This window comes from Dendrobates tinctorius, unplaced genomic scaffold (genome assembly GCF_039654945.1).
Source record: "Dendrobates tinctorius isolate UK_male_01 unplaced genomic scaffold, ASM3965494v1 ptg000062l, whole genome shotgun sequence".
NCBI classification, from domain to species: Eukaryota; Metazoa; Chordata; class Amphibia; order Anura; family Dendrobatidae; genus Dendrobates; species Dendrobates tinctorius.
In genome coordinates, this window is record NW_027361730.1 from 20,910,066 (window position 1) to 21,403,110 (window position 493,045).

The following is a 493,045-nucleotide window of genomic DNA, read 5'->3' on the forward strand; positions in this document are numbered from 1 at the left end:
TCAGATATTCATTGGGCCTCACACAATCCAAAAGTGTCCAGTGTCCAAAAGTGTGTGCAGAGATTCAAAATCTCCCTTATCCTCTAGTCACTTTTGTCACAGCTGTGCCATCGAGCCTGTCACATAGCGCTCAGATATCAGTGGGCCTCACACAATCCAAAAGTGTCCAGTGTCCAAAAGTGTGTGCAGAGATTCAAAATCTCCCTTATCCTCTAGTCACTTTTGTCACTGCTGTGCCATCGAGCCTGTCACATAGCGCTCAGATATTCATTGGGCCTCACACAATCCAAAAGTGTCCAGTGTCCAAAAGTGTGTGCAGAGATTCAAAATCTCCCTTATCCTCTAGTCACTTTTGTCACAGCTGTGCCATCGAGCCTGTCACATAGCGCTCAGATATCAGTGGGCCTCACACAATCCAAAAGTGTCCACTGTCCACAAGTGTGTGCAGAAATTCAAAATCTCCCTTATCCTCTAGTCACTTTTGTCACAGCAGTGCCATCGAGCCTGTCACATAGCGCTCAGATATCAGTGGGCCTCACACAATCCAAAAGTGTCCACTGTCCACAAGTGTGTGCAGAAATTCAAAATCTCCCTTATCCTCTAGTCACTTTTGTCACAGCAGTGCCATCGAGCCTGTCACATAGCGCTCAGATATCAGTGGGCCTCACACAATCCAAAAGTGTCCAGTGTCCAAAAGTGTGTGCAGAGATTCAAAATCTCCCTTATCCTCTAGTCACTTTGGTCACAGCTGTGCCATCGAGCCTGTCACATAGCGCTCAGATATCAGTGGGCCTCACACAATCCAAAAGTGTCCACTGTCCAAAAGTGTGTGCAGAGATTCAAAATCTCCCTTATCCTCTAGTCACTTTTGTCACAGCTGTGCCATCGAGCCTGTCACATAGCGCTCAGATATTCATTGGGCCTCACACAATCCAAAAGTGTCCAGTGTCCAAAAGTGTGTGCAGAGATTCAAAATCTCCCTTATCCTCTAGTCACTTTTGTCACAGCTGTGCCATCGAGCCTGTCACATAGCGCTCAGATATCAGTGGGCCTCACACAATCCAAAAGTGTCCACTGTCCACAAGTGTGTGCAGAAATTCAAAATCTCCCTTATCCTCTAGTCACTTTTGTCACAGCAGTGCCATCGAGCCTGTCACATAGCGCTCAGATATCAGTGGGCCTCACACAATCCAAAAGTATCCACTGTCCACAAGTGTGTGCAGAAATTCAAAATCTCCCTTATCCTCTAGTCACTGTTGTCACAGCAGTGCCATCGAACCTGTCACATAGCGCTCAGATATCAGTGGGCCTCACACAATCCAAAAGTGTCCAGTGTCCAAAAGTGTGTGCAGAGATTCAAAATCTCCCTTATCCTCTAGTCACTTTTGTCACAGCAGTGCCATCGAGCCTGTCACATAGCGTTCAGATATCAGTGGGCCTCACACAATCCAAAAGTGTCCAGTGTCCAAAAGTGTTTGCAGAAATTCAAAATCTCCCCTGTCCTATAGGCACCTTGTACCTTGTTTTACATTACTATATAGTTTGTTGGATTTTGTCTACATTTCTACCAAAAATGAGGAAGGCTGGTGGAAGAGGCCGTGGAATTGGGCGGGGGTTGGCAGCTGGTAATGATGGTGTTGGTGGTGGATCTGATGGTAGTGGCAAGAGCAAAATAGGACCGAATGCAGGAGGTGCTGACCCTGCGTCATCGTCTGGCTACATAAGGCCTCGAACGCTTAGTTTTCTAGGAGTTGGCAAACCGCTTTTAAAGCCAGAGCATCAGGAAAAAGTTTTGTCTTACATTGCTGACTCAGCCTCCAGCTCTATCGCCTCCTCTTCTTCAGTTGTAAAAAGTAAAAGCACTGAGTCATCATTGGAGGCTCATGTTCATGAACCACACCTTTCCTTGTGTCCTTCACCCCAACCAAGATTGAAGGATGACGCAGGCCATACTACTGATTACTCCATGGAGCTGTTTTCACATACCATGCCTGGATTATCAAGTCAAATGGTGAATTACCCAGGCCAAGATGAATCTGACATGGAGTGCACTGATGCACAGCCGCTGATGGATGATTCTGCTGGTACATTCACTCAGAGCACTACATTGTCCTCGCAGTGTACAGAGCCAGATTCTGACCCTGATGAGACTCAGGTGCCCCTTCCCGCACACTATACCACCATACACGGTGACACAGAGGAAGGTGCACATGACATAGAAGAGGAGGTGATGGATGACCCAGTTGTTGACCCAGATTGGCATCCATTGGGGGAAGAGGGTGCTGCTTCCAATAGCTCAGATGAGGAGCATCCACAGCAGACATCGACATCGCAACAGCTGTTATCTGGCAGGCCCGGAGCACTCCAAAGACAGGTTCCAAACATCAAAAGAGTTGCTGGACAGCTTGTCTAGAGGGTCAAAAGATCACAGCGTGCTAGGCCGCAAAATGTCTGCCAAAGTAGGAAGAGTGCAGTGTGGCACTTTTTTGAACAAAATCCTCATGATCAGGCCAAGGTTATCTGTAAGAAGTGCGCAAAGACCTTTAGCCGAGGGAAAAATCTGAAAAATTTGAATACCAGTTGCATGCTTAGACATTTAACCAGCATGCACTTGCAAGCGTGGACACAACACCAAACCTCAAGTGCCACATGTGCAACTGATCACAACGAAGGTAGTCAGCAACGCTACATTGTTTCCCCCACTGTAAGCCCACCGGTTAGCACAGCAGCAAATGTTGAGGTGTCGTTGCAAGGCCACAGCAGTCAGGGAATCCCACTGTTATATCAACGAAAGACTGATTCTAGGCCATCAGAAAGAACACCAACTCCATCACCATCATCAACCCTCTCTCAGTCCGCCCTGTCCACCGCTACTTCCACCATATGCAGCTCTCAAGTCCAGCTCACCCTCCCAGACACTATGAGTAGGTCAAGAAAGTACTCAGTCTCTCATCCGCGTACACTGGGTTTGAACGCCCACATTGCCAAACTAATCTCGTTTGAGATGATGCCCTTTCGGTTGGTGGAAAGCATAGCTTTCCGCGAACTCATGGCCTATGCAGTACCACGCTATGACCTACCCAGTCGCCACTTCTTCTCTCGCAAAGCCATCCCAGCCCTCCACCATCATGTGAAAGACTGCATTGTCCATGCACTCAAGCAGTCAGTGAGCGGAAAGGTGCACCTCACAACTGATGCATGGTCCAGTCGGCATGGCCAGGGCCGTTACGTGTCCATCACTGCGCACTGGGTTAATGTGGTGGATGCAGGGTCCACAGGGGACAGCGGTGGTGGGACAGTGCTGCCTAGCCCACGGTATAGGAAACAGTTGGCTGTAGGCGTTCGACCCTCCTCCTCCTCCTCCAGAAGCCAAAGCTCGTCCACAGAGCGCAGTCGTACGAGCACTCCATCTGCAGCTGCCACTGTTGCACACGATGTGTCCCCCTATCGAGCAGCTAGTGGAAAGCGTCAGCAGGCTGTGTTGCAGATGATGTGTTTGGGCGACAGACACACCGCCGAGGTGCTGGCCGAGTACTTGAAGCAGCAAACTGAGTCATGGCTGGGCAGTGTACATCTTGAGGCAGGCAAGGTAGTTAGTGATAACGGCCGTAATTTTGTGGCAGCCATAGCCCTTTCAAAACTCAGCCACATACCTTGCTTGGCTCACACCTTGAACCTGGTGGTGCAATGCTTCCTCAAAAATTATCCGGAGTTAACAGCCCTGCTCCAGAAGGTGCGAAGACTGTGCGCGCACATCCGCCGGTCGCCTGTACACTCCGTTCGTATGCAGAAGCTGCAGCGATTGCTCCACCTTCCCAACCACCGCCTCATTATCAACATTGCAACAAGGTGGAACTCCACCCTGCACATGGTGGAGCGGCTGTGCGAGCAGAGGCAGGCCATAATGCATTTGTGGGAGGATACACGGCCAGGCACTTTGAGAGCAGACATGGAGTTGACAGGTGTGCAGTGGTCGAAGCTGAAAGACCTTTGTAAAGTCCTTAAGTGTTTTGAGGAATGCACACGGCTGGTAAGCGCAGACGACGCCATCCTAAGCATGAGCATCCCACTTATGCGTCTGCTCATGCAAACTTTGACGCACCTTAAGGAACAGGCGTCTGCAGCCAATGTTGATGAGGAGGAAGAGGAGGAGGGAATCCTTGATGACATTCAGCCATTGTCTGCTCAGGGACCTCTCCTGGACGAGGTGGAGGAAGAAGAGGAGGAGGAGGAGGAGGATGATGGGGATGATTACGTAGGGGAGGAGGATGCATCTCGTGGGGCAAGTGAAAATGTTGGCGTGGCAAGGTCTGGTACAGGGTTTGTGCGTGACTGGAGGGATGTGGATTTGCCAGAAAGTGCTCCTCCACCCAGCACTCGCAGTGCATCATTGACACCGGGAACATTGGCCCACATGTCAGATTATGCCTTGCGGATCCTAAAAAGGGACCCCCGCATTGCCAAAATGATGAACGATGACGACTACTGGTTGGCCAGCATCCTGGATCCACGCTATAAAGGCAAATTACAAAACATCATGTCACAGGAGAACCTTGACCTAATATTGGCTAATAAACAAGCAACTCTGGTAAATCGGTTGCTTGAGGCATTCCCAGCACACAGCAGCGGTGATGGTTCTCACACGAGCCGTACGGGCCGGGGGCAGCTTGGCAGAGGTGTTCGTGGTGCACACAGCAGAAGTGGTGTTGGAGACAGGGGTTTCATGACAATGTTGTGGACTGATTTTTCAAATACCGCTCACACAACTGGTAATACTGCATCGATGGAAAGTGACAGGAGACAGCAGTTGTCAACTATGGTTACAAACTACTTTTCCTCCCATATCGATGTTCTCCCACACAGGTCATTCCCCTTTGACTATTGGGCCGCTAAACTGGACACCTGGCCTGAATTGGCACAATATGCCTTACTGGAGCTCGCTTGCCCAGCTGCAAGTGTGCTATTGGAAAGAGTCTTCAGTGCAGCTGGATCAATCCTGACAGAAAAAAGGACCCGTCTGTCAACCCAAAATGTGGATGATCTAACCTTCATTAAAATGAACCACGCATGGGTTTCCAAGGATTTTGTCTCACCTTCCCCTGATGACACATAGGGTGACAGAATAATGGCTTGCTTTGGTCCACCTCTTCCTGGTACTTCACCTACTTCGCCTTTTGCATCAGCTGAATGTCCAACATCAACATATGCCACTTTCTAAAACTCCCTAACTGTTTTGCCTCCCCCCCCATGGCCGGGGTCACCACCTAGCGCACGACACCGTGCGAGTGGCGTTGCCCTGGACAGGTGGGTAGGCCGACTCTTGGGCGCGGGCACTGGCACAGGGTCCCTCATAGTGCAATCAAGTGTCTCTGATGGTGGTGGTGCACACCCGCCGTCAGACACACCGCTGTACTATGAGGGGCCCAGTGCCAGTACCGACGCCCACGAGTGGGCCCCCCTTGCTTGGGCAGGGCCCCAGCATTTGCAATCTTTACCTCTCCCTGCTCCTCCACTGTGTAATCTGGGCCGTCAAATCCATACTGTGCCTGACACCGTCTGAGCCTGCCTCCTGAGACATTTATTTTGAATGTGTACAATATCCATACATGTTATCCAGGGATACGGTACCCTTTCTAACCTTTGTGCAATCACGTGCAATCCATACTGGGCCTAACACCGTCTGAGCCTGCCTCCTGAGACATATATTTTGAATGTGTACGCTATCCATACATGTTATCCAGGGATATGGTACCCTTTCTAACCTTTGTGCAATCACGTGCAATCCATACTGGGCCTAACACCATCTGAGCCTGCCTCATGCTGTATAGACATATATTTTGAATGTGTACGCTATCCATACATGTTATCCAGGGATACGGTACCCTTTCTAACCTTTGTGCAATCACGTGCAATCCATACTGGGCCTAACACCATCTGAGCCTGCCTCATGCTGTATAGACATATATTTTGAATGTGTACGCTATCCATACATGTTATCCAGGGATACGGTACCCTTTCTAACCTTTGTGCAATCACGTGCAATCCATACTGGGCCTAACACCGTCTGAGCCTGCCTCATGCTGTATAGACATATATTTTGAATGTGTACGCTATCCATACATGTTATCCGGGGATACGATACCCTTTCTAACCTTTGTGCAATCACGTGCAATCCATACTGGGCCTAACACCGTCTGAGCCTGCCTCATGCTGTATAGACATATATTTTGTATGTGTACGCTATCCATACATGTTATCCGGGGATACGGTACCCTTTCTAACCTTTGTGCAATCACGTGCAATCCATACTGGGCCTAACACCGTCTGAGCCTGCCTCATGCTGTATAGACATATATTTTGTATGTGTACGCTATCCATACATGTTATCCGGGGATACGGTACCCTTTCTAACCTTTGTGCAATCACGTGCAATCCATACTGGGCCTAACACCGTCTGAGCCTGCCTCATGCTGTATAGACATATATTTTGAATGTGTACGCTATCCATACATGTTATCCGGGGATACGGTACCCTTTCTAACCTTTGTGCAATCACGTGCAATCCATACTGGGCCTAACACCGTCTGAGCCTGCCTCATGCTGTATAGACATATATTTTGAATGTGTACGCTATCCATACATGTTATCCGGGGATACGGTACCCTTTCTAACCTTTGTGCAATCACGTGCAATCCATACTGGGCCTAACACCGTCTGAGCCTGCCTCATGCTGTATAGACATATATTTTGAATGTGTACGCTATCCATACATGTTATCCGGGGATACGGTACCCTTTCTAACCTTTGTGCAATCACGTGCAATCCATACTGGGCCTAACACCATCTGAGCCTGCCTCATGCTGTATAGACATATATTTTGAATGTGTACGCTATCCATACATGTTATCCAGGGATACGGTACCCTTTCTAACCTTTGTGCAATCACGTGCAATCCATACTGGGCCTAACACCGTCTGAACCTGCCTCCTGAGACATATATTTTGAATGTGTACGCTATCCATACATGTTATCCAGGGATACAGTACCCTTTCTAACCTTTGTGCAATCACGTGCAATCCATACTAGGCCTAACACCGTCTGAGCCTGCCTCATGCTGTATAGACATATATTTTGAATGTGTACGCTATCCATACATGTTATCCAGGGATACGGTACCCTTTCTAACCTTTGTGCAATCACGTGTAATCCATACTGGGCCTAACACCGTCTGAGCCTGCCTCATGCTGTATAGACATATATTTTGAATGTGTACGCTATCCATACATGTTATCCGGGGATACGGTACCCTTTCTAACCTTTGTGCAATCACGTGCAATCCATACTGGGCCTAACACCGTCTGAGCCTGCCTCATGCTGTATAGACATATATTTTGAATGTGTACGCTATCCATACATGTTATCCAGGGATACGGTACCCTTTCTAACCTTTGTGCGATCACATGCAATCCATACTGGGCCTAACACCGTCTGAGCCTGCCTCATGCTGTATAGACATATATTTTGAATGTGTACGCTATCCATACATGTTATCCGGGGATACGGTACCCTTTCTAACCTTTGTGCAATCACGTGCAATCCATACTGGGCCTAACACCGTCTGAGCCTGCCTCATGCTGTATAGACATATATTTTGAATGTGTACGCTATCCATACATGTTATCCGGGGATACGGTACCCTTTCTAACCTTTGTGCAATCACGTGCAATCCATACTGGGCCTAACACCGTCTGAGCCTGCCTCATGCTGTATAGACATATATTTTGAATGTGTACGCTATCCATACATGTTATCCGGGGATGCGGTACCCTTTCTAACCTTTGTGCATTCACATGCAATCCATACTGGGCCTAACACCGTCTGAGCCTGCCTCCTGAGACATATATTTTGAATGTGTACGCTATCCATACATGTTATCTGGGGATACGGTACCCTTTCTCACCTTTGTGCAATCACGTGCAATCCATACTGGGCCTAACACCATCTGAGCCTGCCTCATGCTGTATAGACATATATTTTGAATGTGTACGCTATCCATACATGTTATCCAGGGATACGGTACCCTTTCTAACCTTTGTGCAATCACGTGCAATCCATACTGGGCCTAACACCGTCTGAGCCTGCCTCCTGAGACATATATTTTGAATGTGTACGCTATCCATACATGTTATCCAGGGATACGGTACCCTTTCTAACCTTTGTGCAATCACGTGCAATCCATACTGGGCCTAACACCGTCTGAGCCTGCCTCCTGAGACATATATTTTGAATGTGTACGCTATCCATACATGTTATCCAGGGATACGGTACCCTTTCTAACCTTTGTGCAATCACGTGCAATCCATACTGGGCCTAACACCGTCTGAGCCTGCCTCATGCTGTATAGACATATATTTTGAATGTGTACGCTATCCATACATGTTATCCAGGGATACGGTACCCTTTCTAACCTTTGTGCAATCACGTGCAATCCATACTGGGCCTGACACCGTCTGAGCCTGCCTCATGCTGTATAGACATATATTTTGAATGTGTACGCTATCCATACATGTTATCCGGGGATACGGTACCCTTTCTAACCTTTGTGCAATCACGTGCAATCCATACTGGGCCTAACACCGTCTGAGCCTGCCTCCTGAGACATATATTTTGAATGTGTACGCTATCCATACATGTTATCTGGGGATACGGTACCCTTTCTCACCTTTGTGCAATCACGTGTAATCCATACTGGGCGTGAGAACGGCTGGCGAGCTGTTAAGCAAGCTACAGCACCTGTCCAGACAAGTACAGGGATTCCCTAGCGAGGAGACTTATTTGATTGTTTTCAATGTTGGGACAGCAATTTTTGGGGAGCACTATACTCTGGAGAATGATAGATGGGGCCCACCATACACTGGAACATTCCAAAGGTGGACATCAGACACTGGAGCAGCATTTACAGGGCCCATTATACACTAGAGCATTAGAAATGGTGCCCATTATGTTTGGAGCATTATTTGGGCCCATAAGACAATGGAGCTTCATCCATGGGGACCAACATATACTGTAGCATTATGTGGAGCTCATCATATACTGTTTCAAACATTATATGGGACCAATGATTCTGTATGGAGAAATAGATGGGCCTCGTCATGAGATGTAAAAAGTGAGGTATTTTTCATTGTACTATACCGCTATTTCTCTGCCGTATCGGAGCATGATGAGTTGTGGTATGTATTAAAGGGGCGCTCTTTCGCCCAGGGCACATGAAAACCTGGAGCCAGCCCTCCCCCCCACAGTTTGTAGCCAAATAACCCCCATTTTTCAGTGCGTAACTTGTATTATGAAGTTAATTAAGGTTGACAAGCTTAAGAAAGAAGAATTGATGCTTTTGGCATTCAAATGGGCACTGTAGGTGTGTTTCCTGTCCTCCTCTCACTGCCGACTTTTATTCCCCATTGACTTACATTGGGTTTCGTGACGACCCCGACTTTTCCCTATAATCGGACGATCTTGCTCGACCCGACTTTTGGAAAAGTCGGGTTTCACGAAACGAAACGCGACCCTAAAAAACCAAAAGTCGCTCAACTCTAGTAATCAGTGATCCCCATCACTAACGTTGTTCAGCGGGTTATCTGCACCTGTAAGCGACAAACGCTGGCCTTTTCAGTGTAGCACACATGCAGCCACGGACATGTAAGGGCATGACACACCAGTTATTGGCCAATCTCATGTACCAGAGCCTCACATGTCCCTCTAGTAAGCCGGACTCGGACCGCGGGGCATGACGGAGTCTCGTTCGTTAACGGAATTAAGCTTGCAATGTGTGCATCTGTTCTGTAGCTGGCATGGTTGAGGTTTCCCAGGTGGAGTCGAATTTAACCGTAGGCTCCACTCCTGGTGGTGCCCTTCTGGACATTCCTTTAAGGTTCAGCTTTGCAACCATACTGCCCACGTAAAACAAACACTTTGCCTTCATGAACGCTGTTTGGAGGGTCATGACTCGTGGGAATAACGCCGCCCAATCAGTTAACCTGCTAGAGAGATCGTTCGTTGCTCCCAAGCATGACATCACACTCCCTAGGAAGAAGGTAATGCCACTGTGGCGACCGTACTCCTGGGGGCGACACAAGTGCACTGATGCCCAGCCACTGCTCGATGAATCTGCTGGTACATTGACCCAGACCACTACATTCCCCTCGCACGCTACACGACCTGAATCTGACCCTGATGAAACTCAGGTTACCCTTCCCATATACAGTTCCATCTTACACGGTGACAAAGAGGAAGCTGCAGATGAAAGTGCAGGTTCGGCCCACCCGCCATCAGACACACCACCGTACTATCAGGGGCCCTGTGCCAGTGCCGTCGCCAACGAGTGGGCCCCCCCTGCTTGCTCAGGATCACAGCACTTGCAAAGTTGAAATACTGTGCAGTGAGATGGAAGATGGGGACGACGAGGAATCCAGACAAGTACAGGGATTCCCTAGCGAGGAGACTTATTTGATTGTTTTCAATGTTGGGACAGCAATTTTTGGGGAGCACTATACTCTGGAGAATGATAGATGGGGCCCACCATACACTGGAACATTCCAAAGGTGGACATCAGACACTGGAGCAGCATTTACAGGGCCAATTATACACTAGAGCATTAGAAATGGGGCCCATTATGTTTGGAGCATTATTTGGGCCCATAAGACAGTGGAGCTTCATCCATGGGGACCAACATATACTGTAGCATTATGTGGAGCTCATCATATACTGTTTCAAACATTATATGGGACCAATGATTCTGTATAGAGAAATAGATGGGCCTCGTCATGAGATGTAAAAAGTGAGGTATTTTTCATTGTACTATACCGCTATTTCTCTGCCGTATCGGAGCATGATGAGTTGTGGTATGTGTTAAAGGGGCGCTCTTTCGCCCAGGGCACATGAAAACCTGCAGCCAGCCCTCCCCCCCCACAACTTTAGCCAAATAACCCCCATGTTTCAGTGCGTAACTTGTATTATGAAGTTAATTAAGGTTGACAAGCTTAAGTAAGAAGAATTGATGCTTTTGGAATTCAAATGGGCACTGTAGGTGTGTTTCCTGTCCTCCTCTCACTGCCGACTTTTATTCCCCATTGACTTACATTGGGTTTCGTGTTTCGGGACGACCCCCGACTTTTCCCTATAATCGGACGATCTTGCTCGACCCGACTTTTGGAAAAGTCGGGTTTCACGAAACGCAACCCTAAAAAACCAAAAGTCGCTCAACTCTAGTGAGAACCATCACCGCTGCTGTGTGCTGGGAATGCCTCAACCAACCGGTTTATCAGAGTAGCTTGTTTGTTAGCCAATATTAGGTCAAGGTTCTCCTGTGGCATGATGTTTTGGAATTTGCCTTTATAGCGTGGATCCAGGATGCTGGCCAACCAGTAGTCATCATCGTTCATCATTTTGGCAATGCGGGGTCCCTTTTTAGGATCTGCAAGGCATAATCTGACATGTGGGCCAATGTTCCCGGTGTCAATGATGCGCTGCGAGTGCTGGGTGGAGGAGCACTTTCTGGCAAATCCACATCCCTCCAGTCACGCACAAACCCTGTACCAGACCTTGCAATCCAACATTTTCTCTTGCCCCAAGAGAAGCATTCTCCTCCCCTAAATAATCATCCCCATCATCATCCTCTTCCTCTTCTTCCTCCACCTCGTCCACGACAGTTCCCTGACCAGACAATGGCTGACTGTCATCAAGGCTTCACTCCTCCTCTTCCTCCTCATCAACCTTGGCTGCAGACGCCTGCTCCTTAATGTGCGTCAAAGTTTGCATGAGCAGACGTATAAGTGGGATGCTCATGCTTATGATGGCGTCGTCAGCGCTTACCAGCCGTGTGCATTCCTCAAAACACTGAAGGACTTTACAGAGGTCTTTCAGCTTCGACCACTGCACACCTGTCAACTCCATGTCTGCCCTCAAAGTGCCTGCCCGTGTATCCTCCCACAAATGCATTACGGCCTGCCTTTGTTCGCACAGCCGCTCAACCATGTGCAGGGTGGAGTTCCACCTTGTTGCAACATCGATAATTAGACGGTGTTTGGGAAGGTGGAGCAATCGCTGCAGCTTCTGCATACGACTGGAGTGTACCGGCGACCAGCGGATGTGCGAGCACAGTCTTCGAACCATAAGGAGCAGGCCTGTTAAATCTGGATAATTAGTGAGGAAGCACTGCACCACCAGGTTCAAGGTGTGAGCCAAGCAAGGTATGTGTCTGAGTTTTGAAAGGGCTATGGCTGCCACAAAATTACGGCCGTTATCACTAACTACCTTGCCTGCCTCAAGATGTAGACTGCCCAGCCATGACTCAGTTTGTCGCTGAAAGTAGTCGGCCAGTACCTCTGCGGTGTGTCTGTCACCCAAACACATCATCTGCAACACAGCCTGCTGACGCTTTCCACTAGCTGATCGATAGGGAGACACCTCATTTGCAACACTGTCAACTGCGGATGCAGTGCTCGTGCGACTGCACTCTGTGGGCCAGCTTTCGCTTCTGGAGGAGGAGGGTCGAATGCCTACAGCCAACTGTTTCCTATACCGTGGGCTAGGCAGCACTGTGCCACCACCGCTGTCCCCTGTGGACCCTGCATCCACCACATTAACCCAGTGCGCAGTGATGGACACGTAACGGCCCTGGCCATGCCTACTGGACCATGCATCAGTTGTGAGGTGCACCTTTCCACTCACTGACAGCTTGAGTGCATGGACAATGCGGTCTTTCACATGAAGGTGGAGGGCTGGGATGGCTTTGCGAGAAAAGAATTGGCGACTGGGTAGTTCATAGCGTGGAACTGCGTAGGCCATTAGTTCGCGGAAAGCTGCGCTTTCAACCAACCGATAGGGCATCATCTCTAACGAGATTAGTTTGGCAATGTGGGTGTTCAAAGTCAGTGTACGCGGATGAGAGGATGAGTACTTTTTTGTCCTACTCATAGTCTCTGGTAGGGTGAGCTGGCCTTGAGAGCTGGATATGGTGGAAATAGCGGTGGACATGGCGGACTGAGAGAGGGTTGATGATGGTGATGGAGTTGGTGTTCTTTCTGATGGCCTAGATTCAGTCTTTCGTTGCAATAACAGTGTGATTCCCTGAATGATTTGCCCTTGCGACGACAACTCAACATTTGCTGCTGGTGGTGTGCTAACCGGTGGACTTACAGTGGGGGAAACAATGTTGCGTTGCTGACTACCTTCTTTGGGAGCAGTAGCACATGTGGTACGTGAGTTTTGGTAGTCCATCCACGCTTTCAAGTGCATGGTGGTTAAATGTCTTAGCGTGCAACTGGTTTTCAAATTTCTCAGATTTTTCCCTCGGCTAAAGGTCTTTGCGCACTTCTTACAGATTACCTTTGCCAGATCATTAGGATTTTGTTCAAAAAAGTGCCACACTGCACTCTTTGTTATGAATGAGTCACCGTGGGAGGCAAAAACAGAAATACTAGCTAAGTCCAGAAAACCAGAGAAGTTGGCAGCTATCGGATTGCAGACCCCTGAACCTAACAACAACAACTAGCAGTAGCTGTGGGGGGTTCCTACGGTGCCCTAGACCCCTCGATCACAGCCGGAGAACTACATAGCCTAAAGACAGAAAGGGAAATCTAAACTGCCCCAGAGCAGACCCCAAAGCAATAGGCAGCCCCCAACATATAATGACGGTGAAGCAAGATGAAAAAACACTCACACAGATAGAAAGAAAGGCTGAGCAAATGATGGGGCCCAAGCTAACTAAATAGGACAGAATAGAAAAGCTGCTGTCTGCAATCCGCCAAAACCCTCTCAAAAACAAGAGCCAACAGACTGATAGGGAAAAAAGCCCTGAAGACGCTAGGCTTCAAAAAGACTATATTAGTACTCAGGTATTATCTGAAGACAGAGCAAAAAGGAATTCAGCACACCCTGCAGGGAAAGGCAGAAATCCAGAAAAACAAGGCAAAACAAAACCAAAACACAAATGCAAAAAGTAGAGCAGAAAACTTAGCTTTTGAGGAGCAGGAATCAGACTGGTCTCCAAGAATCCCTCAGAGTAATCACCCGCAAGGCAGAAGGGCGTCGGCTGCCTTATATCCAGTCAGCAATCCCAGTCACCCAGTCATCATCATTCTGCTCAGGTGCTTTGTAATCAGCCTCACTACCTTCCTTCACCAGAAGAGGGAGTTCATCAGACCTCAATGGTGAAGGGGAAAATGAACTCACAACAACTCTTCCTACTAGGGAAGAAAGTTTGAGGCCTTGCACGCTGTGCTTTTTTGACCGTCTGGCCAAGCTGTCCTGCAATTTTTTGGGTTTTTGTAACCCGTATTTGGACTGCTCCGGGCCTGCCAGATAACAAATGTTGCGATATCGATGCCCGCTGCGGATGCTCCTCCTCCTCTTCTGAGCTATTGGCAGCGGCACACTCTACCCCCAATGGATGCCAATCTGGGTCAACAACTGGGTCATCCATCACCTCCTCTTCAATGTCATGTGCACCTTCCTCTGTGTCACCGTGTATGGTGGTATAGTATGCGGGACGGGGCAACTGAGTTTCATCAGGGTCAGATTCTGGCTCAGTACACTGCGAGGACAATGTAGTGCTCTGAGTGAATGTACCAGCAGATAAATCTAGCAGTGGCTGTGCATCAGTGCACTCCATGTCAGATTCATCTTGGCCTGGGTAATTCACGATTTGACTTGATAACCCAGGCATGGTATGTGAAAACAGCTCCATGGAGTAATCTGTAGTGTGGCCTACCGCATCCTTCAATTTTGGTAGGGGTGAAGGACACAAGGAAAGGTGTGGTTCATGACCATGAGCCTCCAATGATGACTCAGTGCTTTTATTTTTTTAAAACTTTAGAAGAGGAGGCGATAGAGCTGGAGGCTGAGTCAGCAATTTAAACCAAAACTTGTTCTTGAAGCTCCGGCTTTAGAAGCGGTTTACCTACTCCCAGAAAAGGGAGCCTTCGAGGCTTTGTGGAGCCAGACAATGCCACAGCCTCAACACCTCCAGTATTAGGTGCTATTTTGCTTTTGCCACTACCAGCAGATCCACCACCAACACCATCATTACCAGCTGTCAACCCCCGCCCACTTCCACGGACTCTTCCACCACACTTCCTCATTTTTTGGAAAAATTTACCCAAATTTACACCAACTCTCTGGTACTGTAAAACAAGGTACAAGGTGTATATACTACTGTGGAGAATTGGAATGTCTCTACACTTCTGTTAGCACCGCACACGGCAAGGCGGAATTCCCTGGAGTGGACCCTCGGGGCCGTGGCTCCGAGGGGCCCCGGACGAGCAACCAGGTGTGACCGACCCCTATACAGGGACCGTTTGGCGCAAGTCCAGAGACTCGAATGCCACGGCAGCCAGAACCAAGAGGGGCGGCTCGGAATGGATCACAGAGCGGTAGACGGGAAGAAGGACTGCGTAAGGACGGCTGGAACAGACATCGGTAGCCTAGAATAGAATCAGGACAGCAGGTAGAGGCCCATGCAGGCAGGGCTTGAGGCTGACGGCAGGTACGGACTCGGGTAGGCAGAGCTGGAGCAGGTACAGAGACAGAACTGGAACTGGCACGGACACGGGACTGGAGCAGGCACGGACACAGGACTGGAGCAGGTACGGACACCGGACTTGGAGCAGGCACGGACACAGGATTGGAAGCAGGTACGGACACAGAACCTGGAGCAGGTACGGACACAGGACTTAGAGCAGGTATGGACACAGGATTGGAAGCAGGTACGGACACAGGACTTGGAGCAGGTACGGACACCGGACTTGGAGCAGGCACGGACACAGGATTGGAAACAGGTACGGACACAGGACCTGGAGCAGGTACGGACACCGGACTTGGAGCAGGCACGGACACAGGATTGGAAACAGGTACGGACACCGGACTTGGAGCAGGCACGGACACAGGACTTGGAGCAGAGCTGGAAGCAAACACAGAGATTAGGCAGGGAGCCTGATACCAGGCGAGAGCACAGGGCCTAAGGTGCTGCAAGAAACAAACACGGTCAGGCACCTCCACTAGGGGAGGGCGGCCTGATATGGCTGCCGCTGTGCCCTCATTGGTCCGGCAGCGCAATCGGGGCAGGGCACCGCCGGAGACCAGCTCAGCTGTGAAGAGCCGGCCGCGGCCTACAGCGCATGCGCGAGGCCCGCGGTGATGTCACCAGCCGCAGGTCGGACAGAGAGAGACGCCGACGGCGGGGCTGGAGGGAGCGCGGCTGCTGGGCGAGGTAAGTATAGCCGCGCACACAGGGACGCCGGCCTGGGAGCGTGACAGGGGGATCGGGGGCCGTGATGGCAAGCCCGGGGCCGTGACAGTACCCTCCCCCTTAAGCCGCCCCCTGCTGCGGTTGGCAAAAAATTTCCTGAGAATGTGGGGGGCGTTGATGTTCTCCCAAGGCTCCCAGGGCTCCCAGGATCTCTCCTCAGGACCAAAACCCTCCCAGTCAACAAGGAAAAAGGTCCTCCCTCTAACTCTCCTCATGGCGAGAATATCCCTTACCTCGAAAGTGTCATCCGAGCCCACCGGCTGAGGGGCTGGAGTAGGTTATGGATGGAACTGATTCAGGACCACAGGTTTCAGGAGAGAGACGTGGAAGGTGTTCGGGATACGGAGTGAAGCAGGCAACCTCAACTTGTAGGCGACTTCGTTGACTCGTTCCAGGATCTCAAAAGGACCTATGTCCCAGCTTGTAAGAGGGTAGTTTTAGTCGGATGTACTTGGATGAAAGCCAGACCTTATCCCCAATGTGAAACGGTGGAGGATCCAGCCTCCTTTTGTCTGCGTGGTTCTTCATTCGCTCACTGGCCCTTTTGAGGGCGGAGTTGGTCTCAGACCAGATTTCAGAGAATTCCTGGAACAGGGAGTTGGCTGCCGGTACTTCGGAGGTTGGGGTGACAGGAAGAGGTATTTTAGGATGTTTGCCGAATACCACAAAAAAGGGCGATTTAGTAGAGGGTTCGCCGACATGATTGTTGTAGGCGAACTCTGCCCAAGGAAGCAGATCAACCCTGTTATCCTGGTGGGCGTTGGAAAAATGCCGAAGGTATGCAGTCAGGGTCTGGTTAGTTCGTTCCACTTGCCCATTGGTCTGTGGATGATAGGCAGAAGAAAAATCCAAGGAAATATCCAGAAGTTTGCAAAGCGCTCTCCAAAATTTAGCCATAAACTGTACTCCACGATCAGAGACAATTCGTAGAGGTAGACCATGTAGTCTGAAAACCTGATGGACGAAGATCTTGGCTAATCCGGGTGCGGAAGGAAGGCCGCTTAACGGAATGAAATGTGCCATTTTAGAAAAGCGGTCCACCACCACAAGAATCACCGTACAGCCAGACGAGCGGGGCAGGTCTGTGATAAAGTCCATGGCGATATTCTCCCAAGGCGACTTCGGTACCGGCAAGGGAAGCAGCAGGCCAAATGGAGGACGACGGGGTGTCTTATTCCTAGCACAGGAGGAACAGGAGGCGACGAAGTCTTCCGAATGAATCCCTTGGCGAGGTTCTCCGTGACGTATTCAGACATGGCTGCGGATTCTGCAGGGGACAGCGGGTAGATCCTGCCCCTGGGAGGAGTAGAACCTGGGATTAGCTCGATCGGGCAGTCGAAGGACCGATGAGGTGGGAGGACCTCCGACTCCTTCTTGTCGAAAACGTCTGCATAAGCCCAATAGGCTGAAGGAAGCCCAGAGAGCTCCTGAGGTGGGCGGACGGGAACCACTGGATGAATGGGATTCAGACAGCGACCATGATATGGATCTCCCCAGCGCAAGACCTCCCCAGTCGACCAGTTGAGTACCGGCTGGTGGGTCCGTAACCACGGGAGACCAAGAAGAATGGCATGAGACAAGTCGGGCAACACGTAGAAGGCTACTTTTTCACGGTGGAGAGCGCCGACTTGCAAGACAACCTCTTCTGTGACCGCGGTGATGGATTCCAGTAGCTGTCGGCCATCAACGGAAGCGATAATCCGGGGGTTCTTCAGGGTAACCACGGGAATACGATATTTGTCCACAACTTCACGCCGGATGAAGTTGCCTGCTGAGCCCGAATCCACATAGGCCACCTCGGACCCACGCCTCTCCCCTGAAAGTAGAAGAACAGAAAGAGTGAGGGCCTGAGAGGAATCATAATCACCTAGGAAGGCCTCTCTTACCTGGCCTAGGTGGAAGAGTATCCCGGTCTCTCAGGACAAGAGCGGATGAAGTGGGATGCCCCCCCCACAATAAAGACAAAGACCTTGCTCCCGTCTCTCCCTTTGACGTCTCTCAGCCATCCGGACCCGATCCACCTGCATGGGCTCAGGGGGCGGAGTATGTACAGGACCAGGCGAGCGTGGATTAAAGGACCGGTTAGCGGTCGGGGCAGGCCTAATGGGCCTCCTGTCCCTCGCCGATTCTCGGGTGCGCTCCTGGAACCGGAGGTCTATTCGAGTGGCCAGGGAGATGAGGTCCTCGAGGGTGGTGGGAGTATCCCGCCCCGCCAACTCATCCTTAATTCTGCCCGACAACCCACGCCAAAAGGCCCCGACCAATGCCGCATTGTTCCAACCCAATTCGGAGGACATGGTGCGGAACCGAATGGCGTATTGACCAACTGTCAGGGTGCCCTGGTGGAGGTTGAATAGTGATTCAGTAAGCGAGGCTACCCGTCCGGGCTCATTGAACACCTTACGAAAGGTGTCCAAGAAAACCGGGATGTTAGAGACTATGGGATCGTCCCTCTCCCAGAGCGGATTTAACCAGGATAAGGCCTCTCCCTCCAGATGGGACATGATAAAGGCCACCTTGGCCCTATCGGAGGGATACTGATGAGGCTGAAGCTCAAAATGCAAGCCACACTGGTTTAGGAACCCTCTACACTGTTTGGGGTCCCCACCGTATCGGGGTGGTTTGGCAAGGCGAGGAGAGGGAAACGGAGCGGGACTGGGGATGGCGGCTGAGACCGCGGCGGCGGACTGGAGATCTCCCAGACGGCTGTCTACCGAGGCCATATAAGACAAAATATGGGACTGAGCGTCCTGCTGCTGGCTCAACTCCTGCTGGAGGCCGGCCAGCTGAGCGGCATTCCCCAGATCGGCCGCCTGAAGAGCGGACAGGCGGGACTCCATGGCCTTCATGACCGACATGATGCGCCCCTGGTTCTCTCGTAAAAAGAGGAACTCCTTTTGACCGGAAGCGGAAACACCGGCGGGATCCATGGCCTGACCGTACTGTTAGCACCGCACACGGCAAGGCGGAATTCCCTGGAGTGGACCCTCTGGGCCGTGGCACCGAGGGGCCCCGGACGAGCAACCAGGTGTGACCGACCCCTATAAAGGGACCGTTTGGCGCAAGTCCAGAGACTCGAATTCCACGGCAGCCGGAACCAAGAGTGGCGTCTCGGAATGGATCACAGAGTGGTAGACGGGAAGAAGGACTGCGTAAGGACGGCTGGAACAGACACCGGTAGCCTAGAATAGAATCAGGACAGCAGGTAGAGGCCCGTGCAGGCAGGGCTTGAGGCTGACGGCAGGTACTTGGAGCAGGTACGGACACCGGACTTGGAGCAGGCACGGACACAGGATTGGAAGCAGGTACGGACACAGAACCTAGAGCAGGTACGGACACAGGACTTGGAGCAGGTATGGACACAGGACTTGGAGCAGATACGGACACCGTACTTGGAGCAGGCACAGACACAGGATTGGAAGCAGGTACGGACACAGGACCTGGAGCAGGTACGGACACCGGACTTGGAGCAGGCACGGACACAGGATTGGAAACAGGTACGGACACCGGACTTGGAGCAGGCACGGACACAGGACTTGGAGCAGGGCTGGAAGCAAACACAGAGATTAGGCAGGGAGCCTGATACCAGGCGAGAGCACAGGGCCTAAGGTGCTGCAAGAAACAAACACGGTCAGGCGCCTCCACCAGGGAAGGGCGGCCTGATATGGCTGCCGCTGTGCCCTCATTGGTCCGGCGGCACAATCGGGGCAGGGCACCGCCGGAGACCAGACCAGCTGTGAAGAGCCGGCCGCGGCCTACAGCGCATGCGCGAGGCCCGCGGTGATGTCACCAACCGCGGGCCGGACGGAGAGAGACGCCGACGGCGGGGCTGGAGGGAGCGTGGCTGCCAGGTGAGGTAAGTACAGCCGCGCGCACGGGGACGCCGGCCTGGGAGCGTGACAGGGGGATCGGGGGCTGTGATGGCAAGACCGGGGGCCGTGACAACTTCAGGAGACTGTGGGATTCAGTCAGGCCATGTTTATTTAACACCGCAATATGACAGGCAGATTCTCTATGCTGTTAGAAAGGTGTATAGAGGACTGTGTAGAATTGGGATGTCTCTACACTTCAGGACACTGTGGGATTCAGACAGGCCCTGTTTATTTAACACCGCAATATGACAGGCAGATTCTCTATGCCGTTAGAAGGGTGTATAGAGGACTGTGTAGAATTGGAATGTCTCTACACTTCAGGAGACTGTGGGATTCAGTCAGGCCCTGTTTATTTAACACCGCAATATGACAGGCAGATTCTCTATGCTGTTAGAAGGGTGTATAGAGGACTGTGGAGAATTGGAATGTCTCTACACTTCAGGACACTGTGGGATTCAGTCAGGCCCTGTTTATTTAACACCGCAATGTGACCGGCAGAAATTGCCTAGTGTATGACAAACTACAAGGTGTATATAGAATTGGGCAGAACTGGAATCTCGCTACAGTGTAGGTCTGTAAGAACGGAACAACTCCTCGACTTATCCTTACAGAGTCACACACAGATAGCTTCACTGTGGCCGTGATAACAGCCGTTACACGGCACTGAGAGAGGAGCGTGCACGTACACCGCTGTCCAGTGTATGTAAAATTGTCAAGCTCCGTGTTTTAGTATATGGACTGACACACGCTGTCTCTCTATAGTTTTGAATGTAATCAAACAGCAAATATACTAAACTGTTTGAAAACCAGACAAAACAATAAGGTGGAGGTCTGTAAGAATGGAACAACTCCTCGACTTATCCTTACAGAGTCACACACAGATAGCTTCACTGTGGCCATGATAATAGAGAGAGGAGCGTACACCGCTGTACGGTGTCTGAAAAATGAACGCTCAGTAGCTCACAAGAACAAAACAGTAAAATCTGGATTGCTTTGAAAAAAGCAGTTTGCTCAGCAGTTGGCACACAGCAATGCAGCTACCAGGTAGCCTTAAAAGGCAGCCTAATAACCAACAGAGCTGATGCACCAAAATATAGCCTCCCCTTGCACTGCACAGTGACTGGTGTGTTGTACAGGCAAAATCGCTAGCAGCAGAATCAGTTTTTGGTATCTTCTTCCCTGCCTAACACTCTCCCTACAGAATCAGCAGCAGCTCTCCCTATTCTGAGATCAGCATGAGTAACATGGCGGTCGGCGTCCCCGCCCTTTTATACCCCCTGTGACACCCCACAAAGCAAGACAATCACTTGCATGTCCTTCTCTAAGATGGTGGTGACTAATGCCTATGTCATCACGTTGCCCACAGTGTCCGTTCTTCCTGATTGGCTGCAAAAAGGGCGCTCAAGCATCTTTTGAAACGCGACTTTGGCGCTAAAGTCGCCGACCTCGTGGCAGACCTCACACTAAGGTCGGGTTTCGTTTCATGAAACCCGACTTTGGCGAAAGTCGGCGAATTTTCAATTTTTTCGACCCGTTTCGCTCAACTCTAGTGGTCGCTACAGCCAACAAAGGGATTGAGCAGCTCTGCTGATGTAGACTGCACAAGCCAATGAGGCCAGTATTGACTGCAGCACTGATGTTAGGCTAGTTTCACACTAGCGTTTTGGAGCGCAGCGACGGCCTGCGCACGGCCGCCGCTAAGCCTCGCCCCCTGCCGCGCCCCGCCGGTAGCTCCGCCCACCGGCGCATGACGCTGCATGCGCCCTGCGTCCCCTATCTTTATCACAGGGGGCACAGGCCGTGCGCAGTATGCGTTTGGCGGCGCATGCGTCCTTTTTGACGGTGCGCCGACCTGCGCCAAAGGCAACCTGCTGCATTTTGGTTGCGTCGGCGCACCGTCAAAAAGGCGCATGCGCCGCCAAACGCATACTGCGCACGGCCTGCGCCCCCTGTGATAAAGATAGGGGACGCAGGGCGCATGCAGCATCATGCGCCGGTGGGCGGAGCTACCGGCGGGGGCGCTGCAGGGGGCGGGGCTTAGCGGAAGCCGTGCGCAGGCCGTCGCTGCACTCCAAAACGCTAGTGTGAAACTAGCCTTAGGCTGGTTTCACACTTGCGTTTTTTTGCGCTTTTTTGCACAAAAAAAGCATGCGTTTTTTTTCCTATACTTTACATGGGTGCGCATACACATGTGTTTGTACGTGTTTGTATGCGCATGCGTTTTTTTGTAATGTGCGCTCGGGCGCACAAAATGCATCTTGTTGCATTTTTTGTGCGTCCAACTTGTCCCAAAAAAACGCATGCGCACGCAATGCGTTTTTTTTCACCCAACCACCCATTATAGTCTATGGGTGCGCTGACGTGCGCATGGTAATGTGCACGTCAGTGCAAAAAAACAAGCACAAAACCGCAAAAAAACGCACAAAAACGCACGATGCGTTTTTTATGTGCGTTTGCAATGCGCACGGTGCGCAGCGCAAAAAAACGCAAGCGTGAAAGTAGCCTTAGCCTTTATAACCCCACTCCCAGAATAACAGCAAACAAGTATATGAGTATTGTCTTATATTTCATTATGTTTTTAAGCTGGCATCTCGCTGCTGGTCACGCTATCCAATGCGTCTCTCCACTGTTACTTTTTATCACCAACTCTTCCCAACTCCTCTTCCAGAGAGGGCATGGCACCGTTTTCAGAACCTGGAAGAGAGTAGATCTCACCGAAAATCACCATCAGAGGACAGTGTAATGACACATTAGATTGTGTGACTGGCAGCGAGATATCGGCTTGGAAGGATGTAAACAGATAATCACAAATATGTTTGTTTGGAGCTGTTGGGACAGATGGGGACAGGTTATAACAGTGGACAACCCCTCTAAGACTTTTTTTTTTTTTAATATTATTGATGATGACACATCCAACATACATTACATACATTACAAACAAAGGGGGTATTTTTCAATATATTAGACAGTATAACATTGGATGAACATTGCACCATGGCAAAATAATACAATCAGGTTATTCTGAGGTCTGATGAGTTGTCCTTCATGATGTAGATCGAATGTAAGCTTCCACTTTCCTGCGTTTTATTAGAAGTGGGAGGTAGGTAACTTACCATTGTGTTACAATATTCCATGCTATAAATGATGAATGAAAGTGCATTATAAATAATTGATGTGGCTGTTGTTCTGGAAGTACCAGTCCTCAGTCCACATGGCTGACGTTCTTATATTAGCATGCAAGTAATTCGTGATGCTGTTTTTCAGTGCTGATCTGTGCCATTTTTCCATGAGAAATTAGAAGGCAGCTTCAGCCTTGACAAACTGTATTGTTGTAAACGGAGCAGCAATTGTTTAAAGCCGACATGGAGTGATTCACATTTTCCCAGCCATTTACAAATGACAGCGTCCCATTTATATTTTCAGTGCTGTAAAAGGAAATAAAAATGTATGAAATGTAAGCGATTTTCACAAGCAGATGAAAGCTAAGTATGTATTTCATCAAGAGTTTATCGTTGGCGGGATCCTACTGGACGCTCCCGTCCAAAGTTCAGGAACATGTCCCACTCTCGTTCGAGATCCACATCATTGAGATCTAATATTTCGAACTATGATGATGAGATGGGACAGAGAGGTTTTGATCAGAATACCACCAATAAGGTGGCTCTCCCAAAGAGGATTGAGACACGTCAATCGTCTAAAAACAAGTCAGCCGGACCTAGGGCTCTCCTGACTGGCTCTCGGGGGGATCTACAGGTATTAAACTTGTCCACTCATATACTTACTGATATACAGTTGGAGGTTCTTGGTAAAGGCCTGACCTTCTCACCCACCAGCTCATTTGATTATTTTACAGCTCTGAAAGATCTTCAACTCTTTTCAAGGAAACTTATTTTGAAAAAGCTTCATGCCCGAAGTTATACTCCCGAGGTTCTGAGTGATGTGGAAAGGGTGGCACTCTCTGATCTGGAGGAATTGCTCTCGGAACAGGGCACCCCACGTACAAGTAAGTTTCCCCCTCTGGCTCGGCCTAGATCTACCAGGTTCCCCCCTTTGTCTATTTGTCCTTCCATTGAGATTTTCACCAATTTGGTTAGTGATGATTTTAAGAAACTATCATCGAGACGGAAATTTGATAATCTCACCTATAAACAACGTCAGGCAATTTCCCAACTACAGTCTCTGGGGGATGTAGTTTTTAAACCGGCTGACAAGGGGGGGAACATAGTGGTCTGGCCTAAACAGAAATACCAACGGGAAGCCTTCCGACAGCTCAGAGATGTGGACACTTATTTGAAACTCTCGTTTGACCCTAGGGCCACCTTTTCACAAGAACTTCAGATTATCCTCGATCGGGCATTTAGGAGTGGTATCATAACTAAGGGAGTTGTTGATGGTCTGACTGTCAGGTCTCCCAGGAACCCCACTTTTTACCTTCTATCTAAGGTCCACAAGGACGCCCTTGACCCCCCAGGGCGCCCTATTGTGTCGGGTATCGGTGGCATGTGTGAACCCATATGTCAATTCATTGACTTTTATTTGAAACCACTTGTTGAATTACTGCCTTCCTATATCCGAGACACAACGGACGTCCTGGCACGGGTCGATGGCGTCCTTGTGGATCCATCCACCCTTCTTGTGACTGCTGACGTGGAGAGTCTCTATACATGTATTGATCACTCGGTGGGATTAGATGCGGTACGCTGGTTTTTGGGGACCTCCGATCTGGATGGCCCTCTACGTGACTTGATTCTTGAGCTGGCTGATTTCATCCTTACCAACAATTTTTTTGTTTTCAAAGACCAGTTTTATCTGCAAAAGCGGGGCACAGCCATGGGCGCGGCCTGTGCGCCTTCGTATGCCAATCTCTTCCTTGGCGCCTGGGAGAGGGAGGTGTTTGGTGACGGGGGCCCACACGACGCGTCCCATGTGCTGTGCTGGTACCGCTATATAGACGATATCTTGTTTTTGTGGGACGGGACGACGGGTCAGCTCAGTGATTTTATGAGGACATTAAATGGGAATACTAAAAACATTCGTTTGACATATTCATTCGATTATGCATGTGTGGACTTCCTGGACGTCCGTCTGGAGGTCGATGTCGGCCGGCGCATCCAGACGAACGTATTCAGGAAGCCCACTTCGGTGAATTCCCTATTGCACGCTACATCAGCCCATGATTATGCCACGGTGAGGGCCATCCCGGTCGGACAATTCCTACGTATGCGACGCATCTGTTCCACCGATGACCGTTTTGAGAGACAAGCTCACAATTTGACAAATCGTTTCCTTAATAGAGGCTATAGCCGGAGATGTATCAAAGCCGGCTATAACAGGGCAAGGCATACCCCACGCAGCAGCCTCCTACATTCGACCCAGAGGGGTGGTGGAAATGTTGGTGATGGACCTGTCAGGTTCATCTCTACATATAATCATGAGTGGCAAAATATGAGAAATATTTTACGTAAACATTGGTCCGTTTTAGAGACAGATCCCTTCCTAGGGGCCACTCTGGGGAGCTCTCCCTCTATGACACCTCGCCGATCAAAAAATCTCAATGATATTTTGGTGCGGAGCCATTATGTTCCCACCTTTAAAAACCCTTTTGGTTCAAGTGGCCCGATCACTGGCTCGTTTTCTTGCGGACACTGCATTAGCTGCGCCAATGTCCTGCGCTGCTCCACGTTCTCCTCTTCAAGTGGTACCAGACAGTTTAAAATTAGATATCGTATTTCGTGTGGCACATCAAATGTGATATATTATGCCACATGTCCGTGTCCAAAAATCTACGTTGGTCTGACCACTAGAGAGTTGAGGACACGTGTTCGGGAGCATGTGCGGGACATTGGCGCGGCTGGGGTGGTGTCCGACCCGGCTGACTTGAAGATGATCCCCCGACACTTCCGGTCACATCATAATAGTGATGGTAGTCTGTTGAAGGTGAGGGGGATTGACGTATTGCATATGGGTATCAGGGGTGGTGACAACAAGAAAATACTTGCACAAATGGAAGCAAGGTAGATTGTGGAACTGGATACCATGACCCCAAAGGGACTTAATGAACATCTCAGTTTCGCCCCTTTCTTATAACTCCTGTAGCACACAAAAAATAATTTTTTCTTGACATTGGCCCTGTCTCGATTACTTTGCGAGATCCCTTCCTTTCCTTTTTGTTGCTTACAAATTCCGTATCCCCCATTTGATTCCGTGGCAGTTCCTTTTTGGTTTTTATTTTTTGTTTTTATATTTTGTTTTTAGCTATATAATTTTTTTCACATTTATTCATTTTCAGCATACAGCATTCCCCCTGTCCGTGGATTTGTGACGTGATTGTCTACACTATTGGACTGGTCATCTGCAAGCGCCCACAGTGTTACTTTTTATAACATTGGATGCCTCTTTATAATTGTGATAAATGTATATTTATGTCTTATCTATATCCTGCATTTTTATATATTGCATTATGCATTCATTATTGTATACAGTTTATATTCTATACCGCTTTAATTGTCATTGGCTGTATTGTGATATATATATATATTGTGGTGTTCTGAATTTTTTATGTATATGTTGCCGGAAATATTGGTATACTTTTTGCCACTTATATCTAGCGGTTTGAATAATAAGACCTTTTGCACATATATTTTTTGTGTGTAAGCCCTCTGCCCCACTGATCCCACCTATCTTTGGCACTGGCCATTTGGTGATTGGCCGTGCGCGTCGCCTCCAGTGCTCCGTGGCCCTGCTCTGCGCCCGGCATCTCAATGTGTGGTGCGCACATCCGGGTTATACCCCGGACTGTGTGCAGTGACACATGATGCCTGTGGTGCATCGCAGGACATTCGGGGTCTGGGGCGCATGCGCCGGTAGTGCCTTCACTATTGGCCAGCCTAAAATCACATGACTGAGGTCAGGGGCTCTCGCAAGGTCCTATTTGTACCTTGTGCTTTGGCGGTGATTGGGGCGCATGCGCTGACAGCGCTTTCTTTATTGGTTAATTCAGGTCACATGACCAGGGTCAAGGGCTATTTTAAGGTCCTGATGGACCATTTTCATCATATCCCTCTTGAGAAAGCGGCCTGAGACGCCGCGAAACGCGCGTCGGGGGTGGTACAGCCTGGTTCCCCCTTGCCTCCACTCCCGGTAAGTGCCCCTGGGACTTCACTTCCCCACTTTTATACCGCAGCCTCACACTGCGGTTTATTTTTCTACATTGATGCCCTCTATCTGTTTATTTCATTGCAACCATATTTAGGCCATTGTGCCTGGGCATTATATATCAGTATTGATTGTGGGGTTGAATTATTTCCCGGGGACATTGCTTGGGATTGTTTTCCATCATTATGGAGGTTTGGGGTATTGTGGGTGGATACTGTCTGCCTTTGTCCATAAAATGTACACTATTAGATACATGTTGTTTGTAGTACTTTACTTAAATAAAATTTGATATAACTTTTATTGCATGCTCTGTTTTTGCTCCTGGTATTCATTTAATTGTTTGAGCTTATGCTTTTTTGGCATTGGAGGTCGAAATTTTTCTTCCTTCATAAGCCATATGATGACTATAGGGCTTCTGATTTCATTAATTGTTTCTGTGTTTTTCACAGCTATCCCTATTCCTATTATGGATTTTCGCGCCCGTGATCTCACGTGGCGCACGCAACTAAGTGATGTGCTTCAGGACAGCCCAGATGGGGAACATGTTGGCTCCAATAAGGATATACAGGAAGTTGTATTTAAATTTAAGGAATTGTTACGTAAGAGAACCCGCATTTGGTGGAACCACGAGTTCCTGGACCAATATATACGAAAGGATTTGATTCCAAGGGGACTCCGAATTCAGGTTTTCCCCTCATTCCCAGTATTGGATGAGACTTTTAAAAACAAATGGGAGATCCTAACCAATGAATGCTCTAAGGGTTTCATGGTTCTCTTAAAACAATTGAACCATGATTCCCTTACTACCATTGAGGCTGAGATCGACGAATTGCAATCCATTCTGCAAAAAGAGATGTCTAGTGACGCCTTAAAGAAATTGAATGACCAAATTGACGTTGATCTCCAAAAATGGGCACATGACATCCAAGCCAATAAGGCAAAGAAATTTAAGAGGGATGTGCAGGATAAAATTTCATCAAGAGTTTATCGTTGGCGGGATCCTACTGGACGCTCCCGTCCAAAGTTCAGGAACATGTCCCACTCTCGTTCGAGATCCACATCATTGAGATCTAATATTTCGAACTATGATGATGAGATGGGACAGAGAGGTTTTGATCAGAATACCACCAATAAGGTGGCTCTCCCAAAGAGGATTGAGACACGTCAATCGTCTAAAAACAAGTCAGCCGGACCTAGGGCTCTCCAGACTGGCTCTCGGGGGGGATCTACAGGTATTAAACTTGTCCACTCATATACTTACTGATATACAGTTGGAGGTTCTTGGTAAAGGCCTGACCTTCTCACCCACCAGCTCATTTGATTATTTTACAGCTCTGAAAGATCTTCAACTCTTTTCAAGGAAACTTATTTTGAAAAAGCTTCATGCCCGAAGTTATACTCCCGAGGTTCTGAGTGATGTGGAAAGGGTGGCACTCTCTGATCTGGAGGAATTGCTCTCGGAACAGGGCACCCCACGTACAAGTAAGTTTCCCCCTCTGGCTCGGCCTAGATTTACCAGGTTCCCCCCTTTGTCTATTTGTCCTTCCATTGAGATTTTCACCAAGTTGGTTAGTGATGATTTTAAGAAACTATCATCGAGACGGAAATTTGATAATCTCACCTATAAACAACGTCAGGCAATTTCCCAACTACAGTCTCTGGGGGATGTAGATTTTAAACCGGCTGACAAGGGGGGGAACATAGTGGTCTGGCCTAAACAGAAATACCAACGGGAAGCCTTCCGACAGCTCAGAGATGTGGACACTTATTTGAAACTCTCGTTTGACCCTAGGGCCACCTTTTCACAAGAACTTCAGATTATCCTCGATCGGGCATTTAGGAGTGGTATCATAACTAAGGGAGTTGTTGATGGTCTGACTGTCAGGTCTCCCAGGAACCCCACTTTTTACCTTCTACCTAAGGTCCACAAGGACACCCTTGACCCCCCAGGGCGCCCTATTGTGTCGGGTATCGGTGGCATGTGTGAACCCATATGTCAATTCGTTGACTTTTATTTGAAACCACTTGTTGAATTACTGCCTTCCAATATCCGAGACACAACGGACGTCCTGGCACGGGTCGATGGCGTCCTTGTGGAACCATCCACCCTTCTTGTGACTGCTGACGTGGAGAGTCTCTATACATGTATTGATCACTCGGTGGGATTAGATGCGGTACGCTGGTTTTTGGGGACCTCCGATCTGGATGGCCCTCTACGTGACTTGATTCTTGAGCTGGCTGATTTCATCCTTACCCACAATTTTTTTGTTTTCAAAGACCAGTTTTATCTGCAAAAGCGGGGCACAGCCATGGGCGCGGCCTGTGCGCCTTCGTATGCCAATCTCTTCCTTGGCGCCTGGGAGAGGGAGGTGTTTGGTGACAGGGGCCCACACGACGCGTCCCATGTGCTGTGCTGGTACCGCTATATAGACGATATCTTGTTTTTGTGGGACGGGACGACGGGTCAGCTCAGTGATTTTATGAGGACATTAAATGGGAATACTAAAAACATTCGTTTGACATATTCATTCGATTATGCATGTGTGGACTTCCTGGACGTCCGTCTGGAGGTCGACGTCGGCCGGCGCATCCAGACGGACGTATTCAGGAAGCCCACTTCGGTGAATTCCCTATTGCACGCTACATCAGCCCATGATTATGCCATGGTGAGGGCCATCCCGGTCGGACAATTCCTACGTATGCGACGCATCTGTTCCACCGATGACCATTTTGAGAGACAAGCTCACAATTTGACAAATCGTTTCCTTAATAGAGGCTATAGCCGGAGATGTATCAAAGCCGGCTATAACAGCTATAACAGGGCAAGGCATACCCCACGCAGCAGCCTCCTACATTCGACCCAGAGGGGTGGTGGAAATGTTGGTGATGGACCTGTCAGGTTCATCTCTACATATAATCATGAGTGGCAAAATATGAGAAATATTTTACGTAAACATTGGTCCGTTTTAGAGACAGATCCCTTCCTAGGGGCCACTCTGGGGAGCTCTCCCTCTATGACACCTCGCCGATCAAAAAATCTCAATGATATTTTGGTGCGGAGCCATTATGTTCCCACCTTTAAAAACCATTTTGGTTCAAGTGGCCCGATCACTGGCTCGTTTTCTTGCGGACACTGCATTAGCTGCGCCAATGTCCTGCGCTGCTCCACGTTCTCCTCTTCAACTGGTACCAGACAGTTTAAAATTAGATATCGTATTTCATGTGGCACATCAAATGTGATATATTATGCCACATGTACGTGACCAAAAATCTACGTTGGTCTGACCACTAGAGAGTTGAGGACACGTGTTCGGGAGCATGTGTGGGACATTGGCGCGGCTGGGGTGGTGTCCGACCCGGCTGACTTGAAGACGATCCCCCGACACTTCCGGTCACATCATAATAGTGATGGTAGTCTGTTGAAGGTGAGGGGGATTGACGTATTGCATATGGGTATCAGGGGTGGTGACAACAAGAAAATACTTGCACAAATGGAAGCAAGGTGGATTGTGGAACTGGATACCATGACCCCAAAGGGACTTAATGAACATCTCAGTTTCGCCCCTTTCTTATAACTCCTGTAGCATACAAAAAATAATTATTTCTTGACATTGGCCCTGTCTCGATTACTTTGCGAGATCCCTTCCTTTCCTTTTTGTTGCTTACAAATTCCGTATCCCCCATTTGATTCCATGGCAGTTCCTTTTTGGTTTTTATTTTTTGTTTTTATATTTTGTTTTTAGCTATATAATTTTTTTCACATTTATTCATTTTCAGCATACAGCATTCCCCCTGTCCGTGGATTTGTGACGTGATTGTCTACACTATTGGACTGGTCATCGGCAAGCGCCCACAGTGTTACTTTTTATAACATTGGATGCCTCTTTATAATTGTGATAAATGTATATTTATGTCTTATCTATATCCTGCATTTTTATATATTGCATTATGCATTCATTATTGTATACAGTTTATATTCTATACCGCTTTAATTGTCATTGGCTATATTGTGATATATATATATTGTGGTGTTCTGAATTTTTTATGTATATGTTGCCGGAAATATTGGTATACTTTTTGCCACTTATATCTAGCGGTTTGAATAATAAGACCTTTTGCACATATATTTTTTGTGTGTAAGCCCTCTGCCCCACTGATCCCACCTATCTTTGGCACTGGCCATTTGGTGATTGGCCGTGCGCGTCACCTCCAGTGCTCCGTGGCCCTGCTCTGCACCCGGCATCTCAATGTGTGGTGCGCACATCCGGGTTATACCCCGGACTGTGTGCAGTCACACATGATGCCTGTGGTGCATCGCAGGACTTTCGGGGTCTGGGGCGCATGCGCCGGTAGTGCCTTCACTATTGGCCAGCCTAAAATCACATGACTGAGGTCAGGGGCTCTCGCAAGGTCCTATTTGTACCTTGTGCTTTGGCGGTGATTGGGGCGCATGCGCTGACAGCGCTTTCTTTATTGGTTAATTCAGGTCACATGACCAGGGTCAGGGGCTATTTTAAGGTCCTGATGGACCATTTTCATCATATCCCTCTTGAGAAAGCGGCCTGAGACGCCGCGAAACGCGCGTCGGGGGTGGTACAGCCTGGTTCCCCCTTGCCTCCACTCCTGGTAAGTGCCCCTGGGACTTCACTTCCCCACTTTTATACCGCAGCCTCACACTGCGGTTTATTTTTCTACATTGATGCCCTCTATCTGTTTATTTCATTGCAACCATATTTAGGCCATTGTGCCTGGGCATTATATATCAGTATTGATTGTGGGGTTGAATTATTTCCCGGGGACATTGCTTGGGATTGTTTTCCATCATTATGGAGGTTTGGGGTATTGTGGGTGGATACTGTCTGCCTTTGTCCATAAAATGTACACTATTAGATACATGTTGTTTGTAGTACTTTACTTAAATAAAATTTGATATAACTTTTATTGCATGCTCTGTTTTTCCTCCTGGTATTCATGTATTTCAGCCTGTCTAGATGGCAGAATTAACGGAACCTCATTACAGATGATCGAATCGGTTAGTTGCGGATAGAATTTGTGACTGATTTTTAAAAACTCACAGAAGTCTGTAAATTTGAACAATTTATGATTTGTTCTGCACCAAATCACCTACAGTAAAATGATCATCTCCATTCGACATATTGCAAAAAATGGCATCAGCCAGAAAATGATCACATGACCTCGGGGGTGAACCTGGATAGGGAGAAGAAACCAAAGCTCACAGCTTAGTCATAGGGAAAAAAAAGCCATAGATCACTGAACTAAAAGTACATAGCGGCTCGATTCGTCACATTTTTTTTTGTTCATCAAGTATGTCTCATGTTGGTCTTGATGAGGATACGGGGTGGAGTGCAATGCGCCTGATTTATTAAGAGGGGCTTGACTTTTAATGAATCAGGTGACCCGCAAAGTAGCTTGCTTCTCCGTGTGTGCACTGCCACTAACTTTAACCCAGTGGGAGCATCCGAAAACAACAATTTAATCAGTTAAATTAAATTAATAAACATATACATTTGTTAAATAAATTATGTATAGTCTCTTTTTTGAAGCGGCTGCGGGACACTGTAGGTAAGCAATGGCTGTGTAGTGGATTTGCAGCGCTATTGCAAGGCGTTTGTGTGGAAGACATTAGTGATGAGGATGTACCGTAGCAGTGGAATCAGGCTGGAAAAGACTACTGTGATCTACATCTTAGGAAGCTGATATTTATGTGCATGTGACTAGCATCAACATTTCTGAATCAAAAGGAAATTTAAACAAGGGTATAAAGTAATAGAGTGATGATTATGGTTGCCTTTTATGGCTAAAAGATATTAGTTAAAAAAAAATGTATGTTTTTGTTAGATAGAAAGTAAAATGGGTTTTCTACTTCAAGAAAAGTGGACCCCAAACTCTTTTATAATACATACCATAGCAAGCAGAGCATGTACTTACCCTGCACACATCCAGTGCTGACGTTCCGCTGCTGCGCTGATCTCAGCATTTTAGCCACAGTGGAGAGGTCAAAATTGACAGCTCACATCACCACAGCAGCCAACCATTGAGCTCAGTAGCTGTGTTTGTCTCCATTAGGCTGGTTTCACATTTGTGTTTTTTTTCGCGGTAATTTAGCGCTAAATAGCGCATGCGTTTTTTTCCCTATACTTTGCATGGGATGCGCTTATGTGCGCATACACATGCGTTTGTACGCGTTTTACCGCGCATGCGTTTTTTTGCGGTATGCGCTCGGGCGCACAAAATGCAACTTGTTGCATTTTTTGTGCGTCCGATTTGCCTCAAAAAAACGCATGCGCGCGCAATGCGTTTTTTTACAGCAAGACACCCAATATAAGTCTATGGGTGCACATATGTGCGCATTGGCATGCTTATGTATGCGTTTTTTTGCACATGCGTTTTTTTTTGTTAACCATGGAATTTAGGGGTTTGGGTTAGAGTTAGGGTTAGTTAAGGGGGTTTAGGGTTATTGTTAGGGTCAGGGTTAGGGTTAGGGTCAGGGTTAGGGTTAAGTATGGTTTGGTTAAGGGTTAGGGTCAGGGTTAGGGTTAGGGTTAGGGTCAGGGTTAGGGTTAGGGTTAAGTATGGTTTGGTTAAGGGTTAGGGTCAGGGTTAGGTTTAGGGTTAGGGTTAGGGTCAGGGTTAGGGTCAGGGTTAGGGTTAAGTATGGTTTGGTTAAGGGTTAGGGTCAGGGTTAGGGTTAGGGTTAGGGTTAGGGTCAGGGTTAGGGTTAGGGTTAAGTATGGTTTGGTTAAGGGTTAGGGTCAGGGTTAGGTTTAGGGTTAGGGTTAGGGTCAGGGTTAGGGTCAGGGTTAGGGTTAAGTATGGTTTGGTTAAGGGTTAGGGTCAGGGTTAGGGTTAGGGTTAGGGTCAGGGTTAGGGTTAAGTATGGTTTGGTTAAGGGTTAGGGTCAGGGTTAGGGTTAGGGTTAGGGTCAGGGTTAGGGTCAGGGTTAGGGTTAAGTATGGTTTGGTTAAGGGTTAGGGTCAGGGTTAGGGTTAGGGTTAGGGTCAGGGTTAGGGTTAGGGTTAAGGTTAGTTAGGGTTTGGGTTAGGGTTAAGTATGGTTTGGTTAAGGGTTAGGGTTAGGGTTAGGGTCAGGGTTAGGGTTAGGGTTAGGGTCAGGGTTAGGGTTAGGGTTAGGGTTAAGGTTAGTTAGGGTTTGGGTTAGGGTTAAGTATGGTTTGGTTAAGGGTTAGGGTCAGGGTTAGGGTTAAGTATGGTTTGGTTAAGGGTTAGGGTTAGGGTTAGGGTCAGGGTTAGGGTTAGGGTTAGGGTTAGGGTCAGGGTTAGGGTTAGTAAAGTCATGGTTTGGGTTAGTGTGAGGGGCCACCTAATGTTGGAAAAAAATGCAAACGCGGTAAAAACGCACTAAAAACGCATACAAACGCATAAAAACGCTGCGTTTTTTTCATGCATGCTCATAAAAATGCTTGAAAAAAACGCAGCAGTTGTATGCTTTTGTATGCATTTTTCAATGCGTTTTTTTGCGGGAAAAACGCGCTGCAAAAAAAGCAAGTGTGAAACAGGCCTTAGTCATTTATTTACAATGTAAATGTAATGATTTTGTTATAGGGGTGGCCCGAAACGAAAAGCTATCTAATATATACTTACCTTGTAATGTCTTCACATCCTGTTCTGTCCAGATGTCACCGTATCCCAGAAGTCCAAGCGGCAGAAGTTCACCGACCGCCATATTGGGCCACCCAAGTGATGGGTGTCTCAATATGGAAACGGCTGTTTGTACCAGCCTCTTGCGTGGTACCACCAGCGGAACACCGTTATACCACACACACACACTGTATACGCTGTACGCACCACACACACAAACACACACTGTATATGCCGTATACATCACACACACACACACATACATACTGTATGCGCCGTACGCACCACACACACACTGTGTACGCCATGCGCACCACACAAACACACACTGTATATGCCGTACACACCACACACACACTGTATATGTCATGTGCACCACACACACACACATTCTGTATACGCTGTACGCACCACACACACAAACACACACTGTATATGCCATATACATCACACACACACATACATACTGTATGCGCCGTACGCACCACACACACACTGTGTACGCCATACGCACCACACAAACACACACTGTATATGCCGTACACACCACACACACACACACTGTATATGTCATGTGCACCACACACACACACTCTGTATACGCTGTACGCACCACACACAAAAACACACACTGTATATGCCATATACATCACACACACATACATACTGTATGCGCCGTACGCACCACACACACACTGTGTACGCCATACGCACCACACAAACACACACTGTATATGCCGTACACACCACACACACACACTGTATATGTCATGTGCACCACACACACACACTCTGTATACGCTGTACGCACCACACACACAAACACACACTGTATATGCCATATACATCACACACACACACATACATACTGTATGCGCCGTACGCACCACACACACACTGTGTACGCCATACGCACCACACAAACACACACTGTATATGCCGTACACACCACACACACACACACACTGTATATGTCATGTGCACCACACACACACTCTGTATACGCTGTACACACCACACACAAAAACACACACTGTATATGCCATATACATCACACACACATACATACTGTATGCGCCGTACGCACCACACACACACTGTGTACGCCATACGCACCACACAAACACACACTGTATATGCCGTACACACCACACACACACACACACTGTATATGCCGTACACACCACACACATACACACTGTATATGCCATGTGCACCACACACCACACACACATACACTGTATACACCATACACAGCCTCTTGCGCGGTACCTCCAGCAGAACACCATCGCGAACATGCCGCCACCGGTATCAGCCGAATGATTCACTGACCGCCGCCATCTTTGCACAGGAGGAGCGCATGCACAGTTTTAATGTGACCACTGCTATCTGTCTGCACAAAGATGGCTGCGGTGTGATTTACTGCGCCTGCGTGAATACCGCGCAGGCACAGTGAATCATTCGACTGATCCCGGTGGCTGACGCGCGACTTGTCTACAGGCAGAGGAAGTCGGTCACATTAAAGGGGTTTTCCCACAAACGAAAGTTAATTTTAAAAATTGTTTGTGTCTGTCCATGTATGGAGCATACCACATCTCTTGGGCAGGGGAGGAAGCAAAAGACAATACTGACATTACAGCAGGGGATCACAGAGGATTCATTTTGTGAGGTAAAATATTTCATGACTGCTTTTAAACAATATTTTACCTCACAAAATGTATCCTCTGTGATCTCCTGCTGTAATGTCAGTATTTTCTTTTGCTTCCTCCCCTGCCCAGGAGCTGTGGTATGTTCTGTACACAGTCAGACAAAGACAATTTTTAAAATAAACTTTCATTTGTTGGAGAAACTCTTTAAAAAGCAAATATCAATGCCAACATGGCTCCTCCTAAAAAGTACACAATGAAAATTAAAGGAAAGCAACAAAGGCCATGGGGAAAGAGTGGATAGGTGGGTGAGCACATGGGGGGGAGAGATACTCAATGCTGCAAAACCTGCCCCCATTGTGACATTACCGCCCTCCCGTTGCGATAGTATCGGACCTCCATCTACAGTTGTGGCCAAAAGTATTGACACCCCTGCAATTTTGTCAGATAATACTCAGTTTGTTCCTGAAAATGATTGCAAACACAAATTCTTTGGTATTATTATCTTCATTTAATTTGTCTTAAATGAAAAAATACAAAAGAGAATGAAGCAAAAAGCAAAACATTGATCATTTCACACAAAACTCCAAAAATGGCCCAGACAAAAGTATTGGCACACTCAGCCTAATACTTGGTTGCACAACCTTTAGCCAAAATAACTGCGACCAACCACTTCCGGTAACCATCAATGAGTTTCTTACAATGCTCTGCTGGAATTTTAGACCATTCTTCTTTGGCAAACTGCTCCAGGTCCTTGATATTAGAAGGGTGCCTTCTCCAAACTGCCATTTTTTGATCTCTCCACAGGTGTTCTATGGGATTCAGGTCTGGACTCATTGCTGGCCACCTTAGAAGTCTCCAGTGCTTTCTCTCAAACCATTTTCTAGTGCTTTTTGAAGTGTGTTTTGGGTCATTGTCCTGCTGGAAGACCCATGACCTCTGAGGGAGACACAGCTTTCTCACACTGGGCTCTACATTATGCTGCAAAATTTGTTGGTAGTCTTCAGACTTCATAATGCCATGCACACGGTCAAGCAGTCCAGTGCCAGAGGCAGCAAAGCAACCCCAAAACATCAGGGAACCTCCGCCATGTTTGACTGGAGGGACCGTGTTTTTTTCTTTGAATGCCTCGTTTTTTCTCCTGTAAACTCTATGTTGATGCCTTGGCCCAAAAAGCTCTACTTTTGTCTCATCTGACCAGAGAACATTCTTCCAAAACGTTTTAGGCTTTTTCAGGAAGTTTTGGCAAACTCCAGCCTGGCTTTTTTATGTCTCGGGGTAAGAAGTGGGGTCTTCCTGGGTCTCCTACCATACAGTCCCTTTTCATTCAGATGCCGATGGATAGTACGGGTTGACACTGTTGTACCCTCGGACTGCAGGGCAGCTTGAACTTGTTTGGATGTTAGTCGAGGTTCTTTATCCAACATCCGCACAATCTTGCGTTGAAATCTCTTGTCAATTTTTCTTTTCCATCCACATCTAGGGAGGTTAGCCACAGTGCCATGGGCTTTAAACTTCTTGATGACACTGCGCACGGTAGACACAGGAACATTCAGGTCTTTGGAGATGGACTTGTAGCCTTGAGATTGCTCATGCTTCCTCACAATTTGGTTTCTCAAATCCTCAGACAGTTCTTTGGTCTTCTTTCTTTTTTCCATGCTCAATGTGGTACACACAAGGACACAGGACAGAGGTTGAGTCAACTTTAATCCATGTCAACTGGCTGCAAGTGTGATTTACTTATTAAAACAAAATGATACTCGCGCTGTGAATCAATGGAGAATAAATATATATATATATACAGTATATATATATATATATATATATAGTTACCTGTAGGATCATTGCAATAAACTCATAAGCATTAGATGTTAGAAGATACTGAGTATTGATGGATCAGACTACAAAAAGACAAAGCAAAACATAAGTTTTACATCTGAAAATGCAAAGTCATATCCAAAAAAAAAAAAAAGTGTGATGTGTCCAGGTTAGACTCTAGTGACTAAGAGCATGGTTGGTATTGCATTCTAATAGTTAATTAAAAACACCTACCATATACTGTAACTATGCAGACATAAATAAAAACAGAAACAAACATACTGGGGGAACCATAAAGTGCTATAAATGTAACTTGCACTTGTAGCTTTTGCTTTGTCTTTTTGTAGTCTGATCCATCAATACTCAGTATCTTCTAACATCTAATGCTTATGAGTTTATTGCCTTGATCCTACAGGTAACTATATATATATATATATATATATATATTTTTTTTTATTCTCCATTGATTCACAGCGCGAGTATCATTTTGTTTAAATTGTTTATTTTCACCCCTGGTGGTGTGGGGGTTTCTTACTCGCTGCTGAATCAACCCTGCACTCTAGCGCCATTGGTATATTATATATATTTTGTGATTTAGTTATTGCCAACACCTGTTAGGTGCCACAGGTAAGTTACAGGTGCTGTTAATTACACAAATTAGAGAAGCATCACATGATTTTTCGAACAGTGCCAATACTTTTGTCCACCCTCTTTTTTATGTTTGGTGTGGAATTATATCCAATTTGGCTTTAGGACAATTCTTTTTGTGTTTTTTCATTTAAGACAAATTAAATGAAGATAATAATACCAAAGAATTTGTGTTTGCAATCATTTTCTGGAAGAAACTGAGTATTATCTGACAAAATTGCAGGGGTGTCAGTACTTTTGGCCACAACTGTAGTTTTAATCCTAAATGTCTATCTATTTAATGTCATAACATAATCTCTTTTCTAATATATTTTAATTAAAAGGTCCCTATCATTCCCTCACTATGATATCTAAATCCTTTATTTTAATTTTTACTACTTCCTCTTTGATAACGCTTAATTTGAGAATTGCAGTGCATCATCAGGTGGTAAAGGCTGTGGTCACTGCTGCAACCTCTGCCCCTCTCTAAAATGAAGTGTCATCAGTGATGTCTGTGTTAGAGGCTGGGCTAGTCCCAGCTTTATTGAGCATGCATCAGTTGTCTTTTTCAACATATGTTCAGAAGATTCTTATCACTGTGCAATATGCACAGTGACAGTGCGCTCCCTCGCCAGCTCTGATCACAAGTGACATGCCAGCAACAGAGTGCACTGTTAGTACACATGGTAAGAAGATTACCCAGTGTGCAGGACAATTAGAGGTGACATGTGGCCTCACTTGCAGGGGTAGTATTGGTCTCTGCTATTCTTGTACACTGGGTAATCGTTATCAAAGAGGAAGTAGTGAAAAAAAATAAAAGCAATTAGAGCAGTGAGGGAATGGTAGACACTTTTTACTTAAAGTACATTAGAAAATAGATCAGATTAAGACATTAAATAGATAGGCATTTAGGATTAAACTAAATGCTAGCTTTGAACCATCCCTTTAAATTTAACAGGAGCATGAGGAATAGCCAGAATCATAGAATGCACTTTGACTTGTGGCTTACTTGTGGTTCCACTAATGTTTTTCCTGAGTTCACTTGACCAAGTGATTAATAGACAATCCCTTTTTGTCTTGCAATTACATTCATTATTACAGTCATTAAGATATATGTTAGTCATACTAACCTTTCATAAATGTCCTTACAACAGACATAAAGATGATAGGTTTTGTTCCAATTAACATCCATATCTCCGAGAAATGGTATGCAATTCACACCATCTCTTGGAGTGAACAATATTCCTGCAATATAAAATAATGTTGATGAGTTATAGATGGTAAACAAGTTATCAGAATAGTTACTGGCTCTGATAACCTCCTGGCCACTCCAATAGTGCTGATACGCACAAATACAACTATTAAGTACACATTAATTATAATAATGGAGAACACAGCTATTAAGATCCATAACGCACACTCTTCCGACTCAGTCCTCTGGATAGAGTCAAATGTTGGGGCTGTGGTGCATTTTTTCTGCTACGGATTTTCAGGATTTCAGCTAACACACAGCAGTTTTCTTGCAGTTCTATTGAAATTGTGGGTAAACCAAAAAAATACACTTTTTTCTGTATAACATTAGAAAATCACAGTGAAAAACAGCAATGTGGCCACGCTGAGGCTTCAGCATGTTAACACGGCCTAAATCACTTGGATGAGTGTTTCTTTTCATGTGAATTTATCTCAATGATAAGAGGGGAATAAATCCAACACTTGCATGGAAAGCTCAGGAACGAACATGTTGATGTCTTTGTAGAGTCCTGCAAAATCCTGATTTTTACATGCCTATAAAAGCAGCAAATATTAATTAAGTAGACTGTAGACTGTGAGCCCTCGCGGGCAGGGTCCTCTCTCCTTCTGTACTTGTGCGTGCCTTGTTTTGCTCATGTTTATTGTACTTGTCTATATTTGCCCATTTCACAAGTAAAGCGCCATGGAATAAATGGCGCTATAAAATGTATCATAATAGTAGTAGTAATAATAATAATAATAATAATAATAATAAAAAGTACTGCAAAAGCAAAGAAAATAACACAAAAAACATGTACCTGCAATGCATGCATTAACAAATGATACACACGCTCCAGTCATCAAAGCCCGAACCACTACTTTGGCAAGGTCACCTTTACGCTCCTGAGCCATAGAGGCTGAGACACAAAAGGATTATGTTAATGGATGAGACACAAAAGGACTATGTTAATGGATTAATTACAAAATTAATGCAAAAGAATCATTAATAATAAACAACTTTACAGATCACTCAAACAAATCACTATACTGTAATGCTATCATTTTGTGAGGACTTCTTAGGGAATTATAGTGACATTTGATTTTTAACTCTATAATGCTTTATTTTATGGTAAGAAAAACTTACACAGTCCTCCTAGCATGATCCCAATTGAGCTGATATTGGCAAATCCACAAAGGGCAAATGTAGTGATGACCTCTGCTCGCTCCTGCAAAACACAACTGGTTTTACATCCCACTCATTAAAAAATAAAGCATAAATGAAAGCATCAGCAGCACATCAAACTTTATTTGTGAACAAGGTGGCATTTTCATTGGTAATTTAACATCAAAACTTTCTTGTATTCATTTTTCATGAAATTTAAGGAATCTTAACTCTTGCCACTCCACATTTTACCATGTGTACCAGGCTCACATCACCTGAGTGACACAACCTGTTCCTTCTCTACTGAATCAGTCATAATCTAGATAGGAGCCTATTGTGATTTAAGCTTAATTTAGTAGAACTGGAGGCATTTGGGTGCTATAGGCATTCGACAGATTCTAAAATGTACCTGTATGACATTTGTGTGAAATAAGCATTAGACCCAAGCTTTATTTGCACCAATTGCACATGATACAGTAAGATGTCAACTCCTCCTTCATATTCTGCATAACCAAAATAGACCTGTGAATGCATTTCCAAACAGTCATAAGTTCAAAACCACCTACCTACTATTGTGTTGGCCCCCTTGTGCCACCAAAACCGTTTCAATGCTTTGAAGCACGAATTCTACAACACCTGTGAAGTTGTTCTGTACAGTAGTATCAGGCCATTAGCAACAAACCTTTCAAATCCTATATATTGAGAAGTGTGGCCTCCATGAAGTCACATGCACCCAGCGTCCACATGATGTGAAAAAAAAGAAGACCTGTCAGACCAGACCTCCATGGTCCAATAATGATGGTCATTTGTCACAGGTGTGTCAGAGACTGCAGACCATCGCTCTGCATCTGTCTGTATATGGTCTCAGCAGTTTGCTTTGCAGACTTCTTCCTGGTCCTTCTGACTCTAGAACCCAGTGGAAAACTCCCCCGGATCTACTTGACATACCTGGACCAGGGTGCTTATAACTCACAGCTGGCTGCTGGGAGTTGCGGTTGATATTGCTATGACCATGTTGAGGCTTGTAGCTATTGCTGTTGGCTATCTTCCTCTCTGGTGTTTAGAGGACGTTGGTGTTTCTCTCTGAGTCTCCTCAAGCTAAGTGTTCCTCGTGTTTGTGTATCCCATCTGTCTTTAGTGGTAGTCGGGATTGACTAGAGATTATCTTGTCCACCCCTATGAGAGCTTATCTGCAGGGTCAGGCAGGGATTAGGTATCCTGCTCGGCAACAGGTGCAGAACCTATATAGGGACAGTAGAGCAGACAGGGTGACATTAGATCTGCCTAAGGGTCTCCATTCCCCCCTTCCCTAGTGTTTAGTGCTCTTTCCCTTATCCCTTTGAGTTGCACTTAGCCTTTCCTACACGTTGTGTGACATTATCAACCGCCATTCACGTTTGCAAAAAACAACTGACACTTTTTTGTTTTTGTCTGTGTGGGGTTTTTTTTCTTTTGCTCGGTTTATGAATCCCATTGCTGTGCTAGCAGAGCAGGTACAGAGGATGCCACTGGAGGTGATTGACCTTCGTCCTGAAGTCCAGCAGCAAAGGCAGTGACTTCAGGCTCCTATTGTGGAGGACGCTGCGGGTTGGCCGGTCCAGCTTGAACCCAAAATTTTCCTCCTGGACAGGTTTTCTGGGGATAGGGACAAGTTTTTTATATTTAAGAAGGCATGCAAATTGTACTTTAAACTTCGTCCTTACTCCTCTGGAGATGAGGAGCAATGAGTAGGAATTATTATTTCACTGTTGCAGGGGGAACCTCAGTCCTGTTAATGAGCAGGGGTAGGTGTACCAATATCAATATCTCATATGTAGCAAATTGGTATGGAATATATTAAAACATAACTTTTATTAGGTCATTAAAAACAATTAAAGTGCCAAAAACGTGCCCAAAAAGTACTTGTGCATAGTGCAATAAAACAGCAACCTGTGCTTTGCCGCCTATGCCTCTCTTTTGAGAATGACAAGAAATAGTTAACAATATATCCAGCTGTGTCCTAATGTACCTTGGTATTAATCCAAGTGTCAATAACACATTATCCCAGCTTATTCAAAATAGAAATTTGTTTTTATATACCATCCGTATTGGACTTAATTATATCGCCAGAGCCAATCTCAACCATTTATGGCCTCAATTTCAGCAATATATATGTCCTTCATACACATAGGGTGGACTTTTATTTTCTAGTAACATGCCTAGGAACATAATTACATTAGTAAAACAGTGTAATATACACAACACCCATGGAGCACAGTGTGTTGGAGCATTGCATTCCTCCACAAATACCGCAATCATGCTGCTCTCATGGTGAACAATAGAAAAATCACACTGTACTTATCTTAGGTCTCATACTCCTGTATAACAATGCCTATGGTACGCTCATATAAGGGGGACTTCCAGGCTCAGCATATTCTCATGCCCATATAGGTGGCCTTTATCCCCACATATGTCTCCCAACGCGTTTCATCTTGTATAGATTCATCAGGGGAATAATGACATTTTATCCTGAGACGTAGAGCACATGTTCTCCTTCCACTTGCCTTCTATATTTAAGCATCCCGAAATCTGTTACCGTTTCTGGGCGCCACACATGACACTTCCGGTATACAAAGAGTACTGGTTCCCAGATGAATCACCTGCCCCACTTCCTGGGCTTGTCTGGGAACACAGGACGTCACATCCGGTCTATGCAGCATTGCATCGTATGCCCCACTTCCTGGGTTTGTCTTAGATCCAATGTTGTCATATCCGGTCTCTGTGGAGCAGTGTCATCAATACACTACGCACACATGATGCGACGGTGCCCATGGAAACCTGATGCTACATCAGAGTGTTAAAGCGCCAGCACATTTTGCGCAATATTCCATAAAGGGCACAAATAATAAAACCATATCGCTCCCCATGTATACATGGTCATTACTTTCCTGATATTGTGGGGGCGTATACAGTATATAAATAGTATCAGCATAATAATATTACGATTCTTTCTGATTAACCCATATAATAGACATTTTCAGTGATTTCCCACAGCCACTTAATTAAGCACTATATCAATAGAAAAAGCGAAATAGACTTGTTCAGGGCAAGATTCCACAACAAAAAAATAGGATGCGTGAATTTCAAAACATTAAGGATATATGTGATGCATGGTCATATAAGGACACCACGGACTTTCTTTATATCAGTGGAAAAATAGAAAGGGTGCTCACTATGTCTCACCCTATTATTCCCTCTGTACCTGTCACCTACCTACCGTGGAGGTTGGCACCATAAAATCCGGTGCAAGTTGCGCCCCCACTCAACAGCGGCTCTCCCTGAGTACATGACCCTGTTAAATTTCTCCCTACAAGAAGGAAGAAAAGGTAAGTAATTCATTGAGTCCCTTGGGGTGCACTGTTTGTAGGGAGAAAATCCAAAACGTTTCTCTTTGAAGAATTCGTTTATCCCAGTCACCTCCCCTTTGATTTTTAGGAACTCTTTCAATACCCATGAAACTGACAGCCTTAACGTCCCCATTGTGGGCCTGATTAATATGGTTGGCTACTGGAGTGTCCCGTTTGTTTAAAATGTCTCTGTGATATTCTCCTACTCTTACTCTGAGCTCTCTTTTTGTTTTACCAATATACTCTAGGCCACACCTGCAGTCTGCAGGTCATTTTATATACGACCCCTACCGATCTGCAATTAATGAATTGACGAATGGAGTAGATCTTTCCTGTACATTGCTATGAAATTCGTTGTCTTGTTGAATCGATATGCAGTATTTGCAACTGCCGCATTTATAGCACCCTTTGGGTTGTGTGCCTAACCATGTAGAACTAGTTGAAGTGTTCGGGTTAAAATGGCTGCGGACCAACCTATCCTTAATAGAGCGACCCTTCCTGCATGTTATTTGTGGATTTTGATTATTGATTATATGATTATCTAGTTGGGGTTCCGATTGTTGAATCTGTTCCTCAGTGGGTAGTTTGAGTCTAAAAAATGTTCCCTCTGAGGGGAGCCTCGACCTGTTCCTCTGCCCCCACATAGGCCGCCCCTTCCTCTAGCTCTCCCTCTCCCGTTTTAAATCTAACCTCTGAGTCTGAAAACAATTCCACAATCGGAACCCCAACTAGATAATCATGTAATCAATATATCATATATCACATACGTCGCTTGGCAAGTGAAAAGGTTTTAAATACTAGAGTAGGACTGTCCCACAAGGGTTGCCGTGACGTGGCGGGATGGCTTGTACATTATTTTGATCAAAATTATGTTTACTAAATACCCTTACTATTATTATTACCTTTATGCATTATTTGCAGTTTATTTTTTACTTTTTTATTTTAGCATATTTGTGTTTTTTGCTTTTTGTTTTCTCTGGTTAATGGTCATGTGTTAATATGCACTTACATTGTGCATACACATTAACTTACTTTCTCAGTTCAGACTCCAGTTTTTTGTTTTTTAATAACATAAGACTGAAGGTGGGGTCTTCGGATTATGAAATAATCCCTTGTTATGTCCTGAAGGGTCTTCACACTCCAATGGTTCTGGGTTTTCCCTGGTTGGTGAAACATAATCCAACTGTGGATTGGCAATCCAGAGAGATTCTAAAGTGGGGAGATTACTGTCATGGTAACTGCCTAAACGTTTCCCCTTCTGCTATATCTATGTATCACCTGCACAGGGAAATGTCAGAGCAGCTACCGGTATACTGGAGCTTACAGACACTCAGGGTATGTGCACACGCTGCGGATTCTGCTGCGTTTCCGCAGCGGTTTTGGCCGCTGCGGACCCGCAGCAGTTTTAGCTGCGGTGTACAGTACCATTCAAATGAATGGTGAAAAAAAAAACGCAGAAAGAAGTGACATGTCAATTCTTTCTGCGGAATCCGCAGCGGGTTCCTATCTCCACCATTGTGGAGATGGTGAATCCGCAGGACCAAACCACAGGCAAAACCGCAGATAATCCGCAGGTCTTTTGACCTGCGGTTTATCTGCGGTTTTTGCAAAATCCGTGCGGATTAATCCGCAGCGGATTCCGCAGCGTCTGCACACACCCTAAGAAGAGTTTTGCAGCTGCTGTTAAACAGGGACCTACAGACATTAACCGTTTTTCCCCTGAGCGGCAGTAGACTACAATTCCCAGGGACCGTTGTTTCAGTCAGATAATAATAATAAATTTCATTTCTATAGCGCCGACATATTCCGTAGCACTTTACATTTCAGAGGGGACTTGTACAGACAATAGACATTACAGCATAACAATAATCACATAGATCATAACAGATACCAAGAGGAATGAGGGCCCTGCTCGCAAGCTTACAATCTATGAGGAAAAAAAAGGAAGGCACGAAAGGTGGGTGGTAACAGTTGCCCTGATTGTATGGACCAGCCATAATGTTAAGTGTGTAACAGTACAGACAAAGAGGGCTAATGGATGCATAAAGCATGTGGGAACATGATGCGGGGAACCTGGTTACGGTAAAAACTTTTGGCTGTGCCACACAGGGATAGATTAGGTTAATGTGTTGAGGCGGTAGGCCAGTCTGAATAAATAAGTTTTCAGGGCACGCTTAAAATTGTGGGGATTGGGGACTAATCGTAATGACCTGGGAAGTGCATTCCAAAAAATTGGCGCAGCACATGTATAGTCTTGGAGTGGGAGGTTCTGATTATTGTGGATGCTAACTTCTGGTCATCAGCAGAACGGAGGGCATGGGTAGGGTGGCATACTGAAACAAGGGAGGAGATGTAGGGTGGTGCTGAGGCATGGAGGGCTTTGTGGGTGAGGGTAATAAGTTTGTACTGGATTCTGGAGTGGATGGGTAGCCAGTGTAATGACTGGCACAAGGTAGAGGCATTGGTGTAACGATTGGCGAGGAATATGATCCTGGCAGCAGCATTCAAGATAGATTGGAGGGGGGAGAGTTTGGTAAGAGTGAGACCGATTAGTAGAGAGTTACAATAGTCGAGACGAGAATGAATAAGAGAAACAGTAAGAGTTTTTGCGGAGTCAAAAGTAAGAAAAGGTCGAATTCTAGAAATGTTTTTGAGGTGCAGATAGATAACAAGAGCGAGCCAGTGATCGTATGTGGGGGACAAAGGAAAGCTTGGAGTCAAGTATGACCCCAAGACAACGGGCATGTTGCTGGGGAGTAATAGTGGAACCACACACGGAAATGGCAATGTCGGGTATAGGTACATTAGTAGCGGGAGGAAACACAAGGAGTTCAGTCTTTCACAGGTTCAGTTTCAGATATAGTGAGGACATGATGTTAGACACAGCATTTAGACAATCGCTGGTGTTTTCTAGAAAGGCAGGCGTGATGTCAGGAGAAGAAGCATATAATTGGGTGTCATCAGCATAGAGATGGTACTGGAAACCAAATCTACTGATTGCTTGACCAATAGGGGCAGTGTACAAAGAGAAGAGGAGGGGGCCTAGGACTGATCCTTGAGGAACTCCAACAGTAAGGAGAAGATGAGAGGAGGAGGAGACAGCAAAAGATACAGTAAAGGAGCGGTCAGAGAGATAGGAGGAGAACCAGGAGAGAACGGTGTCCTTGAGGCCAATGGAATGGAGCATAGTGAGGAGGAGCTGATGATCCACAGTGTCGAATGCTGCAGAGAGATCCAAGAGAATTAGCATGGAGTAATGACCATTTGATTTAGCTGTTAGTAGATCATTAGAGACTTTAGTGAGGGCAGTTTCAGTAGAGTGTAAAGAGCGGAAACCGGATTGGAGAGGGTCGAGAAGAGAGTTATCAAAGAGATAGCGGATAAGACGGGAGTGGACCAGGCGTTCCAGGAGTGGTCGAGGGATGGTTTTTTAAGTAGTGGATGTATGATGGCATGCTTAAATGAGGAGGGAAAGATACCGGAAGAGAGAGGTTAAATATTTTAGTTAGGTGGGGGGTGACAGCAGGGGAAAGGGACTGGAGGAGATGTGATGGAAATGGGTCACTGGTGCAAGTGATTGGGCGAGACAATGCAAGGAGCCTGCTTACTTCTTCTTCTGTGACTGGTTCAAAATTAGAGAGTGAGCTAGATGCAGTGGGGAGGGAGGACAGTGCATGGTATGAGGTGATTGGGAGATAATTTCCTGTCGGATCTGGTCAATTTTTTCTTTGAAGTAATTGGCCAGATCGTCAGCTCGAAGCTCTGTGGTTGGGGCCTGTACTCTTGGGTTGAGTAGAGAATGAAAAGTGTCAAAGAGACGTTTAGGGTTATTGGACAGTGAGGTGATGAGGGTGTTGAAATAGGTTTGAATGGAGAGGTGAAGGGCAGTGTTGTATGTTCAAAGCATAAACTTATAATGGATGAAATCTTCGGGTAGGTTGGATTTTCTCCACAGACGTTCGGCGCACCTGGAGCACCGCTGCAGGAAACGTGTTTGCAGGGTGTGCCAGGGTTGTCGCCATCTGTGTTGTGGTGTTCTATGTCAGATGACACGGCCTGGAAGGATAGAAGGAGAGAGAGTGGATTGGAGGAGGAGGGACTTGGGGGGAGGGAGCAGGGCAAGAAGTGAAAGTAGATGTTCAGAGGAGAAGGAGCGTGGCAGCTTGCTGTAAGAGATGGAGCGGTGTGGATCTGCATTCCTCTACGCTGCAGAGTGTGGCGGCCCCCACAGAGTTACCCGCGCTGCTGGAGAGAGCGCAGTTCTGTCACCCTTTGAGGCAATTAACATCAAAGACCCGGAGAGTTCTGCCAGCACTCCCACCGCATAAAGGCCTAAATCCTGCCGCCCCCAGCTGGTGTTCAGAGAACCCTCCGAGACACACAGTGAGTGCCCTTCTGAGACTTGTGGTTCTACCAGCGCTATTTACAGTGAGTACAGTACAACCCAGACTATTGACAGTAATATTCATCTAAGTTCTAATTTGCGTGCCAACATCCGCGGCAACTGGGCCCCAACGTTTGGACTTAGTTAATACCAAAGGGGGGAACCTGCTACATTATATTTGCAGGGTTGGAGTAGAAGTAGACTGTGATGTGTATATGACTTTTATAGAGCACTGTTACTTGTATTGTATGTTATTCCTTTAAACCCACCTCAATTCTGCTGCATAGCAATAAGCCTGTTAAACGGTTTTACTCCTGTTCCTTGGGTGTGTATACTGAGCTGTGGCAGGGGTTTCTCAAATCAGTCCCTGGCAGAAGATAACTGTCCTTCTGCAGTCCCAGAGAGAGAGCTCCAATCAAGATTCAGGTGGAGGCGCAGCGCCCTAGAGAGGTGAGACCCCCATAACACCCAGTGTATCATGGTAGCCCTAAAAGGGTGTTACAGTGGAGGCACTGCTGAGATTCCAAAACTAACGCAGGAGTATTTACTATGGAGACTTTAACAGAGCAAGAAGTGCATTTGTGGTACGAAGAGATGGATGTTACAGCTAAACAAAGCTTTGCAGTGAGGGGTGAGCTCTGTGATGCGTCTGATGAAGAGATACTGAAAATAGTTAACCGACTCACTGAACTTGCCGACCCTAAAGTGGTCGACCGCAGGAAGGAAAAGGGGGGACCGTTACCCACAGTCCTTATCTCAACCGGGCAGATCTTGAGGAAAGAATATTTCCCATCCATGATAGCCATGTCCCCAGAGTATGGTCGACAATTGAAGATCACTTGGCCTACTGAGTCCGAAGTGGAGACCCGGCAACAGGAATCAACTACTTAGCCTAGAAAGACTAGTATAGGTCTGCCCTTTACTCCACTGAGCTAGTCAGGAAGAGACAGTGGCCCCTGCTGATGTGCTTATGACAGCTATGGAAAAGTTAGTCAGTCAGTTTGCAAAGATGCAGCCAGAAGGGAACTACCGTCGTCGAGGAACTTTCTCGAGTGCCCTCCCCACCCCTTCTGGAGAAGAAGTATATGATACTTGGAGGGATGTCACTTTACTATGCTTAGAAGAGTGGCAGTGCACTGATGCCGTAAAGAAGCAGAGAATAGTAGAACGTTTGAGGGGTACTGCTATGGAAGTGGTGCAAGCTGCTTGGCGGAGAAAGCCACAAGCAACTTATCAAGATTATATGAGTGCTTTAGAAGATGCTTTTGGATCCCCTGAAGATGCTACTGATCTTCTCTATAAACTCCGTACCACCTACCAACTGCCAGATGAGAAGATGTCCGACTATCTCTACCGACTAGACAAGCTGGTTCATAGAATAGTATCTAAAGGTGGAGTCAGCCCTAAAGAAGTTGATCAGTGTCATTTAGAACAAGTACTCAGAGGAGCTCTGACGCATGATCCAATTCCCCAGCGGATGAGGTCTTGTGATAGAGAGAAGACTCCTGGTTCTTTTCATGAGCTGCTTAAGGAAGTTCGCAAGGAAGAGGTTATTTTGGCCACAAGAGAGAAGACATCCCCTCGGGTGACTACTGTTGCCCTGAAGCCAGCAGCCGACTGCCAAGAGATGGAACTGTTGAAAGTCATCGAGAAACAGGGGGAGCAGATTACACAATTGTTAAGTGCCCAGGCCAAGACAATACAGCGGCTACAAAGTGCTGCGGAGGTAGCCGAGAAGCAAACCCTGGTTTCAGGAAGCGAGAACGATGACCTCTGTAGAGTAAAGAGTAGGAAACCAGAAGGGAGCTTTGTCTGTGGGAGTCCAGGCCACATGGCTTGTGTGTGCCGAAGAGGTGGAGCTCAAAGAACTCTTCACATCTTCCCCATCACACTCAGAGGCAGTCGGGAAACGGGAAAGGGGGCCAGTAGAACCCCATACTGCGCCCCCATCAACAGCTAAGAACTACTCTACCGCCCCATCCAATAGTGCCTCATCGAAAACACTGCCTGAAGGTTTAGTGGGACCAGCCCCACATGTCCCTGCATACATCAATGGTCAACCTTGTACAGTATTGCTGTATAGCGGGTCTCAAGTGTCCATCATCTTCGAAGGACGGTACAAGAGATATTTATCCAACGTGCCTCTGAAACCGTTGTCTGGACTCGTGGTGTGGGGACTGAGTGAGCACAGCTACCCCTGCAGAGGGTACGTGTCTGTGACACTACGATTCCCAAAGACTGTTGTTGGAGTGGATAAAGAGATACCCATCATAGCGCTAATCTGCCCGGAGGCTGAGGTAGATGAGAGACCAACACTTGTCATAGTGGGAACAAATGCTAACATCTTCCGTACGTTAGCTCAGTGGTGTCGGGAAGTTGGGGGAGAAAATTACTCGCAGACCCTATCCATCCACCCAGTCTATTTGGAATCCTATGTGAGAACGGAGGAGGAGAAGAGGGAACTACAGCCTGAAAGCTTTGACCCTTGTTTTGAAGGAAGTGAGCTGAAAGGAGAAGAAAGGAGGCTGGTCATCGACGGCATGATGATGCGGGGGGCAGTTTTCTCTTTGGGCGAATGGGACATGGGCCTCGCCCAAGGAGTAGAGCATCGCATTTGGTTGAAGGATCAAAAGCCTTTCCGAGAGAGATCCCGAAGATTGGCCCCGGCGGATATCGAAGATGTCAGGTGACATCTATGCGGTATGTTAGACACAGGAGTCATCATAGAGTCTAGTAGCTCCTATGCTTTCCCTATCGTGATAGCTCGGAAAAAAAATGGAGCTATTCGGATGTGTGTGGATTATCGTACCTTGAACAAACGTATGGTCCCTGACCAGTACACTGTGCCCCGAATCGATGAAGCTTTGGATTGTCTGCAAGGGAGTCAATGGTTTTCTGTGTTAGATCTCCGGAGTGGCTACTATCAGATACCCATGTCAAAAGAAGATCAAGAGAAGACCGCTTTTATCAGCCCCATTGGGTTCTTCGAGTTTCAGAGACTGCCTCAAGGACTGACAGGTGCTCTGGCCACTTTTCAGAGATGTATGGACAAAGTAGTGGGGGACATGCACTTACGTGAGGTCCTGGTTTATCTAGATGATCTTATTGTTTTTGGGAAGACTCTGGAAGAACACAACCAGCGGTTGTTCAAGGTGCTGGATCGGTTGAAGGAGGCTGGGTTGAAGTTGTCCCTTGACAAGTGCCGGATTTGCCAGACGACTGTGAAATATGTGGGGCACATAGTCAGCAGAGAAGGAATTTCCACTGATCCCGCCAAAGTGGAGGCTGTTGTAAACTGGCCTAAGCCCACCAAACTGAAGGAGCTTAGGTCCTTTTTAGGATTTTGTGGATATTACCGAAGATTTGTACCCAAGTACTCTCGGATTGCGAAGCGCTAACTGTCCTTACCCAAGCGTATCCCCCTTCCGGGAGGACAGCCCACTCCTCAAAGTCAAGAAAGAGGGTCTACTTCCGAGTTGATGAACTTTTTGGGGAAAGATGGACACTGAAGTCATGTTTGACCCAAACTCCTCCAGTGTTGGCCTATGCAGACCCCAGTAAACCATATGTGTTACATGTAGATGCTTCTCTCGATGGACTAGGAGGGGTTCTCTACCAGGACCATGATGGCTGTCTGCGTCCCGTTTACTACACTAGTCGAGGATTGACTCCCAGTGAACGCAACTACCCAGCTCACAAACTGGAGTTTCTGGCTCTGAAATGGGCTGTAGTGGACACGCTGCATGACTACCTCTATGGGGTACACTTCGTGGTTCATACCGACAACAATCCATTAACCTACGGGAGAGCCACAGCAAAACTGGATGCCACGGGGTACCGGTGGCTTGTCGCACTCTCTTTGTATGATTTCAGCTTAAAATATCTACCAGGGATCAGTAACATTGATACAGACACCCTCTCTCGCCTGCCTAGGGAACCCTCAATTGAGGAAGAAGAGAGAGTATGGATAGAGGTCCCCGCCTCTGAGGTGAAGACTCTGTGCCATAGACATCAAACTAATGCCCTCCCTATGCAGTGCTGTGCTAAATTCTTGGGAGCATCCAGTGAAGCGCTCCTGTTGTTGTACTGCCAAGTGACAAATGTAACCCCAGACTCTCTGCCTCAACTGACTCGTAATCAAGTTAGAAAGGCGCAGCAGGAGGATCGGTTGGTGGGGGTAGTCCGATGGTGGGTTAAGAGGGGCTGGAGGCCCGAAAAGAATGCATTAAGAACAGAGGAGTCTGTCCTGCTGACTCGGCAGCTAGAGTCGCTAGTAGTAAGAAATGGACTCCTATACCAGGAGGCAAAGCGCCAGAAGGGAGGAGTCCGTAGACAGCTGGTGTTGCCCACCCGATTTTGGAGGATGGTCATGAAGTCCCTGCATGATGATCATGGACATCTTGGCATCGAGAAGACCACGGGTCTTGTGGCCGACCGATTTTACTGGCCTCGGATGGAAGCGGATATTGAAGAATACTGCAAATCATGCTCCCGATGTGTGTTGAGAAAAACCTTGCTTTTGAGAACAGCCCCCCCTTGTGAACATTACCAGTAATGGCCCACATGAGCTAGTGTGCATTGATTTCCTCTCCATCGAGCCTGATGAAAGCAATGTCAGTAATGTGTTAGTGGTCACTGACCATTTCACCCGACATGCCCAAGCCTAGCCCACTAAAGATCAAAGGGCAATTACTGTGGCAAAAACACTATGGGAGAAGTTCTTTGTACATTACGGGCTGCCGCATCCATACCGATCAAGGAAGAGATTTTGAAAGTAGACTAATCAAGGAGCTATGCGCCATCTGTGGGATCAAGAAATCCAGAACCACCCCATATCACCCCCAAGGGGACCCTCAACCTGAGAGGTTCAACAGTACCCTTCTGAACATGTTAGGCACTTTGGATCCCAGGAAGAAGGGACACTGGAGCAGGCATGTGAGTCAGTTGGTTCATGCCTACAATTGCACCACAAATGAGTCAACTGGATACTCGCCTTATTTCCTCATGTTTGGAAGAAAAGCCCGGCTACCAGTGGATATTAGTTTTGGGACATCCTTTGACAGTTCTAATGGGAAGACCTACTTAAAATAAGTGTCCCAGCTACAAGAAGATTTGAAAAAAGCTTACAGATTGGCAGAGCAGGCCTCTGGTTGGTCAGGGAGGTGCAATAAGACTCGCTATGACTGTAGAGTTCGAGAACAAGTTTTACTGCCTGGAGACAGAGTCCTTATCCAACTTCTGGGCCTTCCTGGGAAGCACAAGCTTGCTGATCGGTGTTGTCCTGATCCTTATGTGGTGATGGAGAAGCTGCCCGTTGTCCCGGCCTACAGAGTAAAGCCCAAGAAAGGGGGCGGAGCTGTCAAAACCAATCATCGACACCATCTGTTTCCTGTGGGAAAAACATCCCTTTACCACCATTGCCAATGCAAGGAGGTCATACCACCCTTCCGTGCAATAGGAGAAGTCGTAGGTGTGAACAACCACCCCAGCTTGGGGTTGCCTCAGGAGGAAGTGACAGCGAGTCTGGGGATGAATGGGAAATCGACGGTCAATGGAGTTACAGATGGACCGAGGACCCATGCCCCATAGGCGCGGGCCCTGTAAACCAGACTCCTGAAGTGGAAACACGTAAAAAGGACATTTGTCAGGAGGCTAGTGCGCTCTGCCCACAATCGGAGGAGAGTTCAGAAGAGGGACATTTATTGAATAAAGAGATCCATCCGGAAGAGTCCGTTTTGGAGAGACAAGAGTCGGGGGCTGAGGAGGGGGCCCCCTCGGTACACACTCGTCCCAAACGGGACACTAGGCCACCCATGATGCTGACCTATGATAGAATGGGACATACCACTGAGGTCCCCAGGCTGATGCACCCTAATTCAAATTCTGTTTGGCCTTATTTCTCGGTATCTCCCATGTGTCCAGGTGGTGTTTTGTGTGCATGTAAATTTGGTGTTAGTCAGGATGCCTTAACCCCCATTCGTGTTTCAGGTGGTGAGTCCTCATATCGTGATGGGACACTTTCAATGAATCACCAGGGGGGAGAATGTAACACCTGCACAGGGAACTGTCAGAGCAGCTACCAGCATACTGGAGCTTACAGACACTAAGAAGAGTTTTGCAGCTGCTGTGAAACAGGGACCTACTGTACAGACATTAACAGTTTTTCCCCTGAGTGGCAGTGGACTACAATTCCCAGGGACCCTTGCTTCAGTCAGATGACAAGGCCTGGAAGGATAGAAGGAGAGAGATTGGATTGGAGGAGGAAGGACTTGGGGGAGGGAGCTGGGCGGGAAGTGAAAGTAGATGTTCAGAGAAGGAGCATGGCAGCTTGCTGTAAGAGACGGAGCGGTGTGGCGGCCCCCGCTGAGATACCGGCGCTGCTGGAGAGAGCGTGGTTCTGTCACCCTTTGAGGCAATTAACATCAAAGACCCGGAGAGTTCTGCCGGCACTCCCACCGCATAAAGGCCTAAATCCTGCCGCCCCCAGCTTGTGGCCAGAGAACCCTCCGACCGTTTGAGACACACAGTGAGTGCTCTTCTGAGACTTGTGGTTCTACCAGCGCTATTTACAGTGAGTACACTACAACCCAGACTATTGACAGTAATATTCATCTAAGTGTACCAACGGTTCTAATTTGCGCGCCAACATCCGTGGCAACTGGGCCCCAACGTTTGGACTGAGTTAATACCAAAGAGGGGGAACCTGCTACATTATATTTGCAGGGTTGGAGTAGAAGTAGACTGTGATGTGTATATGACTTTTATAGAGCATTGTTACTTGTATTGTATGTTATTCCTTTAAACCCACCTCAATTCTGCTGCTTAGCAATGAAACTGTTAAACGGTTATACTCCTGTTCCTTGGGTGTGTGTACTGAGCTGTGGCAGGGGTTTCCCGAATCAGCCCCTGACAAAAGATAACTGTCCTTCTGCAGTCCCAGAGAGAGAGCTCCAATCAAGATTCGGGTGGAGGCGCAGCGTCCTAGAGAGGTGAGACCCCCCCATAACACCAGTGTACCGTGGTAACCCTAAAGGGGTGTTACATCTATAGGGACCTTACTAACATTTTTGTCTGGCTTTGAGGACCCTGCCCCAATTTTAGAGAAGGGGATAGGCTTTCCGGCCTTGAACACTGACCTGCAGAGTGAGGTGTTGTAGGCTCAAGGGGACGTCCTTGCTTCCTGCCCTTCGGGGAGGTTGTTTGTGCCGTCTAAATTGCTCCACAAAGTAACTGGAGAATATCATAACTCTGTACTTGTTGGCCACCCAGGTAATAAGGCAACAACAGACCTCATTTCTCGTTGTTTTTGGTGGCTGGGGTTGCATCGGAATGTGGTTGAGCAAGTGTCTACCTGCAATGTTTGCACACGTTCTAAAGTACCGCATACCCGTCTATCTGGTCCTGTTTTGCCACTACCTGTTCCTAACAAGGTCAGGAGAGACAGTTATAAACATATGACTGTCAGTAAATGTGTGCCAGGTCTGGACCTGCATGTGAAAGATTTTGTGTGGTTGTCTATTAGGAATCTCAGGTTAAGGTTCCATCCTGGAAGTTGGGACCTAGATTGATTCATTGGTCCCTATAAGATAACCGCCGTCATTGGTCCAGCAGTGTTTTGTCTTGAGCTACCTCAGGCTCCTAAAATCCACAATGTTTTTCACAGATCTTTGCTCAAGAGATATGTGGAACACCTTGAGCCCTCATCCCTACCACCTCTCCAAATAATGGTTGGTGGAAACCTAGAGTTTCAAATTTCGAGGATTGTAGATTCTCACCTCCAACGTCATTCCCTACAATATTTGGTGCATTGGAGGGGTTATGGTTCAGAGGAAAGGATATGAGAGTCTTCATCAGAGGTGAACACCCCCAGGCTGGTTCATTTGTTCCCCACCTCTTATCCTGAGAAACCTGGTCCTGAGTGTCCGGAGGCCACTCTTTGAAGGGGAGGTACTGTCACGGTGGTGTCAGAGGCTGCAGACCATCTGTCTGCAAAAGGCATCAGCAGTTTGCTTTGCAGACTTCTTCCTGGTAATTCTGACTCCAGGACCCAGTGGCAACCTCCCCCAGCTCTAGTTGAAACATCTGGACCGGAGTGTTTATAACTCCCTGCTGGCTTCTGGGAGTTGTGGTTGATATTGCTATTTCCATGTTGAGGCTTGGAGCTATTGCAGTCGGCTGTCTTTCTCTTTGGTATTTGGAGGACGCCGGTGTTTCTCTCTGAGTCTACTCAAGCTAAGTGTTCCTTGTGTTTGTTTATCCCATCTGTCTTTAGTGGTAGTCAGGATTGACTAGAGATTATCCTGTCCTCCCCTATGCAGGGCTTATCACCAGGATCAGGAAGGGATTAGGTATCCTGCTCGGCGATAGGTGTGGAACCTATATAGGGACATTAGGGCAGACAGGGTGATGTTAGGTCTGCCTAGAGCTCTCCACTCCCCCCTTCTCTAGTGTTTTGTTCCCTTTCTCTTATCCTTTTGTGCTGCACTTAGCCTTTCCTACATGTTACTTGACATCATTGTAGGCACTTTCCGTGGTGTATAGGAGTCAGCCTGAGCACTCTAACAGGTCTTCGGGCTTGGTAGCCACATACCCATCAAGCTGCAACAAACTGAGTTTTGACACCTCTCTATTATGGGTAGTTTACAATTTTTAGCAATTTGTGCTACAGAAGCCCTTCAGACCACACGGTCTAGCCTTCATTCCCCATATGCATCAATGAGCATTAAGCATCCAAAATTTTGTCATCAGTTCACTGATTGTCCTTACTTGTTGGTAGATACTAACCACTGTATGCAACAAACACACCACAAGACCTGGTGTTTTGGTGATACTGTGACCCAATCATTTCACCATCAAAACTTAGCTTCAGTCAAAGTTGCTCAGATGCTTACTCTTGCCTATTTTTTTTAATGCTTCCAATACATATACTTAAAAAATCAGGTTGTTCATATACTGCTTATTATTTCCTTCACCTTGAAATGTGGGTATATGGAGGTGCGTCTTATAATCTGAATTGTAGCTGTGGTGGAGGTTACCGGCTGCTGTGGTGTGGGGTCCCAGGGTTGCTGCTGCCAGGAGCTTCTGGTGGATGCAGGAGTTGGGCAATGGCTGCAGGCCCCAAGTTAGTATGACTAGGTATTCGGGGATGCGGGGGCTCCGCCAACATTTTGTGACAGCACGGAGCCCCACATCTTCAATACTTTCTAATGCTGTGGGCGCTGGAGACGGCACATGCGCAAATTGAGATCTTGGCACTGCGATCATGGCTCCCGAAATCTTAATTGCGCATGTGCCGACTCTGGCGACCACTTTCCCAAGGTCCATCGCATTATAAAATATGAAAGATGTGAGGCTCTGGACTGTCACAAAATGTCGGCGAAGCCCCTGCACCACTGAGCACTTTGTCGTACTAGATTGGGGTGTGCAGCCATGGCCCAACTCCTGCCGTCACTCAACACCCCATCCTACCAGCCTGGAACCTGCAGCATATCCTGCCTCCACCAGAAGCGACACTGTCACCTGAGACATAGCCTCACCACTGCAGCCCCCCAGGTAAGCTACTGCAAAAGTGGATTATAACATGCACCATTTTATTAAAAAAACATTTTTTTCCTATTTTCCTCCCCAAAATTTGGGGTACATCTTATAAACCGATGCATCTTATAATCCACAAAATATGGTATATAAAATACTATTGCCTCATCATCTACATTAATATTGTTTCAAGACAAAACTTTTCTTTTCATCAAGCTTGAATGAGTCTTAATAAAAGTATCTAAAGGGAGAACATTTACCTTGTATGAATTATACAGTTTATTGCAGAAATAACTCCCTTCTATTTATCTTTTATTATTTCTTCTTTGAAGTGATTTACTAGTATTAAAATTTGATGTTACTTCAGCAAACTTATAACATTCGCACTTTAACATAAGAGAATTCGGTCCATATAGCCGTACAACTGGCAATTATTTTTTTCTCTATAGGGTTTTATTGAAATGCAAAAACAACAGTCAAAGTCATTGATTATCACAAAACCTAAAGTTCTGCCAAACATTATATTTTTACTCTTGTTTTACTATGAATTTGTTTTTTATTATATTATGCTTACCGAAATCCACTGTCTGGATCCATCTATCCATTCCTCCACACCTTCGATGCGATTAGTCTTATAATCAGCCAGCATTCGATATGCCACAAACTCGTTCAAAATTATCTTTGTCCCCAACATCTCACCAACTAGATCTGCTTCATCCCATTCTACTCCCATCATAAAGGCCACAGGCATGAAGATGTAGGAAAGTATTAGCTGGAGATGAAGGATTGCATTGTTAAAGCCCACAAAATTCAAACAGATATTTCCTGCAATATCTTTTGGTTAATAAAATACTAAAGGAGTGAAAAGGACTGTGCCGTTAAAAATTGGCCATTGACTCCTGCAAATTAATAAAAAGGGGTCCCAAAATCCATACTTCTCACTGAGCAACAGATGTGGGGAGAAGCTTGAGTGAGGCAGTGGTGGTCATGCCTATACACTGTTACTCTATTCCATGTCTATGAGGCTGATAAAAACTACTTACATGCAGAACTGTTTCTGACAGATCCTGAGACATGGGCCCTGAAATGTTCACGCTACTTCTTCCGTATAACACTTTATGCAAATACTTAGGTCCCAAAAAAATGAGAAAGGTATTCAAGGAGTGATACCTTTATTGGCTAACCAGAGAAATTATATTTGCAAGCTTTCAGGGCTCAGAAGGCCCCTTCATCAGGCATACAGTATACTGAGAAGAGACTGCAACATTTCTCTTCTCAGTAATTCACTTGTAATGTTGCCTGATGAAGGGGCCTTCTGAGCCCTGAAAGCTTGCAAATATAATTTCTCTGGTTAGCCAATGAAGGTATCACTCCTTGAATAACTTTCTCATTTTTTTGGGACCTAAGTATTTACATAAAGTGTTATACGGAAGAAGTACCACAATATTATTTTGTATTGTACATCGTATAACACTTTAAAAAGTTGTAAAATTTCTGCATAATGGGAGGATTGGGACTGGGCATGGCTCTGATTGCCATCGGATTCATATAAATTGTCAGGATTTTTTTCTCTGGAAATGTTACTTCAGTCACCGACTGAATTAACATTTCTGGCGAGGCACATAAAGGCACCTGCTACTGATAAGGTGCACCAAATTCATGAAGTGGTGTGCACCTCTTAATGAATTCGCTCATCTTATTCCTGCACACACCTGATTAAAAATGGAATATGAAATGCCAGTCTTAAAGAATTGGGGCCTTTAAATGCAGTGGGAGGGTGCATGCATATCTACCATTAATACTTCTCACTGTGGTCAGAATCCTCATTTTAAAGATGGGGTCTCGGTGGTAGTACCACCTACAATCAAACATTGTGAAAATGTTCATCAAACTAGACAAGGAAGTTCAGCCATAAAAATTACAACTTTATTGAAACAGCAGTGTACAAACAATAAAACACATACTTAAAAGGAGATGCCAATCCATTCACCAAACAAGGTAAGTATGCAAATTTATATCCTGTACATGAAAATGTACCCACTAGGGATATCTAAATTACAAATGCCTGAATAGTGGCTGCTCGATCAACATTCCCTGCAGGATGCAATATATGTCCTCAGTGCATAATACTATTAAGAAAAAATTAGAGTTGATAACCGCATGTAAAGTGCACTTAGCACTCAGTGTATGCCTGCTCAAAGGAGTGAGACTGTTGCCCAAACCCTATATAACTATTACTGAGTATAGCCTGCAGAATAATGGTCAGTATTAAATACAATTGTGCCGCAAAGTTGGCTGTGTGCTTAAGGTGCAGATTTATGTAATCACAGATCACAAAAACATTCCCAGATATCAAAGAACAACCATTTCCTGCAATGGAGATCAATATATATCTCTCATTCCTACTAGTGCAGACAAACACTGTGCCCAACTCCTGTCAATGTGAACATGCACCTCCGTCTCATACCGTGCCTCCACCTCCACTATGGCGATCATTAAACAGCCATGTGTGCTCAGCGTGTGACGTCATCCTGAGGCACGCCCACCCACCGCCTCACCACTCCCCCGTCCGACACGTCAGAAAGGGGGAGGAGCCAGAGACGCCAGGGGTGATGCGACCACAGCATGGTGCACCACACAGTGGAAACACGCCGTCAGCCGCCCAGCCACGCCCCCATCTGACGGAGGTGCATATTCACATTGACAGGAGTTGGGCGCAGTGTTTGTCAGAGCACAATATGTTGTATATTAGCACGGTATGGCGGGACTATCTTTAGCACACATGTTGTATAATCTTCTAGCATTATGGGGTTATATAAGGATACTAGCCCATGAGAACCACACAATCTACCCCCCTGGATGAAGCTGTGGCGAAACGCGCGTCGGGGATAACACCACACAAGGTTGTATGATTCCTCAATGTACCTTGCACTTTATTTATGCATTCTGCTCACATGTTTGAGAAATTTCATGGTGACTGTTTTGTATAATATGCTCAACCATTGCACTATGGTCAGTCTTTGCCTGTACTAGTAGGAATGAGAGATATATATTGATCTCCATTGCAGGAAATGGTTGTTCTTTGATATCTGGGAACGTTTTTGTGATCTGTGATTACATAAATCTGATAAACAATGTATAGTCACTGCACACGCTGATTGTACTTAATGTGAAGTAAATTTATTGCTTGACAGTGAGGAAGCGACGACGTTTCGGCCACATCGGCCTTTATCACAAAGTCGCCTTTTCAATTGAATGTAGGGTCTGTTTTCACCAAATCGATAGTGTCACTGCTAGGCATAAATGAGTTGATAGCATATTCAAAGTTGCCGCTAAATCCTGTTCCTTGAAGAGGTGGTGGACTGGTAAATATGCCACTGTATTATTGGTGGCTCAGTGGAGTGTGAAGTCTGCACAATGGTGCCAGAGCAGTGACTCATAGTTTTATCATCACATTTTGAGAGTTATAATTTTTCCATATTTTTTGCAACAGTCATGTGAGGTCTTGTTTTTTGCGGGAAGAGTTGACATTTTTATTGGTACCATTTTCGGGCATATGACATTTTTTGATCACTTTTTATTCCGATTTTTAGGAGGCAGAATGAACAAAAACCAGCAATTCATGAATTTTTTTTGAGGGGGGCGTTTATACCATTCCACGTGTGGTAAAATTGATAAAGCAGTTTTATTGTTTGGGTCAGTAGGATGACAGCGATAACTCATTTAGATTTTTTTATGTTTTGGCGCTTTTATACAATGAAAACTATTTTATAGAACAAATAATTATTTTTGCATCGCTTTATTCTGAGAGCTATAATTTTTTATTATTTTGGTGATGGAGCTATATGGCAGCTTGTTTTTTGTGGGACAAGATGATTCTTTTAGTGGTTCCACGTTTATTTATAGTCGTCTTTTTGATCGCGTGTTATTCCACTTTTTGTTCGGCAGAATGATGATAAAGCATTGTTTTTTTGCCTTGTTTGTTTTTTTAATGGTGTTCACTTAAGGGGTTAACTAGTGGGACAGTTTTATAGGGTGGGTTGTTACGGACATGGCGATACTAAATATGTGTACTTTAATTGTTTAGATTTTTTTTATTCAAATATTGATTTAATGATGGAATAAATATTGATTTTTTTATTATTTTTTAAAATATTTTTACAATTGTTTAATTTTTTTTATTTCATTCTATCTTTTACACTGTGTCCCACTATGGGACACTCATTTTGTGCAGGCTGATCGTTTATATGGCATGCAGATATGCATGCCATATAAGCTGTCAGTGCTGCAGATATGCATGCCATATAAGCTGTCAGTGCTGCAGTTTCTGTGCACTGACTTCAGAGACTTCCTGACATGCACTACGCATGACAGGAAGTCTCTGAGCTATGGTAACCCGGATGTTGTCATGACGACATCGGGTTACTGTGGGAGCGATCGGGACCCCGCGTCTCCGATCCAAAGGTAGAGGGGCTGTCACAGCTGACAGCCCCTCTGCCTGCTCCTGGAATGCTGCGATCATGTTTGATCGCAGTGTTCCGGGGTTAAAGTTCTGGAAGCGGTCCTTGACTGCTCCTGGCACTTAGTGCCGGGTGTCAGCTGTGAGGATCCCCCAGTGAGCGCATCTGATCACGTATGATGTACTATTCCGTCCATGGGTATTAAGTCCCAGGGCACATGTACGGGATAGTACGTCATAAAGGGGTCAATACTACACATATCCAAATGCTACAAATAATGGATAAATAAATACTGCTATTTAGTCACCTATCTCCATTAGAAGAATCATTAAGTTTAATCTTTCCACAGAAGATGACAACTTATTCCAGTGGAAACAATCAACAATTCATCAGAAATGTGACTGAGATTAATGTACAATAAGAGAGTTAATAGATAACACATTTTCTATCCAACTAGTAGACTTTGGAATTCCTTCTTCTCTAATCTTCCAAGTGGCTTTTACTAATTTCTCTTTATTTAAAATGATTCTGTAACCTAATTAATGAAATTGGAAAAAAATTAAATGCTATATGCTTGAATTTAAAAGGAAAAAAGCGCTCTAAAAAGATTAAATGCTACATATATGAGTATAGTACTAAGTTTTTTAGTTCGCCAATATTATATAATTTCCCTTTATTTTAACATTATCTTTACTTAATGTGCTGTTTTATTTCCTCTACCCTGTGAACGATAATTATATGTCAAATAACAATATATCAATAAAGTTATCAGTACGGATTTTGTACTTGTTTCGATTAAAAACAAAACTCAAAGTTCAAGTTCAAAGGTGTACTGAATATTGATTTTAAAGCTTTACATATCAAGTGTGTTCTACTCTGATATAGTTGTGGTTAAACTACATTATGGTAAAGATTACTCCAAGGGCTCATGCACGTCAGTGATTTTCACATACGAGAAAATCGGTCCCAGTTTCATCAGTGTTTTTGATCAGATTTTCATCAGCATGAGAGCTTGCCCTCAGTTTCATCAGTTTCCCTCTGATGAGAAAGAAAAAAGTTTCACCGAATTCTCCTATTATTCCTTTTTTTTTTAACTCGTTTTAGTGACAAGGTAATATCACAGAGAGCAACAAATAATGGCATTTTTAAATCATAACAATCAATTCTGGATATCCAACATATAACAAAAAAACTGACGATAAATCAGTCTTCCTACATTATATATTTATTTAAATATTTCAAGAGTTATATATATAATTACAGAGTCACTCAGAGTGAAATATAGATAATACATACAAATAAAAACTTAAAGATGAACAAGACTTCCTTTACACTAGAATTTAATTTTTATATTAACCCCTTAGTGACTGAGCTCATTTTCACCTTAATGACCAGGCCAAATTTTTGAATACTGACCAGTGTCACCTTATGGGATAATAACTCTGAAACGCTTCAATGTATCCCAGTGATTCTGAGAATGTTTTTTCATGGCACATTGGGCTTCATGATGGTGATAAAATTTGTGCGATATGACTTTGGTGAAAATTTTGAAAAAGATGACAATTTTCAAACTTTCATTCTTTATATCCTTAAACCAGTTGGTCATGCTGTACAAAATAATTAATAAATAACATGTCTCACATGCCTACTTTACATTTGTATCATTTTTAAAACATAATTTTATTTTGTTAGGATGTTAGAGGGGTTAAAAGTTTAGTAGCAATTTCTAATTTTCAAAACCTGTTTCTTTAGGTACCTGTTCAAATTTCAATGAACCTTGAGGGGCCTAAATACTGGGAACTCCCCAAAAGTGATACCATTTTAAAAACCGCACCTCTCAAGTATTTCAAAACTGTTGATGTCAGTGATTTTTAACCCTTCACTTGCTTAATGCAAAGTGGTATGAAAAATAAATTGAAATTGTACCTCTAAAATGTTGTTTAGCCCCAATTTTCCCAATTTTTTCACTTTTGCAAGAGGTAACACCTAAAAGTGGACGCGTCAGTTTGTGGCCCACATTTTTTGGGCGCAGTGATACCCACATGTAGTTAAAAAGCTCTGTTTGGACAAACGGCAGGGTTCGGAGCGGAAGGAGCAATATTTGAAATTTGAAACACATATTGGCTGAAGTAGAATACGGGTGACATGTCACATTTTCACGACCCCTAAGGTGCCTAAACAACAGAAACCCCCAACAACTGATCCCATTTTGGAAACTAAACACCTGAAGGATTTTATCCAGGGGTATAGGGAGCATTTTGAATCCAAAGGTACTACACATAATTTGATAACATTAGGTTGTCATATTGAATAGGTCATCAATAGTGTTAACCGCAAGTACTTGCTACTCGATATTGCATCAGGTGCTCGGCTATGCACCAAGCATCACAAGTGCTCAAGTGACTTGCTCAAATCTCCACCCTGCATGTTTCGTGACTGTTAGACACCCAAAATAATATCTGGGGATTGCGATGAGGGAATGGGAAGGATGCTAACCTATAACTTCCAACAAAATAAGTAGATAGCAATAACTCCTAATATAATGATGTAAAATGAAAAATGTTTTTTCAAGATCACCTCAGAGGATATATTGCAGAATTGAATGCATCAGGTTTAATAGGAAGCAAAAATGACAAAAACTGAGCATAAGGCTAGTAATCAATAGTAAAGGTTTATTACATCAATAATAATATTAACAATGAGTACTTTACAATCAAAGTAAGGGAGAAATAAGGCATAGAACATACATAAAACATGGGTACTATTTAAATGGATGAAGCTAACCGATGAACCAATCTGCGCGCTCACCGACATGATGCTCTGCCCCAGAACAATGCAGCCTGGCGTGCGCCGTGCATGATAGGAGAGAGGACAACATCCTTACGCCCATCACCACGGCAAGGTTACGCCACCGCAGACCAATTCATGTCTGTGGTGCTTCTACCATGCGAGTCATTTTGCACCATAGAACGCTTCCATATATTCATACATATGTTTAGATCAGTGTATATGCCTTGATGCTGTTCACATATTCTTTACCGCATTCATTCTCAGGCACTGTACAAAAATTTATTTACTGCAGTGAATGACAAATAATATAAATGTAGATGCAGTATATTTATATACAGTACATATATAATTGTATGTTCAGCCTAAAATCAAATACGCTAGTTTTCTTCATCTATTAGCCACTATTATGATCTTTTTGGAGCATAAATTGTGGGTTCATTTTGCTGGTCTCTTATCTTAAGATATTCCCATCTTCCCTATGTTTGTTCTGAGCCGTATTTCTCCCTTACTTGGATTGTATAGTACTCATTATTATTATTGTTGATGGAATAAAACTTTATTATTGATTATTATGCTCATTTTTTTCATTTTTTTTCCTCCTATGAGGCCTTACGCATTTAATTTTGCCATATGTCCTCTGAGGTGGTCTTGAAGAAACTGTTTTGAGGAGGATGTTGCCTGGAAGATAACTGCAGAGCTTATTTTACATGAAGGGATATACTGTATCAGTGTGATATGTAATGGCCGCTGTTTGCTCTCCTGATTTCACTACAGAGCTGTGTGTTATTATAAGGCCGGAGTCACACTACAGCGAGGTACGGCTGAGTCTCGCAGGTTAAAACCAAGCTCTGGCACTGGCACTCCGGAGCGGAGCATGCAGTTCCATGTATTGCTGTGCGGCTGCACGCTCCGTTCCGGAGTGCCAGCGCCAGAGCTTGGTTTTAACCTGCAAGACTCGGCCGTATCTCGCTGTGTGTGATCCCGGCCTAACTGGCACATCTGCAGGTTCTTCTCAGCTTCAGTTTCCATCTCACAGGCAGACAGGGTTGTATTATTGTTGCAATACAGCAGAGCTCAGGGAGCTGCAAAAGATGCGTTTCCAAGAAGACAAAATTAAGACAAACCTCAGCATCGGTTTGTAACTAAATAAGTCATGTCAGACTATCTCAATTTCCTTCTATGACAGAATCACTGACTGGGTGGATCAGGGAAATGCTGTAGATATAGTATAGCTTGACTTCAGCAAAGCATTTGACAAAGTATCTCACACCATCCTTATTGAAAAAATGACTAAATATGGAATGGACAAGGCAACTGTTAGGTGGATTTATAACTGGCTTAGTGATCGGACCCAAAGAGTGGTCGTAAATGGCTGCACATCCAGTTGGAAGAATGTCTCAAGTGGGGTACCACAGGGTTCTGTCCTGGGCCTTGTGTTGTTCAACATTTTTATCAATGATTTAGATGAAGGAATTGAGGTACACTGATAAAATTTGCTGATAACACAAAGCTAGGAGGGATAGCTAATACTAGAGAAGAGAGATGAGTCAAAAAGATATAAATAAACTGGAGCAGTGGGCAGCAACTAACATAAATGTTTTTAACAGGGAAAAATGCAAAGTACTACATCTGGGCAATAAAAATGAAGAAAGCATTTACAGAATGGGAGAAATAGGGATAAGCAACAGCATATGTGAAAAAGACTTGGGTATATTAATAGATCATAAACTGAACATGAGTAAACAGTGTGATGCAGCAACAACAAAGGCAAATGAAATATTGGGATGTATTAACAGAAGCATAAAGTCTAGATCACGTGAAGTCATTATTGCCCTCTACTCCTCTTTACTCAGACCTCATCTGGAATATGGTGTCCAGTTTTGGGCACATTTTAAAGAAGACATCAACAAACTGGAGCAAATACAGAAAAGAGTGACGAGAATGGTGACCAGCCTGCAAACCATACCCTATGAGGAATGGTTACAGGATTTTGGAATGTTTAGCTTGCAAAAAATAAGACTGAGAGGAGACTTAATAGCTGTCTACAAATATCTCAATGACTGTCACGTTGTAGAAGGATCATCTTTACTCTCATTTGCACAAGGAAAGACTAGAAGCAATGGGATGAAACTGAATGGGAGGAGACACAGATTAGATATTAGAAAAAAACTTTTTGACAGTTAGGGTAATCAATGAGTGGAACAGGCTGCCACGAGAGCCAGTGAGTTCTCCTTCCATGGAAGTCTTCAAACAGAGGCTGGACAGACATCTGTCTGGGATGATTTAACGAATCCTGCTTTGAGCAGGGGGTTGGATCAGATGACCCAGGAGGTCCCTTCCAACTTTACCACTCTATGATTCTATGATCTCCCCTGGTCATGTTAGTTACTTGTCTCACACTGGTATCTCCCCTTTTATTTAAGGCTAGCTTCACACTAGCATTCGGCAGAGTTGCGGATGGCAGCCTACTTCCTTCTTTCTTCCTCCGTTAAGCCCCACCCACTGCTGCACATCTTCCTTCAGCTCCGCCTACATCTGCATGCATCCTGCATACTCTACCTTTAACATTGGGTACGCAGGCCATGCGGATGTATGCTGACGCGCCTGCTGACCGCAACAAAACGCAACACATTGCGTTTGGCACACAGCGTCAAAATGACGCATGCGGATGCGTTAGAATTAGTGTTGAGCTTTCCGATACCGCAAGTATCGGGTATCGGCCGATATTTGCCGTATCGGAATTCGATACTTTTTTCGTATCGGATACCGGAATCGGAAGTCCAAAATGCAATGAGCCACTTTTGTGGCTTTGATTGGCTGCCGAAATGACGTCATCATGATGCGCTGTCTGTGCGCATCATGATGCGCCGTCAGTTCGGGCCTTCGGGGGGGCTGTGCCGACTGTCCGGGGGTCTGTGCCGGCCTGCCGGTGGTCTGTGCAGGCTCCGGGGGTCTGTGCCGGCCTGCCGGTGGTCTGTGCAGCCTCCGGGGGGGCTGTGCCAGCCTTCCGGGGGGCTGTGCCGGCCTGCCGGTGGTCTGTGCAGGCTCCGGTGGTCTGTGCCGGCCTGCCGGTGGTCTGTGCAGGCTCCGGGGGGCTGTGCCGGCCTGCCAGTGGTCTGTGCAGGCTCTGGGGGTCTGTGCAGGCATCGTCCGATGGGATTACAAGTCCCATCGGGCGATGCCTGCTACCATGACAGTGATTGACACATTAGCCAATGATGGGACAGTAGTAGTCCCATCATCCGGCTAATGTGTTGAATGTAAAAAAAAAAAAAATTTACATGCTACATACATGCTACATACATACAACATGCATACTACATATATACTACATGTAACATACATACTACATGCAACATGCATACTACATACATGCTACATACTACATGCATGCTACATACATGCTACATACTACATACATGCTACATGCATACTACATACATAATACATATATACTACATGCATGCAACATACATACAACATGCATGCAACATGCATACTACATATATACTATATATACTACATGTAACATACATACTACATATATACTACATGCTACATACTACATACATGCTACATACTACATACATGCTACATACTACATACATAATACATATATACTACAATACTACATGCATGCAACATACATACAACATATACAGTATACTACATGCATACTACATATATACTATATATACTACATGTAACATACATACTACATATATACTACATGCTACATACATGCAACATACATATTACATACATGCTACATACATACTACATACATAATACATATATACTACATGCATGCAACATGCATACTACATATATACTATATATACTACATGTAACATACATACTACATATATACTACATGCTACATACATGCAACATACACACTACATGCTACATACATGCAACATACATACTACATACATGCTACATACATACACACTACATGCTACATACATGCAACATACATACTACATACATGCTACATACTACATACATGCTACATACTACATATATACCACATGCATGCAACATGCATACTACATATATACTGCATATATACTACATGCATGCAACATACATATATACTACATACAATACATACATATAGACATACAGTACATATAACATAGAGTACATACTCACCGTCACTTGTCACTTTGATCCCCGAAGCCATTGTCCCCTTGAGGAATAAATATCAAAATAAAAAAACACCAATATACTTACCCCGATCCGCAGAAGTCCACGAGGGTCTCACGTCCATCTTACGTGGAGAACAGCAGCATCAGCTGATGCTACCGTTCTCTACCAGCTCCAAGAATACAATGACGGAAGGTAGGTATCCTTCCGCACTGTATTCCTCCACCACTTTAAAAAAAAAAAAGGCCCTAGTCTCACTTTATGCCATTGCTGCGTGTGAAATTGATGTATGATCAATGTTAGTAAATTGGATTCTACCAGACAGCAAAAGCATAGAATTAAATTCTGAATACAGTGTATACAAGCGAGGGTCTGTATTGTGGTCAGTATGTCAGGCCTGAAACTCAAGTCATGAACATGTACAAGCCTCATTTTACTTGAAAGCAGCCTCCTCAAGGGAAAGAGACAGGAGTGCCATTGATCAATCTGCACAAGCCTACGCATTTTCTATTGGTTTAATAAAGAACGTTTCTTCTTTACCAGTTGTGCGACAGGCGCAAAGCCTACAGAGATACGCAAACATGACTATTTATCTCTAATTTTTGAACTTCTGTTGTTGCCATGTGTAATAAAGCTGATATCTTTAAAAAAAATTGCCACACATTGCTAGCTATACTAAATGTGCACATAACATCTCTGTTAGGGTACTTGTCAAAAATATAGCCAGGAATTTTTTTTCATAAGCATAAAGCATTCAATATGAGAAAGGGTGATGTTAAGGGACGTGGATGTCGTGGTTGCCGCCATGCCATGTTACAGATCAGAAGGAGACTGGAACTCATTTTAGCTTCCTGTCAAAATGTGGTCAGCGTGGTACACCACTGATGAACCCAGACAATTGCCAGGATGTTGTGGTTTGGATGGCAGACAAAGGCTCCACTGTGTTGACAAGCAGCACCACAAAGTCTTCCACACGGTCCAGTCTCAGTAGCCAAGAGGCTGGACCTCTGAATCCTCAACCTGGTCCTCCTTCCTCCCACCATCAAGAGTCCCAGGAGACATATGACCCCAATGCTGGCCACTCTGAGGAATGGTTTATGTCACTTGTAATTTGTGAGGCCTCTCAACGTGCATCACTAAAGAGTGTCATGAGGAGGTGGAGTGCAGTGATGTCCAAAATTTGAGCACCCACGGCCAGGAGAAAGCCACGTTGGAGAAGGTCAACTCATGTCTGAAGAGGTGGATGATAATCATGGCACACATTTGCCATCAGGTCAGCCTAACTCAGGAGGATCAGATTGAGGAATTGGAAGACAACGTGGTTGATGATCAGGCCACTGATTCATCCTGGCATGGTGGTACACCTAGCGAGCACAACAGTGCAGATAGGCTTTGGTCCATAGCACAAAAACAAGCAAGACGAGGTAGTAGTTTGAACATAGAGAGAACTTGGTTTTTACTATTATTTATTTATATAGCACCATTGATTCCATGGCGCTGTACATGAGAAGGGGTTACATACAAATTACAGATATCACTTACAGTAAACAAACTAACAATGACAGACTGATATAGAGGGGAGAGGACCCTGCCCTTGCGGTCTTACAATCCACAGAGCCCCCTTCACTCAGCTAGATAACAGGACAAGGGTGCGTTGTTCTCCTGTATAGCAGCTTTTTCTGAAATTCCTTCAGACAAAACAACTGTAATTTGCATCATCTGCCAAAAAAAAGCTAAGAAGAGGCAAGAACACTATCAACCTGAGCACCACCAGCATGCAAAAGCAAATGGCAGCAAAGCACTCGATAACTCAGTATCTGGGACAGCTAGAGAATGATGAGACACAGGTGTGTGTGCGGAGAGCTCCCAGGATTCTGGTTGTATATTGGACTTAACCCTGAGATTCACAGTACTCTCATAATTCATCTCTGCATTGGGGCTGCTATGTCTATGGCTTTCTTTGATAGCTGACCACCCTGCACAAAAGACAGCAGGGGGTCTCAGCTCTGGTCCTCCTCGCAATAATTAACACATGGCCTATAATTCTCTGGCCACAAGTCAAGGTCCTGTTCTTTTGGGAAATTGTGTATTTATCCCATGGGTGGGGGTCACAGCTCAGGAGCATGTGGAGAGGGAGAAGTCTGGAAAATATATTTGGCCTGAAATTAATAAATCAAAAGGATCTCCCTTGTCCCTCACACCTGGGTACAAAATCTGTGTTTGATGGTGAAACCCCTGCCCCTTTCCCTGTGCTACGACCTTCCCAATCTGCTGTCCATGGAGCAGGCCCTGATCCCTCCTGCCCACAACCTTCAGTTGCACAGGCACAACAGTCGGCAACCACGTCCAGTTCATTGTCCCATCGCAGCATTCACTTGTCCCTGCCCCAGCCGTTTAACAAAAAGCAAAAATATCGACCCACCCACAGGCCAAAATACTAACCACCCAAAACCAGATTGGTAGCCCTGGAGATGTTGTAGTTTCAACTTTTGGGAACTGAGTCTTTCCATGACCTCTTGGTGGTGGCAGTCCCATGGTACTCGATCATCCGACACTATTCTTCCCAATATGCCGTCAACACGTTACTTAAGCAGTCATGTTACACAATATCAGCCGTGCTCTGTCCAACGCAGTCACAGGGAAGGTCTACTTTACCATAGACACGTGGACAAGTTCTTGTGGATAGGGACATTTCATTTCTCTTATGGCACACTGGCTGAACCTGGTGGAGTCTGGGACAGAGTCAGAGGCAGGGATATCACACTTCTTACCCACACCAAAAACACCGGTCCCAACTCCAATCAGGGTTTCTGTCTCCTCGTATTACAGTTCCTGTCTCTACTCCTCCACTTCACTGAAAGTAGACTCCTCATCATTTCCCAACTAGGAGGTCTGCAGCACTGCCTTGGTAAACAAGCAGCACACTCTGCTGAAGCTCATCTGTTTAGGTGATAAAGCCACTCTGCTGAAGCTCATCTGTTTAGGTGATAAAGCTTACAACGCAGCCAAGCTGCTGAAGGTGATAAAAGAACAGACAGATCAGTGGCTTGCCCTGCTGAACCTCCAACCAGTCTGGTTGTGTGCAATAATGGGTGTAACTTGTGGTGGCTTTAATGCTCGGCAAGCTGGTACACGTTCCATGCATGGCCCACATGCTGAACTTGGTTGTGCAGCATTTTTTAAAAACATTCCCTAACTTGCAGGACCTACTTGCCAAGGTACGGCATGTCAGCGCACATTTCCGGAAGTCTTGTCAAGCTTTCAGCGGACTAGCTTTGCTGCAGCAGCGCTTTAATTTGCCTTGTCACCAACTGATTTGTGACCACACGCTATAATTCGACCTTTAATAATAACAATAATAATAATAATAATAATAATAAATATTATTATTTCTATAGCACCAACATATTCTGCAGTACTTTACATTTTAGAGGGGACTTGTACAGACAATAAAATACATTAGAGAATAACAATAATCACATAAACAACAGATACCAAGAGGAATGAGGGCCCTGCTTGCAAGCTTATAATCTATGAGGAAATAGAGGAGGCATGAAAGGTCGATGGTAACAATTGATCAATTGATTTCATTGTTCTGACCAGCCATAATGTAAGAAATCGGGTGTTCATGTAATGCTGCATGAACCGGTTACCATCCAGTATGTGTAAATCTTGTGGAAGCAAGATACAAGGATCCTCGTTATGAAGAAAATTTTGAATGGACAACACGGGGATAGTTAGATAAATGTGTTGAGTTGGTAGGCGGTTCATATGTTGGCAAAGCTTATTGAACAGCAGAGTGCAGTGTCTGAATTCCAGCTTCTCAATGCCCGTCAGAGTAACACTCAGCCCCCACACATAATAACTGTGGGAGTGAATTGATGACATTTGTGAGGTTCTTCAAAACTTTGAGTACTGCACCAAGATGGTGAGCGCTGATGACGCTATTGTCAGCGTAACCATCCCGTTGCTCTGTCTAGTAAAAAGTTCGTAGAAGAATCTCAAAGAGGAAGATTTGAATGCCGAACAGGTGGTGATGACGAGGCACAGGATGAGGATGAGGAGGAACAGGAGTTTTTGGTCTGCGCAACAGAGAGGACTTCCAATACCAGCTTCATGCCTGTCCGGTATGGATGGCCTGAAGAGAAGGAGGAGGAGGCTCTGCATCGTGAGGAGGAGAGGATGGTTAGTGTTCTTCCTGGTGAGGACACTGAACGTTTGACTCTTTGTAGTCTGCCACACATGGCAGAGTTTATGTCCAGATGCAACAAGTACTTAGTGGTCATGTATGTATACCCTACATGGCTAATATTTTGTACTTTGTGAAAACTTGGCACATTGTGCAAAGGTGAAACTTGGATCTATCGATTTCCTTGCTGACACACTGAAAATGCAGAGTAATGATAAGATTGATTATCTGTACCCGTATTGCACCAGTTGCACAACTGCTAGATAAAGATACGATATTTTTTAGAACAATAGAACATTTTTTTTTGGCAATTGGCTTGCTGCACACTGCAAATATGGCGTAATAATGAAGTAATGAAGATTATTGCCCCTGCTAAATTGTCACGTATGATTAGCTCTACCTGTATTGAGCCAGTCACACAACTGCTAGACAAATATTAGGTATTTTAAGTGGAAAATAGCAGAGAGCTTCATCATGTAATTGAAATGATCAGAACACCCAGGTGCCTGCTGTCACCCACCCTCCCTCTCTCTCTCCCCGCTATTAAATGTCTCACTACTAAATCCCCACCTAACAAACAATAAAAGGCCAGCCAATCACAGTAATGCCACACCAAAGATGGTGCTGCCAATACTGTGACTGGCAAGCCAGCCCAGCATGTTCATTGGCTTCAAACAAAGAGCCAAACATGCTGGGCGAGTCTCTCGAATATACCAAGGCGCATACCAAATTACTCGCCGAGTAACGACTAGGTGACATAGAGGTGAGCACTGGCAGGTGCAGCAGGACTGGCAGACATAGAGATGAGCGCTGGCAGGTGCAACAGGACCGGTTGATGTTGAGATGAGGACTGGCAGGTGCAACAAGACCGGCTGACATTGAGATAAGCACTGGCAGGTGCAGCGTGACCAGCTGACTTTGAAATGAGCACTGGCAAGTGCAACGGGACCAGCTGAAGTTGAGATAAGCACTGACAGGTGCAATGGGACAGACTAATGGTGAGATGAGCCCCAGCAGGTGCAGCGGGACCGGCTGAAGTTGAAACAAACACTGGCAGGTGCAGCATGACCGGCTGATGTTGAGACAAGCACTGACAGGTGCAGCGTCAGAGACCTCAGAACTCATTAGAGTGTTAGGAAACAATCTCACAATACTGCACAGGCATGTCCATGTTGGAGAAGGTGGCTTAAATAGTAAGTGTCCTCCCGCAATTGGCTGGGAACACTTTAGAAGAAAACACGTGGCACCTTTAATAAAGGGGAAGTGTGCGTGTGTGCTAAGCACAGTACCCGGGGACCTGTGTGTGTTGCACGCACCAAGGGTGGCTTCAGACCCAGAAGAGAGAGATGGAGCAGGACGTAGGCCACGGCGGTGAGTACACTGGCGTCCAGGGCCGGACTGGGACTAAAATTCAGCCCTGGCATTTGAAGTTACACAGGCCCACTAGTCACATGGTGACTATATAATATCTTTGTACACTTGTAGTTTACAAGAAGTGAGAGGAGATTAACACGACTATATAACATGTAGTCAGAGCTGTGCCCAGTATTTCAGCTCAGTCCTATTTATTGCTTTTAGGTACAGTACTCCTCCCAAATCTCTGTCCCCTTTTGTATGCATGATTACAGAATTCCTGGCAGAACTGCTCTCTATTGGGCAACCAGACCCCCTGGTCATAGCCACCCCTATCATACCTCCCAACTTTTGAAGAAGGGAAAGATGGATAAAGACTGCGGCGCGCGCAAATTTTGGCCACGCCCAGCCACACCCATTTCACAACTAGTCACATCCATGTCCATGCCTAATCGCACCCATTTAGCACTGTTGATCACACTGACTGGTACTGAGGGCACAGTGGCTGGCATTATGGGCACACTGACTGGCACTAAGGAAGAGAGAAAACAGAGAGAGAGAGAAAAAAGAAAACAGAGAGCGAGAAAGAAAGGGGAAAGAAAGAAAGAACAGTGAGAGACAAAGAAAGAACAGAGAGAGAAAGAAAGAGGGGAAAGAAAGAACAGAGAGAGACAGAGAAAGAACAGAGAGAGAAAGAAAGAAGTAAAGAAAAGAAAGAAAGAACAGAGAGAAAGAGAGGAAAGAAAAAGAAAGAAAGAGGGGAAGAAAGATTAGAGAGAGAAAGAAAATGAGGGAAAGACAGAACAGAGAATGAAAGAACAGAGAAAGAAAGAAAAAGAGAGAAAGAAATAAAGAAAGATTCTACAAAGATACTATAGCAGCCCGGCTCCCATTGTAGTGCCCACCTGAGCCTCCCGGTGCAGGACATATCATGATCCGCTCACATGGCCGGCATCCCCGATTCCAAGGCGATCCTGCTGTCTGCGCTGTCGGAGGAGGACACGGTGATGGATCTGAAGCATTCCTGGTTCCGTCACAATCTCCTCAAGAAATTATCTCATTTCCGGTCAGCTTCCAGCACATCACTTCCGGTGGAACGTCATGTGTGTGTTTTAAAATGCTCCTCGGGGCTCCGCCGTGTACTCCTGTGTCCGTGGGAAAAGCCCGCTTTATATGCTTTGTACACACTTGGCTCCACTCCGTACATCCCGTACACATATGGCTCCACTCCATACACACACGGCTCCACTCCGTCCACCTCGTACACGCGCGGCTCCTCTCCGTACACCTCGTACACACTGCTCCGCTCCGTACACCTCGTACACGCGCAGCTCTTCTCCGTACACCTCGTACACGCGCGGCTCCTCTCCGTACACCTCGTACACGTGCGGCTCCGCTCCGTACACCACGTACACGCGCGGCTCCGCTCCGTACACGCGCGGCTCCGCTCCGTACACCTCGTACACGCGCGGCTCCGCTCCGTACACCTCGTACACGCGCGGCTCCGCTCCGTACACCTCGTACACGCGCGGCTCCGCTCCGTACACCTCGTACACGCGCGGCTCCGCTCCGTACACCTCGTACACGCGCGGCTCCGCTCTGTACACCTCGTACACACTGCTCCACTCCGTACACCTCGTACACACGCGGCTCCTCTCCGTACACCTCGTACACGCGCGGCTCCTCTCCGTACACCTCGTACACGCGCGGCTCCGCTCCGTACACCTCGTACACGCGCGGCTCCGCTCCGTACACGCGCGGCTCCGCTCCGTACACCTCGTACACGCGCGGCTCCGCTCCGTACACCTCGTACACGCGCGGCTCCGCTCCGTACACCTCGTACACGCGCGGCTCCGCTCCGTACACCTCGTACACGCACGGCTCCGCTCCGTACACCTCGTACACGCACGGCTCTGCTCCGTACACCTCGTACACACGGCCCCGCTCCGTACACCTCGCACACACACGGCTCCGCTCCGTACACCTCGTACACACACGGCTCCGCTCCGTACACCTCGTACACACACGGCTCCGCTCCGTACACCTCGTACACAAACAGCTCTGCTACATCCACACTGTAAATCCTGACCCCACACATACTTACCTCAACCAGCACCATGACAACAGCAAAGCAGAAGCAGAGTCTTGCAGACGGTAGAGGCAAGGCTGAGCGCACAGGACCTGTGAAGAGGTCACTGGAGGGGCGGAGTCAGGGGTGACATGATCGGGGGGTCTGGACAAAGGCTCCTGATCATGTGACCCCCTGACTCCTCCCCTCCTGTGACCTCATCACAGGTCCTGCGAACAGAGCGAGCAGGCAAGCGAGTGCGACGCTGTGAGTGGCTGCGGGGGGGTCTCATGCTACGGCGAGGATGGGGTGCGTGGGGGGTGCGTGGCGGCTTATCTCCCTGCAGTGCGGGAGGAACTTGAAACTATCACCGCTATGCCCGCAGAGGGCCGGCGGCAGGAGCAACAGTGGCCGCAGCAGCTGGCAAGCGGCCAGATGATCGGGCGCTGCGGCCCACGTGACAGCGGCCCAGCGGGAAAATGCCCGGTTGGTTATATTGCCAATCCGGGCCTGCTGGCGTCTCTGCAGGGGGAGAGGGACCGTACACAGAGACACTGGTGCCACAGTACACCCCCTCTTTTTCAAACCTGCCAGAAATCTCTTCAGGAGGAGAGGGCATGGATGTTCACCCTGGGCTCCCAGGATCTCTCCTCAGGACCAATCCCCTTCCAATCCACAAGAAAGAAGGTCTTTACTCATACCCCCTAGATGGCCAGAATGTTCTCTACCTCGAAAATGTCCTCAGGAGCCAGAGTGTTACCAGGGACCTTGAAGAAAGAACTGAGGACAACAGGTTTGAGAAGAGACACATGGAAGGAATTGGGGACTGCAAACAGGCCGTGAGTTTCTTTGTAGGCTACTGGATTAATTTGTTTCAACACCTCGAAGGGATCGATGAAGCATGGACCCAGTTTATAGGATGGAATCTTGAGATGGACATACTTACAGTTGTGGCCAAAAGTATTGACACCCCTGCAATTTTATCAGATAATACTCAGTTTCTTCCTGAAAATGATTGCAAACACAAATTCTTTGGTACTATTATCTTCATTTAATTTGTCTGGCAGATAAGCAAGATTCTTGTGGTCAGTGTATATAACCACAGGGTGCAATACTCCTTCCAGCAAGTATCGCCACTCCTCCAGAGACAGCTTGATCGCAAGCAGTTCTCTATCGTCAATAAAGAAGAGCTTAGAGAAGAAGTCGCAGGACACCATGCGACTTCTGAGTAAAGGCCCCGTCACACTAAGCGAGATCGCTAGCGATATTGCTTAAGCATCACCGATTTTGTGACGCAGCAGCGATATTGCTAGCGATATCGCTATGTGTGACACTTACCTCCGACTGACTCCCCCGCTGGTTATCGCTGATCACGCGAGAACGTCCTGGGCCGTTTCTCATCGGCAGCTTCCTGTTGGCGCCGACTAGCGACGCGTGGACACGGGCGGGAGGACGTCTTCATCGCCGCGTCTGACAGGTAAGTAACGACCGCTGACCGCTGCTACGTCGCTCGTGAGATCTGCCTGTTTGGCAGCTCACTAGTGACCATTTAGCGATGCACCAGCGATCCTGACCGGGTCGTATCGTTGTCGGGGTCGCTGGTGCATCGCTAAGTGTGACAGTACCCTAAGAAAGGCATCAGAGACTGAGGAAGATGCATCCACTTCCAGGAAGAACTGCTTGTTATTGTTTGGACGATACAGCACAGGGGCCAAGGAGAATGCCTGCTGGAGGGATACGAAGTTGCCTCTGGAGTCTGGAGATTTTCATCATATCGTCAAATAAAACACAATCAAAAAGACAAATGTAAATACAAATTGTATCTCTGAAAATGTTATCTTGTCCTGTAAAAAACAAGCTGCCACACAGGAAAAATTAAAAAGTTATAGCTCTCAGGATACAGCAATGCAAAAATAATCATTTTTTAATGTAAAATATTTTTTTACTGTGTAAAAGCATCAAAACATTGAAAAAAATATATACCGTATTTTTGGGACCATAAGACGCACTTTTTTCTCCCAAAATTTTGGGGGAAAGTGGGGGGTGCGTCTTATGGTCGCAATATACTAACCTCCGATGATGGCTGGAGGCTGGTGTGGGTGCCGCGGGGCTCTGTAGTGCGGTGGTGGCAGCGGGCTGTGCTCCGGTGCATGGGTAGTGGCTCTCTGTGCTCCGCTGCAGGGGCGGCGGCTCCGGCGGCATTTCCTTCAAGCCCGGAGGCCCCCGCACATCCCTTGCTGGCCGCCGCCATAATGCAATGGCCTCCGGGAACATGGACGCCGGGAAGATGACCGCCGGTCTGGGGATGGTGCATGCGCAGGTTCAGATCTCGTCCCGAGATCTCGGGGGACGAAATTCAAATCTCGGCAATGAGATCTTGTCCCCCAAGATCTCGGGATGAGATCTGAACCTGCACATGCGCCATCCCGGATCGGCGGCCATCTTCCCGGCGTCCATGTTCCCGGAGGCCACCGCAACATGGCGGTGGCCAGCAAGGGATGTGTGGGGGCCTCCAGACTTGGAGGAAATGCCGGCAGAGCCTCCACCCCTGCATCAGAGCACAGAGAGCCGCCACCCTCACCCCACAGAGCCCACCTGCCCCAGCCCCAGCACAGCTGCCCCAGCCCCAGCACAGCTGCCCCAGCCCCAGCACAGCCCAGCTGCCCCAGCCCAGCACAGCCCAGCTGCCCCAGCCCCAGCACAGCCCAGCTGCCCCAGCACAGCCCAGCTGCCCCAGCCCCAGCAGAGCACAGCTGCCCCAGCACAGCTGCCCCAGCCCCAGCACAGCTGCCCCAGCCCCAGCACAGCCCAGCTGCCCCAGCACAGCTGCCCCAGCCCCAGCACAGCACAGCTGCCCCAGCCCAGCTGCCCCAGCACAGTAGCCCCAGCACAGCTGCCCTAACCCCAGCACAGCTGCCCCAGCCCAGCTGCCCTAGCACAGCCCACCTGCCCCAGCACAGCCCACTTGCCCCAGCACAGCCCAGCCCAGCTGCCCCAGTATAGCCCAGCTGCTCCAGCACAACCAACCTGCCCCAGCACAGAGTCACCACCGCACGAGCCTGGACCACTGAATGACCCCTGTGACGACTCCTCCACCTGTGCCGGATCCCTTCCCATGTAAGCTGAATTCGGACTGTAAGACAGACCCCCATTTGACGCATTATTTTTTTCCCAATTTTCAGAAGGGTGCGTCTTATGGTCCGGTGCGTATTATAGTCTGAAAAATACGTGTTGTATTGTTGTAATCATACTGACCCGAAGAATAAAGCTGCCTTATCAATTTTAGTATACCCAGAACGGCTTAAAAAAACCCAAAAAATAATTACTGAATTTTCTTCATTCTGCCTCCCAAAAATTGGAATAGAAAGTGATAAAAAAAGTTATGAGACCAAAAGTAGTACAGATAAAAACGTCAACTCGTCCCACAAAAAAACAAGCTCTCACATGACTCTGTTGGACGAAATATGGCAAAATTATAGCTCTCAAAATATGGCGATGCAAAAACTAGTTTTTGCAATAAAAAGCGTCTTTTAGTGTGTGACAGTAGCCAAACATAAAAACCGATATAAATCTGGTGTCGCTGTAATCGCACCGACCCGAAACATAAAGTAATCTAATCACTTACAGTGAATGAGAAACGGTGTAAAAATAAATAAAAACTATTCTTCACCTGCTGTGGATTATTTCATCCTGCCTCCCAAAGATCACCGTAAGGCTCAGCTCACATTTATCCTGTGCTCTACGCTGAGCGCTTTCTGGGTAATTCTCTGAAATACATGATTCAGACAGAACCCTCGGCAGAAGATTCTCTATAATGAGGCAGATGAAGGCACTGTGGATGCTGTCTGGCCGCCTATGATCCGGCAGTGTCTGTCTTTTTAGGCGTGCATAAAAGCGCAGTCCGCCACAGTGTTGTGCACTTCTGAAAAGAAGACAAAAGCTGAACAGAGGCCAGACAGAGTTCCGAGTAACTTTTCTGCCTCATTATAGTGAATGGGAGTTTCATGTGAATCTTGTTACTAGGAGATTTAGATGGAAAATCCAAAGTAAGTGCTCATTGTAGAATGCAGGATAAATGTGATCCCAAACGTTATATAATAGCTAGTCCCCGGTCAGGTACATCATCTGTCAATGAAAAAATAGGGGCTTCCACGTTACTAGAAGCGCTATCGCTCCTCACACCCCAAAAGAAATCCAGTGACTTAAACTCACAAAATCCTCCCTTATGAGCCCCACAGTGTGCCTAGACCGCATTTAGCATCAACATATTTGGCATTTCTGATAACAGCCCGCCTAATTTATGAGCGCGTGTATCTCGAGAAACATGAGCTGGCACCACAACATACTGGTCACTACATCGTACTCCTCATTGCAAGGGCAATTTGCAATTTACTCATTAACATCCACTGCTTCTTATTTCTGGAAAACACCTATGGAGTCAAAATCATCACTACACCTGTAGATAAATTCTCAAAGGGGTATAATTTCTAAAATGGGGTCACTTGAGGGGGGATTCTGCACTTCTAGCACTTAGGGGCTCAGTATATGGAGTCCGCAAACTATTCTAATAAAATCTGTGCTCCAGGAGCAAAATAGTGCTCCGTCCTTCCAGCGTCTCGCCGCATGGCTAAGCAGTACTGTACAGCCACATATGAGGTATTTCTACATTCAGCAAAAATTGTGGGATACATTTTGGTGCAATTTTTAACCATTTTTCCTTGTGAAAATGTAAAATCTGTGGCTAAAACATTTTTTGTGGTAAAAATGTAATTATTTTTTCTTCACGGCCCAACAGTATAAAATTCTGTAACACATCTGTTGTGTAAATATGATTACTGCAACCCTAGATTAATTCATCAAGATTTAAAATGGGGTTTCTTATGAGGAGTTCTGCTTTCCCAGTGGGTCATGGCATCCGCAAACCATGACAGTAAAATCTGCACTATAATATGGTGCTCCTTCCCTTCTGAGCTTTGTACTGTGACTGAAAAATTTCCGATGTAGGGTATTTGCGCACTCAGGTATAATTTTTACAACACAGGTCTATTTTTAACTATTAGCCCTTAGAAAAATTAAAATTTGGCGGAAAACAACATTTTAGTGGTAAAAATTTAATTATTATTGCTTCACCGCCCAATAGTATTCAAATCTGTGAGGCACAGGTGATGTATATGACCACTGCACACCTAGATGAATTCATTGGGGAACGAGGTTTGTAAAATGAGTTCACATATAGGGGGTGTCTTTTGTTCTGGCACCTCAGGGGCTCTGTCAATGTGACATGGCACCCTGAAACCTCTCCAGCAAAATCTGAACTCCAAAATGTTGCTTCTTCCCTTCTGAACTTTTTACTGTGCCTCAAAAGTAGTTCTCAACCACATATGAGGTATCATTATACTCAGGAGAAATTGCACAACAAATTTTGGGGTTCATTTTCTCCTGCTATCCTTGTGAAAATGAAATTTGGGGCTAAAACAACAGTTTTGTGGGAAAAAAATATTTTCACAGAGCAATGTTGTAAAATTCTGTGAAGCACCTGGGGGTTCAAGGTGCTCTCTACATATTTAGATAAATTCCTTGTGGGGTCCAGTTTCTGGCCTCTTGTGAGGGGGTTTCCACTGCTGAGGAACACCAGAGGTTCTCCAAACACAACATGACACCTCTACACAATTCCATCAAAGTCTGCACTCCAAAATGTCACTCCTTCCTTTCTAAGCTGTGCCATACGCCCAAACAGTATTTTTCCCCCATATATGGGGCACTGGCATACTCAGGAGAAATTGCACAACAATTCTATAGTACAATGTCTCTGGTTACCCTTATGGAAATGTAAAATTTGGGGCTAAAAAATTTTTTGTGGGAAACTTATTTTTTTTTATTTTCACAGCTTAGGCCTCTTTCACACATCAGGTTTTCGCCGTCAGGCGTGATCCGGCGCTTTTGACAGAAACCGGATCCGGCGAAATGCAATGCCGGATCCGGTTTCCCCCCCATTGACTTGCATTTGCGCCGGATCGCGCCGGATGGCCATGCGTTTCATCCGGTTTTCGCCGGATCCGGCAATGTGTCGCGATCCGGCGTCTGGAAAAAACGGCTACTGTAACGTTTTTTGTCTCCGGCGAAAAAGCCGGACCCGCCGGATCCGGCGCGTCCGGCTTTTTCACACAATGAAAGCCTATGAGCGCCGCAATGCGCCTGATCCGGCGAAAGCCGGATCCGGTTTTTTTGGTCTGAGCATGCTCAGTAGCTCTGCCCACAAGACATATATAAAAGCAAGACAGTGGGACCCACAGCCACACCCAACATGCCGCCCAAGAAAGCAACCAAGCGCAGCAGGAGAAGGCAGGAGACCACTGCAGCACCATCAGCACCACCACCACCCCAAATGGAGCAGCAAATGGAACATGCTGAGGAGGGGAGTCCAGCAGCAGATGAGAGACGGTAATTATCAAATCCCCCATTCCTCCAAACTAGGGCCATGGAATATCAAGATATTCATTGGCCCTTTGTTTCTCTTTATTCAACAGCCGCCCAAGAGATGCAGCAGCAGCAGCAGCAGAAAAGGCATCACTGGCAGCAGCAACAGCAGCAGCAATACCCACAGCCATGGAGTCTGGCCATCAACAGGACAGCACATCTTCTTCTGGGAGCCCTCCCTCGCATCGTCAGCGTTTGACGGTAAGTTTTTATTTCCAAAATCCATCATCTCTGTAATATATGTCTATTCATTGCCTTTTATTTCAAAACAGGAATCACAAGATGAAGAGGAGCTCCCAGAAGAAGAAGGAAGGGGTGGACAGACACCTGGAGTGGGCTCACAATTGGTAAGTTTTTTGCATCAAACGCAGAAACACAACATCACACTACACACAACACATAGAAAACAATGTTCTGCAGACCACACACAGCAAACAAATGCCTACATCCAAAGACATAACATTTTTTGTTTTCTTCTCTAGTCTTCCCAATCTGGTGCTCGGCCAAGAGGTCCTCGCAGAGCCTCCCAGGGTCGTCGGCGACAGCAACGCGGCGGTCACCAGCGTGTAAGTATAAATATTTTTGCTTTGTTTTTTTGCACTTTTTATTTCATTTCTTTTGTGGAGGCTAATTATGTTATTTTTGTCTATTTCTTTAACAGCCTTCACAGCGTGCTCCCGACTCTGACGGTGAGGATGGAGGACTCGATGTGGACCACCTCATCGATCTCGTCAGAGAAAGGGAGCCGCTCTGGAATATGGCTGACCGCCGCCACGCTGACCTTATCGTTACCCGACGACTCTGGGAGGAAATCTGTTCGCTCCTTGTGGGCCGCTGGGAGGACCTCGATGTTCGGGCCCAGATTAAAGAGCGTAAGTATATACAGTACCGGTTGCTTGATGTAAACCAGTGTTTCCCGAACTCCAGTCCTCGTGGTCCCCACGGATCATCTGTTCAGGATTTCTATTTACTATGGAAATCCTGAAAACATGACCCCTGGGGACCATGAGGACTGGAGTTTGTGAAACACTGATGTTGTATACTAACCACTCCTTTCTCGTTTCAGGGAACAGAATTGTGAATCGGTGGCGGTCTGTGAGGGATTGTTTCAAGAAGGAGTTCAATAAAGAGATGCGGGCCCCGAGTGGATCTGGAGGACGCAGGAGCAAGTACAAGTACGCACAAGCCCTGTCGTTCCTCCGGGAAACAATGGTCACTAGAAGGTAAATATTACACACCACATGTGAAAAAAAATGTTAGATGTAACTTTTTTTTTTCAGCCAGGGCCTTACCATGTCAGTATTTTAATTGTTTTTTTTCTCTTTATTCCACAGCACGGTGAGCAGCACTCGGGAGCCTGCACGATTGGACCCTTCTGAGGCGATCCCTGAGGAGACCGGCACCGAGGGACACTTCGACCGCCCCGGTACATCTGCACCTTCCCAGCCTTCCCACACATTCGACCCATCTGTCCCATCCACCAGCACAGGAGCATCGTGGCCGCCTACATTACATGAAGCTGCTGGTGAGGAGATCGCTTTCCCTTTACCCCACCCTTCTGCCCCTGCCACCTCTAGTACACCTGCGGGTACTGGGCGACAGCGGTAGAGGGGTCAGGAAAAGAGTTATGCACAAGAGTTCTTGCATCTGAATGCATCTTTCCAGAACTGTCTAAAAGTCTTGTCAGAGCAAATCTCCGCAGGCTTTCAGCAGATCAACTCCAGCATTCTGGAGGTGAAGACACTTCTGCAAACCATGCATTCAGAAGCAAGATCTTCGCCAAACCACACCTTTTTCAGGTCTGTTGTGGAGCGCATGGCAACACTATCTCCTACCCAGCAGATGCATGTAATGCATTCGTGCCACGGTGCTCTACAGCAGGTTACCTCCCAACCTCCACCTCCCACCACTGTAGTTCCTCCACCTGCACCCCCTCCAGCCACTTTCCATCCTCCCCCTCCTATTACATCTGCACCCCCTCCAGCCACTTTCCATCCTCCCCCTCCTATTACATCTGCACCCCCTCCAGCCACTTTCCATCCTCCCCCTCCTATTACATACCAGCAACCTCACCAGTACCAGCAACCTCCCCAGTACCAGACATCTCCCCACTTCCAGCAACCTGCCCCGTACCAAACTCCTTCCCCGTACCAAACTCCTTCCCCGTACCAAACTCCTTCCCCATACAACTTTCCATCAACATCATCTGTTCCTACAGTCCCTGCCCAACCCTCCACTCCACCGCCCACCACCTCTTCTGCCTCCCACATGTCCACCCATTCTGTAGCTTTTTCCACACCTTCACCTCTAACTGTTCCTTCCCCACCACGATCCCAGTCCTCTCTCCACACACCCAGTGTCGAAGTGTCCCGCAGCCCCTCCAGCAGTATTTCCACCCCACACTACACAGATTTGTAATGTGTGTTTTTTAATAAAAATGCCCATTGGGTTTAAAACCTTTATTAAAAAAGTTTTTTGCACTTTAAAAACATTTTACAAAAAAAAAAAAAATTTTAAATAAAAGTTAAATTATCGTTTCACAATGGTTGTCTGTCATTTCTTTCTGCGGCGAACTATGTTTAAAAAAAAGGTTAAATACAGGGTATTTCAAAGGTAAAAAGGTATTCAAAACCAGGTATATAACTGTGGGTAAATTTTAGCTTTTTGCCACAGTTGTGTTCCTGGTTGTGTTTGAAGCAAAGTATTTCACCTAAAAAGTTGTGTTTATTGTTGGTGATTTCCTAACAATGTACACAACTTTTGTTAAAAGGTGAAATACTTTGCATAAAACACAACCAGGTACACACCTGTGGCCTAAAGCTAAAAATAGTAAGACCATGACAAGATAGCCAACTTTGGTTGGCAAAGGTATATACTGTTGGTCCAGAAGGTACACAAGTTTGGTTAGGGCACAAATCTTTCACACTCTGTCATCCTGCCAGTGTACTCTGCCTTGAGGTGACATAAAGTATAGTGCAAAATTGTCCCTCATTACTGAAACCGTCACAGAACTTCTAGTGGTAATATTTCCAATGACAACATCCATCTTCGCCAGTAACTTGCTCTTCTCTCCAACCTGCACTTTCTTTTCTACAACCTGTCAAAGAAGGGCTGTAGGAACATGCTATATCTAGTTTCGCAGTAGCCAATCCCGTTCGGAAGGCCACAAGGGTCAATTTTAAAAACCGGATCCGGCGTAATCCGTCGAAAAACGGATAGAAAAACGGATGAACCGGATGAGACGGATCCGGTTTTGTCTGTCAAGAACAAGACGGATCCGGCAGAAAACCGGATCCGGCACATCAGGTTTTACAAAACATTTGCCGGATCCGGCATTCCGGCACGACGCCGGATCGCGCCTGACGCCGAAAACCTGATGTGTGAAAGTAGCCTTAGTGTTATAAACTTCTGAGAAGCACCTGAGGTTTCAAAGTGCTCACCACACATCTAAATAAGTTCCCTGAGGGGTCTAGTTTCCAAAATGGTGTCACTTGTGGGGGTTTTCCACTGTTAAGGCACATCAGGGGCTCTCCAAATGCGACATGGCGTCCACTAATTATTCTAGCACATTTTGCATTCAAACAGTCAAATGGTGCTCCTTCCCTTCCAAGCCCTGCTGTGCACCCAAACAGTTGTTTTCCACCACATATTGGATATCAGCTTACTCAAAAGAAATTAGAAAACAAATTTTATGGTGCAATTTCTCCTGCTACCCTTATGAAAATACAAAATTTGGGACTAAAAAAACATTTTTGTTTGAGAAATGTGATTTTTTTTTTCATGGCTCAATGTTATACACTTCTGTGTAGCACCTCCGGGTTCAAGGTGTTCCCCACACATCTAGATAAGTTCCCTGAGAGGTCTAGTTTCCAAAATGTCAATTGTGGTGGATTTCCACTGTTTAGACGCATCAGGAGCTCTGCAAACACAACATAGCGTCCCCTAATCGAGTAAATTTTACATTAAAAAAGTCAAATGAAACTCCTTCCCTTCTGAGCCCTGTGGTTTGCTCATACAGTGGTTTTCCCCCACATATTGGGTATCAGAATGCTCATGAGAAATTTCCCAACAAATTTTGAAGTCTTTTTTTCCAGGTACCCTCGTTAAAATAAAATAGCAAAAAATTTGGTCTAAGGTAAATTTGGGTCGTTTGTGAATAAACGTTAAGGGTATGTGCACACGTTGCGGATCTGGCTGCGGATCCACAGTGGATTTGGCCCTGCGGATCCGCAGCAGTTTTCCATGCGGTGAACAGTACCATGTAAACCTATGGAAAACAAAAACCGCTGTGCACATGCTGCAGAAAATTCCGTGCAGAAACGCAGCGGTTTATTTTCTGCAGCATGTCAATTCTTTGTGCGGAATCGGCAGCGTTTTAGGAATCCGCAGGTGTAAAAACGCAGGTGAAATTCACACATAATCTGCACAAAATCCGCAGAAAACCCGCAGGGAATCCGCAGGTAAAACGCAGGTCATTTTACCTACGGATTCTGCAGAATCTGCGGGAAAAAATCCGCAATGGAATCCGCAACGTGTGCACATACCCTTAATATTCACTTATTCCTTCCACATTCTAAATATTCCTGTGAAGCACCTGAAAGGTTAAAAAACTTCTTGAATGTGGTTTTGAGCACCATAAGGGGTTCAGCTTTTAGAATTGGGTCACTTTGGGTATTTTCTATCAAAGTCACTTCAAATGTAATATGGTCCCTAAAAAAGGTTTTGTAAATTTTTTTGAAAAAATTAGAAATCGCTGGTCAATTTTAAGCCCTTATAACTTCCTAACAAAAAAAATTAAGTTTCAAAAATTGTGCTGATGTAAAATAGAAATGTGGGAAATGTTATTTATTATTTGTATTATTTATATATTATTTGTGTGGCATACAAATTAAATTTTCAAAAATTGCTAAATTTTCCAAATTTTCGCCAAATTTCTGTTTTGTCACAAATAAACACAATTCATATCAAAGAATTTTTACCACTATCATGAAGTACATTATGTCATAAAAAAATATTCTCAGAATCAGTGGGATCCATTGAAGCGTTGAAGCGTTATTACCACATAAAGTGACAGTGGTCAGAATTGTAACATTTGGCCTGGTCATGAAGTTGAAACAGCCTTGTGAGGAGGCCGTGCATACCAGGATGGGGATGAGGGGACAATGCATACCCGGTTCATACTCGAGTCAATAAGTTTTCCCAGTTTCTTGTGGTAAAATTAAGTGCCTCGGCTTATACTCGGGTCGGCTTATACTTGAGCATATACGGTAATTAATATATTGATATTAATATTGTGCAGAATTCATTTCAGCCTATTGGTTCAGCCTCCACAACAGTCATGGTCTCTTATGTGGCCCCTTGGGAAAATTAATCTTCCACCTCTGCTCTATTATATATAACACTATGTTATGTATAGTGCTGTACATTTTTCATCCTCAGATGTGCTCCAGAGCACCTGTGTGTTACTCACATGATCCATCACATGATCTATTAAAGGTGATCATGTGACATGTCACATGATAGATAGGGTACCTGGGGGGTGCCCTAGGCCCTGGCTACTTTTAAACCACCCTTGATTGCTGGCGACATATTTTTTGCTCAGGCATCGACATTTGTTGGACCCACCGAGAATTGACCTTTCACATCAAAACATCATAAGTGATCATCAACATCATAAATCATCATAAATCAACATCATAAATCATACTCCAAACAGTGCCAACTGAAATGCCTAATTCATGAGCTATAACAATAACTTTGACCCAACCATCTTCCAAAATCACGGCCTCTACTTTACAGCACATTTCCTTTGAATATGCTTTGTCAGGTTGCGCTGAACGGGAGTCATCTTCAACTGATTCCTTACCCTTTTTAGGTATGTGCACACGTTACGGATTTTGATGCATTTCTGCAGCGTTTTTGGACCCGCGGAATCCCCTCAAATCTGCACTGCAGAGAATGTTAGTGAATGGGAAATGCAAAAACGCTGTGTACATGCTGCGGAAAATTCTGTGCGGAATCGCAGCGTTTTATTTTTCGCAGCATGTCAATTGTTTTTGCGGATCCACAGTTGCGGTTTCCATTCTGGCACATAAAAATAATCAATCTCTCTCTTTCTCTCATGGTTTTCTGTAATCCTCTTTTCTTCTTTGTAAGGAATTTAATCACAGAATGAAGCTCCAAATCCCTCATTTTTCTTTGTAGAGTCGCACTGTACTGCACTTTCCTTCCTGTGACTTCCAATGCTTTCATTAGACTGTACTTCTTTTTAAAACTAAGAGAAGATGCTGGCCTAGATAATTTATTGAACACCCCTTGTATCCTTTTTTACAAAGCTCTCAGAGAATGGGAACAGCATATAATGGTATAGATAATTTTGATACTCAAGCAGGGAGCATGATTTAGACAAATATAGGCCATATCAAGATAAAAATTACAAAAAAATGGGAGTATTATGGTTGATCGAATAGCTTCGGATAAGAGCTTATCCGAATAGCAATAGCGCTTACTGAATAGCTGAATCAGTAACCTGGATACTTGGAGCGCTCCCGATAATCAACTGTTCGGCTCTGCAGCTGCATGTGACGCGGCTGTGTGACAGTCACAACACATGCATGGAGAGCCCAACACACAGGATCAACCCTAGTAAGTATGTTACAATGGGTTACAGAACAGACAGGCCCAAATGCATCTGCACTAATCCAGGGTGCAGCGGACCCAAGTAAAAATGGCAGCTGCACAGGTGCATAAATACCGAATGAAACAGCCAGCCTACAATGAGGGATTGGCCGTGTGGTACACCAGTGCAGAAAAAATAATCCGCATAAGTATGTTACAATGGACTTCTAAATAATGTTCTATAAAGTCAGCCTATCTTCACAATCCATGAACTATTTTGCAAAGTTTTATTAAACGAAAAAAAAGTTGGGATACACTGTAGAGATAAAAGTTTTATGGCTAAATAGTGAATAGCACTTAGAAACATTGACTATCATTTTAAAACTACAAAATTTAACACAGTGTTATTTTCTCACCTGTAATGTGAGTTGTGGATAGTTCACCATTCCCCCCAACCAGGAGAAAGCAGCATTAATAAATGAAAGTAAGGCCATGAATGCGATTAAATTGGCTGCAATGTTTGCTACTAGACCCACAGAGGTAGAGGCACCATTGCTGGCAGCTTCCAATACAGTTTTTTCTTCCCTTAAGGTGCAAAGAAACATACAAAAATCATTGGAAGTCAAACATGATAGTTCAAATAAGATTATGTATATGTGCCTGTTATATTGTGTATTTTTAATTTATCTATATGTAGACCACGATTCATCAAAGATTTAACCTCAAAAAGTGGTGTGAGAGAATTGAAAAGTCGCAAAATGTCGGCCTAACACAGAGTTGAACCAAAATGTTTCCCCTTCACCGTTTTCACTCTAGTTTTTTTTTCAGCTCTGCCCAAATGGGCAGAGTTGGGGTGCAGCTGAGCTGTGACGCTACAGCTTGTCTGATTCATGGTGAGCTGCAGCTTTTCCCATGTCAGAAAATCTCACTGCAGTCCTTGAATGGAATGAGATTTCCGGTGTGACGCTCAGAGGTGCACAACAGTCATACGATGTTCCATAAAGTTGTGTTACTTCATAGTGTAAGTTCTTCAATTTCTGAAGAAAAATGTGAAAAATCTGTTTTCACATAACGCCCACTTCCGAACCCAAAATATTGGATTAACAAGCTAGTAAAGATTAGCCATTTGTAGAAGGGATTACATGGAGTTTTGCGTGCAGCTGTACTACGATAACGCTAGAATTTAATATAACGCAGTGCCATGCTATATAAGGTGCTGTATGAAGGAGATAATCTGCTTATTAGCAAAGGTTACAATACAGTAACATTGTTGCATTCTTTATCAAATTGGATGCACTATGGTGTAAATCTCTATTTTCCTTTATACGTGCCTTATTGCAGCTTTGGGCAAGCTGGACCTGTAATACAGTGATTCTAAAGGAACCACATGGCAACATGCAGAGTCCCAACAGGTCCCCAATACAGACAAATAGGGACTGTGTGTGCCACTATTTACAGTCATGGCCAAAAGTTTTGAGAATGACACAAATATTATATTTTCACATGATCTGCTGCCCTCTGGTTTTTATGTGTGTGTTTGTCAGATGTTTTTATCACATACAGAAATATAATTGCAATCATATTATGAGTAGCAAAAGGTTATATTGACTGTTAGAATGAGTTAATGCAGCAAGTCAATATTTGCAGTGTTGACCCTTCTTCTTCAGGACCTCAGCAATCCTCCCTGGAATGCTCTCAATCAACTTCTGGATCAAATCCTGACTGACAGCAGTCCATTCTTGCAAAATCAATGCTTTTATTTTGTCTGAATTTGAAGGTTTTTGTTTGTCCACCCGTCTCTTGATGATTGACCACAAGTTCTCAATGGGATTAAGATCTGGGGAGTTTCCAGGCGATGGTCCCAAAATCTCTATGTTTTGTTCCCTGAGCCATTTAGTTATCACCTTTGCTTTATGGCAAGGTGCTCCATCATGTTGAAAAAGGCATTGTTGATCGCCAAACTGCTCTTGGACGGTTGGGAGAAGTTGCTCTTGGAGGACATTCTGGTACCATTCTTTATTCATGGCTGTGTTTTTAGGCAAGACTGAGAGAGAGCCCATTCCCTTGGCTGAGAAGCAACCCCACACATGAATGGTTTCAGGATGCTTGACAGTTGGCATGAGACAAGACTGGTGGTAGCGCTCACCTGCTCTTCTCCGAATAAGCCGTTTTCCAGATGTCCCAAACAATCGAAAAGGGGATTCATCAGAGAAAATGACTTTACCCCAGTCCTCAGCAGTCCACTCCCTGTACCTCTTGCAGAATATCAGTCTGTCCGTGACATTTTTCCTGGAGTGAAGTGGCTTCTTTGCTGCCCTCCTTGAGACCAGGCCTTGCTCCAAGAGTCTCCGCCTCACAGTGCATGCAGATGCACTCACACCTGCCTGCTGCCATTCCTGAGCAAGCTCTGCACTGCTGGTAGCCCGATCCCGCAGCTGAAACACTTTTAAGAGACGGTCCTGGCGCTTGCTGGTCTTTCTTGGGCGCCCTGGAGCCTTTTTGGCAACAAGGGAACCTCTCTCCTTGAAGTTCTTGATGATGCGATAGATTGTTGACTGAGGTGCAATCTTTCTAGCTGCGATACTCTTCCCTGTTAGGCCATTTTTGTGCAGTGCAATGATGACTGCACGTGTTTTTTTAGAGATAACCATGGTTAACAGAAGAGAAACAATGATGCCAAGCACCAGCCTCCTTTTAAAGTGTCCAGTGGTGTCATTCTTACTTAATCATGACAGATTGATCTCCAGCCCTGTCCTCATCAACACCCACACCTGTGTTAATGGAGCAATCACTGAAACGATGTTAGCTGGTCCTTTTAAGGCAGGGCTGCAATAATGTTGAAATGTGTTTTGGGGGATAAAGTTCATTTTCTAGGCAAATATTGACTTTGCAAGTAGTTGCTGTTAAGCTGATCACTCTTTATAACTTTCTGGAGTATATGCAAATTGCCATTAGAAAAAATGAAGCAGTAGACTTTGTAAAAATTAATATTTGTGTCATTATCAAAACTTTTGGCCATGACTGTAGATGACATGCAAATAGTCACATTTTCTGTATGAACTTCAATGTACAACATACTGATACACAGAACTGCAAAAGTTTTAGGTAGGTGTGAAAGAGATACTGCAAAGTAAAAAATGCTTTCAAAGAGAGGTGTTAATAGTTTATTTTTACTAATTAACAAATTTCAAGAGGAATGAACCAAAGAAAATTCTAAATTACGTCAATATTTGATGTGAGCACTTAAAAACAGCATCAAAGCATCAATTCTTCTAGATACCCTTGTACACACTTTTGAATGAACTCGACAGGGAGGTTGTTCCAATTATCTTGGAGAACGAACAACAGATTTTCAGTGGTTATAGGCATGTGCAGATCCTTCTGTTTCTCTATGTTATCCTACACAGACTTGGTGATGTTGAGCTCATCCACATAGCTTACATCACATCATTGATTCTCTCTGGTAATACATGAAGAGACCGAAGAATTTGCACAAGCCTATATTTACAAATGATCTGTGGTTCATTTTCCAAGATGCTTGGAACAACCTCCTTGTTGAATTATTTTAAAAGAAAAAAATATTTATATACCTAAAATGTGTGCTCAGTACTATATACTTTAATACTTTAATAACTTACTATAAAATACTAAATTTACCCTTTTTCTATCCTGACACCATCCTGGCTTTTGAACTTTGATTCTTCTGTTTCAGGATAAACCAACTTGGAAAGTGCAAGAGCGCAAGGAGCCGCCATGACAGAGGCCGCAATAAGTGAGGATGGATCAATCTGAAATAATAATTTACGTGTATTCAAGATGTTTCATTTATTTCTCTTTATATTTTTCATCCTCAAAAGTGAATACTCATTTCTTCAGACATTGTGAAATACTACCCCTGTCTGTTCCCAAAATTGGACAATGGATGGTGCAAGGAAAGAGTATGCCCAAACTCTGCCCCCTGCAGTCAAGGAAGTGTACTACCTGAGGAAAGTTGTCACCTTGCCTACTGGATGTTGTCCTGCATGCATATAATCTGTTCTAAAGATGTAAATGTTTAGTTTTTCTGCAACAGGTATTATCAGAAGTCTTTACCCCAGTTCGGTACAGCAATGTATGGTGCTATAGATAATGATGTCTTTACCTACTGATATCTATAAGCTGTGAATGTATAACCTTGACAGAAAGACTTTGCTCTTTTTGTTTTCTCTCCATTCCACCTTATCCTCTCCTTCTTTGTAATTAACACACTTATGTACCAATACTTATGTAACCATCCAAATGCAAAAATTAAGTAAACTGTAAGAAAAAGAAGAGAAGTGTGAATATTCTCACCCCAAATGAGATGTATGCACCCATCACACTGCCAGCAATTGTTCCAAAGCCCCCAGTCATTACAGCATGGATTTCAGATTTTGTCATGTCTGGTAAGTAGGGGCGAATAAGCAATGGAGCTTCTGTCTATGAATGCAGATGAGGAAAAACAACAGATGTTATTGTCTTAATAAGTTTACAACACTAGTCTAGAGATCGGTAGCAATAGTGCTTCTTGTTCTTACCTGTCCAACAAAAATATTGCCAGCCACGCTCAATGTTTCTGTAGCTGTGGTTCCCATTGTTACTTGCATGAGCCAGGAAATCTAAAAAATACATAGATGGTTTCTGCAAAATTTAGAATGTGTTACTTCTTACTGATAAAGAATTTGATAATTTTGTCTTCTATTTCTTAGCATCTAATTTCCTAAGATTTGTGTATGGTGTCATCAGAGACTTAGGTGCAAGTCTTTGTCGGCAATCCATCCGATTTCATAAAAGAAGCTATGATGAACACAATCCTATTTCTTACATCAGAATGATGACTACACAGTGGAACCGGGGTATAGTCTCTCCATTTGGCGAAAGAAAGGTTCAGTCATCAGAGAGGACAAGGTATCTTAATTATGAGAAGTGTGAACCTGCTAAATCTACAGTTGCTTCAGAACAGGCTTAAGGCCCCTTTACATTTAGCGATGCACCAGCGATCCGACCCGGTCAGGATCGCTGGTGCATCGCTAAATGATCGCTAGTGAGCTGTCACACAGGCAGACCTCACAATGATGCAGCAGCAACGCAGCGCACGATATTCACCTTTCACACAGCGATCCTGACGTCCTCCCGCCCACCTCCACGCGTTGCTCGTAGGCACCAGCTGGAAGCCCAGCAGGAAGCGCCCGACGAGAAATGGAGCCGGACATTCTCGCGCGATCAGCGATGGACAGCGGGGGAGCCGGTTGGAGGTAAGTATCACACATAGCGATATCGCTAACGATATCGCTATAACGTCACAAAATCGGTGACGTTATAGCGATATCGCTAGCGATATCACTATGTGTAAAACCCCCTTTAGACAAGTTTTCTTAGAATCTTGATTCCATCTGATTACCACTTGAGACCAGATGGTGTATGTACATTTTCCTTTGTAAGGTGGATTGCTTCATGGTTGTTTGTTTATTTATCAACCTTCATTTGGATCAATAGGAGGGAACAAATTTCAAAAGTTTGCCAACATCTCTTTTTTTCATCCTTCATCTACATCCTCTCTCGTCACTGAGTTGAAGTTGATAGACTTATAACTTTTTCCAACTATATTAACAATGAATCTACACTCCTCAACATTGAAATTGCAATACCAAGAAGGAAAAGTCGTGCAGTTATGTAAAACACAGAATCGATAGCACAGCCATTTTCCCAAGGTGTTACATGAGCCGTTTTTCAGCATGACATCATCAGGCCTAATGTTGCTTGTGCTACTTTGAGCAGCCTGTGTGGCCTACACATGCTACCATGCTTCCGGATGTCTTTCTCATTGAGCATATCTGGGACGTCATTTGTCGACAATTGCAAAGGGACTGCCAGCAGCAGATCTTGATGATCCAAGCGCATTCAGCGTGGCAAAGTATTTCTCAGATAACCATTAATAACTTCCCTGATAGTATTGCAAGGCGTGCAAGGACATGTATTTCTGCATGTGGCGCTCATACTCTATAATGAATAATGAAATGTTTTGATAATGTTGTACCCATTTTGTTCATCATTTGTATATCATTAACACTCCATAATTCCATGACTTTTCCTTCTTAATGTTGCAATTCTAATGTTGAGGAGTGCATGTCATATTTTCTGAAACTCAGAATGTCACAAATGAATATTTACTTTATAATATTTTATTGCCAGATATTAAATTAATTATTTAGAAACATAAATACAAGGAACTTACCTTAAGAATTACATACTGCATTAGTCCAATATAGTAAAGGACTGACATTACACAGCTAAAAAACACGACAATGGGAAGAGCCTGTAAGAAACCATACACAGAAGTCACTTCTTACATTATTTAGTATGAAATCTGTAATACACATTTTTAAATAATTCTGATATTTTTGCCAAGATGCATAAACAACAATTTCATTAAATCAACCTATTTACGATAACTGTGTATAGTCTGATATTTCCAAAGATGACAATACATACAGTATACCGTACTCGAGATTAAGCTGTAGGTTGTATTTTCAATGTACATTTATGGGAACCCACAGAAATCTCCACATTCCCTAAAAAATTATATATAATAGTTATACATTAGTATTTAATTGTTGACACTAAAATTTTCTTTATCTTGCACAATGGCTGAGATGTTAACTAAATGAAGAATTGGCATTACAGGTTCATCAGACCCTTTTACATGGATCGTAATCGGACAAATTAACTCTTATATGAGTAAACAAGCCACTGATTAACTGATAACAGACAAGATCTTGTTTGTTATTGATCATCACTTTAAAGCAAAACTGCCAGCAGTTTTGGCTGATATAAGATAAGGCCACCGCCTTTCCTAGCATATCCACAGCATTCTATAATGCTATAGATAAGCCCCCAATCCGAACTGAAAGATAAGAAAAATAACATTATACTCACCTGCGGGGAGGTCCGGTCCAGTGGGTGTTGCGGGTCCTGGTCTGGCGCCTCCCATCTTCTTGCAATGCCGCCCTCCTGCTTGTCTCACAGGCTCCCTGGCATAGCGTTCCTGCGCAGGCGTACTTATCTGCCCTGTTGAGGGCAGACCAAATTACTGCAGTGTGCAGGCGCTCGGCCTTTCTGACCTTTCCCAGAGCCTGCACACTGCGGTACTTTGGTCTGTCCTCAACAGGTCAGAGAAGTACGCCTGCGCAGGAGCCATGAAGCAAGCAGGAGGACGGCGATTATAAGAAGATGGGAGGCACTGGACCCGGACCTGCGACACCCATCTGACCAGACCGCCCCCGGCTGAGTATAATAAAAGTTATTTTTCTTATCTTTCAGGTCGGATCAGGGGCTTATCTACAGCATTATAGAAAGCTGTAGATAAGCCCTGAAAGGCTGTTGCTGTATCTTACATCAAGTGGTGACAGGTTCGCATTAAGGTTAGGACTACACGGCGAGTTTAGCTGCATCATAGATCGCATGGCCAAACCTTGCTAAGTGACATTGCAACATCATAGCATAATGAAGGTGAATGAGGTCACATTGCGACCATGGGATGTAAGTTCCAAAGGGACTGCAATGCAACCTCATTTACTTTCATTACCCTATGATGGGGCAGCAGCCCACTGCGATCTTTGGCAACGCAACCAATGGTGTGGCCAAAGCCGCCATGTAGCCCCAATCTTATGCTGTCCTAGAGCTGGCCATTTAATCAATATGTGGAGCATATTGATTAATCATCACTCCTGAGAGATGGTGCACAAGTAGTCTCCTACCCTAAGTAATATAGAAGAAGACCCTGGCACTATAATACAATTGATTTTGTTTTTATCATCAAATCCAAAGAAAATATTATATAATGGTTTGGTCATGCACTCTGACTTACTGCATGGAGAAAACTGCAATGGAATAGGTTACAGAGAGGAGAGAAAGTTGGTGCTGGTTGGAAGGTGAGTATCCCGCTGTGTATAAGTCAGTTTGTGTCTTGCAACACTTCTGAACATACTGATATAAGAAGAACCTCTAAGTTCAGCTAAACTAAAATATGTAACAAACTGTGAACGTTTGTTAAATTATTGCTATCTGCTATATGCATGTTCCAACATTGTAAACGGTAACTAATAAGTGATCTCTCCACTCACTATAACACATGGTATGTAGCCAGCGTCGGACTGGAGCACCTTGGGCCCACCAGAGAAAATCATTCTTGGTGCCCACTATGTAGCTACATGGAAATAAATTCAAGACCACCAATTGTGTGGTAAAACACAATAATATCAGAGTATAATATAAGGTAGTACACGTCTTAATTATGTAGCAGGGGTTGGGGTAGCCTCCTCATAGATATATAATGTAGCCCCCTCATAGAATATAAAGTAGCCCACTCATAGAATATAATGTAGCCTCCCTCATGGAATATAATGCAGACCCCCTTATGGAATATAATGTAGGCCCCCTCATAGAATATAATGCAGCCCCCTCATAGAATATAGTGCAGGCCCCCTCATAGGGTATAATGCAGCACCCCACAAAATATAATGCAACCATCTCATAAGGTATAATGCAGCCCCCCAAAGAATATAATGTAGCACCCTCATAGGGTATAATGCAGCCCCCCTCATATAGTATAATGATTCCCCTCCACATAATATAATGTAGCCCCCTCAGATTATAATGCAACCCCTTCATAAGGTATAATGCAGCCCCACCATAGAATATACTGTAGCCCCCTCATAGGGCATAATGCAGCCCCCTCATTTATTTTTATTTATTTTACTCATTTATATAACACCATTAATTTCACAGCACTTTACAGACATTATCGGCATTGTCTTCATTGGGGCTCACAATCTAGAATCCCTATCAGTATGTCTTTGGAATGTGGGAAGAAACCAAAGTACCCGGAGGAAACCCATGCACACATAGGGAGAACATACAAACTCCTTGCAGATGTTGTACTTGGAGGGATTTGAACCCAGGACCCCAATGCTGCAAGGCTGCAATGCTAACCACTGACCCACCGTGCTGCCCTCATATAGTATGATATAGCCCCCCCAGAGCATAATGTAGCCCACCTAAGAGAATAATGCAGCCCCCACACAGAATGTATTGCAGCCCCCACACAGAATATAATGTAGCCCTGTCAAAGTATAATGCAGCCCCCCTCATAGGGTATAATGCAGCCTCCTCCACCTCCATCATTGTCCTCATCACCACTTCCATCATTGCCTTTTCACCCACCACCCCTATCATTGCCCTTCCACCACCTCCATCATTGCTTTCTCCCCACCATCCCATCATTGCCCATTCCACCACTTCCATCATTGCATCCCTCCATCACCACTATCATTGTCCTTTCCACCACAACCATCATTACCTTCTCAACCCACCACCCCATCATTGCCCATTCCACCATCTCCATCATTACCTCCCCCACCATCACAACCACCATTGTCCTTTCCACACTACCAACAGTGTCATTTACACCACAACCATCATTGCTTTCTCCCCCACTACCCCCATTATTGCCTGTTCCAACACCTCCGTCATTGCCTCCCCCCACCATCACTGTCCTTTTCACCACAATCAATACAAAAAACATGGTGGGGACCACATTAGATGCGCAGTGAAGATGACTGGGTGCTACTCTGCGCCAAGAAGTGGATGTGTATAAGGAAAAGAACAGAAGCGCAGGAACCAGTGCACACTCAGCCGAAATGAAAAATACAAAAAGCTTTATTGAACATAAATGCCCTACAGACAAAAAGACATACAATATAAAAACACAATTAAAATAACAACATGCAAAGGCAGATCAGACCTGACATATTAGGTAGATATAAAATTGACAATCCTACAAAAAGTCCTCACATATGAGTAAACTGGCGTAATGTAATCTAATTTAATCCACAATCAAATGCGAAAAAGGATGATATAATAGATCAGTCTATATAAACTATAGCTACTAAATAGATGGATAAAGTGCAAAATCTCTATGCACACGTGTCCACTCCACGGTAAATCATGTATGTTACATGCAGTTCCCATCACATAGGCCCCTTAGGTAGATGATACATTAATACATATAAAAAAAAAATTCAAATAAAAATTAACACAGTGGCCCCATGTGTATATCATACCCTCAGGTCCGTCTGGTCCGACACGTGTCGCTGTTCCTCAGACAGCGACACATGTTGGACCACGTGTTCAGTAGCTATTATTACCACTATTATTTATACCCACGATTGTCAATTTTATATCTACCTAATATGTCAGGTCTGATCTGCCTTTGCATGTTGTTATTTTAATTGTGTTTTTATATTGTATGTCTTTTTGTCTGTCGGGCATTTATGTTCAATAAAGCTTTTTGTATTTTTCATTTTGGCTGAGTGTGCACTGGTTCCTGCGCTTCTGTTCTTTTCCTTATACACTTTTCACCACCCCATCATTGCTCATTCCACCACCTCCATCATTGCCTCCTCCCCCCACCACCTGTTTATCCTTTCCACCACCAACATTGCCTTCTCCACCAACCCATCACTGCTCTTTCCATCACCCACATCATTGCCAATCTCCAATACACACATCTTCAATACACACACCGCACCACATACATGCACGCAGTCAGACAGACAAACACACAGCACCACTTACCTCTCTGCATGTTCCCCGCAGTCGCAGCACATCCCGGCAACATCTTCATCGCCGGCAGCTTCATCTCTGAAACAGCCGCGTTGAATGATGACATCATCCAGCCGCGCTATGTCAGACAAGAAGTGCTGGGCAGGAAGCAGGATGGCATTGGATCCCTGCAGCTCTGCTAAAACTGCCCGCTATTAAAGTGAAATGAATACTCACTCCTCTCCACACCTATTGGTCTACTCGTCTTTTGCAGATTATCTCTAAATCAACTCGGAGGATTGGACCAAAATTCCTTCTGACATGTGCGAAAACCTCATCATAAACTACAAAAAAATCTGACCGCTGTGCTTGCCAACAAGGGCTTTGCCACCAAGCATGGGTGTACCTAGGATCAAAACTAGGGGGGGGGCGCAAGCCATTGTCATTCAGGTTGTAAAATTTTAGAACGAAAAGGGTGAATAAAACTGCTCCATACAGCATAATAAGCCGCATGCCTGTATATACATCATCACCAGCCCACTAAGCCCAGCTCCTGTATATACATCATCACCAGCCCCAGCCCACTAAGCTAAGCACCTGTATATATCATCACCAGCCCCAGCCCACTGAGCCCAGCATCACCTGTATATACATGATCACCAGGTCCAGCCCCAGCCCACTGAGCCCAGCACCACCGGTATATACATCACCAGGTCCAGCCCCAGCCTACTGAGCCCAGCACCACCTGTATATACATTACCACAGGTCCAGCCCCAGCCCACTGAGCCCAGCATCACCTGTATATACATCACCAGGTCCAGCCCCAGTTTACTGAGCCCAGCACTACCCGTATATACATCATCATCAGGTCCAACACCAACCCACTGAGCCCAGCATCACCTGTATATATATCATCACCAGGTCCAGTCTCAGCCCACTGAGCCCAGCACCACCTGTATATACATCATCACCAGGTCCACCCCCAGCTCACCGAGCCCAGCACCACCTGTATATACATCATCACCAGGTCCAGCACTAGCCCACTGAGTCCAGCACACCTGTATATACATCAGCCCAGCCACAGCCAGCCCCCAGCTCCTGTATATACATCAGCCCATCCAACCCCCAGCCCCTGTATATACATCAGCCACAGCCACCCCCAGCCCCTGTTTATATATCAGCCCCACCACAGCCAGCCCCTGTATATACATCAGCCCAGCCAGCCCCCAGACCCTGTATATACAGTACTTCAGCCACAGCCAGCCTCCAGCCACTGTATATACATCAGCCACAGCCAGCCCCCAGCCCATGTATATACATCAGCCCAGCCACAGTCAGCCCCTGTATATACATCAGCCCAGCCAGCCCCTGTATATACACTGACTGAATAGAATAACAGAAATTGCCTCAGGAGCGCGCATGTCCTAGGTGCTCCTCTGGTTGCCTGACCTGATACGTTCAGCGGCGCGCTGCAGCCAGGGGTGGGAGATGGGGAGAGCAGAGCACTTGCTCTCCACCCACAAAGAATGTCCTGATGTTCAACGTCAGGCGTTCTTAACCCCTATGTGCAGGGCACTCGGCCACTGACTCACTGATGCTTGCGAGAGTGCGTGCACCTGTAAAGCCGCTGTGCCCGAAGATTTAAAGGGCCGGCGGCAGGAAAAACAGGTGGCCTCATCATGATAGGTGCGTGCCCCTGCTTCTGGGGGGGAGCAGATCCCCCCCGCCCCACGGTGGGTACGCCCACGCCACCAAGTATTAAGACTCGTTTGCCAGAGGTGTAAAATACTTATTTCTCACTGCAAAATGCAAGTAAATTTATATAATTTATACAATTTGATATTCTGGATTTTATTTTTGATATTCTATCTCTCAATGTTAAAATTAACCTACCCTTAAAATTAAAGACTATTCATGCCTTTGTCAGTGGGCAAACTTACAAAATCAGCAAGGGATCAAATAATTATTTCCTTCAGTGTATGAGGTGCTACAGTACTTAATGTGTGCAATCTACAGAATAGACTTTATTGCACTATACAGGGTATAGTAGTACAGTGGGTCCTATGGAGTGGTGGGATTTTCACATTTTCACATAAAACAGCTTAGTGTTCTCTGTGTACAAACCTGAAAAGCAAAAACTTCTTTAATTAAGGTTTCCCCAAAAACAAAGCCTGAGCCAGCAGTTGTATAGTTCAGGAAAATCTGGAAAGTAGAGAGAGGTATGTTAATTTGGTTACTTATTGTTTATCTTCTGTTTCTCAAATTTGAATCTAAATTTAGTATTACAAAAAATCAACTATTACATATAACCAGCAAAATTACTATTTATAATAAATAAATAATAACCAGCAAAATAATTACAGATGTAAGATTAGTACTGATATTTATATAAATTCTTTAGATTAAAATATGATGAATGGAACTTTTAGTGTTGACGCAATACCTGGATTTGTTCACCAAGAAACTTAAAAGCCTGGTAACCTGGCTCAGTGCGAATAATGAAGATTCCCAAAACAAACTCTAGTCCAAGACCCCAAGATACTGCCCGCCAGGACACCTACAGAAGAGATCAATAGAATGAATATACTGCTTTTACAGTGTATGTAACAGTTAAAGGGAATCTGTGACCCCATTTTTCGAGTATCAGCTGCCGCCACAGCCATCAGGGGCTTATCTATAGCATTCTGTAATTCTGTAGATAAGCCCACGATATAACCTGAAAGATAAGAAAAATGAGTTAAATTATACTCACCCCGGGGCGGTCCGGGTCCGGTCTTGGTCCAATGGGTGTTGCGGTCCCTCCCATCTTCTAGCGGTGATGTCCTCTTCTTTGCTGCCTGTCGTGAATCCTGCTCAGGCGCACTGCTCTGCCCTGTTGAGGGCAGAGCAGATTCCTGCAGTGCGTAGGTGCAAGGAGAGGTCTGGCACCTGTGCACTGTAGTATTCTGCTCTGCCCTCAACAGGGCAGAGCAGTGCACCTGCGCAGGAGCCACGACAGGCAGCAAAGAAGGGGACATCACCGTTAGAAGATGGGAGGCGCCGGACCACAACAACCTTCGGACCAAGACCGGACCACCCCCCCCGGTGAGTATAATATAACTCATTTTTCTTATCTTTCAGGTTACATCGGGAGCTTATCTACAGCATTACAGAATGCTGTAAATCAGCCCCTGATGTTGGTGCCAGCAGCTGATACTCAAAAAATGGGGTGACAGATTCACTTTAACAGTCCCCTACATTCTTTAGCTTTAACATTTTATACTTATATATAATAAGAAAAAGAATATAAAAATGTAACAATTGACTTCATTCCTTAATTCTTAAGCTGTAGTAACATTATGCAGTCTTTCTCCAATGTTTAAGGTATAGATGATCATAGCCACCTGAAATGCATCAATGTCGCATATCATGTAACTTACAATGTTGATGCTGTTTTACCCTCTGCTGAACACTTTTAGTGAATAAAGAAAGAAGTTTGTTCACAAGTTCGATGAGCTGGATTTTCCTCTGTTTTGATAATGATTAAATACTATACAGTAAATAAATAGCACAGTGCATGAAAATAATATACCGTACTTAGTTAACACGTTTTTTGATTAAAAAAAATACGAAAGCCATCCCAACTCTTCATGGTGACCGTAACTGGGACAGTCCTGACTCTAAATTTAAAAACCTTACCATTTGTCAAGTGACATGTATGTGATTAAGGGCTGAGAAGGACTGAGCCCAACTAGTGGACACACAACCTTCAGAGTAAAGCCCAGCTCATAGAAATAGAGATTAGCATTAGCATTTTTGGAAAATTCAATTACACCCGAATAAATTCTCTCATCTATAATTTAGGACCATTGCTATGCCCTCAATATCTGAAAAAATGCTATTTATCATATATGTTTCAAGATCTGTTCACTGGCCAAGTTCAGCGTCTATCATCTCTTGTCTCCTTCAGCTTTCTACTAGACATGCAACTGTACTCTTACCCTAAACAGTGATAACATTATCAGGAGAGTAAAAGTCCATTTATATGGATCGACCAGCGGCACCATATGATAGCCAATTGGTAAACCTTTTGTCACAATCCATTTTTGGATCTGTGTCAGATCTGGATTCTCACATTAAAACTTTTTTCCTTTCAGGCCATCGGGGGTAAATATCAGTATTTCCCCCCCGTGGCCGCTGGTGTAATTACATGGCTGGTCAGTTTGCTGATGCAGGTGGTGACCACTCCCACACACCTTTAAAAGGTCACCTGGTGCATCAGCTGAGTTGGTTATACAAGTCTTTTTAGATACCAACCGCACTGAAGACAGGAGCTTTCTGGTGCAGTGGTGATTCTGCTGAATGCTGTTATCGGTTGCCTTACTCTGCTGTGCGGTGCATTGCAGCAGAGAAAGCTAAGTGTTGTTTGTCTTACCTTGTCTGTTATATTTTCCCTTGGTATTGTATTAGTGCAGCGGTGGGACCAGTATCCACACTTGCCAATTCCCTACTTAGGGATAGGTGCAGGGCAAGTGAGGGCTAAAGTATCCTGCTCGGCGACAGTTTGAAAGAAGCCATATAGGGACGTCAGGATAGACCAGGGCACAGTCTCAGGAGAGTGCAGGTGGTGTCCATTTCACCGTTCCCTATCGCAGGGCCCACCGTTGTAATTGTATCCCTGGTGTTCCCTTATTTGTTTGCATTTTGGTGACCGACCGATTTTTGGGTCGTGACACACAGGGCCAGTCACTTCGTGACACCTTTAGTGCTCAGCAGTCATTTAGTTTACACAGACAGACCAAAACAAACGATATACATTCAGTACACATAGGCTGCTATGGCTGTGCAAGTCCTATTCACACAGGACAATGCAGCTGAAAAAATTGAATTTTTGAGCTGTGTAATAGATCATTTCACCCAAAGATTGAGCGTTTATAAGAATGCTTGTTCACAATTCTTTTTCAGTGTAAATGCACCTTAACACACAATTTAGGTCAAATAAGTGGAAACAATTATCTATTTTTACTACCCTAAACATATATACCTTTATACTGTAGCTAGAGAAACATTTCAGAAGATATCCATGTATAACAGCAGTAATAAAAAATATTTTGGAAAAAGACATTTAGAAGGAAATGAGTGATTAGAGAATGACCTATTGTTCGAAGTAGGTTTTGATGCTACAGTTGTGGCCAAAAGTATTGACACCCCTGCAATTTTGTCAGATAATACTCAGTTTCTTCCTGAAAAAGATTGCAAACACAAATTCTTTGGTATGATTATCTTCATTTAATTTGTCTTAAATGAAAAAATAATTGTCCTAAAGCCAAATTGGATATAATTCCACACCAAACATAAAAAGAGGGTGGACAAAAGTATTGGCACTGTTCGAAAAATCATGTGATGCTTCTCTAATTTGTGTAATTAACAGCACCTGTAACTTACCTGTGGCACCTAACAGGTGTTGGCAATAACACTTGCAGCCAGTTGACATGGATTAAAGTTGACTCAACCTCTGTCCTGTGTCCTTGTCTGTACCACATTGAGCATGGAGAAAAGAAGACCAAAGAACTGTGAGGACTTGAGAGGCCAAATTGTGAGGAAGCATCAGCAATCTCAAGGCTACAAGTCCATCTCCAAAGACCTGAATGTTCCTGTGTCTACCGTGCGCAGTGTCATCAAGAAGTTTAAAGCCCATGGCACTGTGGCTAACCTCCCTAGATGTGGACGGAAAAGAAAAATTGACAAGAGATTTCAACGCAAGATCGTGTGGATGTTGGATAAAGAACCTCGACTAACATCCAAACAAGTTCAAGCAGCCCTGCAGTCCGAGGGTACAACAGTGTCAACCCGTACTATCCGTCGGCATCTGAATGAAAAGGGACTGTATGGTAGGAGACCCAGGAAGACCCTACTTCTTACTCCGAGACATAGAAAGCCAGGCTGGAGCTTCCCAAAACTTCCTGAAAAAGCCTAAAACGTTTTGGAAGAATGTTCTCTGGTCAGATGAGACAAAAGTAGAGCTTTTTGGGCAAAGGCATCAACATAGAGTTTACAGGAGAAAAAAAGAGGCATTCAAAGAAAAAAACACGGTCCCTACAGTCAAACATGGTGGAGGTTCCCTGATGTTTTGGGGTTGCTTTGCTGCCTCTGGCACTGGACTGCTTGACCGTGTGCATGGCATTATGAAGTCTGAAGACTACCAACAAATTTTGCAGCATAATGTAGGGCCCAGTGTGAGAAAGCTGGGTCTCCCTCAGAGGTCATGGGTCTTCCAGCAGGACAATGACCCGAAACACACTTCAAAAAGCACTAGAAAATGGTTTGAGAGAAAGCACTGGAGACTTCTAAGGTGGCCAGCAATGAGTCCAGACCTGAATCCCATAGAACACCTGTGGAGAGATCTAAAAATGGCAGTTTGGGGAAGGCACCCTTCTAATATCAGGGACCTGGAGCTGTTTGCCAAAGAAGAATGGTCTAAAATTCCAGCAGAGCATTGTAAGAAGCTCATTGATGGTTACCGGAAGTGGTTGGTTGCAGTTATTTTGGCTAAAGGTTGTGCAACCAAGTATTAGGCTGAGGGTGCCAATACTTTTGTCTGGCCCATTTTTGGAGTTTTGTGTGAAATGATCAATGTTTTGCTTTTTGCTTCATTCTTTTTTGTGTTTTTTTTCCATTCAAGACAAATTAAATGAAGATAATAATACCAGAGAATTTGTGTTTGCAATCATTTTCAGGAAGAAATTGAGTATTATCTGACAAAATTGCAGGGGTGTCAATACTTTTGGCCTCAACTGTACATGTATTTTTTTAATATATATCTTTTTTATATATCAATATATTCAAAGAAAATCTTGCAAATTTTACACTGGTCACAAGGCCTACTAATAGACTAATGCTTCATGTTCTTTGGCAACGGACATTGGCAATAGACTTACTCAGACCCTTTTTGTCTGTATAGAAGCATTATATGAGAATGGTCAATTTGGACAAAAGTCAATGGAAAGAGAATGGAGAGAATGGAGGAGAGTTGTAACATTGCAAATTAAAAATGTTGGATCTTATGCTATATATTGTGTGTAGAGGTGATTGTAATCCTTTCTGTGATAATGGGACTGCAGAAAAATTATCTCGGCAGAGAAAGAAAGAGGAGTCTAGTAAAAGTCCAAGTGGCCAATGTGAAAAGTGCAAAAACATTTTTTTTAATAGAGAAAGTGATGTGTAAAATTAAAAAAAAATTAGTATCATTTAAAAAAAAATACATTTAACATAAGACCTGATTTATACAATAGGTCATTTACTGAGTCATTTACATGTGATGCAGGATTTCATTTTTTACGGTAAGCCTTAATACTGCTGCAATACATGGATGTGTTTTTAGATGCCCCACAAGTCACTGTCTAGATATAGTAATTTGTGCTGGTGAAAACTGATGACATGTTCCCTTTAACACGGCCATACTGGAGCCATATTAAACAATTTGTCATTTCTAGCAAATTGTGGTAGTTGGCCAAAAAGATAATAGTAACAAAGGTATAATGTCACGATCCATGCTGGATTGTGACAGATAAAAGCACATGTAACCTTTTTTTTGCCTTAAAGCTGTTTGCTTAAGGTTAGTTTTGCCCCGGTGGCCATTAGGGTCATTACACAGTGGTGTCTTTAGTTCTAGCTTTGCCCCCGGTGTTGGCTAGTATTATTACACGGGAATCACTAGCAGGTGTGATTGCTCTGGCTCTTGCCTATAAAGGAGAGTCAGGGGGTCTCACTCACTGTTGGGTGATATTGGTCATTTCCAACAATCCTTGGTGGAGGAAGGAGCTAGAGAAGAGTTCCTTGCAGCTCAGTCAGAGTCCTGGTGTGGAAGGAGCAACAGTGAGGAGTTCCTTGCAGCTCTGACAAAGCTTTGGTGAAGTAGCAGCTATTCAGGAGGAAAGCTGCATGCAGGTGCTGGACTCTGCTGCTGGGAGCAATAGCAACAGAGCAAAGCTAAGTAGTTTTTCCCTGTTTGTAACTTTCCTTATGTGTGTTTTAGTGCAGTGGTGGGATTAGTTTCTGCACCGTCCAATTCAATAGAAAGGGATAGGTGCAGGGCGAGCTAGAGTTTTTAGGTATCCTGCTCGTCGCCAGGTGCGGAACCTGCCTAGGGACTGTCAGGAGTGTAGAGACACTGACTCAGGGGAGTGCAGGAGGTCTCCATGTCTCCGTTCCCTATTGCAGGGCCCTCCATTGTATCGGTTTCCCTGGTGTTTCCCTTATCTCTGTAAATTCACCCTGCTGGAGGCGGTGTATCCAGATACACGTGTAACTATTGAAATTCGCCTGCTGGAGGCAGTGTATCCAGCTGCACGTTTCATTGTTTAAATTCGCCCTGCTGGAAGCGGTGTTTCCAGGGTCACGGGTGTCATAGAAATTCGCCCTGCTGGAGGCGGAGTATCCAGTCACCCGTGACATCACATATAAGAATTAATTCCCACCAATAAAAAGGAAATTGAAGTACAGTATATGTAAAATTTTTCATGGGCTGGAAAATCTTACTGGAAATTTACAGTCATTAACTTTAGATAGCCATGGGCAGCAAACATACGCTGGCTTTCAACCAGTAATTTAGTGTAGTATTAGTAATACTAGCAGCAATAATACTGTTAGTGGCGGCTTTTACAAAAATATGTTTTAGAAAGTTGTAATGGTCTATGGATGACATAAAAAACATCCACAAGCAGATGATCAATCCTGTATTCAGGATGCACAAAAGTCAGCATCAGATTTCTAGGCGTAATATGTTGGTGCAATTTACAGATTATCAGTTGCACCAGACAACAATTTCTGCATAGTCTAAATGAGTGTTAATAGCAAACAACCAAAGGGATCTAATAGTGGAAACACAGTATTAGGATTCACTTACACTTGAATATAAAAAAAAAAAAAATCGGTCCCATTTTCATCCAGGTGCGTAGAACTGTTTTTGTCACTTGTCATCCGTGTGCTGTCCATAAGTTGTCCGTTTTTTTTTTCCTCAGGAGCTATTAATCTTTTACATGACCATTTATAGTTTCTTGTACTGTATCCGTAAAAAAATCGGATGCCATACCGCATGGAATGTGATTTTTTTTCTCACACTGTACCGATTTCGGAGTGAAATTGTAGCATGCTGCAATTTTTTTCTCATGCCGAATACAGCTGAGAAAGATATACACATCTGCACTGCCTCATTGAATAACATTGGTCTGAGGGCAAGCCAATTTTTGTATCGGACTGCACTCTGTGTGAGCCAGGCCTCAGAGAGTATTAAAACTTGACACAAGAGTAATGGTCCCATTTCACTTGGCGACGCACCAGCGATCAAGACAACGATACGACCCGGTCAGGATCGCTGGTGCGTCGCTAAATGGTCGCTAGTAAGCTGCCAAACAGGCAGATCTCTTCAGCGACGCAGCAACGATCCGGCGATCCATATAACGACCTCGGTGGTGGTTGGTACCTTGTCACACAGCAGCTTTTCTCACTATTCCCGCCTGCGTCCCTGAGTTCTGCGTCGACAACGAGGTCAAATACTCATCGGTGTCAAATACAGCATTGTGCGCTGGTCAGCAGGACACCGACAATGAAAAAAATGGCCCAGGACATTTGAGCACGATCAACGATATCCAGCGGGGGGGGGCGGTTGCCGCTGGGTGTCACATGTAGCGAGATCGCTGGCGAGGTCGCTGTTGCGTCACAAAATTGGTGATGCTTCAGCGATCTTGCTAGCGATCTCGCTATGTGAGACGGGGGCTTAAGGCAAACTATTAGAAAATCCCTTTTTCAAGAGGAATTGTTTACACTTCATCAGCATCTATTAGTTTTCTTGCAACTAGAAAAGGAGTGGACATTATGACACTAACAACATTGCAGAGTATTTTGTATCCTTTATACATTTAGTAGTAATTCAGCTAATTGATTGAGCAAGCTATGGTATTCACCACACTAGCAAACACAAGTTCGAGGCACTTTATTCTGCATATTTTTCATACAGTTGTTCTTAAACAATTGTAAGGCTATGTTCACATGTGGCATTTTTGCTATGTTATATGGTCCGTAAAATATGTAACCTTTTACAGTTTCAGCATAATCAATGAGCTATGTGAAATCTCATGCACACGTGTTTTTTTCCCCACATATTTTGAGCCCTTGCCAAGACGCAATATGTCAAGTCGTTCAGCAGTTGTGCAGCGCTTTTAACTCATTCCAAAGAATGGGTGAAAAATGCAATAAAAATGCTGTAAAAAAAGCACTGAAAAACACAACAAAAATGAGCGTATTGTAAGCAGCATTTTTCCTGCCACCACTCTGGTTTTTGGTGTACAGATGCAATGTGTGTACTTGCTTGCTGTGAAAGATTTAAAATGAACTAATACTGCCCCACAATGTTATTATTACAGCCATTGTGGGGCAGTGGCAGATGTTTACTCCTTTACCCTTGATAGTTATATTAAAAAAAATGGTTGAAAAGATAAGATATTTACTCACTGCACGATGGTGTTTGGACACAATAAAGAGGAGAATGACAAACATGCAGACGCCTCCAAATGAAATCAGTTGTGCAGGTCTCTTAGCCGTGTCCACTGCCAACCAGGCTATCAAACCAATAAGAACCAATACAGCAAATACCCTGAAAGCATAAAATATAGAAAAAAAAATACATTAGAAGCACTATAGTTTGTTATTTGTGTATGCCACATTGTAAGATGTGCCACATTTATGTTACTAGTTCATTGTAATCTTTGGATGGGTATACTAAACATTATTACCATGTCTATTGTATATATTAGAGAAATGATGCTTCTATCTGGTAATTTGATGGATATATGCTAAATAATGTTCCCATCTGATGTTCCTGGGCAGAAAGAATTTTAATTACATGTGATTTTCCTACTAAGCCATGGTGTGAATATGAACTAAAGTTCACAAAACTGTTGAACTAATTTTTTTCCCATTGAGTTTTTTTAAATTTCTGATCATTTGAAATTTAGATTGTATATTACATTGTAATGCAGCTTTAATATTTCACCGTCATAAAGAATGCTGCCCAATATCGCAAAAAAAGAATCATATGTTAAAATCAAATTTCTATAAGATGTAGTATCATATAAAATCTTGTACTTATGTAATGTAATATTAAATAAAGGGGTTGTCCAGTCCAAATCAATAAGTATGCAGTCACTCTATGTGACTGCAGACTTATAAATCCCCCCAGCGCACGCACTGTGTGCAGCGGGGATTTGCCGGTTTCTGAGTTGGGACCGGAGGGTATGTATGTGCTATACACACTCCCGGCCAGGGCCCATCTAGTGGGTGTGGGTTGGCTTCATACACTTGTATAGAGCGAGGTTGCACCCTGTCTAGTGATGCGGCTGTTCAGTGGGTGTGGCCAACTATAGGATGCGGCCTCTCTCAATACAAGTGTACAGAAGTGAGGGCGCACCCACTGGTGAATAATTCATTCCTACCCTCCAGTGCCCACTCAGAAACCAGTGAATCCTCGCAGCACACACTGTACGGTGGGGGATTCATAAGCCTGTAGTCACACAGACTGACTGCAGACTTATCAATCTGGACCCAACATCCCCTTTAATCTTTTACAAGATCACATTACAAAACAAATTTTCTAAATTGTCTTGACTCATTTGTAAGCGGTAGGAGTAAGGTGTATTTTGCAAAATAAAATATTGATGTTGACTCACTCTAGAATCTCATCTGTCACATAGAATTAACATCTGAAATTAAGTTTAACATTATTTTTTTTACTTTTTATTTAGCAAACTTCAGACTAAAAATGTCACCTCATGCCATTGATTTCTATCAAACAACAGCAGACCTTCACTCTACCTTATGTTAAAAAGAGATTTATGATTAAATCTGCCAAGTCATACATCTACAAACGTAAAGTTTGGCATATGTTTAGCTCAAAGGTAACAATAAAAAGCCACATGATATAGTAAAGCTCTTAAACTTTTTTTTTTTTAAATTCTGGAGTATGCTAATTTCCTGGTTACATTTTAGAAGAAAAGAAACTCACCACTTAATCCATTTTTTGTGTTTCCCCAAGCATCGACCGAGTGGTTTAAAGAAACGTTTAATACGTTTGCCAAAATGTGCCACAAAGAGGTCATAGGCCAAGAAGAAAACTACCACACATGTTATTACCAGTAAAGCAATGGCACGGTTAAAGTTCAGGACACAAGCTGCAATAAAGTAGGCTGCATACCCTGAAAAACAGAAAGAGTAAATGTGTTATTATCCTTTATTCTATATATTATGTTGAGGAGGGTAAGACGAGAAAATGCGAAATTAGAACAAAAAAATTGACTACAACTTTTTGGAAAAATCATCGCTTAGGTCAAAAACACCAAAAAGCAAAAACAACTCACAGCAACTTGTAATTCCCAAAAAAGGAAAACATGTTGTGCAAAAAAGAGCATACTGTATTTCCTGACCTAAGAGCACTGAATAAATCCACTCTTAAGGCCATGTGCACACGTTGTGGATGGTGCTGCAGATTTTTCTGTGCGGATTTGGAAAAATCCGCAGGTAAATCTGCGGGTCAGAAGACCTGCGTTTTACCTGCGGATTAGCCTGCGGTTTTCTCCTGCGGTTTGACACCTGGTAATGGAGCAGGTGTAAAACCACTGCGGATTCCGCACAAAGAATTGACATGCTGCGGTTTTGAAACCGCAGCAAATCCACTCGGAAAAATCTGTAGTATGTGCACAGCGTTTTTTAATTTCCATTGAATACAATGGTACTGTACAAAATCTCCGCAGGGCCAAAAACGCTGCGGATCCGCAGCAGAATCCGCAACGTGTGCACATGACCTTAAACTCATTCAGACCAGTGTATTTTTCATCGTTATTATGTAAAATATCCTTTTAAAATGGCATGCAATTTGCATTCATGTTTTGTCATATGGTCATGTTTCCAAATGTTGACCCCATTTTCAACATTGCAACATGACCGCTTGCAAGATGAAACCCTATTGAAATGAAAAAAATGAGATTTAAAGTTAAATAACTGGTTAAATACTGAAATAATACTGGCACCAAAAAACAACTACAGACGGAAAAAAATGCTAAATTTTTGATCCATGTACTTCATAGATTCACATCTGCCTTGTAAAATACTTATCTAAATGACACCTAAAGAGGATCTGCAGCAGCACAATATATTGATTCCCCCTTAATATTATGTAGTGGATACTATTGCACTAACTCAAAAGCAACAGAATGAATGGGGGTAGTGGCAGCAAGACACACATAATGCTTGTGAGCAAATGAGCACTATACCTGTGTAGTTCTACCAGTGAGTGTGGCACCCACTCTTAATTCCATAGGGTGTGCAAGAAAATATTAAGTTGAGGGTGCCAACAATTTTGTCCAGCCCATTTTTTGGAATTTTGTGTGAAACTATGTCAATTTGCCTTTGTTTCCATCTGTTTTTTATTGCGTTGTTCCAATACACACAAAAGGAAATAAACATGTGCGTAACAAAACATGAGTAATTGCAATAAGCTTCTGGGAGAAATACTTCATTTTCTGGAACAATTTCTAGGGTGCTGACACTTTCAGCCATGACTGTACTTGGCACATCTATCAGCTCGTGTGCATTATAGTGAGCAATGTACTCCAGTACATTTCGGTAGGGAATGACGCTACAGTGTAAATTATGATGAATTTGCTGGTAGTGCTTAACCACGTCCGTTCCCTGCTAATTTCTATCTACTTTTCAAAAAGATAGTGGGGCTGGACGGAGGTGGTGTAAAGATCTCAAAAGTTGCAACATTTTTAACACAACTATGAGTTGCACTAAAATTTTGGGCTAAAATTCTACCGAATACTGTTTAATGAACCAGGCCTTTGAGTGCGAGTCAAAATCCCAAATTCACTAAAAGTCCAAATTTCTCTAAAGTTAAAGCACACTTTAAATGAAAATACTAAGGTATATGAATCTTTAGTGCAATGATTTCAGGAGACACCTAGCATTTTTACTTGGATTTGAAATTAGGTCTTACCTGCACAAAGGATTCCAATGATAATGTATTTCAGAACACGTGAATGCTTCTTGCTGAACTCTGCAGCTTTGTCATATGGTTCGGCTACTTTACTAGGTACATGTGGAATAAAAACTATTATGTTAAAGAATTAAGTTGTGATGGTAATTTCTAAATCTGTATTAAACTTTAGGCTTTGAGAATGTAGAGCTCACTGAAAGTTTTAATTGAATGAGGACCTTTCACCAAATTTTTCATGTTGAACTGGACACACAATGCAATAGTAGATGTAGAGCAGAATAAAACATTTTTGTTTGTTTCACCTCTATATTACAGAGGAGTTGGTGATCAAAGTATTTAGCACCTAATCAGTTAATTTTTACAACTAAGTGGGCATTACCAGAGGGATTTCACTGGGGGTGTATGCTTCTACCTGTTTCAAATGCTGACAATCATAAGCAGACAGCAATACACTGGGGAAAGAACACCCCAACGATAGATTAGAACAGGCTCAGTGTGAGACATGTATCAACAAACATTCTGCTTGAGTACAGTCGACCTGAATGTGATTAACAAACAGCTTTCAGCTTTTATCTCATTACAAACACTTCCACTAGCTCTCCTCCCATTGTGCTGCCTGCTCTGCCCATCATAAGCAGGCATACACATGGAAGAGGAAAATGCACATACCCCCACTATAGTTTAGAACAGGCTCTCTGTGAGACATAATGACACAGTCTGCTCTTCTCACTGCAGAGTGATTATATGTGCCAGAGCACAGCAAACCTGAGTGTGATTAATAGCTTTCATCTTTCATCTCCAGCAGTCAATGTGGGGGGGGGGAGTGGCAGCCCAGCAGATTTGACAGCCTTACACTTACTGTACTTTGGCAACACTAATGTGTACTTGGTCCTGCCAATAAAACTTATTTCAATTTGAGAGGAGAGCTACTAAAAGTGTGTGTAATAAGACTCAACTTTTTCAGTACTGCCCTTCCTCCCACACTGACTGCTGGAGATTAAAATTTTAAGGGAAACGTGTTTGCATGGAGTTGAGACTGCCATCAGCAAACTGCTCCTACCCAATTAGACAAACTGGATTTACCAGTATTGCAAGAATTCAGAACAAAGGGTCTTTTTCCTATGCCTACAGAGGTGTCAATCCTGACACCCCACCTTGATCAGGCTGAGCTTCAAAGGGAAACAGATGGTCATTTAGCAAGCTGAACATGAACAATTTAGTGAAAGGTCCTCGTTAAATAGCAATAATTGCATAGAAATCACAGTAAATAAAATCAAATTCCATAAAAAATAAATGGAGAAAAAAGGATGATATGAAGGAAAATAATACACAAAATATAATCTTTATTATTGGTATAAAATGAAGCATGGATAAAAAATTACATCAAGAATGCTAGAACCACACATCAAAGGACACGGATCAAGGGACATAAGGTAAGTACCTGAGTTTTATTAACAAGGTGTTCACCAAAAAATATATATTAGTTATTCCCTTGGTCTGGCAGTCATTCCAAGGATGTCTTCTAAGGATAAATTCTGAAATATGCCTGAAAAATATCTCCCTCCTATAGATGCTTCATTATTATTATTACTATGTTTCACTACTACTATCAATCTGACAATCGATCTGCTTCTTCCACAGGTATGTGTTCTGGCTGCTGCAATACCATCATCACCCATCTTTCCTGAACCCCCAATCACCCTGTATCTATCACTGGTATGTGTTGTAGCTGCTTTCTCACCTTATTTCCTTGATTGTAACACACAATTTGGCCTTATCTGTCCATTCGAATCTATCTTCTTTTGCATTTTCTCTCCTGACTTCTAATTAATCGTCTCCTGTGTCTGTCCAGTCTCCCTTGCTGCTCCTCCCTTTCTGATCACACCTGGGCCCTTTCATGTGCTGCTAAGTTGCTATAAATTCAGACTTAGAGGTCTGTCTGAACCTCGGTCTGGCTGTCATTCCAAGGATGTCTTCTAAGGATAAATTCTGAAATATGCCTGAAATGAGCCTAAAGTGACCAGAAGGTATGACTAACCACAGGGCCGGCCCGAGAGATTACGGCGCCCTAGGCAAAACTATTTTGTTGCGCCCCTACTATTCTTGGCAGTAGATGAAAACTTGGGATATAAATTTAGGAGCAAAATAAACCACAACAACAATGATTAATTAACTCTCTCCTAACTCTTTAATCTTCTGAGAAGTTGTATAGGACAAATATATACAAAGTAATCAATAACACAAAACAAAAACGACCATAGGTAATTAAAATTTTTGTTTCCTTGCCTTTTTTTTTAAAAGGATGACACTAAGTCACCGAGATTAATTTGTTTAGCAACTTCAGATTCTATCGAAATTGTTGCCAACCCAACCAACCTCTCTTGTGTCATATTTGTCCTTAAATATGTACACTTTCCTTTCCATCCCTAAAACTTTTTGCCTTTTGAAAAGATTTTTTATAATTTTTTCTATTTTTTCTCTGGCGCCCCCTTTGGGTCAGCGCCCTAGGCGGCCGCCTAGTTCGCCTATACGTTCGGGCCGGCCCTGACTAACCACTGCGTTTGGATGTACTAAATTTCTTTTGCCTTCTAAACTACTCTCACCATGCTGACATATGCTCTAACAGTTTTGGCTCCATTAATCCTCACTCTCCTTCGCTATCCGTCAACCCCAGCACCCGCTAACCAAATAGTAATCTCTCCTTCCCTCTTGCCTCCCCAACTAACCTCCTCTGCTGAACTGCTCCTCAACCTCAGAGCTCTCCTAATACAATACAAAACAAGCCACCCACCCTCCTTCTCCCACATGCTCTCCCTCTCTCTGCTTCTCCTCACTGCTGGAGACATATCTCCCAACCCTGGACCCCCACAGCTCATGCCTCCCATTATTACCCCCTTCTATCATTCCAAAACAAACACAAACACCAGAAATCTTTCCCACCTCAAATCCGTGCCCATCACAACCACCACCCTGCTCCCACTCTCTGGATCACTCTGGAATGCCTGCTCCGTCTGTAATAAACTCCATGTGATTCACGACCTCTTTACCTCTCGTAATTTTTCCTTCTTTGGCCTCACCGAAACATGGCTGACACCCTCCAGCACTGCCTCCCCTGCTGCGCTTAGTTACGGCAGCCTCCACTTCACCCACACTCCTCGCTCTGGCAACAGACATGGCGGAGGAGTGGGCCTTCTCCTTTCTTCCAACTGCACCTTCAACCCAATCCCACCTCTTCCCTTCCTTGTCCTCCCCTCTTTTGAAGTCAACTCTGTACGCATCTATTCTCCCTCCAACCTCCAAGTGGCCATCATATACCGAACTCTGGGCCAGACCACTGCCTTCATTGACCAATTCTCTACCTGACTCCTTCACTTTCATTATGCTGACATTCCCACCATCATCATGGGTGACTTCAACATCCCCATTGACACCCACCAGTCAACTGCCTCCAAACTCCTGTCCCTTACTTCATCTTTTGGACTTACTCAGTAGTCCTCCTCAGCCACCCACACAGACAGACACACATTAGACCTGGTCTTCACCCGCCTCTGCTCTCTTTCTAACTTCACCACCTCCCCTCTTCCTCCATCTGACCACCATCTACTCACTTTCTCATCCCTGTCCTACTCACCTGTCACCCATGTCCAGCAGCATGCACACCCCCGCAGAAACCTTGCACATCTAGACACTCGCACACTCTCTGACTCTATCCTACCACTGTCCTCCATATCTTCACTCCACGACTGTTGTGAGTTCATTTTCCCCTTCACCATTGAGGTCTGATGAACTCCCTCATCTAGTGAAGGAAGGTAGTGACGCTGATTACAAAGCACCTGAGCAGAATGATGATGACTGGGTGACTGAAATTGCTGACTGGATATAAGGCAGCCGACGCCCTTCTGCCTTGCGGGTGATTTCTCTGAGGGATTCTTGGAGACCAGTCTGATTCCTGCTCCTCAAAAGCTAAGTTTTCTGCTCTTCTTTTTGCATTTGTGTTTTGGTTTTGTTTTGCCTTGTTTTTCTGGATTTCTGCCTTTCCCTGCTGGGTGAGCTGAATTCCTTTTTGCTCTGTCTTCAGAAAATACCTGAGTACTGATATAGTCTTTTTGAAGCCTAGCGTCTTCAGGGCTTTTTTCCCTATCAGTCAGTTGGCTCTTGTTTTTGAGAGGGTTTTGGCGGGTTGCAGACAGCAGCTTTCCTGTCCTGTCCTATTTAGTTAGCTTGGGCCCCATCATTTGCTCAGCCTATCTTTCTATCTGTGTGAGTGTTTTTTTCATCTTGCTTCACCGTCATTATATGTTGGGGGCTGCCTATTGCTTTGGGTTCTGCTCTGGGGCAGTTTAGATTTCCCTTTCTGTCTTTAGGCTATGTAGTTCTCCGGCTGTGATCGAGGGGTCTAGGGCACCGTAGGAACCCCCCACGGCTACTGCTGGTTGTTGTTGTTAGGTTCAGGGGTCTGCAATCCGATAGCTGCCAACTTCTCTGGTTTTCTGGACTTAGCTAGTATTTCTGTTTTTGCCTCCTACGGTGACTCATTCATAACAGAATCACCCGCCATACCGCAGATCCTAGGGTACTCAATAGCAGGAAAGAATTGTAAAAAAAAAAAAAAAAAGTGTGTATATTTTTTCCTCTATATCTCTGAGGCCATAGAGGGAATTTTTTTTTCTCTCAATGGAGATAAAGCAATTGTCTGATCGTGTGGAGCAGCTTGCTGCGGAAGTGCGGGGAATTTCCACCTACCTTGCTCATTTACATGCTGCTGAACCAAAGATCCCTACTCCTGATGTGTTTTTGGAGATCGGTCTAAATTTTTGAATTTCAAAAATAATTGTAAATTATTTTTTGCCTTGAAGCCTAACTCGTCAGGGAGCTCCGCGCAGCAGGTTAAAATTGTTATCTCTTTGCTGCGTGGCGATCCCCAGGATTGGGCATTTTCTTTGAAACCAGATGATCCTATTCTGACTAATGTGAATGCATTTTTTCAAGCCTTGGGGTTGTTGTAAGATGAACCTAATGCTATTGATCAGGCTGAAAAGACCCTGTTGGCATTGAGCCAGGGTCGAGATTCTGCAGAATTGTACTGTCAAAAATTCTGAAAGTGGGCGGTCCTTACTACCTGGAATGATAATGCCTTGGCAGCTCTCTTTCGGAAGGGTTTGTCAGAAGCCGTAAAAGATACTATGGTGGGATTTCCTGTTCCCTCTGGTCTTGACGATTCTATGTCATTAGCCATTCAGGTTGATCGGCGTTTACGTGAACGCAGGACTGCATGAGAGGTGTTGCCACCTGTTGAACAAGTGTCTGAACCTATGCAATGTGATAGAGTTTTGTCCAGGGAGCAACGTCAGGAGTTCAGAAGGCGTAATAAGCTGTGTTTTTTTTGTGGAGATGCCTCGCATATTATTTCTGTCTGTCCTAAACGAGAGAAACGTTTTGCACACACGTTGTCTGTGGGTGGTGTTCAACCTAAGTTTCTTCTGGCAATTACTCTGATCTGCTCTCTGTCCACATTTTCCGCCAAGGCTTTTGTGGATTCGGGAGCAGCCCTGAACCTAATGGACTTCGATTTTGCTAAACGTTGTGGATTTCCGATGACACCTCTGTGGACGCCTATCCCTTTGAGGGGGATTGATGCTACTCCTTTGGCGAAAAATAAACCTCAGTTTTGGACCCAGGTGGTAATGCGGGTCGCCCCAGACCATCAAGAAAATTGCAGATTTTTGGTGTTGCATAATTTGCATGATACCATTGTTCTGGGGTTTCCCTGGTTGCAAATTCATAATCCAGTTTTGGATTGGAAATCTGTGTCTGTGGTGAGTTGGGGTTGTCGGTGTGCCCTTAGTGAGGCTCCGTTTTTTTCCACCTCTCCTTAGTCGCATGATGTTCCTGACTATTTGGCGGACTTTCAGGATGTATTTAGTGAGAATGAGTCTGCGTCTTTGCCTCCTCATAGGAGTTATGACTGTGCAATTGAACCGAGCCCGGGGTGTAAATTTCCCAAGGGTCGGCTCTTCAATTTATCTGTACCCGAGCACGAGGCTATGCGGTCCTATATTAAGGAGGCCTTGGAGAAGGGTCATATTAGACCATCCTCTTCACCCTTAGGTGCCGGTTTTTTTTCGTGCCCAAAAAGGATGGTTCATTAAGGCCTTGTATTGATTATCGTGCCCTCAACAAAATTACTATTAAATATCAGTATCCGTTACCCCTGATTTCGGATCTATTCTCCAGAGTTAAAGGTGCTTGCTGGTTTACCAAGCTTGACCTCAGGGGGCGTATAATCTTATTCGCATTAAGCATGGGGATGAATGGAAGACGGCGTTTAATACTCCGGAGGGACATTTTGAGTTCCTGGTGATGCCTTTTGGGCTCACTAATGCCCCTTCTGTCTTCCAGTGCTTCATGAACGACATTTTCCGAGACTTTGTGGATAAGTTTTTGATTATCTATCTGGATGATATTTTGATCTTCTCCAAGGATTGGGATTCTCATGTGGAACATGTTCGGACTGTGTTCCGGATCTTGAGGGAGAATTCCCTGTATGTCAAAGGATCGAAATGCCTTTTTGGGTACAGAGGATTTCATTTTTGGGATTTATTTTGTCTCTGTCAACTATTGAAATGGACCCGGCCAAGGTACAGGCCAGTTATGATTGGGTTCAGCCCACTTCTTTGAAGGCCCTCCAGAAGTTTTTGGGTTTTGCAAATTTTTATCGGAAATTTATAGCAAAATTTTCTAGTATTGCCAAGCCATTGACTGATCTGACTAAGAAGGGTGCTGAATTGTTGATTTGGTCTCAGGAGGCTGTTTCTTCCTTTCAGGAGCTGAAGTAAGTAAGAGTTGGGTATTTCTGAAGATTTATTACAGGATGTACGGTTTCTGTTTCATCTGGGGGATGCCAACCCAAATCTCAAAGGTGAGGGCCCATTTACAGATCTGAAGAAAAAAAGTATGGTTATGCCCCCTCCCACAGGTGATGTTAATTCAATTGACATCTTTGTTAATCTTGTTACAAATGATTTGATAAAATCAGGAGATCGTTTGAATTCAAGGTCCTATAATTTGGGGAAAGAGGAGATGGAAAGCCTTAAGAGACTTGAGAATGACAGTAGTGTCACCATTAAAAGCTCCGATAAAGGAGGGAACACTGTTGTCATGGATACATCTAGCTATAAGAACATGTGCCTTTCTATATTAGAGGACAGGTTGAGTTATGAGGTCTTACCATCAAACCCCATAGTGAGTCTATCTGATTCTCTTAGGATGCTAGTTAATGAAGGTTTTGACTCTGAAGTCATTGACAAAAAAGAAAAAGACTTCTTGATTCCCTTGCATCCTACTATGGCGACATTTTACTGTCTCCCAAAAATCCACAAAGGTCTAACCCCTTTAAAGGGTCGACCTATAGTGGCAGGTATTAACAGTGTGACTCAGAATCTAGGAATGTATATAGACCAGATATTAAGACCTTTTGTGACGAACTTGAGTTCATATATCAGAGATACAGGTGATCTTCTATGCAGACTAGATGGTATATGCCTAGAGGAAGACATGATTTTCGGGAGCATAGACGTGGAGGCTTTGTACTCCTCGATACCCCATGTAAAAGGCCTGATGGCCGTGGAATATTATCTAAAGTCTCGGGGACGCTTCTTTATGAAACATAACGATTTCGTTCTAAAGGCTTTGAAATTCTGCCTTACGAATAATGTCTCTCTCTTTGGGAAGAAGTACTTCCACCAGCTCAGGGGCACTGCAATGGGTTGCCCCTGTGCGCCCACTTATGCAAATTTGCTCCTGGGCTGGTGGGAGGAAAAAATTGTGTTCGATGACATGAATTCTCGACACGATAGCGTAGCCCTATGGCTACGCTATATTGATGATATTTTCGTGATTTGGAAGAGTACAGAATCTGAGTTTGTTTCCTTTGTAAATGACCTTAATTGTAATAATTTAGGCCTGAGATTCACGTATGAGGTACATAGATCAGAAATGAGATTTTTAGATGTGTTTGTCAAAAAGGGAACTGATGGAACTTTAGAAACTAGCAATTATAGGAAACCATCAGCCACTGACTCACTTCTGAGATGGGAGAGTAGTCATCCTCTTCCACAAAAAAGAGGGATACCAAAGGGACAATATTTAAGGTTACGCCGTAACTGCTCAAACCCTCAGAAATTCAAAGAACAAGCTGATGATATGAGGGGGAGATTTCAGGAGAGAGGATATCCAGATCATGTTTTGAAGGCCGCCTATGAGGAATCCTTAAAGAGAGATCGAAAAGAACTACTAAGGAAGGTAGAAAGAAAAGAAGAGAAAGAGGTCACACGCTTTATTACTAAGTTCTCGAATGGGTCGGAAAAATTTAAAGAAATTCTAGAACGACACTGGCCGGTTCTTAAAATGGATACAGATATCGAGAAAACGTTAGGCCCTAAACCACAAGTGACATATAAAAAGAATAAATCTTTAAAAGATAGACTTATGCATAGTCACTTTAGAGAGACTCCAGCACGTACCTGGTTAGAAAGGGAGGTAAAAGGGTGCTATAGGTGCGGTAACTGTATAGCATGTCAGTCAGTGAAACAAGGGAAAACCTTTAGGAGTACGAACAACGAGAAAACATACACCATTAGACAATTTATTAATTGTCGTACAACTGGGGTGATTTATAAGGCAGCCTGTATATGTGGGATGGAATATGTAGGAAAAACAAGAAGAGAGTTCAGGAAGAGAATACGCGAACATATTGGTGATGTGGTGAATCGAAGAGATACAGCTATAGCGAACCACATCAATAGGACACATCAAGGTGATTATAGCAAAATCCAATTTATGGGGATTGAGAAAGTTCCCTACCCCCATAGAGGAGGAGATTGGGATAAAGTGATCCTCCAGAAGGAATGTAAATGGATTTTTTGGTTGAAGACACTCCAACCAACAGGCCTGAACGACCAACTATCTTTTGCGGCTTTTTTATAGTCTATCCTCCCACTTATAAGAGGTTTTTTTCTTCTTTGATTGAGTATTGGGCCCAGAGGACAAGCTCCATTGTGCCCCACGTAAAACCAGATCCCTGTATAGGGGTTAAAGGGTAGTGGGGTTACTCAGGAGGGTGACCAAAGGAGTTATACTCTCGCTATAGGATGTATGTTATCTCTCGATCCTTAGAGTGCGGAGTAAAGCTTTCAAAATAAAGTATAGTGAGGTAAAGAGAAGACAAGAAGCTTCTTCCTGAAGGTAGATGTATCAAGTCCAAGTCAAGTACTGTACATTGTCCTAGGTGATCGATTGGGATTGTTGAAAAGAGAAATTCAAGGAGTATATAACAGAGTAGAGTACCTCGGATTTATCATATAAAGATCTCAAAATTGGATGGTGAACATGTGAAGTATGCCCAAAATGACTGTTATCTGTTAACACTAATATTTTACACAAGGGTAAGATTTATGCCCACATGTATTTTTGGGGAGTGTAGAGTGGGCACTTCTGTTACAACTAGTACTTATAAGTTAAAGTATATAAATGCCATTTATCATTAAATGGCGGGGGAAATCTGCCATACAATGTTAAAATATGTAAATCATACAACTATGTGTGTACATAGATCGATACTGACCGTTTAGAAAATATCATAGCTTTCATATGATGCAATATCGATGGGCAAAGGCGAAATATGGTTTTTTTTTTTGTTTTTTTTTTAAATGACACTTTCTATCATGTATGTCGTTCAATTGACGGACGCGAAGAAAGCGTCAGAAGAAGCTCGTGTTTAAGAGTATATAGATATACAAGTGCTCCCGTGTGATAACCCAGCGATGGAAGGGACTGTGTGCACTTGGAGGCTGGAGCCTGTAAAGAAGCGGCTGTGTATGGAGTGCGCAAGCGCGGTGTGTCCCTGTGTGGTAACTCAGTGATGGGAGGGAATATGCGCTTTGATATAGTAAAGAGGGTTGGACTTGATATGGAAGAACGCGCAGGCGCGGTATGTCCACTCAGGGAAAAAAAAGGGTGATGTCAGCGCGTTACTAGGCAACCTGATAAACTAAATGAAGGATAAAGAGCGCGCACGATTATGTGCCTTGTGAGAAGGTCGATTTTTTGCAATCATATATTATTAATAGGACTGAGTACACCTGTGATAAGGGTTAATTGTAAACGAGTCAGTAAGTGGTATTAGAAGTGTATGAGCGATGTGCCTGTCACCATAGTAACACAAGAACAGGAAGTGGTCATGGGCATACATCCGCCCATTTGTATGAGGCGGGAACATACAAAGGAGCGCATGTTATAAAAAGCAAGCAAGTGAACAGCCCAGTGATGGCATTTTTTTCATGTAGGCATTGAGCTTTACCCAGAGACTCCCCTGATGATCTGGACGGTGAAACGCGTAGGGAGAACGGAGCGTCACATGGAGGAACCCATTACTAAAAAATATTTGGGTGAGATCTCTCCATGACATATGATATATTTAAAAAGTCTGCGGAAGTGGTGAACTGCATGATATAAGAGCAATGTATAGGTTCACACCTAAGTTAAAGAATTTCAGACTGCATGCCATGCCATTTTGTATTGTATAGGCTGTTATTGCAAAAATTTGTCTAAGATCATTGTGAGTGATAATGATGGATGTGACACAGTATTAGTACATCGACTCAAAAGCAATGGATCTGTTATAGACAATTTTCAGCACTATAAGAGAGTGCTTTTCCCAAACAATTAATACTAAGTGGATACTCTGAAGGAGTGCCTGTGCATAATTTGGACTACGACACTGAGAGTAAACCGGAAAGTCTTTAAAGTTTGGGCTTACCGCATCTGAATTAGCGTTTTTTTTTTGTAAGTGTTTGTGTTTTTGTACATGTGCACATTTTATGAATGGACTAAGTCCCTTTTAATTTAATTCTGAATAAAGTAAATTAGTTTTAAATTTCTAGTATATGTCTAGCTTGCTGGTGAATATATTGGTTGGAGGGAGCTAAACACCAAGTCGTGGTCCTCACTGACCACAAGAATTTGATTTACCTGGAGTCGGCCAAACGCTTGAACCCTAGACAGGCTAGGTGGGCCTTGTTTTTTACACGTTATGATTTTGTGGTCTCTTTTCTTCATGGCACTAAGAATGTCAAGGCAGACGCCCTCTCTAGGAGCTTCTTTGCTGATTCTCCTGTGGTGACCAAGCCTGCTACCATCTTAGGCGAAGGGGTAGTTCTTTCTGCCATCTCACCCGATTTGAGACGTGCTCTGGAAGAGTTCCAGGAGGACAAACCTGAGAGTTGTCCCAGTGGAAAGTTGTATGTTCCTGACCAGTGGAAGAAGAGAGTGATGTCTGAAGTTCATTGCTCTGCATTGGCTGGTCATCCAGGTATTTTTGGTACTAGAGATCTGGTGAGTCGGTCTTTTTGGTGGCCCGCCTTGTCTCGTGATGTCAGGAATTTTGTGCAGTCCTGTGGGACTTGCTCCCGGTCTAAACCTTGTTCTCGCTCTAGTGGGTTGCTGATGCCTTTGCCGGTCCCCAGGAGGCCATGGACCCATATTTCAATGGATTTCATCTCTGATATGCCTGTCTCTCAGAGAATGACTGTTATTTGGGTGATTTGTGATAGGTTCTCTAAGATGGTTCATCTTGTACCACTCCCTAAGTTGCCATCTTCCTCTGAGTTGGTGCCCCTGTTTTTGCAACAGGTGGTTCGCTTGCACGGGATTCCTGAGAACATTGTATCTGACAGAGGAGTTCAGTTTGTGTCTAGATTTTGGAGGACTTTCTGTTCTAAGCTGGGAATTCAGTTGTCCTTCTCCTCTGCTTTTCACCCTCAGACCAATGGGCAGACGGAGAGAACAAACCAGACCTTGGAGTCGTATTTGAGATGTTTTATTTCCGCTGATCAGGATGATTGGGTTTCATTTTTGCCCTTGGCCGAATTTGCTTTAAATAGAGCTAGTTCTGCCACTTTGATGTCACCTTTTTTTTGTAACTTTGGGTTTCATCCTCGATTTTCTTCAGGGCAGGTGGAGCCTTCTGCCTGCCCAGGTGTTGACACTGTGGTGGAGAGAATGCACCAGATCTGGGACCAAGTGGTGGATAAGTTATCTCTCTCCCAGGAAAAGGCCCAGCGGTTTTCCAACCGACATAGGACCATTGGTCCCCAGTTTAAGGTTGGTGATATGGTTTGGTTATCATCAAAAAATATCGCTATGAAGGTGGCTTCTCCTAAGTTTAAGCCTAGATTTGTTGGACCTTACAAGATTTTGGAGATTATTAATCCAGTCTCTTTTCGTTTGGCTCTTCCTGTCACATTTAAAATTCATAATGTGTTTCTTAAGTCCTTGTTGAAGAGGTTTGTTGAACCAGTTGTTCCTGGGGTGGCACCTCCGGACCCTGAATTAGTTGAAGGTAACATGGAATATGAGGTAGAGAAGATACTGGATTCCCCTCTGGCTAGACGGAGACTCCAGTATTTGGTTAAGTGGAAGGGTTATGGTCAGGAGGATAATTCCTGGGTCTCTGCCTCTGATATTCATGCCAAAAGATTGGTGCGTGCCTTTCATCGGGCTCACCCTGATCGCCCTGGTGGCGTGGATGAGGGTTCGGTGACCCCTCCTCAAGGGGGAGGTACTGTTGTGAGTTCATTTTCCCCTTCACCATTGAGGTCTGATGAACTCCCTCGTCTGGTGAAGGAAGGTAGTGAGGCTGATTACAAAGCACCTGAGCAGAATGATGACTGGGTGACTGAAATTGCTGACTGGATATAAGGCAGCCGACGCCCTTCTGCCTTGCGGGTGATTTCTCTGAGGGATTCTTGGAGACCAGTCTGATTCCTGCTCCTCAAAAGCTAAGTTTTCTGCTCTTCTTTTTGCATTTGTGTTTTGGTTTTGTTTTGCCTTGTTTTTCTGGATTTCTGCCTTTCCCTGCTGGGTGAGCTGAATTCCTTTTTGCTCTGTCTTCAGAAAATACCTGAGTACTGATATAGCCTTTTTGAAGCCTAGCGTCTTCAGGGCTTTTTTCCCTATCAGTCTGTTGGCTCTTGTTTTTGAGAGGGTTTTGGCGGATTGCAGACAGCAGCTTTCCTGTCCTGTCCTATTTAGTTAGCTTAGGCCCCATCATTTTCTCAGCCTATCTTTCTATCTGTGTGAGTTTTTTTCATCTTGCTTCACCGTCATTATATGTTGGGGGCTGCCTATTGCTTTGGGTTCTGCTCTGGGGCAGTTTAGATTTCCCTTTCTGTCTTTAGGATATGTAGTTCTCCGGCTGTGATCGAGGGGTCTAGGGCACCGTAGGAACCCCCCACGGCTACTGCTGGTTGTTGTTGTTACGTTCAGGGGTCTGCAATCCGATAGCTGCCAACTTCTCTAGTTTTCTGGACTTAGCTAGTATTTCTGTTTTTGCCTCCTACGGTGACTCATTCATAACACACGACACAGACACTGCCACTACTTTCTACAATTGACAACCCTGGCACAACAACATCACTAAAAAGCTTCGGCAAGCATCCAGAATTGCAGAACAGCGCTGGAAGAAAACACATTCCCAAGACGACTTCACTGCACTCAAACAAGCAACACTTGCATTAAAATCTGCCCTCACCTCTGCTAAACAGGCCTACTTTACTTCCCTTGTATCTTCCTTATCCCACAACCCCAAACAGTTGTTCAATACTTTTAACTCCCTCCTTCACCAAACACGGCAAGTCTTTATTGCTCAACCACCACAACCCCTTTGCATACCAGACCAATGCCCAAACCCCATAACCTCCTTATCTAACATCACTGAAGGGGAGCTTGCTCATCCTCTCTCCAAATCACACCTCACCACTTGTGCACTTGACCCGATCCCATTCCACCTCCTCCCCAACATTACCACCACTCTTATCCCATCCCTAACCCACCTCTTCAAACTATCACTAACTTCTGGTACCTTCCCTTCTGCTTTCAAACATGCCACAATCACGCCTATCCTTAAAAAGTCAACCCTCGATCAAACAGCCACGTCCAGCTATTGCCCAATATCGCTGCTCCCATTCGCTTCTAAACTCCTGGAGCAGCATATCCACGCTGAACTTTCCTCCCACCTCTCATCTAACGTGCTCTTTGACAATCTACAATCTGGCTTCCGCCCCCATCATTCCACTAAGACAGCCCTGACCAAAATTACCAACGACCTACTTATAGCCAAAGCTAACGGACAATACTCTATACTCCTCCTTCTAGACCAGTCCTCTGCTTTTGATACAGTTGACCACTGCCTCCTACTACAGATCCTCTCCTCCTTTGGCATCAAAGACCTCGTCCTATCCTGGATCTCCTCATACCTTTCCAACCGCACACTCAGTGTCTCCCACTCCCACACTACTTCCTCATCCCACTCTCTCTCTGTTGGAGTCCCCCAAGGCTCTGTTCTAGGACCCCTACTCTTCTCAATCTATACACTTGGCCTGGGGCAACTCATAAAGTCCCATGGATTCCAGTACCACCTTTATGCCGATGATACTCAGATCTACCTCTCTGGCCCAGACGTCACCTCTCTGCTCTCCAGAATCCCAGAGTGTCTATCAGCCATATCCTCCTTCTTCTCCTCTCGCTTCCTCAAACTCAATGTGGACAAATCTAAACTAATCATCTTTCCCCCATCCCATGTATCTTCCTTTCCCGACCTAGCTATAACAATTAATGACATCACACTTTCCCCAGTACCGGAAGTCCGCTGCCTCGGAGTAACCTTTGACTCTGCCCTGTCCTTCAAACCACACATCCAAGCTCTTTCTACCTCCTGTCCTTTCCTCAACCCTCAATCTACTAAAATGCTTGTGCATGCCCTCATCATCTCCCGCCTCGACTACTGCAACAACCTTTTCTGTGGTCTCCCTGCTAACACCCTCACACCCTTCTATTTTCTAATCACTGTGCCAAAAGTTGTTGCCTTCTCACCAAGCTGCTTGCCTATTGTCCTGTAACCCATCCCAGAATTGTGCAGTTCTGCAATTTTGTCATTGATGTCCTTAGACAGCTCTTTGGTCTTGGCCATGGTGGAGAGGTTGGCATGTGACTGATTGAGTGTGTGGACATATGTCTTTTATTCAGGTAACAAGTTCAAACAGATGCAATTAATACAGGCAATGAGTGCAGAGTAGGATGGCTTCTTAAAGAATAAATAACAGGACTGTGAGAGACAGAATTCTTGCTGGTTGGTAGGTGATCAAATACTTATTTCATGCAATAAAATGCAATTTAACTATTTAAAAATCATATAATGTGATTTTCTGGTCTTATTTTTAGATTCTGTCTCTCACAGTTGAAGTGTACTTGTGACCAACATTAAAGACCTCTCATTTTTTTGTAGGTGTGAAAACTTGCAAAATCAGCAGTGTATCAAATACTTATTTTACCCACTGTAGAAAGAAAGTTAGAAAGAAAGAAAGTTAGAAAGAAAGAAAGTTAGAAAGTTAAAATGGGTGCAAATCTTCCAGGCAATTTCCAATCCTCCAGATAGCTAAAATAAAAAAAATAAAAGCAGCACACCATTTAAGGACTTAGAAACATTGTGGTTTAGTGGCCCATTGGGGCTCAGTAACAGTTTTGTTCTGTAGAGAACTTGAGAAAGGTTCTCTACAGAACCGATAAAGCTGAGCTCCAATGGGCTATTAATCAGTTTGTCTAATTCCTTAAATGGAGTGCTGCTCTTGTTTTTTTTTAGCTAAATAGATAGATGCCAGTGATACAGTGAAGGAAATAGTTAATTGATCACTTGCTGATTTTGTAAGTTTGCCCTCTGAGAAAGACATGAACAGTCTTTGACACAAAACATACAGCTAAGGCAACAAAGGAGTGGCTCAAAAAGAAGCACATTAAGGTCATGGAGTGGCCTAGCCAGTCTCCAGACCTTAATCCCATAGAAAACATATGGAGGGAGTTGAAGGTCTGAGTTGACAAGCGACAGCCTCAAAATTTTAATGATTTAGAGATGATCTGCAAAGAGGAGTGGACCAAAATTCCTCCTGGCATGTGCGCAAACCTCATCATCAACTACAAAAACATCTGACTGCTGTGCTTGGCAACAAGGGTTTTGCCACCAAGTATTAATGTTTGTTTGCCAGAGGGATCAAATACTTATTTCTCACTGCAAAATGCAAATAAATTTGTATAATTTATACAATGTAATTTTCGGGATGTTAGTTTTGATATTCTATCTCTCAATGTTAAAATTAACCTACCATTAAAATTATAGACTGTTCATGTCTTTGTCAGTGGGCAAACTTACAAAATCAGCAAGGTATCAAATACTTATTTCCTTCACTGTATATGTAATCCGTGTTTTGCATGTGTAGTTTTCTGGACTTGTTTTTAGCTAATGAATAAAAGGAAAAAAATGGTGTGGGATCACCCTCATTTTTCATAATCAGCTAAGGGAAAGCAAACAGCTAGGGACTAGTCTTATTTGTCTGCGAAGGAGCCAATATCCATGCATCTTCCCAGTTCATTAATATCAGTTCACAGCTGTCTGCTTACCATTTACTGGTTATTAACCTTTTCACAACATGCGGCATTTATATACAGTGCAAGTCAGAAGCTGATGTATGGAGTGGACTTACGCAGCAAGAACGCTCCACACCCGGTAGGCAATGACTGTGTATTACAGCCAGGAACTACTCCTAACAATCAAAATCCTATAAAGGCTATAAAGATAATAGGGCACTTCAAAAAATATGAAAAAATAACTACAAGGAGAAAGAAGTACTAAGCCCAAAGAGTAAAAAATGATATTTATTGATATAATTAGTTATAAAAAAACACATACATAAACATAAAAAGTGGAGATAATAAATATAGAAAACTGTTTGCATAGCAAATGCTCAGGTAATAGTATGTTTAAATCTTGTATGGACTAGGGCTACTGATAAGGTGCTAGTGCAGAAAACAATATATATATATATATATATATACATATATATTGAATATGTACACAAAATACCTCAATTTGTCTTATCCAAAAGAAAAATAATGTCATCAAATGATAAATGTTTTTATATAGACAAGGCAGAGGACTCTGTATTGGAAAACATTAGGTAACATAATCAATAAAAACTTTGTACTGTAAGGATAAGCAAGATGTGGTTCAAAAAAAGGAAAAAAAAAGGGGATAAAGTGCAGTGCAGTCAATAGCCAACACATTATATCATGACAAATGCTGATAAATATAAAAAATGATTCACAATATGAAACAATAAAGTACCGTACTACTGCAAAAAAACCTATTTGATAAATGTGTGCACAAGGTGCCTCTTTTCAGCCTGTATAAGTAGTGTTAATGAATAAATAGTATCATCCAGTGATAGGTGGTTTATATAGACATAGCAGGCTTAGAGAGACATAGCAGGGGCATGTTTATTAGAAAATAAAGTGCAGTGCAAACAATATTAAACATATTACATCATGTTGATAAATGAATACAAAAAGGATATAAAATGCAGTGCAATCAGTAGCAAGCATATTGCCTCATGATAAGTGCTAATCAGTATAAATACATAAATTCCAATAAAGTGCTTATAAAGACAGACCTGGGTATTTGTCAGTATCTATGGGTGCAATATTTATTTCATTTTTTTATTATTATTTTGTGATTTTCTAACAAAAAAACATTCTTACAATTTTTTTAACTTTTAAAAAACTTTTTACATTGAAAATTTCCATATTTATTTACATTTTAAGTATGATTAAAAACTTTTTCAAATTACTTTTTATTTTTTTTTTAGCCTAAATAGGGGACTTGAGTCTGTGATTGTTTATTCCCTTGCATCATATACTGGATAACTTCAGAATATACTGAGGATAAACTGAGAATAAAGATATATTGCAAAGCCCATCCATTCGCCAAGATGTCCATCCAAGTTGTCGGCAACAAGGACCTTCAGTAGGCCCTTGGATGCCATGGCAGCTCATTAGAGCTGATAAATGAAACTTTTGCAGATGAAGTAATGCCAAATTCGTTTATTTTTTCTTCTGTTTTTCCGTTATTTTTGTTTTTTGAAAGAAGAGTAAATTTAAATTTCACGTTTTTTGTTAATTTATTATTTTTAAAAATGTTTTCAAATTACTTTTTACTCTTACAGCCAAGATGGAGTACCAAGGTGACATCAGAAAGGGCCTTCAGCAGGCCCATCACTGCCACTGGAATGTTTTTATTGATACAATTTCCAGGTAGATATGACATTGTGAACACCCATTGCATTTTTTGGAGTTTTGATTTTTTTCTCTTTATCCCATTTTCCATATAGGTTAATTAATTTTATATTTTGATAGATCAGACTTTTATGGATGTGGCAATTACTTGTGTGTACTTTTTAATTTTTTATTATTTAAAAAAGTAACTTATTCTGCGAAAAAACAAGCTTTATGCAGTTATTTCCAAAGAAAAATACAGTTTTGGCACTTGGAAGATGTGGATGAAATAAGAAAATATGGCCGCAGCGTGAAGAGGTTAAATATGCAATTGGATTTCAATAGTTACATATGAAACATATAAAGTTATGCTTGTATTCTTACCTTAAAAAGTTTGATTGATTTTTGCTTTTCTTATTGCTAATTCCAACATCATCATAATCTGGTATACTTTTGCCAATCTCAACATCATCATAATCATAATTCCCATGTAATTTTTCATCATTTACCTTATAAACACAAAACAAAATAAAATAAATAGGTACAAAGCACATAAAGCATAGTTTTTTACATGAGCTCAACTGGACTAATTTGCAACCTGAAAATTGTTTTAGGTAAAGTTATTGTCACAATCCATTTTTGGATCTGTGGCAGATCTGGCTTCTCAGATTAAAACTTTTTATGTTCAGGCCATCGAGGGTTAATGTCAGTTTTTTCCCCCGCTGGCCTGCTGGTGTAATTGCTTTGCTACTGGGTTTGCTGATGTGGGTGGTGACCATGCCCACCATCCTTCAAGAGGTCACCTAATGCATCAGCTGACTGTCGGTATTAGAGTTTTCTACTGTGACCAAAGTGGAGGAAGGAGCTGGCTGGGTGCAGTGATGCCTCAGCTGAATACTTTGATCTGGTGTCTTTATCCTGCTGTGAGGTGCTTTGCAGCAGAAAGCTAAGTGTTGCATTTTTTGTTACATTGTCCCTTTTGGTGTCTGTCTTTCCATTGCTTTGTTGTATTAGTGCAGCAGTGGGACCAGTGCTCTCACCTGCTAGTTCCCTACTTAGGAATAAGAGCAGGACAAGTGAGGGATTAGGTATCCTGCTCGGCGATGGGGTGAAAGAACCCGTTTAGGGATGATAGCAAAATCAGGGCACATCCTCAGGTGAGTGCAGGAGGTGTCCATTCCCCCATTCCATATTGACAGGGCCCACTGTTGCTATAGTTTCCCTTGTGCTCCCTGGTGTGTTGTGCCGTCTGGTGACTGACCAACCGTTGGGTCGTTTCACACTGGGTCAGTCACGCAGTGACATTAACACCGACTGCACATTTTTTTTTCTGGCGAGTCATGGCTCAAATGCAGGACTTTGCACAACTGCTCTAGACCCTCACCGATGAGCTTAAGGCGTTGCGTGATGAGATGGTGCAACAGCTGCAGCAGTTGGGGTTCTGGGCCTTGGCTCAGATGCAGGCTCAACCAGAACCCAAGATATCTCTCACTGACTGGTTCTCTGAAGGGAGAAATAAATTTTTGACATCATCGTTCATCAGGGAGCTAGGAACAACGGGTGGGAATTATAGTCTCCCTTCTTAAGGGTGATCCCCAATCCTGAGCCTTCTCCATACTGACCGATTCACCATCTTTGCAGTCGGTTGACAAGTTTATTGTGGCATTGGCGCTGGTGTATGGCGATCCTGATGGTATCTCCCTGGCTTAGTCTCGTCTCAGTAAGATCAATCAAGGGGGCTGGCCGGCTGAGAAGTACTGCTCAGAATTCAGGAGGTGGGCCACTGACACGTGGTGGAATGACCCTGCCCTTAGGAGCCATTTTAATCAGGGTCTGTCCCCAAAGTTGCAGTATGCTCTTGTGCAGTACGCCGCACCAAGGTCGTTGAAGGCCGCCATGTCCCTTGCTATCCAGGTGGATAGACGCCTCAGGAAGAGGTATGCAACAAATGTGCCCCCTGTAGTCCTTGCAAGGGAGGAGGACACACCTGAGCAGGCGGACGAACCTATGCAGGTGGGAGGTGTTGGTTCCCAAACAGGGTTGCCTGCAGTTCGCCACTGTGTGGGGGCATGTTTTTTCTGTGGGAAGACTGGTCATTTTATTGGGGCAGGCCCAGCTCGCGCCAAAATTGTACCATCTAAGAAGCCACGTCCCCCTGGTCATGTTGGAGGGAGGCAACCAGGGAGTGTATATTTCCTCCATTTTTCCCCTCAGTGTACCTTGCCTGCTGAAGTGGTGTTTGGTGGAGTAACTGAGAATATACTGGTGCTTGTCGACAGTGGAGCGGGAGTCAATTTGGTGGATGCTCATTTTGTTCAGACCCATGGCCTGATGAGTAGGATGCTAGTGAGACCCCTAAGCGTCCAGGCCATTGACTCTGTTCCACTCAGCCAGGGAAGGTTTACCCAAGTCGTAGACAATATACATCTGCGTATAGGGGCTCATCATGAAGAGTCCCTGTCATGCTACGTCTTGGAGGGAATGCCAACAACCATCATTTTAGGCCTCCCTTGGTTGAAGACACACAACCTGGTCATAGATTGATGGTCCAGGGAAGTAGTCAGCTGGGGTCAGTTGTGTAAGGACTGCTGCCCGGGAGCTACGATCTCTGCGGTCCTTCCACAACCTACCCCTTCTTCTCCGGTGGGGGCAGCAGATGTGCTGCCAGGAAGTAGGGGCAGGACTCAACCCTCACCACATTTTAACCCTGAGGGTCAGAGTCCTCTTAGAAGGAGGGGTCAGGGTAGGGTGGTAGTTAACTTTGCATAATGGGGGTGTGAGTGTGGTGACACAGGGGGATGCTGCTGCTGTCGGTTCCTCAAAGAGTACACCATCTAGTTTCAAATGTATACCTGGCAATAAACTTTCAAGTCAGGACCTGTGTGTGGATGAGTATGTGTGGGTGTCCACCAAAAACATCTGGTGGAAGGGTGTTACTGGGGTCTGGAGTTCCAGGGTTATCGGGCCACATCAGGTGTCGGCAGGGCCGGCCCGAGAGGTTACGGCGCCCTAGGCGAAACTATTTTGTTGCGCCCCTACTATTCTTGGCAGTAGATGAAAACTTGGGATATGAATTTAGGAGCAAAATAAACCACAACAACAATGATTAATTAACTCTCTCCTAACTCAGGCGCAGGCTAGAAAAATGCCTAGAATATCTAATTTTCTCAATTTCAGTCATCTAAAAGTGATCAGAGACCTTCATAGGGATGTAATAAAAGAGACTACACATTATCAGGTTCAAAACAAACCCATTTACTCAACATAAAAGTAATCTGAAGCAAGAAAGAGAATATGCATTAGGGAACAATGTGCATGAGAAGCACACTTTCATTTGTAAGAAAATCTGCCTTATTTATATGAACTATATCCACAAACCTTCCTCTATCCATTCATAAAACAAGCTAAAGAAACAATAGTAATGACTAAAAACATTAAATACCAACCTTATAAAGTGTGATGTGTTCGGGACCAATGAGCCTGAGAAGCCAGCAAACAACTATATCTTCCTTCCTGAAGCTCTGCTCTGCAGACCAACTGTGGTATCAGGTTTCACACAGCAGCTAGAGCCAGGAGACTATCTAGAGGGAGGGGGTTTCCTGAAAATCTGGTGAGAAGGGAGAAATGAAAGTAGAAGAGCTGCGCCTGTGAGATCCATTGTTCCTGACGGAGGGTTAAGTATACGTATTTTTTTTCTCTCGGGTGCCCCCTTAGTGTAGTGTGTGCTAAGTGTGCATTTTTGGTTGTTTGCTTTGCTTTGCCAACATTTGAAAACTTAGGAGCAAAATAAACGCGCGGGATCAAACACCTGTCAGCAGACGATGCAAACGACTCACGTCCGTAGTTTAGTGCCTCCTTTCCGTGTGTAAATTGAAGCTCAACGGTTTTTCTTTTAAATTTATGGTAAAAAAATTTATGTACACTTTTCTTTCCATCCCTAAAACTTTTTGCCTTTTGAAAAGATTTTTTATAATTTTTTCTATTTTTGCTCTGGCGCCCCCTTTGGGTCGGCGCCCTAGGCGGCCGCCTAGTTCGCCTATACGTTCGGGCCAGCCCTGGGTGTCGGCCATTCTCAGCTCGGGTACTTTCCAGTTGGAGTTTCTCCTGGTTATGCATGTACACAACTCATTCCCCAGGTCGGCACTCTGGAGATTTGTAGCGCCTCTAGAGCCTATGTTGTTATCTCCATCAGCCTGCGTTTGCCATAAACCTGATAGTCAGATGACTGCAGAGGTGAACTTTGATGGATCGAGGTGTCCTCACCGTAGGTTGTTTTCTGGTGAGGTCCGGTGTTGAGGATCCAGAGGCTCCTCACTGAAAGGGAGGTACTGTTGTAGGAAAGGTGGATTGACGGTCGGACCTGTTTGCAGTGGAGAGGCAGAGGTGTAGTGTATTGTGGGTGGACTGCTAGAGTGAAAGATGGGAAACAACTAGAGATAAAGAGAAAGAGTGTAGTATTGTGGTTTGACCATTAGAGGGCAGTGGAGAGTGTAGGGATGAGACTGAACAACTGCCATTGGTTGAAGAAACTGTCAAGTCATGGTGGGCGGGGTTACCAGAACGGGACGGATAAAAGACTGGGAGAAGGTTCTGGAAAGGTCAGTCAGTGAGGGGAGTGCAGGAGATAAGAGGCTCTGCTGAGGAGAGAAGATGGAGAAGAGGCTCCATAGGGGCCTAACAGTTGAGACGGTCACAGGGGGTTGCCCAAACGACAGAAGCCACAGACGGAGACGGCCTGGGGGTACCAAACAGATGACGTACTCAGATTGGTGAAGCGCTGTGGTAGATAGGCCTAGGGCAGCCACAGCGAAAAGAACCACGGGGGATGCCATGACTACAGGAAAAGAGAGTGAATGTACCCGGGCCTGTGTTCGAAGGAGTGTGAAGCTGCTCTGGTGTATTGCTGTGGTCATCAGGAGGACGGCCAAAAAAAGCAGACCTGTTGAACACAACTTCTGTCTCTGTCTCATGTCTGTCTGCGGCAAGAAGCGGGTCACCCCCCCCCCTGTCGGTTACCCTACCTACATTTATATATGTAAAAACTCAGGAGGGCATTACTGAATAAGATATGCGGATCAACCAGCAGTCAGTATAAACACAAACTATGAGAAAATGGAGAAAAAGCTACTGACCAAAATGCAGGGATCACTGCAAAATTACAAATTTTATTGGTAACAAAAAGACAACATCCATGTAAAAACATTTAAAAAGTCATACAATGACATGAAACTATCACAAAGGCTTATAATAAAGCCCAAAGAGCTCACTCCAGTAAGTGGACATACATAAAAAAGGCTCTAGAATATATCACATACAATAGCATACCTGCAATGAAAAAATGTTCAGAGATGTAATACTAAACATAATGATCCATTGAATAATCCATCCAAATAGACTATAGTACAATAATGAATGCAAGTAATAACAAATGTAAGCAACTGAGACATGAAAATAAACACCATAGGGTACTAAGCATAGATGTAAAGTATAGCAATCATGGTGTAGCCAAGAGGCTAAAATGACCAAGATTAAATCCTGCCTGCATAATCCCTATATAATGCCACTTACAAAGGGGGAGCTTGTGGAGTGCCCCTACCTACATTTGGCGTAGTCGGCAGGATAATTGCTGCAAATACAACACCTTCAGCGGCAAGCCTGCCGCAAAGTACCAAAAGACCCCAAGCTGCACGGGGTGAAGATTTTATTTTTCCCTGTGGATTACAAATTTGTACTGTGTTTAGGATTGCTGGTGGATCCGGAGCGGAAAAGTGTTTTGTCAAAATGGCTGTGGCATTTCAGCACCAAAAAGATACACAGAAGTTTGCAGCCATGTTGGACAACCTGGGACTATGTCACACCCGCCCCTGGGGGGAGCAGCCTACATCAGGAGACAGCCGCCCTCCCATGCTGGACCATGGAAGGTGCGTGGAAAGGCCGATCAACGACTCACCCAAGAACGGGAGTGGCCCAGGTAGAGAGACTGGGTGCAGCTGCTTGGTGCCATTGAGCTTCGGGAACTCGGACGAGATGCGACGCTGCAGCTGCCGTGGCCTCGGATGCCTGGAATGGAAATGGCTTCAGATCGAATCCCATCGGGAGACCTGCCCCTGGGAGCCATTCTCGGTACCCCGGACCCTGTTGGAACAGCCGCTGGAAGAATCTGCACGAGTTTTCCCCGCGGAGCCATCGGACCTGGAGGCCGGCCCTGCCGGACAGTGGGGTGAAGACCAACGGCTATTGAAGGAGCTGCAGGAAAGCCTGCTGGAAGCCGCAGCGCCGGGGAAGGTGAGCGTTCCTCCACCCTGCCGGCGGCACCGCAGGCAGATCCTGCCCTCATGCCCACTGCACAAGACAGGCCCCCGGGCCCTGACACCGGACCTCGGTCTCCCCAGCGACCTCCCGCTCTCCAGCGACCACGGCCCCGGATGACTTTACGGCTTCTGACGACCACCCCGAGCCGCCTCGCCCGGCGGCGGCGCGGAACCAACCTGCGGCCGCCCCTGCCGCGCTCCATCTTCCAGCTGTGGCCTATCCATCGGGGCCTGCCGTCACTTCGGGCCCACCTCAGATCACCGCGGCCTACTTACCGGCATCCGCAGCCGCCGCTGTCTACTCACCGGAGCCCACGGCTACCTTGATCCTGGCTGCGGCGGACTCCAGAGCCTATCCGATGAAGCCTGTGGCTGCCTCTGTCCCATCTGCTACTCCAGTTGCAGCCTGCTCCCTAATGTTTGCGTCCGCCACTGCTCCACTCTCGATCATGGCCCGCCCACCGGACTCTGCAACCTATACCGGACCCTCCGCTTGGGTTGCGGAGATTATTGAGCAGAAGAAGGCCAAAGAGCGGGAGGTGTGGGCGCTGCTTCATGAGAAGGGGGAGGCCGCCATGTCTACCCCTCGGTCGTATGGGCGGCTGGTATATATGGATACCGCCAAGGGCTACGGCTTAATTCAGGACCTCGCCACCGGCTGCAAAATATATTTAAATGTAACATCTGTCAAGCACGGCCGGGATCTGCGGGAGGGAGACCTAGTCTCCTATTACAAGGAGTATTGCCCCCCGCGGCTACTATGCGGTAGCAGTCATTACCTACCCTGAGGGGTATGAGTCCCCATAAAGAGACAAGGACTTCTGGGTCTCGGTCATCAGGGACACTCGAGGCTCAGGGACATTGCAAGCATCCCAGAGATTCCACGGCTGTGGAGTCCCTTGTTGCTGGCGAAAAATCGGCCACCAGGAGGTGGCCCGGAGTATCTGTGAAAATGGACTGCCGGGACTGCTGTGCACCATTGCATGGCATGGGGGACACCTCGATGGGGTAAAAGTAGCCCACTCCTGACGTAACAGGGATTCATACTGGGAGGGGTGCTCTCTTCAAAGGAAGGGGGGAGCACCAAGGTTTATAATGTTATGTGTTGTTAAAAAAAAAAGTTATGCTTTAAAAAAAGGGGTTTTAAAGTAGAAACATTAAAACAGAGTATAGTTGCAAAACTGTGTTTAGCATATATAGTTGAGTTGGAAATGTTATTTGTATGAAAAATGAAGGTGTCCAACAGGTCCCGGGTACCGAGAGTAAAGAGGAAAATGCCGACCTTGACTAAAATTGATGGAACAAAAGAGACGGATGGGAGTAGAGCAGACAACAGTCCCTAGGTCAGACCCCAAGTACCAGCTATACACCCCCATAAAAGACAGGAAGACGCTGACAATGACCTGGTAGGTTAGGGCCTCGGTCATGGCGGTCCGAATGAAAGAAGGTGACAGAAAGGGAGAAAAGTGGGAGGAATGCATCCGTAGAGTAATCCGGATGGATCTAACCCAACCTGAAGGAATTGTCATGGTGGCGTATGGGCTGCGAGTGAGCCGTAAGGTACTCGGAGCACTATTGCTCCTGGTTTGGTTCAGCTCCCGCGTATCATGAGTCTGGCTCAGCAACCGGCCTGACAAAAGAAGGTGGGGAAGTTTCAGAACAGAAAAGAGGGAGGCAAGATTGTCGAGGATGACAATGGATAAAGGAAGGAAGAGTGTAGGAAAGGTGGATTGACGGTCGGACCTGTTTGCAGTGGAGAGGCAGAGGTGTAGTGTATTGTGGATGGACTGTTAGAGTGAAAGATTGGAAACAGCTGGAGATAAAGAGAAAGAGTGTAGTATTGTGGTTGGACCATTAGAGGGCAGTGGAGATTGTAGGGATGGGACTGAACAACTGCCATTGGTTGAAGAAACTGTCAAGTCATGGTGGGCGGGGTTACCAGAACGGGACGGATAAAAGGCTGGGAGAAGGTTCTGGAAAGGTCAATCAGTGAGGGGAGCGCAGGAGATAAGAGGCTCTGCTGAGGAGAGAAGATGGAGAAGAGGCTCCGTAGGGGAATGACAGTTGAGACGGTTACGGGGGTGGCCCAAACGACAGAAGCCACAGACGGAGACAGCCTGGGGGTACCAAACGGACGACATACTCAGATTGGTGAAGCGCTGTGGTAGATAGGCCTAGGGAAGCCACAGCGAAAAGAACCACGGGGACGCCACGACTACAGGAAAAGAGAGTGAAGGTACCCGGGCCTGTGTTCGAAGAAGTGTGAAGCTGCTGTGGTGTATTGCTGTGGTCGTCAGGAGGATGGACAATAAAAGCAGACCTGTTGAACAGAAATTCTGTCTCTGTCTTGTGTCTGTCTGCGGCAAGAAGCGGGTGACCTCCCCCTGTTGGTTACCCTATCTACACTGTCACAATCCATTTTTGGATTTGTGGCTGATTTGGCTTCTCAGATTAAAACATTTTTCCTTTCAGGCCATCGGGGGTTAATGTCAGTTATTCCCCCGCTGACCTGGTGGTGTAATTGCATTGTTCCTGGGTTTGCTGATGTGGGTGGTGACCACTCCCATCATCCTTCAAGAGGTCACCTGATGCATCAGCTGACAGTCGGTGTTAGAGTTTTCTACTGTGACCAAAGTGGAGGAAGAAGCTGGCTGGGTGCAGTGGAGCTTCAGCTGAATACTTTGATCTGGTGTCTTTATCCCACTGTGCGGTGCTTTGCAGCAGAAAGCTAAGTGTTGCATTTTTTGTTACGATGTCCCTTTTGGTGTCTGTCTTTCCATTCCTTTGTTGTATTAGTGCAGCGTTGGGACCAGTCCTCTCACCTGCCAGTTCCCTACTTAGGGTAAGAGCAGGGCAAGTGAGGGATTAGGTATCCTGCTTGGCGACGGGGTAAAAGAACCCATATAGGGATGATAGTGAAATCAGGGCACATCCTCAGGTGAGTGCAGGAGGTGTCCATTCCCCCAATCCCTATCGACAAGGCACACCTTTGTTAAAGTTTCCCTGGTGTTCCCTGGTGTGTTGTGTGGTCTGGTGACCGACCAACCATTAAGTCATGTCACACTGGGTCACTCACTATGTGAAAGTTATAGATATAATTGGGTCTTATTCACCTAATTCAGAATTAGGTCAATCTGTGAATTGCAAAACATGGTCAAAAATATGTGATGTCGCTCCAATGATTGCTAAAAGTAAGGAGGAACAGGAGGTTGCTACCACCATTCTACTATTCAGATCCCAGCAGAGCAACATCAAGTGATCAGATATTGATCACCTACCCTGTGGAGGTAGCATCTTATGCAGACCTACATGCATCAGGTTATGGAATACAATTATATTAATGGTTTGGACCATCACAAGTCCTTACGCTGGGTTTACATTACCTATTTTGGCAGCATAATATGACCGCAGATTGGTTAATATTTACCTATTGGTGGTCATTTAATACCCTATTTATACAGGCAGTCAGCAGTTAACGATGTGCAATGAATGATCTGTAAGAGATCGCTCAGTGCACGTAGCTGTCACTGTTCTCAAGATGATGCCCTGACAAGAACGATTATCTTTTATGAAAACCAAAAGATGATTTTACCTGTTGCAAAGTGTTTTGCTCATTCATCAGATGATCGGCAGTCTGTGTAGACTGCAAGATTATAGTGCAACCAGCGTTCTTACGAATGCTCATTCACGATAATCTTTCAGTGTAGAGGCACTTTTAGACTGAAGAGCTTGCCTCCACCAATTATAATTTTACAGTATATCCTGGGATAAGGTGTAACATTATCAGATAAAATATTTGTGCTTTAGTTTTTCAGCTCTACCACAGCCATTCCTGCGTGATGCATGGACTGGCCATGAGGCTCCTGAACTGAACTTATATGAGACTCTTGAGTTCAGGATAGGAGACCCGGCCGTGACCAGTCTGTACATCAAGGTGTTTACTCGGACAGTGTTTCACGGATGTCTGAATGAAGCTTTAGGAGCTTATTAATATCAAATCATTTAGGCACATCAAGTTTTCTCTATGTTTAGTTAAAAAAGCATCCAGTATAAAAACATCCACTTATGGTCTGCATTTAGAAAGCTTCAAGACAGAGTAAAATTATTATTTTTTTTTAATCACAAAGTTGAATCTTGTTTTGGTTTAAACAATGAACAGTTAAACGTTGTTGTTTTTTAAAGAATTTTAGGATTTTTACATTATGCCTTTAATGAAGCGATTTTCTTTATGTTGAGGAAAAGCTCTCAGGTCATAGTGAAATGGCTGTGTATCCACTGTGGAGACATGGGAGGTCGGCGGGCACCCAGGTCCACTAGCCGGAACCGCATGGACCAGGGATCGTCCCGCTGAATGCCTACTCTCCTTTTAACATGGGCATAACATTACTCATTCAACTCAGGGTGAGGGTAAAACAGTGTGGCAATGCTTTATTGAACCGCAAAACAGGCAGGGAACACATAGATCAGTCCCAGCAAAATACTCCAAGATGCTGCACATTACAGAGCCTCACCCTTCCGCTGACTCGTCGTGATAATGGCAGTTGTTACTTCAGAGCTCCCAGGATTGCCTACCCCATCTGTGGCACACACACAGAGTGGAGGTAACAACAAACATAGGGAGATGACAATCCATTCAGGTACAAGGCAAGCTGACCTGAGAGTCACAACCTGACTTCTCCGAACATCTCCATGGAGCCAAGCGACCAGTGGATCCTAATCCTGGCTTTCTTTAAGCATATCCATGGTTCAGCGATGATTAATGGAGATCTGTATTCTTACAACTTGGGCTCAAAACCACTATGCTGTTTCCTGAAGAATGATAGATCCGTGTCCCTCGTAATGGTTCCATGATGAATTGGCTGCTGTCCTATCTCTTGTCCTTTGAATATTTGGATGTCTTGACAGAATCTCTGGCTGTCTATCTCTCCATCCCTCTGTTTCTGAGTCTCTTAATACCGAGGTATGTAACCTATTTTTGGATTTAAGAAGTGTCTTTCAGTCCAGCATCACAGATAAGAGGAAGAATGGTGATGAGATCAAGTAGCATTACTTGATTGTTTAATCTATTTGCACAGTTTTTCCCTCTCTGCTTTCGGAGTCAACAAAATGACTCCATAACCCAATGCATAATTAGCATACCAGCAAACATCACTAGTCATCAAAGATAAGATCACACTATGTTATATGAAATATCAGCTTACAAGTCAATATTACAGGCTTACAAAAAAATATAGATATCAGACTATTCTTGGTTTGCTAAAAATAGTCATCTGGGAAATTAACATATAATCCTGTTTCTTGACAGTCACCATTCAACAAAAGCAACCAATAGTCATTGGAGTTGAGTCAGGTGACAGATTTTCCTTCTGGGGTTCACTAGTTTTCCAATGCCCCATTCCTGATTAAAACAAATCAACTGCTGCATCCATCCAACCATCGGTACGTGCATGTCACAGTGTAGAAACTTTTCCCTACCTGTGACAATTGCAACATGGAGCACTAAAGGAGTTATCTGAAATTAAAACTAAGGTCTACTTTTTATTCAAAAACAGTGCTTACTTTGGACTGTTTTATACTGCACCTCTGGCCTTTTCAAAGAGAACCCATCAGCTCTCCTGACATGTCTAGTTTAGCAAATATTATTCCCCTTGAAGAAACATCTTCTATACTTATACTATATTTATACTCCTTGAGATGTTCACTAGTCATGTACATGTTCTACATGTACGCATTATAGTCTATAAGGCTATTCACATAAACCTATAAATAAACTATATAGCCAAAAATATAAAATATTTAAATCTTTATTGAAACATTTTTTTAAAATGTGCAAAATGAAACAAAGTAGGTGAGCAACCTAAGGCGACACAGCAGCATGGAGGAGATGCACCAGTGTATACAGGACTACATGACAGGCTAATATATGAAGTGCTGTGTTCCAAAAATGGATACCCTTAAATACGTACAGCTTGGCATGCATGGATTAATGAGTAACAAGGTGAAAATACAAATAGATAAATAAACATGAGGGGCAGCACGGTGGATCAGTGGTTAGCACTACAGCCTTGCAGCGCTGGAGTCCTGGGTTTGCATCCCACCAAGGACAACATCGGCAAGGAGTTTGTATGTTCTCCTCGTGTTTGCGTGTGTTTCCTCAGGGTACTCCGGTTTCCTCCCACATTCCAAAGACATACCTGATAGGGAATTTAGATTGTGAGCCCCATCGGGGACAGTGATGATAATGTGTGCAAACTGTAAAGTGCTGTGGAATATAAAGATTATTATTATTAAAATCAATAGATACCTTAGGGTTGGAGTTAGAGTTAGAAATAGGGTAAGGGTTAGAAATAGGCTTAGGATTAGAAATAGGGTTAGAAATAGGATTAGGGTTAGAAATAGGATTAGGGTTGTGATTAAAATTAGGGTTGTAATTAGGGTTAGGGTTGATATTAGGGTTAGGGTTGGGTTGGGTTGGGGTTGGGATTAGGGTTAAGGGTGTGTTGGGGTTAGCGTTGTGGTAAGGGTAAGGCTAAGTGCACATGTACCGGAACTCTTGCGGAAATTACCGTGAGAGTTCCGGAATTCCAGTCCGCGGGAAAATCGCATTTTAAATTCCCGCGATTTTCCCGCGGAAAAACTAGCATTTTGCAAGCGTATTTAGCTTGCAAAATGCTAGCGTTCTCCAAGCGATCTGTAGCATCGCTTGGAGAACTGATTGACAGGTTGGTCACACTCATCAAACATAGTGTTTGACGAGTGTGACCAACTTTTTACTACTGAGGCTGCCTATGCGGCATCAGTAGTAAAAGATAGAATGTAAAAAAAATAAAAAATGGTGTTATTCTCACCCTCCGACGTCCCGCGCATCCGTTCCCAGTAATCCTTTGCGAAAATGCCCGCGATGACGTCAGTTCTCGCGGGATCGCGACGTCTCGCGGTAATTCGCGATGACGTCGCGCGAATGACCGCGAGACTTCGCGATCCCGCGAGAACGGACGTCATCGCGGGCATTTTCGCAAAGGACTACTGGGAATGGGAGCGTGAAGAGAAGCGGAAAGACTGTGCGGGACGTCGGAGGGTGAGAATAACAATATTTTTTATTTTTAAATTCTATTTTTCACAGGGGTATGGTACCCAAAGCCCGGAGGACAGTCTCCTCTCCTCCGGACCGTGGGTACCATCCGCAATTGCTCTGCTTACTTTCCGCATGGTGTGCACAGCCACATGCGGGAAGTAAGCGGAACAATGCATTCCTATGGGTGCAGGATCGCCGCGATTCCGCAAATTAATGAGCACGCTGCGGTTTTTACCGCGAAGCGATTCCGCCGCGGTAAAAACCGCAGCATTAGCACAGCATTGCGGAATCCCATAGGAATGCATGGGATGCTTATTTTTCGCGTTTTCGCGGCAAAATCGCGCGGTTAAAACAGCCGCGGAAACGCGAAAAAAACGCCACGTGTGAACTCAGCCTTATGGTTGGGATTAGGGTTAGGGGTGTGTTGGGGTTAGGATTGGAGTTAGAATTGAGGAGTTTTCACTGTTTAGGCACATCACAGGGTCTCCAAATGCGACACGGTGCCACCATTTATTCCAGTCAATTTTGCGTTCAAAAAGTCAAACAGTGCTCCCTGCATTCCGAGCCCCAACGTGTGCCTAAACAGTGGTTTACCCCCACATATGGGGTATCAGCATACTAAGGAAAAATTGCACAACAACTTTGGTGGTCTAATTTCTCCTGTTACCCTTGGGATAATAAAAACTTGGGGGCTACAAAAAATGTTTTTGTGGAAAAAAATGATTTTTTACTTTCACGGCTCTGCGTTATAAACTTCTGTGAAGCACTTGGGGGTTCATAGTACTCACCACACATCTAGATAATCTCCTTGGGGGGGTCTAGTTTCCAAAATGGGGTCACTTATGGGGGTTTCTACTGTTTAGGCACATCAAGGGCTCTGCAAACGTAACATGACGCCCCCAGACCATTCCATCAAGTCGGCATTTCAAAACATCACTACTTCCCTTCCGAGCCCCGACGTCTGCACAAACAGTGGTCCCACCCACATATGGGGTACTAGGGTACTCAGAACAGACTGGACAACAATTTTTGGGGTCCAATTTCTCCTGTTACCATTGTGAAAATAAAAAATAGCGGGCTAAAAAATCATTTTTGAGGAAAAAAATTATTTTTATTTTCACGGCTCTGCGTTATAAACTTCTGTGAAGCACCTGGGGGTTCAAAGTGCTCACTATGCATCTATATACGTTCCTTAGGGAGTCTAGTTTCCAAAATGGGGCAATTGTGGGGGAGCTCCAAAGTTTAGGCACACAGGGTCTCTCCAAAAACAACATGGTGTCCGCTAACGATTGGAGCTAATTTTCCATTCAAAAAGTCAAATGGCGCTCCTTCCCTTCTGAGCCCTGCCGTGCGCCCAAACAGTGGTTTCCCTCCACATATGGAGTACCAGCATACTCAGGACAATCTGGACAACAACTTTTGGGGTTCAATTTATCCTGTTACCCTTGGGATAATAAAAAATAGCAGGCTAAAAAATCATTTTTGAGGAAAAAAAATGATTTTTTATTTTCATGGCTCTGCGTTTATAAACTTCTGTGAAGCACTTGGGGGTTCAAAGTGCTCACTACACATCTAGATAAGCTCCTTGTGGGGTCTAGTTTCCAAAATGGGGTCACTTTTGAGGGATTTCTACTGTTTAGGCACATCAGGGGCTCTGCAAACGCAACATGACACCCGCAGAACATTCCATCAAAGTCTGCATTCCAAAGTGGCGCTCCTTCCCTTCTGAGCTCTCCCATGTGCCCAAACAGTGGTTCCCCCCCACATATGGGGTATCGGTGTACTCAGGACAAATTGCACAACAACTTTTGTGGTCCAATTTCTCCTGTTAGCCTTGTGAAAATAAAAAATAGCGGGCTAAAAAATCATTTTTGAGGAAAAAAAATGATTTTTTATTTTCACTGCTCTGCGTTATAAACTTCTGTGAAGCACTTGGGGGTTCAAAGTGCTCATCACACATCTAGATAAGTTCCTTGGGGTGTCTAGTTTCCAAAATGAGGTCATATGTGGGGGAGCTCCAATGTTTAGGCACACAGGGTCTCTCCAAACGCGACATGGTGTCCACTAATGATTGGAGCTAATTTTCCATTCAAAAAGTCAAATGGCACTCCTTTCCTTCGGGGCCCTGCCATGCGTCCAAACAGTGGTTTATGACCACATATGAGGTATCGGTGTACTCAGGAGAAATTTCCCAACAAATTTAGGATCCATTTTAACCTGTTTCCCATGTGAAAATGAAAAAACTGAGGCTAAAAAAAAAAAATTTTGTGAAAAAAAAAAGTAATTTTTTTATTTACAGATCAATTTGTGAAGCACCTGGGGGTTCAAAGTACTCACTATGCATCTAGATAAGTTCCTTGGGGGGTCTAGTTTCCAAAATGGAGTCACTTGTAGGAGAGCTCCAATGTTTAGGCACACAGGGGCTCTCCGAACGCAACATGGCAACCGCTAAATATTCCAGCATATTTTCCATTAAAAAAGTCAAATCGAGCTCCTTCCCTTCTGAGCCCTGCAGTGTGCCCAAACAGTGGTTTATGACCACTTGTCAGCTATCGGTGTACTCAGGAGAAATTGCCCAACAAATTTTAGGATCCATTTTATCCTGTTGCCCATGTGAAAATGAAAAAATTGATGCTAAAAGAAAATTTTTGATGGAAAAATTAAAATGTCCATTTTTTCCTTCCACGTTGCTTTATTTCTTGTGAAGCACCTAAAGGGTTAATAAACTTCTTGAATGTGGTTTTGAGTAGCTTTCGGGGTGCAGTTTTTAGAATGGTGCCACTTTTGGGCATTTTCTGCCATATAGACCCCTCAAAGTGACTTCAAATGTGAGGTTGTCCCTAAAAATAATGGTTTTGTAAATTTTGTTGTAAAAATGAGAAATCGCTGGTCAACTTTTAACCCTTATAACTTCCTAACCAAAAAAAATGTTGTTTCCAAAATTGTGCCGATGTAAAGTAGACATGTGGGAAATGTTGTTTATTAACTATTTTGTGTCACATAACTCTCAGGTTTAACAGAATAAAATTCAAAATTTGAAAATTGCAAAATTTTCAAAATTTTTGCCAAATTTCCATTTTTTTCACAATTAAACGCAAAAATTATTGACCTAAATTTACCATTAACATGAAGCCCAATATCTCAGAATCGCTAGGATCCGTTGAAGCGTTCCTGAGTTATTACCTCATAAAGGCACACTGGTCAGAATTGCAAAAAATGGCCAGGTCATTATGGTCATGAAGGGGTTAACCTATGCATGCCAAGATGTACGTATTTAAGTGTATCCATTTTTGGAACCCAGCACTTCATATTTTAGCCTGTCATGGATCCCTGTATACACTGGTGCATCTCCTCCATGCTGCTGTGTTGCCTTAGCTTGCTCACCTACTTTATTTTCATTTTGCACATTTAAAAAAAAAAAAAAAAATCAATAAAGATTTAAATATTTTATATTTTTGGCTATATAGTTTATTTATAGGTTTATATCTTCCCGGGCATATATAGCTTTTATGATTATTTTTGTTAGTTTTAGTGGTCCGCATGCTTTGTACCATTACACCTTGGCTCATATAGGTTAATAAGGCTATTCACATGACCATGTTTTTCATTCCAGCTTGTACATCAATTTGGTCATGGAACTAGTCGTATAGTCTTTAATCAAAATTGTTACAGCAGCAGTTTTTCTACATGACAACATCAGGCAACATGTTGCTTGTACTATGGTGACCAGTCTATACGTGCTACCATAACTACAGTGTGTTCAGATTTTTCCCAACAAGCACATAAGGGACGTCATTGGTCACGGAACTGCCAACTGTAGAGCCTGATGATTTACCTAAGTGCATTCAGAGTAGAAGAACATTTCTCAGAAAACCAATAATTACCTGATTGACAACATGTCAAGGCATATAACTGTGAGCATTTCTGCACGTGGTGCTTATACTCAATACTGAAAAAATTGAAAATATTGTTTCCATTGATATGTGTATTGATCCTGTGATTTCAAGAATTCCATGACATTTCCTTCTTAGGCTACTTTCACATTTGCTTTTTTTGCGCTGCACACCGTGCGCAGTGCAAACGCACATAAAAAATGCATCATGCGTACAAACGCATGTGTATGCGCACCCATGTTAAGAATAGGAAAAAAAACGCATGCTTTTTTTGCGCGAAAAAACAGCACAAAAAAACGCAAGTGTGAAACCAGCTTTAGTGCTGCAATTTCAAGGTTGAGGAGTCTAGGTGTTACCAGTTGTGGGTATGCCACTACAAAGTCCAATCAGTGCTGGCAGTGTAGTCTATGTAAGTACACACTCCTTTACCAAGGGCAGTTGTAACATCCAATTGTCCATTTATTTATAATTTTCAGTTAGAATACTAGAGGAATGCCACAATGTAATGGTCTATGAAAAGATACTTAAGAATTGTTAGTTTCTGGAGAAAAAAAACTAAAACAAAAATGTTATGAACAGGGACAGGTCCTATTTAAGGGAATTTTACAATGATTAAGATTTATTTGCTTGACAACAGAAATCTCTTGTAACCATGTACTGTTTGCTAGTAAGGTCAAAACCACTTACCTCTGCATTAAATGCTTTATTTGAAATTCCATCAACACTTTTCTGTGACATTTCCATGGCTTCTAAAAACAGAAATAAAAAGATATGCAATATATTTAATAAACAAAGTGCACAAAATATTATCAGGAGCATAAAAATAAGTTCTGTAGTAAAACTGTATAAAACAGTTTCAAGAGGTGTTTTAAAAGGAATGAAAGAACAGGAATGGAATTTATGGTTTCAAAAAGATGTAACTTAAAAGTTAATCACTAGGCAAATAGTACAGATAAAATGTAAAATTACTGCATGCATATACAGTCATGGCGGAATGTGTTGGCACACTTAAAATTGTTCCAGAAAATGAATTATTTCTCTCAGAAAATTATTGCAATTACACATGTTTTGTTATACAGCACAAGTTTATTTCCTTTATGTGTATTGGAACAACACAAAAAACAGAGAAAAATAAGGCACATTGGACATAGCGTCCCACAAAACCCCCAAAATGGCCAGAACAAAATTGTTGGCACCCTCAACTTAACACTTGGTTGCGCACCCTTTGTGATAAATAACTGTAATCATTCACATCCTATAACCATCAACAAGCTTCTTTCACCTCTCAACTGGAATTTTGGACCACTCTTCTTTTGCAAACTGCTCCAGGTATCTCATATTTGAAGGGTGACTTCTCTCAACATGAATTTTAAGATCCCTACACAGGTGTTCAATGGGATTTAGATCCAGACCCACTGCTGGCCACTTCAGACCTCTCCAGTCCTTTGTTTCTATCCATTTCCGGGGGCTTTTTGAAGCATGTTTGGGGTCATTGTCCTGCTGGAAGATCCTTGACCTAGGAAGCAGAGCCAGCTTTTTGACACTGGGCACTGCATTGTGACCCAAAATCCTTTGGTAATCTTCAGATTTCATGATGCCTTGCACACAGTCAAGGCACTCAGTGTCAGAAGTATCAAAACTACCACAAAACATCTTTGAACCTTCATCATATTTTACTGTCAGTACTGTGTTCTTTTCTTTGTAGGCCTCATTCTGTTTTTGGTGACCAGTAGAATTATGTGCTTTAGGCTGGAGTCACACTTAACGTATAAAAAAAAAATCGGTCCGATTTTGACGGCTGAAAATTGCAGGAGTGTTCTCCGTATGGTGATCTGTATGTAATCCGATAGCAATACGATGATGCGATCTCCTGGCATCTAATATCCGTATAACAACCGTATGCAATGCGATTTTAACATGAGGTTTTACTTACAGCAGTTCTCTGTCATTGACACATCATTTTAAAACAAAATATACTCCAAAACACACACACATATATATATATCTTTGGCAAAAATTAAGAGACCACCACATCAAAACCCTGTCATGGGCAGCCCATTCTCCAGACCTGAACACCATTGAAAACCTCTGGAATGTAATCAAGAAGATGATCGATAGTCACAAGCCATCAAACAAAGAATTGATTAAAATTTTTGCGCCAGAAGCAGTGTGAAAGACTGGTGGCAAGCATGCCAAGACACATGAAAGCTCAGAGGCGTATCCAGGGGGGGCAGCCGGGGCAGTTGCCCCGGGCGCAGCCAGCAGGGGGGCGCAGTCGGGCCACCTAATGCAGCGGTCTGCAGTGTCTCCCCCCGGCGGCTGCGTTCTGCTGCTCCCCGCCCTGAGAGTTGGCGGTTCTCTGCGCCGGCTCCCAGGCAGCAATTGTACTGTCGTCTATACAGACGACAGTACAATTGAAGATCTGACCGCTCAGGTCATGTGATCACACTGCTGACGTCATTCCCCCGTGCCCAGAGCGAACGCTGGTGGTAAGTGTGCTCCTCTGTGGAGCTGAAGAATCACTGAAGATGGGAGATCGGGGGTGTTCATGAGTGGGGGGTTAATGAGTGGAGATTGGGGTTAATGTGGGGATGGGGGTTAATGAGTGGAGATGGGGTTAATGAGTGGAGATGGGGGTTAATGTGTGGGGGGTTAATGAGTGGAGATGGGGGTTAATGTGGGGATGGGGGTTAATGAGTGGGGGAGTTAATGAGTTGAGATGGGGGTTAATGTGGGGATGGGGGTTAATGAGTGGAGATGGGAGTTAATGTGGGGATGGGAGTTAATGAGTGGGGGGTTAATGAGTGGAGATGGGGGTTAATGTGTGGGGGTTAATGAGTGGAAATGGGGGTTAATGAGTGGGGATGGGGGTTAATGTGTGGGGGTTAATGAGTGGAGATGGGGTTAATGTGTGGGGGTTAATGAGTGGGGATGGGAGTTAATGTGTGGGGGTTAATGAGTGGGGATGGGGTTAATGTGTGGGGGGTTAATGAGTGGGGCATTAATGAGTGGAGATGGGGATTAATGAGTGGGGATGGGGTTAATGAGTGGGGGGGTTAATGTGTGGGGGTTAATGAGTGGGGACGGGGGTTAATGAGTGGGGATGGGGGTTAATGTGTGGGGGATTTGGAGTGCAGGGTACATAATGTGTGGGGGATTTGGGAGTAGGGACCAGGGTTATTGAGTGGGGATGGGGTATACTTAATGTGTGGGGGGATTTGGAGTGGGCATGGGGGGTTATTTAATGTGTGTGAGGGATCTGAAGTGGGGATGGGGGATTTAATGTGTGTGGGGGGATTTGGAGTGGGGATGGGGGCACTTAATGTGTGTGGGGGATTGGGGATGGGGGATTTGGAGTGGGGATGGGATTTAATGTGTGTGGGGAGATTTAAGGACACAAAATGAAGAGTATGTACGTATGAGGGCATGTATGAGGAAACAGTTTGCAGGATGGGTGCAGACAGTAAGGGGTGCGAAAGGGTAAATGTAAGTGAACACAGTATGAGTAGCGATGGAAAAATGTAAGTGGACACAGTATGGGGAGTGAGGGTGATGGGATGTGTTCAGACAGTATCGGGAGTCGGGTATGTGTGAGCAGACAGTATAGAGAGTGAGGGGGTAAATATATGAGGAGACAGTATGATGAACAGAGGGATGTTAGAGGAGACAGTATGAGGAGGGAGGGAAATAGCGTGAGGCGACAGTATATTGCAGATATTTTTATTTAGGAGCATTATAATGACACTTCTATCTTTAAGGGCGTCGTGTGGAGATTTGCTGCAGAAGACCGGAGAAGATGGAAGTCTGCAGAGACAACTGTGGATGAGAAAACTCATCATGGGGTCTGGTCAAGAAGAAGAAAAAGAGAACGACGCCAGAGACAACATCATCTATAAAGGTACCTGGATGTAAATATTATTTGTGATACTGACTTATTCTCGTGTTTTTATTTATGTTAGGAAATTTTAAAGTGTTGTCCAGGTTTGTGCTGAGTCTGCAGTCATTCTATGTGACTGCAGACTTCTGAATTCTCACAGTGCTCACTGAACGCTGTCAGGATTCTCTTGTGCCGGTAATTTACATACATGCGGTCACGTGCTGACTAGACATGTGTAGCCTCACTCAATGAAAATTAACACAGCGAGGCCGGGCACGTCTAGTTGGAATGTGGCCAGAAATATACAAATCACATACCTGGGCTGACATGACAGTACATCGGCAAGGGAGAATCCTAAAAGTGAGGAATGCATTAGTTGTGAGAATTCAGAAGCTGCAATGTCAGGATTCAGCTCTGCAGATTCCAGTAGTCATCACAGACACTTCACTCATATGCGATTTTCATATATGATCCTGTGACGAGCTTCTCTTCCTGCTTTCAGTTTTTTACTGAACATTGAGAGAATTAGGGAGAGCAGCTTGTGAGTACATGGCTAAGTGTGCAAGTCGCATATGTACTTGGGGGGGGGGGCGCCAAAACAAATTCTTGCCCCGGGTGCCAGAAAGCCTAGATACGCCTCTGTGAAAGCTGTTTTTAAAAAAAAAGGTTATTCCACAAAATATTGATTTCAGAACTTTTCCTGAGTTAAACCATTAGTATTGTTTCTAAATGATTATGAACTTGTTTTCTTAGCATTATTTAAGGTCTGAAAGCACTGTTTTTTTTATTTTGACCATTTTTCTTTGTCAGAAAAAAAATACAAAATGTATTGCTTGGAAATTCGGAGACATGTTGTCAGAAGTTTATAGACTAAAAGAACAATTTACATTTTACTCAAAAATATACCTATAAAGAGAAAATCAGACAAACTGAACATTTGAAAGTGGTCTCTTAATTTTTGCCAAAGCTGTGTATATATATATATATATATATATTACATATGCATATATATATATATATATTTACACTGCTCAAAAAATAAAGGGAACACTAAAATACCACATCCTAGATGTCACTGAATGAAATATTCCAGTTGCAAATCTTTATTCATTACATAGTGGAATGCATTGAGAACAATAAATCATAAAAATGATCCATGTAAATCCAAATTAATATCCCATGAAGGTCTGGATTTGGAATGATACTCAAAATAAAAGTGGAAAATCAAATTACAGATTGATCCAACTTCAGTGGAAATGCCTAAAGACAAGGAAATTATGCTGAATAGTGTGTGTGGCCTCTCCACTTGCTTGTATAACCTCCCTACAATGCCTCGGCATGGTCCTGATGAGGCAGCAGATGTTCTCCTGAGGGATCTCTTTCAAGACTTGGACTAAAGCATCTGCCAACTCCTGGACAGTCTGTGGTGCAACGTGACGGTGGTGGATGGAGCGAGACATGATGTCCCAGATGTGCGCAATCGGATTCAGGTCTGGGGAACGGGCAGGCCAGTCCATAGCTTCAATGCCTTCATCTTGCAGCAACCGCTGACACACTCCAGCCACATGAGGTCTGGCATTGTCCTGCATTAGGAGGAACCTAGGGCCAACCGAACCAGCATATGGTCTCACAAGGGATCTGAGGATCTCATCTCGGTACCTAAAGGCAGTCAGGCTACCTCTGGCAGGCACATGGAGGGCTGTGAGGCTCTCCAAAGAAATGCCACCCCACACCATTACTGACCCACTGCCAAACCGGTCATGCTGAAGGATGTTGCAGGCAGCAGATCGCTCTCCATGGCGTCTCCAGACTCTGTCACGTCTGTCACATGTGCTCAGTGTGAACCTGCTTTCATCTGTGAAGAGCACAGGGCGCCAGTGGCGAATTTGCCAATCCTGGAGTTCTGTGACAAATGCCAAGCGTCCTGCACGGTGCTAGGCTGTGAGCACATCCCCGATCTGAGGACTTTGGGCACTCAGACCATCCTCACGGAGTCGGTTCTAACCGCTTGTGCAGACACATGCACATTTGTGGCCTGCTGGAGGTCATTTTGCAGGGCTCTGGCAGTGCTCCTCCTTTTCTTCCTTGCAGAAAGACTGAGGTAGCAGTTCTGCTGCTAGGTTGTTGCCCTCCTACGGCCCCCTCCATGTCTCCTGGTGTACTGACCTGTCTCCTGGTAGTGCCTCCATCCTTTGGACACTATGCTGACAGACACAGCAAACCTTCTTGCCACAGCTCGCATTGATGTGCCATACTGGATGAGCTGCACTACGTGAGCACAATCAACATTCAAAAGTGACCAAAACATCAGCCAGAAAGCATTGATACTGAAATGTGGTGTGTGGTCCCCACCTGCAGAACCACTCCTTTACTGAGTGTGTCTTGATAATTTTCAATAATTTCCATCTGTTGTCTACTCCATTTGCACAACAGCATGTGAAATTGATTGTCAATCAGTGTTGCTTCCTAAGTGGACAGTTTGATTTCACAGAAGTTTGATTTACTTGGAGTTATATTCTGTTGTTTAAATGTTCCCTTTATTTTTTGAGCAGTGTATATATATATATATATATATACTAGATGGTGGCCCGCTTCTAACGCATCGAGTATTCTAGAATATATATGCAGTTTATTTTTGAAGATTTAATAATAATGCAATAATGCACCCCCCAATCCTGATATGTATGGTTCTCTCACCCTCAATCCTGAAATGTATGGTTCTCTCACACCCAATCCTGATATGTATGCTACCCCTCAACCCCCTATCCTGGTATGCATGGTCCCCTGACCCCCCAATCCTGGAATGCATGGTCCTCTCACCCCCCAATCCTGGTATGCATGGTCCTCTCACCCCTCTTTCCTGGTATGCATGGTCCTCTTACCCCCCAATCCTGGTATGTATGGTCCTCTCACCCCCCAATCCTGGTATGCATGGTTCCCTCACCCCCCTTTCCTGGTATGCATGGTCCCCTCACCCCCCTTTCTTGGTATGCATGGTCCCCTCACCCCATTTGCTGGTATGCATGGTCCTCTCACACCCCAATCCTGGTATGTATGCTCATCGTCAACCCCTTTTCCTGGTATGCTTGGTCCCCTCACCCCCCAATCCTGGTATGCATGGTATCCTCACCCCCCTTTACTGGTATGCATGGTCCCCTCACCCCCCTTTGCTGGTATGCATGGTCCTCTCACACCCCAATCCTGGTATGTATGCTCATCGTCAACCCCTTTTCCTGGTATGCTTGGTCCCCTCACCCCCCAATCCTGATATGCATGGTCCCCTCACCCCCCAATCCTAGTATGCATGGTCCTCTTACCCTCCTTTTGGGGTATGCATGGTCCTCTCACCCCCCAGTCCTGGTATGCATGGTCCTCTCACCCCCCAATCCTGGTATGCATGGTCCCCTCACCCCCCTATCCTGGTATGCATGGTCCCCTCACCCCCCTTTCCTGGTATGCATGGTCCCCTCACCCCCCTTTCCTGGTATGCATGGTCCCCTCACCCCCCTTTCCTGATATGCATGGTCCCCTCACCCCCCCAATCCTGGTATGCATGGTATCCTCACCCCCCTTTCCTGGTATGCATGGTCCCCTCACCCCCCAATCCTGGTATGCATGGTCCTCTTACCCCCTTTTGGGGTATGCATGGTCCCCTCACCCCCCCAGTCCTGGTATGCATGGTCCTCTCACCCCCCAATCCTGGTATGCATGGTCCCCTCACCCCCCAATCCTGGTATGCATGGTCCTCTTAAACTCCTTTTGGGGTATGCATGGTCCTCTCACCCCCCAGTCCTGGTATGCATGGTCCTCTCACCCCCAATCCTGGTATGCATGATCCCCTCACCCCCCTATCCTGGTATGCATGGTCCCCTCACCCCCATTTCATGGTATGCATGGTCCCCTCACCCCCCTTTCCTGGTATGCATGGTCCCCTCACCACCCTTTCCTGATATGCATGGTCCCCTCACCCCCCCAATCCTGGTATGCATGGTCCTCTTACCCTCCTTTTGAGGTATGCATGGTCCCCTCACCCCCCAGTCCTGGTATGCATGGTCCTCTCACCCCCCAATCCTGGTATGCATGGTCCCCTCACCCCCCTATCCTGGTATGCATGGTCCCCTCACCCCCCTTTCTTGGTATGCATGGTCCTCTCACACCCCAACCCTGGTATTTATGCTCACCGTCACCCCCCTTTCCTGGTATGTATGGTCCCCTCACCCCCCAATCCTGGTATGCATGGTATCCTCACTCCCCTTTCCTGGTATGCATGGTCCCCTCACCCCCCAATCCTGGTATGCATGGTCCTCTTACCCCCTTTTGGGGTATGCATGGTCCCCTCACCCCCCAGTCCAGGTATGCATGGTCCTCTCACCCCCAAATCCTAATATGCATGGTCCCCTCACCCCCCTTTCCTGGTATGCATGGTCCCCTCACCCCCCTTTCTTGGTATGCATGGTCCCCTCACCCCCCTTTCTTGGTATGCATGGTCCCCTCACCCCCCAATCCTGGTATGCATGGTCCCTTTAACCCCCTATCCTGGTATGCATGGTCCCCTCACCCCGCCATCCTGGTATGCATGGTGCCCTCACCCCGCCATCCTGGTATGCATGGTGCCCTCACCCCCCAATCCTGGTATGCATGGTCCCCTCACCCCCCAATCCTGGTATGCATGGTTTCCTCACCCCCCTTTCCTGGTATGCATGGTCCCCTCACCCCTAGTGTTGAGCATTCCGATACCGCAAGTATCGGGTATCGGCCGATACTTGCTGTATCGGAATTCCGATACCGACTTCCGATATTTTTTCAATATCGGAATTCGGCATCGGAATCGGAAGTTCAGTTGATTGACGGCCTGACGTCATCATGATGCGCGGTGTGTGCGCATCATGATGCGCCGTCATTTCGGGCCTTCCGGGGGTCTCTGCCGGCCTGCCGGGGGGCTGTGCCGGCCTGCCGGGGGGCTGTGTAGACTGCCCGGGGTCTGTACCGGCCTGCCGGGGGGCTGTGCCGGCCTGCCGGTGGTCTGTGCACCCTGTGGGGGTCTGTACCGGCCTGCCGGGGGGCTGTGCCGGCCTGCCGGGGGGCTGTGCTGATGTCCGGGGGTCTGTGCAAGCATCGTCCGATGGGACTACAAGTCCCATCGGGCGATGCCTGCTACCATGACAGTGATTGACACATTAGCCAATGATGGGACAGTAGTAGTCCCATCATCCGGCTAATGTGTTAAATGTTAAAAAAAAAAAAAAAAACACTACATACATACTACATGCATGCTACATACATACTACATGCATGCTACATACATACTACATATATACTACGTACATACTACATATATACTACATACATACTACATACATACTGCATGCTACATACATACTACATACATACTACATGCATGCTACATACATACTACATGCATGCTACATACATACTACATATATACTACGTACATACTACATATATACTACATACATACTACATACTACATACTGCATGCTACATACATACTACATACATACTACATGCATGCTACATACATACTACATATATACTACATACATACTACATACATACTGCATGCTACATACATACTACATGCATGCTACATACATACTACATACATACTACATGCATGCTACATACATACTACATATATACTACATACATACTACATACATGCTACATACATACTGCATGCTACATACATACTACATACATACTACATGCATGCTACATACATACTACATATATACTACATGCATGCTACATACATACTACATATATACTACATGCATGCTACATACATACTACATGCTACATACATACTACATATATACTACATACATACTACATACATGCTACATACATACTGCATGCTACATACATACTACATACATACTACATACATACTACATACATGCATGCTACATACATACTACATGCATGCTACATACATACTACATATATACTACATACATACTACATACATGCTACATACATACTGCATGCTACATACATACTACATACATACTACATGCATGCTACATACATACTACATATATACTACATGCATGCTACATACATACTACATATATACTACATGCATGCTACATACATACTACATGCTACATACATACTACATATATACTACATACATACTACATACATGCTACATACATACTGCATGCTACATACATACTACATACATACTACATACATACTACATACATGCATGCTACATACATACTACATGCATGCTACATACATACTACATGCATGCTACATACATACCACATACATACTACATGCTACATACATACCACATATATACTACATACATACCACATATATACTACATACATACAATACATTCATACAATACATACATAGACATACAGTACATATAACATAGAGTAACATACTTACCAATACTTGTCACATTGTTCCCCGAAGCCATTGTCTTTTCCGGGATAAATATTAACATAACAAACCACAAAAATACTCACCCACGATCCGAAGCAGTCCACGAGTGTGTCCCACGACGATCTTGGGTAGAGAACTGCAGCATCAGATGATGCTGCCGTTCTCTACGGGCTGCAGGAATCCAATGACGGAAGGTAGGTATCCTTCCGCACTGTATTCCTCCGCCACTTAAAAAAAAAAAAGTCCCTAGTCTCACTTTATGCCATTGCTGCGTGGGAATTTCCCACACAGCAATGGCATAAAGTGAGACTAGGGACTTTTTTTTTTTAAGTGGCGGAGGAATACAGTGCGGAAGGATACCTACCTTCCGTCATTGGATTCCTGCAGCCCGTAGAGAACGGCAGCATCATCTGATGCTGCAGTTCTCTACCCAAGATCGTCGTGGGACACACTCGTGGACTGCTTCGGATCGTGGGTGAGTATTTTTGTGGTTTGTTATGTTAATATTTATCCCGGAAAAGACAATGGCTTCGGGGAACAATGTGACAAGTATTGGTAAGTATGTTACTCTATGTTATATGTACTGTATGTCTATGTATGTATTGTATGAATGTATTGTATGTATGTAGTATATATGTGGTATGCATGTAGTATGTATGTAGTATGTATGTAGCATGCATGTAGTATGTATGTAGCATGCATGTAGTATGTATGTAGTATGTATGTAGTATATATGTAGTATGTAGTATGAATGTAGTATATATGTAGTATGTATGTAGCATGTAGTATGTAGCATGCATGTAGTATATATGTAGTATGTATGTAGCATGTAGTATGTATGTAGCATGCATGTAGTATATATGTAGTATTTATGTTGCATGTAGTATTTATGTAGTATGAATGTAGCATGTATGTAGTATGTAGTATGAATGTAGCATGTATGTAGTATGTATGTAGTATATATGTGGTATGTATGTAGCATGCAGTATGTATGTAGCATGCATGTAGTATATATGTAGTATGTATGTTGCATGTAGTATTTATGTAGTATGAATGTAGCATGTATGTAGTATGTAGTATGAATGTAGCATGCATGTAGTATATATGTAGTATATATGTGGTATGTATGTAGCATGCAGTATGTATGTAGCATGCATGTAGTATATATGTAGTATGTATGTTGCATGTAGTATTTATGTAGTATGAATGTAGCATGTATGTAGTATGTAGTATGAATGTAGCATGTATGTAGTATGCATGTTGTATGTATGTAGCATGTAATTTTTTTTTTTTTTTTTTACATTTAACACATTAGCCGGATGATGGGACTACTACTGTCCCATCATTGGCTAATGTGTCAATCACTGTCATGGTAGCAGGCATCGCCCGATGGGACTTGTAGTCCCATCGGACGATGCCTGCACAGACCCCCGGAGCCTGCACAGACCACCGGCAGGCCGGCACAGCCCCCCGGCAGGCCGGCACAGCCCCCCGGAGCCTGCACAGCCCCCCGGCAGGCCGGCACAGCCCCCCGGAGCCTGCACAGCCCCCCGGCAGGCCGGCACAGCCCCCCGGCAGGCCGGCACAGCCCCCCGGAGCCGGCACAGACCACCGGAGCCTGCACAGACCCCCTGGCAGGCCGGCACAGCCCCCCGAAAGGCCCGTACAGACCCCAGAGAGGCTGTACAAGGGCAGGAAAGGGTTTTTCTTATTCCGATACCGGAAGTCCCATAGACTTGAATGGGACTTCCGGTATCGGAATCGGCGATACCGATACTTTTTTTAAAGATCGGCCGATACCATCCGATACGATACTTTGAAGTATCGGACGGTATCGCTCAACTCTACTCACCCCCCTTTCCGTGTAGCCGTGACCAATCAGCGCTGCGGCACTCTGTCCGCGACCAATCAGCAACGCAGCCCTCTAGCCGCGACCAATCACTGCCGCGGTCCTGTACAAAAATAATATTAAAAAATAAAAAAAAGTTATTCTCACTTTCCGACGGCCTCCTGTCTTCTTTCCACGCGCCCGGCCTAGTGTTCCCAGTAATGCTTTGCGGCTTTGACCGCTGATGACGTCGGTCTTCCTTCTCGCTCGCGCGAGAGTGACGTCGGTCTTCTTTCTTGCCTCGCGAGAGTGACATCATCAGCGGTCTAAGCCGCAAAGCATTACTGGGAACGCGAGGCCGGGCGTGTGGAAAGAAGGCAGGAGGCCTTCGGAAGGTGAGAATAACTTTTATTTTAATTCTCTTTTTTTACAGATTAAGGCTTGCGCCTGCCGCTGATTGGTCACGGCCTGGCGGCCGCGACCAATCAGCGGCAGGCGCAGCTTACCGTTACAAACAGCTGTGCCTGTCGCTGATTGGTTGTGGCCTGGTGGGGGCCTGGCGGCCGCGACCAATCAGCGGCCCGCGATTTCGGTTACAGACAGACATGATAAGGCGTTTATATATAGATATAGATATATATATATATACACTAGCTGAAGAGCCCGGCGCTGCCCGGGCATAGTAACTAACTGTGATTAGTTATAGCAAATTATAATTATCCTCCATCCCATAGTCCCGTGCCCATATACCCATCATACATATCCACAATCACATAGGCCCATGCCCATATACCCATCATACATATCCTCCATCCCATAGTTGAGTGCCCATATACCCATCACACATCCTCCATCCCATAGTCCCGTGCCCATATACCCGTCATACATATCCTCCATCCCATAGTCCAGTGCCCATATACCCATCACACAGCCTCCATCCCATAGTCAACCATTATGACATCATAATGAGCGGCGGGGCTTGCAACCTATGATGACATCAGCGTCGCCATGGCAACCATTATGACATCATAATGAGGGGCAGGGCTTGACACACACACACTTTTTCCCCATTATGTAGATAGGGGCAAAATTGTTTGGTGAATTGGAATGCGCAGGGTTAAAATTTCACCTCACAACATAGCCTAGGACACTCTCGGGGTCCAGACGTGTGACAGTGCCAAATTTTGTGACTGTAGCTGCGACGGTGCGGATGCCAATCCCGGACATACACACACACATACATACATACATACACATACTTGAGCTTTATATATTAGATATATGTATTATACATATCATATATATAATATATACTGTATATATATATCTTATATATATACATATATATATGCATATAATATATATATACAATATACACTCAAGTGACACTCTTCACTGTATCACAATTTTGACAGCTGTGTAGGACTTTTTACTTCTTAGCTGATAGATACCATTGTGTGGAAAATACTTAGTCTGCAACATGGAAACACAGAGAAAATCTGTGTTGGTGTCTTCACGCTGGTTTTAGTTATAAATGTAAGATGAATTCCTTTCTAATATGCAGCAGCCGCAGGAACAGAGGAGCAGGCTAGAAAAGGCAGCGGCGGTAAACTGTGTCACAACATTTTCCACCATGTGTTGTGGCTGTTGATGTCTATGTACAGCATAGTGGTAGACTCAGATGAACTCCAACTTTATACTTTTCTAGAAGGTTAACCCTTCACATGCAGCTATGTCCTCCTCAGGTAGATTAAGCTTTTATAAGCAACTATATCCCCCTCTTGCAGGTTAACCCTTTTTATGCAGCTGTATATTTTTGCTATTAGCTGGCCTGCATTGGTAAATGAATTCACCATGTTTGTGATTCAGTTTTAGTGAATTTAAGATAAAGATTGCTAAACTGATTTTCACATTATATTCAACAGAACAGCAACTTTGTAAAATGGCAAAACAGCCCAATTCCAGACAGATCTCAGCAAAAGAGTCCAATTTCCATGCCTTATATTATCATCTCCCCCTTTGGCACAATCAGTATCTTCCAGAGAAAGGAATCTCTCCAGATCTTGATCTCACTCTGACAAAGTGAAAGTAAAATTGGCATTCCTGCAATACTGATTTACTATTGACATATCGGAGAAAAGTCTTATCATTTCATCTACTATCACCTTTTTCTAGTTGTTTGTTTCTTTTCCCCCACAACTGATAGGCCCATAAAAAAGCAATGTTGCAAGATAGATTTAAGAAGGAAAATAGATGAAAAAATAAAGAAGAGAGTAACTGGGATTTTTCAACTTTTCGTATTAAAGAGAATCTATCACATGGGATGAACACGCAGTCTGATCTACAGGCAGGCATGTTATATTGCAAATGCAAAACAGATTAAATGTCTAGTTTTGAGGGAAAGTATTCAGTATATCTTGTATTTTATTTATTGGATCCCTGCTTATTCTGGACTTAATAGTCAAGAGGGCAGTCCTAACAGTGTTCTCTGTATCAGTGTGAATAAAGAGATAGCTGTCTGTCACTGACTAGAACTGCCCATTTGGCGCTTAAACCCCAGACTGAGTCGGGATTTCAATGAATAAGGTACAAATTATACTGAATATTTTCTTACAAACAATGCATCAGTTTGTTCAGCTCTTCCTGTTCTATAAATGCTTTAAATACATTCCACAGCATCTCCAGGATAGTAGATCTTTCTGCAAATAACCATCAGTGTTTGGACTGTGCTTGGTCCTAAAACTTACATACTAAGTACATCACACCCTACAATAGGAACCTCAAAGACACATTTTATAGTCACGTGCATAGCTAATTTGCTGCAAAATCAAAATAAAACATTATGCATCACGTAAATTTTCATGTCACAATGTTGATACAGGAAAGATGTATATCTTTGTACCGGGTTAGCCAGTGGATAGAAGAATATTTAGAACTGAGAGTCCTCAGTGGTTGATACCTTTTGATATCTTTTAATAGCCATTAAAAAGTATCAACCACTGAGGACTCTCAATTCTAAATATTCTCATGTCACAATGTATAACTGCAGACAAAACATACAATGTTGATTTCCAGAATCTCTGGGAACTGTACAAGAACATCACAATAACAACTAACTACATTTTCTTGTTTGTCTTCAACCAATTAGGGCAAGTACTTGCAAATGTAGTTTTGCCATCTCTTCTGGCAAAAATGTACCCCATTATGGTATAGCAATAATATCTAGTATTTTGGCATTTGGTAAGGTAGCACCATGGAGTGCCTAAAAGAAAACGTTTGCTCTTTGAGAGGTTCAGCTTAGTGATCTAGGATCTGTTGAGTTCTCACATTTTAAAATGGTTTAATAAATAAGTAAAACATGTTATTGGTTGACCCCAATTCTAAAAATGCAATTGTATTAAAATGTCAATGTTAGCCATTTATAGGTTCTGTACTTATGAAGAGCATTGCTACCATGGCCAAATAGGTGAATTCTTGAGGTTTTAAAGATTTATTAGCAAAAATGTTTACTTACACGTTTTCCTTTCGTCCTTTGGGAGCTCTGGGCTTTGTGTCTTTTCAGTTACTTATTTCCTTAGCCTTATGTTGAAGAAAGAAGAACACATATCAAATAGCACCAAAGTCCAAAGCTGTGTCAGCGATCGGGAAGAACCCGTAGTGATTCCCACTTCCCTGTATTGGGTCACTTTGTTTAATAAAGTAATCTATTGTCACTAAGCCGTCATTCCAACTACAAGGCAAAACATTCTATATATGACCATTATCTGTCAATGAATGTCATATATTATCTAGACAGTTTTAATTACTTAGTTTTTATCTATAAATACTGATGATTAAAATTGCTTATCAACAACTCTCACAGCAGCAATTTCTTCTGACTCTTCTACGCACCCAATGCCTCAGATAACAGCCTCTTCTGCATGTACTCTACTCTTTCTTCTGAATTGTAAAACCACACCCCAGTTGATCATTGATCTTATTTTCAAATTTTTGTCCATAAATATCCAGATAAAGCTTGCTTAATAATTTGCTTTTTCCACAGATGTACTATAACCATTAACAATCCAATGGCACTGTATATTGGTACCTAAATTGATCACATCTACTGTAGAATTGACGTCATCAGTATGCTTCAGTGGTTATTAAAATATATTCAACTTTAAAATATCTCATATTAAAGAAATATTCCCATCTCCAACATTTATTGTATACCCTATGGACATGATTCAACAGAAAAAAAGGACCAGCACATCTAAACTAGTGTGAACAGGCGACAACCAAAAACACTATGGATGTCATACATTTATGATAGATGCCAATCCAGGAGGTGGGACTAGGAAGCCATATCTATCATTTATATATGAGCATAACTTGTGGATATGCAATACATGTATGAAAAATCCTGTACCTGTATAATAGTAGGTAGTGGTTGTTCACAGGTGCTCTGCTGCCCATATAAGTAACTGGGGTAATTTGCTTTCTCTTTTATCCTCCATTGTACCAGACCGGCAAGTCTTCTCTATCATTAACCATGTTTTCAGAGTTTACATAAACTTTGCTCAAACTTCATATCCTATGACCTCATTAAAAGCAACAATCATCTGTTACTTTCTATGCTTGACAGTTACACATGACCTATTTTGTATTTATATATATACAATATATATATATATATATATATATATATATATATATATATATATATATTTTAATACCTTATATGGTTTTCATCTTGGCAGGATGTGTAATCTAGTAGTATGTGAATGCCCAGTAGGCTTTAAGCCAGCATAAAGCCCTAAACATACTATCGATATAAAAAGATAAAAAGTCTTCATACCCCTGTTAAAATGCCAGTTTTTTCTCGTGTAAAAAAACTATGCTAAGAAGAGTCAGCTCAGATTTTTCAACTTTGATGTAACCCATAATTTTTTTTCAGGGGAAAAATAAAAATAACAAAACAAAATAATATTGTGGCATAAGTGTGAACACCCTCTTATAGTTGGAGATGTGGTTGTGTTCAGAAATAGCTAATCTCATTTAAACTCATGTTAAATAGTAGCCGGTACACAGTCGCCTTCATTTTCAGTGATTCTGTTTATTCCCATATGAAGTTTAGCTGTTCTAGTAGGATTTTCCTGACGTTTTTCATTTGCATTTTACAGCAAACGCCATAGTCTATAAACAGCTTATAACACAACAAAGGGATCTTATTTTTGAAAGTTATCAGTCAGGAGACAGGTACAACAAAATTACAAAGCATTTGATATACTATGGAACACTTGAAGACTTGATCTACATTTATTCTTGGGCATGCGCAGTTACCGCTGCCCGTCCTCTCTCATGATTTCCTGGCCTTCCTATCGCGCCTGCGTGGACGCGAGGCTAGAGATCCTGCCCCGCAGTCGCTTATGGTTTATTCACACTGTGGGGCTGGGAATCTCGGGCAGGGAGTTCTGTGCAGGACAGGTCTGTGTGAAGACTGAACATAGGCCAGATTAGACAACGAAAGAAACCGAAAATATGTCCAATAGTTAAAGTTTATTAGATAAATATCAAATAAAAAATATACAATAATAAGGGGAGGCCAATGCCATGGATAAGGCACAACCAGGGGACAATAGTAACCACAAATGCTGTATGTTAGGATGATATAGCACAATGCAAAATATAACAAAATAGAAAATACAAGTGCCAATATAATATTTATGTGCAAACAGCAAAATAGGATATCATATAAAGTGCAAATACATCTGTGCAGCAGGCGATAAATATATGGCCGCAAATAAAGTGCAAATGCAAAACAATGGTGAAGTGAATTAAAACAATAAAGGTAAATATGTCTAAAAGAAATGCTAGAGGCAAGAAAAAAGTGTCTAAAAGTGTTTAACAGTGCAGGCACGGTGCTATACCTCTATTGCTGCTGTAGTCCCCGGGATGTGCCAGCCCCGACGCGCGTTTCAGGGTACCTTCGTCAGGTGAATATACAAAGTACTGCTGCTTTCTGTGTGAGTGGGATAGTTGTGCAAGAGAATATCACTACAATAAAAGAGACTGACCTCTCCGATAATCACTTCAGCCAGGGAGTATAAATGTCCTGCATCCAGCACTTGATGACCCACCTAAGATTTTGTTACCACCATTGCATATTAAGTTGGGCTTAATGAAGAATTTCGTAAATGCAATGGATAAAAAGCAAAAGCATTCAAGTATCCCATTGATAAATTTCCAACGTGGAGTGAAACAGAGATAAAAGAAGTAGTCTTTATAATACCTCAGATTCGTAAGCTTCTTCAAGATGACGAGTTTCTCTGTTGCAGGGCAAAGAAAAGGCTGCATGGGTAGCATTTGCATTAGTGGCAAGTAAGTTTTAGGGACACTCAAGAGCAGATAACTGAAGAATTGGTGGAAAATCTCCTCAAAACATATAAGGATCGTGGCTGTAAAATATCCTTACAGATTCATTGCTTACATTCGCATCTAGACTTTTTTCCACCAAACTGCAGAGCAGTGACGGATGAGCAGGGTAAGAGATTTCACCAATATATTGCGGCTATAGAGAAAATACATGTATATCAAGGAAAATGGAATCCATCAACACTTGCAGATTACTGTTAGACAATTGTGTAAGAGATGATCTGATGCATGAGTACAAACAAAAAAGAGTTGTCACTGAATGAGGACCAAATTTTGCAGTGCAATTTCTGTAACTGTTTACAATTCGCAATAGTGTTTAGACATTTTTTATTTATTTCAATTGTTGCTACGTTTCCTCAAAATAAATATCAGAAAATTGGCATAACAAAATATTCTGCATATTTATATTTGCTAAAATAATAATGTTTCAAAGTACTAAAACTTTTATGCATTAATTATATTTAGCAGTACAATCTCTTTGAGTGCCAACTTAAAATTTTCGTTGTCAGATTTGAATTTTGGAGGTCAAAATCTGAAAATATGTAGAACAGTGTTATATGAAAGGTGAAAAACAACCATGTTTGCATGCACATTCCTCCACAGTGCTACACATACAGCCGTGCCTGACGATCGGTCGGTCACAAAACCACAAGACAGACAAGGGGACATGGGGGAAAAAATTACAACGGTGGGCCCTATAATAGGGAACGGGGAAGTGGACACCTCCTGCACTCCCTTAGGAAGAGCCCTGAACTCTCCTTACATTCTGTCAGAGACACCGCACTACACTTGCTCATAGAGCCAGTGCGCGTGTCCTGAGTACAGAAGCAGTGCTAAACGAGGTACAGGAGGAATAAACAGACGGGAGGTCAGACAAAGCCAAAGGTCATACACAGGATCACAGTACAGTACCAGGGATGAGACAGAGCGGATAATCAGGGCCAAGCAGAGATCAAAACCAAACAGACATAGGAGGTACCAGGCAGAATCCAAAGCGATATCCAGAGAACAGACCGAGTCATACACAGAGAATCAAGTAACCAGAACACATCACAAACACACTCAGGGGTCACCACACAAATGCCAAGGGCAAGAGTATAACTGACAGGGATGGGAGCGTCCTGAGGCTATAAGAAGCCTCCCCCAGAACCAGGGAGAGGCCACAATCATAGCCCCAGGTGTGCAGGTAAGCCTGCATCGGGATCACAACCTTTAACCTCAGAAATGCCTGTCATCAGCACTGGTTCCAAACATTAACCCCACGTGTGCGAGTCAAACCCGCACTGAGATCATGACAGTACCCCCCTCTCAACGGGGGGCCTCTGGACCCCCAGGCTTGCCCGGGTACTTAGCATGGAAAGCCCGTACCAGGCGATCAGCATGCATCAACCGGGCCGGTACCCAGGACCTGTCCTCCGGTCCATACCCCTTCCAATGAACCAGGTACTGTACCGACCGCCGTACCAACCTGGAATCTACGATATGACCAACCTCGTACTCCACCTGCCCCTCGACCAAAACAGGAGAAGCAGCAGACTCGGAGTCTCCCCGGACTGCTTCAAAAGGTTTCAGTAGAGATTTGTGGAAGACGTTAGGGATCTTGAAAGAGGGTGGAAGGCACAGCCTATACGCCACTGGATTGATTTTTTCCACAATCTTGTACGGGCCAATGAATTTGGGTCCAAACTTGGCTGATGGAATCTTTAACTTAATGTTTCGCGTGGAGAGCCAAACTTTCTCTTCCACCCGAAACATGGGACCAGGTGTTCGTTTCCTGTCCGCGAAATACTTATACCTGCCTTGAGACCTGGATATACGCCGCTGGACTTCTGCCCATGTATTTTTTAACCGCTGAACAGAGTCCTCAGCCCCGGGGCACCCCGAATCCAGACAAGAAAACTCACCGAAATGAGGACTGAACCCATAGTTAATCAAGAAAGGGGACCTACCAGTGGATTGACTCACCCGACTATTGAAGGCAAATTCAGCTAACGGCAGTGCATCGCACCAGTCACTCTGTCTAGCAGAGGTTAGACACCTGAGGATCTGTTCCAGGGACTGGTTAGTGCGCTCCGTCTGCCCATTGCTCTCAGGATGGTATGCAGACGAAAAGGACAGAGACATACCTAATTTTTTGCAGAAAGAACGCCAAAACTTAGCCACAAACTGCACAACACGATCAGACACCACATTCAGGGGTACCCCATGCAACCGGATCACATGCTGCACAAACAACCTGGACAACGTCTCAGCTGACGGTAGTGCGGACAGGGGTACGAAATGAGCCTGCTTAGAAAACCTGTCCACCACTACCCATACCACTGTATTACCCTTAGATGGAGGGAGATTGGTAACAAAATCCATGGATAAGTGAGTCCATGGCCTTTCGGGCACTGCCAAGGGTATCAGCTCCCCTGCCGGCCGGCTATGAGAGCTTTTAGAACGAGCGCAGACCCCACAACCAGCAATGAATTTTTTTATGTCCGAACCAAGGGTAGGCCACAAAAAGATCCTAGCCACCGCCAGACGTGTAGCTGAAATACCAGGGTGAGCACTCAGTTTGGATTCATGGAACTCCTGCAAGAGTTTCAGGCGAAGTTGCTCTGGGACAAACAACTTCCCCTCCGGCTTGGCTGCCGAGGCCTGCGACTGGGCCCCCTGAATCTCCCGTTCCAATTCAGATGAGACCTCTGCTATCACAACCCCAGTTTGAAGAATGGAGGACGGTGGCTCATGGGGCGACACCTGTTGAAAACTGCGGGATAAGGCGTCAGCCTTGACATTCTTAGACCCTGGACGAAATGTAATTGTAAACTGAAAATGGGAAAAAAAAAGTGACCAAGGGCGTTAGTCTTTTAGCAGACTCAATGTACGACAAATTTTTGTGATCCGTGATCACCGTAACCGGGTGACTGGCCCCCTCCAAAAAGTGCCTCCATTCTTCAAACGCCAATTTGACCGCAAGAAGCTCTCTATTGCCTATGTCGTAATTTCTTTCCGCAGCAGAGAACTTCTTGGAAAAGAAAGCACATGGCCTGAGGTTGGTTAGAGTGGCAGGCCCTTGGGACAACACCGCCCCCACCCCCACCTCAGAGGCATCCACTTTCACGACAAATGGTTTGTACGGATCTGGCTGCACTAACACAGGAGCAGACATAAAACATTTTTTCAGCGTCGCAAAGGCCTCTTTTGCGAGCGAGGACCAATTTCTCACATCCGCACCTTTGCATGTTAGATCCGTGAGAGGTTTGACCACTTGCGAAAACCCCCGGATAAATTTGCGGTAATAATTGGCGAACCCCAAGAAGCGCTGAAGACCCTTAAGATCTCGGGGTTGCACCCAATCCGCAATGGCCTGCACCTTCTTGGGGTCCATGCGAAATCCCTCACCGGATACAATTAACCCCAAAAAGGACAACTCTTGTACACAGAATACACATTTTTCCAATTTGGCATACAAATGATTTTCTCTCAGCCTTTGGAGCACAGTTCGTACATGTTCCAAATGAGAATACTTGTCGGGGGAATATATCAAAATATCATCTAAGTAGATAACGACAAAACGACCAATGAGATCCGAGAATACCACGTTGATGAAATTCTGAAATATGGCAGGGGCGTTGGTAAGACCAAACGGCATGACTAAATTTTCAAACAGTCCCTCGGTCGTGAGGAACGCGGTTTTCCATTCATCCCCCTCTCGGACCCTTATCAAATTATATGCCCCCCGAAGGTCCAGTTTAGAAAACCACTTTGCCCCTGATAGTTGGTTACATAAATCGGGAATCAACGGAAGGGGGTACGTATTCCGTACAGTAATTTGATTAAGCTCCCAGAAGTCGAGACAGGGACGTAACCCGCCATCTTTTTTCTTTACAAAAAAGAAACCTGCCGCCACAGGTGAGACTGAAGGACGTATGTGTCCTTTGCGCAGACTTTCAGTAATGTACTCCTTCATAGCCAAGCGCTCAGGACCGGACAAATTAAACAGACAGGCTTTGGGTAATTTAGCCCCCGGGACCAGCTCAATAGCGCAGTCAAAGGGTCTATGTGGCGGTAACGTCTCGGCCTTGCTTTCGGAGAATACATCTTCGAAGTCCTTCAGGCATTCCGGAATACCTTCCAGCTCGACAGATGATACAGACACAGATTTAACAGGTTCAACCAGCAGTGCGGCTTTATCATATAACTCAAAATCATTAAACCCCCATTGTATAATCTCCCCCGTTTTCCAGTTAATAACTGGGTTATGGTGTTGTAACCAGGGCATGCCCAACACCAACCCTGCAGGTAGATTGTCCAGCACAAAACAACTTATGTTTTCCACATGAGTAGCGCACACTCTGAGCGAAAACACATCAGACATAAAGCGAATTCCCTCCTTAGTGAGGGGAGATGAGTCAATGGCCATCACCTTGATCGGAACCTTGAGCCTAACTGTCCCTATCTTGCAGTGTGTGACCAATTGGGAGTCAATAAGATTAATAGATGATCCGCAGTCCACAAAGGCTGTAGAGGAAAAAGAACTACCATCCACAAACAGTTCCACAGGCAGTACTACTTTAGAAAATGAGGAAAATGGTACCTGAGGGTCTGAGCAGCCTCCCCGTTGACTACCCAGACCTAGTCGTTTCCCGCCGACCGGGTTTGAAGACGGGCAATTCGGGCACTCCCTTTTCCAATGTCCCGTTTTACCGCAGTAAAAGCATAACTGCTTGTCCTTCCGGCGTTTCCTCTCCGTATCCTTCAGGGAGAGGGCGCCTACATCCATGGGCTCAGGGGCAGTCTCTTTTCCACTGGGGAATAATGGAGTATCCACCTGCATCACCCCTCTGGCCCGCAGCCTGCGGTCCATCCGGACGGCCTGGGTCATGGCGTCCTCGAGAGAGTTAGGTGGGGGATGTAACGCCAAGGCATCCTGCAGCCGCTCGGACAAGCCTCTGCGAAAGAGTCCTCGGAGTGCGGCGTCGCTCCAAGAGACCTCTGCCGCCCAGCGGCGGAACTCAGAACAAAACCACTCAGCTGTGTGTTTCCCCTGACAGACACTCATCACCATGTCCTCTGCCATATCGCACTCGGTCAGGTTCATCATAAATGTGCCCGAGGGCCTCAAAGAATGCGTTCACTGACATACGTTCAGGAGCAGAGGAAGACAGAGAGAAAGCCCATGCTTGCGGAGCCCCCCGAAGTAGGGAAATAATGACCCCCACCCTCTGGAACTCATCCCCGGAGGAGCGGGGCCTTAGAGAAAAAAAAAAGCTTGCATCCTTCTCTGAAAGACCTGAACTCCTTTTTATCCCCTGAGAAAAGGTCTGGTAATTTGACCGGAGATTCGGGGGACGCTAATGACACATCCCTACCCCCAGAACCAGAAGCCCCTGCATCGACAGCCCCCTGCACAGTAACCACCAACTGTTGCTGGGTATGGGCCATCGTGCGTTGTTCCACATTGAGCTTATGGAACATTTGGGTCAGGTGCTTGACCTGATCAGCCAAGGCTTGTATGGGATCCATGAGGATAACACACACTTTTTTTTTTTTTCTTTTCTTCAGAAAAAAAAACAAACAAAAAAACTGAAAGGGTCAGTTATAATGTCAGAGACACCGCACTACACTTGCTCATAGAGCCAGTGCGCGTGTCCTGAGTACAGAAGCAGTGCTAAACGAGGTACAGGAGGGATAAACAGACGGGAGGTCAGACAAAGCCAAAGGTCATACACAGGATCACAGTACAGTACCAGGGATGAGACAGAGCGGATAATCAGGGCCAAGCAGAGATCAAAACCAAACAGACATAGGAGGTACCAGGCAGAATCCAAAGCGATATCCAGAGAACAGACCGAGTCATACACAGAGAATCAAGTAACCAGAACACATCACAAACACACTCAGGGGTCACCACACAATGCCAAGGGCAAGAGTATAACTGACAGGGATGGGAGCGTCCTGAGGCTATAAGAAGCCTCCCCCAGAACCAGGGAGAGGCCACAATCATAGCCCCAGGTGTGCAGGTAAGCCTGCATCGGGATCACAACCTTTAACCCCAGAAATGACAGTCATCAGCACTGGTTCCAAACATTAACCCCACGTGTGCGAGTCAAACCCGCACTGAGATCTTGACACATTCCCTATACAGGTTCTTTCAACGTGTTGCCAACCAGGACACCTCAGTCCCTCACTTACCCTGCACCTATCCCTTACTAGGGAACTGGCAAGTGTGGACACTGGTCCTCACCGCTGTACTAGTAAACACGAGGAAAAATAATGGACAGGGAAAAACAAATAACTTAGGCAGCAGAGTATGTCACCCGAACTCAGCTTTCAGCAGAAACACCACTGCACCAGGTAGGCTGCAAAAAGCACTGCTCCAGATAGCTCCTCTCTTTTCAAAGGTTGGTTAGTGAATGACCGGTACTACCAACAGGGAGCAGCAGCAGCTGATGACCTTTGAGGCTGTGTGCACACGCTGCGGTTTCTGCTGCGGATCCGCAGCGGATTTGGCCCTGCGGATCCGCAGCAGTTTCTGCTGCGGTGTACAGTACCATTATTCCCTATGGGAAATGGAAACCACAGTGCAGATGCTGCGGAATTTTCCGCGCGGATTTTGCTGCGGTTTCTAATCCGCAGAAAGAATTGCATGTCAACTCTTTCTGCGGATTCCGCAGTGGTTTACCATCTCCTCCATTGTGGAGATGATAAATCGCAGGGCAAAACCGCAGGCTAATCCGCAGATAAACCGCACGTCTTTTGATCTACGGATTTACCTGCAGATTTTGCAAAATTCGCGCAGATCAATCCGCAGCAGAATCCGCAGCATGTGCACACAGCCTTATAGGAAGGAGGGGGGAGGTCACCACCAGATCTGAAAATGGATCGTGACAGTGGTGGAATGGGCAATGATGGGGGTGGTGGGGGAGGAGAAAATGATGGAGGTGGTGGAATGGGCAATGATGGGTTGGCAGAGGAGAAAGTAATGGTAGTGGTGGGGGAGAAGGCAATGATGGAGTAGGTGAAAAGGGCAATGATGGGGTGGAAGAGAGGAAAATAATGAGATGTGGAGGAGGAGGACAATGAGGGGTGTGGGGGATTGGGATGGGAGAAATGGGGACTTATAATGGACTTAGGACAGGGGTAGGTGGAGGAAGACATTATTATCGCTTATTATTTCTAACACTGTCCCTTAGTATATAGTGTACTCACTTACTATGTCTAACACAGTCCCTTAGTATATAGTGTACGTACTTATTATGTATAACACAGTCCTTTAGTATATAGTGTACTCACTAATTCTGTATAACACCATCCTTAGTTACATAGTTTCCTCTTTTATTATGTATAACACCGTCCCTTATTACGTACCATCCTCTCTAGTTATATATGTTGCCATCCCTTATTATATAGCTTCCTCTGCTGTTATGTACAGTGCTGTCTCTTACATAGTGTATTCTTGTTAATTTTGTTATTCACAGTGCCCTTTTTTATTACATAGTCCCCTCTCTTTTGAGATATAAAATGACTTCTGTTGGAGGAGCCAGTGACCAGATGACCAGTCCAATAGCTCCTCCATTTGAAAGGAAGCTTTCCCATGCTCCATCATCCATCATTGCATTATACAGCTAACAAGACTGGACGGTATGTAATAAAAAACAGGGCTCTATATAATCCGATATGTAAGGGATGGTGCTGTACATAACAAGAAAGGGCACTGTATAATAAGGGACTATGGGATGGAGGATAATTATAATTTGCTATAACTAACCACAGTTAGTTACTATGCCCGGGCAGTGCCGGGCTCTTCAGCTAGTACATAATAAAGTAGACTATGTAATATATATACACATGTATGTGTGGCTATATACAGTATATATTTATGTAGCTTTGTCGCCTTAAAAGGAGGGGAGCCCAGACACATTTCTTGCACAGGGGCCCCAAGCTGTCAGTGTACACCCCTGGTGGGTGGTGTTATAAAGAGCTCAGCATTCAGAGAACTTGTCTGCTGCAGATAAAACAGTGACTTTATCAAAACACTAGTAGCAAACACACGGTGACAGATTCTCTTTAAGCCCTGTTCTTTCTATAAGAAATTGATCCCGAGTAATACAACCTAAAAATGCAAATTTTTGCCGCTAAATACTACATTTTGTGCTGCCCTCCCATCTTGCTCCCCCATTTTTTGTAAGTTTTAAACTAAGTGTTAGCATCTTCAAGGGTGTATACTGTGAAATACCTGACATACATTGGAAATGTGAGCAGTGATATATTACAGAACAGGTCACAAAACTATGCAAGAAACATCTTATAGAGATATGTGTGCCCTTGTAATGTAGTGTTTGCATAGTGATAAAGCAATGCAGTCATGAACTTTTCACCTATTATTACAGTGCTATCATTCCAAGGCTATATGAAATCAGCTGTTTCTTAGCTTCTGCTTATCAATATACATATTCTAACCTATCAGGAGTTCAAACTTCATTTTTCCACCTGCTGTAAAAGAGCACTTAAGTTGTCAATCAGGAGTCTGCAGGTTTATGCCCGTGCCTGTCTTGTATATAATACTCCTGATCATTTTGCGCAGAAGCTTCTTTTACACTCATAATAAACAAATACAACTTCACCACACAGTAATGTTTTCTTTACATAATAATGAGTAAGATAAGATTTTTACTACTATATTATACTGAAACACATTGAATCCTATAAAGTAGGCCATAAAGTATAGATTATATAGGGACACCAATTAAAGAATTAAAGATATACAGACCGAGGAAAGTATAAAACTACAAATCATAAAACAAAGCCATAAAATGACATACCACAACATATAAACATGTAAGAAGGCAAAAGACCACAGATGAGGCAAATTGATGAAAGAAAACAGACAAAATGTATAAGGCCGGGGTCACACTTGCGTGTGCAATGCGAGAAGCTTGCACAAGTCTTTCGCATGAATACCCGGAACTGCCACCGGCACTCGGGACCGTATTTCTATACAGCTGAACGCTCCGGTCTGAACCGCCGGAGGCAGTGCAGGGTATTGATGCGAAAGACTCGTGCAAGTTTCTCGCATGGCAATCGCAAATGTGACCACGGCCTAAAAGTGAACTACATAATTATCATGTGATCTGGACAATAAAATTTGTCATTAAAAACATAGAAGGGGAAGAGCAGTATACAGAGGCAAACGAAATATCACCTTTTTAACATATATCTCAGGTGTAACATTTAGATAGCAAATCATTACACAGTAAACATGGCTGTATATAAAATTAGACATAGTTAATTTATCTGCAGTGTATATCTATATATAACATATCTATATATCATAAGGCATAAATGAGAAGTCTGGTAACAGAAAAATGTTTTATAGTATACCACTCACTTATACCCTAAAGAATACAAGCGGATGTAAGAGATCCCATAATAGAGGGTAAGCTTTATAGAAGTAGATATACACTGCTGAAAAAAATAAAGAGAACACTAAGATACCACATCGTAGCTATTACTGACTGAAATATCACAGCTGCAAATCTTTATTCATTACATAGTGGCATGCGTTGAAAACAAGAAAACATAAGAATGATCAATGTAAATCAAAATGAATATCCCATGGAGGTCTGGATTTGGAAGGATACTCAAAATCAAAGTGGAAAATCAAATTACAGGCTGATCCAACTTCAGTGGAAATGCCTCAACACAAGGAAATGATGCTCAGTAGTGTGTGTGGCCTCCATGTGCCTGTTTGACCTCCCTACGACACCTGGGCATGCTCCTGATGAGTCGACGGATGTTGTCATGAGGGATAAACTCCCAGACCTGGACAAAAGCATCCGCCAACTCCTGGACAGTCTGTGGTTCAATGTGACGTTGGTGGATGGAGCAAGACATGATGTCCCAGATGTGCTCAATTGGATTCAGGTCTGGGGAACGAGCAGGCCAGTCCATAGCTTCAATGCCTTCATCTTGCAGGAACTGGTGACAAACTCCAGCCACATGAGGTCTGGCATTGTCCTGCATTAGGAGGAACCCAGGGCCAACCGAACCAGCATATGGTCTTACAAGGGGTCTGAGGATCTCATCTCAGTACCTAATGGCAATCATGCTACCTCTAGGAAGCACATGGAGGGTTGTGCGGCCCTCCAAAGAAATGCCACCCCACACCATTACTGACCCACTGCCAAAACTGTCATGCTGAAGGATGTTGCAGGCAGCAGATCGCTCTCCACGGCATCTCCAGACTCTGTCATGTCTGTCACATGTGCTCAGTGTGAACCTGCTTTCATCTGTGAAGAGCACAAGGCGTCAATGTCAAATCTGCCAAATACTGTGTTATCTAGCAAATGCCAATTGTCCTGCACGGTGTTGGGCTGTGAGCACAACCCCCTTCTGTGGATGTTGGGCACTTAGACCATCCTCATGGAGTCTGTTTCTAACCGTTTGTGCAGAAACATGCACATTTGTGGCCTGCTGGAGGTCATTTTGCAGGGTTCTGGCAGTGCTCCTCCTGTTCCTCCTTCCACAAAGGCGGAGATAGCAGACCTGCTGCTGGGTTGTTGCCCTCCTACGGCCCCCTCCACATCTCCTGGTGTACTGGCCTGTCTCCTTGTAGTGCCTTCAGCCTCTGGACACTATGCTGACAGACACAGCAAACCTTCTTGCCACAGCTCACATTGATGTGCTATTCTGGATGAGCTGCACTACCTGAGCCACTTATGTGGGTTGTAGAGTCCGTCTCATGCTACCACGAGTGTGAAAACACAACCAACATTCAAAAGTGACCAAAACATTAGCCAGAAAGCATTGGTACTGAGATGTGGTCTGTGGTCCCCACCTGCAGAACCACTCCTTTATTGAGGGTGTCTTGATAATTGCCAATAATATCCATCTGTTGTCTATTCCATTTGCACAACAGCATGTGAAATTGATTGTCAATCAGTGTTGCTTCCTAAGTGGACAGTTTGATTCCACAAAAGTTTGATTTACTTGGAGTTATATTCTGCTGTTTAAGTGTTCCCTTTATTTTTTGAGCAGTGTATATACACCTGCATTATGCCTAGTAAATAAAGTAGTTACATATTCATTATCTTATCAGATAAGAAAGTCCGGGCGTCCACCACACCCGACGCACGTTTCGCACATACTGTAAATAGGTAGAAGTAGTAGGTTTGCATATACAATATGAGTAAAAAGTATGGGCACACCTGTTCATGCAATTATTTTCCTTATTCTTATTGGAATGAGGACATTGTAAATTCAGACTGAAGGTAGCATAACCATGAAGGAACACTTATGGAACCCAGGAGTAAAGAGACACATGTAAAACAAACCAATATATACATAAAAGCTTTAGGGATATGCACACTACTGAAAAAAATGACACAAAGATGTTCCAGGAAAAAAACAGGGTTTTCTGAAGTATCAGATTTACGTGAGTTTAAAAAATACCATAAGGCTGTGTACCCGCGATGAGATTTTGGTTCGTTTTTGACGCTAAGCATTTTTGCTGCATGAAAAATGCAGCGTCTTATAGTTTCTGCAAAGTGGATGGGATTTATAGAAATCTCAGGCCCACTGTGCTTTTTTTCTTAATCATCGTAAACTGACCTGCGGTGCGTATTTTAAATCTGCAACATGTCAATTTCTCTTGAGTACGCTAAGCTCTGTGCAGAATTTCCCAATAGACTTTCATTAGATGCAGAAAATCGGCAGGTAAAAATCACATCCATTTCAGTGTGTTTCTGTGGCGGAAAGACATAAAAATCGCATGTAATACGCACCTGACTAAATCAATAAACTGTTTCCAAAGCCAAATACCAGGAAGTATCAAAAACAGAGAAGCTTTATTTAACGCATTCACAACCTATGACTAGAGATGGGCGAACCCCAACAGTAAAGTTCAGGGTCCGTACTAAACACCTACTGTTCGGGGACAGACCCTGAACAAGGACTTTACCAGGAAGGTACTGTTTGGTTCGGCCCCTGAACACCGGGTGTTTGTAGTACTGTCGTGTGCATGACACCACGGCAAACACTGCCTCTGATCGGCGGTAAGATCATAACCTCCGGCTGAGCCCACAGCTGAGATCAGAGGTATAAAGTTTACCTACAGTCACTAGCGTCGGCTGATAGGACTACTACTCCTATTTTTATAAATTATTTATTTAGAGAGCAGACTGATGAATACTTCCATCAGTCGCGCCTGCTCTCACTGTAATTAGCGGCAGCAGGCGTAGGCTGATGGGAGTAGTAGTCCCATCAGCCAAAGCCAGTGAGTAGAGTTAAGCTTTTTACCTCTGATCACAGCTGTGGGCTCACGCTGTCATCAGAGGCAGTGTTTGCTGCGCTGTCATGTACATGACAGGGTGGCAAATGTTGAATGTTCGGACCCCCCATTCATGTGAATGAGGTTCAGGTACTGTTCTGGTACCTGAACCAAACTTTTTTTTAACCCTGAACATTCATTTAGTGAACATCGCAAAAAAAATAGAAACAATTGTGGAATTGCACTTTTTTTTTACAATTTCCCCGCACTTGGAATTTTTTCCTTGTTTTCCAGTACACTGTGTAGAAAAAGTAATGGTGTCATTCAAAAGTACAACTCGTCCTGCAAAAAACAAGTCCTCACACGGCCATATTGATGGTAAAAAAAAAACGTTATGACACTGGGAAGAAGGGGAGCGAAAAACAAAAAGGCAGGGGTTAAAATATGACAAGAGACAAAAAACAGAGTCAAAATAGCAATAAAAATGCATTTAAAAAAACCCCTCAAAAATGCAATGAAAAATGCAAGTAAAGTAATCTTGTGATGGTCACATGAGACTGGACACACCGCCTCCAGCAGGGCGAATTTATATGACACGCGTGACCCTGGATACACAGCTCCAGCAGGGCGAATTTAAATAATAGAACGTGCAGCCGGATACACCGCCTCCAGCAGGCGAATTTCAGAATTACATGTGAAACTGGATACACCGCCTCCAGCAGGGCAAATTTAAATAATAAGGGGAAACACCAGGGAAACCGATACAATGGAGGGCCCTGCGATAGGGAACTGGGACCTGGAGACCTACTGCACTCCCCTGAGCCAGTCTCTACACTCCTAACAGTCCCTATACAGGCTCCGCACCTGTCGCCAAGCTGGAACCTAAGAACCCTAGCTCGCCCTTCACCTAGCTCTTACTAGTGAAGTGGACGGTGCAGAAACTAATCCCACCACTGCACTAAAACACACATTGAGGAAAGTGACAAACAGGGAAACACCACTTAGCTTTGCTCTGTGGCTCTTGCTCCCGGCAACAGAGTCCACCACCAGAATGCAGCTTTCCTCCTGAATAGCTGCCACCAAGCTTTGTCAGAGCTGCAAGAAAATCCCCTCTGTGACTCCTTCCACACCAGGACTCTGACTGAGCTGCAAGGAACTCTCTCTAGCTCCTTCCTCCACCAAGGATGGTTGGAAATGACCAATATCACCAACAGTGAAACAGTGATTGCAACACCTGACACTCTTATAGCAGAGCCAGAGCAATCACACCTGCTATATAATCACGTGCACTAAACTAAAGTAACCAGTGTGCAATGACCCTAACGGCCACTGGGGGCAAAACTAGAACTGAAACCACCACAGTGCAATGACCCTAATGGCCACCGGGGGCAAAACTATCTTTAAGCACACAGCTTAAGGAAAAAAAAAGGTTACTAGTGCATTTATCTGTCATAATCCAACCTAGATCATGACAGTACCCTCCCTTAATGAGGGGCCTCTGGACCCTCAAGACCGCTCCTCATCAGGGAACCACCTACAGCGGGGACACCCAGGTCCAGAGTTCACCCCAGTCACTACCTGAACTTCAGTTTTATGACAAACGAGCACCGCTGGTACTGGCAATGTATGTTCTGGAGGCACCACACATCTCCAAAACGCCAACCTGGGGAACGAGTTGTGTATGTGCATGTTTGTGGGTAACTCCAGCTGGTAAGTCTCCGGGCCCTGGTTAGCCGACACCAGATACGGCCCGATCACCTGAGAATTCCAGACTCCCGCAACACACTTCCACTGGATGTTTTTGGTGGCCACCCATACATGGTCGTTCACACACAGGTCCGGACCTGAACGTTTATTGCCACACATTCGTTTGTCAAAATAGGGTGAACTCTTTCTGGCACTGACAGCAGAGGTGTCCCCCTGTGTCACCACACTCACACCCTCGCAATTCACCAAGGGGTACACCACCATCCAACCCCTTCCACCACGAGGTCTCCGCCTCCCAGGGTTGGCTAATGGCGGGGGTTGAGACTTGCCCCTACTCTCCTGCAGCCCCTCCGCTGCTCTCACTGGTGAGGAAGGGGACGTTTGTAGAGAGACGGCAGAAACAGTATCCCCTAGCCAGCAGCCCTCACACGACTGCTCCCAGCTGACTACTTCCCTAGTCCGCCAATCCAAAACCGGGTTGTGATTTTTAGACCAAGGGGGGCCCACAACGATAGGTGCTGGATTTCCCTCCAAGATGTAGTATGACTGGGACTCATCATGATATTCACTATACAGCACAATGTCTTCTACGACTTGGTTTAACCCCCCCTGGCTCAGTGGGACAGAGTTAATGGCCTGGACGCTTATGGGTTTGTCCGGCGTCTCAACACTCAGACCATGAGTCTGGACAAACTGAGCATTCAGCAGACTAACTTCTGCTCCACTGTTAATAGTTAACAAGCACCGGTATGCCCTCAGGTACATCGCCAACCTGGGAGGAAATATACACTCCCAGGTCGTCTTCCTCCACACAACCCGGGGGACACGGCTTCTCTGATATAACCGAAGTTTCGGCGTGAGTGCCAAGGACTAACTCATTAGTCTGCTCACTACAGGGACGTACCCCTTCACCTTGGGGAACACAGGCAGCACCATGGGGACACCGACTCCACCCACCTGCCTGGGTACGTCCGCCTGTATAAGCAAGTCCTGCTCCCCAGCAGGGACTCCACGGCACATCCTCGCCAAAGCCGTATATGGACCCTCTAGTTGAGGCAGAGGATAAGCCTCAGACCCACAGTTCCACTGCAGGTGCTGCTGAAACACATCATGCAGCTCCTCACTCATCTCAGTGAGGGCCAGCAGCAACTGTTCACTGGTCTGAACTTGGCCCATGGCTCACCAGAGAAAAATGTATTGTTGGTGATAATGTGATGGTCACGTGAGACTGGACACACCGCCTCCAGCAGGGCGAATTTATATGACACGCGTGACCCTGGATACACCGCCTCCAACAGGGCGAATTTAAATAATAGAACGTGCAGCCGGATACACCGCCTCCAGCAGGCGAATTTCAGAATTACACGTGAAACTGGATACACCGCCTCCAGCAGGGCGAATTTAAATAATAAGGGAAAACACCAGGGAAACTGATACAATGGAGGGCCCTGTGATAGGGAACGGGGCCGTGGAGACCTACTGCACTTCCCTGAGCCAGTCTCTACACTCCTAACAGTCCCTATACAGGCTCCGCACCTGTCGCCGAGCTGGAACCTAAGAACCCTAGCTCGCCCTTCACCTAGCCCTTACTAGTGAAGTGGACGGTGCAGAAACTAATTCCACCACTGCACTAAAACACCACATTGAGGAAAGTGACAAACTGGGAAACACCACTTAGCTTTGCTCTGTGGCTCTTGCTCCCAGCAACAGAGTCCACCACCAAAATGCAGCTTTCCTCCTGAATAGCTGCCACCAAGCTCTGTCAGAGCTGCAAGGAAATCCCCTCTGTGACTCCTTCCACACCAGGACTCTGACTGTGCTGCAAGGAACTCTCTCTAGCTCCGTCCTCCATCAAGGATGGATAGAAATGACCACTATCACCAACAGTGATTGCAACACCTGGCACTCTTTTATAGCAGAGCCAGAGCAATCACACCTGCTATATAATCATGTGCACTTAAGTAACCAGGGTGCAATGACCCTAACGGCCACCGGGGGCAAAACTATCTTTAAGCACACAGCTTAAGGAAAAAAAAAGGTTACTTGTGCATTTATCTGTCATAATCCAACCTGGATCATGACAAATCTACTTGATAGTTGTGGAAAATCTGTAACATCATAAACTCACCGTGGGAAAGAAGCCTAAGGCCGGTTTCACACTAGCGCATAGAGGAGCTGCAGAGGGATTCAGACTTCCTCCATGAAGCTCCACCCATGGCCGCACCTCTTCCGGTCAGCTCCACCTCCGTCGGCATGCGGCCTGCGTACCCTATCTTTAGCATTGGGTACGCGGGCCGTGCCGATGTTTGTGGATGCCGCCACATGAGTCGTTTTGACGGTGCGGCGACCGCACCAAAATGCAACATGTTGCGTTCGGCGCAGGTCGCCTCACCATCAAAACGACGCATGCTGAGGCATCCGCAAACATCGGCACGGCCCGCGTACCCAATGCTAAAGATAGGGTACGCAGGCCGCATGTCGACGGAGGCGGAGCTGACTGGAGCAGGTGTGGCCATGGGCGGAGCTTCACAGAGGAAGTCTGCATCCCTCTGCAGCTCCTCCATACGCTAGTGTGAAACTAGCCTAACATCTGTGCGGAATCTACATGTACGTGAGTGTGGGAGCGTTTCCTTAGCTCTTTCCACATGTGGCAGATAGAGGCCAAATGAAACAGATAAGAGGGTAAACTCATCAGATTTACCAGCCTCAAAAGCCGCACCAACAGCACCTCCGATTATAGCCCTCACGCCTGGATCACACATGCGAGAAACACGGACGAGTCTTGCATGTTAATACCCGGCACTGCCCCCGGCACTCAGATCAGAGCGTGCTGCCACGGGTATTATCATGCGAGACTCGGCCAAGTTTCTCACATGTGTGATCCCGGCCTCATAACCGAGGCACAGACATCAAGTAGCTGCCGCATCGCAACAACTGTCTGCTGGTTCTTTGCAGTGGAGACATGACATTGGTTATATCAAGAGACTGGCGGGGGTCAAGGGGGCACGGGCAAGAGTGAAGAAGAGGTGGTCCAGGAGTAAACATACATTTTTATTTACGAAGCATTCCGGGGCCATTAAAGGGATTGTCCACGTTTGGCACAAAATGCTGAGGTCGCTGTATGTGGCTGCAGACTTGTGAATTGTCACAGAATTGTACGGTGTCAGGAGCGGGCCGTCATGTGACCGCACATATGCGCTATGTAGACTCCTGGCACATTCCCACTAGACATGCGCAGCCTCGCACCATACAAGTGTACTGAGAAAGGCCTCGTCTAGTCGGACTGTGGCGAGATGTATATGCAGAGATATATGTATACACAGTGCACGTGTGGTGACTGCCCTGGGAAATCCTGACAGAACTGTGAGAATTCCGTGGCTACAGATTTCGTGGACAGCCCCTTTAGGCTGTGTGCACACGCTGCGGATTAGGTGCGGATTCATCCGCGCGGATTTTGTACAATCCGCAGGTGAAACCGCAGGTCAAAAGACCTGCGGTTTTACCTGCGGATTGCTCTGCGGTTTTGCCCTGCGGTTTTTCATCTCCTCAATGGAGGAGATGGCAAACCGCAGCAGAATCCGCAGAAAGAATTGACATGTCAATTCTTTCTGCGGATTGAAAACCGCAGATAATCCGCGCGGAAAATTCCGCACCGTCTGCACTGCGGTTTTTGATTCCCATAGGGAATCATTGTACTGCCAAAAACCGGCCAAAACCGCTGCGGAACCGCAGCAAAATCCGCAGCGTGTGCACACAGCCTTAATAAGGGTCCCCGACACATTGAGGTGTTGTCACCCACCCATTCCCCCTTCCCCAGCATGTACTATGGTAATACCGCACATTAGCATTCCCAGCCTCTTTCTCACAACCAGAGTGCAGACAAACCGCACAAGAAACCGCACAAGAAGCCGCGTACAGCAGTGTGGAAGCACAGGCAGCCTTCCAGCTACGGCGCCAACAATGCGCTGACTTAGCAAGTGACAGCAGGGGGCGGCAGAGCCGACACAGCATTTACTACCACCACAGTTATAGGCGCCTTGTACGGATCCCCGTCACACTGGATGTTGGCGCATGCTCAGTTGCACAGATCGTGGCACCAGCTCTGCTGTAGTTCAGTAACGCTTTACACTAGGACCTTTTGTCGCTTATTCTTCATAACTAAGCATTAACTGAGCAAAGAGCACGAACACGGCGGCTGGCTGATAACACTGTGAGGAACACTGACTGCAGGACGCAGAGAGCTCACGCATGCGTATCGGTCGTACTGTGACATCATCTGGCAGTGTGCTGAAAAGACCTAGAAGCAGCTGCGGAGCCCATGACCCTGAGTAGCGCGCCGTGATCGTATAGTGGTTAGTACTCTGCGTTGTGGCCGCAGCAACCTCGGTTCGAATCCGAGTCACGGCATTGTATAAAAACAATGGCACGGCAAGTGGGCTCTATATTTTAATATTTGTTTTTATAGTTTTTTAATGTTCTGAGGAGGTAAAGTGTGACATATATATTTATTAATGTCGCACTATACATCTATCTATATATATATATATATATATACTGTGAGTGTAATCTATACACAAATTATGCTCACAGTATATATATGCTGGATGAGACATTACTGTACAGGAACTTCAGCACTAGACTATATAGAGCCAATTCTGTAGCAGAAACTATAGTGTTCTATTTCCATTGTGACGTCATCAGGTTCTTTCTTACAGAGCAGAGCGGCAGGGGGCAGGGCGTGGGAGCCTGAGTAGCTCGCCGTGATCGTATAGTGGTTAGTACTCTGCGTTGTGGCCGCAGCAACCTCGGTTCGAATCCGAGTCACGGCATTGTGTAAAAGCAATGACACGGCAGGTGGGCTTCAGATTTTTTTAAATTTATTTTTTTTAATATTGAATACTTTTATAGTGTTATATTGCTGACGGTATTATTTTACCTAGAAGTGTATGTAATGTCAAATGTATCTCTACCATTAAATGCTGGTGCAGGCTACCACAGCTGACCCTGTAGCTGTTGAGTTTCGGAACTGTTCGGCAATCAGCAATGGCTTCTGAAATACTACTTACACTACATCTGATTGACAATAGTCAAACTATAAGAAGCGACACTTATTACAATGTCCAATGACGTCACTTTTTTGTATAGATGAATATAAGTGTAACAGGGGCAGAAGTCAAGAGCCTAAGTAGCTCGCCGTGATCGTATAGTGGTTAGTACTCTGCGTTGTGGCCGCAGCAACCTCGGTTCGAATCCGAGTCACGGCATTGTGTAATAGCAATGGCACGGCAAGTGGGCTCAGTTTTTATTTTAAAGGGGGGGGTCCACATTTTAATGTGGCTACAATGTTTTAATGTTCATTTATATGTAAATCTTAACATTTATATTATTATATAAAGAGGTATTCTGGTAATACAATCAACTATGATCCATTCAATAGGTTTAACCATAGGCAGATTATAATGAAGGCAATCTGGACTACTGCCCAGGGCATAAAGTGGGGTGGTGGGAACAAGGCCAGACTACCATCATCATCAGCACTAATCCTCTGATGCTCCGCTGCCAGCGGTAGAGATTGGCAGCAAAGCTACGTCATTTCTGTGACGTGAACTAGCCAGAGCGACGACGTCATTGCGCCAGCATGTACGCGCCAGCTACAAGAGAAAGTGTAGTCACAGGAGATCGCACAAAGAGGTAAGTATTAAAAACTTTTTTTTTTTATAAAGTGAATACAATGGGGTTGGGAGAGAGTAATTTACGTAAGCTGTCCAGAAATTCCAGGACAGCCTATAAAAATAGGGCACTTTTTTTTTTTTGCTGCCTGTCTGTAAAAAATTTAAGAAAATGATGCAGATTATCTAACATCCCGCTAAATGTGATGGCTGGAGCTGCTTCTCTTTTGTGACATAAGGGCTGACGCTGCGGTCATCATCTGTGAGACGGGAGTGCAGTGCGCACTAGCTCCGCCCACAGAGTGCATCTAGACATCGGCATAGGCCAGTGTCGGGAAGACATCCTTCATTACATGCGCCGCACAGTCCAGTAGTGAACACTGCGTGCTCGCAGTGCATGAAGAAACTAAAGGACCGGCGGAATAGGGATGCCGGCCCGAGCATTGCGACACAGATGGATCTAGGATCTCCAGCACCCTGGACCAGAATTCAGTTTGGCGCACCCTGCCCTCATGTGGTTGGAGTAGTCGTCATCTGACCACTCAGTCATATACGATCTGCACACTTACAATCACGTCCCGATGGGCTGTGCTTCCTAATTTTTTCAGTATTCAATGGAAAATGACAGCTTCTGTTTCATTGAGAGAATCATGAAGAAAAGCTAGTTGTCACATGACTAAGTACGAAAATCACATGTAAGTGGAGTGGCCATGTGATGACTGCTGAATCCGGACAGTGATTATATTACACTCTGTTAGGATTGGCATGTGACAGGGCTTCATTTTATAATTAAAGGGCTTGTCCTGGTTGGTGATGAAACTCTGCAGTCACTCTGGGTGTCTGGAGGCTTCTGAATTCTCACAGCACTCGTACTGCACACTTTTAGGATTCTCCCGTGCCAGCAGCAAGAGTTGACGGTCATGTGAGCGCAAATATGCGATTTGCATACTTCAGGACACATTTTGACATGACACGTCACTTGTATTGAGTGAGGCCGCACATGTCTAGTCAGCACGTGACCACATGTTGCACACTTGCGGTGTTGTGACCTCACACTCTCACTGGTAGCACCACAGAATCCTTACAGCTTGCACTGCACATGCAGTGAGAATTCAAAAGTCTGCAGTCACATATAGTGACTGCAGACTTTCATCACAAATTTAAACAATCCCTTTAATGCTCCTAACATAAATAAAAACATACTAACCGGCACAACACTTTATTAACATAGCCATTAGTGATGAGCGAGCACTAAAATGCTTGGGTGCTCGTTGCTCTAGCCGATCACATTGGAATGCTCGGGTGCTCGGACAGAACAACGAGCCCAATGTAAGTCTTTGGGAGACCCGGGCATTTTTACTGTGATGCCCCAGTGGTCCTTTAAAGGTCTAAAAATGTCAGAAAATGCTGGAAACATTGCTCAAATTACACGGGGACATCATGGGGATCACCCCTGGAAGCATTCCTGACTCTTAGTTCACAGCTTTAAGCAATGCTTTCCAAGTTTCATGCCATTTTTACCGATGCACCAAAAAACATACCCAAACGGATTTTGCGAGGGTATGCGGGCTGTGCGGGGCCTGTGCGGGCTGTGCGGGGATTGTCTGATGGGACTACTTGTCCCATCCGGCTATGCCCGCTACAGTGACATCATTAGCAGATGATGGGAAAGTAGATGCGCCAGAGGGGGAAAGCCGACAACCAGGGGCCAATATTTGTAGCCTGGGAAGGGGGTAATACCCATGGCCCCTTCCCAGGCTATGAATATCAGCCCGCAACTGTCTGCATAGCCTTTACTGCCTATTAAAATAGGGGGACCCCCCAAAAAAAAAGCATTGGGTCCCCCTATATTTTATAGCCAGAAAGGCTATGCAGACTGCTGTGGGCTAATAATCATAAACTAGGAAGGGGCCATGGATATTGCCCCCACGGCTACAAATACCAGCCCGCAGCTGCCCCACAAATGGCGCATCAATAAGATGTGCCAATTCTGGCACTTAGCCCCTCTCTTCCCACTCCCATGTAGCGGTGAGATATGGAGTAATATGGGGATAATGTCAACTTGCTTTTGTTAGGTGACATTAAGCTCGGTTAACAATGGAGAGGCATCAATAAGACGCCTATCCATTATTAATCTTATATTAATAAAAGGTTAAAAAAAAGACACAGCTAGGAAAAAGAATTTTAATGAAATAAAACACAACACGGTTTTTCAGAATTTTTATTGTACGCCCAGATCCTAGTGGGTCGCCCTCCCAGGGCTGTGGGGTACTCGGTACCGGGCCGGTGTCAAGGGAATGTGTCACAGCAGCGGTGACCCGGTCCATGGCCCTGGGTGCCCAAGTAATGGGGGAATGTAGTTAATGGAATGGAATAGTTCGTGACGCCACCTGTGGTGCTTGGCAAGGGAGGTGTTAACCCGACGCTGCATGCAAATCCGCTGGGACTGATGGTAGGGTGCAGCAAGGGTGTAAAAGCTCCCCACAGGTGAACCTATAGTCCCAGGGCAGTGTAGAGGTGGTTGGCACGGGGATGTAGCAGTGTCGGAAAGGTAGGAAGCAGACAAGACCTAGCGGGGTGCAATTTCTGTACCTTTACTTGATAACTGCAGTCCAGGGTCCTGATTACAGATGGTAACGGAGCAGGTTAGCCTGGAAGCAACCCAGGGATTCTCTCTCAGCAGACGGGCTGTGCAGTCTCCTTCCCAGCGCTTGTTTGAATGAACTACTCCAGTACTAAGTTACTCTGAAGTTCCTCCTGTCAGATGTTCCCAAGAACCTTACTTGCACGGCAGACAGCTGTAGCCTCTCTCAGGGACTCCTTTCTTGAGTCCTGACTCTCTATCCAAGCTGCTGTTGCGCCTCAAGTCTTAGATGGGAGTAGGGCATTTACAGCCTCCTACTCCTCTGGTATCTGCTGTAGGACCGTTAGTATCCATACAGCCGTGGAGACCAGGATCCAGTTCTTGCGCTCTCAAGCTGAGGGAGCTCTCCTTCCTAGCTCAACCTCCAGCTTCTCTCTACACGTCTGCACACTTCACCCTCTGCAGACTAACTGACCACTCCTTCCTCTTGGCCCTCAGAGAGCACTCCTCCCCTTAATCCTGGTTCAGAGTTCTCCCTGCTGGCCTGGAGTGGAACTGTGTTGCATGTATGGATTGACTGTGAGAGAGACCCATCATTGCCTCCAAGCCTGGCATTACCCACCCCTGGAGGAAGGCAAAGCCACTGTGGCGACCATACTCCTGGGGGCGCCACATTCCCCCCTAGTGCAAGTCAGCACTCCTGGGCTGAACAAAAACATGAAACACATAAACAGTTAAACAATAACAATTGTACAAGATTTAAAAATGAAAAATGTACAAAAACCAAGTGCTTCAAAAAATGGTCCTATGATGATAAGTTCAGCATCAATGTCCATGGTCCATTCCTGGTGAAATGGTGAAAGTTTTTGACCACACACAAGTCCTGTAGTTCAGTGTCCATAAAACAAATTCCAAAGGAAACTCTTACAGGTTACCTGTAGGCACAAAGCTTAAGAACAGTTACATATTTACACATACACAATTTCAACATTTACATTTATTTTGCTATATACGATATCTAAGGGGTGGTATACCTTGTGTAGTGCGGGTAGACCTGCGTAAGACTGGTGTAGTTGGTAATATACTGGATACACTACTGGGGGTTCTATGTAACACAGGGATACTAGACTGACTGTGACCTCTTAGACTCACCAAGGGCATAACAGGTTCACCACTGGCAGGGCGAGGGTTCTCTGGCTCCACTGCTGGTGTGGCATCTGCTACCCGATTTTCCTGATTCTCTTGAGTCACATCTTCTTGTGCTACCAATTGGGGAAACAGCAACACTGGCATTCTATAGCATCGTTCACTCTAGTCCAATTCGCAGGGAATTCCCCAAGCACTGTGCTGACCTTCTCTTCTTCCACTATGGGCTGGATGTTATCTGGTTCTTCTTTCCTTTCCTTCAACTGGTCAGGACACAACTTCAAATGATCTCTCGATACCGCTGCCGAGGTCTCTCCTCCATCTTTACTCACAAGGCATACCTTAGTATTATCAAAGTTCGAGGGCAGAATGGTATAAGGTTCAGCCTCCCATTGATCACCCAACTTGTGCAATCTTCTCTTCCTTTTCAAGACTTGCTCCCCCGGCGACAAAGGAACGGCAGGTGCATTTTGATTGTAAAGCTTCTCCTGCTTTTGCCTTGCCTGAGCCAGACTCCTTTCCACGCATTCTTGAACTCTCCTGTACTGTTGCTGCCTCTCTGTGTCCCAATCAGCATCTGGTGACGCTACTTCAGGTGTCAGGACTCCCATGTCTAAGTCAATAGGCAGCTTACCAGGTCTGGCTCTCATCAAATAGGCTGGGGTACAGTTGGTGGAGTTCACTGGGATATGGTTGTAGAGGTCCACCAGATCGGGCAACTTCTCTGGCCATAGATTCCTCTCCTCCAAGGGCAAAGTCTTCAGGAAGTCAATCACCACCTGGTTCATCTTCTCGCACATACCATTGGTCTGTGGGTGGTACGGTGTTGTCCAGATCTTCTTACAACCATACAGGTTGCAGAATTCTTGGAACACTTCTGCCTCGAAAGCTGGATCTTGATCTGTCAGCACTCTTTCAGGATACCCATGTGGTCTACAGAAGTGCTGTTGGAATGCTCTTGCTGCTGTCTTGGCCGTCTGATCTTTGACAGGCACAACTACCAGGAATCTTGAGTAGTGGTCCACAATGGTAAGTGCATAGATATAGCTTGACCGGCTTGGAACCAGCTTCACATGGTCCAGGGCTACCAACTCAAGGGGCTGTTTGGTGATAATTGGCTGTAGGGGAGCTCTCTGGCTGTCCCAATCCTTTCTGCGCAGGTTACATTGTCCACACTCCCGGCACCACCTCTCAATGGCTTTCCTCATACCAGCCCAGTAGAACCTCTCTCGGAGCAATACTTCCAATTTCTTCCATCCGAAGTGTCCAGCTCCATTGTGGTATGCTTCCAGGACCATTGATTCCTCTCTCTTTGGGACTATCACCTGCCAAACCAGCTCAAGAGTGCGGGCATTGATACTCCTCCGACACAGCTTCCCTTCATAAATGAACAGCCGGCCTCTCTCCTTCCACAACTGTTGAGTTTCTTCAGGAGCATCCGACTCTGGACGTGAGTCAGCTTGTGTCAGCAGCTCTTTCACCAGGCGGACTGCAGGGTCACTATCTTGCATTTCTGCCCAATCATGATGGGGCAACGGGTTCAGGGTGACCTCCTTCAAGCCAGACTGTCAGTTTCTCACTCCTTGAGCACGCTGGGCCGCAAGTGGCCGGTGGAAGGGAGGTAGCTCTATCTCTTCAAGAGCCTCAGGGTCTTCTCCTGCATCTGGTAGGTTAAGCATTTTGGACAGCGCATCAGCATTGGCATTCTTGTGCCCTGCCCGGTACTTGATGGTAAACTCATAGTTCGATAGCTGAGCCATCCATCGCTGTTCCAGTGCACCTAGTTTTGCAGTGTCCAAATGCGTCAACGGATTGTTGTCCGTGAAGATAGTGAACTTGGCAGAGGCTAGGTAATGTTTGAACCTTTCGGTGACAGCCCAGACTATGGCAAGGAACTCCAGCTTGAAAGAACTGTAGTTATCAGGGTTCCTTTCAGTGGGGCACAGCTTCCTGCTGGCGTAGGAGATCACTCTTTCTTTCCCATTCTGTACCTGCGACAGTACTGCTGCTAGCCCAACGTTGCTGGCATCTGTGTACAGCACAAAGGGTTTATTATAATCTGGGTAGGCCAGAACTTCATCTCCTGTGAGAGCCATCTTCAATCTGGTGAAGGACATTTCCAACTCTTCAGTCCATTCAAAGGTGGAATTTTTCTGTTTGGTCTTCTTGGACTGCCCCACCAGGAGATTTTGCATAGGGGTGGCTATTTCAGTAAAGCCCTTGATGAATCTTCGGTAGTAACCTACCAGTCCAAGGAATTGGCGTACTTCATGAAGGTTGCTGGGCTTCGGCTAGTTCCGGATGACTGTGACCTTATCAGGATCTGGTGCCACACCTTCTGCACTGACCACATGACCGAGGTACTGCACCTTGGGCTTCAGGAGGTGGCACTTGGAGGGCTTCACCTTCAGGCCAAAATTGGACAAAGCTTCAAACACTTCAGCATGGTGCTCCAGATGATCTTCATAGGTTTTGGAGAAAACATCATCCAGGTACAACAGAACCGTCTCAAAGTTCATGTGTCCCAGACAGCACTCCATCAGCCGTTTAAATAATCCTGAAGCAGTGCAGAGCCCAAATGGCATATAATTGAACTCACAGAGACCCATGGGAGTGGTAAATGCTGTTTTCTCCTTGTCTGCTTCTGCCACGGGAACCTGCCAATACCCACTAGTGAGATCCAAGGTGGAAAAGTAATTAGCAGTTTTAAGTGCAGCCAATGATTCCTCAATTCTAGGTGATGGGTAGGCATCTTTATGTGTAATGCTGTTAATTTCCCTGTAATCAACACACATTCTCATGGTACCATCCTTTCTCTTTACAAACACTATTGGAGCTGCCCAGGGGCTACAACTGTCTTTGATGACCCCTGCCTCCTTCATCTCTCTCAACATACTCTTAGCACACTGGTATTGTGTTGGGGGTATAGGTCTGTACCTCTCCTTTATGGGTGGATGGTCTCCAATGGGGATATGATGTTGAACCCCTTTTGCCTGCCCAAAATCTAGTGGTTGTTTGCTGAATACCCGCTCATACTCTTGTGTCACTCTGTAAACCCCATTTTTCTGGTGTGAAGGTGTAGAGTCAGTTCCCTCCTGCAGTTGCTGACACCACTCATCTGGCTGCTTCACAGAGCCATTGTCCTCCACCTGATCGGATGAGACCAAGGGTTCTGCTGCCTGCAAAGTGTTGTTATTAACGGTGAGCAGCTTAGCAACTGTGGCGTACCGAGGTATTGTGGCGTCTTCCTCCCCACAATTCAAAAGACGTACAGGTACTCTCCCTTTTCGTACATCAACCACCCCTCTGGCTGTCAGGACAGTGGGCCTGCTCTCGGAGTATACTGGTTCTACCAACGCCTGGTAATCTCTCCCTCTAAGGCCTATAGCTGCCCGACACCAAACCAACATTTCACATCTGGGGGGTATTGCAATGGGAAAAGCATCACTCACTCTGACGTTGCCAATCTCTCTGCCAGAGAGTTCCACCTGTTGCCTTTGCATCAGGGCCTCGGATCTCCTTCTGCAGGACTCGTTGTTCTCCGGAACCAGCAGTCCCAGCCACCTGTTGCAACAAGACAATAACCTCGGACAGAGAATTTTCAATTACATTTGTACCAAGAGTCATCATGGGATTACATTCACGTCGATCAATATCAACAACTATTAAACCTTGAGACTTTAGCTCTACCTGCCCCACTTTAACAGTAATTTCTTTACATCCTATCTGCGGTAAAGACTGACCATTAATAGTAACTACTAGAGTTGAGCGACTTTTGGGTTTTTTGGGTCGCGTTTCGTTTCATGAAACCCGACTTTTCCAAAAGTCGGGTCGAGCAAGATCGTCCAATTATAGGGAAAAGTCGGGGTCGTCCCGAAACACGAAACCCAATGTAAGTCAATGGGGAATAAAAGTCGGCAGTGAGAGGAGGACAGGAAACACACCTACAGTGCCCATTTGAATGCCAAAAGCATCAATTCTTCTTACTTAAGCTTGTCAACCTTAATTAACTTCATAATATAAGTTACGCACTGAAAAATGGGGGTTATTTGGCTAAAGTTGTGGGGGGGGAGGGCTGGCTGCAGGTTTTCATGTGCCCTGGGCGAAAGAGCGCCCCTTTAACACATACCACAACTCATCATGCTCCGATACGGCAGATAAATAGCGGTATAGTACAATGAAAAATACCTCACTTTTTACATCTCATGACGAGGCCCATCTATTTCTCCATACAGAATCATTGGTCCCATATAATGTTTGAAACAGTATATGATGAGCTTCACATAATGCTACAGTATATGTTGGTCCCAATGGATGAAGCTCCACTGTCTTATGGGCCCAAATAATGCTCCAAACATAATGGGCCCCATTTCTAATGCTCTAGTGTATAATGGGCCCTGTAAATGCTGCTCCAGTGTCTGATGTCCACCTTTGGAATGTTCCAGTGTATGGTGGGCCCCATCTATCATTCTCCAGAGTATAGTGCTCCCCAAAAATTGCTGTCCCAACATTGAAAACAATCAAATAAGTCTCCTCGCTAGGGAATCCCTGTACTTGTCTGGACAGGTGCTTTAGCTTGCTTAACAGCTCGCCAGCCGTTCTCACGCCCAGTATGGATTGCACGTGATTGCACAAAGGTTAGAAAGGGTACCGTATCCCTGGATAACATGTATGGATAGCGTACACATTCAAAATATATGTCTCAGGAGGCAGGCTCAGATGGTGTCAGGCCCAGTATGGATTGCACGTGATTGCACAAAGGTTAGAAAGGGTACCGTATCCCCGGATAACATGTATGGATAGCGTACACATTCAAAATATATGTCTCAGGAGGCAGGCTCAGGCGGTGTCAGGCACAGTATGGATTGCACGTGATTGCACAAAGGTTAGAAAGGGTACCGTATCCCCGGATAACATGTATGGATAGCGTACACATTCAAAATATATGTCTCAGGAGGCAGGCTCAGATGGTGTTAGGCCCAGTATGGATTGCACGTGATTGCACAAAGGTTAGAAAGGGTACCGTATCCCCGGATAACATGTATGGATAGCGTACACATTCAAAATATATGTCTCAGGAGGCAGGCTCAGACGGTGTTAGGCACAGTATGGATTGCACGTGATTGCACAAAGGTTAGAAAGGGTACCGTATCCCCGGATAACATGTATGGATAGCGTACACATTCAAAATATATGTCTCAGGAGGCAGGCTCAGACGGTGTTAGGCACAGTATGGATTGCACGTGATTGCACAAAGGTTAGAAAGGGTACCGTATCCCCGGATAACATGTATGGATAGCGTACACATTCAAAATATATGTCTCAGGAGGCAGGCTCAGATGGTGTTAGGCCCAGTATGGATTGCACGTGATTGCACAAAGGTTAGAAAGGGTACCGTATCCCCGGATAACATGTATGGATAGTGTACACATTCAAAATATATGTCTCAGGAGGCAGGCTCAGACGGTGTTAGGCCCAGTATGGATTGCACGTGATTGCACAAAGGTTAGAAAGGGTACCGTATCCCCGGATAACATGTATGGATAGCGTACACATTCAAAATATATGTCTCAGGAGGCAGGCTCAGACGGTGTCAGGCACAGTATGGATTTGACGGCCCAGATTACACAGCGGAGGAGCAGGGAGAGGTAAAGATTGCAAATGCTGGGGCCCTGCCCAAGCAAGGGGGGCCCACTCGTGGGCGTCGGTACTGGCACTGGGCCCCTCATAGTACAGCTGTGTGTCTGACGGCGGGTGTGCACCACCACCGTCAGAGACACTTGATTGCACTATGAGGGACCCTGTGCCAGTGCCTGCGCCCAAGAGTCGGCCTACCCACCTGTCCAGGGCAACGGCACTCGCACGGTGTCGTGCGCTAGGTGGTGACCCCGGCCATGGGGGGGGGAGGCAGCACAGTTAGGGAGTTTTAGAAAGTGGCATATGTTGATGTTGGACATTCAGCTGATGCAAAAGGCGAAATAGGTGAAGTACCAGGAAGAGGTGGACCAAAGCAAGCCATTTTTTTGTCACCATATGTGTCATCAGGGGAAGGTGGGACAAAATCCTTGGAAACCCATGCGTGGTTCATTTTAATGAAGGTTAGATCATCCACATTTTGGGTTGACAGACGGGTCCTTTTTTCTGTCAGGATTGATCCAGCTGCACTGAAGACTCTTTCCGATAGCACACTTGCAGCTGGGCAAGCGAGCTCCTGTAAGGCATATTGGGCCAATTCAGGCCAGGTGTCCAGTTTAGCGGCCCAATAGTCAAAGGGGAATGACCTGTGTGGGAGAACATCGATATGGGAGGAAAAGTAGTTTGTAACCATAGTTGACAACTGCTGTCTCCTGTCACTTTCCATCGATGCAGTATTACCAGTTGTGTGAGCGGTATTTGAAAAATCAGTCCACAACATTGTCATGAAACCCCTGTCTCCAACGCCACTTCTGCTGTGTGCACCACGAACACCTCTGCCAAGCTGCCCCCGGCCCGTACGGCTCGTGTGAGAACCATCACCGCTGCTGTGTGCTGGGAATGCCTCAAGCAACCGATTTACCAGAGTTGCTTGTTTATTAGCCAATATTAGGTCAAGGTTCTCCTGTGGCATGATGTTTTGTAATTTGCCTTTATAGCGTGGATCCAGGATGCTGGCCAACCAGTAGTCGTCATCGTTCATCATTTTGGCAATGCGGGGGTCCCTTTTTAGGATCCGCAAGGCATAATCTGACATGTGGGCCAATGTTCCCGGTGTCAATGATGCACTGCGAGTGGAGGAGCACTTTCTGGCAAATCCACATCCCTCCAGTCACGCACAAACCCTGTACCAGACCTTGCCACGCCAACATTTTCACTTGCCCCAAGAGATGCATCCTCCTCCCCTAAGTAATCATCCCCATCATCCTCCTCCTCCTCCTCCTCTTCTTCCTCCACCTCGTCCAGGAGAGGTCCCTGAGCAGACAATGGCTGAATGTCATCAAGGATTCCCTCCTCCTCTTCCTCCTCATCAACATTGGCTGCAGACGCCTGCTCCTTAAGGTGCGTCAAAGTTTGCATGAGCAGACGCATAAGTGGGATGCTCATGCTTAGGATGGCGTCGTCTGCGTTTACCAGCCGTGTGCATTCCTCAAAACACTGAAGGACTTTACAAAGGTCTTTCAGCTTCGACCACTGCACGCCTGTCAACTCCATGTCTGCTCTCAAAGTGCCTGGCCGTGTATCCTCCCACAAATGCATTATGGCCTGCCTCTGCTCGCACAGCCGCTCCACCATGTGCAGGGTGGAGTTCCACCTTGTTGCAATGTCGATAATGAGGTGGTGGTTGGGAAGGTGGAGCAATCGCTGCAGCTTCTGCATACGAACGGAGTGTACAGGCGACCGGCGGATGTGCGCGCAGTCTTCGCACCTTCTGGAGCAGGGCTGTTAACTCCGGATAATTTTTGAGGAAGCACTGCACCACCAGGTTCAAGGTGTGAGCCAAGCAAGGTATGTGGCTGAGTTTTGAAAGGGCTATGGCTGCCACAAAATTACGGCCGTTATCACTAACTACCTTGCCTGCCTCAAGATGTACACTGCCCAGCCATGACTCAGTTTGTCGCTTCAAGTACTCGGCCAGCACCTCGGCGGTGTGTCTGTCGCCCAAACACATCATCTGCAACACAGCCTGCTGACGCTTTCCACTAGCTGCTCGATAGGGGGACACATCGTGTGCAACAGTGGCAGCTGCAGATGGAGTGCTCGTACGACTGCGCTCTGTGGACGAGCTTTCGCTTCTGGAGGAGGAGGAGGGTCGAACGCCTACAGCCAACTGTTTCCTATACCGTGGGCTAGGCAGCACTGTCCCACCACCGCTGTCCCCTGTGGACCCTGCATCCACCACATTAACCCAGTGCGCAGTGATGGACACGTAACGGCCCTGGCCATGCCGACTGGACCATGCATCAGTTGTGAGGTGCACCTTTCCGCTCACTGACTGCTTGAGTGCATGGACAATGCGGTCTTTCACATGATGGTGGAGGGCTGGGATGGCTTTGCGAGAGAAGAAGTGGCGACTGGGTAGGTCATAGCGTGGTACTGCATAGGCCATGAGTTCGCGGAAAGCTGTGCTTTCCACCAACCGAAAGGGCATCATCTCAAACGAGATTAGTTTGGCAATGTGGGCGTTCAAACCCAGTGTACGCGGATGAGAGACTGAGTACTTTCTTGACCTACTCATAGTGTCTGGGAGGGTGAGCTGGACTTGAGAGCTGCATATGGTGGAAGTAGCGGTGGACAGGGCGGACTGAGAGAGGGTTGATGATGGTGATGGAGTTGGTGTTCTTTCTGATGGCCTAGAATCAGTCTTTCGTTGATATAACAGTGGGATTCCCTGACTGCTGTGGCCTTGCAACGACACCTCAACATTTGCTGCTGTGCTAACCGGTGGGCTTACAGTGGGGGAAACAATGTAGCATTGCTGACTACCTTCGTTGTGATCAGTTGCACATGTGGCACTTGAGGTTTGGTGTTGTGTCCACGCTTGCAAGTGCATGCTGGTTAAATGTCTAAGCATGCAACTGGTATTCAAATTTTTCAGATTTTTCCCTCGGCTAAAGGTCTTTGCGCACTTCTTACAGATAACCTTGGCCTGATCATGAGGATTTTGTTCAAAAAAGTGCCACACTGCACTCTTCCTACTTTGGCAGACATTTTGCGGCCTAGCACGCTGTGATCTTTTGACCCTCTGGACAAGCTGTCCAGCAACTCTTTTGATGTTTGGAACCTGTCTTTGGAGTGCTCCGGGCCTGCCAGATAACAGCTGTTGCGATGTCGATGTCTGCTGTGGATGCTCCTCATCTGAGCTATTGGAAGCAGCACCCTCTTCCCCCAATGGATGCCAATCTGGGTCAACAACTGGGTCATCCATCACCTCCTCTTCTATGTCATGTGCACCTTTCTCTGTGTCACCGTATATGGTGGTATAGTGTGCGGGAAGGGGCACCTGAGTCTCATCAGGGTCAAAATCTGGCTCTGTACACTGCGAGGACAATGTAGTGCTCTGAGTGAATGTACCAGCAGAATCATCCATCAGCGGCTGTGCATCAGTGCACTCCATGTCAGATTCATCTTGGCCTGGGTAATTCACCATTTGACTTGATAATCCAGGCATGGTATGTGAAAACAGCTCCATGGAGTAATCAGTAGTATGGCCTGCGTCATCCTTCAATCTTGGTTGGGGTGAAGGACACAAGGAAAGGTGTGGTTCATGAACATGAGCCTCCAATGACGACTCAGTGCTTTTACTTTTTACAACTGAAGAAGAGGAGGCGATAGAGCTGGAGGCTGAGTCAGCAATGTAAGACAAAACTTTTTCCTGATGCTCTGCCTTTAAAAGCGGTTTGCCAACTCCTAGAAAACTAAGCGTTCGAGGCCTTATGTAGACAGACGATGACGCAGGGTCAGCACCTCCTGCATTCGGTCCTATTTTGCTCTTGCCACTACCATCAGATCCACCACCAACACCATCATTACCAGCTGCCAACCCCCGCCCAATTCCACGGCCTCTTCCACCAGCCTTCCTCATTTTTGGTAGAAATGTAGACAAAATCCAACAAACTATATAGTAATGTAAAACAAGGTACAAGGTGTCTATAGGACAGGGGAGATTTAGAATTTCTGCACACACTTGTGGACAGTGGACACTTTTGGATTGTGTGAGGCCCACTGATATCTGAGCGCTATGTGACACGCTCGATGGCACAGCTGCCTGTGACCAAAGTGACGAGAGGATAATGGAGATTTTGAATCTCTGCGCACACTTTTGGACACTGGACACTTGTGGATTGTGTGAGGCCCACTGATATCTGAGCGCTATGTGACAGGCTCGATGGCACAGCTGCCTGTGACCAAAGTGACGAGAGGATAATGGAGATTTTGAATCTCTGCGCACACTTTTGGACACTGGACACTTGTGGATTGTGTGAGGCCCACTGATATCTGAGCGCTATGTGACACGCTCGATGGCACAGCTGCCTGTGACCAAAGTGACGAGAGGATAATGGAGATTTTGAATCTCTGCGCACACTTTTGGACACTGGACACTTGTGGATTGTGTGAGGCCCACTGATATCTGAGCGCTATGTGACACGCTCGATGGCACAGCTGCCTGTGACCAAAGTGACGAGAGGATAATGGAGATTTTGAATCTCTGCGCACACTTTTGGACACTGGACACTTGTGGATTGTGTGAGGCCCACTGATATCTGAGCGCTATGTGACACGCTCGATGGCACAGCAGCCTGTGACCAAAGTGATGAGAGGATAATGGAGATTTTGAATCTCTGCGCACACTTTTGGACACTTGTGGATTGTGTGAGGCCCACTGATATCTGAGCGCTATGTGACACGCTCGATGGCACAGCTGCTTGTGACCAAAGTGACGAGAGGATAATGGAGATTTTGAATCTCTGCGCACACTTTTGGACACTGGACACTTGTGGATTGTGTGAGGCCCACTGATATCTGAGCGCTATGTGACACGCTCGATGGCACAGCTGCCTGTGACCAAAGTGACGAGAGGATAATGGAGATTTTGAATCTCTGCGCACACTTTTGGACACTGGACACTTGTGGATTGTGTGAGGCCCACTGATATCTGAGCGCTATGTGACACGCTCGATGGCACAGCTGCCTGTGACCAAAGTGACGAGAGGATAATGGAGATTTTGAATCTCTGCGCACACTTTTGGACACTGGACACTTGTGGATTGTGTGAGGCCCACTGATATCTGAGCGCTATGTGACACGCTCGATGGCACAGCTGCCTGTGACCAAAGTGACGAGAGGATAATGGAGATTTTGAATCTCTGCGCACACTTTTGGACACTGGACACTTGTGGATTGTGTGAGGCCCACTGATATCTGAGCGCTATGTGACACGCTCGATGGCACAGCTGCCTGTGACCAAAGTGACGAGAGGATAATGGAGATTTTGAATCTCTGCGCACACTTTTGGACACTGGACACTTGTGGATTGTGTGAGGCCCACTGATATCTGAGCGCTATGTGACACGCTCGATGGCACAGCTGCCTGTGACCAAAGTGACGAGAGGATAATGGAGATTTTGAATCTCTGCGCACACTTTTGGACACTGGACACTTGTGGATTGTGTGAGCCCCACTGATATCTGAGCGCTATGTGACACGCTCGATGGCACAGCTGTGACAAAAGTGACTAGAGGATAAGGGAGATTGGATTGCTTTTAAAAAAGCAGTTTGCGGAGCAGTGGGTAAACAGCAATGCCAGCGTGTCAGGAAGCCTTAAAAGGCAGCCCAACAACCAACACCACTGATACACCACTATATAGCCTCCCCTTGCACTGCACACACAGTGACTTGTGTGTTGTGCAGGCCAAATCGCTAGCAGCAGAAGCAGTTTTTTTGTCTTCTTCCCTGCCTAACGCTCTCCCTACAGAATCAGCAGCAACCTCTCCCTATACTAAGATCGGCAGAAGTAAGAGGGCGGTCGGCGTACACGCCCTTTTATACCCCCTGTGACGCCCACCAAAGCAAGTCAATCACTTGCATGCCCTTCTGAAAGATGGTGATGACCCGTGCCTAGGTCATCACGTTGCCCACAGTGTCCGTGGATCCTGATTGGCTGAAAAAGAGCGCAAAACAAACTTTTGAAACGCGACTTTGGCGCGTAAGTCGCCGACCTCGTGGCCGACCTCATCCTAGGGTCGGGTTTCGTTTCATGAAACCCGACTTTGCCAAAAGTCGGCGACTTTTGAATTTTTTCGACCCGTTTCGCTCAACTCTAGTAACTACTGTCAGTTCATCAGTGGGGCCACGGGCAAGTTCTGAATCAGTCCAATACCAATACGCTTTGCTGGACACTGGCTCCCAGGTGACCACTATGCCGTACATTCTGTACAAGAGGTACAGAATGTAAGGCATAGTGGTCACCTGGGAGCCAGTGTCCAGCAAAGCGTTCATGGGGATGCCGTCAATCACCACAGGAAGGATTGGTCTCCCTCCCACATACTTGGCTCTCCAGTTCCTTGGGCCTGGGGATCCTACTCCTGGGAGTTGGCCCTCTGCCCCAGGGGTTGCTCGTTTAAAGGACAATATCTTGCAAGATGACCAGCCTTGTAGCAGCGACGACAGATGGGACATCCGTCCTGGTCATAGCGATCATTGTTCCTCCCTCGAAGTGGCGGGTCTCTTCTCCTCCGGAGCCACGGGACATCCTTTGGACTGGAAGCAAGCTGGATCTTTTCTTTGGAGGACACTTGTAGGGACTGCATGGTTTTGGTAAGTGCAGCAATCCCTTTGGTCAACTCCTGGATCTGAAGACGCAGCTCCTCCGTTGGATCTTTATCCAGAGCCTGTGCATCAGCCCCCACAGGGATGGAAGGAAAAGATGTTGCTTCCTGATGGTAGGTGACCGCTGGGCGCCTAGGGGGCGCTGGACGGCTGTCAGTGGACTCCTGCAGTACCCAAATAGCCCTGTCCTTAAAATCAGCAAAGTCCAGATCAGGGTTTTGCAGGGTTTTGATACGCAACTGTCCTCTGTGGGTACTGGATAGGAGTCCTTCAATAAACTGCTCCTTTAACAGTTTATCTTCCTCTTTCACACTGTCAGGATCAACTTGCTTAACTGCTCGCAGCGCCTCCTGCAGGTTGAGAGCATAATCCCTGATACTGTCCTGCACCTTCTGTTTACAGCCAAAGAACCTCATCTTGGTTTCAGCTGCAGTGCGGGTATCAAAGGTGCTCCTCAGCTTGGCCAGGATCTTTGCAACAGTCTCTTTATCAGTGTCCTGCCAGGCTTTCCCCTCTCTCTCTGCTGCACTTGTTAGCTGTCCAATCAGGATATTCACTTTCTGGCTTTCAGACAGAGGGTATACTTTAAACAAACTGCACAGTCTCTCTTTAAATTCACTTAGGGTATGTGACTCACCTGAGTACTGCGGTAGCCAGGCCACACCCGGTATGTAGGGCTTAGACAGCGGCATTATGGAGACCGCTGCGGTGGGCGCTCCTCCTGGCGGTGCTGCGGGGTTGACAACGGCGCCTGCCGCTGCATCGCCGTTCGGCACGGACATCCTCCCCCCCTAGTTAACGTTAGCCAGGGCCGGGGGGTTATGGGAGCTCACCAGCGGCCTCTTCACAGGCCCGACGCTCCGGGCTGTAGGCCTCAGCTCTTCCTTCTCTCGCGCGCTGTCCTCTCTTCCCGCGTGGCACTTCGCTTCTTCACGCTCTGCGGCAGGCTCCGCCCACAAAGGCCCGCCTCTTTCTTCCCGCGCGAGTCAAGCAGCGTGGTAATGGCAGCTATTGGCACCAATTACACACACAGTCTTTTTGCACAAACACTGTCTATGGCACACAGGACCCGGGGGTACCGGGCTCCGTAATCCTGTTTGTGCCACCAAAATTGGGTCGCCCTCCCAGGGCTGTGGGGTACTCGGTACCGGGCCGGTGTCAGGGGAATGTGTCACAGCAGCGGTGACCCGGTCCGTGGCCCTGGGTGCCCAAGTAATGGGGGAATGTAGTTAATGGAATGGAATAGTTCGTGACGCCACCTGTGGTGCTCGGCAAGGGAGGTGTTAAGCCAACGCTGCATGCAGATCCGGTGGGACTGATGGTAGGGTGCAGCAAGGGTGTAAAAGCTCCCCACAGGTGAAGCTATAGTTCCAGGGCAGTGTAGAGGTGGTTGGCACGGGGATGTAGCAGTGCCGGAAAGGTAGGAAGCAGACAAGACACAGCGGGGTGCAATTTCTGTACCTTTACTTGATAACTGCAGTCCAGGGTCCTGATTACAGATGGTAACGGAGCAGGTTAGCCTGGAAGCAACCCAGGGATTCACTCTCTGCAGTCTCCTTCCTAGCGCTTGTTTGAATTAAGTACTCTAGTACTAAGTTACTCTGAAGTTCCTCCTGTCAGATGTTCCCAAGAACCTTACTTGCATGGCAGACAGCTGTAGCCTCTCTCAGGGACTCCTTTCTTGAGTCCTGGCTCTCTATCCAAGCTGCTGTTGTGCCTCAAGTCTTAGATGGGAGTAGGGCATTTAAAGCCTCCTACTCCTCTGGTATCTGCTGTAGGACCGTTAGTATCCGTACAGCCGTGGAGACCAGGCTCCAATTCTTGCGCTCTCAAGCTGAGGGAGCTCTCCTTCCTAGCTCAACCTCCAGCTTCTCTCTACACGTCTGCACACTTCACCCTCCGCAGACTAACTGACCACTCCTTCTTCTTGGCCCTCAGAGAGCACTCCTCCCCTTAATCCTGGTTCAGAGTTCCCCCTGCTGGCCTGGAGTGGAACTGTGTTGCATGTATGGATTGACTGCGAGAGAGACCCATCATTGCCTCCAAGCCTGGCATTACCCTCCCCTGGAGGAAGGCAAAGCCACTGTGGCGACCATACTCCTGGGGGCGCCACATTAGCAAAGCCATCGATCACCTGCAAAACATTTTAAAAAACAAATCAACCTATACTTACCTTTCCGACGCAGTCCCTCTACAGTCCCTCTGTGACCGCTCTACAGGGCTTCCAATGACACACTGACCAGAGATAACCCTCCGGCAGTGTGTCATTGGAGTTCTCTTTACTGCAACACTGCTGTGTGAGAAAATTCCCATGCTGTAGTGCTGCCGTAAGTCACAAGTGAACTCCTGTGACCTCCCGGCGGAGTGATACAGTGCGGAGGGTTATCTCCGTCACTGTATCGCTGGACCCCCTGGAAAGCGGTAGCATCAGCTGATGCCGGCTGCTCTCCACGGAAGATTGACATAGGACCCTCGTTATTAATGGATTACGTGGAAAGGTGAGTATAGGTTGCTTTATTATTTTAATATTATTTGAAGGAGACGAAGACTTTGGGGAATTAGGTGTGTGCGGTGAGTATGTACTCTATGTTATGTGTTGCATGTTATGTGTATGTATTGTATGTTATATGTTTTATATGTCTTTTTTTAACATTTACCATATTAGCCGGATGATGGGAATACTACTTTTCCATCATCCGCTAATGCTGTCACTGTAGCGGGCATAGCCAGATGGGACAAGTAGTCCCATCGGACGATGCCTGCACAGCCCGCACAGGCCCCACACAGGCCCCGCATTCCCTCACACAGACCCCCTCTATGGGCACAGGATCAGTCGCTGTCCGGTCATTTGTCGGACAGTGACGGATCCTGCACCCATAGGATTCCATTCTAGCAAAAATCGTACAGCAACGGATGCGTGGCTGTGCAATTTTTTTGATGGACACAAAAAATGTTGCGCCAAGCATGGCAGCGCCAGGTCTCTTAGAGACCTGATGGCGATGTGCGGCCAGCCAATCACTGTAATGCCACAACAAAGATGGCAGTGGCATTACAGTGCATGGCAGACCAGTTTCATCTGAAACAAATTTTGTTTCATGAAACCCGATCCGACTAAAGTCGCTCAACTCTAATGAATACATCACCAGGACCACTAACACTACATGGTACATTAATTGTAATGTCAGGTCAGACCCATATACATTTGCATCGCATGAACCTACAACTCACTGAATGCCCTTAAGGGTCCCGTTACACTAAACGATGCACCAGCGATCCCGACAATGATACGACCTGGTCAGGATTGCTGGTGCCTCGCTACATGATCACTGGTGAGCTCTCAAATAGGCAGACTCACCAGCGATCAGGACCAGTGAGGACGCTGGTATCCAGGGTAAATAGCGGGTAACTAAGCGCGCAGTTTACCTGTGGATTAGCCTGCGGTTTAGCCCTGCGGTTTAACATCTCTACAATGGAGAAGGTGTGAAACCGCTGCGGATTCCGCACAAAGAATTGACATGCTGCAGATTTGAACCCACAGCAAATCCGCGCAGAAAAATCCGCAGCATGTGCACAGCGTTTTTCAGTTTACCATTGAAAACAATGGTTCTGTACAACGCAGCTAAATCTGCTGCGGTCCTGCAGAGCCTGAAACGCTGCGGATCCGCAGCAGAATCCGCAACGTGTACACATGGCCTTACTATGGAAAGGAGGAAATGGGAGCTGTTGTTATCAGTGATCATCAGACTGCAGACAATACAGGAACCACAGTCCACAGTACTGATGAGAAATCACAAATAAACGTTTATATCCAAGTAGATAGCTACATGGTGTAGTCTCTCAGTGGAGTTGTTCTCTTTCTATTCTTTGTTTTGTCCAGATGCCATGACTTTCCACATCCACAGCTTGTCTCTGCACACTTCCATCTTCTCAGGTCTTCAGCAGCACATCCCATCATGATGGCCTTAAAAATAGCAGTGTGATTACAATGCTACTGAATAAAAATATATGAATACAAAAAACCACAAATAAAAAACACCAATGCCACAATACTAATGAGTGAGTAACAGGTATACTCCCGTAACAATAATTGGAGACAACAAAAATAGGAGCAAAAAAACCCCTATTGTCCTGGGATGCCCCCTTGATCCAGTTCAGGAAGTAGGCGACAGGAGGATACTGGCCAAGGTGAGCTACATGGTGCAGAATGATTCCCATCCCATGCATGAGACCGTGACAGAGATGTGCAGTACTGTCAGTGACCGGCTACTTCATCCTAAATGTGAGAATGAGCGCTATCAAAAGTCCTTCCTTCCTGCTGCAGTTAGGCTGTATAACCAGCACTATCCAAAACGGAGAACGACCCAAACAGTGAACTGATAGATCCAAAGTTGTGATAGTCCGGTTATATCTTTTTTTTTTTTTTTTTTCGTATATGTACCTACCTACTGTCAATGTAATGCCTTTCTGCATCTGTATCTGTACTTGTTCCTGCCTTGCTGCTGTAATACTCTGAATTTCTCCATGGTGGGACGATTAAAGGATTATCTTATCTTATCTATCTTATCTTATAAAATTTAAGTAAAAATTACATCATATGGACAAAAAGTGTATATAGAAGGACACAGACAATAATAATCAGAGGCAACAGAATTACATATATGGACCAGGTCCAAAGACCAAAGGTTGTATATATATATATATCTACCTCTTGTATCAACCAGTGCACTATCATTTATTAAATACCCTGCACATATTGTCCAGCTAACAAGTGATAGAGAGTTTATATGAATAGTTCGTGACGCCACCTGTGGTGTTTGGCAAGTAAGATGTTGAGCCAACGCTGCATGCAGATCCGCTGGTACTGATGGTGTGGGGCAGCAAAGATGGTGTAGCTCCCCACAGGTGGAGCTGTAGTCCCAGGACAGTGTAGGTGCAATGGATGAGGAGAGGCGCAGAATGGTATAGATGTTGTTACCCAGGTGTAGTGGTGCTGGAATAACTGGAGGACACCAGGGTGTGCGGTTCCAAGGCTTTACTCACTGTTTGCAGTTCACACAAATGCCTGCCTCTGTACTGTGTTCTCCAGGTCAGGGCTCCAGCCAACCTCCAGGCCAGATAGGGTTCTCCCTTCCACACTCCGCCAACATGTACCTTCACTGAACAACTCCTCCAATGCGCCTTTAGGTGCGAAGCACTCCAGTACTTAGTTTCCCTGGAATGCCTCTCTCTAGGTGTTCCTAGTCTCTACTTGCACGACAGACAGCTGTAGCCTGCTTCGGGGACTCCTCACTGCCTCCCAGCTCTCTATTTAGTTGCTATTGTGTCCCAAGTCTATGATAAGAGCAAGGCGTTAGTGGCTCACTACTCCTCCCGTGTCTGTTGCCGGACATAAAGATCCAATCAACCTCGGGGACCGGGCCCCGGCCTTTGCGCTCTGGACTGGAAGGGTTCTATATCTTTCTTCAACCAGCTTCCCACCGTCCTTTTATTCTCCTTCGTTCCGATCTGTTCTCTCTCTCTTATGGAAGGTTAGGTTATCAATCTTATCAGTCTCTTTCTCTGGTCTTTCTCGTGCCAGCAGCCCAGATCACTGGGACCTGCTGCAGCACGTCCTTCAGACACCCATCTTCACTCTTCCCTCTCTCTCTCTCCAACTAACCCCACAACTCTCACTCTTCCCACTCTTTTATATCATCTCACTCCACCCGCCTCCCAGCACATCTCGTGTTACAAAGCAGGGTTCCACGAGGGGTGCTCTGCTAACCCCCAGCCTGAAGCTGTTAGGTGGCCCCACTGAACTATCCTGTGTGTGGAATGCAGGTGTGGAGCGTGGTCAGGAGTTCCCACCTTACCTGGATGGTGGGACACTACACCTTAGAAGAAGGTGCAGTACCTCTGTGGTGACTGAAGCCTCAGGGGCGCCACAAAACCACAATAGGTCCACTGTGCCATCAGATACCGCAGCCCCAACGTGCGTTTCGCGTGGGCTTCCACAGGGGGCTTTAGTGCTATTTGCGTGTACAATCCCATATATATATATATATATATCCCCCACAGCTGATCCCATCATGGACATAATGAGTGGCGCATGTTCAAACATCGCGCCCCATCACATCCGGCCTCCAGTGCAGCGCTTGAAGGAAAACGTCGCCACCATGGCAACCCCAAATGACACACGTCACACAGAGAGGAAGCCCGACGCGATGCCACGGAAACTGCGCAATGCGGACATGCGCACATGTCCGTGATTGTCACAACAGTGCCATGGCAACCATTGGCTGCAAGTATCATCAATACACAGTATGAGACGTGCCCACACAGTGGAGCGGGGTGAGACAAGTGAATCAACCCACACACGTCATAACATGTTTTCACATGGCATACAATTGTCCCAGGCTACAACACAAGACAATACAATAAGAGAAGTTATCCAAATAGATGATCCGCTCCAATCAGATTATGACGGGGAGAGAAAAGCAACCACAGATAGTAAAAAACAAAATAAGCCTACATAAAAAACATTGCATCATTAATATATATGCACAAACTGACAAAACCCACCATCACTATAGTACATATTGTAAAGTGATAAAGTGACCAGTGCATCAATATTGAAAACATATAAACAAGCATAACTAAACTGACCAGTGCTACAAATGTGTGTGTATATATATATATATATCATCATTAAAGTGCAAGAGTCTATATAAATACTAAATAAGAAGCAAATCATCAAAAATTGTGACAACAAGTGAATGAAAGTCTTAGTTACTCACCGGTTAACGGTGTTTTTCGGAGTCCATGACAGCACCACCTGAGAGAGGGGATCCGCCCTTCAGGAACAGGAAACCTACAGATACAAAAGGGCGGCACCTCTCCCACGCATCAGTTGGATTACAGAGCACAAGAGGACCACAATGGTTAATAGCAAAATTTATATACAGTACTTTTACACAACTATTCCTTACCAGTGTGCATACAAGAGGAAGAAGTGCACACCCAAATTTAAACTAAAGGGAGGGAATATACGGGTGCTGTCATGGACTCCGAAAAACACTGTTAACCGGTGAGTAACTAAGACTTTATCGGTCGTCCATGACAGCACCACCTGAGAGAATTACAGAGAGTAAAACTATTTAGGGAGGGACTACAGCCTGCAGTACCCTTATACCAAAAGAGAGGTCTGTGGAAGCACCCAAGTCTAGCCTATAATGACTATAAAAGGTGCTCGGAGAGGACCAAGAAGCCGCCTTACATATCTGGTCAATGGACACTTCTGATCTTTCGGCCCACGAGGTCGCCATGGCTCTGGTGGAATGCACCCTCAGCTTCCGGGGTGGCGACCTGCCTTTTGAGGTGTATGCTATTGAGATCGCTTCTCTAACCCACCTGGCTAGTGTACCTTTTGACGCTCTCCACCTTTCCTAGGGCCTTGATGCGAGACAAACAGGGCATTATCTTTTTTCCAGGGATCGGTAACTGCCAGATATTCTATGAGGCATTTCCTAACATCCAAGGTGTGAAGTTTCTCTTCCTTCTCATTAGCTGGATTAGGGAGGAAAGATGGAAGGACTATCTCCTGTGTCCTATGAAAGCTGGAAACTACCTTAGGTAAATACGCCGGATCAGGTCTGAGTATTACCCTTTCGTCCTTGACCTGTATATAAGGAGGACGTCTAGATAATGCCTGGATGTCGCTTACCCTACGAGCTGAGGTTAGAGCTACCAGGAAGGCTACTTTGAGGGACCGGTTCTTTATGGAAGCTGATGAGATAGGTTCGAATGGGGCTTCTGTCATAGCCGTGAGGACTAGGTTCAAGTCCCACGGCATGAATCTATCTTTCGCTATTGGCCTGGATCTACCTGCTGCCTTAATGAATCTACTGATCCAGTAATTACCCGCGATGTTACAGCTAAAGAGGGCCCCCAAGGCTGATACTTGTACTTTAAGGGTACTAGTGGAGAGCCCCATATCCAGACCTTTCTGAAGAAACTCTAAGATTTGGTTTACAGGTGCTGAAGCGCCAGCGACCACTCCAGAGTTCTGCAGGAATTTTTTCCAAGTTCTGACATAGATTTTGGTAGTGATGACTTTTCTACTTTTAAGTAGGTTGTTAATCAGGTCTGGGGAGAAGCCTTTTTCTCTCAGCAGTGTCCGTTCAAACTCCACACCATCAGATGTAGGCCAGCCACCTGAGGATGGAACACTGGGCCCTGGGATAGGAGATCCGGGATGTCCGGAAAGACCCAAGGGTCGGACACCGACATGGTCCTGAGGCAAGAAAACCAAGCCCTCCTGGGTCAAAATGGAGCGATAACTATCACCCTTGCTCTGTCTCTCCTGATTTTCTTCATCACCAGGGGTAGTAGTGATAGGGGAGGGAAGGCGTATTCTAGCCCGAAGTCCCACTTTATCAGAAAGGCATCTACCGCCAGGGGCTTCTCTCTGGGATTTAGGGAGCAAAATTGTTTTAATTTTCTGTTTTCCCTGGTAGTGAAGAGGTCTACCTCTGGTAGTCCCCAATTTTGTACAATCAGGTCGAAGATGGAGGTGCTTAGGGACCATTCTCCTTGTTTTAGTGGATTGCGGCTTAGGAAATCTGCAGTGATATTTTCCTTCCATTTTATATGTAGAGCTGTTAAAGATTGAAAATGCTGCTCTGCTAGCCGGAACAGCCGTTCTGTCACATTCATCAGGGGTTTGGAACGAGTCCCGCCTTGGTGGTTGATATAAGCCACGGTGACCTGATTGACGGAGAACACTCGCACATGATGGCCCTGTAGATACACAAGTAGCTCCTTAGCTGCCTGTTCTACCGCTGTCAACTCTTTCAGATTAGATGACATTTCTATCTGATGATGCTCCCATAGGCTCTGTACCAGAATCTCACCCATATGAGCCCCCCAACCGGAAGGGCTAGCATCCGTGGTGATTATGCGGGATATGTCATAATCCTAGGGGACCCCTTTGGATAAATTATCCTTGACTAGCCACCACTCTAGGGACTCCCTTGTGTTTCGGGACAAGGTTAGCTGGCCCTCTAAGTAACCCTCAAGGATTCTCTGATGCCTTAAGACCTCGCTCTGCAGTTTTCTTGCATGAAACTGTGCCCACTGGACTGCCGGGATACAGGACGAGAGGGAACCCAGAAGGGACATGGCTTTCCTGAGGGACATGGTAGGGTTATTGGAAGCGTTCAGGACCTGATAGTGTAGGCGAACAAGCTTCTCCGGGGGCAGATGGCATTCCTGTTTCTCAGAGTCTAGGATCAGGCCCAAGAATTGTTGGACTCTCACCGGCTGTAACCAAGACTTTTTAATGTTAAGCAGCCATCCTAACCCCTCCAGGGCCGACATTGCCCTTTGTAGCTGTTCCAGACAATGTTTTGCTGTTTTTCCTAAGATCAGGAAGTCATCTCAGTAGGGGATCACAAGAATGTCTGATTCACGTAGATGGGCCATAACTTCCGCTATTACTTTGGTAAACACACGGGGAGCGACTGCCACCCCCCAAAGGGGAGGGCCGCATATTGGAAATGTTGGACTGACCCATCCAGCTGAACCGCCACTCTGAGAAACCGCTGATGAGCTGCATGAATGGGAATATGGTAGTAAGCGTCTTTTAAATCTAATATCACCATAAAACAGTTTTGAAACAGTAATTTTATTGTTGATTTAATTGTCACCATCTTAAACGGGCGTATGACCAGGAATTCGTTGAGGGATTTAAGATTTATTATAGTCCTGAAGGACACATCTGGTTTGCGGACCAGGAACCGGGGGGAGTAAAACCCTTTCCCCGTTTCTCCCTCTGGGACCACCGTTAGGACCCTCTTACCTCGGCCTCCAGGGCAGCTTGTTCTGGTGTGGAAGACCTGAGTGGGGTGACTTTAAATCGATCTTGGGGGACCCGGGCGAATTCTAGGCGTAGACCCGCAGCTATCACCCCAGTATCCATTTACTATTGGAAATCAAGGACCAGGCTGGGTAGAAGGCAGCTAGTCTCCCCCCTACCGGAGCAACTAGTCATTGGGGCGGTTTTTTAGTGTCACGTGCTGGACCTTCTTGATGCCCCCCTCCTCCGAACATGAAACCTGTACCTCTCCTTTTGTCCTCCCATCTGCCCTGATCTCTGGACGGCCTTCTATTGAAATAGCCTTTCCTGGTAAAGGGACGTCTGTAAGAAGGATTTAGTAGATTGGGGAACTTCTTTTTATCATCCCCGGCTTTCTCTAAAGGCCCTTTTACATTTAGCGGTGCACCAGCGATCCAACCAGCGATCCGACCCGGTCAGGATCGCTGGTGCATCGCTAAATGATCGCTAGTGAGCTTTCATACAGAAAGATCTCACAGCGATGCAGCAGCGACGCAGCGCACGATACTTACCATTCACACACAGCGATCCTGCGTCCTCCCGCCCGCCTCCACGCGTCACTGGACGTCACAGCAGGAAGCCCAGCAGGAACCAGACGACGAGAAATGGAGCCGGACATTCTCGCGCGATCAGCGATGAGCAGCGGGGGAGCCGGTCGCTGGTAAGTATCACACATAGCGATATCGCTAGCAATATCGCTATAACGTCACAAAACCAGTGACGTTTTAGCGATATTGCTAGCGATATCGCTTAGTGTAAAACCCCCTTAAGAGTTCATCCAAGACTGGGCCAAACAGATATTCACCCTCACATGCAATGGAGCAGAGTCGTGATCTGGCCTGGATATCTCCCGGCCAGCATTTTAACCAAAGGGCCCTTCGAGCTGCGTTAGATAAACTCGCAGTTCTGGCTGCCATCCTCGCAGAGTCTGCTGAAGCATCAGCCAAAAAAGCTGCCGCACTTTGGATGATTGGCAGCGTTTTCCGGATAGAAGCTCTTGAGACTCCGTCCTTTAGTTGGGAATCCAATTGGTCTAGCCAGACCATCATGGATCTTGCCGTACATGTGGCAGCTATCGCTGGTCTTAGAGCACCTGCTGACATCTCCCAAGTTCCCTTCAAAAAGGAGTCTGCTTTCTTATCTAGCGGGTCTTTTAAGGAGGCCATGTCGTCGAAGGGAATGGAGGATTTTTTGGAGGCTTTGGCTACTGCCACGTCCAGCTTAGGGGCCTTATCCCATCTGTTTACCACTGGGTTGTCAAACGGGTACCTCCGCTTGAAGGCCGGAGGTAAGGAGCCTCTTTTTTCAGGTCTCTTCCATTCCCTATCTATTAGGCTCTGGACCTTATCATTTAATGGAAAGGCCTTCCGCTTCCTGGGATCTAGACCCCCGAACATCACGTCCTGAGCTGAAAGTTCCGGTTTTGTGTCTGCTACCCCCATGGTGGACCTTATTGCTTTAACTAGCTTATCCATCTGGTCTAAGGGGAAGCAGAATCGACTCGAGTCTTCCTCCGAAGAAGACGAAGTGGAGGCCGGGGAGTCTGAAGAGCCATCGATCCTTAGGGCGGTCGAGGACTCTGAACCTGAGAAACTACATTCTCTTCCCCTAGAGGAATCCTTTTTAGATAGGGCCTTTATCTCTGTCCTGATTATGTCCCTCAGGCTTGTGGTGAAGTCTGGCGTTTCTTCCGCTACCTGTATGGACGGGGAGAGTGTAAGGGCCTGTCAATCTACCCCAGGGCCAACGTCCCCTTCCACCCCTACCGTTTGTCTCACGCATGGCTGACACAATTTTTTAGGGTGGCCATCCGGCAAGGGGCAACTACAGAGAGCACATTCCCTGTGCTTCTGTTTTCCCGTAGCTTTCCTCCCCTGCGAAAAAAACATAAGGGAACACTGCATCAGGGTACATTCACGGAGATCTCTTACCCATGCAGATGAGGCAGGTACCGGATCACGGAGGGAGGCAGGAGGGTCCTTTAGCCTGGAGGAACTTCTGTGGCTTTGTTCGCCCGTCCGTTTCTTCTTCTGCTGGCCACTCGCATGTGGTTTCACTGTGGCCTGTTTCTGTGGGTGCTCCTGCACCTCGTCCAGCTGCTCTATGGGGGCTTCTGTCATATCCATCGCTGGGCCTTCAGAAGCACCCCAGCAGCGTCACCTCCTGCCTTTTAAGGCCTCCTTGTCCGGGTCAGCAGGGTTCTGGCGCGCACCTCCCACCTGGGACCCCCCCGCGACCCTCCCCCCGCAAGTTCCGGTCATCTCCCCCCCGCCCCGGCCACCGACTTCCGGTTTCGGCATCCCCGGCCCCGCCCCCTCCACCGAGTCACTTCCGCCGCCCGTCTGAGGCCTGCGGGGACGCGCAGAAGGAGCCGGCACGGCGCTCCGGCTCAGGCAAGGCCACAGCCCCCACGCGCGCCGACCTGCGCCCGACGATCGGGCGCCACCGCCGGCCCGGCCGGAAGAGAGAGAGCGGACCACGGGGAGAGCGCACCAGGAGGGGCCCGGGACATACATACCTCTTGGTGCGGCAATATGGAGGCGGCTGTCCACCGGAACCCTGGCTCCACCTGCTCTCACCACCGTCGTGTTGACCTACCCGGCCCCACCGTGGCGCTTCCAGGGACCCGAGCTTGACCGAGGTAGGAGACCCCCTCGCTACCTGGGTCGGTCAGCCGGCCTGGGAATCCCTCGGCGACTCCATGATGGACGATCTGAAGGAAGTCCCGTCCTCTAGGAACAGGAAACCAACTGATGCGTGGGAGAGGTGCCGCCCTTTTGTATCTGTAGGTTTCCTGTTCCTGAAGGGCGGATCCTCTCTCTCAGGTGGTGCTGTCATGGACGACCGATAAATATACAAATTACAACCATAAATGTACATATACTATCAATATTAAATAATATGTAGGCAGATTTCTTCAGCGCAGGATCTTTTTCTCTCTCTCCGCATTGTAAGTAATGTAGCCATATCATCTATATCATCATGGCACTGAAGATATTTGTAGGAATTCAGAGGGGATTGGGATCCAGACATCAGAAAATAAATATTGAACATATAAAACTAAAAGAGAAAAATAAAAGAAATAAAAATTGAATAAAATACAACACACAAATAAAACCAAATCCAGTTTGTTTTTGATCCTACTGTTTTTGAAATGGAGGCCATTCGAACATTGGAGACTGAATCTGTTCCTGTGATTTTAGGTAGTTCTCCTCCTCCCATAGCTCCAAGTTCCACCACATTTCCTCCTTTGGCACTTTGTTCTCAGATTGACATATTTACCAGGTTGGTTACCGATGATTTTAGGACAATTGACAATAAAGGGAGGAAAGATAATTTGTCCTATTGTCAGCGTCAGGCACTTGAACAAATCAAATCTTTTGATGTTGTCATTAAATCTGTGGGCAAAGGGGGGAATGTGGTGGTGTGGCCGGTCGAGAAGTATGAAAAAGAGGCCTTCAAGCAAATACGGAATAAAGATACCTATACTTTGCTTGATCAGAATCCTATGAAATTGTTCCAGAATAAATTGGATAATATCTTGGATATGGCCTTTGAGAGGGGCATCATTACCAAAAAAATCAGGGATGGACTCTCTGTTGCTTTTCCTACGGTGCCCATGTTTTATCTTCTCCCCAAGGTCCATAAGGATGCCACCAGTCCGCCGGGACGTCCGATTGTCTCTGGCATAGGAGGGCTTTGCGATTCTGTATGCAAATACTGTACATTGATCACTATTTAAGATCTCAAGTTGAGACGCTGCCCTCCTATGTCAGGGACACCACGGATGTCCTGAGGAGACTGGATGGCTTACAACTTGAACCCGACATGTTGCTGGTGACAGCTGATGTAGAAGCTCTGTGTAATACTTAGGGGAACTCTACGTTAGAGAGTGGACCCTCTGGGTCACGGATCCGGAGCCCCTGGGCCGAGCACGCCAGGTGAAGACCGACCCCTATACAGGGATCGTTAGGGGCAGGGCCACAGAGGACGGAGGCGCGACAGCCGGAACCAAGAGGGACGGCTCCACGGACAAAAGGACTGGGAAGGTGACGGTGCGAAAACGAGCAAGGACCAGTGGCACAGGGGAGGATTACTACGGGAGAAAGGCACGTGGAAGGCCAAGGCGGACTGGAGACAGAGGAGGGCACAGGGGATGGAGGGAAGAGAGCGCCCAGGCAGACTGGGTGAAAGGGAGACACGAGACTGAGGACGGCAGAGCGAAACAGGCAGAGAGAGGTTAACTACAGCAAAACTGTAGAGGCCAGAGGGTGCAGAGAATCTACACAATCATCAGGCGTCCTCCTGACAGCGAGGACGCCTGAAATACAGCACACCCCCGGAAGTGCGTCCCCTGGACCCGCCCCTCAGCGCCGCCCACCGCTGGAGAGAGAGCGTGGGAGGTGGCATGCGCGAACCAGGAGGCGGGAGCCAGGAGCCGCCGTGAGGCCGAGTGGACGGCGGGCGCGTGACCGGACGGGAGCGCGCTGGAGAGGTAACGCTGCGGCGCGCGCCGCAGCAGCAGGGGCATCGGTGGGCATGCCCGCCGATGTGACAGTACCCCTCCCCTTACGTCCTCCCTTACTGAGATTGGCCAAAAACCTTTTCAGAATGAGAGGGGCGTTGATATTCTCCCGAGGCTCCCAGGACCTCTCCTCGGGGCCAAAACCCACCCAATCGATAAGAAAAAAGGTCTTACCCCGGACTCTTTTCATAGCCAAGATGTCCTTGACCTCGAAGACGTTGTCCGAGATCGCAGGTGAGGGAGGGACGATGGAAACTGGTTGGAACCGATTCAGGACTACGGGTTTCAAGAGCGAGACATGGAAGGCGTTGGGCACCCGGAGCGAAGCAGGCAACCTCAGTTTGTAAACCACTGCATTAATACGTCCAATCACTTCAAAAGGCCCAATGTACCGAGGACTTAGCTTGTAAGAGGGAACTCTCAGACGGATATGTCGAGTTGAAAGCCAGACCTTGTCACCCGGATGGTATGGGGGCACGTCCTTCCGTCTCTTGTCCGCATGTTTCTTGATTCGGACGTTGGCACTTTTGAGCGCGTCCCTGGTCTCTCTCCAAATCTGCGAGAATTCTTTAGCAAGAGAATCGGCTGCGGGTACTCCTGTAGAGGTGGAAAAAGGCAACGGAATACTTGGGTTCTGACCGGTTACCACAAAAAAAGGTGACTTAGTGGTAGATTCACTAGGATGATTATTGTGCGAGAATTCAGCCCAAGGTAAGAGCGCAACCCAGTCGTCCTGATGAGCGTTGGTGAAGTGACGTAGAAAGGTGGTTAACCCCTGATTAATTCTCTCCACTTGGCCGTTGGTCTGAGGATGATATGCGGAGGAGAAGTCAAGAGATGTACCCATAAGCCGGCAGAGTGCCCTCCAGAAGCGGGAGGTGAACTGGACCCCCCGATCCGACAGAATCCGCTGAGGAAGACCATGCAGCCTGAAGACCTGGTGGATGAAGATCTCAGCCAACTTCGGGGCGGACGGTAGTCCCGGTAAGGGAATAAAATGGGCCATTTTAGAAAAACGATCTGCCACGACTAAGATGGTGGTACATCCGGCTGAGCAGGGTAAGTCAGTCACGAAATCCATGGCAATCTGCTGCCAGGGAGCCTCAGGAACTGGCAACGGGTGAAGAAGACCGGCGGGCAAAGTCCTTGCCACTTTATTCTGGGCACAGATTGTGCATGAGGCCACGTAGTCCATCACATCCTGGCGAAGCGTGGGACACCAGTAATACCTGGACAGCAGTAAGAGAGTCTTCTTTGTCCCAACGTGTCCAGCAATTTTGGAGGAATGTCCCCAACCCAACACCTCTGTACGTCTGCTTGAAGGGACGAAGGTCTTCCCGGGCGGAGGGATAGCAAAATTCACAGGAGCCACGGTGATCATCTTAGTCGGCTCGATAATATAGGATGGGACTTCATCCCTCTCTGAAGACTGCAACGACCTGGAAAGGGCATCGGCCTTGATGTTCCTATTACCCGGTCGGAAGCGAAGTTGGAAGTCAAAGCGGGAGAAATACAGGGCCCACCGGGCTTGCCGGGCATTGAGCCTTTGGGCAGACTGCAGATAAGCCAGGTTCTTGTGGTCCGTGAGGATGGTAAAGGGATGTACAGCCCCCTCGAGTAAATACCGCCATTCAGCCAAGGCCATCTTAATGGCCAGTAATTCTCGATCTCCAATGGAGTAGTTGCACTCCGCCGGTGAAAAGACTTTAGAAAAAAAACCGCAAGGGACCAGCCGTCCGGACGAAGCCTGCTGGGACAGGACCGCCCCCGCTCCAGTGGAGGAGGCATCCACTTCCAGGACAAAGGGTCTGCTGGTCACAGGCCGATGCAAAATGGGTGCTGACGAAAAGGAGCGTTTCAGAGTTTGGAAGGCGTTTTCCGCTTCAGGGGACCAGGTATTGGGCTTCGTTCCCTTGCGGGTCAGGTCCGTGATGGGTTTGGTAACCGTAGAAAAGTGAGGCACAAACTGACGATAATAATTTGCGAACCCAAGAAACCGCTGGATGGCCTTAATCCCCACTGGACGGGGCCACTTGAGTACCGCACTGAGTTTTTCGGGATCCATCCTTAGACCGGAGTCGGTGACGACATATCCCAAGAAGGGTAGAGACGACTGTTCAAAAAGGCATTTCTCGATCTTGGCGTAGAGTTGGTTCTCTCGAAGGCGGTGCAAGACCAAGCGTACACTCTTGCGATGAGAGGGCAGATCGGGGGAGAAAACGAGAATGTCGTCCAGGTAGATGACTACACAGGAATAAAGTAGATCCCGGAATACCTCATTGATAAATTCTTGGAACACAGCGGGGCATTGCAAAGGCCGAATGGCATGACTAGGTATTCATAATGCCCGTCACGGGTATTGAAGGCCGTCTTCCACTCATCCCCAGCACGGATCCGGACCAAATTATAAGCTCCCCGCAGGTCTAACTTCGTGAAGATCCGGGCTCCTCTCAGTCGGTCAAAAAGCTCCGGAATCAACGGAAGGGGGTAACGATTTTTGATGGTGATTTTGTTCAGACCCCGGTAATCAATGCAAGGCCGCAGTGATCCATCTTTCTTCCGAACGAAGAAAAAACCCGCGCCCGCGGGAGAGGAGGACTTTCGGATAAACCCCTTGGACAGATTTTCGTGGATATATTCCGTCATGGCAGAGGTCTCGGCTGGAGAGAGAGGGTATGTTCTACCTCTGGGAGGGACCGCTCCAGGAATCAGGTCGATGGGGCAGTCATAAGGCCGGTGAGGAGGCAGGGAATCTGCCTCTTTCTTGCAGAAAACATCAGCATAAGCGTGGTATGGCACAGGAAGACCAGGGAGGTCTGCAGACTTAAACTGAGGATGGGAACGAACCAGGGTACGTAAACAGTTTACATGGCAGGCGTGCCCCCAGCGCAGGATCTCTCCGGAGCGCCAGTCAACAACTGGCTCATGCCGCCTAAGCCAAGGTAGTCCCAAGAGAATGGCGTGGGATAATTGAGGCAGGACATAAAAGGCAATCTTCTCAGAATGAAGTGCGCCAATTTGCAGGTTTACTTCAGTGGTTACCGTGGTGATGAGCCCAGGAAGAGGTTTGCCATCAACGGAGGTGATTGCTCGAGGGTTACTTAGGACGACTACGGGAATCTGGAGTCTGTCAACCTCCTCCTGGTGGATGAAGTTGCCTGCCGCGCCCGAGTCCACATACGCCTCCACGGAGCTACGCCCCCGACCTGAAATAAGCAGAGCTGAAACAGTAAGTGGAAGAGAGGGGGTAGAATCACCTAGGGGGCCCTCTCCTACCTGGCCTAGGCGGATGCGTTTCCCGGTCTCTCAGGGCAAGTGCGTATGAAGTGATTGGCCCCTCCACAATAGAGACAGAGTCCCTTGGTCATCCTCTCCTTCCGCCGTAGTTCAGACAGCTTGATGCGATCTACTTGCATAGGCTCAGGGGTAGGGCTGCTAGGGGGAGCAACGGAGCGGGGAATGGGAGCTTGGTATAATCTAAAGGACCTTTTCTCCCTGGCTGACTCTCTGGCGCGTTCCTGAAAACGCAGGTCAATACGGGTAGCCAGGGAGATGAGATCTTCCAGGGTGGTGGGAAGATCACGCCCGGCCAACTCGTCTTTGATTTTACTAGAAAGGCCTCTCCAAAACGCACCAACCAATGCTTCATTATTCCACCCCAGCTCTGAGGACACGGTCCGGAAACGGATGGCGTATTGCCCTACCGTAAGGGACCCCTGGCTGAGGTTAAAAAGGGCCTCTGTAGAGGAAGCATGACGTCCAGGTTCATCAAAAACCTTACGGAATGTCTCCAAAAAACACTGAATGTTGGTCACCACCGGGTCATCCCTCTCCCATAAGGGGTTCACCCAAGCCAACGCCTCCCCCTCTAGATGGGAGATGATAAAGGCCACTTTAGCACGATCCGTGGGGTACTGTTGGGGTAACAGATCGAAGTGCAATCTGCACTGATTTAAAAATCCCCTACACAATTTTGGGTCCCCACAGTACCTGGGCGGTTTACCGAGACGGGGGGGAGGACAAGGGACGGCGTCCCGGGCTTGGGAGGAAGCGGCCGCAGAGGACTGCAAAGAAAGCAGCCGATCATCCACGGACGCCATATACCCCAAAATGTGGGACTGGGCATCGCGCTGTTGTGCGAGCTCCTGCTGGAGACTGACTAAGAGGGGTGCGTGCGCTGGGTCTGCGGTTTGAAGAGCGGAGAGCCGGGAGTCCATGGACTTCATGAACGACATGATACGGGTCTGGTTCTCTCTAAGGAAAAGCAGTTCCTTTTGAGTGGCAGCCGCGGCACCGGCGGGGTCCATGGCCTGATGATACTGTAATACTTGGGGGAACTCTACGTTAGAGAGTGGACCCTCTGGGTCAAGGATCCGGAGCCCCTGGGCCGAGCACGCCAGGTGAAGACCGACCCCTATACAGGGATCGTTAGGGGCAGGGCCACAGAGGACGGAGGCGCGACAGCCGGAACCAAGAGGGACGGCTCCACGGACAAAAGGACTGGGAAGGTGACGGTGCGAAAACGAGCAAGGACCAGTGGCACAGGGGAGGATTACTACGGGAGAAAGGCACGTGGAAGGCCAAGGCGGACTGGAGACAGAGGAGGGCACAGGGGATGGAGGGAAGAGAGCGCCCAGGCAGACTGGGTGGAAGGGAGACACGAGACTGAGGACGGCAGAGCGAAACAGGCAGAGAGAGGTTAACTACAGCAAAACTGTAGAGGCCAGAGGGTGCAGAGAATCTACACAATCATCAGGCGTCCTCCTGACAGCGAGGACGCCTGAAATACAGCACACCCCCGGAAGTGCGTCCCCTGGACCCGCCCCTCAGCGCCGCCCACCACTGGAGAGAGAGCGTGGGAGGTGGCGTGCGCGAACCAGGAGGCGGGAGCCAGGAGCCGCCGTGAGGCCGAGTGGACGGCGGGCGCGTGACCGGACGGGAGCGCGCTGGAGAGGTAACGCTGCGGCGCGCGCCGCAGCAGCAGGGGCATCGGCGGGCATGCCCGCCGATGTGACACTCTGTACACGTGTATTAAACATGAGGAAGGTTTGTTGGCTTCACAATTCTTTTTGGAGGCCAGCAACATTGATCCTGATGTGCGGGGTTTTGTGCTTGAGCTGCTGAGATTCATCTGGCCACACAATTTTTTTACTTTTAAGGATAGGTTTTATTTGCAGAGACGTGGGACCGCCATGGGAGCGGCATGTGCACTGGCTTATGCAAATTTATTTTTGGGCTACTGGGAAAGGACCTTAGCCCTCTTCATGGCCTCTACTGGAGTCTTTCTTGCTCAATAGATAGTTGAATTTGGCTATCTTCCTTTTCTAGCCATATATGGTGAACCACAGTTTTATGAGTGAAAAGGTCACCATTCAGCCCATTGTTCGAACCATTGTTAAAGAGTATCATGTTCATATTGAGAGACTGTTAAAAAAAATAACTCTCAGAGCTATAAGTTTATGTGGACTGTTTCTGTTGAACTGTCTTTCTTCTAGTTATGTTGCACTTTCATTTAAGGGATTATCCGGGAGTTTGGTTATTTTTTCATATGGGTTTAAGAACTTACCGGCAGGTAGTTGCCAGTTATCTGCTTGTTCTGCTCAGTAATTATTTCTGCCGGCTTAGTTCGTGATACTCCTTCCTTTGATCTCATGTCAACAGAGCAGCTCTTTTTCTTCTCATCTTCTCTGTAACTGCTGACATCATACTGATTGACAGCTAGCTCCCCCCAGTTAAGCAGCAGGGAGCCATCTGCGAATCAGGATGACATCGGCCCCTTTGACAGAGCAGAGCGAAAAAGAAGGCACTCTTTTGACGTGACATCAGAGGAAGTAAGGGAATTGCCGGCAGAAGTGGTCTGTGACTGCTTTGAGTTGGCACAGATCGTCGCTGGGCAAGCTGTAAGCCCCATAGCAGAAAATATGCAAAGTCCCAGATAACCACTTAAAATTGAGCTTTTCAATTACTCTTGATTAATGTTGATCAAACGTGCTCATCAGTTGCTCGAGCATCAGTGAGCTTGAGATGCTTATGATGCTTATACTCAGTGAGTATTTTTTAATGCTAGCGCGCAACCTTGGGTCCACGCCCCACATGTTTGGAACTTCTTAAACAGCCAATAAACATGTGGGGATTGCCTGCCAATCACTGTAATGCAGTAGCCATCTTGGTTGTGACATTACTGTGATTAGCTGACCGCATAGCATCATCAAGTTTATATATGGCTCATGACGCCATGCTCATCACAGTTTACCAAGGGACACAGGAATGTCAGGGAGAGGTGCTGTGCTTTTGAGCTAGGGATAGAGTTGTAGCTGTGTACAGGCAGAGATTAGACACCTGCAATATTTCCTTCAACTGCAACAACATCCCTTATTATGGCTAATTATCATCAACTGATAGGCAGCACTTAGAGAGAGATTGTGCTGAAGGTATAGTGTAGTACAGGATAGGGTTAATTGTACGTCCTTTCTGCTGCAGCTCATACAAATAGCCCTTCAAGTTCTCACGGCTAATAATATTCTTTTTGCTATAGTAGTCATGTGATAATAATCCTGCGAAGTTTTCACAGCAGGGAAATATTATACGCCATTTATTCTACACTCATTGTGCATCAAAAACATACAGTCAGACTTAGTTGGTTATCAATATCATCACTACATTGCTCCTGCACTGTAACAATTCCATCTGAAGTGGGCAAATTTTCCTGCGCTAGTAATCCTGCAAAGCTTTTTCTGCAGGGAAATAATATACGCCATTTACAGTACACCAGTTGTGAGTCAAAAACATACAGCTAGACTTGTTTGGTTATCAATAGTATCGGTATATTGCTTCTGCACTGTAACAAGTCCATTTGAGGTGAGCAAATTTTCAAGTGATAGTAATCCTGCAATTTTTTTCAGCATAAACACCAAGTCCTTACTTATAATAAAGGGGACCAAAATGAAGAGATCCATAAAAAATCATTTTTATTTAAACTCAAATAATAAAACCAGATATAAAAAACAAGCAGAATGTCTCATAAACAGGACAGCTCTCAAACATAAGTCCTCATAATACAAGTATATAACTATTGCTTAAAATAGATAATACCTTCTAAGAGAAATCATTGCCATATAATCATAATTTATACATATCCTATAAAGTATAACGTACATAGTGCAAAAATAGCCTTAAAGGATCTGCCTATGGGCAAATAAACAGAGAAGGCGCAATAGAGCTTAATAAATGGGGACTAAAGTGGAGTGCAAAAAGCTGCAAAGAGCTGAAATAGTGATTACAGGCCACTAACGTGATAGTAACAGGTACTATACGGGAACAGGAATCGTTGCTGCACACAAGGTGAATCTCCCTCCTAATTTTTAGGTTTATTTTCAGGTATAGTACATGTATTCTGCTCTGCTGCCACTTAATGGCCCTTTCTGTATAGCAGCCTGTAACTAAGAAATTCTTGCACATGCCTTTCACTTCCGGTTCAGAGGCCACGCCTTCTTCCTTCTAGCAGCCATTTCATTCTTAGTTTCATTTTCTGTGGGAGAGACACGCTTGTACCGAGCTGTGAAATGCATCAGTTTTCGACCACTTTGCTGTACCACCTTGGTTGTTACACCTGCATTTCTGGAGAAGTACTGTACTACCAATCATATGCTGTATGTCCAGATTTCCAAATAAACAAGTCTGGACTGCACAATCCCTGGTATACATCATCTCTCCGGACGCTGAACAGCATTGTTCCTGTCTGCTCTGCATTGAGAAAATGGAAGGTAGGAATCTCTCCCAGCCCCAATCAACTACACCTCCATTTGCCTTATGTGGTGACAGAACAGTCAGTCGAAAACTGCCTTGAAGCCCGGCCAGAATTACCCTTATATCCCTATCCACATGCCTGCGCACTGCCTGCTGACATACTGCAGCCCTGCTCTGCTAAGAAACTGTCCGCAGCGTCACCCTAGACCGCATTGTGCATTGAGACTCTCTGTATATTATTCAACATCGCTGCAGAATGTCGAACTGCAAAACCTTGCAATTCTCTAAAAACACCTTGGGAATCTTATCAGGACATCTTAACTGCAATTCCTGGCCCCCAGTTCAAAAGTTCAGTTTCATAAAGAGACAGCGCATCTTAAATCAAAATGGCTGAAAAAGACCCTGCACAGTCTCCCACTGTCGAAACAGAGCAAATACAACCCGACACTGCCCATTATGAAGAGCGGGAAACAGAGCCAGCTTCACAAACAGACCAAGACTCATGACCAGTACGCTCCCTTAAGCCAACATTAAAGGTCCTCGAGAACTACCGTTGCACGAATGACGAGTTCAATGACAACATGGATGACCTGTGGGAAAGAATCACCCACCTCCCTCATGTCAAGCATCCAACGCCACAAAAATGATGCAACGAGTCTGCAGGACACTATAAAACAGGTAGACACGGCCTACGGAAGGTACAAGAGACTATCCACATGGTGCGCTGCCTTCCTAAAAGGCTAATATTGACGAAGCCTCATCAGAGTTAAGCAAAGCAGATTCGACAGACAGAGAAAGGAACGATGCCGTGCAAGACGCTAAAGATAAAGTGGAGCTCCGTATTGCTCATCTGCAAGAATCAAGATCCCACAGGTCAGGCTCATTCAGACACTCTTCTCGGTCATACAAATCATCCTGCTCAAGAACTTCAGCCCTCAGCCACAGAATTCTAGAGGCCCATTTAAACACAGAGCGATTCTAACTAAGATATACCTTTACAGAAAAGAAAGCAGAGGCAGAAACCAAGAAAGCTGAAGCAGAGGCAGAAGCCAAGAAAGCAGGAGCAGAGGCTCAAGCGACGATTCTTCAAACGCAAATGGAGGAAGAAATCACGCTAGCCGAAGTAAAAATACTTGAGCAAGCCCTGAAGCAAACCCTAGAACCGATTTGCCTACAACCACAGAAGACGACGACCCAGCTGTTCGTACCAGCGACTACGTGCTGAAACAGATATCTGTGGCGCACACCTTCTCCAGCGACAACCCAACATTGAGGAAACATCCAAGTTGGCCCAACTTACGGTGCAAGTGGCACCCACAGCCTCCGTAGAGACCCAAGACCAACACCATGATGCATCCCCTCAGGAGCAGTCATCACCGCAAGACGACCACAAGGCGCACTTCAGTCCACCTCCACAGTTCAAGCAGCAGTCATCAGAATCTCCAGAGATTAAACCACCACAGCTCCACCCTGCAGCAACATGATTCTACCCGGGAACAATTCACCCTTCCACGCCACACAGCTTATACGCCCGAGGGGCACCACAAGCTAACATGGTAACAATGAGTGAAGAATCAGACATGTCCGAGTTTGCCAAGTTCATGGTGAGCAGAGAGCTAATCAACTCCAGTCTCTGAAAATTTGATGACCGTGCGTAGAACTACAGAGCCTGGAAAGCAACCTTCAAGGCCGTCATTGCCGACCTCAACTTATCCGCGGAGCAGGAGCTCGACCTCGTGGTCAAATGGTTGGGTCCAGAATCCACAATCAGTATCAAGAGTCTTAGGACCATCTATGTGGGACAAGCCAAAGCAGGTCTTGCTGCTGCCTGGCAGAGACACCAAAGAACCTGCTGCAGCGCTGAAGCCATAGAAAAGTCCCTATTTAAGAGACTGCAGAATGTTCCAGGGATCAATCTTTAGGAAGCCCACAAGCTTCTGGATTTAAGTGATCTGCTTATGGAGCTGGAACTTGCAAAAAAAGACCCTCGTCTGTCTGGACTGTGCTACCTGGACACTGCCCATGGGGTGAACCCAAGTTGCCACATAGTCTGCAAGAGAAGTGGGCAGTGTGCGTCTCCAGGTACAAAAGGTCACATGATATTACCTTTCCTCCATTCACTCAGTTTTGTAGGTTTGTTGACGAACTGGCCCAAATGAGGAATGACCCAAGCCTAGACTTCTTGGAGTCTAACACTGCAGCTCCAGTAACACCCTCATCAAGGTATGAAGGCGTCACACATTGACGCAAGGACTTGAGGAACAGCGTAAGTGTCAGAAAGACTAACCTACCACCTACCACCTGCGGTACCTGCTGATAACCAGTTCACTATTCCGTCAAGGGATAAATCTTTCAATCGTGAGTGTCCCATTCACAAAAAAAACACACTCATTGGACAAATGTAGAGGCTTCAGGTCCAAAACCATGCTGGAGCGCAAGAAAATCCTCAGTGAACTTGGGGTATGTTTCAAGTGCTGCACCTCATTAGAACACATGGCCAAGGACTGTAAATCTGCCATTAAGTGTGAAGAGTGTCATAGCGACCTAGCATCCGACCTCAGCCACCAAAGATCCAGCAGTCGCAGTGACCCAAGTCCAGCAGCAAGCCATGGCGGAGAGCCACAGAACAATGACAAGTCTACCACTGCTGTCTCCTGCTGATGCTCAGAGGTATTTGGGAAGAACCAAAGTGCTAATTGCTGTGTCAGGATATGCCTAATCAGAGTTTATCCAAAAGGGCATACAGAGAAGGCAGTAAAAATGTATGCCATCATTGACGAACAGAGCAATCGATCCCGAGCTGGACCTAAGTTCTTTGAAGCCTTTAGTATCAAGGGACCAGAAACGCCCTACACTCTGAACACCTGCTCGGTTCTCATAGAGGCGTAGAAATACCCCTACCTACGTTAATCGAATACGATCAAATACCTGACCAAAGGGAAGCGATCCCTACCCCGGAAGTTGCGTTCCACTAATCACACTTAAGGCACCTAACCAGCGTTATCCCACCTATGGACACAGAAGCTGAAATCTTACTTCTGCTCGGCAGAGACAATTTAAGGATACATAAGGTCCGTCAACAGTGTAATGGTCCTGACTATGCCCCCTATGCCCTGAAACTCGACTTGGGGTGAGTAGTCATAGGAAATGTATGCTTGGATCGAACAAGAGTCAATTCCTTTAAGACCGTCGTACGCTGGGACGGACACACTACTTTCTACAAACTATGCCCTCTTCACTACAAGGTAAAAGAGAAGCCTCCAGATCCTGTACAGCTGCCTGATGCCATCCCTTCTCCCTATGCTGACGACTTGGAAAGATCAGTGTTTTGTACCACTAAGGATGACAAAGTAGCCCCCTCAATGGAAGACAGAGAGTTCCTCAAGAAAATGGACAATGAGTTCCTTAAGGATGAGACCAATCGCTGGGTATCTCCCCTACTCCCTCCAGCATACTCTAAGCAACAAACCAGAGATGAAAGAGCACATTGTCACCTTTATGGGCAAGATATTCCGTAAAAACCATGCATAGCCAGCGCCTCCCTTAAAGGAAAACGAGGAGTCCTGGAACCTACTCTCATTTGGAGTATATCACCCGCGGAAACCTAAGCAAACTAGAGTTGTCTGATTCAAGCGCCAAACATCAAGGCATATCTCTCAATGATGTCCTCCTCACGGGTCCTAATCTGACAAATAACCAAGTAGGAGTGTTGATGAGGTTCAGGAAAGAGCCCATTGCCATCACCGCTGACATCGAACAGATGTTCCACTGCTTCATAGTCAGAAAGGACCACAGGAATTTTCTCAGGTTCCTGTAGCACAAGGACAATGACCCCAGCAAAGAGGTGGTAGACTACTGCATGAGGATACACGTATTCGGGAACAGCCTTTCACCCGCCGTGGCAACCTATGGCCTGTGGAGAACCGCACTAGAAGGAGAGTCCGAATATGGAACAGACGCCAGAGACTTTGTAGAGAAAGACTTCTACGTAGATCATGGACTAAAATCTCTACCCACAGAAGAAGCAGCGATTGACCTTCTTAAGAGAACCCAAGGTATGCTGTATTGAGCCAAGCTTAGACTGCGCAAAATTGCTTCAAACAGCCCAGCTGTCATGAAAGCTTTTGAGTCAAGTGACCTTGCACCAGGATTCCAGGACATAGACCTGGGACCAGACCGTCTGCCTGTGCAGAGAAGCTTAGGACTGAGGTGGAACCTGTCAGCCAACACCATCGGTTTCCAAATCAACTGTGCAGACAAACCATTCACTAAACGTGGTGTTCTGTCGGTGGTGAACAGCTTATACGACCCACTGGGATTCGTAGCACCAATTACCATACATGGTAAATCCCTTCTGAGACAGCTTTCCAAAACCGTCAAGGACTGGGATGCCCCACTCCCTCCTGATAAGGAACCAAAATGGGAAACCTGGAACTGGTTCTTGTGTGCCTTGGATGAGATCCACATACCGAGATGCTACACCAGAACCTCACTTGCTGCTAGCACTAGGAAGGAACTCCATGTGTTATCAGATGCATCCACATAGGCCATTGCAGCCGTTGCCTATCTGAAGGTGAAGGGACCTGACACCCAAGAACACGTTGGGTTTGTTTCGGCAAAGCTAAGTTGGCTCCCAAGCCTGACCACACTATTCCCAGGCTTGAATTCTGTGGTACCGTGCTTGCAGTAGAACTCGCAGACTTTATACAGCATGAGCTGGACGCCAACATAGATGACGTACAATACTATAGCGACAGTAAGGTCGTCTTAGGTTACATCTACAACCAAACAAGGCGCTTCTACGTGTATGTCAGTAACCGCATCGAGAGAATAAGGAGGTCTGCGAAGCCTGAACAGTGGCACTATACCCCATCTGAGCTCAATCCAGCTGACCATGCCACTAGACCTATGTCTATAAGTTCTTTTGCTAACTCTTCTTGGCTTTTAGGTCCGAAGTTTCTGCTGGAACAGAAAGAAAGTGAAAGTGTCCAGGACAGGAAGTCTTCAGCATCCAGGATCTGGACAACGATCCAGAAGTCCGCTCTGAGGTCAGTGCTCTGGCCATGAACACTAAACCAACCTCTAACGTCGGTTGCCAGCGCTTTGAACGCTTTTCCAATTGGATGAAACTTGTCAAGACTATCGCAAGGTTAGTCCACATTGCGAGATCTTATCACAACTCACATGGAGACAAATACTGTCATGGTTGGCACATCTGCCATAAACCGCTCTCTGCTGAGGACATGTCTCACTGTGAGTCTCTTATAATAAGTTATGTCCAGCGGATCGTATTCAACACTGAATGGGAATGCTTGAACCACAAACAGATCCCTCCAAAAAGCCCCATTGCTCATTCAAATCCAGTGATGGACAGCTTCGGATTGTTGAGGGTCGGTGGTCGATTAGATCGAGCCGAACTAGCGGCTTCAGAGCAACATCCTTGCATCATTCCCAGTAAACATCATGTCACTGTTCTACTGATCAGTGACCAGATGACCCAAGAGGTCCCTTCCAACTCTACTATTCTATGATAAAAATGGACACACAGGCGGCATACTTTGGCAAGCAGATTTGGCAGCTCCAGGTAGGTTTTGAAAAACCGCTGAACCACGAAGTTAAGCAAATGGGCCAGTCATGGTACGTGCGTGAGCTCGCCTCGCCTCAGAGCTGCCACCAGGTTCCGGCCATTGTCACACGACCATGCCTGGCTGTAGGTTAAGTAGTGTCAGCCACAGATCCGCCTGCTCTTTCAGAGCTGTCCACAACTCTTCAGCATTGTGCGGTTTGTCACCTAAGCATATTAGCTTCAGCACAGCCTGTTGCCATTTGGCTGAGGCAGTGCTGCAGTGCTTCCAGCTTGTGATTGATGTGGTCATTTCGGAAATGGAGGCTGAAGAGGAGGAGGAGGGGGTGGAGGAGGATGAGATGCAGGAACTGTAGACTGTGGGGGCAACCCTGATTGACCTAGGGCCTGCAATCCTCGGCGTTGGGGGGACGTGTTCCATCCCAAGGTCTGACTGGGTTCCGGCTTCTACTATGTTAACCCAGTGTGCCGTCAGCAAGATGTACCGACCCTGCCCACGTGTCTGTGGTTATGTGGACTTTCCTAGTAACTACATTGTTGAGGGCACGGCTAATGCTGTGGGACATGTGCTTGTGTAATGCGGGGATGGCACACCGGGAAAAATAGTGGCGACTGGGTACCGAGGGACGGCCACCACCATCAGGTTGTGGAAAGCTTCCGTCTCCATGAGCCTAAAAGGCAACATTTCGAGCGCAAGCAGTCGCAAAATGTGAGAATTTAGTAGTGTGGCCTTTGGGGCATTGGCTGCGTATTTGCTCTTGCGTTCCAAGGACTGGGGTATGGACAACTGAACACTGCGCTGGGACGTGCTTGCTAATAGTGCTAGTTGAGTGTGTGCAACGACAGGGGTAGGGCAGGAGGCATCTTCGCATGCACAGGGGATTGGCTTGCATGCACAACAGCGGAAGAAGCAGTGGTGTCACCCGCAGACACTGTTCCTGGACCCTGGGGTGCGGCCCACAAACTCGGGTGCTTTGCTGCATTGTGCCTGGTAGTTTTGCTACCCCTGCTGATGCTGGCCTGGCAGGTGGTGCAAATGGCCTTTTTGGGGTTATCGGTAGAGTCTTTAAAAAAAAACAGACTCAGGAAGACCTAACAGTTGTACTGGCAACTTCCGTCGTGTTGGTGTTACGGGGAATAGTTGTCCGTCTTCTGTCTGTGGCCACCACACTGCTTCTTCCTGCCTATTGGGGTGCTACGCCTCTCTCTCCCTGCATGCTGCTGTCCTCACTCTGCATGTCCTCCTGCCAGGTTGGGTCCGTTACTATATCATCCACCACCTCGGCTTCCACTTCTGCACCCTGGCCCTCCTCATGACTTTCTGGCAATTGTGTCTCATCATTGTCCACCTCTTGTGACACTTTCCCACTGTCACCTTCATATGACCGTGGCTGCTCAAATATTTGGGCATCGCTACATGCGATCTCCTCTTGCCCCGCTTCAAGTGGACTGGGCAAGAGGCCCGAATCTATAAATGGAGAAGTGAACAGCTCTTCGGAGTGTCCAAGTGTGAGATCAGTTGTCTCCGGGCACTCGGCATGGTGGGAGGAAGGGGGATCAGGGTGATGAATATGCAGTCCAGACTCACGGCTGCTGAGACTTGACCATGTGGAAGACAGGGTGGTGTCAAAGTGACTGGACGCATTATCCGCTATCCAACCAACAACCTTTTGACACTGCACTGAGTTCAATAGTGGTGTGCTGCAGTCCCCTAGTAATTGGGACAGGAAGGTCGGGCGAGAAGATGTGGGTGTTTATTGTGGCAAAATTTCAGCTTGCCCATGGCCTCGGCCTCTATATGCACCATCACCATCATGTCCAGTTCCACATCCCTTGCCACGTGCCTTGCCCATTTAAAATGGAGGACAATATTTTCCACGTTCACTACCAATGGCTGAATTTGGAGCGAACTTATATGTGATCCGTGTGACGGACAAACCACAGTTTTAAATAGTTGGTCTGTAGGTAACTATTTTTAACAGCAAACTGGTGGTCAATAACTTCACTAACGCACTTTAACAGAATTTAAATGGAGGCCAGAAATGACAGAATTGTGAGCGCAATTATATGTGATCTGTGTAACAGACAAACCACAGCCTTAAATAGCTGTCCTGTAGGTAACTATTTTTAACAGCAAACTGGTGACAATAACTTCACTAACACACGGCAACAAAATGGCAGAATTTTGAGCGCACTTATATGTGATCCATGTGATGAACAAACCACAGTTTTAAATAGCTGGCCTGTAGGTAGCTATTTTGAACAGTAAACTGGTGTCAATAACTTCGCTAACACACTGCAACAAAATTTAAATGGAGGCCAGAAATAGTGGAAATGTGAATACACTTACATGTGATCCGTGTGACAGACAAATCACAGATTTAAATAGATGGATTTTTAGCCCTGTAATGTGGAAAGGATCTGGCTGTATTCTGCAGTGCCAACAAGCAAATGGAGCAGAAAAATGGTGCTCTATGGATTGCTTTTTAAGCAAATAATCAGGATTAGGTTCCCCAAAAAAATTATTCCTGGCCCCTGATACCTGGGGCTATGTCTAGAAATATCTGTTAAAGCAGCAGCAGCAGACAGAACTGGAATGGACCCTCTTGCTATGTGCGCTGTAGTCTGCCACATACACTGCCTGTGTAGTACTGATATCTATGCAGCTGGATTAGTCCTCAGAAGGACTGTTAGTTGAGATGGATATAAGTCTAATATATTGTGGTATACCTGCACTAACTAAGAAACAAGCAAATCTCTCCCTTGCTCAGCAGCACCTCTCCCTACACTGCCTGATTACAGAGTAGACTATAACGAGCGGTGCCAATTCTGATATAGACCTGATGACGCTCTGCCGCCAGCCAATCACTGTAATACCACAACCAACATGGCTGCGGCATTTCAAGTGACCTGTGAAGTGTCGTTCTCAAAACGACTCTCCATAAGTTGCAGTACAGAATCAGTTGACGTCATGGGAGTACCATGAATTATGTTGGTGTTACAAGAATTTTTTTTTATAATGTTAATTTTTATTGAATTTTAAAAAAATGTTTAACAATTAAAATAAAAATGAAGTAATCACATTTTGACAAACAAAATATTAAGTCAGTAAAGATGAAGCACATTAAAGATAAACTGTTGGGAAACATTTCCCTCTAGTGGCATGTTAAAGCAATAAAAGACTAAAGTTCCAATAAGACTTTATAATAGTTATACTTGATGCCATAAAAAACATCCACATAGTCATATCAGAGTTCTTAACTAGTTCTTAACATAAAAAGACGAGACGCACACACAATGAGGGGTATGAAAAGAAGTACCGGAATCCCCACAAAATCCTAGCTATTACTTTGAGTTCAAAAATAATCTCAGAGGGGCCAGACAACATCAAATCAGTCCATTTTCATGTTCATTAAAGCTGTCATATAGTCCATCCTGTGAATGGCAGCGAATCTATTTAATAAGTTTTGGCAAGAGGGAGGAGTGGTCTGTTTCAATTGGAGAGCAAGGAAACACCTAGCTGCGGATAACATATGCAATAATAATTTGGCTGAGTTTGTCCCTATCCCTCTAGGAGAGACATTTAGTAGGTAGGTAGCAGGATCCAGCCCAACCTCCACAAAATGAACCTTTTGTGTAAGACTTTCACCTCTTCCCAGAATCCTGCCAACTCCGGACAGGACCAGAAGATTTGGTATTGAGAACCCGGTGCTGAGCCGCAGCACCAGCATACTGTATATTCGAGAAATGATGGTTCAATCTGTGAAGGAGCTCAGGAGTGTGATACCAAAACATCAACATCTTCTACTGATTCTGGTTATGAACAGTGCAAATAGAAGATGTGGCCGCTTTGTCCCGTATGCCTTGTCAACATTGGAGGGACAGCTCCTTCTTAGTGAGAGACTTCCATCTAATCATATAGAGCAGTTTCAATGGAGGATCCACCTTTGTGAGAATTTAAAACCCTATAGAGATCTGATATTAACACCTTGGTTGATGAGCCTTTTTTGCATAGCCTCTCAAACTCGGTTGAGAAGCATTCATTGAGCCATATAATGAAGACGCAAGGTGCTTAATCTGCATAAACTGAAAGAACTCTCTGTTGGTTTTAGAAAATTTAGGCTTAATAACATCAAACAAGACAACCTCCAATGTGTCCCCATCAACCTAATCCACATATATGAATAATCCCGATGAAATACACGGATAGACCATTGTCAGATAAAATATATCATTGGGGAACTAAGAGACGTCAGACCGACATGCTTCATACATACCTCCCGTGTAAACTGCATAGGTCCCAATACAGTAACTGGTATTTTAATAGACTCAGTCGCCCAGAGAATGGGAATTCGGGTGAATAGGGGCCAAGAAAAACTTTTCTAATTCAGTCCATTTATTGTAAGCCCATAATGAAGTCCACAAAGGAGTTCTTCTTAAGTAAGTAGCCCAATAATAATTACTGATGTCCGGTAATGACAAGCCTCCTTGTGATCTATGAAAGGTAAGAACTCATTTGGACATTCTATGGCGTCTATCGTTCCAAATAAAAGTTTCCCCAGAGGCACCAAGTAATTTGGGAAGGAGAGACATTTCAACTGAGGCTACACGGGCTATTAATGAGAACGAAAGTGGAATCCATTTATTCAGTAGCCTCTTCAATTCTACGAAGATAAATTGGTAATTATTACTATTATATAGGCTATTTTAGGAAGAGGACAAATTAACCACCAAATATTTAACTGCCTCAGTTTTCCATTTAAACTTAAAGTTTTTTATTAATTGATCAAGACAAACTAGGAGGAATATTCAAGGGTAAGGCTTCTGTTTTGGAGGTGTTTAATTTATGTCCCGATAATTGTCCATATTCTTTTAATGTACCCATGAGGTTAGTGAGTGTCAGTAAAACATCAACAGATAATGATATAATATATATATCTTTCACTTCCACCCCAGAAATATCAGAATTGTATTGAATCATTGCTCCTAGAGGCTCAATATACATTAGATATAGCAGGGGAGAGAGCAGACACCCCTGTTGTGTAAGAAGATGAACCAAAGCATTGAGGGCCACGGTGTTTCTGGGACGGAACTACTGGGACTGTCACCTGTGTTCCAGGGGGATGGGGTTCCTGACCGGGACAGACCTGTGACCTCTGGGACAAAAGGGGCTGCGTGCGCCAACAGGGGGCTTTTGGCGGGAAGATAGAAGGGACTGCAGGAAAAGGTTGGCTTCCTCCCTGCGGTGAACCTAGCAGACTGCAGACCGCGTTGTAGTGCACCCTTCCCTGCGCCCAATGTCAGCACTAGCGACTGCATACCCCGGGGGAAGAACATCCGGATGCGACCACAGGCGAGGCTCCTTTACCGCACTGTGCGAAGCTAACCCACTGACAACTTGTGCAGCGCAGCCCCTGTGAGAGACTCCGTAGCCACAGCTGTGGCTGCTGCCTTGATACCGGACCCCTCTGCCTTCCCCCCTGAAACAGCAGGTACGGACACCGAGTGAACCAAGGAAAGTTCCAGGACTCTTCGCCTCCGCAAAGAGGCAGTGCCTCCGGTACATTCAGGACCGCTTCCTCGTCGTGACGTGCCAGCTGCGGCACCATCTTGGGATTTTCCAACCACCTGTCAGCACTAGCGACTAGCCCAATGTCAGCACTAGCGACTGCATACCCCGGGGGAACAACATCCAGACGCGACCACAGGCAAAACTCCTTTACCGCACTCTGCAAAGCTAACCCACTGACAACTTGTGCAGCGCAGCCCCTATGAGAGACTCTGTAGCCACAGCTGTGGCTGCTGCCTTGATACTGGACCCCTCTGCCTTCCCCCATGAAACAGCAGCTACAAGTACCCAGACACCGAGTGAACCATGGAAAGTTCCAGGACTCTTCGCCTCCGCAAAGAGACAGTGCCTCCGGTACATTCAGGACCGCTTCCTCCGCTTGACGTGCCGGCTGCGGCACCATCTTGGGATTTTCCAACCACATCCCTCCGGACGATTGAGACTGATAAGCTGAATCTAACGCAATTATCCGCCATTCGTTACTGTGTTTTACTGTACTTTACAGCTGAAAACAGACCGTTACCGCCTTATATTGTCCATTAACCAGTCTGTCCTCGCGGCACTACTGTGCATGCAGTGTATACCAACTCCCTGCATGGAGAAAGCATTGTTAATGTTTTCTTTTCCATTCTATATATAAAAACACCCATTAACACTTGCTCTGCCTCCTGCTCGTCATTGCATCCTACGCACCTGCTAGTATCTCACAATTAGCGTAGTCGACAGGATACAGTCTAACAGTACCGAGGCGGCAGATTAAGGTGTTGAGGGTGGCCCAAGGTCCAGTATATCATTAGGGGCCATGTTGAGCAATTTGCCCAAATTCACAGGCAGTAACACCATGCTGTGGAGCTGAACCAAGCGGATACGGGGCATGATGAGAGCGTGATTCCGTCCTCAAAGTGTTGCAGATCCTGGAGGAGATGCAAGGGGACCCCACTGACGTAGGGGAACTGAGGACCCGTCTGTTTAGTCGTATGCAGAGGGAAGGCGAGACAGTGAACCAATATATGAACACTCTGCAGGAACTGGAATTTGGATGTTTCGCCCCCAGCAGTTCGCCCCCGGGTACATTTTGCCCCCGCACATTTTGTCCCCAGCATTTGGCTCCCAGGAGGTTTGCCCCCGCACATTTCACCCACGCACATTTCGTCCCCAGCAGTTCGCCCCCGGATGTTTCACCCCCAGCTGTTCGCCCCCGGATGTTTCACCCCCAGCAGTTCGCGCCCGGATGTTTCGCCCCCAGATGTTTCACCCCCAGCAGTTCGCCCCCAGCAGTTCGCCCCCTGATTTCTCGCCCCTGGATGTTTCGCCCCCAGCAGTTCGCCACCGGATGTTTTGCCGCCAGCAGTTCGCCTCCGGCAGTTTGCCCCGGATGTTTCGCCCCCAGCAGTTCGCCCCCTGATTTCTCGCCCCTGGATGTTTCGCCCCCGGATGTTTCGCCCCCGGCAGTTTGCCCCCGGATGTTTCACCCCCAGCAGTTCGCCCCCGGATGTTTCACCCCCAGCAGTTCGCTCCGGATGTTTCACCCCAGCAGTTCGACACCGGATGTTTCGCCCCTGGATTTTTCGCCCCCGGCAGTTTGCCCCGGATGTTTCGCCCCCAGCAGTTCGCCCCCCGATGTTTTGCCCCCGGATGTTTCGCGCCTGGATTTTTTACCCCCAGCAGTTTGCCCCCGGATGTTTCACCTACAGCATTTTGTCCCTGGAAGTGTCACCATCTGATGTTTTGCCCCTTGCATTTTGACCCCAGATGTTTCACCCTTAGCTTTTGGGGTCAACATACAGGGAACAAAACATCTAGGGCTGAACGTACCTGGGGGTAAAATATACAGGACCCCAATTGCTGGGGATTCTTGTGGCTTCCTTTTCCAGCAGCTCTATTGGCTGGCCTTAAAGGAGTATTATCACCCTAGAACACAAAAAAACTGACATACTTACCTGTCGCAGCTGCGGCCACTCTTGGGTCCTGGAGTGCTGTCTAGCGGTTCCCCGTGATGTCTTCTCCTGCTTCTGACTGTCTTTTCATCTTGCCTGGATCACTGATCCATGAAGCATGAAGTATGCCGTGGCAGTGAGACCGAATGTCTCCTGGCCGCTCACTGACGTCACGTCACTCCTGCCCCATTCATCTGTCAATCCAGGGGGCAGGATGCCTCTCCTGTCACCAAAACACTGCTGCACATGCGCAGTGCAGCGATGAGATCAAGCAGAAGAAGAGGATGCTGGGAAGAAGGAGAGGACTTGTGGTGGCCTCCGGATCCAGCATGGCGATCGCCAGGCCACACAGTCAGGAGAAGATCATGCAAAGATGAGCAGAAGACTTCTAAGTAAGTACCAGGAGGGGAAGATCGGCAGCATGCTTACCACAACATGATTGCTGAAAGCATGCTGCCTTATTTTGCTGTTCGGCATGAGAATACCCCTTTAATGCAGGCTATGTATGGAAGCAGGGGGACTATTGACTGACTACAGGGTTAATCCCACCAACCATCTCTGCAGAACTGAGATATTGGCTTTGCTGAACTAAAGTGGTGGTTAACCAGCTTCTACAGAACCTCTTTATCAGGTCTTCAGAAGGGGGGTTTTGGGATTAGCCCTCACAGAACACTCTGCCAGTACACCAAAGAATGGAGCAGCAGATAAAAGTGGTATTCTCACTTCAGGATTCTTTTTTCTGTTGATGCCCATTCCTCAGATTAGGCCAAGAATAGGGTCCAGTTGTATTCTGCATTGAACCAGCTGTTTATCAGCAGCTTTCAGCACCAATGACAAGGACAAGTGACTGGAAGCTGCAGCCATAGCTCTCCACGATTTCAGTGAGATCCAGGGAAGATGTGACAGCGCTTGGTAAAGAACTGATCCACCGTGACATGCCTTATACAGGGGCATGCACTGTGCAGAGAAATGCATGTTCTGGACGGGACTCGATTGTGTGCATCTGGTCTTTCAGTAACAAATGGCCCTTTGGGGACAAACATTAAATTGGTGTGGCCCTTGGTGAATATGAGTTTGACACCCCTGATCTAAGACAAGTGACCATCATTTCACTGTCATGTACTAGTGGTGTTACACTTAATGGCTTCTTTTTGTCATCCATTACATATCATACTATATCTAGTGATGAGCAAACCCGATCTGGAAAGTTCGGGTTTCGTATCGAACATTGCCTGCTCGGGTTCAACCACACCGACCCCAAACAGGCAATGTTTGGAATTCGCTCATCAGAAAATAAAAATCGCTTCTCTCCCCTTTGCCGAGGTCCCTACCTGTGTGGAGAGTCTTCTTGATCAAGGGAATCCCTAGCTAGGAATAATGAAAGGGATTCCCTCGGGAACGATGACATATTCACATAATGTAGAAGTGCATTGAAGAGGACCCTCCGCATCTGTCGGTACCTCATAGAACCGTAGGAAAAAGGATGATCACAAGGCAATTATTTGTGTATATAAAAATATAATTTTTATTGAAACAAATTCATTAAAACCATACTGCCAAAACTGGGGAAGTAGGAGAGTACAGATACACTCATTGCTCACAGTCACTCATTAAACGCGCAAATCCAGGAAGAGACAGCTACCACGAAAACGGATAGACATAGGGACTGCCAGCAATATATTGCAGCTACAAGGGGCAGAACAGAAAAAGCCCTAATAATAAACTACTACAAATATTAATATAGCCATAATTAAATCGCAAGCTTTATAGGCCACATCACAGATTATGATCTAGATGTCAACCATAAAACAATGCCGCTTGCCGGACAATACCCCTCATACCCATAATTACAATAATACTCCGCAAATATAATCAGATAACCGTGGTCACTTCTGGTCCGCGAGACTGGAATTAACGCTCACCACCCGGATGTGACGTGTCACATCCGGGTGGTGAGCATCACTACCGGTCGCGCGGTATACCACGCTGCGGCTGGGAGATATAAATAATGGAGACACATGGTTGGTAGCAGGCCCCTTGAGAAAGGAGCCGAAACACGCGTCGGGGCGTACGCGCTAGTCCAGGAGGTAGCGGCACCCTGTATAAAAGCTACCCAAAGGTAATTTTACCTGATTATATTAAAAAACACACTCCCCTTGAAAGAGCAAATGCGAAACTCGCGATGGGGTACCGCCACTACTTAAGGTAATGTAGCAACAATTTTTCTTTTATATATCTTCCTTATACCTTAGCTTTCAAATCTTTATATGTACTCTGGTCATTTCTGCCACATGGATTAACTTTTCTCTACCTGGAGTTGCATATTTTTTCTTGGACACTTAGGCTAGTTTCACACTAGCGTTACTGGGCGCAGCGCAGAGCCGCAGCTAAGCTCCACCCCCGGCCATGCCTCCTCCGGTCAGCTCCTCCTCCGATCGCATGACGCTGCATGCGATCAGTATACCCTATACTTAGCGTTGGGTAAGCTGGTCGTGCGCTAGTACACTTTTGCCCGAGCATCAGCCCTTTTTGTGCTGCGCCGATGTGCGCCAAACGCACTGTGTTGCATTTTTGTGCGCTCAGTGCAGTGCAAAAAGGGCGGATGCTCGACAGAGAACTTTGGGATGAATTCACAATAAATGTTCCTAATCAGAAGCATCCGTTGTTCATATCTCACATTAAAAACACACATTTTGCTTCGGATTTTATGATTTTATAACAGAAACATTAAATTGAAGCAAAATCTGGTGTGAAGGAGCTAAACAATAGTTTTTCTACGACATGTATTGTCCCAGTGGAAAATGATATATTCCTGTTTAAAAATGCTTCCAAGCTTCAAAAATGTCACATTTTCAAAGTTGTGAAAGGAATAACAGTAGCAGAAAGTAGCAAAATGCAGAATTCCATGATAATAAAAGGTTTACATCAGGAAAAACGAGCAAACATGTAAGAAATATTTGTGAAAAAAGCATACTAACTCAACGGGTCATTAGGTCGGGGTCATATGCAGCGTAAATGTCTAAATCCCATCCACATACTCATGAAAAAATGCACAGTTAAAAAAAATGACATGCAGTGCAGCAGTGGCGTACCTACCATGTAGGCAGGGGACGCCACTGCCCCTGGGCCGTCGGTGGCCTGCCGCCAAGGGGTGTAATGCGCCCATGAACAGCGGGCCCCCTGGATATATCATGCTCTGGTAGGTGCCTGTCACCTACTGGAGCATGGCAAGGATAAATTAATACTCACCGCCTGCTGCTGCACTGCTTTCCTCACTCTGCTTCGATGCAGATCCTGAGATGTGAGCTATCACATGATTGCATACATCATTCCAGGTCCTGTATCAAAGCAGGGTGTGGCAGCAGGTGGTGAATATTAATTAACCCCCTGCCATGCTCCGGTAAGTGACCGGCACCTACTGGGGCATGGTGTACCCTCTTACCAGCACTAATTCAGCATTGGAACTTCATTTCAGGCTGTTGGCAGGGGGCATGGCTAATGGGGCAGGGCATAGGTTAGGAGACATGTTAATGAATCCTTATGGTCCATTCACATGCACTAAGTAGTTGCAGCAGACAATCTGCAGCTAATTTATAGCAGAAAATTCAACACTAAAATTGACATCTAGTGATACGATTTTGATGCGACAACCTTGTCCTCTGGCTGTGATTAACAATGGGTGGATACCTGCAAATCATGGTTGCTGGACATGGTTACCACTCTGCTTATGAAATGGCAGACCACTGTATCTCAAAGGCAGGACTTCTACTTTGAAGCTGAGCAGAGAATCAGACTGCAACTAAACAAGTGAAGCATAGTTGGAATCAGTAGGCCTCACCCTACATTATACTATCCTCAAAGTTTCCCTTTAAGGTAAAATAATCACATAGTATTCTATATCAGCACTTTGTAATAGATAATTTTTCACATTTGTGCAACATAAACTTTGCAATAATTCTATATAATGGAAATGTTAAATGCTTACCAGAGTCATGCGTGGCACCCCTGAGGGTTCAGTCGCCACAGAGGTACTGCACCTCCTTCTGAGGTGTGGTACCCTACCATCCAGGTAAGGTGGAGACACCTGACCACACTCCAACACCTGCACCCCACACCACAAAGTAGTGTAGCAAAGCATCTTCGGCGGCTCCCTGCTTGGAGTGTAGCATAGCACCCCTTGGTGGCTCATCAAGTACCGGGCAGGGCACAAGAATGCCAATGCTGATGCGCTGTCCAGAATGCCTAATCTGCCAGATGCAGGAGAAGACCCTGAGGCTCTCGAAGAGATAGAGTTGCCTCCCTTTCACCGGCCACTTGCGGCCCAACGTGCTCAGGGAGTGAGAAACAAGCGGTCTGGCTTGAAGGAAGTCACTCTGAACCCATTGCCCCATCATGACTGGGCCAAAGCGCAAGATAATGACCCTGCAGTCCGTCTGGTGAAAGAGCTACTGCTACAAGCTGACTCACGCCCAGATTCGAATGCTCCTGAAGAAACCCAGCAGTTGTGGAAAGAGAAAGGTCGGCTGTTCATATATGAGGGGAAGCTGTGTCGGAGGAGAATCAATGCCCACACACATGAACTGGTCTGGCAGGTGGTGGTCCCGAAGAGAGATGCATCAATGGTCCTGGAAGCATACCACAATGGAGCTGGACACTTCGGGTGTAAGAAGTTAGAAACCTTGCTTCGAGAGAGGTTCTACTGGACTGGCATGAGAAAAGCCATTGAGAGGTGGTGCTGGGAGTGTGGACAATGTAACCTGCACAGAAAGGATCGAGACAGCCAGAGAGTTCCCCTACAGCCAATCATCACCAAACAGCCACTGGAGTTGGTAGCCCTGGACCATGTGAAGTTGGTTCCAAGCCGGTCAGGCTACCTCTATGCCCTTACCATAGTGGACCACTATTCAAGATTCCAGGTGGTTGTGCCTGTCAAAGATCTAACGGCCAGGACCGCAGCCAGAGCGTTCCAGCAGCACTTCTGCAGACCACATGGTTATCCTGAGAGGGTGCTGACAGATCAAGGTCCAGCTTTCGAAGCAGAAGTGTTCCATGAATTTTGTAACTTATATGGGTGTAAGAAGATCCGGACAACACCTTATCACCCACAGACCAACGGCATGTGCGAGAAGATGAACCAGGTAGTGATTGATTTACTGAAGACATTGCCCTTGGAGGAGAGCAATCTGTGGCCAGAAAAGTTACCCGATCTGGTAGGTCTCTACAAGCATATCCCAGTGAACTCTACCAACTGTACTCCAGCGTACCTAATGAGAGCAAGGCCTGGTAAGCTGCCTATTGACTTGGACATGGGAGTCCTGATGCCTGAAGTAACGTCACCAGATGCTGACTGGGACAAGGAGAGGCAGCAGCAGTACAGAAGGGTACAGGAGTGTGTGGAGAAGAGTCTGGCTCAGGCAAGGCAGAAGCAGGAGAGACTTTATAACCAAAATGCACCTGCTGTTCCTTTTTCGCTGGGAGAACAAGTTCTCAAGAGAAAAAGAAGACTGCATAAGCTGGATGATCAATGGGAAGAGGAACCTTACACCATTCTGCCCTCCAACTTCGATAATACCAAAGTATGCCTTGTTAGCAAAGATGGAGGAGAGACTTCAGCAGCGGTATCCAGAGATCATTTGAAGTTATGCCCTGATCAGTTGAAAGAGAAAGCTGGAGAATCAGATAACATCCCGCCTGCGAAGGAAGAAAAGACAGTCAGTACAGTGCTGGGAGAGTTCCCTGCGAATTGGACTAGAGTTAATGATGCAATCGTGGTGCCGGTGTTGTTATTTCCCCAAGTAGAAGCACAGGAGGATAGGACTCAAGAAAACCCTGAAGATCGAGAAAATCAGGCAACAGATGCAGCACCAGCAGTGGAGTCAGAGAACCCTCGCCCTGTCAGTGGTGAACCTGTCATGCCCGTGGTGAGTCCAAGAGTTCACAGACCAGTAAGTGTCCCTGTGCTACGTAGAACTAGAGCATTACACACTATACCGGTAGTTAGGACCAGACAGTTGGTAGGGACCACTACAACACCAGTGTTACGCAGATCCACTCGTACCACACAGGGTGTACTACCAGTTAGGTTCCGCATATAAAGTAAAATGTGAATACTGAAATTGAATGTAAATATGTAACTGTTTTCTAAGTTTTGTACCTACAGGTGACCTGTAAGAGTTATCTTTGGTTTGTTTTATGGACACTGAACCACAGGACTTATGTGTGGTCAAAAACTTTATTTATAAATAGTTCACCATTTGCCAGGAATGGACCGTGGACATTGATGCTGGACTTGTCATCATAGGATAATTTTTGAGCACTTGGTTTTTGTACATTTTTCATTTTTAAATCTTGTGCAACTATTACTGTTAAAATGTTTATATGTTGTTTTTCATGTTTTTGTTCAGCCCAGGAGTGCTGACTTGCACTAGGAGGGAATGTGGCGCCCCCAGGGGTATGGTCACCACATTGGCTTTGCCTTCCTCCAGGGGAGGGTAATGCCAGTCTTGGAAGCAGTGATGGGTCTCTCCAGCAGTTAACCTAATGCATGCAACACAGTTCCACTCCGGGCCAGAAGGGGGAGCTCTGAACCAGGATTGAGGAGCAGAGTGCTCTCTGAGGGTCAGGAGGAAGGAGTAGTGAGATTGTGTGAGGAGGTCCACGTGTGCAGATGTGTGGAGTGGGGTGGAGGTTGAGCTCCGGGAGGAGAGCTCCCTCACCGCTAGAGCGCAAAGATTGGAGCCTGGTCTCCACGGTGGTATGGATACTAATGGTCCTGCCACAGATACCAGAGGAGTAGGAGGCTGTAAATGCCCTGCTCCCAGCAAAGACTTGGGACACAACAGCAATTGGATAGAGAGCCAGGACTCAGGAGAGGAGTCTCCGAGAGAGGCTACAGATGTCTGTCATACAAGTATAGTTCTAGGAACATCTGAAGAGAGGCATTTCAGAGTAACTAAGTACTGGAGTGCTTCACACCACAAGGCGCTAGGAAGGAGACTGCACAGCCCTTCTGCTCAGAGAGAATCCTGATCTGCTTCCAGGCTAACCTGCTCCAATACCATCTGTAATCAGGACCCTGGACTGCATATACTCAGTAAAGGTACAGAAACTACAACCGCTGTGTCTTGTCTGTTCCCTACGCTTTCGGCACTGCTACATTCCCATGCCAGCTACATCTACACTGCCCTGGGACTACAACTCCACCTGTGGGGAGCTTTACCATCTAAGCTGCACATACCATCAGTCCCAGCAGATCTGTATGCAGCGTTGGCCTAACACCACATTTGCCAAACACCACGGGTGGTGTCACGAACTATTCTACCAATATCTACATCTCCCCATTACTTGGGCGCCCAGGGCCACGGACCGGGTCATCACTGCTGTGACACATCCCCCTGACACCGGCCCGGTACTGAGTACCCCACAGCCCTGGGAGGGCGACCCATAAACTGGCAAAACATCCAAACACAAAATTCTGGGGGCAAAACAGGGTATACACATCCGGGGGCAAACTACCGGGTGTGAACTGCTGGGGCGAAAAATCTGGGGGTGAACTGCCGGGGGCGAAATATCCGGGGGCGAACTGCTGGGGGAGAAACATCCAGGGGCGAACTGCTGGGGGTGAAAAATCCGGGGGTGAACTGCTGGGGGTGAAAAATCCAGGGGCGAACTGCTGGAGGAGAAACATCTGGGGGCAAACTGCTGGGGGTGAAAAATCCAGGGGCGAAACATCCAGGGGTGAACTGCTGGGGGCAAAACATCCGGGGGGCGAACTGCTGGGGGCGAAACATCCCGGGGCGAACTGCTGGGGCGAAAAATCCGGGGGTGAACTGCCGGGGGCGAAATATCCGGGGGCGAACTGCTGGGGGCGAAACATCCAGGGGCGAACTGCTGGGGGTGAAAAATCCGGGGGTGAACTGCTGGGGGCGAAAAATCCGGGGGCGAACTGCTGGAGGAGAAACATCCGGGGGCAAACTGCCGGGGGGGGCGAAAAATCCGGGGGGCGAACTGCTGGGGGCGAAACATCCGGGGCGAACTGCTGGGGGTGAAAAATCCAGGGGTAAAACATCCAGGGGTGAACTGCTGGGGGCGAAACATCCGGGGGGCGAACTGCTGGGGGCGAAACATCCGGGGGTGAACTGCTGGGGACGAAACATCCGGGGGCGAACTGCTGGGGGTGAAACATCCGGGGGGCGAACTGCTGTGGGCGAAACATCCGGGGGCGAACTGCTGGGGGCGAAACATCCGGGGGCGAACTGCTGGGGGCGAAACATCCGTGGGCGAACTGCTGGGGGCGAAACATCTGGGGGCGAACTGCTTGGGGCGAAAAATCCGGGGGCGAACTGCCGGGGGCGAAATGCTGGGGGCGAAATGTACGGGGGTGAAATGTGCGGGGGCGAATCCTCCTGGGAGCGAAATGTTAGGGGCGAAATGTGCGGGGGCGAGAGGTACCTGGGGGCGAACTGCTGGGGGCAAATTGCTGGGGGAGAACTGCTGGGGGCAAAACTTCCTAAAACCGCAGGAACTACACACAGCAATTGTAAGGAAGGACAGTGTGGGAGTCAGACCCATTGACGTGATCTTACGTGACCTGTTAGTGACTGGATTGTGAGATACCCTGACAAAGCAGGTCCTTCAAGAATGCGTGCAAGTGAACCCCCGTAAGACATTTTCCGAGATAGGTAGCGAGGCGCGCATGCGGGAACAGGGGGTGACAGTCCCGGTAGGGAATGCTCAGAGCACTGAAGCCTCCGTGAGCGCAGTGACAGAACCCCAATGGGTGGAAGAAATGAGGAGAGAGCTCCAAGGCATCAAGGGTGAGTTGGCCAAAGTTAAGAGAAAGATGGAAGCTGCGGCAAACCGGTCCGGAGCAGGAGAAGGGGTAGAGGCTTGCTGTGATCCCCGTAAAAACCGACAACGACCCCTCACATGCTTTGAATGTGGAGAGTCGGGACATTTTGCATGGAAGTGTCCGCAGCGAGGAAGGAACCAACCCCGCCGCCCGTTAAACTAGGGGGGACCCTGCTCGGAGCCAGAGTTGAAGCAAGGGAGTAGTGGAAGTCCTGAGAATCTAGTGTCAACGTGTCCTTTGATCTGTGTGGAGTTTGAAGGCCGTGTCGTGCGTTGTTTAGTAGATTGAGGCTTCCAAGTGACCACTATGAAAACCAGGAGAAAGAATAAGAGCATGCGATAAATAGTATATAAAATAGTCAAATTTTATTAGAATAAAGTAATACAGATAATACATATGTAACAATATGCTAGTCAGACAAAATAGACGGTATCAACCCAAAATACCCTACTCCTACACCAAGATGGAAAGGTAGCCCCAGTGTGCATCCCCATAAGGGCCCATGTCCTGCAAGTAATAGTATGATAGAAGCGCCCAAAAAATAAGTCCAAGATTAAACATCAAGAGATGAAGTGAGAGGGCCCCAGTGTAGTATAATGACCCGCCGCAATATGCAGCCAAGTAATATCAAAGACAGACCACAGGGGAGCTTACCGGGACAGGGAGGAGAGGGAGAACCAGGCTGTGCCACCCCCGACGAGCGTTTCGCGGCGCCTCAGGCCGCTTTATCAAGAGGAATCTAATAAAAGGTCCAAACAGGACCTTAAAGTAGCCCCTGCACTTGGTCATGTGACCGGAATTAGCCCATGGTAATGGCGCTCTCGGTGCATGCGCCCCAGCCACTGCAGGTCCTACAGAGCAGTACAGGCATCATGCATGAGTGCGCATGTGCCGGGCTGTAACCCAGGCGCACGCGCAGTACATATAGATGCCGACTGCAGAGTGGAGCTGCAGAGTGCAGAGAGCGATGCGCACAGCCATCCATCACGGAGATAGGACAAAAGAAGGGAGGGAAATTTAAATGAGAGGATAAATGCAGCAAGAATAGTACAAAGTATTTAAGAAGAAGAGAAATTTATATAGGAGTAAATATGGCGGTATTTTAGTAAAGGAATACATATACAGTGGGGCAAAAAAGTATTTAGTCAGTCAGCAATAGTGCAAGTTCCACCACTTAAAAAGATGAGAGGCGTCTGTAATTTACATCATAGGTAGACCTCAACTATGGGAGACAAACTGAGAAAAAAAAATCCAAAAAATCACATTGTCTGTTTTTTTTTCATTTTATTTGCATATTATGGTGGAAAATAAGTATTTGGTCAGAAACAAGCAATCAAGATTTCTGGCTCTCACAGACCTGTAACTTCTTCTTTAAGAGTCTCCTCTTTCCTCCACTCATTACCTGTAGTAATGGCACCTGTTTAAACTTGTTATCAGTATAAAAAGACACCTGTGCACACCCTCAAACAGTCTGACTCCAAACTCCACTATGGTGAAGACCAAAGAGCTGTCAAAGGACACCAGAAACAAAATTGTAGCCCTGCACCAGGCTGGGAAGACTGAATCTGCAATAGCCAACCAGCTTGGAGTGAAGAAATCAACTGTGGGAGCAATAATTAGAAAATGGAAGACATACAAGACCACTGATAATCTCCCTCGATCTGGTGCTCCACGCAAAATCCCACCCCGTGGGGTCAGAATGATCACAAGAATGGTGAGCAAAAATCCCAGAACCACGCGGGGGGACCTAGTGAATGAACTGCAGAGAGCTGGGACCAATGTAACAAGGCCTACCATAAGTAACACACTACGCCACCATGGACTCAGATCCTGCAGTGCCAGACGTGTCCCACTGCTTAAGCCTGTACATGTCCGGGCCCGTCTGAAGTTTGCTAGAGAGCATTTGGATGATCCAGAGGAGTTTTGGGAGAATGTCCTATGGTCTGATGAAACCAAACTGGAACTGTTTGGTAGAAACACAACTTGTCGTGTTTGGAGGAAAAAGAATACTGAGTTGCATCCATCAAACACCATACCTACTGTAAAGCATGGTGGTGGAAACATCATGCTTTGGGGCTGTTTCTCTGCAAAGGGGCCAGGACGACTGATCCGGGTACATGAAAGAATGAATGGGGCCATGTATCGTGAGATTTTGAGTGCAAACCTCCTTCCATCAGCAAGGGCATTGAATATGAAACGTGGCTGGGTCTTTCAACATGACAATGATCCAAAGCACACCGCCAGGGCAACGAAGGAGTGGCTTCGTAAGAAGCATTTCAAGGTCCTGGAGTGGCCTAGCCAGTCTCCAGATCTCAACCCTATAGAAAACCTTTGGAGGGAGTTGAAAGTCCGTGTTGCCAAGCGAAAAGCCAAAAACATCACTGCTCTAGAGGAGATCTGCATGGAGGAATGGGCCAACATATCAACAACAGTGTGTGGCAACCTTGTGAAGACTTACAGAAAACGTTTGACCTCTGGATATATCACAAAGTATTGAGATGAAATTTTGTTTCCGACCAAATACTTATTTTCCACCATAATATGCAAATAAAATAAAAAAAAAAACAGACAATGTGATTTTCTGGATTTTTTTTTCTCAGTTTGTCTCCCATAGTTGAGGTCTACCTATGATGTAAATTACAGAAGCCTCTCATCTTTTTAAGTGGTGGAACTTGCACTATTGCTGACTGACTAAATACTTTTTTGCCCCACTGTATACAGCAGAACATTTTTATAAGAAAATTCCAGTAATCAGACAAATATAAATATCCATATAATGCTGCAGATACTTGATAGTAGCAGTCCAATCATATGATAAAGTCACATCAGTGTCCGGAGCAGGAGAAATACTATAGACTAAAGAAATACACATAAAAAAAAAAGAAAAGGTTAAAATTAGTGAAAAAACAAGGATTTGTGAAGGCAAAAAGAAGGGGAAAAAATTACAACAATCAAAATTCAAAAAATACGCAAGAGAACAGTTCATCAATAAAGCACACAGGTAATAATGCACCAGCGTGCGGAAGTCGGGGTCATAAAAAAATAATGTATGCGTAACAATACATGGGCATACTGATTAAAGAAAAGGGGCGAAGCTTAAATACTCATTGAGTCCTCTCGGAGTCATGGTGTCTAACTTGACAATCCATCTCACTTCCATTTGTGCGAGGATTTTTTTTTATTATCGCCACCTCTGATGCCCATGTGTAGTGCATCAATCCCCCTAACTTTCAGCAGCCCAGCATCACAATGGTGTTGCAGCCGAAAGTGTCGGGGGGTTGTTTTTAGCTCAGCCAAATCGGACACCGTCCTGGCCGCGCCAATGTCCCGCACATGCTCCCGAACCCGCACTCTCAGTTCCCTGGCGGTGAGACCCACATAGATCTTAGGGCACAGACATGTGGCATAATAAATCACATTTGAAGTGCCACACGAAATGCGATGTCTGATCTTGAACTGTTTTGTGCCGTCTGAGGAACTGAAGGTGGAGCAGCGCAGGACATTGGCGCAAGCGAGGCAGTGCCCACACGAAAATGACCCACATACCGGACCGCTGGAACCAAAAAAGTACCTGGTAGTAGGAACATAATGGCTCCGTACCAAGAGGTCATTTAGATTTTTTGATCTGCGTGGTGTCAAAGAGGGAAAACTCCCCAGGGCGGCTCCCAGGGAAGGATCTGTCTCAAGAATAGACCAGTGCTTGCGTAGAATGGCACGCATATTGTGCCACTCATGGTTGTAAGTGGAAATGAACCTAACAGGTCCATCTCCAACTGACCCTCCACTCTTCCGGACAGGATGCAAGAGACTGCTGCGTGGGGTGTGTCTCGCCCTGTTGTAACAGGCCCTTACACACCTGCGACTATAGCCTCTAGTTAGATCAAAAAATCCGTAATAAAATTGTTGGCACCAACCAGTTACCTATCCTGGTCGCAGGGGCAGCGTGGATGCAGATTTCTCTCTGTGGCAAAGACCTGGGACGGAGGGGTGTGGTGTTGACTCAGGGGGAAGCGAACAGCGGACACACGGTCACGCTAGGGATGAATGTTTTGAAGGAATTCGGCAGCCTCCTTTTCAATGAGTCCTCCCATAAATCTCTGAAGCAATGGAGCACTCACACCCCTCAGAGAAGGATCTTCCAGCAGTTGGTGTGGGAGGCACAAGCCCAAGAGTCGTGCTGAGAGGGAGAAGTGCTAGGGAAGGTAATTGCACCTTCATCAGCCAAGCTTGTGTTACCAACCAGACAGACAGTGATCTCCCTGCCTGTACGAACTCGTATTCCTCTAGAAGGAGTGGAAGTTCAAGTAGAGCCATCTTTCACGGGGCAGTTACCCTCAGGATTTCTAGTGGCTCGCGCTTTGGTCACAGTAAAATATGGGACAGTGCCCATACGGTGTGTGAACTTGGAAGATCATGAAATCGCCCCGAAGTGAAGTGGCCAAGGTAGTGGGACTGCCTGAAGATATTCTACGCCCTCAAGTGCGGCAACTGAGGGTATGTCCAAGGGATCCCTGGACCGTGACTGTAAATTCAGTCCAGGCATCAGAACTGCTACATACCCAAGAGGGGCAAATGATCTTGGAGCAGATGCGAGCTGAACTCTCCAAACTCACGCAGCCTCAGGTGCTACAAGTGAAGGCTTTCCTGGGGTGATATCGGGAGGTGTTTGCCCACCATGAGGATGATTTTGGCTGTACCACAGCCATTACACATGAGATTCCCATCGGAGGCACGAAACCCATCAGAGAGCGTTACGGGCAGATACCCCCGCAGCTGTACCAGGAGGTGAAGACAATGCTGGGATAGATGTTGCAGACGGGCGTCATCCGAGAAAGTCAGAGCCCCTGGGCCACCCCGATCGTCCTGGTACAGAAGAAGGACGGGACCCTGCGCTTTTGTGTGTACTATCGGAAGGTTAACGCCTGTACTGTGAAGGACTCATACCTGTTTCCACATACAAAAGAGTCTCTGTCTGTGCTTGGGAAAGCAAAATTTTTCTCTATGTTGGATCTGGCCATCGGATACTGGCAGGTGCCTATGCCGGAGTAGGAGAGAGCGAAGAAGGCCTTCATACTGCCCATGGGATTGTTTGAGTTCAATCGAATGCCCTTCAGCCTGGCCAACGCCCCAGGGACATTCCAACGGCTGATAGAAAGGTGCTTGGGCGACCTGAACTTCAAAGCCACGTTGATCTACTTTGTCGATATCATCGTTTACGCGGCTTCATTTGAAGACCATCTACAGCGCCTGGAGCAGGTGCTCAGCCATCTCCAGAAACACGGGCTGAAAGTAAAGCCGCTGAAATGCCACCTGTTTCGTACCCAGATTGAGTATTTGGGACATGTAGTGTCCACAGAAGGTGTGAGACCGTCTCGGGAAAAGACCGCTGTAATTCAAGACTGGCCTACTCCTGTAACGGTGAAAGACGTCCAGGCATTTTTGGGTCTAACAGGATATTACCGCCGCTTCGTGAAGAAATTTGCCCATCGAGCCAGGCCGCAGCTGGATCTGTTGAAAGGAGCACAGTCCAGTGCTAGAAGTTGGAAGATTCACTGGCAAAAGCCTCAAGAGAAAGCTTTTCAAGATCTTAAGAGAGCGTTAACAGAGGCCCTCGTATTGGCTTACGTGGATTTTTCTCAGAGATTTATCCTCTACACTGAGGGAGCTTGCACGGACTGGCGGCTGTGTTGTCTCAGATGCAGAGAGAAGGTGATCACATATGCCAGTCGATCCCTTCACGATTCCGAACGTAATCTGAACAACTATAGTTCCTTTAAGCTGGAGCTGCTCGTGTTGGTGTGGGCCATAACGGAGAGTTTCACAGAGTACTTGTCGGGCTCCGAGGTCCTGGTACGCATGGATAAAAACCCACTGGCACATCTGGAAAATGCCAAGTTAGGGGCCCTGGAACAGCAATGGGTGGCCAGGATGGCAAAATTTAAGCATAAGATTACCTACAAGTGAGGGGCAGAGAAGGTGCATGCCGATGCTCTTTCTAGAATCCGCCATGCTACCCCCGGGCTGAACAGAGATGAAGAGTTGGAAGAAGAGGAGATTCCCCGCTTCTCAGAGTCTGCCAGGAGGGTGGTGGCGACAAGGACCTTCTGCAAATAAAGTCGACAGAGGGCATCTTGGGGCGGTCTAGGGATGAATGGGTCCGGTTGCAGCAAGAGAATGAAGAGATTGCCCTCCTGCGACAGTGGGTGACCTCTGGAAGGCTTCTCAGTGAGACCCAAAGGAGCACGCTCTCTTCTGATACTCTAAGGATTTTCCGCCAGTGGGAACGTCTACCGATGAAAAACCTGCTATGATATTGAAAAATACAACTACAGACGGAGCTGGCTGCCACATGGCAGGTCGTTGCATCTGGAACCTTGCTGTCTGAAATTGCCCATGAGGCGCATGAAGGAGGAGCGCATTTTGGACCAGAGAAAACTTTCTGTTGACTACAGCGATTAATCTACCATCCCCATCTAAAGGTGGAGGTTGAGGAGATCTACAGGAAATATCACCAGTGTGAATTGACTAAGCCACAGGAGCAAAGGGCTCCAATACAGACTACTGTGACAAATGCTCCTCTAGAACGTTTGATGATAAACTATTTCACCATTGGACCAACTCACCAGGGATACGAGCACTGTCTTGGTGATGCTGGTCCACGGCACGAGGTTCGCGGTGGTAACTCCCACCCTAGACCAAACCGCGGAGTCCGCTGCCTACGCCATCTGCAAGAACCTTATTCAAATCTATGGCTGTCCCAAACAGATCCATTCGGATCAAGGAGACTGTTTTCTGGGAAAAGTGATGGAAAAATTGCATTGCTTGTATGGCATAGACAAATCCCAGACCACACCGTACCACCCGCAGGGAAATGGGGCCCGTGAGAGGTTCAACCGTACCCTGACCCAAATGATACGGACCCTAGAAGAAGACCGGAAAGCCTGTTGGCCAGAATACGTCTCTGAACTGGTATGGGTGTACAATAATCATGTGCATCGGGTTATTGGCCATACCCCCTACTCGCTGCTCTTCGGTCGTGAAGGGAATCACCGAGCTGGAGTTGGACCTTGAAGAAGAACGTCCAGGTATAGGGGTCTCCTCTTGGTTCCTGGATCATCATTATCGCCTACAGACTCTGCACCAGCTGGTATGGACAAAGCTACGGGAGCTGGAACATTCAGATAAACCCCCACTCTGGGCAACGAAACTCCAAGTAGGAGATCATGCCATCGTCAGAGACAAACATCCTCAGAACAAACTGGAATACCGTTGGGTAAAGAATCCTTATTGGGTGACACGACGAGTCAACTCGGAAGGACCCATCTATGAGATCCAGTCCAAAAGAGAAGGGAGTCGCATTACTCGGTTTGTGCACCGAAACATGCTGCGGCCCTGCGTGTCGGAAGACCTAAGCAGTCAGAGGAAACTCCACGGACCCCAGAGTCGGTTCCAGCAGTACTGGATGAGGAAGAGGAAGAGGGCACCCCCACACCAAATGTTTACTCAGCAGAGGAAGATACCTCTGTAACGCCAGCCATACGGCTGGATTCCGCCGTCCCTGAGGATTCCGCTGCTCCCTCCAATTTACGTCTCTCCGAACGGACAACAGCAGGAAAAACCCCCGAACGTTATGACCAGGACCAGTTCATATGGCAGAGACAGGTCTGAAGAAGAAGGTATCCAAACCCTCCCCAAAGATCCTCGCCCTTGGAATGGCGAGCGAAAGGGGTGGGGGGTGTAAGAAGATGAACCAAAGCATTGAGGGCCATGGTGTTTCTGGGCCAGAACTATTGGGACTGTCACCTGTGTTACTGGGGGATGGGGTTCCTGACCGGGACAGCCCTGTGACCTCTGGGACAAAAGGCGGGACTGAGATAAAAGGGGCTGCAACAGGGGGATTTTGGCAGGAAGACAGAAGGGACTGCAGGAGAAGGTTGGCTCCCTCCCTGCGGTGAACTTAGCAGACTGCAGACCGCATTCCAGTGCACCCTTCCCTGCGCCCAGCGTCAGCACTATTGACTGCATACCTCGGGGGAGCAACATCCGGACGCGACCACAGGCAAGACTCCTTGACCGCACTGTGCGACGTTTACCCGCTGACAGCTTGTGCAGCACAACCCCTGTAAGAGACTCCATAGCCACAGCTGCGGCTGCTGCCTTGATACCGGACCCCTCCGCCTTCCCCCGTGAAACAGCAGCTACAAGTACCTGGACACCGAGTGAACCACGGAAAGCTCCAGGACTCTTTGCCTCCGCAAAGAGACAGTGCCTCCGGTACATTCAGGACCGCTTCCTCGTTGTGGCATGCCAGCTGTGGCATCATCGTGGGATCTTCCAACCATCTCCCTCCGGACGATAGAGACTGATAAGATGAATCTAACGCTATTACCCACCAATCGTTGTGTGTTTTACCATAGTTTGCAGCTGAAAGCAGACCGTTACCACTTTATATTGTCCACTAATCTGTCTGTCCTCGCGGCACTACTGTGCATGCAGTGTATACCAACTCCCTGCGTGGAGAAAGCATTGTTAATCCTTTCTTTTCCATTCTATACATAAAAACACCCGATAACACTTGCTCTGCCTCCTGCTCGTCATTGCATCCAACGCACCTGCTAGTATCTCACAGTTGCATGCCGTTCGAAATGTTGAAAGAAGGGGAAATATGGAAAGGTAGCTTAACTGAGACCAAAGGGGATGTGTACAATGACCTTAATGCGATTAAAAAAGCACCCAACATACCCAAGTCCTCATTTTTTTCAAACAGAAAAGACTATTAAGGCAGTCAAAAGCCTTTTCTGCATCAAGGCTCAAAATAAGGGTTTGTGTTTTACATGCATCTATCAAATCACCCTACTTGATGAAAAGGTCCAAAGCCTACCTGATTCTTATTAATAACCACTCCAGTAATTAAGCCTATTAGCCAACATGCATGTAAATATTTTCAAATTTGATTTTTATAAGGCTACAGAATGATAATTAGAGCAATTTAGGGGGTCCCGTCCCACTTTAGGAATGACAGTCAAGTATGAATCAATCTTAGATGTGCAAAAAACAGTAGATATGCGGCACTTCAAGATTCATAAATCAACTTAGTCAAATGGGGTAAATATCCAAAGAAGACAAAATGTGAAGGGCAGCACTCACCAGTTTCCTTTGAGACTAAAAGTCCTTTATATTTAGTTAATCCGGACAATCATCAAGTGGTAGTGTGGCATGCAGGGGGAGACATGTGGGGGGACAAATGAACAATGGCAGTTTCGCGCTCACATAGCGCTTCTACGGGTCCACTTCTACACACAGGTGTGAGTCACTTCCTTTTATAGGAGGTGAACACACCAACATTCACATATATTTCCATATTTAACAACTCAAATGCAATGTTACAAAAAAATGGACATGTCTAATTTTTCATTTAAACCTAAAAGGCCCTGTGCCACGGCATTTAACCCCTTCATGACCGGAACGGTTTTCGGTTTTGTGTTTTTGTTTTTTGCTACCCTTCTTCTCAGAGCCATAACTTTTTTATTTTTATGTCAATATGGCCGTGTGAGGGCTTGTTTTTTGCAAGACGAGTTGTACTTTTGAAAGATATCATTGGTTTTACCATGTCGTGTACTAGAAAACGGGAAAAAATTTACAAGTGCGGTTGAAATTGTGAAAAAAGAGCAATCCCACACTTGTTTTTTGTTTGGCTTTTTTACTAGGTTCACTAAATTCTAAAACTGACCTGCCATTATGATTCTCTGGGTCATTACGCATTCATACAAAATAGGAAGCATACTGTAGCACCATAGCATGCAAACATGAAATATGAAAAATGAATTGCTTTACTGCATTAGAAATATAAAAAATTGAGAAAACTTGGCACATAAAATGGCCAATTTATGTGTACCTGGAAGCCACGGTAAGGCGTTTCTCGTTTTCCGGGTCCCTAACCTAATGCCAATCCTCTGAAGGTGTCCTCTCTGGATGATATGTAGACGAAAAGGACAACTCAACACCCAGCCTTTTGCAAAACGTTCTCCAAAACCTGGGCACAAACTGCACTCCACGATCAGACACCACATTCAAGGGCACACCATGCAAACAAACCATATGCTGTACAAACAACCTGGACAAAGTTTCTGCAGAAGGCAAACCTACCAAGGGTACGAAGTTTACTTGTTTAGAAAATCTGTCCACAGCAACCCATATGATGGTATTGCCCTTGGAAGGAGGAAGATTGGTGATAAAATCCATGGGCAAATGTGTCCATAGTCTCTCAGCAACTGGCAAAGGCACCAATTCCCCGGCCGGCCGGTTATGAGAGCTCTTAGCGTGGGCACAAATTTCACAAGCAGACACAAACTTCTTACCTTCAGACAAAAGCGAGGACCACCAAAATACCCTTGCGATGGCCCCCTGCGTAGCCGAGATCCCAGGATGACCACTTAGAATGGAATCATGGAACTCTTGAAGGCGAAACTGAATTGGAATAAACAGTTTATTCATCGGTGTAATGATAATGTAAAATATGACATAAGATTCCCCTGATTATTACATTGCAGAATCTTCTATTCGCATACTGAACTCTGCTATGTCAGTGTGAGGGTTTGACCCCCCTGTTCTTTTCCCTTTGCCTGCAAATTTCGGCTCACTGGCAGCCTGTAACCTCAGACTGCAGCCACTCACCACCCTTGTTCCTCCCCCTCAGCTCACATACACAGTGTAGCATGAATTACTAGTGACTGGCTTCAAAATGTGCAGCTACTCTCAGACAATAATGAGAATCTAATCACTTGGTCATAGAATGCCGCCAGATTATGATAGAAATATGAAAATGACATATTGGGACATGCTCAGATAGGGCTTCACTACAGTGGTTCTTGCTAAATTCTAGCACTAACAGAACCAGAGAAATGGATTTCTCCTGAACAGAGCAGAATAGACCGCTAGTGTTTGATGTCACCAGAAAGTTAATTTCAATATAAAATGAATGATGGTTCTGCCAATATTCTGCTAGGTTCTCAAGCCCAGATATGATGGTTATAAGTTTACAGAATCCAAATCTGTACTTTGAGAAAGGGGAGGGCAGTAGTAACTCAACACCTTTAGTGATGTCACAAGCCCAAAGGTATAAGGTATTTTCCTCTACCCCTCCCTCATTCTAGCTTGGGATGTCATGGCAATTAGATCTCAAATGAATGGAGACATCTGGCTCCGCCTCCGCTGCTTGGTTCTGCATGAAATAATCTAAGCAATATGTAAATTTTATTTCTGCTTTTAAATCCCTTTTGTATTTGCTTCGTACATACTGTTAGTGTCTCCCATTGTAAAACCTTTTTATCTTCTGCAAACACTGTCCATCTTTTGGGAATAAACTTTAAAATGTATTAGTTCCGTCTCCTTGCTCTGTGACGAATTCACGTGCCTATAAGATAATTACGCTACTAATTTGGGTAGGCTTCGAACCCCTCTGTTAATTTTAAATATTAATTTGAGAAATCGGACGCTGGTGGCAGCAAAGTGTGCTCTGGGCAGGCGGGCTAGCTGGCAGTGATAGAAGGGGTTTTATAAGCTGATTTGTCTGGCTGCAGCCAGGACTAGTTATAATTCCCTCACTGCAGTGGCCTAATAGCCAGTGCACAACAAATAGCCCATCAGGCGACTAATTATCCTAGGTATAGTTCCCTGACTGACCTGAGGGTAAGGGGGACACCTGAGAGCTGCAAATTCCAAAGTGGAACTGAAAAGTGGGATATATATATAAATCCCGGCAGCCTGTAATATATTGTGGCTGCAGTGGGATAGCTACAATAAATCACTGCGATAAATTGTTAGGGCAAAACTAGCTTGCTGTTTTCATCACATTGTTGGCAGCAGTGTGATAACTAGGATAAGCCCCCCTGCACATATGATAGCCGTGTGCGGCCAAAGGCCTTACAACCCCTTTCCGTGACAACCGGTTTGGATGAGGGAGCTTGAGACTGAGCTTCTCAAATCTCCCGTTACAACCCCGAAGAAAATTCAGCCACCATCACCCCTGGTTGAAGAATGGAGGATGGAGGTTAAGGAGGAGAAACCAGATCCAGACTCCGGGACAAGGCATCGGCCTTCACATTCTTGGATCCTGGATGAAAAGCGATCGAAAACTGGAACCAGGAAAAAAAAGTGACCATTGGGCCTGCCTTCGGGTCAATCTTTTAGCAGACTCAATGTTCTTGTGATCAGTAATCACCATAATGGGATGAGCAGCCCCCTCCAAAAAATGCCTCCATTCCTCAAAAGCCAACTTCACCGCCAACAGTTCCCGATTGCCCACATCGTAATTTCATTCTGCCGGGGAGAATTTTTTAGGAAAGAAGGTGCAAGGTCTCAGATTGGTCTATGTGGCGGCCCTTGAGACAACACCCACCCCCCACCTCAGAGGCGTCAACCTCCACTACAAAGGGTTCAGATGGATTTGGCTGAGCCAGAACCGGGGCAGTCTTAAAACAATTTTTCACGGCACCGTGGTCAAACAACGTCGAACCCAACGGAAAACCTTGATATAATGCGACGCTATTATCATACATTGTACAATATTAACGAAGATAGCCCCCCTCAATTGCCCCTGGACCCCCAACCACAAATAGAATCTTATATACATGATACCGCCCTCCCGACATTGGCCACAGACTTATCGACACCATTGGAAACTGATTTTACGACTGAAGAGATTGACGAAGTCATTCAGAACACCCCGGCTGGTAAAAGTCCGGGACCGGACGGCTTCTCCCCTCATTTCTACAAGATGTTCCGAGTGCAACTTAATCCCATTATGACATTGGTCTTTAACTCCATCGTGAGTGACTCCCCGTTTGTCCCACAATCTTTAGAGGCTTTTATTACAGTAATACCGAAGTCAGGGAAAGACCCCACGGTGGTGACTAATTATCGCCCAATATCCCTCATTAACATTGATGTAAAACCCTACGCGAAAATGTTGGCTCCCCTCCTGCCTTTATTTGTACATTCGGACCAAGTGGGGTTTGTGCGGGGGAGAGAGGCGAGAGATGGCATAGGCAAGACCCTCATCTTGATTGCACATGCTAAACCGCTGGCTTTGCTGTCGATTGACGCGGAGAAGGCCTTTGACCGTGTACACTGTAGCTTCATGTTTTCGGCCTTACGACAGATGGGCCTGGGGAGCCGTTTCCTACATAGGATTGCAGCTCTATATTCCGGTCCTTCGGCGAGGGTTAGAGTCAACGGTGCAACGTCAGACTCTATAGCCATTGGGAACGGCACACGACAAGGCTGCCCTCTGTCGCCCCTTTTATACACGGTAGTTATGGAACATTTGGCAGTGGCAATTAGAAGGAACCCCGGTGTGCACGGTTTATGGGTAGACCGCGCTCATTATATGGTCTCTCTTTATGCTGATGACCTCCTGCTGTACGTATCCCAGCCACACATTACCCTCCCGTCGTTGATGGCGGAGTTTCAAAAATATGGTGCAGTCAGCAATTTTAAAATCAATTTTCAGAAAACTGAAGCCCCTAATATATCCCTGGGACAGGCAGAACTTGTGATGACCATGGGGAATTTCCCCTTTCGTTGGAAATCCGGAGCTATTCAATATCTGGGTGTTCAAATTCCCACCGACATGACTGACCTTTACAAACTAAACTATTTGCCCCTCTTAGAATCGACCCTGAAACATTTGAGAGAGTACAGACGAGAGAACATCTCGTGGTTTGGCAGGATGAACTCATTTAAGATGGATGTTCTTCCCAGGTTTCTATACCTGTTCCAGGCGGTTCCGATTATACCACCAAAGGCATTCTTCCAGACCATTAGATCTGCACTGACCCGTTTTATTTGGCAGACTTCTAAGCCCCATCTAAAGTATACCATCCTGACTACCCCGAAGTCCAGAGGCGGTGCGGGCCTCCCTGACCTAGAACTCTACCATCGGGCCTCCATACTTGTACGTTTATTCGACTGGCAATTCGGCTACCGTTCCAAGCAATGGGTTCAACTGGAACAGACATCCTTTAATATCCCTCTACGACACCTCCCATGGATCCGACGCTATGACTCTGAGGGATCCACGGGGTTTTAGCACGAGAAGCTCTACAGCTCTGGAACCATTTAAAAATTAAAAAGAAATTGATCAGTGCCCTGAATCTATTGACACCAATTTTTGGTAACCCAGATTTTCCTCCTGGTCGTCACAGAGACCAATTTTTGGGTTGGCATATTAGTACTGACTTACGCTTGGGAAAGGTTCTAATGGGTGGGGATATCCCATCTTTGGAAACCTTACGGGAACAGTTTCCCACTAGGGCGCTCTCCTGGATGGAATACAATCAACTGAGGTCGTTTGTCCGGGGACACATGGTTGACCGCACTTCTCGCCCCCCCATGACACGGTTGGAAAATTTACTACAGCAGCAGTACCCTCCCTCTCATCTGATTTCTCTTTTATATAAGGAACTCCACGCTGGTGACTCGGAAGCGATCCTGAGTTACATCCGAGCGTGGGAAGAGGAGATGGGATATAAATTCTCTGCTGAGGATCTTGATAAAGCTTACCGTTTCACACACAAAATGTCCCCAGCTGGGGGCGCACAGGAGAAAAATTTTAAGATACTGACCAGATGGTATCTGTCCCCTGTCAGACTGAAGTCCATTTTCCCGTCAGTAGACGACACCTGTTGGTGATGTGGAACAGAAAGAGGCACACTATTCCATATATGGTGGCAGTGCCCCGCTATACGACCCTTCTGGAAGAAAGTGTTCTCAGCTTATCATAGAATTTCTGGAGATTATGTTCCCCCCTCCCCGCAAATTGCCATCTTTTCGATCCTTCCGGGACCCATATCCACTCAGAAATGGAGCCTTCTCCGGTTCTGTATCACCGCGGCACGCATGGTAATTCCACGACATTGGCGCACAGCGACACCGCCAACTATGGCCGAGTGGGTGTTGGAATTCACTGACATCTTCCGTATGGAAGAACTGATGGCTGAAATGGGAGGGGACAACATCCGCTTGATCCGTGTGTGGCAACCTTGGATCATGTTCAAGGAAAGTACCAAACTATCTCAACTGGTTGAGGAGTTTTCATAGAGGTCGGTGTGGAGCTCTGGTGTCTGCTCCCCCCCTTTTTTTTTGTTTGTTCCTACCCTCTCATAGGTTTCAGACACGTGGTTGAAAACCTATTACCCCTAATCTTCCCACCTTCACCTCCTTTGTGCTCTTTCCCCCCCTTTCTTGTCTCTTTCCTTCCTCTTCTTCTGAAATACACCTCTGCTAATACCTGTAAAGATGTTGCTACGTATGTTTACAATTATTGTTGTCTTGCGTCTGACCATTATATACTACTACTGCACCAGATGATACTTGGGGAGGAATGACATCTCTCCAGCCTGTTCCATTGCACTTAAGTAATGTATAACGAATGTTTATATAGTTGAGTTTATCAACCTATAGTGCCAATTACTTGGATTGATTCTTGTACATGGTAGTGCATATGAGCCCTATACCAACATTCATCCCACGGAGACATTACGAGCCCTTGTCTCAGAAGATGTTTCGGTCTTATACGAGGCTGACTATACTAAAACCTTGCACGGCTTGGTGTACAATGTTTGATGTCTTGTATGTTATCTTTGTCTTTTTGTTTTTTCAATAAAAATAGATTCAACATAAAACAATTTTTCAGTCAGGAATGCCGCTACCGCTGACCAGTTCTTCACATCAGCCCCTTTTGTGTCAAGTCAGTGAGGGGCTTGACCACCTGTGAAAACCCTTTAATAAACCTCTGGTAGTAATTGGCAAATCCCAAGAAAAGCTGAAGACCCTTAAGGGCCCGGGACTGCACCCAATCCACAATGGCCTGAACCTTTTTAGGATCCATGCAGAAACCCTCACCAGAGACAATGAACCCCAAGAATGACAGTTCTTGAACAAAAAACGACAAAAAACGAGTATTTCTCTAATTTAGCAAAGAGCTGATTCTCTCTGAGTCTCTGGAGAACAGCCCGAAGATGACCAATGTGGGTTTGTTTATTGGATAAATAGATTAAAATATCTTCTAAGTATATGACCACAAACGGCCCAATAAAATCAGAAAACACATAATTGATGACGTTTTGGAAGACCGCAGGAGCATTGGTTAAACCAAATGGCATCGCAAGATTTTCAAACAACCCTTCAGAAGTAAGAAATGCAGTCTTCCACTCATCCCCCTCCCATACCCGAATAAGATTATAAGCCCCCCACAAGTTAAACTTAGAAAACCATTTGGCACCAGACAATTGGTTTCACAAATTGGGAATAAGTGGAAGGGGATATGTGTTTTTTATCGTGATTTTATTATGTTCCCGAAAGTCAAGGCATGGGCGAAGACCGTCGTCTTTTTTTTTTTACAAAGAAGAACCCTGCAGCAACAGGAGACACAAAAGGGCGAAAATGTCTGCCGAGGCTCTCAGATATATATTCCTTCATGGCAACCCACTCAGGACCAGAAAGATTGAACAATCGAGCCCTACGCAATTTAACCCCTGACACCAGATCAATGGCACAATCAAAAGGACGATGCAGTGGCAACCCCTCAGCCTGACTTTCAGATAACACATCCTAGAAGTCCTTTAGGTACTCCGCAATACCCTCCAGACTGACGAACGACACACATGCAGAAATCAAACATTTATTTTCACAATTCAGACCCCATTTAACAATTTTTCGAGCCTCCCAATCAATGACTGGGTTCTGACATTGCAACCAAGGGAACCCCAAAACCAACCCGGTAGGGAGGTTGTCCAAAATGAAACAGGCTACAGTAGTGGCCAAAAGTATTGACACCCCTGCAATTCTGTCAGATAATACTCAGATTCTTCCTGAAAATGATTGCAAACACAAATTCTTTGGTATTATTATCTTCTTTTAATATGTCTTAAATTAAAAAACACAAAAGAGAATGAAGCAAAAAGCAAAACATTGATCATTTCACACAAAACTCCAAAAATGGGCCAGACAAAAGTATTGGCCCCCTCAGCCTAATACTTGGTTGCACAACCTTTAGCCAAAATAACTGCGACCAACCGCTTCCGGTAACCATCAATTAGTTTCTTACGATACTCTGCTGGAATTTTAGACCTTTCTTCTTTGGCAAACTGCTCCAGGTCCCTGATATTTGAAGGGTGCCTTCTCCAAACTGCCATTTTTAGATCTCTCCACAGGTGTTCTATGGGATTCAGGTCTGGTCTCATTGCTGGCCACTTTAGAAGTCTCCAGTGCTTTCTCTCAAACCATTTTCTAGTGCTTTTTGAAGTGTGTTTTGGGTCATTGTCCTGCTGGAAGACCCATGACCTCTGAGGGAGACCCAGCTTTCTCACACTGGGCCCTACATTATTCTGCAAAATTTGTTGGTAGTCTTCAGACTTCATAATGCCATGCACATGGTCAAGCAGTCCAGTGCCAGAGACAGCAAAGCAACCCCAAAACATCAGGGAACCTCCGCCATGTTTGACTGTAGGGACCGTGTTCTTTTCTTTGAATGCCTCTTTTTTCTCCTGTAAACTCTATGTTGATGCCTTTGCCCAAAAAGCTCTACTTTTGTCTCATCTGACCAGAGAACATTCTTCCAAAACGTTTTAGGCTTTTTCAGGTAAGTTTTGGTAAACTCCAGCCTGGCTTTTTTATGTCTCAGGGTAAAAAGTGTGGTCTTCCTGGGTCTAATACCATACAGTCCCTTTTCATTCAGACACTGACGGATAGTGCGGGTTGACACTGTTGAACCCTCAGACTGCAGGGCAGCTTGAACTTGTTTGGATGTTAGGATGTTAGTCGAGGTTCTTTATCCAACATCCGCAGAATCTTGCGTTGAAATCTCTTGTCAATTTTTCTTTTCCGTCCACATCTAGGGAGGTTAGCCACAGTGCCATGGGCTTTAAACTTCTTGATGACACTGCACACGGTAGACACAGGAACATTCAGGTCTTTGGAGATGGACTTGTAGCCTTGAGATTGCTCATGCTTCCTCACAATTTCGTTTCTCAAGTCCTCAGACAGTTCTTTGGTTTTCTTTCTTTTCTCCATGCTCAATGTGGTACACACAAGGACACAGGACAGAGGTTGAGTCAACTTTAATCCATGTCAACTGGCTGCAAGTGTGATTTAGTTATTGCCAACACCTGTTAGGTGCCACAGGTAAGTTACAGGTGCTGTTAATTACAAAAATTAGAGAAGCATCACATGATTTTTTGAACAGTGCCAATACTTTTGTCCACCCTCTTTTTTATGTTTGGTGTGGAATTATATCCAATTTGGCTTTAGGACAATTCTTTTTGTGTTTTTTTATTTAAGACAAATTAAATGAAGATAATAATACCAAAGAATTTGTGTTTGCAATCATTTTCAGGAAGAAACTGAGTATTATCTGACAGAATTGCAGGGGTGTCAATACTTTTGGCCACAAGTGTATATGCTCCAAATGAACAGGGCCCACCTTAAGGACCAATTCTTTAGTAAACAAGTGGATCCCATCCTTGCTCCTTGGTGAAAGGAGTAGAGTCAATGGCCACCACATTCACGGGTTTACCCAACCTAACTGTCACTATCTCACAATGGGCCACAAATTGTGAGTCAATCAAGTTTACGGAGGATCCCCAATCCACAAAAGCAGAAGAGGGAAAAAAAAACAATTGTTCACACCAACTTCCACTTTTAGCAACAATTTGAAATTTGAGGACAAAAATACCTGAGGGTCTGGTAACCCCCCTCGGCAGGCACCCAGACCTAGGCATTTCCCGAAACCTTGGAATCCAGCAGGCAGGAGGGACAGTCCTTTCTCCAATGGCCCAGAGCTCCACAATAGAAGCAGAGTTTGTTTTGCCTTCCACGTCTCCTTTCTCTTTCTTGCAAGGAGACCGCCCCCACCTCCATGGGCTCAACCGGCGAAGGAGGTTTAGGTTTATAAATGTTTTCAAATTCAGACAGAAACAAGTGAGCAAAAGTGCATGCAACTGGAGTACCCATTGCTGTACCGATGGTTTGTAAGAACCTGTCTTGAAAAGCTTTATGAGTAAAAGTGAATTGCAAAGAATCTATGATGAAATCAATACTGCTCTTGTTTATGTCTGAATTTGTTTTAACATTTTTGATGGCTTGCAGACTTGTTGCTTGAGGAATCCGTGCAGATACTGTAAACTTTCTATGTCTATTGATGCCAGTTGCCAACTCTCTTGCCAATCAATCTCTTTGAGTAATTGGAAAAAGTCCCCTGTGTCTTTATTGTAAGCTGAAATGCTAGATAACAAAGGTTCAATAGCCAGTCAATATCCATAGAAAGTGCCTCTGTTTCAAAACTTATTCCCGATACTGCTGCGTTTCCAGTGATTTGTGAACCTTGGGTATATGGTACCAATGAAGTTTTCATGGAAAATCAGGTATGAGTTTTTCTGCTGTTTTTAAATGGAATAGCTCCATTACTTACATGTGTTTTTAAAAGTGTCCTCAATCGATCTTTAAATTTATTAGTTGGGTCGCTATTTAATTTCATGTATGTTTTTATGTCCCAATTGTCCTACGGATTCTTTTTGATAATGATCTTTTGTCAAATTGACTATATTATTGCCTTTAACGGCTCTGCGGATTATAATATCTTGCCAATAGCGAATTTAATTAAGCGTTTCTATCTCTTTTAGATTAAGATTACTGGGAGTTTGTGTAAAAATCAAAGATTTTATGTCCATAACAACCTTATCATAGAATAGGTCAATCACATTGCCTGCACTCACAAGTGGCATGTATTTGGATCGCCCTCCCAGGGCAGCGGGGTACTCGGTACTGGGCCCGTGGAGTTCAATGGGAGTTTTCACGGTAGCTGTGACCCGGTCTGTGGCCCAGGGCGTCCATTGTAAAAGGGGAATGTTGAGCGTGTGGATAATGATGATTAAAGTTTATAAGTGGATGATTCGTGATGCCACCTGTGGTGTTCGGCAATGAAGATGTTAAGCCGACGCTGCAGACAGATCCTCTGGGACAGATGGTGTGGTGCAGCAATGATGTTGTGGCCCTCCACAGGTAGTGCTGTAGTCCCAGGGCAGTGTAGATGAAGAGCTAGTGAGGAGAGCGTAATGGTGCAGTGTCAAGCACAGAGATGTAGCAGTGCTGAGTGGGTTGGCGCAGGAATAAGCGGAGGACACCAGGGCATGTAGTTCCAAAGCTTAACTCACAGTCTGTTGTGCATACAGGTGCCCACCTCGGTGCTGTGTCCTCCAGGTCAGGGGCTCAGTCAACCTCCAGGCAAGATGAAGTACTCCGTTCCAACACTCCACCAACATATATGCCTTTTCTGAACGTCTCCCTTCTAGCACCTATTTGAAGTACTCACAGTACTGAGTTACACTGGAGTTCCTCCTTTCAGATGTTCTTAGAACTCTACATGTACGGCAGACAGCTGTAGCCTGCTTCAGGGACTCCTTGCTACTAAGTCCCGGCTCACTCACGTTGCTGTTGTGCCCCCAAGTCTTGTGTGGGAATAAAGTGGTGACAACTTCTATTCCTCCGGTGTCTGTCTGTATCCATACAACCTCGGGGACCGGACCCCGGCCATGCGCTTAGAACTTGAGGAAGGCCTCTGCTCTAACCCTAATCCTTAGTTCTCTTCTTCTCCTTATGTTCCGTACAAAACTATCTTTCTTATGGAGAATTAGGCTTTCTGAATATCTCTTTCCTGTGCCAGCAGACCACTGAGGTCTGCTGCAGCACTTCCTTCAATCCATCCCACTCAGGGGATCTTCTCTCACAGACTGACCTAGTCAGACTGACCTAGTCCTAAGAATCTCCCGCTCTCTTGTGCAACTAAGCTCCACCCACCTCCCAGCACTCTTCGTGTTCCAAGCAGTGAGCCACCAAAGGTGCTTTGCTGCACTACTATGTTGTGTGGGATGCAGGTGTTGGAGTGTGGTCAGGTGTCTCCATCTTACCTGAATGGTGGGGTACCACTGTGGCGACTGAACCCTCAGGGGCGCCACATATTCCTAAGGTAAAAGGATATGTAGGGTTTGATTACTTCAAATGTAAGTACTACTGATAAAACTCCCTGTGAAAAATCCCAGTTATACTATACATATATATGGCTCTATGTATGAATGCAATACAGTGTCTTAGATGGGAGAGCCTTTGATGAATGAGTTGAGCATTTTAGTCATATAAGGAAACAACTCCTCAGCAAAAGTTTTGCAATACAGATGTGTCAACCCATATGGCCCGGGGGCAAGTCTTTCATAATTTCAGCTATCTCATTCTGAGTAGAGTTGAGCAAATTTGTTTGGATTCGGTTTTGAATATGATCGGCATTGAATATTGTTTTTGCAATATTCGACAAACACAGACGAATGTCATTAGAGTAAAAAAAATTCTACATTTCTGTTTTTTTTTTCAGTCAAGATGGGGTGCAGAGTGTACATTAATGAGAAAAAAATAAACTTTTTTGAACTTACCAAATGGCTGCAATGAAATAGTGAAAAATTTAAAGGGGTCTGAATACTTTCCATACCTACTCTATACAGTATATACAGTACAGACCAAAAGTTTGGACACACCTTCTCATTCAGAGTTTTCTTTATTTTCATGACTATGAAAATTGTAGATTCACTCAGAAGGCATCAAAACTATGAATTAACACATGTGGAATTATATAATTAAAAAAAGTGTGAAACAACTGAAAATATGTCTTATATTCTAGGTTCTTCAAAGTAGCCACCTTTTGCTTTGATTACTGCTTGCACACTCTTGGCATTCTCTTGATGAGCTTCAAGAGGTAGTCACCGGAAATGGTCTTCCAACAGTCTTGAAGGAGTTCCCAGAGATGCTTAGCACTTGTTGGCCCTTTTGCCTTCACTCTGCGGTCCAACTCACCCCAAACCATCTCGATTGGGTTCAGGTCTGGTGACTGTGGAGGCCAGGTCATCTGGCGTAGCACCCTATCACTCTCCTCCTTGGTCAAATAGCCCTTACACAGCCTGGAGGTTTGTTTGACGTCATTGTCCTGTTGAAAAATAAATGATGGTCCAACTAAACGCAAACCGGATGGAATAGCATGCCGCTGCAAGATGCTGTGGTAGCCATGCTGGTTCAGTATGACTTCAATTTTGAATAAATCCCCAACAGTGTCACCAGCAAAGCACCCCCACACCATCACACCTCCTACTCCATGCTTCACGGTGGGAACCAGGCATGTAGAGTCCATCCGTTCACCTTTTCTGCGTCGCACAAAGACACGGTGGTTGGAACCAAATATCTCAAATTTGGACTCATCAGACCAAAGCACAGATTTCCATTGGACCATGTCCATTCCTTGTGTTCTTTAGCCCAAGCAAGTCTCTTCTGCTTGTTGTCTGTCCTTGTTTTCATGGAACTAATTCATGGGCTTTTAGTGCGCTGCTTGACAAAACATCGAATCCAGGTTATGTTGAAAGATTAACCATTTATTTCCCAATGCATTTCGAAGTATACAACACTTCTTCCTCAGGGGATGACATTGTTGCCTGTCCTTAGCAGTGGTTTCCTAGCAGCTATTTTACCATGAAGGCCTGCTGAACAAAGTCTCCTCTTAACAGGTGTTGTAGAGATGTGTCTGCTGCTAGAACTCTGTGTGGCATTGACCTGGTCTCTAATCTGAGCTGCTGTTAACCTGCGATTTTTGAGGCTGGTGACTCGGATGAACTTATCCTCCGCAGCAGAGGTGACTCTTGGTCTTCCTTTCCTGGGGCGGTCCTCATGTAAGCCAGTTTCTTTGTAGCACTTGATGGTTTTTGCCACTGCACTTGGGGACACTTTCAAAGTTTTCCCAATTTTTTGGACTGACTGACCTTCATTTCTTAAAGTAATGATGGCCACTTGTGTTTCTTTACTTAGCTGCTTTTTTCTTGCCATAATACAAATTCTAACAGTCTATTCAGTAGGACTATCAGCTGTGTATCCACCAGACTTCTGCACAACACAACTGATGGTCCCAACCCCATTTATAAGGCAAGAAATCCCACTTATTAAACCTGACAGGGCACTCCTGTGAAGTGAAAACCATTTCCGTTGACTACCTCTTGAAGCTCATCAAGAGAATGCCAAGAGTGTACAAAGCAGTAATCAAAGCAAAAGGTGGCTACTTTGAAGAACCTAGAATATAAGACATATTTTCAGTTGTTTCACACTTTTTTGTTAATTATATAATTCCACATGTGTTAATTCATAGTTTTTAAGCCTTCAGAGTGAATCTACAATACAATTTTCATAGTCAAGAAAATAAAGAAAACTCTTTGAATGAGAAGGTGTGTCCAAACTTTTGGTCTGTACTATATATATATGTGTGTGTGTAGCAATTTACAATCTATTAATCCATTCCCATGCCAAGAAAGAAAAGTGAGTACATCAAAGACTACAAGTAGTTAACAGAAAAAAAAGCAACATGTATAAAAATACAGTAAAGTACATTTTTATGGAATGCATTTTGTTAAAAAAGAAAAACAAACACACTAATTTAACCTTCATTTGTTTATGTCCTCATAAGTCACAACATGCATCATAAATATATTCACTTATTGTAGGGCAGCCTTCAACAATGTAAACAAGAAAGGAAGAAAAAACATGGCAAGAATAGTATTTTCTTTAAAGGAGCTCTCCCATCAACATTTTTATCCTCTTAGTATATTGCAGTGCACTTACAAAGTACTTCAGTGCGCAGGTGCCAGGGAAGGTCAGAGAGGCCCAGCGCCTGCGCACTGCAGTACTTTGCTCTGCCCTCAACAGGGAAGATCAGTACGCCTGTGCAGGAGCACGATGTCGGGGAGACATGAAGCAAGCAGGAGGACGGCATCGCAAGAAGATGAGAGGCGCCGGACCCGGACCTGCGACACCCATCGGACCGGACAGCATCAGAACGCCCCCCCCTCCCCGGGTGAGTATGATAAAACTTATTTTTCTTGCAGTTCGGACCGGGGGCTTATCTACAGCATTATAGAATGCTGTAGATAAGCCCTGAAAGGCAGCGGACGAATCTTATGGCGGCCAAAACAGGCGACAGGTGCACTTTAAATGGAGACTACTGTATTTTATGAGATGCTTGAACAGATTTAAAAAACGTGAGTGGATACCAAAATTTGTATTATCTTGTGGTGTAGGCTGTTAATGACTAAGTGCTCCCACCATTACTCTGAAGAAAATTAATTTATATTCTTTTCTCATAAAACTATATGTCAATCTTCTCTGCTTCTCTTACTCTACAATATGATGCTTCAAAATTGTGTAGCTTCATTATATTTTCCTTTGCATGACCATTATCTAATAATCTGTATCCTTTTATTTTTTTTGAGTGTGTTCCTGAATGTTCTCATCACTGTTGGAGGTTTTTACACCACGTGTACCATATACAGTATGAAAAGGAGCTTAATGTTGAGCGTTGTCTGTTGACAATTCTTTGCCATTTTCCATGACAATACAATTCCGAGCTGTAGAAGGTAAAACATTAACCAGTAATTGGTGCAAAACATCCTTGTTGAAGGGGTAAGACCTTAAATGGCAGGCACTAGATTTCCTGTATAGTATCAGTGTGGGGTTCTTAATCAGAGTATATGCTAAATGCCATTTTGTCCTTCTTTGCTTGTTCCTGCAGTCCTGGAGCACATCTGAAAGATAAATGATATGAAATACGTTACAATTCTTTTTAAATGCTGTGTTGAGAACAAAAGATATAAAAGTTCCTAATCATACTCTCATCCACACTTATTCGTTCCTCACAAACCGCCTCCAAAATTTCTCCCGAATATCCCCTATCCTCTGGAATGCCATGCCTCAACACGTCTGATTATCCACCACCCTCGGATCCTTCAAACGGAACCTAAAAACCCATCTTTTCAGGAAAGCTTACAGCCTGCAATAACCATTCTGCCGCCTCACCACCGCCTGATCTGCCGCCTCATCACCACCAGAGCTGCTGCACTCCCGACCTTCTGTCTCTTCCCCACTATCCCATAGAATGTAAGTCTGCAAGGACAGGGTCCTCTCCCCTCTCTACCAGTCCGTCATTGTAAATTTGTTTACTGCTAACGATATCTACAGTATAACTTTGTATGTAACCCCCCTTCTCATGTACAGCACCATGGAGTTAATGGCGCTATATAAATAAATAATAATAATAACCTTAAGGGTGATTTCCCAAATGCAGTATCCGAGGCTAAATTTCCACACCCAAAAATTAGGCAAAATTCGCCATTGTAAATGTTTCTCATTTTAATTTATTTTGCTGTATTGCAAAGGTGGATTCCCATACTTCGGATTTTGATGCAGATTTTTTTGTAAATGACAACTGGCTCCACTCTTCTTATTGGAGTTCTTTCAACAAAATGTACATTGAATCCGCTATATGGGAAGGTACGCCAAAGGGTGAAATATGTACGGTCATCGGCAGCATTAACCCCTTCCTGACATGAGACGTACTATCCCGTCCATGGGATCCGGGCCCCTATGCCCATGGACGGGATAGTACGTCTACCGCGATCAGCGGCGCCCACGTGGTGAGTGCCGCTGATCGCGGCCGGGTGTCAGCTGATTATCACAGCTGACACCCGGCACAATGTGTCAGGGGTGGTCACGGACCGCCCCCGACACGTTAACCCCTTGCACACCGCGATCAAACATGATCGCGGTGTACCTGGGGTTAACCCCTTCATGACCCAGCCTATTTTGACCTTAACCCCTTACCTACAAATTGACGTAATATTCCGTCCATGTGACCATGGACCTAATTACCATGGACGGAATATTACGTCATCACGATCAGCGGCGCCCACGTGGTGAGCGCCGCTGATCGCGGCCGAGTGTCAGCTAATTATCATAGCTGACACCCGGCACAATGTGTCAGGGGCGGTCACGGACCGCCCCCGACACGTTAACCCCTTGCACACCGCGATCAAACGCGATCGCGGTGTACCGGGGGTTAAAGGGAAGCATCGGCAGGGAGGGGGCTCCCTCCGTGCTTCCCTGAGCCCCCCACGGCAGCGCAATGTGCAGCGCTGCTGCGGGGGGCTCTTTCCCTACAGGCCCCCGGATCCAAGATGGCGACGGGGGCCTGCAGGGAGCTGACTTCCTCACTGCCTGCAAAGCGCAGGCATGAGGAAGTCTGCAGCAGTGCCTGTGACAGATCGCTGATCTGTCACAGTGATCTGTGATGTGACAGATCAGCGATCTGTCACAGGACAGTGATGTCCCACCTGGGACAAGGTAATAAAGTAAAAAAAAAAAAAAAAAAAAAAAAGTGTTAAAAATAATTTAAAAAAAATCGCTAAATAAATCAGTAAAAAAAAAAAAAATATTCCCCAATAAATCCATTTTTTCAAAATAAAAAAAAACAAAAACAATAAAAGTACACATATTTGGTATCGCCGCGTCTGTAATGACCTGCCCTATAAAACTGTCCCATTAGTTAACCTCTTTAGCGAACCCCTTAAAAAATAAAAATAAAAAACGAAGCAAAAAATAATGATTTATTATCATACCACCGAACAAAAAGTGCAATAACGCGTGATCAAAAAGACGCATATAAATATGCATGGTACCGCTGAAAACGTCATCTTGTCCCGCAAAAAACGATCCACCATACAGCATCATCCGCAAAAAAATAAAAAAGTTATAGCTCGCAGAATAAAGCGATACAAAAATAATTATTTTTTATATAAAATAGTTTTCATTGCAAAAAACCGACAAAACATAAAAAAACGACCTAAATGAGGTATCGCTGTAACCGTACTGACCCGAAGAATAAAACCGCTTTATCAATTTTACTGCACGCGGAACGGTGTAAACGCACCCCCCCAAAAGAAATTCATGAAACGCTGGTTTTTGTTCATTCTGCGTCCCAAAAATCGGAATAAAAAGCGATCAAAAAATGTCACGTGCCCGAAAATGGTACCAATAAAAACGTCAACTCGTCCCGCAAAAAATAAGACCTCACATGACTCGGTGGGTCAAAATACGGAAAAATTATAGCTCACAATATGTGGTGATGCAAAAACTATTTTTACAATAAAAAGCGTCTTTTAGCATGTGACAGCCGCCAAACATAAAAACCGCCATAAATAGTAAGTCAAACCCCCCGTTATCACCCCCTTAGTTAGGGAAAAATAATAAAACTAAAAGAAAATGTATTTATTTCCATTTTCCCGCTAGGGTTAGGGTTAGGGTAGGGTTAGGGCTAGGGTTAGGGTTAGGGCTAGGGTTAGGGCTAGGGTTAGGGTTAGGGTTAGGGCTAGGGTTAGGGCTAGGGTTAGGGCTAGGGTTAGGGCTAGGGTTAGGGCTAGGGCTCAGAATAGGGTTAGGGGTGTGTTGAGGTTCGGGTTGGAGTTATAATTGGGGGTTTCCACTGTTTGGGCACATCAGGTGCTCTCCAAAGGCAACATGGCGTCTGATCTCAATTCCAGCCAATTCTGCGTTGAAAAAGTCAAATGGTGCTCCTTCCCTTCCAAGCTCTGCCATGTGCCCAAACAGTGTTTTACCCCCACATGTAGGGTATCAGCCTACTCAGGACAAATTACAAAACAACTTTTGGGGTCCAATTTCTCCTGTTACCCTTAGGAAAATAAAAAATTGGGGGCAAAAATATAATTTTGCGGAAAAAAGTTTTTTTTATTTTCACGCCCAGGCGTTATAAACTTCTGTGAAGCACTTGGGGGTTCAAAGTGCTCTCCACACATCTAGATAAGCTCGGTGGGGGGTCTAGTTTCCAAAATGGGGTCACTTGTGGGGAGTTTCAATAGTTTAGCTACATCAGGGGCTCTCCAAACGCATATGACACCCGCATACCAATCCATCAAAGTCTGCATTCCAAAACGTCACTACTTCCCTTCCGAGCCCCGACGTGTGCCCATACAGTAGTTTTCTCCCACATATGAGGTATCAGCGTACTCAGGACAAATTGGACAACAACTTTTGGGGTCCAATTTCTCCTGTTACCCTTGGGAAAATAAAAAAAATGGGGACTAAAAGATGATGTTTGTTGAAAAAATACGATATTTTTATTTTCACGCCCGGTCGTTATAAACTTCTGTGAAGCACTGGGGGGTTCAAAGTGCTCACCACACATCTAGATAAGTTCATTAGGGGGTCTAGTTTCCAAAATGGGGTCACTTGTGGGGGGTTTCCACTGTTTAGGTACATCAGGGGCTCTCCAAACGCAACATGACACCCGCAGACCATTCCATCAAAGTCTGCATTCCAAAACGTCACTACTTCCCTTCCGAGCCCCGACGTGTGCCCATACAGTAGTTTTCTCCCACATATGAGGTATCAGCGTACTCAGGACAAATTGGACAACAACTTTTGGGGTCCAATTTCTCCTGTTACCCTTGGGAAAATAAAAAAATGGGGACTAAAAGATGATGTTTGTTGAAAAAATACGATATTTTTATTTTCACGCCCGGTCGTTATAAACTTCTGTGAAGCACTGGGGGGTTCAAAGTGCTCACCACACATCTAGATAAGTTCATTAGGGGGTCTAGTTTCCAAAATGGGGTCACTTGTGGGGGGTTTCCACTATTTAGGTACATCAGGGGCTCTCCAAACGCAACATGACACCTGCAGACCATTCCATCAAAGTCTGCATTCCAAAACGTCACTACTTCCCTTCCGAGCCCCGACGTGTGCCCATACAGTAGTTTTCTCCCACATATGAGGTATCAGCGTACTCAGGACAAATTGGACAACAACTTTTGGGGTCCAATTTCTCCTGTTACCCTTGGGAAAATAAAAAAATGGGGACTAAAAGATCATGTTTGTGGAAAAAATACGATTTTTTTATTTTCACGCCCGGACGTTATAAACTTCAGTGAAGCACTGGGGGGTTCAAAGTGCTCACCACACATCTAGATAAGTTCCTTGGGGGGTCTAGTTTCCAAAATGGTGTCATTTGTGGGGGGTTTCTACTGTTTTGGTACATCAGGGGCTTTCCTAACGCGACATGGTGTCCGATCTCAATTCCAGCCAAAAACGTCAAATGGCGCTGCTTCCCTTCCGAGCTCTGCCATACGCCCAAATAGTGGTTTACCCCCACATGTGGGGTATCAGCGTACTCAGGATAAATTGCACAATATCTTTTAGGGTCCTGTTACTTTTGGAAAAATAAGAATTGAGGGTGAAAAGATCATTTTTGTGGAAAAAAATACGAATTTTTTAATTGTACTGCTGTACGTTATAAACTTCTGTGAAGCCCTTGGGGGTTCAAAGTTCTCACCACACATCTAGATAAGTTCCTTGGGGGGTCTAGATTCCAAAATGGTGTCATTTGTGGGGGGTTTCCACTGTTTTGGTACATCAGGGGTTTTCCAATCGCGACATGGTGTCCGATCTCAATTCTAGCCAAAAACGTCAAATGGCGCTGCTTCCCTTCCGAGCTCTGCTATGCGCCCAAATAGTCATTTACACCCACATATGGGGTATCAGCGTACTCAGGACAAATTGCACAATAACTTTTAGGTCCTGTTACCCTTGGAAAAATAAAAATTGGGGGTGAAAAGATCATTTTTGTGGAAAAAATATGATTTTTTAATTGTACCACTGTACGTTATAAACTTCTGTGAAGCCCTTGTGGGTTCAAAGTTCTCACCACATATCTAGATAAGTTCCTTGGGGGGTCTAGTTTCCAAAATGGGGTCACTTGGGGGGGTTTCCACTGTTTAGGTACATCAGGGGCTCGCCAAACGTGACATGGCGTCCGATCTGAATTCCAGCCAATTTTGCATTGAAAAAGTCAAACGGCGCTCCTTCCATTCTGAGCTCTGCCATGCGCCGAAACAGTGGTTCCCCCCCACATATCAGGTATCAGCGTACTCAGGACAAATTGCACAATAAGTCTTGCAGTCCAATTTCTCCTGTTACCCTTGGTAAAATAAAGAAAATTGAACCTGAAGTATTTTTTTTGTGAAAAAAAGTTAAATGTTCATTTTTTTTAATATTCAAAAAATTCCTGTGACGCACCTAAAGGGTTAATAAACTTCTTGAATGTGGTTTTAAGCACCTTAAGGGGTGCAGTTTTTAGAATGGTGTCACCTTTGGGTATTTTCTATCATATAGACCCCTCAAAGTGGCTTCAAATGTGAAGTGGTCCCTAAAAATAAAATGGTGTTGCAAAAATGAGAAATCGCTGGTCAATTTTTAACCCTTATAACTTCCTAACAAAAAAAAATTTTGGTTCCAAAACTGTGCTGATGTAAAGTAAACATGTGGGAAATGTTATGTATTAAGTTTTTTGTGTGCCGTAACGCTGTGATTTAAGGGCATAAAAATTCAAAGTTGGAAAATTGCGAAATTTTCAAAATTTTCGCCAAATTTCCGTTTTTTTCACAAATGAACGCAAGTTATTTGAATGCAATTTTACCACTAACATGAAGTACAATATGTCACGAGAAAACAGTGTCAGAATCACCGGGATCCATAGAAGCGTTCCAGAGTTATGACCTCATAAAGGTACAGTGGTCAGAATTGTAAAAATTGGCCCGGTAGTTAACGTGCAAACCACCCTTGGTAGTGAAGGGGTTAATGACCTGGCCATTTTTTGCAATTCTGACCAGTGTCCCTTTATGAGGTAATAACTCTGGAACGCTTCAACGCATCCTAGCGATTCTGAGATTGTTTTTTCGTGACATATTGGGCTTCATGTTAGTGGTAAATTTAGATCGATAATTTTTGCGTTTATTTGTGAAAAAATCAGAAATTTGGCGAAAATTTTGAAAATTTCGCAATTTTCAAATTTTGAATTTTTATTCTGTTAAACTAGAGAGTTATGTGACACAAAATAGTTACTAAATAACATTTCCCACATGTCTACTTTACATCAGCACAATTTTGGAAGCAAAATATTTTTTTGTTAGGAAGTTATAAGGGTTAAAAGTTGACCAGTGATTTCTCATTTTTACAACAAAATTTACAAAACCATTTTTTTTAGGGACCACCTCACATTTGAAGTCACTTTGAGGGGTCTATATGGCAGAAAATGCCCAAAAGTGACACCATTCTAAAAACTGCACCCCTCAAGCTACTCAAAACTACATTCAAGAAGATTATTAACCCTTTAGGTGTTTCACAGGAACTAAAGCAACATGGAAGGAAAAAAAGGACATTTTAATTTTTCCAACAAAAATTTTCTTTCAGCATCAATTTTTTCATTTTCACATGGGCAACAGGATAAAATGGATCCTAAAATTTGTTGGGCAATTTCCCCTGAGTACACCGATACCTCATATGTGGTCAAAAACCACTGTTTGGGCGCACGGCAGGGCTCAGAAGGGAAGGAGTGCCATTTGACTTTTTGAATGGAAAATATGCTGGAATATTTAACGCTTGCCATGTCGCGTTTGGAGAGTTGCTGTGTGCCTAAACACTGGAGCTCCCCCACAAGTGACCCCATTTTGGAAACTAGACCCCCCAAGGAACTTATCTAGATGCATAGTGATCACTTTGAACCCCAAGGTGCTTCTCAAATTGATCCGTAAAAAAAAAAAAAAGTACTTTTTTTCACAAAAATTATCTTTTAGCCTCAGTTTTTTCATTTTCACATGGGCAACAGGATAAAATGGATCCTAAAATTTGTTGGGCAGTTTCTCCTGAGTACACCGATACCTCATATGTGGTCATAAACCACTGTTTGGGTGCACGGCAGGGCCCGGAAGGGAAGGAGCGCCATTTGACTTTTTGAATGGAAAATTAGCTCCAATCGTTATCGGACACCATGTCGCGTTTGGAGATCCCCTGTGTGCCTAAACATTGGAGCTCCCCCACAAGTGACACCATTTTGGAAACTAGACCCCTTAAGGAACTTATCTAGATGTGTAGTGAGCACTTTGAACCCCCAAGTGCTTCACAAAAGTTTATAACATAGAGCAGTGAAAATAAAAAATCATTTTTTTTCCTCAAAAATGATTTTTTAGCACGCTATTTTTTATTTTCACAAGGGTAACAGGAGAAATTGAACCAAAAAAGTTGTTGTCCAGATTGTCCTGAGTATGCTGGTACCCCATATGTGGGGGGGGGCACTGTTTGGGTGCACGGCAGGGAGCAGAAGGGAATGAGCGCTATTTGACTTTTTGAAATGAAAATTAGCTACAATCGTTAGCGGACACCATGTCGTGTTTGGAGAGCCCCTGTGTGCCTAAACTTTGGAGCTCCCCCATAAATGACTCCATTTTGGAAACTAGACCCCCTAAGGAACTTATCTAGATGCATAGTGAGCACTTTGAACCCCCAGGTGATTCACAGAAGTTTATAATGCAGAGCAGTGAAAATAAAAAATCTTTTTTTTTCCTAAAAAAAAATTTTTTAGTTGGCAATTTTTTATTTTCACAAGGGTACTAGGATAAATTGGACCCCAAAAGTTGTTGTCCAGTTTGTCCTGAGTACGCTGGTACCCCATATGTGGGGGGGAACCACTGTTTGGGCACACGTTGGGGCTCAGCAGGGAAGTAGTGACATTTTGAAATGCTGACTTTGATGGAATGGTCTGCGGGCGTCATGTTACATTTGCTGAGCCCCTGTGTGCCTAAACAGTAGAAACCCCCCACAAGTGACCCCATTTTGGAAACTAGACCCCCCAAGGAACTTATCTAGATGTGTGGTGAGCACCTTGAACCCCCAAGTGCTTCACAGAAGTTTATAATGCAGAGCCGTGAAAATAAAAAATCATTTTTTTTCCCTCAAAAAAAATGAATTTTAGCACGCAATTTTTTTTTCACAAGGGTAACAGGAGAAATTGGACCCCAAAAGTTGTTGTCCAGTTTGTCCTGAGTACGCTGATACCCCATATGTGGGGGATGACCACTGTATGGGCACACGTCAGGGCTCGGAAGGGAAGTAGTGACGTTTTGGTATGCAGACTTTGATGGAATGGTCTGCGGGCATCATGTTACATTTGCAGAGCCCTTGAAGTACCTAAACTGTGGAAACCCCCCACAAGTGACCCCATTTTGGAAACTAGACCCCCCCAAGGAACTTATGTAGATGTGTAGTGAGCACCTTGAACCCCGAAGTGCTTCACAGAAGATTGTAACGCAGAGCCATGAAAATAAAAAATCTTTTTTTTCCTCAAAAAATGAATTTTTAGCTCGCAATTTTTTATTTTCACAAGGGTAACAGGAGAAATTGGACCCCAAAAGTTGTTGTCCAGTTTGTCCTGAGTACGCTGATACCCCATATGTGGGGAGGGACCATTGTTTGGGCACACGTCGGGGCTCGGAAGGGAAGTAGTGACGTTTTGAAATACCGACTTGATCGAATGGTCTGCGGGCATCATGTTATGTTTGCAGAGCCTCTGATGTGCCTTAACAGTGGAAACCCCCCACAAGTGACCCCATTTTGGAAACTAGACCACCAAGGAACTTATCTAGATGTGTGGTGAGCAGCACTTTGAACCCCCAAGTGCTTCACAGAAGTTTATAACGCAGAACTGTGAAAATAAAAAAACTTTTTTTTCCTCAAAAAATGATTTTTTAGCCCGCAATTTTTTATTTTCACAAGGGTAACAGGAGAAATTGAACCCCAAAAGTTGTTGTCCAGTTTGTCCTGAGTACGCTGGTACCCCATATGTGGGGGGGAACCATTGTTTGGGCACACGTCAAGGCTCGGAATGGAAGTAGTGACGTTTTGGAATGCAGACTTTGATGGAATAGTCTGCGGTCGTCATTACGTTTGCAGAGCCCCTGATGTGCCTAAACAGTGGAAACCCCCCACAAGTGACCCCATTTTGGAAACTAGACCTTCCAAGGAACGTATGTAAGATGTGTTGTGAGCACTTTGAACCCCCAAGTGCTTCACAGAAGTTTATAATGCAGAGACGTGAAAATGAAAAAATCATTTTTTTCCACAAAAATAATTTTTTAGCCCCCAATTTTTTATTTTCCCAAGGGTAACACGAGAAATTAGTCCCCAAAAGTTGTTGTGCAATTTTTCCTGAGTACGCTGATACCTCATATGTTGGGGTAAACCACTGTTTGGGCACACGTCAGGGCTTGGAAGGGAGGGAGCACCGTTTGACTTTTTGAACGCAAAATTGGCTGGAATCAATGGTTGCACCATGTCGCGTTTGGAGACCCCCTGATGTGCCTAAACAGTGGAAACCCCTCTATTCTAACTCCAACCCTAACCCCAACACACCCCTAACCACAGCCCTAACCCTAACACATTCCTAACCACAAGCCTAACCCTAATTCCAACGCTAACCCTAATTCCAACCCTAACCCTAATTCTAACCCTAATTCCAACCCTAACCCTAATTCCAACCCTAACCCTAACCCTCTTTCCAACCCTAACCCTCTTTCCAATCCTAACCCTAACCCTCTTTCCAACCCTAACCCTCTTTCCAACCCTAACCCTCTTTCCAACCCTAACCCTCTTTCCAACCCTAACCCTAACCCTCTTTCCAACCCTAACCCTAACCCTCTTTCCAACCCTAACCCTCTTTCCAACCCTAACCCTAACCCTCTTTCCAACCCTAACCCTAACCCTCTTTCCAACCCTAACCCTCTTTTCAACCCTAACCCTCTTTTCAACCCTAACCCTAACCCTAATGGAAAAATAAAAATAAAAATATTTTCTTTATTTTATTAGTTGTGCCTACCTATGGGGGTGATAATCGGGGGGTTTATTTACTTTTTCTTTCATTTTGATCACTGTGAGAGTGATCAAAATGAAAGAATGGAATCTGCAGCCGGCAGATTCGGGCGGGCGCACTGCGCATGCGCCCGCCATTTTCTAAGATGGCGGCGCCCATGAACCGGACCCGCCGGACACCGGGAGCGACAGGGGGACTTAGAAGGTGCCGGGGGAGGTGAGAGGGGGTGAGGGGGTTATCGGAATCTGGCGGGGAGCAGAGGGAATGGGAGGGGGCAGATGAGGACAGCGGCGGCAGATCGCCGCTGTCATTCAGTTGCGGGGGCGATCGCCGGTGGGGGGGGGTGGAATCGGTGTCTCCAGCCATGTCCGATGCTACAGCAGCATCGGCAATGGCTGGATTGTAATATTTCATCAATTTTCATTGATGAAATATTACTATCGCTCTGATTGGCTGTTTCACTTTTAACAGCCAATCAGAGCGATCGTAGCCACGTGGGGGCGAAGCCACGCCCCCTGTGGCGAAGAACAAAGCCCCCTGTATCTGCGGGTCGGGTGACCTTTCAGTGACCTAGGTCACCCAACCCGCAGGGGGGCTTTAAAGTCATGGCGCCACATAGGCGTCATGGGTCGTTCTGGCATGACTTTTCATGATGCCTACGTGGCGTCAAAGGTCGTGAAGGGGTTAAAGGGAAGCATCGGCAGGGAGGGGGCTCCCTCCTTGCTTCCCTGAGCCCCCCATGGCAGCGCAATGTGCAGCGCTGCTGCGGGGGGCTCCTTTCCTGCAGGCCCCCGAATCCAAGATGGCGACGGGGGCCTTCGGGGGCCTGCAGGAAGCTGGCTTCCTCAGTGCCTGCAAAGCGCAGGCATGAGGAAGCCTTCTGCAGTGCCTGTGACAGATTGCTGATCTGCCACAGTCTGTGATGTGACAGATCAGCGATCTGTCACAGGACAGTGATGTCCCACCTGGGACTATTTAATAAAGTTAAAAAAAAATAAAAAAAAGTGTTAAAATAAATTTAAAAAAATTGCCAAATAAATTCGAAAAAAAAAAAAATATTCCCCCAAATAAATCCATTTTTTAGAAAAAAAAAACAAAAAAAACAATAAAAGTGCACATATTAGGTATCGCCGCGTCCGTAATGACCCGCCCTATAAAACTGTCCCATTAGTTAACCCCTTTAGCGAACCCCTTAAAAAATAAAAAACGAAGCAAAAAATAATGATTTATTATCATACCGCCAAATAAAAAGTGTAATAACGCGCGATCAAAAAGACGCATATAAATATCCATGGTACCGCTGAAAACATCATCTTGTCCCGCAAAATACGAGCCACCACACAGCATCATCAGCGAAAAAATAAAAAAGTTATAGCTCGCAGAATAAAGCAAGGCAAAAATAATTATTTTTTATATAAAATAGTTTTCATTGCATAAAACCGACAAAACATAAAAAAAGACCTAAATAAGGTATCTCTGTAAGCGTACTGACCCGAAGAATAAAACCGCTTTATCAATTTTATCGCACGCGGAACGGTGTAAATGCATCCCCCCAAAAGAAATTCATGAAAAGCTGGTTTTTGTTCATTCTGCGTCCCAAAAATCAGAATAAAAAGTGATCAAAAAAGGTCACGTGCCCGAAAATGGTACCAATAAAAACGTCAACTCGTTCCACAAAAAATAAAACCTCACATGACTCGGTGGGTCAAAATACGGAAAAACTAGAGCTCTCAATATGTGGTGATGCAAAAACTATTTTTACAATGAAAAGCGTCTTTTAGCGTGTGACAGCTGCCAAACATAAAAACCACCATAAATAGTAAATCAAACCCCCTGTTATCACCCACTTAGTTAGGGAAAAATAATAAAATAAAAAAAATGTATTTATTTCCATTTTTCCATTAGGGTTAGGGTTAGGGCTAGGGTTAGGGCTAGGGTTAGGGTTAGGGCTGAGATTAGGGTTAGGGGTGTGTTGGGGTTCGGGTTGGAGTTAGAATTGGGGGTTTCCACTGTTTGGGCACATCAGGGGCTCACCACACATCTAGATAAGTTCCGTGGGGGGCCTAGTGTCCAAAATGGGGTCACTTGTGGGGAGTTTCAATAGTTTAGGTACATTAGGGGCTCTCCAAAGGCAACATGACACCCGCAGACCCTTCCATCAAAGTCTGCATTCCAAAACGTCACTATTTCCCTTCCGAGCCCCGACATGTGTCCATACAGTAGTTTTCTCCCACATATGGGGTATCAGCATACTCAGGACAAATTGGACAACAACTTTTGGGGTCCAATTTCTCCTGGTACCCTTGGGAAAATAAAAAAATGGTGACTAAAAGATCATGTTTGTGGAAAAAATACGAATTTTTTATTTTCACGCCCGGGCGTTATAAACTTTTGTGAAGCACTGGGGGGTTCAAAGGGCTCACTACACATCTAAATAAGTTCCTTAGGGGGTCTAGTTTCCAAAATGGTGTCATTTGTGGGGGGTTTCCACTGTTTTGGTACATCAGGGGTTTTCCAATTGCGACATGATGTCCGATCTCAATTCCAGCCAAAAACGTCAAATGGCGCTGCTTCCCTTCCAAGCTCTGCCATGTGCCCAAATAGTGGTTTACCCCCACATGTGGGGTATCAGCGTACTCAGGACAAATTGCACAATAACTTATAGGGTCCTGTTACCCTTGGGAAAATAAAAATTGGGGTGAAAAGATCATTTTTGTGGAAAAAATATGATTTTTTAATTGTACCGCTGTACGTTATAAACTTCTGTAAAGCCCTTGTGGGTTCAAAGTTCTCACCACATATCTAGATAAGTTCCTTGGGGGGTCTAGTTTCCAAAATGGGGTCACTTGTAGGGGGTTTCCACTGTTTAGGTACATCAGGGACTCTCCAAACATGACATGGCGTCCGATCTGAATTCCAGCCAATTTTGCATTGAAAAAGTCAAACGGCGCTCCTTCCATTCTGAGCTCTGCCATGCGCCGAAACAGTGGTTCCCCCCCACATATCAGGTATCAGCGTACTCAGGACAAATTGCACAATAACTTTTGCAGTCCAATTTCTCCTGCTACCCTTGGTAAAATAAAAAAAATTGAACCTGAATTATTTTTTTTGTGAAAAAAAGTTAGATGTTCATTTTTTTTTAAATATTCAAAAAAATTCCTGTGATGCACCTAAAGGGTTAATAAACTTCTTGAATGTGGTTTTGAGCACCTTAAGGGGTGCAGTTTTTAGAAGGGTGTCACTTTTGGGTATTTTCTATCATATAGACCCCTCAAAGTGACCTCAAATGTGATGTGGTCCTAAAAATAAAATGGTGTTGTAAAAATGAGAAATCGCTGGTCAACTTTTAACCCTTATAACTTCCTAACAAAAAAAAATTTTGGTTCCAAAATTGTGCTGATGTAAAGTGAACATGTGGGAAATGTTACTTATCAAGTTTTTTGTGTGCTGTATCTCTGTGATTTAAGGGCATAAAAATTCAAAGTTGGAAAATTGCGAAATTTTCAAAATTTTCGCCAAATTTCCGTTTTTCCCACAAATAACCGCAAGTTATTTGAATGAAATTTTACCACTAACATGAAGTACGATATGTCACGAGAAAAGAATGTCAGAATCACCGGGATCCATGGAAGCATTCCAGAGTTATGACCTCATAAAGGTACAGTGGTCAGAATTGTAAAAATTGGCCCGGTCATGAACGTGCAAACCACCCTTGGGGGTGAAGGGGTTAAATAAAATGTTGCAGATTTTAAATCCGCAATGCAGGCCAATTTACACTGCAGTTTTTCTAAGCAGGGTTCTTGAAATCTCATTCACAATGCTGCTACTGTAATACACAGTGGATGCTCCACATATAAATCTGCAGTGGAAAATCTGCTGCATATTCACAACATGGAAACATGATGGAAAGGAACTTGTGCTGTTTCAGTTTATTCTGATAGATTTTCAGCCATACATGGACATTTAGGTAATGGTATATACTTGGTTTATCATCTATTGTATTTGTTATACTTTGCTGCCATCTACTGGCCATTGCTGTATTACACTGTAATATTTTGTTATGGTACTTTCCCATAATACCTCTCTGCCTCTAGCTCCTCCTATCTTTTTTGTGCTGTTTCCTGTTTGGTACTCTGGCCATCTTGTAACACACATGTTCTGCAGAGCTGGAGAAAGGATTCTCTTGTTGCCTCCAACCTGGAGCTCCTATCATCTCTAATCTGGTGCTTCTATAACAGTTCTAACCTACAGTCCTCACTCCTACCTCATCTCCATTTCTTCATCTTCCTTGACATCTCATCTCATCAAGGTACTGTAATAAAGCCTGTTGAATTCATCACTGCATCATCCTTCAGGACCACCGCGCGCCACTGATAGGGATTGGCAGCACAGGCTGGCGAGTAACGCTATCCGCCATTGTTTATATAGAGATTCGTGTTCACATCCCTCAGACACATCTCATCCACATATATCGGTGGCAGAATAGTAACAAGAGACCTAAGTCTACAGTTGTCTGTGTGTATATGCATTATCTGCTTGCAAGTCTTAACCGTCCACCATCTTAGCTAAAACATGTCCACGAAAGGCACCGTGGACCCATCTGCAAGTGAAGCACATCAGGTTCCTGACATCATAGATGCTAGAGTCCGCACTTACTGCAGAGCAAGATGTATGACCCAAACGTGTAACCAGGCCGACACAAAAGGCCAGAGAGAACTTTGAGATTACTAGAGACGAGTTCCATGATAACCTAGAACATTTATGGAGCAGAGTTGATCATGATTTAGCAGCTCTTCCACGCTCTCACAGTGACGCCACAGATTTAACCGCCAAATTGAAGAGTTTATCTGCCGCCTATGATCGCTACCAGAGACTGTCTGCAAGGTACATCACATTCCTGAATAACTGTGACATGGAAGACGCCCCAGCTGAACTAGCTGAAAGGGAAGCTCTTCTCCAAGAAAAGACCACATTAGTACGAGATGCCCAGCATAAAGCAGAACTCCGCATCGCTCACCTCCAAGAAGCCAGGTCACATCGCACAACATCGACCAAAATCACATCTTCGTCTTCCAGATCATCTCACTCCAGGAAGTCAACATTGTCCGACAAGATACTGGAGATCCGTGCTGCTGCAGAGGAAGCTAGAGTAAAAAGCTCCTTTGCTAAGAGGGAGGCTGAAGTGGAGGTAGAAGCTCAAAGAAACAGAATGGAAGCTCAAAAGAAATTAAAAATACTCCAAGCAGAAAGGGAAGAAGCAATAGCCCTTGCTAAACTGAAGGTTCTTGAACAAGCATTGGGACAAGAAGATAATTCGGATTGTCTTATTCCAGGAGAAATGGAGGACTCAGCTGATCGCACTTCTAACTACGTGCTAAGATATTCAACATCTGCACCAGCACCACCTCCAGGTTCTAACACGGATGCGCCCGCAAATCAAGAAATGTCGCCACCTACTGCCGACAAGGTAACTTCCAGCACTAACTCGCGATCTAGGCCACAGCCAGCAGAACCTATAGAGACTAAACCGCAGTTTAACCCTTATGCCGCATCATTTTGTCCTGATTTGTCGCAGTCATATAAGCCAGAGAACTTACATCCCCTAAGGATACCACAAGTTCAACCTGCAACAATGACCGGGAGATCGGACATGTCTGACTTCACCAGATACATGATTCGCCGGGAGTTAATAAACATTAGTCTCTCGAAGTTTGATGATCGTGCCGAGAATTATAGAGCCTGGAAATCGACCTTTCAAGCAGTGATCCAAGACCTTAATCTCACTGGCAAAGAACAACTGGATTTGCTTGTTAACTGGTTAGGCCCTGAATCAGCAGAGCTCATAAAGACAATAAGGGCAGTTCATGTGGACTATTCAGATGCAGGTCTTATTGCAGCCTGGGAGAGACTGGAACAAACCTACAGCAGCTCAGAAGCCATAGCATGTGCCTTATTTTAAAGACTGCAAACTTTCCCAAAGATAACTAACAAGGACAATAGAAAACTTCAAGATCTGAGCGACCTGCTAAAGGAAATAGAATTGGCAAAATTAGACCCACGTCTCTCAGGACTGAGCTACCTAGATACTGCTCATGGCGTTAATCCAATAGTGTCCAAGTTGCCACACAGCATGCAGGATAAATGGGCAGACCACGGCTCACGGTATAAAAGGCAGCATGATGTGTCCTTTCCCCCCTTTTCACATTTTTCCAGGTTCATCAGTGACCAAGCTTGGAGGAAGAATGATCCCAGCTTCGACTTCACTGAGCCCTCTCCACCAGCATCATCATCATCTACAAGGTATGATAACATTGCCAAACGTAGAGATTCAAGGAACACAGTATCCGTGAGAAAGACTGACGTTCCACTTACTACACCTGCCTTCACTAAAGCAAATAATGTTGCTCCTAAAGTCATGGACAGTAACCGTATGTGCCCCATCCACAAAAGGCCTCACCCGCTTAAAGAATGCCGTGGATTCAGAGCAAGGACTTTGCAGGAGAGTAAAGATACCCTCAAGGAGCTTGGGATATGTTATAATTGTTGCGCCTCCTCAGACCACCTTGCTAAGGACTGTAAGGCCGCTATTAAGTGCACTGAATGCAGCAGTGTTAAACACGTCACAGCCTTGCATCCCACGCCAGCTCCATACAACTCGCAACCTTCTGTGACATCCAATCCTGCTCAAAAGCATGGCGGGGAGCCACAAGTTCCTGATCCAACTGCAACTGCTTTTTCCTCCTCATGTATTGAGGTATGTGGAGAAGGGACTGTTCTTAAATGCTGTGCCAAGGTATGTCTGGTTAAGGTCTATCCAGAAGGACAACCCGACAAGGCCTCCAAAATATATGCCATAATAGATGAGCAAAGTAACCGATCTCTAGCAAGGCCCAAACTCTTTGAGATCTTTAACATAAAGGGACAAACGACTCCATACATCCTAAACACCTGCTCTGGTCGTATTGAGACTTCTGGCAGGAGAGCCTCTGGGTACATAGTCTCTTCAATCAAGGGAAATGAGCATATACCCTTGCCAACCCTAATTGAATGTGACCAGATACCTGATAACAGGGAGGAGATTCCCACTCCGGAAGCCGCGCTTCATCATCACCACTTGAGGCACCTGACTAAAGAAAGAAATCCATCCTCTGGACATGAATGCTGATATTCTGGTCCTACTCGGGAGGGACATTCTGAAGGTCCACAAGGTGCGCCAACAATGTAACGGCCCAGATGATGCTCCATACGCCCAAAGACTCGACCTAGGCTGGGTAATCGTGGGCGATGTATGTTTGGATAGGAGTCACAAGGCATCCGAAGTCAACGCCTGTAAAACGTATGTGCTCCAAAATGGTCGCGCAACTCACTTTAAGCAATGCCCTCATCACTACGAAGTGAAAGAAAGGCTCTCTGATTGCATCCAAGAGCCTGACATCATTCCTACTCCCTACAGTGATGACTTAGGGAGAACAGTGTTTCACACAACAAAAGATGACAACAAAGTCGCCTTATCCATAGAAGACAAAGAGTTTCTTAAAATGATGGACAGTGGATTCTTCAAAAACGAATCTGACCGCTGGGTTGCTCCCTTACCCTTCAAGGCTTCAAGGATCAGGCTTCCTAACAACCGAGAACATGCCTTATCTAGATTCATCTCGTTGCAGAGAACATTGAGGAACAAGCCTGAAATGAAGGAACATTTCATAGCCTTTATGGACAAGATATTTTGCAATGACCATGCAGAGCCAGCTCCACCATTGCAAGCTGATGAAGAATGCTGGTATCTACCTTCCTTTGGAATATATCATCCAAGAAAGCCGAAACAAATCAGAGTGGTGTTCGATTCAAGTGCCAAACATGACGGCGTATCTCTGAATGACGTTCTCCTCACTGGTCCGAACCTGACTAATAACCTGGTGGGAGTGCTCATGAGATTCAGAAAGGAACCGGTCGCCATTACCGCCGACATCGAACAAATGTTCCATTGTTTCGTCGTGTAACAAGATCACAGAAATTATCTCTGTTTTCTATGGCACCGAGACAATGACACCAACAAGGAAATGGTCGAATACCGCATGAAGGTGCACGTGTTCGGAAACAGTCCTTCTCCTGCAGTCGCTACATACGGCCTGCGTAGGACTGCCTCTGATGGCGCAGCAGAGTTCGGGAAGGATGCCCAACAGTTCGTTGAAAAGGACTTCTACGTGGACGACGGTCTTAAATCCCTGCCCACAGCGGAAGAAGCCATAGATCTGCTCAAACGGACACAAGGTATGCTTTCTAAAGCTCATTTAAGATTGCATAAAATTGCCTCCAATAGTGCTGTTGTCATGAAGGCCTTTCACCCTAATGATCATGCCGCTGAATTTAGGGACTTGAATCTAGGCCCAGACAATCCACCAGTACAGAGAAGCCTAGGCCTGAGGTGGAAGTTGCTAAAGGACTCCTTCAGCTTTCAGGTTAGTGGTGCGGAAAAACCATTTACTAAGCACGGGGTTCTGTCAGTGGTGAACAGTCTATATGATCCACTTGGGTTTGTCGCACCCCTGACTATACAAGGCAAGCTTCTGCTGAGACAACTCTCAGAGTGCATTAAGGACTGGGATGTACCACTCCCTGCGGACCAACAACTAAGGTAGAAGTCGTGGAGAGAATCTCTTTGCGCCTTGGATAAGATCCACATACCACGTTGTTACATTCCGGCATCCCTAGCTACGAGTCAAAGGAAAGAGATTCATGTATTCGCTGATGCTTCCACTGAAGCTATTGCCGCTGTCACTTACTTGAAGGTTGTAGACTCTAACAATGCAGCCCACATTGGATTTCTGTTTGGAAAGGCTAAACTGGCTCCTAAACCCGAGCACACCATACCCAGACTCGAGCTCTGTGGGGCTGTACTAGCCATAGAGATTGCAGACTTCATACAGAGCGAACTAGCTATTCACGTGGATGACACAAAATTCTACACAGACAGTAAGCTAGTTCTGGGCTACATATATAACAAGACGAAACGCTTCTACGTCTATGTCAGTAACCGCGCGGAAAGGATCAGGAAATCCTCTAAGCCCCAGCAATGGCAGCATGTCCCATCCCATCTTAACCCTGCGGACCTTGCTACAAGACAAGTGTCTATTGATGCCTTCGCAAGCTCTTCTTGGATAACAGAACCAGGGTTCCTTCACGACCAATGTGAAGAGACTGCCGTTGTAGACAGCTTCAACCTTCAGGATCCAGATGTCGACCCAGAGATCCGTCCTGATGTCAGCATCTTCACTACCAAATTCAAGGAGAAGGTTGACTTGGACTGTCGGCGTTTTGATCGCTTCTCAAGATGGACGAGGTTGGTTCGTGCCATTGCAAGGTTAGTACACGTTGTACAATGCTATCGCAATAAGGACAGTAACACTGATTGTCATGGTTGGCATATCTGCCATAAGCCCCTCTCTGCAGAAGACTAGAGTTGAGCGAAACGGGTCGGTCAATTTCAAAAGTCGCCGACTTTTGGCAAAGTCGGGTTTCATGAAACGAAACCCGACCCTAGGATGAGGTCGGCCACGAGGTCGGCGACTTACGCGTCAAAGTCGCGTTTCAAAAGTTTGTTTTGCGCTCTTTTTCAGCCAATCAGGATCCACGGACACTGTGGGCAACGTGATGACATAGGCACGGGTCACCACCATCTTTCAGAAGGGCATGCAAGTGATTGGCTTGCTTTGGTGGGCATCACAGGGGGTATAAAAGGGCGTGCACGCCGACCGCCATCTTACTTCTGCCGATCTTAGTATAGGGAGAGGTTGCTGCTGATTCTGTAGGGAGAGCGTTAGGCAGGGAAGAAGACAAAAAAACTGCTTCTGCTGCTAGCGATTTGGCCTGCACAACACACCAGTCACTGTGTGTGCAGTGCAAGGGGAGGCTATATAGTGGTGTATCAGTGGTGTTGGTTGTTGGGCTGCCTTCTAAGGCTTCCTGACATTCCTGCATTGCTGTTTACCCACTGCTCCGCAAACTGCTTTTTTAAAAGCAATCCAATCTCCCTTATCCTCTAGTCACTTTTGTCACAGCTGTGCCATCGAGCCTGTCACATAGCGCTCAGATATTCATTGGGCCTCACACAATCCAAAAGTGTCCAGTGTCCAAAAGTGTGTGCAGAGATTCAAAATCTCCCTTATCCTCTAGTCACTTTGGTCACAGCTGTGCCATTGAGCCTGTCACATAGCGCTCAGATATCAGTGGGCCTCACACAATCCAAAAGTGTCCAGTGTCCAAAAGTATGTGCAGAGATTCAAAATCTCCCTTATCCTCTAGTCACTTTGGTCACAGCTGTGCCATCGAGCCTGTCACATAGCGCTCAGATATCAGTGGGCCTCACACAATCCAAAAGTGTCCATCCAGTGTCCAAAAGTGTGTGCAGAGATTCAAAATCTCCCGTTTTCCTCTAGTCACTTTTGTCACAGCTGTGCCATTGAGCCTGTCACATAGTGCTCAGATATTCATTGGGCCTCACACAATCCAAAAGTGTCCAGTGTCCAAAAGTGTGTGCAGAGATTCAAAATCTCCCTTATCCTCTAGTCACTTTGGTCACAGCTATGCCATCGAGCCTGTCACATAGCGCTCAGATATCAGTGGGCCTCACACAATCCAAAAGTGTCCATCCAGTGTCCAAAAGTGTGTGCAGAGATTCAAAATCTCCCATATCCTCTAGTCACTTTTGTCACAGCTGTGCCATCGAGCCTGTCACATAGCGCTCAGATATTCATTGGGCCTCACACAATCCAAAAGTGTCCAGTGTCCAAAAGTGTGTGCAGAGATTCAAAATCTCCCTTATCCTCTAGTCACTTTGGTCACAGCTGTGCCATCGAGCCTGTCACATAGCGCTCAGATATCAGTGGGCCTCACACAATCCAAAAGTGTCCATCCAGTGTCCAAAAGTGTGTGCAGAGATTCAAAATCTCCCTTATCCTCTAGTCACTTTTGTCACAGCTGTGCCATCGAGCCTGTCACATAGCGCTCAGATATTCATTGGGCCTCACACAATCCAAAAGTGTCCAGTGTCCAAAAGTGTGTGCAGAGATTCAAAATCTCCCTTATCCTCTAGTCACTTTGGTCACAGCTGTGCCATCGAGCCTGTCACATAGCGCTCAGATATCAGTGGGCCTCACACAATCCAAAAGTGTCCATCCAGTGTCCAAAAGTGTGTGCAGAGATTCAAAATCTCCCTTATCCTCTAGTCACTTTGGTCACAGCTGTGCCATCGAGCCTGTCACATAGCGCTCAGATATCAGTGGGCCTCACACAATCCAAAAGTGTCCATCCAGTGTCCAAAAGTGTGTGCAGAGATTCAAAATCTCCCTTATCCTCTAGTCACTTTTGTCACAGCTGTGCCATCGAGCCTGTCACATAGCGCTCAGATATTCATTGGGCCTCACACAATCCAAAAGTGTCCAGTGTCCAAAAGTGTGTGCAGAGATTCAAAATCTCCCTTATCCTCTAGTCACTTTGGTCACAGCTGTGCCATCGAGCCTGTCACATAGCGCTCAGATATCAGTGGGCCTCACACAATCCAAAAGTGTCCTGTGTCCACAAGTGTCTGCAGAAATTCAAAATCTCCCCTGTCCTATAGACACCTTGTACCTTGTTTTACATTACTATATAGTTTGTTGGATTTTGTCTACATTTCTACCAAACATGAGGAAGGCTGGTGGAAGAGGCCGTGGAATTGGGCGGGGGTTGGCAGCTGGTAATGATGGTGTTGGTGGTGGATCTGATGGTAGTGGCAAGAGCAAAATAGGACCGAATGCAGGAGGTGCTGACCCTGCGTCATCGTCTGGCTACATAAGGCCTCGAACGCTTAGTTTTCTAGGAGTTGGCAAACCGCTTTTAAAGCCAGAGCATCAGGAAAAAGTTTTGTCTTACATTGCTGACTCAGCCTCCAGCTCTATCGCCTCCTCTTCTTCAGTTGTAAAAAGTAAAAGCACTGAGTCGTCATTGGAGGCTCATGTTCATGAACCACACCTTTCCTTGTGTCCTTCACCCCAACCAAGATTGAAGGATGACGCAGGCCATACTACTGATTACTCCATGAGCTGTTTTCACATACCATGCCTGGATTATCAAGTGAAATGGTGAATTACCCAGGCCAAGATGAATCTGACATGGAGTGCACTGATGCACAGCCGCTGATGGATGATTCTGCTGGTACATTCACTCAGAGCACTACATTGTCCTCGCAGTGTACAGAGCCAGATTCTGAGCCTGATGAGACTCAGGTGCCCCTTCCCGCACATTATACCACCATACACGGTGACACAGAGGAAGGTGCACATGACATAGAAGAGGAGGTGATGGATGACCCAGTTGTTGACCCAGATTGGCATCCATTGGGGGAAGAGGGTGCTGCTTCCAATAGCTCAGATGAGGAGCATCCACAGCAGACATCGACATCGCAACAGCTGTTATCTGGCAGGCCCGGAGCACTCCAAAGACAGGTTCCAAACATCAAAAGAGTTGCTGGACAGCTTGTCCAGAGGGTCAAAAGATCACAGCGTGCTAGGCCGCAAAATGTCTGCCAAAGTAGGAAGAGTGCAGTGTGGCACTTTTTTGAACAAAATCCTCATGATCAGGCCAAGGTTATCTGTAAGAAGTGCGCAAAGACCTTTAGCCGAGGGAAAAATCTGAAAAATTTGAATACCAGTTGCATGCTTAGACATTTAACCAGCATGCACTTGCAAGCGTGGACACAACAGCAAACCTCAAGTGCCACATGTGCAACTGATCACAACGAAGGTAGTCAGCAACGCTACATTGTTTCCCCCACTGTAAGCCCACCGGTTAGCACAGCAGCAAATGTTGAGGTGTCGTTGCAAGACCACAGCAGTCAGGGAATCCCACTGTTATATCAACGAAAGACTGATTCTAGGCCATCAGAAAGAACACCAACTCCATCACCATCATCAACCCTCTCTCAGTCCGCCCTGTCCACCGCTACTTCCACCATATGCAGCTCTCAAGTCCAGCTCACCCTCCCAGACACTATGAGTAGGTCAAGAAAGTACTCAGTCTCTCATCCGCGTACACTGGGTTTGAACGCCCACATTGCCAAACTAATCTCGCTTGAGATGATGCCCTTTCGGTTGGTGGAAAGCACAGCTTTCCGCGAACTCATGGCCTATGCAGTACAACGCTATGACCTACCCAGTCGCCACTTCTTCTCTCGCAAAGCCATCCCAGCCCTCCACCATCATGTGAAAGACCGCATTGTCCATGCACTCAAGCAGTCAGTGAGCGGAAAGGTGCACCTCACAACTGATGCATGGTCCAGTCGGCATGGCCAGGGCCGTTACATGTCCATCACTGCGCACTGGGTTAATGTGGTGGATGCAGGGTCCACAGGGGACAGCGGTGGTGGGACAGTGCTGCCTAGCCCACGGTATAGGAAACAGTTGGCTGTAGGCGTTCGACCCTCCTCCTCCTCCAGAAACGAAAGCTCATCCACAGAGCGCAGTCGTACGAGCACTCCATCTGCAGCTGCCACTGTTGCACACGATGTGTCCCCCTATCGAGCAGCTAGTGGAAAGCGTCAGCAGGCTGTGTTGCAGATGATGTGTTTGGGCGACAGACACACCGCCGAGGTGCTGGCCGAGTACTTGAAGCGACAAACTGAGTCATGACTGGGCAGTGTACATCTTGAGGCAGGCAAGGTAGTTAGTGATAACGGCCGTAATTTTGTGGCAGCCATAGCCCTTTCAAAACTCAGCCACATACCTTGCTTGGCTCACACCTTGAACCTGGTGGTGCAGTGCTTCCTCAAAAATTATCCGGAGTTAACAGCCCTGCTCCAGAAGGTGCGAAGACTGTGCGCGCACATCCGCCGGTCGCCTGTACACTCCGTTCGTATGCAGAAGCTGCAGCGATTGCTCCACCTTCCCAACCACCGCCTCATTATCGACATTGCAACAAGGTGGAACTCCACCCTGCACATGGTGGAGCGGCTGTGCGAGCAGAGGCAGGCCATAATGCATTTGTGGGAGGATACACGGCCAGGCACTTTGAGAGCAGACATGGAGTTGACAGGTGTGCAGTGGTCGAAGCTGAAAGACCTTTGTAAAGTCCTTCAGTGTTTTGAGGAATGCACACGGCTGGTAAGCGCAGACGATGCCATCCTAAGCATGAGCATCCCACTTATGCGTCTGCTCATGCAAACTTTGACGCACCTTAAGGAGCAGGCGTCTGCAGCCAATGTTGATGAGGAGGAAGAGGAGGAGGGAATCCTTGATGACATTCAGCCATTGTCTGCTCAGGGACTTCTCCTGGACGAGGTGGAGGAAGAAGAGGAAGAGGAGGATGATGATGGGGATGATTACTTAGGGGAGGAGGATGCATCTCGTGGGGCAAGTGAAAATGTTGGCGTGGCAAGGTCTGGTACAGGGTTTGTGCGTGAATGGAGGGATGTGGATTTGCCAGAAAGTGCTCCTCCACCCAGCACTTGCAGTGCATCATTGACACCGGGAACATTGGCCCACATGTCAGATTATGCCTTGCGGATCCTAAAAAGGGACTCCCGCATTGCCAAAATGATGAACGATGACGACTACTGGTTGGCCAGCATCCTGGATCCACGCTATAAAGGCAAATTACAAAACATCATGCCACAGGAGAACCTTGACCTAATATTGGCTAATAAACAAGCAACTCTGGTAAATCGGTTGCTTGAGGCATTCCCAGCACACAGCAGCGGTGATGGTTCTCACACGAGCCGTACGGGCCGGGGGCAGCTTGGCAGAGGTGTTCGTGGTGCACACAGCAGAAGTGGCATTGGAGACAGGGGTTTCATGACAATGTTGTGGACTGATTTTTCAAATACCGCTCACACAACTGGTAATACTGCATCGATGGAAAGTGACAGGAGACAGCAGTTGTCAACTATGGTTACAAACTACTTTTCCTCCCATATCGATGTTCTCCCACACAGGTCATTCCCCTTTGACTATTGGTCCGCTAAACTGGACACCTGGCCTGAATTGGCCCAATATGCCTTACAGGAGCTCGCTTGCCCAGCTGCAAGTGTGCTATCGGAAAGAGTCTTCAGTGCAGCTGGATCAATCCTGACAGAAAAAAGGACCCGTCTGTCAACCCAAAATGTGGATGATCTAACCTTCATTAAAATGAACCACGCATGGGTTTCCAAGGATTTTGTCCCACCTTCCCCTGATGACACATAGAGTGACAGAAAAATGGCTTGCTTTGGTCCACCTCTTCCTGGTACTTCACCTATTTCGCCTTTTGCATCAGCTGAATGTCCAACATCAACATATGCCACTTTCTAAAACTCCCTAACTGTGCTGCCTCCCCCCCATGGCCGGGGTCACCACCTAGCGCACGACACCGTGCGAGTGCCATTGCCCTGGACAGGTGGGTAGGCCGACTCTTGGGCGCGGGCACTGGCACAGGGTCCCTCATAGTGCAATCAAGTGTCTCTGACGGTGGTGGTGCACACCCGCCGTCAGACACACCGCTGTACTATGAGGGGCCCAGTGCCAGTACCAGCGCCCACGAGTGGGCCCCCCTTGCTTGGGCAGGGCCCCAGCATTTGCAATCTTTACCTCTCCCTGCTCCTCCGCTGTGTAATCTGGGCCGTCAAATACATACTGTGCCTGACACCGTCTGAGCCTGCCTCCTGAGACATATATTTTGAATGTGTACGCTATCCATACATGTTATCTGGGGATACGGTACCCTTTCTAACCTTTGTGCAATCATGTGCAATCCATACTGGGCCTAACACCGTCTGAGCCTGCCTCCTGAGACATATATTTTGAATGTGTACGCTATCCATACATGTTATCCGGGGATACGGTACCCTTTCTAACCTTTGTGCAATCACGTGCAATCCATACTGGGCCTAACACCGTCTGAGCCTGCCTCCTGAGACATATATTTTGAATGTGTACGCTATCCATACATGTTATCTGGGGATACGGTACCCTTTCTAACCTTTGTGCAATCACGTGCAATCCATACTGGGCCTAACACCGTCTGAGAATGATAGATGGGGCCCACCATACACTGGAACATTCCAAAGGTGGACATCTGACACTGGAGCAGCATTTACAGGGCCCATTATACACTAGAGCATTAGAAATGGGGCCCATTATGTTTGGAGCATTATTTGGGCCCATAAGACAGTAGAGCTTCATCCATGGGGACCAACATATACTGTAGCATTATGTGGAGCTCATCATATACTGTTTCAAACATTATATGGGACCAATGATTCTGTATGGAGAAATAGATGGGCCTCGTCATGAGATGTAAAAAGTGAGGTATTTTTCATTGTACTATACCGCTATTTCTCTGCCGTATCGGAGCATGATGAGTTGTGGTATGTGTTAAAGGGGCGCTCTTTCGCCCAGGGCACATGAAAACCTGGAGCCAACCCTCCCCCCCCACAGTCTGTAGCCAAATAACCCCCATTTTTCAGTGCGTAACTTGTATTATGAAGTTAATTAAGGTTGACAAGCTTAAGTAAGAAGAATTGATGCTTTTGGCATTCAAATGGGCACTGTTGGTGTGTTTCCTGTCCTCCTCTCACTGCCGACTTTTATTCCCCATTGACTTACATTGGGTTTCGTGTTTCGGGACGACCCCGACTTTTCCCTATAATCGGACGATCTTGCTCGACCCGACTTTTGGAAAAGTCGGGTTTCACGAAACGAAACGCGACCCTAAAAAACCAAAAGTCGCTCAACTCTACAGAAGACATTGCTCTGAGTGAACTCTTTGTGATACGCAATGTGCAGCAGAATGTTTTTCACAAGGAACTGGAATGTATACGTAAAAAACAAGACGTTCCTAAAAACAGCCTCATTGTCAACTTAAACCCAGTAATAGACGAGAGGTGTTTATTGAGAGTTGGTCGTCGTTTAAACAAGGCTAAATTGGATGAGGCAGAAAAGAATCCTCTAATTATTCCTAGTCATCACCATATCACCACTTTACTAATACGACATTACCATGAAAAAATCAAACATCAAGGCAGACACTTCACTGAAGGAGCCTTAAGAGCTGCAGGCTTCTGGACTGTGGGAGCAAAGAGACCGATTTCCCATTTAATTCAAGATTGTGTTCAGTGTCGTAAGACAAGAGGAAAACTGCAACAACAACAGATGTCTGATTTGCCTGCCAATAGGACAAGCACAGAGCCTCCATTTACCTATGTTGGCTTGGACGTTTCTGGCCCATGGGCAGTCGCTGCACGTCGTACCAGAGGTGGACATGCAGAAAGTAAACGTTGGGCGGTGTTGTTCACGTGCATGATTGTACGAGCTATACACATAGAAATGATAGAGTCTATGGATTCCTCCAGTTTCATCAATGCCCTAAGACGATTCTTCTCCATCAGAGGACCAGTAAAACAATTAAGATCTGATTGTGGAACAAACTTTGTAGGGGCCTGTCGAGAACTACAACTGAACTCAACACCAGTCCAGAACTTCTTGACAACCAATGGCTGTACCTGGGTCTTCAATCCTCCTCATGCTTCCCATATGGGCGGCTTATGGGAAAGAATGATAGGCATTACTCGTCAGATACTGGAATCTATGCTGATGGACTCAAATCTTTCAAGACTCACTCACGAGACCTTGACCACTTTCTTAGCAGAAGTCTCCGCTATAGTAAACTCAAGACCCCTTGTACCCATATCTATGGATCCAGAATCTCCTACTATTCTCACTCCGGCAACTCTCCTCACCCAGAAACTTGGAACTGTTCCTAACCCGCCTGAAGATTCTGTGTCCGGAGACAAATATTAGAAACGGTGGAAGCATGTGCAACATCTGGCTAATTGTTTCTGGAAAAGATGGAAGAAGGAGTACCTGACACTCCTCCAAAAACGAAGAAAATGGCAACAAGTAAAGCCAAATTTACAAGTAGGAGACATTGTCCTCATGAAAGACCAGAAGGAGGAAAGAAACGCATGGCCTATGAGACTTATATCTAAAACCTTTCCAAGTGACGATGGCAAGGTACGCAAGGTAGAAGTGACAGTTGCTAAGCAAGGTGACCCCAAATTCTTCATTAGGCCTATATCAGACATTATCTTACTCATACCGGTTGAGGATTGAATATCCATCCAATCAGTAGGAACTCTTTCAAGGAACTTAGACCTTTGGATTACAAATGGGTTGGAGACAGTTTGGCCTAGCGCGGCTACTCCAATCCGAAGATGGGTTATCCTTTGGATTACTTCAGGAACTCGTTATAGACATTCGTCTATGTTGTTAAACAATATTTTATTGTCGCATTGCATGCATTGTTTTTTTTTGTATCTTACAGGTTGAGGTATCTCTACATGTACTTCAGGTAAACACTCCAATTCGAGATTGTTGATTTGTGAAATCCAAGGATTTCAGACGGGGAGTGTGCTGTTTCAGTTTATTCTGATAGATTTTCAGCCATACATGGACATTTAGGTAATGGTATATACTTGGATTATCATCTATTGTATTTGTTATACTTTGCTGCCATTTACTGGCCATTGCTGTATTACACTGTAATATTTTGTTATGGTACTTTCCCATAATACCTCTCTGCCTCTAGCTCCTCCTATCTTTTTTGTGCTGTTTCCTGTTTGGTACTCTGGCCATCTTGTAACACACATGTTCTGCAGAGCTGGAGAAAGGATTCTCTTGTTGCCTCCAACCTGGAGCTCCTATCATCTCTAATCTGGTGCTTCTATAACAGTTCTAACCTACAGTCCTCACTCCTACCTCATCTCCATTTCTTCATCTTCCTTGACATCTCATCTCATCAAGGTACTTTAATAAAGCCTGTTGAATTCATCACTGCATCATCCTTCAGGACCACCGCGCGCCACTGATAGGGATTGGCAGCACAGGCTGGCGAGTAACGCTATCCGCCATTGTTTATATAGAGATTCGTGTTCACATCCCTCAGACACATCTCATCCACATATATCGGTGGCAGAATAGTAACAAGAGACCTAAGTCTACAGTTGTCTGTGTGTATATGCATTATCTGCTTGCAAGTCTTAACCGTCCACCATCTTAGCTAAAACATGTCCACGAAAGGCACCGTGGACCCATCTGCAAGTGAAGCACATCAGGTTCCTGACACCATAGATGCTGCAGGAGCAGAGTCCGCACTTACTGCAGAGCAAGATGTACGACCCAAACGTGTAACCAGGCCGACACAAAAGGCCAGAGAGAACTTTGAGATTACTAGAGACGAGTTCCATGATAACCTAGAACATTTATGGAGCAGAGTTGATCATGATTTAGCAGCTCTTCCACGCTCTCACAGTGACGCCACAGATTTAACCGCCAAATTGAAGAGTTTATCTGCCGCCTATGATCGCTACCAGAGACTGTCTGCAAGGTACATCACATTCCTGAATAACTGTGACATGGAAGACGCCCCAGCTGAACTAGCTGAAAGGGAAGCTCTTCTCCAAGAAAAGACCACATTAGTACGAGATGCCCAGCATAAAGCAGAACTCCGCATCGCTCACCTCCAAGAAGCCAGGTCACATCGCACAACATCGACCAAAATCACATCTTCGTCTTCCAGATCATCTCACTCCAGGAAGTCAACATTGTCCGACAAGATACTGGAGATCCGTGCTGCTGCAGAGGAAGCTAGAGTAAAAAGCTCCTTTGCTAAGAGGGAGGCTGAAGTGGAGGTAGAAGCTCAAAGAAACAGAATGGAAGCTCAAAAGAAATTAAAAATACTCCAAGCAGAAAGGGAAGAAGCAATAGCCCTTGCTAAACTGAAGGTTCTTGAACAAGCATTGGGACAAGAAGATAATTCGGATTGTCTTATTCCAGGAGAAATGGAGGACTCAGCTGATCGCACTTCTAACTACGTGCTAAGATATTCAACATCTGCACCAGCACCACCTCCAGGTTCTAACACGGATGCGCCCGCAAATCAAGAAATGTCGCCACCTACTGCCGACAAGGTAACTTCCAGCACTAACTCGCGATCTAGGCCACAGCCAGCAGAACCTATAGAGACTAAACCGCAGTTTAACCCTTATGCCGCATCATTTTGTCCTGATTTGTCGCAGTCATATAAGCCAGAGAACTTACATCCCCTAAGGATACCACAAGTTCAACCTGCAACAATGACCGGGAGATCGGACATGTCTGACTTCACCAGATACATGATTCGCCGGGAGTTAATAAACATTAGTCTCTCGAAGTTTGATGATCGTGCCGAGAATTATAGAGCCTGGAAATCGACCTTTCAAGCAGTGATCCAAGACCTTAATCTCACTGGCAAAGAACAACTGGATTTGCTTGTTAACTGGTTAGGCCCTGAATCAGCAGAGCTCATAAAGACAATAAGGGCAGTTCATGTGGACTATTCAGATGCAGGTCTTATTGCAGCCTGGGAGAGACTGGAACAAACCTACAGCAGCTCAGAAGCCATAGAATGTGCCTTATTTAAAAGACTGCAAACTTTCCCAAAGATAACTAACAAGGACAATAGAAAACTTCAAGATCTGAGCGACCTGCTAAAGGAAATAGAATTGGCAAAATTAGACCCACGTCTCTCAGGACTGAGCTACCTAGATACTGCTCATGGCGTTAATCCAATAGTGTCCAAGTTGCCACACAGCATGCAGGATAAATGGGCAGACCACGGCTCACGGTATAAAAGGCAGCATGATGTGTCCTTTCCCCCCTTTTCACATTTTTCCAGGTTCATCAGTGACCAAGCTTGGAGGAAGAATGATCCCAGCTTCGACTTCACTGAGCCCTCTCCACCAGCATCATCATCATCTACAAGGTATGATAACATTGCCAAACGTAGAGATTCAAGGAACACAGTATCCGTGAGAAAGACTGACGTTCCACTTACTACACCTGCCTTCACTAAAGCAAATAATGTTGCTCCTAAAGTCATGGACAGTAACCGTATGTGCCCCATCCACAAAAGGCCTCACCCGCTTAAAGAATGCCGTGGATTCAGAGCAAGGACTTTGCAGGAGCGTAAAGATACCCTCAAGGAGCTTGGGATATGTTATAATTGTTGCGCCTCCTCAGACCACCTTGCTAAGGACTGTAAGGCCGCTATTAAGTGCACTGAATGCAGCAGTGTTAAACACGTCACAGCCTTGCATCCCACGCCAGCTCCATACAACTCGCAACCTTCTGTGACATCCAATCCTGCTCAAAAGCATGGCGGGGAGCCACAAGTTCCTGATCCAACTGCAACTGCTGTTTCCTCCTCATGTATTGAGGTATGTGGAGAAGGGACTGTTCTTAAATGCTGTGCCAAGGTATGTCTGGTTAAGGTCTATCCAGAAGGACAACCCGACAAGGCCTCCAAAATGTATGCCATAATAGATGAGCAAAGTAACCGATCTCTAGCAAGGCCCAAATTCTTTGAGATCTTTAACATAAAGGGACAAACGACTCCATACATCCTAAACACCTGCTCTGGTCGTATTGAGACTTCTGGCAGGAGAGCCTCTGGGTACATAGTCTCTTCAATCAAGGGAAATGAGCATATACCCTTGCCAACCCTAATTGAATGTGACCAGATACCTGATAACAGGGAGGAGATTCCCACTCCGGAAGCCGCGCTTCATCATCACCACTTGAGGCACCTGACTAAAGAAAGAAATCCATCCTCTGGACATGAATGCTGATATTCTGGTCCTACTCGGGAGGGACATTCTGAAGGTCCACAAGGTGCGCCAACAATGTAACGGCCCAGATGATGCTCCATACGCCCAAAGACTCGACCTAGGCTGGGTAATCGTGGGCGATGTATGTTTGGATAGGAGTCACAAGGCATCCGAAGTCAACGCCTGTAAAACGTATGTGCTCCAAAATGGTCGCGCAACTCACTTTAAGCAATGCCCTCATCACTACGAAGTGAAAGAAAGGCTCTCTGATTGCATCCAAGAGCCTGACATCATTCCTACTCCCTACAGTGATGACTTAGGGAGAACAGTGTTTCACACAACAAAAGATGACAACAAAGTCGCCTTATCCATAGAAGACAAAGAGTTTCTTAAAATGATGGACAGTGGATTCTTCAAAAACGAATCTGACCGCTGGGTTGCTCCCTTACCCTTCAAGGCTTCAAGGATCAGGCTTCCTAACAACCGAGAACATGCCTTATCTAGATTCATCTCGTTGCAGAGAACATTGAGGAACAAGCCTGAAATGAAGGAACATTTCATAGCCTTTATGGACAAGATATTTTGCAATGACCATGCAGAGCCAGCTCCACCATTGCAAGCTGATGAAGAATGCTGGTATCTACCTTCCTTTGGAATATATCATCCAAGAAAGCCAAAACAAATCAGAGTGGTGTTCGATTCAAGTGCCAAACATGACGGCGTATCTCTGAATGACGTTCTCCTCACTGGTCCGAACCTGACTAATAACCTGGTGGGAGTGCTCATGAGATTCAGAAAGGAACCGGTCGCCATTACCGCCGACATCGAACAAATGTTCCATTGTTTCGTCGTGTAACAAGATCACAGAAATTATCTCTGTTTTCTATGGCACCGAGACAATGACACCAACAAGGAAATGGTCGAATACCGCATGAAGGTGCACGTGTTCGGAAACAGTCCTTCTCCTGCAGTCGCTACATACGGCCTGCGTAGGACTGCCTCTGATGGCGCAGCAGAGTTCGGGAAGGATGCCCAACAGTTCGTTGAAAAGGACTTCTACGTGGACGACGGTCTTAAATCCCTGCCCACAGCGGAAGAAGCCATAGATCTGCTCAAACGGACACAAGGTATGCTTTCTAAAGCTCATTTAAGATTGCATAAAATTGCCTCCAATAGTGCTGTTGTCATGAAGGCCTTTCACCCTAATGATCATGCCGCTGAATTTAGGGACTTGAATCTAGGCCCAGACAATCCACCAGTACAGAGAAGCCTAGGCCTGAGGTGGAAGTTGCTAAAGGACTCCTTCAGCTTTCAGGTTAGTGGTGCGGAAAAACCATTTACTAAGCACGGGGTTCTGTCAGTGGTGAACAGTCTATATGATCCACTTGGGTTTGTCGCACCCCTGACTATACAAGGCAAGCTTCTGCTGAGACAACTCTCAGAGTGCATTAAGGACTGGGATGTACCACTCCCTGCGGACCAACAACTAAGGTAGAAGTCGTGGAGAGAATCTCTTTGCGCCTTGGATAAGATCCACATACCACGTTGTTACATTCCGGCATCCCTAGCTACGAGTCAAAGGAAAGAGATTCATGTATTCGCTGATGCTTCCACTGAAGCTATTGCCGCTGTCACTTACTTGAAGGTTGTAGACTCTAACAATGCAGCCCACATTGGATTTCTGTTTGGAAAGGCTAAACTGGCTCCTAAACCCGAGCACACCATACCCAGACTCGAGCTCTGTGGGGCTGTACTAGCCATAGAGATTGCAGACTTCATACAGAGCGAACTAGCTATTCACGTGGATGACACAAAATTCTACACAGACAGTAAGCTAGTTCTGGGCTACATATATAACAAGACGAAACGCTTCTACGTCTATGTCAGTAACCGCGCGGAAAGGATCAGGAAATCCTCTAAGCCCCAGCAATGGCAGCATGTCCCATCCCATCTTAACCCTGCGGACCTTGCTACAAGACAAGTGTCTATTGATGCCTTCGCAAGCTCTTCTTGGATAACAGAACCAGGGTTCCTTCACGACCAATGTGAAGAGACTGCCGTTGTAGACAGCTTCAACCTTCAGGATCCAGATGTCGACCCAGAGATCCGTCCTGATGTCAGCATCTTCACTACCAAATTCAAGGAGAAGGTTGACTTGGACTGTCGGCGTTTTGATCGCTTCTCAAGATGGACGAGGTTGGTTCGTGCCATTGCAAGGTTAGTACACGTTGTACAATGCTATCGCAATAAGGACAGTAACACTGATTGTCATGGTTGGCATATCTGCCATAAGCCCCTCTCTGCAGAAGACTAGAGTTGAGCGAAACGGGTCGGTCAATTTCAAAAGTCGCCGACTTTTGGCAAAGTCGGGTTTCATGAAACGAAACCCGACCCTAGGATGAGGTCGGCCACGAGGTCGGCGACTTACGCGTCAAAGTCGCGTTTCAAAAGTTTGTTTTGCGCTCTTTTTCAGCCAATCAGGATCCACGGACACTGTGGGCAACGTGATGACATAGGCACGGGTCACCACCATCTTTCAGAAGGGCATGCAAGTGATTGGCTTGCTTTGGTGGGCATCACAGGGGGTATAAAAGGGCGTGCACGCCGACCGCCATCTTACTTCTGCCGATCTTAGTATAGGGAGAGGTTGCTGCTGATTCTGTAGGGAGAGCGTTAGGCAGGGAAGAAGACAAAAAAACTGCTTCTGCTGCTAGCGATTTGGCCTGCACAACACACCAGTCACTGTGTGTGCAGTGCAAGGGGAGGCTATATAGTGGTGTATCAGTGGTGTTGGTTGTTGGGCTGCCTTCTAAGGCTTCCTGACATTCCTGCATTGCTGTTTACCCACTGCTCCGCAAACTGCTTTTTTAAAAGCAATCCAATCTCCCTTATCCTCTAGTCACTTTTGTCACAGCTGTGCCATCGAGCCTGTCACATAGCGCTCAGATATTCATTGGGCCTCACACAATCCAAAAGTGTCCAGTGTCCAAAAGTGTGTGCAGAGATTCAAAATCTCCCTTATCCTCTAGTCACTTTGGTCACAGCTGTGCCATTGAGCCTGTCACATAGCGCTCAGATATCAGTGGGCCTCACACAATCCAAAAGTGTCCAGTGTCCAAAAGTATGTGCAGAGATTCAAAATCTCCCTTATCCTCTAGTCACTTTGGTCACAGCTGTGCCATCGAGCCTGTCACATAGCGCTCAGATATCAGTGGGCCTCACACAATCCAAAAGTGTGTGCAGAGATTCAAAATCTCCCGTTTTCCTCTAGTCACTTTTGTCACAGCTGTGCCATCGAGCCTGTCACATAGCGCTCAGATATTCATTGGGCCTCACACAATCCAAAAGTGTCCAGTGTCCAAAAGTGTGTGCAGAGATTCAAAATCTCCCTTATCCTCTAGTCACTTTGGTCACAGCTATGCCATCGAGTCTGTCACATAGCGCTCAGATATCAGTGGGCCTCACACAATCCAAAAGTGTCCATCCAGTGTCCAAAAGTGTGTGCAGAGATTCAAAATCTCCCATATCCTCTAGTCACTTTTGTCACAGCTGTGCCATCGAGCCTGTCACATAGCGCTCAGATATTCATTGGGCCTCACACAATCCAAAAGTGTCCAGTGTCCAAAAGTGTGTGCAGAGATTCAAAATCTCCCTTATCCTCTAGTCACTTTGGTCACAGCTGTGCCATCGAGCCTGTCACATAGCGCTCAGATATCAGTGGGCCTCACACAATCCAAAAGTGTCCATCCAGTGTCCAAAAGTGTGTGCAGAGAATCAAAATCTCCCTTATCCTCTAGTCACTTTTGTCACAGCTGTGCCATCGAGCCTGTCACATAGCGCTCAGATATTCATTGGGCCTCACACAATCCAAAAGTGTCCAGTGTCCAAAAGTGTGTGCAGAGATTCAAAGTCTCCCTTATCCTCTAGTCACTTTGGTCACAGCTGTGCCATCGAGCCTGTCACATAGCGCTCAGATATCAGTGGGCCTCACACAATCCAAAAGTGTCCATCCAGTGTCCAAAAGTGTGTGCAGAGATTCAAAATCTCCCTTATCCTCTAGTCACTTTGGTCACAGCTGTGCCATCGAGCCTGTCACATAGCGCTCAGATATCAGTGGGCCTCACACAATCCAAAAGTGTCCATCCAGTGTCCAAAAGTGTGTGCAGAGATTCAAAATCTCCCTTATCCTCTAGTCACTTTGGTCACAGCTGTGCCATCGAGCCTGTCACATAGCGCTCAGATATCAGTGGGCCTCACACAATCCAAAAGTGTCCATCCAGTGTCCAAAAGTGTGTGCAGAGATTCAAAATCTCCCTTATCCTCTAGTCACTTTTGTCACAGCTGTGCCATCGAGCCTGTCACATAGCGCTCAGATATTCATTGGGCCTCACACAATCCAAAAGTGTCCAGTGTCCAAAAGTGTGTGCAGAGATTCAAAATCTCCCTTATCCTCTAGTCACTTTGGTCACAGCTGTGCCATCGAGCCTGTCACATAGCGCTCAGATATCAGTGGGCCTCACACAATCCAAAAGTGTCCTGTGTCCACAAGTGTCTGCAGAAATTCAAAATCTCCCCTGTCCTATAGACACCTTGTACCTTGTTTTACATTACTATATAGTTTGTTGGATTTTGTCTACATTTCTACCAAACATGAGGAAGGCTGGTGGAAGAGGCCGTGGAATTGGGCGGGGGTTGGCAGCTGGTAATGATGGTGTTGGTGGTGGATCTGATGGTAGTGGCAAGAGCAAAATAGGACCGAATGCAGGAGGTGCTGACCCTGCGTCATCGTCTGGCTACATAAGGCCTCGAACGCTTAGTTTTCTAGGAGTTGGCAAACCGCTTTTAAAGCCAGAGCATCAGGAAAAAGTTTTGTCTTACATTGCTGACTCAGCCTCCAGCTCTATCGCCTCCTCTTCTTCAGTTGTAAAAAGTAAAAGCACTGAGTCGTCATTGGAGGCTCATGTTCATGAACCACACCTTTCCTTGTGTCCTTCACCCCAACCAAGATTGAAGGATGACGCAGGCCATACTACTGATTACTCCATGGAGCTGTTTTCACATACCATGCCTGGATTATCAAGTGAAATGGTGAATTACCCAGGCCAAGATGAATCTGACATGGAGTGCACTGATGCACAGCCGCTGATGGATGATTCTGCTGGTACATTCACTCAGAGCACTACATTGTCCTCGCAGTGTACAGAGCCAGATTCTGAGCCTGATGAGACTCAGGTGCCCCTTCCCGCACACTATACCACCATACACGGTGTCACAGAGGAAGGTGCACATGACATAGAAGAGGAGGTGATGGATGACCCAGTTGTTGACCCAGATTGGCATCCATTGGGGGAAGAGGGTGCTGCTTCCAATAGCTCAGATGAGGAGCATCCACAGCAGACATCGACATCGCAACAGCTGTTATCTGGCAGGCCCGGAGCACTCCAAAGACAGGTTCCAAACATCAAAAGAGTTGCTGGACAGCTTGTCCAGAGGGTCAAAAGATCACAGCGTGCTAGGCCGCAAAATGTCTGCTAAAGTAGGAAGAGTGCAGTGTGGCACTTTTTTGAACAAAATCCTCATGATCAGGCCAAGGTTATCTGTAAGAAGTGCGCAAAGACCTTTAGCCGAGGGAAAAATCTGAAAAATTTGAATACCAGTTGCATGCTTAGACATTTAACCAGCATGCACTTGCAAGCGTGGACACAACAGCAAACCTCAAGTGCCACATGTGCAACTGATCACAACGAAGGTAGTCAGCAACGCTACATTGTTTCCCCCACTGTAAGCCCACCGGTTAGCACAGCAGCAAATGTTGAGGTGTCGTTGCAAGACCACAGCAGTCAGGGAATCCCACTGTTATATCAACGAAAGACTGATTCTAGGCCATCAGAAAGAACACCAACTCCATCACCATCATCAACCCTCTCTCAGTCCGCCCTGTCCACCGCTACTTCCACCATATGCAGCTCTCAAGTCCAGCTCACCCTCCCAGACACTATGAGTAGGTCAAGAAAGTACTCAGTCTCTCATCCGCGTACACTGGGTTTGAACGCCCACATTGCCAAACTAATCTCGTTTGAGATGATGCCCTTTCGGTTGGTGGAAAGCACAGCTTTCCGCGAACTCATGGCCTATGCAGTACAACGCTATGACCTACCCAGTCGCCACTTCTTCTCTCGCAAAGCCATCCCAGCCCTCCACCATCATGTGAAAGACCGCATTGTCCATGCACTCAAGCAGTCAGTGAGCGGAAAGGTGCACCTCACAACTGATGCATGGTCCAGTCGGCATGGCCAGGGCCGTTACGTGTCCATCACTGCGCACTGGGTTAATGTGGTGGATGCAGGGTCCACAGGGGACAGCGGTGGTGGGACAGTGCTGCCTAGCCCACGGTATAGGAAACAGTTGGCTGTAGGTGTTCGACCCTCCTCCTCCTCCTCCTCCAGAAACGAAAGCTCATCCACAGAGCGCAGTCGTACGAGCACTCCATCTGCAGCTGCCACTGTTGCACACGATGTGTCCCCCTATCGAGCAGCTAGTGGAAAGCGTCAGCAGGCTGTGTTGCAGATGATGTGTTTGGGCGACAGACACACCGCCGAGGTGCTGGCCAAGTACTTGAAGCGACAAACTGAGTCATGACTGGGCAGTGTACATCTTGAGGCAGGCAAGGTAGTTAGTGATAACGGCCGTAATTTTGTGGCAGCCATAGCCCTTTCAAAACTCAGCCACATACCTTGCTTGGCTCACACCTTGAACCTGGTGGTGCAGTGCTTCCTCAAAAATTATCCGGAGATAACAGCCCTGCTCCAGAAGGTGCGAAGACTGTGCGCGCACATCCGCCGGTCGCCTGTACACTCCGTTCGTATGCAGAAGCTGCAGCGATTGCTCCACCTTCCCAACCACCGCCTCATTATCGACATTGCAACAAGGTGGAACTCCACCCTGCACATGGTGGAGCGGCTGTGCGAGCAGAGGCAGGCCATAATGCATTTGTGGGAGGATACACGGCCAGGCACTTTGAGAGCAGACATGGAGTTGACAGGTGTGCAGTGGTCGAAGCTGAAAGACCTTTGTAAAGTCCTTCAGTGTTTTGAGGAATGCACACGGCTGGTAAGCGCAGACGACGCCATCCTAAGCATGAGCATCCCACTTATGCGTCTGCTCATGCAAACTTTGACGCACCTTAAGGAGCAGGCGTCTGCAGCCAATGTTGATGAGGAGGAAGAGGAGGAGGGAATCCTTGATGATATTCAGCCATTGTCTGCTCAGGGACCTCTCCTGGACGAGGTGGAGGAAGAAGAGGAAGAGGAGGATGATGATGGGGATGATTACTTAGGGGAGGAGGATGCATCTCGTGGGGCAAGTGAAAATGTTGGCGTGGCAAGGTCTGGTACAGGGTTTGTGCGTGAATGGAGGGATGTGGATTTGCCAGAAAGTGCTCCTCCACCCAGCACTCGCAGTGCATCATTGACACCGGGAACATTGGCCCACATGTCAGATTATGCCTTGCGGATCCTAAAAAGGGACCCCCGCATTGCCAAAATGATGAACGATGACGACTACTGGTTGGCCAGCATCCTGGATCCACGCTATAAAGGCAAATTACAAAACATCATGCCACAGGAGAAACTTGACCTAATATTGGCTAATAAACAAGCAACTCTGGTAAATCGGTTGCTTGAGGCATTCCCAGCACACAGCAGCGGTGATGGTTCTCACACGAGCCGTACGGGCCGGGGGGCAGCTTGGCAGAGGTGTTCGTGGTGCACACAGCAGAAGTGGCGTTGGAGACAGGGGTTTCATGACAATGTTGTGGACTGATTTTTCAAATACCGCTCACACAACTGGTAATACTGCATCGATGGAAAGTGACAGGAGACAGCAGTTGTCAACTATGGTTACAAACTACTTTTCCTCCCATATCGATGTTCTCCCACACAGGTCATTCCCCTTTGACTATTGGTCCGCTAAACTGGACACCTGGCCTGAATTGGCCCAATATGCCTTACAGGAGCTCGCTTGCCCAGCTGCAAGTGTGCTATCGGAAAGAGTCTTCAGTGCAGCTGGATCAATCCTGACAGAAAAAAGGACCCGTCTGTCAACCCAAAATGTGGATGATCTAACCTTCATTAAAATGAACCACGCATGGGTTTCCAAGGATTTTGTCCCACCTTCCCCTGATGACACATAGGGTGACAGAAAAATGGCTTGCTTTGGTCCACCTCTTCCTGGTACTTCACCTATTTCGCCTTTTGCATCAGCTGAATGTCCAACATCAACATATGCCACTTTCTAAAACTCCCTAACTGTGCTGCCTCCCCCCCATGGCCGGGGTCACCACCTAGCGCACGACACCGTGCGAGTGCCATTGCCCTGGACAGGTGGGTAGGCCGACTCTTGGGCGCAGGCACTGGCACAGGGTCCCTCATAGTGCAATCAAGTGTCTCTGACGGTGGTGGTGCACACCCGCCGTCAGACACACCGCTGTACTATGAGGGGCCCAGTGCCAGTACCAGCGCCCACGAGTGGGCCCCCCTTGCTTGGGCAGGGCCCCAGCATTTGCAATCTTTACCTCTCCCTGCTCCTCCGCTGTGTAATCTGGGCCGTCAAATACATACTGTGCCTGACACCGTCTGAGCCTGCCTCCTGAGACATATATTTTGAATGTGTACGCTATCCATACATGTTATCTGGGGATACGGTACCCTTTCTAACCTTTGTGCAATCATGTGCAATCCATACTGGGCCTAACACCGTCTGAGCCTGCCTCCTGAGACATATATTTTGAATGTGTACGCTATCCATACATGTTATCCGGGGATACGGTACCCTTTCTAACCTTTGTGCAATCACGTGCAATCCATACTGGGCCTAACACCGTCTGAGCCTGCCTCCTGAGACATATATTTTGAATGTGTACGCTATCCATACATGTTATCTGGGGATACGGTACCCTTTCTAACCTTTGTGCAATCACGTGCAATCCATACTGGGCCTAACACCATCTGAGAATGATAGATGGGGCCCACCATACACTGGAACATTCCAAAGGTGGACATCAGACACTGGAGCAGCATTTACAGGGCCCATTATACACTAGAGCATTAGAAATGGGGCCCATTATGTTTGGAGCATTATTTGGGCCCATAAGACAGTAGAGCTTCATCCATGGGGACCAACATATACTGTAGCATTATGTGGAGCTCATCATATACTGTTTCAAACATTATATGGGACCAATGATTCTGTATGGAGAAATAGATGGGCCTCGTCATGAGATGTAAAAAGTGAGGTATTTTTCATTGTACTATACCGCTATTTCTCTGCCGTATCGGAGCATGATGAGTTGTGGTATGTGTTAAAGGGGCGCTCTTTCGCCCAGGGCACATGAAAACCTGGAGCCAACCCTCCCCCCCCACAGTCTGTAGCCAAATAACCCCCATTTTTCAGTGCGTAACTTGTATTATGAAGTTAATTAAGGTTGACAAGCTTAAGTAAGAAGAATTGATGCTTTTGGCATTCAAATGGGCACTGTTGGTGTGTTTCCTGTCCTCCTCTCACTGCCGACTTTTATTCCCCATTGACTTACATTGGGTTTCGTGTTTCGGGACGACCCCGACTTTTCCCTATAATCGGACGATCTTGCTCGACCCGACTTTTGGAAAAGTCGGGTTTCACGAAACGAAACGCGACCCTAAAAAACCAAAAGTCGCTCAACTCTACAGAAGACATTGCTCTGAGTGAACTCTTTGTGATACGCAATGTGCAGCAGAATGTTTTTCACAAGGAACTGGAATGTATACGTAAAAAACAAGACGTTCCTAAAAACAGCCTCATTGTCAACTTAAACCCAGTAATAGACGAGAGGTGTTTATTGAGAGTTGGTCGTCGTTTAAACAAGGCTAAATTGGATGAGGCAGAAAAGAATCCTCTAATTATTCCTAGTCATCACCATATCACCACTTTACTAATACGACATTACCATGAAAAAATCAAACATCAAGGCAGACACTTCACTGAAGAAGCCTTAAGAGCTGCAGGCTTCTGGACTGTGGGAGCAAAGAGACCGATTTCCCATTTAATTCATCATTGTGTTCAGTGTCGTAAGACAAGAGGAAAACTGCAACAACAACAGATGTCTGATTTGCCTGCCAATAGGACAAGCACAGAGCCTCCATTTACCTATGTTGGCTTGGACGTTTCTGGCCCATGGGCAGTCGCTGCACGTCGTACCAGAGGTGGACATGCAGAAAGTAAACGTTGGGCGGTGTTGTTCACGTGCATGATTGTACGAGCTATACACATAGAAATGATAGAGTCTATGGATTCCTCCAGTTTCATCAATGCCCTAAGACGATTCTTCTCCATCAGAGGACCAGTAAAACAATTAAGATCTGATTGTGGAACAAACTTTGTAGGGGCCTGTCGAGAACTACAACTGAACTCAACACCAGTCCAGAACTTCTTGACAACCAATGGCTGTACCTGGGTCTTCAATCCTCCTCATGCTTCCCATATGGGCGGCTTATGGGAAAGAATGATAGGCATTACTCGTCAGATACTGGAATCTATGCTGATGGACTCAAATCTTTCAAGACTCACTCACGAGACCTTGACCACTTTCTTAGCAGAAGTCTCCGCTATAGTAAACTCAAGACCCCTTGTACCCATATCTATGGATCCAGAATCTCCTACTATTCTCACTCCGGCAACTCTCCTCACCCAGAAACTTGGAACTGTTCCTAACCCGCCTGAAGATTCTGTGTCCGGAGACAAATATCAGAAACGGTGGAAGCATGTGCAACATCTGGCTAATTGTTTCTGGAAAAGATGGAAGAAGGAGTACCTGACACTCCTCCAAAAACGAAGAAAATGGCAACAAGTAAAGCCAAATTTACAAGTAGGAGACATTGTCCTCATGAAAGACCAGAAGGAGGAAAGAAACGCATGGCCTATGGGACTTATATCTAAAACCTTTCCAAGTGACGATGGCAAGGTACGCAAGGTAGAAGTGACAGTTGCTAAGCAAGGTGACCCCAAATTCTTCATTAGGCCTATATCAGACATTATCTTACTCATACCGGTTGAGGATTGAATATCCATCCAATCAGTAGGAACTCTTTCAAGGAACTTAGACCTTTGGATTACAAATGGGTTGGAGACAGTTTGGCCTAGCGCGGCTACTCCAATCCGAAGATGGGTTATCCTTTGGATTACTTCAGGAACTCGTTATAGACATTCGTCTATGTTGTTAAACAATATTTTATTGTCGCATTGCATGCATTGTTTTTTTTTGTATCTTACAGGTTGAGGTATCTCTACATGTACTTCAGGTAAACACTCCAATTCGAGATTGTTGATTTGTGAAATCCAAGGATTTCAGACGGGGAGTGTGCTGTTTCAGTTTATTCTGATAGATTTTCAGCCATACATGGACATTTAGGTAATGGTATATACTTGGTTTATCATCTATTGTATTTGTTATACTTTGCTGCCATTTACTGGCCATTGCTGTATTACACTGTAATATTTTGTTATGGTACTTTCCCATAATACCTCTCTGCCTCTAGCTCCTCCTATCTTTTTCATGCTGTTTCCTGTTTGGTACTCTGGCCATCTTGTAACACACATGTTCTGCAGAGCTGGAGAAAGGATTCTCTTGTTGCCTCCAACCTGGAGCTCCTATCATCTCTAATCTGGTGCTTCTATAACAGTTCTAACCTACAGTCCTCACTCCTACCTCATCTCCATTTCTTCATCTTCCTTGACATCTCATCTCATCAAGGTACTGTAATAAAGCCTGTTGAATTCATCACTGCATCATCCTTCAGGACCACCGCGCGCCACTGATAGGGATTGGCAGCACAGGCTGGCGAGTAACGCTATCCGCCATTGTTTATATAGAGATTCGTGTTCACATCACTCAGACACATCTCATCCACATATATCGGTGGCAGAATAGTAACAAGAGACCTAAGTCTACAGTTGTCTGTGTGTATATGCATTATCTGCTTGCAAGTCTTAACCGTCCACCATCTTAGCTAAAACATGTCCACGAAAGGCACCGTGGACCCATCTGCAAGTGAAGCACATCAGGTTCCTGACACCATAGATGCTGCAGGAGCAGAGTCCGCACTTACTGCAGAGCAAGATGTACGACCCAAACGTGTAACCAGGCCGACACAAAAGGCCAGAGAGAACTTTGAGATTACTAGAGACGAGTTCCATGATAACCTAGAACATTTATGGAGCAGAGTTGATCATGATTTAGCAGCTCTTCCACGCTCTCACAGTGACGCCACAGATTTAACCGCCAAATTGAAGAGTTTATCTGCCGCCTATGATCGCTACCAGAGACTGTCTGCAAGGTACATCACATTCCTGAATAACTGTGACATGGAAGACGCCCCAGCTGAACTAGCTGAAAGGGAAGCTCTTCTCCAAGAAAAGACCACATTAGTACGAGATGCCCAGCATAAAGCAGAACTCCGCATCGCTCACCTCCAAGAAGCCAGGTCACATCGCACAACATCGACCAAAATCACATCTTCGTCTTCCAGATCATCTCACTCCAGGAAGTCAACATTGTCCGACAAGATACTGGAGATCCGTGCTGCTGCAGAGGAAGCTAGAGTAAAAAGCTCCTTTGCTAAGAGGGAGGCTGAAGTGGAGGTAGAAGCTCAAAGAAACAGAATGGAAGCTCAAAAGAAATTAAAAATACTCCAAGCAGAAAGGGAAGAAGCAATAGCCCTTGCTAAACTGAAGGTTCTTGAACAAGCATTGGGACAAGAAGATAATTCGGATTGTCTTATTCCAGGAGAAATGGAGGACTCAGCTGATCGCACTTCTAACTATGTGCTAAGATATTCAACATCTGCACCAGCACCACCTCCAGGTTCTAACACGGATGCGCCCGTAAATCAAGAAATGTTGCCACCTACTGCCGACAAGGTAACTTCCAGCACTAACTCGCGATCTAGGCCACAGCCAGCAGAACCTATAGAGACTAAACCGCAGTTTAACCCTTATGCCGCATCATTTTGTCCTGATTTGTCGCAGTCATATAAGCCAGAGAACTTACATCCCCTAAGGATACCACAAGTTCAACCTGCAACAATGACCGGGAGATCGGACATGTCTGACTTCACCAGATACATGATTCGCCGGGAGTTAATAAACATTAGTCTCTCGAAGTTTGATGATCGTGCCGAGAATTATAGAGCCTGGAAATCGACCTTTCAAGCAGTGATCCAAGACCTTAATCTCACTGGCAAAGAACAACTGGATTTGCTTGTTAACTGGTTAGGCCCTGAATCAGCAGAGCTCATAAAGACAATAAGGGCAGTTCATGTGGACTATTCAGATGCAGGTCTTATTGCAGCCTGGGAGAGACTGGAACAAACCTACAGCAGCTCAGAAGCCATAGAATGTGCCTTATTTAAAAGACTGCAAACTTTCCCAAAGATAACTAACAAGGACAATAGAAAACTTCAAGATCTGAGCGACCTGCTAAAGGAAATAGAATTGGCAAAATTAGACCCACGTCTCTCAGGACTGAGCTACCTAGATACTGCTCATGGCGTTAATCCAATAGTGTCCAAGTTGCCACACAGCATGCAGGATAAATGGGCAGACCACGGCTCACTGTATAAAAGGCAGCATGATGTGTCCTTTCCCCCCTTTTCACATTTTTCCAGGTTCATCAGTGACCAAGCTTGGAGGACGAATGATCCCAGCTTTGACTTCACTGAGCCCTCTCCACCAGCATCATCATCATCTACAAGGTATGATAACATTGCCAAATGTAGAGATTCAAGGAACACAGTATCCGTGAGAAAGACTGACGTTCCACTTACTACACCTGCCTTCACTAAAGCAAATAATGTTGCTCCTAAAGTCATGGACAGTAACCGTATGTGCCCCATCCACAAAAGGCCTCACCCGCTTAAAGAATGCCGTGGATTCAGAGCAAGGACTTTGCAGGAGCGTAAAGATATCCCAAGCTCCTTGAGGGTATGTTATAATTGTTGCGCCTCCTCAGACCACCTTGCTAAGGACTGTAAGGCCGCTATTAAGTGCACTGAATGCAGCAGTGTTAAACACGTCACAGCCTTGCATCCCACGCCAGCTCCATACAACTCGCAACCTTCTGTGACATCCAATCCTGCTCAAAAGCATGGCGGGGAGCCACAAGTTCCTGATCCAACTGCAACTGCTGTTTCCTCCTCATGTATTGAGGTATGTGGAGAAGGGACTGTTCTTAAATGCTGTGCCAAGGTATGTCTGGTTAAGGTCTATCCAGAAGGACAACCCGACAAGGCCTCCAAAATGTATGCCATAATAGATGAGCAAAGTAACCGATCTCTAGCAAGGCCCAAATTCTTTGAGATCTTTAACATAAAGGGACAAACGACTCCATACATCCTAAACACCTGCTCTGGTCGTATTGAGACTTCTGGCAGGAGAGCCTCTGGGTACATAGTCTCTTCAATCAAGGGAAATGAGCATATACCCTTGCCAACCCTAATTGAATGTGACCAGATACCTGATAACAGGGAGGAGATTCCCACTCCCGAAGCCGCGCTTCATCATCACCACTTGAGGCACCTGACTAAAGAAAGAAATCCCTCCTCTGGACATGAATGCTGATATTCTGGTCCTACTCGGGAGGGACATTCTGAAGGTCCACAAGGTGCGCCAACAATGTAACGGCCCAGATGATGCTCCATACGCCCAAAGACTCGACCTAGGCTGGGTAATCGTGGGCGATGTATGTTTGGATAGGAGTCACAAGGCATCCGAAGTCAACGCCTGTAAAACGCATGTGCTTCAAAATGGTCGCGCAACTCACTTTAAGCCATGCCCTCATCACTACGAAGTGAAAGAAAGGTTCTCTGATTGCATCCAAGAGCCTGACATCATTCCTACTCCCTACAGTGATGACTTAGGGAGAACAGTGTTTCACACAACAAAAGATGACAACAAAGTCGCCTTATCCATAGAAGACAAAGAGTTTCTTAAAATGATGGACAGTGGATTCTTCAAAAACGAATCTGACCGCTGGGTTGCTCCCTTACCCTTCAAGGCTTCAAGGATCAGGCTTCCTAACAACAGAGAACAGGCCTTATCTAGATTCATCTCGTTGCAGAGAACATTGAGGAACAAGCCTGAAATGAAGGAACATTTCATAGCCTTTATGGACAAGATATTTTGCAATGACCATGCAGAGCCAGCTCCACCATTGCAAGCTGATGAAAAATGCTGGTATCTACCTTCCTTTGGAATATATCATCCAAGAAAGCCGAAACAAATCAGAGTGGTGTTCGATTCAAGTGCCAAACATGACGGCGTATCTCTGAATGACGTTCTCCTCACTGGTCCGAACCTGACTAATAACCTGGTGGGAGTGCTCATGAGATTCAGAAAGGAACCGGTCGCCATTACCGCCGACATCGAACAAATGTTCCATTGTTTCGTCGTGTAACAAGATCACAGAAATTATCTCTGTTTTCTATGGCACCGAGACAATGACACCAACAAGGAAATGGTCGAATACCGCATGAAGGTGCACGTGTTCGGAAACAGTCCTTCTCCTGCAGTCGCTACATACGGCCTGCGTAGGACTGCCTCTGATGGCGCAGCAGAGTTCGGGAAGGATGCCCAACAGTTCGTTGAAAAGGACTTCTACGTGGACGACGGTCTTAAATCCCTGCCCACAGCGGAAGAAGCCATAGATCTGCTCAAACGGACACAAGGTATGCTTTCTAAAGCTCATTTAAGATTGCATAAAATTGCCTCCAATAGTGCTGTTGTCATGAAGGCCTTTCACCCTAATGATCATGCCGCTGAATTTAGGGACTTGAATCTAGGCCCAGACAATCCACCAGTACAGAGAAGCCTAGGCCTGAGGTGGAAGTTGCTAAAGGACTCCTTCAGCTTTCAGGTTAGTGGTGCGGAAAAACCATTTACTAAGCACGGGGTTCTGTCAGTGGTGAACATTCTATATGATCCACTTGGGTTTGTCGCACCCCTGACTATACAAGGCAAGCTTCTGCTGAGACAACTCTCAGAGTGCATTAAGGACTGGGATGTACCACTCCCTGCGGACCAACAACTAAGGTGGAAGTCGTGGAGAGAATCTCTTTGCGCCTTGGATAAGATCCACATACCACGTTGTTACATTCCGGCATCCCTAGCTACGAGTCAAAGGAAAGAGATTCATGTATTCGCTGATGCTTCCACTGAAGCTATTGCCGCTGTCACTTACTTGAAGGTTGTAGACTCTAACAATGCAGCCCACATTGGATTTCTGTTTGGAAAGGCTAAACTGGCTCCTAAACCCGAGCACACCATACCCAGACTCGAGCTCTGTGGGGCTGTACTAGCCATAGAGATTGCAGACTTCATACAGAGCGAACTAGCTATTCACGTGGATGACACAAAATTCTACACAGACAGTAAGCTAGTTCTGGGCTACATATATAACCAGACGAAACGCTTCTACGTCTATGTCAGTAACCGCGCGGAAAGGATCAGGAAATCCTCTAAGCCCCAGCAATGGCAGCATGTCCCATCCCATCTTAACCCTGCGGACCTTGCTACAAGACAAGTGTCTATTGATGCCTTCGCAAGCTCTTCTTGGATAACAAGACCAGGGTTCCTTCACGACCAATGTGAAGAGACTGCCGTTGTAGACAGCTTCAACCTTCAGGATCCAGATGTCGACCCAGAGATCTGTCCTGATGTCAGCATCTTCACTACCAAATTCAAGGAGAAGGTTGACTTGGACTGTCGGCGTTTTGATCGCTTCTCAAGATGGACGAGGTTGGTTCGTGCCATTGCAAGGTTAGTACACGTTGTACAATGCTATCGCAATAAGGACAGTAACACTGATTGTCATGGTTGGCATATCTGCCATAAGCCCCTCTCTGCAGAAGACATTGCTCTGAGTGAACTCTTTGTGATACGCAATGTGCAGCAGAATGTTTTTCACAAGGAACTGGAATGTATACATAAAAAACAAGACGTTCCTAAAAACAGCCTCATTGTCAACTTAAACCCAGTAATAGACGAGAGGTGTTTATTGAGAGTTGGTCGTCGTTTAAACAAGGCTAAATTGGATGAGGCAGAAAAGAATCCTCTAATTATTCCTAGTCATCACCATATCACCACTTTACTAATACGACATTACCATGAAAAAATCAAACATCTAGGCAGACACTTCACTGAAGGAGCCTTAAGAGCTGCCGGCTTCTGGACTGTGGGAGCAAAGAGACCGATTTCCCATTTAATTCATCATTGTGTTCAGTGTCGTAAGACAAGAGGAAAACTGCAACAACAACAGATGTCTGATTTGCCTGCCGATAGGACAAGCACAGAGCCTCCATTTACCTATGTTGGCTTGGACGTTTCTGGCCCATGGGCAGTCGCTGTACGTCGTACCAGAGGTGGACATGCAGAAAGTAAACGTTGGGCGGTGTTGTTCACGTGCATGATTGTACGAACTATACACATAGAAATGATAGAGTCTATGGATTCCTCCAGTTTCATCAATGCCCTAAGACGATTCTTCTCCATCAGAGGACCAATAAAACAATTAAGATCTGATTGTGGAACAAACTTTGTAGGGGCCTGTCGAGAACTACAACTGAACTCAACACCAGTCCAGAACTTCTTGACAACCAATGGCTGTACCTGGGTCTTCAATCCTCCTCATGCTTCCCATATGGGCGGCTTATGGGAAAGAATGATAAGCATTACTCGTCAGATACTGGAATCTATGCTGATGGACTCAAATCTTTCAAGACTCACTCACGAGACCTTGACCACTTTCTTAGCAGAAGTCTCTGCTATAGTAAACTCAAGACCCCTTGTACCCATATCTATGGATCCAGAATCTCCTACTATTCTCACTCCGGCAACTCTCCTCACCCAGAAACTTGGAACTGTTCCTAACCCGCCTGAAGATTCTGTGTCCGGAGACAAATATCAGAAACGGTGGAAGCATGTCCAACATCTGGCTAATTGTTTCTGGAAAAGATGGAAGAAGGAGTACCTGACACTCCTCCAAAAACGAAGAAAATGGCAACAAGTAAAGCCAAATTTACAAGTAGGAGACATTGTCCTCATGAAAGACCAGAAGGAGGAAAGAAACGCATGGCCTATGGGACTTATATCTAAAACCTTTCCAAGTGACGATGGCAAGGTACGCAAGGTAGAAGTGACAGTTGCTAAGCAAGGTGACCCCAAATTCTTCATTAGGCCTATATCAGACATTATCTTACTCATACCGGTTGAGGATTGATTATCCATCCAATCAGTAGGAACTCTTTCAAGGAACTTAGACCTTTGGATTACAAATGGGTTGGAGACAGTTTGGCCTAGCGCGGCTACTCCAATCCGAAGATGGGTTATCCTTTGGATTACTTCAGGAACTCGTTATAGACATTCGTCTATGTTGTTAAACAATATTTTATTGTCGCATTGCATGCATTGTTTTTTTTTGTATCTTACAGGTTGAGGTATCTCTCCATTTACTTCAGGTAAACACTCCAATTCGAGATTGTTGATATGTGAAATCCAAGGATTTCAGACGGGGAGTGTGCTGTTTCAGTTTATTCTGATAGATTTTCAGCCATACATGGACATTTAGGTAATGGTATATACTTGGTTTATCATCTATTGTATTTGTTATACTTTGCTGCCATCTACTGGCCATTGCTGTATTACACTGTAATATTTTGTTATGGTACTTTCCCATAATACCTCTCTGCCTCTAGCTCCTCCTATCTTTTTCATGCTGTTTCCTGTTTGGTACTCTGGCCATCTTGTAACACACATGTTCTGCAGAGCTGGAGAGAGGATTCTCTTGTTGCCTCCAACCTGGAGCTCCTATCATCTCTAATCTGGTGCTTCTATAACAGCTCTAACCTACAGTCCTCACTCCTACCTCATCTCCATTTCTTCATCTTCCTTGACATCTCATCTCATCAAGGTACTGTAATAAAGCCTGTTGAATTCATCACTGCATCATCCTTCAGGACCACCACGCGCCGCTTATAGGGATTGGGAGCACAGGCTGGCGAGTAGCGCTATCCGTCATTGTTTATATAGAGATTCGTGTTCACATCCCTCAGACACATCTCATCCACATATATCGGTGGCAGAATAGAACTATTTTCTGTTTCTTGAAATTACTATACAATGGTCTTGGTATTACAATTACCTTTCACTTGCAGATTTCGTTAAAGAAATAATTCTTCACTGTCAGAGATTGTGTGTACAATATAGCTGGTATTGTATAGGCACGATGACTGGTATTATTTTATATGTACTACTAGGGTCACCATGAAATATAATCTATGACAGGTGATATGTTTAGTTCTGTACACTTAAGTAGCTATTAAATATACACTGTGTCTGATATTAAATATGCATTACCATCCATATGTAGATGGTATTATATATACAATACCGCTGATGGTGCTGAACACTGTATGATGTTGATGGTATTAAATATCATGCTATATGGATATTACTTTTTGCGGTATTATATATTCAGTGCATACAGCTATTAGAGTTGGCGTGAATTGATTTGCACGTTTGAGTCCATCGGCCAAAACAAAGGTTGTTGGTATGGTCAAAGCGCTATCTCCTCCTGTCTGTCTCACAGCCTCTATGCTGAATGATTTCAGGCAAAGGAGCCTGTCAGTCAAGAGGGAGTGAGGAGGCGGCACTGTGTGGAGAATAGAGCTGGAGTTACAGAGGCTTCAGATCTACAATAGCTCTTCAGCCTTATTTGCATACCTATGTAAATGCTATTTTCTCAGTAGCTGAAGAATAGACTGGCCATATAAAGGTATTCAAAGGACTTGTCTTTGAAGGAGCTACATATAAATAGTTTGGGGTGTGAAATCCTGCTGGCAGATTCCATTTAAGCTCCTGTGCAGGCAAACTAATTATCTATCTGCACCTTTCTGCCATCCCCGGAATGGAGAACCATACAACCATTAGGGCCACTACAGTTGTGGCCAAAAGTATTGACACCCTTGCAATTCTGTCAGATTATACTCAGTTTCTTCCTGAAAATGATTGTAAACACAAATTCTTTGGTATTATTATCTTCATTTAATTTGTCTTAAATTAAAAAAACACAAAAAGAATTGTCCTAAAGCCAAATTGGATATAATTCCACACCAAACATAAAAAAGAGGGTGGACAAAAGTATTGGCACTGTTCGAAAAATCATGTGATGCTTCTCTAATTTGTGTAATTAACAGCACCTGTAAGTTACCTGTGGCACCTAACAGGTGTTGGCAATAACTAAATCACACTTGCAGCCAGTTGACATGGATTAAAGTTGACTCAACCTCTGTCCTTTGTCCTTGTGTGTACCACATTGAGCATGGAGAAAAGAAAGAAGACCAAAGAACTGGCTGAGGACTTGAGAAACCAAATTGTGAGGAAGCATGAGCAATCTCAAGGCTACAAGTCCATCTCCAAATACCTGAATGTTCCTGTGTCTACCGTGTGCAGTGTCATCAAGAAGTTTAAAGCCCATGGCACTGTGGCTAACCTCCCTAGATGTGGACGGAAAAGAAAAATTGACAAGAGATTTCAATGCAAGACGCAAGATTGTGCGGATGTTAGATAAAGAACCTCGACTAACATCCAAACAAGTTCAAGCTGCACTGCAGTCCGAGGGTACAACAGTGTCAACCCGTACTATCCGTCAGTGTCTGAATGAAAAGGGACTGTATGGTAGGAGACCCAGGAAGACCCCACTTCTTAGCCCGAGACATAAAAAAGCAAGGCTGGAGTTTGCCAATACTTACCTGAAAAAGCCTAAAACGTTTTGGAAGAATGTTCTCTGGTCAGATGAGACAAAAGTAGAGCTTTTTGGGCAAAGGCATCAACATAGAGTTTACAGGAGAAAAAAAGAGGCATTCAAAGAAAAGAACATGGTCCCTACAGTCAAACATGGCAGAGGTTCCCTGATGTTTTGGGGTCGCTTTGATGCCTCTGGCACTGGACTGCTTGACTGTGTGCATAGCATTATGAAGTCTGAAGACTACCAACAAATTTTGCAGCATAATGTAGGGCCCAGTGTGAGAAAGCTGGGTCTTCCTCAGAAGTCATGGGTCTTCCAGCAGGACAATGACCCAAAACACACTTCAAAAAGCACTAGAAAATGGTTTGAGAGAAAGCACTGGAGACTTCTAAGGTGACCAGCAATAAGTCCAGACCTGAATCCCATAGAACACCTGTGGAGAGATCTAAAAATGGCAGTTTGGAGAAGGCACCCTTCAAATATCAGGGACCTGGAGCAGTTTGCCAAAGAAGAATGGTCTAAAATTCCAGCAGAGCATTGTAAGAAACTCATTGATGGTTACCTGAAGCGGTTAGTCGCAGTTATTTTGGCTAAAGGTTGTGCAACCAAGTATTAGGCTGAGGGGGCCAATACTTTTGTCTGGCCCATTTTTGGAGTTTTGTGTGAAATGATCAATGTTTTGCTTTTTGCTTCATTCTCTTTTGTGTTTTTTCATTTAAGACAAATTAAAAGAAGATAATAATACCAAAGAATTTGTGTTAGCAATCATTTTCAGGAAGAAACTGAGTATTATCTGACAGAATTGCAGGGGTGTCAATACTTTTGGCCACAACTGTATATCCTATTATATATTTAAATAAGTGGCATTAGATCTTACAAAGCTTTTGATCAAGGTTTCCCCCACTTTATGCAACATCAACCAAAATAATCAAATCAACCACTTTAGAGGCTATTTTAGCTTCTAGTGAGGCTCCTATATGTTCCCCAGTTAGTGGAAAGCTGTAAACATTCCCCAGAGGGATATTCTTTAGGTTTCTGTATTGAAGCATTGTTAATTAACAAGCAGAAACAGTTCCCATGGGGTTCACACATCATGAATTAGTGACACCATTAACAGAGCAAACTACCTGGACCTGTGTGGTGCTTTACTGATTTGGAATCCTGTGTGAGCATGTGACAGAAGGACAGAAGGATGGGGTGAGTATGATACAGGTCCACTTGAAGCATGCCAGTCCATGTGTTATATCCTAGAAAGCAAAAGACAATATGTCCAAAAGTTAAAATTATTATATATATATATAAGAAATAAGTATTTGATCCCTTGCTGGTTTTGTAAGTTTGCCCAATGTGAAAGACATGAACAGTCTATAATGTTAAGGGTAGGCTAATTTTAACATTGAGAGATAGAATATCAAAAATAAAATCCAGAAAACCACATTGTATAAATTATATAAATTTATTTGCATTTTGCAGTGAGAAATAAGTATTTGATCCCTCTGGCAAACAAGACTTAGTACTTGGTGGCAAAATCCTTTTGGCAAGCACAGCAGTCAGACTTTTTTGTAGTTAATGATGAGTTTTGCGCACATCTCAGGAGGAATTTTGGTCCACTCCTCTTTGCAGATCATCTTTAAATCATTAAGATTTTGAGGCTGTCGCTTGGCAACTTAGAACTTCAAATCCCTCGATAAGTTTTCTATGGGATTAAGGTCTGGAGACTGGCTAGGACACTCCATGACCTTAATGTGCTTTTTTTAACCACTCCTATGTTGCCTTGGCTGTATGTTTTGGGTCATTGTCTTGCTGGAAGACCCAGCCACAACCCATTTTTAATTTCCTGGCATTGATGCAGTGAAGTAGTACTCTGCCCTTAGCAGAGAAACATCCTCAATACATAATGTTTCCACAACCATGCTTGACAGTGGGGACGGTGTTCTTTGTGCCAAGGGCAATATTTCTCTTCCTCCCAACACGGCGAGTTGAGTTAATGCCAAAGAGCTCAATTTTTGTCTCATCTGAATGTGGTACCCCAGGAGTCCAGTTACTACAGTGGCATTGCCTCCCTCCCGGGGGGTGATGACATGCCTGGAAACAGAGAGGAGATCCCTGATCAGGTAACCTCTACACACAACACTTTTCCTACTCCAGACCAGAAGGGGAAGTTCTGAACCCTGTTTAAGGGGAGCTTCCTGCAAGTTCTGGGCTGGGGGATAAGTTAGCCAGTGGAGTCTGGGAGTGAGAAGGAGTAGAAAGCATGAAGGAGCTTCTCCAGAGACTAAAGTAGAGATAGGAAAGGAGAAAGAACTAGAAAAGCCTTAGGAAGAGGAGCTGTAAAGAAGCTCACCCCAGGTCAGTGCGCTGGACACTGGACACTGGAGTCCATGGCTGTCTGGGAACAACAGTCTCAGTAGCCAAATCCAGAGGGCAGGAGACTGCAGGCTGCCTGGCCCCACCAAAATTCCAGAAGCACATCAGAATATGAGAGCCTGGAGCTGCCACAGAGGAAGAGGCTCGAGCTGCCTTCCATAAGGGCAAGTACTAAGGACTGTAGAGAACAGAGGACTGAGTATAGCTTTAAGCTGCAGGGACCTCAGACACTAGCGCAAAAAGGAGGCCTCCAAAAACTCTTGGTTCAAGGGACCCTGATCTGCTTTCATGCTGCTGGATCTCCATTTTCATCTGTACATCTGTACCAGTGCTTCGATCTGCACTTCAAGCCTTTAGTAAAAGGTAAAAGGAACAGTAACTCTTGTGTCTGCAGTTATTGATCACACACACAGCCCTGCACTAAAGTTATCCACCATCCTGCACTTACACTCCCCTGGGGTTAAGCTCTGCCTGTGGAGAGCTGAACCAACTCTGCTGCATCACCACCAGCTCCAACGGTCTGTACAAGCAGCATCGGCTAACACCTTTATTGCCGAGCACCACAGGTGGTGTCACGAACTTATCTACACATAGATTTTATTCCTCATCAGTTCTTATTTTACATGGACACTCAGGGCCACGGACCGGGTCCCCACTACTGTAACACTTCCCCTTTAAGTACCGACCCGGTACTAAGTATCCCACGGCCCTAGGGGTGCTCCATGAACACAGCACCTTCTCCCAATCACTCACATAATCATACAGGTGTTAATTGACAAACTTCAGACAGGCTTGCACATGTGCCTTCTTGAGCAGGGGGACTTTGCGGGCACTGCAGGATTTTAAACCTTTATTGCATAATGTGTTATGAATGGTTTTCTTGGTGACTGTACTCCCAGCTGCCTTGAGATCATTAACAAGTTCCCCCCCGTGTAGTTTTGAGTTCCCCCCGTGTAGTTTTCGGCTGATCTCTCACCTTCCTCATGATTAAGGATACCCCATGAGGTGAGATTTTGCATGGTGCCTCAGATCGATGTCGATTGACAGTCATTTTGTATTTCTTCCATTTTCTTACTATTGCACCAACAGTTGTCTCCTTCACACACAGCATCTTACGTATTGTTTTGTAGCCCATTCCAGCTTTGTGCAGGTCTATGATCTTGTCCCTGACATCCTAATAAAGCGCTTTGGTATTGTCCATATTGTAGAGGTTAGAGTCTGACTGACTAATTGAGTCTGTGGATAGGAGTCTTTTATAAAGGTAGGACTATGTAAGGCAGCTGTCTTTAATACAGATAACGAGTTGATTAGGAGCGTCTAACTGGTCTGAAGGAGCCAGAACTCTTAATGGTTGGTGGGGGATCAAATACTTATTTCTCACTGCAGAGCTTTTGACGCAACACATGCCCGCTCCGTCCAAAGCGCTGCCGGCTTTTGTATGCATGGTGATTCCGAATGTATTCATTGAACACATGTGGAATCATTGCATCCAATACATTAGACTGTGCTGTTTATCTTGCGGAGACTGAGTGTCTCCACAAGATAAATAGACATGCTGCGGTCTATAAAGATGCACTGCATATCCGGTTACGCAGGTCTGCCACCTGCATCTTTGGACTCATAGTGGAGATGGGATTTCATAAAATCCCCTCCACTATGCTGTACCATCTGGCAACTGCGGATTGGACGCTGCGGCTGCACGCAGCCTCCAATCTGCAGCAAATACTGAACGTGGAAACTTACCCTTATACATATGGGCTGGCACTAGTTGTTAAATCCTGTCACAACTTAGCAACTGCTGCAGAGAACAGTACGCATAACACAGCAGGTCCATACAGTACACATTAGAGAAGTCTTCAGAGAGGGTGTTTGGGCAACTTCTCCACCTTTACATGGACATCAAGGTCCATGAAATGCAGCCGTGTGAAGCCGACCTTACTGTTACTCACCCATATCAGCACCTTCATGCCCTTTTGGGAAGAGCGGTTTATCAATCCTTGCAAGCAACCAGCTCCCCAAGAGCACATTAAATAAGACTCTGAGTAAACATGCACCAAAGCCAAGGATAGCCGAGTAGAACATGAAAAAATAGCTGAAATTCTGAAATCCTCTCCTAGGAAGAAAAAACAGGAATAAAAATCGATTATGGTAATTGAAAATAGTTTTAACTCTAGTAAAGATTATGCAACAATAATAATGGAGCTTGCTTTCCCTTCTGTGCCCATTAGAATAAAAACACAGTTCTAAACCCAAGTTATTAAAGGGGTCTCATCTTCTGAACAGGAGTCAATATTCTTCTGACTCCCTGCATGCTGGGTGGGCTCATGGGTGATTGACAGTTTGGAATAGTGGCCCAGTCTCACATTGACCTCAGATGGTGCAAGCACAAGCAGCTTTTCCTCAGTAGCTTCGGAAGAGAGTAGAGGCCATTGGATCAGTAGCCAACAGTACTCTGGCCAGCTTCAGAGCAGCGTTTATAAGTTGTATAGAAAAAAACTTTTAAAGGAAACCTGTCACTTCAGAAAAATGTTATTTGCAGATGCAGATATTGAGTTAATCTGCAGGTAAATAGTATCACAATGCTGCACCTTACAACTGGCATGCACCTCTGCCAGAAAAAAAGTGAAAATTTTTTTGATAATAATTTAGAGGAGCTAGTTTAACAATGCCCTGACCAACCCAGTCTCTACCTATTTTGCAGAGCTTTCCTGGAAAAATGGCAAAAGTTGCACAATTTTTGCACAACTTTAGTTGAGCAAAAACGCTGCAACATTTGAAGGTGGTTTACACCAAAAAACACCTTCACAAATCGGGGCCACTGAATGAAGTAATAGCATAAGCCAAATACATTTACGATAATAAAAGGAATACCTGTTATTGATAGCCAACGGCTTGTTCTTGTCGTTTGGTGAGATTTTATCTTGTAGGAAAAGGAATTGTACTGCCAAGATCTGGCCGACAGTTACAGCAAACATGATAACTATTCCCAGCCTACAATATATACAGTAGTCATGATTATCTTTCAAAATTAACACTACAATACATCAATACATGCATACACACCTGAACAGTTACATAGCAAACTGAATCAAGCTAAACCTGGTTTAAGTATTTTGAGAAAACATGGTTTGTGTGCACACAGTTTGTTGGAGCGGGTCTATCAAAACACAACCTAAACAATCGCTTAAAAATGCCTGAAAGACTCTTTCTACTCAATTCTACTGTAAAACGGCTTTGCTGTTCATATTTTCAGTGCTATAAGGGAACCTGTCAACTGCCCTAGCCCCCTTAGACTGCTAACATGTATGGCAACCTTTCCCTGCATTCTAACAAGCCCCTTTTTTGTGGCTTAGTAATTGCTGAATTCAGGGGCAGACACTGACAGCTTGGGGCCCCTGTGCAAGAAATGTGTCCGGGCCCCCTTCCTTTTATGGCGACAAAGCTACATATATATATATATATATATATATACAGTTGGGCAAAAAAGTATTTAGTCAGTCAGCAATAGTGCAAGTTCCACCACTTAAAAAGATGAGAGGCGTCTGTAATTTACATCATAGGTAGACCTCAACTATGGGAGACAAACTGAGAAAAAAAAATCCAGAAAATCACATTGTCTGTTTTTTTTTCATTTTATTTGCATATTATGGTGGAAAATAAGTATTTGGTCAGAAACAAAATTTCATCTCAATACTTTGTGATATATCCTTTGTTGGCAATGACAGAGGTCAAACGTTTTCTGTAAGTCTTCACAAGGTTGCCACACACTGTTGTTGGTATGTTGGCCCATTCCTCCATGCAGATCTCCTCTAGAGCAGTGATGGTTTTGGCTTTTCGCTTGGCAACACGGACTTTCAACTCCCTCCAAAGGTTTTCTATAGGGTTGAGATCTGGAGACTGGCTAGGCCACTCCAGGACCTTGAAATGCTTCTTACGAAGCCACTCCTTCGTTGCCCTGGTGGTGTGCTTTGGATCATTGTCATGTTGAAAGACCCAGCCACGTTTCATCTTCAATGCCCTTGCTGATGGAAGGAGGTTTGCACTCAAAATCTCACGATACATGGCCCCATTCATTCTTTCATGTACCCGGATCAGTCGTCCTGGCCCCTTTGCAGAGAAACAGCCCCAAAGCATGATGTTTCCACCACCATGCTTTACAGTAGGTATGGTGTTTGATGGATGCAACTCAGTATTCTTTTTCCTCCAAACACGACAAGTTGTGTTTCTACCAAACAGTTCCAGTTTGGTTTCATCAGACCATAGGACATTCTCCCAAAACTCCTCTGGATCATCCAAATGCTCTCTAGCAAACTTCAGACGGGCCCGGACATGTACAGGCTTAAGCAGTGGGACACGTCTGGCACTGCAGGATCTGAGTCCATGGTGGCGTAGTGTGTTACTTATGGTAGGCCTTGTTACATTGGTCCCAGCTCTCTGCAGTTCATTCACTAGGTCCCCCCGCGTGGTTCTGGGATTTTTGCTCACCGTTCTTGTGATCATTCTGACCCCACAGGGTGGGATTTTGCGTGGAGCACCAGATCGAGGGAGATTATCAGTGGTCTTGTATGTCTTCCATTTTCTAATTATTGCTCCCACAGTTGATTTCTTCACTCCAAGCTGGTTGGCTATTGCAGATTCAGTCTTCCCAGCCTGGTGCAGGGCTACAATTTTGTTTCTGGTGTCCTTTGACAGCTCTTTGGTCTTCACCATAGTGGAGTTTGGAGTCAGACTGTTTGAGGGTGTGCACAGGTGTCTTTTTATACTGATAACAAGTTTAAACAGGTGCCATTACTACAGGTAATGAGTGGAGGAAAGAGGAGACTCTTAAAGAAGAAGTTACAGGTCTGTGAGAGCCAGAAATCTTGATTGCTTGTTTCTGACCAAATACTTATTTTCCACCATAATATGCAAATAAAATTAAAAAAAACCAGACAATGTGATTTTCTGGATTTTTTTTTCTCAGTTTGTCTCCCATAGTTGAGGTCTACCTATGATGTAAATTACAGATGCCTCTCATCTTTTTAAGTGGTGGAACTTGCACTATTGCTGACTGACTAAATACTTTTTTGCCCCACTGTATATATATATATATATATATATATATATATATAGATCCTACAAAGAACAAAAGGAGCTGTAGCCCTTAAAAATAATGATGTAAGCTGAGGCTGGATATATAGATAAAGTACAAAAATCTTTATTGATCCAATAACCTCACATAAACAGCATGCGCATAAATAGCCCCAATACGTAACAAAACAAAATTGCAATTACACGACAAAAAGTTTCATAAAGGGGAATAAACCAGGCAGCACGAATAGAACTGAACCCCTAATTTTGGTGAATAACATAGCATATATTGCACTGAGCACAGAAATATTTTTTAGAAACATGCATATCTCCAGGAGATAGGGTATGTGGGCTAAATTCCTATACCAATGCTTGTGGATATAACAACCTCATAGCCTCCAGGGATTAAAGTGCCCCCCATAGTGCAAACAAGTTATTGCTTACCTATGTGGGGAAGGGGGACAGTGAACAGTCGTGCACGCCACAAGCCCCGACACGTGTTTCGCATAGTGTTGCTTCCTCGTGGTGCTGTGTGTGGGGACAACCTATTCAATGTGTTTCCGAGATGTCAATACTTGTTAACTATATATATATATATATATATATATATATATATATATATATCCACACACACATACATGTATATATATTACATAGCCTCCTTTATTATGTATATTGCCATCCCTTATTATACAGTACCCTCACTTGTTATGTACAGTACCGTCCCTTACATATTGGATTACATAGAGCCCAGTTTTTTATTACATACTGTCCTGTCTTGTTAGCTGTATAATACAATGATGGTTGATGGAGCATGGGAAAGCTTCTTTTCTAATGGAGGAGCTGCTGGACTGGTCACCGGCTCCTCCATCAGCAGTCATTTTATATCTAAAAAGAGGGGACTATGTAATAAAAGAGGGCACTGTGAATAACCAAATTAAAAGAATATATTATGTAAGAGACAGCAATGTACATAACAGCAGATGAAGCTAAATAATAAGGGACGGCACCATATATAGCTAGAAAGGATGGTACGTAATAAGGGACGGTGTTGTACATAATAAAAGAGGAAACTATGTAACTAAGGATGGTGTTATACAGAATTAGTAAGTACACTATATACTAAGGGACTGTGTTATACATAATAAGTAAGTACACTATATACTAAGGGACTGTGTTAGACATAATAAGCAATAATAATATCTGCCTCCACCTCCCCCTGTTCCTAAGTCCATTATAAGTCCCCCTTCCTTCCATCCCAATCCCTCACACCCCTCATTGTCCTCCTCCCCCCACATCCCATTATTGTCCTCTCCCCCACCCCACCATTGCCCTCTTCACCCCCACCATCATTGCCTTCTCCCCCACCACTATCACTGCTTTCTCCTCCACCACCATCATTTCCTCCTCCCTCACCACCCCAATTATTGCCCTTTCCATCACCAACATCATTGTCCTTTCCACCACCACCATCATTACATTTTCCCCTACCACCCCATCATTTCCCTTTCCACCACCTCCATCATTTCCTCTTTCCCCACCATCCCTATCCTTGCCCACTTCACCACTTCCACTATTTCCTCCTCCCCCACCATCCCCATCACTGCCCCCTCCATTTCCCCCTCACCCCATCATTGCCCTCTCCTCCACCTACACACAGACACACACAGCACCATTCACCTCTCTGCACATTCCTCTGCAGCACTACGCATGAACGCACGTGCACACACACACCACCACTCATCTTTACACACACGCAAAACACACATACATACAAAAAACACACACAGCACCTCTCACCTGTCCACATGCTCTCCTGCAGCCACAGCATCACAGTCGACAGCTGCTTCCTCTCTCTGGCACAGCCGGCCGCTGAATGATGATGTGAGAGGAAGCGTGAACAGGAAGCAGGACAGATCGCTGCAGCTCTCCTTCTCTGCTCTTTTCTCTTGTAGGCAACGGAGCTGCAGGGATCATTCCCTGTCCGCTGCACATGAGGGCAATCTGGCCAGGGCCCCCCCAGAGCCTCAAGGCCGGATAAACAGGCCAGATTGCCCTCATTATTAGCAGCTCTGCAGGGGCCCCCCTTCACCTCCGGGCCCCGGTGCAGCGCACAAGCTGCACATGCGGTAAGTCCACCCATGGCTGAATTAATACAAAAATAACTTTGAAGCTGCGCTTGCAATATTCAAATTAGTGGTTGAATAGTCAGGGAGACATTGATTTCCCCAAAATTAATCCTGCCTCTAATCTTGTAAAAACTCCATATGGGTGTGAGTGACATGACTTGAAAGAGGAACATCAAGTAGTTGTATGGCTGTATAGATGCTTTTACCCCCAAAAAATCTTCTGCACTAGATTTCTCATGACGGCCACATCTCTACAAAAAAAGTATAATTTTTATTGGAGGACTAGTACATATACAGCCATACAAGGTCTGCCATCAGAGCAGTGCCCTTACTGGTGTATGGGGCCCAGTGAGCAAAAGCAAAGAGAGAGTGCCCGGACCCAGTCCAGGCTCCCCCCTATCTTTTCCTTCTGATCACCGGGCACCAGGAGCAGGGCTGGCTTGCCACACAGATCTTGTCAGTGAAAAGAGCTTTCCTGGAGCTCTGTGGCTGTCAAAAAACGGCAGTGCGCGCAGCTCGGAGCGCCCTTCGCCTCTTTTGTGATTGAGCCTTACATGATGATGTCATCGCAATAGCACGTACACTCCCTGGACATCAGAAGTGGAGCTTCAAGGGATCATATGAAAGGTAAGTATGAAAAAATGTTTAGTTTTTTTAATAAAATTAATTAAATTGGTGTGGGGAGGTGTTAATATGTGATCTGGTCATAGTGTGGTGTCCCTTGTCGCTTTCCTCTCCCTGCAGGGACGCCGGCATACTCACGGCTCCAGGCCCGCAGCTTGGTCCCCCGGCCTGCTTCTGCCTGTGTTGCTGTGCACGCTGCAGTTTCTGGTGACGTGCCTAGCGCATTAGTAACATAGTAACAAAGTTTTGAAGGCTCCTTATGTCCATCTAGTTCAGCCTATTTTTAGTGCAGCTGTTCTGCATTGTTGATCCTGGGGAAGGCAAAAAACCCACAGAGTAAAAGCCAATTTTCTCCATAGGGAAAAAAATCCTTCCCCTAAGCTGGCTCAACCATCTACCTATAATATTCTGCTATTCGTAACCATCTATACTGTTACTCACAAGAAAAGCATCCATTCCTTTCTTAAATTCATTCAGTGAGTTGGCCATCACCACTTCCTCAGGAAGAGAATTCCAGAGTCTCACTGCTCTTACCGTGAAGAACCCTCTTCTATGCTGGTGCAGAAATTGTCTTTCCTCCAAACGAAGAGAATGCCCCTTGTTCTTGTCACAGTCCTTGGTACAAACAGTTCATTGGAGAGTTCTCTGTATTGCCCTCTGATATACTTGTACATATATATTAGGTCTCCCCTAAGTCTTCTCTTTTCTAGAGTAAATAGACCTAATTTTAATAACCTTTCTGGGTATTGTAGTGAACCAACTTCATTTACCATTTTAGTAGCCCGCCTTTGAACCCTTTCAAGTTCAGTATGCAAGCTCTCTCCCCTGTTCTTAAAGGGGCAGGTCATACATAGAGTAAATGCCCTCAGATTGTAGCTGAGAGGCATTTAGCATAATGTGTGCAACTGCTGGATGGCTCTCAGCCAATTTCTGGGAGTCATCCTGTATAAAAAACTCCCTCTCCCTTAGAGAGTCGTCGAGCAACAAGTTTAATCATTAGTTAGTGTGGTTTTCTACCAGTGTAGTTGTGAGATCCCCTGGTCCTGGTGTGGCCCGTATCCTGAACCAGAATCCCTGGTCCCGGTGTGGCCAGTTTCCTGAACACGAATCCCTGGTCTGGATGTAGCAAGTGTCCTAAACTCGAATTCTTGGTGCCGATGAGGCCAGTGCCTTTTCCCGAAGTCACCTGGTCCTAATGCAGCCAGCGCCTGAACATTGTCTCCTGATCCATGTGTGGCCATACCCTAATCCAGTACCCTAGACTAGTGTGTCTGAACATAGCCCTAGTACGTGACAGCGAACCTGACTCATGGGGTCAGTCAGTCCAGTCTGTCTCCACCATTAGGGGCTCCAGTGAAAACCTGGTAGCCACTTAGCTACACTCCTTCCTGGGCAGGCCCATCCCTGTGGAACAGTGGGCCCACAAATCCACTTCCTATGAGCCCTTGTAAATTAGATACTGTAGATTTTAGATGCCATTTTTTAATAGCGTTAAACTAACTTACAGGCAGTGGGAAGGTAATTGTGTTGTTAATCACATGATGAAAATTGATCTTACAATACAATGTGACTGGTCATTACAGTACATCTGAGATTACACTGTTGTCCATTAGGATAAGCCATTTTACCTTAGAAAACAATTGTAACTTGATCTTATCACTTCACTGGTTTTCTCACCCTATTTATGATTGGTTCAAAACTTGCAGATCTCTTTCTATCATACTCAGACACACAGCTGCTTTTAATGTGTAACTACTGAGAAGTGCAGTAGAATTCTTTACCTCATTATATCTTTGTGGACATCTAATATTTTTACTGATTGAGGTTTTTTTCTGTTTCAAGTAATAAAAGTCTATGTATTTAGAACTTTAAGATTTCAGTCAGTTATCTTGTCACATAACTTACCTGACAAATCTGAATCCTTAAAAACATGTTGAAAACGTAAGTAATGCTTGTGTATATCATTCAACGCTGCTGAAGGGGCGTACAATCTTGTATGAGGGTGTATGAATCGGCTTAGGCCAATTTATACCCCAGAGTATACATTGGCCTAGACCATAATATACCTGGAGTATAATCAAGTCTAGACCACTTTAACCCCAGGTATAGTATGGACTCGGGATATATTATGGCCTGTTACACCGGGAACTCCCAGCTTCATTGTGAATTCCTAGTTAGTAAGAACAAGGTGCTCATGTGCTATGTTCGCAAAGAGTTGTCGGAGACATCGCTCTTGCAAATCATATAGGTCACGCCCACATTATTGCAGAAACGATTTGTCCGGGGTAATGCTTGCCTTCCTGACTAGTGAATCACTAATTTGCATAGCATGAGCACATCTTCAAAGCTAATTTTATTCAGCAATTGCTTAGCCACAAGAAGGGGTTTGTTAGAATGCAAGTAATGGTTGCTATACATAAATGGTGGTGGTTTAGGTGGACTATGGCAATTATCAGGTTTTTTCCAAAGTGTCCAATCCTTGGGCATCATATACAGTGGGGCAAAAAAGTATTTAGTCAGTCAGCAATAGTGCAAGTTCCACCACTTAAAAAGATGAGAGGCATCTGTAATTTACATCATAGGTAGACCTCAACTATGGGAGACAAACTGAGAAAAAAAAATCCAGAAAATCACATTGTCTGTTTTTTTTTCATTTTATTTGCATATTATGGTGGAAAATAAGTATTTGGTCAGAAACAAAATTTCATCTCAATACTTTGTGATATATTCTTTGTTGGCAATGACAGAGGTCAAACGTTTTCTGTAAGTCTTCACAAGGTTGCCACACACTGTTGTTGGTATGTTGGCCCATTCCTCCATGCAGATCTCCTCTAGAGCAGTGATGTTTTTGGCTTTTCGCTTGGCAACACGGACTTTCAACTCCCTCCAAAGGTTTTCTATAGGTTTGAGATCTGGAGACTGGCTAGGCCACTCCAGGACCTTGAAATGCTTCTTACGAAGCCACTCCTTCGTTGCCCTGGCGGTGTGCTTTGGATCATTGTCATGTTGAAAGACCCAGCCACGTTTCATATTCAATGCCCTTGCTGATGGAAGGAGGTTTGCACTCAAAATCTCACGATACATGGCCCCATTCATTCTTTCATGTACCCAGATCAGTCGTCCTGGCCCCTTTGCAGAGAAACAGCCCCAAAGCATGATGTTTCCACCACCATGCTTTACAGTAGGTATGGTGTTTGATGGATGCAACTCAGTATTCTTTTTCCTCCAAACACGACAAGTTGTGTTTCTACCAAACAGTTCCAGTTTGGTTTCATCAGACCATAGGACATTCTCCCAAAACTCCTCTGGATCATCCAAATGCTCTCTAGCAAACTTCAGACGGGCCCGGACATGTACAGGCTTAAGCAGTGGGACACGTCTGGCACTGCAGGATCTGAGTCCATGGTGGCGTAGTGTGTTACTTATGGTAGGCCTTGTTACATTGGTCCCAGCTCTCTGCAGTTCATTCACTAGGTCCCCCCGCGTGGTTCTGGGATTTTTGCTCACCATTCTTGTGATCATTCTGACCCCACGGGGTGGGATTTTGCGTGGAGCACCAGATCGAGGGAGATTATCAGTGGTCTTGTATGTCTTCCATTTTCTAATTATTGCTCCCACAGTTGATTTCTTCACTCCAAGCTGGTTGGCTATTGCAGATTCAGTCTTCCCAGCCTGGTGCAGGGCTACAATTTTGTTTCTGGTGTCCTTTGACAGCTCTTTGGTCTTCACCATAGTGGAGTTTGGAGTCAGACTGTTTGAGGGTGTGCACAGGTGTCTTTTTATACTGATAACACGTTTAAACAGGTGCCATTACTACAGGTAATGAGTGGAGGAAAGAGGAGACTCTTAAAGAAGAAGTTACAGGTCTGTGAGAGCCAGAAATCTTGATTGCTTGTTTCTGACCAAATACTTATTTTCCACCATAATATGCAAATAAAATGAAAAAAAAACAGACAATGTGATTTTCTGGATTTTTTTTTTCTCAGTTTGTCTCCCATAGTTGAGGTCTACCTATGATGTAAATTACAGACGCCTCTCATCTTTTTAAGTGGTGGAACTTGCACTATTGCTGACTGACTAAATACTTTTTTGCCCCACTGTATCAGTCACTCGCTGTATGAACTCAGACAGGTATGTTGGACTCTGAAACGCTGCAGCGTTTTAAAGAGAAACATAGTTTAAAAGCCGGCGGGGATCGAGACCTGTCAATGCAGGGCAGCGGATGGGGAGAAGCTTGCCGCTATTAACCCCTTTCTGACATCTGATGTAATGATACATCCATGTGACCTGGGCCTATCTGACCAGGTACAGATCATTATGTCATCGCGATCACCAGCGCACACGGAGGGTGTGCGGGCAATCGCCGCCGACTGTCAGACTGATTCTGACAGCTAAACACAAGCCACGGAGACACCATCACATGTTTCTCAACGCAAGCAATGACTAGCCAGGTCTTTCCCCGGGAAGGAACAACCACGGGAAGGGCAGTCTCCAATGAAGGAAACCACCTATGCCAAAACATGGTATCCATCCACAGACAGCTGTTTTGGGGTATTGCCCCTCATCAGTGTGGAGTAAGAAACTGGCCAGTAGGAGCAATGCCTAGTAGAAGACTGTGAAAAATGAGGATGAATGAACTCATGGAGATCAACATCCAACACTGCGGAGACACCATCACATGTTTCTCTACGCAGTGATTCTAGAGCAATGCCCCCATTCCTTATGGGAAATATGTAAAACATGCAAAACACAAGCCGCGGAGACACCATCACATGTTTCTCAACGCAAGCAATGACTAGCCAGGTCTTTCCCTGGGAAGGAACAACCACGGGAAAGGCAGCTATCTGTGGATGGATACCATATTTTGGCATAGGTGGTTTCCTTTATTGGAGACTGCCCTTCCCGTGGTTGTTCCTTCCCAGGAAAAAGTTTAAAAAAAATGTAAAAAAATAGTAAAAATATTAAAAAAAATTTAAAAAATAAAAAAAATCAATATATATTCTATCACTAAATAAATATTTTAAGGGAAAAAAATCTGAACAATAAAAGTACACATATTTAGTATCGCCACGTCCACAACGACCCGACCTATAAAAATTGTCCCACTAGTAAACCCCATTAGTGAACACCATAAAAAATTTAAAAAAAAAGGCAAAACACAATGCTTTATCATTATATTAACAAAACAAAAAGTGGAATAACACGCGATCAAAAAGACGGATATAAATAAACATGGAACCACTGAAAATGTCATCTTGTCCCACAAAAAAATCAAGCCACCATACAGCTCCATCAGCAGAAAAATGAAAAAGTTCTAGCTCTCAGAATAAAGTGATGCAAAAATTATTATTTTTTTCTATAAAATTGTTTTTATTGTATAAAAGCACCAAAACATAAAATCCGACATAATAGCTGTAATCGTACTGACCCGAAGAATAAAACTGCTTTATCAACTTTACCACATACGGAAAGGTATAAACCAAACCCCCCAAAAAAGAAAATTCATGTACTGCTGGTTTTCGTTCATTCTGCCTCCCAAAAATCAGAATAGAAGCCGATCAAAAAATGTCATGTGCCCGAAAATGGTACCAATAAAAATGTCAACTTGTCCTGCAAAAACAAGACCTCACATGACGGAGATGTCAGTGTCCGTGTCTGTAATACTTGCAGCATACATGTGGCATGCGTGTGCCACATCAGTACCACACGGATGGGCGCCAGGGAAGAAGAGTTACCTTAAGCGTTGCTCCCTGGCACCGGGTGCTGAACATATCTCTCATCATTTTCCCCTGCTCTGCCAGCGATCAGCGCGAGCAGGGGAGAATGATGAGATTTATAATTAAGTGATAAAAAATACAGCAGGCGGCAGCTGATGGGACCAATATTCCCATCAGCCTACCCCTGTTGCTGCTAATAAGAGTGATAGCAAGAGCAGCTGATAGGGGTATTCATCAGCCGCCGCCTGCGCTATAAACACATAAATAAATGAAAAAAACGGCGTGGCTTCCCAAATATTTTCTATAACCAGCCAGGCAAAACTCACAGCTGGGGGCTGCAACCCTCAGCAGTCAGCTTCAACAAAGGATGGTTATCAAGAATAGAGGGGACCCCATGCTGTTTTTCTTAATTATTTAAATAAATAATTTTTTAAAAAATGGTGTGGGGTCCCCCCATTTTTGATAAACAGCTGTCACTGCATGTCACTGACGCTGCGTTCCCAGCAGCTCATTCATCAGCGGTTCTCATCCTAGACGGTCACATCTTTGCACTGTCCAGGTTGACTGAACGACAGACAAGTATGGTAAATTGTTATTTTTTTATTTTTGTTTTATTTCAGGAGAACGAGGACTTCAGTGGAATAGGCGTTAGGTGAGTATAACTGTGTTTGTTATTTTTAAATAAAAAAGTAAAACTGTGCTTTGTTTTATTTACTATATAATCATCTAATTCTGTGTGTCTGTCTGTTTGTAACAGAAATCCCTTGTCGCTGGTTGGCAACTAATCAGCGACAGGCGCAGTCTGGTCGCGAATTGGCGTGGAATTCAAACGACGCACGCCACCCCTACCATCGGGAGATCTGCGGCGCTTGCCATGGGTCGTCTACTGCTGCATGGAGGTCAGCGGCGATGCAGCCAGGAGATGACCGGCACTAGCCTGATTGGGCGCGACCAATCAGCGACAGGTGCAGTCTGCCCGTGAATTGCCGTGGGATTTAAACCACACTTTTCTGATTGGTTGCGCCCAACAACCAATCAGCAATATTGGTGTGGAATTTAACCCTGAGATATTCATGTAATGGTTTATATATTTTGATAATCTGTTTAATAATTTCATTCAGTCGTATTAAGTTCTATGAGCAATAACATTTAATGATAATGTATATATTTTACCTGTAAAATCCTGTATATTCATTGCATTGTTCTAAAATCTTCATAAATAAACTACAGAAATATTCTAGAATACTCGATACGTTAGAATCGGGCCACCATCTAGTTTCTATTAAAAGACTTTATTCTGGCTGTGTTTTTAATTACCATGTAACTATAGGATTAGTAATGTCTTATAGATGCTTCTCCATTACTAACCCATGAGCTTGATGTCACCTGAAAATACAAAGGTAACATCAATCCCACAAATATGAACCCCACTTGCCACCACTACAGGGCAAGTGGGAACAGCCTGGCAAAGCACCAGAACTGGTGCATCTAATAGATGTGCCTTTTCTGGGTGGCTGTGGGCTGCTATTTTTAGGCTGGGGGGTCAATATCCATGGCCCCTTACCAGCCTGGGAATATTAGCCCCCAGCTGTGAGCTTTAGTCAGGCTGGTTGTCAAAAATGATTACTAAGGCTAGTTTCACACTAGCGTATTTTACATGCAGCGCACGGCGCCGCTAAGCCCCGCCCCCTGCCCGCTCCATGCCCGCCCCATCCGGTCATCTCCTCCTACTATCGCACACGGCTGCTTGCGATCTGCGCACCCTATTTTTAGCATAGGGTGCGCAGACCATGCGCTAGTAGGATTTTTGCGTGCGCTGTGCACTTTTGAAGGAAGGAAAATCCTACTAGCGCATGGCCAGCGCACGGTCTGCGCACCCTATGCTAAAGATAGGGTGTGCAGATCGCATGCGGCCGTGTGCGATAGTAGGAGGAGATGACCGGACGGAGCGGGCATGGAGCGGGCAGGGGGCAGGGCTTAGTGGCGCCGTGCGCTGCATGTAAAATACGCTAGTGTGAAACTAGCTTTAAATAATAAGAAAAAACAGCGTGGGGACCAATCTATTCTTGATAACCAACCTTGTTGAAGCTGACAGCTGAGGGTTGCAGCCTCCAGCTGTGAGTTTTGCCTGGCTGGTTATACAAAATACAGGGGAACCCACGCTGTTTTTTTCATTTATTTATTTATTTATAGTGCAGGCGGCGGCTGATGAATACCCCATCAGCTGCTCTCGTTGCCAGTTATTAGCAGGAGCAGCAGCAGGGGTAGGTTGATGGGAGTAATAGTCCCATCAGTCGCCGCCTGCTGTCTCTTTGATCACTTAAATGTAACGTTCATCATTCTCCCCTGCTCATGCCGATCACTGGCAGAGCAGGGGAGAATGATGAGAGCTGTGTTCAGCACCCGGCGCGGGGGAACAGCACTTACTGTAACGCTTCTTCCTGTGATGTCCGTCTGGTGGGAGTCTGAGCTGCAAGTAAGACAGCACCCCGAGAAACCCTGAGACCCTTTACCCCATACTGGGAACTGGAATTACAGTGGAGCCCAAGAGGTAGCTGCCTGAGAGCAGCGGACCGGAGCAGGATGGTCGCCAGAAAGGGATTAAAAAGCAGGACCGAAAGCATAGTCAGGAGTCCAAGTCAAAACCGGGCGGGCAACAGAGGTACAAAATTGGTAGGCTGAAGAAGGGTCGAAAATCCAGGCCAAGTACAGAGTCAAAAAACCGGGAGAGCAGCAGAGATACAAAATCGGCAGGCTGTAGAAGGGTCAGAAATCCAGGCTAAGGTCAGAGTCAAAAAAACAGGAGAGCAGCAGAGGTACAATATCGGCAAGCTGTAGAAGGATCAGAAATCCAGGCTAATGTCAGAGTCAAAAATAGCAATTTAAACACTAGCGCACTGGGGAAGCCAAGACTATATCTGGGGGCCTGCAGGACAGGCTCCAAAGTATTTGAAGGATAAGGCTATTCCTCTCAGGCTCACAGCCTGATGACCTAATCTGGACCGCCCCCAGAACCAGGCCAGATGGCGATGCACCAACTCCTTTACCTCTGACAGAAGAGTGAAGTCTGCGCACACCAGACGCCTGCACAGGGACTCATTCTCTGTCACCACCATCACCCACAGGTGAAACATGGTGATGCCCAACAACAGAGGCATGCGTCAAAGGAGCCGGACCACATGAGGACATAGCCCTCTTATCGCCAGCACCACCAGTCGAAGGATTCCGGCGCCTCCCAGTGGCCGATGCAGGAACACCAGCCCCCGAGTACAAAGGCGATGTGACAGTCCGGCGCCTCCCAGTGGCCGAGGCAGGAACACCAGCTCCCCAGTCCGACGGCAACGTGACACTTCCCCAGTGCCGATGTGTGTCACATAGAGGACATTCATGTGTGCTATGCATAGGCACATGTGTGGGACGTCTTGTGGCCCATCCTGACATTAAAAAACGGACATGTCAGTGTGTTTTGTCCATGGACACATGATCTGTGGAAACACTCTGACACGTGCACAGACCCATTCACTTGAATAGGCAAATGGAGCTCCGCTCCTCCCGAGTTTCTCCGTATAGCTAAGTAGTACTGTACAGCCACATATGGGGTATTGCCACGTTCAATAGAAATTGTGAGACAAATTTTGGTGCCATTTTTACCCACTTCTTGTGTGAAAAGGTAAAATCTTTGGCTAAAACAAAATTTTGGTGGTAAAAATGTAGTTACTTTGTCTTCACTGCCCAGTGGTATAAAATTCTGTGACACACCCATGGCGTCAATATGATCACTGCATCCCTAGATGAATTCATGAATTCATTAAGAAGTGTGGTTCGTTAAATGGGGTCACTTATGGGGGGTTCTGCTATTCTGGCACCTCATGGGGTCTCCCAGTTGGTCATGGCACCTGCGAACCATAACAATAAAATGTGCTCCTTGTCTTCTGAGCTTTGCACTGTGCCTGAAAAATTTTTCCCGATTACATGTAGGGTATTGGCACACTCAGAAAAAATAGACCTCAGTTTGTAGTAAAAAAAAATCCTATTAGCCCTTAGAAAAATTAAAAAATTGGGGATAAAACAACATTTTAGTGGTAAAAATGTAATTTATTCTTTCTTCTCCGCTCAGTGGTATAAAATTCTGTGAGGCACATGTGGTGTTAATATGATCACCGCACCCCTAGATGAATTCATTGGGGAGTGTAGTTTTTAAAATGAGTTCACATATAGGGGGTTTCTGTTGTTTTGGCACCTCAGGTGCTCTGCCAATGTGACATGACACCCACAAACCATTCCAGCTAAATCTGGACTCCAATATGGCGCCTCTTCCCTTCTGAGCTTTGCACTGTGCCTCAAAATAAGTATTCCCCTACATATGGGGTAATGGCGTACTCAAGAGAAATTGCACAACAACTTTTGGGGCCCAATTTCTCCTGTTATCCTTGGTAAAATAAAAAATTGGGGTGAAAAGATCATTTTGTGGAAAAAATATGTTTTTTTATTTTTACGGCTCTTTGCTATAAACTTCTGTGAAGCACTTGGGGGCTCAAAGTGCTCACCACACATCTAGATAAGTTCCTTTGGGTGGGTCTAGTTTCCAAAATGGTGTTACTTGTGGGGGTTTCCACTGTTTAGGCACATCAGGGCTTCTCCAAATGCGACATGCTGCCCGATCTCAATTCCAGCCAATTTTGCGTTGAAAAAGTCCAAGGGCACTCCTTCCCTTCCGAGCTCTGCCATGCGCCCAAACAGTGGTTTACCCCCATGTATTAATTATCATTGTACTCAGGACAAATTGCACAACAACTTTTATGGTCGAATTTCTCCTGTTACCCTTGGTAAAATAAAAAAAATTGGGATCTGAAGTAAATTTTTTGTGAAAAACAGTTAAATGTTCATATTTTTTAAACATTCCACAAATTCCTGTCAAACACCTGAAGGATTAATAAACTTCTTGAATGTGGTTATAAGCCCCTTGAGGGGTGCAGTTTTTAGAATGATATCACTTTTGGGTATTTTCTATCATATAGACACCTCAAAGTGACTTCAAATGTGTTGTGGTCCCTAAAAAAAATGGTGTTGTAAAAATGAGAAATCGCCGTTCAACTCTTGACCCTTATAACTTCCTAACAAAAAAAAATTTGGTTCCAAAATTGTGCTGATGTAAAGTAGACATGTGCGGATTCCACTTATCCTCAAAAATACTCTATGTGCTCATACCTTAACAGGATCCTAAGAATCTAAACATTGTATCTCATATCATGAGATATAATTCGCAAACACTAGATGGCACTACACAGACTTTTATCACAGATCATACATTATAGTTTCCTTTAACCCATTCCAGCCACTATCAATTTGTTTTTGCACTTTCATTTCTCTCCACCTCCTTCTCACAGCCATAACTTTTAAATTTTTTCAATCAACAAAACTGTCTGAGTGATTGTTTTTTCCAGACAAGTAGTTTTGAATGACACCTGTCACTGTAACATACTATGTTACGAAATGTGGAAAACAAATTCTAAGAGCATTGAAATGGTGAAAAAAAATGGTATTCTGACTTTTTTTAACTTTGTTTTACAGTGTTAATTGTGCAATAATATGATTTTCAATGTCAGTGTGATTACGGGGATAACAAATTTGCATAGTTTTTTAATTTAAGGGGTTAAAAAAAATCAGAAATTTGTTTAAAAAAGAATGGATTATTCTGCCATTCTCTAAGACTCAAAACGATTTTAATTTTCCACCTATGAAGCTGTGTGAGGGCATTTGCTTCTGCTGAACTGACATTTATATTAATATCATTCTGGGGTATACAAAACGTTATACAATCACTTTTTATTGCATTTTTTTAAGGTAGGTGTGGTGAGTCTGGTGACAAAAACCCGCAATTCTGTAATTTCATTTTTATCTAGTTTAATTAATTTTATATGTTGATAGCTTGGACTTTTACAGATATAGTCATATGAAATATGTCTAATTTTTTATTTTTTTATTTAAACCCCTTTTCCCTTGAAGCATGTTTTCACTTTCCGAACCAGGATACATTTTTCTACTCTGACCAGTGTCATTTTGTGTGATAATAACTTTAGAGCGCTTCAACATATACTAGTGATTTTAAAGGGAACCGGTCAGTAGGATTGTGCACAGTAACCTACAGACAGTGTCAGATCGGCGCCGTTAAACTGAATAAAATAATACCTGTGTTGATGAAATCCATCTTGTGGTTGTGTTTTAATCTTTATTTTCAGTTTTGTGTTATGCTCGTGTACAAAGGCGGGGTTCATGTAGGTGGTGTTATCATTAGGTATTTATCATGCAGACTGATGAGTAAAGACGGATTTCGTCACCCAGGTATCAATTTATTCAGTATAACGTCACCGACCTGACACTGTGTAGGTTACAGTGCACAATCCTGCTGACAGGTCCACTTTTAGGTTGTTTTTCCGTGACACATTGCACCTTATGTAATTGGTAAATTTGGTCCATATGATTTGCGCAATTTTCAAAATTTTAATTTTTATGCCCTTAAACGAGATAGTTATACCAAATAAAACAGTTAATAAATACAATTAACCACATGAATAACTTTATATCAGTAAAACTTTTTAAACATATTTTTGGGTTAGAAAGTTGGAAAGTTTAACAATTTCTCCAACTAAATTTATAAAACCTTTTTAGGGACCATTTATCTATGGTTGTGGTGAGCACCTTGAATCCACAGGTGCTTTGTAGAATATTATAATAATTACCCATGAAAATGAAAAATTACATTTTTTCCACAAAAATGTTACTTTAACACCAAATTTTCATTTTCACAGGGGTAACAGGAGCAAATACATACCAACATTTACTGTGCAATTTCTCCTGAGTACAGAGATACCTCATATACGGTGAGAAACTGCTGCTTGGGCTTGCCGCCGAGCCCCAAAAAGAAGGAGCAATGTTTTGGAGTGCAGTCTTTCATGGAATGCTTTGCATGTACCATGTCACATTTGCAAAGCCCCTGAGGCACCAAAACAACAGAAACCCTCCAAAAGTGACCCCATTTTGGAATTGATAGAGGGGTTCATGGAGATATAGTTTTATTTTGGTGTTTCTTGGTACGGGAATTTATAATTTGGTGGAATATGTAAATTGTGCAGGGTGCATCAGGGTGGCATATGTATATTGTGTAGGTAACAGCATGATTGGCATATGTAAGGCTAGTTTCACATTAGCGTTTTTTTGCGCAGCGCATCGTGCGCATAAAAAACGCAAAGAAAAACGCAAAACAAATGTGCGTTTTTTTTTCTTCATGCGCACGCTGATGCGTCAAAATAACGCAGTGTTACTTGCGTTTTACATGCGTTTTTGCATGCGGTTGCGTTTTTTATGCGCATGCGTTTTTAGGTGTGACATTTCACAATAGCAAAATCTTTGACCACCAATGGGTCACCAGTGGGCGTGTTTCATTGGAATGTTTTATAGACCCTGTACTGCTGAATTCATCAGATTTTGCTGCTGTTTCCGGTGTCAAGATGGACTTGCGTCTGGATAATTTCCGCTTCAAGCTGGATCTTGACATTGCGCTGTCTCAGGCGTATGTCTTTTGTTGCCAGCAAGAAAGGGAGAGGGAGAGACAGCAGAGACGGCAGCGGCGTAGGTTTTGGAGACATCCAATCATCGAACTCCGGCCAAGCCGTGGAGCATATCACACGCTGTACAGCGAGCTACAGGAAAACCCGGAGAAATTTGCTGACTATACACGGATGTCCCAGGAAAGCTTCCTTGACTTGCTGGGTATGGTTGAAGGAAACATCCGGAGAAGGGACACTCAGCTCCGGCGTGCCATTCCTCCCGAAGAAAGGCTCCTTGTCACCTTACGGTATGTATGTTGTTATGTTTGCATAATTTTTTTGGCTTTTTATTTTTTTTTTTTTTTGGTCCAAAAAATTAGGTTTTTTTTGGCTATTGATTTTTAACATTATTTTTGTGAAATTGCTTTTTTGCATAATGGTTTTTCTTCTGGCATGTACTAATCCCAAGCCTTTATAAAATGTTTTTTTGCTATGTTGTATTAAAAAAACATGCAAAATAGTTAGGCCATGTACTTTTTTATTTTCAGTGTTTTTAGTAATACCCAAGACAGAAATATAATTATTTTTTCTTTTTATGTTTGGCAGGTTCCTGGCAACTGGAGAGAGTCTTTCATCCCTGCATTTCCAGTACCGGCTGGGAATCTCAACTTTATCTGGGATTGTTGCCGACACCTGCAGGGCTCTGTGGGATGTTCTGTGTCCGGAGTTTCTGCCATTGCCCACTGCCGAAAAGTGGCTTCAAATATCGGAGAAATTCTGGGCAGTCTGCAATTTCCCGAACTGCCTAGGAGCGGTGGACGGGAAGCACATCCGCATCACAAAACCCGCAAGAAGTGGCTCCGAGTACTACAACTACAAGAAGTACTTTTCCACAGTCCTAATGGCCATTGCGGATGCAGACTGCCGGTTTGTGGCGGTGGACATAGGGGCATTCGGACGGGGCAACGATTCACAGACTTTTAAGAACTCTGATATGGGCTGGAGGTTGTACGGCAACCATTTCAATTTTCCACTGGCACGGCCTCTTCCCCAAACCCAAACTCCACCACTGCCATTTGTAGTGGTTGGGGATGAGGCATTTCAGATGTGCCCAAACCTGCTGAAGCCGTACTCCAGCCGTGACTTGGACCACCGCAAGAAAATTTTCAACTACAGGCTTACGAGGGCTCGCAGGACTGTAGAGTGCGCCTTTGGCATTCTAGTGGCCAGATGGCGAATTCTCAGCACCGCCATCAATCTCAAAATGGAAACAGTTGATGAGGTCGTGAAGGCATGCGTGGTTCTCCACAATTTTGTTATGGCAAAGGAGCGGCCGAACTTTGACATGGATGAGCCTGCTGCCAACCCTTTGCCAGATTTTACTCAGCACCCTCTTCGGTCCTCAGTCGAAGTTGCCCAAATGAGGGACCAATTTGCGGACTACTTTTTATCCGATGTTGGTCGTGTAGCATGGCAGGATCAAATGGTTTAATAGTTTTGTTGTTTGTTAAAAATAAAATACATGGTTTTTTATACCTGTACCCAGTGTACTGTGTCTTAATAAACTCCACTACTCATCTGCCCAGGTTAAATTGAAGAAAGGGAAACCACCATAAAAAAAAATATATATATATATATATATTATAATATATATATATATATATTATAATATATATATATATATATATATATATATATTATTATATATATTATTATATATATTATTATATATATATATATATATATTATTATATATATATATATATATTATTATATATATATATATATATATTATTATATATATATATATATATTATTATATATATATATATATATATATATATTATTATATATATATATATATATATATATATATATATATTATTATATATATATATATATATATATTATTATATATATATATATATATATATATTATTATATATATATATATATATATATTATTATATATATATATATATATATTATTATATATATATATATATATATATATTATTATATATATATATATATATATATTATAATATATATATATATATATATATATTATAATATATATATATATATATATATTATAATATATATATATATATATATTATAATATATATATATATATATATTATAATATATATATATATATATATATTATAATATATATATATAATTATTTTATATTATAAAATATATATATAATTATTTTATATTATAAAATATATATATATATATTTTATAATATATATATATATATATATTATAATATATATATATATATATATATATATTATATATATATATATATATATATATTATAATATATATATAAATATATATATATATATATATATATATAAATATATATATATATATATATATTTATATATAAATATATATATATATATATATATATTTATATATAAATATATATATATATATATATATATATATTTATATATTTATATATATATATTTATTTATATATTTATTTTTATATATATATATATATAAATTTTTTGTTTTTTTTGGTGGTTTCCCTTTCTTTACTTTCTACCGGATGGTCAGCCATCCAACTCTGAAAGGGATACTATATTTCATTTTTGTTTTATTTATATATATATATATATATATATATATATATATATATATATATATATATATATATATAAAAAAAAAAAAGAAATATAGTATCCCTTTCAGAGTTGGATGGCTGACCATCCGGTATAAAGTAAAGAAAAACAAACCATAGTGTAGGGCGCAGTGTGTGCAGGCGGCGAAAGACACAATAACCAAACATTATTTTGAAAAAAAAATATAACATTTATTTAAATTATTTTTTAGTTGCTGGAAACTGGGGGGTGTGGAGGGATGAGGAACGGCTTTGGGTGGAGTAAGGGGTTCTAGGGGAAGGAGGAACCAAAGAAGTGGGGGAAGGGAGCTGAGGCAAGGAAAGTTGTGAAGTGGGAGGTGAGGGAGGAGGGAGGGTAAGAGTCCTCCTCTTTGTTTTTTTAGGACGGTGGCCCGTCGTCTTCCTGCTGTCCTCGCTTGAGCCTGAGGACTGGCTAGACCCCGGGGACCGCCTTGAGCCTCTGGACCGCCTTGAGCCTCTGGACTGCCTTGAGCCTCTGGAACGCCTGGAGGCTGGGGACTGGCTGGAGCTGGGGGACCGCCTGGCACTTGTTGACCGCCTGCCAGGATCTTGTTCCAGCTGTGGCATGCTGGAGGTGGTGGATGTCCTGGCAGGGGCCGTAAATATTGAATGCGGGTCCCCCAGCTGATGCTGCTCCGAGGTGGTGGTGGTGGTGGTGGCGGTCCATGCAGGCGTGGTGGCTGTGGCGGTCCATACCGGGGTGGTCCTCCCGCTGGTGGTGGTGGTTGCGGCGCTCAAGGCAGGGGTGGTGACGACGGGCCATCCAGTGGTGGTGGCGGCAGCAGTGGTGGGCCAGGCAGGAGCAGCGCTTGGCATGGTGTTGGCGGGTAAGTGTCCAGCTGCACTCGGACTTGGGGCGGTATATTGGTGTCCGGCGAGGCTTGGAAGTGTGGTGGCTGTGCAGTGATATGCAGCAGAAGTAGGTAATGCTGTAAAACGAGTCAGTGGTGGCACCGGTGGAAATGCCACCACTGACTGCTGCATAATCCTACTCTGCTGCATAGCCTGCATAAAAGCATTGTTGCAGGCCTGCATGACAGTCAACTGGAGGTCAGGGGTAAGGTGTTCCGCCGTGTCCCGAGCTATTTGGGTATAAAAATGATGCGCTGGTCTGGCGAGGTCGACTTCCAGGCGCTCAAGGCGACCCTCGATAGACTTGTAGCGTTGGTCCAAAAGGAGGAAACCACTCTCAAGTCTATCGGAGAGTGCCTTGAGGCTACTCTGAAAGACCGAGCTCAATTCAACGAACTCGGGCATGAGAGGCCTGTCCAAGGTCCTCTGCCGCTGCTGGCGGGAAGTGCCCGCAAAACCAGTGGCAGAGACCTGGGACAGGGGAACACCTGAGCGACCAGCTTCCTGGTCTCCAGATGACTGTGGTGCAGACCTGCAAGGTGCTTCCTCGCTGATGGATGGCTGGGAGGGGTCCGGGGCAGCTTGATGAAGGACCGCTTCGGGACCAGGTTGCAGGGTGCTGCTCCAGGTGCTGTGAAAAGAAAAGAAAGAAATTACTACCATAAATTAACAATCGCCAACTCCTGTGGAATAGAAAAGCACAGAATAAAACACAATACAACTAGAAAATACTTACGTTCGGGAGGCAAGGACCGGTCTTAAAAATGCCAAGGCACGATGGTATCGGTACTTCGTGCCGGTCCTTGCCGCAGCACCACTGCGAACCTTATTCTCCTGACGGATATCCCTGTTGAAGCGGTCCTTCATCGAGCGCCAACGGGTTCTGACTTTGTTCACTGTGATGGAAAAAAAAAAAAAAAGAAAAAAAGTAAGACTATGCACTGGAGGCTGTGATCATCCAACTGTGTGTGATGATAGAAACTCCATGGAGTTAATAGCATCACACACAGTTGGGTGATCCCGGCCAAGATCACTGCTGCATCACACTGCATTTAAATACTTACGAAAATCCTTGCGGACCCGGGGAGAGGCATTGTCCCAGCCATCCATCAGCGATGCGGCCACCTCGTTCCAGAGCCGCCGGATCACCACGTTGTCCGAGTGCAGTTGGTGACGGGTGTCCCACAACGGGACTCGCTCCTGGACTAGACGGATGAGCTCGTCGTTGTCCAGGGCGAGGTCCTCCTCCCGCTGTGGAGCCTAGAAAAGAAAGACAAACATTAATCTTTGAAAGATTTAAAAAAAAAAAAATATCGATAACTAGCTGAAGAGCCCGGCGCTGCCCGGGCATAGTAACTAACTGTGGTTAGTTATATAAATTTAAAATTATCCTCCATCCCATAGTCCCGTGCCCATATTCCATCATACATATCCTCCATCCCATAGTCCAGTGCCCATATACCCATCACACATCCTCCATCCCATAGTCCCATGCTCATATACCCATCATACATATTCGCCATCCCATAGTCCCGTGCCCATATACCATCATACATATCCTCCATCCCATGCCCATATACCCATCATATATATCCTCCATCCCATAGTCCCGTGCCCATATTCCATCATACATATCCTCCATCCCATAGTCCTGTGCCCATATACCCATCATACATATTCGCCATCTCATATGCCTGTGCCCATATACACATGATACATGTTCGCCATCCCATAGTCCCGTGCCCATATACCATCATACATATCCTCTATCCCATGCCCATATACCCATCATATATATCCTCCATCCCATAGTCCCGTGCCCATATACCCAAACAAACAAACATACACACACACACACACAAACACACACACACACATACACACTTTGAGCCCTAGATATTGATAAACAATCCATGAAAAAATTATTTGTTTTAAATGGAAATAAATGGAAAAAAAACAACAAACATCGAAAAAAACAACCATGAAAATTTAAAAAAAATAAAATTAAAAAATACAAAAAAAAAAAAAAAAAAAAAAAAAAACCAGACTAGAAAATAAGTAAAAAAAAAAAAACAAACAGTCCGTCTGTACTTACATCACGTCTACCCGCCCGCACTTGGCCTTGCTGCTCCTGCCGTTCCTCCGGTGGTGGTGGCGTGATGGAGGATGAGCTCTGAAAATTAAACCAAAAAAATTAATCACATGTGTTTATTTTTTCAAATCCATACGGAAGCATAGTACTCACTTCTTCTGCCTCTTGCCCTGTCCCGGGGACATATTCTTCACCAGATGAAGACATGCTGCAATAAAAAAAAAAAGAGACATAAGTACATAGAAATGTATTGAAATTTCAGCCAGACATTAGGTTTTTCATACTTACATTGGTGCAGCTTGTGCTGTGTGTCCACTAGTGAGCAATCCTTAAAGTATTGTGGAATCCCAGTGCCCACACCATTTTATCACCTTGGTTCAATTTTGTTTTTTTACTGTCTAGACCAAATTTCAGTCATGTTTATGTAAAAAACGCATGCGCATAAAAACGCAAGACCATGCGCAAGTATTGCGCTCCCATAGGCTCCAATGTGGTGTTTTTGCGCATTCCGTGCGCATTCCGTGCGCATGCGTTGTTTTAACGAGACAGGGCGGAACCAAAAATGCAACATGTTGCGTCTGACGCGCCTGGCGCAAAAGACAAAAAAACGCATGCGCACGAAAGCGCAAATATGCGCAAGACCATGCGCACATCATGTAAAATATAGGTGCGCAGTGCGCATGCGCACTGGTGCGCCCGATGCGCTGCGCACAAAAGCGCTAATGTGAAACCAGCCTAAATTGTGCAAAGTACATCAAGTAGTGCAATAAACTAGAGAAAATCAGAAATACATTTAGTTATCCATGGATGTATGGTAAACTTTTAAACAGTCTTTAGGCACAGGTCAGGTTTTTGGAGTCAGCAGCCCTTCCTTGTTCCTCTCGTTTATAACACACTTTGCAATTTCTTTGCAACCTTCCTCTCCTTGCAGTTTGAGGGACCATATCGGGGAAATGTTACCCTGGTACAGTACTGGACTCTTGCCCTTCCTGACTTCCAAATATTAGGGCCTTGATCACTACCTCCTGACTCTGTAGTAATGTGCCTGTCTGGCCTGCACATCGTGATAGCATGTAAGTCTTATACAGTGCCATCTGTACGATGTACACGGCCAGCTTTTTGTACCACACTTTTGTTTTCCACATAGAACTCTAGACTGGAGGACTTAATAAGAGAGATCGATTCCTCCAATGTTGTTATCGTACCCCAGGACACAGCCTGTACAAAAAGTGACAAAAACAAAAAACTTGAGACAAAAATTGAGTGCGGAAACTGATAAGTAGCGATACCAATACTGATAAGTAGCACGAGACACACACCTAAGTGGTGTGAGATGAAAGTAATAGGAAAAAAAAAAGTTTGGCCAAAAATTGAGTATGGTTGATGATCAGTGATGCACAGGGAAGTGGGGCAAAGAAAAAAATTGCTAAACTGCTGTCATCTTAACCTGATCACTGCGTCCAGTGTCAGGAAGGGGTGGAAGCTTAGAATTTGTGATCATTTCATAATTTCTTGCATATGCTGCAATATACAGTGGGGAAAAAAAGTATTTAGTCAGTCAGCAATAGTGCAAGTTCCACCACTTAAAAAGATGAGAGGCGTCTGTAATTTACATCATAGGTAGACCTCAACTATGGGAGACAAACTGAGAAAAAAAAATCCAGAAAATCACATTGTCTGTTTTTTTTTTCATTTTATTTGCATATTATGGTGGAAAATAAGTATTTGGTCAGAAACAAAATTTCATCTCAATACTTTGTGATATATCCTTTGTTGGCAATGACAGAGGTCAAACGTTTTCTGTAAGTCTTCACAAGGTTGCCACACACTGTTGTTGGTATGTTGGCCTATTCCTCCATGCAGATCTCCTCTAGAGCAGTGATGTTTTTGGCTTTTCGCTTGGCAACACGGACTTTCAACTCCCTCCAAAGGTTTTCTATAGGGTTGAGATCTGGAGACTGGCTAGGCCACTCCAGGACCTTGAAATGCTTCTTACGAAGCCACTCCTTCGTTGCCCTGGCGGTGTGCTTTGGATCATTGTCATGTTGAAAGACCCAGCCACGTTTCATCTTCAATGCCCTTGCTGATGGAAGGAGGTTTGCACTCAAAATCTCACGATACATGGCCCCATTCATTCTTTCATGTACCCGGATCAGTCGTCCTGGCCCCTTTGCAGAGAAACAGCCCCAAAGCATGATGTTTCCACCACCATGCTTTACAGTAGGTATGGTGTTTAATGGATGCAACTCAGTATTCTTTTTCCTCCAAACACGACAAGTTGTGTTTCTACCAAACAGTTCCAGTTTGGTTTCATCAGACCATAGGACATTCTCCCAAAACTCCTCTGGATCATCCAAATGCTCTCTAGCAAACTTCAGATGGGCCCGGACATGTACAGGCTTAAGCAGTGGGACACGTCTGGCACTGCAGGATCTGAGTCCATGGTGGCGTAGTGTGTTACTTATGGTAGGCCTTGTTACATTGGTCCCAGCTCTCTGCAGTTCATTCACTAGGTCCCCCCGCGTGGTTCTGGGATTTTTGCTCACCGTTCTTGTGATCATTCTGACCTCACGGGGTGGGATTTTGCGTGGAGCACCAGATCGAGGGAGATTATCAGTGGTCTTGTATGTCTTCCATTTTCTAATTATTGCTCCCACAGTTGATTTTTTCACTCCAAGCTGGTTGGCTATTGCAGATTCAGTCTTCCCAGCCTGATGCAGGGCTACAATTTTGTTTCTGGTGTCCTTTGACAGCTCTTTGGTCTTCACCATAGTGGAGTTTGGAGTCAGACTGTTTGAGGGTGTGCACAGGTGTCTTTTTATACTGATAACAAGTTTAAACAGGTGCCATTACTACAGGTAATGAGTGGAGGAAAGAGGAGACTCTTAAAGAAGAAGTTACAGGTCTGTGAGAGCCAGAAATCTTGATTGCTTGTTTCTGACCAAATACTTATTTTCCACCATAATATGCAAATAAAATGAAAAAAAAAACAGACAATATGATTTTCTGGATTTTTTTTTTCTCAGTTTGTCTCCCATAGTTGAGGTCTACCTATGATGTAAATTACAGACGCCTCTCATCTTTTTAAGTGGTGGAACTTGCACTATTGCTGACTGACTAAATACTTTTTTTCCCCACTGTATATGTCCTGGGGAATATTTTTGATGGACGCCATTCTATTTTGAGAAGGTATCAAAGGGAGCCTGTCACAGCACCCTCTTTAATATATAGAAGTAGTAGTAGTATGGATGTACAGTATATGGGCTAGTTCACCATTAAAAATGATCCTTTCTTTTTTGCAGAAATGTGGCAGTAGATTTTATTGGAGTAAGAGAGTCTGTGCACCCATACAATTACTTAAATATGCAAAAATGTTTTGAAAGTGACAATTTTCAGATTTACATGTTTTAAACATTTAGAAAACCATGCATCATTTCCTTAACACTTCACAAATACTTGATACTTTGTGTTGGCATATCACAAAACATCCCAATAAAATACATTTAAGTTTGTGGGTGTAACGTGAAAAAATGGGGAAAAGTTCATGGGGGTATGAATACTTTTTCAAGGCAATGTACTATATGATAAAATTACCTTGATAGGAATTCTGCTCCTGGGAGGTGTCACACTGAATTAGAAATGTAAGCTGATAACATTATCAATATACTTTCATAGTATTTGACTTCACTATAAAGAATCAATATAAAATGTTTACATTATTCTTACACTGTATAACCAAAGATCTGAAGAATCAGCATTCCTTTTCCTTCTTTGATTGGGACGATAATCCAAAATGTTATTATCAGACTTATCATGAAGAACAGGATGTGCAGCAGAAAGTATCCTACAGAAACAAAGAAGAAACATGAAATATTGCAATACTGTAGATGGTGCGCTAACTAGAAACTGGAAAATTGCTTAATAACTTATACGTTTTATAATAGACAATAAGAGAACATTTTTTACCTACCCCACAGCAAATATGCAATCTGATTTCCAGCATATCGGATACTGGCTGCCTGAAATATAAGCAGAGTAAATAATATATTGAGAAACAAGTTCTTATGCATTTATATGCAATAAGCAAATTTGAGGTAATCAAGCACTTCTGTTACAGGATACACGGTGCACTAAAAAAGGGTGACAATTCGAATTTGTAATATCGGCCACACCCAGTGTCGGACTGGGGTGGCAAGGGCCAACCAGTAACCAACTCCAGGGCCCCACTGTTCAGTTACATGCAAATGTGACAATATCCTCAATCCTGAAATTGATATAACAATGAACTGGGCAGACTGGTAAATGAATAAGTTCCTGCCCGAGTCTGTACATAGTGATTCACGTATATAGTGCCAAGTACTGCTCATATAAGAGGGTGGTGGCCCAATCCTGCACTGGAGCCCACCAGAGGAATCTCCCGTGGGCAAGTCCAAGCCTGGCCACACCGATATGAACACGTTCTGGTAACACTCTAAGGCCACATGCACACATTCAGTATTTGGTGAAATTTTTACCCCAGTATTTGTAAGCCAAAATTCACCAAATACTGGATGTGTGCATGTGGCCTAAGGGCTCATACCCATATGTGAGAAAAAAAAAGTCAGATTTCCAGACCGAAAAAATGGATGAGTGCTATGCGGGTGTCATGCAAGTGTTATGCGAGTGTCATGCGATTTCCGTGCAATTTTTCCACGGAATATCTGTATGACATGCATATGCAATCCGTATGCAATGCGACTTTAACATGAGCTTTTACATACAGCAGTTCTCTATATGTAAAAGCTCATGTTAAAATCGCATTGTAATACACAACTGTACACATCGTTTTAAAACCAAATATTCTTCAAAACACATATATAGATAGTTAGATAGATAGATAGATAGATAGATAGATAGATAGAATAGACATATACGCATAGAATAGATGCATATATATATATATATATACAGTGCCTTGCGAAAGTATTCGGCCCCCTGGAACTTTTCAACCTTTTCCCACATATCATGCTTCAAACATAAAGATACCAAATGTACATTTTTGGTGAAGAATCATCAACAAGTGGGACACAATTGTAAAGTTGAACGAAATTTATTGGTTATTTAAAATTTTTGTGGGAATTCAAAAACTGAAAAGTGGGGCGTGCAATATTATTCGGCCCCTTTAACTTAATACTTTGTTGCGCTACCTTTTGCTGCGATTACAGATGCAAGTCGCTTGGGGTATGTCTCTATCAGTTTTGTACATCGAGAGACTGAAATTCTTGCCCATTCTTCCTTGGCAAACAGCTCGAGCTCAGTGAGGTTGGATGGAGATCGTTTGTGAACAGCAGTGTTTAGCTCTTTCCACAGATTCTCGATTGGATTCAGGTCTGGACTTTGACTTGGCCATTCTAACACCTGGATACGTATATATTTGTGAACCATTCCAAAGTAGATTTTGCTTTATGTTTGGGATCATTGTCTTGTTATAAGACAAATCTCCATTCCAGTCTCAGGTCTTTTGCAGACTCCAACAGGATTTCTTCAAGAGTGGTCCTGTATTTGGCACCATCATCTTCCCATCTTCCCATCAATTTTAACCATCTTCCCTGTCCCTGCTGAAGAAAGGCAGGCCCAAACATGATGCTGCCACCATCATGTTTGACAGTGGGGATGGTGTGCTCAGGGTGATGAGCTGTGTTGCCTTTATGCCAAACATATCATTTGGCATTGTTGCCAAAAAGTTCGATTTTGGTTTCATCTGACCAGAGCACCTTCTTCCATATGTTTGGGGTGTCTCCCAGGTGACTTGTTGCAACTTTAAATAACACATTTTATGGATATCTTTGAGAAATGGCTTTCTTCTTGTCACTCTTCCATAAAGGTCAGATTTGTGCAGTGTACGACTTATTGTTGTCCTATGGACAGACTGTCTCACCTCAGCTGTAGATCTCTGCAGTTCATCCAGAGTGATCATGGGCCTCTTGGCTGCATCTCTGATCAGTCTTCTCCTTGTCTGAGATGAAAGTTTAGAGGGACGGCCGGGTCTTGGTAGATTTGCAGTGGTATGATACTCCTTCCATTTCAATATGATCGCTTACACAGTTCTCCTTGGGATGTTTAAAGTTTGGGAAATTATTTTGTATCCAAATCCAGCTTTAAAATTCTCCACAACAGTATCACGGACCTGCCTGTTGTGTTCCTTGGTCTTCATGTTGCTCTCTGTGCTTCAAACAGAACCCTGAGACTATCACAGAGCAGGTGTATTTATACGGAGACTTGATTACGCACAGGTGGATTATATTTATCATCATTAGTCATTTAGGACAACATTAGATCATTCAGAGATCCACAATGAACTTCTGGAGTGAGTTTGCTGCACTGAAAGTAAAGGGGCCGAATAATATTGCACGCCCCACTTTTCAGTTTTTGAATTTCCACAAAAATAAAATTTAAAATAACCAATAAATTTCATTCAACTTCACAATTGTGTCCCACTTCTTGTTGATTCTTCAACAAAAAATTACATTTGGTATCTTTATATTTGAGGCATGATTTGTGGGAAAAGGTTGAAAAATTCTAAGGGGCTGAATACTTTATATATAGTGATGTCATGTATCTGGGACAATGTAAAAAAGTTAAAAAAAATTAACATGTGTAAAAATAATTTTTTAAAAATTCCTAAATAAAAGAAAAAAATATTCTCCAATAAATTCATTTCTTTATATAAATGAAAAAAAGCAATAAAAGTACACATATTTAGCATCGCTGCGTCCGTAACGACATGCCCTATAAAACTGTCCCACTAGTTAACCCCTTTAGTGAACCTCTTAAAAAAAAAAAAGGCAAAAAACAATGCTTTATCATCATACCGCCAAACACAAAGTGCAATAACAGGTTATCAAAAAGACTGATATAAATAAACTTGGTACCACTGAAAACGTCATTTTGTCCAACAGAAAACGAGCCGCTATACAGCATCATCAGTGAAAGAATAAAAAAGTTATAGCTCACAGAATAAAGCGATGAAAAAAATAATTAATTTTTATTTAAAAATGTTTTTATTGTAAAAAAAAGCCCCAAAACATAAAAAAAAATAAATGAGATATCACTGTAATTGTACTGACCCGAAAAATAAAACCGCTTTATCAATTTTACCACACGCAGAACGGTGTAATTGCCCCCCCAAAAGAATTTCATGAATTGCTGTTTTTTGTTCATTCTGCGTTCCAAAAATCGGAATAAAAAGCGATCAAAAAAGTCATGTACCCGAAAATGGTACCAATAAAAACGACAACTCGTCCCGCAAAAAATAAGACTGTGTGGGCCAAAATATGGAAAAATTATAGCTCTCAAAACGTGGTGATACAAAAACTATTTTTTGCAATAAAAAGCGTCTATACGTGTGTGACAGCTGCCAAACATAAAAACCCGCTATAAATAGTAAATCAAACCCCCTTTATCACCCCCTTAGTTAGGGAAAAATAATAAAATTTAAAAAATGTATTTATTTACATTTTTCCATTAGGGTTAGATTTAGGGCTAGGGTTAGGGTTAGGGTTGGGATTAGGGTTAGGGGTGTGTTAGGGTTAGAGTTAGATTTGTGGTTAGGGCTATGGCTAGGGCTGGGATTAGGGATAGGGGTGTGTTGGGGTTAGAGTTAGAATTGGGGGGTTTCCGCTGTTCAGGCACATCAGGGGCACTCCAAATGCAACATGTCGTCTGATCTCAATTCCAGCAAATTCTGCTTTGAAAAAGTCAAACGATGCTCCTTCCCTTCCAAGCTCTGCCATGTGCCCAAACAGTGGTTTACCCCCACATATGGGGTATCAGAATACTCAGGACAAATTGCACAACTTTTGGGGTCCAGTTTCTCCTGTTACCCTTGGGAAAATAAAAAAGTGGGACGAAAAGTTCATTTTTGCGTAAAAAAATGTTTTTTTTTATTTTTATGGCTCTATTTTATAAACTTCTGTGAAGCATTTGGGGGTTCAAAGTGCTCACCACACATCTAGATAAGTTCCTTGGGGGGTCTAGTTTCCAAAATGGGGTCACTTGTGGGGGATTTCCACTGTTTAGGCACAGCAGGGGTTCTCCAAACGCGACATGACACCCGCAGACCATTCCATCAAAGTCTGCATTCCAAAACATCACTACTTCCCTTCCGAGCCCGGACGTGTGCCCATACAGCAGTTTTCTCCCACAAATGGGGTATAAGCATACTCAGGACAATTTGGACAACAACTTTTGGAATACAATTTCTCCTGTTACCCTTGGGAAAATAAAAAATTGGGGACTAAAAGATCATGTTTGTGGAAAAAATATGATTTTTTTCATTTTCACTCCCGGGCGTTATAAACTTCTGTGAAGCACTGGGGGGTTCAAAGTGCTCACCACTTGGGGGTTTAGTTTCCATAATGGGGTCACTTGTGGGGGGTTCAGGCACATCAGTGGCTCTCCAAACGCGACTTGGCGTCCGATCTCAATTCCAGCCAATTTTGCATTGAAAAAGTCAAACGGTGCTCCTTCCATTCTGAGCTCTGCCATGCGCCCAAACAGTGGTTTATCCCCATATATTCTGTATCAGCATACTCAGGACAAATTGCACAATAACTTTTGGGGTCCTGTTTCCCTTGGGAAAATAAAAATTGGAGGTGAAATGATCATGTTTGTGGAAAAAATGTGATTTTTTCATTTTACAGCTGTACGTTATAAACTTCTGTGAAGCCCTTGGGGGTTCAAAGTTCTCACCACACATCTAGATATGTTTCTTGGGGGGTCTAGTTTCCAAAATTGTGTCATTTGTGGGGGGCTTCCACTGTTTATGTACATTAGGGGCTCTCCAAACGCGTCATGGCGTCCGATCTCAATTATAGCCAATTATACGTTGAAAAAGTCAAACGGCGCTCCTTTCCTTTCGTGCTCTGTCATGCACCAAAACAGTGGTTCCCCCCATGTATGGGGTATCAGCGTACTCAGGACATATTGCACAATAACTTTTGGGGTCCAATTTCTCCTGTTACCCTTGGTAAAATAAAAAAATTGGACCTGAATTAATTTTTTTTGTGAAAAAAAGTTAAACGTTCATTTTTTTTAAACATTCAAAAAATTCCTGTGAAGCACCTGAAGCATTAAACTTCTTGAATGGGGTTTTGAGCACCTTGAGGGGTGCAGTTTTTAGAATGGTGTCACTTTTGGGTATTTTCTATCATATTGACCCCTCAAAAGTATCTTCAAATGTGATGTGGTTCCTAAAAAAAAATGGTGTTGTAAAAATGAGAAATCGCTGGTCAACTTCTAACTCTTTTAACTTTCCAACAAAAAAAATTTTGGTTCCAAAATTGTGCTGATGTAAAGTAACCATGTGCAGAATGTTACTTATTAAGTATTTTGTGTGCCATATCTCTGTGATTTAAGGGCATGAAAATTCAAAGTTGGAAAATTGCAAAATTTTCAAAATTTTTGCCAAATTTCCATTTTTTTTCACAAATAAATGCAAGTTATATCAATGAAATTTTACCACTAATATGAAGTACAATATGTCATGAGAAAACATTGTCAGAATTACCAAGATTCATGGAAGCGTTCCAGAGTTATTACCTCATAAAGGGACAGTGATCAGAATTGTAAAAATTGGCCCGGTCATTAACATGTCAACCACCCTTGGGGGTAAAGGGGCTAAATGATTCAGAAATACACTCTATACATTGTGAATGTGGTAAATGACTTTTCTAGCTGCAAACGTCTGGTTTGTAATGCAATATGTTCATAGGTGTATAGAGACCCATTTCCAACAACTATCACTCCAGTGTTCTTATGGTACTTTGTGTTTGCTAACTGTGTAAGAAGGCTAATAGATGGTTAGAAAACCCTTGAAAACGCTTGTGCAAGTATGTTAGCACAGCTGAAAACAGTTTGGCTGATTATAGAAGCTATAAACCTGACCTTCCTTTGAGCTGGTTGAGAATCTGGAGCATTACATTTGTTGGTTCCATTAAACTCTCAAAATGGCCAGAAAAAAAGAACTTTCATGTGAAACTCAACAGTCTTTTCTTGTTCTTAGAAATGAAGGCTATTAAATGCAAGAAATTGCCAAGAAACTGAAGATTTCCTACAACGGTGTGTACTACTCCCTTCAGAGAAGAGCTCAAACAGGCTCTAACCAGAGTAGAAAGAGAAGAGGGAGGCCCCGCTGCACAACTGTGCAACAAGACAATTACATTAGAGTCTGTAGCTTTAGAAATTGCTGCCTCACAAGTCCTCAACTGGCAGCTTCATTAAATAGTACACGCACAATGCCAGTGTCAATGTCTACAGTGAAGAGGCGATTCCGGGATGCTGGCCTTCAGGGCAGAGTGGCAAAGAAAAAGCCATATCTGAGACTGCCTAATAAAAGGAAAAGATTAATGGGCAAATGAACACAGACATTGGACAGAGGAGGATTGGAAAAAAGTGTTATGGACAGATGAATCCAAGTTTGTGGTGTTTGGATCACACAGAAGACAATTTGTGAGATGCAGAACAACTGAAATGATGCTGGAAGAGTGCCTGATGCCATCTGTCAAGCATGGTGGAGGTAATGTGATGGTCTGGGGTTGCTTTGGTGCTGATAAAGTGGGAGATTTGTACAGGGTAAAAGGGATTTTGAATAAGGAAGGCTATCACTCTATTTTGCAACACCATGCCATACCCTGTGGACAACGCTTGATTGGAGCCAATTTCATCCTACAACAGGACAATGACCCAAAGCACAAATCCAAATTGTGCAAGAACTATTTAGGGAAGCAGGCAGCTGGTATTCTATCTGTAATGGAGTGGCCAGCGCAGTCACCAGATCTCAACCCCATTGAGCTGTTGTGGAAGCAGCTTGACCGTATGGTACGCAAAAAGTTCCCATCAAGCCAAACCAACTTGTGGGAGGGGCTTCTGGAAGCATGGGGTGAAATTTCTCCAGATTATCTCAGCAAATTAACTGCTAGAATGCCAAAGGTCTGCAATGCTGTAATTGCTGCAAAGGGAGCATTCTTTGACAAAAGCAAAGTTTAAAGGAGAAAATTATTATTTCAAATAAAAATCTTTTTTTTCGAACCTTGTCAATGTCTGCACTAGATTTTAAATTCATTTGGCAACTCATTTGATTAAAAAAAGTATGAGTTTTCATGGAACACAAAATTGTCTAGGTGACCCCAAAATTTTTAACGGTAGTGTATATATATGTCTTTATATTTCATACAGAGATACATAGAAGAATGTAATTAATTTGTCGGCTTCTGTAAAATCAATGCAGGAGCCGACAGGATAGGAGATATTGTTTACATACAGTAAATCCATGCAGAATAGTTAGATTATATAGATGTGTGTGTTCAATGCAATTAAAATATTGTGTTTGCAAATTATGGGACATATGCATATTTAATTAAAGAACCTGGAACTTAGTCCAGACAGTCATCCAGTGAAGAGAAAACAGCTGCACTCTGGGAGATTTTTGATTTTCAATGCAAACATTTTTTTGTTGAAGACATCACAGGGAAATAGTGCGTTGAGGTAACGTTTCGACCCTATGTCGGGTCATTTTCAAACCTCACTAGAAAAGATACATACAAAGATAGACATTAGGCTATAAACAGTGATAATCACAAAAATGTACAAACTCTGTAGAGGTTTATACAGATATACATATTTACACAATTACATATTTACACTATTTAAAAAATCATCATGTACAGGATCATTGTGTGCAAAATCATTGTAGAACAAAATTGTACAAATCAATGAGTTAGCCCATAGGATATTGGAGTTAGATCCAGTAAATATTGATTGAAGCAGCCGTGGAGCTGGGTTACAGTGAGGCTGGCAAATGACATAAATGCAACATAATTAGGCAGTGCAAGCATGGAGACTGACCTTAAAGCACAAGAGAAAAAGAAGCAATCACGGCAGTATGAATGTGCAGGAGGGGCTGAAAAAAGATGAAAAAAACAAGAGGTTTGGACCAGTATAAGAAACTGCAGAAAGGAAAAGAAAGGGGATAGGAGGAACAGAGGCGAGGCATACCTAAAGTGCCATATGTAGAAGTCTGGTCTGGCAGGGACCAGGTAGAGGTCCTGATATGAGCTGAGGGGACAGATAGTGCGAGAATTAACAGCATAAAAGTATTCTAAAGTAGCGCACAGTGCAGCAGTGCTGCAGGACATACCTGGAAGCGTGGGGCACCAAGCGCCATCTGTGGTGTAGTGTGCAGGCATTGGTGGTCAGTGGGTTAAAGTACCCTGAAGACCGGAAGTCAGTGGGAGTGTCTGAGGTGTGCTACTGTGTGGAAAACATAAGTGGTGTGTACTGAAGCCGAGGCTTGTAGCGCTGTTAGTGGGGGTGCCTGCACCGTGTGCTGGAGGTAGAAACTACAAGGGAAAGAGGAGACAAACAAAAGTGTACCCGGCGCCTGCGTAGTAGCACTGGGGAAAGGGAGGGGGGAGAGAGAGAGGAGAGAGTGTCAGACTGAGCCCTGAAGCAAGATAGATGAGGAGAGAGGAGAGAGGGAGGGCACAAAACAAGGAGGGAGAAGAGGTAGGGGGATAGAACAGAAGCAATAGAGGAGTGGGAGGAGAACATAAAAAGAAGGAATTAATGAATGAGGTGAAAAAAAGAGTAATGAATGAAATGGATCAAAGGGATTGAAAAAAACAAGGAAATAAAGTAAAATGAATTAAGAGGGGATGAAATAAATCTAGAGTAAAAATGAAAAACGGGAAATAAAAATGAAAAAAAATGCTGAAGAAAATGATGAAAGAATGAAAAGAAACAAATGAATAGAAAAAGAAAAAAGAAGAAAAAATAAAAAAATAAAAAAATGAAAAATGAAATGGTAATAGGACAAATGGAAAAAAAATTAAAAAAAATGAAAGAAATGAAGAAATACAAATAATAATAAAAAATATTGATAATAATAAAAATTAAAAAAATAAAAATTGACAAAATAATAATAATAAAAATAAAAATAGTAATAAAATTAATAAAAATAATGATGAAGAAATGATGAAATGATGAAGATGAAAAAACGAGAAAAAAAATATATTAAAGTAAATGGGAAAAATTAAAAAAAAGTGAAAAAGGAAAAAAGATAAAAACAAAAAAATAAAAAATAAGAATAGAAAAATACCAGTACTTACCCTGATGGGTGTAAAATGTAAGGGTCAAGGCGCCTGAAAAATTAGGAAGAGTTAGTATACAGTAGAAGTGAAAGTCAACATGCTATACACATACCTGCAAATATAAAGTTCACATTTTAAGTATACAGCAGAATCAGATAACAAGCAGGCAAGCAAGAAACCAGTGCTATTACTTATCTGAAAACCATATCTAGTTCCCTGTTAAGGCCCTTGGGAGATAAGGTCTGTAAGATGTAAATCCAAAAGGATTCCCTTTCTCGTAAGTGTTTAATGTGGTCACCACCCCTTCGTGGTTTTTCGACTTGTTCCAATAATTGGAAGCGCAATTGAGAGACCGAGTGGTTAGTGGCTACGAAGTGATGGGGAAGAGGAAGCCATGTCTTTTTGCATCTAATGTTCGATTTGTGGCTTGCTATACGGTCACGGATGTGTAAACCACATGGGCATTTTACCACGTATACAACGTTGTTGGACTCACAGGTGAAGAAACCTTTTATGGCATACTGTTTGCCAGAGTGTGGGTGGGTGATAGTGCTAGATTTAATAACATTCGAGCAGCATGCACATCCCAAACAGGGAAATGTGCCATTCCTCTCGGTGTTGAGGAAAGTTTGTCTGGGGACCAGGGTAAAGCTGCCCAAGTTGGCTTTGACGACCCTGTCTCGAATATTGTGAGGTCTTCTTTTGCACATTAATGGTGGAGTCTTAAATGCCTCGACCTGCGGATATAACCGTGCAAGCATCGGCCAGTGTTTTCGGATGATGTTATAGACTTTAGGCATGATGGGGTGGTGGGTGTGGACTAAGGGAATTCGTTCAGGTTTGGATTGAACAGATTGTTTAGGGACCGGGTTGAGAGCCAAAGTTTTTTCTTTATTGAGGAGATTTTGAGGGTAATGGCGAGCCGAAAATTTTTTGACATTTCATCGAGGCGTTCCGGCAGAAGCTGTGGGTTTGATACTATGCGTGTCACACGTTTAAACTGTGGGCGGGGAAAGCTATGTTTGATGGAATGGAAGTAGGATGGCAATTGTCATAGTGGAGTAAACTGTTGGAGTCAGTGGGCTTTGAAAAGATGAAGAGAGAAGGAAGATCCGGCACTGGAGACTTGATAAAATCCACGATAAGTTTTATTCACATAATTTCATGATAAAACCATAAAGGGGAAAACAGACCCCCACCACTGGCTTCTCTGGTGACAAAGGTGTCAAGAAATGAAATTTGTGATGAGCTACAGTTCAATGTGAACTGGAGTTCAGGGCGAATCGAGTTAAGGTATTCAGTGAAGGTGACCAGGGTGTCGAGAGGACCTGGCCATAGACAAAAAATATCGTCTATGAAACGAAGCCAACAGATGTTATGTTGTCTAAATAGGGCGTCTTCATAGATGAAAGCACGCTCAAAGGCGTCCATATATATGTTAGCGTACGCCGGCGCTACATTTGCGCCCATTGCGGTGCCTTGAATCTGTAGGAAGAATTGGTCACCGAAAAGGAAAAAATTCTCGTGTAAAATCAGAGATAGAAAATCAAGACACATTTGTTGAGAATTTCTAGTGAGGTCAGACTGCTCGAGGAGGTCATTGACTGCTTTTATACCTTGATCATGCCGGATAGAGGTATAGAGGCTTTTAACGTCAAAAGTGATGAGGAGGCACTCAGATCGGATAGGCGGTAGCTGTTTGAGAGTTTGAAGAAAATGACCCGTGTCGAGAACGAATGACCTCATGGTTTTAGTGAGTGGTGTAAGTACTTTTTCAAGAAAAATAGAGATGGGGGCCAGGATGGAATCGGTGGAAGCGACAATTGGTCTGCCAGGGGGATTGGTGAGGGATTTGTGTATTTTGGGAAGAGTATAAATGACAGGGGTCACCGGATGCTGATTTGATAAAAATGTGACTGTCTTAGAGTCAATGGTGTTAAGTGATAAATGTTTCCTCAAGAGTGTGTCAATTTTATTCCTAAAACCTATGGTAGGATCAGAGTGAATTTTCTTGTAGGTGGATGTATCGGATAGTTGCCTGAGAATTTCAGCGGTATAATCTGTGGTGTTCTGTATCACAATAGCCCCACCCTTGTCTGCTGGTTTTATAACGATTTTCTTGCTATTTTTAAGGGACTGAAGGGCCTGCTTCTCAAGGGGAGAGAAATTGCTATGGGTCGGCAAATGCCCAGAATGATGTTGGTCAAGGAGCATGTTGATCTCGTTAGGAACAAGATCAACATAGGCCTCAGTGGCATGGTAGTTTTGAGGGGGGTTGAAGTTACTCCTGTTTCGCAGACCAAAATTAATGATACTTAGTTCAGGAATGGGGTTCTCCACTGGTGCAGGAACCCTATTCCTGGTTGAGTCCTGAGGAGATCCAAAGTGGGTCTTGAGCTGCAGGTTGCGGTAAAAGAATTGTAGGTCTTGGGACAACCTGAATTTGTCCCATGGGGGTGTTGGACAAATGGACAAGCCCCACTGGAGGACAGCCAATTCAGCAGGGTCGAGCATGTAGGAAGAAATGTTCACCACCGAGTTGGGGGCCTTACCTGGGACCTCGTAGTCATGACCGTATGACCTTACCATAGATGCCCTATTTAGACAACATAACATCTGTTGGCTTCGTTTCATAGATGGTATTTTTTGTCTATGGACTGGTCCTCTCGACACCCTGGTCGCCTTCACTGAATACCTTAACTCGATTCGCCCTGAACTCCAGTTCATATTGAACTGTAGCTCATCACAAGTTTAATTTCTTGACACCTTTGTGACCAGAGAAGCCAGTGGTTACCTCTCCACTGACATCTTTTCAAAGCCCACTGACTCCAACAGTTTACTCCACTATGACAGTTGCCATCCTACTTCCATTCCATCAAACATAGCTTTCCCCGCTCACAGTTTAAACGTGTGACACGCATAGTATCAAACCCACAGCTTATGCAGGAACGTCTCGATGAAATGTCAAAAAAAATTTCGGCTCGCCATAACCCTCAAAATCTCCTCAATAAAGAAAAAACTTTGTCTCTCAACCCGGTCCCTCAACAATCTGTTCAATCCAAACCTGAACATATTCCCTTCGTCCACACCCACCACCCCATCATGCCTAAAGTCTATAACATCATCCGAAAACACTGGCCGATGCTTGCACAGTCATATCCGCAGGTCGAGGCATTTAAGACTCCTCCATTAATGTGCAAAAGAAGACCTCACAATATTCGAGACAGGGTCGTCAAAGCCGACTTGGGCAGCTTTACCCGGGACCCTAGACAAACTTTCCTCAACACCGAGAGGAATGGCACATTTCCCTGTTTCGGATGTGCATGCTGCTCGAATGTTATTAAATCTAACACTATCACCCACCCACACTCTGGGAAACAGTATGCCATAAAAGGTTTCTTCACTTTTGAGTCCAACAACATTGTATACGTGGTAAAATGCCCATGTGGTTTACTTTATGTCGGTGAAATGACACAACACATCCGTGACTGTATAACGAGCCACAATTCGAACATTAGATGCAAAAAGACATGGCTTCCTCTTCCTCATCACTTCGTAACCACTAACCACTCGGTCTCTTAATTACGCTTCCAAATATTGGAACAGATCGAAAAACCATGACGGGGTGGTGACCACATTAAACGCTTACGAGAAAGGGAATCCTTTTGGATTTACACCTTACAGACCTTATCTCCCAAGGGCCTTAAGAGGGAACTAGATATGGTTTTCAGATAAGTAATAGCACTGGTCTCTTGCTTGTCTGCTTGTTATCGGATTCTGTTGCATACTTAAAATGTGAACTTTATATTTGCAGGTATGTATATAGCATGTTGACTTTCACTTCTTCTGTATACTAACTCTTCCTAATTTTTCAGGCGCCTTGACCCTTACATTTTACACCCATCAGGGTAAGTACTGGTATTTTTCTATTTCTATTTTTTTTTTATCTTTTTCTTTATATTTTTTTGTTTTTAACTTTTTTCCTTTCTCACTTTTTTTCTTATTTTTCCCATTTACTTTAATATATTTTTTCTTTTTCTCATTTTTTCATCTTCATCATTTCATCATTTTTTCATCTTTATTTTTATGAATTTTATTATTATTTTTATTTCAATTGTTATTATTATTTTGTCAATTTTTATTTTTTCAATTTTTATTATTATCAAGATTTTTATTATTATTTGTATTTCTTCATTTCTTTCATTTTTTTAAAAAAAATTTCCATTTGTCCTATTACCATTTCATTTTTCATTTTTTTATTTTTTATTTTTTCTTCTTTTTTTCTTTTTCTATTCATTTGTTTCTTTTCATTCTTTCATCATTTTCTTCAGCATTTTTTTTCATTTTTATTTCCCGTTTTTCATTTTTACTCTAGATTTATTTCATCCCCTCTTATTTCATTCTACTTTATTTCCTTGTTTTTTTCCATCCCTTTGATCCATTTCATCCATTTTGTTCATTATTCTCATTTTTTTCACCTCATTCATTAATTCCTTCTTTTTATGTTCTCCTCCCACTCCTCTTTTACTTCTGTTCTATCCCCCTACCTCTTCTTCCTCCTTGTTTTGTGCCCTCCCTCTCTCCTCTCTCCTCATCTATCTTGCTTCACGGCTCAGTCTGACTCTCTCCTCTCTCTCTCCCCCCTCCCTTTCCCCAGTGCTACTACGCAGGCGCCGGGTACACTTTTGTTTGTCTCCTCTTTAACTTGTAGTTTCTACCTCCAGCACACAGCGCAGGCGCCCCCACCAACAGCGCTACAAGCTTCAGCTTCAGTACACACCACTTATGTTTTCCACACAGCAGCACACCTCAGACACTCCCACTGACTTCCGGTCTTCAGGGTACTTTAACCCACTGACCACCAATGCCTGCACACTACACCACAGATGGTGCTTGGTGCCCCACGCTTCCAGGTATGTCCTGCAGCACTGCTGCACTGTGCGCTACTTTAGAATGCTTTTATGCTGTTAACTCTCGCACTATCTGTCCCCTCAGCTCATATCAGGACCTCTACCTGGTCCCTGCCATACCGGACTTCTACATATGGCACTTTAGGTATGTCTCTCCTCTGTCCCTCCTATCCCTTTTCTTTTCCTTACTGCAGTTTCCTATACTGGTCCAAACCTCTTGTTTTTTTCATCTTTTTTCAGCCCCTCCTGCACATTCATACTGCCGTGATTGCTTCTTTTTCTCTTGTGCTTTAAGGTCAGTCTCCATGCTTGCACTGCCTAATTATGTTGCATTTATGTCATTTGCTCTGTTATGCCGGCGTCGCCGTAACCCAGCTCCACGGCTGCTTCAATCAATATTTACTGGATCTAACTCCAACATCCTATGAGCTAACTCATTGATTTGTACAATTTTGATCTACAATGATTTTGCACACAACGATCCTGTACATGATGATTTTGTACATAGTGTAAATATGTAATTGTGTAAATATGTATATCTGTATAAAACTCTACAGAGTTTGTACATTTTTGTGATTATCACTTTTTATAGCCTAATGTCTATCTTTGTATGTGTCTTTTCTAGTAAGGTTTGAAAAAACCCGACAAAGGGTCGAAACGTTACCTCAACGCACGATTTCCCTGTGGTGTCTTCAATAAAAAAATTTTTGCATTGAAAATCAAAAATTTCCCAGAGTGCAGCTGTTTTCTCTTCACTGTCTTTAAAAAACAGACAGCACTAGGACCATTATAATTCAATGGGGTACTGCAGGTGAGCTATTTATTTCACTAGCCAAATCTGCATGTAAAAAAAACCTGCAGCATTCACTAGTTTTGGCCGGTTTCACACGTCAGTGTCTCCAGTACATGTGGTGACAGTTTTCTCACATACCGGAGACACTGACACAAGTCCGTGTGCAAAACACGCAGACATGTCCGTTTTCACCCAGACACACAGGCCGCAAAACATGCCGCACGCGTGCACTCAGAGAACAGTGCACACTGTCCTCCGTGTGCATGGACGGCCTCCGGGGAAGTAGCACTACTGTAAGCCGCTGTTCCCTGGTGGCAGGTGCTGAAAGCCGCTGTCATCCTTTCTCCCTGCTCTGCCGGCGAGCAGAGGAGAATGAATAAATGAAAAACTGACCTGCTGTGACCTCCGGACCATGGAAGAATGCTAGTGATGAGATCATGGCAGTTAAAGCTCTAACATAGTGATCTCATCACTTGCATTCTCCCATGGTCTGGACGTCACAGCAGGTCAGTTTTTCATTCATTCATTCATTCATTCTCCTCTGCTCAGGCTGATTGCAGCAGAGCAGGGGAGAATGGATGACAGCCGGCTTCAGCACCAGCTGCCGGGGACAGCAGCTTGAAATAGCGCTTCATCCCCTGCGGCTGTCCTAATGCGGCATATGGGTGGCACACGGTTGCCACATGTGTGCCACATGTAGTACACACACTGACACACGGAAATTGATATCTGTGGTACCGGTTTTTCCGGTTTTTCCATATCGGAAATATCAGGACATGTGAAACCGGCCTTATTCTGTGTATTGGAAGAGACTCACCCAGTCAAGCATATAGGTGGGGAAAAAAATTCAAATGCTGTATGAACCACCATATAGCATCCTTTTTTTTTACAGATACATTGCGATTCTATAACAATAAGAAATTATTTATGGTCTTATTAATAACTGCTGCTGTGAAAAAAACGGATGGCACATGGATTATACAATTTTTTATATGCTCATGTGAACTTATCCTAATGTGTATGGAATTGCCAGCCAGCTGATTGTCAGGGGAGATGTTGATCAGGCACGCTCGATTTCGGATTGCCGATTGCTTTGTTCTCCACTAGGTAAGCCGCTGGTAGAGATGTCTGTAGGTGACATTCTTATAGAGCACATGAGAGTACTCAGCCGAATAAGTGCATGAGTGCTCCTGTGTATGGGAGAGATGTCCAAGAGACCTCTCGGCTGAATGGTCGATGTAAGTATTGTTTGGCTGACAGACATTTAATGCGTATGGGAATCTCTAGCTGCTGTGGGTTTAAATAGGGAGTGGTCCTGTCCAAGGCTCAATGCAGAGAGTGGATTATAACAGATAATCAGCACTCTGCAGCAGGACATAGACACTATGTCTGGAAGGGACAAGTCCCAGTCAGACTAATGTAAAACAGACTGTGTCTAAATCCTCTAATTGACAAGGCAAGCACAGTACCCCCTAGTGGCAGAGGTTGTTTGAGAGGATTCAGACTTAGATGTAAAAGGTAACTAATGGAGATCATTTCCATGATATACACTATATGGAGAAAAATATTGATATACACCTCATAATCATTCAATTCAAGTTTTTTTGGTTCCGTTCCATTGCCACAAGTGTCTAAAATCCAGTGATAATGGAGGAAAACCAGCTCACCCCTACTGAAAACACTGTGATCACTGGAACAGACGGAAGCCACTCCTGCAACCTTGGCACTGTGTGAAATCAATGAGATGAAAGTTTAGAGGGAAGGCCGGGTCTTGGTAGATTTGCAGTGATATGATACTCCTTCCATTTCAATATGATCGCCTGCACAGTGCTCCTTGGGATGTTTAAAGTTTTGGAAATCATTTTGTATCCAAATCCAGCTTTAAACTTCTCCACAACAGTATCACGGACCTGCCTGTTGTGTTCCTTGGTCTTCATGTTGCTCTCTGTGCTTCAAACAGAACCCTGAAACTATCACAGAGCAGGTGCATTTATACAAAGACTTGATTACACACAGGTAGATTATAATTATCATTATTAGTCATTTAGGACAATGTTGGATCATTCAGAGATCCACAATGAACTTCTGGAGTGAGTTTGTTGCACTTAAAGTAAAGGGGCCGAATAATATTGCACGCCCCACTTTTCAGTTTTTTTAATTTCCATAAAAATTTAAAATAACCAAAAAAATTTGTTCAACTTCACAATTGTGTCCCACTTGTTGTTGATTCTTCACCAAAAATTTACATTTGGTATCTTTAGGTTGAAAAACTCCAGGGGGCCGAATACTTTCGTAAGGCATTGTATCCCAGCTTTGCCCCTCCATTCGTATTCTATAGCAGTTTTAGTTACAATATATGTTATCAGGTGAAGCCGGTGATCTTGGACCATTTATTATGAAATTCTGAATGATTGCAACATTCTAAGTGTCTTTTTGTCCTTTATTTGTAAGATGGTATTTTTTTTTATTGCTGTGCTATAGAATGTGTCATTTTATTGTTTGTACTAACTTGGGCCTATTTTGACTTCTGGATATTTGTGACAAGCAATTGTTTTGAATGATGCTGATGCCTTAAAAAAATCAAATGAAGAAGCCAAACAGCCATAGGCCTTGTCACTAAGTGCCACTAACTTTCTGCCTGTCTGTTGGGCTGGCTATTACAAAATTAGATGAATTGCTTTATATGCAGACAGAATAAACACATTTTAGCCAGGGGTGCGTGTGCAAACATTAAAACACTACTGCTCCAGAAACACTTTCAATGAAACAATTGTATTAGACCCTTATCTCAACTTTGATTTTGTTGCGCAAGTCTGGTGAAAAAGTTGGAAAACATCAATGATCAACGCAACAATGTTCTACAGAAGCCCAAATTGTAATAAATCAGATTACTGACATTAATTACCAAACATTACCAGGACAACAGCAGGGCGGCCAGTTTTTGGAATCTCTGAGGCACCTTTATAAAGTTTCTTCAATTCTTTTCTAAAACAAAGAATTAGTTTAGTAAATGTTACAAAAGTGCAGTAGTAATGGAATATGCGCCAATTATTTTTTACATTACCAAAGATACATCTTGGCAATTTGGACATTTTTCAAATGCTAATGCTAAATAGTCTATTGTATCTTAAATTTTAGCACAGCACCAACTGAAATTATCACTACAAAACTGTAAAGACGTTTGCTTTTTTGCCTTTTTATAAACTATCATCATTGGTGGTGAATACAAGAGATCAATGATACCTGTAGCTTGAGAGCACGTGCAAGACGTAGACAACACTTGTGAAAACAGAAGGGAAGGTTGAATAAAACCAGCAATCTGTAAAAAACAGACACAGGAACAGTATGAATGCCAATAGTAGCACTTATTGTACCGACTGACATTTATTAATGTTTGGCATCTAACCTTTTAACAATAGTAACATGAATATGGTTTGATTGGTAAAGGAGAGATTAACTTTTTCCAGTATCCAACTGTCCAGGCCGTTCACAGCTTTTGGTGAAATAAATAAATCTATAAGGAAAAACTGAAAAAAGCATTAGCTGTAGACAGTAAAACATTGACATCCTGTCAATAGTTAGACTACAAAGTGCCGACCTAAGCCTCCCATACATACAGTTCAGTTATCAGTCTAATGTGCATGAGAGCCCCGGACAATTGATTGTTAGGAGAGTTACAGTGAATGTGTTGTCCATTACTCGGTCAACCTTCCTCAATTACACTATTCCCACACACAGAATAATAACACCATATACAGTGGGGAAAAAAAGTATTTAGTCAGTCAGCAATAGTGCAAGTTCCACCACTTAAAAAGATGAGAGGCGTCTGTAATTTACATCATAGGTAGACCTCAACTATGGGAGACAAACTGAGAAAAAAAAATCCAGAAAATCACATTATCTGTTTTTTTTTCATTTTATTTGCATATTATGGTGGAAAATAAGTATTTGGTCAGAAACAAAATTTCATCTCAATACTTTGTGATATATCCTTTGTTGGCAATGACAGAGGTCAAACGTTTTCTGTAAGTCTTCACAAGGTTGCCACACACTGTTGTTGGTATGTTGGCCCATTCCTCCATGCAGATCTCCTCTAGAGCAGTGATGTTTTTGGCTTTTCGCTTGGCAACACGGACTTTCAACTCCCTCCAAAGGTTTTCTATAGGGTTGAGATCTGGAGACTGGCTAGGCCACTCCAGGACCTTGAAATGCTTCTTACGAAGCCACTCCTTCGTTGCCCTGGCGGTGTGCTTTGGATCATTGTCATGTTGAAAGACCCAGCCACGTTTCATCTTCAATGCCCTTGCTGATGGAAGGAGGTTTGCACTCAAAATCTCACGATACATGGCCCCATTCATTCTTTCATGTACCCGGATCAGTCGTCCTGGCCCCTTTGCAGAGAAACAGCCCCAAAGCATGATGTTTCCACCACCATGCTTTACAGTAGGTATGGTGTTTGATGGATGCAACTCAGTATTCTTTTTCCTCCAAACACGACAAGTTGTGTTTCTACCAAACAGTTCCAGTTTGGTTTCATCAGACCATAGGACATTCTCCCAAAACTCCTCTGGATCATCCAAATGCTCTCTAGCAAACTTCAGACGGGCCCGGACATCTACAGGCTTAAGCAGTGGGACACGTCTGGCACTGCAGGATCTGAGTCCATGGTGGCGTAGTGTGTTACTTATGGTAGGCCTTGTTACATTGGTCCCAGCTCTCTGCAGTTCATTCACTAGGTCCCCCCGCGTGGTTCTGGGATTTTTGCTCACCGTTCTTGTGATCATTCTGACCCCACGGGGTGGGATTTTGCGTGGAGCACCAGATCGAGGGAGATTATCAGTGGTCTTGTATGTCTTCCATTTTCTAATTATTGCTCCCACAGTTGATTTCTTCACTCCAAGCTGGTTGGCTATTGCAGATTCAGTCTTCCCAGCCTGGTGCAGGGCTACAATTTTGTTTCTGGTGTCCATTGACAGCTCTTTGGTCTTCACCATAGTGGAGTTTGGAGTCAGACTGTTTGAGGGTGTGCCCAGGTGTCTTTTTATACTGATAACAAGTTTAAACAGGTGCCATTACTACAGGTAATGAGTGGAGGAAAGAGGAGACTCTTAAAGAAGAAGTTACAGGTCTGTGAGAGCCAGAAATCTTGATTGCTTGTTTCTGACCAAATACTTATTTTCCACCATAATATGCAAATAAAATGAAAAAAAAAACAGACAATGTGATTTTCTGGATTTTTTTTTCTCAGTTTGTCTCCCATAGTTGAGGTCTACCTATGATGTAAATTACAGACGCCTCTCATCTTTTTAAGTGGTGGAACTTGCACTATTGCTGACTGACTAAATACTTTTTTTCCCCACTGTATGTAGCTCTAGTGCCATTCTATTGCCATAGACGCAGAGTCTCCCAGGGCTCTCATGATGTTATTATGTGTTTAAGCCAATTATCACCTGCTGAAGGAACTCTTCTCTCTCACTTTCTTCAGATATAACTGACAGCCAGAAGTCACCAGAGAGCAGCAGCAGCTCTCACGTGTTCCCTATATCAGTTTCATCAAGGAATTGAGAATGAAGAGGCCCATTAGTGCTGCCACTGATTAGCACTAGGAGTATGTGACATAACGTCACGAGAGACCTGCCGCCAAAGTTGTTGTATTGGCGAATGAACCGTGGTTGAGTATAAGGCGTTTTTATCCTACAAGGGGGAATATTGAAATCGATAAGGGGTTGTCTGAGTATTGGACAGCCCCTTTAACCCCTTCATGACCCAGCCTATTTTGACCTTAATGACCTGGCCATTTTTTGCAATTCTGACCAGTGTCCCTTTATGAGGTAATAACTCAAGAACGCTTCAACGGATCCTAGCGATTCTGAGAATGTTTTTTCGTGACATATTGGGCTTCATGATAGTGGTAAATTTTGGTCGATAATTATTGCGTTTATTTGTGGAAAAATGGAAATTTGGTGAACATTTTGAAAATGTCGCAATTTTCAAATTTTGAATTTTTATTCTGTTAAACCAGAGAGGTATGCGACACAAAATAGTTACTAAATAACATTTCCCACATGTCTACTTTACATCAGCACAATTTTGGAAACAACATTTATTTGTTAGGGAGTTATAAGGGTTAAAAGTTGACCAGCGATTTCTTATTTTTACAACAAAATTTACAAAACCATTCTTTTTAGGGACCACCTCACATTTGAAGCCACTTTGAGGGATCTATATGGCAGAAAATACCCAAATGTGACACCATTCTAAAAAGTGCACCCCTCAAGCTACTCAAAACTACATTCAAGAAGATTATTAACCCTTCAGGTGCTTCACAGGAACTAAAGCAACGTGGAAGGAAAAAAATGGACGTTTTAATTTTTCCAACAAAAATTTTCTTTTAGCATCAATTTTTTCATTTTCACGTGGGTAACAGGATAAAATGGATCATAAAATTTGTTGGGCAATTTCTCCTGAGTACATCGATACCTCATATGTGGTCATAAACCACTGTTTGGGCGCACGGCAGGGCTCAGAAGGGAAGGAGCGCCATTTGACTTTTTGAATGGAAAATATGCTGGAATATTTAGCGCTTGCCATGTCGCGTTTGGAGAGCCCCTGTGCGCCTAAGCATTGGAGCTCCCCCACAAGTGACCCCATTTTGGAAACTAGACCCCCCAAGAAACTTATCTAGATGCATAATGAGCAATTTGAATCCCCAGGTGCTTCACAAATTGATCCGTAAAAAAAAAAGGACTTTTTTTCACAAAAATTTTCTTTTAACCTCAGTTTTTTCATTTTCACATGGGCAACAGGATAAAATGGATCCTAAAATTTGTTGGGCAATTTCTCCTGAGTACACCAATACCTCATATGTGGTCATAAACCACTGTTTGTGCACGCGGCAGGGCTCAGAAGGGAAGGAGCGCCATTTGACTTTTTGAATGGAAAATATGCTGGAATATTTAGCGGTTGCCTTGTCACATTTGGAGAGTCCCTGTGTGCCTAAACATTGGAGCTCCCCCAAAAAAGACCCCATTTTGGAAACTAGACCCTCCAAGGAACTTATCTAGATGCATAATGAGCAATTTGAACCCCCAGGTGCTCCACAAATTGATCCGTAAAAAAAAAAAAGTACTTTTTTTTCACAAAAATGTTCTTTTACATGGGCAACAGGACAAAATGGATCCTAAAATTTGTTGGTCAATTTCTCCTGAGTACACCGATATCTCATATGTGGTCATAAACCACTGTTTGGGCGCATGGCAGGGGCTGGAAGGGAAGGAGCGCCATTTGACTTTTTGAATGGAAAATTAGCTCCAATCGTTAGCGGACACCATGTCATGTTTGGAGAGCCCCTGTGTGCCTAAACATTGGAGCTCCCCCACAAGTGACCCCATTTTGGAAACTAGACCCCCTAAGGAGCTTATCTAGATGTGTGGTGAGCACTCTGAACCCCCAAGTGCTTCACAGAAGTTTATAACGCAGAACTGTGAAAATAAAAAAAAAAAATTTTCCCTCAAAAAATAATTTTTAGCCCACTATTTTTTATTTTCACAAGGGTAATAAGATAAATTGGACTCCAAAAGTTGTTGTCCAGTTTGTCCTGAGTACGCTGGTACCCCATAAGTGGAGGGGACCACTGTTTGGGCACACGTTGGGGCTCGGAAGGGAAGTAGTGACGTTTTGAAATGTCGACTTGATGGAATGGTCTGCGGGCGCCATGTTACGTTTGCAGAGCCCCTGATGTACCGAAACAGTGGAAACCCCCCACAAATGACCCCATTTTGGAAACTAGACCCCCTAAGGAGCTTATCTAGATGTGTGGTGAACACATTGAACCCCCAAGTGCTTCACAGAAGTGTATAACGCAGAACCGTGAAAATAAAAAATATTTTTTTCCCTCAAAAAATGATTTCTAGCCCACTATTTTTTATTTTCACAAGGGTAATAAGATAAATTGGACCCCAAAAGTTGTTGACCAGTTTTTCCTGAGTACGCTGGTACCCCATAAGTGGGGGGACCACTGTTTGGGCACAAGTTGGGGCTCGGAAGGGAAGTAGTGATGTTTTGAAATGTCGACTTGATGGAATGGTCTGCGGGCGTCATGTTACGTTTGCAGAGACCCTGATGTACCTAAACAGTGGAAACCCCCCACAAGTGACCCCATTTTGGAAATTAGACCACCCAAGGAACTAATCTAGATGTGTGGTGAGTATGTTGAACCCCCAAGTGCTTCACAGAAGTGTATAACAGAGCCGTGAAAATAAAAAATAATTTTTCTCCACAAAAATTATTTTTTTAGCCCCCAATTTTTAATTTTCCCAAGGGTAACAGGAAAAATTAGACCCCCAAAGTTCTTGTGCAATTTTTCCTGAGTACACTGATACCCCATCTGTGGGGGTAAACCACTGTTTGGGCACACGTAGGGGCTCGGAATGGAGGCAACACTGTTCGACTTTTTGAATGCAAAATTGGCTGGAATAAATGGTGGGGCCATGTCGTGTTTGGAGACCCCCTGATGTGCCTAAACAGTGGAAACCCCTCAATTCTATCTCCAACCCTAACCCCAACACAACCCTAACCCTAATCCCAACCCTAATCATAATCCCAACACACCCCTAACCCTAATCCCAACTCTAACTCTAATCACAAACCTAACCCTATTCCCAACCCCAACCCACCCCTAACCCTAGCCCTAACCCTAACCCTAGCCCTAACCCTAGCCCTAGCCCTAACCCTAACCCTAGCCCTAACCCTATTTCTAACCCTAACCCTATTTCTAACCCTAATTGAAAAATAAAAATATTTTATTATTTGTCCCTGTGGGGGGTGATAAGGGGGGGCGGTGATTTACTTTTTTTTATTTTGATCACTGTGAGAGTTTATCACAGTGATCAAAATAAAAAAATGAATCTGCCGCTGGGAAATGCCGGCGGGCGCACTGCGCATGCACCCGCCATTTTCCAAGATGGCGGCGCCCATAGACCGGGACGGCCGGACACCGGGACGGCCAGGGGGGTTAGTGAGTATCGTGGGGGGATTGGAAGGTGGAGGGAGCAGAGGGAAGGGGGCAGATTGTGACAGCGGCGGCCGATCGCCGCCGTCAATCGGTGGCCGATCGCCGCCGTCAATCGGTGGCGGTGCCCGATCGCCGCCGTCAGTCGGCGGGGGGGTTAACTTAGTGTCTCCAGCCATGTCCGATGCTTTTTCAGCATCGGCCATGGCTGGATTGTAATATTTCATCCATTTTCATGGATGAAATATTACTATCGCTCTGATTGGCTGTTTCACATTTAACAGCCAATCAGAGCGATCGTAGCCACATGGGGTGAAGCCACGCCCCCTGTGGTGAAGAACAAAGCCCCCTGTATCTGCGGGTCAGGTGACCTTGCAATGACCCCGGTCACCCGACCCACAGGGGGACTTTAAAGTCATGACGCCACATAGGCGTCATGGGTCGTTTTGGCACGACTTTTCATGATGCCTATGTGGCGTCAAAGGTCGTGAAGGGGTTAAAGTTTCCATCATGTCTGATTTCAGACTGCCAATCCTTTTGACCTTCCCGTGATGTTCTTTCAGACATGTCTGGCAGCGGCTGATGCATAGAGAACACAGGAGCGCTCCTGAGTATGGGAGAGATGTCCAAGATAGCTGTCAGCCGAACAATTGGCCAAACCGTCATTCGGCCAACGGTCATTAAATGTGAATGGGGGACTTTAGGCTTAATTGGTGTGTAACATACATTATACAGGCAGATCAAACAGAGAACCACTGTAACTATCATCCTGGTTGGAAACTTAAAATGCGTATCCCAAGCATAAATCTTCCATCTCTGTGAAGAAGTCCACTCATTCCTACATAGAAAAGAAACAAGCAATATGGGAGATCAATAAGATTAATGGACAAGCAAGTAAGATGAATGAAGAGACTAGATTTTATTATGTTCTATTGTAAAGCCAGACAACTATTCATATACAAGTGCTTCTCACAAAATTAGAATATCATCAAAAAGATAATTTATTTTAATTCTTCAATATAAAAAGTGAAACACATATACATCTTTGGCAAAAATTAAGAGACCACTTTCAAATGTTCAGTTTGTCTGATTTTTCTCTTTATAGGTATATTTTTGAGTAATATGTATGAGTACACATACCATATATCATCCCCTGAGGAAGAAGTGATGTGTACTTCGAAACGCGTTGGGAAAAAGAAATGAATAAAACATCGATCTTCTAATGCACGAGTAATTGTGTGTTATGTTAAGCAGCGCACTGAATCCATAAAAAAGTTCCATTTAACTATATGTTTCGGCGGTCACTGGTTTGACCTTTTGGATGTGCGGCAGCTGACTGATAATTTCATGCACTATACCTCTCCTATATCAGGTGAGTAGAATTTTAATACGTTTCTTACCCTGTTTCTCGGATAAGACCCTATTTGCACTTTTTTCCGTTCCTATAGTGTGATTCAGTGAATGTTTTAACTCAGGAAGAGTTCAGAAATCAATATTTTGTGGAATAACCATGTTTTTTTAAAAACAACTTTCATGCGTCTTGGCATGCTTGCCACCAGTCTTTCACACTGCTTCTGGAGCAAAAAATTTAAGCAGTTCTTCTTTGTTTGATGGCTTGTGACCATCTTCCTCTTGATTACATTCCAGTCATTTTAAATGGGGTTCAGGTCTGGAAAATGGGCTGCCCATGACAGGGTGTTGATGTGGTGGTCTCTTAATTTTTGCCACAGCTGTCTTATATAGAGTCATTATAAACAGAGTGATCCATTTCAAGTGTTTATTTCTGTTAATGTTGAGGATCATGGCTTACAGCCAATGAAAACCCAAAAGTCATTATCTCAGCAAATTAGAATACTTAATAACACCAGCTTGAAAATTTATTTTTATTTTAAAATCTGAAATGTTGGCCTACTGAAATGTATGTTCAGTAAATGCACTCAATACTTGGATTGGGACTCCTTTTGCATCAATTACTGCATCAATGCGGCATGGCATGGAGGCAATCAGCCTGTGGCATTGCTGAGGTGTTATGGAAGCTGAGGTTGCTTTGAAAGCAGCCTTCAGCACATCTGCATTGTGGGTCATAGAATCATAGAATCATAGAATCATAGAATCGTAGAGTTGGAAGGGACCTCCTGGGCCATCTGGTCCAACCCCCTGCTCAAAGCAGGATTCGCTAAATCATCCCAGTCAGATGTCTGTCCAGCCTCTGTTTGAAGACTTCCATTGAAGGAGAACTCACCACTTCTCGTGGCAGCCTGTTCCACTCATTGATCACTCTAACTGTCAAAAAGTTTTTTCTAATATCTAATCTGTGTCTCCTCCCATTCAGTTTCATCCCATTGCTTCTAGTCTTTCCTTGTGCAAATGAGAATAAAGTTGATCCTTCTACAATGTGACAGCCCTTTAGATATTTGTAGACAGCTATTAAGTCTCCTCTCAGTCTTCTCTTTTGCAAACTAAACATTCCCAAATCCTGCAACCTTTCCTCATAAGACAGGGTTTGCAGACCGGTCACCATTCTGGTCGCTCTTTTCTGAACTTGCTCCAGTTTGTTGATGTCTTTTTTAAAATGTGGTGCCCAAAACTGGACACAATATTCCAGATGAGGTCTGACCAAAGAGGAGTAGAGGGAAATAATGACTTCACGTGATCTAGACTGTATGCTTCTGTTAATACATCCTAGAATTGCATTTGCCTTTTTTGCTGCTGCATCACACTGTTGACTCATATTCAGTCTGTGATCTATTAGTATACCCAAGTCTTTTTCACATGTGCTGTCACTTAGCCCTATTCCTCCCATTCTATATATGCTTTTTCCATTTTTATTGCCCAGATGTAGTACTTTGCATTTCTCCCTGTTAAAAACCATTCTGTTAGTTGCTGCCCACTTCTCCAGTTTATTTAAATCTTTTTGAATCCTCTCTCTCTCTTCTCTAGTATTAGCTATCCCTCCTAGCTTTGTGTCATCAGCAAATTTAATCAGTTTACCCTCAATTCCTTCATCTAAATCATTGATAAAGATGTTGAACAATACAGGGCCCAGGACAGAGCCCTGTGGTACCCCACTTGAGACATTCTTCCAACTGGATGTGCAGCCATTTACGACCACTCTTTGGGTCCGATCACTAAGCCAGTTATGAATCCACCAACAGTTGCCTTGTCCATTCCATACTTAATCATTTTTTCAATAAGGATTGTATGAGAGACTTTGTCAAATGCTTTGCTGAAGTCAAGATATACTATATCTACAGCATTTCCTTGATCTACCCAATCAGTGATACCGTCATAGAAGGAAATTAAGTTAGTCTGACATGACTTATTAGTTACAAACCCATGCTAACTCTGTTTAATCACTTCGTTCTTATCCAGGTATTGACATACATGTTCTTTAATAATTTGTTCAAAGATCTTTCCTGGTATAGAAGTCAGACTCACCGGCCTATAGTTACCTGGGTCCACCTTCTTCCCCTTTTTGAAGATAGGAACAACATTTGCTCTTCTCCAGTCTTCTGGCACTTCTCCTGTTCTCCAAGAATTTTCAAAGATTATAGAGAGGGGTTCAAAAATTTCTTCTGCTATCTCCTTCAGTACTCTGGGGTGTAATTCATCTGGACCTGGAGACTTGAATTCATTTAGGTTAGCTAAGTGTTTCCTCACTATCTTTCTGTTTATAGATATCCTGGATTCTTCTATTCCCTTAATAGGACAGTGAATAACAGTTGATGTTACATTTCCTTTCTGAGAGAAAACAGATGCAAAATAGGAATTTAAAAGTTCAGCCTTCTCAACATCCTGACTTACTATTTCATCATTTTCATCCTGTAAAAATCCTATAGCATCTTTGACTTTTCTTTTACTTTTGACATATCCCCAAAATCCTTTATTATTGCTTTTGACATCTCTTGCAAGCCTCAATTCATTTTTAGCTTTAGCTAATCTGATTTGTGCCCAGAGTCTGGTGTCTCTCATCTTCCTCTTGACAATACCCCATAGATTGTCCATGGGATTAAGGTCAGGCGAGCTTGCTGGCCAATCAAGCACAGTGATACTGTTGTTTTTAAACCAGTGATTATTACCTTTGGCAGTGTGGACAGGTGCCAAGTCCTGCTGGAGAATGAAATTTCCATCTAGAAAAAGTTTGTCAGCAGAGGGAAGCATGAAGTGCTCCAAAATTTCCTGGTAGACGGCTGCGCTGACTTTGGTCTTGATAAAACACAGTGGACCTACACCAGCAGATGACATGGCTCCCCGAACCATCACTGATTGTGGAAACTTCACATTAGACCTCAAGCAGCTTGGATTCTGTGCCTCTCAACTCTTCCTCCAGACTCTGGGACCAAATGAAATGCAAAATTTACTTTCATCTGAAAACAACACCTTGGACCATTGAGCAACAGTCCAGTTCTTTTTCTCTTTGGCCCAGGTAAGATGCTTCTGGTGTTGTCTAATGGTCATGAGTGGCTTGACACAACGAATGCGACACTTGTAGCCCATGTCCTGGATACGTCTGTGTGTGGTGGCTCTTGGAGCAATGACTTCAGCAGCAGTTCACTCCTTGTGAATCTTCCCCCAATTTTTGAATGGCCTTTTCTCAACAATACTTTCAAGTCTGCGGTTATCCCGGTTAGTTGTGCACCTTTTTCTACCACACTTTTTTCTTCCACTCAACTTTTCATTAACTTGCTTGGCTACAGCACTCTATCAACAGCCAGCTTCTTTAGCAATGACCTTTTGTGGCTTACCCTCCTTGTGGAGCATGTCAATGATTTCCTTCTGGACATCTGTCAAGTCAGCAGTCTTCCCCATGATTGTGGAGCCTACTAAAACAGACTAAGGGCCCTTGTTAAACACTTAGGAAGCTTTTGCAGGTGTTTTTTGTTATTTATTCTAATTTACTGAGATAATGACTTTGGGGTTTTTTTTGGCTGTAAGCCATAATCATCAACATTAACAGAAATAAACACTTGAAATAGATCACTCTGTTTGTAATGACTCTATATAATATATGAGTTTCACTTTTTGTATTGAATAACTGAAATAAATTAACTTTTTGATGATTTTCTAATTTAGTGAGAAACACTTGTACATCAACAAATGCACAGAAGGGATTATCCAGCCCTTTTAAAAGGGTTGGCCACTATTCATCTATTATAGCTCTAGAACTAGCAGCACATAAAACTAGCATTTCATCGATATACATTATTTTAATATAATAAACCATTTATGTGTCCTTTTTGCCGCAATTCACACGCCCTGGAACGACAGGATGGACAGTGATTCGTCAATAAATAGTCGCCATTAGAGTTGAGTGACTTTGGTTGGATCGGGTTTCATGAAACAAAAATTGTTTCAGATGAAACTGGTCCGACTAGGGCAAAAAATGTCGGAGTTTCATCCGAAAACAGACCCCAATGCAAGTTAATGGGGATTAAAAGTCGGCATTGAGTGGATGAATGTCATCCGCTCAATGCCGACTTTTATTTCCCAGTGACTTGCATTGGGGTCGGGTTTCGGACGAAACTCCGACTTTTTTTTGCCCTAGTCGGACCAGTTTCATCTGAAACAAATTTTGTTTCATGAAACCCGATCCGACCAAAGTCGCTCAACTCTAGTCACCATAGAAGATCATGTGACCCCATTGCTCATGAAGAGATGCACATTGTCACAGCTGCTGTGCCTGCCTCCACCACTGCTGTGCTGCCGCCACTGCTGCAATGGGTAACGGTCCCTCTTGTTTCTCCCCCATGTCTCAGCGGGCTGTTCCTGCTCGGTCCCGCTGCATCTCCCCTCTGCTTGCGGCCTCTCGCTCCTACCGACGTCTGCATATGCACCGGGTCCCTTAAAGGGCACCCGCACCTCTCTCAAGCATTGTTATGTCCTCGGATGCCTCCACCCTGTGAAACTCGATAGCCAATCCGGGTTAGTCAGGAGCTTTTTCTGGACACCTGCTCTATGGGGAGGTGTGTTGTGAGCTCAATATCTAGTTTGCCTCTGGCTTCTGGTGAGGGTTATGGAGCTGGCTGTGCTGACAGAGGAGTAGTGAGTTCTCTATCTGGACTCCCTCTGTTGGTGAAGGGAGGTAATGAAAATGATCTAAATGGCAGAGATCGGCCACCGAGGAAGAGGACTGCGATTGGACATCAGGAGTTTCTGATTGGATTTAAGGCAGCCGACTCCCTAGTTTCTTGCTGGTGATTTTTCCTGACTGTGGCTCCTGGTTTCCAGTTTGGTTCCTGCCTTCCTAAAGCTAAGTTTTCTCTGCTATTGTTCATGTGAGTTTTTGGCTGGTTTACTTGGTTTTTGTGTTCAGCCAGCCCTGGCTGGGACTGGGCTGAATCCCCATTTTTGTCTCTGATCAGTTGATCTCTTTTGCTCTGTCTTCAGAATATACCTGAGTGCTGATATAGTGATTTGAAGTCTAGCGACTTCAGGGCCTTTTTCTATCAGACGTGTTGGACATTATTATTGACAGGGTTTTCTGCATGATTGCAGACAGCAGCTTTTCTTTCCTGTCCTTTCTAGTTAGCGAGGGCCCCATCGTTTGCTCAGCCTATCTTTCTACCTGTGTCTGTGTTTTCATCCTGTTTCACCGACAATACATGTTGGGGGCTGTCTATTGCTTTGGGGTCTGCTCTGGGGCAGTTTGGATTTTCCCTTTCTTTCTTTAGGCTTATTTAGTTCTCCGGCCATGACGAGGCGTCTAGGACCACCGTAGGCATGCTCCACAGCTACTGATAGTTGTTGTGGATAGGATCAGGGGTCTGCAATCCGCTAGTTACCAACCTCTCTGGTTTTCTGGGCTTAGCTTGTTTTTTGTTTTTTCCTCCTCGGTGACTCATTCATAACAGAGGTGCCTGGTTATTCAGTCCATAACCGCTCTATAACTCGGGCCTGTGCTTGCTGCCTCATGGGCTCGCGTCTCTACAGTTTTCCTGTGCATTCTTGCATTGCCCTGCTTGCTACCGCACTCTCATTCCACAGCTACCTCCTGTTGCAGCCGTCCTGTGGTCCAGTCCTGATGTCCACTTCTGGAGTCCCTCCTGTTCCCGCCTGTGTCCTGGGATCCATGTCTCCGGCTCCCGTTCTCTCGAAGCCTCCATCCTCCCCTGGCTCCACTCAGTCTCGCTCCCCATTCCCCCCTTGAGCCGCCCCTCTTGGTATCGGCTTCCATGGTTCTGTGACCTCTGGGCTTGCTCCTGACGATCCCTGTATAGGGGTCAGCTTCCACTAGGTCCATTCACCCAGGGGTAGGTAAGTTCCATGGTCCAGAGGGTCCACTCTTGCGCTTGCTTCTTGCAGCGTCACTCACATTCACAAGTGGTCACATGATCTCATATACTGGCTCTACCTCCACATCCCATACATGCTCTTTTCTCACAGAATAGACTAAGCAGAAGCCTGTGCTGGATGAGAAAATCATGTCACCGCTTCAGGTTACTTGAGGTAGTGATGCTTTCACAACACATTATTAGCTTATAAATTGTAAATAAATAGTTCATATGGTAATAATATGCTGTGAAAAGTCACTACCTCAAGCCATCTGAGGAAACAGAGCATGCTTTTTTATAATTAACACTTTAATGAACAGCTGGTAGGGAGGCGTGGAAGTTGTAAGAGAGTAAATCTTTATTAGTAAGGAACACTTTAACACTTAGGCTAAGTTCACATTAGCGTTTGAGTCCGCAGCATGGTGCTGCAGACTTCTTTCCTTAAAGCTCTGCCTACTTCTGCATGGCTCCACCTACTCCCATATGAGTCCTGCGTACCTATCTTTAACATTGGGTATGCAGGATATGCGTTGTATGTGGATGCGTCTGCGTGCGGTGGTGTGATGTGCCAGCCGAACGCAAGAAAATTCAAAATGTTGCATTCGGCAGGCACGTCAGTACACCGCACGAGGACGCATCTGCATACAACGCATGTCCCTACGTACCCAATGTTAAAGATCGGTATGCAGGATGTATGCGGAATTAGGCGGAGCCATGCTGAAGTAGGCGGAGCTTTAAGGAAAGAATTCCACAGCACCACACTGCGGACTCAAACGCTAATGTGAAACCAGCCTTACTGATGGTCAAGTGATCTTCTCAACCTACATAGGCTTATGCTGAGTGTAATAGAATATTTGGCACATCACTCATCTCAGTGACAGCAAGATAATGTTACCTCTGACAGCAACACTGCACGTAATGGTCTGTCTGATCACATTTAACTAATGCCCCCTTCACATGTCCATATTTCAGGTACATGTGGTATTTGTTTTTTTCATGGATATCACATGTACTCACTATAATCTATAGTGCTGCACACACGTCTGTGTGCTTGTACGGACCCATGTGTACGTGCAACCCACACAGAGACATGTCCGTTTTTTACCATCAGCACGGATGACAATGGCAAAAACAATATTCCAAAGAGAAAGAGAGACCTCCAAACAAATTGAATAAAACTAATGTCTTTATTGACTATATACAAAAAAATACAAAAAACAAATAAGTGGGGTTTATGAAAGTCAAAGAATAGTACTCTAGATGAGGAATGACACTCCAAAGGCAAGGTCCAGCCAAGTATGCTCATACACACATAAGTTAGCATATACAGTCAAAATGATTATACATAGAGTAAAAAACCTTCATATGGTTATATCTAATGATAGGGAATCACCTTTGTGGTCATGATTCCCAGCTGTAAGTATAACACATAATGGATATATGACAGTTGCAATAAACACAAAGGTGCAAGTAATATAAGGGAATCAATTCACCACAAGAGAAATGTGGATATCATCCATGGTGGTAGAGTTCATGACGCTACATAGGGCATTTGGTGCTTAAGATATAATACATCAATGCGAACAAAAAATATTTACCAGTCCTAAATATTGGGGATAAGGAGATTAAGATACTTGGTGCTATGCTATCTCGATATGTGGGTCATAAAGTGCACTTGTTGTTCATAACCCAGAAAGCACCAGTACCTCCAAGTGGAGCTAAAACCTAAATGATCACTAAGGTGACTGAGGATAAAGTGCTTAGTGCTTCATCAGAAGGGGTTACGTGTTTAACAATGCAAAGTATAGGAGAAAATTTGGAATTTATTTTTCTTATGCCATACTGGAAGAAAAAATTACTGGCACACTGATGACACACTGATGGCACACCCAATCCAAAACACTGATGACACCGATATAGTTTTTCCCGGTATTGGTATAATACAGACTTGAGAAGGGGGCCTAAGAGAAATAATTTTATCTTTTCATAATTCACGTGTACTGAATTATGAAATGAGCTGCTGTCTACTATTCAATAACCATCCACTTCTATTGTGAGGTCACTTTGACATTAATAGGGCTGTGTTTGTGTTGTAGAGCTTGAACGGGCCGGCTACAATCCTAGGAGATCTCAGGATGTTACATACGTCTTATCTCAATGAACCCTAAAACTAACTGAGAATATTGGTCAAATTATTAACTTTACTGTAAACACACTCACGTTTCTGGAGCAGATTTTAAGAGATGTCGGACATAGTTGGTCAAGTGCTGAGGTAACAAAGGTTCCTCTTCCTCCTATGATGATACAATTTACGAACTATACTTTTGTCATATTGAAATAGAATGGAACCATAAAGCCTGACATAAGAGTAGTCGAGAGTTAGAAGCACTACTACAGGTAGAAGTACGATTTTTCAAAATACCTTTTTCTCCATCTGTCTGTAAAGAGAGAAAGTTGCCATTATTAACACTTGTAGATATCTCCCCATCAGAAACAGGCAGCAGAGTAGAGATGGTACTGGTGTGAAGATGAGTACGACTGAGGCCTACAGAGAAGATAACGCTTGGTGTTTAATGACGCATTATGAAGTGCAGGCAATAAACCTTAAATGCTATTTCACAGATCAGTGCCTAATCTCATAATAAAATATTCCTTCTGTATAACAGCTTGTTCCAATGGAATATATTATGGTGGACACAACTAGATATTATAATTTATTTTTGTGGGCATGAAAAAATGGAGAAAACTTACACGAGCTAATCTCTGACATTGAAGCATATCTGCCAGCTGCACGCAAAACCTGCAACGAATTTTAGTAAAATGCATTAGTCTTCTTTTATGTAGTAAAAATGATAAATCCACATAATAAACTAGCCACAAATTTTGGCAGGATTTAAAAAAGTTTCTTGCATATTCAAAACTTATCACCTTTACACTTGTCACCTATCACTGGTGGTCTCACTGCTAAGTCCTTCAATGGGAATCCCTTAAATTAGGAGACTGGCTTATGCCTCTGTAAACCCTCATCCTAGGATTAGTCAGCCTGATTCTTCTTCAATCTTGGCTTGTAGGTGAACGTTGTATGGTAACTCCTCTATTGATACTCCTCAACCTTGTTTTATTCCATTTTTGGATAATACACTAAAACTGACCTTGTCTCTTTAATGGGAACCTGTCAGCAGGATTTCACACCCTAGACTATTTATATGTAGCTCCTTCATAGACATATACAACAAAACCTTTACAAGGCCAGTTCATTCCTCTGTTACAGAGAAATCAGTGTTTCAATGAATATGCAAATGTAGATCTGAAGCCTCTGTCATTCCAGCTCTATTCCTTGCCTATCAGTGCCTCCTCCTGTTTGACTGACAACACCTTTGCCTGAAGTCACACAGCATTGAGGCTGTCAGTCAAGCTAGGGGAAGCGGTGCTGGGCAGGGAATAGAGTTAGAGTGACAGAGGTTTCAGATCTAAAACTTTATATAAATTGAAATACTGATTTTCCAGCAATAGAAGAATGGACTGGACATATAAAAGTATTGCTGGACTGGTCTTTAAAAGCGCTACATCCTCATATAAATAGTTTTGGGAGGTTGATGAATTCCTGCTCACCAGTCCCTTTTAAACAGTTCTCCAAGCTGACACACATCTGAAAGTTGTCATAACTTTTTCAAAGTTTTGGAAACTTATGGTGAATTTGAGAGCTAAATGTCTCACTATGTCGACTTCATAGCACCCACAAAGGCAGTAGTGTATAAATAGCTATTTAGACCATTTGATATAAAACTTTGTTCAGGAACTTGTAAGTTTTCATTTATTTGCATACAGGAAAGATATATATCATTTATTTGCATGAACTTTGAAGTCAAAATTTTTGTGCTGGTGCAAATATAAGCTGTGTTCATAGACCTTCTTATCACTTACCAACAAAGAGAGTAGCAGAATCCTAAGGTTGAACCTATTAGTCTGTGGTCTGTTGATAAGCAGGCAAAGAAAGGATAATAATCCATCCCAACCTCCAGCGCAGATAGAAGATAGACTAGAGCTATGTACAAAAACATCAGAAGAAAATGGGTCAGGCACTGAACTATCGAGATACCATATTAGAAGATCCTGACTATAATATTATAGAGACTATTCTATTTTGTATTTTTTATGCATTGATTTAGTAATTTGTGTGGTGGTTTGACATAGATGTATAAAGTTGGCTAAGTACCTAAGTATCTTCGAAGTTAGGAGCAGACATAACATTGGTGCAACCAGTGTAGCCGCCACACAGGGGCCAAAGAAGTATGGGGACCCACCACCTCCAAAGCAGGTGGAATTGATCATTATGATGAGTTACTGGAATACAAAGTGCCCATATATTATTCTGGCACAGGGGCACTCTTTTTCCTATCCACCGCTGTTCTAAGCCATAATATACCCGAGGGCCTGAAGAAATACACCTACCTTTGGCCCAGGTTGGTGCAACAAAGTCAAAATAATTTGAATATTCATTGAAGAACAAGAGAAAAACTGTTGTAGCTGTGGCTCCACATGCGGCCCCGTAAGACCATCTGTTTGAGTAACTGCTTATGAAATTCACAGGCCTAGAATAGAGAGCACATGTACGTGACATCCGCCTATAATACTTCAGAACAGAAAATGAATAACAATGCGGGATGACCAACAGAATGGTAAACTAGACTTACACAACAATGCCAAACCTCTTGTTAAGTGGTATTGCTCCTATAGTTTTTTCATGTTTTGCTCGTCGTTGCAGATAGGACAATGTAATTGTAATTAGAACCTAAAAAAAGCAAACATCTTATAAGTGTTTTTTTAGATTAATATATGTTTGCACTTAGATATGTTTAACAAGGCTTCAGAATAATACACTGGATCATCTATTTATACTTTTGAAAAAACAAATTAGGCTAATTAGTACAGAATATAATAATTTGCATTCTAGAAATTAACAAATTATACAGTATATGTTATATGATCATTGTTTAAGATCATTCCTTTTTAATGTAAGATTTACTAGTAATTGTTTTGCATTCTTGGAAGGTGAATAAAGAAGTTGAATACCAAGTTAATGAGAGAGTGACTGGTCATGTGGTCGGCAAATAAAGGGTATGGCCACCTTGTAAGTAGAATTGTCAATTTACTATGTTGACTTGTTTAAGTAGTACATAACATGGAGATCAGTCTGTTCTATTGGGGCAAATAACACAAAAATATTGACTGATAGCAGCTTTTAAAGAAAAGTTATAAGCACTGAGTTTCAGTAAAAGAATTGATACAGACGACTCTGAACTATTATTTGATGGCTGCTATTAGTTAATCAGCACAATACTTTTTTGTTGTTTAGACTAAAAGGACAAGGAACTTCCACCATGCTATGCCGCAGATTAGTCTCACTTCCATATTGTTGCATGCCAAGTGGAAGAGTTGAAAGTATAATTAATTTGACTCAAGCCTGAAAAGAGACTGTGTAGAAGGGTTTTCTCAGAAATAGTCCTACATCTGCTTGTAGCAGCACTTCTCAATTCGTAATGCAGAAAAGAGAGGTGCTACAACTCGTTTAAAAAAAAAAACAGTATAATATGATGACATCTCATTTAAATAGTTGAATAAATAGGTGTGTGCACAGCTTTATTAGGTGCCAGAGTAGGTTCCCACACCATTATCACATATTAAAGAGACTGGGCACTCAACTTAAGTGATCAGATAATTTAATGTTGTCCACACTAGTAGTAAGCAAAACGTTTCGGTCTTACATCAGACCTTCATCAGGTACTACAAACAAGATACAAAAATTAGGAAAAAAACAAATAAACAAAACAAAGTATATACAATAAGCAGAGACATGGTCAAAAATAGATTACACTAGTAATTAAGATCAGTGCTAATAAACATAGTAGCTAGAACCAGTCACATTTTCTCAAGTATAGAGAAATAGTCTCAGGTATTAGGAAATAATAATCTAAGGTGTATAAAAAATGAGGACCATAGAAGTAAGGTCAGAGAGCATTTATTGGAGGAAAGGCAGGACATACCAGAATATAGTAAGGTTATTGGGTCATCAATCAATTGGTCCACCTGACCTAATAAACTTACTTTATTCTGGTATGTCCTCTAATATATTAGCGGAAAATTAAAACCCATAAGTAGTGATGAGCGACTATACTCGTTGTTCGGGTTTTCCCGAGCATGCATGGGTGTCCTCCGAGTATTTTGGCGTGCTCGGAGATTTAGTTTTCGTATTCTCATCTGCATGATTTGCGACTTGGAGACAGGCTGAATAAATGTGGGAATTCCCTAACAAACAGACATTCCACACATGTATTTAAGCTGTCTAACAGTCGCGAATCATGCAGCTGAGAGACGAAAACTAAATCTCCGATCATGCCAAAATACTTGGAGGACACCCGAGTAACGAGTATACTCGCTCATCACTACACATAAGACATTTCCAGGGAGGGGACATACACATTGAACCTATGGGGAAGGGAGAAAACTAAATATAACTGGAGGAGAGCTGACACTCCAGCCTCCTTTGAAGCAGTGGACCCCTGCAGTAACTAGATAATTAAAGCAGGAAGGTCTACTCTGGGAACCAAATACAAAAATGGGAATTTGTTTACCCATACGCATAAGCTTTCTTAGATTGAAGGATCTCTAGCAGCTGGCCTGTGCCAGTGGTTAGGTATGGATATTGGAGTTATGGGGTTACTGCAACAGCGTGGAGTCAGAAGACCGTAGTGTCTGATTGCTCCTACTCTGGCACTGAGAAGAAGCACTTCTCTGTCATATTAAATGTGTCTATTTCTTCTGGCAGAACAGGGGTTAATTGGCAAGGTTGGAAATCCCTGTGCTCAGCTGTGCTCGGTTAGCCACGCCTTTTCCCTTTACAATCTAGGCTCTGTTACTGATCCTCATCAGAGCTAACTTTATTGCTGCATGGCTAACAGAGGGAAAGGAGTTGGTATGAAAAGGAGAGTTGGAGGAGTAATTAGCGACTGTTGTTTGGTTTGTACGTATAGTTATTCCTTATCCTTTTCTATTTTGTTTTTTCCCCTTCCTGCACAACCCGGTGGATTCCTCTGAACATGTGAGTGAATATTTTGTATGTCTGGGGTTTTCTGTTAAACTTTGTCTGTGTTAGCCTGCTCGTCAGGTTGGTATACTGCAGTGCACAGTAGCACCCCTCTTCCATGGGGGGGGAGTAGAACAGATGGAGGGCAAACTGAGGAGAAAATTCAAGGGTGGAGGCCCTGGCATCTTCACTATCTGAAATATCCTGGGGACCAGGGCGAGCTAGTTAGGGGACAGGAAAGGAGTCCCTGGTCTCGGGTCACCCGACAGCTGTGTCGTGACAATTGGGGTTTGCATTGTTCCAATATTTATAGGAGATAGATTTTCAGTGTCATAGTGAAGGGACGAACAGAGCACATTCATTCACATCACTGTAGGGCCATTGTAACCCCTCCAAAATAATAATAGCCAATTGTCATATTTCATATCTATCGAAATCTTGACGTGTAACATGATGACAATATCAAAAGACTGGGACCTTCAGGAACGGAGATATCCTGTAAGTTGTGGATTTCATAAAATTCTGAAGGGCTAAGCACATCCCACAGTCAGCACCCACATGAGCTCATCAAGGGGATGTACATGGGCATAACTTTGATCTAAAAAAAGATGAAATTGAAATTTCAAATGAAATTGGGTTTTGGTCATCGTTCATTCTGGAGACACAAGTTAGCTGTGAGAGTGTCCCATTTTCCTAATTGGAGTGCTTCCCTCCACTAAGCTTGGAGCCATTTCCGAGAACCAGGATTAGCAATTCTCTTTCATTATTCCTTTTTATTTTATGTAATTGTAGATATTGTATTGTTTGTTCCCATATTGTATAATCTTGTATTTTTTTTTATAAATACTACCTAGCTTTCCAGATTAAATATTTAAAATTTAATAACTGTTCCTCTTGCTTTGTAAACCGCACCCCTGAAGCCATACGCTACCTGTAACTGGTGTCCAATCGTTCTGTATAAATGATTGGTGGTGGCAGCTAGTGGTACTTTTTTTTCGTTATTGTGGAGTTAGCAGTGAAAGTACTGGGGTATATAGATATATTCCATGGGTTGGAATTGGAGATGCATACTGTATCTTTCCAGTTCCATTCTGTACACAGATATAATTATACAGGGATGAAATACTGATTGTCTGTGGTCACCAATAAGCTTAATGATGGTACCCAACTAAATGCCCTGTGCTAAGTAAACATAATTTTAAGATGATCCATATCCTAACCCCTTCATGAGTTTTTATTTCTTTTTGAAGTTTTGTTTTCCCCTCCCACCATTCCAAGAGCTTTAACTATTTTGTTTTTTTCCAGATGAAAAAGTCATATGAGGGATTGTTTTTTGCGGGAAGAGTTGTAGCATTAAATCACACCATTCATTTTACCATATAATTTACTGAAAATGCAAGAAAAAAAATCACAGTGGAGTGAAATTGTGAAAAAAATTGCAACTCTGTCATTGTTTCTTGAGTTTCAGTTTCAAGGCATTTATTGTGTGGTAAAAACTACCCAGCAAAATGATTCTCCACGTCAGTTTGATTATAGATAACAAATTTGTGTATATATATTTTTTAATTCTTTGGTTAAAAAAAATTCAGAACTTTCACCCTAGGGCCACGTTCACACGTTCAGTATTCGTTCAGTATTTTACATCAGTTTATGTAAGCAAAAATCAGGAGTGGAACAATCAGAGAAAAACTAGAATGGAAACCTGTCACTAGAGTTGAGCGAAACGGGTCAAAAAAATTCAAAAGTCGCCGACTTTTGGCAAAGTCGGGTTTCATGAAACGAAACCCGACCCTAGGATGAGGTCGGCCACGAGGTCGGCGACTTACGCGCCAAAGTCGCGTTTCAAAATTTTGTTTTGCGCTCTTTTTCAGCCAATCAGGATCCACGGACACTGTGGGCAACGTGATGACATAGGCAGGGGTCACCACCATCTTTCAGAAGGGCATGCAAGTGAATGGCTTGCTTTGGTGGGCGTCACAGGGGGTATAAAAGGGCGTGCACGCCGACCGCCATCTTACTTCTGCCGATCTCAGTATAGGGAGAGGTTGCTGATTCTGTAGGGAGAGCGTTAGGCAGGGAAGAAGACAAAAAAACTGCTTCTGCTGCTAGCGATTTGGCCTGCACAACACACCAGTCACTGTGTGTGCAGTGCAAGGGGAGGCTATATAGTGGTGTATCAGTGGTGTTGGTTGTTGGGCTGCCTTCTAAGGCTTCCTGACATTCCTACATTGCTGTTTACCCACTGCTCCACAAACTGCTTTTTTAAAAGCAATCCAATCTCCCTTATCCTCTAGTCACTTTTGTCACAGCTGTGCCATTGAGCCTGTGACATAGCGCTCAGATATCAGTGGGCCTCACACAATCCAAAAGTGTCCAGTGTCCAAAAGTGTGTGCAGAGATTCAAAATCTCCCTTATCCTCTAGTCACTTTGGTCACAGCTGTGCCATCGAGCCTGTCACATAGCGCTCAGATATTCATTGGGCCTCACACAATCCAAAAGTGTCCAGTGTCCAAAAGTGTGTGCAGAGATTCAAAATCTCCCTTATCCTCTAGTCACTTTGGTCACAGCTGTGCCATCGAGCCTGTGACATAGCGCTCAGATATCAGTGGGCCTCACACAATCCAAAAGTGTCCAGTGTCCAAAAGTGTGTGCAGAGATTCAAAATCTCCCTTATCCTCTAGTCACTTTGGTCACAGCTGTGCCATCGAGCCTGTCACATAGCGCTCAGATATTCATTGGGCCTCACACAATCCAAAAGTGTCCAGTGTCCAAAAGTGTGTGCAGAGATTCAAAATCTCCCTTATCCTCTAGTCACTTTGGTCACAGCTGTGCCATCGAGCCTGTCACATAGCGCTCAGATATTCATTGGGCCTCACACAATCCAAAAGTGTCCAGTGTCCAAAAGTGTGTGCAGAGATTCAAAATCTCCCTTATCCTCTAGTCACTTTGGTCACAGCTGTGCCATCGAGCCTGTCACATAGCGCTCAGATATTCATTGGGCCTCACACAATCCAAAAGTGTCCAGTGTCCAAAAGTGTGTGCAGAGATTCAAAATCTCCCTTATCCTCTAGTCACTTTGGTCACAGCTGTGCCATCGAGCCTGTGACATAGCGCTCAGATATCAGTGGGCCTCACACAATCCAAAAGTGTCCAGTGTCCAAAAGTGTGTGCAGAGATTCAAAATCTCCCTTATCCTCTAGTCACTTTGGTCACAGCTGTGCCATCGAGCCTGTCACATAGCGCTCAGATATTCATTGGGCCTCACACAATCCAAAAGTGTCCAGTGTCCAAAAGTGTGTGCAGAGATTCAAAATCTCCCTTATCCTCTAGTCACTTTGGTCACAGCTGTGCCATCGAGCCTGTGACATAGCGCTCAGATATCAGTGGGCCTCACACAATCCAAAAGTGTCCAGTGTCCAAAAGTGTGTGCAGAGATTCAAAATCTCCCTTATCCTCTAGTCACTTTGGTCACAGCTGTGCCATCGAGCCTGTCACATAGCGCTCAGATATTCATTGGGGCTCACACAATCCAAAAGTGTCCAGTGTCCAAAAGTGTGTGCAGAGATTCAAAATCTCCCTTATCCTCTAGTCACTTTGGTCACAGCTGTGCCATCGAGCCTGTCACATAGCGCTCAGATATTCATTGGGCCTCACACAATCCAAAAGTGTCCAGTGTCCAAAAGTGTGTGCAGAGATTCAAAATCTCCCTTATCCTCTAGTCACTTTGGTCACAGCTGTGCCATCGAGCCTGTGACATAGCGCTCAGATATCAGTGGGCCTCACACAATCCAAAAGTGTCCAGTGTCCAAAAGTGTGTGCAGAGATTCAAAATCTCCCTTATCCTCTAGTCACTTTGGTCACAGCTGTGCCATCGAGCCTGTCACATAGCGCTCAGATATTCATTGGGCCTCAAACAATCCAAAAGTGTCCAGTGTTCAAAAGTGTGTGCAGAGATTCAAAATCTCCCTTATCCTCTAGTCACTTTGGTCACAGCTGTGCCATCGAGCCTGTGACATAGCGCTCAGATATCAGTGGGCCTCACACAATCCAAAAGTGTCCAGTGTCCAAAAGTGTGTGCAGAGATTCAAAATCTCCCTTATCCTCTAGTCACTTTGGTCACAGCTGTGCCATCGAGCCTGTCACATAGCGCTCAGATATTCATTGGGCCTCACACAATCCAAAAGTGTCCAGTGTCCAAAAGTGTGTGCAGAGATTCAAAATCTCCCTTATCCTCTAGTCACTTTGGTCACAGCTGTGCCATCGAGCCTGTGACATAGCGCTCAGATATCAGTGGGCCTCACACAATCCAAAAGTGTCCAGTGTCCAAAAGTGTGTGCAGAGATTCAAAATCTCCCTTATCCTCTAGTCACTTTGGTCACAGCTGTGCCATCGAGCCTGTCACATAGCGCTCAGATATTCATTGGGGCTCACACAATCCAAAAGTGTCCAGTGTCCAAAAGTGTGTGCAGAGATTCAAAATCTCCCTTATCCTCTAGTCACTTTGGTCACAGCTGTGCCATCGAGCCTGTCACATAGCGCTCAGATATTCATTGGGCCTCACACAATCCAAAAGTGTCCAGTGTCCAAAAGTGTGTGCAGAGATTCAAAATCTCCCTTATCCTCTAGTCACTTTGGTCACAGCTGTGCCATCGAGCCTGTGACATAGCGCTCAGATATCAGTGGGCCTCACACAATCCAAAAGTGTCCAGTGTCCAAAAGTGTGTGCAGAGATTCAAAATCTCCCTTATCCTCTAGTCACTTTGGTCACAGCTGTGCCATCGAGCCTGTCACATAGCGCTCAGATATTCATTGGGCCTCAAACAATCCAAAAGTGTCCAGTGTTCAAAAGTGTGTGCAGAGATTCAAAATCTCCCTTATCCTCTAGTCACTTTGGTCACAGCTGTGCCATCGAGCCTGTGACATAGCGCTCAGATATCAGTGGGCCTCACACAATCCAAAAGTGTCCAGTGTCCAAAAGTGTGTGCAGAGATTCAAAATCTCCCTTATCCTCTAGTCACTTTGGTCACAGCTGTGCCATCGAGCCTGTCACATAGCGCTCAGATATTCATTGGGCCTCACACAATCCAAAAGTGTCCAGTGTCCAAAAGTGTGTGCAGAGATTCAAAATCTCCCTTATCCTCTAGTCACTTTGGTCACAGCTGTGCCATCGAGCCTGTGACATAGCGCTCAGATATTCATTGGGCCTCACACAATCCAAAAGTGTCCAGTTTCCAAAAGTGTGTGCAGAGATTCAAAATCTCCCTTATCCTCTAGTCACTTTGGTCACAGCTGTGCCATCGAGCCTGTCACATAGCGCTCAGATATCAGTGGGCCTCACACAATCCAAAAGTGTCCAGTGTCCACAAGTGTCTGCAGAAATTCAAAATCTCCCCTGTCCTATAGACACCTTGTACCTTGTTTTACATTATTATATAGTTTGTTGGATTTTGTCTACATTTCTACCAAAAATGAGGAAGGCTGGTGGAAGAGGCCGTGGAATTGGGCGGGGGTTGGCAGCTGGTAATGATGGTGTTGGTGGTGGATCTGATGGTAGTGGCAAGAGCAAAATAGGACCGAATGCAGGAGGTGTTGAGCCTGCGTCATCGTCTGGCTACATAAGGCCTCGAACGCTTAGTTTTCTAGGAGTTGGCAAACCGCTTTTAAAGCCAGAGCATCAGGAAAAAGTTTTGTCTTACATTGCTGACTCAGCCTCCAGCTCTATCGCCTCCTCTTCTTCAGTTGTAAAAAGTAAAAGCACTGAGTCGTCATTGGAGGCTCATGTTCATGAACCACACCTTTCCTTGTGTCCTTCACCCCAACGAAGATTGAAGGATGACGCAGGCCATACTACTGATTACTCCATGGAGCTGTTTTCACATACCATGCCTGGATTATCAAGTCAAATGGTGAATTACCCAGGCCAAGATGAATCTGACATGGAGTGCACTGATGCACAGCCGCTGATGGATGATTCTGCTGGTACATTCACTCAGAGCACTACATTGTCCTCGCAGTGTACAGAGCCAGATTCTGACCCTGATGAGACTCAGGTGCCCCTTCCCGCACACTATACCACCATACACGGTGACACAGAGGAAGGTGCACATGACATAGAAGAGGAGGTGATGGATGACCCAGTTGTTGACCCAGATTGGCATCCATTGGGGGAAGAGGGTGCTGCTTCCAATAGCTCAGATGAGGAGCATCCACAGCAGACATCGACATCGCAACAGCTGTTATCTGGCAGGCCCGTAGCACTCCAAAGACAGGTTCCAAACATCAAAAGAGTTGCTGGACAGCTTGTCCAGAGGGTCAAAAGATCACAGCGTGCTAGGCCGCAAAATGTCTGCCAAAGTAGGAAGAGTGCAGTGTGGCACTTTTTTGAACAAAATCCTCATGATCAGGCCAAGGTTATCTGTAAGAAGTGCGCAAAGACCTTTAGCCGAGGGAAAAATCTGAAAAATTTGAATACCAGTTGCATGCTTAGACATTTAACCAGCATGCACTTGCAAGCGTGGACACAACACCAAACCTCAAGTGCCACATGTGCAACTGATCACAACGAAGGTAGTCAGCAACGCTACATTGTTTCCCCCACTGTAAGCCCACCGGTTAGTTAGCACAGCAGCAAATGTTGAGGTGTCGTTGCAAGGCCACAGCAGTCAGGGAATCCCACTGTTATATCAACGAAAGACTGATTCTAGGCCATCAGAAAGAACACCAACTCCATCACCATCATCAACCCTCTCTCAGTCCGCCCTGTCCACCGCTACTTCCACCATATGCAGCTTTCAAGTCCAGCTCACCCTCCCAGACACTATGAGTAGGTCAAGAAAGTACTCAGTCTCTCATCCGCGTACACTGGGTTTGAACGCCCACATTGCCAAACTAATCTCGTTTGAGATGATGCCCTTTCGGTTGGTGGAAAGCACAGCTTTCCGCGAACTCATGGCCTATGCAGTACCACGCTATGACCTACCCAGTCACCACTTCTTCTCTCGCAAAGCCATCCCAGCCCTCCACCATCATGTGAAAGACCGCATTGTCTATGCACTCAAGCAGTCAGTGAGCGGAAAGGTGCACCTCACAACTGATGCATGGTCCAGTCGGCATGGCCAGGGCCGTTACGTGTCCATCACTGCGCACTGGGTTAATGTGGTGGATGCAGGGTCCACAGGGGACAGCGGTGGTGGGACAGTGCTGCCTAGCCCACGGTATAGGAAACAGTTGGCTGTAGGCGTTCGACCCTCCTCCTCCTCCTCCTCCAGAAGCGAAAGCTCGTCCACAGAGCGCAGTCGTACGAGCACTCCATCTGCAGCTGCCACTGTTGCACACGATGTGTCCCCCTATCGAGCAGCTAGTGGAAAGCGTCAGCAGGCTGTGTTGCAGATGATGTGTTTGGGCAACAGACACACCGCCGAGGTGCTGGCCGAGTACTTGAAGCGACAAACTGAGTCATGGCTGGGCAGTGTACATCTTGAGGCAGGCAAGGTAGTTAGTGATAATGGCCGTAATTTTGTGGCAGCCATAGCCCTTTCAAAACTCAGCCACATACCTTGCTTGGCTCACACCTTGAACCTGGTGGTGCAGTGCTTCCTCAAAAATTATCCGGAGTTAACAGCCCTGCTCCAGAAGGTGCGAAGACTGTGCGCGCACATCCGCCGGTCGCCTGTACACTCCGTTCGTATGCAGAAGCTGCAGCGATTGCTCCACCTTCCAAACCACCGCCTCATTATCGACATTGCAACAAGGTGGAACTCCACCCTGCACATGGTGGAGCGGCTGTGCGAGCAAAGGCAGGCCATAATGCATTTGTGGGAGGATACACGGCCAGGCACTTTGAGAGCAGACATGGAGTTGACAGGTGTGCAGTGGTCGAAGCTGAAAGACCTCTGTAAAGTCCTTTAGTGTTTTGAGGAATGCACACGGCTGGTAAGCGCAGACGACGCCATCCTAAGCATGAGCATCCCACTTATGCGTCTGCTCATGCAAACTTTGACGCACCTTAAGGAGAAGGCGTCTGCAGCCAATGTTGATGAGGAGGAAGAGGAGGAGGGAATCCTTGATGACATTCAGCCATTGTCTGCTCAGGGACCTCTCCTGGACGAGGTGGAGGAAGAAGAGGAGGAGGAGGAGGAGGATGGGGATGATTACTTAGGGGAGGAGGATGCATCTTGTGGGGCAAGTGAAAATGTTGGCGTGGCAAGGTCTGGTACAGGGTTTGTGCGTGACTGGAGGGATGTGGATTTGCCAGAAAGTGCTCCTCCACCCAGCACTCGCAGTGCATCTTTGACACCGGGAACATTGGCCCACATGTCAGATTATGCCTTGCAGATCCTAAAAAGGGACCCCCGCATTGCCAAAATGATGAACGATGACGACTACTGGTTGGCCAGCATCCTGGATCCACACTATAAAGGCAAATTACAAAACATCATGCCACAGGAGAACCTTGACCTAATATTGGCTAATAAACAAGCAACTCTGGTAAATCGGTTGCTTGAGGCATTCCCAGCACACAGCAGCGGTGATGGTTCTCACACGAGCCGTACGGGCCGGGGGCAGCTTGGCAGAGGTGTTCGTGGTGCACACAGCAGAAGTGGCATTGGAGACAGGGGTTTCATGACAATGTTGTGGACTGATTTTTCAAATACCGCTCACACAACTGGTAATACTGCATCGATGGAAAGTGACAGGAGACAGCAGTTGTCAACTATGGTTGCAAACTACTTTTCCTCCCATATCGATGTTCTCCCACACAGGTCATTCCCCTTTGACTATTGGGCCGCTAAACTGGACACCTGGCCTGAATTGGCCCAATATGCCTTACAGGAGCTCGCTTGCCCAGCTGCAAGTGTGCTATCGGAAAGAGTCTTCAGTGCAGCTGGATCAATCCTGACAGAAAAAAGGACCCGTCTGTCAACCCAAAATGTGGATGATCTAACCTTCATTAAAATGAACCATGCATGGGTTTCCAAGGATTTTGTCCCACCTTCCCCTGATGACACATAGGGTGACAGAAAAATGGCTTGCTTTGGTCCACCTCTTCCTGGGACTTCACCTATTTCGCCTTTTGCATCAGCTGAATGTCCAACATCAACATATGCCACTTTCTAAAACTCCCTAACTGTGCTGCCTCCCCCCCATGGCCGGGGTCACCACCTAGCGCACGACACCGTGCGAGTGCCGTTGCCCTGGACAGGTGGGTAAGCCGACTCTTGGGCGCGGGCACTGGCACAGGGTCCCTCATAGTGCAATCAAGTGTCTCCGACGGTGGTGGTGCACACCCGCCGTCAGACACACCGCTGTACTATGAGGGGCCCAGTGCCAGTACCGACGCCCACGAGTGGGACCCCCTTGCTTGGGCAGGGCCCCAGCATTTGCAATCTTTACCTCTCCCTGCTCCTCCGCTGTGTAATCTGGGCCGTCAAATCCATACTGTGCCTGACACCGTCTGAGCCTGCCTCCTGATGTATAGACATATATTTTGAATGTGTACGCTATCCATACATGTTATCCAGGGACACGGTACCCTTTCTAACCTTTGTGCAATCACGTGCAATCCATACTGTGCCTGACACCGTCTGAGCCTGCCTCCTGATGTATAGACATATATTTTGAATGTGTACGCTATCCATACATGTTATCTGGGGATACGGTACCCTTTCTAACCTTTGTGCAATCACGTGCAATCCATACTGGGCCTAACACCGTCTGAGCCTGCCTCCTGAGACATATATTTTGAATGTGTACGCTATCCATACATGTTATCCGGGGAAACGGTACCCTTTCTAACCTTTGTGCAATCACGTGCAATCCATACTGGGCCTAACACCATCTGAGCCTGCCTCCTGCTGTATAGACATATATTTTGAATGTGTACGCTATCCATACATGTTATCCGGGGATACGGTACCCTTTCTAACCTTTGTGCAATCACGTGCAATCCATACTGGGCCTAACACCGTCTGAGCCTGCCTCCTGATGTATAGACATATATTTTGAATGTGTACGCTATCCATACATGTTATCCGGGGAAACGGTACCCTTTCTAACCTTTGTGCAATCACGTGCAATCCATACTGGGCTTAACACCGTCTGAGCATGCCTCCTGATGTATAGACATATATTTTGAATGTGTACGCTATCCGTACATGTTATCTGGGGATACAGTACCCTTTCTAACCTTTGTGCAATCACGTGCAATCCATACTGGGCCTGACACCGTCTGAGCCTGCCTCCTGATGTATAGACATATATTTTGAATGTGTACGCTATCCATACATGTTATCCGGGGATACGGTACCCTTTCTAACCTTTGTGTAATCACGTGCAATCCATACTGGGCCTGACACCGTCTGAGCCTGCCTCCTGATGTATAGACATATATTTTGAATGTGTACGCTATCCATACATGTTATCCGGGGATACGGTACCCTTTCTAACCTTTGTGCAATCACATGCAATCCATACTGGGCCTGACACCGTCTGAGCCTGCCTCCTGAGACATATTTTAAATGTGTACGCTATCCATACATGTTATCCAGGGATACGGTACCCTTTCTAACCTTTGTGCAATCACGTGTAATCCATACTGGGCCTAACACTGTCTGAGCCTGCCTCCTGAGACATATATTTTGAATGTGTACGCTATCCATACATGTTATCCAGGGATACGGTACCCTTTCTAACCTTTGTGCAATCACGTGCAATCCATACTGGGCCTAACACCGTCTGAGCCTGCCTCCTGATGTATAGACATATATTTTGAATGTGTACGCTATCCATACATGTTATCCGGGGATACGGTACCCTTTCTCACCTTTGTGCAATCACGTGCAATCCATACTGGGCCTGACACCGTCTGAGCCTGCCTCCTGCTGTATAGACATATATTTTGAATGTGTACGCTATCCATACATGTTATCCGGGGATACGGTACCCTTTCTAACCTTTGTGCAATCACGTGCAATCCATACTGGGCCTAACACCGTCTGAGCCTGCCTCCTGATGTATAGACATATATTTTGAATGTGTACGCTATCCATACATGTTATCTGGGGATACGGTACCCTTTCTAACCTTTGTGCAATCACGTGCAATCCATACTGGGCCTGACACCGTCTGAGCCTGCCTCCTGAGACATATATTTTGAATGTGTACGCTATCCATACATGTTATCCGGGGAAACGGTACCCTTTCTAACCTTTGTGCAATCACGTGCAATCCATACTGGGCCTAACACCGTCTGAGCCTGCCTCCTGATGTATAGACATATATTTTGAATGTGTACGCTATCCATACATGTTATCTGGGGATACGGTACCCTTTCTAACCTTTGTGCAATCACGTGCAATCCATACTGGGCCTGACACCGTCTGAGCCTGCCTCCTGATGTATAGACATATATTTTGAATGTGTACGCTATCCATACATGTTATCCGGGGATACGGTACCCTTTCTAACCTTTGTGCAATCACGTGCAATCCATACTGGGCCTGACACCGTCTGAGCCTGCCTCCTGATGTATAGACATATATTTTGAATGTGTACGCTATCCATACATGTTATCTGGGGATACGGTACCCTTTCTAACCTTTGTGCAATCACGTGCAATCCATACTGGGCCTAACACCGTCTGAGCCTGCCTCCTGAGACATATATTTTGAATGTGTACGCTATCCATACATGTTATCCAGGGATACGGTACCCTTTCTAACCTTTGTGCAATCACGTGCAATCCATACTGGGCCTAACACCGTCTGAGCCTGCCTCCTGAGACATATATTTTGAATGTGTACGCTATCCATACATGTTATCCAGGGATACGGTACCCTTTCTAACCTTTGTGCAATCACGTGCAATCCATACTGTTCCTGACACCGTCTGAGCCTGCCTCCTGATGTATAGACATATATTTTGAATGTGTACGCTATCCATACATGTTATCCGGGGATACGGTACCCTTTCTAACCTTTGTGCAATCACGTGCAATCCATACTGGGCCTAACACCGTCTGAGCCTGCCTCCTGATGTATAGACATATATTTTGAATGTCTACGCTATCCATACATGTTATCTGGGGATACGGTACCCTTTCTAACCTTTGTGCAATCACGTGCAATCCATACTGGGCCTAACACCGTCTGAGCCTGCCTCCTGAGACATATATTTTGAATGTGTACGCTATCCATACATGTTATCCGGGGAAACGATACCCTTTCTAACCTTTGTGCAATCACATGCAATCCATACTGGGCCTAACACCGTCTGAGCCTGCCTCCTGCTGTATAGACATATATTTTGAATGTGTACGCTATCCATACATGTTATCCGGGGATACGGTACCCTTTCTAACCTTTGTGCAATCACGTGCAATCCATACTGGGCCTAACACCGTCTGAGCCTGCCTCCTGATGTATAGACATATATTTTGAATGTGTACGCTATCCATACATGTTATCCGGGGATACGGTACCCTTTCTAACCTTTGTGCAATCACGTGCAATCCATACTGGGCCTAACACCGTCTGAGCCTGCCTCCTGATGTATAGACATATATTTTGAATGTGTACGCTATCCATACATGTTATCTGGGGATACGGTACCCTTTCTCACCTTTGTGCAATCACGTGTAATCCATACTGGGCGTGAGAACGGCTGGCGAGCTGTTAAGCAAGCTACAGCACCTGTGGTTTGCACACGTAAGTTTTTCATTTTTTCAGGAATGACGGTTAGGCCTAATTCCGGAACTGCGGTTGACCTGCACTTACTGGGAAATCATTGTTCGCGGGTAATATTTGTTATCAGTGATCCCCATCACTAATGTTGTTCAGCGGGTTATCTGCACCTGTAAGCGACAAACGCTGGCCTTTTCAGTGTAGCGCACATGCAGCCACGGACATGTAAGGGCATGACAGACCAGTTATTGGCCAATCTCATGTGCCAGAGCCTCACGTGTCCCTCTAGTAAGCCGGACTCGGACCGCGGGGCATGACGGAGTCTCGTTCGTTAACGGAATTAAGCTTGCAAAGTGTGCATCTGTTCTGTAGCTGGCATGGTTGAGGTTTCCCAGGTGGAGTCGAATTGAACCGTAGGCTCCACTCCTGGTGGTGCCCTTCTGGACATTCCTTTAAGGTTCAGCTTTGCAACCATACTGCCCACGTAAAACAAACACTTTGCCTTCATGAACGCTGTTTGGAGGGTCATGACTCGTGGGAATAACGCCGCCCAATCAGTTAACCTGCTAGAGAGATCCTTCGTTGCTCCCAAGCATGACATCACACTCCCTAGGAAGAAGGTAATGCCACTGTGGCGACCGTACTCCTGGGGGCGACACAAGTGCACTGATGCCCAGCCACTGCTCGATGAATCTGCTGGTACATTGACCCAGACCACTACATTCCCCTCGCACGCTACCCGGCCTGAATCTGACCCTGATGAAACTCAGGTTACCCTTCCCATATACAGTTCCATCTTACACGGTGACAAAGAGGAAGCTGCAGATGAAAGTGCAGGTTCGGCCCACCCGCCATCAGACACACCACCGTACTATCAGGGGCCCTGTGCCAGTGCCGTCGCCAACGAGTGGGCCCCCCCTGCTTGCCCCTGATCACAGCACTTGCAAAGTTGAAATACTGTACAGTGAGATGGAAGATGGGGACGACGAGGAGTCTAGACTAGTACAGGGATTCCCTAGCGAGGAGACTTATTTGATTGTTTTCAATGTTGGGACAGCAATTTTTGGGGAGCACTATACTCTGGAGAATGATAGATGGGACCCACCATACACTGGAACATTCCAAAGGTGGACATCAGACACTGGAGCAGCATTTACAGGGCCCATTATACACTAGAGCATTAGAAATGGGGCCCATTATGTTTGGAGCATTATTTGGGCCCATAAGACAGTGGAGCTTCATCCATGGGGACCAACATATACTGTAGCATTATGTGGAGCTCATCATATACTGTTTCAAACATTATATGGGACCAATGATTCTGTATGGAGAAATAGATGGGCCTCGTCATGAGATGTAAAAAGTGAGGTATTTTTCATTGTACTATACCGCTATTTCTCTGCCGTATCGGAGCATGATGAGTTGTGGTATGTGTTAAAGGGGCGCTCTTTCGCCCAGGGCACATGAAAACCTGCAGCCAGCCCTACCCCCCCACAACTTTAGCCAAATAACCCCCATTTTTCAGTGCGTAACTTGTATTATGAAGTTAATTAAGGTTGACAAGCTTAAGTAAGAAGAATTGATGCTTTTGGCATTCAAATGGGCACTGTAGGTGTGTTTCCTGTCCTCCTCTCACTGCCGACTTTTATTCCCCATTGACTTACATTGGGTTTCGTGTTTTGGGACGACCCCGACTTTTCCCTATAATCGGACGATCTTGCTCGACCCGACTTTTGGAAAAGTCGGGTTTCACGAAACGAAACTCGACGCTAAAAAAACAAAAGTCGCTCAACTCTACCTGTCACCACTTCTGCATTTTTCACCCACTCCTGGTTTTGGTTTACAAATATTAAAATATTGACCAAATGCTGAAGGTGTGACTGTGGCCTAAAATGTGGTTTATGTGGCCACTTTCTGAAACCTGTAATTTTTTTTTATATTTCCATCAATAGAGCCAAGTGAGAGCTGTTTTTTTAAGAACAAAGCTGATGTTTTTACTTACTCTGTTTTGTTGTACATATGATATTTTTTATCATTTTGTATTGTATTTTTGGTGTGAAACTATAGTTTTTAAAAACCCATTCTACCGTTTTCTCTTTTTTTTCTTTTTTTTCCAACATGGTAATGCCAAATATGTTTCCTTCAATTTTTTCTTTACTTTTTTCTACTGGAAAAAGGGGGAAGGGGTGATTAAACGTCACACTTTTTTTCTCATATTTGAAGATAGTTTTAGACCTCTTAATGAACCTGAACCTGCAATAATTTGATTGCTCATACTATATAGTTGAATACTACAGTATTCCAGTTAATAGTTAAATTGATATCTCCCTATGTAACCCAACCAATGGCTGAGCTTCCTAGGAGGACCAATATTGCAATAACGGGGGACTTTAGAAGGCCCTCCTGTGCTGTAAACCCATCAGCTTCCTACAATCACACTCTTGGGGTGCAGTAAGAGGTGGTGTTAGCGTGCACTGGCAATCGGGATATTTAAATGCCACTTTTCTTGATTGGCGATTACTGGTGTTGCTTTTTTTACAGACAGATGCCGACTGTGTTACACAGCTTCATCTGCTCGTTATGGAGCGCCACACATGTGCGCCCCGATTGTGATATACAGTTAAAGGGAACTTGTCACCAGAAAAACTGCTATTAACCTGCAGGTATGGGGTTAATCTGTAGGTTAATTATTAACCTATCCGGCGCCTGCACATAGCCAAATGCTGTGGGGAGAAAATTAACTTTGTTTGGGTTTCAGTCACGGGAGCAGCACTAGCATGGGTTCAGTCACCGCTCTGAGAATACATAATAGCGACTGTAACTGCACCCCTGGAACTGACTCACACTGGCTCTGCATTGGGGTCGGATGTCAATCAGGGCTGGAGGTACAGTTACAGCCGCCCAGAGCGGTGACTGAACCCATGTTGACACCACCCCTGTGACTGAAACCCGAACACTGCAGGGGAATAAAGTTCATTATGTCCCCGCGGCGTTTGGCTAAGTGTGGGCACCGGGTTGGTTAATAATGCTATTAACCTACAGGTTAACCCCATATCTGCAGTTTAATAGCGTTGCTTTCTGGTGACAGGTTCCCTTTAAGTTTGGGTGCACGAAAGGATTGAAGAACCTGGAATGCGGCTGAGTATGTGACATACAATGGTTTGCTACAATGACTTACCGAAGGGATAAGAGAAAAATGGACAAAGAGATCCATTCGAATAGATTTGAAACAAATGCCCATGAGTTCACTGTTGGAGTCATTGGAGGTGGTGAAGCTTAAAGATAAAATAAAAAACAGCATATATATTAAAAGTAATCATTTATAATATCTTATAATAATGTTCAATCATATATTAGTAGCAATTTAGTTTTAGATTCAAGATCTAAATAGAGAAAATGTCATAATTTACTTGTTGATCACCTCAAATGCTCCTGTTCTGTCTCTAATAACTAATTCATAACCTTTGACAGTCTGCTCGTTTACATTTACAGTGATTTACTGACAATATATAGAATGTTCAGTTTTCCATAGATTCTATTGTTTTCATTGTTTGTGGCTCCCTCTGGTGACCAGATTCATAACCACAGTGTTATTGTATTTTACTTTCACTTTGCTTCTACCTTTCCCTCCGTTGCAGTGCATTCTGGTAAGGTTGCAATGCATCCTGGTAGCCTTTGCAAAGGATTATGGTTAGTTCAGCCCCCATTTCCCTCCAGTTCTCCATTTTCCTTCTGCCTGCATTCAGGAAGCATCTCATTTTCTCTTCTCCCCTTGTGATAGCATCGCTGGTATGTATTTATGCTCCCTGTATCCAATTCCTGTCTCATATTAGCCTAGTTAATTAGTCCTTCCCCTGGTTAGCTATTAGTGCAGATGTTGATTCATATTGTATTATGTATATAAGAATATCTGTTGTACCCTGTATTGACTGAGTGTATTTAGTTGTTTGCTTGTAGTTTCACCACGCATCAATATACCATCACGTTCAATAAAGCACTATGTCTCTGCACTACAATATACCAAAAGTGTACGGTATTTGCGTTGTTTGCCTGAAAAAATACCAACCACATTGAATGGGACTAAAAAGCAATTTGGTATTAATAGTAATGGTGAAACACAAACAAGTACATGTACAGGTGCATCTCACAAAATTAGAATATCACCAAAAAGTTAATTTATTTCAGTTCTTCAATACAAAAAGTGAAACTCATATCATATAGAGTCATTACAAACAGTGATCTATTTCAAGTGTTTATTTCTGTTAATGGTGATGATTATGGCTTACAGACAATGAAAACCCAAAAGTCATTATCTCAGTAAATTAAAATACTTTATAACACCTTCTTGAAAAATTATTTTAAAGTCAAAAATATTAGTCTAATGAAATGTATGTTCAGTAAATGCACTCAATACTTGGTCGAGGCTCCTTTTACAACAATTTCTGCATCAATGCAGCGTGGCATGGAAGCGATCAGCCTGTGGCTCTGCTGAGGTGTTATGGAAGCCCAGGTTGCTTTGATAGCAGCCTTCAGCTGGTCTACACTGTGGGGTCTGGTATCTCTCATCTTCCTCTTGACAATAACCCATAGATTCTCTATGGGGTTAAGGTCAGGGTCTCATTTGGAGTGTGGAAAGTAGTCTTCTTGCACAAATGCTGCATAGTGCTCGGAATTCCTGTCTCTTATGTTGCACCTTCTTACAGGATGTCAAGGCACGAACTGCGGAGCTTGTAACACAGAAGGTATCGGGCCTAAGCAGGACTGAGTATGATGGACTAGTGTGGGTTCCGAGTGCAAGGGTTCCAGGGTGACAGTAGTAGAAGAAATAGGATGCAGAACCAAAGAGCAAGTAAAGAGACTTGCTGATCAAGAATATAGTGTTAAAGCTGGGTTGTGGCGGAGTAGGACTAAACAGTGTGCCTCACTAGCCCTGGAGCAGAACTGCAAAGATATTTAAGGTGAAAAATGCTTTATACTGTAAGGAGGCCAGGGTTGTAGTCATGGCAAGGTTCTGTTGCATTCCCATACCCTGGCACCCCGCAAATGAAAAACAAAGTAGAACACTCACTTTAGATTCCAGGGTTTCTTCTGCTTCAGCCATCCCAGCACCAGATTCCTAGTTCCCACAAATGACTCCAGAATCTATGTCCATGCTTAACAGTTCAACTTTAATTAGCAACAGGGTTCCTATTTACAGATGTAGCACAGTTCTCAAGTAATGACATTCCTGGAGCTTTCCCTGTCTTCACTGGCAATCTCTGCCTCCCCTGGCAATCTCTGCCTCGCTGGACAATCTCTGTCCTGTTTGACAATCTCTGTCTTCTTCAGCAATCTCTGCCTCTCTGGACAATCTGTCCTGCCTGGCAATCTCTGCCTCGCTGGAAAATCCCTGTCCCGTCCTGGCAATCTCCGCTTTGTCCACTGCTGCAACACTTCTTGCCCTGGGCATGGCCGGCCGGGCTCTTGTAAAGGGGTTAAGTTAATAATGTTCATTGTATTTTTGACTTTTTGCTAACTGGTATTGCTACATGCTACATGTACTACAGTTGTGGCCAAAAGTATTAACACACCTGCAATTATGTCAGATAATACTCAGTTTCTTCCTGAAAATGATTGCAAACACAAATTCTTTGGTATTATTATCTTCTTTTAATTTGTCTTAAATGAAAAAACACAAAAGAGAATGAAGCAAAAAGCAAAACATTGATCATTTCACACAAAACTCCAAAAATGGGCCAGACAAAAGTATTGGCACCCTCAGCCTAATACTTGGTTGCACAACCTTTAGCCAAAATAACTGCGACCAACCGCTTCCGGTAACCATCAATGAGTTTCTTACAATGCTCTGCTGGAATTTTAGACCATTCTTCTTTGGCAAACTGCTCCAGGTCCCTGATATTTGAAGGGTGCCTTCTCCAAACTGCAATTTTTAGATCTCTCCACAGGTGTTCTATGGGATTCAGGTCTGGACTCATTGCTGGCCACCTTAGAAGTCTCCAGTGCTTTCTCTCAAACAATTTTCTAGTGCTTTTTGAAGTGTGTTTTAGGTCATTGTCCTGCTGGAAGACCCATGACCTCTGAGGGAGACCCAGCTTTCTGACACTGGGCCCTACATTATGCTGCAAAATTTGTTAGCAGTGTTCTGACTTCATAATGCCATGCACATGGTCAAGCAGTCCAGTGCTAGAGGCAGCAAAGCAACCACAAAACATCAGGGAACCTCCGCCATGTTTGACTGTAGGGACCGTGTTTTTTTCTTTGAATGCCTCTTTTTTCTCCTGTAAACTCTATGTTGATGCCTTTGCCCAAAAAGCTCTACTTTTATCTCATCTGACCAGAGAACATTCTTCCAAAATGTTTTAGGCTTTTTCAGGTAAGTTTTGGCAAACTCCAGCCTGGCTTTTTTATGTCTCGGGGTAAGAAGTGGGGTCTTCCTGGGTCTCCTACCATACAGTCCCTTTTCATTCAGATGCCGACGGATAGTACGGGTTGACACTGTTGTACCCTCAGACTGCAGGGCAGCTTGAACTTGTTTGGATGTTAGTCGAGGTTCTTTATCCAACATCCGCACAATCTTGCGTTGCAATCTCTTGTCAATTTTTCTTTTCCGTCCACATCTAGGGAGGTTAGCCACAGTGCCATGGGCTTTAAACTTCTTGATGACACTGCGCACGGTAGACACAGGAACATTCAGGTATTTGGAGATGGACTTGTAGCCTTGAGATTGCTCATGCTTCCTCACAATTTGGTTTCTCAAGTCCTCAGACAGTTCTTTGGTCTTCTTTCTTTTCTCCATGCTCAATGTGGTACACACAAGGACACAGGTTGAGTCAACTTTAATCCATGTCAACTGGCTGCAAGTGTGATTTAGTTATTGCCAACACCTGTTAGGTGCCACAGGTAAGTTACAGGTGCTGTTAATTACACAAATTAGAGAAGCATCACATGATTTTTCGAACAGTGCCAATACTTTTGTCCACCCTCTTTTTTATGTTTGGTGTGGAATTATATCCAATTTGGCTTTAGGAGAATTATTTTTGTGTTTTTTCATTTAAAACAAATTAAAGGAAGATAATAATACCAAAGAATTTGTGTTTGCAATCGTTTTCAGGAAGAAACTGAGTATTATCTGACAGAATTACAGGGGTGTCAATATTTTTGGCCACAACTGTACTTGATGTATGATATGGTACTGCTAACCCTTCTGGGTATTACCATTGCCTTTTCTTCACGCTTTATTATTGTTACTTGCACATTGTTGTGATAATGTTCACTACATTTCATGTACAGTATAGGGAAAGCGTAGTGCTCATTTAGACACTAAAGGAGGGCACTCTAGTATACAGAACAGTTAGTAGTTAGTATAGGGTTAAGTGTTGGAGGGGATGCAGGGAGTTAAGGTTAGAGCAGAAGGGAAGTTAGTCAGATGGGGCCAGGGTGCCCAAAGTGTCCACATGGGCTATAGGCCCAGGACGGCTCGGCAGCCACACAACGTTAAGCAGCAACAGCCCATGTTATCCACATCCACTGGGCATCATTGCAGTGGACCAGTACAGTAGAGAGAAGGTGTGGCGAGTTGGCGACTCCTTTAGGGCGGGAGTCAGTTGGAGTGAGGAAAAGAAGGAAGATGAAGCTTCACAGAGAATGGTACAGACGGGCTGTATGCTTTTCCAGAGGCAACTAAACCGGGTGATGGATGATTTCAAGTCTGGGGCAGAAGGAAACAGGCAGAAGGAATTCTCATCATGGCAATGTTAGGCAGGATGAAACTGGGAAGCAGTCTAAGACCGTCTGGTCCGGACGTGTGCCTTATGGAAGCGTCAGCACTGTAGAGAGAGCTGAGGAAACAAGTGAAGTTGAATGTGTATCCCATGATGTGCCAACTGTGGATATAATGTGTGAAGTCATAAGTAAAGAAAATGTTATTCTTGACTGTGTTTCCATTACTGAGGGTCGCCTCGGAGAAGAGTCATCGCCGCTTGGGAAGTGCCCAGGGGGACCCAAACCTGAAGACGCAGGTATGCTGAGCAGATGATTACAGTTTTCTGTGAGGGAAGGTCGGGACACAGATGCTTCATTGTTTCTGGCCACGACTATAGTCCCGGCCTCCCCTTACACTCTCACTACCAACCAGGAAGTCTCATCACTATATCCAACTGCTCTGTACAACACCCATGTGTAGCTCCTCCCTACCTGGAAAAACCCCTTATACTAACTGTGCTTAGGCTAACCCTCTCACTCCCTATCTCTGTTGTGCCCCTCTAATCTATGCCCACTATTGTCCTATGCTATCCTTAATCCTATACACAACAATGTCAAGTACATACACATTACAGCAACATTAGATGAGTACATTAGCAGTTATAAACACTATGTAACCGCACACATTCAATGTGAATGTTCAAAGAGGGGGAGGCATATGACGGCCTCTGTCACCTCCTTACAATACTATAAAGGAAACAGCCATAAGACTATGCTATCCCTTGTATATAACCTTTACCTAGTTAACACACAGTAAAGAGTTTGTGTTGGAATGGAAGTCTCCCTCATTTAACTGTATAACAAATGGTCCTGGCCAGCCTTCACCACCTGTCGGTGATTCCCACGTAGTACAAGTGTACACACCCAGGCGGGACCTGTATCAGGCCATAAAAGGAGACGAGTGCCTCATCCACAGCTACTGCGCCGTGCTACACATCTTTGCTAACTTTTAATAACCCACCCACTTTATCTACGACTTGCTCAGCACTTCATGATCCTACCCAATGTCATTAGTGTGAACACCATAATGTCAGATAATGTACAGAGTTACACCTTTTACAAACATAAAAGTCAAAGTCAAATAAATTATAATGCAATACTCCTTTGTATCCCTTAATCTTAAACAGGCGGGACCACCACCTTTGTCTATGCCAGTGCCACTTTACTCCACTTAGGCCATAGTAATTGAACTTTCAGTTGCGTCATCCACATCAATTTCAAGTACTTGTGGCTTTACACTTTCCTCTTCCTTAGGCCGGGATCACACATGTGAGAAACACGGCCGAGTCTCTCATGATAATACCTGGACACTGCCGTCGGCACTCAGGAGCGGAGTGTGCGGCCGCATAGCAATACATGCAGCTGAATGCTCCACTCCTGAGTGCAGGTGTCAGTGCCGGGTATTAACATGCGAGACCTAGCCGTGTTTCTCGCATGCGTGATCCTGGCCTAACTGCGATCACCTATCTTGAACAGTTGGCCAAGATTCAACCAGTCTATCAGCTCTTTGGCAAATCATTGCTTGTAACCAACAATAGTTTCACAGCCTCTTATAGTTCTGCGTAGTTGGAAGAAGGAAACAATGACAGTGTGTTCATCAGAGACAATTGATAATGTGATGCTAATAAATACTAACTAAAATGTGCTTTGTCACAATGTCACTCCCCTTTTTGAGAAAGCATCTACGTGATACGCGCATCAAGGGGCCAACGGGGAGACGCAAGGACTGTTCCAGTTTTAATGGGTGAGCAGCATTAATTGATATATATACATGTATTGGGTGATTTATGTATTTCACTGATTCTATTGATGTTATGGATTTTTTTATATTAGTATTGATCTGCCTCACCCCTGGATACTTTTTTGTCCTTGTTTATCTCCTTCGCTGTACCAGTGTGTCTCCACACCTATTCCCCTCCCTGTTGCCAATATGTATGGTTATTGCTATTTATATGTAGTCTCGTTTAATAAACTTTTTGGATGTTATTATTCTTGTGGTGGTTTCATGTACTCCAATTTCTTTGGTGTTTTTTTATACCTGACTGTGCACAGATCAGACGGCATGTACAATGTGACAGATTTCTTTTAATTATGGCCAGCAGGAGTGTTCAATAGAAACCACCTTGTCCTTCAAATTGCACACAGAATATCCTTTGATGGCATTTAATGCAGGATATTGCTTGTAAAGAGGGTAATTAACTTTACATAAAACTTTATGCTGGAGAAAAAGGAGTGGTTTTCTACTAAAGGCACCTTTATGACGCAGTGACTGCTTTTATGGCTTTTCTCATGGACAAAATGTTATTTATCTTCATGGCAATCTAGTTACCGTAATTGTTTTAATGCTGTAGAGAATAAAGAAGCGGCAATAGGCATCTTTTTTCTTTATTTATTTTGTAATTAAGATTATCAAACAGGTTTTACAAAAGAAAAAAGGTAAAGAACTTTAGAAATAATTGTTCCACCTCCAAGGAAAATTGTCACAACCTAACAGGGGTCGGTCTAGCAGATGGCACAACACACACAATGGGATGGTAAAGGGGAGAGGAAGGCCCTATCAATAGGGAATGAGAGATGGGGCACCTCCTAAAAACAACAACCTGTGCCCATCCCTAAGCTCCCCTAATGCCCTATGCGGGTCATTCCCCTCGCCTCCGTCACATGCTTAGTCCCTAACTGTCACCCCCAATACCCTGGCTAGCGCACTGGCCAGCAAGGATGCTAGCCTTATCAGTGCAGTTGGTGCAAACACAGGGGATAGTGACAAGCATGAGACAGACAAGGTAAATACATAACTAACTTAGCTCCAGGGTCTGCTGCCAATCCCGACACAGCAGAGGATACAGAAACAGGACCCCGAACTCCACAGAAGGAGCAGATTCAGCGCTGACACAAGAGAGCTGCAACTCTAAGGCTGGTCTACATAGAAAACTCTACAACCAACACTCAGCTGATGCATCATGTCACTATTTAAACGATGATGGGAGTGGTCACCACCAATATCAGATGATCAGCAACAAAACAACTGCCAGCAAAGAAACTGACATTAACCCTTGCTGGCACGAAAGCAAAAAACAATGTTTAAATTAAAGCAGAGCCAGAGCTGTCACGAACAAAAAAATGAGTACAGATCTTACTACATAGATATGGGAGGAGAACCAAGCTTACTACTTACATAAAAACAGGAGCAGAACCAAGCTGACTGCATAGACACAGGAGCAGAACCAAGCTTACTACATAGATATAGAACCTAAACCAACTGCATAATTGTCCTTAAAAATTAACAAGGTTACTGTCTCAAATAAAATAAAAGTGAAAAAAGTATTTTTTTTTGCAAAACAGAACAGGCAAGTGTGGTATCTGTACTCCCAATCTGGTTATATTCCAAGCATTATACTGTATATCAATGAACAATCATGACGAGCTACATTTCCCTCCAGAAACTAGATCTGTTACCAGAGTGCTGCATAGCCATCAAATGCAGGTATACAATGGGTTAAAGGTGTACACAAATATGAATATTTTTTCCGATTTGAGAAATTTCTCCCAGTATTTCCAACATACAATTTTTCGATCTCTAGTGAAGACATAGGAATGACGCATTGTATATCCCATAGATAAGGTAACACATCCACAGAGACTCTTTTTTCATTTAACTGCAGTGGCTTGCTAAAGTATTCACTCCCTCAGCATTTTTTGGGTTTTGTTACCTTCCAAACTGGAATTTCCCTGTTTTTTTCAGGGTTTGCATCAGTTCATTTAAAGAACATGCCTACAACAGTTAACATTTGGTTTTCTTTTTTATAATGAATCAAACAACAAGTAGGACAAAAGAACTGAAAACTTCAGTGTGCATAACTATTCACGCGCCTAAAGTCAGTACTTTGTAGAGCCTCCTTATGCAGCAATTACAGTTGCAAGTTGGTTTGGACAAGTCGCCAAGAGTTTTTTACCTCTCGCCACTGGAATGTTTGCCCATTCCTCAAGGCAAAACTGCTACAGCTCCTTCAAGTTAGATGGTTTCCTCTGGTGAACAGCAATCTTCAAGTCTGACCACAGATTCTCAATTGGATTAACGTCTGGACTTTGGGTACTGTCACACTTAGCGATGTACCAGCGATCCCAACCAGCGATACGACGCGGTCAGGATCGCTGGTACATCGCTAAGTGGTCGCTAGTGAGCTGCCACACAGGCAGATCTCACCAGCGACATCGCTGGGGACAGGGGTCGCTACTTACCTGTCACACTAGGCGATCCTGCATCCTCCCGCCCGGCTCCACGCTCGTCTCTCCACAGGAAGCTGACGACGAGAAACAGTCCTGGACGTTCTCGCGCGATCAGCGATAAGCAGCGGGGGAGCGGGTCGTAGGTAAGTATCAGACATAGCGATATCGCTAGCAATATCGCTATAACGTCACAAGTTATAGCGATATTGCTAGCGATATCGCTTAGTGTGACATGCCCTTTGGACTAGGCCACTCCAAAACATTTACATGCTTCATCTTAAACCACTCAAGTGTTGTTTTAGCAGTATGCTTTGGGTCATTGTCTTGTTGGATGGTGAACCTCTGTCCCAGTCACAAATAACTGACAGACTGAAACAAGTTTTGCTCAAGAATATCCCTGTATTTCACACCATCCATCTTCCCCTTAATTCAGATTATTTTCCCTGTCCCTGCTACCGAAAAACATCCCCACAGCATGATGCTGTCACCACAGAAAAACCTTTGATTCTGCCGTCAATTTCATATGATCACTGCCATTATTAAAAAATATTTATAAAATCAAGATCCAAAACTTCAGAAAATGTTGAATAGTATTTTTTTTGTCAGATTTGTACAAAAAAAAAAGCTCAAACGCTAGGTTCTTTCCTTTCCCAAAGTCTTTTTTTTTTATAACAGGTGTAAAACACATGATTCTGGCAGCTAAGACCCGGCACTCTGCATTTGGATCGGAGACCCCGCGGCGTGACGTGGGGTCCCGATCATTGCCATGACGACATTTGAGTCATCAGACCTAGGAAACTTGCTGATCATGCCCAGTGCAGAGCTGACAGTTTCTACAGCATGGGGATGCTGCTTCATCTCCATGCTGTAGATGCTATTAGCCTGCAAAAAATGACTTTCCCATAGTGGGACAAAGTAAACAAAACAGTTAGAAAAAAGTAAAAAAAAAAAAAATGTTTTTAAATAATTGTAAAAATAATAAAAAAATCAAAAATATTAAAAAAAATCAACATATATTATATCTCTAAATAAATATTTGAATGAAAAAAATATAAACAATAAAAGTGCACATATTTGGTATCACTGCGTCCGAAACGACCTGCTCGCCAAATAAAAAAAACAAAACAAATTTTTCCAATAAATACATGTTAATAAAAAATAAATAATAAAAGTACACATATTTGATATTGCTGCATCTGTAACGACCTGATCTATAACACTGTCCAACTAGTTAACCCCTTCAGTGAACAAAAAAAGGCAAATAACAAGGCTTTATCAACATACTGTGGAACAAAATGCGATAAAAAAGGCGCATATAAATAAACATGGTACCGCTGAAAACGTCATCTTGTCCCACAAAAAAACAAGCTGCAATATAGCTCCATCAGCAGAAAAATAAAAAAGTTATAGCTTTCAGAATAAAGCGATGCAAAAGTATTTTTTTTCTATATTTTCTATAACGTAGTTTTTATTGTTTAAAGGCACCAAAACATAAAAAAAATATAAATGAGGTATCGCTTTAATTGTACTGACCTGAAGAATAAAACTGCCTTATCAATTTTACCACTCGGGGAACGGCATAAACACGCCCTCCCCCCAAAAAAATTCTTGAATTGCTGGTTTTTGTTCATTCTGCCTCCCAAAAATATCATTCGTCATTCTCTTCAACATATTTATTAACGATCTGGTAGAAAGTTTACACAGTAAAATATCAATTTTCGCAGATGATGCAAAACTATGAAAAGCAGTCAATACAAGAGAAGATAGTATTCTGCTACAGATGGATCTGGATAAGTTGGAAACTTGAGCCGAAAGGTGGCAGATGCAGTTTAACAATGATAAACGTAGGGTTTTACACATGGGAAGAAGGAATCAATATCACCATTACGCACTGAACGGTAAACCACTGGGTAAATCTGACATGGAGAAGGACTTGGGGATCCTAGTTAATGATAAACTTACCTGGAGCAGCCAGTGCCAGGCAGCGGCTGCCAAGGCAAAGAGGATCATGGGTTGCATTAAAAGAAGTCTGGATACACATGATGAGAGCATTAAAGTTCCTCTGTAAAAATCCCTGGTTAGTCCGCACATGGAGTACTGTGTACAGTTTTGGACACCGGTGTTCAGGAAGGATATAATTGAACTAGAGCGAGTACAAAGGAGGGCAACAATTTTAATAATGGGGATGGGGGAACTAAAATACCCAGAGAGATTAGCAAAATTAGGATTATTTAGTCTAGAAAAAAGACAATTGAAGGGCAATCTAATAACCATGCATAAGTATATAAGGGGACAATACAAATATCTCTCCGAGGATCTGTTTATACCAAGGAAGGTGATGGTCACAAGGGGGCATTCTCTGCATCTGGAGGAGAGAAGATTTTTACACCAACATAGAAGAGGATTCTTTACTGTTAGGGCAGTGAGAATCTGGAATTCCTTGCCTGAGGATGTGGTGATGGCGAACGCAGTCGAGGGGTTCAAGAGAGGCCTGGATGTCTTCCTGGAGCGTAACAATATTGTATCTTACAGTTATTAGGTTCTTTAGAAGAACGTAGATCTGGGGACTTATTCTGACAAAATATAGGCTGAACTGAATGGACAAATGTCTTTTTTCGCTCCTTGCTAACTATGTTACTACGTCATGTGCCCGATAATGGTACCAATAAAAATGTCAACTCGTCCTGCAAAAAACAAGACCTCACATGATTTTTTGCAATAAAAAGCATCTTTTAGTGTGTGACAGCAACCAAACATAAAAACCCAATATAAATCTGGAATCGCTGTAATTGTACTGACCCGAAGAATAAAGTTGCCTAATTACTTATACCGCATGAGGAACAGTGTAAAAAATAAATAAAACCAATTCTTCACATGCTGTTGATTTTTTCATTCTGCCTCCCAAAGATCGCTGTAAGGATCTGCGCACATTTATCCTGTGCTCTTCGCTGAGTGCTTACACTGGGGTTTCCGTATAAATCTCTGAAATACGTGATTCAGACAGAACCCCCGGTGGAAGATTCCCTATAAAGAGGCAGATGGAGGCACTGTGGACGCCCTCTGACCTGTGATCTGGCGGTGTCCGTCTTTTTAGGATTGCATAAAAGTGCCATCGGCCACAGTTTTGTGCACTTCTGAAGAGAAGGACACTGCTAAACAGAGGCCAGGCGGATTCCAGACTAACTCTGCTGCCTCATTAGAGTGAATGGATCCCTAAGGGGTTTCATCTGAATCACGTCATTCTGAGATTTAGCTGGAAACCCCAAAGTAAGTGCTCAGCGTAGAGTGCCAGATACAGTCATATGTTAAAGTTTGGGCACCCCTATTAATGTTAACCTTTTTTCTTTATAACAATTTTGGTTTTTGCAACAGCTATTTCAGTTTCATATATCTAATAACTGATGGACTCAGTTATATTTCTGGATTCAAATGAGGTTTATTGTACTAACAGAAAATGTGCAATCTGCATTTAATCAAAATTTGACCGGTGCAAAAGTATGGGCACCCTTATCATTTTCTTGATTTGAACACTCCTAACTACTTTTTACTGACTTCCTGAAGCACTACATTGGTTTTGTAACCTCAATGAGCTTTGAACTTCATAGCCAGGTGTATCAAATCATGAGAAAAGGTATTTAAGGTGGCCACTTGCAAGTAGTTCTCCTATTTGATTCTCCTATGAAGAGTGGCATCATGGGCTCCTCAAGACAACTCTCAAATGATCTGAAAACTTAAATTATTCAACATAGCTTTTCAGGAGAAGGATACAAAAAGTTGACTCAGAGATTTAACCTGTCAGTTTCCACTGTGAGGAACATAGTAAGGAAATGGAAGAACACAGGTACAGTTCTTGTTAAGCCCAGAAGTGGCAGGCCAAGAAAAATATCAGAAAGGCAGAGAAGAAGAATGGTGAGAACAGTCAAGGACAATCCACAGACCACCTCCAAAGACCGGCAGCATCATCTTGCTGCAGATGGTGTCACTGTGCATCGGTCAACAATACAGCGCACTTTGCACAAGGAGAAGCTGTATGGGAGAGTGATGCGAAAGAAGCCGTTTCTGCAAGCATGCCACAAACAGAGTCGCCTGAGGTATGCAAAAGCACATTTGGACAAGCCAGTTACATTTTGGAAGAAGGTCCTGTGGACTGATGAAACAAAGATTGAGTTGTTTGGTCTTACAAAAAGGCGTTATGCATGGAGGCTAAAAAACACAGCATTCCAAGAAAAACACTTGCTACCCACAGTAAAATTTGGTGGAGGTTCCATCATGCTTTGGGGCTGTGTGGCCAATGCCGGCACCGAGAATCTTGTTAAAGTTGAGGGTCGCATGGATTCAACACAGTATCAGCAGATTCTTGACAATAATGTGCAAAAATCAGTGATGAAGTTGAAGTTACGCAGGTGATGGATATTTCAGCAAGACAATGATCCAAAACACCGTTCCAAATCTACTCAGGCATTCATGCAGAGGAACATTTACAATGTTCTTGAATGGCCATCCCTGTCCCCAGACCTGAATATCATTGAACATCTGTGGGATGATTTGAAGCGGGCTGTCCATGCTCGGCGACCATCAAACTTAACTGAACTGGAATTGTTTTGTAAACAGGAATGGTCACAAATACCTTCATCCAGGATCCAGGAACTCATTAATAGCTACAGGAAGCGACTAGAGGCTGTTATTTTTGCAAAAGGAGGATTTACGAAATATTAATGTCACTTTTATGTTGAGGTGCCCATACTTTTGCACCGGTCAAATTTTGTTAAAATGCAGATTGCACATTTTCTGTTAGTACAATAAACCTCATTTGAATCCAGAAATATAACTGAGTCCATCAGTTATTAGATATATGAAACTGAAATAGCTGTTGCAAAAACCAAAATTGTTATAAAGAAAAAAGGTTAACATTAATAGGGGTGCCCAAACTTTAACATATGACTGTAAACGTGATCCCAAATGTTATGTAAAATGTTCCCAATAAAAACTTCAACTCAATCCATAAAAAAGCAAGCCCTCACTCAGGTCTGTCATCTGTTAATAGAAATATAAGGGGTTGCATGTTACTGGTAGCACAAAGGCTCTGCTAAAGCAAAATGGTTCTTCACCAGCCCAAAAAATTTCAGCAAATTTTATACTCCCAAATCCAAATGCTCCCCTCCCTTCTGAGCCCCACAGTGTACCTAAACCATATATTGCATCCACGTTTGGCATTTCTGAAGCGATGAGAGCCTGCCTAACTTACGATGTGCCTCCAGAAGCACAGATTGGGCATAATATGCTGGAGACTGCAACATACTGGTAACTACAGCATACTGGTCACTACAACAGCAGTTTGCAATTTTCACTCAACAGCATTCATTGCTGCTTGTTTCTGGAAAATACCTATGGAGTCAAAATCATCACTACACCTGTAGATAAATTCCCCTATGGGTATATTTTCCCAATGGGGTCTCTTGAGGGGGGATTCTACTCTTCTAGCAATTAGGGGGCTCTGTATATGGATTCTGCAAATTGTTTTAGGAACATCTGTGCTCCAGTAGGCAAATAGCGCTTTGTTCCTCCCAAGTCTCTCCGTATGGCTAATTAGTACTGTACAGCCACATATGGGGTATTGCCACATTCAGTAGAAATTGTGGGACAAATTTTGGTGCCATTTTTACCCACTTTTTGTGTGAAAATGTTAAATCTGAGGCTAAAACAAAATCTTGGTGGTAAAAATGTAGTTATTTTGTCTTCACTGCCCAATGGTATAAAATTTGTTGGCACACCCATGGTGTCAATATGATCATTGCACCTCTACATAAATTCATTGAGAGGTGCAGTTTGTAAAATGGGGTCACTTATGGGCTCTTGCAGTGGGCCATGGCACCTGCAAACCATAACATTAAAATCTGCCTTCTCAGCTTTGTACTGTGCCTGAAAAATATTCTACGATTACAACCCCTGGCAAAAATTATGGAATCACTGGCCTTGGAGGATGTTCATTCAGTTGTTTAATTTTGTAGAAAAAAAGCAGATCACAGACATGGCACAAAACTAAAGTCATTTCAAATGGCAACTTTCTGGCTTTAAGAAAAAGTAAAAGAAATCAAGAACAAAAAATGTGGTAGTCAGTTATGGTTACTTTTTTAAACCAAGCATAGCGGAAAAAATATGGAATCACTTAATTCTGAGGGAAAAAAAATGTAATCATGAAAAATAAACCAACAAAAAAACACTCCAACACATCACTAGTATTTTGTTGCACCACCTCTGGATTTTATAACAGCTTGCAATCTCTGAGGCATGGACTTAATGAATGTCAAACAGTACTCTTCATCAATCTGACTCCAACTTTCTCTGATTGCTGTTGCCAGATCAGCTTTGCAGGTTGGAGCCTTGTCATGGACCATTTTCTTCAACTTCCACCAAAGATTTTCAATTGGATTGAGATCCAGACTATTTGCAGGCCATGACATTAACCTTATGTGTCTTTTTTCAAGGAATGTTTTCACGGTTTTTGCTCTATGGCAGGATGCATTATCATCTTGAAAAATAATTTCATCATCCCCAAACATCCTTTCAATTGATGGGAAAATAAAAGTGTCCAAAATATCAACATAAACTTGTGCATTTATTGAAGATGTAATCACAACCATCTCCCCAGTGCCTTTACCTGACATGCAGCCCTGTTGTGAACACTTTTGACCTGGCTTCTGAGTTTGGGCTCCCTCTGGTGGTTGCTCCTGGTAATGGAGCTGGTCTAGCTGACAGAAGTCACTCACCTGAGCTGGATGATTGGAGGTCAGGTGTTACAGGCTGGGGAGATTTAAGTGAACAACCTTCCATCAGCTCTTGCCAGCGATTTGGTTTGCTTCCTGAGCATATTTTGAAGTCTGCATGTCGCCTGCTCCGTCCTGCATCTTTCAGATAAGTTATTTGTCTTCTTTAATCTTTTTTTGCATTGGATCCATTTTTTCTTGTCTCTGATTTTTGCTTAGCTGGTGTTAGTTCAGCCTGGTTTCCTGTTGGTACCTGTTCCATATGCCACAGCGTATATTAGTCTTTTTAGCAACCAGTTCACACCAGAGTTCTGATCTAGTGGGAGAGAGGTCGTGTGGCCTCAGTATTATTGCACATCAGATGTGTTGGATTTTTCTTACAGTTTTTTGCGTGATTGCAGACAGTATCCTTTCCTATCCTGTTCTATCTAGACAGTTTGGACCTCATCATTTGCTTACTCTATTCTCTGCTTGTGTTTTGTGCTTCATTTTGTCTCACCGGCAATATATGTTCAGGGGCTAGCTATTCCTTTGAGGTTCTACTCCGGGGCAGTTTAGCTTTCCCATTTCTCTCTTTAGGCTTAGTTAATTCTGTGGCTGTGCCGAGGTGTCTAGGGCATCGTAGGTATGTCCCACAGATAATTCTAGTTGTGTTGTCAGTTTAGGGGTCTGCAATCCACTAGCTACCAACCTGTTGTTAGGCGTTGGGTTCCTGCCACTGCACAGCAGGAATCCAGAGCCTTGCACCCAGCGGTCTCCCATTCTTCTTCGGCCGCAGTGGAGCCTGCTCAGCAGATTCGTCGGTCCCGGCGCTCTGCCCAGGCCAACTCCGTGGGTTTGCTTGCTGCTGCCACCTCTAGCACAGCTATGACAATGCATGCTGGTCAGCAGCGAGATTCTCCAGGGACTAAGTCCTCATGTCGGGCCACTGAGCATGCCCATGGTGTGATCTCCCATTGGAGATCGAGGGTCATGTGCTCAGGTCCTGCTCGTGTTCGGATTGGCCCATCCGAGAAGCCAGGAAGGTCCTGGACGCCCGTGGCTATAAAAGGTTCGCATGGCCGCTCGCCCATGCGCTAGGATAGACTGTATTTACAGACTATAAGGTGTGAGAGATGTATGCACGTATGAATGTATCTGGTGACTGACTCATTATGAAACCCCTACCCTTGGTACGCATGTATTGTGCAGCCTAGCCTGCTAGCGCCCAGGCTTAGGTGTAGGTAGGTCAGGGTGTGAGTCAGACATTGGTCCTCACCAGTGATCCAGCACGCCTCAGTGCACGTGCTCCACTCCCCTCTGCCAGCGTCTTTAGCGGCGCTTGTGGCAGCAACGCCGCGAGCTCAGTGGGCCTAGAGGGACTCTAACCCCATGTCCTTGGGGTAGCGTTCTGTGGCCGTTCACTGTGCGCTCTTTTAGCCGAGCTCTGTGAGCACAAACAGGCTCCGGTGTTTATGTTCAGCGGTAGTGCGGCTGTGTGAAGCAACAGAGTCCGCCCCCGTACCCACCGGGTGACGATAACCCGCGTGTGTCTTTATAGTATACCGCCATATAGCATCCGCCATTACTGAGCAGCAGATTACCACCCCTGCACTGTGGACCTCGGGCTGCGAACGCACCTTATTACCATCTTTATTATTTGGTGCGCTAAGCCAGCCCTAACACCTCTCTGGTTATCTGGTTGCCTAATCTATTCCCCGTATCCTCCTCAGTTACCTATTCATAACACAGCTCTATATCATCAATGACTGTGGAAATTTGCATGTTCTCTTCAGGCAGTCATCTTTATAAATCTCATTGGAACGGCACCAAACAAAAGTTCCAGCATCATCACCTTGCCCAATGCAGATTCACGATTCATCACTGACTAGGACTTTCATCCAGTCATCCACAGTCGATGATTGCTTTTTCTTAGCCCATGGTAACCTTGTTTTTTCTGTTTAGGTGTTAATGATCGCTTTCGTGTAGCTTTTCTGTATGCAAATCCCATTTCCTTTAGGCGGTTTCTTACAGTTCGGCCACAGACGTTGACTCCAGTTTCCTCGCATTCGTTTCTCATTTGTTTTGTTGTGCATTTCCTGTTTTGGAGACATATTACTTTAAGTTTCCGGTCTTGACGCTTTGATATCTTCCTTGGTCTACCAGTATGTTTGCCTTTAACAACCTTCCCATGTTGTTTTTTTGTTTTTAATGTTTTATTTATTGAAATCTGCAAGTTACATCCGAAAGAAAGCAATCAACAGGGTAGCTTACAAAATTATTATATAACCTACAAATTCCACTTTTCGGGAGATAAACAGATAGTTTGAAATATCAATTCATGGCAAAAACTATTGATATATAGAGGTTTAAGGACACCAACAGCCTTAAAGGAACTTCCAGCAGCAGGATTATCTGGGTTCAAATCTGGGTTCTTCCCATCCACACGCCCCTGCTACATCACATATGCCATGATTTCAAACAAAGATGAAGAAGAACAAAAAAGAAGAAAAGAGAAGAGAAAAAAAAAAAACAGTATAGGGAGTAAAGGGACAGGAGGTCAAGTAATTAGAGGAAGAAGTTGGGATATAGGGGTGGAATATAAGGGAGATAAGGGGAGGGGGGGGGGAACACTAGGCAACAAGGATTTCGTCCACTCTGATAAAGCCAAGCAAGGAGGCCACCATAGCCTTATCAACTTCTACTAATGGATCTGAATCGGGTCCATGGGTGCCATACTCTTTCAAAAGCTGAAAGTGAGCCATTCACCAAGGCAGCCAGTTTGGCTACTTGATATAGCATATCTACCTTCTCTTGCAATTGGGATATAGATGGAATGGTAGTTGACTTCCAGTTCATAGGTATCAAAAGTTTCGCTGCTGAAAGAATGTGTTGAGTCAACAGAGCAGTATTTTTATGTCCAGTCGGTGACAGAAAATTTAAAAGCACTATCTCCGGTGTCAATGTAAGCTTTTTGCCCACAATTTCCCCGATATAATCCTCTACTAGTCGCCAGAACTGCAGCAGGGGTGGACAGGACCACCACATATGTAAGTATGTTCCCTCCGAATCACAGCATCTCCAGCATCTAGCAGAGGACCCCGTCCGCCAATAAGTGTTCTGCTGTGGTGTAATATACCATCTGGCGACTATTTTAAAGGAATTCTCTTGTGCTCTAACACATTGTGATGGGCCATGAGATGAATTATAAATGTGTGATATTTGATTTGGGGTAAACTTGAATCCCAAATCCTTTTCCCAATGTGTTATATAAGCTCTTTTGAGACAACAGTCAGTTATATTTAAAATCTGGTAAATAGACGACATTATCTTTTTGGGTTTATCCTTTGTTGCACAGAGAGTCTCAAATGCAGTCAGTGGGCGGGTAACGTCCGCTCCTAAAAGATACCGTGCCAAGGAGTCTCTTATAGAGCCGAATTGTATAAAGGTCAAGTTGGAAAGCCCTGGTTGCTTCTTCAGTTCCTGAAAGGAGGGGAGTGCCCCGTCCGCCAAGAGGTCATCAACCGCTACATTTGCCAGGGAACCGGGTTTGATTACATCATTGTCTCGGGAATAAGATGCATGTGGCATTATATCTGCCAACTTGAGTAAGGGGGACAAAGGGGGAACTAGAGTTTTCACCAATCCCTTCCATAATTTTAAGGTAGCTTTGGTGTGTATATTAGGTAGATTTTTGTTTATGTTTTTACAAGGATATGCCAAAAGGATGGATCTCAGGGGATAAGGTGCTAGGGCTTCCTCCACCTCAATCCACTGCTTATTGTTAGGAGACCGCAACAGGTCTACCACTCTGGTAAGCATTGTCGCTTGGTAGTACCTCATTATGTCTGGTGCACCCATCCCACCCCTCGATTTGTTTAATGTTAATGTCCTGTATGCTAATCGGGGCTTTTGCTTTTTCCAAACATATCTGCGGAATAATGTATTAATTTTAAAAAGATACGATTTGGGGATGGTTATAGGGAGCATTTGGAAAATATATATAAACTTGGGTAAGATTAGGCTCTTCAGTAAATTTTTCCTTCCCATCCACGACACATACGAGTCCCTCCATGATTTCATGATGGTTTCTACTGAGGCAATTAGGGGGGGAATATTCTGTTGAAAAAGGTCTCTATCCGATCTTCCTATCTTTACACCTAAATATTTGATATATTGTTTTGGCCAGGTGAATGGGTATGTACTTTTTAGTTTAGCTAAGGTATTCGGGGATATATGTATGTCTAGCGCTTCCGACTTAGACATATTTACTTTAAAATTGGAAATTTTGCTATATTGATCTATAAGAGCCATCAATGTTGGGAGTCCCAGCAAAGGATTAGTCATCAAGACTAAAAGATCGTCCGCAAATGCCGCTATTTTATAGTGTGTCTTATTGATGCGAATACCCTCTATTCCCTCATGTACTTGTATGGCCTTTAAGAGAGGTTCCATTGCTAGCACAAATAACAACGGGGATAGGGGACAGCCCTGTCTTGTTCCGTTCTTTATAGTAAATGCATCGGTTGTAAAATCGTTAATCCTAATATGTGCTGTGGGCTTATCGTACATTGCCATTACGGCTGCTATAAACGCTTCGGGTATCTCAAACTTGATCAGCACTTCCCGTAGGTATACCCAGTCCACCCTGTCAAAGGCCTTCTCTGCATCTGTTCCAAGAAGCATCAATGGTAGTTTACGATTTTTTGCGTATTGAAGAAGGTGCAATACTTTATGGACATTATCCCTTCCCTCCCTTCCACCCACAAACCCGGTCTGATTTAAGGAAATCAAATTTGGCAATGACTTGGCCATTCTTTTTGCCATCAGCCCTGCTAGGATTTTTAGGTCCACATTAAGGAGAGAGATTGGCCTATAGCTACTACATTGTTCAGGATCCTTCCCCTCTTTGTGTATTAGGGATATTCTGGCTGTAAGCATTTGGTTTGGCAATGGGTGGCCTTGTAAAACTGCGTTGCAAACGTTCAATAAATGTGGGAGTAGGAGGCCAGAGAAGGATTTATAGTAAAGTGCTGAGAATCCATCTGGACCGGGCGCTTTCCCCTTCGGGCACTTTGACAGGGCGGACTGCAACTCCCCCAGTGAAAAAGGTCTAGTAAGATATTGTTTTTGGGAATCAGACAAGACAGGCAGATCTAAAGTGCTTAGGAAGGACCTAGTGTCCATGCTTCTTTTAAGTGCGGAATCGGCGTTATCTTCCGGACGGAGATTATATAATTTCTTATAGTAGTCAAGGAATGCCCGCTCCATGTGCTCAGGAGCTTGCGAGCTGAACCCTTGTTCATTCTTAATTGAGTTAATCAGCGTACGTGACTGCCGCTTCCTTAGTTGCGATAACATTAATTTGGATGCTTTTTCTCCATGGACGTACATTCTGTTTTTCCATGTTGCATATAGCTTAGCAGATCTCGAGTTTAATATGTCTTTAAGTTGCTGTCTTTTTTGTTGCAGCTTCTCTAAGCTATGTTGATCTATTTTATGTTTATGTGTAAGCTCCAGCTGTGATATACTATCATAAAGATCCTGGATTTCTTTTTGTTGCAGTTTATTTAGAAAGGAAGTGATAGATATCAACTCCCCTCTGACAACTGACTTATGTGCTTCCCATAGTATCTGTGAGGAAATTTCTGGTGAAGCATTTTGCTCAAAATATTGGGAGAGCACTTTGTTTATACGTGTCTGTACCTCGGTACTTCCAAGTACTGACTCATTGAGCCGCCATACTCTATGTCGGGGAAAGGCTTTAGATAATGAGAATTTTAACAAAACCGAAGAGTGATCGGAATAAATATTCGGAATTATTTTCGCCTGTTGTATATTGGCAAGCATTTTACTGGATATAAAAATATAGTCTAAACGGTGGTAAGATTTATGAGGGTGGGAGTAGAAGGTGTAGTCTCGGTCAGAGGGGTTTAGATATCTCCATGTGTCAATCAATTGTAGAGATCCCAGTTGTGACTTTATTCTGTAAAGATCTTTAGGTGAGAGCGAACTTTTCTGTTTAGTCGTGTCTAGCAAAGGCTCTAATGCAACATTCAAGTCCCCACCCACTATCAATGCACCCTCTCTAAAGCCATCAATTTTTTTCAGTGTTGAGAGTACCCATCTCAATAGTTTTTTATTTGGTGCGTATAAACTGCACAATGTTACCAGGGCACCGTTTAGTAGACCTTTGACAAAGATGTAACGACCCTGAGGGTCCGCCATAGTTTCTCTTAGCTGGAAGGGCACTCCCCTTGCCACTGCTATTGACACTCCTCTGGAACCGGACTGGGTGGTTGTCGCATGAAACCATTTATCATAAATCGAGCTTTCAAAGGAGGGCAATTTATCCGGTTTGAAGTGCGTTTCCTGAATAAGCAATACTGCTGCCTGCTGTTTTTTGAATAGTTGTAATGTGTGGCGTCTAGTGTTTGGAGAGTTCAGCCCATGTGCGTTAAAAGAGATGAATGTGTGTACCTTATCCGAATCCATCATGTTTCTGTACACAGCAGCATCCTTGCAGCTCACGACGGGGACGAATCCTTGTGCCTATAGGTGTGGGGAGGGGGTCTAGGACAAGTAGACCAGACGAAAGAAAGAAAAGGGTAGAGAAAACAGAAAGGTAAAGAGGGGGAGAACACAATATTAACATTATCCATGTTATTAAGTTGCACAATATCATTGACCAATATGCCAACGTACCATAGTTACCTACTGACATTGTTTCATAGAATGCCAGCTTGAGGAAAATTCCAATCAACCTATAAACTAAATATGAAATATGAAATGCTCCATTCTAGGAGAATGCCCAGTTTGGGCTGTAACTAAATCTAGGTTGAAACCTTACAACGAATTATTGGATAGATGTGGCAGCAGTGCTTACCCATATTTGGAAAAGCACGCCAACCCCATCAGATTTGCTTCAACCACATTCAATACCCCAACTGGGGTAGACACCAAGAAAAACTTAACTGCAAAATCTGGGTCTAACCCAAAGATCAAGTATTGTCTCTGGAGTCCTTAGGAAGCGAGGTCTTTGTCAGCTTCCTTTTCAGCCTTTGTGATTTTGGCGTCAGGGCTATCTGCCACGCCGGGTCATCTGGCAGCGGATGCAATAGGGTCGCCGAATGGAAGGACTCCAGGTCCGGGTAGGCCTCCAGCTCAATCCCCAAGGACTCACATGCCTCTTTGATGTCTTGTGATGTTCTTGCTGAGATACCTTTGTCTCCATTTGTGATATGTACTCCAAACGGGAACAACCATCTAAAACGGACGCCTTTTTTTATCAATGCTTCAGTGAACGGTTTCAAGATCCTCCGCTTCCTGAGAGTGCTGGCCGATAAATCCTGGAAAAGTTTAATTTGTGAGCCTTCATACGAGATCTCCTGCGCCTCCCGCGCTCTGCGAAGAACTAAGTCTTTTGCTCGATAATCGAGGAAGCGACAGATCACATCTCGTGGAGTTTCCCCTTGAGAAGGCCTCGGACGCAATGCTCTGTGTACTCTCACCAGTTCGATTTCCTGCGGATCTGATTCATTAAGTAGTTCTTTGAATATCTCTTGTGTTGCTTTCCATAACGCCTCAAAGGCCACCGTTTCAGAAAGGCCTTTAACTCTTATGTTGTTACGACGTTCTCTGTTCTCATGATCTTCTAGCACCGTGTGAATTGTATGTAGTTGGATTTCATGGACTTTTAAAGAGTCTAGTACAGCGTTCGAACTTTGCGTCATGGCAACTTGCGAATTTTCCAATGTCTCAAGTCTGTGGCCTTGAAGTTTTAGGTCGTGTTTTATCTCTGCAAGTTCTTGTCCTATTGGCTCAAGAGCTTTAGACAATATACGTTTGATGAACGAACGAGTGACTAAGGCCTCTCTCGCTGTGCTGCCCGTGTCAGAGTCACTCTCCGGTTCAGAATCTGAATCTCCTAATGAGGTCAAATCACGAAGCTTGGATGGTTTAAGAGAATCTGACGGAACCGTTTGTTTTGTAAGAAAGTCATCCATGTCTGTTTGCGTAGTGGACTTTGTAGGTTTGGGCATGCTCTTTTGCGTTTTTACGCTGGATCTCCCCATTTTTGCAGTTATCTAAAGCAGAGAAGAATAGAGCAGTTTGAAGATTAGAATTCCTCTCGCTGGCTATGAATTTAGCTAATGTTCCATTTTATGCCCAATCTTATACGTGATAAACAATGGAAAGAGATGTCGTTCTGGCTCTGGTCACTAGATGGCAGTCTATAACCACTTTCTGCTGGTTTTCCAGAGAATCCTCTCTTATATTCGTACAGCTAGGTATAACATGGGTTAATTAGAAAGCAAATAAAGGGGGGATGAAAGATGTAGGGACAGCACTGGTGGGGGGGGAGCGCTTAATACAGATCTAAGGCTCCTTATATTACTCCCTTCTCTCCTCGCACCCCTCGGGTCAGACAGTCTCAGGCCCCCACTTGATTAATTGATTATCTCCTTTATTGCTACGGAGTTAGGGAGAATGACCATGCTCTCCTGGTCCTCTGTCCCCTGAAGCAGACCCCTCTGCTTAAGACACTCCGTCACCTTGCTTCTGTTATTTCAATGTTACCTCAGCTCCAGGAGACGCTTGAATTCCTCAGATCTCTCTCACTGACTGCAGAGAGGGGAGGAGGCTGAAGCGTGCCGCTGCACGTCTATTCTAGGTCCCGGGCCGCGTGTCTTCTGCAAGCCCGACGGGACTATTTTCAATGCTGCGGCGTGATACACACTCTCTGTAGCCGTCCCCCAGCTATGAGAATAGCAGCGATTTTATGTGTCCTGGTCAGGGGGTTTCGCAATGGTACCTTATTTGCAGGGGAGGGTTAGCTCCGGGGTCTCTCTTATCTGACAGCCTTGGGTCAGGGGTGAAGTCCTCTACCCGAGGCGATGGTGCTGTTAGCAGTATATCCTTCCGCCACTCCGGCAATCTCCCGCCTGCAGGGCCACAGTTATATGAATCCCTTCTTTATCCCGAACGTGACTTGCCACCCAGGGTCTATGCGATCCAGTGGGGTCCTGGTTTGGGTTGTAATGCGGGGATGGTATAAAAAGAAGGCTCTGGTGATATTAGAGCCCCTTTTGGTGCATTTGTCCGGGAGCTCAGGTTTCCTGCTTCTTGCTCCACCAACGTTCAGGCTCTTCCCATGTTGTTTGTATTTGGTCCAGATTTTAGACACAGCTGACAATGAACAACCAACATCTTTTGCAACATTCCGTGATGATTTACCCTCTTTTAAGAGTTTGATCATTCTCTCCTTTGTTTCAATTGACATCTCTCGTGTTGGAGCCATGATTCATGTCAGTCCACTTGGTGTAACAGCTCTACAAGGTGTGCTCTCTCCTTTTTAGATGCAGACTAACGAGCAGATCTAATTTGATGCAGGTTTTAGTTTTGGGATACAAAATTTACAGGATGATTCCATAATTTTTTTCCCTCATAATTGAGTGATTCCATAATTTTTCCCCTATGCTTGGTTTAAAAAAGTAACCATTACTGACTAACACATTTTTTTTGTTATTGATTTCTTTTAGTGTTTCTTAAAACCAGAAAGTTGCCATTTGAATTGACTTTAGTTTTGTGCCATGTCTGTGATCAGCTTTTTTCTACAAAATTAAACAACTGAATGAACATCCTCCAAGGCTGGTGATTCCATAATTTTTTCCAGGTGTTGAACATGTAGGGTATTGGTGCACTCAGGAAAAATTGGACCTCAGTCTGTTATAAACAAATTTCCTATTAGCCCTTAGAAAAATAATTAAACTTGGGGCTAAAACAACATTTTAGTGGTAAAAATGTAATTTATTCTTTCTTCATCACTCAGTGGTATAAAACCCTGTGAAGCACCTGTGGTGTCAATATAATTACTGCACACCTAGATGAATTCATTGGGGGGTGTCGTTTGCAAAATGATTTCACATATAAGAGGTTTTCTGTTGTTCTGGCACCTTAGGGGCTCTGCCAATGTGACATGGCACCCTCAAACCATTCCAGCAAAATCTGAACTCCAATATGACGTCTCTTTCCTTCTGAGCTTTGCAGTGTGCCTCAAAAGTAATAATCCCCCATATATGGGGGTATTGGAGTACTCAGGAGAAATTGCACAACAAATTACATGGTGCAATTTCTCCTGTTACCTTTATGAAAATGCAAAATTTGGGGCTAAAATAACATTTTTGTGAGCAAAATGTAATTTTATTATTTTCACGGCGCAGAGTTATAAACGTCTGTGAAAGTGCTCACCATACATCTAAATACATTCCCTGAGGGGTCTCGTATCCAAAATGGGGTTACTTGTGGTGGGTTTCTGCTGTTTAGGCACATCAATGGCTCTCCCATGATGTCCGCTAATGATTCCAGGAAATTTTGCATTCAAAAATTCAAATGGAGCTCCTTCCCTTCCGTGCTCTGCCGTGCGTCCAAACGGTGGTTTTATTCCTCATATGGAGTATCTGCATGCTCAGGAGGAATTACACAACAAATTTTGGGGTCCATTTTTTCCCGTTACCGTTGTTAAAATAAAAAAATTGGATCTGAATCAGTTTGTGAATAAAGTTAAAATGTTCCATTTTTTTTCCACTTTCCAAAAATTCCTGTGAAGCACATGAAGGGTTAATAAACTTCTTGAATGCGGTTTTGAACACCTTGAGGGGTACTGTTTTTAGAATTGTGTCACTTTTGGGTATCATATAGACCCCTCAAAGTGACATTAAATGTGAGGTGGTCCCTAAAAAAAATGGGTGGTGTAAGAATGAGAAATCGTTGTTCAAATTTTAACCCTTCTAACTTTCTAAGAAAAAAAATTTTGCTTCCAAAATTGTGCTGATGTAAAGTAGACATGTGGGAAATGTTACTTATTAAGTATTTTGAGTGACACATTTCTGTGATTTAAGGGCATGAAAATTCAAAGTTGGAAAATTGTGAAATTTTCCAAATTTTCACCAAATTTCCATTTTTTCCAGAAATAAACGCAAATCATCACACGGAACCCCCAGCAGAAGATTCCTTAAAATGAGGCAGATGGAGGCACTGTGGATGCCATCTGATCTGTGATCCAGCGGTGTCTGTCTTTTTAGGATTACATAAAAGTGCCGTCGACTAGAGTTTTGTGCACTTCTGAAAAGGACAACGCTGAACAGAGGCCAGACAGCGTCCAGAATAACTCTGCTGCCTCATTACAGTGAATGGATCCCTTGGGGATTTCATCTGAATCACGACACTCAGAGATTTAGATGAAAACCCCAAAGTAAGTGCTCACCATGGAGCACCAGATAAATGTGATCCCAAATGCTATGTAAAACGTTCAGAATTAAAGCATCAACTCAACCCACAAAAACACAAACCCTCACTCAGGTCTGTCATCTGTTAACAGAAATATAAGGGCTTCCACGTTACTGGTAGCACAAAGGCTCTGGAAAAAGCAAAATGGCTCCTCACCCTCCAAAAGAAATTCAGCAAATTCTCTGCTCCCAAATCCAAATGCCCCCCTGTTCTGAGCCCCAGTGTGCCTAAACAACATTTAGCGCCCACAAATTTGGCATTTCTGTAGTGATGAGAGCCCACCTAATTTACAGGTGATGTGTCTCCAGAAGAATGAACTGGGTATAATGTACTGGTGACTGCAACATGCTGGTCACTACAGCGTGCTGATCACTACAATGGCAGTTTGTAATTTTCACTCAACAACATCCACTGCTGCTTGTTTCTGGAAAACACCCATGGAGTCAAAATCATCACTACACCTGTAGATAAATTTCCAAAGTGTTATAATTTCCAAAATGGGGTCACTTGAGGGGGGATTCTGCTTTTCCAGCACTTAGGGGCTCTTTATATGAAATTCGCAAACTAGTCTAGGAAAATCTGCGCTCCAGGAAGCAAATAGCACTCCGTCCCTCCCGAGTCACTCCATATGGCTAAGTAGTAATGTACAGCCACATATGGGGTATTTCTACATTCAGCAGAAATTGTGGGATAACTTCTGGTGCTAATCTTACCAATTTCCCTGTGTAAAAAATTTGGGACTAACACAATCTTGGTGGTAAAACTGTAAATTATTTCTTTTTCACTGCCCAATGGTATAAAGTCTGTGACACACCTGTAGTGTCAATATAATCATTGCATCCTAGATGAATTCAATGAGAGGTTTAAATGGTAAAATTGGGTCACTTATGGGGGGTTTCTGCTGTTCTGGCACCTCAGGGGCTCTGGCAACGTAACATGGCACCCTCAAACAAGTGCAGCAAACTCTTCACTGTAATATGTTGCTACTTCCCTTCTGAGCTTTTCACTGTGCCTCCAAAGTAGTTTTCAACCACAAGTGGGATATCGGTGAACTCAGGAGAAATTGCACAAAAAACTTTTGGGTCTATTTTCTCCTTTTGCCCTTGTGAAAATACAAAATTTGTAGCCAAAAAAAGATTTTTGTAGGAAAAATGTGATTTTATTTTAATTTTTACTGCTTAAAGTTCTAAACTTATGTGACGTACCTGGGGGTTCTAGATAAGTTCCATAAGGGGTGTAGTTTCCAAAATGGTGTCACTTGTGGGGATTTTACACTGTTTAGGCACATCAGGGGCTCTCCAAACATGACATGGCAATCACTAATTATTCCAGCATATTTTACATTAAAAAGTCTAATGGCGCTCCTTTCCTTCCGAACCCTGCCGAGAGCCCAAACAGTAGATTTCCCCCACATATGGGGTATTGGCATGCTCATGAGAAATTGCACAACAAAACGTATGGTCCATTTTCTCATGTTAACCTTGCGAAAGTAAAAAAAAAATTAGGTCTAAAGGAAAATTTTTGTGAAGGAAAAGTAAATGTTTATTTTTTTCTTCCACATTCCAAAAAGTCCTGTGAAGCACCTGAAGGGTTAATAAACTTCTTGAACGTGGTTTTAAGTACCTTGAGGCATGCAGTTTTTAGAATGGTGTCATTTTTGAGTATTTTCTGTCATATAGACCCCTCAAATTCACTTCAAATGTGCCAGAGCTGGAGCCAAGTGTCATTAACATAAAAAGCCATGGGGGTGAATACTTTTGCCAGCCACTGTATAAAGTGTCATGTCTGCCAACCTCTATGCCATTTTAAAGATGGCGCCACTGACTTGTTACACATGAGGGAGTTTGCACAAGAATCTTCTATTAATCATAAAGATCTGCCCTCACACACAATGGCGCAAGAAGATGACTATAGTACTCAGCACAGATGCAATATCGTACTTCCAGGGAAGCCTTTAATGGATTGGCCCTTTGTCCAATCATGTGATAGTATGCACACCAGTGTCTTGAAGACGTCTGGCACGGTGTTTAACTGTGCTATAGGAACATGGATTTTTCAAGGGGCGAGTCCCCTAACTATTATTATAATGTATGTACACACCTGTTGGTTATTCAATTCACACGTTTATACACTATATGATCCATTGTATTGATATAAAATGTATTTATATACATATATTATGTTTTATTATCACGGCCTGTCACATTACTTCTTTATGGAATGTCCACAGTGTACTTTATGCTTTATTAATAGGCAATATTGATTGTTTATGAGATATTGTCTGTGACATGCCATTTAAGGCGAACCTGTCGCTAGGTTTGGCCAGTATGAGAGATGGCCATCACCTTTCAGGCCTGATATACCTGATATTTATATCTGCCCCTAACCCAACCTGTATGAGAAGTAAACTAACTTCCTATAATCACTTGCAGGGCGATCCGTTCCGAGGGGCGTTGCTGGTCTTGTTCCGGTGCCTCCCTTCTTCCTTCAATCGCCATCCTCCTTCTTGCTCTGTGTGGATGATGCATCCCTCAGTCATCCAAACAGTCTCCCCGCCATCCTGCTCCTGCACAGGCGTACTTCTCTGTCCTGTTGAGGGCAGAGCAAAGAACTGCAGTGCGCACGCATCGGGGCTCTTTGATCTTTCCTGGCGCCTGCGCACTGCAGTACCTTGTTCTGCCTTCAACGGGTCAGAGAAGTACTCCTGCGTAGGCGCACGATGCCATAAACCCTGTGTGGATGACGCAGGGACGCATCATCCACAAGAGCAAGAAAACCACTCATTTGCACTTAAAACTGCTAGAGAGAATTTTCAGGAGGAACTAAAAAATTGCTATAGGAGGTGCAATAATAAAGACACCTTATTTTTTCTCTCATTGGAGGAGTGCTGACATGTTTTTGATATCTATTATGGACCTAGTTGAGGTGAGACTTTGATTTTAACTCAGCGTTCAAGCAAAGGAGAGTATAAATGGGACCCATGTTATTCAATAGTCTTGTACAGACACATGATTTTTTTTTCTCTGTCCGTGACAAAAATAATCACAGTATGCACTACTTTCATCAATCTGGAATAAACTTTAAATCTAGGAAACTGTACATGATCATGTACATGTTTTATTGTAGTTGTATTGAAATGGATAGGACACAGATGTGAAAAACTGACATATGGATGACACATGGATGAACATCTGATGAAAATAGGTTGATTTTTCATACGCTTGCCTGTAGCCACGCTAAGGCCATGTTCACACATTTCAAATACTGGAACAATCAGAGGATAAGCATAATAGAAACACGTCACCACTTCTGCATTTTTTCACCAGCTCGTGATTTTGGCTAATAAAAATTAAAAAAACTATTCAAATTTGTTATTGCTTTGCTTTAATTAAAGTGATGTGGGAAAAAATATTGCACTATAGTTTTTACTACACAATAAATGCCTTAAAACCAAAACTCAAGAAACAATGACAGAATTGCAATTTTTCACAATTCACATCACACAATTTTTTTTGCATTTTCAGTACGCCTTATGATAAAATGAATGGTGTGACTTAGAATGTCATTACTGCTTCTATTTTTCTTTACTTATGGTGAAATTGTTATGTCAAGGGGTTAATTTCACTTGTCTGTTCCTAGTCATGAACACAAAAATGGAATTCCTTAACACAGAAGTGAAAGCGTACTTAAAGATTTTATCAATGTGCCCTTTCATAGAAAAATTTAAAACTCCAGGAGAAAGAGAGATTACAATCTAAAGCCATTTTGGTAATAGGATCACATGGTTGACATATGGGGAGAGAATACATTTTATATAGCTAAGAAGTGACAGAAATAATTAAAACTCCTTTTGAGTCTGGGAATGATATCTATTGTGGGAAGACAAAGGCTATGTGTACAGTACCATGTCAGCCTATGGATTTCAAACTCCGCTGTGCCCACGTTGCGTTTTTTTCCACAGATTACAATCCGCAGCATGTCAATTGTTTGTGCAGAATCCGCAGCGGTTTCACACCTTCAACATTGTAGAGGTGTGAAACCGCAGGGCTAAACCGCAGGCTAATCCGCAGATAAACTGCCAATTTACCAGCGGATTTTGCCAAATCCGCACGGAAAAATCTGCAGCCCAATCCGCAACGTGTGCACATAGCCTAAGATTTGTACTATTGAGAGGGAAGCAAAAATCTAACACCTTTAGAGGTAACTCTTGTTCTCTTCAGAGGAAACTGGACGTCAGCAACTGCTCAGTTCGGTGCTAATGGACAGATATGAATATTGGGGTTTGTGTCAGTCCAATATTGATAGGACATACATTTTCAACTTCAGAATTAATTAAGGAAGAACATGCATATTTTTTCAGAACTGTGAAACATGCCATTCAGCCCCAAATGAATAGTGGCCAGATAGCCGACAACAACCATGCCATATTTCCTATCTATGAAAAGGTAAAATTCCAATAAAAAATAATACGTCAATATCAAATGCCTGTGAGAGTCAGGAGTGACGCGATCGTGAATGTTGGGAATCTCATAATTTTCTAAAACTTAAGCCATATCCCATGACCAGCCCTGTTAATAATTATCAAGGGGATGTGTGTGGGTGTAACATATGAGCTGATAAAAAGACAGGGCAAATTATGACGTGTTCAATGCCGGAAGATACATCGCCATGTAGGCATGATCCACTTTTATGGATGTTTTCAATCGGATTGCTTTCATCCACTAAGCTCTGAAACCATTGCAGTGATGTCAGATTTAGTTACTTTCTTTTGTTTATCCTTTTATTTTGCGCAAATGTGTATGCTATATTGCTTTATCCCCTTTGTAAAATCTTTTGTATATTTTTTATGAACACGGCCTATCTTTCTGGATTAAATATAAAATGTAATAGTTCTGTTCCTTTTGTTCTGTAAAGCACACTCCTGAAGCCATACGCTACCTGAAACCAGGTTTGCAATCGGTGTATAAACAACTGGTGGCGGCAGTGTGTATTTACTTTTGCTATTGTGAAGCTGGCAGGGACCATACCGAGGATATACTGTGTATATATACAGTATTCCCAGCATTGGAATTGGAGTTGTATATACCAAAACACTCACTGTTAGTTCTACAATAACTGGCCTACTAGTGGTAACAGCCTGCAGCTCCTCCGTTAATCAATGGTCAATTGAGTAATTGTCCTGATGATAGGGGCAGCAGAGGGCTGTTTGTGACAAAAAGATAAGGACATGGTGGTTTCCATGTGACCGCCCTGGCTGTGATCTTTGACATGCCCTAAACATATGAATGTTTTTACACACCACATTAAATAAATGCATCTTACAAAAATACATACAATTCTAGATACGCAGACCTGTATACAGTACACAGACATGCACACATGCCCAGACCTGTACATAAATACACAGACATGTAGACTCACAGACACGCACATACACAAATATATACATATACAAAGACACATACACAGCTAAATATACATGTACAGACATAAACATATTTAAAGTGATGAGCGAAACTGCTCGGTGATACTTGGATATCACTTGAGTATCTGTGTGCTCGGATATGCTCGGCACTTGTCAAGCATTGGCTGGTGCTTGGATTGAATGCTCGAATCCCCGCCCTGCATGTTGGGCACCTGTTACACAGCCAATAAATATGTGGGGATTGCCTGCCAGTCACGGTATAGCTGTAGCCATCTTGGTAGTGGCATTATAGTAACTGGCTGGTCACATTACCTCATCAGAGGTTATAAAACGACCAGAGCCACCATGCTCGTCACACTGACACCATTGCACAGCTCAGGGACAGTTCTTATTGGAGGGAGAGAGTAGTTGTCCAAGCCTGTAGTTTTTGGAATCAGAGTCCTCTAGTGGTGATTCTTTGCTGAACCATCATACGAAAAGTCCTTCTGAGGACTAATCTTGTACTTTGCGGTTTCTATGCCATACATTCTGCAATTAGCCTTGAGATAGCTGGAGCAAGGATATTGGCTGAATTCAGCCTCTAGGCATGGCTTAGGGCTTTGCAGTCCGTTGCTAAATATATAGCTGCTGCAGGTGGCCACATTTTTTGGGGGTGAAAAATTTGACTGTATTGTCATCCATACAGTTTGCAAATAAAGTCCGTGGAGCCTCATTTAAGAGTCTCAAACACGGGAATAGCCAGATCTTGCTTCAGGGAAGGAACCAGCCAAGGGGTGGCTCCTTTCAGAAACCACCATTACCACCATATTAAGTGTCCCTTTAAGTCAATATCCAGCTCTTTACGAAGGGAAATACCAAGGCCAGGTATCCATCCACAGATAGCTGTTTCGGGGTGTTGCCCCTCATCATTGTGGAGTAGGATTCTGGCTAGGTGGGAGCAATGCCTAGTAGACCAACATCACGAAACAATCACTGACCTCAGGGAGACCAGTCAAAGAAAACACTGCGGCAGCCGGCAAAGGCGCTCAATCAGCGAAATCCTAGGTGCAATGCTCCCTGGGAAATACGAATATGCAAATAAAGTCCATGGAGCCTCATTTAAGAGTCTCAAACATGGGACTAGCCAGATCTTCCTCCAGGGAAGGACCCAGCCAAGGGGTGGCTCCTTTCGGAAACCACCATTACCACCATATTAAGTGACCCTTAATATGGTGCAATGTTTTCTTTGACTGGTCTCCCTGAGGTCAGTGATTGTTTCATCCATACAGTTTAACATGCTCTGTATGAAATTACAGTTTTTTAAAATGTTTTAAAACCACTTGGCCTGCTACAGTTCACAAAAAAAGTTTGTTCCAAAAATTGACTATTCTCATCCATAAAGTTTAACGTGCTTTGTGTGAAATAATGTTCATTTGAAATTAACAAAAAAGCACTTGGCCTGCTATAGGAGACTATATTTTGTTCCAAAAGTTGACTATTTTCATTCATACTGTTTAAAATGTGTGAAATTAAGGTGGTTTGAAATTTTTAAAAATCGCTTGGTCTGCTACAGGTGACCAATTTTTTTTTTTTTTTTAAATTAAAAAAAAAAAATTAGTTTCAATTAATCAAGGAAACTTGGTTTCCAGAGACCTAACAATTATGAAATGCTTAAGGCATGCAGTAAGGCACGGGGAAGTGGAAGTGCTGATGATGGTGCACACAGACGGGAACTTGGACATGTGCGACTACACACATAGCTTCCTGTCCCATTTTGCAGGGAAGCATGGCACACCACTTTTGAAGCCACACCAGCCTGAATACATGCAGGGATTGCCTAACAAACAGGCAATCCACACCGAAACATACAGGAATAGGCAGTGGGGTGGCCAGAGGGAGAGGTCGGGCAACTGTTCTGCAGAGCACCAACACTCATGAATTTCTCCATCAAAGCGTTAGGTGTTGCCCAGTCTGGGACTTTTTTTTTTTTTTTTTTAAGAGCTCTGAGACAAAAAAAAGGTCATTTGCAACTGTGCCATGCCAAGATCAGCAAGACCTGAACACTAAGAGCCTAACCACCACCGGCATGATCAGGCCCATGTCATCTAAGCAACTGACTCGGTGGGCCGAACACCTGGGACCACAATTGATGCCAGTGGGGGACACCGCTGCCTCTTCCCCTGGGGTAGATGCTTGCCATCCCCTGTCCATGACACTGGCGCAGATGCCTCCTGCCCTGCACCTGTCCTTGCACATTCTGAAGCACCATCATGAGTCACTTCTAAATATTTATCACAGCACAGTGTTCAGCTGCCCCTAGCCCAGAAATTGGAACAAAAAGAAAGTTCCCAGCCACCCACCCACAGGCCCACATGCTAAACGGGCACATTTCCATTCTATTTGCCATGGAAATGTTGCCATTTAGGCTGGTAGACAAGGAGAATTCCCGTTGACTCATAGTGGCAGTTGTCCCTTGGTATTTGATCCCCAGCCACCACTTTTTATTCCGGTGTGGTGTCCCTGCCTTTTACCAGCACATGTCCAGGAACATCATCCGTACTTTTTCCAATGAACTTACTGGCATTGACATTATATTTCCCTGACGGCATACTAGGTGAACTTCGTGAAGGCCGGGGCCGAGTGACACCCTCCTGTTACTCCTCATCTTTCATCTTTAATGTGGTATCTCAGAGCACGTCATCCACATCAGGCGATGCTGGAAGCTCTGCAGCACTGCCTCAGCAAAGTGTCAATATGCTCTGCTGGAGCTCATTTGTCTAGGAGACAAACCTCACACAGCAAAGTAACTTAAAGGAATAACACACCAGACTGCTCTGTTTTTTCACGCTGAACCTCAAACCAGGTATGGTAATGTGTGATAATAGGGGTAACTTGGAGGCGGCTGTGAAGTTTGGCAAGCTCACACACCTAACATGCTTGGCAGCTGTCCCTCGATACTCGATCCCCAGCTGAAACTTTTTCTTCCAGTGTGGCGTCTGCTCCTTTTACCAGCACATGTCCAGGAACATCACCCGTGCCGTTATCAACACACTTACTGGCATTGTCCACTTAATGACCATCACATGGACAAACTCTTGTGGCCAGGGGCGCTACATTTCCTTGATGGCACACTGAGTGAGCTTTGTACAGGCTACAGCAGTGTCACACCCTGGCACAGCAAACGTGCTACCGAGGCCAAGGATAGCTGGCCAAACTTCTATCAGTGTTTCCTCAACTTCCTACACCAGTTCCTGCTCCTCTTCATCCTCCATCTATGATATGCTTTCTCAGAGCACATCATCCACATCAGCCAAAAGCTGGAGGCAACAGGTTCTGCTGGAGCTAATTTGCATAGGAGACTAACAGTACACCACGACAGAGTTATTGAAAGGAATAATAGACAAGACAGATCTGTGGCTCTTGCTGCTGAACCTACAACCAGGAACGGTTATGTGTGATAATGGTTGTAAGCTGGTGGCGAAAGGTGGTAAGCGATGATGATGCCATTATCAGCGCATCAATCCCATATCTGTGCCTTCTTAGACAGTCACTGCTGACTATTAAACATGAAACTTTGCATGCGGACCAGATGGAGATGGAGGAAGACATGAGACAGGGAGATACTACCCAGCCTCATATCATCTGCTCAGAGCAGATTGGGTAACAATGAGGAGTTGGAGAGCTAAGGAGGAGCTAGTTACTAGTACCCACACAAGCCTTGTCCTGTCTCTCCTATGCCTAAGGAGGGGAAAGAAGAGGAAGAGAGGGAGGAGGAAGAGATGGAGTCATCATAGTAACATACTGTAGTTATTAAGGTTGAAGGAAGACTTTAAGTCCATCTAGTTCAACCCATATCCTATCCTAACTTGCCCTAAAATGTTGATCCAGAGTAAGGCAAAAAAAAAACCCATGTGGCACACAGTAAGCTTCACATTGGGGAAAAAAAATTCCTTCCCGACTCCACATACGGCAATCAGACTAGCTCCCTGGATCAACGCACTATTAAGGAAACTAGTGTATATACCCTGTAATATTATACTTTTCAAGAAAGGTATCCAGACCCTTTTTAAATTTTAGCAGGGAATCACTCATTACAACATCATACGGCAGAGAGTTCCATAGTCTCACTGCTCTTACAGTAAAGAATCCGCGTCTGTGATTATGCTTAAACTTTCTTTCCTCCAGACGTAGAGGATGCCCCCTTGTCCCCGTCACAGGTCTAAGAGTAAAAAGATCATTAGAAAGGTCTTTGTACTGTCCCCACATACATTTATACATTGTAATAAGATCACCCCTAAGCCTTCGATTTTCCAAACAGGACTGGCATATAGCAAATGTGGTGCCAATATTCAAAAAGAGGACAAAAACTGAACTTGGAAATTATAGGCCAGTACGTTTAACCCTACTGTGGGTAAAATCCAGGAGGGTTTTCTAAGAGATACTATACTGGAGTATCTGAAGAAGAATAACCTCATGACCCAATATCAACATGGGTTTACAAGGGATCGTTCTTGTCAGACTAATCTGATAAGCTTTTATGAAGAGATAAGTTCCGGACTGGACCAAGGGAATGCAGTGGACGTGGTGTACATGGACTTTTCAAAAGCTTTGATACGGTGCCACACAAAAGGTTGATACATAAAATGAGAACAATGGGGATAGGGGAAAATATGTGTAAGTGGGTTAAGAGCTGGCTCAGAGATAGGAAACAAAGGGTGGTAATTAATGGAGCACACTCGGATTGGGTAACGGTTAGCAGTGGGGTACCACAGGGGTCAGTTTTGGGCCCGCTTCTTTTTAACATATTTATTAATGACCTTGTAGGGGGCATAGAGAGTAAAATTTCCATATTTGTAGATGACACTAAACTCTGCAGGGTAATGAATACAGAGGAGGACAATTTTATATTACAGGGGGATTTATGTAATTTAGAAGCTTGGGCTGATAAATGGCAAATGAGCTTTAATGGAGACTTGGCTAGAACGAACAAGATGTATAATTATTTGCTTAATTGTAAAACACTGGGCAAAACTGTCACTGAAAAAGACCTGGGTGTATGGGTGGACAACAAATGTCATGGTTAGGGTTTTGACCTGGAGCTTCTGGGCAATAGGAAGCCAGTGAAGGGCCTAGCATAGGGGGGAGGCTGGGGAATAGTGGGGAGACAGGTAGATTAGTCAGGCAGCAGAGTGTAGGATGGACTGGAGTGGTGCCAGAGTGCTAGAGGGGACGCCAGAGAGAAGGAGGTTGCAGTAGTCGAGGCAGGAGATAAGGGCGTGCGCACTAGTGTTTTTGTGGTTTCGTGGTTGAGTAATGCACAGATCTGGGAAATATTTTTGAGTTTGAGGTGGCAGGAGGAGGCAAGGGCTTGGATATGTGGTTTGAAAGAGAGGGCAGAGTCGAGGATCACCCCAAGGCACCGAGCGTGCGGGACTGGGGAAAACGAGCAGCCACTGACATTGATGGATAGGTCTGGTGGAGGGGTAGAGTGAGATGGGGGAAAGATGATTAATTCTGTTTTGTCCATGTTCAGTTTGAGAAAGTGAGCAGAAAAGAAGGCTGAGATAGCAGACAGACATTGTGGGATTTTGGTCAGTAAGGAGGTGAGGTCAGGTCCAGCTATGTAGATCTGGGTGTCATCAGTGTAGAGGTGATACTGCAAACCGTGGGATTCTATGAGCTGTCCCAGACCGAAGGTTTAGATGGAGAAGAGTAGGGGTCCTAGGACTGAGTCTTAATGAACACCGACAGACAGGGGGCGAGGTGGTGTGTGAGAGGGAGACATTGAGACATTAAATGTTCGGTCTGTTAGGTATGATGAGATCCAGGATAGGGCCAAATCTGTGATGCCAACAGATGAGAGAATCTGTAGCAGAAGGGAATGGTCCACGTTGTCGAAAGCAGAAGACAGGTCCAGGAGAAGGACAGAGTAGTGTCGCTTGCTCTTGGCAGTTAATAGGTCATTGGTGACTTTAGTTAGGGCAGTTTCATTTGAGTGATGCGGTTGGAAGCCAGATTGTAACCAGTCAAAGAGGGAACAGGAGATGAGTTGGGAGGACAGTTCAAGATATGCATGCCGTTCCAGTAGTTTTGAGGCGTAAGGGAGAAGAGATATTGGGCGATAGTTAGACACAGAGGATGGGTCGAGGGAGGGCTTTTTGAGGATGGGTATGATTGAGGCATGTTTGAAGGATGAGAAAAGACCCCATTTGTATGTGAAAGGTTGAAGAGGTGTGTTAGAGTTGGGATGAAGACTGTGGCAAGGTTAGGGATGAGGTGGGACGGGAGCGGGTCAAGCGCGCAAGTGGTGAGGTGTGATCTTGACAGGAGGGTGGAGAGCTGATCTACTGTCATGGTTGAGAAGCTGGTTTTGGAAGAACAGGGCTGATTGGCTAAGAGGGGCATTGGTGGCTGCGGGCCAAAGATTTCTCTGATTGTATCAATCTTCTGCTTAAAGAAGGAGGCAAAGTCTTGAACAGAAATGAGAGGAGAGGTAGGAGGTGCTGTGGGACGGAGTAGAGAATTGAAAGTGTTGAAGAGCTGTTTAGGGTTGTGAGACAGGGAGGATATGAGAGATGCGAAGTAAGTTTATTTTGTAGCAGAGAGCATGGACTTGAAGCTGGCAAGGGACTGCTTGTATGCGTTGAAGTGATCGGTAGAATGGGTTCTCTTCCATCTCCGCTCAGTGGCACTGGAAACCCGTCTCAGTTCTTTGGTCAGGCTGGTCAGCCACGGCTGCTTGTTGATTGTACGAGTTTTGCTCTGCGTGTGGGGGGCGCCCAATCAAGTGTTGCTGTTATTGTGGTGTTGTAAAAAGTGGCAGCAGCATTTGTGTCAAGAAGGGAAGCTATGTCTGTGAGGGGGAGAAGGGACTCAGAGATTGATTGTAAATAGAGGCGTTTGAGATTCCTACAAAGGTGAACGAGTTTGTGGGGTGGGGGTTGCATAGTAGGAGAGGAGATGGAAGAGAATGTCAGTAGGTTGTGGTCAGGCAGGGGTAGGGGTGAGTTAGTGAGATTAGTGAGGGAACTGAGATGGGTGAAGATAAGGTCCAGTGTGTGAACATCTTTATGAGTGGCTGCAGAGGACCATTGAATGAGGCCGAGGGAAGCCGTAAGCAATAGAACTTTAGAGGCAGCCGGGGTGGAAGTGTCAATGGGGATGTTGAAATCACCCATGATGATGGTGGGGATGTCAGCAGAGAGAAAATGGAGTAGCCAGGTGATGAAGTGGTGGAGAAAGGTGGAGATGGCGAGTTCTTGGGGGCGGTAGTGGACAGCTAGTTGGAGGTTGGAGGGGGAAGAGATGCAGACGGAGTGCACCTCGAACGAGGGAAGAGTAGCAGATGGTGGTAGTAGAATTGGGGTAAAGGAGCAGGTATCAGACAGGAGCAAGCCAACTCCTCCACCACGTTTGTTGCTGGGGCGAGGGGTGTGAGAGAGATGGAATCCGCCATAGGAAAGCGCAGCTGGAGAGGCTGTGTCAGAGGGAGTGAGTTAGGTTTCAGTGATGGCAAGGAAGGAGAGTTTGTTGGTGATAAAGAGGTCATAGATAAACGATATGCTGCATTCAAATTTCCTTCAACTTTGACCAAGTTTCCTGTGCCTTTGTAGCTCACACATCCCCCAAACATCAGTGATCCACCTCCGTGCTTTACAGTAGGAATGGTATTCATTTCATCATAGGCCTTGTTGTCCTCTCTCCAAATTTAACGCTTATGGTTGTGTCCAAAAAGCTAAATTTTGGTCTCATCACTAGTGTTGAGCGATACCATCCGATACCCTAAAATATTGGATCGGATGGTATCGGCCCGATACAAAAAAAGTATCGGGTATCGCCGATTCCGATACCGGAAGTCCCATTCAAGTCTATGGGACTTCCGGTATCGGAATAAGAAAAACCCTTTTCTGTCCTTGTACAGCCTCTCGGGGGTGTGTACGGACCTTCCGTGGGTCTGTGCCGGCCTGCCGGGGGTCTGTGCTGACTGCCCGGGGGTGACGGGAGCTAGGTATCCTTCCGCACTGTATTCCTCCGCCACTGTAAAAAAAAGTCCCTAGTCTCACTTTATGGCATTGCTGTGTGAGAAATTTCCCACGCAGCTTTTGCCATAAAGTAAGACTAGGGACTTTTTTTTACAGTGGCGGAGGAATACAGTGTGGAATGATACCTAGCTCCCGTCATTGGATTCCTGGTGCCCGTAGAGAACGGTAGCATCAGCTGATGCTGCTGTTCTCCACGCAAGATCGTCATGGGACACTCGTGGACTTCTGCGGATCAGGGGTAAGTATATTGGTGGTTTGTTATTTTAATATTTATTCCACAGATGACAATGGCTTCGGGGAACAAAGTGACAAGAGATGGTGAGTATGTACTCTATGTTATATGTACTGTATGTCTATATGTATGTATTGTATGAATGTATTGTATGTAGTATATATGTATGTTGCATGCATGTAGTATATATGTAGTATGCATGTTGCATGCATGTAGTATATATGTAGTATATATGTAGTATGTATGTTGCATGTAGTATATATGTAGTATATATGTATGTTGCATGCATGTAGTATATATGTGGTATATATGTAGTATGCATGTTGCATGCATGTAGTATATATGTTGTATATATGTATGTTGCATGCATGTGGTATATATGTAGTATGCATGTAGTATATATGTAGTATGTATGTAGTATGTTGCATGCATGTAGTATATATGTAGTATGTATGTTGCATGTGGTATATATGTAGTATATATGTATGTTGCATGCATGTAGTATATATGTAGTATGTATGTTGCATGTAGTATATATGTATGTTGCATGCATGTAGTATATATGTTGTGTATATGTATGTTGTATGCATGTGGTATATATGTAGTATGCATGTTGCATGCATGTATTATATATGTAGTATGTTGCATGCATGTAGTATATATGTGGTATATATGTAGTATGTATGTTGCATGCATGTGGTATAAATGTAGTATGTATGTATGTTGCATGCATGTAGTATATATGTAGTATGCATGTTGCATGTAGTATATATGTATGTTGCATGCATGTAGTATATGTGGTATATATGTAGTATGCATGTTGCATGCATGTAGTATATATGTTGTATGTATGTATGTTGCATGCATGTAGTATATATGTGGTATATATGTAGTATGTGTGTATGTTGCATGCATGTAGTATATATGTAGTATGCATGTAGTATATATGTAGTATGCATGTTGCATGCATGTAGTATATATGTAGTATGCATGTTGCATGCATGTAGTATATATGTTGTATGTATGTTGCATGCATGTAGTATATATGTAGTATGTATGTAGCATGTATGTAGCATGTAGTATGTATTTTTTTTTTTACATTCAACACATTAGCCGGATGATGGGACCACTACTGTCCCATCATTGGCTAATGTGTCAATCACTGTCATTGTAGCAGGCATCGCCCAATGGGACTTATAGTCCCATCGGGCGATGCCTGCACAGACCCCCGGACAGTCGGCACAGACCACCGGGCAGTCGGCACAGACCCCCGGCAGGCCGGCACAGACCCCCGCAGCCTGCACAGACCCCCGGACAGTCGGTACAGACCCCCGGCAGGCCGCACAGACCCCCGGGCAGTCGGCACAGACCCCCCGGAAGGCCCAAACTGACGGCGCATCATGATGCGCACAGACTGCGCATCATGATGACGTATTTTGGGCAGCCAATCAGAGCCACAACAGTGGCTCATTGCATTATGGGAACTTCCGATTCCGATATTGAAAAAATATCGGTACTCGGTATCGGAATTCCGATACAGCGAATATCGGCCGATACCCGATATTTGCAGTATCGGAATGCTCAACACTACTCATCACTCCAAATTACGTTGTTTCAGAAGTTTTGAGGCGTCTCTGTGCTGTTTTGTGTATTTTATGCAAGATACTTTGTGGCATCTGCGCAGTAATGGCTTCCTTCTGGCGACTCAACCATGCAGCCCATTTTTCTTCAAGTGACTCCATATTGTGCTTCTTGAAACAGCCACATCGCTAGTTTTTTGGGAGTCCAGTATTTCAGCTGATGTTATTTGTGGGTTTTTCTTTGCATCCCGAACAACTTTCTTGGCAGTTGTGGACAAAATTTTTGTTGGTCTACCTGACCGTGGTTTTGTTTTTACAGAGCCCCTGATTTTCCATTTGTTAATCACAGTTTGAATGCTGCTGATTGGCATTATCAATTCCTTGGATATCTTTTTGTATCTCTTTCCTGGTTTATACAGTTCAACTTTGAGGGGTCTATATGGCAGAAAATACCCAAAAGTTACACCATTCTAAAAACTGCACCCCTCAAGCTACTCAAAACTATATTCAAGAAGATTATTAACCCTTCAGGTGTTTCACAGGAACTAAAGCAATGTGGAAAGAAAAAATGGACATTTTAATTTTTCCAACAAAAATTTTCTTTTAGCATCAATTTTTTCATTTTCACATGGGAAACAGGATAAAATGGATCCTAAAATTTGTTGGGCAATTTCTCCTGAGTACAACGATACCTCATATGTGGTCATAAACCACTGTTTGGGCGCACGGCACGGCTCAGAAGGGAAGGAGCGCCATTTGACTTTTTGAATGGAAAATATGCTGGAATATTTAGCGGTTGCCATGTCGTGTTTGGAGAGCCCCTGTGTGCATAAACATTGGAGCTCCTCCACAAGTGACCCCATTTTGGAAACTAGACCCCCCAAGGAACTTATCTAGATGCATAGTGATCACTTTGAACCCCCAGGTACTTCACAAATTGATCTGTAAAAAAAAAAAAAAAACTTTTTTTTTTTCACAAAAATTTTCTTTTAGCCTCAGTTTTTTCATTTTCACATGGGCAACAGGATAAAATGGATCGTAAAATTTGTTGAGCAATTTCTCCTGAGTGCATAAAATACCTCATATGTGGTCATAAACCACTGTTTGGGTGCACGGCATGGCCCGGAAGGCAAGGAGCACCATTTGACTTTTTGAATGGAAAATTAGCTCCAATCGTTATCGGACACCATGTCGCATTTGGAGATCCCCTGTGCACCTAAACATTGGAGCTCCCCCACAAGTGACCCCATTTTGGAAACTAGACCCCCTAAGGAACTTATCTAGACATGTAGGGAGCACTTTGAACCCCCAAGTGCTTCACAAAAGTTTATAACACAGAGCAGTGAAAATAAAAAATAATTTTTTTTCCTCAAAAATAATTTTTAGCACACTATTTTTAATTTTCACAAGGCTAACAGGAGAAATTGGACCACAAATCTTGTTGTCCAGTTTGTCCTGAGTACGCTGGTACCCCATATGTGGGGGGAAACCACTGTTTGGGCACACGGCAGGGCTCAGAAGGGAAGGAGCGCCATTTGACTTTTTGAAATGCAAATTACTTCCAATCGTTAGCGGACACCATGTTGTGTTTGGAGAGCCCCTGTGTGCCTAAACATTGGAGCTCCCCCACAAATGACCCCATTTTGGAAACTAGACCCCCCATGGAACTTATCTAGATGTGTAGTGAGCACCTTGAACCCTCAAGTGCTTCACAAAAGTTTATGACGCAGAGCCGTGAAAATAAAAAAAAAAATTTTTCCCTCAAAAAATTATTTTTTAGTGCGCAATTTTTTATTTTCACAAGGGTACCAGGATAAATTAGACCCCAAAATTTGTTGTCCAGTTTGTCCTGAGTAAGCTGGTACCCCATATGTGGGGGATGACCACTGTTTGGGTACACGTCGGGGCTCGGAAGGGAAGTAGTGACATTATGAAATGCTGACTTTGATGGAATGGTCTGCGGGCATCATGTTACATTTGCAGAACCCCTGATGTACCTAAACTGTGGAACCCCCCCACAAGTGACCCCATTTTGGAAACTAGACCCCCTAAGGAACTTATCTAGATGTGTGGTGAGCACCTTGAGCCCCCAAGTGCTTCACAGAAGTTTATAACGCAGAGACGTGAAAATAAAAAATATTTTTTTTTCCTCAAAAAAAATGATTTTTAGCCAGCAATTTTTTTTTTCACAAGGGTAGCAGGATAAATTGGACCCCAAAAGTTGTTGTACAGTTTGTCCTGAGTACACTGGTGCCCCATATATGGGGGGGAACTATTGTTTGGGCACACGTAAGGGCTCGGAATGGAAGTAGTGGCGTTTTGAAATGCAGACTTTGATGGAATGGTCTGCGGTCGTCATTACGTTTGCAGAGCCCCTGATGTGCCTAAACAATAGAAACCCCCCACAAGTGACCCCATTTTGGAAACTAGACCTCCCAAGTAACTTATCTAGATGCCTGGTGAGCACTTTGGACCCCCAAGTGCTTCACAGAAGTTTATAACGCAGAGACGTGAAAATTAAAAAAAAAAATTTTTCCACAAAAATATTTTTTTAGCCCCCAATTTTTTATTTTCCCAAGGGTACCAGGAGAAATTAGACCCCCAAAGTTGTTGTGCAATTTTTCCTGAGTACGCTGATACCCCATATGTTGGGGTAAACCACTGTTTGGGCACACGTCGGGGCTTGGAAGGGAGGAAGCACAGTTTAACTTTTTGAACGCAAAATTGGCTGGAATCAATGGTTGCACCATGTCGCGTTTGGTGACCCCCTGATGTGCCTAAACAGTGGAAACCCATCAATTCTAACTCCAGCCCTAACCCCAACACACCCCTAACCACAGCCCTAACCCAAACACATCCCTAACCCTAATTCCAACTCTAACCATAACCCTAACCCCAACAGACCCCGAACCCTAATCCCAACCCTAACCATAACCCTAACCACAAGCCTAACCCTAATTCCAACCCTAACCCTCTTTCCAACCCTAACCCTCTTTCCAACCCTAACCCTCTTTCCAACCCTAACCCTCTTTCCAACCCTAACCCTCTTTCCAACCCTAACCCTCTTTCCAACCCTAACCCTCTTTCCAACCCTAACCTTCTTTCCAACCCTAACCCTCTTTCCAACCCTAACCCTCTTTCCAACCCTAACCCTCTTTTCAACCCTAACCCTCTTTTTAACCCTAACCCTCTTTTCAACCCTAACCCTCTTTTCAACCCTAACCCTAACCCTCTTTTCAACCCTAACCCTAATGGAAAAATAAAAATAAAAATATTTTCTTTATTTTATTAGTTCTGCCTACCTATGGGGGTGATAGTCGGGGGGTTTATTTACTTTTTCTTTCATTTTGATTACTGTGAGAGTGATCAAAATGAAAGAATGGAATCTGCAGCCGGCAGATTCGGGCGGGCGCACTGCACATGCGCCCGCCATTTTCAAAGATGGCGGCGCCCATCATCCGGACCCGAGGGACACCGGGAGGGGGGGCAGATGATGACAGCGGCGGCAGATCGCCGCTGTCATTCCGTTGCGGGGGGGCGATCGCCGGTGGGGGGGTGGGATCGGTGTCTCCAGCCATGTCCGATGCTACAGCAGCGTCGGACATGGCTGGATTGTAATATTTCATCAATTTTCATTGATGAAATATTACTATCGCTCTGATTGGCTGTTTCACTTTTAACAGCCAATCAGAGCGATCGTAGCCACGCCCCCTGTGGTGAATTACAAAGCCCCCTGTATCTGAGGGTCGGGTGACCTTTCAGTGACCCCGGTCACCCGACCCGCAGGGGGGCTTTGAAGTCATGACGCCACATAGGCGTCACTGGTCAGATTTGAACCAGGTTTCATGACGCCTATGTGGCGTCATTGGTCGTGAAGGGGTTAAACCCATTTGTGTCAACTTGTTTGCATGTTATCATGCCAAAATCACCAGGGTATGTGAACTTTTGATCATGGTCATTTCGATGTTTTAGGTTGTTATTATGATTTAAAAACAGAAAACACAGTAGTTAGACAATAAATGGCTTCACTCAACCACTAACCATGAGTGGAGAAAAAGTTTTGGTGTTATCATTCATATTCTCTGAAAAAAGGCCAAGAAAGCAAACATTCTGCTGGGGTATGTAAACTTTTGAGCCTAACTGTATGGACCCTGCAGCCTAGTACTATGGCTCCCTGGTACTATGAATATCCCAGTATATATGGCTCTCCCATCCTGGCATTTACATGGCCCCACCATCCTGTTATATATGGCCCCCGCAGCCTAGTATGTATCGCTTTCCCATCCTGGTATAATATGGCACCCTTCATGATGCACTACTCACCTTCCTTCACTCCTTTGCAGCCCCACTTCTGTTCTGATGCCAGCAGCTGACTAGTGTGTAAGTGAAGCAGCCATGCGCACCCACGCACTGACGTCAGCTGCCAGAAAATTCAATGCTTCCCAGGCCCATGTTTATGGGTGTGGGGAGCAGTGAATATTTATTTATATTAATAGTGGACATAAATGATCGCCCAGCTGTTGCAGGAAACCGGCAGGTGCAGCTAAAGTGTGCCCACTATTAAAATGAATGAATATTCACTGCTCTCAATTCCCATAGTCCCACCCACCTCTCACCACCAACTTCAGTGCAGAGAGGTGGGTGGGATTAATGGGTGTGGGGAGCAGTGGATATGAATTTTCTTTAATAGCAGGCACACTGTTAGCCAAAGCTGTTAGCTCATGCCTCCGGTGACCCTATTCCTCCTCCGTCATTTTCTTTTTTCTGCCCTCAACGTGCGCCCCCCCTCAGGGAAACAGGAGGTAGCACCCTAGGCAGGTGCCTGCCCCACGTCCTGACCCTGCTCTCAGGAAACACCTTGAAAACTCAGGAGCTTCACATAAGTTTAGAACACAAGAGGAGTGAAAATGGGGGGGGGGAACGTTTTACCCACAAAAGGGTAACATGAGAAATTGCTTGATACAATTTGTTATGTAATTTCTCCTGAGTAAGTAGATACCCCATATGTGGGGGAAAGCTAATTTTTGGGTGCATGGCAGGGCTCATAAGAGAAGGACTTTCTGAATGCAAAATTTGCTGGAATAATTAGCAGACACCATGTTGCGTTTGGAGAGCCCGTGATGTGCCTAAACAGTGGAAACCCCCCACAAGTGACACCATTTTAGAAACTAGACTCCTCAAGGAACTTATCTAGATGTGTGGTGAGCGCTTTGAACCCCCAGATGCTGCTCTGCTTCTCAGAAGTTTATAACATTGAGCTGTGAAAATTAAAAAAATGCAAAAAAATTTTCTTCCACAAAATTGTTTTTTTTTTAGCCCCAAAGTTTGTAATTTCACAAGGGTAGAAGGAGAAATTTCACAATACTATTTGTTGGGCAATTTGTCCTGAGTATGCCGATACACCATATGTAGATCAAAACTAATGTTTGGGCAGACAGCAAGGCTTGGAAGAGAAGGCGGGAAGTTATCTAGATGTTTTACCGTACTCATTGAATCCCCAGGTGCTTCTCAGAAGTTTATAACATTGAGCAGTGAAAATAAAAGAAAAAAATCACATTTTCAGACAAAAATTTTGTTTAGTTCCCAATTTTTTATCTTCATAACGTAACAGGAGAAAATGGACCCCAACATTTGTTGTGAAATTTCTCTTGAGTACCCAGATACCCCAAATGGGGTGAAAAACTACTGTCTGGGCGCATGTCATGGCACTCAAATTTTGATGGAATGGTCTGCCGGTGTCATGTCGCGCTTGGAGAGCCTAAACAGTGGAAACCACAAAAGTGACCCCATTTTGGAAACTAGACCCCACAAGGATGTGTGGTGATCTCCTTGAACACTCAGGTGCTTCAAAGAAGTTTATAACGTAGAGCCGTGAAAATAAAAAAAATAAAAAAAAAAATCACATTTTATTTTAGCCCCCAATTTTTTTATTTTACAAGGGTAACAGGAGAAAATAGAACCCAAAATTTGTAATGCAATTACTTCTGAGCATGCAGATTCACCTATATGTGGTCGAAAATTGCTTTTGAGGCACAGTGCAAAGCACCGAAGGGAATAGCAGCGGTCGGGGGTCGTTACTTACCTGTCAGACGCGGCGATCCTGACGTCCTCCCGTCCGCGTCCACGCATCGCTCGTCGGCGCCACAGGAAGCCCAGCAGGAAGCTGATGACGAGAAAAGGTCAGGACGATCTCGCACGATCGGAGATAATCAGCGGGGGAGCGGTCGGAGGTAAGTATCACACATAGCGATATCGCTAGCAATATCGCTGCTACGTCACAAAAACAAGTGACGTTATAGCGATATTGCTAGCGATATCGCTAGCGATATCGCTTAGTGTGACAGGCCCTTAAGAGATTCTTCCAGGGGTCTTCCCAATGCTTTTCTCCTTCCATTCAGCAATTTCCATTTCAACATTTTCTCTGCTCCCCAGACCTCCTTACAGGGTCTGACGGAAAGATGCTCTGATTTCCCATTGACTCCCATTACTCATTAATCGAAACGAGCATACGAGTATTAGAAATTGCTCAGTTCGAGTAACGAGCATCTGAACATTTTAGTGTTCGCTCATCCCTATTGAAGACATAAAAAGACTTATAAACGGAAATACACGTTCATATATGCACATTAACAGACAAACACACATATTAGGGGTGTTTCTACATCAGACTACAAAGCACTCACCTTTCCCCAGCATGTCTCCAGCCCCACCCCCATACTTGATTGAAGCTCTTCTCCAGCTGGAAGCTGGGAGTACAGCGAGCTGTGTGTCTCCGTTCCACATCATATTTTAGTTGAATGTACGTCATAAGATGCACATTCAACTGAAATAGGCACTTGTGTCAGTGGGTCCCTCTACAACATGGGCACAGTGCCCTCCCTGCCAGCCCCGCTGATGAAGCAACAGCTACTATGGGAATGGATGGGGGGGATATATGCCGCTCTGCCCAGACCCTTCACATTTGCCATAGACTTTAATGCAATTTAACGGTTGCATGCAACTCGAGTGCAACTTGTCTACAAGGGGGCTGTTTAATTTACAGCAAAATCAAAGCTCTAGAATAGCCCACAACAGGAAGTCACAGAAAAGTTGCTTAGTTCTTTTCTAAGAATTGCTATCTCGTGAGGCATCACTATGCAGCCCTAGTTAAAATCAAGGGGATGTCAAACAAGGAAAAGTATTAAAACCAGGTCCGAAGGGAATACTTAGCTACCTATCCAAATCCTTTCCACTCTTGTTCCAACCCTGCTTGCAGTTCGCTGATTGTTGTTGGAAAGCCCTGGACTTTTTTTTGATCGCTGGTCTCCCGCTGGCCAGCAAGCATCACTGCGTGTGACAGGCGGGAGACCAGCGATCAGCTGGTAACTAAGGTAAATGCAGGGTTTCTAAGCAGCGAGCTGTGCTTAGAAACCCTCTGTGTACCTTAGTTACCAGCGCGCTGATGCAGGGAGCTGGTAACCAAGGTACACATCGGGTTTCTAAGTGACGCGCGCTGCTTAGAAACCCGATGTGTACCTTAGTTACCAGCTCCCTGCATCAGTGCATTAGTAACTAATGTACACAGCGACACCGCACGCTCGGCGTCGCTGGTGCTGATCGCTGCTGAAGCTGTCTGTTTGACAGCTCACCAGCGATCATGTAGCGACACACCTGCGATCCTGACAAGATGATATTGTTGTCAGGATCGCTGGTGAGTCGCTATTTGTGACAGGGCCCTTATGACGAGATGACAGACACAAGTGACCTTGGAAAGCCAATTACTGTCCACAGCACAATGACCAGGGGGAGCCACTAAAGCCAGTGATTGATTACTGCAGTCACATGCCTTTCTATGTCTCCTGTCCTTGGACAGCATGGTCAAAGCAGTAAATAGACTGAAAATGTAGTAAGTATGCAAATGTTTAATTAACTATTTTCTTCATACACCATTCTGATCGGTTTTAATAGGTAATGCGTTTTCAATGGATAATTTCAGTGTCTTGCTGAAAAAGTACAAAATATTGTGTGATGAATGAAAACTAATACAAGACAAGAGCAACAACTGGTTATGCACAAGTAGGACACCAATGCTGCAAATATTATAAAAAGTGCATCATAAGGATATAAAGAACCCCATAACAATGCCAGGAATGCCTGCTTTACTACTTGCTGACAGTAATCTGAATTGTAGCAATACACATCAGTTATATATCAGAACGTCTGAACAAATGAGAACACACTGAGTGTGACAAGACAACAGAAAGTCAGCAAAATACTATTTTCCAATAAAAGGGAGGACATTTTTCACCAAAGAGGGCCTCATTAGCTCTGGACTACAGGCGCTGTAGGTATACCCATGAAAGGGTAAATTCTGGGTGAGGAATGTTTGATAATGATTATCTATTTGAATGCCCATTGGTATACAGAGTTTCTTATAAGAGATGTCTAAAAACAAATGTAAATAAATGCAGCGATGATATTTTCCGAAAAGAAACAATTATATCTCAGCTTTCACGATTCTTGGACATTAAGAAAAAATGAAATTAACTTCTACACTTTGCTTTTCCATTAGAGTTAGAACATTTTTCCCACCAAGCTTGCATCTGAACAGAGAAACCACTGTCCATAAATGGCTTTATGAGTGAGTACATAATACCATTACATGACATCCTTATTTGATGTTACGATTGTTCCAGGTAACAGTTTTCTCACTAAGATACAGTATGTAATGATTATTAAATTTTTAGAATACTAACATTACCATATACACTGATAAGCAAAAGGGTAACAATATTTTTAACTTTTGACTTCTAGGCTCCATATCTCGCCATCCCCTAATCCACTTCGAACGTGAGACTACCATCATTTTATAGACAATCATCTTGGCTATCTCATACATAAAATTAGCATATAATTAGTTATGCAGATTCCTGTCATGTCATTGCATTGTTATGCTCCTAAAAATAAAAAAAAATATTTTTACTATTTTGTTAGTATTTTGTAAATCTACTTTTGACTGAATCGTCCTGGGCGTGCTCTCAATCAGATTCAATCATGCCTCAACCGAAATCTGATCCCAGGTCTCTTCTATACATTCCCAAGATTGGCATTTACTGGTCAAGTCACTTGGGTATGCAGGTCTCTTCCACACGTTGCCAAGATTGGTGTTTACTGGTCAAGTCACTTGGGTATGTATACAGCTTTTTCTTCAACAAGTGTTCAATTTGTTTGAGGTCTGGGAACTCTGGGGGCCATTCCGGCACCTCTACTTTGTCATTGAACCATTTCTTCACAAATCTCAACGCAATGCTTCAGGTCGGTATCCTGCTGGAACACTAGGACATCCTTTTTATATCCATAATACTTGAGTGTACAAAGTAACTCATTTTGTAGGATACTTACATATAGTTCAGCATTGAGACCACCATTGATCCTGGTCAAGTATCCAATCCAGTTGGCTGTGAACCAACCCCATATCATAAGGCTCCCTCCACTGAACTTGACAGTTCCTTCAATTTCTCCATCTCTCTATCCATTGTTTCTTCCAGACCCATTTGCATACATCAGAGCCTAGTCTATTGAATTTCATCTCATTGCTCCAAATCACGCGTTTTCAATCTTCTACTGTCCATTTTTCGTATTTTTTTGCAAACTGAAGCCGAGGCTTATGACTAAATTGAAGTCGAGGTCTCTCGGCCTTTTTTCGGGCCACCAGTCCAGACTTACAGTATGTAACGTGAGCAACACAGTGATTGCATAGATATCTGTGATCTCACTATTACGAAGCATACAAGCCACCTCCACTGTTGTATTTGTCACTCCAGAACTGAGACCTTGTGATGAGCCGGCTTGATTCCGATATTTGCTTGGACATCCACCTCTTGGCTTTGGAATTGATGGATGGATTTAATTTTGTATTCTTCCAACTGTCAAGTCACTCACATGATGCAGTTTTGCAATTTTCTTGGCCGAGAGACCGCTATCAATGAGCTGGATGTTGCTGTTTCTCATTTCTTGGGAAATCGTCCTCATGGCTGCTCTTCGATTCAAATCAGTGACCTTTCACTTGTGAATCTACCTAACACCACACTGAGCTATTAGGGAATGTAAGAAAAGGTTGTAATTTGAAATATACAGGAAGAAACATTTTTCCATCACCATGAGCAAAACAGTGACATGACATGAATCTGCATAACTAATCACATGATAAATAGTTGCAAGTCAAATTTATGTATGAGATAGCTAAGATGATCGTTTATAAAATGATGGTAGTCTCACGATCAAACCAGTAGTGGATTATCAAAAGTTCAAAACATTGTTACCCTTCTGCTACCAGTATATATTAGTAAATATGCCACATGCAACACAATAGCACAAACAATAGGGAGAGATAGGACTGTAACAATCAAATGGGAATCGGACAATGAGGAAAGAATAGACCCAAAAACAGCATGCAGAACTCTCCAATTCATCATAGCGTCTCCAAGAAGCTAGGAAGCAATGCTTTCACTGGCAAGGAAGATAGGTTCTGACCAGATTTTATAGGGAGAGGAAATGACCAGGTCAGGAATAGCTGTGAGATGGAGCTGCAAGTTTCTAACCAGCATAGAAAGGGTTGTTAAACTCTCCAGCACCAAAGGAAACTAAATACATCTAATATGAAACACAAACACATTGGGTAAATGAAAGATCTCCGATCCACAATACGTAGTGACTTTCTAACCCCAGATCTCCCGGGAGGCCATGATCCACTGGTGACAATGGAACCATTGAACTCTCACTGAATTGTACACTTTCTCTGGCATACTGCATAACAACTACTCCCTAACTTAAAAGACCTTACCAAAACAATCACCCCCACATGCCATTTGTCCATAACTCTGCTCATTTATGTGCCAAGTCAGTCTCATGTTTAGTGTTTAAAGGGAACCTGTCACCCGGCATAAAATGTTAGCCTGCAGATATGTGGTTAATCTGCAGGTTAACAGCATTATAATGCTGTCCGGCGCCTAGGCTAGCTACATAAATGTGCTTATGCACAAATGTGCCATATAATCATCCTGTTTAACAAGAGGTTAACTGATTTTAAAGGGAACCTGTCACGAGCAATAACACTGTTAACCTGCAGGCTAACAGCGTTATGATGCTACCCGATGCCTGCACGCTGCCAATAGCAATGGGGAGAAAATGATCTTTATTCTCCCCGCCAGCATTCAGTATTCAGTCATAGGGGTAGGACCGGTACAGTCATGACTAACACTGGCTCTACATTGTGGTCGTCTTGTTAGAAAGAGGATGGTCACACGGCACATTTGTGCATAAGCACATTTATGTAGCTAGCTGAGCTAAAGATAAAATATACAAACCATTACAATAAGAAGAGATAAATAGACTAAAAGAACATTAGCATAAAGTAAAGAACTTCTAGTTCTCTCATACCACCTTACATGCTGAAGTTAAGCCAATTTCTCAATATGCTTTCAATATCAATCTTCTACAGATTTCTGGTTCTGTTTGTTGTCATTTCATAGGAACTTTACATCAGGCAGATAGAAATCTATCCTGATAATGTAATGAACACACCGATTCCTGGCTTGAGAATATAGTTGTGATACAAATATTATAGCAGATTATTCTATTACCTGTGTCTATAACAGATTTTAACCCCTGCCATCGGACGGAATAGTATGTTCGATGGCAGTATCCTCCACTTTGATGTGTGCTCCGGAGGTGAGCCTGCATCAAAGCCAGGATATGTCAGCTGTTTTGAATAGCTGACATGTGCCCACAATAGGCGCAGATGGAAACGCGATCCCCCCGCCTATTAACAAATTAAATGCCGCTGTCAAACTCTGAGAGCGGCATTTAACGTGCGCTTCTGGCCATCGGGCTGGAGATACGTGTACCGTTGATCCCCATCATGTGATCGGGGGTCAACGGTTTGTCGGCATAGCAACCTGAGATCTCCTTGAGGCCTCTATGGTTGTTGATGTCGGATTGCTATGAGCGCCACCCTGTGGTTGTCGCTCATAGCAATACAGTAATTCTGCTACATAGAGGCGATCTGAGCATCGCCTCTATGTAGCAGAGTCGATCGAGCTATGGTAGCTTCTAGCCTCCCATGGAGGCTATTGAAGCATGCCAAAAGTAAAAAAAAAAAAAGTTTTAAAAAAATATTTTACAAAAATAAACATAAAAGTTCAAATCACCCCCCTTTTTGCCCCATTCAAAAAAAAAAAAAAAAAAAAAATCAAACATACACAATTTTTTTTCCCCATTTTCGAGTACACGACATGCTAAAACCAATGGTGTCGTTCAAAAGTACAACTCATCCTGCAAAAAAACAAGCCCTCACATGGCCATATTGACAGAAAAATAAAAAATAGTTATGGCTCTAGAAAGAAGGGGAGCGAAAAACGAAAACGCAAAACCGAAAAAAGCTCCAGTCATGAAGGGGTTAATACCTTGGAAGTAATGAATATTCCTAATAGATGACCTGTAAAACCACGTGACAAATTGCTACAGAACGTATATCGAAAAATGTTGTTGCAATACCATAAAGTAATTTTCATTAACGATAATGTGTTTTAGCATTTCAATCTAATGCACTGGCAGATATGGGATAAGAATTCACTGAAAAATTAGAACTGTAACAATATTTTATATGAGTTAATTGTCCTCTATCAAACTTACTATAAAGGATCTAAATGAAACAGTAATTTTAATGTTTGTAGGTGTATATACAGTATATATACAATCACACAAATATGTCAAGTTTCTTATGCTTTAACTTTTAGGGAATAAAAAAAGACTGCAAAAAATAAAGTTGTAGCTAAAAAGTAGAGAATATGGCAAAATGTAACACACAGATGTTAATACAGTTAGTTCTTTACAATACACCAAGAAGGATGTTATCTTCAGCAACTAAAAATGTATCAACAATTGTTAGCATATCTTGTTTATTGGTAAATCCAGGACCTATTAAATGGAGCAAGGAGTTCGCAAGCAGCTCCAGCTCATAGGTGGCTTTCAGGTCACACTTCTGCGGGTCTCTAAACTTATTAGACCAGTCCAAATATTACATGGAACCATTACTTGTGTGTAATATCTAAAGGTACCATTACACAACAGCATACATCACTCATCATTCTGTACTCACACTTCATAGGTAGGAACAGACTCCATCAGTTCCTTTGGCTGCTGCTGCTGTAGTAATGGATCACAAGGTGTGACTGCAATGTGCTTCCAGCCAGGTGAAAAGTAAAACACTGGGAATGTGTTATCAGCCGGAAACTGATGAAAACATTACCAGTATGATTTGTTAAAATGTGGCCACACTAGTTGACATTTATTATGTGTGTCTCACATGTGCTTTGTGTATGCATAATCTAAAATCAATAGAAGAATAAATTGTAAGATTTTACAAATGTTCATTGTGTAATAACAAATTACAAAGAAAACACAAAACTATGTTTGGTTGAAAGCTGAACATTCCGCCTTAGTAAGAACTTGTTCACTTTTTTTTACTTTATTTTTCAAGTTCTTAGGGTACAAAAACACAGCCTTTGACCGTATTAGCAAAATGAATGAGATTTCTAAAAAAAATGTAAAATTAATTTTTGACTTGTGGTGCTTTATTGTAAAGTGCATTCTTTCATGGTTTTAATGGCATTTTTCCCCCAGCAGCAAAGAAAAAAAACACAGCGAACACATCAAAATGCACAGTTAAATACATTATTGCCGATGCATTTTTCAGCAACGTGTGTTATTTCTGCAGAAAAAAATGTAGCAAAAGAAACTGAAAATATCCTAAAACAAATGGAAAAAAAAGTTTTAATTATTGGTATATGATATGCAACATCAAGTAGAAGAGAAATTGTGGACTTGTACGCCAAGGTTGAGGAATAATATCAAAATCAAATTTTAATATGCATTTTTAAAACAAATTATGTCAAAAGTGTAAAAATGTCAGCTAGTCTTCAGTTAAAAGGGAGATCTTACAGACTTTAACTAAATATTAGAAATGGTTAGGCCTTAAAAAAATACATGGCCCTATCAGGAGTTGTCAACTGAATTCTTTCTAGATACAAATCTAACAGAGGGATAAAGTTATTGGTTGTTTCCAGTCAGCAGTTTGTAAAATTTTGTGCAAGTATAGACAAAATGAGAACGTTATCAAGAAAAACATATGGCTGGCTATACCATGAAAATAGCAAAAAATAAAGGAAACATGAATGGGAAGAAATAGGAGTCAATGTATCGGAATTTTAAAAAATCACTTGAATGAAATCGGATTTACATATAGAGGGAGTTGCAATTACACAGATGGTATCACTGGTGCAGCCTAGGGGGCCTGTGAACGAGCGCAGGGAGTGGAGGAACAAGGCATGCAGTGTGCAAGGACCTGAGACTAAGCAGTGAGCACAGGACCTGGAACTAAGTGGTCATGTGACCAGGGGCCGGAGACCCCACGTGTGAGGACAGGGAAGGCAACTGAGCGCGTGGAGTACAGGGCACAGAAAGTTAATGTAGTCAAAGGAGAGCCGAGGGTCAAAAGCCAGACGAGAGTGTGGTACCTAGTGATAAGACAGTAAACGGAGACAAGCCAAGGGGTCAGATAGCCAGGAAGAACTGGGCAGTACAAAGCAGGATACAGAGGCAAAAGTCAGGGGACAAACCAAGTCATACACAGCAAAGCACACACGCACAACATTTACAGACAAGTAACCTGGGTCAGCAACCACAAACAGAGTATACAGAAGTATCACTGACACCAAATCCAGGAACTGCCAACATTAAATAGCCACCCCAGAACCAAAAAGAGGTGAACTAGAATTAGCCCTGACCTGGCCAGGATGGAGGTGGAACCATCCTGTCCAGAATCATGACAGTAACCCCCCTTCTCAATGGGGCCACCGGACCCTCAGGTTTCCCAGGAAACTGGGCATGAAAGGAGTGCACCAGACGATTGGCATGAACCAATCGGGCAGGAACCCAGGATCGTTCTTCAGGACCATACCCCATCCAGTGCACAAGATACTGGAGGGAACAGTGGACCAACCTGGAATCCACGATGCGCTCCACCTTGTACTCCTCCTGACTATCCACCAATACATATAGCTAAATGTTATAGCACAGCCAGTGAGGGAGGTGCCAATCAGTAGGTTCACAAACCTTAAGTGTATATAACAAATGGGCACACTCGTAAGTTGCAGGTGTGAGAAGATATTTTAATACATACAGTAGCCACTACGTACAAACGTTTCAGTCAGTTAAGACCTTCGTCAGTGTACAACAAAAATAACAAAAAGGAAAATAAAACAGTGTGTAATAAATAACCAAAGTATATACAATAATTCATCCAAAGATCGCAGGTCAAAAATTGACAATAGGACAAACAATCCATATAGAGGCTATCCAACATGCTAACGTTCATTTTGGGGATCAGAGAGTAAATAACATACCTAGGGTAAGTATATAGGATCGTGTGGGTTTCCCACATAAGAATTTAATAGCAGATCAAATCTGTGGTGGTGAAAAAAGAGCCAAATTAGCGAGGCCAAAATATGGTACTAAGAGGTGAGTATAATGTAGGTAGAACCAGCAGAGCTGATTACCGCGTCATAGGACACAGAGCAGCTCTGCTGCCTTGGTAAGTGCATTTCTTTAGCGTCCCCCTCCACCAGCGTTTACTTATGGTTCACTCATGGCCTGAATATACTTTTTCCTTCACAGCAGAGCCATAGTAACGGTCACTCACCACTTATGCTTTCTATCAGCATTTACAAGGTTGGTTCTACCTACATTATATATTAAATGTTTGTACGTAGTGGCTACTGTATGTATTAAAATATCTTCTCACACCTGCAACTTAGGAGTGTGCCCAGTATTTCTTATATCCACCAATACAGGCGGCCAAGGGACTCAATGATGCTTCTTCCACAGTCCCCAATGGTTTCAGCAGGGCCCTATAGAATACATTGGGGATCTTAAAAGACACTGGGAGGCGCAAACGAAACGCCACTGGGTTAACCACGTCCATGATCTCATAAGGTCCAATAAACTTAGGTCCCAATTTTGCCGAAGGAACCTTAAGCTTAATGTTCCTGGTAGACAGCCACACTATCCCCAACCCGAAAGGTGGGTCCCACAGTCTGTCTCCTGTCCATAAAAACCTTAAACTTCCTCTGAGCCTCCCCAATATTCTTTTGAACCTCCCACCATAAATTCCCCAACTGCTGTACAGATATATCGCACCCGGGCAACTGAAGTCCAGACGAGAAAACGCCCCAAAGTGTGGATTAAACCCATAATTACAGAAGAAAAGAGGTACCTGTAGAGTGGTTAACACTGTTATTGAACGCAAACTCTGCTAAAGGCAAGTCATCAGACCAGTTCTCTTGACTGAAAGTGGTAAAACAGTGCAATTTTTTTTTCTAACGACTGATTGATCCATTTGAGCAATAAGAAAAATATGTCCACAGCACCACATAGCATCATAGGGTTAACTTTACCCACAATAGGAGAGCACGTCAGGTCCAAGGAGTCCCACTTGCAATACACTCAAACATCGCAGAGACAGTGATTCACAGGTTGGTGGATTTTACATCTCCTTTAATCTGCCTTCTGTGGCAACGTTTCGATCACACAAGATCTCTCAAGATCTTTTTCAAGCCCGAAAAAGATCTTGTGTAATCAAAACGTTGCCACAGAAGGCAGAATAAAAGATGTAAATTCCACCAACCTGTGAAGCGCTGTCTCTACTATGTTTTTGATGATTGGACCGTTTGGTCTGACCATTGGTCTCCGGATGGAATGCTGACGAAAAGGACAACTCAATACCCAACCTTTTACAAAACACCCTCCAAAACCTGGACACAAACTGCACACCATGGTCAGACACCACTTTCAAGGGTACACCATGCAAACAAACCACATGTTGAACGAACAACCTAGACAAGGTCTCGGCAGAGGGTAGTGCCACTAAGGGTACAAAGTGTGCTTGCTTTGTAAACCTGTCCACCACCACCCAGAAGACAGAATTACCCTTGGAAGGAGGAAGATTAGTGATAAAATCCATGGACAAATGTGTCCATGGTCTATCAGGAACTGGCAAAGGTGCCATTTCCCAGGCCAGCTGGTTATGAGAGCTCTTAGCGTGGGCACAAACTTCACAGGCAGACACAAACTTCCTCACATAAGACTTAAGTGAGGCTCACCAAAAACCCCTTGTGACAGCCCCACGAATAGCCGAAATCCCAGGATGTCCACTCAGCACCGAATCATGGAACTCCTTGAGGACTCTGAGTCGAAGTTGAACAGAAACAAATAATTTTCCCACCTGCTTGAATGGTGGAGCCTGAGACTGGGATTCCCGAATCTCCCGTTCCATACCTGCAGACACATCAGCCACCACCACCACCCAAGGTTGAAGAATGGGGGATGGAGGCTCAGGGAGAGAAACTGGATCCAGACTTCGAGACAAGGCATCGGTCTTCACATTCTTGGATCCCTGACGAAAGGTGATCGAGAACTGGAACCGACAAAAAAAGTGACCATCTAGCTTGCCTAGGGGTCAACCTTTAATCAGACTCAATATACAACAGGTTCTTGTGATCAGTAACTACAGTAATGGGATGAGCCACCCCCTCCAAAAAATGCCTCCATTCTTCAAAGGCCAACTTAACAGTAAGAAGATCCCGATTACCCACGCCATGATATCTTTCTGCCGAGGAGTAGCGGGCCCCTGTGACAACACCGCCCCCGCCTCCGAGGCTTCATCCTCCACCACAAAGGGTTCAGATTGATCAGGTTGAACCAGAACCGGGGCAGTCAAAGCATTTTTTAAGAGTGAGAAACGCCGTTACCACTGTGAGAGTGAGAAACCTCCGGTAATAACTGGCGAATCCCAAGAAGCACTGAAGGCCCTTCAGGTTCTGGGGCTGAACCCAACTACAATGGCCTGCATCTTTTTAGGATCCATACAGAACCCCTCACTAGAGACAATGAATCCCAAGAAAGGGAGTTCCTGGACAAAAAACAAGCATTTGTCTAGCTTAGCGAAAAGTTGGTTCTCCCTGAGTCTTTGAAGAACTGCCCAAAGGTGACCAATGTGTGTCTGCTTAACAAATGAATAAACCAGAATGTCATCTAAGTATACAATCACAAACTGCCCAATAAAATCAGAGAACACATGACTGAAGTTTTCGAAAACCGCAGGGACATTGGTCAAACCAAATGGCATAATTAAGTTTTTGAACAGCCCTTCTGAGGTGAGAAATGCAGATTTTCACTCATCCCCCTCCCGCACCCGGATAAGGTTATATGCCCCCTGCAAGTCTAGTTTTGAAAACCATTTGGCCCTGAATAATTGATTACACAAATCGGGAATGACTGGGAGGGGATATGTGTTTCTTACAGTAATCTTGTTCAGTTCCCAAAAGTCAAGGCATGGGCAGAGACCACCATTTTTTTTTTTTTTTTTTTTTTACAAAAAAGAAACCTGCAGTAACAGGAGACATGGAGGGGTGGATATGCCCCTTGCGGAAACTCAGATATGTACTCCTTCATGGCGACCTGCTCAGGACCAGAGAGGTTAAACAATCGGGCCTTAGGCAATTTAGCCCCCAGGAATCAGGTCAATGGCACAATCAAAAGGGCAGTGCGGTGGTAACCCCTCAGCCTGTCTTTTGGAAAACACGTCCTCAAAGTCCTTCAGGTACTCCGGAACAGCCTCCAGACCGACGGACAACACAGACACAGAATTCAGACGTTTTCACAGTTGGGTCCCCATTTAACAATCTCCCGGGCCTCCCAGTCAATGACTAGATTATGACATTGTTGCCAAGGAAACTCCAAAACAAAACCTGCAGGGAGGCTGTCCAGAACGAAACAGGCTATATGCTCCAGAAGAACAGACCCCACCTTAAGGACAAATTCTTAGGTAACAGAACCCGTCCTTGGTGAACAGGGTTAAGTCAATAGCCACCACTCTCGGATTTGTCCAACTGACTGTCCCTATCTCACAGTGGGCCACCAACCTCGAGTCAATCAAGTTTACTGAAGACCCGCAATCCACAAAAGCAGAAGGACAAAAAACAATTGTTCACCCCAACGTCCACTTTTAACAATAGTTTGAAGACTGAGGAAAAAAGTACCCGTGGGTCTGGGTAACCTCCTCGGCAGTTACCCAGACCTAGTCGTTTCCCGAGACCATGGTATCTGGGGGGCAGGAGGGACAGTCCTTTATCCAATGACCCGGATCTCCACAATAGAAGCAGAGTTTTTTCTCTCTGCGAAGTCTCCTCCCTTTTTCCTTCATGGAGACAGCCCCCACCTCCATGGGCTTAACTGACGATGAAGGCTCCGGTTTCACTGGCAACAGAGGAGCTTCTCGTTGCACGACACTTCTCTCTGTCAGCCTGCAGTCCATACGGACGGCCTGGGTCATGGCCTCCTCCAGAGAATTGGGTGGTGGGTGCAGGGCCAATGCATCCTTTAAAGGCTTGGAGAGACCCTCTCAGAATAGCCTCGAGTGTCAAGTCGTTACAGGAAAACTGGTGCCCATCGCCTGTACTCGGAACAGCACCACTGAGCAGAGAGCGTTCCCTGGGTAAGACTCAATCGTGTCCTCTGCCAATCTCACTCGATCAGGTTCACCGTAAATTAGACTCAAAGCCTCGAAGAATCGATCAACAGACACTCTCTCAGGGGAGGTAGGAGATAGTGAGAAAGCCCAGGATTGCAGCCCCTCACGTAACAGGGAAATAACTATCCCCACCCTTTGACTCATCACCCGAGGTCGCAGGGAAAAGTGAGAATTAATGGTGAATCATGATTCTGCATTCGCCAAGGAGATGATGCTGGAACATATAAATCAGGATGCTGCTTCCAGGTGTGGTACCACTGAGACAGACCAAAGAAAGAGGGTACAGTATACTGCTCACCTCCGGCAGTTGTACTTTGGGAACAACACCAAACATACACCAGATATCCACAAGGGGGTTCTGGTGCCAACTCCAGAGGCTTAGACTCCCACCCGGTAGGAACAGTGCCAGGAGAAATTGTAACGGCTGACAGAGAAACCATCAGGAGGCGCTTGTAAGTGATGCACCCGATGAAGATCTTGAGACAAGGTAGAAACACATCTCTTATCCCAATAAAGTCTATGGTCTTGAATCATTAAGACTGGCGTTTCGTACACCAGTATTAATGAGGGAAGAGCAGGAATAAGATACGCCCAATTCATTAAGAGGTGCATGCCACTTAATGGCTTCGGTTCATTTTACCCTATGGTTCCAGAGTTATGGGACTTATTTGAGGCTAATTTTATGGTCTTTACAAGAGGGCATGGTTCACAGGGTGATGATGCAGAGCAGCCTAACGACATACCCTCAGAGTCCTGTGAGCAACACCCTCTTGTAATGGCTATATAAAGTAGCACTAAATAGAAAGGCTCTGGAACCTTATGGCAGAAGATAGATTTAAAAAAAATTAATACTCGGGAGCAGTGGTTATAAAACAAGAGCATATATTGGCCACATTTCACCTGCTGATAGGACCTCTTGAAAGCCTTTTTTCTTCAGAAAAAGCATTTCACCTCACTTACATGGTCATTTAACATTCTAGAATGCTATTTAACTGAAAGTGTGTGGTAAAAAAAGGTCCATAAGACGACGTCAATAATATTTTGTTGATAGTTCCGTAATTTTCTCCTTCGATATAGAAAAACATAGCAAATAAAATATTTTAAGTTATATTGCTTTACCTTAATATTTATTTGATATTTCAAGGCTGGGAGGATTCACACATACCATGTCAGAGCAACAACTTCATATAGCCACAAAAGGAAGGATCCAGCATGGAATAATCATCCCAGGTATGTATAAAATGTAACAATTGTTGATCCATTAAAAGCTTCCAGGAGCAGAAACTGGCACAATAGCAAGTAAAATAGTTATCAGAATGGACCAACGTGTTTTGGCAGGAAGCCTTGATCACGGTCTATTACCTGGGATGATTATTCCACGTTGGATCCTTACTTTTGCCTCTTCATGAAACCTTTGTTTGAGCTATGTTTCATGAAACCAAAGTGTTCAGGCATTAAAAATTGATTTTTTTTAATTTTATTAGGGCCAAACATTTAATTTAAGATGGGGTAGTCCTAGTAGTAGACAGCCCCTTTAAGTTTATGGTGCTGATTAAGAATATTACTTTGGTTTTTCCAAATTGGCTTGAGTTTGAGGTATTTAATAGTAATTTAATTACAGTAGAATTCTGGCTTCAAAAAGTCACTTTTATAGCATTATAAGCCTACAATTGAAATACAAAATCATATGAGATATTTTATTACCGTATTTTCCGGCGTATAAGATGACTTTTTAACCCCTGAAAATCTGCTTACAAGTCGGGGGTCGTCTTATACGCCAGATGTAGTCTTATACACCGAGTGCATATGGGGGGAGTGGTCCCGATGAACAAGGGAGGGTGTAAGTGGTGTTATCATCCCCCTTTTACCTCATTGGTGGCAACAGTGCGGCGGCTCCTCCTCTTTGTCCAGCGTGGTGGCGCTGTGCTGGGGGGCGGCTGCGGTGGCTCTCTGTCCAGTGTCGGGGCTCCTCCGGCATTTCCCCAAAGCCTGGAGGCCCAGGCAGCTCCATTGCTGCGATGTGGTGGCCTCCGGGAAAATGGCCGCTGGAGCCTGCACGAGCTCAGATTCAGATCTCGTCCCGAGATCTCGGGAGACGAGATCTGAATCTGAGCATTCATGGGCTCCAGCGGCCATTATCAGGGAGGAAACCAGGGGAAGAGTTTTGAGAAGATCATTTGCATATTCCCAGTACCTTCTGGGATAAGTGAAGAGTCTCCGAGAGCTCAACGATCACTGGGTTTTGGCCGTTGCAGCTGAAAAGAAGAAATCGGAAAACCAGGGGAACAGTCTTGAGATCATTTGCATATTCCCAGTACCTTCTGGGATAAGTGAGGAGTCTCCGTGAGCTCAACGATCAATGGGTTTTGGCCGTTGCAGCTGAAAAGAAGAAATCGGAAAACCAGGGGAAGAGTCTTGAGGAGATCATTTGCATATTCCCAGTACCTTCTGGGATAAGTGAAGAGTCTCCGAGAGCTCAACGATCACTGGGTTTTGGCCGTTGCAGCTGAAAAGAAGAAATCGGAAAACCAGGGGAAGAGTCTTGAGGAGATCATTTGCATATTCCCAGTACCTTCTGGGATAAGTGAAGAGTCTCCGCGAGCTCAACGATCACTGGGTTTTGGCCGTTGCAGCTGAAAAGAAGAAATCGGAAAACCGTGCGCCGAATTTTAGCTCATCTTTCACCGTTTTTTAAGAAATCTCAATATGGAAGAGGCCAGGAGCCATTTGGTGAGCTGCATTTCTTGCTACATGTTCACAGACTTACCAGTGGAAAAGCTAAACTTCACGGAGTGAATTACCTTTACGATGGACTACTTGCTAGAGATGGGGTGCACCTTACGAAGACTGGAAAACATGTATTTGGAAGTCGCCTTGCTACACTTGTAAGGAGAGCTTTAAACTAGAACAATGTGGGAAGGGAAGCAAAAGACCAGAAAAAGCCATACACCTGACAAATGCTATTGAGAACTCTGCTATTAGAAGTGGAAAGGAAGAACAAAGACAAAATAATCTAATTAATAAAAATATTGGAGAAAGAGAAAAAAATCACAAACTAAAATGTTTCTATACTAATGCACAAAGCATGGGCAACAAACAAGGAGAATTGGAACTACTAACGCAGGAAAAGAAATATGATGTCATTGGAATCAATGAAACTTGGTGGGACAATACACATGATTGGAATACAAGACTAGAAGGATACAATTTATTTGCAAGAAACAGACTTGATAAACGAGGAGGTGTCGCATTGTATGTTAGAAACGGGTATATCTGAAGATATTGAAGCTTCAGAGACTGGGAGTTCTGTGGAAACTGTTTGGGTAAGAATACAAGGACAGAACAATGGAAAGGACACCATTGTAGGCATTTACTACAGGCCACCTGTGCAAGCTGAAGATATGGATCAACTCTTTATGCATCAAATTGCCAAGTCCTTCAAAAAAATATGACATAGTTGTCATGGGAGATTTCAACTATCCAGACATTTGTTGGGAATCTCTCTCAGGCAAAACTAACAGGTCAAGAAAATTCTTATCCTCTCTTGCTGACAACTTTATCTTCCAAAAGGTAGGGGAGAAAACAAGGGGAACTGCTACCTTGGATCTAATCCTTATAAACAGGGAGGAAATGGTTGAGGAGGTAAAAGTGGCTGGGACCCTAGGAGGTAGCGACCATGCTATTTTAGAATTTTGGATAACTAGAGGAGGAAGACCTGTGAAGACTCAGACGTCAAGGTTAGATTTCAGAAAGGCAGATTTTAAGGGATTCAGAAAGAGAATTGGAGGGATCCAATGGCTGGATATCCTTAAAGACAAAAATGTCCAGGAAGGATGGGAAATCTTGAAAAATGAAATTCTCAAAGCACAATTGTTAACAATTCCGAAAAGAGGGAAGAATAGGAAGCATTTAAGGAAGCCAGGATGGATGAACACAGAACTTAAGCACATGCTAAAAAGGAAGAAAGAAATGTTTATAAAATGGAAAGAGGGAGGCATATCTAAAGAAGAATATAATGCTGTCTGCAGAACCTGCAGGGCACAAATCAGATTATCTAAAGCTGAAAATGAATTGAGGCTTGCAAGAGATGTCAAAAGCAATAATAAAGGATTTTGGGGATATGTCAAAAGTAAAAGAAAAGTCAAAGATGCTATAGGATTTTTACAGGATGAAAATGATGAAATGGTAAGACAGGCTGTTGAGAAGGCTGAACTTTTAAATTCCTATTTTGCATCTGTTTTCTCTCAGAAAGGAAATGTAACATCAACTGTTCTTCACTGTCCTATTAAGGGTATAGAAGAATCCAGGATATCTATAAACAGAAAGATAGTGAGGAAACACTTAGCTAACCTAAATGAATTCAAGTCTCCAGGTCCAGATGAATTACACCCCAGAGTACTGAAGGAGATAGCAGAAGAAATTTTTGAACCCCTCTCCATAATCTTTGAAAATTCTTGGAGAACAGGAGAAGTCCCAGAAGACTGGAGAAGAGCAAATGTTGTTCCTATCTTCAAAAAGGGGAAGAAGGTGGACCCAGGCAACTATAGGCCGGTGAGTCTGACTTCTATACCAGGAAAGATCTTTGAACAAATTATTAAACAACATGAATGTCAGTACCTGGATAAGAATAAAGTGATTAAACAGAGTCAGCATGGGTTTGTAACTAATAAATCATGTCAGACTAACTTAATTTCCTTCTATGACGGAATCACTGATTGGGTGGATCAAGGAAATGCTGTAGATATAGTATATCTTGACTTCAGCAAAGCATTTGACAAAGTATCTCATACAATCCTTTTTGAAAAAAATGACTAAGTATGGAATGGACAAGGCAACTGTTAGGTGGATTCATAACTGGCTTAGTGATCGGACCCAAAGAGTGGTCGTAAATGGCTGCACATCCAGTTGGAAGAATGTCCCAAGTGGGGTACCACAGGGCTCTGTCCTGGGCCCTGTATTGTTCAACATCTTTATCAACGATTTAGATGAAGGAATTGAGGGTAAACTGATTAAATTTGCTGATGACACAAAGCTAGGAGGGATAGCTAATACTAGAGAAGAGAGAGAGAGGATTCAAAAAGATTTAAATAAACTGGAGAAGTGGGCAGCAACTAACAGAATGGTTTTTAATAGGGGAAAAATGCAAAGTACTACATCTGGGCAATAAAAATGAAAAAAAGCATATACAGAATGGGAGGAATAGGGCTAAGCAACAGCACATGTGAAAACAGAGATTAGACCTACCGGTAATGTTATTTCCAGGAGTCCATCCTGACAGCACCATGGGGTTGTCCTTCCTTCATCACAGGGACAGGAAATGCACGAGAGGTTAAAAGGTCCCCTCCCACTCTCAGACTCCAGTGATTTTCCAAGTACCACACCAGTATGGATGCAATTATTATTTATTTAGATTTAGTACAAGCATATTATTACCAATACAAATCCTCGGGAGGGAACTACCAGTGCTGTCAGGATGGACTCCTGGAAATAACATTACCGGTAGGTCTAATCTCTGTTTTCCAGGACGTCCTATCCCGACAGCACCATGGGGAATACCAAAGTAGGAATTCGCTTAGGGTGGGACTACTGCTTTTAGCATCTTACTACCGACCAAAGGTCGTCTGGTTAGCTGCTAGCGTGTCCAATTTGTAGTGTCTACAGAAAGTGTCTAGTGTAGACTAAGTGGCGGCCCAGTATATTTGCTCTACTGAGGCTCCCGCCTTCTCTGCCTATGATGTTGCTATCGCCCTAGTTGAATGAGCTCTAAGGTCCCTGGTAGGTAATCCCTCAGTGTCGTATGCGGAGGAGATAATTGACTTATCCACCCTGCCAGGGTGTGTGTAGATGTGCCCTTATCCTATTCTACCATTGTAATGGATAAACAATTCTGCGTCCAGTCGCCACTCCTGAGTGGCCTCTAAGTAGCATGTGACTGCTCGTCTGACGACAAATGAGGGAAAGAATCTTACTCCGTCTTCCGTGGATGGCAGAATGAGGGTAGGACCATCTCCTGGTTTAAATTCTGGGGAGGTACTACCTTAGGAAGGAATCCTGGGTTCCGTTTAGCATCATGCAGTCGTTGAATAGTTGAATGTAGGAGTTCTGGACTGACAGGGCCTGGCTGTTACCCAGCCGCTTGGCTGAGGAGATCTCTACCAAAAGGATGGTTTTTTCTTTTTTCCCGTTTTTTTTTTTTTTGTAAGTCTTGTGACATTTATCTCTGATATTGGCTCGTATGGGGGTCTGCGTAGAGCGGTAAGTACCAGATTTAGGTCCCCCAGAGCACTGTGGGTCTTAATCTCTGTATGGCCTTTGTAAAACGAGCCATCCCTGGATGAGAGGCCAAGGTGAATTAGAGTACTCCAAGCTGCTCTCCGAACTTCCAATGTGCTTTGGACTTAGACCTTTATTAAATCCTGCCTGGGGATAGTCAAGGATTTGAGAGATCTCTGGGCGAGATGGATCTATGGGGATACTACCACCTTCTGAGCAGAACTTCTCACAGATTTATGATAGATTGCCCTCGTAACGGGCTTACAGCTGGTTTGCATCGTTGAGATCACTTTGTCGGAGAGACCTCTGGATCTTAAGATCCCTCTCTCAGGATCCGTGCTGCCGCTGTAGGTTCCCCAGATTTGGGTGCCGAACTGGGCCTTGGGAAAGTAGATCTTCTGGCGTTGGTAGATGGAGCGGTCCTTCCTGAGCCATCTTCTTCCGGAGGTGGAACTAACTTCGTCTGGGCCTGAAGAGTATTACTAGCGTCACTCGCTTTTCCCTGGATCTTTCTGAGGCCTCTCGGTATTATAGGCATAGGGGGAAACCATATAGCAGTCCCCCACTCCATCTCCCATTCAAGGAGTCGACCCCTTTTTTGGATGGTCTGCTGGACCGAGAGAAGAATCCCTGTAGCTTGGTGTTCTTCCTTGTCGCGAAGAGGTTTAGCTGAGGGCTTCTCCCTGATGGCGTAAGCCTATGAATGTCTCCTCACTCACTTCCCACTCGGTGGCTCAGACTTCTTGTCTGTTCAAATAGTTGGCTATATTGTTCCTGGGCCCTGCAGGTGTATCACTGATATGGAGCGAACCTTGTTCTCTGCCCAGGTGAAGGTGCGGGCTGCCAGGTCCTGAAGCTTTCCCCCGGTGGTGTAGGAAAGATACTGTGGTTACAATGTTTGACCTGGCTTTCCTAAGTTGGCCCTGTGGACTCGACCGGCTTCGTTTAAGTGTCTCCCAACTGCTCGTAGCTCTCTGTAGTTTGAGGACTGTAAACTGATGCTTTCCAGCCATGTCCTTGACCGTACCTTCCAGATGGGCCCCCCTTTCCTGCTGGCGTCCGTGATGATAGTCTTGTATGGTGATAGGATCCGAGGTCCCCTGGGCTGATGGATCTTGTGACCCGTTCCCTGTCTCGGAGATGATTTTAGGCTGGGGACGGTCGAGTCTTTTTGTCAAGAGCGGTCTGCTGTTCTGTCCTATTTGACTGAATTTCCTTGTAGACTCCTGTGTGAGCCTGGTTCCACTTTACACAGGGTATGCCTGCTGTCAGGGTCTCTAGGACCTTTAGTGTAGTCTTTTGGATATTTGATCTCGCCATAGCTGATGAACCCTGTTCCTGATGGCCTCCTTTCTTTCTTCCGATAAACGAGATTCTTGTTTTGAGATCTAACGAGACTCTCAGGAATTCTTCCCGGGTACCGGGCTTCATTGTTCAGGATCCAATCCTAGGTCTCCAGGCATGGCGATTACCCCATCAAGTTGTTTTCTTTGCTCTGATGCTGAGAAATCCTACAGGTTAGGCCTCTTAAGTGTGCCCTGATCTTGGCGATCGGCTTCGTAAACCCCGGGTGTTGAAGCTAGGTCGAAAGGCAGAGCCTGAAACTAAAATGGTAGTATCCACTTCCTATTTCCAGTGCGAACCGCAGGAACCTCTGAGGGTAAGGGTGGATGGGAACGTGATAGTATGCGCCTCTGGATCTATTGTGCCTGTTGTGGCGATCTGATCTATTCAGGAAATGGTGGTTTTCGGGACTCCGTTCGAAATTTTGTATCGGATCCCATGGTTTAGTGGTTCTAAATTTATAATGGTCCGACTCTCCACCAGAGGTGTTCCTAGAACCGGGACCATTACTTCTGATCTTAGTAGATCTATTACGTCTGCCCATATAGTGTCTATAAGGGTTTTGGCCCGGGATTCGTAACTACAGACCGTGCTGGGGGGGTTATAAATTTGCAGGTATAGCACTGGGAACCTGTATTCAGGATCCGCTGGTTCTGGGGGATGAGCCCTTGGTTCCAGGAAGTGTTTTGAGGCGCCCCCAACCAGTATGGTGTCACTGCCTGTTGAGGAACTTTGTCCTGAGTGAGAAGGGGGATCCTACTTTTTCCCCCTTCTGGTGATACCAGAGAGTTGATTTACCCTCTTTCTATCTTCCTGCCTTTGGAAAGGACAGGACCTATGAAGGGAAACCCTTTGCTTTCCCACGGGACCCTTTTTTAATGTCAGTGGCATTCTTCCGTGTTGTATCTAAGACCGTTCCAACTACCTTCCTGTCTGAAAGGTAAACCCCTGACCAGATCTTCATCCATAAGGCCTGGCGAGCCGTTTTGGGTACAGAATTATTCCTAGCCGCAAACACATCGATACGGCCAAAGCGTCCAACAGGAATCTAGCTGCAACTCTCCCAGGGAAAGGTCCTCTAAGAAATCACTTCTAGGGGTTTCCCCTATAACTTGTCGGACCTCCGAGCATGGGCTTGTCTCCCATTCGGGTCCCAGCCCAGGCTCAAGCTGCTCAGCGGCTGCCACCTGATGAATACACTCAAGCTCAGCCTAGAATAGCTGGTGGCTGCTCCAACTGGTTGATCCTAGATACGTGGATCAGGCGACCGATGTGGCCTATCTGCTACTGCAGACCCAAGCCCTCTCTAGGAGCCTGTCCCTGGGTCTTTTGGGGGCTAGAGGAATCTTCTAAGGGAATTGAAGTGTTCCCTGACACCCCCCTGGGTTGTTGATCCTAGGAACTCCATCCCAAGTGTTAACCTGGTTGATGGTAGGAGAGCCTGAAGTCTCAGGCGACAACGAGCCACTTCTCAGTGTCCTCCCATTCCTCTAAAATGATTTATACTTGTCCGATCGACCGGACTCTCATCCTGGCCGCCTAGCGGCTGACACCTGACTAGCGCCGGCTGCTCAGCCTAACACCACTTAGTGTGGGGTGGAAGACTGAGAAGGTAGCCATCCTGGGACATAAGTGTGGACCTCCTATCTGACCCCTATGCGCATCTCAGCTCCGTGCGACCTGCGCTTACGGACTTGTCAGCACCTGGGATAGCTGTATTAGGCGTGAAGTTTCCCCCACTGCACAGGGGGAATCTCAAGCCCTGTCCTCTGCAGTCTCCCATCCTCTGCAGCCGCCGAGGTTCCTTCTCAGCAGAGACGTCAGTCCAGGTGATCTGCCCGACTAACGCTAGGCGTTTTGACAAATGTAGTCATGCTGGCACGGACGGGTATTAGCTCTGCCTGGTTTCCTGGAGGTTGAAGCTGCAGGAGTCGGTGCTGTCTTTTGCTATCAAAGTACAGGAGCTTTTTGGTTAAAGCTCCTGTCTTAAGTATGTCCATCCTGTCTACTACTTACAGACATTGGTGGTTCAGGGTGATCGCCACAGCGCCTTCCGTGCCGCTGACCCACCCCATCGTCCTACCTTGTCTTGAGTGTGTCGATTGATCCTCACGCCGTCTGCCGCTTCAGCCGTCGCTGCTCCAGCCGCGCCGCTGCTCCGTCCACGCTGGGATACCACCAGAAGCTGTCATCTGGCGCCCGGAAGTGATGCGGCCTGGGGATGATGCGGCATGTGACGGCGAGAGCTGAGAGCCCTGCTGAGGGGAAGCGGCTCCAAGTCCCGGAGCAGCGCTCCACGGGATGCCTGGTGGAGAACCCCCCTTAGGGGGGTGCCACCTTGGACCATCTGACGGGGAGAGCTGGTGTCTGGATCTTGATCCCCCTGGCCCGTTGGTAAGCTCTCTTGGATGCCGTGGCTATCTTCCTCCGCGGCGCTCTCGTGTCTGTCCTTACAGGGACAGGAAAAACACTGGAGTCAGAGTGGGAGGGGACCTTTTAACCTCTCGTGCATTTCCTGTCCCTGTGATGAAGGAAGGACAACCCCATGGTGCTGTCAGGATAGGACGTCCTGGAAAAAGACTTGAGTATACTAATAGATCACAGACTGAATATGAGTCAACAGTGTGATGCAGCAGCAAAAAAGGCAAATGCAATTCTAGGATGTATTAACAGAAGCATACAGTCTAAATCACGTGAAGTCATTATTTCCCTCTACTCCTCTTTGGTCAGACCTCATCTGGAATATTGTGTCCAGTTTTGGGCACCACATTTTAAAAAAGACATCAACAAACTGGAGCAAGTTCAGAAAAGAGCGACCAGAATGGTGACTGGTCTGCAAACCCTGTCTTATGAGGAAAGGTTGCAGGATTTGGGAATGTTTAGTTTGCAAAAGAGAAGACTGAGAGGAGACTTAATAGCCGTCTACAAATATCTAAAGGGCTGTCACATTGTAGAAGGATCAACTTTATTCTCATTTGCACAAGGAAAGACTAGAAGCAATGGGATGAAACTGAATGGGAAGAGACACAGATTAGATAATAGAAAAAACTTTTTGACAGTTAGAGAGATCAATGAGTGGAACAAGCTGCCAGGAGAAGTGGTGAGTTCTCCTTCAATGGAAGTCTTCAAACAGAGGCTGGACAGACATCTGACTGGGATGATTTAGCGAATCCTGCTTTGAGCAGGGGGTTGGACCAGATGGCCCAGGAGGTCCCTTCCAACTCTACGATTCTATGATTCTAGGCCACCGCATCGCAGCAATGGAGCTGCCTTGGCCTCCGGGCATTGGGGAAATGCCGGATGAGCCCTGACGCTGGACAGAGAGCCTCCGCAGCCGCCCCCCAGCACAGCGCCCCCACGCTGAACAAAGAGGAGCCACCACCGACCCCCAGCACAGAGACCCGCAGACAGCACCGCTGCCACCAATGAGGTAAAAGGGGATAACTCCACGTACACCCTCCCTTTGTCATCAGGACCACTCCCCCGCACCCGGCATATAAGATGACACATTGCATATAAGAAGACCCCCGACTTAAGAAAATTTTCTATTTTAGCTGGAAAAGTTGGGGGGGGTCGTCTTATATCCCCAGTCTTATACGCCGTAAAATACAGCACCTAAGATACTGTTAAAGTCAAAAGACAGACCAAAAGAACCAAAGCTATTGCATTTGTTATCACACACAAGTCACATTGGGGAAATGAATTCTTTTCATGGTTGAATTATCTCAAAAACTAGAACTAATTCAGCAAAAGTAATGGGATTTTTTAATTCCGCACCCTCCAAATAACCTAAATCCATTCAAAAATCCTTGGCATAAAAAGGTTCATAAACTACCCTTGTCCCCCCAAAATGCATCAGCAGTAAGGCCTTACTCCCATTTTCCATCTGTAATTTTCATGAAATAGAGCATGTACCCATTGTAGTTTGTGGGGCTATTCCACATGTTAGGGTTTTTTTTTTGTAGACAGTGTGTCCATCCAAAAATGAGTTCAAGTCTATGTATCTATGAACCTCATGTACAGCATGCGGATGGCAACACTGTACAGTCTGTGATTAACATTGCAGTGGATAGCAGAAGCTTTATAATATATTTATCCATACGTGAAACACATTGATGGTAAACACTGAACAAACACTTCTAAAACTTAGATCCAAAACATTGATGACTCTCTCACCGTATTTCACGGTATGGGAAAAAACGAAGGTCATCAGTTTGTGGGAAATATTACTTGATGAAGCATTACAAGATGAAGAGACCACCCTTGGTAGACGCAGCAAGAGTGAGGCATTTGGACTTTGGGAATAACCCTTTAAATCTTTTTTAATCTTTTCTAAAGGAAAAGCATATCTTCTCACTTCAAACTGTTGGTAACTCAATCCAATTAATAATGTACTGTGGAAATTAAAATAGTCCATGACCAGACCCCAAAAACAAGGTTTGCTATTGGTGAAATTCACTTGAATGATCCATTAGAAGGTCCTTCACACTATCAGGCAGTTTCTGTTTGCTACTCAGTTTGTACAATGTTATCACCTGTTTGCAGAAAGAACTGGTACTCATAACTTTACAGATTAGCGCCGTACACATTTCTGTGTTTATTCTTCTAATGGGGGGAGAAAATACTGCACTGGCTCCTGTCTGACTAATCGAATGATGTTAAACTCCCTTTTCACACAGTCAAAACATGACTGATAAATTCAGAAAAAATAACAGGAACATGTTCCTAATAGCATTAAATGGTATATTCACCAAAGACAAATATGGCATTCATGTTTACATAGTGGGACACACTACCCACACACTTGCTACAATTACCGTAGTACCTAGTGGGATAATTATTTCTAAAACATGTTACGACCGGAAGCATTTTTTTCCTCTCACATGTACTTATTGCATGAATCTGTTCACCTTTTTTCTGCTAGACGAGTACATGTAGTCAGTAGTTCCCCTGCTGGGTTGAAAAGCATATGTCGATTGGTTGTACAGGGCTGCTTGGGACAATAAACGCAGTGTTGGGGGCATTTCCACTGTACAGATTTAAAGAGACTAAGCATAGAAAAATAGTAAAAGGAAACCAGGGGTACTCTCATTTTTCACTGTTTTTCAGACAACCAAAGCTTCAGAACATTCTGAAAATAACAATCTTGAAGAAATTATGCAGAGAACACCAGTGTGAGCGGGCTGATGGACAATGACATAACTAAGGTTAGGCTTAATCTTTGTTTTACTGCAAACATGGCTCACAGAATCATAGAATGTTAGAGTTGGAAGGGTCCTCCTGGGTCATCTGGTGCAACCCCCCACTCAATGCAGGATTCACTAAACATCCCAGACAGGTGGCATGGTTCTGCCCCAGGCAGTTGTATTACAGCCAGAGGATAGCAAGAAGAAAGGATGGAGGTGCAGCACAAGACTTTTTTCTCAGTTTTAATTACAATCTAAAATATGCTAGAAATGGAGAAAAAAAAAAGTCTTGAAATACTTCTTTATAGTACATTTTGTATGATTAATGTTTCATTGGTTGTCATCAGGACCACTTACTCTTTCATTGCATACACAGACTTAGACACAATTAGAGAAAAAATAAATTTGGTGTCACCTAGTGTTCTACCATTTCTTCAGACACTAAGCTTCTCAGTTCAGTGCTTGAAGTAATAGCAACCAGACAGGAACCAATATGACCAGAACCCAGGAAAAAGAATAATACCCAAAGGCAACTGATCCTAGGAAGATAACACAAACGGGGTGTAATCTGTGTCCCCCAATGTAATTAACAAGAAATTATATAGTAAATCCAAAATTCCAATTTTCTTGTTACTAGCATTTGGATACAGTACCCTGGGGTGTCCTACAGATGTCCAAGAGGGCAGCGTACCAAAAATTAACCTAGCAGCTGGTGGTTCACAGCAATTTACTATTTAAGCAAGAATTGAAAGGACAAAATCAATAATTTGAAGAACTTGAAGATACAAAACCAAGGCCGAAGTGGCAGCATGGCTAACCTGAGGGATGGAAGCCAGATGCTCATAACTGAATTCTACTCCTTAAACTGTAGAATTTCAATCTGCAGACCAAACCAGCAGAAAAAAAGTCTTGGAGGCTGACAGAACTGAGTGGCCTGCAAGGAATGAACTAAAAAGAATTAGAACACTGGAGGGCTACCAAGCAATAGAAATATCCTATAGCCCTGAACAAAGACAGTACAGCATACACTCCTGAAAATATGAAGGCACCAAGGACAATGTTCTAAGATGTGAACAGAACAAATACCATTGGGAAAAAAGGGAAAACAGAATATGCAATTGCCCTGTCCTGATTTAGAATACAAAGAAGGGGAATCTACAGGAGTTCGCAACCAACAGTTCAAGATCCTGTGAATAATGGTAACGGTCACCAGCAAGTTAGCAACCAAGAAGGGTGGTCTGCAGAAATTGCAGAGCAGCTTTGGTAGGGGTCAATCTCCAGCACAGAGCAAGATGAGTTGCCCAGGTTCCAAAACATACTGAAAAACCCACCAGAAATAGTGCAGTCAAAACGAGTACAAATCAATATCAATTTTGTTAACTGTCATTAGACAATTGATAAAATCACAAGTGAAAAAAATAGGGGAACACGAGTGTGACAAAATACAGCAGTATAATACAAAGTAAAAAAAAGTTAAAATAAATTGTAAATATATATATATATACACACACACACACACACACATATACACACACACAGTGGTCTTTTTTGTCCTTTTCTCATTCTCGGGTCTTCTACCACAGGCCTGGGAGTTTAATGGTTCTGCGCAGGATCTTAGTTGTTCCCAGCATTGCGCTTTTCTGGACAGAGAGCTCAGATGTTGCTCCTGGGATCTGTTGTAGCCATTCTTCCAACTTAGGGGTCACTGCTCCAAGTGCTCCTATCACCACTGGAATCACTGTTGCCTTCACCTTCCACATTTTCTCCAGTTCTCCTTTGAGGCCCTGGTATTCCTCCAGCTTCTCATATTCCTTCTTTCTGATGTTGCTGTCACTTGGCACTGCCACATCTATCATTGCAGTCTTCTGCTCCTTGTCTACCATCACAATGTCTGGTTGGTTAGTCAACACCTGCTTATCCATCTAGATCTTGACGTCCCACAGGATTTTAGCCCTTTCATTCTCCACCACTTTCTCTGCGGTCTCCTGAGAATACTATATCCATAAATAGGTATATTTATGTAATCTAAATACAAACCAAAAAAGTACACATATTTGGTACTGCTGCATACAGGGGACCCGACCAATAGAACGGTCACACTAGTTAACCCCTTTAGTGAACACCATAAATAAAAGTGGCAAAAAATAGAATTAGTCTTACCGGTAATTCGGTTTCTAGGAACCTTCCATATCGGGAAGCATGTCTCCCCGCCCTAATGGGGGACAGGAAATGCACAAGAGGTTAAATAACCCTCCCCTTCCTGCTATCTCCAGTGTTTTTCTGGACACACTAGCATGTATAGTTACCACCAAGGTGTAGGAATCATCCAATAAGAGTATCAGATAGGGAGGGAAATTAGTGCTGTTGTGGAAGGTTCTTAGAAACCGAATTACCGGTAAGACTAATTCTATCTTCTCTAGTCACCTTCCACGACAGCCATATCGGAGAAATACCAACAACTAATTTCTTAGGGAGGGACAACAGCCTGCAGAACATATCTGCCAAACGTTAAATCCCTGTTGAAATTTAGTGTATAGTGTCTGGAGAATGTATGTAGACGACCAGGTGGCGGCTCTGCATATCTGCTCAGAAGATGCGTTCTCTCTTCCCGCCCATGATGTTGATACTGACGAGTAGAGTAGGCTTTCAGAGATGTAGGAGGAGGAACGTTCTGTGACGAGTAGGTGAGGCTGATAGCTTGCCTGATCCAATTCGTGATTGTAATTTTTGCCGCCTTTTTGCCTTTATTCCGACCGGAAATTTGAATAAATAAAATCTGGTCAATCCTCCAACTCTCCGTCTGCTGGAGGTAGAAGAGAACTACTCTACAGACGTCGAGGGTGTGAAAGGCTTCTTCTTTCGTGTTGGGTTTGTACAGAAGGAAGGTAATACAATGTCCTGGAACCTATGAAAGTTTGAGACTACCTTAGGCATAAAGGAGGAATTTATCATTCCGTGATGGTCAAGTATGGCTCCTGTATTGAAAGGGTCTGTAATTCTCCTATGTGCCTTGCGGTAGTAATTGCTACCAAAAACACAGTTTTTAGTGTTAAGTTTTCCAGAGCCGTGGAAGACAGTGGCTCAAACGGTTCCCTGGTCAAGCCTTTGAGAATTAGGTTCAAGTCCACGGAAAAACTGACTACGGAGTCTGGGACTGTTTCTAGTTGCTGAGGTTATGAATCGCTTGATCCAGCGATGGCTTGCCAGATCTTGATTGTAAAATGAACTAAGAGCTCATACCTGTACCTTTAGTGTACTAGGAGTGAGCCCTAGAACTAAGTCGTCTTGAAGAAATTCTAAGATCTGTGTGATATTAGGATGGAAGAGGTCCAGGGCACTTAGGGAACACCAAGATGAGAACATCTTCCAAATCGTCCCGTAAATGGCGTTAGTCATGCTCAGCCTAGAATGGCCGGTGGCCCTGTAGAGTTTGGATCACTTCCTCGGAAAGGCATTAAGCCATTAGAATTCCGGCTTCAGTAGCCAGGCCGCAAGGTTCATTCTGTGCGGGTCTGGGTGCAGTAGAGGGTCTTTGTAAGGAGACTGGCCCACTATGGGCAGAAGTATTGGGCCTTCCTGAGCCATGTTCCGTAGGGCCCCGTACCAGCTTTTCCCTGGCCACAAGGGAGCCACTAGGATTGTAGCGACTTGTTCTGCCCATATCTTCTGCAGTGTTCTCGCTACCGTGGGAATCGGAGGGAAGGTGTAAGCCAGATTGAACTGCCATCTTCTCTGCGCTCAGGAAGTCTGCAACCTGATTTCTGGATCCCTTCAGATGGACTGCCGTAACTGAGGCTATTGTCTGTTCTGCCCAACCAAAGATCTCGTGCGTTAGGTCCTGAAGGTGACGGTATCTGGGGCCTCCCTGATGTTGAAGGAAGGCAACTGTAGTCGAGTTGTCCAAGAAGATCCTGACATTCTGACTTTTCAGTTCTTCTTGACATGTTTTTAGCGACTCCCAGACTGCCCTGAGCTCTCTGTAATTCGAGGACCGGTTGCGTACTGATGGGCCCCATGTCCCCTGGAGGTATCGACCTTCCATGTGAGCCCCCCAGCCTCTGACACTGGCGTCGGTAGTGATGTTTGTACATGGCAACAGTCTCCAGGGTCTCCCTTTCCCGAGATTTTGTGTGTTTGTCCACCAGGAAAGGGACTGCTTTCCTTCCTCGGAAAGTGTCATGTTCTTGTCTAGCGAGGTTTCCCTGCCGCCCAGGATGCTAAGACCTCTCTTTGCTGTATTCTTGAGTGGAACTGGCTCCACTGTACACTGGAGATACATGAAGTCATGAGACCCAGAACTCTCATGGCTTTCCTTATGGAGATGTAATTGCGTCTCTGGACCCACTGGACCTCTTGTGCGATTGCCTGCTGTTTGTGCAGAGGAAGGAAGGAACATTCTTTCCCTGAGTTCAGTACGACTCCAAGAAACATCTTTTCTCTTTCTGGTCTTAAGCTGGACTTCTTCCAATTTATTACCCACCCTCGGCTCTGTAGGACCGATATGGTGGATGTAAGGTCTTGCTCCATCTGTTGTGGAGAGTCTGCCACTAGCAGCAGGTCGTCCAAGTACGGTATAAGGGTATTTCTTTCCCTTAGATGGGCCATGATTTCTGCTAGGAGCTTTGTAAAGATCCGGGGCGCTGAGGCGAGTCCGAATGGCAAGCAACGGAACTGGTAATGTTGTATTTTCCCGTGATCTTTTATGGCGAAACGGAGGAATTTTTGGTGAGATATGTGGATGGGCACATGATAGTAGGCACTTATTAAATCTAGGGTGCACATGACCGAGTCCTTTTTTATTAATGGTATAACTGCTTTCAGAGATTCCATATTGAATTTTTTGTAGGACACCCACCGATTTAACGGCTTTAGATTTATTATGGTCCGGTATTCTCCTCCTGGTTTCTTTATGAAGAATAAAGTTGAGTAGTGACCCTGAAATCTCTGAGTATGGGGAACTCGGGTTATGGTCCCTATCTCCATCAGGTCCTGTATGTCCTTTAACAGTCTTTGGTGGGTCACTTGAGACTGGGTCTGGGTTACACAGTATCTTCAGGGCGGTCGCTCG

At 44.7% G+C, this 493,045-nt stretch overlaps 2 protein-coding genes, 1 long non-coding RNA gene and 3 other non-coding genes across 6 annotated transcripts; 4 read left to right on the forward strand and 2 right to left on the reverse strand.

The window, feature by feature from the left end:
• Positions 1 to 23,046: 23,046 nt before the first annotated feature.
• Positions 23,047 to 166,758, reverse strand: SLC28A2 (solute carrier family 28 member 2). Its single transcript, XM_073579367.1, has 18 exons — positions 166,570 to 166,758; positions 151,612 to 151,673; positions 134,030 to 134,154; positions 115,490 to 115,581; positions 113,501 to 113,690; positions 111,952 to 112,093; positions 103,907 to 104,020; positions 103,588 to 103,665; positions 97,097 to 97,177; positions 95,400 to 95,480; positions 95,176 to 95,301; positions 94,501 to 94,631; positions 91,260 to 91,428; positions 59,311 to 59,508; positions 41,415 to 41,496; positions 41,089 to 41,187; positions 40,171 to 40,285; positions 23,047 to 23,600 (listed from the first exon to the last, which is right to left on the reverse strand). Exons 2-18 carry the CDS (start codon positions 151,666 to 151,668, stop codon positions 23,483 to 23,485), a joined length of 1,998 nt encoding a protein of 665 aa, XP_073435468.1. The 5' UTR covers positions 151,669 to 151,673; positions 166,570 to 166,758; the 3' UTR covers positions 23,047 to 23,482.
• Positions 166,759 to 187,770: 21,012 nt separating this feature from the next.
• On the forward strand, positions 187,771 to 187,842 carry TRNAH-GUG (transfer RNA histidin (anticodon GUG)). Its single transcript has one exon. It is a non-coding gene; the product is annotated as a tRNA-His (tRNA).
• Positions 187,843 to 188,181: 339 nt separating this feature from the next.
• On the forward strand, positions 188,182 to 373,755 carry LOC141093142 (uncharacterized). Its single transcript, XR_012232991.1, has 4 exons — positions 188,182 to 188,289; positions 372,396 to 372,428; positions 373,516 to 373,575; positions 373,671 to 373,755. It is a non-coding gene; the product is annotated as an uncharacterized lncRNA (long non-coding RNA).
• Positions 188,193 to 188,264, forward strand: TRNAH-GUG (transfer RNA histidin (anticodon GUG)). The gene has a single exon. It is a non-coding gene; the product is annotated as a tRNA-His (tRNA).
• Positions 188,628 to 188,699, forward strand: TRNAH-GUG (transfer RNA histidin (anticodon GUG)). Its single transcript has one exon. It is a non-coding gene; the product is annotated as a tRNA-His (tRNA).
• Positions 272,744 to 468,763, reverse strand: LOC141093141 (stimulated by retinoic acid gene 6 protein-like). The gene is made up of 18 exons (XM_073579614.1): positions 468,686 to 468,763; positions 413,448 to 413,544; positions 395,199 to 395,296; positions 394,957 to 395,096; positions 394,429 to 394,549; positions 393,256 to 393,304; positions 392,927 to 393,049; positions 392,725 to 392,798; positions 383,960 to 384,071; positions 377,630 to 377,750; positions 377,467 to 377,542; positions 377,139 to 377,208; positions 359,364 to 359,412; positions 359,120 to 359,237; positions 331,568 to 331,687; positions 330,646 to 330,809; positions 327,457 to 327,576; positions 272,744 to 273,882 (listed from the first exon to the last, which is right to left on the reverse strand). The coding sequence occupies exons 1-18, from the start codon at positions 468,709 to 468,711 to the stop codon at positions 273,644 to 273,646; spliced, it is 1,917 nt and encodes a 638-aa protein (XP_073435715.1). The 5' UTR covers positions 468,712 to 468,763; the 3' UTR covers positions 272,744 to 273,643.
• Positions 468,764 to 493,045: the final 24,282 nt, after the last annotated feature.

What these genes read in the sequence shown, in the direction of transcription:
- SLC28A2 (XM_073579367.1), bottom strand. Translation starts at nt 151,668, where the DNA reads ATGGAAATGTCACAGAAAAGTGTTGATGGAATTTCAAATAAAGCATTT. An exon ending in ATAAAGCATTTAATGCAGAG is followed by an intron (nt 134,155 to 151,611) that starts GTAAGTGGTTTT and finishes TGTGTTTATAAG; the next exon opens with GTAAATGATGAAAAATTACA. An exon ending in TGTCCAAACACCATCGTGCA is followed by an intron (nt 104,021 to 111,951) that starts GTGAGTAAATAT and finishes TCTCTTCTGTAG; the next exon opens with GTGTCCTGGCGGGCAGTATC.
- LOC141093141 (XM_073579614.1), bottom strand. Translation starts at nt 468,711, where the DNA reads ATGGAGTCTGTTCCTACCTATGAAGT. An exon ending in CAGATCTTTGGTTATACAGT is followed by an intron (nt 331,688 to 359,119) that starts GTAAGAATAATG and finishes TATATATTGTAG; the next exon opens with GCTGGGAATAGTTATCATGT. An exon ending in CCGTTGGCTATCAATAACAG is followed by an intron (nt 330,810 to 331,567) that starts GTATTCCTTTTA and finishes TTTTCTTCCTAG; the next exon opens with GAGAGGATTTCAGAATTTCA.